The sequence below is a fragment of the Sabethes cyaneus genome, chromosome 2, assembly GCF_943734655.1.
Source record: "Sabethes cyaneus chromosome 2, idSabCyanKW18_F2, whole genome shotgun sequence".
NCBI classification, from domain to species: Eukaryota; Metazoa; Arthropoda; class Insecta; order Diptera; family Culicidae; genus Sabethes; species Sabethes cyaneus.
The window spans coordinates 73,211,110-73,715,692 of NC_071354.1; the positions used below are offsets into that span (position 1 = coordinate 73,211,110).

Genomic DNA, 504,583 nt, shown 5'->3' on the forward strand with positions numbered 1-504,583 from the left:
ATATTGCAACGGAAATGTTTTGAAGAACCATTTGCTTCCCTTCGTGAAAAAACACTTCAAGAGTACACCATACTGCTTCCAACAAGATTCTGCACCGTCTCACCAGGCGAAAGCTATCACAGGCTGATTTCAAGTCAAATTGAACTTCGAATTCAAAATCAAAGTTAAATGCAAATGTTGTGTCCAATTTAGAATCTAATTTCGGTTCCACTAAAGTGCCCATGATTGGGGTACGTGTCCTGTCTTCTCTATAAAATACAATATAAAAAATCTTCATGACGTATCCCGGAAATCGGGAGTTTTTAATCTAGTCGGCCAGTATTTTTGCGATTATTAAATGAATCCTGCTATCCTACGATTAGTTGATTTTTATAGGCCAAACATACTACTGAAAGGTCGATGCCCATCCTTCTGCTTATGGCTAAGTACGCCAGATTCTTATTTCTACTTTTTTTCGTCTTGATATTTTAATTTTTTTTTATTTTTTTTTTCAACCTGTAGCTTTCACAACTAACTTGATTATTTTCATCTGTCATAGGACTACGTCTTATCGCAGGATGTAATTGCATAATTTAGATTAAAGTTACCATCACGAAAATATGAAACATTTTGAATGCTAACAGCCCTGCCAATTTTGAATGAATTTTCATAGTTTAGATACCAATCGTGAGCGTGAGTATGTTTGTACGTTTGCATGTTTGTTTGTTTATTTGTATGTTCCACCATAACTCCAGAACGTCTTGACCGATCTCCACCAAACTTGGCACACATGTTCCTTGACATAAGAGAATCAGCACTGAAGGGGTTGACAACAGGGGGATCGAAATGTTTAGACGTTTCTCCCATAAGGACAGGACGAAAGGAAAAAGGGGGGAGTAACGCCCACATGACTGTAACAATTTATCCGTACAACAGAAAAAATCAAAATACGAAACACTAAACTGCAATGCTCGTAGCTGTAGATTTGTCAAATGTGATTATGCACCGAATCAAAGTGACCTGTATAAAAAGTGTTCGATCATTAGTGCTAATTGTTGCTGGCCGACTCTGTTTGAGTCCCAGGGGCAATCATTCAAACAGCGTGGAGTTCATCTGAGAACACCATGTTTTTCCCTTGGTAAACTTTATGTGGCATGCTGCAGACTGGGCTCAGCCAATAATTTGTGCATACTTGCTCCTGGTGGTGATACTAAAAACATTGTTTATAAACAAGTTTTGTCTTGAAGTGAGATGAAAGGAATGAAAGGTTTGTTGTATCCATGGAAGAAACACTGTTGCATCTTCTACTTTTTTTTATTAGGATAGCATGTAATACTAAACTAATAAATAAATAAAAAAATTCGAAATTTTCCTGAATTTTTGTTTTTGAAAAACGATAAAAACATTAAGAGATTGTTGTGATATTAATAACAAAATGCCAAAAAATCTGTTCTGAACACATTTTTCATATTGACAATTTTGTATGTGGCTCTGAAGCTTCAAAAGCGAGGGCCGTTTACAGACAGTTATTTTGCCTTATTGGATGAGTAAATACATTATGTTTAATTTCATTCTCACAATCAATGTGGCACAATGTAATTGACTCCATGAAAGTCAGTATCAATCCTAACCAACAGCTCAACATGTCTAAATTCGTTAATGCTTTGTTAGAGCTAACAAGGCAAAGCAAATGATGGTTGGAGAAATGAAGCCAGATGATCCTGTGGTGTTCAGATGAGTGCTGAAAATACTTCCAGCCTGCAACTAATCAATTGGAAAGTATCAGTTCAATCAGTTGTCCGCAATAGTTGAAGAATATCCTATCCGTGCTTCGGTCGCTTGCATCAGACTTCATCATATTACAGAATGAAACTGTCTCTGCTGTCCAAACGATTCACTAATTAAAACTAACAAGCTGCAACCAGCGTACTGCTGGCGTGTAATAAATGCTTCCATTTTGACGCAGAAAATATGAAAATATCAAAAATAAATTTGTTGAAATTCACAATTTTTGAAACATTGGTAAATATTGAAAAGACGTTTTCAACTCAAATTTTTAAACTTCAAGCTTGCACAAATTTCACACTCCCTCTATAAATACGTACAGCAATATTACCCCGAGATTATATGGTTGCTTCTCCACTGTTCTACTTATTCTGTGTGCTTCTTATTTACCAGTGTAGACTGAACGATACCGACGCGACGGGAAATAAAATTGATTCCGCCTACGGTCCTTATTCTATTGACCCAGTGACCAATAATTCAACGTCATTGACTTTACTGCTTCTCTACATAACGAGTGCTATAGCCCAACAACTTTTCCATCATATTCAGCATCTCTACCATCGCTACCGATAAAATAAATATTTGAGCACCAGTTTACCTAGCAACATTGTGTAATGTTGAATGGTTCATTAAACGAAAGCATTTTCATACCTTGCATTCATTTTAAACTCACCCTTGATTTTTCAGCCTCTCAATCAACTTCCGATCCGGATTGGCCATGTTTACCAGCCGATAACCGGCCATGTCCGCCAGGTAATGCGTAATGAAAAGTTTCCCCTGTGGATCCACAAACCCGTAGCATCCGTACATGGCACCGTCCAGTGATCGCTGATGGTGAAATTGGGTTTCGCCTTGCTTCACCGCGTATCCATACTTGAATTGTCCTAGAAGAAAAAAAACATCAGCCTTTGATTTCGAACCTAAATTTCACAACACCGCAGAGCGGGCGCTGCTACTAACCTTGCTGATGATGATTTCTCTGATTATAGGCAACATCCGATCTGAGCTGCCGTCGAACATCGGTAAATGACCTGCCGGAGACCGTTGCGAGGTAACAGACCTAAAAATGTTCGAAATACGAACAGTTAACGAGAATAGAAAGAATCATAAATTCAAATTATGCAAATAGGCGCTTCTACTTTATTCCATAATTTATCGATAGACTCGATTTCGACCCAAGCGATTGGGATGCAGAATTTTCGAACTTCACCAATTTGTACCGTTTCTGCCAGAATTCATATGTATCTAACTCTTGGATACACTTCGGAACATCCTAATGAGCAGTATTCCTAGAAGAGTATACGGGAACGGCTATATATCACTATTTAGTTTATTTATTCTCAGCGCAGTTCATTTAAATGTTCATTTAAGATAAATTAGTAATATTTGAAATGATAATAAGTCTATATGTAAATGAATTTCTTTGTGTGTACGGCTGAATAACAACTATTTGGGACAATTATAAACTATTTTCGAGTATCTAAGAGAATTGAAAAATAAACTATTTATAACAAATCGACTCTTTATATATCAACAGACTGAGTTCTTCGAAATGAATTTTTTTGCTTAATAAATGGCAAATGGATTATTGATTTTTATTTTATCCACGTGTTGATTTCTAGAGAGGAAGGATTAATTTTAATACCACAATATCAAAAAATGATAATTGCAAGAGAATAAAAATTGATAAATAGGTATAGGTCAAATTTCTCCGTATATTTTCTCTATAATTACTTCATGCACAGGGACACCAATTACATGTACCAAACGATGGATGGAGTGTTAAGCAAATCTAATATTGCTTTGGACGAAGCGCTTGCTGGTTTTATTTCATATAACAATCAGCACGGCAACTAAAATTAGGAGCCGTAAAACTAATATTCTGCATCCTGCACTGTGCTGTCGTGGTGAGTGATTGATCCTCGCTGTTATCATTGAAATAAACTTCGAAAACCGGCCAACAAAACCGTCATATTACCGATTTTTTAAAACACTTTTTATAAAGCAGCTTTTGAACTAAATTTTTTTTAAATGTGCTACCTGCTGTGTTTTCATTCTCATACGAAATTGGCAAAGTAGTAACTAGTAAGTTGTGCATCCCAAGAACTCACTGTATCCATTTACTTAACATACTGCTACTCCTATGCCCACTTCCTTGTGGTACCAGCCGGGGTAGAAACAAATTTAGTGGAGGTCGAGTATCCAACCGAAGTCGTATGCCAAGAAGAGGGAAAACACTCGTGCGAATGCTGAGTGAGGCATACCCTTTCCGACTCGAACGTGTATTCCCTTGTCACGGTAAGCTACTGACGGTGATTCCACTGCAAAGCGTAACATCGTTTCCTCAACGTAATGAGTATCTGCACTCCATGTTAGAGCGGCTGAATTTGGAAATATGTTATGTCGCACGCTATAACAAAGAATGCAGCCTATCCCTAGACTCAGCAGCGTGGCCCTAGCAAGGTGTGGCCTACCTAATTTCAATGACCACGAAACAATTAAATTAATACGGAGCATTCAACTTGGACCCAGGCAACGAAATAATGGAAATGGAATGGGTGCGTGGAGTTGAAGGTCACTGAGCTACTCGGATGGTGCGTCATAGTGCTGGTCGAGCAATCGCAGAAAGCCAGGCATCATGGCACTGCAGAAGATCAATCGCAAAGGCGAGAAGGTGTCAAAGAACCGTGGAGGTAGAGCCCAAGTTTACCGAGATCAGCGGAACCTCCAAAGCTATGCTTAGAACTGGCTTTGTGGTGGTGTTCAGAGTACAGAATCACGTGATGGACTGGAAGCGATTAACCGTTATGTGTACGAAAAATTTAACACCCATAAGTGTTCGGATGGGTACCCGGGTACCCAGCGAAATGAAATGCCTCTAACTTTTTCATTTATTGACCGATTTTGGATGTTGATCCCTCAAAAGATTGGAAAATTTATCTATTTTTAGCATGTAGGACCGGAACGGTCTTACGTCTTTATATGGTTCCCGTAATTCCGGATCTCCGGGACCATGTTCCAAACCCTAGATAAATTTGTACAATTGTCAATAAAACCACACAATATTGGTATCAAAATTCACTCTAGGATCTGATTTTTATCCATTTTAAGTCCATTTAACGAGTAGTCTTCTGAATGGCCACTCCAGAGCAGGTTCCTGCGGGGTCCTATGAGGCCGTTAACATGTTTGGATAGAAACCCTAGCAATATGTATGTCAAAATTCATGAAATTCCTACAGGAGTTGAGTTTTATCTATTTTAAGTCCAATTTATGACTTGTCCCCGGAATGGCGACTTCAGGGCAGATTCTCGTGGGGCCCTGTATGACCACAAACTTATTTGGGTACAAATCCTAGCAATATGTATATGACACATTCCGGCGTGACGTTACAACGTTTTGACATTTCTTTGCACAGTATTTGTGTTTCAGCTAAGAAAATCGTTGAGAAACCCCCAAATATTATTATATATTTGGAAAGAGCATAAAATTTCCTATTGAAAATGAACAAATTAATAGCATTTGCCTTACTTAGATTGTTTTGGAAAGCAAATATGTAGCGTGACGTTACAACGCGCCAGAAATTCGTCTTTTGGTTCTTCTGTTGAAAAATATGAAAATTCTGCTCTCTTTCAAATTTTATCTAAAGACTTTCTTCTATGATTTGATAAGAGATGAATCCTGAACAACTTGCTATATTCAGAATTCCGATAATTAGTGAAGTTAATTTTTAAACAGATTTTACTTTTCGTGACGTTACAACGCTCTGCTCTACACAGAGAGGGTCGTAGCTCCGTTGTAACGTCACGAAAAATCTGTTCAGTTAATATTCGTTAATTATCGCTGTTGCTGCCTTCTGTACATAAGGGATAATCCAAAACCGTGTTGTTAATTTGTCTTTTCACTATTTTGCCTACGTAATTGTGGGGTTCTTCACAAATTACGTCGCGCAGTGGGAGGGATTCTAAGAAAGACGTAAGTAATAGCATCGAAACCTTAAAACATAGCATAATAGTTGCTTCAGAAAAGTTTCTTCATTTAAAAAGCACTTTCTAGTGGTGAAAAAGACCCTTTTTTGAATGCTAGTGATTTATATTTTTTACATGAAAAAAGTTATAGAGCCAAACTCTTAGGGACACCCTAAAAAATATTTTTTTTCGATCTACCTCTTTAATAACGCTTCGTATGGCTTGCGAATGTTCTAAAAAAATTGGTAATCTAATTAAATTGCACATTTTTGTCGAAAATAGTAGAGCACTATCTTTTTCCCTTTAGACGCTATCACTGGCTTTTTTATTTTTACATGTACTCTTTAAGGGGGTGTATCTCGAGGGAGAGCAGCTATGAGCAGCAATCTCACTTGTTTTTTGTGAGTTAATTTGTGCTGTATCCCACCATGTAGAACTAAGGGTATAATGTGGAAAATCTAAAAAAAGTTATTATGAAGACAACCGTAGGTGAACATGTATAAATTAAAGAAACAAGGGATAGCTCCTAAAGGAAAAAAGATAGATCTCTACTATCTTCGACGAAAATGTGCAGGTTAATTCTATTACCAATTTCTTAGAACATCTAAAAGGCGTACGAAGCGTTATTAAAGAGCTAGATCAAAAAAAACTATTTTTAAGGGTGTCCCTAAGAGTTTGGCTCTATAACTTTTTTCATGTAAGAAATATAAATCTTCAGTATTCAACGAAGTTTCTTGAAATTAGTTTTTCTACAAATTTTCTGTAGACAGCAATCATTTCTGACTTAAAATAGAGAAAATATTTTTTGTATCTGCTTAGGGACACCCTAATGTCCGAATGTTTTTTAATCACTAGAAAATGCTTTTTAAATGAAGAAACTTTTCTGAAGCTACTATTATGCTATGTCTTAAGGTTTCGATGCTATTACTTATGTCTCACATGTTTTGAATCCGTCCGGCTGCCCGCCGTGACGTTACAACGCGAGCGTCGATCAGTTGTAACTTAGGTTCTACTTACCTTATCTTCATTCTTTAGGTACCATTTTAAAGGTATTTTTGAGTACAGAGAGAATACGGATCATTAGATTGTTCGAATTTGTACTTTTCTGCGAAAGCGGAAAACTGCACCTTTTTCGTGACGTTACAACGCAAAAAATGGCCCTACACTTGAAATACAAAATAACTGTAAAATTACATCCAAACTATTTTTGGAATGGATTCAGCATATATTCCTTTGTAAGTTGGTGGAAAACAAATGATATTATAAAATGTTTTAGCGCACTGTAGCAGCATTTGGATCAACTCCTGGAGTGATTTCATGAACTTTGACACATATACTGCTATGGTTTCTATCCAAATATGTTAGCGGCTTCACAGGGCCCTACAGGAACCTGCTCCGGAGTGGCCATTTCGCGGACAACCCATTAAATGTACTCAAAACGGATAAAAATCTATTCCTGGATGGATTTCATGAGTTTTGGCATACATGTTGCTAAGGCTTCTATCCAAAAATGTTAGTGGTTTCATAGGGCCCCACGGGGGTCTGCTCCAGGGTGACCATTCCTGAGACAACTCATCAAATCGACTTAAAGTGGATAAAAATCAACTGCAGGAGTGATTTCATGAATTTTGATATACATATTGCTAGGATTTGTACCCAAATAAGTTTATGGTCATATAGGGCCCCACGGGAATCTGCCCCGAAGTGGCCATTCCGGGGACAAGTCATCAATTGGACTCAAAATGGATAAAACTCAACTCCTGTAGGAATTTCTTGAATTTTGATATACATATTGCTAGGGTTTCTATCCAAACATGTTAACGGCCTCATAGCGCCCCGCAGGAACCTGCTCCGGAGTGGCCATTCCGAAAATTATTTGTTAAATGGACTCAAATAGGATAAACATCAACTCCTGAAGCGATTTCATGAATTTTGATACCAATATTGTGTGGTTTTATTGACAATTGTACAAATTTGTCTAGGGTCTGGAACATGGTCCCGGAAATCCGGATTTACGGCAACTAGACGTATTTTCAGGTCTTGTATGTCTCGTACTCTAAAAATAGACAAATTTTCCAATCTTTTGACGGATCAAGATCCAAAATCGGTCAAGAATTGATAAAGTTAGTAGCATTTCATTTCGGTGGGTACCCGGGTACCCATCCGAACACTTATGGGGCAAAAAAAATCGAAGCCCCCCCATTTGAAACCCCCCCTGTTACAGACAGTCTAATGATGGCAAATGGTTTATTCCCACTAGTTAGGAGCATTCTATGAGTTTTAGCTTGCTAAGTTGAGGTAAAACTTGTTTTTCTAGGCAATAAAGTCCTTTTCACCCGGGTACCCAGCCGAACACATAACGGTTAATCATTTCTTACGAAAGATTTTCACACACGAAAAAATTATGAAAAATTCGCATTTTTAATAGCAACGCATATTACTTGTTACAAAAAAATTTAAATTGATAAGTTGTGAAGTGTCGAAATCCTTCATACTGCAAGGAAAGGCGTAGCAACCTGCTGAGTATTTTAGTCTTGCCCACTCAGGGAAACAACAGTTGGGCTACTTATTCTTGAGCCATCTAATGTCATCGGTTTATGCTATTATGTTGACATTCAATGCAGGAGCGGTTACTGCGGTTACTATGGAAACCACTACGGTTGTTTACTGGTTGAGTGGAAAAATATAAACATTGTTTAGTTTTCGCAGACCAGCCGAAAAGGAATTTAGTTATACGGAAGCACAGTTTTGTAACTATTCTTTGCTGAAATATTGTCACATAGACCCAATGCAAAGATTATTTCACAAAATGATAGCTAAGAAAGCACAAAAATTCGATTCTCTTCAACTAAATTCCTCTTCGGCTGGTCTGCGAAAACTAAGCAATGTTTACCAATCAGCAAACAACCGTATTAGCTTCCATAGTAACCGCAGTAACCGCTCCTGCATTGAATGTCATAACCTAACTGCGCCCTTCAGAAAGTTGTACCCATCAGCCGCCATTATCGCTCGTGGAAAGCTGGATTATTCCAACATATTTCGTTGCAATTGCTTATCCCAATCCCGCAAGGCAGCCGCAAAATCCCTTACGATATCACGAGAAACATTTTTGTTTAAAAGTAGCTTATTCAACTAATGTATGGCTGTAATAATGGAACTAGTGCTAAGTTACTATACAACAAAAATGTTTCTTGGCGTGTATTGTTCTTCTGTTCCTAAAGATCTTGAATGCCGCATGTGACCAGAGTGGGGTCAGTATTTTGCTTCAAAGGAAACCGCGAGTGATCATTACAGATCTATACATTAGACGCAACGGAGTGCCAATTCCAACATAAGACCATGTCGCGTGTCATCTAGAAGAGGCAAAGAAGTTCTTTGTACGCTGCTTGACGAGAACACGTGTTTAAACGATTTAGAGTGGATCAATGCGAATTAAGTGACCGCTAGTGAGTTTCTGAGCATACACCAACATTTATTGACAACCTCAATGTTGAAATACGTTCTGTTCGTGAGTGGGCCATAAAGGGATTTACAACAGATATTGGATATTGTTTTTTTATTGTTTTTTTGGACTTTGGTTTTTATAAACTTGTTTAAACTTTGTTGACTGTTTCAATATTCTTTCAATGTCTAGCTTTTTAAATAAAACTTGAGTTTTGATGTTTTAAAAAAACTCACTAAGATTTTTTTATGGGGGAGGGGGGATTGGCCAAAATCTTACAAAATCTTATATAGGGGGGAGGGGGGGGGGGGTTCAAAAATGAGGAAAAAGCCCTTACGTAATTATTTGAGTTTACTCCTAAAAATGCCATTTTTCATAAAACTCAAATGTGCGACCCCTAAATCGCGTCAACCTGTGTTGACGCCATATAAAAGTTTTGTTGTGACACCCTAAGCTATCATTTGAGCTGTGAGCCCCCGGGTTTTCTAACATTGAGATTGCTGACGTTTGCCGCACGCACACATCGACGCGCGATTTGTGTTGCTGTTGTTAGATTTTACATTGATTTTACACGTTTGTTTTTGTTTTCCCCCAGTTATACCCCGGTAAAAAAACATACGTTTGAGTAAAAAACGATAAGTTTTTGTAGCCTTTTGCACTGGGCTTAGGAAGCTCTATAGTGCTATTTTGGGACACTCTACTTACTGCACAGTATTGCGGAGAGTACAAAAACTGTTCAATAGGGATGGCAACTAACCATAATTAAAAGAAGAATAAAAAGCCAGTTCTAAATTACAATTTTTTCGACCAAGATTGTATAATGCTTTCGCTATAAAACTCTAATTAGGCCCATATTTTGTATGAAGCTACCTCCAGTGCCGCGAGCTGAGTGCGCGATATTTTTGTTAAGCTGAATAAACAATTTTTTTTTTTCGAAGTTTTTATCCAGCATTCCATTTGGGGATCGTCGAAGGTTATTTTCTACAAACGTTACTGCTTTTTTTATAATCTAGAGAAGATTACCCAGTGAGGATTGAAACCGCAAGCACGTCTCTTTCGCTGGAGCAACGGTTTTAAAGATGCGTGGATCTGCTTTGTATCCAAATTCATTCATAATAAATACGAAAGCCGCCTTCTGCGGAATTAAAGACGAGAATGTCAAAATAACTGGAAAGTTGATTTTCCTTATTTTCGTTCCTTTCTCAGCCAAGATGTATCCAATAAAGTTATGATAGTCGTCATCGCCATTGCAATCAAGTTAATATAAAATGTGAGGTGCACAGTGGGTGAAACTGCATATGGCTTTGGTTTGAATTGTCAATATTTTAATCAATATTTTTATCGATTTTCATCTATCTAACCTGTGCCCTGTGTGTTCCATTCTAACCCAAAACTTCGTACATCGACATAGGGTGTGCAGGAGAGTGAGGATCAATTAAATGTCAAATTATCTTACAGGTTGGAACCTAAGGGTTCCAGAGTTTTATGAAATTGTACATACATTTAACCAAGCATGACAGAACAAAAAACTATTCATGAAATTGCAAAAAGTTTCTCACAGAAGTGGTTTCATGATATCATGACATTTTGAAAAACAGAAATATTTTGGCAAAATAAAGTTCCGCACAGTTGAAAAGCAATGACCTTCGATTCTCCTGATAATTTTAAAACGAAAAAGAACGAAAACGGACCATTTCCGCCCACTGAAATGCCGAACAAGAAGACAATAATAGAGGATCGTTGTAAAAATACTCCTTTGTCTAAAATTTTACCAAATCAAGTTTAATTTCAAGTCAGCCTTTTATTTCTACAAATTTGTTACTCATCGTGAACAGAATAACCAACCAACGCTCGAACGTAGGCCCAACCGCTTATGGATTCAGAAATATTTGCAACCATTAACACAAAAACTTACCAACAGGATGCAACGTTTCATCATTCGGTGATGCAATTTCGCCAAACCTGGAACAACCAAATGCACAAAGCTCCGGACAGAACAGAATGCTTTTATAAATTCACCATAAACAAAGTGTTTACCACAACCGCTAACGGAACTGAGCACCACTCGTGCCGGTGCGAGCCGAAAAACTGAAAAGCCATCAAGAAAGTTGCCCCAAACCTGGACCCGACTTACTCATCATCCAACTTGGTCATTATCGTCATCGTCCGAGATGGCAGCGAGAACTCCTCACACACGGTACAACATCACCTGAATACATTTCCGTGCTGCTCCAAAAAAAAAGTTAATGCAAAGCCAGCAGCCGAGCCAACCGATGCAAAGAATCATTAATTCACTGAAAAGCACAACACGAGACTAGCAGCAGTGCGAAGATGCGGAGAAAAACAAAATTCACTTCGCATAGTGGAAAAAACTTTTGACCAAAGAAAGAAGAACGCAACCGACGGATAATATGAAAGTTATCGAAGAATTCAATTTGGCCGAAAGAACCGGAAAGAAAGACATAAGAATCCCAATAAAAAAAAACTACTTTTTATGCAAAAGTTCTTCAAAAGGTCGCTCAACAGAAATAAATTTTAAATAGCCCATATAAACACAAGGCCGGCCGCTGCGGAGCCATGTGAGGACGCCTGGGGAGGGTGTCATTCACCCGAAAATAACCAGTCAAGTTCAGATAAAAGTTAGGAGATAGTTTTCAAAAGCCTCTTAAAGAATTATAATGGTGATTGTTGCACTATTCGTTTTAAGCCAAGAAATGCGAAGTGCAGTTTCAGTAATACAACACCACACACGATGTTAGAAAGAGAGAACCATTGCAATTCCAAAATTTGTGTGTCTACCAGTTATGAAACTTACGAAACTATTGGTAATAAATAACTAAAAACTAATACTAGCTAATTGTTTGAAAAATATTTTCTCAAACAATCAAAAAATCTGCACAAAACTTCCTCAAAATTATTTAATGTTTGCTAACACTATTGCGGACTACCCTACCCCCGAGGAGTTCCGAAGAAATTGCATGAAAATTTTGACCGAACCAACTGAACGACAGAACTGAACAATGAAACCGGTTTCGTTCTCACGCGGTTGCATTTAGTTTGTATTGCAGGCGGTGCACTGTGCAACAGTGCAGGCATAACCTTGACAATAACCTGATTCTTGGTGGAAAATTCGTTCCTTGCCGGGCAGCAGCGGCACGCCTTTGTTGCACACCGAAAGTTGACCATCCTGTACTGAATTCGCATTGCAATTATCTACCTTTTAGTTGTTCAGATTAAATGCCTTTCAAGTAGGTGAGCAGTGGGCAAGATGGTCAGCATCCGAAAAATTTTTAATTTTTATACATTTACAAACAAACTGGGTAATATTTAATCTTGCTGGTGATTTTATTTCTGAGCACAAAGACTAGTCCTTTTTATGAACGCAACTTAAACAAAGAGGCATTCAAGAGGTGGTAAATGACGAAAGTACATGTTTTTATTAATTTATCATTTCTGCTTTAACTGCAACTTTGCATAAATGTTCTCTTTAAAAACGAAGCTGGATCGAAATTATGTCTAGGAGTTTCACGAAAGACATTAAATACGTAGTATTTATGCGTAGACTGTGAAATTCTTCATTATTTTATCTAATTGCATAATTTATCCCTATTTTCAGAACTGGTGTAGAAAAACGCAATGTTCCTTACTTGGCAGCATGCGAAGAGGAACATAGCGCACAGAGAAATTCGTGAAAAAGTTTTCTTTTGTTTCAATCTCTGCTGGTAAACGGCTGAATAATGCATACCGTCGGTGCCTTGCGCACCTGTAGGGATAAAATAGATCCTACAGTGGTTGGCTGTGAGGCTAAGAGGCTGTGCTTATTCAGCAACTCTTATCCCTACCTTCTCGCGGTACCGGCCGGGGTACGAGCAACCTTGGTAGAGATCAAGTATCCAACCCCTGTTGAAGCCAAGGTCAAGGAAGCTGACAGAGAAGGAGTACTCTTTCTCAGGTACTGCTCAGACATTATCGACGTCAGATTCTGTCGAAGTGCTAACGTTAACTCGGACCACTACCTAATGATGGTTAAGGTGCGCCCAAAACTCTCCGTTATGAACAACGTTCAATACCGACGTCAGATTTGGTTAGATCGCGCGCGGCTGAAGCAGCTAAACGTCGCCACAAACTACGCACACTCATTCGAAGCTGCGCTGTTGAAAGAGGACGATCTGGACGAAGTCCCTCTCGAGAACTGCTGGAATACCGTCAAACAGCCAACATCAGTTTAGCGGAGATCTCCATCGGGCACGTAGCACCGAATCAACGGAGCGATTGGTTCGACGATGAATGTAGGAGGGTGATGGAAAAGGAGAACGCTGCGCGGGCAGCCAACATACGCAGTGTCACACGTCAGAACGAGGAAAAATAGAAACAGAAGAAGACGCAGCAAAACCAAATCTTCCAAGAGAAAAACGCTACCTGGAAAGGCAGCAATATGCAGAGTTGCAGCGGTTGCATCGTTCTCAGGAAACGCGAAAGTTCTATTTACCAAAACCGAACGGTTCCGCAAAGACTATGGGCCGCGAGCCGAAATGTGTCGGGTAAGAATGGCAGTATTCTAAAGGACGTTGATGAGGTGACCGATAGGTAGAAAAAGCACTTCGAACAACACATGATAGGCGCCCAGGCGGAGAACCATGGCGGCGAGGAAACTTCGATTGTGCAACAAAGGTGCAGAGATGCCAGCCCCAACGATAGACGAACTGAAAGAGGTCATCCTGCTAAAGAACAGTAAATCAGCTGGGAAAGATGGCATCGGTACTGAGCTAATTAAAATGGGACCAGAAAAGCTGGCCATTTGTATGCACCGGCTGACTGTTATAGTTTGAGATGTGGAACAGCTGCCGCAGGAGTGAGAAAATGGAGTTTCTACCCGATGTATAATAAGGGCGACAAGTTGGACTGTGAGAACTATCGAGCGATCACCGTTCTCAATGCCGCTTATAAAGTATTGTCCCGTGGACTATCACCAATTGCGAACAGATTTGTGGTAACTTATCAAGCCGGCTTCGTGGAAGGTCGGTCTACAACGAATCAAATATTTACAGATACAGTGAATATAGAGTTCCCACGCACTATTTGTTCCTTGACTTCAAAGCCGCATATGATACCATCGACCGGAAAGAGCTATGGAAAATCATGGACGAAAACAGCTTCCCCAGGATTCTCATCAAACTTATTCAATCTACGATAGATCGTACACAATGCTGTGTTCGGATTTCGGGTGGGTTGTCAAGTTCAATCGAATTACACAGAGGGCTTCGTCAAGGTAATGGTTTCATGGACCGAGCGAATATCAACACGCAGGGCATGGTCTTCCAAAAATCCAGTCAGTTTGTTTGTTTTGCCGATGACTTGGATATCTTTGGCGGTGGCTTAACAGTATACCAGACTAAAGCGTGAATCGGGATAGAGGGTTAGAGGAAAATACGTCTAAAACAAAGTACATTCTGGCCAGCGGAACCGAGGCCGACCGACGCCGCTTGGGCAGTTGTATAATGATCGACGGCGATGATTTTAAGGCAGTTTGATGAATTTGGGTAACGGCGGACAGCCGTGAAATTCGGAGGCGTATTATCAGCGGAAGTCGTGCTTACTATGGGCTTCACAAGCAATTGCGGACGAGCAGACTAAGCCCCCGTACAGAGTATTTCCTGTACAAGACGCTTGTTTGCTACGGGCATGAAACATTGACAGTGCTCGAGGAAGACCTACGAGTGCTCGGAGTTTTCGAAAAACGAGTACTAAGAACGATCTTCGGCTACGTACAGAAGAACGGAGTATGGAGGCGGATGATGAACCATGAACTAGCACAGGTCTTTGGCGAACTCAGTATCCAAAACGTGGCTAAAGCTGGACGGATACGATGGGTAGGGCATGTTGCAAGAATGCCGGACAACTACCCTGCAAAATAGTGTTTGCGTCAAATCCGCTAGGAGCAAGACGACCAGGAGCGCAGCGATCAAGATGGTTAGAGCAGGTGGAGCGAGATCTGGCGGAGAGTACTTGGTGTCCGAGGAATTGGAGAGCGGTAATCCGCAACCTAGTTAACTAAAGCAACCTTGTTCAACAGGTTTTGTCTGAGGACAGCAAGCCACTTAATTCAGCAAGTAATTTCAATCTTCGTATTCCATTAAGACGCTCAAAAAAATTTTGTGGTTTAATTCCGGTGTTCAAAGGACCATTGTTAAAAAATAAAATAAGCAATTAAAACGGCAAATGCTAGTTGGTTTGTATTGCCATCCTACACCTCTGAGCCAACTATTAAAAAAATCATTGACGAATTTTTGAGTTATGCCCTTTCGAAGTTTTGAAGGGCAGGTCATGTAAAGTAAATAAAAATCTACAATGACAAATGACAATTTAAATTAAATTAAATTTGAACATCTCAAATACACTAGAATTCAAAAACTAGATTAATGGAAGGCAGATCAACTATCTAGCACCACGTTCGTTATATCTGGACAATTTTTGAGGAATCCCGAGAACACCCAGGCAAGTGACCAGTTTCGTCCATGCACAAACGAACGATAACGACACAAAAATCACATTGAAATTCCCAAACTAGGTCTATGGAAGCCTAATCTGCTATCTAGAGTCACGTTGGACATATCTGAACATGTTTAGTGGACTCCCCATGTGTAGATGACACATCCTTTTACTTGCACTCGAAGTCCAAAGAAGTAATTGCTAGGACTAGCTCTCCCAAAGTCTACGAGATGAAATAAACACAGAATAAGCAGAACGGTACGGTGATGTTTTCTTTTAACGCTGATGGTGGGGCAGTAGTTAACCCCCACCACATGATCCTGCCAGGACTAAATAATTTGAATATACTTTTTAATAATATATTATTAGAGAATTTATTGGCCAGTTAGCTTCGAGGGATGATTGTGGTCTAACAATCCAGTCGTTATATGTTCAAATCTCGGCTAGGCGGTGCTGCTAGATAGAGTAAGTAGGATCGTTGCACTAGCCCCGTAATTGTACTCTAATAACCGCGAAGTTTGTCGATAAAGAATGGTCAAGTCTTAGGAGACGTTTAAGCCCAAGGCTTTGCTTTTTTTAGAAAATTTAATAATTATAAAACAGTTTCTAATGTTTCCTTCTAAAGTTTGGTTCATTGTAAAATCACGAGCACAATTTTAAAGGATCATCCAAACGTAATATCCACTCTTGTGGGTGGCGGGAGCAATATTTGAAAGGATGTCCAAGAATGTCGGTCAACCCAGTTGATTATTTATTCATTTATCTTACTTTCAATATCAAAAATATTAATGAAACCATGAGCGCCAAATCACGAAACCTATCACAACTTAAATAGCGTTAGTTTAGATTGCGGGATTCTAGTTTTATTGAGGTCATTTGGACGTAGTTCAAATTACATGTGTTTCGGGGTGCGTGACCACTTTTCAATGTAAACCAAACCAAAACCGAATGCTTATCTATTTTATTTCCACTTTCAAAATCGCTCGCACATATTCCGCATCAAATGGCAGATTATACCAAAAGAAAGGCTGCGTATTGTTTTATTTTATGGAAAATAAACAAACTTTTTAGAAATTTCTTCTATACCTAATCATAACTGGTACACTTTTATGACGAACAAAAGACCACTACAGCCATAGGGGGAGGCTGTCCAGAACGCACCGATGGGTAGAATGGTCCGTGCTATTAATTCATGGTAAGAAATGGTTTTCTCTTAAACTTTTACCACTAGTCGGTATGCATATTTCATAATAAATACATTCTATCTGATTGATATACTGTCATATTCGATGATTCATCAAAAAACGGCATTAACTAGGCATGTTTTAACCATAAATTGCAAAAAACTTCAAAATACAAAAAAGGGGTAGAATGCACCACAGCGGGATCGAACTGTTATAAAATATTTTTAATTTGCAGTACATCTTTTGTTTCAGATTATTTATTAAAAATATAGCAATATTATGTAGGACTTAGGACTTAGAAGTTGCCTTAAACCTAATTGTACATTACAATATTTCATCCCACATCAGTTAGAGAAAAATAAATGAATAAATTGCCAATTATGTTGAGATATGAACCCATTATATCCCAGCAAACAAACGCTATGTAACAAACATGCTTGTCCATTTTGCCGCTGCCAAACAATTTTCTATTGGCTGCCTCTAGTGGGAGGGGGTGGACTGCCTCCTTCACTTTTTGCACGCTACACCACCATATTTTACGTATTCAATTTGTTAAGGGTCAAAAATAATAATATGCTCTCAGTTCTGGCGATTTACAACACCTGTCCATCTTACCCTCACACATTGTCCGTTTTACCCGCAGCATTAAAAAAGTTCGCTTTTTCGGACCATTTTTAATACTCAAAATACACATTGAAAAACATTTTTTGTTAAATATTTTACTAGCTGCTTTTGAGAACAATATATTGAACTGAAGTAAACTGTATTTAGGTTTTATAAATCATAAGTTCTGTGTATTATATTAGCTGTTCTTCTTAACCTATTCATCTTACCCACAGTTCCCCTACATCATGCTATAGCTTATAACTATAACTTATAGTTATAACTATAGTCATATCTGGTGCAAACATTTTCGATCTTAATTTCTAATTTACTTTCACGTCCAATAACAAATTCAATTTTAGGTCCAATTTTAGGACTAATTTCAAGTTCAATTTTACGAAAAATTCATAGCTCAATTTAAAGTAAGGTACGGGAAGGTATTCCCAGCACGCTACTAATTTCGGCACACATTACCTTTTTTGGCTACACTTTCCCAAATAAAAACTTTGCCGCTATATAACAATACTGAAACGAATGTAGCACTCACAGGCTTTAATGTGTTATAACTATTGTCATAAAAATGTAAGTAATTTGCTAAATTTTATTCAATAAACATCAAAACCACTGTTTTTCCACTGGCACATAATCAGGCTGAAAAAACCAGCAGCAATCGCTAACGCGTATGCGCTCTTGATGATGGTTTGGAAAACACACAATTATGAACACGTTTATTTATTCTAGAAACTAAACAGCTGTGAATATGCTATCACAGAACAATTCTACTTCTTTTTATCGCGGAAGAACACAAAAATTTCCCTCTGGTATGAAAATATAAATCAATTTTCATTCACTAGCAATTAGCAGCATTTTGTTTTTAATTCCAGCACATGGTGCGTTATTTACACTACTACCGATATGTGAGGCCTGAAACGCCTGAAAAGCTTCTATCGTGTTGGCATAACTAGTTAGACATAACAGCAAGCTGTTGTCACTGCAAAACTAATTATCTTCAATGGGCCCGGAATGTAAGTAATACCGAAACGTTATCCATCGGTCTCTTTTGATCTGGTTTTACAAAGCATCTAATTCCTCTGCAGGCTACCTCGGCCTGTCGGATTTAAAAAACACAGACACCACTATAGAAAATGGGCTCAATTTAGCCGCAGCGACTTCATCATTTCTCGCGACTATAACTCAAATTCAGTAGCGTTTCATTAAAACCAAAATACACGCCTGTATTCAGTAAATAACCCAAGGAACAATTTTGTTGCATAGTAGCTTATTAGACGCTTGTTCCATTGAATTTAGCTATACAATGGTTGAATAAACTACTCTTAAACAAAAATGTTTGTTGGGAATATTCTATCAACTGGTATAAAAATCTTGTCTTGAATAAATATAGTTTCAACGTAATTCCTGAATATCGTTCAGGCTACCGCTTAATGGGCTGAAAATACCCACCCGTACCCTATCTAAAGCATTTTCAAATTAGTCGAAATTCAGATCCAATTTCATGTCCAATTTCCAAGTCTAATTTAAGCCCCATATTTAGTCCGATTTCTAGCCTAACTTCAAGCTCAATTTCAAGTGAAATTTCAAGTTTAATTTTAAGTATAATTTAAATGAGAATATTGTTTGGTGTTAGCAAGAAATTTGACAAAGAAGATAGAAATTCTCAATAGAAGAACACATACGATACGGGTTTGGTTTAAAACTGATGAATTAAGTGTCTCTTGTCGCCCCCATGTATGTATGTATTTATATATTCTGCAGGCTTTGTGGTTTGCACTTGCAGTGCTGGTGCAGGCGAAGCTAAAGCGTTATGCACGTTATCCAGATTCCTTTTCGCCTGCAAGATGCCTACGTAAATATTATCTGCTTGCAGGCAATAATTCGCGATCACGAAGCTGTCACGAACAAAATGATACACAATATAACGTCATAGGTACCATGGGAAGTATAGACATAAGGCGACATAAACGACTAAAATTTAAAGAACAACCACAAATTTTTATTTCATATTTTGATTCTGCAGACTTTCCCGCTTATTTTGATGGCAATTTTGTAATGATCCGTACACGGGAAGTGGATGAAAGACGATCATCATAACATAAGTGCTCCAGTGCTGCTCGGAACAAACTCATCGTAGGAATAAAACGCTGCTTCTATAAAGACATGATTCAAATTTGATCTACCTTTTTCACAGTAACTAATCAACATACTGGTATAAACTTTGTTTTAAACCAGAAAAAAATTTGGGGAGATTCTCTTTAATTCTAACTTTTTGCGGTCTTCACAGATACGCGTTCGGCTACGCTACGACGCGTAGCCTTCTTCTGTGATTAGTAGGTCCTGGACCACTTCTTATATTTTGAGTTTTGTAGACGGAACACCATTGTACTCTTTGGGGTCAGTCCCGGCGTAGTAGTTAGCATTCACGCTTCTCACGCCGAGGACCCGGGTTCAAATCCCAACCCCACAGAAGTCACGAATGACATAACCTGTTAAAGTGACTATAATAAAAAAAACTACAAGGTATACAGCCCTAAGGGTTGTATGAAAGGGTGACGTAGGCCTATGTGGGCATTATCGTTGTATTGATAACATGTTTTACTCGATGAAGTGTTCCATTACCATTAGAGCAAGAACTAACGCAGACTGCATTTCTGGTATATGTATGTTTATGAGTATCTATTGCTTTCCGCTTGGCTTACTAAGGCATGCAGGTTATCGGCATCGATTCACTTTATCCTGCACCGAAAAGCTTTTACTGGCAGCTATCACTGCTGTCTGCCCCCGCTTGCCATCCGTGCTGCCCGCTTGCCTTCCGTGTAAACGAAATTTGACCATGAACCTTTACATACATTTTCAGTATTAAGCGCATAAAAGACTATTATAAGTAAGTTACTATAAAATTGCTGGATATTTTATCTATCTAACGAGATATTAATAGTTATGTTTCGTTTAGTAGTGTAGAAGTTATAAGCATTTGAAATCTTTCAATCAAACGTTACACTTCTATTTTCGTTTTCACAACGTGCTACCCAGTATTCAGTATAGTAAACAAAGACGTAGTCCTACGTCAAAAAAAGTACTATTTGATAGAACCAAAGAGAAAGATGAAAAAAAGATTTCCAAAAATAAAATTTTTTCTTCATTTTTCTTTTTTTTCCGGCTATGTTTCGTTTATAAAGTTCAAAAGCTATAAAAGTTTTTTCCAACATCCACCAACAAAACAAAATGTTGATTTTTTCCGAGAAAAAGGTAAATTTGAAAATCTAATTTTTGCAAGAGCGGCGTTTTATTACAACGACTTTGTTCCGCACATAAGTGAAAAAGTTTATAAAATCGGAAACTGGAATTTAAAAGAAGTGATTTTCAAAATTTTTAGCACGCAATTAAGCAAGCTACAGATGAGGCGACAAGCGACACGCCTATAAATAAGCCATTCCTGGCTGTTGTCTGTGTGCATGATTAGTGAAATATGCAATGCAATGGATCATTGGAAAAGCTAAAAAATTTCACAGATGGCTCCAGCATCCAGCAGTTTTGTAAACGAAACACCATTGTACTATTTGGGGTTAGTCCCGGCGTAGTAGTTAGCATTCACACTTCTAGCTGCCAGTGCATGTTCTGTCAAACACACTCGACGAACGTCAAACTGCCTTGCAATCTGATTGGTCCACCTAAAAAGATCGGTTCAGATTAACCGTTATAAACCGTCAACAACAACGGAACGGCAAGAAATTATGACGTGTAATCTGTATCGGCCTTTAAGTTTACTCTAAATATGCCACGTGGGGTTTTAGTGTCCATCTAGCGGTAAGCATGAGCGAAAGTTACCTACAATGATCCATTCAAACTTCAAACACTTAATCTATGCTGAAACTTTCTTCAAAGAAAAATGTTCAAAAACATCTTTATTCTACTCCCATAAATGGTTTAATGGCATGACAATTTAATTATTTTCGTGTTAAAATTTTAAAAATGAGGATAAAATGGTAATTTACATTGAAAAACACTAAAAAACTGCTGTTCGGTTTTCATTCAAACTTCGAACACTTTTTATTTATCTAATATTTTTGAAATAATGCATGAAATATTATATTTAAACTATGCTTTAGTACATATACACCTTGCAACCTAATAATCGCGAAGTGGGAAGGTAAATGTTCTAAAATTGGTAAAATAATGCAAACGAAAAAACAACTACTTTTGCACGAAACGCTAAGAGTATGCAAACTAAGTTAAAATCTGAGTTCTCACCTTTTTCCAGCGCCTGCTGATTTCTTACAAGGAGTCCTACAGTTCAATATCATACCTCACCGGATAGAGGACATTCTAACGAACACGGTGATGTACAATAAGCATAATATTTTATCATATTAGCGATACTAACGAGCATTTTATTCTGAAGTGTTTGAAGTTTGGGACTGTTCTAAGTTGCAATAAGAACGGTACAGCACTGACGAAGGTACAGCATGTCGCCTCGTCTAGGGGAGCGACCGCTTTACGCTGGGGATTCCTGTACCTATTTAAAACGCTACACAGGCAGCGACGAGCGACACGCCTGTATACATGCAATTCTTGTGCGAGTGGTTTGTGTCTTCGTTTCAAACTGTATCATGTAAACACATCTCGCATAGATAGCATGCATAGATTGAATCTCTGTGCTTACCCTTGCTAGGGCTTTTAGTGCTAGCTTGGGGAAATAGTATCGGCCACTTGTTTACGAATATAACTCTAGCGAAGCAAGATCTTGGAAAAATGCGTTAAATTACCATTGTTTAATAAGATTTGGTTTTGTTATGTTCTGCCTTGGAAAAAACAAAAAAAAATATTCACTCTTCCGAGAATATCAATATTACTTTTTCTTAGTCTTAGTCCCATGAAGGGGCGATGGCCGAAAACATGATTCTATTTATGTCACTGTTAAATGGATTCCAAGCACGTCGAAGGTTAGGAATAATAATGATTACCATTTATCTAGTGTTCTTTCTGTTCTGTCTGCTAACAGAGCTTGAAGTCATTCATCCCTGCGAATCGGACCATTTCAATGAGGAAGAGTTCGTGAACTCTCCCACTGACAAACCATTCGTACACAATCACACAATGATTCTAGTCTGGATTCGCTGTGAGAAAATATGATGTAGCTTTTCCGTTGAAAAACATTTAACTAATTTTAAAAGTTGCTAGATTGCCTATAAAAAAAATTTTTTTTTGTGATTGTCATGCAAGTATTGTCTGTATTGGCAACAGTTTTCACCATTCATTCACCGCTACTCTATATTTCGAAATTCGAACAAATTGGTATTTCGAACGAAATTTCCGCCAGCAAAATAAAATAGGCAAAATATCTCGTTCGAAACAAATCGAACGAAATAAAGATTCGTTCGAAATCCAGAATAGGGGTGTTGCCTCCTCTATCAAACCTTATTGATCTGTCACTGTAGGATTCTTTGATTTTCTTTGGTCAAAAATAAGCAAAATTTCAAATTTTACTGAAGCATTTTTATTGACAAAAAAGTAACGTAGAAATAAATAAGTACAACTGAAAGGAACGCATTTTTTTTTGGAGAACATCTTTGACAGTAAGTCTACTTCCCTGACAATGTAATTCTGTCGAAAACGAGATGAAGTTATGAAAATGAATGTGCGATGACGTGTCAGTGTAAGCATGAAAAACAAATGATACATGTGCAATAGATGAGATGAATGGATGATGCTTCGTACCTATTTTCTCACTGCCAGCTATTCATTCTTCACAGATCACGATACTTAAATTCAAATGAGTATTTTAATGTCACGTCCTGCAGATGGACGCCATTCTAACTGCACGTCCATTCCAGTCTTTCCTTGAATAGTTGTAGGTGGTTGAGTGCCACCATTCTAGGCACCTTCGATTTGTGTCTCTTGCTCCGATTGCCGTTTGCTAAACGGTGTACCGCCCAATTTCTGCTGCGCTGGACGTCTATTTCGAAGTCGTCGAGTTCGTATCTGACGTGGCTTGGGAGACGGTTGTGGTTGTTCTTGCTGAACTGTCCAGCTTCCGTCTTCACCTTGAACCAATCGCTGGATGGGTAATTCTTCCAGAGTCCGACCCACACCGTCGGGTGGTCCAGGCGCTGGCCAATTTATATGTGTGGGCAGCCCACCTTTTGCGGCATTACAATTTGGTACGTAAAGTATGGGGATGAAACCGAGATAGCCCGTCGGGCGATTTTGATCTTGGGGACAATTACAAGGAGCTTGGGGAACATTTGGTGGAGGAGGATAAGGGTAAGGTACAAAGAAGTACGGATACTGTGAAACGGCAACTTGGTAATTCGGATTTGGTGGATATTGATTATTGTTTCCGCTGGAAGGGGGAGTACCGGTATCGATTGGTCGGGAAGGCGGCTGAACGCCACTGGCAGTTGGCGGATAACTCGGATAACCAGTTGTATACTGTGATTCAGGGCTCTGAGTTGGTTCAAATGGATATCCAGTGGATGGTTCTAAAATAGAAAAAACAATTAATATCATCGCTCAGATGCTACTACCGCAGTTGTGCTGAACCTTGAGGGGGTCTACCATAATCTACACTACCACCACCGCCGATTGTTACGCTACCTTGCTGGGTCCCTAGATGTGGCGCACTAATACTGGCATTCGTAGCAAGCATCCCACCTAATTCAGCGCCGATGTGCTCAGGGCTAATTTGTCCCCCAAACGATCCGCCAGAAGTGCTACTTACGTTAACCGAACCGATCGCTAGAGTCCCGGTTTGATTGATCATACCTCCAACTGAGAGATGAGCTCCCTCAATCGAACCTTCCAAATTAGTGCCCCCAGATATCGTCATGTGCGTGCTGTTCAAGCTATTCGAACCTGTGTGCACTCCGTGTATCCCCTGGCCATCCAACGATCCACTGTTCGCTGACGAGTGGTTAAAGGTGGCACCAAAAATAGATCCGGACGAGTTGTGGCTCATACTTGCATGCAGTCCAGAGGTTCCAATATTGCCTCCGAGCATCGATGAACCCGAGTGAACGGTACTGTTATGGGAAGACGTTAGGGTGCCGCTAATACCGGCATTAGAAATGCCAGCTCCTACGCTCAAGCCGCCTAGACGCGTTCACAAAAGAAAATAGCAGCACAAAGCGAGAGAAGCGCAAATCGGAAGCAAAAATTAGTATCTAATAAGCTCTCGGTATAATTCCAATATCGGCAGGTAATTACCATTTGGTCCACCAATGCTAATCAATGCGCCAATGCCCCCAATGCCTGCTACGTTCGGTCCAATGCCAATGTGTACTGGTGTGGGTGGAGTGTGTGTGTGTGTTTATGAAGATGTGTAGGTGTACATGGTTGATGTATGTGATTGTGGTGTTGTGCGCAAACATTGTTATAAAGTTATGTTATGAAACGAAAATAGCTTGTTATGTAATAAATGACTAGAAAAATTAGGTTACCATTGGGTTTAAATTTTAAACTTCACATTCCTCAAGGTATTTAAATTAAGTTAGCAACATTTAATAGTTTAAATTCCGATTTTTTTTGCTTTCCAATAAATGGAACACATCAGTGAAAAAGCTTACCTCCAGAGGGACGACCAGTCGTTGGCTGTTGCTGAACCTGACCTTGACTTTGTCCTAATTAAACATCAAAAATAAACTAGAGTCGGTAAATTCACAAACCAGTCACTCACCTTGTCCTGGTTGCTGACCCTGAGTTTGTCCTTGCCATTGACCTTGGGGTTGGCCTTGTCCTTGTCCCTGTCCTTGGCCCTGTCCTTGGCCCTGTCCTTGCCACTGTTGTTGTCCTTGACTCTGCGCTTGCCCTTGGTTTTGACCCTGTCCCTGTCCTTGGCTCTGACCAGGACGATTACCTTGATTTTGACCTGTAAGAGTAATAAAATAAGATTACCTACATACTACACCCATTACTCATTATACCTTGACCCTGTCCTTGTCCTTGCTCCTGCCCTTGTGACGAACCTAAAACTCAATTCCTCGCATTAGCATCTGAACCAAGGTTCTTGCTGCAATCAAACCCACCTGGCTGCTGTCCTTGACCTGGCTTTTGGTGACTCCATGAAACTTGCACATTATGTTGACCGGACCCAAAAGGCCCCTGGTGGGAGCCCTGGTGTTGACCTTGATGTTCGTTGCTGCCTCCTTGTTGACTTCCTTGATAACTTCCTTGATGTTGACCGGAACCAATTGGTCCCTGATGTTGACCCTGATGCTGTCCTTGATGAGAACCCTGCTGTAATCCTTGCTGACTACCCTGGTGTTGGCTTTGATTTTCACCTGAGCCGATTGGTCCTTGATGAGATCCTTGGCTTTGACCCTGGTGTGAACCCTGATTAATTCCCTGATGACTGCCTTGGTGCTGGCCCTGCTGTTGACCGGAACCAATTGGGCCCTGGTGAGATCCTTGGCCTTGTCCGCCATGTTGCCACGAAGAACCCTCATGGCTGCTGCCATGTTGATTCTGCTGCTGGCTTGAACTGGTAGGGCCTTGATGAGACCCTTGATTCTGACTTCCATGAGAACCTTGACTAATGCCTTGATGGCTACCCTGGTGCTGTCCTTGAGATTGTCCCGAACCAATAGGACCCTGATGTGATCCTTGATGTTGTCCACCATGTTGACCAGATGATCCTTGATGACTTCCTTGTTGCTGATTTTGATGTTGACTTGAGCTAACTTGTCCTTGATGAGAACCCTGACTCTGACCACTTTGTTGCCCAGAAGAACCATGATGAGTTCCCTGGTGTTGTCCTTGATGCTGCCCTGAACCGGTGGAACCTTGATGCGATCCCTGATGTTGTCCTTGGTGATGATGTCCGGGTCCGGATGGAGAAGTCTGCCCTTGACTTTGACCTCCCGGACCTTGGGATTGCCAATTTTCACCTTGTGCCTGGCTTTGTCCGGCACCTGGAGGCTGTGCTCCTGGATTCTGAGTTGTGCTTGGCCAGTTACCACCCTGCTGTCCCTGACCTTGCCCTTGACCTTGTTGTTGACCTTGTCCAGGCCCTTGGCCTTGACCTTGACCTTGGCCTTGGCCTTGTCCTTGACCAGAACTAGGCCGATTTCCTTGGCCCTGTCCTTGTCCTTGCCATTGACCTTGCCCTTGATTTTGTCCTTGGCCTTGACCTTGGCCTTGATTTTGCCACTGCCCTTGGCCTTGCTGTTGGCTTTGCCCTTGGCCAGAACTCGGTCGATTTCCTTGATTTTGTCCTTGCCCTTGCCACTGGCCCTGTCCTTGACTAGAGCTGGGACGGTTTCCTTGAGATTGTCCTTGTCCTTGCCATTGGTTTTGGCCTTGATTTTGACCTTGCCCTTGACCCTGTTCTTGCCATTGACCTTGTCCTTGATTTTGAGCTTGACCTTGTCCCTGTCCTTGCGACTGTGTTTGTCCTTGTCCTTGCCATTGGCCTTGGTTTTGTCCTTGTCCTTGTCCCTGCCCCTGCCATTGGCCTTGTCCTTGATTTTGTCCTTGTCCTTGATTCTGTCCTTGCCCTTGCCCTTGGTTCTGGCCCTGCCCTTGTCCTTGGTTTTGTCCCTGCCATTGTCCCTGATTTTGTCCTTGGTTTTGTCCCTGCCCTTGACCTTGCCATTGTCCCTGACTTTGACCTTGTCCTTGTTCTGAACCTGGTCGATTTGCTTGTCCATGTTGACTTTGGCCTTGGTTCTGAGATTGACCTTGACCTTGATTTAGGCCTCCACCAGAACCCTGTCCACCCTGACCGGGTCTGCTAGGCGACGATCCACTAGGAGCTAAAAATAAAAAATCAAAGACACTCTCGAGCAGCAACAGCTGGAAGCGTATCTGAAATAGAAATCGAAAATACCTTGAGGATAACCAGAGCCACTTCCACCAGGTGTACCAGAGCCGCCGGGCGGTCTTGTGGGTGCTGTGAAAAAGCGCGTGAAACGAACATCAACGGAACGGTGCAAGAAAGCCTAGGTGCATCGATAGGTGCAGAACGAAACCTGCCGTTTTGAATGGGACAACACATCATCAATTACTTACTAGGGGCTGGTGTTGTCGTTGTAATTGGAGGACCATCCGGTCGTAAACCTCCTGGATACATGCCACAACCGCGTGGCAGGTAGAGATCTTTCCAGGCGACTACTTGGCCTTGCTGTCCCAATTGAGAGTCATCGTCGTTGATAGAACTTAGTTGATTGTGGAAAACATGTTTTAGAAAATAGGAACATTCTTTAGCCAATGAACAACTCACTTGCTGTACTGCGTGGGAGCATCGGCGAAAATTTTCACGGCATGATTGGGTTCTATAACACGATATCCGTGAGAATCTGCCACATAGTGAGTAACCCTTAGCATTCCATTGGGGTCTATGTAACCGTAGCAGCCGTACGTGACCCCATCCGGACCTCGCGTTTCGTGATGGAACTGCCCATTGGGGCCGACTTCATAGCCGAACTGGTAAGCGCCTGCAATTAAATGAACGAAATATCTCGATGAAACGATTTTATCTCATGTATTCCTATTTAATTGTAATTTCTAAATTAACTGGTTCTATTTAAATGTAATTGAATATTTAGCAAAAAACGACTCAATTGTTATCAATCTCCGATCTAATCAATTATCGAGTAACCTGCGGTTGTTTGCCGCGAAATGAGAATAAACAGCACGAAATTCGATCAAAGTCGGCATTCAATGGAGACCATTGTTCAATGCCCGCCTGCTTCTCGACGTCTATCGACATTCGACATGTAAGAAAATTGGTTCTTACAGCCTTAGTTTGTTGAAATGCAAATTGCTCTTCCCGAGCCTGATTCCTGATTTATTCTCGTCGTTATCGAAGTACAAGAATGAGAACGATTCCCACAGGAAAATAGCAATGTTAGGCGGTAACCGGGAGGATTGTGCGAGCCTAAGTGGTGATGCATGTAGGTACCTACTCGAAAGCCACAATAATTGACTGAATGGTATTTATTTGGAATTTAGCTGCTGCTAAGTTGCTTCTGAATGCAGTGAGTAAATGTTTGTTTTTGCCGTTTCAAATGAATTGCCGGTGTTGTACAATGAAGTATAAAATGAATAGCGATATCTAGATTTTTTTTGCTTGAATCCGACCTCAGTTTAAACAGACGCAGTGTTTTAAATTAAGGGTTGCTTAAAAACGGCTGCTTAAGAATTCACCATTATTTTTATAAAACTATTCTTCAATCTAATTCATTCTACTGTATATGAGAGTAATTCATGAATTCAAAAAATCAGAGGGGTTGTATACAAGACACGACCGCATATATAGGTGACGCAGGACTACGTAAGTCTCTTTGTAGTGATAGTGGCATGTATTCATGCTTGTAATCATTCGATTCTTCATGTATACATGCTATATGCAACATATATACATGCTACGTGCGTTGTATGTAGCATTTATCAAAGTAGTAACATTGCATACGTTCAATTCTCAAAAGATTGTGCATTTGAAAACAATTTAACAAAATCAAGAACACAAACTATTGCTTTCCTGCTACCTTACTGAAATTAAAGATTGTTTTTATTATCCATGGTTTCCCACGTTGAATGGATTTTACCAATTCAATCCTATTTTATCAACAGCACATCTTTCCACTACACTTCTAATAAAACGGCAAGCATGCGTATTCATAGAGTCGTATTATAACCGAACACTACAGTTGTAGCACATTTTTCTAACACAGATGTCAAGTTCGCCGAGGTTTAATCGTCTCGCAGTAAAGAATTTGAGATCTGTTGGGACAACGAGTTTGTGTCATTTTTTCTGGCACACTTCCCTAACACAGACAGCAAATTGGACTAAGTTTAATCGCGTTCGTAAGAAATCTGTTGGCACGATAGGGCTTTGTTACTCTCTTTGGCGTACTTCCCAAGCAAGGACATCAAAATGGTCCAGGTTGAACCGCGTTGTTAAGAAATCTTGTTAAAATCAGGAAACTGTCACTTGTTTTGGCTTACTTCCCAAGCACAGATATCAAATTGGTATAGGTTTAGACAGGCTTGGCATACACTTTTCGCTTTGATTTTGCTCTTTTGATTACTGCTCCTCAGCCAAGCAGAATTTGAAAAAGTGGTGTATGGGGCATTTGTAGAGCTAGTAATTATCTATAATATCGCTGAAGAAAGTGAAGTTTTATCTTTAGTATTTACGGTGCTTTAGCGCAGCAATGCCGTTGGTAGCAAAAAGAGCGCTCTTTTTGCTACCAAAAGGGTAGCAGCCTTATAGCGCCATAAATACAAAATGCACAGTAATGCTTACTTCAGCAATATTGTAGATAATAACAAATTCTACATACGCCCCATGCATTACTTTTTCAAATTTTGCTTGGCTGAGATGCAGTAATCAAAAGAGCAAAATCGAAGCGAAAAGTGTATGCCAAGCCTGGGTTTAGATCATTTTAAAGAATCTTCCAACCAATCACGAAGCGAGAATTCTGGTAAAGCATAGGTTCATTATTTTCAATTTCAATAGTTTCAACCCAAAGAATCCATACTTTTCTTCATTTGGGTCCATTCTTAGAAGATTTTCCGTTCGATTGGTGTAAGGATATTGAAAATCGATCGGAAAACCGCTGAGCTATTAGCTCAAAACCTTTCATTTTTCGTGACGCTCGCATTTTTCGATTTTTTGGAATGACACCCTATCTCAAAACTTGCCGTAAGACGTAGTCCTACGTCAAAAAACTATTCACACATTTATACTCACTTGTATTAAAATTAGCCTGGTGATATTGCGTTTTATCTGAATCTTCGATGTCGACAATGACTTCTTGCTGAGCTAACGTGATGACAATTTGCGTAGCAAAGATCTGAAATAAAAAAATAAGTTTATCAACGTGGTTTAAAACTATAAAGCTATAAAACTGTTGCAGTTTATATGATTTCTCAACAACGTGTCCCTGTCCTTGCCCGTATCCCTGGTTTTGTCCCTGCCATTGTCCCTGATTTTTCCGTGTCCTTGTCCCTGATCTTGACCTTGTCCCTGCCCTAAACCTGGTCGATTAGCTTGTCCATGGCTTTATACGACAGTCTTCGCAGCCAGCTGTTAGAGTATAGGCCAATTGCACGGCCTGTTGCCACGATCCTATTGACTCTGACAGCCTCTAACTCTAACAGAAGTTGTTAACAATATAAAGATATAAAGAAGCACAACAATAATATATATTTTATTTTGATGTAATAACTCAATATCTTCACATTCAACTATAAATCATCTGCAATAATAGTGTTATGCAAAATAAATTCTTTATTTTTCTGATCAAGTGCCGATTCGCGCTTTTACCCCACTAGCGGGGCAAAAGGGCGAATACCGCAGGGCAAAACTTCGACGCTAGAATCCTTGAAATTAGCCCAGCAGTAGCTAATAAAACCATCATATCTTCAATCTGCGATATGTTTCGGAAAGGAATATTCTCCACTTTGCATCTTCCTATTTTGCGCTGGTGTATTGTAGCCTCCGTCAGATAGAAACTTTACCAAAGATTTTTTTTTTTGTTTCATCAGCGGAAAGACACTGTTTTTCTTCGGCCAACATCTGTAAAGCACTCAGTTTTCTGCAGTTCTTCCATTTCTAGTATCTGTAATATAGTGCCTAAAACTGTATATGATTACCTATGCTCTTTTGCCTCGTCCATGAATCGCACTTTTGCCCCGTCCATGTTACTTACGCATCAGAAGGACCGCGACAATCGACCCCAGTCCCGGGTCGAACCACTGGGGAATTACTTACTTTACTTTAGTGGCAACGGTCCGTTCCCGCGCCGAACGAATTTTGGTCCTCCAGTACCGTCGGTCCTGGGCTGCCGTTCTCCAATCCCCCCGAACACCAGCTGAACGTGCATCGTCTTCGACAGCACACACCCACCGGGTGCGGGGTCTGCCTCGGAGTCTACGGTCTCTTCCTGGTTCTCTGCTGAAAATAGTTTTGGCTACTCTTTCATCGGGCATTCTGGCCACGTGTCCAACCCACCGCAGCCTGCCACATTGCACTACCTTCACAATATCAGCATATTTGTATACTTGGTACAGCTCGTGTTTCATGCGTCTGCGCCACACTCCATTTTCCATTTTGCCACCATGTATAGATCGCAGAATTTTACGCTCAAAAACCCCAAGTATCACCGATCAGCTTCCTTTAGCGTCCATGATTCGTGTCCGTAAAGGGCCACCGGGAGGATTAGCGTTCTGTAGAGCGCCAGTTTTATGCGAATTTGCAAACTACGGGACTTCAGCTGGCTACGTAATCCGTAGAAAGTTCGATTCGAGGCTGCAACTCGCCGTTTCACTTCGCGGCTTACATCGTTGTCACATGTCACGAGTGTACCAAGATATATAAATTCCTCCACTACTTCATATCGTTCCCCATCTAACTCCACCTCGGCACCAACACCACTTGGGCTCCCACGTTCCCTACCAGCAGTGTTGGGCACCGCTAATTCGCTAATTCGCTAACTGACCAATCGAGAAACGCTAGTTATACTTCATAATTTATACTCAGACTAACTGAATTGTTGCTGGGCCATGATTCCAAATGAAGTGCCGCTGTTTATTTTAAATTTAATAAACTGTAAAGCATTTTATCCATTATAATAGGTTTTGATCTTAGGTAAATTAAGAAAAGCCATGTAATAAATGTAAATTACAAATAATTTGTACAGCGATAGATTACAATGCAAGTTATTGCGATATGTTCAAAAATAAACAGTAACTGTTAATTTGCAGTTTGCGATTAGTGATTAGCGAAATTTCCACGATTATCGAGCAAATTGTATCGGTTAGCGAATTAGCGAATTAGCGGTGCCCAACACTGCCTACCAGCAACCATGTACTTCGTTTTGGCGGTATTAATGGTAAGTCCCAATCTCGCAGCTTTTGTTTTAAAGGGCCTGAAGGCCTCTTCCACTACTCTACGGTTGATTCCGATGATATCGACGTCCTCCGCAAAACCAAGAAGCATGTGAGATTTCGTGATGATAGTTCCATTCATTTCCACGTTTGCCCTTCGTAAAGCACCTTCCAAGGCAATGTTGCAGGTTAGAGAGTGCATTCCCTTGCTTCTGTCCATCCAACGTCACGAAAGCAGCTGAGGTCTCACCCGCTATTCTAACGCGTGATTTGGATCCGTCCAGCGTCGCACGAATCAACGTAACTAGTTTCGTCGGAAAACCATGTTCTAGCATTATCTACCACAGCTCATTTCGTTTAACTGAATCGTACGCCGCTTTAAAGTCCACAAACAGATGGTGTGTCTGCAAGTTGTACTCCCGGAACTTGTCTAGCAACTGACGCAGGGTAAACATCTGATCCGTCGTGGAGCGACCCTCACGAAAACCAGCTTGGTACTCTTCGACTACCGGTCTCAGTCTGCAGAACAGGATACGGGAAAGCACCTTGTAGGCAGAATTGAGCAATGTAATTCGTCGATAGTTTTTACACTCCATTCGATGTCCCTTTTGAAAATTAGGCAAATGAGGCCATCCAACCACTCCTCCGGCATTTGTTCTTCCTCCCAGATACTGACAATGATCCGATGGACCACTGGGGAATATCCCTTGACGCAATTAGTCAAATAATTTTAAGTCTACATTCATTTTCGACTCGAAAATAGGCGGAAAAATTTCTGGTAACTTAACTTGTTAGAAAGAGATTGTCAACGTAAACAAAATGGCGTTTATTGCATCCGAAGTACAGTTTTATTGTTCTGTAAACATGACTGAGATGGATTTTTAAAACAATTGTAACTTTTGAGGATACAAACAGATACAGTCAATTGACACTTGCTTTTACAGATTTTTGGTGTACTTTTAGGTAGGAGTTGTTTGATCTGCCACCATTGGCTACCTTGGGAAATATTTAAGCTCAAAGAAGTACTTTTTTTCACCAGAAAAGCTCAAAATCTCCGAAACTTTGGAAAATAACATATAATAATGTTGTTCAGAAACGTTGATTTTAGCAAGATAAACAACTTTCTAGAACACTATGAACACGTAAAAATTGACCAGAATAAGTTGGGGATTAAAAACTGTTTTAAAGGGTTTGTCCACGACTAACGCTTAATAGATAGTTTCCATGAAGAGATACAAGTACTAATATTTACTACAACTTTGCCGAAAGTACTACACCTGTATCTCGAATATACGAGAAAATAAATCTCGTACCTCACTTTTAACGGAATTAATCACCCAAAGATTTCTTTCACAATAAGGAGCCTGTTATACCAAGAAATGTTCCTAAAGGCAATACATGCGAAAAACTTCACGTTTCGGCACAGTATCACACGATCACGTATTTCGCTATTTGAACCACTGACTTTGCGGTGGTCCAAAAGGGCGAAAAGCGGAACTTTATTCCTAGTGTCTTTTGCTTTCATTTGATCATTTATGGTCTTCGGCACTTTTGTTCGTATGAATATCCCCATTAATCTAAAACTGTCAAAAGTTCGTCATCGCTTACTATAATGAAAATAAAAAAATAACTTTTTTGTGTTAGGAAATATAGACATAGTTTCTTCAGCAAAGTTGTAAATATTGGAAAAACAAGCAATTTTGCCGAAGAAATAAAATTTCTATCTCTATCGAGTGCTGAACTATAGGCCATATTCTTTGGAACTTCCTTAAAAATTGGTTTTTCATCCTTAGCTTTTGTTAGTTGCATTTTACAAGAATACAATGTTCTAAGCAATTATCGAAACTAGGAAAAAAGTTCCGCTTTTCGCCCTTTTGGACTACTGTGGCAATAATTGTTTGTTGCGTGCTGTATCTATGGGTAAAAAACTTTTAAAACTAAAATTCGACATAAAGCCTTTATTTACAAAAATATATGACTTTGTTTTTGTTCGAATATATGTGTCACACTGTAGTTTTACGATTATAATCTACTATCTAACCATGTAAAGTTGTTTGCAATATGTTTTGTTCATTTTTCTACCTTATACGAAGGAGACGGTCAAAAGAGTATAGGCTAGCTTCGGGTTGTTCTCGTCGTGTTCTTCTTTCTCTAAGGATTTTGATTTAAATTTAAGGCTCAATATCCCAAAATTACTGTTGCAGTGTTTGTTTTCGAACTGATAAAACCTGCAAGTCGTGGGCGAAATACGTTTTTGTGGCGAATAAATATAAATAGTAGAAATTAATTTGGAAAAGTTTTCTTTTTTATTTCATTTCAGATTTCGTATTCTACTAAGATGCTCCAATAAACTTCAGTGGATAGTTATTATATTCGACAAAATTACTTAATTTAGTATGTTCTACGCATTTAAAATTTTGGTATGCATTTAAAACTTGTTTTTGAGTCACCCTAATATATGAAAACATGACCACCCTAATAATTCAAAAGATAGAACATAATTTATTAGTAAACTTGGCATATTCTGAGCAAAAAAAATCCGATTATATCAGTTTTTTAATTCAGTTCAAAAATTACGAAGGGGCTGATATAATCGGAACATTACTGTAGCTGCAAGGCTTATTGACATCAAGCATTCCGGTTCAATTACAAAATGGCGCGGCAAATATTGGTGCTATTGTACCTATGTCAAAGTACGTTTCTAGAAGAGAAAGTGAAGCAAACAACTGAAATTCGGAAATCCATATTATTTGAAACTCCGGTGCCATCCCTAAGCGATTCCACGCCAATCAGTCCTTATCAGGGCAATTAATACTACTAATTGAAGATGAAATAAGCTTTTCTACGCTTACATTTAATGTTTCTCGATACATTTTGTTTACTATCGTCATCGCAGTCATGTAAAGCAAAACTTGTTCGGTCATCGGAAAATCAACTCCGATGCCATTGCTAGTTGTTCAAATTCTTAATTTGAACATTTTTTTAATGTATAACTTTTGAACTATTGAGCTGATTTTCATGATCTTTGTCCCAAATTGAAGGTAATTCGTTATATATGTTATTTGTTAACTATCGTGAGTAGAAGTGATATTAACCAATCAACACAGCGTTAACAAACAATTGAATGATGTACTGAAGCCGGATCAATATCTCATCGATATCGATCAACCTTATATAATAAGTTACATGGTATAACAAAAGCTTCTATCACCACTAGGTAGATAAAATCGGGTTTTATAGTATACCAAAGGTAAAAGAGTAAGATTTTATATTACCAACAGTTCCAGTTTGAAAAACATTAATTTACACAAATAACTCATTCAACAAAGACAGCAATTTTTAAACATATCATTTGGCAAAATACCGTTTGATTCAGTCTACCAAGTAACAATTAGTGTTACGAATAGCACAATTGAAGACCGGCAATTGAAAGGGGACTAAGCAATTATTACACAATATTTTAACAACGAAAGACTGAAACACATCTCTCTCTGCGATTCAATGTATTTTACCATTGAGCTGGTATGAGGTGAATCATTCAAGCAACCAAGCTATGATTATTTACTAGGCCTCATCAGTTTAAAATGCAAATTGCCTGAAAAAAAACCTGAGACAGTTACTAAGTACTAAAGCTACCATAAGCGGTTGCCTTGGTGAATGTGTACGGAAAATCCCCAAAGAGCCTTGTACGCACTCAATTAAGATGTATGTTTATTAAGTAAATAGAATGGTTGATTGCACGCATAAGATCTAGAACGCGTACGTTTTGTAACCGACGAATAAGAACAGTGAAGTCATGAAGCATATGTTCACATTTCACAGTGCATTGTAGCGAACAATTAGATGGTTTGTTTAATAATTAAATCATCATCGATTTTAAGTGGATGTATATACAAAACAGAGAAGCAATAAAACACAGCTTGGGTAAACTTAGGATGTTGTTCGATATATTAATTTCATTAATGTATCAACAGTCCCATTTCCAAGAATCATATCATCTTGGCGCACCTTTTAAAGACCATATCAACATCATAGTCAAAGGGGGTGGATATCGCGATCCAACGCGTTGAAGGCCAACTATACACATTCGGTAAACAGGTCCGTTCTGCTTAACTATACCTGATCTAAATACCAGTAGGTTTCACACAGGGCCAACAACAACCGATCCATTGATGGTGCATGCATTGAGTGAGTGACTTAAGGTGAGTGCCAAGTATTTACATTACGATTTGGTCTACAAATAGAATTGGATTAGTGACACTCGTTACGTTGCTGGTCCAAACTTAATTTAAAAATTAATCACTTCATCGCGTTGTGGTATGAGGCGTATACCGGCCGGCAAAAATAACTCTCCAAGCGGTACCGAAAAGATATCCAAAGTGTCGAATGTACCATAAAACTTTAAACGCATGATCTAATCGCGCGCCTATTAGAGATCCGAAATAGAAAGGGTTTATTCGTTTGCAGTTTTGATTCTTTTGGAGCCATATATCCACCTGGAAGCCGCCATCCTTGAGCTGTTTGATTTAGTCATAATAAGGTTAAGGTCAATCTTGCTGCGACCAGACGTTTTTGAGTGACCCCTCAAAATGGACAATATGGAAAGTACGAATCAAACGGTTTGATGACTAAGCGTTAACACGCACACGAACAATTGTGCTGTAAGCTTTAGCTAGGCAACATTAGTTTCTGACAGTCATCCCATTTCTGGTCAAAATACTTTCAAAAGTAGTTTCCATGCAGAAAACACCATTTTAAGATTAATTGATTATGAGATGATTTAATTGGTCAAAAGCTTCACATTCTGCTAATGTACAAAATATAATCGGAATTGGCTCGATTACCTCATGTCGCCTTTTTTTTACCAAGAAAGTGAAATCTAGATTTCATCCACCTCTATCCGGAGAGTGGTTCTCATCCGGTAACACTAATTACCGCAATTTACATTTCATTAAACGAATCAATCACGCGACTTAGTGGTAGAATGCCACAGCTCACAACAGCTATCGCTGCAGAGTGAGAGGGAGAGTGAAAACTGTAGCTCACACTCATCCATCACTGGGTCGAGAATTCACATTTTTCCCACAATCATCCCCAGCTGGTGCCAATGGAAAGCGGAACTGATTACGCGCGAAATAACGGCAATTCCCGAGAACACAATATATTGTGACGATATTTAGGGCAGAATTTCACACGCTAGCTTGTAATCAGTCATTTGAAGCGGCAAATCCGGTTCAGTTCGGTTGCGTTGTACTTATCGCGGTGTAACATACAGCTACTAATCGCAGGGTAATTTTATTGATTCCAAGCTCGCTATCTGATGCGTGTTATTTCTTTAATGACTTATTTAGACAATCACGAACATCAAAGTAATCAAAAATGATTACTGCTGTTCTTACTCGTAATACAACTGTTATTAGATGAGGTAATAATCGCACAGAAGAGGATCGATTCTGACCGGTTCTGAATTTGGTTTCCCTCTGAGCCTTTTGTGTTTTATTAGTTTTTCGATTTTAAAGGATTGTTTCATGTTATTTTATGCGGTTTGTCTGATTCAACTTAAACTGCAAGATCAACAAAAAACTTGGATTTGATAAAAGCAAATAGAGTCAAGTTGTTTAATATTTTCACTTCCATGCATGTTCAAAACGAAAAGTTTCTTGTAACAATGTGAAAAGTCATGGCAGACAATCCAATCCCATTACAATCATGGAATAGCATCATAGACAGAAAGTTCTACTGGAGTACTCGCTATTTTCTCGATTATACACTACGCAAGCACATACCGTGGGTAGTATGCTAATATCTTGGTATGACATTGTCATCCCTCATCCACATCCAAATCTTCGCAAACTAACACCATTCAATGGAAATTATGGACTGTGACATCGAATTGAAGTTTGAATTGGTTACGGATTCAAGTCATCGAAGAGCTGAACGCCCATCACCGTTCCGTCGCGATTGGCAGAGCATCCCATCATCTATCACAAACTGCTTCCATTCAATTCATCCAATCACTTGACATTGTAACCGCCATCCCTCTCCGAACGGTGCAAGCCGTCGTGCCCGAGACTACTTTAAACGCATTCAATTTTCATCGCGGATCCCTCTACGATATTCGCCGGATTCTACCCACAGCCACAGCCAACGACCGGCACCTGCTTCGACGTGTGTATTTGTAAAACTTTCATTACTTTTATAACTAATCTGTAGCGATAGGGCAACGAATCCTTGAACTATATTCCGTTGATGATAAATTGTACCTAATTCCACTCCCACGCCACGAATGCTGCATCACGAAACAATACCATCCATCCATTCATCCATCTAGAATACATTATGATAGAGTGAGATCCAATCAATTTATTGGAATGGAAGAATAAGCAATATGCGAACCGGAACACTTATTTCATTCGTTTTGTGGATAACGTATATGTCACACCGTTCAAGTATTGTTGAATGCTTCATTCGGTAATCCGCAAAATAAATACAGTCAATGGTTCGTTTTCAACACCATATGGCGAATAAATTGAATGTCCTAATATTTTCGGTACTGATATAACGGGTGGCAACTAACATTTTGGAATATTTTTCTCAAGCTGTTAAAAAAAGACAAAGATACATGAAGAAGATCTGATTTACCGAAATTAAAGATACATTATCCATTGTTGAAAAAAAATTAGTGAACATTTGTAAACGGTCCGTAATCGGCTGTTCGGCGAAGCTTTCGTTTGATGTCCGAACAGGAGCGTTGCACGGCCGTCATGTCAACTTTGTGAATGCATCTCTTGATTCTACCAATCAACTGTCTGCAGTTCGTGGCTCTCCAGTAAATTTTGTACACCAAGGAACTCAATATCCCGAAGAAATCCTCGATTGGACGCACTGAGACAGATTTGTCGGGTCGTGGTTTTTGGGTACAAACGGGATCGAATGGGTATTTCAGGAACGATTGTGTTTTCATGGCGTTATGCGATGATGTCCGGTCCGATGACTATCCGGCCAAAACACGTATTGTCCATCTACATGATGTTTTCGTAGAAACGGGATCAAAATTTCCTTCAAACATTCGTCTGGTGCACATCTATTGATAGCCAAACCAAAGGGCTTGTTGTTAAAGAAACGAGAAAGAGAACGATGTCCTTCTGCGTCCATAATTTTGGCTGGTCTTTCTCTACCTGGCTTGCAAATAGTTGTCGGGGATCTTAGGACATGGTAAACAGTCGAAGCCGCAACATTTTCGCTTTTTAAATGTTGTACCGTATACTTTTTGCCGAGATTTCTGTGACAGTTCGCAGAAGTGTACAACGCGCTCCCGATATGCTTCTTGTTTCGACGCCATTTTAAGCAAAACTGGATAAGCACAAACAAAACAAAAAATATTGACAAAAAGAGAAGAAAGAGAGCTAACACATACATATTCTCATTTCTCTCTGAGCTCGTTTGTTGTTGAGTAAAGAGACCGCGAAAAAATTCCAAAATTTTAGTTGCCACCCGTTAGATTCACTAGCTGAGTGCTCGATCTTGCTCGCTCGTACATCCACTATTGCGACGGAAATGGTCATAATACAAAAATAAAAATCTTTTTCCCCATTTGGACGTAGGTACCTTACCAAATGTCAGCTCCTCCACTTTTTTATTTCCATCTATTTTTTCCATCTATAAAGAAAGATAAACAAAGACTTTTCCTTATTTTAACCTACCCGTTTTTACAATGGTCACCCCACCAAAATAAATTCTTTTTTTAATAATTTTTTAATAATTTTTTAATAATTCTTTTTCTGAGAATGCTATTTTCTAAAGACTACTTTTTATTTATTTTTTGTTATAGTACTCCTTTATATTATCCTAATGAAAAAGTAGAAAATGAAACAGTGATCCTTCTACGGACACAACTCATTTCAAAATGAACTCCAAACAATTCATTACTTTTTCCAACTTAAAAAAAAACTTGTTATTATACAATGTTTTTTGTTTCGTCACCAGGAATAAGAATGTACGAATTATTAGCCGTAATGAAATTAAGAACTGCTTCGTAAATTTCCAGTTCTGGCTACTCACTTAACAGCCTTTCCGCGCGCATCCACTGTACATTCGACCACATTCAACCGACCAGTTACACGCTACCAAGTATCGTGTCAAACATCCCTTTACACTCTTCAGACAAAACCTTTCGACATAGTATAAATAAAAGGATATCACATCCTCCCCTTGCGCAAAGTAAATAGTCATACACAGGGTGTATAAAGCTTTGCAGTACACTTTACATTGATTAAAAAAATAGAAACAGATCATGTTGAAGCAATCAAGTCACACTGCTACTGCATTTTGCTTCACAGCAAATGCTGGTAGTTTTTGTGCATTGATGGCAAATCGTTCGCATTTATTTCCGCGTATCTTTTAGTCTGAGTATTTCTAGGCAAAACCTTACGATATAGTGTAAATAACAGAATACAACACTGCGCGCACTGTAGTTACTGGTTTCATGTTTATTATAAAATGTGGGTTATAAATTCTCTTAAGTTAGGGCTCTAAATTCACAATATTCAATTCAGTAGATTTGGCCAACAAAAGTTATCCGTGTTGATCGAACACTTTTTATGCGGGTAACATTGATTCACTGCATAATTGTAGTGGACGAATCAGTTTTTCGAAAATTGAAAAAAATGGCATCACCCGAAAAGCAACGTCGCGAATTGATTTTGCGCAAGCATGGAAAATCCTCAAGTCTCTCATCGGTACATCGCATAACAAATCGGAATCGGGCAGTCAACGATAAGTCGTGTGATTAAACGTTACTACGAAACTCGTGAGAAATGCGGTCAGAATTCTGTTAGCGATCAGGATCACAAGCGAGTCGTGAATGCGTTCATGCGGAATCCCAATGCTTCGGTCAAGGATGTGACCAAAAAGTTGAATCTGTCCAAGTCTTTCGTTCAGAGAGTCAAAGACCGGGAGGAACTGCATACATACAAAGTGCAGAAGGCTCCAAATCGTGGCGAACGGAAATATACGGTTCCATCATCGTATGCGTTAATGGCATGAAATTCTTCATTTCTCTGCTTTCGCTTTTTGATCCTAGCGATATATACATTTATATTAATGTTGATATTTTCCTGGATAAAGTATAGCAAAATGGCAAAATATTTCATTTCTATTTTTCCCACACTTTGGCAGTTTGTGTGATAGAATATGTAGTGCGATAGAACTTCAAAATCAAGCGAATAAGGTTGTTCTTTATAAGCAAGTAGATGGAATCCTTATTCTATATGCATTAATGTTCAATATGCTCTTTTTACGCGACAAATAAAAACTCTTGGACATTAAATCCATCAGAAAGCGATAAAAAGATTATTAAAATCAATAGAAAAGACAACGAGGAGACGGCGAAAGACAGCGGAATGTTGACGAAACTGTGAATAAACTATCAATGGAACAGTGATAAAAAGATGGCGAAAATACGGTAAACTGCAACAAAAACACGACAAAAAATGGGAAAGAAGCAAACAGGCGATAAAACATGCAATAGAGACTACGAAAAGATGGCGAATATACGTCATCAAAAAGACGCCGAAAGAACAACAAAAAGACAACATTTTGGTTGTCTTGGCAAAAACTGCAAGAAATATGACACAAATATGACAATTGAAACAGAGAAAAGGCGGCAAAATGTCATACAACGAAAATACGGTGGAAAGATGGCAAAAAGACCTTAAAAGACAATAAGAATATAACAGAGAAATGATAATGAGATGGCGAATACGGAGAAAAGAGAGAAAAAGACGACGATAGAATACCAGATGTTAAAAATAACGAAGAACGAGCAACAAAACGTTAAAAGATGCCAAAAAACGGATAACAGGAAAAGGCGACGGAGTACGCTTAGCAAAACAAAATAGTATACTAAGCAAAAAAAATCAAAAAATATTAACATATGCTTGACCGCATTTCAAGGTCAAAATTAAAAACACGAGGTTTAGTCAAAACAAACGAAAAATTACATATCAAAAGCTTACTAATGGGTCTGAAAGTTGGAAAAGGATCGGTCAACTAGGTAATTTTCTACAGTATTTTTTCCGTGATGCAATTTGATGTGGGCCTCCCTTTATAAACTTAACATACGTGTGGTGTAGCAATTAGTGATGTCCGATTTTTCCAGTTAATCGATTAGTTAATAATCGATTACTTTTTGTGCGGCCAAAAATCGACATCGATTAATCGGCGCTACATAATCGATTAATCGAAATAATCGATTGGTTACAACCTTTACGTCTTCGACACCAAAAATAAGGGTACTTGCAATTACACCTTCGGCTCTATCTCTATTGTTGTTCAATCGATTTCTATAAAACAGAGAGTACCATTACAAATCAAGGTAACTCTCCGTTTTGATTCAAAATTTAGTGGATTTTGAGTGCCTCTTCGCCTCTGTAACCTACAGTCCCTGTAATGCAATCACAGCATTTTTAAGACGATGTTGGATGGTTATTTGAACGTATTTTGACCCAATCTGAATACTCCGTTATCGGTCCCATCGGGGTCCAAACTGGTAATTTTCAATTTTTTCTAGGAACGTGTAAATGGTGCATAAAATATGGTAGATACGAGGCGTAGTCGGTTAAGCTGAGTAAGTTAATCCAAAAGTTTCCACAGTAAATTCATTTTTGGACTAGGTTTAAGTTTGCTCTAGTCGTAAATTAACAAGTGTATTAACACCTCTTTGTAAAATGAACGCGTCACTACATATTTCAATAGCGCATGGAGCAAATATCGTATGAATAAATTCAGCACTTTTTTCAGCAGGCGAACATTAAAAGTTCATGAAATTCAACTCTGCGTTTTTTAGTTTTTTGTATAGAAAAAGAGGAAGGGAATTACCCAATTTTCTAAAAATTCCTTACAAAGTTCCGAGTCTGACAGGCTGACAAATTTCAAATTATCTTTTGACGGTGGCACGGTTAGTATCTAGATGAAGTTTAGTTTGGTTTTCAGACTTCAGCGTGGTATTTAAACCGGCCTACTACGGGCAAACTGGCTGATCAAAAGCAAAGCCTTGGGCTTAAACGACTTGACCCCTCTATATCGCCAGACTTCACAGCCGGCTATTAGAGTACAGCACAGTTACGGAGCTAGTGCAACAATCCTACTGACTCTATCTAGCAGCATCGCTTAGTCGAAATTTGCACATAGGGGAACTGTGGGTAAAATGAACAGGGGGGTAAAATGAACAGGTAGCCAAATTCCCAGTAATCCGATTAAAATCTGTTCCAGATCAATAGGTATCTTCTCCTAGAAGTATTTCAAGCTGTTTGAGACAATATGTGGTGATCATAAGCTTTCTAATGTGAAAAAAATTGAAAAAGTAAAAAATAGTTGTTGAAATCTGACGCCGATGGTAATTTCTACTAACGGTATATAAGCTTTTTTGGCAAAACAAATTAAACAATAAATTTCGACTATTGGTATCATTTCGTGTTGTTTGCTTATCACTGTCCTGCGGATCTGTCGAAAATTCCAAATATTTTTATCAAATGTTTGTTTATAATAAACACTAGAAAACAAATGGTGTTTTGGGGGCAAAATGAACACTTCACTATGGGGGCAAAATGAACAATGTGTATAATGATGTTTTAATTTCCATTTATCAACAGCCAGGACCTAATTACAATTCAATCAATAAAAATGATCGAGTCTCTCGAAAAATGACGGAAAATGACCGATGAAGCGAGTTTAAAGTCAAGCATTGTATCAACGGGGCGAAGATACATTATGTTAACTTTGTGGAGTCCTATTTTAATTTCAGCAGCCTTGTTGAATATCTACAGCTTATGTAGATCAATGATAAGGTAAAATAATGTTTAATTTATCCAAACTGCATGTTATCTTTAGTTTTCTATGACATGTTCATTTTGCCCTCACTGCATGTTCATTTTACCCACACGAAAAAAATCAGGCTCGAATATGACGCTTTCGAAAATAAGGAATTTTTCATGACAAATCGTCCTTTTTCAAACATCTTTATATTTTGCTACGTAGAATATGAATCCAGCTTTCAATTAATGTAGTGCGTTCAGCATTTGGTTGGTTCCTGGGGAAGCAAATGGCGAAATTGCTAAGGGTGTTCATTTTCCCCCCAGTTCCCCTATGACGACTGGTTTGTTAGATCAGCATCATACCTCGAAACCAACTTAGCGAAAGCAACTAATTGACTGATCGCGTGTGGTTAATTTAGTAGCTAAACGCCTGCCACTGTTATAAATTAAATTACAAATTGTCAAACAATAAAATTTTAAATAATCCGGCATAATCAATCGGCCAGCTAATCGATTATCTAGTAATCGAAGCATAAAGCAATCGATTAAAAATTAATCGATTATTCTAGCGGATAATCGATTAGTTCGATTAATCGAGAAGTAATCGGACATCACTAGTAGCAATACAATATGGCGCATCAATATTGATCTTATTACGGTTAGTTGTCAAGCCGCAATAAATGTTAGTTTTATAGAGCTGTATTGCTGCTATTATTAAGAATATCAGAGTTCAACATCAAAATCTTTTTTTGTGTGGCCATATTGCTATATTCTAGTATTTTGTTTTAACTCGCAAACAAAAGTTCATCAAAGCAAAGTGTTTTGCAGAAAGGAAGTTTTCGAAAATCGCAACATGGCAAATTTCAATGGCACGACAAAAAATAATGCGCATATGTTGCAAACCAACGGAGATTACTCAAAATTTATTAATTATTCTATGGGATATCTCATTATGGTCACTATAAACCAAATCGATTAGGATGATCTGACCGTAAAACTTTCACTTTTCTGCTCACGGATGTAGTTAGCAAAGCTGGCGAGTTGGTTTAGTTTTTTATCAGGGCGAATAGCGAAAAGCTTTATTAAATTATGGCGGTGACTGTTAAGCAGCGAAAGCTTAATTGGTTTTATTGCTGCTTTCAGCAGAGCGTGATAGGACTACTTGAGCCAATAACCTGATTCTTAAAGAGGTTATGAAAACCTTCTGAAGAGTGTGCCAGTTGGTCAGAAGACAATTTTATAGCCGTCATTAAAAAGTTCTGGTGGAGCTCATAGTTTTATTAGCATGAGATTGGTAATGAAAACCCCTAGAGGAACGTACACTGAGTAAAAATTTCCGAATACTCTTTATGTGTGAAACTACATATTTTTTTGCAATTTGATCTGACAAATAACATATATGTGTAGGGCACATAAATATCATTTGTATCGCCATGAATAACATTTATGGCCCCATTAAAAGTATGTACAAGAGTACATAATTTTTTACTATAGGACATGAAACATAATTTTTATAGCAGTTCACACATGCATATAATTTCTAAGCCATATACATTTTATGGGCTGCCTCATAATAAATAAGAAATTTCTTTTGATAATTATATTTAAGCAAATAAATATAATGTTGTAGGTAACATGAAAAGTTAGTGTGCAAGTCTTTTAGTTGTTAGGTTATGGCTGTTTTCAGGACCAATTTTGATCTTAAATGCCATCGTAAGAGTGTAATAAAACCCAAATTGTTACTTGGGTTGTCAGTATTCACTACCATAAACTTAGTTTTCGCTACATTAGCTGTGAGACCAACTGCCTATGCAGCACTGTCTCACACCAGCAGTAGCCCTTATAGGGTTGGACAAGACGTCGTTATACAACACCTTGCACGAGACTGCCTTGTATCGAGCCTCGATGAGATGAACTAGGTTCCCAGATCGTAATAGAAAGTTCACATTAAATCGTTTCCATGTCAATTTTACATTGGAATTGTATAATGATTAGAGTATGTCAAAACAAAGTGAACAATAAGTTGTTTTGCAGTCGTTTGTGTCCTTATATACAACTTATGACTGTGAATTATAAAGCAGTATAGATGATTGCAATATTTAGTTATATCTCAATCATATATTCAGGAGTATTAAGTTGCGTGTTATAAAAACCGTTGTATAAAATGCAAGATAGAATTAAAAATAATCGTCAAAATTTTCAAACGTATATTGCCTCCACTTTGGTACATATATATGCTCTTATCTGACGTGAAATATAACTTTTTCGTTCAGATATGATGTCGTATTTCTCAGTTGCAATCGAGATATACAAACCAAATGGTTTACTGGGTTATCTGGAACTCCTCTACGCCTAAGTACGCCCCAGATGTTTTGTGGTTGCGTCGGTCGAATGCTTTTTCGAAGTCCACGAACACCAGTCATCCCATCCTACGACTGATTTTGTTCGCCATCATGCTGTCAAATATTTATTGTCATATTTGTAATGTTTCTTGTATTGTTTCTACAATCTAGATATCTCGGAAAGGTCGTAGTTCGAGTCTCAATCAACTGGATTTTGCTTTTCATATACAGCATTTTATTACTTCCAGCAGGCTTACTCCTTCAGTAACCACCAAAAGTAAATTAACTTTCATTTCACTAATCTCCGTTCGGTTTAAAAGTTCCTTGCCCTGCTTGGTTAATAGTGTGTAAATACTGAAATCATTTCACTCAACCTTTCTGCACGATGCCCTGTCCCTGTCCCTATTTCCGGTGACGAGCCGCTATGCATGACCAACTCAGCACATACAGGATTAATTATGTAGAAACTAGGAACCTTTTCGCCTGGCATATGTCGCATGTTGTTAAGTCATCCGATAGTTGCCACTTGTATTTGATTCGGCTGGCACATAAAGCGCTAGTCATGGATATTGAGTTGCTACTTTAGCGTCACACATAATTTACGGCCGGTCAGCTTCGAAGAGGTACCTATCATTGAAGGCGACAGACTTCTTGCCCGAGTCCAGCCACAGCCTTGAAACAAAAGTTCAAATTAGTTCAGACGGAAAATTAGTAAAGAAAGTGAATACCTAATATTCTTTCGTCATTATTTGTGATTGGCAACTAAATATCACCAGAGCGTATTGGTTGAACTTCAACCTACATAAGTTATTTTTATATAACAACAGTAAGGTTCCGCACGGTGTTCTCCGATAGTTTTGACGAAACAGTAAATCAATTATTTCGCAGTTGACGACATCGCGCTCTAAACCCATTGGCCTGTATCGCATCCCTGCCATCAATATCAATCAATAAATCACAAATCTGTTCACGTCTCCTGACCTTTACACCAAGCGTACAGAAACCATTCGGTGAATGGCTTTAAGGTTGGGAGACCGACCCGAATCTTCACTCTCGTTCGTGAAGCTCTCCTCTCCATGACGTGGTGGGTATGGGTAGGATATCGGTCGCTATATGGTTGTTTATAGTACCTACCTACTACCCAGAATTGGATAAAAAAACATCAAGTTCCGTCAGAAATGGCCTAATAGATTGTCGCAAGCACGGCACCATGTCAGGAAGACTAACTTGCTTAAGGCAACAGGCATTTGATTGGATGTTTGATAAACGGGTGTGCCGTGGAGATGTTTGTTATGGCAATTTCAACCGTATATTTTAGGTTTGTTAAAGCATGTTTTAACTGGGACAAACGAGACTCTACTATTAATGTACAGTAAATGCATAAAATCTCTACCACTATTTTATTCCGCTTGATCAATTTAACCATGTCAAATTAAGAAAAAAATTGACGAGGTTTTTCTGCAGAGAAGCAGATTAAACAATAAGACAAATACACAGATTATAGTTCTAATACTTTTCAAACCGTAACGAAACTAACTAAATCGTTATTAGTTTATAGTTTAAACAAACACTGAAAAACAGAGAAAGCTTGTATTTAGAAGGTGGTCTCGATGTTATATATACCTATCGATTGATAACCCTGTTTGTCTTTAGTACTTTTCTTGGATAAAAATAACCATAAGAAACCTTGAAGGCACGTCAGTTACTACTTCGGACAATTGTTATCAGTTCCTGAACATTTTTCTTCGTGCCTTTATATTTAGCATCGCCTCTTAATTGCTCGGATCGTTAATTAGGATGAAGCTGCCGGCAATATGAATGGTCGTTATCTCTTCTCGACAAAATTAATGCTACGGCTCGAAAGAGCTTGGATTTCGGGTGCATAATGAATGGACGTAAAATCAGTCCAAATTAAAAACGGTGGCTCATGCTGAGCGAGCCGGAGCAAAAAGAAGATATAATCCATTTTGTTCTTGTTCATTTTTCCGGAAAACGTTCTCGCTGTGTGAAAAGGGTTTTTAACTGACCATTTGTGTGAATTGCTAGTAAAACGAGCCCCTAAACTTTTTCGTTCAGACTTAGCTTTTATAATTTTATCTGAAAATTTTTCTTCAACAAGCATGATACAAAATATAAAATAGCAGTAGCTGTGTTCCTATCCTGCTCTATTAGGTTGTGCTAGCTATGCTGTGTTATTTAAAAAATATTTATCAAATTGATTTCAAAATGATTTCAGCTCAAAAAATTACCAATTACAATAAACATTTACTATTTACTAATATAAAAAGCGCACATTTTGGCAACCATATTATACTGTTAACGATCAAAAGCAAACAAAATAGAAGCTTACGGACAGTAACCACAATCGTGGATTACAGCGAACTGATTCCGAGAAAAGCGAAAAGCAATTCTACCCAACAAGTCCACAATAACCGCGAGTAAATAATCGTGAACAAAACGAACGGTGGTTGGATGGAAAATCTCGCGCCCAGAACTTTTCGCGAAACAAAACGGAATAGATTTCTGTTGTAATTAAACCATTCAAATGATTGGTTTAACTGCTTTTAATTAATAGTTAATCTCAACACGAACACAGGTTGAGCACTCCGCGAAAAATTTTCCCACATTGACATCGACGGTACTGAGAACTGAGAGCTGTGTTCGCATCGGGTGTCGCACCCAAGAAACCAGTAATCATTACCGTAATTAATTGCCACCCACTAGTCATCGCCCGGTTGGTTGCTACCCGAACAGTAACCACCCAGAATAACCCGGCGTGCTTACCAAGGTTGAATACCCTCTATGGAGTTGTAAATTCAGTTGAAAATACTAGATTCCAGGCAAATGGTTATTATCGTTGAATATTGCGTTTGTTTTCACAAATTTTCGATAAAATCGTACTTGAAAACAAATGTCAAACTTCTTAGTTCAATCTCAGGTCAATTGCGAATTATCGGGTCGTTGATGTTCAGCTGACTGCACGTAATCATTACCAAATCCTGTGCTACTCAATCTTCGTGTTTTTTATGTTCCCAATTAGCGCATTATTCCGCGGTACCCAAGGCGACAACACTAAACTATCTAATTATGTGATGAAGCAGTAAATTCGAATTATTTCCACCTGCCAGACACAATAGAGTTGGGCCAAAAATATCTTTTCTTCCACGAAGAACATAGCATAATGACTGATTAAATCAATGTCAATGGCCAGTTAGTGATTGTAACTTATCGCTCACGTCAACTGTTTTGAAAATTTTTCGGTGTACAAATCGTTGAGACTAATTGTTTATTTGACATTAAATTCAAGATAAACGAAGTAAGATATCGTTGAGTGTTGCAAATGCATTTATTAATTTGGATTTGCTTAATATCCATGATTGAAGATCAAGGTCCCTAAAGTAGATTAAAATTGCCGGTTGCTTCATTTGCAATTACAAATGTGCTAAATTTTCACGAGAAGCGGATAGAGAAGGCTTGTAAACGTTTACTAGAATATGTGTTCAGGTCATACAGAAGAAATATAGTTCTACCGGCAACCAAAGGTTAACGTTGCCGTACGAACGCGTTGGCATGAATAATTATCCGTTGTACTAGCTGGTTGCTTTGAGATACAATTGTTTTTCATTTTTATTTTTAAATAGAATATTGCTAGTTAAAGTTTTTTGGTTTTTATTTCAGTCCAAATGTTTACTTAATTATTGCGTGCGCATATTTTTACAGTAAGTGAGTAGGTAAAGTAATGGGCTTTTCAATTTGTACGTTTGTCCAAACTTTTTCATATAATACGTATTGCACTATTTTTCGAAAAGAAGAGACAATTTTCATCAAAATGAAAAACCGCCTCCATGCAAAAAAAAATGGGAACGCTTGGTTGCTTCCTAACATAAAGCGTACAGAAAACTTGAGAATAATTATAAAAAAAATCAGATTTTTAATAAACGTTAAAATGCTTAACAATCCTTATTATGCATTACCCACACTGAGTCAGTATATCAGTACTTTTAACTAAAATTAGCATTTTTTCACAATAATTAGTAAATAATGTAACTATTTAAAACCTAAATCATACCCAGTAAAAAACAAACACGTCATTCAAAATATTCTTTTCATTACTCTAATGAAGGTAATCTAGGTTGTGCCCCTATTTATTTTGCTTTTAGAACAGGATAGCACCGAATTTTACAGCACCACGTTTATAATAGAAAGTTTATCTTTAACGAAGCTTATTCCTTCGATTTGGCATTCGAGGGTGAAGCCCCCTTTGTTCGCAGCTTTCATAGTCAAACGATAAATTTCGCCAATCAAGCGTGTCGGTAATTGGTTTTCAATGGTGAAATAGAATACTGGAGGTGATAGAAAGGGCATTTTTACCTTGCAACGGGTGACCTATTTAAGGGCTTCTATTTAATTAGAGTTTCCTATTAGCAAAACGCAAATTAGCGAAAAATTTATTTGCGCGATGCTGATGTTTTCATCATTTTATGAAGACTAAGATTTATTTTATCGTTGATGAAAATAGTGCTTTCATCGATTCTAGGAAAGGATGAGGGCCATAACCTCAATGAACAAGGGACCTCAATTAAATTCAAAGGAAAAGAAAACGCACGGTTATTATCCTAAGGTAATTCTTTCCAGACTAGGAAGGTATTAGAATTTTGACTAGAGTAGCATTTTCTTCGCTTTGATTAGTAAGTAATATATCCCTTTAAGTTCAAAGTTTGAATTCAAAGTATTTCAACCCCGCACACGATCTCTTCCAGTCAGCCTTTATTTTCGGTTTTTTGCTCTGTAGATGCTCATTTGAGTACAGCGCCTGAACAGCACAGAATTCGAAAAAGTAGTGTAAAGGGTAATTGTAGAGTTAAAAATTATCTACAATTTTATTGAAGAAAGTAGTGTTTCATCTTTTGTATTTACGACACTATGGGGATGCTACCCCGTTGGTAGCCAAATGAGCGCTCTTTTTGCCTGTTTTGAAAATGAAGCCTGCTTCCAGTGCATAATGGTTATTTCCGATGATATCGACGTCATTCGTAAAACCAAGAAACATGTAAGATTTCGTGATGATAGTCCCGGTCCTTTCCGCGTTTGCTCTTCGTATTGCACCTTAAGAGGCAATGTTGAATAGTAGGTTAGAGAGTGCATCCCCTTGCTTCAATCCATCCAACTGGCCACCACTGCAGTGCACTGTTTGTTGTTTGATGCTTAGTTTGTATTGTCTTCTTGTCTACTTGTCAATAGCAGGAGTGTCAATAGCACTCCCGTAAAAATGGATTTACTGCATAGTTCAGGTTTTTCGACCAAATGTTGGGATCAACTTTATCTTTTTCCGAATGACCTTTAACCGTAGTTGACAGTACCTTTAGAATAATCCAGCCATTTTGCCAGCTCCTGAGTTGACGCATATATCGAACCCAGTTTGTTTTGAACGGCGACAAAAATAGACTGAATTTAGCTGTTCACAAACAACAGAACGCTGTCGAAAGTTTTCTTATCCGACCACTAGGAGCGTCACTATATCTCCCGAGTAACATTTTTGTTGTAAAATAGCTTATTAAACTATTCTTCAGCTAATTCCCGTAGAACGAGCGCTTGATACGCTATTATACAACAAAAATGTTACTTGGGTCTGAGATTCCCCATTTCTAAATGATCTTAACTTTTACCATTATTTAGCATACTTCGAGATTTCACCTTTTAAGTTGCATTTTTACAAATATCCTACGTAAATGTCAGTTAGGCTAAAAGCAACCAATCACATTTCAATCTCCATACGCAACAAAACCTGGTTTCTGCTAGTCAACGGTGATATCATTGTTCATATTTACATGGAAGATTGAGGTTTTGTTGTGTATCACACACATGATTAAATTTTGAGTTCACACGAGCAATCACAAACAGCCTGCCACGGTCGCCATGTAACATACGGATTCAGAACCATCCGTTGAATTCTTTGTGATGCCTTTTTGTCTTATAAACTGCACAATCTTAGTGTTCTTAGAATGACCAATAGACTACACGAGTTCACCGGGTAGGTTAGGTCCTAAGGCGACTATCAGAGCTCAATTGACTATTTTTTTCAAAATTTGGCAGCAGAGATGTAAAATGTACTGGCTGGTGTCACAAGTCTGAAGACATTTGGCGTTGGTTTCTAGTACACACACACCGAGAAGAAATATCAGAATAACAATAGCATCGCTAGCTCGTCGTGTTGTACACACTTCGGTGCGGAAAAGTAACGCTTCAATATTATAACACCAAGCTTGACAAAAGGTGTAGCGATTTTTGATATTCTCGTTTGGTGCTGCATTCGTATGCCTACAGCATTTCCCCAAATAATAAGGTTTCAAATAAGAAAGTTCCCAAAATTAAAACCGAGCTCTACTGCAGCTTTTGTTAGCAGATCCTAAAAGTAGTGCTCTTTTTTATTATTAAAGGTAGAGGAGCGTTTGGTGGGAAGAATGGTAGACTAGATGAAACTGCGGAGCTTCGATATGGGGGCCAAAATATATTGCGTAGTTTAATTGCTGAGTGGGACTCTAACTCATATTTTCTCGGTTTGCGCCCAAGTGTTTTGACAGTTAAACTACCAGTACACAACACTCTATACTAGATAGTCTCACATCTAGTTTCGATCATACCAGTCTAACCATTCGTACGCACATACGCTCCACCCGCCGACGGTAATTATTTCTTGTACGATTGCTCTTTTTGCTTCTACCACCGAGAAGATAGACGATTATCGACTGCATTGTGGTAGGTGCTAGCAGTCTGGTGCCAACCGTCGAGGCACAGTACAACAGCACTTTATTGCACTAATATACCATCAGTGCTGCTTTTCAAGTAAACAAAAAATTGGAAAAGAGCCAGGGCTCCTGAAACGGCTGCAATCGCCAACAAATAATTAAATTTAACGGAAAATTCTCGAAAATCCAATTCAAGTCATTTCGGGTGTCCCTCGTGGCTCTCATTTGAGACCTCTTCTTTTTATTTCTTATGCAATCGGCCATTATAACACAATAATTCACAAGGCAAATAACATGCTATGCTAGGCCTAATCAACCGCTTTAGCTATAACTATTTGGATTATCACAATAGATCTAAATGCTGGTCTGATTAGTCTCGTCTCCTATAAACCAAAAAAAAAATCTTGGATCTATAATGTCGTAATACTGTTTGTTTTATTTTTTAAACGATATCATTTAGCATCGTATTGGCTCAACAACACGGTTATCACCTTTATACAGCTATTCGGTAACTTCGTAAACTTTGCCAGTCTTTGCCAAGCTACTACCAACAAAACAAAAAAAGTTTGTTCCAATACGTTGTGTAGTTTCTGAGAAAAAGGTACAGTTTAAAAATCGTGATTTCTTAGGAGCGGCGTTTTATTCTGCCGAGGTTGTTTTACGCCGCACTGGAATGCTTATTTGTATGATCGTTTTACGGCCACTTCCCGTGGTCGGATCATTATAAATTTAGTATCAAAATAAGTATCAAAATGGCACCCATGTGAGGGATATGCGTCATATCCCATCCTCACATGGGCGCCATCGATCCGGCCATGTTGGGATTCTGTACCGTTTCACCTTAACAACAGTATGTTCTAGCGCTTTTAAATCTTCTGTATATATATATAACAATGAAATGCTGTTCGTGTGTCCGGTATAGACTCGCAAACCGCTCAACAGATTTTGATGAAACTTGACATACACATTGCGTCTGATATGAGGAATGTTGTTAGCATGGTTTGAGACCCCACCCCCCTCTAGAATGGGGGGCTCCCATACAAATGAAACACAAATTTCTACATAACTCGAGAACTAATCAAGCAAATTGAACCAATTTGGCGTGTGGCGGTTTCTAGAGACAGGATTTTTTTCTATGTTGGTTCAAGACCCCTCCCCTTCTGTAGAAGGGGGGGGGGGCTCCCATACAAATGAAGTTCAAATTTCTGCACAACACGGGAACTAATGAAGCAAATAGAAACAAATTTGGCAACCTAAGGTTTTTGGAGGCAATTTTTTCCGTCTCCTTTCTGGAAGGGGTCTCCCATACAAATGAAACTCAAATTTCTGCATAACTCGAGAACTAATCAAGCAAATGGAAACAAATGTGGCCTCCCACTTCTTCTTCAGCCGCATAGAGCCGGGGTGGCTCGTGCTGTTTCAAGCACTCGTCTCCATTCAACTCGGTCTTGGGCCACTCGTCGCCAATTTCCTAGTCGTCTCAGAAGTCGCAAATCGCTTTCGACCTGGTCGAGCCATCGTGCACGTTGGGCCCCCCTGTTCCTGGTGCCGGTGGGGTTGTTGAAGAGGACTATTTCCGTGGCACTGTCGTCCGGCATCCTTACGACGTGTCCGGCCCACCGTAGCCTGCTAACTTTCGCTAGATGTACGATGGGAGTCTCCCCAAGCAGTGCCTGTAGCTCGTGATTCATACGCCTCCGCCACTCTCCGCTTTCAGTTTGTACTCCGCCAAATATCGTCTGCAGCACTTTTCTCTCAAACACGGCAAGGGCGCGTATGTCCTCCGTAAGCAGCGTCACGGCTTCAAGTCCTTAAAGAACTACCGGGCTAATAATGGTTTTGTACATTGTTAGCTTCGTGCGGCGGCGTATGCTTCCTGATCGCAGCGTTTTACGAAGGGCGAAGTAGGCCCGATTTCCCGCTTGGATGCGCCGCTGGATCTCCTTACTAGTGTTGTTGTCCGCGGTCACCACCGATCCCAAATACACGAACTCCTCTAGCACTTCTAATTCGTCGCCATCAACGGTTACCGTCCGTGGGAGGCGCGCGTTCGTTTCCTTTGAGCCTCTGATTGTGAGGAACGTGCTGCTCGAGCCAAAGATGCTGATACCTGATTGAGCCTCTTCCTTTCATGTATTTGGTCTTCAACGCATTTATTTTTAGCCCAATTCTCCTAGACTCCGCTTTCAGTCTGGCGTAGATTGCCTCCGCCGTCGCAAAGTTCCTGGCAATGATATCGAAGTCATCTGCAAAGCCTAGAAGTTGGCTACTCTTGGTAAAAATCGTGCCTCTCGTTTCGATGCCCGCTCGTCGGATCACCCCCTCAAGTGCGATGTTAAACAGTATGCAGGATAGACCGTCACCTTGTCTCAACCCTCGTCGCGTCTCGAAGGGACTCGAGAGTGTCCCAGAGATACGTACGAAACACATCACTCGATCCAATGTAGCTCTGATCAGTCGCGTCAGTTTGTCCGGAAAACCGTATTCGTGCATTATCTGCCATAGCTTGTCTCGATCGACTGTATCGTATGCTGCTTTGAAATCAATAAAGATGTGATGCGTGGGCACGTTCTACTCCCGACATTTCTGGAAGATCTGTCGGATAGTAAAAATTTGGTCCGTAGTTGCGCGAGCCCCCATGAAACCCGCCTGGTAATTCCCTACGAAACCTTGTGCTATCGGTGACAGCCGGCGTAACAGGATCTGGGAGAGTACCTTGTAGGCGGCGTTTACCAGCGTAATACCACGATAGTTGCAGCAGTCTAGCCGATCACCCTCCCACATTGCCCACATTTTTGGAGGTAAGTTTTTTTTTCTATGGTAGCTTGTGATCCCTTCCTCCTTTGGAAGGGGGAGGGCTCTCATACAAATTAAACAGACATTTTTGCATAATTAAAAAGTAATCAAACTGGAGAAATTTTAGATTCTTCCATTCGTCATTAACAATACCACCAAAAACTACTTATAGTAACACTAGATGATTCAGGGCGATTCAGGGACTCGCAGGCCGCGAGGGTTGCCGTCCATACTGAAATATAGAGTAAATTTGGAACGAAATTCATTACTCTAAGTCCATGGTTTTTGACCAGTTTTCAACTGATTTCAAACGAACTGCACTGATATTTTATTGCGATATTGCCAACATTATCATGTTAAGGGTTGGTAAAAAACCCAAATTGTTCCGTGAGATTTGCGGTATGATTTAGGAATATCTTGGCTTGTTAAAAAGAAAGCTCTTGGTTGCAAGATTACAATTAAGCAAATTTTCAGCATTATACATCTACCCCCTTTTTGGGATGACGTAACAACGCGCGCCGAGTCCTCTAGTAAATAAATATATAGGGTAGACGCACCATTAGTGGTGATAGTACCAGTAGTGGTGGAAACTCGAATTATTCCATTATTTTTGCAGATTTTGGTACAAGTTGCATAAGTATCGAGCTACCAGTAACAGTATTATATGATAAGTATCAAACTTGTACCAAAATCTGCAAGAATAATGGAATAATTCGAGTTTCCGCTACTACTGGTACTACCACCACTAATGGTGCGTCTACCCTATAGTAGAGTAAGAAGGGACAAAAGTGCGATGCGGGAAAAGTGCGATTTAATGATTTACCATGGTAGATATCGCATAATTTGACAAGATTGACATGGATGGGTAACTACTTTGACAGCATGAATTCCATCGTAAACATTTGCTGTTTACGAAGCATAATTGCTGAGTTATAAGAAAATGTTTATTTAGTGCGGTTTTGATGTAATTAATAATCCGTTATACGGGAAACACGATAAAAACACGAGAATATTACTTGATTAAAAGATGAAGCAGTGTTTCACATTACTTAAACATCTGTTTTGAAAATGCGGTAAGAAAAATTTACGAAAAATGTTTCTAATTTCCATAGTTTGAACAAACCCCGCCAAGCACCTAGCGGGGCAAAAGTGCGATTCGTAGACGGGGCAAAAATGCAATCCATGGACAAGCCAAAATTGCGTAGGTAATTATATGCAGTAACAGCACTATGGGGGATTTCCATACAAGCAGGCGGACAAAAATATTTTCGAATTTTTTCTAGGATTTTTTATGTTTTTGTAGTTGATATGATTAAAATATGTTGTTGGAATACATTTGTAAACATTTCACGAACATATTTTGAAAAGGGTTTAACTGTTTGCCTTTGAGAAGAACTAATATTGGTCATTCCATCTCAAGCGTACACAAGGTTTGGATTCGACCATCACCGATTTCAACCAAAGTTGGTATAATTGTTTATTCCGACCCCACAACCAATTTCCCTAAGTTTTACACCGATTGATCAATCCCCCTAACAGTAGCGCTGCTTCCTTTTTTACAGATTTTCAAAAAAAGTCATTTTTCAGGTTTAAATATCTATGCAACAGTTTGATGTGAAGATATGCCAATATACTTTTTGGTCGCGCAATCGAATGATGTTATCAGTTTTTATCTAATTTGTTAACTTCATACATATTTTTGCTATTTAAAACCCCATATAAGCTTTGTAAGATTTACCGAAATTGGTCTATAAGTTCAGCAGATCTAGGACATATCTTGAGATAGGCCATAGGTCTAAAAATTCAGCCCACTCAATATGCATCGCAATTTAAAATTTTCGAAGACGTCTCTTCGATGAACTTAGCAGGAAGGGCGCATGTTTTCTTCATAGTTTCAATAACGTCGCAAGGAGGAAATCTCGATGGTGATTCGCTATGAATTACTTCATATTGAAATCTGTTTAACCCAGTTTCTAGATATGATTATACTAAATGCTTCTTCTGTTGACATAAATTCACGTTGATCATTTAGCTGAGCGCGTAGGTTGTATGTGTGTGTGTGTGTTATTCGCTGGTCTTGAATTTAGTCTTGAAATCTCCCATGGTGACTAAAAATTTTCAAAACGCTATATTTCGCAGAGTGGCGCATGGTAGCACGTAATTCTTTCATAAGTTGATAGTATAGACCTGAGATTTAACCCAGAAGGAGGAATTAACCTGGAGATATCTGGAGAAAAAAAGTTCTCGACTAACAAAGCAGAAAATTCTTTTATTTTTTCATATTTCTCTTCTTCTCATGCTTTTTATCACTATTATTTTTACTCTAGTCGTCATACCCATTTATTTTTCGGAAAGCTCATTTCATTACCTTTCTAATGATATATAATACATTAGATTTCATTTTGGAAATAGTGTTCAAAAATGGATTTGAAATTAAACGTGTTTTAATGGCAAAAAGCGTGTATATTATATCGTTTTTCAACTTTGACAGCCTCTATCTCAGAAACAACATCGACTAGAGACTTGCTATTTTGGATTTTTCTTAATTGAAGTGTTTGCTATCAATAAAAAATTTCATTGGGCGGATTAGTGAAAGTCAGTTTTCTGATTTTTGTCCGCCTGATATCTCATAGTGCACTGTATTACAGATAGTAGAAATACAGGAACTGTCTTCTGAAGGTGTTTTACAGATATTGGAAGTATGCATAACAACCGGCTATTGAAAGTTACAGTTTGACTGAGGCTGTAGTAGACCAGCAAAAAATAAAAAAGGCGAAAATTGAGAATATCTCTTTCCGATAATTTTGCTAGCTACTACTGAACTAATTTGCTAAATTCAAACTTCGCAATTTTGCCCCGCGAAAAACGCACTTTTGTCCCGCTAGTGGGGTATGATAAATTTATTTTATATAATACTATTACTCCAGATGATTTATAGCTGAATGTGAAGATATTGAGATGTTGTATCAATATCTTTATTTATATGTATTTTACTGTTGTGCTTCTTTAAATCTCATGCAAATTGAAGAATTGTTCTATTGTTGAATGTGATTTCATAATGCCGATACGAATTGATATTTGGAATACAGTATTATAATTTTAAACGAGTTTTCTATATACAGCTAGACACAGCTACATACTTTCTACAGCATGCGCCATAACGATATATGTTAGCATTCCTCGACTAGCTATAACACGCCATTCATTTGTTTTGTCAAACTTCTGCGCAGCTAATTTGCATAATAAGCAGCAAGAATAGGATCTCAACAAAACCACCTTGAAATAAGCTACCCTAAAATATAACTATTTCCCCTGTACTCAGTTATATCTAAACTTTTTAGTATGCCTGCCCTTCGCCGTCACATCGGTTTCAAATTTCAAACCGCCAGGCGTAGATGTTTTTCATCAAAGGTTGTTCTACTGTAGTGGATATAATTATGACAGCTTTTACCTGTATTGACACGCGGCCCGCCAGCATATCACCAACCCGGAGTTGGCACTGCGCCGTTTGCATATATCATGCCGGCAGCCATTCGCGATGAAACAGTCATGATATAGATAAATGTGAAGGATACCCATAGGGTTGCGAGGCATATCGTTGTTGTACTCTACTAATAGTGCCTTAAACAGCTACGACAGCATCAACATCATTGGAATACTAAACTCCTTCCGATGATTTGAACACACTTCATCGCCTTCACACGTATATTTATGTTAGACATCTGCGAAGGCAAAGTTATTTTTATTATAAGTGAGTAAACTATCTCAGCCGAAATCATGCGAAGGTGAGACCTTAATGCTTTTTGCCAACTTTCAACGGCGGACGTAGGTACTTAGGCCTGCTCTGCCCACTCTATTTTTAATTTGACACTTGAGTTTCGTGGATGCTCCGTTTGAGAACGGAAGGTAGCTGCCAAGCCGGCGAGCTTTTGTTCTGTGCGCGACGATCTCGCAGAATACCGCGCGCTTCTTTGCTTTTTTTCACACAGTTACATTAAGAATGGCGTCAGACCGATGATATAAAAACAGGAAACGTTCATTGAACTGAAGAGGCAGCTCAATTAGGAAACGATACCCGGACCGATTGCATCAGACAGTCGGCGACGGAAGAGTTTTTGACCCCACCAGCCACCACACCGGTCGGTCAGTCAGTGGGCGGAACTGTTGGGCGATTCTGAACTCTGAGAGCACTTTGATTGTGGTAATATAAAACTAATTATCTGAAAACATTTGAGATATTAGAGTACGGGTTTCAGCTCAAGTGGACTGGACTGGACTCAAATTGGAGGCCGTCTTCGAGTAATTCATGCCGAAGGCTTTGCCCGTATTGCTACTAATTCACACCAAATTTAGTGCTCTGATAGATGCGAACGTATCGCAATACATATAATTCGTATACAACATGCATGAAAATTTCAATTCTATAGGTTTTTCCGCTTATTTTGATACGAATTTTATGGCGTTCTCACTAGGGGAACCTTCCACTTACGTACTTTAGACACATTCCAGCGTTATGGGACACAATTAGCACCCATTGTTACCCTGTGAATCGCCTCCCGTTTCACCAATTTTTTGGCAAATACTTTTTAAAATAGTTGTTTAAGGAGTACTACATTTTCCACTAAAATGGCAGGGATTTGATGAAATAGGAACCGATCTGCCTAGTAGGGATAGTGTCCTGTAACGCTGAAATGTGTCTTTAGCTTTGGGGACTACGCAACTTTTCTCGTAGCCGTCAAACTAGTTGCTTATTTAGCAAAACCAATGATCGGTACGAACTCTCCTCAAGTTTTAAACTAAAATAACTTCAAAGTTTCTCATCGCCATCAATCAAATATCAAAACTGTTGCTTAATGTCGTATGTCAAAGGAAAGGAAGACGGTGCTCTTGACGTACTGTGCAATTGAATCTCAATCCTATTGACTTATACACATAAATAATAAAAAATCAAACTTTAACCAAACATAAAACAGTTTATTAATACTGTCTTCTCCTTCTTATTATTACTTTATATTCATCAATACTTTAAAATCATGAACTTTCCATACTACATTCCAGTTAACCTTTGCCACCAGCGAGGTGCAAGTATAATAACGAACGCGTGACAAACATTGCACAAGCAGACTCATCACCAAAAAAATAATGCCAAATCGGCGGCTCCATCAACCTTTCTACGACCCATCATATGAATGTTGTTCCGCAACCCGTTGACCTCCCGAACATCTAAGCCTTCTTCACGCTACGCAACTGCCAACTACGACAATGCTATCGGCCAGTCACCCATTCCAATTTTATATTTACCTATTAGGATTTTCGTTTCAACCCTCCAAATCGAATCACAGCAGCAGTTGAAGAGGCAAACCGCCACACACGCTTGATTTGCATCCATTGACCGACTGATCATCATTTCACGGGCAGCCAAACTCGCATTTTGGCCAGGTATATCCGAGTTTTACTATCGCCACTACTGCTTGCCCACGAACGTCAACAATTGCATAATAAAACCTACCTGTTCGTCAGGTCTGTCGATATGGCAATGCTCGGTGAAGGAAAAATATCTGTGCAAATTTCCTTTGTGTAGTGAATTTTTAATAAACGTTAAAAAATAAGAAATAAAAAATAAACTTTATTAAAACATTCCGCCCAATCTTGCATTCAAAAAACCCATGCACATTAGCATGAAACCTAAAACTCTTTTCCATATGTTAAAAATATCGTATTCATTTCCCGATTCTCAAAGCGATTACAAAATGTTTCTATCGACGAAAACGACATGAAACCGTCGCGACCTTTAGCGGACCTCTTCACGCTAGCATTGATCGCCGCATAGATTGGCAGTCTGCTGTGAACGCAGAATGACTACCGCATCATTCTTCAAGTGTCTAGGGTAGCTCTTATCAGCTGCGCTTGGCAGTCTACAAAACCATAACTCGATGATAATTGGCCGCTTGATGGGGCGCTCGTTTTGACTCACACTCAACTAATGAATAGCCACAACCGGCACAGCATGGGGAAGCTCTTCACAACTTCCAAACAACATAAATACTACTGTACCACAGCACACAGGTGATGAAAAAAAAACGTGAGTATTGCTCGGTGGACCTTCACACGGGTGCTTTATCGTTAGAGAAGAAGAAAGAGACTTCGTGTGCGCACACGCCGCATCAGCCACGAACCCGCTTGCTGTTGGTAGTGATGTCGAACAAATTTGACACTTTTATTCAGACTACACGTGCATAATGGCTGAGAACCTCCGGCGGACAATCGATGTTAGCGCTTCAAATTACTACCGCATTACACTCTACCCTTAGGGCAGCAATAGTTAAGCTCTGAATGAAAATGAATTCTTACGTACCTATTTAATGATGCGACAATCGGCCAGAGGTACACGGAAACAAATTGAATCAGCATAGAGTGAAAAATTACTCATGATTTCCGGACTCTAGGGTTATGAAAATACACCACGAATAATATGCATAATATCACGAATCCTGAGTTATTATACATGATTTTTGTTGCCCTCGAATCAGTCATGATCTTATAAAATTTTAAACTTTGTGATTTCATAGTTTTATTCGTGACACCGGAATCGAATTTCTTTCCGTGTAGAGAATTATCCAATCGCAATCGCAGTGGCAATAATGATCAGCAGTCGTAAAATCGTAAACACTTAGAATTATTACGATTTTGCCACTAACCATATTATGTACCCCTTTACCGTAACAAAATTCGATTGCCGTTTACTAAGAGACTATAAATTGCGGGAAATTACCAGGAATATCAATGGAACATCCGGTACAGCAAGATAAACAATAGTTATTTATACCATTCTTTCCTAGTTCGGCCAATTAACCACCTAGGAATCGAGAGCTTTAACGTCGGGTATCCGGGAAATTGAATGAAAGTAAAATATCATTAGAAGCTTTCACATATATAAACTTTCACTTGTTTTTCAATCCTAAATAGATTGTTCATCAAAGCAGCAAAAACGTCATCGAAATATATTTTCTTAGCCAAATTGCAAAGCTCATGAACAATTTTGTTAAGATCATTCAGACGTAATACTATATTTTTTTCTTTTCTATTTTACAATAAAAAGTAAATCCAAGAGGGAATGGTTCGATCACTTTGACTCAATTTCGATTCATTTGATAGTACCGCCACAGACTAACAGACGTAACACATCGAACAAAATTTCTAACAAAACATCGCTTCCCCTAAAACTTGGAAATAACCACCCCATCGACATCTCTGTAATGAGCTGCAGTGAACGTCAGCGACAGCATGTTCTGGGCTCAAAATTTGACAGCGGGCCCAAATCAGACTGCTGGCAGTTGAATGAAACGCAATGCTGGCATGCTATCTCATTTTCGCACACACGAGATGTTGGCAGCGAAAGCATGGTTGCCTGCCGATGGGGTGGAAATAACACTAGCATCACCTGGTGCAGTCTTCGCGCTACGCAGAGCAGGTCGCTATAAATTTAGCAATGCTATAAATTTACTTGTAAATTATTTGACAGACATACAGACGATTGCCATAATGTATGTTTGCCATAATGGACGGGAGCCATAATGTACGTTTGCCATAATTCATATTTTTTGGTACAGAGGCCCAGAACTACTCTTCGACCAGTTCAAATCTTAAAGGACCAACGCGACCAAGTCGTTAGAGGCCTAATTGATTCAGTTTAAAAAAAGTGGCTTTGCCGCTTTTCATTTTATAAATGGTATCTCGATGCGAGGACTAGGGAAAACTAACTAGAGGACGATAAACCTAGGAAAACGAATAGACCTAGACAGATGTGATTTCTGCGGGGGGTGGCCGTCGCTTCCGACGGCGGGTCACCGGCGAACACTAGCCGTTGCCTGCGGCCGGCTCGCCCTGAATCATCTAGGAAACGTTGAATGTATGGATTATGGCAAACGTATATTATGGCTCCGGTTATTATGGCAAACATACATTATAGCATCCGTCTGTATGGCTCCCGTCCATTATGGCAAACATACATTATGGCATTCGTCTATATGGCATTCGTACGTATGGCAACCGTCCGTATGGCTCTCGTTCGGTCACCTATTTGACAACAGCGCCAGCGCACCCACCCAGTAAGTAAGCTTCGAGGTACGATGCTGGTCTAGCAAGCCAGTCGTCGTATGTTCGAATCTTGGCTAGGCGGTGCTTGCTGGATAGAGTCAGTAGGATCGTTACACTGGCCCCGTAATTTTTCTGTACTCTAACAGCCGGCTGCGAAGTCTGTCGATAAAGAAGGGTATTGTCTAATGACGGTTTAAGCCCACGGCTTTGCTTTTGCCAGCGCAAGCGTGTGGCGTTCTCGCGCAGCGACTATTGTTTGAGTCTTGGCTTAAGTGAAAATTTGAAATAATCGTTTTTATTGGCGATGGAATGAAGCTTCTGTGTTACGTCTGTTAGTCTGTGGTACCGCCTAAGCCGAGCAAAATTTGACAATGTTGTATATGGGACATTTGTTGAACTAGTTATTATCTACAATTTTGCTGTAACATTTGTCTTTACGGTGCTACAATGCTAGTACCTCATTAGTAGCTAAATAAACGTTCTCTTAGTTACTGATAAGCTACTGGCATTGTAGCACCGTAACTAGGGTATTTTGCCTATCATTGAACGATTCCAATGATTGGACAGCGGCCAATAAAATGCTAATTCTAGAATACATATACGCTTAAACCCTATAAAAGTGCACGAATTACTCACTTTGATCAGTTGTGGATCATTTCTTGTAATAATAGCGTTACATAAGGCAAGATTTAATAACAAAAATTCAAGTTAAACATTGTCATATACAATATGGGCTATAACCCTCAATTTTGTTAGCATTTCAGATAAGAAACATGTCTCACTAATTAACGTTTAAAATAATTATATTACCATATCATGCTGTACACAGCTAATGATATTCATCTATGCACTATTTGTCAACGTTTTCAAGCAAACTAAAAAATTACTTATAGTTTTTAAAGTATTAAAATTTGACTGTTTAATCATTGGACAATAAAGCAACGATTGTCCTAAGCTTGTACAAGAACTGAAATAGGGTGGAAATATCGCATTACTTCTCATTATGCATGTGTATTAGACAGTTTTTATGTTTATGGCACTGTTTACAAATGGTTTTCATTTGTACGCAAAAGTTTTCCGATGAAAATTTATGTAATAGTATTAATTTTTTTTATATACATACATGCTTTTAATTTTTTTGTTTTAATACAACAATTTCGAGAAAAATCGTCCTATTGCAAATTAAAGCTACTCCAGATTTGTTTAAACTATTTGTACTTGTACCTTCTCTGAGAAATTTTATTATCATGTATTTGATTTGTTGCTAAAAGTGCCTGCTCCTGAATTAGGGTAATCACAAAAATCATCATTATAAATTTAAATTATATATTATAAATTATAAATTTTATAATTTTATTTCTTTTATAAATAAAGGTTCGATGATTTAACGAAAATGGATAGTGCATTTTTTCAACTGTAAGGAAACGGATTTTCGCAGTTTTTCAGATTATTATCTTGCTAACAAATTTGTTTCGAGTAACCAGGAGAGAAACAAACATAGTTTCCCCGTGTAAAAAACAGTTCTTGCCATTAGGCCACAGGAAATAGAAGAATAGGAAAAAGTATGCTTCGAGGGACCGTAAAGCATCGAAGTTTAGAAGGGGAAAATAATGTCCCTTAAGAAATATATTGATAATTAGTAACATGTTAACTAATTGCTGATTATTTTTAATGAATATATAATAAAATGTATTCATTCTTAATAGTAAGCTATCAAATTAACTTTGAGGTACAATATATTGCATGTCCAACCATTGGACAATAAGTGTCCAACTATAGGACAATACGGTTTCAGAACTGTTCAACGATTGGGCATTCAAGCGTTGTCAAAAAATCGCATATTTTTTCACGAAAAGTTTATTTATTTCGTGTAAATGGCCATGTAATGTGAACCCTTTTTTTGTATCTGATTCAGATTTTTATGTTTCTGTCTATTTCTAATTATTTGTTTAGCAAATATCGTTAAAACTCAAAACGCAGAGGCTTAGCTGTGCGATCATTGGCAAATTACCCTACAAAAGATACAGCAAGTGAGTCAAAGCGATCGAACCATCCCTGAATACAAGTTTGTTTTAACGTTTCATTTCACCTGCTACACCTGCTACATATTTACTGATATACGGAATTTATTTTCACAAACTAGCCGATGAAAATTAAAAACATCACACTTGTACCATGTTTCTAATTCCAATCAATGCATTTAGGCTAAGTGATCGGAACGATGAATGTGAATGACACTGCCATTAACATTTTAGAATTGTTCGCAAAACACTCTCATTGTAGCATATATATTCATGCCTGTTATACGAGGTTTTGGAGTGACTTGTTTTATTGAGAGAAATATTGCTTTAGTATTGTAGTATTGTACGTAACCTATTCATAAAAAAGCTCGTTATAGAAATTTATCTAGAATCTGACGAAAGACAGTTGTGTTTCCAGTATGTGTGGTTCAAGCATCAAAGAATCAAAGAAAAAGAATGCATCAAGAATCTTATTCGTTTGCAGAAGGTCAATTAGTTTTGTTTGGATCGATATCTCCTGCACACACCGTGTCAATAAAATGGTGACAATTCACTGCTGTTATTTCTTAACAAAAAGGAACATGCAAAAAAGAGTTGACGGTAATTGTTTTATTTGTGAGGCATGCATATTATAATACAATACATTCATTTTGCTATCTGGAACATATTTCTACCTTGTTTTTATTAATATAGATACCCATAGTGGAAGGAATCATAATAAATAAAACCAAACCATTAGTAAAAATTCAATGTAGGGTATGTTGCTGCTTCGTCGTAATTGCCTATTCCCGTCCTATCCAACACAAATTATTAAAAATATCAGCATTTTTACAACACACAATGCAAAACTAGTTATTCCCTAATATTTTAGTTTGTTGTCTATCATACACGATTAATCAAAGTGAGCTGAGATCTATTTAAATGCTTTTTAGCATTAAAGAATTCCTACCAGCCTAATTTCCTACGTTTTTTCGGCGACGAAAAAGAAAATGTCGACTGATCGTTTTAATTTCCGTCATTCATAAATGAAAATAACTCACGCAAGGCATTGTCGTTATTCTACAGCCAGGAAAACTTACCTGGCATGCAGAAATTTAAACAGAAAAACATTTGTCATGCCGTCCTACACAAATACATGTGCGTTAGCTTCGTAAATATTGTTGTGGTTTTCAGTTCGAAAGATGAAAAGTTTTGATGGACGGTTGCGTAATTTCAATAATATGCTTTAATAATCGCTTTTCAGTGATTTCAAAGTTCACGGATCGGAAGGTAAGTGTGTTTTAGTCAAATCAGCCCAACACTGATAATTAAACTTTGTTTATAAAACGAAAACGAACGTTTGCTTTACGAATTCTTTCGTTGTTTTCTACCACGAAGTAGATTCGTAAAATCAATCCTAAATGTTTTGTACATATGAACAAAGCTACATTCGTAAGAATTATTCCATTTTACAAAATGATTCGTAGATTTTACAAATGCACGAAAAAGCTCACGTTAAAAATAATACTAGACTTCACTATTTTCCGATAGGTGTCAGTACATTATCGACACCTATCGAAAAATAGCAAAATCTTTTTTATCTCCGAAAATTAAATCGATCTTCTGATTATCTAATCCGACAATCTTCGCATCCCATTTTCGTCGATAATGATGCCAGACAACAACCGTGCATCAAATGGGTCTTGGTGCAAGGCAGCTACGAATGTGCTCTCGTAAAAAATACGAACCATTTGTAATAACAACATTTGCGGTAGACAATAAACCTAATTTCCTACGTTTTTTCGTGCGACGAAGAAGAAAATGTCGACCAATCGTTTTAATTTCCGTCATTCATAAATGAAAATAACTCACGCAAGGCATTGTCGTTATTCTACAGCCTTGCCTTGCAAGAGGAAAACTTGCCTGACATGCAGAAATTTAAACAAAATAACATTTGTCACGCCGTCCTACACAAATTCATGTGCGTTAGCTTCGTAAACCATTGTTGTGGTTTTTAGTTCGGACGATGAAAAATTTTGATGGAGGGATTTTAAAACGGTACGACGAATTTCAGAAATAAAGTCAGTTGCGTAATTTCAGTAATATGCTTTAATAATCGGTTTTCAGTGATTTCAAAGTTCACGGATCGGAAGGTAAGTGTGTTTTAGTCAAATCAGCCCAAGAACTTTTGGAGTATTCATTAAATCCATCCAACAAATGATGAAAATTAGAATGGCTTTACTTGCTACGACGGGAATTAGAAATAAACCCTTCATTTGCATATTGCATGAAAATGATGACCGGAAAGTTTGTCCGAAAATAATTTGATTTTTATTATTATTTATGATGATTGAAACTTTACGGAAACATCGAAGGTGGCCCAATTTTATTATGGTTGTAAAAATAGTTTAAGAAAAGTTTCATAATTCGCTAGTCGACCTCTAGGGTACAGGAATTTGGTTATTATTATTCTAATGATGTTGATAGTTATTGACGCAAGTATAAGAAGAATGGTAGGGGGATTGACGTCAAAGTATATAAACACAAAACATTTCAGATCCATTTGTTACTAGTTGCTAATAGTTTTATGCTTTAATTGCGAACCTAATATCCGAGATACTAATTTTTTAAACATAGTACCCAAGGGGTTTCCAACAGCAATGATTACTACGCACCTTAGAAAAAAGTTACTTTTGATTACGTTACTGATTACCTCTGATTACCAGTAATCAATCTCTTGTGATTACTAAAAATTAATCATGATTACCAATGATTACTTAAGATTATCATTGATTACTATACTGATTACCTTTGATTACCTAATTAATTCGTAAATGATTACAAAAGTAATCACTGGTTACTACGCGCTGATACGCCTTGCTGGAAACCCCTTGATAGTACCTAATAAAATAAATACGCCCTTATTAAAAGTGATTCTTGACCCTAAATGGTGCCAAATTCTGTGGAAGGTGCATATTTTCTCTTATCAAAAACATAGGTGACGTTTAGAATAAATAGTTGTTAAAATAAACATGTTTTGTCATTCCCTCTTTCATATAAAACAGCTAAAATTTGAAAATTACAGAAATGTGTTTGGTTTCGCCTGCATAAAATCGTAAATATCTCAGCAAGATTTGAACATACGTTCATACTTTCTTCGGCAAAGTTGTTCGTCATTAAATTTCCCATCTATACAGTGCATTGCTCTGAGACACTGTTCGATGCCCAGTTTTGTCGTTTATTTACAGGAAATTTTGGAAATTTCAAAAATTTTGCCGTATTCAATAAATTTTTGTAACCAAATATGACTCCAGACATGCCACCATAACTTTTTATGAATGTATCAGATCTCAATGATTGTGAAAAAAATAGTTAGGCACCCTGTTTTACCTACTTTAACATTTCTAAAAATATTTTTTTGAGTTTACTCCTGAAATTTTTTTTCATAAAACAAAAATGTGCGACCCCTAAATCGCGTCAACCAGCGTTGACGCCATATAAAAGTTTTGTTGTGACACCTTAAGTTAACATTTGAGGGGTGAACCTGACTTTCTGACAAAGTGCTATTTTGGGACACTCTAATGTGCATCTAAATTACAGCTGGGGCGAGTCACTTTACGAACACTCTCTTAGCTGGGGCAGAATTTGCTGTGGACCCGAAAAAGAAGTTTGTTTTATAATCATAACAATATTCGTGATAAAACTATGGAAAATTTCCTTGGCCAAGTTAAAACAGCAGCTGGGTTAAGCAAATATTCAAACAAACTGTGATTTGATTGGGATAAAATTTTGCAGATGTGTTGGGTACCACGCAAGAAGTCATTTTCCACTAAACTTGATCTTTTTCGTCAAGAGTAACATTTCAAAAGGGCGCATTTAGAAATGAGATTTTCTTTGAACATCATAACTTGGAAACTACTTATTTGACCAAAATGGCGTCAAAGGGAAAGTTGTAGGAAATATTTCAATAATTTCAGCACCAACAGAAAGCTCTCATTTCCGTCCGTATTTATGCAAAGTTTTATCAGAATGGAACAAGCAGTTCAAAAAGTGTTTCGGTTTCAATCAGTCGAACGCTCAAAGATGGCCAAACTGATTTATGCGTTATTCATCTTGTCTTAAAGGAAATATTGCCTCATAGATCACTATTGAATTGGGTTGATTGGACGTTTAATTTGATAGTTATAAACAATCGTGTACAATACATTAAATTTAAACATTAAACATTTTCTCAAAGGTGGAAAACTCTAAAAGAAAATAAGAAAAAACTGTGTTCGGAAATGCTCAAACATAAAAAAATGGATATTTAAAAATTTTCCAATAGATAGAACATAGCATTCCGACCTGTTATTGAAGTTTTTCACCACCATGGAAAATTTTGTGTATGTTTTTCCAACCGACAATTTTTCTGGACGGCAGAATAAGGAGAAAATGAGAAAACATTTCTTTTACGGCGCTTGATTCGAGAGTCATGAAGTTTTAAAATAGGCGATGTCTAAGAAAATTGAAAAAATTCCCCATAGATTTTTTTGGTAAATAGGCAGACCACGAATTTTTGAAAATATTGTTTTCATTTATGAGTCTATCAACTGTACTTGTTTATAAAATTTCAATAACTAGTGGGACTATTCAGAGCAAACATGTACGATAACTCTGAAAACATCGTATAATTAATCCCATAACATCTTATCAAAATCATTCATGCGCGATAATAAATTTTATTGGTATACTAACAAATTAACTAAGTCTCTCTGAATTCCTCATTCCCTCTTTTTAATATTCCTTACAGTCAATATTTCAACATTAGCTTGATTGGACGGACAGCGGTGAGAAATAACGAAGATTAGTGTTTATTGTGTGTCAAAGATTTTGAAATTTTCTGATGATGACCGAATCAAGTAAGCAGAAACGTAAACTAAAAATAAATGTTTTAACATTGACGGCAAACGATCAATCGAAATAAGATAATAATATACTAGATATACTATATCACCTTTTCCTCTGGAACATTAATAAATAATGAAAAAACCAACAACCAAAATAGAAAGACATTGCCCGGTATTTCATTGTCCACTAATTTCATTTAGATTGATAGAAAGCAAACGGTTGGATCGGTGAGCATCACAAAAATTAGCTGAATCACAGTAAAAATTAATTATTTCATTTTCATGAACTTTGCTTACAAATACCTAAAACAATCCATTTAAATTTGAATTTAAATAAAAAGAAAACTTTTCCAAATTAAATTTTACTATTTATATTTTCGCGACAAATAAGTATTTCGCCTACGACTTGCAGGCTTCATCAGTGTCTATTCATCACTGATGAATCATCAGACACTGATGAATCCTGCAAGTTGTAGGAGAAATACGTATCTGTCGCGAAAATATAAATATAGTAGAATTTAATTTGGAAAAGTTTTGTTTTTATTTAATTTCAGGTTTCGTATTCTACTAAGACGCTCCAAAAACTTCAGTCACATAAATTTTCAAAGCTCCGCTATTAAAACATAATTATTGCGCTTTTATGTTTAAACTGTCTAAAGCGCATTAATTATCATTGTCTTATGTTAAACTGACGTGTTTTAAACACTGTCATATCAGTATTCCGTTTTCATTTTCATGCACTCCAACACTTTTTTGTAATGCCAACGAAAATCTAAATTTTGAATAAATGTCTGCAGTAAAACACACATTAAAAACGAAAGTAATTCAATTATAGCACCAAAGGAAACATAATCAACAAAAGATGGATCTCCTATGCACACAAATCTGCACTTGAGCTCATGCTAATTTATAGAGTCACCTTCTCTATTACATGCATGGAACGTTAATTATTTGTTTGATGTCAACGCCATTTACTTCCTCCGCCGACTTACACTTGCTGTGTAATAAATTCTGCAATTAGCTAAACAATTGCTGCCGCATATTTCAACCCTGTCCAAACAATATGTCATCAAAAAGTATCATATTCCTATGTAAACACATTTACTCACCGCAAACACTATCGGCAAAATTCCCATCGCTGCCAATATGTTAGCTGTAAATACTTGTAGCGTTTTTATTTCTGACAGCAAGTTCGTCGTATTTGTCGATGACTTCTTGTCGTTGATGAGTTTTTCCTCCCAGAATGGAGCCCCAAGAGCACAAAAATGGAGAACCTGCGCTGGGTGGGCACCGGTTGAACCACTGCTGCTTATGTTGATGTGCGAGACACTGCCAGCCACGGATGATTGTAAGTATTGTTTGCTTGTTCATTAACACTATACTTCAAACAAACGTTTGCGGGTTATTCTTCATGCCTTGATATCTCCACACACAACCGCCTTCGCCGGATTAGGATCGCCGAGTGATCTCTCGAAGATTTTACGCGCCTGCACAATTTACTGCACTTGATTGCCTTTTTCCTAACCGCTCCAAAGCTGTCGAATGCCTTGAAAGCCGCGTGTCTTCACCGTCGAACGACTGTGATAGAATGAAGGAAATGCTGCAATCTTCACTAAACTCGAGATCGCACTAGACTACACCGCCAGGGCGCACGTTAGACGAATAAATAAACAATATAAGTATTAAAACGGAATGGGATAGAATTGGCGATGAACTATGATTTGATTCTTCTGTCGGTTTCCTCAGCGAATGGCGACGATCGGCGTCAATTGAAAGGGTAAATGAATAGTGACAGTATAAACAGTTTACGGCGCCCACAGTGCACACCACCAGCCGGATTCGAGAATCGTTATAAAATGTGCGTTGCAGTCCCGCACCTCTTCAATGGCAAGTGCCCATTCAATTGAAGTTCCGGCTTCTGATCAATTCTAATTTATTCACCAAGATCAACCGAAAAATCTTAAAGTTCAAGATCGCCAGCAACAATCACCGTGTTCAGCAGAAAATAGTTCAAACTAAATCGCTACGCTTATATTTAAAATTGACACACACAAAAAACTATTCGTCCCTGCTCCAGGATTCAAATTGCTCCACTGGGAACTTCCTTCCGGACACGCACTGCTTTAGAACGATCCTCACCGAACGAGCGCTTCCAAATAACTGACCGGGGAATTTAGCAAAAACTTCATTTTAAATGTGGGAATTCAATCAATTCACAGCTCACGAAGGTTTCAAAACTCAACGCGACGAGACCACAAGACGGTGCTGCGCGCGGCGCGGTTCGTCGCGATGCTCTCACGCATAATCGCCCGGAGAACTCAGCCGGCCTAGCCGAGAGACGACGGCGGGCGTCGCGGTGCATATGACGCGGCAATGCAAATAAAAACAAAACATAAATATCAGAGCTTTACGGACTGGTTTTGACTGCAGCTGCGGATTTCTCGTGATAAAAACGACTGAAGCACGTGGAGCTGATGTTGTTTACAGAGAGTTTTGCGTTTTGCAGCGCGTCGTGATTATTGTTATGAGAGCGAGACGCCTCTGTCACCGGGTTTGAGGGCGTCGTCGGCCATCTGAGCGGAACGTACGATCGACCGGTGTACCGCGGTGGTTGATACCATTGAACTTTGCTTGGGAAATCCGTATAAAGGGAGGAAACTATAAAAGGGATTCCAATTAGAGATGAGCTGCATAATGCTTTTATCCTGCCATGGCTAAAGCAAGAATCGCGAATACAAATTAGAATGCCGGTGGGTGAAGCATAATCATGTTGCTTGTTATAATCCGCAACAAGGGATGACTTTGATTGGCGGAATGATCAGAAGAAAATATTAAAATATTACGTGGAGAAGGAATGGTCTGTAATTCTCTGAAAATCCATGACATCACACCTAGTGATAAATTGCAAAAATCGTCGATCTAATGGCGAATTGTATCCAATGTCACTACAGTAAAAGCCAGCTGACCAATAACAACAGACCAACAACAGACTCGTCGCACAACATTTACTCCAGAATAGCTCAGCAGCGTCAGTTTATCCTGTAACCCCTCTCTCTTACAAAAGCAAAGCAAAGCCTTGGTGGCTTAGACGTCTTTCTAAGTCTTAACCTTTCTTTATCGACAGACTTCACAGCCGGCTATTACAGTAGAGGACAATTACGGGGCTAGTGCAACAATTCTATTGGCACTATCTGGCAGCACTGCCTAGCCGAGATTCGAATATACGACGACTGGCCTATTAGACCAGCATCGTACCTCGAAACCAACTACGCGGCCCTCTTTCGTGCATTATCTGCCATAGCGCTTCGCGCTCGACTATTTCGTATACTACCCTGAACTCTACGGAGATATGATGCGTGCGCACGTTGTACTCCCAACATTTCTGGAGGATTTGTAGGAGTATCAACATTTGATCCGTAGTACCACGGGCCCCATAATACCCGCCTGGTACTCTCCTAAGAATTTCTTGCTATCCAGGATAGACGACACAACAAGATCTGGAAGAGCACCTTCTAGACGGCGTTGGTCAACGTGATGCCATGGTAGTAACGGAAAATCCAGCCGATCCCATTTTTTGTAGATTGGACAAACCACACTTTCCATCTACTCATTCAGTAGTTTATTTTAACAAAGATGCGAATAATTGGTTTGAGAGAAGAAGCAATCGTGTCTAAACGTAACACCATGGTAAGCAGCGATGCCAGATAGACGGATTTGTCCGTAGTTCTACGGATTCAGGAATTTTCTACGGACCTACGAATCAAGTGCTCGTATCTACGGATCAAGTGCTTGTAGGGTAAAGAACCGGTTTTAAGTAGCCTAAGCGGGTCACTGATTGTTTTACCTTATTACAAGCGATGGGTTGACTAAGTGGGGGATATCAGCATACCAGTCTTCATGCTATCTTTAGTTCTTCAAGCTATTACCATTGGAAAACACTATTGTTGAGCTAAAGTTTTGATTTTTCGCTTTAAAAGTTGGAGCGGTGGAATTAATTTTGATTAGACCGAACATATTTTCACCCTCAAGGTGCTTTTTTAAGCAATCCTGAAATCTGAATTTTTTTACGTCCACATAAAAAATCCCTCAAACTTTTCCCCCTATTCAGTAAGTTTGCATTCCTATCCGTTCCTAATCGGCATCTGATGCGTAATCGGCATAGCGTATCGGCATAGATGCGTAAAATGCCATCTATCTAAATTGTTTATCGGGGCATACACTCACCGCACTGTTCGGCAAATGGTATTCGTCGTCTCTTTTATTCTCTAGTGTTCTTATGGGAAACTGCGAGTCTGACGTCTCACTCGCTGTTCATAAGGACCGTGGGAGAACAAAAGAGGTAAACATAGCAGTACACACGGTCCGACTCAGAACAGTGTTGTCAAAGTAAATAACATTGAAACACATCGTTGCTTCATTAAATCACTGAAAAAATCTTCGAAAATTATTAAAAAAGCTGTCTTTTCTGTTGTTTTTAATAAAGAAAAATTAATTATGAACATACAATTTTCTTGAAAGTATTGAACCATGTTTTCACCATTAGAGGTTTCAGTTAATTTCAAACCTATAATTCTTATTTCCAGAACCGAAACAGTGCCTTGGCAACACGATAGTTCATCAGTTATGCTGCAGCTCCTGCTACTGGTGAACAGGTTCCGTCAATTCAGAATTTGTTTTCAGTTTTGTTATAAAATGATAAAACTTTCGGCTAGTGACAAAGCCTTAGATAATAGAAAAAAAGAGCGTGAATGATATGGTATGTGACAATTGAGTGCTTGACTTTTAGAGTGGTTGTAATCAGTGCTGAAAAATGTGATGAATTCGTTAGTAGCGAGGAGGCGATTGCCTTGAGCAGCTGAAAAATGTACGTTTTTGAACAACAATTTTTAATTCATCATATTTCTTGTCGGAAACCCAGTAAATTGTGTTTGTGTGAATCAAATGTATGGTTAAGTGATTTGTGAAGATGATCCTATCAAAAGATTTTGAAAATATGAATAAAAAAGTGCATTTTCGGCCCATTTATTTTCAACTGATTAAAATAGGTGACACTGCTTAACTCGTTCCTTACCCTATCTACGGATTTTCACAGACTTTAAGGGTAAGGGCTGTAAATTTCTTTGAATTACAAAAACTACGAGTACGGTCATGCAGTGAATTATGAAAATCGTGAAAAGAAAGCCGATGTGAAAGTTTTTTATACAGTTTTCCTGAGAAAAGAAATGATGAAACAACGGCCAAACGAAGGCGTGATAAGGACCTAGATGCATTAAAAAGATGAAAAAGGTAATGAAAATATGGCAAAAATATGATGAAAAATTGACGAAAAGACAACGAAAGACGACAAAAATAATATGAATATACAACTCAAACGACAAAAGCAATAAAAAACGCAGCAAACAAACGTTTAAAAAGCGTAAAGAAGGCGACAAAACGTCGACAAAAGAACAATGAAAGACAGTAAATAGACAACATTTCTGTTGTCTTGACAACAAATAAGCAGACGAAAAAATGGTGAAAAAGTGATGAAAACATAAAAAAGGACGAAATGGCAAAAAAAAGTTTACGTAAAGATGGCAAAAAAAACAAACAAAAGTCAAAAGTGACAATACCGGCAAAAAGATGCCAAAATAACAGCCAAAGACGACAAAAACGCCAAAAATCCGCTGAAAAAGCCGCAAAAATTAACGTTAAAAATGATGTCTAAAATACGATGAAAAGGTGGAAAAATCACTTTCAAAAAATAACAAAAATACAACTAAGAGATAACAAAAAAATTGAGCATGCAAAGACATGACAAAAGACGGCGTAATGGCGTCGAAAAGACATCAATCAATAAGACAACAAAAGGACGATGAAATATCGACGAAAGGACAGTAAATACATGACAAAGGCCAAGATACAGAGAAAAAACAGCGAAAAGATGCCGAAAAAGTAATGACAAATGGGAGAAAGGACGATGAAAAACGAGTAAATGATTAAAGACGACAAAAATACGACGAAACGAGACTGAAAAAACGCCAAGAAGTATGTCGCAATCAAAAACGATGAAAAGACTATCGATATAGGAGGAGAAAAAAACGATGAATAGACGATAAAAAGATGGAGAAAAAGCGACAAAAAATGAGAGAATATAAATGACGACAAAAAGTTGCTGAAAAGAGACAAAAAGACGATCTAAAGATGCCAGATAGCCATATAATAAAAAGAACGAAAAACGACTACAATAAGACGACAGCAAAAGGCGACAGAGTATACAAAACTAATGAAGGTGAAAAATTATCATCAGAAATCTAAAAAGCCTAACAATGCAAAACAATAAATAAAGGAAAAACAAAGACAAAAGTCGAAGGGGAAAGATGAAATATCAAAATCGAAAATCGAGGGCAAGCAACTTTAAATAGTTAGGGGTAAATCTCAAATATATCATGATCTGATTTGATTAAAAAAGTATTAATTTCCTTAAAATACAATCAAGAACAATTTTTCCCGTGTTGGGGACTTACCACCGCGACCATTATTTTGATCTATTGTGGTGTGTCCTCTTTTAATTTACGCCATGTCGTATCGGTGAGCTATCAAAGTTTGATGAGCCACCTCAACTACTGTCGGCATTTATCCCAATCAGGCAGGGCCTTTAATTATCACCGAATTTCAAACAAAACAGAAAATCTTTTTTCTCAGCATACATTGTTTTTTATGCCTCTGAGTTTCGTATGTACAACTCCACAGTGATTTTCATCGTAGTATACAAGTTCAATATATCGTGAAAATAAAACAGGAGAAAGTGATTTTCAAATCCACAAGGTGATATTCACTTCAGGAAAAACAAAATTTTAAATGCGGTAAATGAAAAGAAAAATCTTATGTCCAACAGCTGAACGCAATAGATGCTAAATAACAGCATAAATTTTTTTTATTGATTTTCACTGCTCAAACGTGAATATCAGTTTGTTAGAATATCACAGGGCGCTGATATTATATATTCTCGTGCATGAAGTTCATGCTTGCTGTATATAGTTATTATGTACGTTTGATCAAAGCAAGCAGATTTTCAATGCAAGGTAGACTGATAATCCAGAAGTTTGGACGTTATGCTGATGAATATTAACAGCACTGCAATCAGGTGATGCATTTCGTATGAAATTTATCACCTGATTAGGAGCAGCATTCCAAATATCGCAGGGCTGAGTCAGCCCCTTATCAAGATATCTACGTCGTTTATGATATAGTGATCAAGAACAATATCTACAAACCAAATGCGTTAAACACACATTATAACCCTTTCTTCGGTCATAAAAATGCAAATGATAAAACTACGGGTTTTCTACTGGGAACGCCGATGGTAAGGTATTAAAAAGATGGACTGCCGATGAAAAAAATACGAAATATAATTCAATTTTACAAATTTTCTTTTAACATTTATTAAGCCTTTTACATCTGAAACTGGGTTTCCATTCGACGCTCTCGCCTTTCTCCAGGACGGGGAAGAAGGTATAAACACAAGATTGGCTATATCCAACGAACATAAAATACTTCACGATGTCCAACTTCTTTGCTTCGAGGGTGGAGTTAGCAGTGCGAACAAAACATCGAGCGTAGTTGCTTGATGATTTTCCCAATGGCTGCTGCAAATTAACTAATAACCACAGACAAACAGACGCGACACTCGTGTTAATTCCATCCTCCATTCAAAACCCACTTATTTTTCAAAAAAGCATGTTTTGCAAAATGGCCAAATGATATAAAACCCTGCAAATGTAAAAAACCTACAGTATAAAACCCTGCAAATGCAAGCTACTCCGCAACATGCATAACAGAGGGTGCTAGTGTGCAAGCAAAATATGTAGGACGATGATTTTTGAAGGATTTTCTTCTATGTGTCATGTCAGCTCGTCAGTGTAATAACGCTGTATTTTTTTCAGTGCACAACAAGACTGCTACGATTGGCGATACGATCCCTGCAAGTTTGCAGAGAATCGGATATGATGAATACATTTTACTCGGGTATACGCACCAGTAGTAATGGTAGTACCAGTAGTGGTGGAAACTTGAATTATTCCATTGTTTGGTACAAGTTTGATAAGTATCGAACTACCAGTAACAGTAGCATTTGATAAGTATCAAACATGTACCAAAATCTGCAAACAATCTGGAATAATTCGAGTTTCTACCACTACTGGTACTACCACCACTACTGGTACTACCACCACTAATGGTGCGTTTACCCTACATATTTTGCTAGTACCGTGGACCCCCGTGAGTTCGTTTGACCGTTTTTAATCTGAACACTTTTTAATTTAAACCCCGTTGGTTTGCACGACGTGCAAATTAAAAATGGTTCAAATGCCATTCTCAATATGACATTATTTGCTTATGCAGACAATGCACATAAACACGATTTGTTTGTACTAATCTTGTGTGTTTAATCTGTTTCATATTGCGTTTTCCCAACGATAATGGTAGAAATCCGATCGGAGAATGAAATATTCGCTACTTGCAACTGCTAACTGAATCAAACGACCAAAGCAATAACAAAGAGCAGGGCAGCCAGTTCACACAAGTTCCAGCATATTTAGGGTTACCAATTGTTCAAATTAAAAACTAACCCCGTTAGTTTGCGTGACGAATCGTTCATACGAACGGGGGACAGCTGTATCTACAATTTATAAATAGTAGAATTTAATTGAGAAAAGTTTCTTTTATTTAATTTCAAATTAGGATTGTGTTACTCGACCACAGTGAAGAGCGGTGACTGCCTGAATCATTTTAGATTTAGGCAGCCACAGCGTAGGCAATACAAGAACAGCCAACGCATCCAGAAAATGCAATTGTTTAGGAATTGTTGGTCCATATTGTGTCAAATATAATATCAGTCGCCACGTTACAATCGAGCGATGATTATAGACGTTATTGCCTCAAATATATGCATTGGATCTGTCCGATATGTGATTTCAACAAGACGGCATAACTTGCCACACAGCACGCTAAACAATAGACCATAAACTGAGACGCGATTCTTCGTTTTGGACCTGTAAATTGGCCGCATGGATCTGTATATTACTTTTTGTAGGGTTACTTATCTATCATCAATACGGATAAACCGCTAACGATTGTAAGCTTAAAAGACACACGGCATTGGTTAAATGCCAATATTGAAATGCTCGAAAACGTAGTGCAAAATCGAACATTCCACGTAAACTTCCCCAAGCGTAGTAGCGGCCAGCGCTTTTATGATATTATCGTCTAAAAGTAAATGTTATGTACGAATAACATGGTACGAATGGTATGAATAGCAAATTATATATAGTCATGTGACAATTAAAAGCAAAAGCAAAATATCTTTAGAAACACAATTTGCTGGAAATCACTCAACAATCACGAAAACAAGTATATGAAAAGCTCTCAGTAATGCAGTTGTAATGCCGGATTAAACACCATGAAGAACGGGTAGATTAATTTACCTTGATATTCCAGGCATGCGTATTTTTCTTAACACATTAAGCTGCCTTCGGAATCCACTGAGCCACGAATAAGAACGCCCTTTTCCGTCCCGATAAATTATCCCAAGTGTCTTTTATTTTCCCTTCCGATAAAATTCCTACGCTTCTGCTGTGCTGCTGACAGCGCGTGTTTAAGTTTTAACCAACGCACCGCGTTTCTCAGCGTGATTCCAAATGAGATAATTTGTAGAAAAAATTACCACCATCGCGAAAATTACTGGTTCTGTCCAACGGCGGGTCATCGCTTCTGGTCGTCCTTAATTGAGCTATTATTTGAACTGTTAGTGTTCGCATCCACGTCAACAACATCAACGTCAACCAACGGCAGCCATGCAGTCCTGTCACGCAAGCAACTTCATCAGCCAAGAACATCCTGAATCTGTCACCGGCGGCTCTGTCAGCAGTTTCCGTCGAACTTGCTCAAGTGCCAGTTGCGGTGTACCAAGCTGTCATTAAATGATAATTTGAATTACAAAATAATTAATCTCAACTCGTTAAAGGCCTCCTTGAACGATTATTATGACATTAAAAGCGCACTCGTGTGGGACTTCAATCGCATTCTGCGACAATGTAAATAAATGCTTCGCGAGTTAGCAATGAATTCGTTTTTAAACACGAAGTTTCTCATCTACGCACAACTGTTATTATAATAAAAACAAACCGATAATTGCATAATAGTTATAATTTATTGAAAAAATCTTATCATTTTTTTAAGAACCTAAATGAAATATACGTGTTGCAATCAAACAATAAAAAATAAACAATTTATGTAAAAAATAAAGCTTATTTGTCATACCAATTAAAAAAATATGCAAAATAGTACCTAATAGTAGTCTAGTAAAACAAGTTTCTAGTCCTATACAACTATATATGGCAAAATAGAGTTCAAAGAAAGAGTCCAGAATATTTTCACGGCTATCTGTGCTTTCAGCCAAGGACATTTTCTGTCTTCGGGCTAGTAATTTTTTATCATGATTAACTACCGTTTGTGTTTCATCTGAAGTTCTTATAGCATTGAATAACATGCAAGCCATAGTGCCTTAATACATAACACTCACAACTCCGATTTTACTCATTGAAAACTGGGTCGTGACTTATGTCTTAAATTAAAACTCCTGAGTTTACCAGCCTGTTGCAGTTCTATTGTGCTCCCCCGTAGCATTTAACAGCAAGAGACCTTACGAATTTAGTCTCGGGGTCAGCTTGCTCTGTGTATTAAAAGGCTCCACGAACGACTGTTCAGTATGTGGACTTCATCCGACTATGTGTTAGGTTATGGCCATTTATAAACAAACCGTTGATTTGTTATTTTCATAACTATTGTTTATAATTTTTGACCTGTGTTATGTGTTATGTGATCCTTAAAACAATTTCTGTTAGTTTCCACCAACTTATTCTAAAATAATTTAATTTACGATTACACAGTCAGAGTGGCGCCAAGCAGAATGCTCATCAATTGTCTTTTAGCCACATCTTTTTTTAGAATCATTTTCCACCCCTAATGAACTAATTAATTTTGAACCGAGCAAATTGTTCTATTTGCGGTATAAATTTCCTGCGGATCGCAACCTACATCGGTTTCGGAATCCGCCGATAAACGCTGATGTCATCAATCAATTCGGACAAAGCAACACAACAGACGCATCACGAGCAGCAATTAATTCATGATTCACGCCGCAACCTTCGCATGTGTCACGGTGGACCGACCAAAAGGAGTGCTGTAGTCAATCCCCAAAGGATTGCATCGTCGATGCGAATGGGCAGAACTGAAAAAACCACCGTTTCCATTCGATTGTGCCAGAACAAGATTTTCTCGTGCCTCTGCAAGCTCCTCGTTCTGAGCCAGAAGATAGACCACGCCACCACCACACCTGCACCAAGCAGTTAGATCGACAGCTATCGCCCGGATTATGTCGTACGGAGGTCAATGCTTTATAGCCAACAACCGTGTCTCGTCGTCGGATTTGCTATTATTCTTAGAGTCGAATCCAATTCACTTCAAGACTTGAAGTCACTTACTTAGCGCTGTTAACTATGGGAAGGTAGGCAAAATGAGACTCTTGTTTTATTGCATTTACGCCCAATTTGAAATACGGCGGATTAAGAGCCATTCCTTGAGTAAACTATTTTTGGGCAATTGTATCTAAGCGGAAGTTTATGTTTTGTGCCTCCGAAACTAACCATTAAACCAATCTCTGTGACCCCAACTAGTATATCTTGTAGCTCTAAATGGTATTGCCATTCTGTTTGATCACGATAGAACAAATCTTTACCTTGGCAGCTTAGTATTGTTTTATATTTACTGCTCATAATTATTGCATTGATGATATGTTTATGTGATTCGAATTATACTAACAAAGTTAAATACTATTTTAAAGTAGATTTATCCACTGTTACATAAATGTGTGAATAGTGAAACAAGCACATCAACAACTATAGACTTAAAGTTTACCAACTACACCAACTTTCGGGATAAATCATAGAATAGAGTGAATTATCAACCGGCTTCGTGTATCCGAAGCTCAGATTTATGTATCTCATGTCTCAGGGCACCATAAATCTTTAGTGGCCGATATTGCTTGAAGCAAGCAATTTCCACCCATTTAAATCGCCCAGCTCAAAAGCACAGTGACCTACAACCGCAGTCCATCATTACGAAGTTTTTTTAATAACAGCGGCAACCCCTTTCCTTTCAACCATTCCATCAAACGAGAGATCGATTTCAGCTGCCATGGAAAATCATCATCAGTGAAGCAAAGGATAAAAATGCTTCACGCCAGGAATTGTCCACCGTGACGAAAATTTTATTTCACCGGATGCCAACCTTCGCTCCATACTTTCAATCATTTCACTTGTAGGTACGGCGACTGACAATACGTGATTTTATTCCTGCAATTCAGAATTATTAACGAGATTACTGAGAAAACTTCAACCTGAAACTGTAATTTTGCTTCACGGTGTTCTCTCACGTCTGCGTATTCCCAGTTTCAAACCCGACTCGTGAATCGGAGAAATACAAATTAAAACCATTCTCAGCCATCAACGGGCAAATTGGTCGTTCCTTGTGGCGGCCTTTATTTCCACCGAAAAAAGAGGCCATTCTCTCATAAATAAATCATTTCGCTGACTCCGTATTTACCGGCATAAATTAGTCATAAACTACACCCCGCGATAATAACAACCGGAGGCACACACGCACCGATCATCAAGCATTTCATTACGTTTCTTTCCTTTGGCATTTTTTTTTTGTCAAGAAGTCCTCCCGTTTTGTGCTGTCCTCAAATTGACGAAGTCCCGTAAAGTATTAATGATTGTTTGTATGTACTCTTGGACAGTAACGTAGTAAAGCAGTCTATGGCGAGGCAGTTTCAGGCAACTTTGTTTGCTTGTAACGTTTCGGATTGAAGTTTTTAAGACCACTAATATTTCGGGTAGTACGGTTGGTAAACGGCTGGATAATGCGGAATATAAACCCCATAGTGGTCATTAACCTCTTATCCAGCAACTCCGATCCCGACCTCCTCGTGGTACCAGCCGGAATAAGAGCAACCTTAGCGGAGATCGGGTAACCAACCCCGGTGGAAACTAAGGTCGTATACTAACCGAAAAGGAGGTACAGTGAGTCTCGGCACTATAAGATGGCAGCCCCATCGCGAGACTCGGTAGTGTTGCCCCAGTACGGCTACACACTTAAATTAAAAAAAAAAAAACTTACAAAATTCAAACAAATTCGGAGCGGAATATTCGGCATCGACCTAGGCGACGGAACAAGGACGACGAATAGAGACTCGGTACTTGGAACTGCAGATCGCTAAATTTCGCAGGTTGCGAACGGGTGCTGATTGAACAGTTTGAACCCCGCAAACTCGGCATCGTAGCTCTGCAGGAAATCTATCGCAAAGGAGAGAAGGCATGGAAGATCCGTGGCGGAAAGGCACAGTTTTACCAGAGCGGTGGCGCTACCCACGAACTGGGAACGGGTTTTGTAGTGCTGGGCGGAATGCAGGATCGCGTGATAGATTGGAAGACGATCAACGCGAGAATGTGTGTATTGAGGATAAAGGGCCGTTTCTTCAATTATAGCATCATTAACGTGCACTGCCCGCACGAAGGTAGACCCGACGATGAGAAAGAAGCGTTCTACGCGAGGCTGGAGGCAACGTACGACAGCTGCACGTCACGGGACATCAAAATCGTCATCTGGGATATGAACGCCCAGGTCGGTAGGGAAAAGATGTATAGACCGGTGGTAGGACCCCATAGCCTGCACACCGACAAAAACGATAACGGCCAACGATGTATAAACTTCGCAACTTCCCGAGGCCTGGTGATCCGAAGCACCTTTTTTCCGCGCAAGGATCCACCTGGAGATCACCTGACCAACGTACAATGAACCAAATTGACCACGTTCTCATAGAGGGCCACTCTAACATCACGAACGTTCGCTCCCATCGGGGTGCGGATATTGATTCTGACCATTACCTAGTAGCAGTACATGTGCGCTCAAAGCTGTATACCGGACACGTCAAAGCCGCCCTCCTCGGCTGAACATCAGGCAAATAGATAACCCACAAGCTGCTGAGAACTATGCGCGAGTACTGAATGAGGCACTGCCTTCTTCCGAGGAGTTAGGTGCTTCAAACCTCGAAGACGGTTGGGGCAGAATACGCTCGGCCATCGGAGACACTAGGTATTGAGCCCCGGAGTACACAAAATGATTGGTTTGATGGGGAATGCCAACAAGCGGTGGAGGGGAAAAACTGCTTGGAAAAATTATCTAAGTATTGCCAATAGAGAGAACCTGGCCAAATACCGACGAGCTAGGAACCAACTGACCACGATCCTGAGAAGGAAAAAGCGCCAAAAGAAAGACAGAGATCGTGAAGAATTAGAGCAGCTAAAACTGCCTCGCAAGTTTTATGAGAAGGTGAACCAAACTCGGAAGGGCTACATACCGAAACCAGAAATGTGTAGGGACGAGGGAGGGAATCTAATTACAAACGAGCGCCAGGTGGTCGACAGGTGGAAGCAGTTCTTCGATGAACACCTCAATGGCGAAGACGCAGAAGGAGGCGGAACGGAAATTAACCTAGGAGCGCCCATGGAAGATAGTAATGTCCTAGCGCCTGATCTCCAAGAACTCAAACGAGAAATCGGGCTGCTGAAGACCAATAAAGCCGCTGGGAAGGTCTGCCTACCGGCAGGGCTTTATAACATGGCGCAGAAACGCTAGTAAAGGCTTTACAATGGATTATTTCGATGATTTGGGAGGAGCAAAAGCTACCGGAGGAATGGATGGAAGGAGTGGTTTGTCCCATCTACAAAAAGGGTGATCGGCTAGACTGCTGCAACTACCATGGTATTACGCTGGTAAACGCCGCCTACAAGGTACTCTCCCAGATCCTGTTACGCCGGTTTTCACCGATAGCACAAGGTTTCGTAGGGAATTATCAGGCGAATTTCATGGGGGCTCGCGCAACTACGGACCAAATTTTTACTATCCGACAGATCTTGCAGAAATGTCGGGAGTACAACGTGCCCACGCATCACATCTTTATTGATGTCAAAGCAGCATACGATACAGTCGATCGAGACAAGCTATGGCAGATAATGCACGAACACGCCCAAGCAACAATGTGAGTTTTATTGTACTCTTATTGCGGTTTTCAAGACCAGTTTGGCCTTAAATGTCATCATAAGAATGTGTTCCGGATCGTCGTTAGGGTGGCCGATTGCCAACGGGACTGGATGTCTTCACACTAAAATAAAACGCTAGATTCATCTTACGGCAACCATCCGCCAACAGCGGTGGTTGCTAGTGCACTGTATAATTGCTATTTATTATTCGCCTTTTATACACTTGCGGTAAATAGATTTAATACATGTTCAGAATAATAGCCTTTGTGCATCACGTTCGGTTGAACGGACAATAGCGTTTTGTGACTAGCTTCGGCTGGACAATAGAAGCTAACCGCGATAGATTACAATGCGGCTTTCCGCCGCAACAGAATGTAATCAACCCAAATTGTTACTTGGGCGGTTTTCCGGACAAACAGACGCGACTGATCAGAGCTACATTGGATCGAGTGATGTGTTTCGTACGCATCTCTGGGACACTCTCGAGTCCCTTCGAGACGCGGCGAGGGTTGAGACAAGGTGACGGTTTATCCTGCATGCTGTTCAACATCGCTCTTGAGGGGGTGATCCGACGAGCGGGCGTCGAAACGAGAGGCACGATTTTTACCAAGGGTAGCCAACTTCTAGGCTTTGCAGATGACTTCGATATCATAGCCAGGAACTTTGCGACGGCGGAGGCAATCTACGCCAGACTGAAAGCGGAGTCTAGGAGAATTGGGCTAAAAATAAATGCGTCGAAGACCAAATACATGAAAGGAAGAGGCTCAAAGGAAACAAACGCACACCTCCCACGGACGGTAACCGTTGACGGCGACGAACTAGAAGTGGTAGAGGAGTTCGTGTATTTGAGATCGCTGGTGACCGCGGACAACAACACTAGTAAAGAAATCCAGCGGCACATCTAAGCGGGAAATTGGGCCTACTTTACCCTTCTTAAAACGCTACGATCAGGAAGCGTACGCCGCCGCACGTAGCTAATAATGTACAAAACTCTTATTAGACCGGTAGTTCTTTATGGACTTGAAGTCGTGTCGCTGCTCACGGAGGACATGCGCGCCCTTGCCGTGTTCGAGCAGAAAGTGCTGCGGACGATATTTGGCAGAGTACAAACTGAAAGCGGAGCACACGCCGGCGTACGAAGCTGACAATTCACAAGTTCTTTATGGACTTGAAGCAGTCAACCGGTCTAATAAGCGTCTTGTATAGGGTGCACTTTGTACGGGGACTTAGTCTGCTCGTCCGCAATTGCTTATGAAGCCCATAGTAAGCACGACTTCCGCACGATCTACTACCCAAGCGACGTTGGTCGACCTCGGTTCCGCTGGCCAGCATGTACTTTTTAGACGTATTTACCTTTAACATATTTTTTTCCTGCTTCGCGCTTTAGTCTGGTGTACTGTTCAGCCACCGCCACAGATGTTCTAATATCCATGTCATCGGCAAAACAGATCAATTGTTGAAGATCATGCCCCGTATGCCAGCAGGCATGAGAGACCATCACCTTGGCGAAACCCTCTGCGTGATTCGAATAAGCTTGACAATCCACCCGAAATCCGAACACAGCACTGTGTATTATCCATCGTAGATTGAATCAGTTTGATGAGCTTCCTGGGGAGCTGTTCTCGTCTATGATTTTCGATAGCTCTTTCCAGTCGATAGTATCATATGCGGCTTTGAAGTAAACGAACAAACGGTGCGTGGGAGCTCTGTATTCAAGGCCCTTTTGTAGGATCTGCTGCAATGTAAATATTTGATCCGTTGTAGAGCGACCTTTGACGAAGCCGGCTTGATAAGCCCACAAATCTGTTCGCAATTGGTGATAGTCGGCGGAAAATGATTTCAGACAGCACTTTATAGGCGGCATTGAAAACGGTGATCGCTCGATAGTTCTCACAGTCCAACTTGTCGCCCTTTTCATATATCGGGCAGATAACACCATTTTTCTACTACTCCGGTAACTATTCCGTATCCCAAATTCAGCTGATGCATACAAACGACCAGCTTTTCTGGTCCCATTTTAATAAGCTTCGCTCTGATGCCATCTTTCCCAGCTAATTTGTTGTTCTTTAGCTGCATGAAGGCCTCCTTATCTTCGCGTATCGTTGGGTCCGGCACCTCTTCCCCGTTTGTTGCACCGTCGAAATCGCTCTCTCCGCCGCTATGGTTCTCCACCTAGGCGCCATTCAGGTGTTCGTCGAAGTGCTGCTTCCACCTATCGGTCACCTCACGATCGTCCGTCAGAATACTGCCATTCTTATCCCGGCACATTTCGGCTCGCGGCAGAAAACCTTTGCGGATTCCGTTCAGTTTCTGGTAGAACTTTCGCGTTTCCTGCAACTCTGCATATTCCTGTTGATGGGTTTTGATGGTGTTTCAACAGTGCTCAAGAGGGGTTTCGCCCAGCTCGTCCTTTTCCGGCAGCGTAGCTTCGAGAGAGTGCACGTAGTTGGCGACATCTGACTGCTTCAGCCACGCGATATCTAACCGAGGTTAGCGTCGGTACCAAATGTTGTCCCCTACGGAGAGTTTTGAGCGCATCTTAACCATCACTAGGTAGTGGTCCGAGTCAACATTAGCGCTTCGATAGGATCTGACGTCGATAATGTCTGAGAAGTGCCGAAACCAGAAGTCGTGGTGTATTTGTGTAGGATTCTGTGCTGCAAGAAGATACTATGTATGGCCATGTTCTTGGAGGCGGCAAAGTCGATAAGTCTTAGGCCCATTTCATTGGTCAGCTGGTGTGCGGTGAGCCCTTCAATCACCGGTTTTAATTCCTCCTCCTGGTCGACGTGAGAGACGTTCTATCATGTTCTGGGCAGCGGTCGAATCTACTCTCCAACTGCGCGTAGAATCTCTCCTTGCCATTATCGGTACTTTTGAGGTGAGGGATGTGCACGTTGATGATGCTCATATTGAAGAACCGCCCCTTGAATCTCAACCTGCACATTCGAGAATTGATTGGCCACCACCCAATCACCCGTTTTCGGATCTCGCCCATCACCATGAAAGATATACCGAGCTTGTATGTGTGTGTTGCAGCAACTCTGGTAGATGGAATGTCCATCTCTGAACGTACGTACCATTGAGTTCTTCCAACATACCTCCTGCAGCGCTACGACGTCGAACTTGCGGCTCTTCAATACGTCGGAAAACACTCGAATGCTCCCTTAGAAGTTGAGAGATCGTCAGTTCCACGTCCCGAATTTCCAATCCATAGTCCTTTTCCGTCGTGTGGGTCTATTCCTATTGTTTCAATCTGAATGTCCTAGTTCTTCATTCACTGCTTTAGATTTTTCGTGGTGGCGGCTTGCAAAGCCTGCTACACCAATCCCCTGTTTCGCAGGGCCAACAGAGCTCGAAAGAGCCCTCCTTCCCTGTCGGCATACGACCTTGGCTTCCACCGGGGCTGGTTGGTTACCCGATCTCCATCAAGGTTACTCGTATCCCGGCTGGTACCAAGAGGAGATAGGCATAGGAGTTACAGAATAAGAGGCTGTGAACCGCTGTAGGGTCTTTTTCATGCCAACAGGTGCTCAAGGCACGGTACCACCGGACGGTTTACCACCAGTGCTAACAGATAAATTATTTGTGTGAAAAATTCTCGATCACTAGCGGAGTCTTCTACCAGCATATCTCGTCCTTATTGCATTAAGCATGATACTAATGCAAGAAACTGTTATTTATCGCACAGCTTGTGGAACCTTCATGGGAGCTCAAATAACTTTTCGGGTCTGGCAGCCTGTCAGCCTCGAATATAGGCAGGTCCTGTGTTTTCCTCGACAACACACAACCAACGGGGAGTATGGCGATTCTTCTGTCAGACGCTCTGGCCACGTGTTCAACTATCTGCAGGCCAAACTTAAAAGCACCCCATTAGTGTGACATTCCATGTTTTTGTTATCCTGCGCGATTCTCCACTCCGTTTTCGAGGAGTGAGCTAAACTCGTGTCACTCTCTTTGTTTCAAGTACACGTTACCAGTGACTACCCAAATAATGTGAACGCAACATACATTACACGTTCCAAGAAAATCGTCTAATGTGCTATAAATACTAGGATGCCACACTTCTATCAGCTTCCTCCAGCGTCCATGCTTCAAATCCGTAAAGGCTCATCGAGAAGATCAGTAATATATAACTCAATGCTAGTTCTGTGCGAATTCACTATTTATGGGACTTCAGCTGACTACGAGTTCCGTGAAATTTTATGAAATTGTGGGATTCTCCGCCCCAAATCTGTGTGGTAGAGATAATTTTAAAGTATACCCAGCTGTAGCTAGTCCCTTTACTCGCTGCTCATATCGTTTGTCACACAGATATTAAAGCCGCTCGAATACTCTTGCACAAGCTCTCTAAACTGTGCGTATCTGATAAGCTATTAAGCTGGATTCCACAGTTTCACGTGCATTTGTATTTCACAAGGTAGTAACCTGGGGCCTTTGAAATTCGCCTTGCATTTCAAAGACATTACCATTCTATTTGGTTCCGGATGCGCACTTGTTTATGGCGAAAACCTAAAAACCTATCTCGATGTGAAATCTATCGCTGATTTCTACCGATTGCAAGCGCTGTTGAACACCTATACTGACTGGTGTAACAGAAACAAGCTCACAGTAAGCATTGCCAAATGTGTAGTGTGCCCTCTAACGTCACAAACGAGTCAGATGTCGTCGACCCGACGCTTGATTTTGAACCATCAAGGGTAGCTCGCATCAGCCTAATCAGTTTTGTTGGAAAACCGTGTTCAAGCATAATCTGCCACAGTTCATTTCGTTTAACTGAATCGTACGCTGCCTTGAAGTCTATAAACAACTGGTGAGTCTGCAAGTTGCATTCCCAGAATTTATCGAGGATCTGTTGCGAGGTGAACATTTGGTCAGTCGTGGAGCGTCCCTCTCGAAAACCGCACTGGTATTCGCCAACAAAGGTTTCCTGCAACAGCCTCAGTCTGAGAAACAGGATGCGGGAGAGAATTTTGTATGCAGAATTAAAGAGAGTAATGCCTCGATAATTGCTACATTCGAGTCGTGAATATATTCACATCAAAATACATCGAATTGAACATTTTTTGAGTAACAAAAATCATAAGAGAAAATACCGTGCAATCGCTGAATTAATATACAGCGGGATTTCGAATTTGGCACGGTACCATTTTAGCATGGTTCGATTTTAACATGCCTCGATTTTAGGTTAGCAACAAAAGTATCTATTTTTGGCACCACAAAATATTTCACTTCCAAAACAGTACATAAATATCAGTCAGTTTTCGCATACATGCTTTAAATAACGAAAAAATGGTGCCCTTAGTGTGTTCACGAAAAAAGTGTGCGGTTTTAAAATGCTTCGATCAATAATATTTTTATTGACGTAGCACTACGTCTTACCGCGGGTTACCATAAACTTACTAGCACCGGACGGATAGCTCTTGGCAGACTTTTTAATCATAAAATGATTGCAATCGTTGATTAGTAATATTTAGTCAATTTCTAACACATTTACATTAATTTTTTTATATCAAAAGAGGGTCTCGATTTTGGCACGGTTTCGATTTTGGCAACATAGGCGACACGCGTTTGTTGCCAAATACAAAATCCTACTGTACCTGGAAACGTCTCTGGCTTTTTCCCGAACCCATTCTGCACCGCGTTCGTATTTTGCGTGTAAAGCATTATTTATGGACGTTTTGATGAACCGGGAGCACATAACCTGTAAAGAAACCAAACAAATGAAATCAGCCAAATTTTTCTGTAGGACAAATGAGGTAGATTATAAATTGAACAAAAACGCTACAGCAGATGGTCATCCGGAGATGCTGCATCCCAAATTTATCCATGTGCATGCACTGAAGATGTAAAACAACTCACCGCAGTAATGGTGGGCTTTCTGCAGTTGTTGAAAGCATAAATAATAATACGAGTTTCCTGTATTATTGGTTGACGGTCTTACGGTTTGTTGTGCCGTTCTGGCCAAATACTTACTTAGTACAAATTATCAAAAAAGTTTCAAGCAAGGTACCGAAATGTACCATTAATGGTCATAGCAACTTTCGTACAACGGGATGTTAATGATGACGGTAATAATGAGTAAAAAATGATGATGAGGCAATTTGTTTGCCATTTTTTGGTCATTTGTCAATTATATCTGTTAATCCTTGGCAAACTAAAGGTTCTGCTGCTATTTAAAACAAAATTCACTCTTAAGATATAATAATTTCCAGAATGTGCTTGATTTGAATTCACGGTAAAGACATCTAAGATGTAACTTGTTGAATCCGCTGAGTTTAATGTAAATTACCTCACACAATTCATGACCAACCACAAAACCTACACGACAATGCTTCGCGAGAATCTTTCTTAACAAAAGAAACTTTTACATTTTTTGTTTCCTTACCGGCCTGATGCGAAATGTTCTCGCTTGTCGAAGGCTACATCTGGTGAACAAGAGATGTAAATCAACTGCACCACACGCCATCAACACACAAATCGGCCACGATAAATACTCATTACGGGCGCAATTTCGTTGGCCCGCAAAACCTGTTCCAAACTATTATCGTAACTGTAAAAGTTATTACCCTTCAGGGGTGGGATTCTCCTCCCACTGTGTTTCTTCGAGGAAGCACAAAGTAGCGTAGCGAAAAGCTCATCGTTGCCTATTGTGTTCCCTGACAGTGACACAGCCAGCCGGTCAACATGTCGCACAGCGGGATACGAATGGAAACTATATTTTGAACTATATACTTTTTGTGGCAGAATATTATTCAAGTATTTGTTTGACATACAACATACAAGTATTATAGCACCAACAAGAAACTTGCATGTACAACAGCATACAAAGGTTTTAGATATTCTACCAATTCTATCTTCAACTGATTAGATCCAAAATCGTGTCACTGTGCAAGTGACAGCGTAAACACGCTATTATTGATTTTATGATCAGAAATTTGGCATATTCAGCCGCAGGCTGCATCGCCTGCATGCAAGAAAAAATCGATCTCTTTTGTATAGTATCCCAGATTGTTTCGAACCGCTTCGAGTGCACACGGTAGTGCGAATAATGACCAAGGCAAGGACCGATCGACCGGCTGCTGCTCCGTGCTCTTGGCGTATCTCACATTTCCCATTCGTTACACGCTGCCTTTCAATCAACTCGTCCGAGCTTTGCATCCCCACTGACTGTGGGGAAGGTGTTCGGAGGGCTCGTCCCTTAAATGTGTTGAAGTCTTCTGTCTCAAAACGATTCAGACGTTGATGAGCATCGATTAACGGCTGCGTAAGGAAAACGTGACAACAACTGTCAGTGCTGGACCGCCTGTTTGGTATCGATCGTGACGTAGTGATAAGGAAGTTCAGTAAAATTCAGACCACACTGCATGGAAATGGGAAAAACGGGATCGTTCTGAATGGATATTAAGTTCCTTAAATTGTTCTTAATTTTGAAATAATGTTCGTTTATGATCCAATTAAAAATATTCATCTTTCGTGCTCGTCCACTATTAACTAGCGAACAAAATAGCTCTACATAACCGCCCCGTAGGTTAACATTATACGCAAATTGCAATGGACGTAATAAATCAACATCCCACCATCTGGTCATCTTGCAGAATAAAAAAAACGTTAATGCAAGTAGTCTCGCTATTTCCATCTCTACATAATGAATGCTGAGGATAATCCTTTCAAAGAACAGAGAAGGGATCGAACAAGTTGTCAGATCCGCAATCGCTTCGAAAAAAATATTTGCTTGCTTCAGCGTAAACGTACCATCAACACTAGAGCGATGCCGCACGTTTGACAGCATCGTTCCAGTCATAGTGTTTTATGAACAACTGGTAAAAAATGTTTCAATCCCACTAGCAGAGTGGCCAAAACATTAGTTGCTATGTAATGTGCTGCGTTTATCATTAATCCTAAAAAGAAATCAAAAATTTAAAATAGAGAGGGATGACACTTCCCCGATTTAATTTAATCTATTTTTTAATTGCTCTAAATAAACTGGAGAGGACTGCAAAACGGTTTTATAAACGAAGCTATAAACCCTATAAAAGCGCTCAACATACCTTTAGGCATCCTAGCGCCTCCACGTGGTTATACCTGGAAATACTTCAATCTGTATAATTGAGTAGCCAAGCTAGGAGGTGCGGGGTCGTGTGATTTTCAGTTCCTAACCTTACAACTGTAGTTTTAGGCAACCATTGAACCACACGACTTTATTTTCAAGTGCTAGGGTAGATCAGTGGTGCCCAGGCATAGGCGTGGTGCGGGGCAAATCAGATCGCCTCATAAGTCCGCGGGCCGCAATGACCTCTGGCCATTCTTGCCCATACCAAAATGTAAAATAGACGGCAGCAAAAGCCGATTTTTAGAAATCACCACAAGATTTAAACCGGAAAGCAATCAGATTTACAATATGCACGAGGTACTACGACTGAACTGAGTGACCTGAGAACTGTGTCATCATAAAATTATTCATAAGTCTACCATCCCTGAAATCAGTCCGCGGGCCGCACGAATCATCACGAGGGTCCGCAGTTTGGCCATCACTGGGGTAGATGTATCAATTATTGTGGGTGTACCAGTAATAGTGGAAAATCGAAACATTTCATAATTGGTGGATTTTAGAATAATTTGGATAGAATATCAATTTTCCATTGTTAAATATATATATTTGTTAACAGTTTTATCTAAGGTAGGGTAGATGATCCATTAGTTGCGCCACTAAGCACAATATAACTTCATTTTGCTTGTTTATTGAGGTACCAGCGCCTCTATGGTTCAAATCCCCTACCGTCCCTTCATCAATTGTAGAACCATCGTTTCAAAAAAAAAAAATAATATTAATGTTTTTTTGAAACGATGCTTTTACAATTGATGGAGGGTGGATGGATGGGTATGAAATGGAGAGAGTTACCTGGAAGGAGCGTCAAACATAGCTCTGGCTCTCTCAAGCTCCCACCTGGCGCCTCCACGCAGATCTAAGTCAAATGATGACGGTCGATGGCCTTACCCGGAAATGCTTCATGTACTTACTGAAGCAGCTAAGCTAGGAGGTGCGAACTAGAGCGCCTGTTCTCCAGGTGAGGGGCGGCTCACACAGCGTCTGTCTCGTAACGGGCGGCTGAATATGAAATGCTGTATCCCGCAAGCTATACCTAAGATGGCAGACCCATCAGCGGGATGTAGGTATCGCGACCCCGGTGAGGTAGTATACCGAAAACTCAATTACCACGAACAACGAACAAAGAAATTCAGGACGGAACAATCGGTATAGGACACGGCAAGGGACAAGGAAACGATTAAGGGATAACGATTGGAAACTTGGTACCTGGAATGTCCGAACTCTCCATGAACCGGCACGGGCTGGCTTGCTTGCTCGAGAGCTGCATCAACTCGGAGTGGAGATCGCTGCTATTCAGGAAGTTCGGTGGCCAAATTCCGGAGAAAGGGAGTTCCGTGCAGTAGACCCTATTGCAGGCACTTCTTTTAAGTACCACATCTACTACAGTGGCGGTAAGAAAGCTGAACATGGAGTCGGTTTCGTAGTGTTGGGAAAACAAAAGCAACGAGTTATCCGGTGGAGGCCCGTAGATGACCGTATATGCGTGTTGAGGATTAAGGGCAAATTCTTCAACTATAGCCTAATCAACTTATACGCACCGACAAATGATAAATCCGATGATGCTAAAGACGAGTTTTACGACAAGCTTGAGAGGACGTATGGAGAGTGCCCAAAACACGACGTGAAAATCATCATCGGAGATGCAAACGCGCAGATCGGGAGGGAGGAATTCTTCCGTCCAGTTATTGGAAGACATAGCCTGCATCTGTCGACCAATGATAACGGTCTGAGGCTCATAAATTTTGCCGCGGCCAGAGGGATGGCCATCTGTAGCACCTACTTTCCACGTTTGAATATTCGGAAACAAACCTGGAGGCATCCAAATGGAGACTCTAGCTCTCAGATCGATCATGTCTTGATTGACGGTCGACACTTTTCGGATGTTATCGATGTACGGTCTTTTCGTGGACCAAATATCGACTCTGACCACTATCTCGTAGTGAGTAAGATTCGCGCAAGGCTGTCGAACACGGCGAAAGCTCGCACTGAAAGGACGCTGCGTTTCAACATCCAGCGGTTAACGGCAGACGGCGTTGCAGTGGAGTACGCCAGGAAGCTTGACCAGCGAATCGCAGAACAGCAGGTAGAAGAAGAAGATATAAATGGGCTGTGGAGGAACATCCATGGTGCCATCCAAACAACAGCGAGAGAGGTGGTAGGCACGACGCGTGGAAGACAGCGTAACAGCTGGTTTGATGCCGAATGCCAGAGAGTGACAGACGAAAAGAACCAGGCCAGGAGTCGCATGCTCACTGCGGCAACGCGTCAAAACAGAGAGAGATACAGAGAGACTAGAGCTGCGGAAAAAAGAATCCATCGTCTAAAGAAACGCGAGTACGAGGAGCACGTGCTTGCCGGCGCAGAGGAGCGATACGCCAGCAACGACACACGGAGTTTCTATAAAACGGTGAGAAGCAGGAATTTTGCCATGCCTGTGATGTGCAATGATAGTGCTGGCAACCTGCTTACCGACAAAACGGCGGTAGCAGCCAGGTGGAAGGAGCACTTCCAGACACTATTGAATGGAGAGGTAAATGAGGAGATCAGCAGGGACAGGATAGAAATTGTAAGCGATGGTCAAGCTGTGGAGCCACCAACACAGGAAGAGGTTAAGAAGGCAATCAGTGAGCTGAAAAACGGTAAGGCTGCTGGGAAGGACGGTATCCCGGCTGAACTTCTAAAAGCGGGGAGCGAGCGGCTGTACGAAGCAATCCACCGGATCATTGTCAGGATCTGGGAGGAAGAACAAATGCCGGAGGAGTGGTTGGATGGCCTCATTTGCCCAATTTTCAAAAAGGGACATCGAATGGAGTGTAAAAACTATCGAGGAATTACATTGCTCAATTCTGCCTACAAGGTGCTTTCCCGTATCCTGTTCTGCAGACTGAGACCGTTAGCGGAGTCCTTCGTCGGCGAGTACCAAGCGGGTTTTCGTGAGGGTCGCTCCACGACGGATCAGATGTTTACCCTGCGCCAGTTGCTAGACAAGTTCCGGGAGTACAACTTGCAGACACACCATCTGTTTGTGGATTTTAAAGCGGCGTACGATTCAGTTAAACGAAATGAGCTGTGGCAGATAATGCTAGAACATGGTTTTCCGACGAAACTAGTTACGCTGATTCGTGCGACGCTGGATGGATCCAAATCATGCGTTAGAATAGCGGGTGAGACCTCAGCTGCTTTCGTGACGTTGGATGGACTGAAGCAAGGGGACGCACTCTCTAACCTGCTATTCAACATTGCCTTGGAAGGTGCATTACGAAGAGCAAACGTGGAAAGGAATGGAACTATCATCACGAAATCTCACATGCTTCTTGGTTTTGCGGATGACGTCGATATCATCGGAATCAACCGTAGAGCAGTAGAAGAGGCCTTTAGGCCCTTTAAAAGGGAAGCAGCGAGATTGGGACTTACCATTAATACCGCCAAAACGAAGTACATGGTTGCTGGTAGGGAACGTGGGAGCTCAAGTGGTGTTGGTGCCGAGGTGGAGTTAGATGGGGAACGATATGAAGTAGTGGAGGAATTTATATACCTTGGTACACTCGTGACATGTGACAACGATGTAAGCCGCGAAGTGAAACGACGAGTTGCAGCCGCGAATCGGGCTTTCTACGGATTACGTAGCCAGCTGAAGTCCCGTAGTTTGCAAATTCGCACAAAACTGGCGCTCTACAGAACACTAATCCTCCCGGTGGCCCTTTACGGACACGAATCATGGACGCTAAAGGAAGCTGATCGGCGAGTGCTTGGGGTTTTTGAGCGTAAAATTCTGCGACCTATACTTGGTGGCAAAATGGAAAATGGAGTGTGGCGCAGACGCATGAATCACGAGCTGTACCAAGTATACAAATATGCTGATATAGTGAAGGTAGTGCAATGTGGCAGGCTGCGGTGGGCTGGACACGTGGCCAGAATGCCCGATGAAAGAGTAGCCAAAACTATTTTCAGCAGAGAACCAGGAAGAGGCCGTAGACTCCGAGGCAGACCCCGCACCCGGTGGGTGTGTGCTGTCGAAGACGATGCACGTTCAGCTGGTGTTCGTGGGGATTGGAGAACGGCAGCCCAGGACCGACGGTACTGGAGGACTATAATTCGTTCGGCGCAGGATCGGTAACGGACCGTTGCCACTAAAGTAAAGTAAAGTAAGTAGTAGGGACGGTAGGGGGAAGTAATGAATTTTTTTGGGAAAGGAGGGGAAAGAGCTGAAAGGAAGAGGGGTAATAGGCAGCTACGCTTAACAAGTTGTCGCTGTCGCTTAACAAGCATTGGGCAAAAGATAGGAGTCACAATGACAACTTGTTAAGCGTAGCTACCTACAGGGTGTCGACTCAAATCCAAAAATAAAATTCCCTGACTTTCCCTGATTTTCCCTGATGCTTCAAATATTTTTCCCTGACTCTCAAAACTCGAATATCAAGCTTTTTTGGGCGATTTCTGGCTTAAGTTTTTAAACCTATCACCCCCTCCCCCCCCCCCCCTTCCTTTCAGCTCTTTCCCCTTCTTTCCCAAAAAATTTCAAATTTAGTATTTTTTTTGCCAAAACCTCTCGTTTGGTATTAAAATAATTGGAATTAGGTAAATTATCTTGGTTAAAATCATTATAAATTAAAGTTAATTTTGGCGTGGTGTATACGGTTGCTCATAACTTTCAAATTAAACGTCCAATCAAAAAACAATTCAATAGTGATCTATCCGACTATATTACCTTTTAAATGAAACTAATAGCGCATAAATCGGTTTGGCCATCTCTGAGAAACAGGCGATCATTTGGACCTTGTCAAAACTGGTTTTTTAAGCGTAACTTTTAAACTGCATATTTGTTTTCAATGAAATTTGGTAAAAAGTTTAGCAATAGCAAGAGCTTTCATTTGGTAGTAAGATCATTAAAATTGGTTATGTAGTTTCGGAAAAAACCGTGTCACGTAGTTTTCACATTTTTGCCTATAGCTTTCAAACGAAACGTCATACCACGAAACAACTTTATAGTGATATATACTAGGCATAAATACCTTTCAAACAAAAGTAATAGCGGATGAATCGGTTCAGCCATCTCCGAGAAACATGCGATTGAAAATGAGCTGCACACACATACATACACACACACACATACAGACATTGCTCAATTCGTCGAACATACCTTAGTTAAACAATGATTTGTAACTATATAACAATATGGCATTCAAAAACCTACACATGTTGTACAATATACAACAGCGTGTGAGTAAACGAAGGTTAATAAAATTTGACGAAATTTATTCAAGAAAACTTTATTCATGTGAATCAAATAGAATGGCATTACAGGATATTATGCATGGTTCAAAAATCTATAAACTAGACCTTTATTACGCAATGTATATGTTAAAGAATAATATTTCTTCTTACAACTTTTTTTCCATTTTCTTACAACTTACTTTTACTTGCACTTACCCACATTAGTAACAACTTACTCAGCAATTTCATGGGAAAAGGAACTATCAAAATTTATAAGTGCTTCTATTTTGTTCGAATTTTGTAAACTTATTCAATTTCCAAAAATTTTATTTAAGCCAACCCACAATGCAACGTTAACCAATAGATGAATTATTTTCCGAAGACGTGTCGATTTCTATCTCAAATAGCACATAAGACCGTATAACAAAGGTTCTTTTCACCACTAGGTGGATTAAATCAGGTTTTTCATTTAAATGTTACGTCAAATTTTGATAACTTTGTAACATTACACAAGGAATCTACCCGGTCAACACTGAATGTAACACAATGTTACTACATTTGTTATTCAATACCATAATAATACTAAAATATGTTATTCCAAACTCTGAATACATGTTATTGCTTTGTTATTCAAATAACACAAGTAGTTATTCTTTTGGCATTAAGGAACAAAATTTTGGTATTATTTTTTGTTATTTTACCAACTATGTCAGCCAAGACAAGATCAAATTTTAATATAAATTATTCGATTTCCATAACACATTTTGAAATTAATTTGCTCTTCGCTCCTGCTCGGGTATTACTGATACAGTGATTACTGATAGCAGTGGGTACCACCCACAAATCTTCGCATTAACTATTAAGTCGCATTAAACTCTAAGATGTAATCATAGTCTAGGGCACGGAATTCTCGGCCCATTAAGCGATTGCATCTATTTTTCGGCCTATGGCCTGGTTCTAGTTAAAGAACAGGTGATTTTGACGTTCTTTTAATAACAAATACTAGTTTACTTACAATCGTGAGAAAATAATTATAACATATTAAAGTTGTATGTCGGTCAAGTATTTTTATTAGCGAGAGAAAAGGAAAATAGGCTGAATTTAGAAACAGGCCGAAAATACCTCCCGTGCCCTAGTTACTTGGCACTTATTTAGCAACAATCCGATTAACGCTTCATTGCCGAATTTAGGATGCATTTCCAAATTCCCATTCTACACGACTCACTGTTTCATGAAAAATTAATTTTGCTCTTGGTTTTACATCCGAAATTGGGAGTTGCTTGCTTCAAAACGCTGTATCTCTGGATCGGCAAGGAATACCTCGTGACGATAAGTGATGTGCAAAAAATATGGAGAATACGATAGAGTTGGAATTTTTGAGATCAAATTGTCTTCATTAAGAGTAAAATAGAAATTTAGTTTTCAAATCGAATTAAAAAATATTTAGCAGCACTGGTGCTAAAATTACTATTTTTTCGAATTCCTTGGGCAATTTTCTTTGATAATGTGAAAAGTCTTTCTAGACTGAATATTTCCGGAGATATAAGCAAAAGAAAATAAACGAATTTCGCGAAAACCAAGCTTTAGCTTGTAAAACGGGGCCCCCATAAAAGAAGGGGGAGTCCGATCGGCACCAAGCTTTGGATTTTTACTTTTTGACCCAAAAACTAACAATCTGACCGAATTTGGTTAAAATCCGAGAAAGTCTATAACAAGTTTGTACCTTTTCTTGGTCATTTGTTATGGAATGACCCATAAGTAATTATATACGATAATATCCAATTAAGTACGACCCGCTTCGTACTGCTGTACGATTCTGTGCTAAATATTGTATGTATGTCCGCTATTATCATTATATACGACTGAAAATCAACTTGGGAGCACTTTATTAAGCTTTAGTTACGCTTCCGAATTTGTCAAGAGGTATTTACGATAAATTTCTGTTATTGATGTACGATTTGGTGCTAGCTGGGTGGCTCGATTCTATTCGTTCTACACTATATGAAACCACTCACTGGAAGTGACCGCTGTAGTTGTACCCAGTCCTTCAGTAGTGTACTACAATACGGATCGTACCGTGAATGTGCTTTAACTGCTCGTACATCGATGCGCTCGTTAGATGTTCGTGCAGCAATCTCTTCTGATGGTAAATGTCGTGTGTTCTGCTGTATCTTCCTCGTTGGTTTTTAACTAAATATCATGCATAGCCGGGTGCGAATCTAGCATACTAGTTATTAGACAGTGGTCCGAGTCGACGTTTGGTTACCAAAACGACCGGAATAAAGAGTGTCGGCCATCAATCAGAACGCGATCGAACTAAAAGCAGGCTGCTCTATTATGGTGTTTCCAGATATGCTTCTGACTGTTTTCTCATGCAAAGTAAGGACTACAGACACAACTGTGGCGAGGTTATTTAACCCCAGACTAATGCAATGTGGTCCAAAACTTTGATTTTACTTTAATCGCATCTGGTGGCTCAATGGGTGGATATACACCGGAACTACCTATGTATAATCAAAATAGGATAGGACATACTTTGAGCGGGATGGTGAATAAGATCGGCAGGAAAGCACTCCACTGGAATCCAAAAAGAAAACACAGAAGAAGGCTAAATGTAGACCATAGGCTAAATGCAACACAACTGATCCAATATCAACCAGGCTACGGGATCCTCTCTTGGTGACGATGAAGATGCCTTTCACAGCTGATCTTACTGAAAACTGAAAAGACTGCAACACTGTTAACGAAAACTTCATAATATGCAGTTTATTTACTTCTACAGTAACGGAAAGGGACTTGTCATTGCATCTAGGCTCAGTGCCCAGGCAACCAATAAGCATTAAATCAGCCGCTTATTACCATATCTGGCTTTCTATACTGCACGTTGCTATTTATTAGATTTTTGACTGCCTAAATGTATTAAATTGGCATCCAAAATTCTATTCAAATTCTCCTTGTGAATTGTCAGCACTATAAGAGGATTAGCAGTAAAGTATGTATATTTTGGCAAAGTAGTTTTTAAGTATCATTTGAGCATTTAAGTAGCATTTAATGCTGGTGAGGTGATGCTTATTAGTTACCCGAGTGTTTCACGAAGATGTAATTCTGATCATGGGTTTACAAAATAAATTGGGGTTGCATCTCGGGATCGGTGCCAAATACCTTGTAGTGATAGCAGACTTTTATATTAAAAAGTCTGGAAGATACAATTGCGTTGAAATTCTTAGAATAATATTATATTCATTGTGGTGGTGATCACGTGAGGTGGTCATTTCCAAAGGTCCAATTTTGCACCACATTTTCAAGCATTTCGACTGGTATATACGTATCCAATGACCTGTGTAATATTGTTTTCCAAGGTCTAAAGCGTTGCAGGCTTGCCCATATAAACGAGAGACTTTACGTAAACACACAAAAAGTATGTAACCCAGTGGAGTGAAATCATACGATCTAGGCGGCCAAATTGAAGATCCACAATCGGAGATTAATTGCCCACCAGACTCTCCTTGAAATGGTCTTATGGTATGATTGACTAACGAACGGTTATTACTGAAATAGAAATTCCTGTAAATATTGTCAAAGTTTTCGACAACCCATCGATGGTGATTTTCCTGATCTCGGATTAAATGTGACCATGAAATGTAATTGTTTAGCTTTTATCGGGCGGATAAGAAAGATAAAAACATCCTAAAGAACCATCCTCCATTGAAAAAAAACTGCAGACAGGTAATGTCAATAAATACCGATTAACAACTGAAATTGTTGTGCTGCTACACTGTACGATATGGTGTATTTGCATCGTTGTTAGTCTGGAATATCCCATGTAACGAAACAGCGGGGCAAATGACGCGTCAATCTCCTGTAGGGACATCAGTTATCCTCAAAGATAATCGTATAAGTGAACTTTGTGCTTACACTACCGCTTGTATAAGAAAAATTCTTTGTTCGCTAGGAATTTATTCGAGAAAGTAATTTTTCGCACGGTAAAGCACTGAATAGGGAACTGAACCAATTAGATCGACCACATATTTATCGAGTTCACTGTACTTCCATAATCCTTGAAAAAATAATTCAATGAACTTTGTTTGTTTGCAACGACTTTTCATGACGGACACATGAACATGTAATACAGATTATTTCCACTTATCCATCCTTTTAGTTTCATGCTATGTGGTCACTCAGCAAAGATCGGCTTGCCCAGCTACGATGATGGATCAGTGGTGGAACGATTTAATGCTCACCCGCCTGGCGGATTTAACAAGCGCCAAGTCTCCAATCAGTTTCATACAAAAACGTTTGGACCTCGGAGATAAAGGTGAGGTAAAAACTGACATGAACAATAATAAACCTGCTCCAATTTCCGTAGGATGCGCACTGCCACCACGAGGAGCTGCTAGCTTTGAATCCGCAGATCAGATAACAGTGCCGCGAAATAATTCAAGCGTACGAATCGCAAATGACTTGGTAATTAACGACTACAAAGTGATAGCAAACGCTGCAAGATTTACATAACAATGTTTCCGCCTAGCTATGAGAAAGATAATGGACAAGAATGAAGGATGAAAATCCTATCCATGCTGACCGTGAATAATAGAAGAGGATGTAGGTACATATTCTTTCATTATTTTTTGTTGATTCGCTGTTTAAGAATAATGAACGTATATCAGGATTAACCGAGAGTATTATTATCGTTACTGATGCGCTTCTCTATTTTTCTTTATACCAACAAAATTATTGAATGCTGTGGTTTTTCTGGTTGAATATTGATACAAATCTTTTAGGGGGCATCAAAATCTTACCACACCGCGAAGGCTAAGTTAAATTTCCTTTCCATATTAACAATGGTTCTTTGATTATTACACTTAACTATAATAATCCAGGAAATCATATGAAATAATAATCCAATTTGTTCGCGGTATACAGCGAGAACAGTTCATTAATTTAAATCTAGATGAGCGCACTTGCCATTTAATTTCTTATTCGTAATATACGCAGTGACTACGATATTGAAATATTACTTGCTATACATACGTATCCTTTCATTACTTCAAATCCAATACCGCCCTATTCGTTTGTTGTAATCTTCTGTTCTTCTGAATCGAAAGCGATTGCTATCTGACCAGTAGGTACACTTCTGAGTTCTGACAACTGTACCGGCGGTAAAATCTGTCATTCCCGACATGAACGAATCAAACGCATCGCAAGATGCCGCAGCTTATTAACCCTTTTATGGCCGATTTGGAAATGATAATAAAGTTGAAAATTTAGAAATAGAGAAACAGGCTCTTTAAGACCATCTTTATTTTATGTTTAGGCATTGTTCAAGGAAAATAAATTTTTAACATTGACCTACGAAATTTTGAGAAGAACGGACACACAGAAATTTTTTTTTGTACGAGCACTCCAGGGTCACTTCTGTCTCCATGCAAGGCGGCGTGGCTCAATTTGCTAGTAATGACAGCGTAGAAGCCAATTTAACTTGCAAGTCATAATTTTCATAATTTTTCCAACATAATTTTACTGCTTGATCGTCAAGTTTCAACTCACTGACAGCCATGTGCAACATGCTACACTGGACGACCGGTATAATCCTAGTGAAATTGAAACCAGCTAGAATGATACACTGCAATAAAACTATATTATTATGAAACGAAATGTGAACAGCGAACCTTTGATACAAAATATACCAACCTATGGAAAAATTGTTACATTTCTAGCAGACATTGTCGTCGATAGATAAATTATTTTCTAGATCAAGTAAATGCCTGTTGAAAAATATTAACGACACGTCAAATTCTTCTTTGCAAATTGAAATTATTAAGCCAAATGATATGTTTCATCATCCCAAATTACTAGTGAAACGGCATATTAGTAATAATAAATCAATCAGCATAGTAATTATGACTACTTATCAATTAAACAAATGCATGTCGAGAAATATCGATACTTACTTATTTAGGGTTCTTAGCTTCACCCGTTATTCGAAAACTTTGAGTGCTCGTAAATCCTCTTCGCAAAGTTCACGTCTCATCAAGTATCAGATACCGTGAATTCAGGTGAAATTGGTCACTTTTTCGAGTAGTTTTTAAATTTCTTTGACTAAAAACATATTTAAGAAGATGATTTAATTTTGAAATAAGTACTGTAATGCTGGCTACACGACAGTGTCATGTACATCTTACATAAATAGTTTTATTTTAGATACAACTTAATGTAATCGTAAAAATCTGGAAAATCGTAAAAAATTACGTTGGCGGGTGAAATTGATCACGTTGAAATCAAGACAATAATCCATATGAACCATATGCTCTGATAGCAATATACTAGCGTGCAGTATAAAATCCGGCGTAATCGAGATAGTTAACATAACATCCTGCATGTAGGCAGCAATGTCGCGTATAGCAACTATAGTCAGTACACAATCATGGGTCACACACAACGTGGGTCATTTTATATTTATCTGCCTATTAAATGAGTGAATATTAGGGCATTGTCGTTATCGTCGGGCCACTGTTATGGTCGGGCCATCACGATTTTACAGTTTTAGTGAAACTCCTGATATCTACCCAAGCAACAATGTGAGTTTTATTGTACTCTTATGGTGGTCTTCAAGACCAGTTTTGGTCTTAAATGCCATCATAAGAGTGTAATAAAAACAACATTGTTACTTGGGTATGATACAACCATTGTAAATCTTCTTACTGTGATAGCTAACTTTTCACAATATTGTTAGTTTCAATCGTGTATTCAAATCACCCGTACTAAATTCAGTGACTAAATCTTACAAAAAAAAGTTTTCCAGGCGCAAAGAACTTTTCTCCAAGAAATGATTCATGAAATGCAATTATCGAGATAAATTTTAAAAATATATTAAGTGTGTTGTGCTGCATACGAAAGCTATAGAAAAATTCCCCCAGTAAGGTGTTTGCGAAGGCTAAGGTGGAATACTAGAAAAGTGCTATTTGTAAAGGTCGGACCACTTGAGTAGTCATGGTTGGGCTACCATAATTTTAAGCGCAGAAGCGCAATAATCGCTGGAGAATGTCAGTCACGTAAAAGGTGATGAAATAAAGCCAAATTAATACGATAAAAAACCTAGATTTTTGGTGTTTTTTCATTATAGATGTACACTTCGGAAAAGGCGTAGATGTAGCAATATTAATTTACAAGATCGCCAAAATTTCGCAAAAATGCAATTAAAAATAGGGTATTAGTACCTATATGACCCGTTGTTTACGGAATTCATTCTTCTCATGTCTTTATAAAGAATTTCAATACGTATGTCTTAGATTTCCTGCGGCGGCCCAACCTGTACAACATGGCCCGACTATGACAACATTTTTTGTCTTAACGTAAATGCCTATAACTTTTATTTTTCGAGCAATCAGTTACCTTATTCTTAGACCTATGTAACGATGTATTTAGATTTCCAAAATTCCTTTTGAAACGAAAGTTATGGGCAAACTCCAAAACGTGGCCCAACCACGACGACACTCCCCTAATTGATTGATAAAATTGTTACTCATAAGTAGCACTAGTGATGAATCTAGTGATCAATCATTAGCTGACATTTAAACGGAAATTAACAGCTAAAGCTAAAATTACCCACAATTGTGTGTATGTGACACATGATTGTGAGCTGACTGTAATCGAAAAATGAACCAGTCATCCCTACATTAGCATGGTGTTGATGCGTCTGCTTCGTTTGACGACAAGTTTCAAGATTTTCCCAATAACGTTCATGTTCAGATGAAAACCAATATCGAATCTTTTGTTTTATCCAACATGCCACAATTGGTAAAGCAGGTTCCGGTCCGAAAACCGACTTTTCTGCTCCAGTTCATCAGCCCATTCATTTCCGGTTATATCAGAATGGCCAGGAACAGGGCATGAAAAGGGATCGCAAGTTGAATGTGACTGCCGTGAATGCGAACTTTCCGCATTCAAACTCCGCTTTTTGAACAATCATTTGACCGTTTTTTGAATCCAGTCAATCTTCCGCTTGTGCTGCTGCCATTTTACAATTCATGCGGCATCTCAGCAAAAGTCGATCTCCCGTTTTGCTTTGCCCTTTGAGAATATAAACTGCAAACTGCCTGGAAGCATTCTGTGACGGATTTTTTCGTTTCTCTTTTTGTCTCCAAATCGGCTGCTCACAGTAATAGTTTGTCACCCGGACGTCGGTCCGACGCAAGCAAAATATTCGTTTGTATTGGACGAAGTCCGACCGACTTCTTCCCTGCGCATGAAGTGGTTGTTTTTTGTAGCATTGAATCATACGATTGTGCGGTTGCTTTTCGTTAACGTGATGATTGCCAGTCATTTGACTGTTTTGCAGTCATTCGCTGCTCCAAACGGTAAAGGCAACTTGATCGAAACGAAAATGTTAAAAAGCTTAAGAACGCGTTCGTTCTACTGCGTGCAATCGGCGTTTGACTGAGCAAACTGCCAGTTGTGTTATGCATAGCGTTCGTATTCCACCACTAAACGGACGGTGTGAACATGAATGCGCGTTGGTGTGACTGCGGTAGAAAAAAAGGATCGATCGAAGCCCTGGCCAGGAACCTAAACCAGATGAACGGCATTCAGAATTCTTAGTTCTTCTAATTGAGTGTGGCAGGCGATGACTATTTTAGATTTGGAATTAGCCGCACAAAGGGCTTTGGCTCGCAGTGGTCCAAGGTCCCCAACAAGGAAATAAAAAAGGGCTTTTATAGCGGCTTGACTATCAGAACAGTAGTAGATAATCTTGCCTATCAGTTTTTCTGAAGTGCAAACTGAGCTCCGCATATAATTGCAAAGACTTCAGCTTAAAAAATGGTGCAGTAACTACCCAACGAATAGGATTCCTCCAATTTCAGTGCACGGCAGTAAACACCAGCGTTGCCAACCTTCCAGATTTGTCTGGATTTTCCAGACTTTTTGATGCCTAATCAGACAAAAAAAGACGTTTTCCAAACATTGTCTTCCATTGGAGCAAGCCAGACAGACAGACTTTTCCAGACACTTTTATTCTCGTTTTCCAGATTTTCGTAAAAATCGGTTGGCAACGCTGGTAAACACCAGCACCCGCGCGACCTTCATACAAGGAACCATCGATATAACAGACCACAGTTGGAAATTTTCCGATCCATGTAGCCTGACATCCACTCCTCTCTATAAGGAAAGTCACTTGAGAAAGTCCTATACGGAAAAGTACGCATGAGCGTTATATCGCTACGAGCAAAGGTAGACTTATAGTGGGTTATTTCCAAGATGAGGAAGGAGGAGTAGTTTGTCCCATCTACAAAAAAGGTGATCGACTTAATTGCTGCAACTATCGTGGTATAACGCTGGAAAACGCCACCTGCAAGGTAACTACTTTCCCAGATCTCGTTCCGCCGTTTGTCACAGACAGCACAAGGTTTCGTAGGGAATTATCAGGCGGGTTTCATGCCAGCTCACGCCAGCCACGTAGCCAGAGGGGGTGCCCTGGGGGCCTTGGACCCCCCCCCCCCCCCCCCCCCCCGAAAAATTTTGGATTAAATTTAAAAAAAATTCAATGCAGAACAACAATACACCAAGTTAAAACTGTAGCACAAGCATATTCCGGATGAGTGCGCCTTTGAATAACAAAGTAACTGACGACGTTTTGTATATCTCCTAGTCCTTGAAAATTCTCAACTATGTAGCTCTTCGTTTCATTTGGCATTCGGCATTGACAAAGGCGATGAAATAAGGACATAGAATGGAGACTGACTCTGCAAATCACGTTGGTGGCGATAGGATGCTGCTCGATCAGTTAGAACCCCGAAAGTTTGGCATCGTGGTACTGCAGGAGATCTGTCGCAAAGGTGAGAAGGTGTGGAAGATCCGTGGCGGCAAAGATCAACTTTTCCAGAGCGGTAAAGCGACCAACGAGCTGGGAACGGGCTTCGTATTGTTGGGCAAAATGCAGGATCGCGTAATGCACTGGAAAACGATACACGAGAGGATGCGCGTGTTGGGGATAAAAGGCCGTTTCTTCAACCATGCCATCATAAACGTATATTGTCCACACGAAGGTAGACCCTACGACGAGAAGGAAGCGTTCTATGCGCAGCTGGAGGCAACGTACGACAGCTGCTCACGACAGGACTTCAAGACTGTCATCGGGAATGCAAAGACCGGTGATCAGGCCCCATAGCCTTCACATCGACACGAACGACAACGGCCAGCGATGCAACAACTTTGCAGCTTCCCGAGATTTGGTGATCAGAAACCGTTTCTTTTCCCACAAAGAAACTTCGAACTAAATCGACCATATTCTCATCGGGGGCCAGTTTTTCTCGAACATCAACAACGTACGCTCCCTAAGGGGTGCGGATATCGAATCGGACCATTATCTAGTAGCAGTACACGTGCGCTTAAAACTATCGACGGTTTATTCCTCACGACAAAGTCGCTCTCCTCGGTTAAACATTCGGCAGCTAAACAACCCGCCAGTTGCTGAAAACTACGCGCGCGTGCCGGATGAAGCTCTGCCTTCTTCTGTGGAGCTAGATGCTTCGACCTTCGAAAACAAATGGAGCATGATATGCTCTGCCGTCAACGAGGCCGCAACCGCGGTGCTAGGAGTGGTCACCTTGAGTGCACGAAAAGATTAGTTTGACGGGGAATGCCAACAAGCGATAGAGAGGAAAAAAGAGCTTAGAAAAACTGTCTAAGCATATCTACGAGAGAGAATTTGGCCAAGTATCGACGAGTGCGGAATGAGTTGACCATGATCCTGAGGAAAAAGCGCCAGAAGGAGGACAGAGATCGTGAGGTGCTGGAACAACTATTCCGGGCTAATGACACGTGCAAGATTTACAAAAAGGTGAACCAAACTCATAAGGACTACACACCTAAACCTGACATGTGTAGGGACGAGGAAGGGGATCTAATCACAAACGAGTGCGAGGTGGTCGACAGGTGGAAGTAGTATTTTGATGAGCACCTCAATATATAGTGATATAGCAATAGGAGACGCAACGGGAGTTAACCTCGGAGTGCCTACAAACGACAACTGCGTGCCGGCTCCCGATGTCAAAGAGATTCGACGAGAAATTCGTCAGCTGAAGAATAGGACTACCGACCAAATTAGCTTTGTGCGGCGTATGCTCCTTGATCAAAGCGTCTTGCGGAGGGAAAAGTAGACTCGATGCGAGAGTGCCAGAAACTATGCAGTCTTTAAAAATCCTGCAAAACAATCTTCTCAACAGCAAACTAATTAGTAGAAATCATGTTGTATGCAAACTTTTGAAAACCATTAGAAAGTTACTTGTGTTACATGAATACTTAGTTAAATAAAGCTTAAACAAATGGTTTTCTGCATAATAACTTGGCCTCCCTCCAGAGGCGAGTGAACCTCTTAGCTTTAAAACTTCTCTAATAAAAAAAATGGCTTGCCCCCCCAAACGAAAATCCTGGCTACGTCACTGGCTCACGCCACTACGGACTAAAATGTTACCATCCAATTGATTTTGCAGAAATGACAGGAGTACAACATAAACTTCTAGAACTTGTTTCGTGTGCACCTTGGAGGCACTCTTAAATCCCTTCAAGACGTGGTGAAGTCTGAGACAAGGTGACGGCTTATCCGATAGATGGTTTCGGGTATTTGCAGTGGTTGGAGAATTCGCGAAAAAGTGATCATTTGAATCGATGAACATACCTCATGAACATACACTATTCGCCTGCCTCGCCGATAATGCACGCATCAGCTTTGAATTTTATCACGAACAGAACCTCAATGTGAACATCAGAATTCGTTCAAAAATTGAATATTGAACATTGAGTGTGTTCGATTTTTTGGATATAGAATGCCCGGGGACGTCGGAAATTATTCAAAATAATATTACCACGAAAAGGGAATAGTTTAAAGTAGTGTTAGTGGCTTTACAAGCAGCAGAAAGCGTCAATTCGCACTTTTGCGTTGCTCACGATATTCGTATATTCAGCGATGCTACGAAGCGTGAGTGTATGTTGCTCATTGTTATAGGCGAATTGAACCACTCGCGTAGCTGTTTTATCATGATAAAAACCGTTTGCCGATGCTCGGCGTATCTATTCATTTTGCGAGTTTTCCAACCTCTGGGTATTTGGGATCGCGGACAACAACATTAGTAAGGAGATCCAGCGGTGCATACAAACGGGAAATCGGGAATGCCTTGCCCTTCGTAAAAAGTTACGATCAAGCATAAGCAGCCATACGAAGCTACCAATGTACAAAACTCTTATTAGTTCTTTATGAACTTGAAGCTGACGCTGCTCACGGAGGACATACGGGTTCTGGTTGTGTTGGACCACAAGGTGCTGCGGACGCTATTTGGCGGCGTGCAAACAGAAAGCGGAGAATGACAGAGGCATGTGAATTATGAGCTACAGGCACTGCTTGGAGAAATTCCCATCGTACAACTGGCGAAAGTGGATAGACTGCAATGGACCGGACACGTCGCAGTGTCAGCGACTGAGGGCCTCACAAGCTTCAACGGCTATTGTCGTAGATTGGTTCACATACATATTATACGACAGAGTCTTGCAAGTCAAATTAAAATCTGTCGTTTCATCTGTGTTTAACAATAAATCTGGTATCCCCCAAGGAAACAGCATGGAACCTTGGAACCTATTTTTTCAAGGACGTGACTACACTGCTTGAAGCCGGATGCGCCGGATTATCTACGCTGACGACCTCAAATTGTTTCTTCCCGTGCGGTCCATCGACGATTACCAACGGCTGCAAGGATTACTAGACGTCTACGTAAACTGGTGCAAGTTGAACTGTGTACTTGATTGTGACCACAGCCAAATGTAAGGTAATCACATTTCACCGCATCCAGAGCCCAATTATCTTCGACGACAACATAGATAGGAATACTCTCCGAAGGGTAGATCGAGTTAGCGACCTTGGTGTCGTAATCGACTCTAAATTTACGTTTAACTATTCTGCTATTATTTCGAAAGCATCTCGACAACTTGGGTTTATTGGGAGATATTTCAAGGATCCTCACTGCTTAAAATATACTGTGAGTCAGTCCGTCCTGTACTTGAAAATATAAGTATGAGTTGGCAGCCCTATCAGCTCATCTGGATTTTAAGAATCGAATGCATTCAAAGAAGATTCATCCGTATCGTATCCGTATCTTCCCCCGTATTTAGAACGTTGTCGTCTGCTAGACTTAGACACTTTAGAACGGCGCCACAAAGTTCAACAGGCGACGCTAGTAGCAAAAATACTGAACAATGACATTGATTCACCGACCGTACTGACAAAATTAAACTTTCGTGCACCGCAAAGACATTTACATTACAGAATTACAGCCCCATTTAGAAAACAGAGGTAATTCCGCCAATGAGTTGACTTTCATTTCATTTTTGTTGACAATTGCAGTGTTTGAATACCTTTAGGGATGTAAAAATTGAAATATCTCTACCAGGAACGATCCACTAAGGGCAGAAACGAGCCAAAAAACGGAAGCTATTCAGAAACAACCGGCCGGCTGATAAAGTGATCCTTTGTAAAAAAAAATTTTGTGAATCGCGTGATTCGTTGGTTTCGATTTGAATACGTTGGACAACCGGGCACGGATCGTGCTTACTACGAGATAATGGTCCGAGTCGACGTTTGGTCCCCAAAAGGATCGCACGTCTGCGACATCAGAAAAGTGCCGGCCATCAACCAGAACGTGGTCGATCTGAGAGTAGCCCTCTCCATTAGGGTGTTTCCAGGTGTGCTTCCGAATGTTCCATCGTGCAAAATGGGTACTACAGATAACCATTCCTCTGGCTGCAGCGAAGTTGATTAGCCTCAGGCCGTTGTCGTATGTGGTAGGATGAAGGCTTTCTCTACCAATAACGGGACGAAAGAACTCTTCACGTCCGACTTGCTCATTTGTATCCCCGATGACTATCTTTATAACATGTCTTGGGCCTTCTCCATATGTCATGTCGAGAAGATCATAGAATGCTTCTTTTACGTCATCGAGTTTGTCGTTCGTCGGTGCGTAAACATTTATCAGACTGTAGTTAAAGAATTAGCCCTTAATTCTCACGGTCTCACGATCAAAAACGATCTTTGATGGACCTCCACCTAATGACACGCTTTATTTGTTTTCCATGTAATACGAATCCGGCTCCATGCTCTGATTTATCGCCGCCACTCTAGTAGATGTGATACATACTTGAATGTCGTGGCCGCAATAGAATCTATTGCGCGGAACTCGCGTTCTCCCGTCTTCGGCCAACGCACTTCCTGGCTGCAACCTCGACCTTCATCTTCTGCAGCTCTCTTGCCAGGATTCCCGCGCGTGCCGGTTCAAGTAGAGTCCTGACATTCCAAGTACCAAGTTTCCAATAATTGTAGTCCTTTTTCTTTTGCTTGGGTCCACACCGATTATCCGGCTGTAGTTCCTTCCTAAATTTCTCCTAGCGAAAGTTTTTTAAGCATACCGCCTTACTGGGGCTGCGATGCCTAGTCTCGCGGACAGGGCTGCTGTCTTGCGTATAGCTAGAGTGGCACAGCGTTTCATAAGTCAGTCGCCCGCTCCGGATCAGTCGCTGTTGTATGCCGCCCCTAATGTGGGATACAGCCGCATACAGTACGGAAACGGCGATTCACCGTGCAGTGGGATCACCACCGCGAGCCGCCCATATCCTGGAGTCTGACGCTCACGGCTGGCAAGGATGTACCTTTTGCCAACACTCAGCAGATGCATGAGTGCCTCCTTCCCTGCCGGTATACGACCTTAGCCTCCACCGGTGTTGGTTACCCGATCTCCACCAAGGTTGCCCGTATTCCGGCTGGTACCACGAGGAGGCAGCAAGAGGAGTTGCTGTATAAGAGGCTAATGACCGCTGTGGGGTCTATTTTATAACTGCAGGTACGCGAGGTACCGATGTTACGCTTTACCCAGTCATTTACCAGCCACCAAACCATTTTACCAAACCAGCCCTATAACCAAACCAGCCATACCAAACCAGCCATACCAAACCGAAATATAATGATAATAATAGGTAGTTGAACAGTAGTTTTCCCAAAAGCCTGAGTTATCTTTTGTTTTACTAAAATACAATTCATGATAATATAATGGAGAGTTAGGAAGTCTCATTTGTATCATCCACCTCAACTTCCACAGCATATCAGCATTTCAAATATCGTCTGCTCCTAATGGGTATTGCTGTTTTCATGACAGCTGCACTTCATTGAAGAGTAAGACAACTTTTTAACGTCGATTGCAAATGCCCTCTCGCCCCTTCCTTCCTTAACTACATTATCATAGCCGTATGCTAGGGGGTCTCTTCTTTTCATTCAACTCATCTCTGCCGATCCTCTTACAGAAGCTTAAACGGTACGGAAAAGACAACTCATTCCCACGATTTAACTTGTCAAACCCTATCAAACCGCTGAGCTTGCGCGTTTGTTTTTTGTGTGACGGTAAATCAATTGTTGTTCGAAATAGGTCTAACAATTTTACGTGCTTTTCTCGAAGGAATTTATGCACTGCATGCTTCTAATATGATGATTTATGACGAGCTGATACTTGTTAACCCACCCCCCAAAGTCAAAGCTACACGTACGTACGACAGCCTCTGCAACATAATGGTCAAGTTAAATTACGATAATTCTACATAGGGCATCAACGTCGCAATTGCCTTTGCCACATCAAAGGATGGTTTGAAATACCATACAGCATGCCGTACACTCTCGGTAGCTTTATTTCGCCCGTTGGTTGGCATGAGTTGGATCTAGTCTGCACTCGAAAGAATTTCATTGAAATAGTTCGTAGTAGATTGTATAACGACCACAAGTTGGATAATGGGGATTGGCAGACGAATGGACGATATAATCCAAAGCCAGGCAATTGATACAATTTGTGGAGTGATATTCAGCACCAGTGAAGGACATTCGGCCATTATCTTGCAGCTGTAGAAGACAGTGGACAGGATTGGATTGTCAGATAAAGGTAATTTAACCTTCGAGACTGTTTTACTATATCTGGAGGGAGTATGAAAGAATAAAACATAATTTACATGGTCCCACTGACCGCAAAAAAACTTACTCAATGCATCTCACACACTTGAATGATGTTTTTCATTCAATGTAAGTAGGTAAATAAAACAAAATTCCATTTGAAAAATTACGACCGTTTTTCAATAGGTTCAGAGGGTTGAGTAGCATAATCAAGAATTAACTTTTATTTCGCGTCAATTTGTGCAAAGTTCTAACTTTTTATTCTTGAGAAAACATACCCCATACTGCTCATTCCTGAAACTCGAAATACCGCATCGGTGGTAGCAAACTTAGCAAAAGACTCTTAATGTACTTATTGGCCATATCTGAAGCTTTCGAGACACGCATGGTTTACACATCTTTTTTCTTCTTTCATTTGCATAACGGCACGGATTAGTGAGGCCAAGCAGCCTTTTCACTCTATCCATACTGTCTTGCCATGGAATGGAACGTTTAGTTCGGAATTTTTTTGCGTATGTACATTCTTCGTCCTGCCATCACTATCATTCTTGTGGAGCGATTTCGATAGATGCTAACCGTGGAAATATAAAATTGCAATCTACCTCGTATGAAGAATAGGTAAACAAAAGCTTCATTCGACAAGTAGTTGGCGCCGCGGTAAAAATGATGATATTTTTATTTCAAGCTGTCAAAACACATAGAAAACTAAAATCTTCAGAAGCGAATTTGATTTTTTTTTTAAATACGCCCTTTGGAATCAATCAAATGTTATGGTTGGGTTAGAAAATAACATATATACTTACTATAATTTTTATTTGCCCGCATTTTATTTAAAACTATTAAAATTTTATTACACAATAAATACTAAACAATAAGGACATTGATTCAGCAAGCCTTGGATGAAATATTGTTATAATTTTCCTGAAAACCATTAAAATTACCTTAAACAATTAAATAGAACACTTTCATGAATTTATCTGGATCTAAATTTTTCGGTCCCGTATCTATAAACATAACCATACACACCTAAACTAAATCCGGATCTCAATTTACTTGTCCTAAGTACACATTTCATTTGCAACCACCAGTGCGCTAGCTAGTAAATAAGATTTCTAACCCGCTGCAGAAAATTTAATGTTCGCAATATTCATTTTACTGAGATTTAAATAAAAAATGTTTTGATTTGTATATCCATCCAGCGAAAAATTGTAACTGATCATCATTTTCCTAGTTCGTGTCGTGTCCGTCGGTTAATTCCAACCGAGCCCTCCGGAATACGGAACAACGTCCGTCAAAGTCTACGTTCGTCCAAAAACTCACTCTTGTTTAGAGTATGCTATATCTTGCCACAGTATGCGTAACACAGTATGCGTAACGATATATTTCTCTCCTTGTCTCTTACCGTTCGTATGACGGTATTCTTCCTATGCAAGGGATTTCAGTTACACTCAAGTAAATAATTCAGTTTCATTAGATTTGCTTTACGCTGATTCATCTAACTCGGCTCGTTCCCTACAGTTCGGACAGCTAAATGTAGGAGTCGCATGGGCTTCATTAGTTTTGCGTTTATTCGCCTATTGGTGTTGGTTCGCCAATCGCCACAATGCTACTAGGCTAAAAACGAATGAAAGAGATTCTCTTCGCGTCTCCTCTCTTCCGCTTTTTACGGCGATCCTAATGCATTTTAACACATCAGCTTTACCACGTGGACAGAAAAATACCAATTTTCAACCCCCCGCCCCCCTCCGTGGACAAGCGTGGACATTGGCTCAACCCCTCTCCATTGTTTGTCCACGTGGACATTTTTTTTCTTATGTGAAATTTAACAAAACAGAAATGCATTGTGCTAAATTTTGTTTTCAACTTGATTTATGCAGTATTTATTGAAAAAGCTTACGTGAAAGGAAGCTCCAGTCTAAAAACCCCGACACAATGCTTACGGTTTTTCAGTCGTTGCGGAAATTTGAATTTTTCCATGGATTTTCCGTCAATTTTCCGCAGCGTATTAAAATCCGTATGCAAGGTGTTAGAACCTTAATTCTTGTGATCTTGTCTACTGCAAATTATTATCGACTGCAAAAAAGTCCGTTTCAGCTTGACTTTCGCTTGCCGATTCATCTCTGTCCAGAATATCTTTGTCTAACCAAAGCACCTCAGCTTGGCCGTCTACTTCAACACAACACAAGACCTTTCCGATGCGATGTGATTCATAAAATTTTCTGATGGCGAATCCTTTCGGAAATATGTTGCCCATGGATGCCCTTGCATTTGATTTTGAGCAAAATACAATCCACATTTGGTGCAACCGCGACCTGAATGATAAATAAGTCACGTGACTGCTGAATATTCGTGAATTCTTCCGTTATCAACAATTATAAACAATTAAACAATTATAATATCTTTATTAATACTGCATTACATCAAATGTCAGGCTCGGCAATCAACAGCTATGTGTACTAACGCAGGTTTAATCTTTTCGATAAGATTTATGCCAGATATGTGTCCTCGTAATGCTCGGTTCATGTGTTTAGGTCAACATATGCCTCAGAAGATAAAACTTTATTCGATCTCAAAATTTGATTCTCAAAAACAATCACTGATCAATGGTTAATGCTAATACATATGTAGAATCAAACATTGCTGTTTCTAATTTCTATTTTTTACAGGAAAAAAAACTTATCCACGTGGACATTTTCCATACCCCCTCCCCCCCCCCCCCTTCCGTGGACAAGCGTGGACATTTTCATACCCCCCACCCCCCTCTAAGCTGTCCACGTGGTATATGGATGGCCCCTTAAATGTTTTGAAAATTTCCTTTTCTATGCATTTATGTAGCCGTGAAAGACGGAAGAGAGGAGACGCGAAGACAATCTCTCATTGTCACTTAGGTCTATTTGAAAATTTACCCGAGAAATGAACATAGAACCAACAAAAGGACGAATGTCGCAAGCGTAAACAAACCGAGTGAGGGTTGATTTTCCTATGCTGGTCCAGCAAAAAATAACTCTCACTTGTTTTGTTTACATCTGCGACATATGCCCTTTTGTTAATTCTGTCTGTGCTAGAAATATCGTCACAGAGAACAGACATCCATTCAGGAACAAATTTTTTGGGAATTCTTGGATAAAATTACAAATTAAAATCACCTAATATGCTAGCGACACCATCACTATAGTTTCCCAACTAAATGATTCTTTTGATTTGCACACTGACAACCTTTGGCTCCTCTGGCGCTAGTATATATGGACTGTAACCGTTATGCTAGCGCCAGAAGCTAGCTGTTGTGAGTTTAGTGTAGAATTTTATGCGCCTTTAGCGACATCATCACTATAGTTTCCCAACTAATTTGACATAAGTTTTATCCAAGTGGGGACCTTTTGCTTGGATGTCTGTTCTCTGTGATATCGTTTTCGTTTTTGCCTAGATCTTAGAGGTTCGCTCTAATTCCAATCGAATGGCTGTCAAAATGTTGGTTTTTTCACTCAGGTTGAACTTAGTTTCGCCCTAGGATGCCCTTTTTAGACGAAGGGTTCGCTCTGGGGGTTTTCACAGTTTCAACCCCACCGTTAGCAATACACTGACAAGATTAGCGAAGATGTTTACTCTACTGTCTATACTGCTGATGTTGTCCAAAATAGGTTGGTTACCCTATATTTCAGAATATTGCTGATCACAAGGAAGATTGTTTAATCAATAAGTGCGCAATCGCTCATACAAGTGCTATTTTGGCTTAAATCGTTTCGGTTTCTTCGGCCAACTTATTGCTTGGAATGTAACGAAAAAGTGTGCAGAAGATACCGAAACGATTTAATGCAGGATCGTGCTTTTATGAGCGATTTCGCACTTTGGATTGTACAATTTTCCTTGCAATCAGCAATAAATTAGACTGAAAAATAAATATTGCTGATTGCATGAAAAATTTTGAATTTTAAATCGCTTATAAAAGTGCTACTTTAGGTTAAATCGCTTCGATATTTTTGGCGCACTTTTTCCTCATATTTCAAAAGCAATAAGTCTGCCGAAGACACAGAAGCGATTCAACTTAAAATAGCACTTTTTTGAGCGATTGCGCACTTTTAAATGTAAATTTTTTCTTGCAATCAGCAATAAATATTGCATCAGAGAAAATCATAATGCGTTGACAAAATTTTTGCATGCACACATGCCTGGATATGATGCATCTATGAGCGGGATACATGAAAATTTGGCCGATGCGGCCAAATCCGCGGTGTTTTTTCTGCCAAAGTTGCCAGTCAAATTATTCGAACGTGAACTAAAAGCACAGAGAACCACCCCGCTGTCACAAATGTCATTCCCATACATTTTTCGTGTAGCCAACATCTCATCTAGCCCACAACAAACTTTGTCTCGGACAAAATGTATTTGTGAGTAGCCCGCTCTAACTTCAGCCTCGGATGAATCTGTATTGGTAAGCTCCCGAACAAAGTTACTTTTTTGCTTTTTTCTTTTTGTGTCGGACGTGTAGGAAGCGTAAAAAGATGTTAGCCGCATCTTTACCCTTCAGTTTCATACGGCTGCAGAGAACAGACTCAGGTAATTGACAAAAAGTGTGTAAAAGGTTTTTATCGACCCCCCGGCACGCCGCCATTTTTCTATGACCGCAATCTAAAACGTCAAAACACTGGGCGGGAAATCATTTCATAGAAAATAGATCATTACACGGGAGCTCCTAACCACACTTTTTTGACAGCACTTGGTGGTTTGTTTACATGGTGTTAAAGTTTGAATTGAGTTTTCTATCTTTGTCCGGCAGATAATGATCAAAAATTATAGTTTTTATTTAAGAGAAAGCGCCTTACATGCATTTTAAAGCAACTGATGCAGTAATCCTTCACGAAATTTAAAATCGAAACTGCTGGACGTGACAAAAAACATGTAAACAAACCACCAAGTGGTGTCATTTGACGGCAAAATGACGTCATCACAAAATGATCTATATATGGAGCGGCCATTGTTGTTTGGGGCCCAGCAACGAGGGGCCCATCAGTATGGGGGTACTGTCAAATCATATGTGAGAGTGTATTGGCGACACCGGGCTGGTTTTTATGTAATCTACGAGTAATCCTTCAATAGAGCACCCCTCGAGCAGTAAGTGGCAAACTAAATCTTGATGTCGCTGCCATCGCTGCTATGTAACTCCAGCACAAAGAAATATTGATAAAGGTATTGTCAATTGCAAGGAAAATTGTACCATCCAAAGTGCGATATCGTTCATAAAAGCACAGAGAACAGACAATTATGTTCATATAAAATATCACGCAAATGATGTGTAAGCTTTTAAACAAGACGCTAGCGACATCTCTCTTAGGGTGCACCAGTTACCCGATATTCATGTTGCCAAATTTATTATATATTCTCGTCATAGTCTACATATTCGGAATACTGGCAACTCTTATGTTAGTTACTGTAGCAACCCAGCAACGGTTGTAGCAACGAATCGATTTTGTTTATGTTATTTGTTGAACACGGCTAAACATTGAAAACAGAAACGAAATCGTATTTCAATTTGCTGTTATTTTAATAAGTAAGACAAATATGCATCGTATTTAGTGTTTTTCCGTATTGTATTGTACCATTTCATCATTACATGCAGCAAAACCCCACCGCGGTGGTATAAGCAGTGGACTTTTCTTCTTTGAACCAGAAGTGGACTTTTGAATCTTTGAACACCGAAAAACCTCTACCACTTCATAGAAAGAAATTCGCCGGTGGTGGCGCGTTTGCCTTTGATTCATTGATCACGGAGATGGGCGGCCGCTGAAATCGTGGCCTGTATGCCAATGGTTCCATCACTTTTCAAATTCGTAATCGAAATCAAGGATTTAAAAGGAAGTAGTCAAATATTGCTATTTTTGATTAATGTTTATTATTATTATTATTATTATTATATTATTATTATTATTATTATCTGTAGCAACTATTAAATGCTTTGGTGAAAATACGACGTAAGCTTTGATATGCGTTGACAGACATTAACAAGAAAAGCCCATTCTGTTAGTGATGTGAGCGCCACGTAACGGGAGCATTACCACTTATTTTCAAAATGGCTGCTGAGCTTTTACACACGTGGCGAGTTTAAGATGAATGTCTGTTCTCTGTGATAAAAGTGCTATTTCGCATTAAATCGTTTCGGTATCTTCGGCGCACTTATTGCTTGGAAGATAACGAAAAAGTGCACCGAAAATACCGAAACGATTTAATGCAAAATAGCACTTTTATGAGCGATATCGCACTTTGGATGGTACAATTTTCCTTGCAATTGACAATACATGGATATTTTTTGATGCGTTTGGCAAACTATTTCTGGAGGGCTCTACCGACAGATTTTACACACAAAAAATCGATTACTTCCTTCGAGCTTGTTAATCTGCTCTCTGTGCTAAAAGCATCAGGGTCAAGAAATATTTATACACAGGTACCATATTTAAACAGCCATATTGAATTTTGTGCGTGACGTATGAAAGTTCAAAAAGCCATACGATTGCGCTGTGAATTTGTTATTTTTGCAATTTTTTTATTGTTTACGGATGTGTTTCCGATATATTTTTACGTGAATCTCTGTTCAATTTTTGACAACATCTCACCGGCGTACAGCTTAATAAGGGTAACTATTGTATATTTTATAACGATTTTGATCTTCGGTTTCATGTCTTATCTCCCGCATAATCGAAAACTATTGATGAAACGTTGGGTATTATAAATGTATTGTATGAGCAATAGTTACTGTTCATGATAAAGTTGCATATTATTTGCTACCATTGAAGTTCATATAGGTTTAACCATTGGGGTACGATATTGTATACAGTTAGTACTAAACAAATAGTAAGAACGAAATTCTGACCATATTTTCAACGGTTGCTATTCGTGGTATGCTATTTGGCAGCAACGCAAGTAACAGCCATTTTGTTATACACTCTTGGTGTGGGAAGTTGTGCATCCATAACTTTTAATTGTAGATGGCGAAAACACTATTAATATTGCAGGTAAAGCATTATGAATTGTTTTTATTAATAATTCACATTAGTATTCTAACCAACAGTTGTCAAATCTAGCGGCTAGTGCGAAAATGGTTAAACGCTTTAAACTTCATCGAAACACGACCAGGCAGTCGCCACTCCGACGCACAAGATTTTTCAGATATGATATTGGCCGTGAAACGTTCATTATAAAATAGGCTGTTATAAAAGAAAATAAATAGTATTTATGTGATGCTTACTAATTTCTTACTATATTTCTTACTATTGAAACAATATTTTTAACATAAAACAGTGTAAGCAAACGATTCACTGTATAATCGCTTAACCATATCAAAACCATTACACTAATGTTACTTGCACCATTGACGACAATATGTGTATCATTGTCTCTATCATTCAATGTAAATCGTTTGTTTTCGAAATAACATATCAATACCATATATGTAACAGTTTTAGTACAATTTCATTAACTATATGTCCTATTGTCCAAGTATGGTATGGCAAAAAAATTGTTCGCGAAAATCAGCATTTTTGTATGGTAACCAAACCTAACGACTAGTTCATACAATGGTTATTTCTCAGTTTACCATTTACCACATAGTCCAAACCATTGCTGGGTATAATCCGCATATGGTTATCTGATTATACAGCAAATGGTTAGAAAATTATAGGGAAAATCGTTGGCGTATGGTATTTGACTATGCGGGCTGCGGAATGGTAGGTTGCGCGATTGAATATTGTACAAATTTTTGATAAGGAAAGGCAGAAATTACAAAACTAATATCACAGAGAACAGATTAACAGGCTCGAAGGAAGTAATCGATTTTTTGTGTGTAAAATCTGTCGGTAGCGCCCTCCAGAAATAGTTTGCCAAACGCATCAAAAAATATGCACGTACCTTTATCAATATTTCTTTGTGCTGGAGTTACATAGCAGCGACGACAGCGACATCAAGATTTAGTTTGCCACTTACCGCTCGAGGGGTGCTCTATTGAAGGATTACTCGTAGATTACATAAAAATCTTTTACACACTTTTTGTCAATTACCTGGTAGTCTGTTCTCTGTGCTAATATTACATCATTCCACATCTTCACACGAAATGCTTTCGCCCGACAATTTATCTGGAAAGGTTTATGAATAGAGCGTCAAATACGGACATGAAAAATATGTTCATTTGTTTCAGACATGTTGCTCCGTCAAGTTTAACACATATTCAGAAGGTATTTCTGCGACGTAAATTAGCTTACAACGGTAAATAATAATTCTTGCTATTCGTTCTAAGAACACTACAATTTGTTTTCTTTTAGCTATACCTGCCATCAAAACTACAAACCCGTGATACGCGGTTCAAGCGATATTAACTGAAAAAACTATCGCAAACGTTCGTGAAATCTAAAGTTTTAATGCAGAATCTTCGAATATTGTGAAATAGATCGTCAGAATTGTTGCTACCGCCCTACCAACAACCGTCCTTGCCAAGTTGATAAGCGTACAACCAATTTAAGCAATCTAGCTTTCCACGAGCGATAATGGCGGATATTGAGCACAAGTGGGCACAATCTTTTCACATTCATTGGAGGAGTGTCGAGTTCGCCCTAACGGAGTTACTATGGATACATTCATGATTGTTTGTTGTTCGAATGTAAAAATGTAAACATTGTTCAATTTTGCAGATCAGCTAAAGAGGAACATAATTGAACGAACAAGAAGTTTTATGGATTGTGGCTTTACAGTTTTCGCAAATTTTAGGGAGAATGTCCAAATACGCAACGGGAAGATTCTTATCAAGTCGAGACGCTGTTCGAGAACAAATTTGACAACGGCTCGACCAACATGAAGTTAATGTTTGCGTTAATGTGTAATGTTTCGAATGTTTAATTCGCTCGTTTGTGAAAAAAAAATCTGAGCCAGTGCCTTCAGCAAATTATGGCCGCAAACCACTATAAAAGTTTGAATACGTTTAGTTATGTTCCACTTCAGCTGACCTGCAAAATTAAACAATGTTTACATTTTTACACTCTAACAACAAACAATCATGAATGTATCCATAGTAACTCCGTCAGGGCGAACTCGACGCTCCTCCAATGAATGTCAAAAGATTGTGCCCACTTGTGCTCAATATCCGCCATTATCCGCTCATGGAAAGCTGGATAGGGATATGTTATCTTTTGTATAAAAACCACTGGTTTTTCATGTCGATAACTATTCGCTATAACATAAAGATTCAAAATATAGTAAATCGAAAAAAAAAAATTCTTAATTTTAGGCAAAATTTGAAAAAATGTGCAAATTTCCATATAAGTATCAGGAAACTTATACTTTCATACGTCACAATGGACACCAATACTAATGCAACCCAACATTAGGTACTATGTTCAGAATTACCAGGTTCGGCAGATGTAATTCGTCATCTCTTTTATTCTCTAGCGTTCTCATGGGTATGCGAGTTTGACGTCACACCAAGGGGAAACTCGCTGAGAACATTAGGCACCATCTAGGGAAGGAGTCTTACACAGTTCAGCTTGTTGATCACAATTTCGGTACATTCATTGCACACTTTGTTGCACACTGTTGCACGCAAGTGACACATCCAAACTCCAAAATTTTCCGGCAGCTCTGCCAATTTTTGACATTGTCAAATTGCACAAATGAGCATTAAGTTTGACGTGATCGACAAAGGGCCACGCAGTGATCAAAATTGGCACGACTAAAGTGCATAGAATGTTCCTAGCGACTTACCGTTGGGCTGTAGGCACCACTTGCCGAGCTGCTCCACAAATTAGCGATGACCACTCTAGTAGGACCAAGTATCAGTGGACACAACCTCGTTATACATCACAAGCCACACCGGCTGCGGCTATATCTTGCTAAAGGAGGCAGAGGAGGACGTTAAGAAATTATTAAAGACTCTGGCAACTCTGGCATGTCAAGCCCGCCTCGTTTGTCTTCTTGTCTTCCTTCAATGTTTGCGCCATCGGGCAACACCAATTCGAATTCTTCAAGTTTGATATTTTGCTAACATGTCGGCAAACGCCGATAAAGAGAAAAAATCTTCAAAAATGGTACGATTTTGCAATATTTTCCTACTGAAAAATGGCACTGGTAGTTAGTGTTGTGAATGGTGAACTTTTGGCCATAGTTTTGTAAAGTGAAATAATTGTTTTACACCACTGAGATCGGTTTGAAAAAGTTGACTTCGCTCTCTACGCATCTTTTTTCGATGGCGTTGTGTTTGTTTTTTAGTGCTCGCTTTTCTTTCGCCCTCCCGCGTGTGAATGTGTTCAAGTTTTATGTCTTTTGGACATACATTCTACCAAGTTTACAGTGATTAAAAGTTGTAAACCATAGATGGTTTACGAGTTTTTAGTAAACTCGAAAATTAGTTGAGCAAGTAACACCACATTTTGTCATCTGGAAAAATTTTAGCTGCTCGGTAACAGGAAAACGCGATTACATTTTCGCTTTTCGACATATAGATGTGTGAGAGATTGTGTCGTGGATATTTGTTTCGCGTTCCACTGTGTTCATTAGGGGGACGGTTGCTTCGCACACCGATGCAGCGCGCATCGACCGCGCCGTGGTTCGCGATACGCACATTACCGAACCTGTTTTCGCAAATATACCCACTGCGAACGTGAAAGCCTAAAAACCTGATACTGCACACTTGCTCAACTGACTGTTACGGAGATCGCTCTCCTATACTCATACCACGTTTGTTTATATTTGTTGATAGGCCGAAGATCGTGAAGAAAAGAAAGCAGCCAGCCCCACTGACAAGGAGGATTCCAAGGTAGAGGCCACTGCCGCTGATAACAAGAAGAAGGCCGATGCAGCGGAAGAGGACAACGGTGAAGTAAGCGGCAAGGAGACCGCATCTGCTGACGATGAAAAAGGTGAGTCGTGAGGAAGAGTCGGCGGTGGGTTTATTTCAAACTCACTAGGGCCCGGTGTACTAGTTTGAAGGCAGTGCAATGATCGGTTCAAGATCTCGGTTACGCATTTAATGTTTAAAAAGTTTAACCTACTATCGCTACCTTTCTATTCAGTCAAATATACCTATTGGCAGCAAAGACTTTCGAAATGCTTCAGCGACTCAGCGTGATTACAAAGTTTTGCTTTAAACATTTCAGATGTGAATTTAAAAAAAAAAGCTTTACAACAAATTTAATTATTCACCCGATTCTAGGGAAACGTGTTTCATTTTCATATAGTTTGGGTTTAGGGTTTCAAAACATATCATCAAACACCACGGAAAAAATTAAACGAGTAGTTAAAATATTACGTCATCAAGATAAAATTTGAATCTTTAACATCGATAAACAAAATGATATTAAACAGATTGACTGAATCGGAATAAGTTTTCTTTAATTTCAGATTAAAACGGATATCTAGATCGGTTATAAATTCTAATCAACACACGCGCTTAAGCTTAACACGCTAGAAAAAAAAAGAACTGTCATATTTTTAATTTTTCACATGTATAACTAATGTGGAAGATACAGCAAATCTTAATATGTTTAGTAAATTTTAAAATTCTAACACTCACTCAGCTAAAACGCATGCTAAGGATACTGCATCTTTTTGTGATGAACTACAAAATATTTCGCCTAAAACTATAGTAATCACTGAGTCGCTAAGCCCTAAAATAATGCATTATCGATAAATCTACTTTAGGTAATACTCTCAGGATAACACCAATGAGAAAATGCACCGACAGATAATGTTGTTGGAATGTTTCTGCGTGGTATAAACATAAGTACAAGTATTTTCATCTCTTCAGATAAATTGCTTCATTTACCCAAAATTATTCCTGTTGAAGATGTATAAAAGATATTCAAATAAGAACATAACATATTATTTTTAACTTCCAGAAGCAAACGATAAGCCAAAGGCCAAGAAAACGGCTGAGGCTAAGAAAGCCGTCACCGATGAAGACGGCGAGGGAGAAGATGATCCCGAAGAAGAAGAAGAAGACGAGGATGAAGAGGAAGACGGTGAAGATGATAACGTTGACGAAGCGGATGAGGATGCCGGCAAGTCCAAGGCAGCGAAACCAAGCAAGGAGGCAGCAAAAAAGCCTACAAAGCCGGAATCGAAAGCAACTGCGGTTGCCACCGCTAAGAATGGCGAGAAGAAACCTTCCGCCAGCGGCAAACCATTGGGTGCCATCGCTTTGATTGATGCCAACATCGCGAAAACCAAAATGGATGCACTGCAAACGTTGCATGTCATAATCTACGACAAGGAGGGCAAAGCTCCATTTATGAAGAAAAACCTGAAGAAATTCGATGGGTTCAGTTTCGACTCGGACTCGGATGAGTACAAGAAACGTCGACAGGCCGTCGAAAAGATGGACCCCAAGAAGCTTGCTCAAACTGCCGAAATTTTAAATTTGGACAGTAAGGGATCGAAGGAAGAGCTGGTCGAAAGAATTTTTAAGTTTCTAGAGAAGCCTGATGGTGATGATCATCTACCAGAGGAGGAAGCTGAAGACGAAGAAGCCGCAGAGGAGGAAGAGGAACAAAGCGAAGAGGAAACTAAAAAACCAGCGAAACGCCCCGCTCCTCCTGCTAGAGGCGGTCGTGAAACATCCAAAGGCTCTGGTGGTAGACCACAACGAGCTACTGCAGGGCGTGGTTATCAAGGTATGGTTCTCGGTACTTTGGGGCTCTAACAACCATTCATTATACCATTTCACCTCCATCTAACATTGAATCCAGTACTTTACTCTAAATCTTTATCAGAATTCCTAAATGTCCTTCTATCCGATAATTGTAGATAATTCCTTATATGTAGATTACACCAGCTCTGAAGAGGAAGAAAAGGTAGTCAAACAACGGGGACGTCGTCGCAACGATTCTGATAGTGGATCTGACGTGAGTTGTATTTAGCTTAAATCAAACAGTACTCTCTTCAATTGAATAAACATTTTAACATTTGTTACAGTATAATCCATCCGCTGGCTCCGACTCGGATGCTGGTAAACGACGATCTGCACGAGCTCCTGCGCGTGGCAGTCGGGTTTCTGCACGTAACCGACGCCGACAGTCCAGTGATGATGAAGAATCCGAATTAAGCCCAAGTGATGACGACTTCAGCGATGTAAGCCCCCCTATTGAGGTTGTCCGAGTAGTTTGTATTTAGAGTCTTCTTTTCGGTATAATAGGACGAACCCAAGAAGAAGAAGGCAAAACCCACACCCACACGGGGCCGAGGACGTCCGGCTGGTCGTCCATCGGCAGCGGCAGCTAAGGGTCGAGGTCGAAAGCGGAAGGCTGACACTGAAAGCGAAGACGAAGAAGAGGAGGACGAAGAATCCGTGGCAGAGAGCGAAGACAGTGAGAAACCGCAAAAGAAAACTTCGGCCAAGGTCAAAGCAACGGACAATAGCAAAGCGAAAAATGCTACTCCCGCAAAGGGTGAGGGTTCAAAATATCACCCTTTATTTTTCAATAGACATATCTTTTAACACTTCTGCAACAGGAAGGGGTAGACCGAAGCGGGCGGCACCAACCAAGAAATCGAAACGCGATGAAAGCTCCGAAGAGGACGACGGAGAGGAGGAACCTGAGCTTGACGAAAATGAATCAGAGGAAGATGAAAAACCTTTGAAGAAAACCAACAAGGAAGAAAAGTCGAGCAAGGAACCCAAGGAAAAAGATTCGGCGGCACCACCTAGCGTAAACTTTTTCGAGTCTTTTGCAATATTCACAAGCAAAATATTAATCTTCTAAATATTTCAGGAGGACGACATCAAAGAATTCCTCAAGGAAATCCTCGAAGAAGCGAACCTGGAGGAAATCACCATGAAAACGGTGTGTAAAAAGGTGTACGCCAAGTATCCGGACCACGATCTGTCGCATAAAAAGGATTTCATTAAAGCAACAGTCAAATCTGTAAGTTACCCCTGAAATGCAGCCTCTTTAATAACATACGCAAATAATAATTAATCTTTTATGTTACAGCTGATATCGACGTAAGAAATTCGATGTGTGAGAATTTATGTTTCTACAAGTTTCTGCACGTTTTATTAACTACAAACATCAACTAACATTTTACAGTGGATATGATTAATGAATCATATGGTTAAGTGGTTCTAGCGCGTTCGCGAAACATAGACGACATCCGGTAAAACGGATGCATTGATAACATATACAAGCAAAAAATCGAAAATAAATCTGCGAGGGATTGTAGTAGTCAAATCAAAACACAATTTGAGCAGAATGAAAAATATCAGTACTCCTTTAACGTTTAAAAACAAACATTTTTCTTTCGAAGAGGTGTAGTTGAAATCAGTTGTCACCCGTTCTTCAGGAAGACTTGAAAATGCATCAATACATGCATCTCGCGCAGTTGATTTCTATTTTTTTACATATTTTTTTTAAATGGATTTACATCTAAACTTACAATATTTTCGAATCAAACTAAAAAGAAGTGTTGACACCATCAGCCTTTTTGTGTTTAAATTGTTTTGTTTTTTATAAATTGCTAATGGCACAATGAAAATTATTTCCTTCCTCGCTACTGAAAGAATGCATCATCTTCTTGGAAAGCTCTTTGATATTTTAGTTTTTTAGGCTTTAAAACTCTCACAAATATGTTTACTTTACAATTCGTGTTGCGAAGACGACAAACAAAAACAAAGTATTGATTCGAAACATTGTAAATGCAAGGAACAGAAAATATGGTGTATGTAAAATTTCGGACTCAAAATTAAACCCACGTTTGGCCTCGAACCAGAATTGCATTAGAAAGCCGATTAGGCAGGTAGAATTTCGAATTATCAAGTGATGAACATAGCAAAGCAGAAGCACACAAAATTTATTTTGGAAAACAAAAGAAAATTTAACAATGCAACAAGCATACTAAGTCGTGTTGATATGACAGAGAATAGTTCTTTTTTATATCGAGAGTAACGTAATGAAAGCAAGCGCTATAAACCGCGGTGTTTAAAATAATTATAAATACAAACACGAAAATAAGAAAACAAACAAAATACAGAATTATTCTTCAGATACAAATAAACTATAATAACTAGGTGGAATTTTGCTGCACGCCCTTGTCCGTAGTCCGAACCTCCTTCAATGAACAGGGGATTCTATTTTTTTCGATGTGTCCAGAAAACTCCGATTGAAATTTTCCAATTTCGGCCAGCTCTATTTAATAAACTCATAATCATAATTCTTACACCAAATGACTAGCTGATTGCCCGATCTCACTCGGGGCCCCTTTGCCACTTGTATATTTGTTTTTGTAACGAAAACTCATAATGCAAGAAACAAAACCTTTTTTTTCGTTTGAATCTGTCTACGCCCTTTGTCAGTTACTCTCACCTCCTTTGAAGTTCCGGAGCTATGGCAGAACATACATTCATACCCACGTGCCACATGTCGGTTCCGTCCCAATCAGCTCCCCCTTCTCTCACGTTGCTAATTATGCATCGGTTTGCTCAACGAAGCAAAGGTTTATTTACCATATATTCCTCCTCGGTGGAACCCCCCTCTTTTCTCACAATGCAAAAGAAACGTAACTCCTTTTACTTATTTAGATCTCTCCTCCCCTTGTTAGGGATTCCTCCTTTTCGTTAACTTCCCAGTACTGATTCGCTACTGTGTTACCTGACTCACTGCGCATAGCGTTGTATTCGCGGTATCGTGTTGGTTCGAAAGGTTTCGAAAAATATCGCCCTTGTATCGAAAATATCGTTGATTTTGATCACTAAAAATAACGTACTTAAACGTTATATTGCAAGTGCTAGTAGTACGCAATAATTGTATTGTGAAACTGAATTGTTATTTATGCAACTTTTTACAAGTTAGATGCAATAACAAAAGCACAACTTATAAAAAATCGGTTGTTATCGATATTAGCTGCATATGCGTTATAAACGAATAAAACGCATGGTGACGTTTTATTTCAATAACACGCATATTCGCAGTGAGTCAGGTAAAACAGTAATGCCAAGGAACATGTGCGCCAAGTTTGATAAAGAATTGTCCAGACATTTCGGAGTTATGGCCTCTCCCCCTGTTATGAACCCCCCTGTTATGACCCCCCCTCTGTTATCAACCCACTGAGTTCTGATTCCCTTATGCCAAAGAACATATGTGCCAAGTTTGATGAAGAACCGTCCAGGTGTTTCGGAGTTATGGCCTTCCCCTGTTCCGAAACCCCTACCCCGCCCTCCCTCCTCTTCTTGTCTATCCTTCAGTACTGATTCCCTTATGTCAAGGAACATGTATGCCAAGTTTGGTGAAGAACCGTATTTCGGAGTTTGCTCCCCCCCCCCTGTTACGAACACCATCTCCTCTTACCAACCCTCAGTGCTGATTCCCTTATATCAAGGAATATGTGTGCCAAGTTTGGTTGAGATCGATAAAGGCGTTCTGGAGTTATGGTGGAACATACATACAAACATACTCATACTCACTTATATCACTTAGGTCCCGTACAGAGTAAACGCGACAGCGACGCGACACGACTTCGCTCTCATGTTGCTAAATGCACAGTCATGCTTCGGGCGAAAAAGGGCTGCGCGTATAACTACAGCAAGAAATGTCGCGTCGCGTCCACATCCCTGGCACGAACGTCATTCTCATATATTTTCCTTGAAGCCGTTTGAGCCAGGCTTGCTGGCTCGATTTTACGTCAAATTTGACAGCAGCTCTAAGAATTACGCAATCATACGTTTTTATGCTTCAGGAAATTTGTTGCATGTGGGATGTAGATAATGAAACATGTTCGTTTTTTCTGTTATTGGCAACATAAGAGAGGAAAAATTCTGACTTGATAGTCTTAATTTTCAAGATAAACGAAAGAGGGGAAACAACATGCTGCATTCGTCATACTGCGCAGCATTAAATACATGCGTTGTCTCGTATAAATTTTGTCTCAAAAGTTTTTTTTTTTTTTTTTTTTTTTCCTTTCTCCTTTATGGCACAGACCTTTTGATCCATAAATGCCAGAGCTGTCAAGTGATATTTTGTATAGCTTAAAAAGACGGTTGGTGTTCGATTAGCAAAAAGTAGTCTTTGGACGAGTAGTGTCCGTATAGCTTCAAGCAAGATATTTAAATATAAATGTAGCGGTGTACTTTTAAGTGGAAAGCAGCATTGATAGTTTAGCAGTTGATTCAAACATTGACTCCCGTTTCTACGAGAAAGTCGGCAATCTGAGCATATTGATCTTCTCTTTTGTTTTTTAGGATGTTTAGGAACTCTGATTCATCTGTGAGCACGGGGAACTTTGATCGGATTCTCGAGTGTTTTTTGCATTTATATAGTACGTGATTTAAATTTTCCTGTTCGTTACAAAATTCACATTTATCGGTGGTTATGAGATTCCATCTATGTAGTCTATCTTTCGTAGCGGTGTGAAACGTACGAATTCTAGACATTATTAGCGTTTGTCTGGTATTTAAATTCATTTTTCCATACCATGGTTGGTCATTAATTTCTTTCATGATTTGGAAGTGATATTTACCTTTACTTTCAGATGCTGCAATATATTCACTGATCCATGTCTGCAGTAATTCCTTTTTTAGACTGACTAGACAGTCTCCTACTGTTAGTTGGTAGTTTTCATTTTTTACTCTGGTTATTCCTAGTTTGGCTGCGGTGTCAGCACGTTCGTTGCCAATAATATTGCTGTGTCCTGGGATCCACTGGATTATGATTTCTTCAAATTTGTTAAATTTCAATATTGTGAAGAATAGTTGTAGTAGGTAGTTGTTTTGATTATTGTTACTAAGCAAAGTCATACAGGAACTTTGTGAATCTGTAAAAATGACTACTTTAAATTTGTTCAGTCTAATTACATATTCGATAGCTTCTATGATGGCGACTAGTTCTGCGTTAGATATTGTGAAATTGCTATTTAGTTTGTGGCTGAATGATGAACGAGTTTGAGGATCATAAAACCCGAAACCGACGCCGTCTCTGGTTTTTGATCCATCTGTATAGATTTTATAATAGTTGTAATATTTTATTCTAATCATTTCTTTTACTATTTCAGTTTGTATACTTTGCGGGGTTTTATCTTTTTTAATGTTTTGAATTGACGGAATTATTTGTAACGAATCTTCCTCTAAAATTATGGGTAAGCAATTAGTCTTGCACTGTAAAATAAGATAATTGTTCATACTTGCTGTTTTTTCGAGAAATGTAGTGTATTTCGGGAGATCATCTGAGATGATTAGCTCATGTAAGCGGTTTTCTATTGGGCTATTTTTAAAAAAGAGATTTTTTAGTATTTCTTTAAATGTTAAATATTGGGCTCTAAATTTTATTGGCCATTCACCTGATTCAGCGTATAGCACTTGTATTGGCGTTGATTGGAGTAATCGAAAAGCCGTTCTGATGGTTAGGTTTTGGATTTTTTCTATCCTTTGTAAATCGAATTTTGATGCTGCTGAGTAAATTGAAATTCCGTAATCCAATTGAGATTGTACAATTGATTTGCAAATTTGTAGCAGTGTCTTAGGGTGAGTACCTCCTTTTTTTCTACTTAACATTTTGATGATGTTTATTTTTTTCTTCGCTTTTATTATTGTGTTAGTAATATGGGTCTTATAGTTTAACTTATGATCTAACCAAATGCCCAGGTAGTTATGATATGGTACTATGTTTATTTGGGTATTATTTATATTGATGTTGAGAGTATCCGGGAGATTTGTAGTGAAAAGTATTGCTGCTGATTTTGTTGGGTTAATTTGTAAATCTAGTTCACTGATGGCGGCGTTTATTTTCCTTAGAGTGTTGTTCATTTTGTTTTGAATTTCAGGTAGTTTATTGCTTTCGACGTATATCACAAAGTCATCTGCGAATTGTATCAAAGTACCCTCATCGATTTTGTCGTGTAGATTGGCTGTATAAATGTTAAAAAGTATTGGTGAAATAGGACAACCTTGTGGCAATCCTTTATGTGTTATTCGTCTAGTTACCTTACCATTATTCATCGTAAGTTCTACCGTTCTTAATTTTAGATAGCTGTACAACCATTCTATGATTTCTGTTGGGAAGTGTTTATCTTGTAAGATTGTGAGTAGTTTCTCTACGTTTACGTTGTCGAATGCTTTGGTCAAATCTAAAAATGTGCAGAGGGTAAATTGTTTTTTATTTTTAGCTGTGTTAATTTTGGAAATTAGCGTATTTACACAATTAATTGATGAGGTATTTTTCCTAAACCCAAATGAGTATTTTGGAAGTATGTTTTTATTCTCCATAAAGTTTACAATTATTTTTTTGATTTTAATGTTAATGATTTTAAGAAATACCGGAATTAGGCAAATTGGACGATACGATTCTGGTAGTTTTTCGTCTTTTCCTGGTTTGAGTATGGCTGTTATTTTGATATTTTTCCAGCTATCGGGAATTATTTTTGTTGTTAAAACTTGGTTGCACATATCGGTTATTTTTAGTTGTAGGTCGATATTCAGGTGTTTCAGAAAGTAAAAAGAAATGTTGTCCGGACCCGGGGCTGATCTGTCTTTTTTTGTTTTTAGAATTTCGTTGATTTCTTCATAAGAAATTTTTATTGCTCCAGGTTCTGCTGATGTTGCGTATTTAATATTGTTAACAATAGGTGGAAAATTTAGATCCATGAATTTATCAGTCATGAGTTTATCGTTTAGAACTATTAAATTATTTCTTTTTGGAAAACCTCCACTAATCATTTTTACTGTAGTCCATAACTGTTTTATATTCAAGTCTGGTGTTAATAGGTCAGTTAGAGCATTGTAGCTATTTCTTTTTTCTCTGCGTATTTCTGTTTTTAGTACGGTCCTTGACTTTTTAAATTTTAAGAAGTTTTCCATTGTTAGGTTAGATAGATAGTTTTTGAGGTGATTATTTTTTTCCTTTAGTAGTGAGTCTATTTTCTGAGTCCACCATTTCTTTGGGCGGTGTTTAGGGTTAATCTTATACTTTGCTTTGTTAATTTCCCTTGTAAATGTTTCTGTTAAAATTTCAGGCGTAGTTATAGTTGTTGATTCTATTTGGTTGAGATTTTCAATTGCTTTTTTCTTATTTATTGCGTAGGCGCTGTAGGTATATTTAGTGACTTCATTCTGTATACTAAATATTATGATTTTGTGATCTCCGCAAATTTCGTTGTTAAGAACTGACCATTCTATTTTGTGTGCTAAGGAAGTTGATACTATTGTGAGGTCGATTGCAGATGGTGTTTTGTTCGGTGGTCTAATCATAGTGGGATTTCCATCGTTCATGATTATCAAGTCCGTGTCTTCTAACAGTTCCGTAACTAAATCACCACGAGGGCAATTTTTATTTGCGTTGTTCCACACTGGATGGTGAGCATTAAAGTCACCCGCCAAGATGGTTCTGGTTCCTGAGTTTTCTATGTATTCGAGAAGTTTGGTTAAGGGTTTTTTTATTTGGTTGTTGTTGATTGGAGATGGTGGGATATAAATTGAGATGATATTTAAAGGATAAATTGTGTTGTCTATTTTTACTGCAATAGCTTCTATCGGCTTTACATCTGGAAGTTTAATTTCTGTACAGACTAATTCTTCCTTGCTTAGAATTGCTACACCACCGTATCCTTGTACTCTGCATTTTTTGAAGAATTTGTACCCAGGAAATTTAAATTCCTCCCCAGGTTTTGTCCAAATTTCTGACAGGATAGCTATGTCAATTTTATGTTGTTGTAGTAAATTTATTAAAAGTGAACGGTTAGCTGGGGGTCTTATGCTATTGATGTTATTTTGTAAAATGTTTAAATTACGTGTATTCTCCATTGTTATTAGTTGGTTTATTGATTTGTATATCTTCTGTGTCTGTACTAATTATTTCTGACAGTTCTTCCCCTATGTTTATCAGTAGCAAATCATTGTCTATTGCTCTGTTCGGGTTATTTTTATCTGTTACATGTTCCGTAATTTTATTGCGTATTTTTTCAATTTTATTTCTTACCTTATCTATGTTTAGTTGTTTAGTTATTTCTGTTTTAAATTGATTTATTGTTTGTATCAGTTCTTCTTTAGTTATGTAGTTCATTGTGCTTACGGATGTTACTTTGTTCTGTTCTTGCGAAGTGTAATTAGGGGTGTCAGATGATTCTACTTGTTGGTTTTCATTTTGAGTTTGATTCGGAAGTGATGGGAAATCCGTGTTGGATCTTAGTCTTATTTGAATTTGAGATGGTTTTCTGTATAGTTTTTCTGCTTCTTGGAAGGTTAGTTTATCATACGCCATCGTCTTGTTTATATCATTTTGTCTGATTCTTTCAGCGCAGTCCCTGTCAAATGTTCTATGTGGTCCCTTACAATGGAAACAAATGAGATTTAGTGATGTACATTTCTTGGCTACATGATCTTCAAGTGTGCAATTTTCGCATCTCGTATTCGTCGATTTACAAGCTTTACTTTTATGGCCGTAGCGCAGACATTTTGTGCAGCATCTGAGAGGAAAAACGTATACATCAACTTTGGTCGGAATACCGTAGATTTTGACTTGGGGAGGGAGTTTTTCCCCCTCAACGTAGATTTTCACTGAGTATGTTGGTTGCAAATCAATTTCGTTAGATTGTTTTGTAGTCCTGTTTAGTTTTTTGATTCGTTCGATTTTGTTAATTTTAATGTGGCTTTCCAGATTGTCTAGTATTTCTGATTCAGATATGGTTGGAGGGACGTTTCTGATGACACCAATAGTTTCTTTGTACATGTTTGGAACAAATACTTTGTATTTGAATGTTTCCTTCAGTATGCTTGAATTGATTAATGGTTCCGCGTGTCTTGGGTTAGAGAAGGTGATTTTATAGCGATCTCTTCCTGCTGGTTTCAATTCCGAGTACTGGTTTATTTTCAGGTTATGCAAAATTCTGGCTATTTCCATTATGTGGATTCGTTTATTGTTCTCGTTTTGAGGGTCAATAGGTTCTATTAAAAAGGTTTTGTATGTTTTGTTTAGTGTCCAATTGTCTTCGAGTTTTTTGTTCGTTTCCTTTTTATTTTTCTTTTCTTTTGTTCTGGTTTTCAAGTCCCCGTGGGTCTTCATTTTTTTGTTTTTTACTCTTTCTTCCTCCATAATAATTTTTTCGCTATTTGGAGTTAATTCTTCATATGATGATTCGTAGCCGGTTACTGATTCGCATTCTTGTTCTATTTGAAGATCCATAATCTTGTCCTCCGAGCTTTCATCGTCTTTTTTCCTCTTCATCCAACGAGGTTTCTTGGAAACCTCGCGGAGAAAATCTTATCTCAGACCACCGAATCCCCGGAGGCCGGGAAGTTCGAATGGAATCCGATATTTTTGTAACACTGCTTTTCACTTTTAATTACAAGATGCTTTTGTAAAATCTACTTGAAACCACACTTCGTTCTCGCTCAAAAACAAAATGGTGGAAAAAGGAATTTATTTAACACGCGTCGCGCACTTGACTTCGCTCTGTATTTACTTCACAACCTTATCGTCCAATGGTTCGTAGGAGAATGGTCTCAAAAGTTGTTGTCTACCTCTATTACCACCACTATCGGAGGCGGCTTCAGCTGACAGCTGTCGTGACAGAGATCTGGTCGCGTCGCATGTCGCTTGCACTCTGGCGGTACCCTTAGGCCCCGTACAGAGTGCACGCGACGCGACTTCGCTCGCATTGTTTTAAATTTTTAAATGCATAGCCCTGCTTACGGCGAAAAAGAGTTACGTATTTAAATCAATGTGAGCGAAGTCGCGTCGCGTCGCTGTCGCGTTTACTCTGTACGGGGCCTTATCTTTCCAATTTTGACAATGTCGCCACTCTATATTTAGTGACTCTATTTCGCCCCTTTCGCCAGAAAAGAAAAAATCGAAGAAAATCGCTCTTTTGCCTTTTTTTGACAGCATCACAAATGCCAGTTACGCCAGATTGCCAGATCTTTGCCAATCAAAATTTTTTAGAGTTGATTACTCGACACATAGATCTAAAAATATTCAAAATATCTTGCAGTTGTAATATATTATACACGGATTTAAAATAAGTGCTCGTGTGATTCTTTTAAAATGTATTCTGAGCCTGAGCAGTAGAAAAGGCTTTTCCAGTCTTTGAACAAGTCATATAATTTACACCAAAAGAATCTGGCATCCTTGGAGCTTGGACAGTACAGCCAGGGATACCAGATTTGCAGATTTGTCTGCAAATTGCAGATTTTTGGAACGGTCTTGCAGATCATTATAAATTTGCAGATATTTGCAGTTTTTATGACTTTTATTGTTTTGTTGCAGATTTTTGTTCGAAGCTCTTTAAACTTTCACAGACTTCCTAAAAAAGTGTGCAGATTTTCGCAGATTATTTTCAAACCAGAAAATTCGAGTAGCCGGAAAACTGCTCGATTTTTCCGGTTTTCGAGCAGTTGCAGACATTTTTTTAGAAAATATGGCATCTCTGAGTACAGCTCAAAATTGTAAACTCATTGCTTGTGCTGGTAGCATTTCAGTTGTGTATAAAATTGTTAAAAATACGTGAAATTGAACTTTATAACCAGCACGCAAAATGTATCCTGCATCATCGCTGAACGTTGCTCCATTTTGGAGTAATGGACCAAGTCCCGGTGCTTTCTATAACTTTCCAGGAATCAGTTCCGGTGGCAGCGCTGTTTCGACGGTTCCGGAAACTCCCGGTGTATTTGGAACTCAACGTTCCTAGTAAGTATACCTTTCGAAGAAAACAGACACCAACAAGCTAGCAATCGTCCGGCAAATCGGTTTTTGCTTATATTTCCGGTGATCCTAGCGATTCAGTGTTACGAGATCGAGGGGTGTTAATAATAATCTTAACCTTTCAAAGATGTTGAGAATTAAGAACGCAAGTCATTTTGTTTTTTTCTTTTTTCAGTACACCTATCAACACGGGATCATCGGTTGTTGGACTAAAATTTGCCAACGGAGTAGTTATTGCTGCCGATAAGCTGATTTCTTACGGTTCCATGGCTCGCTTCCATGATGTGGATCGAGTTTATAAAATCAACGATAAGACAATTCTAGGAATCGGTGGCGATTTCGCAGATTTCCAATTTATCAAACGTTACATTGATCAAAAAGTGTAAGCTTTATTCGGCTGCTATCTAAGTTTTCGGACTAATTATTCTCTTTATAATAGTGTGGACGATATGTGCTTGGCCGATAAAAATGAGCTGAAGCCCAAATCTCTGTACAACTGGCTTACGAGAGTGATGTACAATCGTCGATGCGATTTTAAACCACTTTATTTGGACATGGTTGTTGGAGGTATACAGGATGGAGAACCTTTCCTTGGACATGTTAATCTTCGTGGCCGTGCATATACAAGCAACGTTATTGCGACAGGCTTCGGTACGCACCTGGCCTTACCATTATTGCGTGAATATTCGGAAAATCCAACAGCCTATGCTGGTCTAGATAAGCAAAAAGCTACAGATCTTACTAAGAGTGTAATGGAAGTACTGTGGTATCGCGACTGCCGTAGTGACCCGAAGTATTCGCAAGTATTCTGCACTGCCGAAGGAGTTCAGGAGGAGCCTAACTGCTTTGTCAAGCAGAACTGGGATTTGGCGACACTCATTAAAGGCTACTAATAGGTTTGGCTACGTTTTATTATATTTTTAGAAATACAATAAAATCATCTACATACCATATAAACAACTATTATTTAATCCTGGACAAAAGCGTATAAATATTGAAATTTATGCTCTTCACTTTTCCCTGCACTAAGGGTGGGTATTCCCACCTCCCTGGGGTCTATTTTGTGTGGCGACTAACCGAAGTTCATTGTGCTGCTATTCACATTTACTTCGGTGTCATATGATTGAATTGAATTGAATCGCTAAAGGTTCATTTTGAAACTCTCACATCACTCGACTCCAAACGAAATGCGAATGGCACAGGAGAGTAGAATGGAAGTTTACGTCACTAGCCTCCCACAATAAGCTAGACGTTTAATACATAATATTTAAGCCTTACTCGGTTAAGTGAGCTGTGGATGAATACCAGGAGAACGACGTTTTTTTAATATAATAGGCATTCGGAATAATATTCAGGCATGTTAATCGATTTAGCTTTTTTAGAATATATTATCCACAAAAATGTAAAGACTTATAAACGCTTCCATTTATATATCAGCTTTTATGAACCAATTTTCCGACAGTAGAACTGGTAGATTGAAATTGATCCTGACAATCTTTGATTGAAATTATCGCGTGGAATGAGTGGTCTGACGATTAGGATGGATACAAAATTAAAGCTTAAGGTTGTCGTGTTCACTTCTCAGTTTGTTACAAGTGCAATTTTCAGACGTCCTATAAATTACTACTCCAAGTTATAGGTATAGCCTTAGACAACACTACAATTAACGTTATTAATCATATTGATACATCTATATGAATCTGGGCTTTTTAAAAACAATTCATGAAGCAAATAATATCATCATATTATAATCGTGCCCATGACTCAATCAAAAACAATAAGTTTAGACAAGAGGACATTACTACATCATAGTAACACTCTCCGCTTTATTTTTCGCATCTGACGCTGCTTGTTTCGAGCCAAATGGTAGATAGTTTCGATACATAACACAGGTCCACACAAGTACAGCTACGCTCAATACAGCGATTAATCCTGCAGGCATGAATTTACCTCCGCGAATCCATCGGAAGCCCATCAGAGCAGCCAAAAGAACCAAAACGACGATTTGAATTAATGGAATAGGATTATCAGTCGAGTTGAAATACGCCCCTACTCCAATTAAAACTCCGAAAGTAACTCCAGCAATTAGCGACGGAACGGAGCCTAACATAAACGGAATGGTCACGATTTAAAATATCAACGAAAAAGTAGATGACAATTGCAGCAAATGATGTATTTCCGATAATTCTGAGAAATGCACAAGTTCTAAGACAGAATATGAGTCCCTTAAAATTCTACTAAATTTCCCTCAAAAAACTTTAGACTACGTATAATTATATAAATTGTCAAATTATCGAAAATACATGCCGAAACTGTCTTCTGCCGTGTATTTACAGTTTACCTGCTTTTATGTATCCGAAAATTCCTCCGCCAGCAACCAAAATAGCAAAAACTATCCCAACGTAATCGATCATTTTACCCGTGTTTAAAACCTATAATAGACAATCTAATCCTCTACAAAATACGCAGAATGTAGCTTAACTTAACAGCTTAATCTACTCAAAAATTGCAGCAACAATTTGAGGTAGCAACTAATCGAAAAGGAGATAAAAGATAAATAAATAAAACAAGATTCACGCACAAAGATGTCATTTTACCTTGAACGCACAAATGACTCAAACAACAGCCTGTGCACGAAGAAACACCGACGTTGATATAAAATTGATTTAATTTCTGATTGGCTGAAACTGATAGCGGCTTTGTTTTTCAACCAATATTAGTTCCTAAATTATAGCGTTCGTGTGAGTTGGTTCCGGATATTTTTACAGTTTTACACTTTCAATTTAAAATCGTTTTGCGAAGATGAGATAATGAAGCTCTGACTTCAACTAGGAGACTTTAATTTACTTTAAAACTGGATTCCATCAACATATGTATTTATCATGAAAATAGTTTCTATACTTTTACGTTTATTTTTCTGTTGAATATTTATTAAGTTACAGGCTAGCAACCTACCAGTCAACTAAAATTGAATAAATCTTATAATACTGCCGGTGGAAGCATAACTGTCCCATGTTACATTTCATCCTTTTCGATATTGTGGTTGTTGTATCTAACGTTATAATTCAAAATATTTTTAAAATGTAAAATGAAAACATGGTGTTTTTATCAGGAAAACATGAAAAAATTTGATACCAAATTGTCCCACAGGAAAATAGATGCATATTTGCAAGAAAATCCTCACATCCTTGCGGTTATTGTTGAACCATACCGCCAAAAGATCACCGCAGAACTGATTTCAGTAATTAACCTTCCGTTACTCGCGCCAACTTTTGTAACACGGATACTCGCGCGTTGTATTTTGTACAACACTCTTTATCTCGGAATATCTCGGAATCCTGGCTATATAGCCGCGGGATACTTAAAAAACTCGATTCCTGGCACTAGCACGTACATTCTAGGTTAATTGTATCAGTAGAGTCATAAGGCGTGTTTATTTCATACAAATAAACAATAAACTAGTGCCGTACCCTAATTCAGATGATTTCCTGGTACTGCAGTATTGACCTTCAGACAACACGATTGAACACGTTGTCATTAACGCGGTGCACATCAGGAGTGAGAGATGAACGTCAAATCCTATAAGTCTGCTATGTAACTGGTCCGCCTAACATCATGGTCCCACAGAGTATCGTTCGCTAGGCTACGCTACCATGAAACACTCCACTGTCTGCCTCTTCTGCGCTAGGTATATCTGCGGTTTCCAGTCAAGTGCCTCCCTCACAAATTTCGTTCGTTTGTCTCCTTAAGGTATGTTCGATTAACTTCCACCTTCGCTGCAGAATTCCAAATTTATTCAAGCTCTGTTGTGACATCGACGATGGGATTCCGAATTGAAGATCTCAAGTGTGATACTAAGACCAAATAATGTTAAAAAACTTGTAGCTGTTTCTACCGATATAAACCGTGCCTCACAGGCGTACCTTCTCTTCTCCTATACTTCAGCAATTAAGTTCCGTACGTAGTAGTTCATGCGGTATCAAGAACTCCTGCACGGTCCTGAGCTACTCTTCACCAATTCGTTGACCGTTTCGGCACTCGCAAATCAGATTCAACCTGATCGAATCATTTAGCACATTGAACTCCTCTATTCCTGGTGCCGGTGGTGTTCGTGAAGAGAACAAATTTCACTGCATAGTCTTCCGGTATGTTTGCGATGTGGATGGCCTAAAACAACGTCAAGACTTTCGCCAGATATACGATAGGAATCTCTCCAATCAGTTCCTACAACTCCGGAGTGGCATGCGCCACTCTCCGACTTTCGTTTGTACTACTAAAAATATTCCACAACATCTTTTGTTCAAATACAGCAAGTGTGCATATCTCTTTCATGAACGTGACAGACGCAAGTTCGTGGAGAACTACCGGTCTGGTGAGTATACACTCTTTGAACGAAACGTCTTGCAGAGAGAAAAGCAGGCTCAACTTCAAGCTTGAATGCGTCGTTGAATCTCCTTACTGCTGTTACTATCGGCGGTGGTCAGAGATCCCAAATATATTGATTCATCAACCACTTCAAGTTCAACGCCGTCAATATTCATTATCCGTGGAAGGCAACAGACTGATTTGACGGATGATGGAGGAGTAATGTAGATAAAATTTTTTAAATGACCGAGGAGCAGCCTATTTAGTCATGATACCTCGTGCATGGGGTGGAGCTGAATGCTTTCCAGTAAAATTGCTACGGTGGCAGTGAGTCTTACATATTGTTATGAGCAGTAATCATCTACTGTCTCAAAGCTCTCTGACCCCTTTCAGTATTTCCCTGAGGAAATGACCCCTTTCAGCTACGCTGCTATGAACAACGCTGCAGACTCATCGATCTTGACCTGTTGAACACTCGTCGCGACGTGATCAGAGTAATGGCTGTCGCCGACATGCTGACCTCGAGAGTGGATTGTCCATGTCTACTCGTGAATCTCAGCATATACGCCCAAAGTCGTGTTCTACGTAACGGTCCATTTCTGCATGTACCGCATCGGCGAATCAACTACAGCACCTATAGCATAATCACCGGTCTGCAACGCCGGTTTTATACATAGCTTCGACTCAAACGTCAGCCGCGAAATACTGAAAACTCGTTTCCTGGCACTAGCACGTAGATTCTAGGCTAGCCTTAAGTATATCAGTAGGGCCTCATACGCGATCAATTAAAGTGAGCTAAGATCTATTTAAATGCTTTTTTTATTAAAAAAATTCTACCGGCCAAATTTCCTACGTTTTTTGTGCGACGAAGAAAAAGTCTACTAATCATTTCAATTTCCGTCATTCATAAAATGAAAATGGCTCACGCAACGCATTGTCGTTATTCTGCAGTAAGGAAAACTTGCACGACCAGCATAAATTTTTGCAGAATATTTGTCATGCCCTCCTACACAAATACATGCGCGCTAATTTCACAAACATTGTTGTGATCTTTAGTTCGGACGATGAAAAATTTTGATAGACGGATTTTAAAACGGTTCGACGAATTTTAGAAATAAAGTCAGTTGGCGTAATTTCAATAAAATGCCTTGATAATCGCTTTTTAGTGAATTCAAAGTGCACAGATCGGAAAGTAACCGTGTTTGAGTCAAATCAGCACAAGAACTTTTGGCGAATTCATTAAATCCCAACGGGGTAACAAACTGAGAGCTCCCATATATAAAAAACGTACCTCGAAATGCTGGTTCCTGGTTCCGCTACTAACCTTTGAGTGTGGTGAATAACTCGAAATGATAACATTGCATGAATTTACATGCACTACGCGTGCAAATTTCGTCTCTCAGTATACTATTTAGAAACTATTGTTTCACTCACGACTGTGAAAAAATGTCGGCATGGACCGACAATACCAAAATTATCGTCGTAAATGCTTATTGCAACAAAGTTGATCTACCTTTTCATTGTACTTTTTTCGTTGAAATCTGCGTAAACAGATACAGAACGTTTGAAGCACGAACCTACAAAAAGGCATTTGTGCAAACGAAAATCAAAACAAGTAAAAGATTGTTTTTCTACATATGCTGTTAAAAAATTTCCACTCGGTTTGTTTACGTTTGTATATTTGCCGAGTCACGGATTAAGTAAATCTTATTTGCTTACAACTTTCATCTTAATTACATAATTATAAACAAATACAACACAGAATAAAAGCTATCGATTTACAATCAGCAAGATAAATGTGGAATTTTGTAATACGCGCATTTCAAATGTAACGCAAGATGAGCTTTTGCTTCCATAATTGATGCTACAAAAGTGAACGTTTTCCTATAGAAATATTGCATCACTTATTATGGACGGCCCGAAAATGCGATTGCAGCGCCGCTCACAACACTGATAGCAGTTACGGGAAACATGCTCTGAACTGTCATTATAATAGGGGGTAGTTAAATCCATCCAAGAAATGATGAAAATTAGAGTGACTTTACTTGCTACGACGGGAATTAGAATCAAACCCTATATTCCTGTTTTCTTCAAATTCTATCCTTAAAATAATAAGTGTGGCATAGGAGATTCCCGACTTTAAAAAATCGACATTTTATTGGGTATGAAATAGGGAAGGCAAATGAGGAAGCCATCCCAAGCCCCTACCTAGCGCCTCCACGTGGTCTTACCCAGTAATGCTCTATTGAGCAGCCAAGCTAGAAGGTGCGATGCTGGGTAGATCCCGGCTACCTGATCTCAAAACTGCGGGTTTGGGTGACAGCTGAGCCACACGGCCTTGCTAGTTGGTAAGCTTAATAAGCTTAATATTAATACATACACTAGCAAGTCCTTGAAGTGATGGTGGCTTCCCCCTACTATACTATGTACTACTTTAAAAAATCGATATTTTATCGATTTTTTCAAAGAATAAACGTTTTGATGGTCATTTGCGCGAATTGACAAACATTCAGATATTTGAAACCGCGCGAATGACGAGAGTTATTACCCAACGCATAAAAACTCCGCCGTTAGGTTTTGAAACGTTTGAAAGTCGGTACATACCCTAATCAAGAACGACTCAAGCAACTTACTACTTTTTTTGTTTTAAAGCTTATAAAATCTAGTGTTAGACCCACCTTTGTTTCATGTTAAAGCTCCTATGCCCCCCCCCTTAAACATGACGTGATATCTTCGGAAATGAAAGCCCCAACCTGTTCACACGTGTTTCGAGTTGTTAGATGTAATGAACAACTTTATTGTTGATTTGCAACTTGATTTATCGTCGGGTGGAAGAATGGGTTCAAATAGGACAAACGATTACACTTATTCGTTGCGCTGACAGCAGTGCCGTTGCTGGTGGAGTCCTGTCATTGGATTTTTTTCTCCAAGTGGATCGGTAAGCCACTTTCGCCAACAGAAAAACCTTAACGCACTGCGCTCTTTCACACACAGTTTTTTATGCCTAGCTAGAATAAGTGAATCTCATCAGTGATCGAAATTTATTCAGATGATCGTATGGAATCGACTGCAGTGACACAAAAGAGAATGTACATTCATTTATATATAAGAGCGTTGGTGAGAACCATTCAGATAGTTGTTGTTTGCTTCATATAATGTGCATTTTCGGTCATTAAAATAGTTTTCTTACACTTCTAAAATATGTTATAAGATAAGCTAATTTGAGAAAGGGGGATTAAACGCTCTCATGTTTTCTAGATATACGGAATTGATGTACCTTATCTACCACATATTTTATTTCATTTGGGTATATAATATATGATTGCATATACAACTATGTGACAATCAGAAAACATCAGAAAAGCCGAAATAATTCACATTTAATGCATTTTCGACACAATCTCACCTTGTGGTTACACTCCGTCAGTGTTCTTTTCCTGTTTCTCAATGGAGTATCTCTTCTCCCGGAGAAGAAAACTGCATCGCTCCTAGAGCTTCTTTGAATCACTTTGTCTATCCTTTTCAATCTTCACTGTACTATTGGGTACTGTCTTCTGTTCACATTGTTGTTGCTTTATTTGGCTTCTCTGTTCTTGTTTAGGTCACCGTAAAAAAGTGTTCATATCTGTCTATTGTTTGTAATGCTTTCCGGACTCTTTATTCAGTGTTCTGATTCACACAACTACAATTACAATCTTAGAACGCAGCAGTATGTGTTTGATTCTTCTTGCACTGTTCCACATGTCCTTTTGCCTACTCGGAAGCGTTGTATTTGGCAGGCTCACCTAGTCCGCCGGAAGGTAGTCAAATTACACACTTCAGCAGTTGCAAAGTTTTAATAATTCCGTCGAAGATACCAATATTCTGTACCGATGCATGTTAATAACTGTCACAATTTATATATTTTTATACATGAAAATGTGGATCACTTGAATAAGGATAATCGCAACGCCGCCAGAGCAACACTCAGTATCATAAAATCGATGTAAATAATGCAGCAATTTTTATCATTCAGGTGGAAATAGTATCGAGCTTTATGAATGTGCATCAGTACGGACTATATATTATAATGTGATAAAAATAAAATAATAGTGGCAAAAACATTTACTGCAGATGAGTGAAATTTTACCACAAATGTTTCATCTAGTGTTTTCAGAAAATTACCTTCCCGGGTCAAAAAAGTCTGCACAGTAGGTTGGCTGAACCATTTTTGTACGTTCCCACGCCAATATCCTTCGGCATCACACTTGCTCTTGCTGAATAGTATCACTGTCAGCGTGCGTTACAGTTCTGAGTAAATCTCTTTCGAAAAATAGAAAAAGCATATGAAAAAGTAATAACCGAACTAAACATTTGATGTGGATAATAGCGTATATCTCTAAAAAGGGGGAAAAGAAAAATGGCCATTTTTCTTATACAACTATTAGATAAACATGGAAAACAGAATTAAATGATAGATACACATCGGTAACGACTGGTATTATAGGTTATGCAATAAATTTATAAGTAATCCGGCAGTATAGTGTTCGAAAGTATTTCCGTTATTTTGTTGAGAACGAGTTAAATTTCAACAAATTGCAAAGCATGTAAGTCAAGAAACATATATAAGTATCAATATATAAAATGACAACAAGTGTATGCAAATTTGTCTTCGCGAATAAAAGCGAATATTGGATATAATGAGGAAACGTTATTGCATGTATCGAATTATATAACTTTGGGAAACAGCTGTTATATATGCAGAAAATCCTTTGCGTGTATCACTAAACAAACACTTCCTTTGGATGCACGCGGTACAGCAGAACAGTGTACAGCCTTCGACAGTTGTAGCATTCGGAATCAATAACCATTCAAAGTTCAGAAAATTCGAACGGACACACACATACGCACTGCCACATTGGATGCAATTGGCAAATGTTCATTCTTGTTTTAGTATGACTCATCTTCACTGCTGGTTGTAATGTTCTTATTGGTTGAATTACTTAGTTATGGTTATATTAGGTTCATTTTTTTCTCTCTGTTGCTAACAAGCCGTGTTCGATCCTAGTTTTTATTTGTCCTACATAGCTTGAACGCTAATGTTGTTAAATGTGCTCAATAGTTGAGATGATACATATTGTTATATATAGCAAACATTATCTGTAAAAAACATCATTGAAGAAAGAAAAAGAAATTGTGTTTTCATATGTAATTATATAGTAAAGAAAAAAAAACAACAGAAAAAGAAAAGACACTTATAAACTAGAGTGAACAAAAAATATATAGCAAATATGGATTTCAAACAGCAGACTCTAAAAATATTAGATGAATAGCACCGCATTTGCAAATGTAATGAAATATAGACCTACAAAAAGGGAATATAATTCCAACCACCTAAATAAACATTTTGTAGTGATTATTTATGACATGTTTTTAAATACTATGGTTTACACAGGCTGTTGAAAAACTCCAGGAAAAGAAAATTAGGTAAAAAATATTGTATGAAAATCTACACTCAATTCATATGTTTGATATTTTGTAGAATGCTGTTTGTCTTACATGGTTATTAAGCAGATTCTTACCTAAATCAGCTTTAAAAATATCGATTTGTAAACAATTTATAAAACATATACGATATGGATTTAATTTTAGTACTCGGTATAGGTAAGTAATGTGTTAATTTCAAAAAGAAATCTTTTTTAATAAATTATACTAAGACGCTTATAATAATCGTCCTTCTAGCGATAAAAAAACGATGGGAGATTTTTTAGCAAACATTTTTTCGCGACTACGATGCTAAAAGCTTGTTTATTCGAAAGCCCGTAAAGAATTGTCTATGTGCGGAAAGGAAAATAAATCTACAGCAAAATAAAAACTGAAATACGATCGACTGAGCAAAACTTTTGTTTATTTTTAACGGAAAACCAAAAAACCAACGGAAGCTTAGTTTCGTAGTCGCAAGTTTCAAGGCTTAGAAATCTCTTTTATGATAGTCGAGCAGCCATTTAATTAATTTTATTCGGTTATGCGTATAACGCATCTTAACGTATATGTATTCCTTTTGAAGCACAAAATAGAAAAAAATTAATTACGCGTTACTGCTTTTCGCCCTTCTGGTTGATGATTTTTACTGCTCGTGAATAGTTTTTTTTTTTTTCAAACGACGCATCTAAAATACAATCGAAGCGAATAAGAATTGTCGTTTTCGGGAAATCTAGCCCACATTTCATTGTTGTTGCTTTGTAAATTTGCCCATTTCGCTTAGGGATCCGAACTGTTCAGCTAGCGTAGTTGCATTAGTCTCTAATATTCACTCACACCATTACACTGCACAATTGTTTTTATCATATTATGCAGAAAAATGGTTTGGCTTAAGAAAAACTTTAGGTAATGCTATTAAAACAACAGATTATATTAAAAATCAACTTCAAAGCACTTTAAACTAGTCGATGGTAATCCTCGCGCAAAAAAAAACATTAGTGTATAGTGTGTTTATTGGAAAAGATTTTCTTGAAATTGGCTACCGTAAAAACTAGTTTTCAATTTTGAACAGCACTTGTGTGGAACAAAAATAACTATCAAAACACATTAGCTCACAAGTAGCCAAAAGAGATTTTGGTTTACTTGTGTATATTTTTTTTAATCAGAATTTTTAATTTAAATTATTGTACCAAGTTTGATCAAATCTACAAATAATAATTTGATGATTTTTTAAGTAATTTGGTCATGAGCAGTTAGTATTGTTTATTTTTCAAATAAAAACAATCAATTAGGCATATCATGTACAACAATAACATGTGATTAAATTAGAACATTCGACCGAGCAAAGTAAATATTTTGAATACTATTTCCGTTAAGGAGCATGTATATTTTTTGTCCAAACTAACGCTGACACAGTATATTTTATTTTTATTTCTTATTTATTAATTTCTAATAACAAAAAAGTAAAATTTTGCTCCAGACTAGTGTAGAGACTACCAAACTTTGCCAGTAGTTTGCTGCTCCTACATACTCCTATATTCTAGAACAGTGATGGCCAAACTGCGAAATGCGAAATATACTTGAATGTGACCCACGCGGCTCTCGGACTGATTGGACGGATGATGGAGGCTATGATGAAGCTGAATGCTTTCCGGTATGAATGCTCTAATGACGATGAGTCGTAACATTTAGTTAAAAGTAGTAAATAGCGCTCGGAAACCATTGCGGCCCGCAGCTTTGAGGTGATCTGATTTGACCGCACCATGCCTATACCTGGACACCACTGTTCTAGCACAGAAAACTTTGTCAATATTGCGTATTTACTATTAACCAATATTTGTATACTCCTAGAAATTGCCAGTAAAATAGCGATCTTTTGCATATTTTATTCATAGTAATGTTGTGAAACGAATTTTTTATATTTATGTGTAATATGATGCTATTAACAAACGTTAGAAACATCTAATAAAAATAACCAGCTTATCTACGACAGTAAACGAAGCATTTTCATGTGTTTCATTTACACTTTTCCTGGAGTTTTGTAATAACAACAATGCAAATCAGTCATTTTATTATCAATATTTTGCGAATAACACTTTGTTGTAAGATAAACAATGTATAAAGCTGTGTATGTACATCTCAATTGTTTTTGAAAAAAATATTATAGCAGGTAAATTTATTAGGCATTTAGTATAATGATCTTCAAAATAAATATACCGTTTATCACAGAACATGTTAATACAAATTTGTATTAAAAAATCATTATCAAGGTGGTAAAAATTTAATGCTAAATACTTGTCAATAGACAAAATTATCCGAAAAAAATCGAATAACTACAAAACAAAAACATAAAACAGAAGATATTTAGGAAAACACAAAAATAGACGAAAAAACTAAGCATCGCTATCGAGTCACTTACCTCTATAAGCTTACGGGAAGGTGGAAGGGATCTGTCAGGTGGACTTAGCGTTCAATGGAGACGACTTTAGTTAGTTTTTATCCTGTCCCTGGCCGGCCTGAGGCTGACCTGGCTGTCCGCCCTGTTGTCCCGGATATCCGCCGCCGTAAGGGTAACCTTGGTACCCGCCCGGTTGCCCACCGGCAGCCGCTGCTCCGGCGTAGTATTGCTGGTACTGCTGGGCACCATAGCCGCCAGCTGCAGCTTGTTGTGCCGCGATTTGCTGTGGATTAGCTCCGGCACCACCAGGTGCACCTCCAGCTCCTCCAAACTGTGGCACAGCAGTGCTTCCAGGTTGTCCTCCAGGTTGTGGTTGTAGAGCCTGCTATTGTTCAACACAAAAATTGAGAAAAAGAAGAAAAAAAACAAGTTCCTCCATCGTATCTCCTTCAGGGCAAAAGATTTATGTATGTTTAGTCGACGTTTCGGAATAAAAATCCGTCGCCAACATTATGTTTATACCTTATTACTAGCGATTTGTTTCTCGATCGCTTCAGCTTCTTCGATTCTACCGAGCCTTCGGTAATATTCGGCCCATTCCGCGCTGTAATCCGCTTGGCCTCCGCCTCCGCCCGTTTGTTGCGCTCCAGCGTTGCTCGTTGTCACAGCTGATTGACCTTGTACAGTTTGATTAGCTATTTGGGTTCGAAATTATAAAGGAGCAAATAACGGAAAATCGCCCGCGAATCGTTCGCATACAACCAGTAACAAAGTTTTAAATTGAACAAAAGGCAAGAAACAAATTGTGATGCAACCGAAATCGAAACATAAAAACGTATCAACGGTAAGAAAGCGGATATGGAGAAGAAGTTACATCGTGAGATATTTGCTAATAGTCCGCGCAGATATGAAAACGCGCAGCGACGAGATTCTGCGATTCCGGATTGATTTACCTTGTGTCGTCTGGACTGCCGGGGATGGTGCTGCACCCTGCTGGGCAGCAGCTTGCCGTGCCTTCACTTGCTGCTCGATCATCTCTGCCTCGCGATGCATTCCCATTTGTCTGGAAGAGATTTAACAAAATCGATTAGTAAACTTTTCTCTAGTATAAGCTGGTAAAACGGTCTCGAGAAGACATCCCAATAGCTTCAATTTGAAAAGCTTTTAAGGCATGTTTTCAGTACATATTTATATGCATTTCCGTTCTCTGTGAGAAAACCATTTAAACAAAATCGCAAACTAAATTGCTGTTCAAAATAAAATAAAATTGATTGAAATAAAGCATACTTCAACCTACCTGTAATACTCGATCCATTGCTGTGAGTAATCAGCTTGTCCCCCAGCTTGTTGCTGTTGCTGCTGCTGCTGAGCGACTGCAGCCGAAGCTGCGTTTGGTTGCACCTGCTGTTGCTGATCCCACGAGGGCTGCTGATAGCCACCCCAGCTCTGACCACCATAGGCATTTTGACCATTATTCTGGTATTGCTGTGCAGGGGCCGTGGATGATCCGACGTACACCAGGTTAATTTCCATGTTTATTTTGTCTTGAATTAACCGTTTGGCTTCCTCAATCTGGTGAGGTTCGCCTTTAACGGTGAATGTCTTTTCGGTTGTTTGATTTGCGGAAGCCTTACGGTCCATTTCGGTGTGAGCCCCTGATTGCTGGTTAATTTGCTTTATAGTGTCTCCACCGCGGCCAATTATGATCTGCAAGAAATAAGTAACGCCTTATAGTTTCAAACAAGTTTCATAATATTAAATTTTAAACATACACCGCACTTATTGACGGGAACGGTAAAAGTGTATTCTTCACGGGTCACCTGTGGCCCGCTATAATCACCCCCACCGCCGTACTGTCCGCCGTTTCCATTGTCGTGTCCTTCGCGACCACGATGCGGTCGGTCTCCTCGATCGCCACGCTCATCTCGTTCGCCGCCGCGGCCTGGACCTCGACCACCACCACCAAGCTCTCTTCGCTGAACACTTTCGATCAGCTCTTCAATCATCCGTTTTCCCTCCTCAACCTGTGCTCTTGCGCCTTGTACAATACAACGACGATCTCCGGGTCCATCTCCGCGGCCCTGAATGAACTGCAGTTTACAACCGGATTCACCCTGAATCTTTTTAATCATGTCGCCTCCTTTACCAATCACTACCCCAACAGCAGACTTGGGAACGAATACTTCTGCTTGTTCCGTTCCGTTCATACTTTGGTTTCTCTGATTGTTGTAATTATCTTTTTCTTGGATCAAGTCATACACCAACTGCTTAGCATGCTCCACCTTCTGGGCATCGCCAGAGATTCGCAGTGGCTTTTCCATTTCCTGCCCTGGACCATCCTGAATGATGACCATTTTGGCACCAGACTTTTCCTGCAGTTGCTTAATAGTTTCACCTCCCTTGCCAATGATTAGCCCTACTTTTGAGCCTGGAATCATGATTTCCTGGTATGGCTGGTTGCCAAAATTGGACGAGCCGAAGCCTCCGCGGCCTCCACCGCCGCCTCCTCCACCACCACCACCTCCGTGATTTCCATTGTCCATTGGATTATTAGGGCCTCCCTGTTGGTTTACCATCTTGTTGATAAGTTCACGTGCTCTCTGGACCGGATCCTGTGCTCCCGCGGCTGAGTTTGAGTTCGAGTTGTTATTAATTTGCGATAAACGTGCGGCTACGGCTGCAGCTTGAGCAGCGGCTTGCATAGCAGCTGGGCTCATGCCAGTCGGCGAGTTTGCATTGTTAAAGTCAGACTGTGCTCCAAACTTTTTTGATTCTGGTCCCGAGTCGTCCTCTAGCGATCTCTTCACCGGTTGGCCACCACCCGGGTGTATTTTAGCGGCAATCTAGAGATTGCAAGAGAAAATAAAACAAATGAGTAAAAATTGTTGACGAAATTGTTCGTGATTTCGTATTTTTGTAACCAGTCGAACATTAGATTTTTTTTAACATTGCAGATGTGTCTCTAAAATGTTTATTTATATTTTAATAAACCTTTTTTTATGTCGGAAGGTTTGACCACTGCGACCATTATTTTGATCTATTGTGGTAAATGTGGTTGTGGTTAATAAACCTTAAACGGGATGTTTACTGTTGAAAAAATTATACAAAATCGCGAATTTCGGAGCCATTCCGATATCGCATTCGCGTTTGTGATACTTGACAAATTTTATCTTGAAACGAAACAAACATAATCATACTATTTAGACCACGTATAGAACATAATTTTATTAAACCAGTTGAAGAAAAATATATTCTGAAAGTATTTGCATATTGTAATATGCTACAGCGCCGTACCGTTCTCCAATGCTAATCAAAAATATTTCCACCACAAGAGATTCACAATGATCGAGAAACGAGCTCGATGTGGCTGCCGTGGCAACTCATTAACTAAATTCGCTAATCACAGATTAATGGGTACCACAAAACTTAGCAAGTGTTAGGGTTTGAATTTTTTCCTTTGTACTTTATAGTATACTAGACACTTCGATTCTTACTATTTATGCCTAAAACTTATACTTTGAATAATTTTACACCATGTTATACGTGGTGGCTTTCATTACCTACTTCAATAAATTTTAAAATAGGTAGAATACTGTCTACTGTGAAACTCTTCCGCATTACGAATAAAACACAGGTAAAAAGCAAAGTAAGCATTTATTGCTGATTTTAGTAAAAATTTAACTTTCTGCAATGTAAACCAAATTGTCGATTTAAATAAAAAAAAAAATATAGTAAAAAAACATTATTTCGCTGGGCTCCATGTTGGAAACTAGCAGTATCGATTTTTCGCCTGTGCTCGCCATACAATGGCGGCCATTTTCCGGTTGCGATCAAGACGCCTCCCGACTATCATGGCAGAAGCGAACAAAAATGGCTATTTTGCTTAACTTCATACTACTTACTTGTTTTGCTCTCTGTAAAGCGGCTGCAAATGCTGACGATTGACTAAAATTTTGCGAGTTCTGGTTTGAATAATCACTCATTATTAAAATAAATAAACCAATAAAGTAAAAATTTTCCTTGCACGGAAATTCCACACCCAGAATAAATTTTCAGCCCTCACACACACGCGCTCGTCACTCGCTCAACTGCAGCAAGAAATTGTCCGCTATTTCGGCAGCTGCCTTATTCTTTTGTGGCCTGTATACTCAATTCTACTTTGGGAAAGGGTTTTTGTAATATTCTGCACTGGGTTTTCATCGGAACAGTTCGTTCGCAAGTCCGAAAAACGAAAAATTATTGAAACACTCGGCCGAAACTCAACAAAAAACTAAAGAAAAAAGGTAGCGCTGCTGGATGGATAATCTGCTGCTACTGCTGCTGGGCACGGATATGAACACAATTTTTCCGCACATCACACAAGAAGCACGATCCATTCAAAGCAAGAGAAAACTGATGAATGACGGCGAACAGCCCGTCGCCTACTAGCGAGCGCGTTGGTGCGCTGGCTACCGAGCAGGCGAAATGACTTTTCGCCGATCATCGTGTCTCTCAAAAGCCGATCATTTGACAGTTTGACGTGCGCTGTCGTCCGTCGGCAGTAGTTGTCATTTTTTAGTACAAAACACTCGATCATTAACGATGAGAAATCGATATGAACGATATGAACACAAAGATATCGCTTTTGTTTTTTAAACTCGGTTAGTTGAAGATAGAATTAACAAAAGAGGGAATGTCGCAAGCGTAAACAAACCGAGTGAGGGTTGATTTTCCTATGCTGGTCCAGCAAAAAATAACTCTCACCCGATTTTTTAACATTTGCGACATTCGCCCTTTTGTTAATTCTATCTAGAGTTACAAGTTCCAACCCAACCACTGAAATAAAAAAACATTTTCGGCGGGAGAATACACAAGCTTTTTCGAGTCATTGTCAGTATTGTTTATTGAGCTTGCTGACGTTTATCGTACGCACACATCGACGCGCGATTTGTTGTTGCTGTTGTTAGATTTTACATTGATTTTATACACGTTTGTTTTTGTTTTCCCCCAGTTATACCCCGGTAAAAAAAACATACGTTTGAGTGATAAACGATAAGTTTTGGTAGCCTTTTGCACTGGGCTTAGCAAGCTCTATAGCGGGGTTGAAACTGTGAAAAACCCCAGAGCGAACCCATCGTCTAAAAAGTGCATTCCAGACTAGATTCCAGACCGAAACTGTAAGCTCAACCTGAGTGAAAAAACAAACATTTTGACAGCCGTTCGATTAGAACTAGAGCGAATCTAGGTTGGACCTAAGCAACCACCTGTCATTTTTTCTTGTGGTAATAATTGCGCCGTATATTATTCCGTACGGAAAAGTGACGTTTTAATTCACTTGCATGTAAAACTGCGCCATCTACACTCAACCCCCGCGTTCAGATCAGGCGAATTCATTTTTAATCTGAATATTTGGTAAAGGTCCAGACACAATGCATACGGATTTTATTACGTTACGGCAATTTGACAGTTTTTCCATGGGTTTTCTGTCAAATTTCCACAACGTATCCCGCATTTTGCACCTTACTGGACACCGCAGTCTAAAAGTGCGACTGGCACAAAAAGTGCGACAATGCGAATGCTGTGAGTGAGAAAGAGAAAGAGTAACAACTGCAATGTTGCTGTTTTGTTTTGCCATATACATTGGCATTAGAGAAAATAATCTGGATTAATCCAGGTACAGCTGCAAAGCACAATATTAAAATCCGTATGCATTGTGTCTGGGCCTTAACTCTATTCACATTTACATACGCGCAAGGCGCGCACCCTATGACCACAGACAAACAGACATAACACTCGTTTTCCATTCTTCGTACCGATTAAACCGTCATTTCAAATTTGGGCTTTTTTTTGTATCCAGCTTTCCACGAGCGATAATGGCGGTTATTGAGCACAAGTGGGCACAATCTTTTGACATTCATTGGAGGAGCGTCGAGTTCGCCCTGACGGAGTTACTATGGAAGCATCCATGATTGTTTATTGTTCGAGTGTAAAAATATAAACATTGTTTCATTTTGCAGATCACCTGAAGTGGAACATAATTGAACGGATTCAAACTTTTGTAGTGGTTTGTGGCCATAATTTCCTGAAAGCATCGGCTCAAGATACTTTCTACAATCGTGCGAATTAAACATTCGAATGCACTCAGAGGCAAACGTGAACATTGAACTTCATATTAGTCGAACCGTTGCCAAGTTTGCTCTCGAACAGCGTCTCGTTTTGATAAGAAACTTTCCGCTGCGTATTTGGCCATTCTCCCTGAAATATCCGAAAACTGCGAAGCCACAATTCATAAAACTTGTTGTCCGTTCAATTATGTTCCTCTTTAGCTGATCTGCAAAATTGAACAATGTTTACATTTTTACATTCGAACCTTGAACAACAAACAATCATGGATGTTTCCATAGTAACTCCGTCAGGGCGAACTCGACGCTCCTCCAATGGATGTCAAAAGATTGTGCCCACTTGTGCTCAATAACCGCCATTATCGCTCGTGGAAAGCTGGATAGGCTTATCACTTTGACCACAACATTATTGATCTATTGTAATGTTGTCCGGGTGTATGCTGTATTCTGCACTGCATTTCTGTGCTTTATCGTTATTGAGAAAACGATAAGCACAGACAAACAGACATAACACTCGTTTTCCATTCATCGTACCGATTAAACCGTCATTTCAAATTTGGGCTTAGTTGGGAATGTCTCCGTTTTGGTCAAAGTGGCGCTTTTTGACGAAAGTGTGTAGTTCGATCACATGTTGCAGATGAAGGAACACAAATTTACGGACTGATTTTGTCTTTGAGAGATAGTCGCTGTCGAAAATCGGAGGCATTGCGGTTTCAGCAAATCTCGCATGATGTTAATCAGTCGCATGCAAAATTCTGCAGGAAGTACACTATTAGAACAACTGTTAATTTACAAATATTACATTTTATATCAAGTTTAAAGCAAAATATACAGCACAAAAGAATGCTGACAGTGTTTTTCCAAATTAGGCTTACTATAGTTACTGTAGCAACACGGTTGCTTGCAATGTTTTGTAAGCAATCAAAGACGATCATAGCAATCGCTGCTCTCCTCTTTCATTCAAGTGATACGAGCGCCACATAACAGCAGCATTACCACTTTACCACATATTTTCAATATGGCGGTTTAGATTTTTACACATCCCACAAGATTAAGATGAATGTCTATTCTCTGTGATTGAACGGATAGTTGAACGGAAGTTTTAAGGATTGTAGCTTCGCAGTTTTCAGACATTTCATGGAGAATGGCCAAATACGCAACGGAAATTTTCTTATCAAGCCGAGACGCTGTTCGAGAGCAAAGTTGGCAACGCCTCGACCAATATGAAGTTAATGTTTGCCTCTGAGTGCATTCGAATGTTTAATTCGCACGATTGTAAAAAGTATCCGCAGCCGGTGCTTTCAGGAAATTATGGCCGCAAACCACTACAAAAATTTGAATCCGTTCAGTTCTGTTCCACTTCAGCTGATCTGCAAAATGAAACAATGTTTACATTTTTACACTCGAACAACAAACAATCATGGATGATTTCATAGTAACTCCGTCAGGGCAAAATCGACGCTCCTGAAATGAATGTCAAAAGATTGTGCCCACTTGTGCTCAATAGCCACCATTATCGCTCGTGGAAACCTGGATACATATTGCCAAAGCTGCTGAGCAAGAGGAAACGTATGATGTTTTTTTGTATTTTTTCAATTTGCCCGGTCAACTTTACCGTCAACTGAGTATATGACGCTTGATCAGTTTTTAATGTGAACGCATTCATACCAACGAGGTTCAGACACAGAGAACAGATTAACAGGCTCGAAGGAAGTAATCGATTTTTTGTGTGTAAAATCTGTCGGTGGCGCCCTCCAGAAATAGTTTGCCAAACGCATCAAAAAATATCCACGTACCTTTATCAAAATTTCTTTGTGCTGGAGTTACATAGCAGCGATGGCAGCGCCATCAAGATTTAGTTTACCACTTACTGCTCGAGGGGTACTCTATTGAAGGATTACTCGTAGATTACATAAAAACCTTTTACACACTTTTTGTCGATTACCTGGTAGTCTGTTCTCTGTGGTTCAGATTGAAAATGTTCAGAAGGAAGGTCATTCCAACGGGGGTGCACGGTATATACTGTACTAAAAAGGGTTCTCTTTTTCACACCTCTGTTAATATCTCATTGTAATTAAACGCCGGTACGTAAACATCTGAATCTGACGCCTGATGAGCCTGACTGACGTCGACCTCAACAAATTTATTCTGCGGCTACGCGGTTTATTTACGTTAAATGTATCACAAAACAAAATTTCAATTACAATAATTAAAAAGTCTCAAAAGGTGTGCAACCATCATTTCCACCCTAATTCTAACCGAAGCCCTCATCATTGTTACAGAAGTCTACGTTTTAACGGTTTTAACCCTACATAGTGATAAATCAACACTGGAATGACAAACGAAAAAGCGTTTGATCATGTTGAAACATTCCAAGTCGGCAATCATGCAACTGATATAGTATATCACCGGTTCGCAAACAAATCATTTTTGCTAATCACTCAACGGCAAAAGGTGACTAACGTTTACACAGTTCGTAATCATGCTGCTGCCGGAGAACTTAATGGAGGATCAGCATCTATGCCAACATGTGGAAACCAGAGAGACAGGATATATTCAATAAAGCACACATTCGGGGCACCTTCAGATGAGGAGGAGGCTGCCATCAGGTATTTAATGAATTTTATTAACAAAAACGATGAATTTGTTGTTACATTGGGATTGATAGATATTAATAAAAGTTCACTAGATCAAATAGGAGCGCATCTAAAAAGGATTGTTCAGTAATAGGTGTTTAGTTCTTCAATAAAGCTTTACAATAAAGTCAACCAATCTTTACTGAAAAGAAAGTTCTAACGTTTTTCAAACGTCAAACGTATCAAACGTTTTTCTAAATGTTTCTGCTAAATGTATAGCACGCACTTTATCAATGCATGTGGATTGTCGATAGAGGGCATACGACCTGTGCTATTAACTCTATACATTGATAATGGCATTGTCCAATATTCTGCTAAGACCGATTTCTAACTTACATGAATGAAAACAATCGTCGAAGTTCATTGCTTTTTATTGTTATGAGCTCGTTTCTGGGTAAAACTTATTCCATTAAAAGAAACGCGTGAGATTGTAGGTAGTATCCAGAGGAAAACTTTAATGCACCATATTAAATCGCCTGAATTGAAATGCAAGTACCAACGGAACGAAGCCAGTCAAAATCATATTCGCATGGATTAGGAATAAAACTTCAACCAAAGGAATTATTATTCCTAAAACAAAGTATTTCAAATCAGAGTTGTTTTATGCAAGTAAGTAGAGATGTAAGTAAGAAACAACTGTTACCAAAGGCTAAGTGCTCATATTGCACCGGGTCCGTCCAATCCTTTACTAACCCCATTCATCCCCTTCCTAATAATTTGCCGGGTAATGGAATAATATCAGGTAGGTAAATCGTAAATGTCATCTGTTGAATGATACTTATTAAACTAACGGCCAAACAGCAAGTGTTATTATGATTAATGCTAACGGCTCGTCCAGTTTGCAAAACGTAACTTTTATTGTTGTTCCCATAGCTTCTCAACAACACTAGGGAAACCCAGCATGTTTCTGTAGAATGTAATCCATTATCACTGGATTATCGGCGGGCACCATGTGACCAGCGCGTAACGCCCAGTACATGTACAGCTTCCCAAAGCTCTTCTGATAACCTTCTAACATACCAAGCGGACCAATTCCGTCCCTTGGAGCTTGCAAATACTGATTACGACCATCCCATTGAACTTTTTCCAGCCAAGCCACATTTCCTGGAGTTGCAACTATCAAATCCAATTGACCAGTAATTACAACAACGTCCAAGTTGGTGTTATTGAGTAAAAGCTCAATGATGTGAATTGCCGGTTTCATGAAATCGCCACTCATGCTTTGGAAAACACGTCCACCCTGTGAATTATACACAGATTCTGCCGGAAGCTGCAACGTTGTGGCTACCACTCCTCTCATTAAATCTTCCAGCATTTGATCACGATCTTCGGATGCAAGCCGGATGGCACTGTCCAAAGTTGCCTCTGAAATATAATTTTATTAGTTAGGCAACAAACTCGTACGTTACAATCGATTGAAGACTTACGCTTCATGTCCTTTGCAAACATTGCCAATCGGGATTTGGTCGACTGAAAGTCTTGTGTAAACAGCACGTTATAAAAATCAATCCCCAGAGTCTCCCGCACGATAACTTCTTCAGTCCGTCCCCATTGCCAGGTGGCATCTTCATAGCGTCCCTCGTTCAGAATATGCTCAGTCTCAATGGCGGCCGCTTGAATCTGTCGGTATCCTTTGGTGTCAACAAAGCCCATGTTGAGCAAAAAGTCACCCCACGAAAGCACGGAATCGATCGGTGATACCCAGGGTGCAACTATTCCGACAGACTCTAGCTTAATGTCAATTTCTCCATTTTTGATAGCCTTATCTAGAACATACGCAAATTCGGGAGCCATCTTCCCGCCATAGCTTTCGGCGTAGATGTGCAACGGAGTTTCCTTGAATTCCGGATTTAATCTGTAGAATTCTTTAATGAAGGTAAGCAAATCATCGGCAATTTCAGCATTGTTTTTGGTATAAAGTGACGAATCCTCCACATAGCTGAAGCCGGTTCCAACGGGGTTGTCAATGAACAGAACGTTGTAGTTTTTTACCTGCAATGTTTCGAATGAAGAATTCATCAAATATCGGTTTGAGTGAATTGCAAAACCATACCTACCCACGTATGATTTCTCTCCTCTCCTTCTAAAGTCAATGGGCCTAGTTCTTCAAAATTTCCATACATTGAAGACGCTCCTGGGCCTCCTTGCAGCCAAATCAGCAGCGGTCTGTCCGTGAACTGTTCAACTTCAGCCGTTGTGTAGTACAACCACCAGAACATGTGGGCTCCATTTCGAACCTCCACGAATCCCCAATCTTGCATCCCGGGACCATATCCTTCACGAGGAGCTGTGAAACAATATTTAAAAGAGCATGAATTGGTCAGTTCGAGAAAAAAGAGGAGTTAGTTTAGTAAGATTTTTTTTCAAACTTAGTCAAACTGAGAGCCTCTTATAAGCTAACGTCCTTCCTGGTTTCACTCTATTGTTAAAAAAAAGGACGAGCGTGAAGTTTTTCGTAGTTATCGAATGGGGGAGTAAATGCAAAGATCAACAGGAACAGATGACGTTGAGTGGACTGAAGCAATGTGATGCATCGTACCATAAAGCCAAACAATGAGTTGTACCTGCGAATGGGGCTACAACGCCGAAATGATATGCAGAGCAAGATAGATGACTTCCCAGGCAGTAGGTCTCACAGTCAGTGTAGCAAAACCAAATCTATGGTAGTGAACACTGACAATCCCGGAAATTTCACAAGAGCGGGACAACAAGTTGAGCAAGTGAACGCCTTTCAGTATCTTGGTAGCCAGACAACGTCCGATGGTGGTACCAAGACTGATATAGCTGCACGGATCAGAAAGGCCAGGGGTGCCTTTGCAGGTCTGTGAAGCACTTGGCGCTTAAGCTAGGTCACTTCACATACGAAAACCCGACTTTTCAATTCAAACGTTAACTCCGTACTGCTGTATGCCTGCGAAACGTGATGCGTCTCAGCGGAAACAACGCAAAAACTGCAGGTATTTATCAACCGGTGCCTGCGATATATCATTCGTGCCTGGTAGCCTGACAACTGGATACCTAATGACAGACTCCATTGTCGATGTGATTAACAACCGATAGCAACAGAAATTCGTAAGCGTAGGTGGAAGTGGATCGGACACACCTTGAGAAAAGGAGCGAGCGAGATCTGCAGAGAAGCACTAGATTGGAATCCGCACGGACAGCGTAGAAGAGGCAGACCCAGAGGCCCATGGCGGCGCTGCTTAGCCGACGACATCCGGGCTGTGGACGAGAACCTCGTAATTAGAGTAATAGTTTTAGTTTAAATAATTGTGAAGAAATGTAAGACTATACTAAACTTATCGACAAATCAGAAGTAGCATTTTTAAAAGGGTAAACCTTACGCTACTAGACAATAAAAGACAAACAAACCTGTTCCGGCGACAGCTAAAAACCATGGCAGGTAATCGTCAGCAGTGGAGATCTCTGATTTCATCCCGTTGTTCTGTCGGACCGTAAAGTCATGTAGTTGCAGCAGGACCAATCAGAGAACAAGTCGATCAGTGATTGAAGTCTGAAGTTTGAAGTGTTTGAAGACTGCAGTCATCGTACGAAGTAATAAACTGATATATCTATGTGTGAATTACTACGTCACCCACAGAGCAATCCTTGAGATTAAGCCACATCTGGGAAATCAAAACTGTTAATTCGAATCCCGTTGGAATATGAATTTGAGTAGATTTTTTCATGCGCTAATTTTTTTTTAATTCAAATAAAAACTATTACAAAACCAGATATCATAACATTTGGATTATGATTTTACCTAAATAACATGTCCCTAAAACTTGTTAAACTTTCAAATGAAGAAAGACGAAATCTGCATGTTGACATACGAATACGAGTTTGTATCGCTGTATTTGCGAACATAGCGCTGCTTTCTGATACAATAGGTCAAAATTAATGTGCAACACCGGACTCAAATCACACTTAGCGATGGTAATGAGTGCATTGAAGTAGAGCATACGTCACAAGGAACAACACGATGCCAAGAAACGACCAACCAGCAGATTTTTGTTACCATATTCAGGATCAACCAGAAGATCTCTCAACTTGCCATCGTGCTGAGGATCAACTAAATCTATCGAATGATTTCACTGAGGACGCTAGAAATGATCATCGAGAAAACCCTCCCTGCCGAAGCGCGAACAATTCAGAAAACGTCTCCGCAAGATGTAATTGAAAATGAAGACTCAGATGTTGGTCAAGATTCATCAGACAGTTGGAATGAATTTTTCAAGGTATTAACCCTATCATTAATTTTCAACGAATGTGTTTTATAATATTCTGATTTCCAGATATTCTCCGTAAATCATACTAAGCATTTCCGGGCTCAATCTGATTTACTAACTGTGGAGATTCTGTACATGATCTTAAACTATTATATTCGACATCATCTTACACAGGAAGCTTTGGACGATTTGCTTCGTATGATGAACGTAATATCCGGATCTAAGGCTTTTCCTGAATCTTTTAAAACATTTTCTAGTTTTTTCGATGCTTACTCATGCCCACCAACTAGAATTTACTTTTGCTCAACCTGTCAGTACGACTTTGGCGTTGCCACATGACTCACGCGCCACGTGATTCTAAAATTTTCTCTTGGGTGCAATCACTTTGGATCAAAAAACTTTCGCCGGTGAAATTTGAAAAACCTTTTTCACTTTCATCACATTCTGATGTTATGCTCGAAGATGGAATTTCAGAATTAAATTTTCAAACCCATAACAAATTGTTCTACAATGGATTGAATTTCTGTACATCATCATCATGCCAAAATTATCGCTGACGATTCCTGGATGTGGAAAAACGGCTCTTTTTATAACATACAAAATATTCTAAGTGATCATAATCATAATTTTTATTTTGTTGGGAAAGAACTAGAAGTTGAAACCGTCTCTGATAACTTGTACGCGTATAATGAAACTGATAGATTGAAGATTATTAAGTTTGATAACTCTATTCGTCAATGCTTAAATATGGTGATTAATCATAACAGTGAAGATATTAACTTTATTTCAAAGTGCAAGGTTGTAAATCAAATTGATTAAATAAATTGTATAAGTTTAAAGTCAATAAATAATATTCTGCTTATTAATTCTTTAGTAAAAAGGGCGAAATTGCAATTGTAAATAATAACTTAATAAATTAGGCTTTAGATCAAAATGAACAGCAAATAATTATAGTATTTTTCAAAAGAAAGATTACACTTCATCCGAATAGAAATGAATATAAATAATTCCTAATTAAGAATCTTCCCATGCTCTGGATGGTTGCCATTGGATGGAGGTCGAAGATTCTTTTACGACGTTAAGACTTATACTAATTTGATATCTGTGCTTGGGAAGTATGCCAGAAAAAGTGATTAAGCCCTCTCGTTCTAACAAGATTTCTTAGGAATGCGACAAACCTAGTCCAGTTTGATGTCCTGGAAGTAAACAGTTTTGTTAAAGCATAAAACCACCCCTTCCTTTCAACCTAGTTTATTTTTAAACATCGAAACTTGTCCAAATTGATGTCCTGAAGGTGAAACGTCACAGAAAAGTGAAAACAATCCTTTCCTTCTGCCAGATTGTATCCACATTCGCGACTACGAAGTTGCTAATATTTGTTTGGTTTTTGCGTGAGAAAAAAGTGAAGGAAGTATTTTTGCTTTTGTTTTCACGCAAGTTTTGACAATGGGTATTCGTGTAAGTGCGAACAGGATTAAATATCTCTTTAGCTTTTGCAGTCGCGAATAGGTACTGGAAGATTTTTTTCGGAACTGTTGTCTTACAAGGAAACATAACTGAAAGGATATTTGTGCCGCAACACAAATATGTGATATTTGTAATGCAGCAATTCTCAAAGTGACGAAAATCAGCGACTCTTTTATCCGAGAATAGTTTTGAATGTTTCAATTGCTGCTTTGCGTCAGTTAGTTCAAGCATCAATTGCTTTCGAAAATGATGAAGAAGACAAGGCAGAAGGTATCCGTAATGGTGCTAATGTTTATTTGACCGTCAACTCAGTATAAGGCAGTAAGGTACAACACATTTTGCAAACAACTTTAACTTACTTAGTAGCCTTGAATCAATAAAATGAATAAAACGATCTGAAAAATTATCGATGTGCAAAAATTTGGATTTCTCAACCTGTAGCACAATCAAGCCATTTTGACATAACAATTTTTTGATATCATCAAAATACAAATATATGTGAATAGTATTTGATATTAACGATTCAGGCTGTACTCCGATTCTGGCATTGGTAAAAATATTTGTTTTTGGCATCACAAAATACATACCAAAAATACGATACAATTATTTAGCACTATTATTTACTTAACGCTATATTACGCCGCACATATATTAATATGGTGTGAAAGACAAGTCAAGGTTTCCTCGCAAAAACCCGCCTAACGTAGTTCTACGCCAGCTACGCGGTCGTGTCTGGAATACAACCATTCTGATTTTTTTTAAACCAATGATTTTGCCCTTTGTGAAGCTTGGAATGAAACAAATAAAGTGTTGTTGGAAAATGTACGTACTATCGAGGCTAAATGTACGTTTTATGGAGGGTACGTACTATAGAGGGTACGTACTAACGAGGGTATGTACTGTCGAGGTATACCGGTATTCGTGACGGATTTTTAGACCCTCGTCACCCTCTCCATGAGCAATCGTCCACACAAATTCTGAAAATTATGTATGGATCGCGGCCAACCCACTTCCTCCTCGTCATAACCACATGGTTTTTGAATGGCCCATAACCACATGGTTTTTATGTTATGTTATGTTCATGAAAAAATAATCGGAAATCGAATAGCTGATTCAGTAATTCATTTGGTATAGTACAAAAACGTAAAATAACTTAAATAGCGATAGCTAACGAATATCAAATTTAGATATAATAGCTGAATTTGATATTCATTAGGTGTGGATGAGGCATTGGCTCCTGCTCGGGCTGGGTGGGTAAAAGCCATGCTGTGCAGCAGAGATGTAATTTTTATGCTGAACATTAGATGATTGTAGATAATACTGATACACGATAGTGCTCTACATTACGTTTCTTGAACACTGGAAACATCGCAAAGAAAGATTAAAAACCGTGACTAATGGCAATTTTAAACCATTGTTACATTTTTTGAGAAAAATAGCTTGATGGAATGCCATCTAGTACGGGGCGGTAAAACTTCTTCCAGTTACCAACAGCTGTAGCAACTTCCTCGATAGATCACTTAATTGGCCTAACGTCTTATGACAAAGCCTGCGTCGCATAATTTCTCCATCTATTTCGGTCCATGGCAGCTGCTCTCCAGTTCCGCGGGCACCCAGTGCTCGCCAGATCTCGATCCACCTGGTCTTGCTACCTCGCTCGCTGTGCCCCTCTTCGTCTTGTTCCTACCGGATTCGATGCGAAAACCACCGGCATTCTAGCAACATATCCTGCCCAACGTATCCGTCCAGCTTTAACCACTTTCTGAATACAGGATTCGCCGTAGAGAGGCGCGAGCTCGTCCATTCTTCGCCTCCATACACCGTTCTCTTGCAGGCCGCCAAAGATGGTTCGTAGCACCTGCCGTTCGAAAACTCCGAGTGCTCGTAGGTCCTCTTCTAGCAATGTCCACGTTTTGTTCTTATAAAAGACAACCGATCTAATTAGCGATTTGTACAATGTGCACTTCGTATGGGGGCTCAAATTGTTCGATCGTAAGTTTTTGTTGAGTCCGTAGTAGGTCCGACTTCCGCTGGTATACCTTTTAATCTCACGGCTGGTATTATTGTTCTCTGTTGCCAGTGAGCCAAGATATACGAATTCGTCGACTACCTCAAACTCACCCTCGTCGATTAACACCGTACTGCCCAAGCGGACCCTGACGTGCTGGGTCCCGCTCGCCAACATATACTTCGTTTTAGACATAATTTATCTTCTACCAAATCTCTGTTTCGCGTTTTAGTCTGGTATACCGATTTTCCACCGCCTCAAATGTACTGCCGACAGCATACACGTCGTCAGCAAAGCAGATAAATTGACTGGATTTATTGAAAATTATTTTGAATCGTGCCACTCGCATTTCGATCGCCACTCATCTTATAACACCTTCAAGCGCAATGTTGAATAGCAGGCAGGAAAGACCATCTCCTTGTCGAAGTCCCCTGCGAGATTCGAATGGGTCCGACAATCCACCTGTTCGGTTATTCCGGGAAAGAACACCCCTTTGGATCAGCTAGGTAGCAGATCAAAGCTAGAAAAATATTTATTTTAATTTTGTATGTTACAAATTTCACTGTTACCTTACATATTTAGTGTTCTTGTAAATTTTCACGTTTATTTATCCTCCACGTGTCCTTACGAATCTATTTCGATACCTGTGATAATTGTTTTGTGTTTTATTAGATATTGTTGCGTTATTTACTATTTTTACCACTTACACTTTCCGTACTTCCGTACTTAAATTTCCTTTCTAATCTTCCACCTTTATTTTAATCTACCCTTTATAATTTCTAAGAACCATGTATCGAAATCGACCTGTGATAAATTCTGTGATATTAGATTTTAAGCTTTATTAATTTAAGTTTAGCTTCAATCATCAATTTTAGCATTTTATTACCTTACGCTTTTCGCGTTCTATCAGTCTCCCACTTCCTATATAACTCCAATTACACTATCTATCTATCCAAATATTTTTCACCTTCTACACTTCTAAATTCCAATCTTTCGCTTTAACTTTCCACTATGGCACTTTCCGTCTTTAACGTTCATCTTCATCTATCTTTTTCGTGATGACATTTTCGACTCTGATGACATTTCCGATCGCTGTCAACTTCCGCGGCAGTGTTGCTAACACTTGGTGTCTGCTGCGGTAGGGGCTGTTCGCAACACTTCCCCGGCCCGTAACTCTGGATCTGAACTTGGATTCAAGACAGTATTACCGTCATCTATTTCTAGAACAGCCAACACCGCCGTTGCTCTCTTAAAAACTCCACTGCTTGTACGGATCCAAGCCTGACGAACCCGTCCGTCGCTGGCCACAATAGGTTCTTGGACTATTCCGCGCACCCAAAGTTTTCGTTTAGTCCCCTCCACTATATAAACTAAGTCTCCTGCTTGTAGCGGTTTTGCTTCTCCATACCATTTGGTTCGCCGGTTGACTGATGGAACGTATTCTTTGATCCATCTATTCCACATCTCTGTCGCAAGTTGCTGGGATCGGTGATAATTGTCACGAAGAGCTTCGCCAGATGTAGGTGGCGAAGGTGTTAACAAAGGTTCGTTGGGCGCTACTCCCCTAAGGAAGTGGTTAGGGGTTAGCGTATCCACTTCGTCGGCCTCCTGGGATACATATGTTAAAGGCCGCGCATTAATCATGTCTTCTGCCTCGCAAGTAGAAGTCAACAGAATTTCATCTGTCAATTTCCGCCCGTCGTCGATTACAGCTAAAACCTCCTTCGTAGATCTCACCAAGCGCTCCCATACGCCCCCCATATGAGGAGCGGCGGGGGGATTAAAGTTCCATTTTGTTCGAGCAGTTGTTAACTCGCTACCACAATCTTCATTTATTTCGCATATTAATTTTTCTAATTCTTTACTCGCCCCTTTCAGATTCGTTCCGTTATCTGAGAAGAATTCTAACGGAGGTCCACGGCGACAAATGAATCTTCTCAAAGCCATAAGGCATGCTTGGGTTGTTAAACTGTGGGCCACCTCGAGATGAATAGCTCTCACTACCATGCAGGTAAACAACACGATCCAGCGTTTTTCCTTCCGTCTACCAATGGATACCTCAAAGGGCCCCAAATAGTCGATTCCGACAAAGGTAAATGGGCGTTGGTATGGAATCAATCTTTGGATGGGTAAAGGTGCCATACGCGGGGTGCGTGGACGGTTACGTTTGACCTTACACCACATGCACTCTTTCGCTACCCTCTGGACCATTCTGCTTAACGCTGAAATATAAAAGCGTTGTCTGAGTTCGTTTTTTACAGTTTCCCTATAACCATGACCGAATTTTTCGTGATAGTGCTGAATTAATTTTACTGTCAGAGGGTGCTCCTTTGGTAATATTATCGGGAAACGTAGATCAAATGGTAGAAACTGAGCATTATTCGTCCTTCCCTCCATACGCACTAATCCGTATTCGTCGATCAACGGTGCTAGTTTGTACAAAGGACTTGTGACATCTACTGTTAGCCACTGAGAGGCTGGGTTATCCTTGTTATGCAATAATACTTTTAGATCTCCACCGTATGTCTCTGCTTGAACCATTTTGAAAAGACAAGTTTCTGCTTTTAACAATTCATCTTGTGTCAAAGGTAAACGTATTTTGGGTTTATTTTGTTGTACGAGCATTTTCTGCTGGCCTACTGTTGCTTTCAGCACCTCAATGGGGTCACCTTTGTGCGACCTTTTACAGTTACTTATAAATCTCAATACGCAAGCCATAGTCCGAACAACAACAGTATATTTCGAAATTTTATTTACGTCGAGTACAGATTCTGGCAATGCTATGTCGTGAATCAATAGATAAGATCGCAACTCTTCACTAACGTTTGCTTTTACCTCTGGCTGTGCTGGCCAATCCTCTTCTTTGCGCCACAAGAAATCTGCACCTGTGAACCACGAACTTTCCGAATGTAACTTCCACCCTTGCTTCCACTTTGTCACGCAATCCGCCTCATTAAATCTCGAAGGAACCCAGCGCCACTCTGAAGCATTAGTTAGACTAATAATCTCTCCGATACGAAATCCCACGAATGGCCGGTAGCGTCGTTGGTCTGATTTTATCCAAGATAATACGTTGCGCGAGTCGGACCAAAAATACTGCTGCTTCACATCGAGACTATGATTGCGCCTAATCGATTGGGCCATTCTAGCTCCGAGTACCGCCGCTTGTAGCTCTAATCTTGGGATGGTCAGCTGTTTAAGTGGGGCCACTTTGCTCTTGCTCATTACCAGCGCGCACCGTGCTTCACCGTTAATTTCGACACGGAAGTAGGCGACACACCCGTACGCCTTTTCACTGGCATCCGTGAACACGTGTAGTTGAAGGTTTCCGAACTGGTCCGAGGTAGCCATTCCGAAGTAGCTCCTTGGCACCCTAATTGCACTAACTTCTGGTAGTAGCTCGACCCACTGTTTCCATTTCTCGTACGACTCATCATTAAGAGATTCATCCCACTCTAAGCCTGTCCTCCACAGATCTTGTACCAGTATTCTTCCAACAATCGTGAATGGACAAAGAAGACCTAGGGGGTCAAACATTGACATTACGCTACTGAGGACCAATCGCTTGGTAGGCCGTTCTCGACTCGAGAATATTAACCCAATATCTGCTCTCGGAGTCGTAGAAAAAGAAAAAACATCTCCCTTACTGTCCCAAATTATTCCTAATACTCGCTCTTTATCGGTCGTTTTATCTTTATGCAGATGAACTGACTGATCTCCATTTCGTTCTCCCAGCGCCCGCAGAAATTCTTCGGAATTTGATACCCATTTCCCAATCTCGAATCCGCCGTTGGCATGAATCAACTTCACCTGTTCTGCGCGCTCTATTGCTTCCCCTACTGTGTCGGCACTGTCGAGATAATCATCGACGTAGTGCTTGGAGATGATTGCGGCTGCTGCCTCCGGGTATTGATTTGAATGTTCCTCGGCATTCAAGTTCTTTATGAACTGTGCCGAACAGGGGGAACAGGTCGCCCCAAACGTAGCAACGTCCATAACAAAGATTTGTGGCGGCTCGTCTTTAAAGCGGTACAGAAAGCGTTGCGCCTGCTTGTCTAGAGATCTGATACGGAGTTGGTGGTACATCTCCTTTATATCGCCTCCATAGGCGAAACGTTTTTCTCTGAAGCGTTGAATAACTGCTGGGAGACTCGTTAGCATGTCGGGGCCTGTCAGGAGCTCGGAATTTAGTGACACACCGTTGACCGATGCTGCCGCGTCCCATACCAAACGTATTTTGTTTGGTTTACGTGGATTTAATACCACATTTAACGGAAGATACCAAATGGCAGCGGAACTCGATTTCGTCTGCTCTTCGTTCGTTATCCTGTGGGCATAACCCTTTTCAACGTATTCCTCGATTTGGCGATCTACGCTCTGCTTCAGATTCGGATTTTTGTACAATTTCCTTTCCAGTGCCTTCAACCGCTTAACTGCCATCGGGTAACTGTCAGGGAAATTACGCACGTCGTACCGCCAAAGGAGTCCTGTTTCGAATCGATTTCCGATTCTAACCGTTGTCGTCCGCAAAATCTCTCGGGCCCGCGCATCTTCAGCAGATTCAGGTACGTCGTAAGCGATGCCTGATTCTTCTAAAGTATACTGGCCCTTAATCAAATCAAAAATATCCTGATTACTGACCACAATGTCGTCGTGCACGTTCACATAAGCATGTTCCATCCGCCTTTTTGATTGTGGACCATAAATTGCCCACCCCAGCGCACACCGAACGCCAATCGGTTCACCAGGCTGACCGATTCTAGATTCTACAGGAGCAAACACGTGTAAGTTATCCAGGCCTAACATTATCTTAGGCTCTTCTAGTTCTTGCTCCGTTACAGGTAAATCCCTCAAGTGCGGATACTGCCGAATTATATCCTGAAATTTCGCACCTTGCTTCGGCAACACGAGCTGTTCCACTGTGCGAGCGTTGTGTACTGACAATCTTCTGCTGGATCCTCTTGCTGAGATCGTTAAGTTAACCTTTCTTGACTGGTCTTCATACCGCTTCACGTTTCCTGTCCAAGTTACCACTAAAGGTTCTCTCTCGCCTAGCAACTCAAGTCTGTTTACTATTTCATTCTGAATCAGCGTAACGGACGAGCCTTCGTCTAGAAACGCTAGGACGTTCAAACTAACATCGCTAGCATGTATAGTCACTGGCAGCATTCGGAATAGAACAGAACGATGGCCATGGTGAAGCACATTCTCTGCTTTCATTACCTGAACTGTTTCTACCGCGCGGTGCAATAGCGGATGATGATTCTGCTGGCAGTTGCCCACTGTGCATCTGAACTTCGAATTACAACGGCTTTTTCCATGGTTGTTTAAACATTGATGGCACAATTTATATTTGTTTACAACTTTAAAGCGATCCGACACGTTGAGTCGTTTGAATTCTTCGCAAAATTTTATTTTGTGGTCTGCTCTCTTGCACAGCCAACATGCCGTCGAGGATGAATCATTTTTGCTAGACGACGCGTGCACATGGACGTACTCCTTTTTCTTCTGATTCCCTTGACTGGCTCGATCAGTCATATCAAGCGAGGTAAGCTCGCTAACTTCGGAGACATCTGACACTATACTATTCATGAAATTGGTAAAGGTGCGCAAAGGTGTACCTTCTGTAGTTCGTTTAAAACGTACCCAATCTAGTTTATAACTGGGTGGCAGTTTGTCCACCAACTCTTGAACTAACATGGGGTTGTTCAGGTGCTCTTCTAATCTAGCTGCCTCCAAATGGTCACACAATTGTTTGACCGTTATTCCAAAGTGAATGAACGTGTTTAGTCGGTCAGCCCTCGGCGATTGGGCGCTACGGACCTTTTGAAGCAAACTTTTAAGAAGTTTCTCTGGTTTGCCAAACAAATCTTTCAAATCCTTCATCACGTCCGGTACTGATTCCGGCAATATCAATCTACTTCGCACGGCCTCCAAGGCTCCACCTTGCAAACTATCTTGCAAGCGTTTCAAATTATCCAAATTTGAGAATCCGCAGGCCTTTGTGGTATATTCGAAGCTACTGTAAAATAGTGGCCAAATTTCCGGCTCTCCCTTGAATATCGGTAAGTGTTTGCATACCGCCTGCCTGGCAGCCAGTTGTTCCTTAGTAGGTCCATCGCGACCGGTCCCCGGCCCGTGACCTTTCGCTGGCCCTTGCTCTCCTCCTTTTCTGTTCCTTTGAAGTAGCTTCGTAATAATCTTCAACTGTTCCTGGTTCAGGTCGCCTGTTTGGCTTTCATTTTCGCTTCCAGCGTCACTCATGTCCGAAACTGGCACATCTCGCAATTTTTCTAATACCGTTTCCAACGTTGACATTTTCTCCTTTTTCGATTTTTTTTCGTTTATACCGCTATGTTCACCTGCCGATGACCGTAGGCCTGCTTCCTCGCCTCCGTTCGCATTCAACCAATTTTGGACCTTCTTTTTCGATAAATCTGTCGTCTGATTCTTTTCTTCCTCGTAGCCTTTACCATCTACATGCGGTTCGTTCCTAAGCAAATCCATTTTCCTTTCAAACATCTCTCGTAAAGCTTGATGCTTTTGCAAAAATAAAGATTCCTCTTCTAATCGTTTTTCCAAAATCTCCTGCTCTTGCGCTAGTTTCTGTGCCCTTAGTTCGCGTTCCTGCCTAAGCTCCAACTCGCGAAATTCCCTTTCTTGTCGCAACCGTTTTTCCTGAAGGGTTCGATTCATTTCCAAACGCTTTTGCCGGACCAGTCGATCAGCCTCTAAATCTCTCTCCAACGCATCTTGTTCTTCCTCTAATTGCTGAATGGACAGCTCTAACACCGATGCAGAACTACGATTTGATCCTCCCTCACTCTTTGAACCTGTCCTCTTGGGGCCAACGGATTTCTTCGCGGACTTCCCCGTGCCTTTCGGTACGCGCAACTGGTTGGAACACTTTACGCAGTTCCAGTCGTGATTTTCAATTTCAGCTGTCACTCCTGCACAACAATAATGAGCCCATAGCTGACAGGTATCACATTGTACCATGTCATCACGATGATCCGGTTCTTGACACAGCATACAATTTTTATCAGACGAGTCTCCCTCCATCCTTTGAGGTTATGTCTTCCGTAAATATCTTTGATTTTGTTCGGTTATTCCGGGAAAGAACACCCCTTTGGATCAGCTAGGTAGCAGATCAAAGCTAGAAAAATATTTATTTTAATTTTGTATGTTACAAATTTCACTGTTACCTTACATATTTAGTGTTCTTGTAAATTTTCACGTTTATTTATCCTCCACGTGTCCTTACGAATCTATTTCGATACCTGTGATAATTGTTTTGTGTTTTATTAGATATTGTTGCGTTATTTACTATTTTTACCACTTACACTTTCCGTACTTCCGTACTTAAATTTCCTTTCTAAGCTTCCACCTTTATTTTAATCTACCCTTTATAATTTCTAAGAACCATGTATCGAAATCGACCTGTGATAAATTCTGTGATATTAGATTTTAAGCTTTATTAATTTAAGTTTAGCTTCAATCATCAATTTTAGCATTTTATTACCTTACGCTTTTCGCGTTCTATCAGTCTCCCACTTCCTATATAACTCCAATTACACTATCTATCTATCCAAATATTTTTCACCTTCTACACTTCTAAATTCCAATCTTTCGCTTTAACTTTCCACTATGGCACTTTCCGTCTTTAACGTTCATCTTCATCTATCTTTTTCGTGATGACATTTTCGACTCTGATGACATTTCCGATCGCTGTCAACTTCCGCGGCAGTGTTGCTAACACTTGGTGTCTGCTGCGGTAGGGGCTGTTCGCAACACCACCCGAGGTTCTCACACAGCACTGGATCCCATCCATCGTAGCCATGATAAGTCTAGTAAGCTTACCCGGAAAGCCATATTCGTCAAAATTTTCCATAGGTCTTGCGGCTTTGAAATGGATGAATCGATGATCAGGCGATACGTGGCGACCTGGAATTCACGGCACTTCTGAAGGATCTGCCGCAAGGTGAAGATTTGGTCCGTTGTAGACCGACCCTTCATGAAGCCGGCTTGGTAACTTTCTGTTACCCCAAATGGGCCTAGGACGCGGGCGAGCTTTGAAATTATATTGAAGGCTATAAGCTCATGTATTTTAGTAGTAAATTTCGATACAGCTTTGATCAGACTATTGCAGTCAATAAGTGAGATCCAATCAACTCCGCTTAATGTTATGTTGATTGCATCGTAGTTTATCCGATGAAAATCAAAGCAGTTGGAATCAAAATCGACAGTGATTTGAGCTTTGATCGGCCTGAAATGCCACTCTTCCAGTTGTTAAGAGGTGTGAAAATGCGCATGACAACCAAAGACAACCAAAATTCTGTACAACATTTTAAGAAAGGAATTCCAAGACAGCTTCGGGGAGGAGAGAAATGACCCGAGGCAAGCGGTACAGAAGAGTATTCAGAAAATTGAAGGCAGTACAATCTACCTTCGTGGGAAGCCAGCCAAACAGTATCAAGTCGGAGATGGTGACAATAGCGAAAACCCCGTTTGGTATTAGTTAGAAAGTTCCCAACGATCGCTACAAGGTGCGGAGATTCGACAACGAAATCAGGAGATCTAAAAAGACATCCGAGGTGTATTCTGCGAGGCAAATGACGTGACAAACCCAATTTCATTACGTTGCCATTTGTATTTACTTCGGTATTATGGAAATCGAGACATGTGCCAAGAAAGAACCATCTTGAAAGTCTCACGTGATACAATTTGACTTGACTAATGCCGACCGACACGTAAATACCAGCAAATTAAAATTTGGTATATCATGTCACTTCCGTTAATAGGATCGTAGCACTGGTCCCGCAATAGTTCTGTACTCTAACAGCTGGCGGTGTAGTATGTTGTATAAAAGTTCAAGTTTCGATAACGGAATGTAGCACCTAGGCTTTGCTATGTCACTCGCCTCGCAGAATAAGCTTTATCACATAACGATTGTATGGCTTCCGAGTTGGTCGTGCCCACTCTCACTTCCAAGTCGGAAGAAAACACCGCGAGGGATAATTGCATATTGCCCTAGAGTAACCTACGGAAAAATTCAGTTCGATTCAAGCTGTTATGCAAAGTACCTTTCACGAGTATCTTAAATGTTGTCAGATAAAGTTTCCATTTTCAGTATTCTCAAAACTCTAAACTTTTCCTTCTTATATACATTTAGCATTTTTAAAGAAAAACTAATCAATCTTCTAATTCAAAGTTTTATACATAACATTAACCTTAACCTCAATCGGACTAATATTTTCAGATTAATCATACACATATTCTGATTTCTGGTCAGCATGTGTTGAAGCTTGAAGCATACAGTTTGATTAGTATTCAACTTTAGAATATATTCTGATCGAAATACCTTGGATCAGAATGAGGAATCGAGGCGAGTATCTGCAGATCTACCGTAGACACCAACGAATTGCAATCCATGAAACTACACGAGATATGTATTGTCTCACTTATCTACAAATTTGTAGATTATTATTGAACAGTATTGTTCACAATCATTTATCAGTAGTCTGAGTTAATAAGATAAACATACTGACAACGTCTGGTGCACGCCTATCTGGCACCATTGCAGTGCACTCCTTCGAGCAATCCCGGTAATGTCAGACTGTTAAAATTGATGTTTCTCTGATTTTTTATTTTTCTATTGGACAATAGTTTAAGTTTAAAATAGTTTCCATTACCACTTATAAAATTATAGCTTGTAAATGTGTAAGGTTACGAATAAGAATGCAAAAGTGTATATTATGTGGTGCTCGAGAAAATGAACACTTCCTGTGGGAATATTTTTTGAATCTTTAAATACAAATATTTAATACACAAAAATTTTCACTACTAAACTTCTCAATTACCCTGATGATTATTATTCCACTATGGCTTTGTTTACCAGGAAAAAGTTACCACTACTGTGTGCACAGAAAACTAATATGTAAACCTCATTAAAACAATCAAATTTAACTTATATTTTCCAAGTACTTTACCAAAATCTTAACAAGAATTATCATGTCTGCTCAACGTTTGTCGCTAGCACAACTTTCACCACCGAGTAAAATTTACATAATTGGAATCCATTCCACAATTAGCATTTCAATGATAATTGAAGATCGTTCCGAAATACACCACAACCACCACTACTATAGCATATCGAACACCGGACATTCCGTAAATTGTTCCAACTGAGAAAGCTTAGTCACCTGCTTCGATGCTTCCGAGCATAACGACGGCAAGAATGCCTGCCGCGAACTTGATCGCCCACATTGTCACTGAACGCCGTAACCGTAAACGCTTGAGAACACTCCGGGGAAAATCCTTTACTTTCCAAGTGCGAACGACGGTTGTTTGACGATTACCAGCGGTTGACTACATTGAACGGGAACCGTGATAATTCTTTTTATAGCTCGTACTTAACTGTTGAACGATACAGGCTTTCGGCTAGATTATTCAAATTGTCAGGTGGTACTTATCTTTGGCTACCAATAATGGTGACAACGGCGCTGGCTGACATTAGATAGATGAGCACCTCAATTGGCTTTTCACAAACCACTCAGTGGTCTACAACACTATAAACGGGTGCTTGATGAATTAATGTCGGTCGCTTATCAGTTCGACTCCTACAACCTGCAGGCACTAAAACATCTCTAGGTTTTGTATTTATTATTGCTCATCTGTTCTCGGGGTATCGATAGTAAATTGATGTTTTATGTATGAGTAAAACTTTCTTAATTATATGGTATCACGACTCACAAGTAAAATGTATAATTCAAAAACGTGGTGAAATATTAAAAGGGTTATAAAAATTCACTCAGAAGTCTGACACAGTAAGGCAACGCTTCTTTTAACCCAATGAGCGCTGTTCAGTCTAGTTCCAAGTAACACAGGAATGACGTAGTTTGTTGAATGGCCAGTCGTCGAAAGGGTGCCTTTTCGTTCTGCTGTCTTGTAAACTGGGCATTTGTATCTGGTACCTTCCTCAAGCTCAGCCACTTTAATTGGCTACGGATATTACTTGGACTTACAATACGGATGTTAATATAAACATTAGACTATACTTACTATGAGATGAATGATCGGCATAACATCTATTAGCATTTTAGGAAGCTGTTCCTCGAGATAGGCCCCGCGTAAATTCCATTTCGCCCCTTCCAAAAATAGGCCATGGATGTATACTCCGTTTTCTGGCGGAGAATTGGCACTAGATAAAATACAAAGTTTAGCAGTTTAATCTAATGACATTTACATCAAATACTTACGATGAAACTCGCAGAATTCCGTAATCAAAGGTCAAAATATCAATTGGAATGCGATACCTGCGAGCATAGTTTTGCATTGCTGCCGTTAGAAATGCCTGCGTAAAGTAAAAGCCAGAAATCCAAAAAACGTTTGGTTTCCCAAGTCTATACCAGGACTCCAGAAAAGCTAGCCGCTCCAGGAAATCACCGATGTACGCTCCGATCGGTTTCAAACTTGGATAGGACTTTCTCATCCAACTATCCGGAATCTTTTTGAAACTCAGTGCCGAAAAAACGGCCTCCAGCTCCGGAGTCAGTACGATCAATCCAGCGATACCCTTTTTAAGGTTGACACAGCTGGACCTTATCTCCTGGAGTAGGTTATTAAAGCGCTCCATTTCTTGCACCAGTACAGTGTTCATTGATTCGTTATAATCGACTGGATAATTTATTTTGGCTGTTTCAACGTCAAAATCAGGTGGTAGCCGACTGTGAATGTTCTCAATCATTTCCAATATATTTTTTTCCTTCTCGACATCACTAGTCTCTGACAGTCCTCCTTGAGTCATCAACATCGATTCAAGCAATACCTTGGACGCATTTAAATCCCGTGTGATACCAGCGTTTGGATGAAGTCCGTACACTGCTGGACTAGGATAGTTGGGTACATTATTTCCGATATGTGCCACGTACTCTCGGTGTTCATTCCGTAAAGGTATGCCATAGCAATCGCCTTGGTTCGAAAAGCGATAATTTGGATCATTTACAACTCTATCGTTAACGTAATCCGCCAGTATAGTAACGATCGCTCGTCGATCCCAAGCATCAGTTACGCGACCGCCGTAGTTACACTCACCAGTCAAATACGATATTGCGTTGTACGGAATGTGCTCGTATTGGTTGAGAAAGAGTTGTAGCTGTAGAACGGAGATCTGGAAATCCGATTCGTTAAATCCATACGAGATATTCCATCCCAGAGGTCCAAATTTGCGTCGTTCCTGCACGACCGCATGGAAGAAACAGATTCCGTAGAGTAACTTGGAAAAAGCACGATCTTTTCCCGCACAACCAGTGTAAAAGTTTTCGTCATTCATTGGTTCTGACTTATAGGAACGAAGAAGGTTCTGTTGCAGCCCCGTTGGAGGTTCGTTGGTCATCTTGATTCCATTCTGCAGGATGCTGCTGGGAAACTGTTCCGAAGGGTAGCTCGTTAGCCACAAACGGAAAGAAGAAACCGTATTATAAAGATCCATATTTTCCCAAAGATACTCCAGGGTAGGCATCCAAGAGGCAGCTAGATGACAGTTCTGTAAACACACCCAAGTACCTTCCTCTTGAGCTCGTTCGATAATTTTCTGCGCAATTGGTCCTTGCCCTTGGCCCAGCGAAATGGACTGAAACGTTTCATCAAAACCCATTTTCTCAGAAAATAAAAGCAAAGCATTCATGGGATCAGCTCCGGGAGAAAGAATGAATATCAAAGGTGTTAGACAGTTGGAGTCCTCGTAGGATCGGGCGATATCGAATGGTGGTGGTAGGATGTACGCTGGACCCATTTCCGAAGCAACAAATTCTCCAATCGCTAAGACAACTTTGTCGGGTCTGAAAGTCCGTAAAATTATCAACTTTTCAAAGCGGTTTGTCTTCTCCTGCCAGGGACTGGGAAGTTTCTCGATGTGGGTGTCTTCCGTATCGTAGTACCGTTTCCAGTCTGTCATGTTTTCAATAAAACTGGCAACAAATCCGGCAAATTCTGGCAGTTGCTCTAGACGAGCAATGTCCTGCCAAAGCTTATCCGTTATCCAGCTAGGATTGGGGTTTGGTTGATCTGTTGTGCTTTTCTCTCCTCCAACTAGAAGATACTGAAATTCATGCTGATCGATCTGGTTGCAAGAGATCATTATTTTAGTTGTCAATACGAATGAGAAAAGCAACTTATCTCGTTCAAATAGTGATCGACACACATTGTTGTATAGATTCAGCGTGACAGCATCCATTAAAAATTTCAACCTGCGCTGCAGATCCTTTGTTCTGTTGGCGTTTTCAATCGAAAAAATATATAAATTGACAAACCATGCCAACGAGAACTGATACATTGGATCGATGTTCGGCAGTTCCGTAATGCAATAGTACAGTGTCGATGAGTGCGTAGCAACTGGTCGGTAATTCTGTCTGAAGGCGTCTATTTTAGCTTCGATTTCCTTAGAATCCTCCTGCTTTCTCTCGATATCGGTGGAGATTCGTTTAGAATCATCAAGAATTTTTATCGCACTTTCGTCCTCCAGAATATCACCTTTACTCTCCGAAAGTGTTTTCAAAATCTTATCCTCAACTTCTTTCAGCATTGCAACGTTCTTCGCCCCTTGCAGTATCAAATTTTGCCGCAGCTCTTGAAGATCCGGACGTTCTTTGGCAACTACTATTCCAAGCAGCTGGTCTTCCAGACCTTTGACGGTGAGAGCAAAGTTGACGACAGTAACTTTGTTGAACACTTCCGGCAAGTAATGTGGGTTTCGAAGGCCCGAAGTTAAATATAGTCGAAATTTCGGTGACATGGCAATCACATTATCACCCAAACTTAGATATTCAACTCCGCCCTGAATGAAGGTATTTCGATTTAGCAGTGGATCCAACGGAGCTTCTAGATCTTCGAAAATATTTTCTATCAACGCTGGCCAACCGTGCTCTATACATACTTCTAGGCGTTTCATATAATCTGGTTGGGAAAATTTCATGATCTGCAAATGATTACTTCTTTCCATATTCCTGATCCACTTGTTAGCCTGAAACTGAGGATCAATGAACAGGCTGTACCGGTTCGAGCTGTCCATGATGATTCCATTTTCCACCGAAAATGCATCCGTTGGCAAGCCGGCAATGTTCCAGTTCTGAATTTTGATTTTTGATCCCAATATGTCCACCAAACTATACGCAGCCGAGCAGGGAATTTTCATTTCACCCACAAAGGCGTGCCAATCACGGATACACTGATTCCGGAAACTTGCGTTTAACGGTGCAAGATAGGCAATCACTCCACTAGAAACAAGAATATCACCAGCCAAACTATCGTACAGATTCTGAAGTCTTTCCGCTGCAAGCGTCCAGCGGCTCTTCTCCCCACCGAGCCCTCCAATCAAAGTTTCCGCCCGCTGCAGTTTATCCTTGCACAGCTGAACCTCATCTTCTACTTCCTGTTTCCTCTGGTTTGCCTCATCTAGGTTGTCATTGAGTTCGGCAACTCTCCGCTCCAGGTTGGCCGCCAGTTGTCGTTTTTCCGTCAACAGCGCCATGGTTTCTGCGTACTCCTTCTCAGCCTGACGTAGTTTTTCCTTTTTCGGAGCAACAATTTTCGCGACGGCATCATACAAATCCATTGCTATAATCCATTTGCATAGACCTTCGGCGGCGCTGGACGCTTTCGCCACAATATGCGGTTGAAAGTCTTTATGGGGAATGTACTCTTTACGAATTTTCTTCATAAGGTCTGGGTTTATGTTGTCTTTGTCGAAGTCTTTTAGTGTTTGCAGGAACGCCATGTCTCCCAACAGGCGTTTACTCGGCCCCCAATAGTCAAGCATTTTCTTTCCCGTTGCTTGATCGGTCACCTTATCCGGAGTAATCCCTTTCATCACACATACCGCAGCCATGACAAGTTTAACTACCTCGGGTGGATTCTTCATCGATTTCACCAGAGTGATATCGTTAGGTTTTAGTGTGTTTAATGCTTGGATGGCTTCTTCCAAAATCGGAATCGCACCGGCTAGGTCTTTCTCGCAATCGGCTTTCAATACTTGCGCTTCGGCGGCCTGAACGTTGGCAATAACTTCATCTTTCTTGACCTGTTCAGTAGCGGCTGCTGCCTCGATGGATTCTTTCTCAATCTCCTCCGTCATTTTTCGAGACTGTTCTGCCATTACCAGTAGAGTAGGTTGCAATGCATTTAATTCTTTTTGCATGACTGACACGGCAGCTGCTGCAGCATCCAGTTTATCCAAACCGGCCAGATAGCGCATTTTATTTTGCATAATTTCCGTTTGATGTTTCTTAGTTAGGTTACGGAAGCACTTTATTAGCTCTAGATAAGAAGCGGATGTAACGTACGTGACACGGCCTGTTGATGCCGTGAACTCTGCTGAAGCATTTCTGGCGACCACATGGAAATGCTTGCAGGTTACGACTATGGCCTGCTTTATCGAAGCCGGAACGTTGAGTTCCTTCATATACATTTCAGCAACTTTTTCCAGTGCATCTTCCGGCCACGCATCAAACCAGTTGATTGTACAACAGTTTACCAACGATGGGTACAAACGTATTCTGTTTCGCAAAGCAGACCCAATTGGACTGAAGCAAATTACGATGTGAAGCTTTTGCTTACAACGGTTGACAAAAAATTGAAACACTTCCAAAGGACTGATGTCCAGATTTCGATTCCCACCTTGAGCAGCCAAGCGAACCATTTCCAGAATCTCTTGCTTTTCGTCTATCGGGAAAATATTCGGAACTTCACCGAGATTCAACAAACAATCAATGTCCTGAAGAAAAGCTTCCTCCTTCAGTTGCGCCTCAGTGAGAAGGAAAACAGTATCACGACCCATTCCGCCTGCTTCTTTGAGAACCTTCTTCAAATCCTCACGCCACTCATTGATTCCGTAGTATTTGGTTATTTCCGGTTGAAATAGTGACTGTCCGCAGATTTGCGCTGCCAATTTGGTCAAAGATTGGCGACCGGATCCACCCATCCCGACTAGCATGCAACTTCCGCAAGACATGGACATAATACGGCAAATCTTGTTTAAATGTTGCAGTGCGTACTGGAATAGGACAATATCCATTTTTGCCTTGTGTGTGCTGTTGTATTCCGCCAGATCTCGATTAGCCAAATCTCTAAACTGTTCGATCTGCGGTACTTCTTCATATTTTCGATCTTCCATTTCAGCGTCCACATCAAAATAACTACCGAACAGCAGGTTGTTTAGGTTTCCTAAATTCACAGTATTCGTCTCTGGATGAAAGAAATCCGGCAATAGTTGTTCCGTTTTCTCTTTGAAATACGATTTGAGATTCTGACTCAGTTTGTCGAACACGAACCGCCTATCAGTTTCGTCCACTAAGCGGTCATAGAATACACGCATCGACTCATGCATCCAAAGTCTTGGGAATATCTTTTTACTTTCTACCGATTCACGCTTCAGCATCGAGCAGCCACTGATTACCCGCGATACATCCCTCAAGTTGAATATGTAATGCGACTTAGCAGGAGTTGGCAACAAGTTATCGCACGCAAACTGATACGTATTTAAGGTAGCATTTACGATCATGTTAACCATTGTGGTAACATCCGTTGCATGGCCTCCCTTCCGATAGCCATCTAGCAACACGTTTGTAAAGATTTTAAACATAGTTTCGTCGTTAAAGTTACTGATAGCAAAGATATCGAAGTGACACAAAAATCGTTCGTATACATTCTGTCTGCTGCCGCCGGGCAGACCGCAAGCTGCCATCACAAGAATCTTCTGCAGAAAGAGCTTCGATGCGTCCTTCAGATCGTACCAGTGACCATAGTCGAAATACTGCCGAATCAACTCGATCGGAGGTTGCGCTCCGTAGATTTCCTTCGCCGGCATGTTCATATCGTCGATGAAGAGAACACACGTTTTGTCCTCCGCCGGTCCGTACAATCCGCGTTTCTTTTTCATCAACTTTGAGATGATCAACTCCTGCGTTTGATTGGCTGTGATCTGTGACGTAAAGGTAATCAAGGTAGGAAGATGCGTAACTTGATCCATTTTGCTCATCAGATAATTCTGGAAATAGTAAGTTTTTCCTGTTCCAGTTGGCCCCACCATTAATAAGGGTTTTTTGTTCTGAAATTAAAAAAAATCCTTGAGGTTGAAAATAAATGAAATTAGTTTCTAAACTACAAAAGATAATACCTTTACATGGATATCGATTATGTGCATGTATCGAACTGAATCCAATGTGGGCACCAGAAGCGTAATTCCAACTTCATTCTTCATCTGTCTTACCATATCTGGATAGTATCGCCAGTTGCCTTTTTGTTTGAAGCAGTACACATAATCCATTATCATTCCCTCACCAGGTATTGACACGTCTATCTTTCCCAAAGCATCCGGAACGGGGTGACTTTCTTCAGTTCCCTTCCATATCTATGGAGAAGATCCTATTATGTTGTGACGTTGTCAAAAGATAAACAACAAATTTTACCTCACGATAAAACTCATCAAATTTCACTTTCGAATCCATGTCCAAGATTCCTGCCAAACCCCATACGACTGAGTACATCAAAGCAGCCTGAAACCAGGTAAACAAATACTTCCCGTACTCATCGGGACTCTCGTAAACCGCCTCATCAATGACCATTTGAAAAATATTCATTGTACACATGAGTAGATTCATATCACCTGGATAGAGGTACTGTTTGCACTGGCGTCTTATGAACTTCAAGCAATCCGGAATAACCCACCGATAAATTTCCAGCAAAAAGTGCTCCCAGTCCGTTGTCCACTGCTTGTTGCACCGCTGAATCCACGACATGACCAAAGCCTCCCAACCAATGACGGACGGTTCCATAAAAATCATTCCGCACCTCGAAACCGTTGCCGGTGATGCCTGTTCCAGGTCCATAACCTCAAATATCATCGACATTTCCCCCGTCATAGTAATGACCTCTCCAGATGTCAAACAAAGCTTCTTGTTATCATCCAGCACGGTGTTCATATTCTCGATCCACACGGCATCCACCGGTCCATCGAAAATCAACCACTTTCGATCCGGTTTCGTATCGATGGCAAAACTTCGAAATATCGTAGAAGCAATACCGTCCGTCCATTCGTACGATATCGGATCGAATGCACCGTAAAGCTGTCCCATGGTAATGGCTTTTGGATTCACTACATCATACTGGACTCTTTGAAAATACGGATTATCGCCTTGACCTTTCAATTTAGTAAGACATTCTGCAAGCACTTTCAGGGTCATGGATTTTGCAGAGAATGGTTGCCCTACCATCATGAACCCGTGACGAACAATAATCATCTCATATGTCTGTATGACCTTCGTTAGGAAGGTGTCCTTGGGTTGTAATTTCATGTCCCGACAGACCTCATGGAAAGCATTGGTAAGCAACATATAATCTGCTTGGGGAAGTTCAACACCCGGAAAAAGATCAGAGATAATACCCTCAAACAGAGGAACATCTTTCCGTAGAAACTTTGGCAGATTGACGTCCAAAAGTGATCTCAACAGTAATATTTCTTCATCTTCATCTGGGAAAGATTTCTTCAAATTACCACAAGCTTGCAAAACGGTCTTAACAGCTCGCATGCCATAGTCGTAATGATTTTGCGACGAAAGTTGTTCCGAACAAAGTCGATATGTGGTGACAATTTTAACCGCTAAAGTTCTTGCATTGGTAAATCCGAAAGAATATAGGGAAATTTCTCCAATCATCGCATAGTCCGGTACCATCATTGCAACGGTTCTAAACAACACTTTCAAATTATCCGGCAACTCCGACCGCCCTGCATATCCTGGATTCATCGTAATACATACGTAGCAAGCAGGATTTAAATTCAATTCGGTCCCTTCAAAGATAAACTTCTGCACACCGGCTCGGACTGCCACTATAATGCACAATATTTGCTGAGCTACGACCGATAATACCTCCAGCTCGATTCGATTGAATTCGTCAAAACAGGCCCATGCTCCAGACGAAGCTAATCCTTTGAAAAACTTTCCCATTGCTTTGTAATCCAATCCATCGGAGCAGTTAAATACTTTACACTGAACTGCCAAAGCCTTGGCCAAATCTTTAGTGGTTTCCGTTTTTCCCGTTCCGGCCGGACCTTCCGGGGCACCATTCAAATGTAGCTGATAGGCTCCCATCAAGGTTCGATAGCAACGATCAGTCAACGGAGTTATGACCAACCGATCTGAATTCCCCAAATACTCACAAGCAAACCTGACCGAAGCATTAATAATCTTCACCAACACTTCTCCTTCATTCCAATAGTAACGCAACTGTGCCAGCCATTGGAAGTCATTCTCCGACTGAACCTTCTGCTTTATTAGCTCATCTACCACATCTTTTGCATGGACGTCGATAACGATCAATGCTTTAATTGTAATTCGATCCAAATTGGTGATCTCCTTTGATCGAATCAATTTGACAACATCCATCAACTCGACTTGAAGCTGTTCGAAAAATTCTACAATCGCACTCGGTTTTCCACCTAGACAGACATGTATATTGGCTGCCCAAAAAATTTGCGAAACACAGAGCACAACCATTCCGGGCCAATCCAACACCCAGGTGTCACGCGCTTTCTCTTTGTAGGCCTCATAGCTTCCCTTTATTTCGTTCAGTACGGCTTTCAACATTTCGTCCTCTACCCGAACCAACCATTTCTCAACACTACCGCGTGCTTCGGATGTTGACACTTTCTCTACAAACTGGACCTGTTCTTTCTCGATACTAAACATCGACCGAATATCCAATGCTTGATCGAACTCCAACCTATTAATTCCCTCAAAACACTTGCTCAAATGTGGTTGAACCCTCAGTGGATCCTTCGTCTCAGAAAGTATTTCCAACATTTCGTCGTTCGACAAAAAGAAAAATCTCGGAAAATACAAACGCTTCTTTTCCAGATACTCATTGACTCCATTCGTAATTTCCTCCATCAGTTCGTTTGACTGTTCCAGTGCTTCCAAAACTCCCTTGGCAGCAGCTATGTTCATCACTGACCGGTTTCCTTCAACTGCCTTCATGTACATTCGGTAAGTTTTGTCCACCTGCTGAAACATTCTTCCTTCATTGGGCATCTGCGCCACGATGTCAGCGGAAGAGAATATCGGCAGCAAGTACAACCACGTACTCTGCACCTTTCCCCATTGTTCCAGTGTCTTATTGACACGTGTCAGTGTTTTGTACCATTCCTTGACTTCCTTCTCACATGGTTTAACAAAAGCAGAACCGCGCATTGCTAAGGTTTTGATTATGTGATCATCCAGAATCGCTTGAATTTCATCCAATCCGGACAAAATATTGATATTGGTATCCTTGAAAGCATTTAGCTTAAATTCGATAGATTCCCACTCCTTAATCATGGCGGTCAGACTTTTCTGCAACTGCAGCTCCTTATTTGCCCCAATGCTAACAATTTCAAACTTGTCCAGATCGTGTTCCAAGTTGTACTTGATTATTTTCCTAAGTGTCGTACCCGCATCCGGAGTAAGATCAAAGCCTGCGATCTCCGACATTTCATCCCAATGGCGGTCTTTCAACGCTGGATTGCACATGATGTTAACGATGTATACTCCCAGATGGAAGTCCTTGATCGATTGCGTCATTCGGGCACACAATTTCAACGGGCAGGGATGTTTCTCCGGATCTGGATCCTCGGTTTGACCCTAAAAAATTAATGTACATTGTAGCCCAATACCAGTAATCAAAAGATGAAAGGTTTCGGTGGAATTGAAGGGTACCTTAAACTTGCAGAGCGTGTTCTCCAACATGTCCGCTTTGATACGATTTCGGTAGTATTTTTGGGTTTTCTGGAACTCTTTTAAAAATTCGTCCGTTTTAGACTCGACGAAATGCGGTTCCAGGTATTCGAATGGACCATCCATCCAAACGTTATAGTAGCGTAGCCAACGCATACACAATCTGTACAAAGATTATAGAACATAATTGAAAAGTTAACTAAATTATTTTAAAAGTGATGATAAGTGGCCAGATGTTCGGATTTCAATAGAATCCAGCCATTCTATGTCAAGTGACACAGGCTTGGGTTTACTAGCAGAAATCAATGATACGTGGAATAGGGAGAACCTAAATAAAGTTTCTAGCTGAGGTGAAAGAAAACACTGCCAGAATTAGTAGAATAAAACGGAAAACCTTCCTAACTTGACTCGTACTGCTAGAATGATATCAGCATCAGCATCAGCAAATTTATCGCATCCAAGGACGGACGCTGGCAACCACATTTCGCCGCATTTGTCGCGTAAGCTCTGAGGCATCATCCTGAAAAGCAATTGAAGTGCCAGGAATAAACTATATGCCAGAAATATGTAGAGAACCCTAACTGCTCCCATCGACAAGAAGGGTTATATTGGTCGAAATGCTCAAGAAAGTATGCCAAACTGACTACGGGGCCTGGTGCAGCATCATCTACATGCTTAATAGGCTTTCCTTCCAAGACAATTCTAAGGCAAAACCTGCTGAGGACCGTGTACCCACCACCAGATCTCGCTCCAACTGATGTAATAATCTTGCTTGCTGTGTTCTTACTATAGGCGTTTTTCCCAAATTTGAAACAAACATAATCTTCGTAGGGTAATCACTCGGCATTCTCGCAACATACCCTGTCCATCGTACTCATCCAACTTTAGTCACTTTTTGAATACTAGACTCGCCATAGAGCTGCGCGAGTACTCGGCGCTTGAAAACTCCGAGAACTTGCTGGTCGTCCTCAAGCATTCTCAACGTTTCATTCCCGTAAAAACAACCGGTCTAATAAGCATCTTCCGGGTACATTGGGTTTTTTGAAAATAATAAAACCACGCGGTATTTCGATAGATAACCTCCTCAAATCTTCGGTGTTTTGAAGAATACTTCAAAGTCATTTGTATCACGAATAGTGCAGTTATTTAAAATAGCGAACAAATGTAGAATTTGAACAGTAGCTGTGCGCTACCTGAAAGATGTTCCCAGAACAGCTCATGAGTCTCAGAATAAATAATAATTAATTATTATATCTTCATACATTCCTGATTGCTCAAGTTAAGCGTAGACTTGCTTTTCAGATCGGACACATAGCTTGAACCACAGCTTGAAGCTCGTAGAATTGGTCCAGCATTGACAAAAGGCTATTCCAATTTGTTCTGCAATCAGTTACCAAACGAATTTTTCTCCCGTGGTGCACTCCACCATTTCTTACTGCAGATTTTCTGAAGAATTTCACTGGCACTTTTTACTGTTGTGCAAGATTTTTAATTGTATTCTTATAGTTTAAGAGAATTATACAATTAAGTGGTTGTTTCGAGTATCTTCAATCATGAAATTTAATTCGCCGTATACGATAAAAATTTGAACAGCAATAAAGCTTTCTTGAGTTGTTATTTCCCTCACCCTCTTATCCAGTAACTCTTATCTCTACCTCCTCCTGGTACGAATCGGAGTATCAGCAACCTTAGCGGAGATTGGGGAACCAACCCCAGTAGTATACCAACAGGAAAGAAGGTGGTCTCGGTACTACGTCCAAGTGAGGACAGCCTCATCGCGAGACTCGATAGCGTGGCCTTCGGCGATAGCAATATTCGGCATCGACACAGGCGACGAAACAAGGACGACGAATGGAAACTCGGTACTTGGAACTACATATCGCTAAATTTCGCAGGTGGCGATCGGTTCCTGTTCGAACAGTTTGAATCCAGTAAACTCGGCATCGTAGCTCTACAGGAAATCTGTCGCAAAGGAGAGAAGATTTGGAAGAACCATGGCGCCTAGTTCTACCAGAGCGGTGGCATAATCAACGAACTGGGAACGGGATTTGGAAACAGATTGCGTGATAGATTGGAAAGCAAGAAGGAAGCGTACTACGCGTGACTGGAAGCAACGTACGACAGCTGTTCGCCACAGGACGTCAAATTCGTCATTGGGGTATGAACGCCCCGGTCGGTAAGGAAAAAATATGTGGACCTGTGATAGCAGTCCGTAGAAGCTGTAAGCGACAAATAACCAAACGCATTGTGTGTGTACACGCAGTTTAACGAGCAAACACTGACGAACTGACATGACACATAGAAGAAAATCCTTTAAAAACCATCGTCCAACACATTTTGCTTGCACACTAGCACCCTCTGTTATGCATGTCGCGGAGTAGCTTGAATTTGCAGGGTTTTATGCTGTAGGGTTTTTACATTTGAATGGTTTTATACTGAAAACTCGAAGCAACACTCACGCGCCGCGGTGTAGCCTTGTTGCGAAACATGTTTTTTTTTTAAATGAGTGGTTTTGTATTCGACGATGGAATTAACGCGAGTGTCTCGTCTGTTTGTCTGTGGAGCAAAGTTATTTAAAAACGGGAGTATTGTATAACATATGATAAACATTTTAGCTAGTAACGCGAGAGCTTAACACAAAATTCGCTGGTAATCTTTACCCGATGTATTGTTGCCATATCTTTTTAGATTTCTTTATTACATGACGAAAAAGCAGCAATCTTAGTATTTTGTATGGCACCACTGGCTTACTACAAGCAAGAGGTAAAAGAAAGAATACGAAAATCCCCCTGCCGCATGAAATAGATGCACTCTAAAAAATCGATTCGTTCAATTATCGGAATAATGTTGGAAACATCTGGTTTGCAGTCGGCATGCATTTCGTTTTATGCTTAAGAATAAAGTAAATAAAACTTGCAAGATTGGTAGATGAAATGACTTATGAGTAAAAGCCGCCGATTAAATGCAAATATTAAGTGAATTAAGTGAAAGTTCGGTGAATGAAAACTGCGCATGTTGTCACGCCAGTTGTACATACAGATTTTTCCATAGTGCATGCAGAGTGTCTTTTGTATGCCCAAATGTAGATTAGGTGCTCGTGTGCTTTCATATTTTGTGAATTTCTGCCAATTGCGGAGATATATATTGACGGAAAGTGAGCCAGATTCTATAATTAAATGTTTCTAACTACTGCATTTTAAGTGATGTGAAGGGCCGGTTTTGTTTAAAATATTCAAGTAAAATACGATACGCGATGAAGTTAGTGTTGTGTGTGTGTGTGCTTTATGTTTTATGCTGCGATGATTTTGAAGTGCATGTGCTCATAAGCAGTTTTCTTGTCAGAAAAACATTTTTGTCGATGGAACTGAGTTGCATATTGAAGATTATCGATTGTAAGACAAACAATCATTTATCCTAGCGAATCTACAGTACTACATTTAAAAAATTGCAACTAAAGAGCCATTAAGACCTAGTTACTAACACGCTCAAAGCAATCATGGTAGTCATGAATACATGATGAGGGCTAATTTCTCGTTAATGGGGATTACCAACAAGCGATGAAGAGAAGAAAATATTTTTGGAAAAATTATCTAAGCATTGCCACTAGGGAGAACATTTCCAAATACCGACGGGCAAGAAACCAGTTGACCACATAGGAAATGGTGGGCTTCATGGGGGCAGAAATGTCAGGAGTACAACGTACCCACGCATTACATCTTTATTGATTACAAATCAGCATACGATACAATCGATCGAGACCAGCTATGGCAGATAAGGCACGAACACGGTTTACCGGATAAACTGACGCAAGTGATTAGAGCTACATTGGATCGAGTGATGTGTTTCGTGCTGATTTCTTGGACATTCTCGAGTCACTTCGAGACGCGGTGAGGGTTGAGACAACGTGACGGCTTATCTTGAATGCTGTTCAACATCGCTCTTGAGTGGGTGATCCGACGAGCGGACATCGAAATGAGAGGCACGATTTTCACCAAAGACCCACTGATGTAATAATCTTCTTAGACTTTGCAGACGTTGACTATGCGGGGCAATCTATGTCAAACTGAAAGCGAAGCCTAGGGGCTAAACTAAATGCGTCGAAAACCAATTATATGAAAGAAAGCACGGCGATGAATTAGAAGTGGTAGAGTGGTGAGATCGCTGGTGACCGCGGATAACTTCTTAGTAGGAAGATCCAGCGGGAAATCAGACTTACTTAGTTCTTCGTAAACGAGCTACAGGCCCTGCTTGGAGTGATCCCCATTGTACATCTGGTGAAAGTCAACAGGTTATTGTGGACCGGACACGTCATAAGGATGCCGGACGAAAACCGTTCTCTTCAACAACCACACCGGAACCGGGTACACGGGAGCTTAACGCGCAACGTGCCCGGCTAACTCGAAAGTGATTTGCAACTTTTGAGACGACTGCTTGAAACAGGACGAGCCTGGTCTAATCTCAAGCGTTATAGAGTTATTGAATATTTTTAGTTCTCGGTTCTATTTGTCTTAAATTAGCTCTAGTACAAAAACTATGTTAGCTAGCTCGATTCTTGGGTGACATTGGGATTCTCGTTTCGAGTGATTTTGGTTCGTTTCGATCACGTTACCACCGAAATCACTCGAAACGAGAATCGCAATGTCACCCCTGTTTCTTTCATTCGAGAGCTGAGAAAATTTTGTATTGCAAATTGCTCTTAAACCTCCTACGTCATATAATTTAGTAACTTTTTAGAAGCAAAAAGCTTTGAAACAAGTGTTTCTTAAGACATTTTTATCAAATTTCTCCTTAAAAGTGTGTTAAAACTGATTGCTTTTATTTACCAATTTAAAGTTCCAGCGTTCTACAATTCGTTCTTTGACGTGAAATGCCTTTTAGTTTTCATTTTAAACATATGGTTTTGGATGTTGAATTAGTATCTGAAAGCTGCACGAACTCATACATCACGCATAACACACTAGATCACCGCGTGCGACGAAGATGGTTAGGCGCATATGGAAAACATTACCGAAACTGACTTCCCGGGTCTTGGGCCCGGGGACCAATTTTGATTTTAACTGTTTTATATGCATATTTTTGCGTTTAGAATTACAATACATTAAATGTGTTGTGATTTATTATATTTATATGCAGTAAGATATGCATATAATGTATTACGAGCCAAGATAGGGCTCCTGGCCCCCACCTCTGGTTATGTGGCTGTCTGTGGGTTGTTCTGAAAACTCCGAAGTTCGGTTCTGAAGTTCTAAATTGCAATATTAAAATGTATTCTCCGGAAGGACTCGCGGAAACTCACCTTTATTATGCCTCCGCTAATTGTGTATCAACTACAGCCCAGCAGGATTATGTTTGTAGAATTTCTGAACACCGGCTACTTAATGCAAGTAAGTGAACACCCAGAGTGTTCGTTTTGTTACACTATGATTTTAATTCGGGGACGTCTACGACAACGCACCGTCACTTCCGAAAAGGAACGTTATTTTCAACGAGGCCTCGAGGGGAGCAGCATCAGCAAGTGGCATCAGCGATTGACCAATGACCATTGAAATTTTGCGGATCGTGGAAAATGATCTCAAGACAAGCACAAGGCAAATTGCAGCACAGGACCATGTCACCCTGGATGTGTGGAGCGTACTGAACATGTATCCATTCCACAGGTTATAGGTTCAAGAGCTGCTACCTGGGAATAAATCTAAGCGGCTCGAGCTTCACAAGATTATGTAAGCAAAAGTGGGGCGAACCCTCAATTTATGAAAAACATTGTTGTTGCTGTTGTTGTTTTTCATACGTGTTAGATTGTGTTCATCGCACGCGATAATCTAGTGTGCTATGCGTGATTTATGAATGCTTACAGATTTCAGACACTATTTCAACACCAACACCAACACGATACGTTTAAAATTAAATTGCAACGAAATAAAGAGATAGGGTAAATGCACCAGTCATGGCTATAGTTAGCACGAAATGTCACTATTTAGGATATTTCCACGTGATGTAATACTGAAATTTGAGTCTCTACATTTCCGTAACGAAATTTGAACGGTTTTCAGTCGATATATATTGAAAAACTCTTAATTTAGACATAATTTATTGTTTTAACGCGGTTTGAAAACTTCATTCTAACGTACCAGTTTTGGGTATAGTGTTCTTTTATTCGCGATAAAAGTGTACCAGTTATGGCTATACCGGAAATTTCTGAAAAAAATCCACTTTTTCCTCCGAAAGCAGAAGATTATTTTATAGAGATGTGTATTGAGTTTATTGAACTTGATTACATCTACTTAAAGATGTAAACTTACCTTTCTTTTAGTTTAATCTAGCACTTGATGCGGAATATGTTCGACCGATCGAAAGTGGAATTAAATTTACCGTCAAAGAGTAAACATACAAAACCATAAAATTGGACGTGTTGCACGATTTGGTTTGATTTACATTGAAACGTTGTCTCTTACTCCGGGCCACATATGTAATTTGAAATATGTTCATCGAACGCGACAACGCGTATGTAGTTTTGTGCTTTTGTGATCAAGGTTTTAAGACTCCGAAACTTTTTCCGATTAAATCTGTTTACCACTATCGACAAATTCAAATTGGTTCTAAGTGATAATAAGAACTAAAAATATGGGTTAAAGATTAATTCCATTTAAATGAAACTTGTTACAAGTTAATCAATTTAGACTTCCCCAAGCTAGCGTGACCTTAGAAATAGCGTTTGTGATTTCTCAATGATCTAGTTATATTTAGAATTTCATTTTTTCAAGAAATTATCTCTTATTATATAATTAGTCAGATATTAGGATATTATAAGGATTGGGATTTAATTAAAATTACTTAGTGGTAAACTAAGAACGAGTCCTGCGAATTACTTTTAGCTTTGATCGTTCTTTTTTCTCTTTCTTTTCAATCATCTTACGTTGCTGTTCTTCAGCTTTCAACAGCTTGCTTTCTTCGCGCTTTAATTTTATAGCCTCGCGTTCTAGTGCTCTCTGTCTCTTTCTTTCCTCCATTTCCTTTTTCTCGTTCTCCTTTATCCGTCTTTCTTCTAGTCTTTCCTTAGCAGTTAGCTCAGGATGGTACCGTTTCGAATAATTACGGTGCTTTTCAACACGGCGCGGGGTAGATGGAAGTTCTAAAACCTGTGGCAAACGCCGAGTACCGAACACGTACACCTCCGGATTGTTGTCTATGTCGCCAGCAACATTATCTGAATTGTTGGCAACTTCGGACGAGGTTGGCTGGCGTTGAACGAAAAAATCACCGTAACGTTCTGCTTTCCCGGTGCTTGCAGTACTTCGTACACGTTGCGTGAACCAGTCCTAGCAATGACTTCTTTGGACTTGGGGTGTAAGTAAAACGATGTCTCATCGCCATTATAAATTCTCTCAGGGTGATCCAGGATATCGAGCAAGTCGTTTTTCGCAAGCCAATCGTGAATAGTACGAAACCATCCGCGAATGCCATTCTCACTAACTCGTTCACTGGCTGAGGAGATAGCCTCCGGTGTACGGAGGGAAAAACACGGATTCCGACGCATGGACGACGCGAACCATTTTCGTCCCACAAGCGTCATTATTTTGCATTATTTTTGTAGTTGAAGAATAATTTTCACTTACCAGGGCGATTATTTTTAAATGGGGTGTCTCGCGGGTTTGATCTTAGAAAATCAACCACTTTAAAAATCAATGTCTCACGTGGGACCGGAAATCCGCGCTCTTGCATCCCAGTCAACCAGTCGGCTATTTTTACTTCTTCTTCTCTGGTCAGTACCGATCGTGGTCCCGGGACACTCTTATTCTTCCACTGATCGCTCAAGCGATACCGCGCCGTGGACATCGGAACGTTGTACAGCTTGCAAGCTGCGTACACTGATAATTTGGTTTTCCCATTTTGTCCTCTAATCCGTGCGATGCATTTTGTAATCGCTTCTTCTGAATAGTGTTCTGCCTTACCTTCGTTGCACTGTTAAGATACTTTTCCCATACTAAAAATTAAATTTATTATTGCTGTTTAAGAGTGATAATAGATTCTACGAACCCGAAGTGAGAATGCAATTTCAGCCAGCACAAACTAGAAAAATTAGCTGGAAGCACTACAAATGGCGACTGCCGACCACGATTGAAAAGACGAAAATTGGCCGGAAACACTATACACAAGAACGACGTCCGATCACGTTATTGCTTTGGATTTAAATTATCGGATTAAAACCACGAAAATTAGCCGGAAACACAAAACACAATGATAACTGTCGACCACGTTATTTGTTTATGTTCACTATGACGACGACTGGTGCTCCAACATGTCTTTGCGCGCTATATTCCATTTCGCATGATGCCAAGTAGGGAACATTGCGTTTTTTTTTCACCAGTTATAGTGATAGCGATAAATTCGACAATGAGATAAAATAAAAAAGAATTTCACTGTTCATGCAAAAATACAACTCTTTGTAATGCCTTACGTGAAATTCATTGATAGATATTCCGAACATTCTGTTGTGAGAGACTATTTTTAAAAGATACGTACGTTAGCAAAACGATAAAAATATGAACAACATGATACACGAGTACAGAAAAACAATAACTATTTATTAAATCTCTCATAACAATTAATTACTATTATTTTGAGTAATGAATGTACTATTACTTTTCATATCTTATTACGTTTAACCACCCGAAAATGTTTCATTTCCTTATATTTTCACTTTTTGTTACATTATAGCAATAACTGGTGCTATCGCCATAACTGGTACACTTTCCCTAAGCGTTTTACGTCAAGAAACGAAATGGAGAACGATGCCAAAACTTTAAATTAGTGAATAAAAACAAACAGTTTTATCTCACCTTTTCAGGAGAAATTTGATAAAAACACCTTGAGAAACACTTATTTTAAAGCTTTTTGCTTCTAAAAAGTTGCTAAATTTGTTGAAGTATAAGGTTTAAGATCAATTCTTGGTACAAAATTTTCTCAACTTTCGAATGAAATTAACAGAATTGAACTAGCAGGCATAGTTTTTGTACTAGAGCTAATTTAATGCAAACAGAACCACAATCTAAAAATGTTTAATAACTCGGTAACGATTGAGATTTAACCATATGCGTAGAAGGATTTTTTTGTCAAATGTGTTCCTCTATCACCCTCTGAAATATCTGCACAAGGTAACTTTGTGGACCCTGTATATACCCTACCCTGTATATAACGCCTTTAGCTGCTCATTTGAACTTTCTCTTTTTATCAAAATTGACCAATAACTGATATTTGGTTATATAGCAGAGGTCTTAAACTATTTTTCTCACCTGATCAGCTTATAGAAAGGTACAACAAATGTCTTGATCGCTTCCAGCACTGCATACTGCGACTTAGGGAACTTAAATAACACCTCCTCCTTGTTGATCCACTTAACGTAATCTTCGAAGATAAATATTTGGTCAATGTAACCCTGGAGCAGCATAATGTAGTCGCGAAACTTTTCCGTTTCCGTCATGTCGTTAATAATTGCGATATCCGGTATCATTTCCTCCATTTTTTCATTCAGCTGCTTAGTAACCTCTTGCAGCTTTTCCTCGAACTGAAACTTGTACGCTTCAAAATTGGTGGAATTTACATCAAATACGGCTTGAATACGGAAGTACCAATTGATACTTTCCACCTGAACATCCATGTGGTCAGGCGGCAATTCGATCAATTCCACCAAGTAAGCTCCAATCTAAAAAGAACATTCAATAAGACCCCGCCAACAAAAACTAAAGGAAAGCATACTCTCATAGAAGCCTGTATTTTCTCTCGAAGTTCCTCAATAGTCACCGTCTTAGCCCATGTCATGTACTCCCCGTTTGCCATCAGTTGCTCCGTCGACGTCGGTATTTCCAGCGCGCGATCTTTAATCTCTTCAAAAGCCCGGCAAATCCGTTGGCTTTCCTTCCTATGTTCCACCGCAATGCTTTCCGCAATTCGCTCGATGTACTCCCGAACCAGTTTCCGCAGACTGCCGATCGCATCCGATTGATTCACGATGGCCACGTAGAAGTACTCCTTCATTACCATATTCTTAATCTTCTCGTTGTACGCTTGAAAATCATCAATCTTCTGCAGGTATTCGTCAAATGAACGAGACTCACTAAGAAAGTCATTTAGCTCGTCGCGAGTCTCTTTACTGATCAGTCCTGCAAATTGCTCCTGGAAGTCCTTCAGATAGCTGGCCAACGGTTCAAACGCCTTTTCCAGAGCAATCTGCAGCTCGTCGTGCATCTCCTGCAGTGATATATCACCGATTCCAATCTTCATAAAATTCGCCTTCGTCACAAATGCCTGAGCGTCGATCATAGTCTCGAGCGGCGGTAGACGGGATCCCATGGCGGCAATGTCGTCGATTGCATTCTTGTACACACTGTAGATATCGTTTAGGCTCGGAAACAGATCGATTCCGTCGTCGCATATTGCGAGAATTTTCATTTGTGGAATTTTGTGAACATTGAGAACGGTCCGTTCGAGATGTTCGATGGTGCGCAATTTCAACTCAGTTAGCTGTCGGTTGATCAGACTGGATGCACAACTGATCACCTTCGGCCACATGGATTTCGGCAGCGTACGACGATCATAGTGCTTCTTGAGTACCCTCGTGATCTTTGGATACCACTCGTCGGCAATGAAGGTGTTGCTGGACTGCAACTCCTTCTTGGCCATATCGCGAAGCTCATTCAAGGTGATCTCCGACTTCAACCTATACTTGGTAAAATCGTTCAACACGGGCGGAAAATCTGTATAGGAGTAGTGAATGATGCACCGAATGAAAGGATACGGAATCAGCAGATTTCTCTGAATGGTGGCTTTGTGCTTGAGAAAGTTTTTGTAGTTTGCGGTTCGGCCGAGACGCTTGAATTCGAACTTTTCTCTCGGTGGAACATAGTCATCGGGACCGGGTTTGAAGATTTTTTGGCAACTGAACGCTTTCATCACCTTGTCGAAGTCTTCGTGGACGTCGGTCATGTACGACGCTAGCAGCGCCGGGTACTGCTGACGCAGCCGTTTCGGTACAAAGGACAGTATCTTGTCTTCCGTTTTGGACAGCATTTTTGGCACCGGGGCACGTTTTGCATGCTGACGCAGTTGTTCGACGTAGTAGGATTCCGGCTTTGGAACGACATCGTCCAGGTCTTCGGTCTTTCGACGGCAGAGTTTTACTTTTTCCTGAAATTAGGACGCTGATTAAAAATGTGAAAAGGCAAATATTTGTACCTGTATCTTATAGTGGTAAAACTGTTTTCAATATTAGCTTTCTTCCCCTTGTAGGTAGTGGGTTTTATCCACATTACTCTATATTTTATCCAGTACCTATGGTTCTAAATTCTAAAATGACTGTAACCTCATTCATCTAGTTGGTCGATGACCTTTACGTAATCCGTATATGCCAATCAAAGCATTGAACTCACTCAAGTACCAACCTATTGTAACAGTGCTACTGTAAATTTAGTTAACTCTAGATTTATTAAATAGTCAACAGTTTGTTCAGGTTTTCAATCGCAAATCTATATTTTGTATTCGAAACACTTACAGCGGCGGCTTTTCGTTGGATGAAACTGTAATGGCGTCGCTCCTTAATCTCCGAGAGGAACAAGTTCAGTAGCGGATTCTGCATGTACGGCTCATTGTCGTACTTATCCAGCTTGTCGCACGGTTTGTGCAGCTTGGCCAACCTCCGGCTCATCGCGATGCGGTCGATTTTACCTTATTTTCCAGAAAAAGTGTACAAAAAAATTCCACCAGATAAAGTTACACGTCTTTCAGTCTAGTGAAAGAAAATTTTCACTTTATTTACCAACGGCAAACAAACCGGGCGACGCTACCTGGTCAATGGTTGCTCATGGTGACCTCGCCTCCGACCTCAAATTGCATGTTGCCAACCGGTGTCCTACGTCTAGACTGAGCTAGTTTTGTCTAGTGTGACCTTGACCGTCTAACCGGCGATGCACACCTGTTGCTTACCACTGCAATTCAGTGCAACAACCTGTTGGCTATTTGGAAAAGGAAACAAACAACCTGAGGATATTTGGGCAAAATATACGGAACGCTTCCGTGCAGGAATTTAGGCCAAACTAACAATCAATGAAAAACAGTGCTGGAGCTTCATTTATTCAAGTGAGGCGGATAAGGTATCTCTTTATTCTTTTGTAATCAAATATTAAACACTATTCACAAATTTCTTTAGATCTCTATAATGTCATAAATCTGATCTGCTGTGTCCTGTTTTAATCGTGAATTGATTATAGATAGAAATAAAATCTATTAGAGTAATATTTTTTCTTCAATTACTGCACGAAAAGTGTTGTAATCAGTTGCTTCTAGTCTTGTATACACAAAGTTAGAGTAAATAAATTAACGCGTTTACTTCTTTCCGTATTGCCTCGTGGGCGGGCACTACGACGGGAAATTCCGAGGTCTGCGTCTACTGAATAGCGTTCTACAACGATAACCATTAGTATTTGCTTTAGGTAATTCCAAAACATATTCATAAGTTGTTTGTTTTTCATCCGTATTTTTACCCACCCAAAGCGCTAGTTTCGTTCACTAGCATTAGGTCGCTTGGTTGGTTGCTGCTAAAAACTTTAAAGAATATTCGTAACCCTACGGAGTCAACATGTCTGGCAATAGGTAATATCTCTAAATCTCTGCTTTCGGTCCTGTTATCTCTAAATATGGTACAAGTGTATTTACATGGCGCATGCAAGGACATGCCTCCCTATAATTATAAATCGGATTTATGGGTTCGCTGTTAGTAATAGTTAGATTTACTGAGGAGAGTTCGCTTCTAGTTACGATCATGTTTCGTGTAACGTGTAGAGTACCACCATATTTTATGTATGTACACTATAGCGTAGAAAGGTGTCGATGGACAGAACGTTCTTGGCCGTTGCTGTCGATATGCCACTACAGGTTGTTTAACGCGGAACGGTCGGGGAAAATAATCTGCTCAAAGTTGCCGATGTGTGTGTGTGTGATTCCTATATGTATGAATTACGGTTTATATTTTTGTAAAGCTTCCTGCTCATTGTTACTATGAAATTGTAACTGTACTTTTTGCTGTAAAAACTCAAAAAATGGATGCGCACATATAAATTTGTATTTTCTCGTAAACGCTAACTTCATTAGCAACTCTTTAGAATAATCAAAAGCCGCCTTGTGATTGAGTTTCCAAGTGTAAGCGCGTTTCATGTTTGGAATTTTTGGCAATTGGGTTCACGTAAAATTGTCCATTTTTCAGAGCAATGTGATTAAACTTTCCATAAGAGCAAATCTAACAACTAAAAGACTTTACAATGACAGGTAAGAAACTGACCCAAAACTTAATTTGAAAATAAAAACTTTTTCAGAATATTTGAATCGTTTGTTTGAGAAACGTCACATGTGCTTTAGACACAATTTTAGGCAATTTCAAAAAACTGATTTTCACGAAATATTGTCAACTCCAACTAAAAGGAGTTTATGGAACCAACCTTTTTCCAGAATTTGAGAAAAGATGTAGGAATCCCCGAGGATTTAAAACTATATATAATAATCAATAACAAACGATTCATTTAGATTTTTTAATCTATTGCTTTTATCACCGAGACTATCCTGCAAAAATGGTTTCCGCATCAAATCCGGTAGGAACAAGACGAAGAGGGGCACAGCGAGCGAGGTGGGTAGACCAGGTGGAGCGAGATCTGGCGAGCACTGGGTGCCCGCGGAACTGGAGATCAGTTGTCATGGACCGAAACAGATGAAGAAATTATTCTGCGCAGGCCTTGTCGTAAGACGTTAGGCCAATTAATACAATAATACAAATGATGGCTCTTATGACCAAAACTGGTCATGAAAACCACTATAGGAGTGCAACAAAACTTACATTGTTCTTGAATTGCCTAGTGAAGGCTAAAACACGCCAAAAAGTATATGTTATAAACGACACGCGTTACCAGTCGCGTTACGCGTGCCAGCCCCGGCATTATCTTATGCGATTGAAGTAACCCGATGCCGTCGTAAGCTACGCGTTATGCCTCAAAACCGCGCTACCGGACGAAAACGAGTTGGATGCAGTACCTCTTGAGGTCCGTTGGACCTACTATTAAAACAGTCATTCTCATTAACAGCGTAGCGCAGTCCTAAGTCTGCTGGCAAATGGCTGCATGAAATGTACCGTTGTATACATTGTACACCTGTTAGCATAAAAAATACCCAACAGCGGTTCACAGGCTCTCAATAAGCAACTCCTATCTCTACCTCCTCGTGGGACTAGCCGAGATTCGAGCGATTCTGGTGGAGATCGGGTAACCAAACTCCGGTGGAAGCCAAGGTCGTATGCTGACAAAGAAGGAGGGCTCGTTGGACCTCCGGCGAAACAGAGGGTTGGTGCCGCAGGTCTTGCAAGCCCGCACCATGAAAACCTAATGTGCAATGCATAATGAACAAAGAAATTCGGTCTGGAACAAAAAAGGACTGTGGATTGAAAATTCGGGACGTAGAACTGCCGATATCTCAAATTTCAAGGAAGCACTCGAGTGCTCTTCGACGTACGTATTGAAGTGTCGCAAGTTCGACGTCGTAACGCTGCAGGAAGTGTGCTCAACGGTTCGTATGTTCAGAGATGGCCGTTGGAACACACACGAGCTAGGAACAGCTTTCATAGTGACGGGCGAGATGTAGGAACGGGTCATTGGATAGCGACCAATCAATCCTCGAATGTGTAGGTTGAGAATCATGGGCCGGTTCTTCAACATAAGCATCATCAGCGTGCAGAGCCCTCGCCACTGAAGTACCGACGACAACAAGGAGGAATTCTACGCGAAGTTCGAGCGTGAACAAGACCGCTGCGCTGCTCAAAATATTAAATCAAGATCATCGTCATCGGGGATTGCAATGCAACGAAATGGGCTTATCGGCTTTGGCACTTTCAAGGACATGGTTGTACGTAGTACCTTCTTTCAGCATAGACTCTTACATAAGTACACTGAATCACAGATCGACCACGCTTTGATCGACGGCCGGCACTTTTCAGACATCATTGACATCAGATCCTATCGAAACGCTAACGTTGACTCTGGCTCTGGCCGCAACCTAGTGATGGTTAAGCTACGTCCAAAACTTTCCGTTCTGATCAATATTCGGTATCCAACACCAGGTTCGGTTAAATCTCTCGCGGCTGTTTGCGCTGCTGTAAGAGACAGGAGAAAAGGCGCTGCCTGGAAGAGCAGAAGTATGCGAAGTTAGAGCGGCTGCATCGTTCTCAGGAAACGCGAAAATTCTACCAGAAACTTAGAAATTTTACTCCCGCAAAGGCTTCGTGGCGCGAGCCGAAATGTGTCGGGATAAGAGTGGCAGTATTTTGACGGACGATCTTGACCGAAAGCAGTAAGGTGGAAGCAGCACTTCGATGAACACCCATGATAGGCGAAGTTAAGGATCGGCTGGGAAAGATGGCATCGAAGCGGAGTTTATTACAATGGGACCAGAAAAGCTGGTCAGTTGTTTGCATCGGCTAATTTTTATGTTAGAATTTGGGATACAGAACAGCTACCGGATAAATAAAAATGGGGTTATCGACTCGATCTATAAAAAGGGTGACAGTTGGACAGCGAGAACTATTCACAATGTCGCCTACAACTTATCAAGCCGGTCTCGTTGAAGGACGGCCAGCAACAGATCAAATATTTACACTGCGTCAGATCCTTAAAAAGGACCGTGAAAACAGGATTCCCACGCACCATTTGTTTGTTGATTTCAAAGCTGCATTTGATACCATCGACCGAAAGAAAGCTATGAAAAAACATGGACGAGAACAGCTCTCCCAGGAAGCTCCTCAAATTGATTCAATCTACAATGGATGGTCACAGTGCTGTATTCGGATTTCATGTGGTTTGTCGAGTTCATTTGAACTACACAGAGGGCTTTGTTAAGTTGATTGCCGATGACACGGATATTATCGGCAGAACATCTGTAGCAGTGGCTTCACAAGCAACTGCGATCGAGCAGACCAAGCCCCCGTGCAAACTGTACCCTGTACAAGACGCTCATTAGACCGGTTATTCTCTGCGGGCATGAAATGTAGTCAATGCTCTAAGAGGACCTGCTAGTGCTCGGAGTTTTCGAAAGATGAATGCTAAGAACGATCTTCGCGGCGTACAAAGTATGGAGGCGGAGGATGAACCATGAACTCGCACAGCTCAATGGCGATCCCAGTATCCAAAAGGTGGCTAAAACTGGACGAATACGATGGGCAGAGTATGTTGCACGAATGGCGGACAACTACCCTGCAAAGATGGTGTTTGCAGTTTTCTTGAAATTCGGTAGAAACAAGACGACCAGCGGCGCAGCGAGCAAGATGGTTAGGTTTTCAATTATTTAATGAAACGTAAAATAATATCAAGAGGAGAATAGGCCGTATGAACAAAAGAATTTGCTTTGCTTCTCCCATAGTTTACACGAAAAAAACCAAGCAAAATGAAGGTATAGCGGATAGCAAGCTCAAATTCATACGGCATACTGAAAAGGTTGTCGTAAAAGCAAATCCCTTATTTGACTTGATCCCTGTGAAATTTGCCGGATGGTCCGGAGAGGTCCTGACTATAAATCATTTGTTCTTGGTTTTGTTTACTTTTTTCGGTGAAATCATAACCAGTTATACTTTTTGGGCGTAACTTGATCACATTGTACACATAAATCTTCGGTGTCGATAATTATTAGCTCCGATTATGGCTTGGTTGGATCCGCGGATCCCCCAGCTTGGATGAAAAGGAGCGGTATGCGTTCTATTTCATTCCCGAGTTAGGACGCAACATCTAGCGACCGGTCTTGTGTTTTCAATCGTTAGTTTTCCGGTCACAGTTCAGAAATATTAGTGTTAAATTACAATATATAATGTCATAATGGTTCTTGTTACTTCTAACGGACAGTGTTACGAACCAGTATAGTTGATAGATAAGACAACTAGTCAATTTGTTTGTAAGTATTGGAAAGACGATTTAAATTTGCATAAACGAACGTGAACGGAGGAATTATAGGTAGGAAATAGTAGCAGAGTTGGTGATCATCAACAATATCGTTGAACTGAGTTCTGCTCCAACTTTTGTATTTACGCTGCTACGAAAACGTTTTTTCGTGATAAAAATGAAAGAGCGAACATGTTTCCGATTGTTCCTTCAGATGAAACCATAATGTGTTTTACACCAACCTTACATAAATGCCTACATCCCAATTACATCCCACATCCCAATTGCCATTTTTCCATCACACTGCCAATCTAATAGTTGTTTGATTGACCGAAACTCAAATGTTTTGCTTGACCTACACACTTGGAATTTCTCGTTTGCTAAACAGTATCCGAACATGAACATCTATTGGTATGCTTATGTATGTATGTATGTGTGTATGTATGCATGCATATATGTATGTGTGTGCAACAAAACGGAAGTAACAGGACGCAATAGACAAATATTTCTTCTAAAGGCCACTTTTTGTCAATCAGCGTAATACCGCGCTCTAGTTTTTTTCCTCTGTACATTTAGTTTGCTCGGGACTTGCAACAGTCCCTTCTCAGTTCAGATTTATTCTTTATTTCTTTCCCGATTTGCTTTATTTGCTAGCTTTGGGCTTCTCCTTTCTAGTTGAATTGTCTTTTTTTCTTCGTGTTTTGTTGAATCAATAAAAATGCCAATAATTAACTTCTTTTCCTTTTCAGTTGTCCTACTTGGTTTTGTACAGAAATCAAAACAATTATCGTTACGCCAATTCATTTTTTCTTGCTATCACATTTGTTTAATTTTAGTTCTACCTGTTTTAGCTGGTCACCGGGGCTGGTCACCAGACACTAAGCAATAAATCAATCGGACAAGTTAAACTTGAGAATAAAACCATGCAGTTTCCTGTTTTGCTAGTAACTTTCCTTTTTCACAATACTTATCTTTCTCTTAATTATGCGCCAGGCGCAACGTGAACTGCTCAGTTTTTGTTGAACTTTTTTTATGTCTTTGTTGCTATTGTTTTCACATTCTAACACTTGTAATTGATTATCGATATTGTCTCGTATGTGCACTTTTAAAACTGGTTTGCTAGCTGCATCGGAACATTTCCTTCCGAAAAGACGATAGACCGATCCAACCGAAACGTCGATGATGCTAAACGATGTTGATGATAACGATGATGATGGCAATGACGATGATGATGGTGATGATGCAGTGAAAAGCTACTGAAAAAAAACTGTTAAACAATATATCAATATATGTTTGCCTGGAAACGGTAACTAAGCGTAACGCAAAACGAGAAAAAATCAAAAGGTACCAATAGGCTGAAGTAAACAGAAAACATTCGGATGTGGGATATCTCTTGCTCGGTGCGCGTTTTAACTAGCAAGCAACCGTTTTCTTCCTGCCGGTTTTGTTCTTGTAACCCTATTTAGCATAGGTTTAGTTTATCAAGCTAAGTACGCTCATTAGAGGTTAAGTTTTTTTTACTTCTTCTGCCTCTCTCTCGATTTACTTACTGCTCCTTACTGCTCGAAATTCTAGTTTCTTTCAATTTAATGGCATAGCCAACAACAACAATATATGTTAATATATTTTTTCCTTTATTTTTATTTTCGTTTTTGTATTAAATATATAGACCTCATGTTTTCTCTCTCTTTTTCTCTTGTCTATCTTTTGTTTAATTGCAGCAACAATTTTCATTTTTTATTTCTTCATTTTCTCTTTTATATTAGGATTTAATTCATTAAGTTTTCTAATCTTCATCAACATTTCTAAAGGTTTGTTCTGGTTCAGCAAACAGTGGATTCTCCTAAGTGTGTGTGTATATGTGTGTGAGTGATTTTGTGTACTTTGCTTCCTTTTTTTTAGTTATACTGCTTCAATCCGTATGTGTTTTTTAACACGATTGACTCGTTTGCTGGACCTGGCGATGATTCTGCTCAGTGTTTAAAAGCTTGAAAACAAATTGTCAACGTTTTAATTACTACTACTGCAACTTAGTCAGTTCGATAGGCAAAGCTACATTTGGAATGAAACAAATTAAAAGTGGCTTTTATTTCGATGTGTGATTATTTAGATTGATAAAAATAAACACAGTATGCAGGAGAAGTAAAGCGTACGTGAAACAGTAAAATTTGATCAACAACTAAGCGAAGAACGAAATAAGTTAGGAAACAATCATCTAGGAAAACAGCTCATGATAGGTACATGTGCAAAACAAAGGATGGGTTTTCGGTAAAGTACACCACTGTACACAGGCTTATAAATGAGAGTATCACTTTCTAGGCGCAGTAATTTGTTCTTTCTCGTTCATCTTAAGCATTCGTTGAATCCTTCTTGAGACTGCGTGTTTTCTCTTTTTGTTTGGGTGTTTTTTAAAAACTAATCAAGGGAAACAATTTTGCTTTAGGCAGTTCCCTGGCATTTTATTTTCGGGGCTGAAATGGTTTTCTGTGGCAAATTAATGCTAGTAGCAATAATAGACCTGTATTGTAATTGAATATTTGAGTGTTCAATAAAACATGCATTTTTGCGGAATCGAAAATCGAAAGATTGGGCAAATTGAAAATTGAAAGATTGGGTTTATTATGGAAGTTCAACTCGTTTTCGCTATTGAATTGATTTATCACCGAAAACATTTATCAACCCCAATAAGCCAAAGGCAAACCCTCGACTAAAAACGAAGAAGAAACAATGCTCTTTTCTTGTTTTTATAAAAAAATAATAATTTTAATAATAATAATAATGATAATAGCAGTAATGGTAATTAGTAAAACATATCTACTGAATCACAATCATAATCCTATCAAAAAATCAAAAAAAAACACATCTATTGCGTATCTTTGTTGCGAGAGCGAAGCTGTTCCCGGCACAAGCGGCTCTACGTACTGCTGCTCTATTATGCACTTACGTATCGCAGTGTTTGTCGGTGTGAGTAGGACCCACTAAGATTTTTTTTGTTTTGCATCAGTTGCTATCCACTATGATGAACTCGATTTTGAATTGCATTCTAAATTGGTACACGTATAAGTATATTAAGAGCAACCAGCTGCGCGTTACTCACCGTAGGAAGGTAAGGTGTTCTGTGGGTATAGCAACGTCGTTGTGTGACGGTTGATTTCAACTTATCTAAATACACAACATAAATTATATCCACTTATAGCCAAATAAATCAAGGAGTTTATGCTTCCCAGTTTGTCTGTCTCTGTTGCTGTTCTATCGCGAGTTACTTGCTTGTTTTGGGTAGTGCTTTCTTTTGTTAGTTTGCTGTGTTCTAATCTATTGGTTGTTTTGCTTTTGTTTTCCAGTCAGTTGGAAGTAAGTGTACTTTGTGTTACGTGTTGGTTTTGTAGTTCTTTATTTAAGAAACTTTCTTAACTTTTTGGATAGTGGGATTTTCTGTTTGCTTTGTATCTAGGTTGCCTTCTCTCGCATCCACTAGTGGTTACTTTAAGAACTAAGCATTTTTTTCTTGGTAGCTGTTTGCATTAAATTTTTGTTTTGTTTTTGTTTTTATTTCTTTTTCTCCTTTTGTATTGTTAGAGGATAAATCACATTTTGGTCAGAGATTGGTTTGAAGCTGCAAGGCTCCACAACACACAGCCCCGCCCAGCAGGAAAATGGAACCGGCCCCGGCACCCACACTAGCCGTCCAACGTATCCACTATGCCGTTGTCTGTGGATTGGAGGTCTGCTGTGTGCTGTGTGCGCTGGTGCCACTGCTGGTGATACCGGTGCTGTAGCCCACGCCACAACCGATTACACCGACACTTCCGGTGCTGCTTCCACTGCCGCCACCACCACCTCCCCCTGGACCGCACGTCTGCATCATTTGTTCTCTACTACTAGTAGCATTATGACTATTATTTACACTGCATGATTCTAAAGGTTGTTTACAGATTGGCTGCGCCGTCGCATCGCCATCTATCAGCGAGTGCATCATTGCAACACCACTATCACTACTGCTGCTATTATTGTTCTCCACACAGGACCCTGACGCCGCTGCCGCCGCCATCAACCCACCACCCGTTACGTTCCCCGCCGTACTGCCGCCGGTTCCGGTTGAGGACGTCGAATTCGAAGCAGCTGAGACCGACGCACTGTCCGATCCTGCACTGGGATGCTGCTGCTGGCTGGCGCTGCTGTTACTGCCCGTAGACGAAGGGGCTGGGTCATCGGTTAAGCGTAAAGCGATTTCTAGATCACGTAAAACTTCAGTTTCTTTGGGTTCTATTAAATTGAAACGCCTAAAAACAAAAAAAGAAACATTTCATTTAGAGTAGGTACTTTTTAAGGTTCAAAACTCTAACTTACCTATGCAACGCAGTCAGATGGGCAAAGGTAAGGTTTAAATGCGCGTGCAGCCCGAGTAGTGCCACCTCGCGGAAGTGCGCAGCGTACAGGTGCGCAATCACATGGAACAGTAAACGTAAAATTTTTCTAGCAATACTCTCGAACGAACTAGGAAACTCATTGGCATATTTGGTGGGAAATATCGACTCGTCGCTGACCGTCTTCTGCGTGAACGTCATCACGTAATCGATGTACTGAGGCGCCGCAACGCGTGTCTTTTTGCCCTTTTCGTCGAACCACAGATACATTCTGGAATTGAAATACAAATCAGTAAATCAGTGAGAATCTTGCGAAAGATATTGGGTATGGATAGGGTTAAAATTTAATGCGCTATAACAACGATTCCATTATCGTTCATTATTGCTGGATTATGCTCCCGTTATTGCTATACACACGGGCTGCCGGGCACATCACGTACGAGTTGAAAAGATATTAAAACAAAGCACAGAATAAGATTACGATATCAAGTTTTTCCTGATGGAGTCAAGCTTGAGCTGCCCGGGGGTATTAGCAATTTTACGATAACGAGATGAAAATTTCTTTGTTTGCAGCATTTTGGATGCTATCTAGATGAAGCTAGAATATCTGAGCACGCGTTAATGTCCGGCGAGTAGAAGAAATCCGAGCTGGCACTTGAGCAGCAAGAATTAGATCAACAATGACCATTCGGACTCACAGCACAGATTGACTCCTGATTGAAGCACACTATAAGCATTTCAATCAACAACCAAATGACTTCGTTAGAATACAGTACTTTCAAGAAAACATTTGGAAATAAGGAATTTTTATTGGGATGTTTGTAGGTATTTATTTGTTTGTTTATTCAACAATTCCATAAAAAAGTACTACCGTAATTTAAAACAGTCTCAAACTTCGAACACTCAAAAAAAAAATGTTCGTTAGTATCGCTAATATGATAAAATGTTATGCTTATTAGATACCACCGTGTTCGTTAGAATGTCCTCTATCCGTTGGTATATAATAAGCATAATATTTTATCATATTAGCGATACTAACGAGCATTTAATCTGAAGTGTTCGAAGTTTGAGACTGTTCTAAATTTGAATCAGAACGGTATTAAAAATCTAAATTTAAAAGTACATGGATTTTAATCAAAGCTTGTCTGCCGTAATCCGAAGACAAATTGATCGCGTTTCCCGAGCAAGGATTGACAATAAAAGTATATCAAAATTGTTACATATTCTGCTGTTGATATCAACTAGAAAACATGTTTTGTTACCAACCCAAAATGGCACTTATGATGTATCAGACTTTGCTATCATTTTTATTGAAAGAAAAGGTGTTAGCAGATTCTATATATGATGTAAAAAAACCTTCAATATTTAAATTAATCTATTTTCACTTAAATTTTTTTCTAGTAAAATGGTCGGTTCAAATTATATGATGATAGCACAATGATGATGATATGATAGTAAAATGATAACTAATTTTGCTTTCCTATTAATATTGTGTGACAGCAAGATTAGTATTCCGTTTGATATTTTTGATAGCAAAAGTAGTATTCAATTTAATTTCACGGCGTGGAATTTTTGCAATTAATTTTGATATTTTAACCGCTAAGTCGACCAAAATGAAATCACACCGAGTATTCAAAATCCGTTACATCAAGATATCAAATTTTGTTTTCAATTTGCTCTAAAACCCTGCTCGGGTTATCAGAATGTTTCCGTCATTTTATAGTGCAATATGCACGAAAATTAATAGAAATTTGACTAATTTGTGAAGTTACAGCCATTCAAATAAAAATGAAAAGGTTATATTCTTACATTAACCATATTTTTACGTTGCTCGAGCAAGGTGATGAAATGTTTTATTTCAGTAATCCGTTGATGTGTGCAATCACATTTTTAAAAGGTGTCCCACATCAAATTGCATCTCGGAAAAACACTGCAGAAAATTAGCCATTGGATATTTTCTCTTGAAAATTTGGGTAGAAGGAGAGAGTATTTATAGTAGAGAGTTTAGAGTGTATTGTTTGCACTGCATTTTTATCGTTGTCAGGTTTTCGAAAATTGGTAAATATGGCGAAAACAGAAAAGTAACGTCGCGAATTGATTTCGCGGAAGCACCTGTAAAATGCTCAACTCTCTCATCGGGACATCGGAAAACAACTCGGATTCGGACAGTCAACGGTGAGTCGTGTGATTAAACGTTACTACGAAATTCCGAGCATCAAACGGACGGACAAATGCGGTCAGAATGAATGTTCTATTAGTGATCAGGATCACAAGGGCGTCGTGAAAGCGTTTAAGTGGAATCCCAATGCTTCTGTTAGGGATGTGGCCAAAAAGTTGAATCTGTCCAAGTCTTTTGGTTTAAAGAGCCAAGGACCGGGAGGGACTGCATACGTATAAAGCGCCGAATGCTCCAAATCGTGACGAACGGCAAAATACAGTGGGAAAGTCACGGTCCCGGAAACTGTACACCCCGATGCTGACGAAGCCTCAGCCCACGTGGCTTCAGCTTTCGGCAGCCCACGTGGCTACTGTTTGTCATCGCCCAGCACAAGTTTGATGTTCCACAGAAAGTAAGCAAGTTTGCCAAGAAATACATGATTAGGTAAACGATCTGCTCATGTGGCAAACGGAGTACGCCGTTCGTGACTAGCGGGACACAGAAGCGTCTGCTTCCTCTGTTAAAGCAACCCGAGGCCCTACGGACCTCTGACCGGATCTAGCTTCGTGCCACTATTCAAAGGATGTCCTGGAGTGATATGAAGCCAACTGGGTTCCTGTTGTACCCAAGGACAATAAAGCTGCTGGGAAGGACCGGCTTCCGGCAGAGCCTTATAAACATGGCGAAGAAACGCTAGCAAAGGCTCTACACTGGGTAATTTCGAGGATTTGGGAGGAGGAAAAGCTACCGGAGGAATGAATGGAAGGAGTGGTTTGTCCCATCTACAAAAAGGGTGATCGGCTAGAGTGCTGCAACTATCACGGTATTACGCTGGTAAACGCCGCCTATAAGGTACTCTTTCAGATCCTGTTACGCCGGTTGTCACCGATAGCACAAGGCACGTAGGGAATTATCAGGCGGGTTTCATGGGGGCTCGCGCAGCTACGGACCAAATTTTTACTATCCGACAGATCTTGCAGAAATGTCGGGAGTACAACGTGCCTACGCATCCCATTTTGATTAATTTCAAAGCAGCATACGATACAGTCGATCGAGACAAGCTATGACAGATAATGCACTAACACGGTTTTCCGGACAAACTAATCGAAACGAGAGGCACGATTTTTTTTATTTTAGCGGAGTCTAGGAGAATTGGGCTAAAAATAAATACGTCGAAGACCAAATACATGAAAGGAAGAGACTCAAAGGAAACAAACGCGCGTCTCCCACGGACGGTAACCGTTGACGGCGACGAACTAGAAGTGCTAGAGGAATTTGGGTATTTGGGATCGCTTGTGACCGCGGACAACAACACTAGTAAGGAGATCCAGCGGCGCATCCAAGCGGGAAATCGAACCTACTTTGCCCTTCGTAAAACCCTACGATCAGGAAGCATACGCCGCCGCACGAAGCTAACGGTGTAAAGAACCCTTATTAGACCGGTAGTTCTTTATGGACTTGAAACCGTGACGCTTCTCACGGAGGACATACGCGCCCTTGCCGTGTTCGAGCGGAAAGTGCTACGGACAATATTTGGCGGAGTACAAACTGAAAGCGGAGAGTGGCGGAGGCGTATGAATCACGAGCTACAGACACTGCTTGGGGAGACTCCCATCGTGCCTCTAGCGAAAGTTAGCAGGCTACGGTGCGCCTGACACGTCGTATGCCAGACGACAGTGCGACGAAAATAGTCCTCTTCAACAAACCCACCGACACCAGGAACAGGGGGACCCAACGTGCACGATGGCCCGACCAGGTTGAAAGCGATTTGCGATTTCTAAGGCGACTAGGAAATAGGAAACGAGTGCTTGAAACAGCACCCGACTCTGTGCTGAACAAGAAGAAGAAGAAGAAGCTGCGCGAGCCCCCATGAAGCCCGTTTGATAATTCCCTACGAAACCTTATGCTATAGGTGATAGCCGGCGAAAAAAGATCTGGGAGAGTACTTTGTAGACGGCGGTCACCAGCGTTACGTCAAGATAGTTGCAGCAGTCGAGCCGAACGCCCTTTTAGTAGATAGGGAAAACCACTCCTTCCATCCTATCCTATCCTCCAGAACTAGCTTGTCCTCCTCCAAAATCTTAGAAATAACCCAGTGTAGAGGCGTTGCCAGCGTTTCTCAGCTCTGTTTATAAAGCTCTGCGGTCCTTACCAACAGCTTTGTTGATCTTGGGTGTAGCAATATTACTATCATCCACGGACGCTCCTAGATCAACTTCCGTTGCGCGTTCAGCTGAACTTCACCCTCGAGATGTTCATCAAAGCACAGCTGTAATCCTCATCATAATGCGCTATTGGCAACAGTGCCTTGTCTTGACATCTGGTGAAGAATGGTGATAAGGACTTTTGTGACTGGTGGTCAGTATTCGACCTCCCAGTTGGCTTCGAGGTATGACGCTGGCCTAATAAGCCAGTCGTCGTATGTTCGAATCTCGACTGGGAGAAGCTGTTAGAGTCAATAGGATCGTTGCAACTGGCTATGCAATTGTGCTGCACTCTAACAGCTGGCTACGAAGTCTGTCGTATAAAATAGCAGAAGGTCAAGTTTCGATAACGGAATGTAGCATCTATGCTTTGCTTTGCTTTGCTTTGGTCAGTATTGATTTTCTGTCAACTTATAAATTGACTTATTTGCTTAACGAAAGAACAACTTGATTTTCTGCTACCAGTTAAAGAAAACTGCCGCAGAATCGCACCGAGTGCTTGTCGAAGCTTACGATGAACATACTTTTGGGAAATCACAGTGTTTTGATGTCAGAGGCGAAAAATGTGGAAAACTTTCACGAAAGTTGGCAGATAATGCACGAGTACGGTTTTCCGGACAAACTGACGCGGTTGATCAAAGCTACTCTGGAACGAGTGATGTGCTACGTGCGCGTTTCGGAGACACTCTCAAGTCCTTTTGAATCGCGCAGAGGGTTACGGCAAGGGGATGGACTGTCTTGTATGTTATTCCATATCGCTATTGAAGGTGCGATCCGGCGAGCAGGCATCGAAACGAGAGGAACGATCTTCAGCCTTTGCAGATGACCTCGACATCATTACTAGAAACCGTGGGACGGCGGTAGCAATCTACGCGGACTAAAAACGGAGGCTAGGAGGATAGGGTTACAAACTGATGCGTCGAAAACCAAATATATGGTAGGAAGAGGTTCCAGAGAAAGTAACGTTTACCTCCCACGGACAGTGACTATTGACGGCGATGAACTGGAAGTGGTTGATGAGTTGGTATATTCTCTGGTCACCGCCAACAATAATACGAGTAAGGAGATCCAACGACGCATTCAAATTGGTAATCGAGCCTACTTTTCCCTCCGCAAGACGTTTCGATCTAGGAGCATACGCTGCCGCAAAAAGCTGACGATGTACGAAGCGCTAATAAGACCGGTAGTCCTCTACGGACTTGAGACAGTAACTTTGCTACGGAAGACAAACGTGCACTTGCCGTTTTTGAACGAAAGGTGTTGCGGACTATTTTTGGCGGAGTACAAACGGAAAGCGAAGATTGGCGGAGACGTAGGAATCACGAGCTACAGGCACTGTTTGGAGAGATCCCCATCGTACATCTGGCGAAAGTTGGGAGACTACGGTGGGCCGACCACGCGACAAGGATGCTGGACGACTGTGTAGTGAAATCCGTTCTCTTCAAGAACCCCACCGGCACCAGGAATAGAGGGGCTCAACGTGCACGATGGCTCGACCAGGTTGAAGCCGACTTGCGTGTGTCGAGACGCGCAACGAATTGGCGACGAGTAGCCCAGGACCGAGTACAATGGAGAGGTATTCTTGATACGGCAAGAGCCACCCCGGCTCTCGGCTAAATAAGTAAGTAAGTTGCAGGACAGTGAACTCCAAGCACTGTTGGACAAAGATGACTCAACAGCAAATAACTCGCGGATCAATTGAATGTGACTCAAGAAACAATCTCTATACGTTTGAAGGCTATGGGAAGGGAAAGATCCAAAAAATCGGAAAATGAGTTCCACATGAGCTGAACAAAAAATTACATGTAAAATGCTGTTCGTCAGGTATAAAGGGAAGTGATTTCTCCACCGGCTGTTGAGACCAGAAAAGAAAAGTGGATTTATTTCGAAAATCATAACAGTTAAAAATCTAGGGTAAGTCCAGGGGGACCATCAACATCAGTTGCACGATCAAATCGCGCGCTGTGCGCAAAAAACTGTGACTCAAATCTGGCGAAACCGGTAACACTGAATGCCACCGACAACAAATGATCATTTTGAACTGAGCTTTGGATGAAAAACGAACAAAAAACTCAACACAACGTGATTTTATTATATGACAACGCTCCATCACACCCTGGAAAACCGTTTTTATATCATTTTATTGCAATAAACGAGTGTTTTCTTTCAAAAAAATCCTGTTTTACCTGTAAAGCAACGTAAAATCTAACGCAGGCGTACAGTTTTCTACTAAATTTTCATAATTTAATATCTAAAAAAATTACCTAGCATACTACAAACATATAGTTACTAGAGCATCGAGCTAACTCGAGTGCTTCTATCGTACCTACATTTTGAACTGTACTTCACCCAACCAACTTTCAACCGTTCAGCAGCAAACAATAAAATAAATTAAAATTCACAAATCAAAAAAGCAATTGCCGAATCAGAAGGCTCGCTTGACTGCTGCTGGCGTGATGAGAATCTATAATAAACGAGGAAGACCGACCGGTGGGACATTAACCCTCGGCAAGCAAACGCAACGGGGCTTTTTGCTCGTGTCATATTTATAGTGCAAAACTCATCGCTATGCCACCCGTGCATGTGTGCGCCACCCACCGCCACCGACCACCGACCACCAACCGGTCGCGTTGTTGGTACGCACGGGGTGGTTCGAGTGGAAACTGTTGTTGTTCAGTTATTGATATCAATTATTATCGTTCCAAACCGTAGCACCATAGCCAACTTGGGCCACTACCGGCTGTACCGTACAGTAACAGTACGGTTTCAAGCTTTTTAGTAACTTTTACTTGAACTGGTAAGATATGAAAAAATCCTAATCAAGCAATCAAGACATATTTTATCTAACAAATCTAACTATTTCAAGTAAACGAAACTGCATTTGAGAATTAATAATAATAATTTAAATTAAACAAGTACGATATCACAAAGCAATGGTCGCAACCTTAAGCCAACACGACTGTTCTACATTTGTATCTGATGTCGTTGATAGAGGCACGCACACGTGCAGGAGAAACCTGCCAAATCGAAGCATAATTGATGCGTCGTTCGCATGTCTCCCGAGACTGATGTGACATAAAATGGATCGTATTCTCCATTTAGCAGAGGCAACATTAACTGAAGACATATAGACGTTTACATCAGCTTGCCAAGGATGAAAAAAGCGACAGGTACAGCAATCATGACTCATAAATAATTCAGCGAGATTTCTAGAGTAATCACGAGAATCGAGATTATTTTTACGTGCTTTTATTTTGTTCGATTTAGTTAGCAATGTTTGGCACTGGTATCCGGTATCCAGCCAACAGAGAAGTAGGACTAAAATGTAGTATCATTTTTTCTCTAGTTGAAACAACATTACATGTTTCATTTATAACGCTGGTTTTATTGTAAATAAATGTAAATAAAAGCCTGCTATCTCGTATGATTGATATTCACGAGAGCGATTTGCATTATCAGCGCAACAAGCCTATAATTAATCCTGTACGATGGTGAAATGTAAATGGCTTACCTAGTTCCTGGACCGGTCATATCTGGACAGCCGGATGTGGTGCAGAATTCACTAATTGTTCCGTACACTAAGTTCACGTGCTCGAAAAGCGCCAGAGCTGTATGGAAGAAAAATAAGATCGTTGGTTAGATAATTTTCTACAGACGAAAAGAAATGTAGTTCGAAAGTAACTGATTGTAAAGTCCGTCGTTAATTTTTTTTCTAATAAAGATACAAATAAAGAAAAGTAAAGAAATCACTATAACAGAATGTTGCAATAGCAAGGCAGGAAACATTCGACACCAAAAAATGATGAGATTTTTTCTTGCGTATTTGTTGCAAACAACCGCAAGGGTATGCCCTTGTAAAATTTACATAACAACAATCCGAAAAACAACTTAAATAAATAATTCAAAATGCAGCACCAGTCGTATACAATTATGCTGCGATTTTTATGCCATTTGAGCAATACAGCTGAGAATATTGGCTTAAAGTGTATGAAATTCACAGCACCTATACCAAGCGTCAAGGGTAATTAAAAGCGATGTAGAAGGTGAACTTCTGCTTAATAGGCTGAAAACTCAATTGGTGAAGAAAAAATTGGAATTGTTCCAATTCCATTTAATTACCTCCAACGCTGTTGGCAAACTAATCCGCACACACGATCAACGGTCTCACTCAATTGGGAATGAAAAACGTGTCCGAGAACAACAGACTTTCAAACATATTAAACAGTAATCAACAGCAGTATCATGCGCCTCCATTACAGATCGTTTGATACCGGTTAGATAAATTCTCTGAGAACATTAGAATTAAACGCAATTATTTTTACTCGATAATCTCACCTGAGCCACCCTCCGACTTCATTCATATTAATCACACTAGTGATCAATTAATAAATCACTGGCCATACACGGTGCATTATTTAACTGTGAAACAATCAACTACGTCTCAATTATCATAGTAGAACCACCTAGTTCCCTTCGCACGTCAACCGTGTAGCCGGCAACAGCGCCAGCAACTGTCAGTGATACGACAGAAACCGACTCTGGACTGGAAGCGCACCTGAAGCACAATTTGTCCGCAGTGAAAGTAACAGGTTTCAAAATTTGCAATTCAATCAGAACCAGACCAAGAAACGGTGTTGTGCCTTCTATGTAACCCACCCAGCCCATGCCATGGTACGATAACCACCGAAGTGTTTTCTTTGCACACTCTACAGGACTATAAATACCTACACGCTTTTTTACGACTGAAACGTCACACTTATAAGCGGTACCTTTCGATGGTCTAGTCCAGCAAGCGCTGGGCTGGAGATGGTACGCAGCGTTAGGTTTTTCGACCAGGCGAGAAAGGACAACCTGATCTGAAATAGATTTTTGTTACACCTGTCCGAAATTTACCGCCACCACTAACTAAGCACCGTAGAGTGTGCTGTTGTGATGAATGTAAAAATACCGTTTTCGTTCAGTCGACGAGTGTTTTCGGTGCATAATTTGGCAGTAACTGGGTTATGCTTACCGGAGTGAAGCTCGTGTACAGTTTTTACGGAGGAACTTAAAAGGTAGATTATTCGGTTGTTTTATTTTATGTGCCGAATGCCGAGTTAGTAAGCAAATCTAGGTTACAGTTACTATATGCCATCGGTATATTTAATAATAACATTTGAGAATGGTTATGAACCAAAATCGTAAATTTACAGCTTACAATTACCTATTATCCTGCCACTATTTTCTTTTTGACAGCCTGCCTACCGACTGGTGCGAAATCTCAAGAATTATAATTGATCACATATGGCGCGAATCATTCCGTGTGACACATCTTTACTTATGTGCTTTGCAGTCAACGTACCTACTGTGCGTTGGAACGTTGCTTAAATTCATTGCTTTTGTATCTTTGCATTTTGTAACTGCCAATGATTGACACAAGCGTGTCAAATATTTTTAGCCGATGACAAGAAATACTCACTTAAGCCACCATTTGCCACCTTGGGAAATATTTAAGCTCAAAGAAATACTATTTTTTATCAAAAAAGCTCAAAATCTCCGAAACTTCAGAAAACAACGTATAAAAATGTTCTACGAAAACGTTGTTTTTACCAATATAAACAACTTCCTAGAACACTATGAACACGTAAAAGTTGACCAGAATAAGTCAGGGTTTAAAAACTGTTTTAAAGGGCTTGTCCACGAATAACGCTTCGTAAATGATTTCCATGAAGAGATACAAGTATGGTGTCTTTGACAAAATTGTTTGTACTGATATTTACTACAACTACATACGAGAAAATAAATTTTGTATCTCACTTTTAGAGGAGTTAGTTAGCCAATTTGGAGGAATTTGTTATACCAAGAAATGTTCTTAAAGACACAGCATGCGAAAAACTTCACGCTTCGGCGCAATATCACTCGATCACGTATTACGCTGTTTGGACCACTGTGGATTGTGAGGAACGTGCTACTCGAGCCATAGATGCTGATACCTGAAAAATATATCGGTGCAATGGCAGGTGAGGTTCGCACCCACGCTCTCTCGGTTGGTACTCGAATGTTTTACTAACTAAACTACCGCCACCCGCTATATTAAGTTGTCCAATACCTAATTTTGTTTTATTCTCTCAATTCTATCACTCCTGTATACGCATCACGCAGTTCCCCATGCAACCATATTGGTTGTATGATTGCTCATCGTTTCTACCGCAGAGAAGATGAACTGTTATCTACCCGGTCAATGCAATGTGATAGAAGCAAAGCAGTGCGTTGCCGACGTTCACCACGGCAAGTCCAAAATAATTTACGTCATGATCGCGTCATATAGTCATATACAAGTAAATAAAAAACAAAAAACACACTCGGTGGTAGAAGCTGGTAAAGGTGGATCGGACACACCTTGAGGAAAGGAGCGACCGAGGTCTGCAGAGAAGCACTCGACTGGAATCTACAAGGACAGCGTAGAAGAGGCAGACCCAGATGCTCATACCGACGCAGCTTAGCCAACGTTATTCGGGCTGTAGACGAGAACCTGTCCTGGCCATTGGTAAAAGCCATCGCGGGTAACCGTCAGCAGTGGAGATCTCCGCTTTTATCCCTTTGTTGTACCGGAACGGCGGACATAGACACATAAGTGGTAGAGGCTTGCCGTGGCGAACGTAGGCAACGCACTGCTTTGCTTCTATCACATTGACCGAGTAGATAACAGTTTATCTTGTCGGAGGTAAAAATAATGAGCACTCATACAAATAATATCGTCACATGGGGCAGTGTGTGATGCGTATGCGTAGAATTTGGAGAGTAAAACAAAATTAGGTATCAGACTACCTCATATAGCAGGTGACGGTAGTTTAGTTAGTACAACACGCGTGTACCAACCAAGAGAGCGTGGGTGCAAATCCCACCTGCCATTGCACCGATGTGTTTTTTGTCTATATCGAAATTTTCCAGTTCATCCAATCAATAATTCTTCGCATCGGACACTTCCTTCCTTTCCTTTCATTAGCTTTCCATTTTTATCATTAGTTTTTCCTTTTCTTACTTCCCATTCTTGTTACAAATTTCCATAAAACTATATCAATGTTATCTTACGTTCGCGTTACCCTTTCTAGTTTCATTCAGTCGTTACTATTTTCTTTTATTCTTGCTTATTTTATTTTCTGCTATTCTTCCTTATTTCCTTTCCCATTCTTCATCTTTTTCGATTATAATTTTCATTCTCTTTCCCATTCCCCTTTCACATCGCAATCACTCGCCTCGATGCTACATTCCGATAGGGCCCGTTCCGATCAGAAATCATATTCTGAATCTCGATCGACGTGTGTTATAGCATATGTTGTAACTTGCTGATCGGGTCAGGGTCCGATCGGTATGTAAAATAAAAGCGAAAATTTTATTTACCGTTCCAAATTTTCATTTCCCGTTTCCATATTGAGTTTTCAAAATAATTGTACCGATTCGGCTGACAGCCGTTAGCACTTTATAAAATATATATGCACGAACACTATGTTATCAAGGACTTATGAACGAAAACCCTAAAATCACTTCAAAAGTCGCTTCAAAAGTCTCAGACTAAACATCGTAAAACAAACATTTTTTCACGAAAATTAAAAAAAACAGCCATCCAGGAAAAAAATACTCGCCCCGATTTTGCATTCCGACCGGGATCGTTCCGATCAGCATACGATGTATTCCGATCGAAGCGCGATTTCTGATCGGATCCGCCTCCGATCGGTATGTCAAATAGAGGCGACTATTTTGAAAAAGTTTTCTACAACATTTTCCACGGAGATGGAAAACTGCGAGAGCAATCGAAAAAATTTGTGGAAAATTTTATCAACATTATATTTTTTCTCAATTACTGAGGAAATCTGCTTGTTTTTACGATGCTTGGTTCTTGAGTTATCGCTTATAAACGACACATTGCCTATGAAGAACGGAAAAGTTTCATTTAAATTTCTGGGAAAATAGGAAAATTCGATTTTGTTTAAATATTTTTTGCGTTCATAACTCCATATGACCGTGAACGAAATTTTGTAAAATCCTGAAACCCTTCAGCTCAGAACTCTACATTTTTGTAAAATACTTCATTCTATTTCCCTCCCTATTTCTCTTATCCATATTAGTTCATTTTTATATAGCTCTATTCACTTGTCCTACTTACACATGTTACCATAACAGCCTTTTATATTTTTTCTTCCTCTTCTTCTATCAAGAATTTCGACAAAATAAATCATCAAATCGCTATCTCGAAACTTCAGAGGCTTGGATTATGCGGCAATATACTGAAATGGTTTGAATCATACCTTACTGGTCGAACTATGTCAGCCAAAATTGGAAATACTATCTCTTTGCCCTTTTCGGTCACATCTGGCGTACCTCAAGGCAGCCATCTAGGCCCATATATTTTTCTGCTGTACCTCAATGATATCCATCCTACTCTTAAATGCATGAAATTATCGTATGCCGACGATTTCAAACTTTTTTTCGTAATTAAGAATATGTCTGACTGCCAATTTTTGCAATCGCAGCTAAGTAGTTTTGCTGACTGTAAAAGACTTAGGAGTTTTGCTGGACTCCAAACTGACATTCAAGGATCACATAGCCTTCATCTGCTCTAAAGCCTCGAGAAATCTTGGCTTCTTATTCAGGGCCACAAAGCAGTTTACTAGCATTCCATGTTTGAAAACTCTGTACTGTTCCTTAGTGCGCTCTGTATTGGAATTTGCCTCGAATGTGTGGGCACCGTACTATCAGAACAGTATTCAACGGATTGAGGCAATCCAACGGAAATTTGTGCGTTTCTCTTTACGGCTCCTACCTTGGAATGATCCATTAAACCTCCCAAGTTACCAAAATCGATGTAATCTGATCGGGCTTGATACGTTGGCACTTCGGCGCGATGTTACCAAAGCTACCTTTATCTCCGACATCTTAACGTCGTTTGTTGATTGTTCCGATATTCTGCAACTCCTAAACATAAACATTCGCCGTAGAAATCTTCGATCCCATGCCTTTTTTTACATTCCCGTCTCACGTACTAATTATGGTAGTAATGAGCCTCTCAGTAGCATATGTCGCGTTTTTAATAAATGTTATAATGTTTTTGATTTTAACGTATCTCGAACCGTTCTAAAAACTCGTTTTCGTAGGGCTCTGAAACAAATGTAGTTTGTCCTTTATAATATCAATAGTATCGTGTTAGTCCTAAGCTACTATTTTTTGTATACATCTAGTTCTTGTAAGTTATTTGTTAAGGAAACTATGTGCTCTTTGTTTTAAGTTTAAAAAATGTATCATTTGGTGTAAATCTGTTGGTACTAAAAGATAGGAGGTTTTGTGCCTACTGGAGAAGGAACGTTATAACTGTTCCACTCCAGCGGGCTTTTCCCTTCTCAAATAAACAAATAAACAAATTCTTCTCCACTGGTCCTGCGCTACTCGTCACCAATTCGTTGAGCCGAAACACGAGTCGAGACACACGCAAATCGGTTTCAACCTGATCGAGCCATCTAGCATGTTGGGCCCCTCTATTCCTGGTGCCAGTTCTTGAAAAAAAAACCAATTTCACTGCACAGTCGTTCGGCATCCTTGCCATGTGATCGGCCTACCGTACCCAGCTAGCACCAAATCGTGAATCAATAACCGAAAATTATCGTTAATAACTCTTAACAAATTCGGAATCGTAACTAAAGATGAATAAAGTCCGCCCAAGTTGATTTTCAGTCGTATATAATGATAACAGCTGACATTCATACGATATTCAGCACAGAATCGTATAGCAAAACGGAGCGGGTCGGGCTTAATCGGATATTGTCGTATATAATTACTTATATCGATGAAATGTGTATGTTTATTCCTCATCACGCATATCGCCTCCAAAATACCACGGATATGCCAATTTAGCGCATCAAATACGATTTATTAGCATGTATATATGTAAGTAATGCTGATTTTTAACTTTTATATACATATAAAAATGTTAGCTGGGTAGTCTCCCAACTTTCACCAGGTGTACGAACGAAATTTCTCCAACAGGTGCCTGTAACTCGTGCCTCGTGGTTCACACGCCTACGCCACTCTCCGCTATCCGTTTGTACTCCACCAAAAATAGTCCGCAATCACGCTTTTAATAAAGATGTTGAATAACATACAGGACAGTTCGCTTGCCGCACCCCTTTGCGCGAAAGGACTTGAGAGTGCTTCCGAAACGCGCACGTAACACATCCGGAAAATCGTACTCGTGCATTATCTGTCATAGTTGTTCGCACTCGACTGTATCGTATGCTGCCCTGAAATCCTCGAAAATATGATGCGTGGGCACGTTGAACTCCCGACATTTTTGGAGGATTTGTCGTAGAGTAAAAATTTGCAGTAGTTGCATGGGTACTGCCCTACGAATTCTCTGGCTATTGAGGATAGATAGGGATAGATATTTTTCTTACCATTCTCTTTTTTTTATTTTTCCTTTTATTTGGATCTGTCATTTCCCTATTCTATTTTTATTCTTTTCTCACTTTTCATTTCTGTTCCTCATTTTCTTTTACGATTTACATTTTTAAAGCTTCTCGTTGGCTTTGAGTTTCTAACAAACTTAAACTCAACTGCGATTGAGATTGATTTACTGCTATTATACAGAAATTTACGCCAGTCAACCATTACTCCTCCTGTCTTTCCCATTTCTGTTTCACGTTTCAATTTACTTTTTTTTACTGAATTTTCTTTTTTTATTCCCAATCACCGTTTGCTATTACCAATTGCTATTTAATACTTTCAATCCCACTTCTGGAAAGTGTTTTTACAAAATATTTCGCGGCGGTAAAAAAATTTAAAGAATAGCCGGAAAAACTACTTCTTAAAAACTTATGAAAATGTAATATAAAAAAAAAACGTTTTTTGTTGTTTCTGTATATCACATATTACAAATTAAAATAACATCTTTTTCATTTCGTTCTTTGAATTCTCAAACCGTGTTTTCCCAACCCCCATCCTAACAGCATCGAAAAAAATTGTATTCCCGTGTTTCGCTTCCTGAAAATTAAACACTTTCATACTCCTCCCACAGCCACCCCCAACCCCATCTGTTGGAAGGTCACATTACACTACAGCGGCAGAAGAAGCATCGCCAAAACGCGACACGCGTACTAATAAATTTGTTTGTGCAACAACAAAAAAACCGTTGTCTGGCGACACCGTGTCTGCTACATGATATTTGTAATTTGTTATTTGCCTTTGGGTATGTGTTCGGTTTTTTTTTTGTTTCTACTGCTTCGAGTGTCTGTATTTGGACTTAATTAAAGCAGATGTTCGTTAACAGCTCGGTGTATAAATATGAAAGCACCAAAAAAACACGTCTTTGGGTAGGTAATTTTCGACAATGCGCCCATTTTTTCTGCGCTTTCAATTGAGTGAAAGTGTTTGACATTTTGAGGTTAACAATATGTCACCTGTTTTGTATTTTTAACTAAAGAAAGTGCGAAACACACGTGTTTAGGTCAAGATATAGTTTTTTCCGCACTGCTCAAACAGTGACAGATATTGAGTGACACACAAAAAAAAAACTGACCGTCACCCAGATTTTCAGGAACATACATTGTATGACCACATAACATTGCATTGCACGACTATTTGCTCTGAAAAGTCACTCTCAGCTTATGAATACTCAAATGCTATGGAATAAGAATCGGAAGGGGAAAATAACTTGTCATTGTGCGTGCGTTTCGTGACCCCACGTCCATGAGCATGCGAATAATACCATACAATCAGTTTCTTGGAAGCGGAAATTCGTCTACTTACTATGCGAGGCAAGCCATTCATTATAGTCTAAACCAGCTGGCAGGTCCACCAGTAACCTCAGATCGGCGTCTGGTAGTTTGCGTTCCAGTACTCCTTCCTCCAGATATAGTTTTGTGTCACTCTGACTCGAGTCGCCGTCTCGTTCCTTGCGTCGGGCTTTTCTGTAAGTAGAGAAACAAATGGAATGCTATTAATAACGAAACGCGGAAATCAGTGATTTTAACAAATTAGGGAATACGAATCGCTATCGCTAATCGTGACGCATAAATCAGAGCACGTCAGAGTTTTTCCAGCAATGCGTCGACTGACCTATATACTTAATTGGAGCAAATGGATGCGGCTGCAGAGGCCCAGCGAAATGCACACCACAAACGCAGCTGCAAGCTATTACCAAACTTAATTAAAAATAAAAACACCATCGACTGTGAGGAAATAACCAAAACAACGTTCGTCTAGGCAGCACCCAGAGCCTCTGCCGGACCGTACTCACGCGTGGAAGCTCGTAATCTACGGTTTGTGCAACGCCAGAACGTAAAACGTGAATTGGCCAACATGACGTTAATCTAGGTTTACCGCACGAACCAAGCAAACGCGTTTTTCCGCAGGGCCCTCTCAGCAGCGGAACATAAATCTTCTTGAATGCATCAACTCGTGCCGGGGTTACTGTTTAGAAGAACGACGTTTCGCAGCAATAATCACGATGTTCTGGTTCATTCGGTGATGATTATTAGAAGAAGAAAAAATATAGGTCAGGTAGGGAATTTCAAACATTGTTCAACTGCCACCAAGTGAATTGAATTTAAAAATCGATAATTCCGCTTAATTATCTACGCTCTTGAATATTAGCAAACCTGTAAATTTCAATTTCAGTAGTAAATTTATTATCCATTTAACAGCGGACTTGGAGAGCATAAGGTCGTATTTCAAAAGCTATTAAGAGATGATGCCTGGTTTAGCATTTGATTTATGGTTTCAGAGAAGAAATGTTACGAGGTAACAGGCAATTAACGCAGCTGATAGCAAGCTAAAACAAACATATGTTCAGTTTTGTGGCTCTGTAAACGCTAAAAATAGAAAACACTTAGCCCCTTGCCGACTCTGTACTCATATCGTGTGAAAGTCAAGAGGCAAAATCAATCAAGTTTCCGTTTATTGCTGCTGCTCAATTTTATGATCCTGACGGTAGTAATTATCCAAACGAATCGAGCATAATGTCAGCACGGGTTTATCCGATATTGAATTAACATCAGAGCATTAACATTTTTTCAAATACCATGGGTGATGGCAAATCGACGACGGATTTTTATGGCGAATTCATTCGTAAGCAAGAAAAATCGTATTGCAATATGCAATTTATGATAAAAAATAAGGTGTAAATTTACCAGATATTTCCACAACGTTTACTCAACTTCCCCAACACAGACGACAGATGCATATACGAACTAGATACTGTGGAACAACTTAGGTTGAATGAAATACAAGAAGGCAAACATATATAACACGTCATTTTCATTCTTCTTCGGATAATGTGCTTTTGGCGTTTACAACCGAAGTTGCCAAGTTTTATTTCCAACAGTTGTGGAAATGAAGTCCAGTTTTGGGATAAAATATGGATAGGGTAGTTGATCCAATAGTTGTGGTAGTACCAATAGTTGCGCTACTATTCATTATTAATGCATATTTTCGTCACTGCAGCATTTTAGATAAAACAATTACGTTCATTATATAAAACAGGTTTTTAGAAGTATTGGTAGTTAGACTACACCATTTAAAATTAAAGCATTATTTGCTAAAATGCCAATTTTCCAAAATCAAACGCGCAATTGGAGCGCACAACTATAGGCGCTCATCTATAGTTTTGCTACGATGTTTTTTCACTTAGCAACCTAGCAATGTATATGGAATAACACAATTAAAGGAACATTAAACTTAATTAAGGAAACATTAGCGCAACTGTTGGTACAATATAATTGAATCGGAAAATTCATTTTTCCTTTATAAAGCTTCTCGTACAACGAAAGCAATTGTCTTGCCTTGTGACAAATACCTTGTATTTGATAAATTTATATCCCACAAGCATTAATTGAAGCATATACCTCAATAAACAAGCAAAATGAAGTTAATTGTGCTTAGTGGCGCAACTAATGGATCATCTACCCTATTATTAAATTTCTATGACAGAAAAAGATACAAGAGATGAAAAAAGTCAGTTTTTGTCATACCCCGGACAACCCAGAATATCCTCGGTATCCACTTGTTACTACGAATTTTGAAATATATTAGAACATCTTGGAAAAATTTCCCCGTGGAATGCAGTTCGTTTCATCTAAAAATGTCTTATTTTGTAGCAATTATGGTCGTTTAAACTTCGTCAAACCTTTACCTGTCCCGATGTATTCCACGTTAAAAAACGAAACTTTCAAGTGCGCCTAATTGAAATGCAGTACGCTTCTATTCTAGGCATCCTGTTTTTCAAGTTTTCCTTGTGTATTTTAACAACATTTCCTGTTTATGTTTGTCACCGTGAAGCAAAATTATTTTATCTTAAACCTTCAATTGGCACCTCAACAGAAAATTGAAAAATTTATGTTTTCTAGATAACTTTCCTTATCAGTTCAACGCCACCCAAAACAGCGAAACACAACCTCAACAACACAACAGTTGGCACCTTCTCGGTTCGGAGGTTTCCTTGATCGATAACTTATACAGGCAAAACTGTTGTAACGCTTGTTGTTGGGACTGTTGTTGTACTGAATGTCGTGAGACTGACTGATAAAGCGCGTATCAGTTACCGAAAAATATTTATCAGCTACCTAAACACACCTGCGTGCAAGTAGTGGTTATCGGAGTTTGAGTTGAGCTTCGAGATTACTGAATGAAAACCTCACAGCGCGGCTAGAATCCCGTAAGGTTTGCCAATCTAAAAATCTTATAATACGTGCAAACACGATACGACATGAGTGCGACTGGAAACACGGAAATGAAACTGCGCAAAACAGTCGATAACTTGCTTTTAGCACTGTTGCCCTACTACAAAGATCGTCATCGATGCTTACAAGTACCTGTAGCTACTAGCTAGTGGGTGGAGTGCCTTAATGTGCGGTGATCAGCGCTACCTATTAGGCAAATAACAACAATTTATACAACCCGGAACGTTAATTATTCAATCAAGTCACATTTGCAATCGTTAGTAAATAGAATAAATAAATTGATTTTCCTATTGATTTGCATTTCTTATCACCTTTTGTAAACTGTTAATTCATTCTGTTGTTTACGATTTTCTCTTTTAACATGCAACTTTCTATATTTGTTTACGGCAAAACTAAGCGCACCCAATCATACCAAAGCCGCGAACTGTCAAGTGAGACGTTTCTCCATCTAATGTGAAACGTAGAATACGTTGCTGTCATCTAGAGATAACCAGCCGTACACTACTCAGCTGCTGGTTCTGAAACGTGACTGCATCCGTGACTGGAAGCTCACCGTGCATAGCTAGCTTCTACAGCTGTACTTCAACGAATAACAACATTCGAACCTGTTCGTTGATTAAGTATCCATATGGGTACCATATACCGCATTCGATTCCGAGAACGATTATTGGCTAATGAATATTGCTACCCCATGCACCGGATAAGTGGATGTTTCGATCAAACTGTCCGGACTAAGCTGGAATACGATAAGTAGCTTTCTGGCAAGTATATATGTACGGACAGATCAGAGTGATGACAATGATGGCGATATTCGAACGAGTACCGGTTTACTTTCGTTGCATCAGAATTGTAAGTATTGCGATAATTAGCCCAGGTGTTAACGACTTAAAGCGGGATATTTTAAGTGCGAACTCACGAACGTCTGATTGAATTCTAAAGTGAGATCTTAAGTAAAGGTCATCGCAAACAATTTACTCAACTTAACTTTTGCGCGAGCGTAATGTTTATGCTACTGCAGATATGACTATTTACTATCAGTTCATTAATGGGTCGTAAAATAATTTATAATCACTTGAACTCGTCAAACTTCTGTACAAATCATTTCATGAACTACATTATTTATGACACCTTACTATGTGCCTAATTTACTGATTAAAATTAGAAGAATGATTTTTATGTCGAGATTATAATTTTAAACGAGTAAAAATAATAAACAAATAAAAAGCAGAATTGAAACATCTTTCTCGTGTTAACAGACGCTCAATAAAGGGACATTGATCATGTTAATAACCGACAATTATAAAGAAGATCCAAGAAACTTGAAACACACGTGGCCCTTTCGAGTAAACTTTCAAGAATACGGGTGATAATTCCAGATGACGACATTATTTGAATCAATCCTGATTTACGATATTGACTCGATTAATCAGTACCTTTGTATTATTAGTAGTTTTCGTTAACGCCCACTCAATGACGCTACTCAGGTAACCAATATTTGACGACGAAAAACAACGTTGTAGTGATAACGTACTACATGATTTTACGATGACATTGAAACGAAACGATTCATTGATGTTATTGAAAATGAAACGAAGGTTTATTGTTTGATTGTCACGTGATTTTATCGTGCTACTTCGACTCATGAGATTCGGACGTCACAAGCGATTACAGTTGAACAGTTTGAATATACGTACAAAATGTTCTTCTGCAAAAGTTATAAACTTATAGTTTTAAAAAAGAATTAAATAAATAGTTTATATAGTAGAAAAATTCGAAAAATGAATAGATCAACCTCGTGTTTTTGTCTTGACCTTGAAATGAGGTCAGGCTTCAGGCATATATAATGAATATTTTTTAGAAACGGTAGTTCTTTTACAATTGATGAAGGGACGGTAGAAAAAAGTAATGAAATTTTTTAGAGTGAAGGACAAAGAGCGAAAAGGTGAGAGGAGGGGGGGTTATTAGTAGCTACGCTAACAAGCAGTCGTTGTGACTCCTACCTTTTGGAAGGTGCATGGGTCGAACCAAGCTATAATCTGAGATTACAACCGAATTCGAATCCACAATACCCGCCAGGGCATGTGGCTCGCTAGTAGTAATGTACCTTCGAACCATAGAGGCATTGGACAAAAGGACCCCCCCCCCTTATTACAAAAGCACAACCCCCTTATTAAGCAAGTGACGTATCTTCAAACTCCACCATCTGGTGGGTTGAGTTATTTATAGACACAAGCTGTGCCTCTTCCTCGATCTATTGTAATCCAACCACCGAATTGAGAAGTTTAATCTAACTCGTTTTTACTAACTGGACGACGAAACCGTACAGACACTTGTGACTTACAAGGCACTGCATGTGATGTTGTTCGTCGTTAGCGTGTTAGCCGCGATTCTCAACGCGGATCTTCGGGTTGGAGATTCCGGTCCTGTGTGATAGACCAATCTCGAAAACTGAAGACAGTATGTCCCAATGGAAAAATAGACGCATATTTGCACTATTGCCTATAACAGTTCTTGTAAAAATTTACCAAATTGTATAAAGAGGGGATATATCTTTATTATATCAGTCATTATATCGGTTAAAGTAAGCTAGCGAAATTATAATAATTTTTTTCAGGATATTCTTAAACCATGCCCATGAGTAAACTGGTGTGTTTCTTTGAATTTGACTGGATAACAAAAGGATGGGTCGAATGGGAGGGGTGGGGCGTTACCACCCAGGGAGGAATAAAAAAGAAGAAGGCTTTGTTACTTTTTTCCATAATAGGGATTTTCGGAAAGCAGACTGATGCATACGTGAGTGCGAATAAGAGTGGTGCCTTGACCACAGGGGGTTGACAACAGGAATGGCGATCTTTAACAAGGAGGGGCTTAAATAAGTAAATGGGATGGACTTCTCTTGTATTTGGATCGATAGCAGTTGTACAAGTGGTTGGATGACAAGATGAAATGCCTGTAAGGGAGAGGAGCATGGAGTGGGGTGGCTGTAGCCGCAAGGTTACCGAGTCTGTCTTGACAAGCGAGTGGTCGTGGGTTCGAATCTTAGTAGAATCAGGCCATTCGATGTTAAGTGACTTTAGCATGGGTTTATTCTCAGGCCCCTCCACATCCTTCCTATTAAGTTCTGATTTACTAACAAGGAAGCCTCTTGCCAGGGCAAGTTATAAGAGTGGTACTTGCTTGAGGTGCGAATGAAGCCTCTTGTTCAAGGGCAAATTATAACTTGTTCTGGTTCTAGGAACGAGATTGGTAATGCAAAAAGTAGTAAGGAACACATACCTACACACATACACACTCTGACTCTGTGCTGAACTTTGCTTTACCGACCATGAAGCCTTTAGCCGGGGCTGGTTATAAGAATGTTACTTGCTCGAGGTGCGAACAAAGTCTCTTGCTCAAGGACAAATTATAGCTAGTCTCCGCACTTCCTGGCTCTAGAGCTAGATTGGTTGAAAAGTGGTAAGAAGCGTAAAAGGGAAAAAGGGGTGAAAACACACCGGCACTTTAAGGTGAAATTAGCAGTCATCGACTCTACCAATTTGAAAAGCAGTTTTTTTGTTTGAAACAAAAATTCTGTTTATAAAAATATATTCGCTGTGTTCAGATTGGCAAGAAGAATGCAGTTTTTTACATTTTTACAAACGGAACCCCGCTTTTGGGCCCAAAAACTGCTTCCGAAATTGGGCTCTCCGACGAAAAGTCAACGATTGCTAATTTCCCGTTAAGCACGGATAATAAGCAGTTCACTCACTCTATAGCGATACTGCAATAACAACACAGTGCGGAACAACACCTGGATAAGATCACAATAGATCAAAATGCTGGTCATAGTGATAATATCCAAAAAGGGAGAGTAGGAGGCATCAGATAGAGAAGAGGCCAAAATAAGGAAAAAAGGCTTTGTTTCTCTTTCATTACAAAGATTTTCAGAGAGAAAACAAACGTATAAGTGGCTGTAGGACAAAATGTGGTAGCTGACAAGGGGATGCAAAAAAGGTTTCGTTTCGCTTTATATAGATTTCCGAAAAGAAAACCGATTTACAAGTAGCTGGAGGACAACAAGTAGAGGGAACTGCCAAAAGGTGTAAAGACGTTCAAATGAAGAAAAAGGGGTTTGTTGCTTGAATTATGAGAATTTACAATAACAGATATACATATAACTGAGAGACAGAGGGGCCCGAGTAAGATTGGGCACTCAGCTAGTCTATACCTATAAAAATGAATTTCAGTCTGTTTGTATGAACCTTATAGACTCGGAAACTACTGAACCGATTGGTGTGAGAATTTATATGCAGGAATCTTTGGGACCGGGAAAGGTTCTTATGATGGTTCGAGACCTCTCGCGCCTCTGGAAGAGGGGGGGGGGACTCCCATACAAATGAAACACAAATTTCGACGTAACTCGAGAACTAATCAAGCAAGTATGGAGCTAAATTTGGCTTGTGAGGATTTCTGGAGGCAGGATTTTTTTTCTATTGTGGTTCGAGACCCTTCCCCCTCTGAAAGGGTGGGCTCTCATGCAGATGAAACAAAAATTTCTGCATTCGAGAACTAATCAAGCAAATGGAACCAAATTGGGCATGTGTATGGAGGTTTTTGAAGGCAAGAAATGTTTCTATGGTGGTTCAAGACTCCTCCCTCCGGAAGGGGGACCTGCGTACAAAAGAAACACAAATTTCAACCAAACCTGAGAATTATCCAGGCAAATAAAACACAGAATGTGTATTTCTCGGGTAAGAAGCATATTCCGATAGAAATTTGAAGCTTTCCTTAGTCAATACAGGGGGATGCTTGAGCTACTTTCCGTACAACATTTTGCACAAGAAGTTAATCTAAGATTATGCAAAAGAAAATTACGTTTTCGCCTAACTTGACATACACACATTTCTTTACATAATAGAATCAGCATAGTGTGGTTGACAAAAGGGAGGTTTGTTCCAAATAAGGAGTAAGACCGTTATTTATCTTTCGTTTTTCAAATTTCCGTTACGATAACAGATGTACAAGTGCCTAGAGAACAACTTAAGGTCGGAAACTCATTGTGCCTTAAATTTAAAAATCTTTGACTGAAGTTTGTGGAGCACCTTTGTAGAATACGAAACCTGAAATTAAATAAAAAAGAAAACTTTTCCAATTTAAACTCTGCTATATATATTCTCCTTTTATTAATTCTTTTTTATATGAATTCAGGTAAAAATCAAATCAATGTTATTAAATGAAAAAATTTTTGAGTGATATTTAAATTTTTTTGAATCCCATAAAGAATACCTTCTCAGAAAAAATTATTTAATCTTCGTCGGACGAAGGTTTTCAAGAATGTAGGTATTTTCAACTCTACGACACCGTTTCCGGAAAGTAATTGATTTAAAAAATATAAAAGCAACATAATGTCATTCGCCTTTTTCTTCGGCCCCTGCGATTTCGCGCTATCAGGTACAATTTCAGCAATTTTCACTTAAACTAGAAAAACAAAATTAGGATTTTTGAAGAAATGGTTCCTTGCAATATTGCCGATATGGCCGGAAAACAAGCGACAAAGGAAGACGCAGGACAGGTTACCAATTGGATATAAAAGGCTACAGAAACATTTTATACCATATTCTTGAAAATAGAATTGTCTACCTCCTCGAACACGAAACATGCAACGTCGCAATAGATCCGATTCGCTACCATTCACTCGTACCAGTTGATTTCTACAGAATCCGTTTACGAACAAAGGCGTAAAGTTTCCTAATTTAAGCAATTAGCATACGACGACGTTCAATTAGATCCATTAGACCCCCACTGCAGTTCGACCTTGATGTAGATCGCGAACGACCATCATGGGGGTACGCAAGAGAAGAGACTTGTTCCGGATAAAACGGTCCAACGTTGTTGTATCGCTTGTTCACAGGCTACCACGCTAAATAGTTTTATATTTTGGATCCAGTTGGTCAGGTGTGTCTACGACAACGCTCTGCTGTGAGCCAATCCTGGTGTGGCGAGATGCCAGCTGCGTCACTGCAGCTGTTTACCCTGGTTTTGCAGAGTAGTTTTGTTACCAATAGATGTATGAATGCATAGCTATCCTTTTAAACGCCGGCATTTGATCTACATCGCATACAAAAATTATAACCAAATCAATTATTTTAGAAAAATCAAACTAAAATAATAAAACATTTTTAACTCTGTTTGTCCAGACAGCAAGATTTCTTACTAATTAAACGTATAAATAAAACAAGTCCAACAATATTCTCACGCAATAGGTCAGGCGAAGCCGGAGAGTTCTGTGACGAAAAGAAGACACTAGTTTGCAAATTGCCGTATTGTTTGAGAAAAAAAACTTTTCTACGTTAATTAAAAGTAGCGATATCAAAACCATTTCTTTATTTTTATGGTGCGTTTGTTGAAACTACAATTTAATTTAAAAATTTAAAGCTCATCAATATCATGTGATGTAAGTGCTTTTTTCGAACTTTGTCCGACATATTTTTCGTTCATTTTCCTTGTAAACAAGTGTAATCAACAAACAGCTTCTACAGCTGCACGTAGGCAGGTGACCAAATTAAAGGTTATCATCGCGAAGGCCTGAAAACAGTGACCTGTTTGTTTCGTTATACTGGAACATGGGAAAAATATGATTAGACAATTATACTATTACGGGCCAATCCCAGTCAAAGACTAGAGACGCTCACGCGAGCGCAATTCGCATTATCATCGCGACCAACAGGCAGCCATCGTGAAGTGAGGTGGTGCGATGTTGTTCGTCATCACAAGTGACTTTTGCTGTGCTGACGCAGGAGTTTCATTGTAAATAATACTTGTGCAAGCATGAAGCTCGATCGAGTGAGTAGTGCAAATTAAGCATAACAAGAGCTGGATCGTAAACAGTATGCTGGATGCGACGCGCAGTAATGAACTTCGATCTTTGGAGGCACGATTTTATATTTAGAAAAAGGTTATTTATCGATCGATTGCATCAACTTACGTGGGACAGAAGAATACATTAAGCGATTCCTGTGCATAGCGGACCAGTGAACTGATGGCGTCACTCAGTTTGCTCGGTACAATGCCAACCTGCCACATGGGCTTCCTCAGGATCAATATGCACTCGATGAAACCCAGCTTGCCAGAATTTCCGGTCACTCCTTTCATATATGGATCGCCAACCTGTCACTTGTACACTACTACTGTTGCTGTTCCTACGGGAACACCTGACTAGCACCTAGCACTGTGTTATCAATATGATAACTTGGATTTGCGCTTTGACTTGCAATTCTTTGGCAGGGATGAAACAACAAAGCACTTCTTGTTCGTATTTGAACACGATTAAGAGTACTTAATGCTGGTTCGATCCAGGGATTAATAGAACACTTAGCTAACACTTTGTCACTTTACAATTATCACAGACAGTTCTGCAAGCGTTTGAACACAATTGCAAACTTTTCTACTTCTTAAATATTCCGTTGAAGCAAAATTCCTTATCCACACTTTCTCTTCTTGGGTTTAAACGTCGAATGTAAAAACATTGAACAAGGCACAGAACACTGGTGATGCTTGTTCCGGAAGGACATACTTGGAGAAGCACACACTTGCTCTTTCCACCGAGCGGCCCTCAAATTCTATCCTGAAGAACCGCGACGATTTTTCCTGAAAAGAACACCGTCGCTGCCACGTTGATAGCTATTAGCATGATCCACCACTAAAACTATGCGGTATATTTACAACCCCATCATCCGATTTCCGCGGTTTGTTACGTACGGGAATAAAAGGAAGCTGATTGGCGAAACCCCTCGAGTCCGCTGCGGCAACAGTACTGAATCATACCGATGAATGGTCTGATTATGAACGACTTGGAGAGGATAATAGACCGATACCCATACCAGTGCAGGTGTGGAGTGTACACACGACTGATAAGGCTGGTCTCGTAGTCCGGTTCGTAAGCAAAATTTTTGATTAATACATTGCTAATTTATGAGGTTGCCATAAAGCACACTGACTGTTCTGTGGTGTTAAATTGCTATAAAATTTTGCGCTAGTGTGTCATACGGTTGGTGCGGTACGGTCTGGAATTGGTTTCATGTTGCATGGGGTAAAGTCGATTTATCGGTACTTTTCCCAAGTAAGCATTAAACAGTAACAGGATTAGATTGTGTATATTTTATTTATACTATCATCGATTCCGGGCAGATTAACCTACATTTGCTGGGTATTGCGTACGCTAAATATGTTAGCAAAAGTGATTATTTCGAACACTTGGAGATATAATGTCTTCCCTTTCAAATACTTGTAATGTAAAACTACGGGAAAGGAGGAAGTAATTCCAAAAAATTTAAAAATGCGAGTGTCACAAGAAGTAAGTTAGTAAGTTTGAAGCATTAATAAGTTACGAATCTATTATAAAATTTCCTATGCATCGACTCCAAACAAAACTTTTAATTTTTAAGTGCGCGGTAAATTGTTGTTAAATGTGTGGTTTGTCGAAAATTTTTCCAATGCCATGCCATGTGTTATTTTTGCCATTGATTTTCAGTAAATTTGCCAAGATAACAAGGTGTTTTACTCGCACAGACATCAATATGATCATTGTCAGTGCAGTTACAAACAAACGCACGCTTGAAGAATAGTAAATTACTGTTTCTTGCTTTTGAGATTTTTGTAGAAACCTTCTTTGGAGTCATTTTCTTCACGATTTCTCAACTTCTTAAACACGGACGTCAAAACTGTATACGGTTTGATTCAATTTTTGGTGCCGTGAAGGCAGCTCAGAAAACAAAAACTGACAAAACATGTTTGGATGAAATGTCGACCAACATTTGAAAAGGGCGGATAAGCCAACTGTCAAACAGACCGAGCGAGAGTTATTTTTTGCTGGAGCAGCATAGGAAAATGAACTCTCACTCGTTCTGTTTGACAGTTGGCTTATCCGCCCTTTTCGAATGTTGGTCGACAAATGGAAAAATATTGGATAGTTATGAAGCAGTTTACTTTCGATCATCGACCGTACGCTTCAGACGAAAGTGCACGTGCTTGACTATTGTTTTTCAATTTTCATGCCTCCTAGCCCCGAGACTCACAAAACATAACAAACATGTTCTGGGAATGGAACAATATTCGATTTTATCTCCTTTGTTAGGTACATTCTTCACTGCGACTTGTGCGGCTTGATAGACCAGCATCGTACTTCGAAACCAACTAAGTGGTCACTTTTTCCATGATCACTCAATTTCTTACTGCCACTAACCACTAGATATTTGTTAATAACATTTTATGTTCAAGACTTGAATCTTTTAGATTTAGATTTTAGAATAGATTTTCCAGATTAGCACAAGCACAAACTGGGGGGAACTAATAAAAAGTTTTTAGTCAAAGATCTGCGCCTCTCGATAAATGTTAAGCTTCGTCCGGTAATGTTATTTTCCATTGTTTATAAGAGGTAGCTCATACCAGGAGAAGTTTCAGTATCTGATCTAAGTAAAGTATTAACACTGACGAACTGACATCACACATAGAAGTAAATCTTTTAAAAACCATCGTCCTACACATTTTGCTTGCACACTAGCACCCTCTGTTATGTATGTTGCGAAGTAGCTTGCATTTGCAGGGTTTTATACTGTAGGTTTTTTTTGACATTTGTATGGTTTTATTCTGAAAACTCGAAGCAACATCTGCGCGTCGCCGTGTGGCCATGTTGCGAAACATGCTTTTTGAAAAATGAGTGGTTTTTGATTGGACGATGGAATTAACGCGAGTGTCTCGTCTGTTTGTCTGTGGTATTAAATACTGTGCCTTTGCTTTGTTACTGTTATCCTGTGCTTTGTGATACTATGAGTGCGAATCTGCTGTAGCTTGATCGAGCGATTTGGCGTTGCTCATATAAGGGAGATAATAAAGCACATCCCAGCGAGTACTTCAGCTGAGTATTTTTTTTTTGCTTTTGTATTTTTGTTATTTATTCCGGTGGGTATATTTAAAACTTTTACGGCTTTTACGTGTTGCATTTTCAATATTGATCAAATTAACCTTTCTGATTTGCTATATGATTCTTAGCTAACTTTTTCGCTATATAGTCTTCGACTATCGTAACAGCGAGGCAAAATAAACTCACGTCACAAGAGACAGACCCTTGAGTCAAACTGTCCTCAAAGGGATCAGTTGACCCATGGGTTATACTTTTCCGATTCAAAATGAAAACGTTGAATTGTTTTACAAGTTTCTCGGGTTTTGTTCCTGACCGAGATTTTGAGTCTGTCCAAACAAACCGCGTACTTCAGTCTCGACCTCAAGCAGGAAAATGCAAATAAGCTTGCTGCTTGTGATCCGCTCAGTAGAGATTAACGGTAAAATCTGCGAGCCTAGTCTGACTGGCAAGGACCTTTTAGAGTTTGGAGTTCACCGTTTCAAGGATTCCAATGTCAAATCTATAAAGATACTAGACTGCAAGTAATTGCATAATGACTTTTTGCCATTGCTGAAGATTCTAAGAAGCGGTAATTTTTCTTTTCCTAGACTAGAAAGAATATTCCCGAGTGGAATGGCAAATACCAACCAATCAAGAAATGTTGTAAAACATCCGGGGCATAGAAAACTTTCTAAATTAAAGTTTTTATAGCGAAACCATGCGAAATTTTCTGTTCAGAATTTGATTTAAAAAAAATTTCAATGAACATTTGTGAACATTCGAAAAAAACCTGATGATATGAATAGAACAATTCTAACCATTATTATTGGACCCAGAGACTGAACGATTGCACGTGGCACTATTTGTAGGTCAAATTCGCGTTGTCAAACAGTGAAATATTATATTATAGAAACTGCTTCTATCTGCTTGATAGGTCATGGTAATATTTGTTTTGTAGTCCACCGTCCAAAACGAACAAAACAAACGTAAACGAGAACTATGCTCTAAAAATCCAGTAAAATTTTATGTGTAATCATTAAATACTTGTTTTTTTATTTGCTGTTTTGATTGCTTTGAAATAGCTCTCCTACGAAGGAAAGAGAACTTAATTATCGAATCACTCGTAAAATCAAAAATGCAAAATCTGCATTAGGTAAGGATAAGCCTTGCTTAAGGTACCGACTAGCGTGTACGACGTCGATTGGCACCATATGGCAGCAGGCCACCCACGCGGCACCGGCTCCTCACGGATTGATAACGTACGTGTGCGATATTGGATTGGATGTTTGCAACTCATCGCGGACGCAATGACACGCCAGTCAGTGGCAGCCAACGTCTGTATGTTACACGTACGGGTTGGTTGGTCCTCGCTCATCAGGCACCGTACCACAGGGGTACGAACACGCTCAGCTTGTCAGCCCACAGCAGCAGGCGGAGGAGGAGGACCAGCTGTGGTGGTTGGCTAATTTTTGCTCAAAACCAATAATTTCACAACGCTCTTCGATAGCGGGTAAGCCACGTTATGCTATGCTTTGCGCGCGATGGATGAATCACGAACTGTTTCTTTGCTGATAGTGTTTGCATATTTGATAAAATGTAATCCAGCAAAAAGCAGAAGAGGGTAGAGGCCAGGCCAATGAAGACCGGAGCACGAAAGTGTGAAGTGATATAGTATTATGGCTCTATATTGCTGTCATAGTGATAGCTACTCGTGGCGAAGCCACGGTAAACAGCAGGAAAAGTACGTCCAACATAACGTGAATCACATGTACACGTGTTGTACTCAGGCCAGGCATGGAGTGATACATATAGGTATAATATGATTTTGCGAGTATAACCTTTCTAATCGGAAAAGTTCCGATAATTGGGGAATGATCCGTTTTATACGACATTAATCACAGAATACAGATTTTGTGAGACACACTATCTGACGTATAGAGAAAAGTTTAATTTTTTTAGTCCTCCTACTGGATCAATTCCACAGTATGAAACACTGGGATAGTCAAGGAATAAGCTGGATAATGATTCATCCGGATTCTAGGCACAATCCCTCTCATCGATAAATTTTGATTAGACCAACTCGCTCGTACACATACTTGACACAAGAACGGAATGGAAAAATACTGTAACGCAGAGGAGATAATAATTGCAATCTATTTTCTATTCCAGCTGATTTCAGCCTGAAGGTGACGCTGTTCGGCAAAGAATGTACGGCGCTTCTTGAATACGGATTGAATGTTCCGTTTTGATGAAAACGAACGGTTTCAAACAAAACATGAAAGAAACAACGTTAATAACACTACTGCAGCAAGCTACTGCACGGGAATTCCAATACATTTTTTGCACTGTTGCCTCGACGAGAAGTGTAAACATTTTTTTTGTGTCCATATCATGGGCAGCCAAAAAGTGTATTAACATTTTGTTGCACAGTTTGCTCCTCAATGAGTAGAACAATGCGTAGGTTGCTGAGCAATCGCGATCAGTAAAAAAAAAAGTTAAAACAAAACGGAGCAGAATAAATTGCGACTGCGTAAAGTGTGAATTTTTCTCTTCTCTTTTTTCATTCTGAGGAGGAATCGTCACTGCTTGGGAGTAGAACTTTGTGTCACTAAGTCTTCGAATGTGGCAATACATGAATTTGTACTCATATATACATATGGAAGCTTAATTTGGACTGCCCGTGTCAGACACAAGCTTTTATCTTTTTTCGGTTCTCATTTCAACAACGATCTCCAACGGCCTATCTTGTCCATTGGTGTGTTTTGGCCATCGATCTGTTTTGTTTGTTAGTCTGTTTTGCACACTGGACAAGACAGGCAGGTGAACAACAAGACAAACGTACAATACATACTAATGGATAAGATATGCCAACGGACAAAACAGACCGATTGACAAGACTGAATGGATGGACAAGACACATCGATAGACGAAACCGACCGACGGACAAGACAGGCCAATGGACAATACAAACCGATAATAGGTTTCGGAGTAAACTGTGAAAATGTAATTCGCTCTGTCCGCCATTACTCATTTAAGATAGCGCGTTATGATCTGAAAACTTGCCAAAATGCTCCACAGACCAAGAACTTTATTTGAATCATTCCCTATCATTGTAGGTTCAGGGTCAGCTTTTGCATGGAACCCTGGCTCCCTTTTGAGGTGGGGTTGACCCAAAAAGCACGAAATTTAAATTAAAATCCGGTTATAAACGGTTCCCATTATAGTTTGGTTCAACCCTCCAGCTAGGGTAAAGAGGAACGGACTAGGAACCTAGTAAGCGTTGCTTCAATGACCCTCCCTTATCTACACTCAAAAAAAAAATCGGCGCATCAAATTTCGGTGAAAACATAGGTAATTCTCATCCATCACACTTTTCATGTAACATTCACGTGAACTATTGGTAACTCGCACTCACACTAACCAGTTTACGTGCGATCCCGGTAAATTTTATCAATCCCTCGTTAAATTGAAATTTTTACTCGTAATAGTTGAATTTTACACGTAAAAATAGAGGACGTTAATTCAAAGTTTGTATGTGGAAAAAGACGACGTAATTCAAATTTTAAACGTAAAAAAGAAAAGTCGTTGGTTCAAATCTTAGATGTAAAAAAGTGAACGTAAAAAGAATCACGTAAAATGAATGAACTTTGTAAAAGAAGTGCCTAGTGTGTAGTGTTGAATAAGAAGTCAAAAATTCAGAGATGTATAATTTCTTGTTTTTGAAATTTTGAAATACAATTTCTCAAGGAAATAATGTTCCTCTAATACAATAGGGACGCATAGTACTTTGTTTTACAAAAGACCATCTTAGTGAATGTAGGATCAGTAAAGTAAAATATACCCCTAATGAATAAAAGCGCATACGCCTTTTATCAACAGAATTGTCAACTTCAATTTTGTCGGTTTTGTTGAGATTCGCAGATTATAACAGGTCCATGAGGTTTTTTTAATTATCGCGTGTGTAACTTTATAAATCAAGCTCCTTTCTTCACTCGTCCTAACTGAATTCTCTGTTTCGCGCTACATTGGTTTTGTCTTACGGCGGCCGGGCACCTGGGGATTACGGGTCGCACCAGTATTCTTTCTGCTTCGCGATCAGACAGTATTTGAACGTTTTCTTCAAGGTTATGGGCCCAATCAATTCGCACTAAAATAAAGGTCCGAACGTTTGTTTAGTTCATCGCGCATTTCCCTCATCTCTGGGTTCTCTAATGACAATATCACACGTTTAAGCAATCCATTGAAATGTAAAAGACGAACATAAACATATTATAACATATCTCAACGACTTCCCACTTTCAATCTTTTTATCTGAAAAGTGCTTTCCAGTTCAAGTTTAAAACATTCAAGCTTACACAAAACAAAGAAAATTTCAATAACTTTTTCTGCTACTTGTTATTATTCCTAGAGGCCTAAATGCAGAGAATGTAAAATATATGGATTATCCCACGCGAAATGTGTACTTTTTTATATAAACTTTTTTATTTAAAAGTCACCCATAGCCACAAGGTATTCTATCCCGAGATACGACTACAACTACAACTTGCAACTGCAGGAAAGGTACATGGCAATGGTGACCTTGCTTTGAGCATCTTTGCACCTTTAACATTTGCCAATGAATGCCTCGCTATCTTTCCCAGTTATACAGTTATTTAATTGGGCCATTATTAAAATGGAAGACCAACCGAAACCGGTGAATGTCTTATTAAAGTTGTACTTTCAATTCCAGTAGCAGTGATACGCTTTTAATTCTTCATTTCATGCCGTTTCAAATATGGAGGATAAGAAGAAGCAACTATAAATTAATACAGTAAATCTACCGTACCAAGCGTAGAAATCTGCTTTAAAAGGGTAGCAATTAAACAAATTAGAATGTGAATGATTTTTCTATAAAACATTTTGTGTGAACGTACGATAAATTTTACGATAATTTAAGTAATACTATAAGATTTCAGGCAGAAATTCAAAAACAAAATACCTTCGGTACTGGAAAAAATGTAAATAAATTCACAAGAAGCAATGTACCTTCATCGTCATCTGACTGGTACATATACTGTTCTTCACGTCGAGACTTGTTCCTGCCTCCTCTGGCACCGTGCCGATATCCAACATCGCATTATTCCAGTTTGAATAATAATGCGGCAATAAAATGGTTATCAAAAATTCATGCTCGATGCCGAGAACTGGGAGTTCGTTCGACAGAGTACATTGAAATCGAGCGAGACGTGTTGACCGTTTTGCACTGTTCTTTCCATCGACAAGTGTGTATAACCTTGTATTACCTTGAGAAGCATGCAAAAAATGTATTCGAGCTCGAAATCGTTTTTAGATTAACACGAATTATCCTCAACCATTAGCCGCAATTCCAAATGGATTGTCTACAATCTGTTTATTTTTGGAAAATGGATTTTAATAGAAAAAAGAAATACTCGGAACATTGACTGGATTTTATAATGTCGCTTAAACACATTAACAATCGACCCAAATCAGGTAACTGCTCACTGAAGCAAATACACTGGTCGGTCATCATCACCTGCAATCGTTACATATTGTTGAACTTCCGTAATCTTTCGGCTAGATTTATGATCAAACCCGGACATTTCTTACAGCATTCTGGCCCAAAAAGGTTTATCCTCTTCGCAGAGCAACATAATTCGAGCGTTTCGCAATTTTGCCAGTTCAGTGAATGCCGTGGATGACTCAACCCTTACGGCATCGTTGACAATAGCACCAATCAACCAGCCAGCCAACCAACCAACCAACCAACAGGACATTCCAAATTGGGCAAGCACTTCATTTCTTACTACCACTGACTGACGTCGGTTTCCATCGTAGCAATGCAGACGAACCGGATACCCTTCCGTGACTAGTATCCAAGTAAAGGGGAAAGGGTGCAGTAGGGGGATTCAGAGTGGATTATCGCGATTGCTGAGTACTTTTTTTTTATTTTTCTTGGACTATTACTTCTGAGCATGTCACACGATGCGAGGTAAGTTGTGGTTTATCACGATTGTGGCTTGTGTAATGAAACATAAATGTTGGTTTACTATTTCTCACAAAGCCTGTTTCAAGTGAAGAATAATTGAGAATTATGATCATTTGAACAATATTACTAGCAATGAAACAGCTTTCCAGCCCGAAAGAAATACACCTTTTAACTATTTTTCACCATTGGATAATTCACCACCAACCGACCCGCGCGTTGGTGCGATTGGTTGGACAAATTCGCTTTCACGCGTCGGTTCACTTTCACGCATGATTTGCTTTCGCCCATTTTTGTGAATGCGAATGCGATGAGCTGTATGCGCTGGCAGCAATTGCTGTGGCGTTCATATCCGGGTTCGAACAACGTCAGAACGTCCACCTTCTTAGTAGGTATAAGAATCCTGTGTTGACCTCCGAAATCCGCATGAATCACGAGGGGTTTCACCAATCAGCGTTACGATTTAACAAAGTTAGAAAAAAAAACCCGCAATAACAAGTAATACCTTCTGGTTTATGGAATATTAATTTAGCACTTGCATGTAATTGTCATACACATTCGTTTTTTAGCGAAATTAATTCTTGTATTCACCGCGACATAACGTGACATTCGGCAACAAACTAGCAAAAAAAAGGTATCCGAACGCGTTCGACCCGGCGAAGTGTTAATACGGCACTGTTCGCGTTAGCTCAATTACCGTTAATACAAAGGGTACAGCAGCGGTCCTATTGGCGCAATTCTCTCGCCACCGCGGCAGTACCCAACAACGATATGGCAGAAACACGGTGACGGTCGATTTGTCTCTCTCACGCGGAGTGGACAAGCCTCGCAAAACGGATTTAGTCGCTCTCGTGTTGCGCCATTAAAACGATGAAGGAACCAGTCAGCGGCGGAAACTTCCTTGAGTATATAGGCAAGGCAGGTTTACTGCAGTACAACAGCTCGGTTACGGATGTGTGAACTTTGTAGTGCATAGGGGAAAGTTGCTTTGCAACGACAAGCAGTGCAATTCAATATTTTGACTGCACCAAAAGTTGCAGTTTAGCACACTTGTGAAATCCCTCTAACATTTGACAGTACATTTTACAATATTTATATTCATTATTAAAAACGATTTCCTTAAAGTACAACAATATCCCCTATCAATGAATGCTCGAAACCGACTTTACAGCTGTTAATGTCGACCGTAGCGTGCCTCATTAGAGAAACCTGAACACGTTCTCGCGAGATCTCCTTTTGTCGCCGGGCCTAGTAGTTGAATTGCACGTGGCATTCGTGAACAACAGGGTGTCGCCTATCGCCGTCAACAATCGAAACGCGCGTCGATTAATTTCGCTGACCGAGTACTTTGTTGTTGTTGCTGCTGCTACTGCTGCCCCGCTCGCTCAGGCTCGGTCCGGCAATAGTAATTTGCGTGGAGGCCATTCGGTGCGGGACAAAGTGCGGGATCGACCAAACGAGCGACGCTATTGTTGTTATTGTTGTCGAGTGGTGAGATTTAAATTGCAAAAACTGCGTTTTGTTTATGCCCTGCAACTTTTAGCTCGCTGCAGTCACACCCGCTTTCTCTCATTCTAATAAGGAAGTCAGTCGGTCGGTCTCAAGCTCGATGTAAACAACAACAGCCCGGCACAATCAAGTTTCCCAATTGTCATACGAGTCGATTAAAGTTGGCATACCTACTGGCGCGCTAATTTAAGCTGATTACGCGAACAAACTGTGTGCGCACTGGGCAGCGGGAAACTATTACACTGGTCAACACGATTTTTAGTATCGATAATAAATGCAATGTTTGACAGTCGTTTTTCCAGAAGAGGAATCGAGAGTTAGGTCGGTACGTGTTGTTTAGGCTAGCTTGATGCGTTTAATACGTGATGAAAACGAAAATTTATGAAAATATTCATTACAAAATTTAAATTATTTCAACTGAAGAAATGAAATACTGCCCCGAAATCGTCCCTCTCAGTCCTTGTAGTCTGTAACACAAGAGTTGCTCTGTCATGGTATAAACCATTTGTCGTTCCTCAAGGATTAAAAAAGGCTTAGAAAATTCGATTTTTCTAGAATTTTTATAGAGAAAACTTTTTAACTAGGGTATGTTGCTGCTTCGTCATAATTGCCTATTCCCTTCCTATTCAACACAAATTATTAAAAATATCAGCGTTTTTATGACACACAACGCGATGAATCAAAGTGAGCTGAGATGTATTTAAATGCCTTTTTTCATTAAAGAAATCCTAGCAGTCAAATTTCCTACGTTTTTTCGTGCGACGAAAAAGAAAATAACGACTAATTGTTTTAATTTCCGTCATTCATAAATGAAAATAACTCACGCAAGGCATTGTCGTTATTCTTCAGCCAAGAAAACTTGCCTGACCTTCAGAAATTTTGCAGAATAACATTTGTCTTGCCGTCCTACACAAATACATGCGCGTTAGCTTCGTAAACATTGTTGTGATTTTTAGTTCGGACGATGAAAAATTTTGATGGACGGATTTTAAAACGGTACGACGAATTTAAGAAATAAAGTCAGTTGCGTAATTTCAATAATAAGCTTAATTAATCGCTTTTCAGTGATTTCAAAGTTCACGGATTGGACGATAAGTGTGTTTTAGTCAAATCAGCACAAGAACTTTTGGAGTATTCATTAAATCCATCCAACAAATGATGAAAATTAGAATGGCTTTACTTACTACGACGGGAATTAGAATCAGACCCTAATTAAAGTAAAAATTTGCATACATCTTACGGTAGCTTTTGTTGTATTGTGACATATTTTGTTTTTGAAAACAGTTATTGAAAAAGCTAGTATAGTTAATCTCCTGGAACTCTTCTAAAATAAGTCGTCTAGCGGTGAGTACGGAAACGGTGATAAAAAATTATTATTTAAAGTTTGATCGCAGGAATTAGAAAAATAATCATTTTTGACGAAATAACGGCTTCTTAAACATAAAAAATTGATTTTAGGGATAAATTTTGCTCTTAAATTGTCCATAAAATGAGGAATAATAATCGGTGAGGAAAAACCTTCGATTAATCTCTAGAATATGTATATCCTGAGAACACTTGCATCAAAATTTGAAGTTATTCGGTTCAGTCGTTTTCGAGAAATCTTGCTCACCGACTTTGAAAACACAATTCTTAGAAACACGTGTTCAAAGTTTCGCGTTCCTTCTCCAATCGCTGTGACACGTCGTTACAAATATGCGTATAACTTCATTAATATTTGACGGATTGGCATAAAATTTTGTGTGTGCATACTTAAATATATGTACACTATGATCATGAATTAAATAGAAAATCGATTTTTGGGAAATTCTAACTATATATAAAATAAAAATAAATTTCGCAGGAAAGTTTTTATATACTCCACTGCTCAACTACTACTTGTACTTACAGTACTGGGAAAAACCGTATGACATCAAATGATACTTAGTAATGAATTTGCGTCTTCACTTACCTAAAAAGATAGGAAAATATTTACATTAGTGGTCATTATAGTTCAGCTAGAAAGTTTCGCTAGAAAGAAACATATCGTTAAAAAGGAGGGTGACAAAGAGTAAATTTGAAATGTAACAAACAAAACTTCCGCAAAAGATGTTTTATTTTCACTTTTCACAGTACCACGTATCCCCTGAGCCCTGAGTTAAAAAGGCTTAAGTGTACTCCAGCCGTTTGAAAAATTATGTTTTTGCATAATTTTTGCTCTAGCCAACACTGGAACATTGGATCAGTCCCACTATTGCTAGCCATGCCCATGCAAAGGATGATGCATTATTTACTTCATAGGAGGCCCTCGACTCAATGAATCTCCAATAAATGCCACGAAATGGGAATAGGGATTGTATGGCCTCCTAATTTACCTCGTGGTCGATGTTACGAAGGCCAGACTCGTGTGGTGCAATTTTCTGACACACGAGTACTTATTCTAACGAACACGCCGGCATAAGCATCCCTTTAAAACACGCGCTTTTATTTCTTTATGCACTGCACCGAGTTTTTGCGAGTGTGTGTTTAGCTAGCAGCTGATACTGATTACTCGCGTCGGCTCGTACTCCCGTCCGTGAGTAAAATTCGCGTTGACGGAGTTACGGTGTTGCCATCTATAAACGTTTACGATATCATATGAGTGAAGTAAGGATAGGAGTTAAAGAGCGCAAGAGGCAGAAATAAAAATGCACATTTTTGCACTCATACATCATACGAGAAATTCCAGAGAGTAAAAGGGATCGTGGAACTCCGTCATCGCGAATCGAGGGCGAAGATGAAGAAGAAAAGAAAAAAGTAACGAAAAATTTGTATCCCAGTGCACCACCAGCCTCAGGGGCAGCTGATTCCCCACAAGTTTTTTGACTCGGCAATAAGCTATGCAGGAAGACGATGTGAGGATATGCGTGTGCGAATTTGTGGGTAGCAGAATGTCTGCACACAACACCAGTGGCTGTTTCTTTTACGCCTGCGTGTGCGGCGTAAACGTTGAATGCTATGTTTCTCATACTGTTTCGCGTGTGAGTAGGCATGGTTCGCAGTATTGCTCGTGGTGCGACACTAACGGAAGTCAGTGTAAGAAGCACAACATGCAACGCTTACTCCGCAAGCGTACGACAAACAACCACTAGTGCAGTGTGCATACATTTTCCTAACTACACACTCGCGATCGCTCAGCCTCGCAGCGTCTTTCTGCACAGCCCGCTCATGAGCCCAACAGCCCGCGAGCGAGTGGGCAACACTCGGATGTATTGCTACAGAGTATGCTTTACTTCTTCTTTTATTCTTTATCTTACGACCACGCTTGCATCCGCGGGGTCGGTATCAACTGCTCGGGTTGCAATGAGGAGAGAGAACGACGACTCTAGCGACGACGATAATAGCTAAATACATACTCGCAATGCTCATGCCAGTCTGTTTGTTAGAAGGAGTACGCGCGTGTGAGAAAATTGGACAACACGAAGCGCGGACTTCGCAACACTGCACTCGTCTAACAAGCCTAAGCGAACCTAATTCTTCCGGTAGTATGCGGAGTTGGAGCGACTGTATCGTTTTCAGGAACCGCGAAAGTACTGTCAGAAACTGAACGTCTCCCGCAAAAGGCTTTTGGTTACGAGTCGAAATATGTCAGGATAAAAATGGCAGTATTTTGACGGACGATCGTGAAGTAGCCGAAAGGAGTAAGCAGCAGTTCGATAAACACCTGGATAGCGCGCACGTGGGGAGCCATGGCAGCGGGGAAAACAATTTCGACGGTGCGACAAACGGAGAAGCGGTGCCAGCCCCAACAATATGCGAGGTTAGGGAGGTCATCATGCAGCTAAAGAACAATAAATCGGCTGGGAAAGATGGCATCGGAACGAAGTTTATTCATACGGGACCAGAAAAGCTCGCTAGTTGTCTGCACCGGCTAGTTGTTAGAATTTGGGATACAGAACAGCTACTGGAGGAGCGGAAAGAGGGGGTATCTACTCGATCTACCGTAAACGTACCATATTCTACGCAGTTAAGACATTTCTATGATTCTTCCGCTATTATAAGTATTCTAGATTTGTATTAACAACGTTGATAGTAGTAACTTGTTGTGCTACGGTTCGTTTTGTAAACTTATTCACGGTGCCTAATTCTGCCCACTTTCTTGCCCATGTTCCCAATTCTGCATACTTAAAATGTATCAATAAATACTTAAGTCATGTTTTTTATGTCTTTATATGCTGAATGTTTTCTGCATACTGAACATCACCTTTTAGACTAATATTAAAAATAGTGTTTTCATATAGAAACCACTTCCTCACTTCCTGACAGCGCCATGAGGTTGTACATAAAAAAAATATTTTTGTTTATGAATCAATTCCTATGCTCATGTACAAGATTTTATCAAATTTTGTGACCCTTCGGCCCATTTTTGCAATCTATACCTATAAAAATGGATTTCTGTCTGTCTGCCCGTATGTTCCTTATAGAATCGAAAACTACTGAACCGATCGACGTGAACATTTGCATATAGGGGTTGTTGGGGTCAGGGAAGATTCTTATGATGGTAAGAGACCCCTCCCCCCGCTAAGAGGGGGGCTCCCATACAAATGAAACACAAATTTCTGCATAACTCGAGAAGTAATTAAGCAAATATAACAAAATTGTACATGTGGGTGTTTTTGGAGACAAGAATTTTTTCTATGGTGAATTAGGACCCCTCCCCACTTAGGAGCTTAGCTTTTTAGGAGGGGGGGCTCCCATACAAATGAAATACAAATTTCCTCATAACTCGAGAACTAATCAAGCAAATGCAACCAAATTTGGCATGTGGGGGGTTTTGGAAGCAGGAATTTTTTAATGATGGTTTGAGACCCCTCACCTCTGTGGTAGGGGGATAAGGACTCTCATACAAATAAAACAGATTTTTTTGCGTAACTCAAAAACTAATCGGACTCGAGAAATTTTAGACTCTCATAAAACATTATTCAATAACAAGACCACCAAAAATTATCAATAGTAACATTAGATAATTCAGCGCGAGACGGCCACAGACCGCGAGTGTTGCCGGCGACCTGCCGTCGGAATCGCCGGCCAATGCGGAGGGCAGCCCCCCGTAGAGATCACATCTATCTAGGTTTATTTATTTTCCTAGATCTACTGACCTCTATTACTTTCCTTCAGTTGGGTCACACCTGCGAAATGGTACTTTCTACGAGAAGATTTTCCGTGAAATGGTACATCCCGCGTAAGGTTTTTCGCGTATGGTAATGGTATTCTGCAAAACTCTATATTCCGCGTTATGGTCAACCAAGAATTGGTGTTCCGCAAATGGTTTTCGGCGAAATGGTTTGTAATGATGGCGAATATTTAAATGCTATCCGCTTTATTTTATCAGGCTAAGCAATGGGGGGAGTTGTTTTCTACTTTACTGTGAGGAAAATTTGTATATTAGAACACCCATGAACTCCCCAGAAACTTGCAAAACTCAAGATTGTGACAAAGGTCATCCGAGATTCACGATTTATGTACAACACAGTTTAATTTGTGGCAATACGAAGTTTGTCGGGTCAGCTAGTAATTTATAAAAATACCCCAATTCATATTCTGATTAATTATGTATTATGATTAATTGTATATTTGCATAATATAGGCACAAAATCGAACACCATGCGGCGCAATTCCGTACTATAAATTTCAAACACATTTCTGTTTGTACTTTTCAAATCTGTGTTTTCATAACGCCGCCGCAGCGATGGATGGCAAAGTGACATCAGTTCCATATCTGTTTTATATCGATGAATACGTGCGTCAAGCCGAAGTCCCAGTCGTGCAAATTAAGTCATGCTTCTATCAATACTCCATCGATATTAAAAAAAAGCAATCATCAAGCAAAACACGCTGAATGTGTGCATGGCGATGATCTGTTCGACGGTGGAAAAGGTCTTTCTGCTGTCAATCATATGACTACATTGAACCAGCTCCTCTGTTCCCGATACAGATGGAGGAAATCGACCGAGGAGAGGATGATTGACGTTTCAAATTTGACTTATTCGTGGCAGAGAAGATAAACTATTGTGTGCCCCTCAGGTCGATTGGCCTGAACGACACATCTGAGTCATCCGAGGTTTCTTCAGGTCCTTCCCGCCAAATATGGACCGTCTCCAAACTCTCGCGCAAGTAGGTGTCTCGCTTTAAAAACGTGCCAACGACACGGTAAGTGTTTGGCATATTTAAACAAGTGAAAATTAACTTTTGACGGTCGGTGGTCACTCGGTAGCTGGCTTGGCTGCCACTACGCCGTTATTGACTCATCGCTCGCTGACAATCCCCTGTAGCAGAAGAAGTTTTGTATTCGCGTCACACCTTTCACTATCAAGTTTGACCTGACAAAGTGAAGTTTTAGTTCACGCGGAAACTTGATCTTCGGTTGCAATAAATTCTGCCGATTTTTCATGTTTTTTTTTGTATCTTCATGGCGATATTCTAAACAATTCATCTAAAACGTTATTGCATGTAGTTTATCTAACCTAAAATCCGTGAACGTATTGCATCATATAACCGTGAATGTCGAACACACATTGGAAATAAACATGACGGCCAACCAATTTATTCTACATCGCGTCTTTTGCCATTCCGATTGGCAGCTACCATTTGTTTATCGATTGTTGTTTGTCTTTGTGTGATCGATAGGTGATTTTTTTTCAATCTGAAATTGCCAATTTCGGCAGTGATCGAAACGCAACCCATGTTTATCAACATTGCCAAAGTGTTTACATTGAGAATGATGCGAAATTCGAATTAAACATTGAGCAGATGTTTTGAAAAAAAATAGCGTGTGACCTTTCGTTCACACCACTTTCAATTTTTTTTTAGAATTACGGCCTATTGCTCAACTAATGTGGCACAGAAACTATTGAATGTCGGATTGCTGGATAGCTGGTCGCCCAGCCGCACGACGTAGACACCCATTTGAAATCGCTATTAAAACCGGTGCGGTGGTAGTGGTGGTGGTGATGCCGACAATGCCAACAACCAACAATGCAAATCACCCTTAATGGGTTGCAGTATTCAAGCGCACGTTAATTTGATGGTTTGATTTACATTTCTAATTTATCACGGCCATTCCAGCTGCACCGGTGTGTACTATCTAGAGTAATGGGCGGTATTGGAAACCTCGATGGAGGTCAGACAGCTTTTGCTACTCGGTAGTCAAAGTGTGTTTAAAATCTCGAAGGTAATATTTTGATAATAGTTGGTTTAATAATACGAACGAATTTTTTTTACTCATTATGGCAAAAACACGATATCATACGTTGGAAAAGTACTCGTGCATATGCAAAAAAACCTTTCTCTATTCGTCGTACGTGCTCAAGTGGCCGCGAAGTGCAATGATTGCGCACCATTTGTTGTTCTGTGTATGCAAATAATGGGTTCGAAATAAAAGTGCATTTGTTTTCCGCACGTGGTTGGAACGTTTTAGATTTTTGGCTTATTGTATTAGTCAACTATACTTGAATTAATATTCCAATGGGAGGATATTTTCTTAGGAAACAGTTGATTTCGAAATTCCCACACTTTGCATTTTTTCCGACCTTTGACTGCACACGAAACAATGTTTATGACACATGCAACGGAAAACGCTTCTAAATTAATATGCAACACGCATCGTTTGATTCCGCATCCATAGTTAGCTGGTGAAGCGAAGTACAAAGGGGCATCCGCCCGAATAAAAACCGACTGAATAGTTTCTCTTTTGTTTGTTCTTTTAATTATCACAACATTTAAATGGCAAGACCTATTATGCATTACTAATTTTCTTACTTCACTTTGTGATAAACTGGGCAATGCAGAACGCATGGATAAAGCTTACGTTTCCTAGGTTTTAATGTGAGCTGCATTGTTTTGGGTTTTGGCTTTCGTTTATTTAGAGTAAGTTACAAAATACTCTGCGACTCCATCATTTTGACACAATCGCTTTTTACTGGAAACTAAAAACCGTATCTAATCATAATCGTGGGTTCACGATGTCAATCGATTGGGGAACACAAGTCAAGCTTCCATAGGCTGTGAGGCATGTAGTGCCGTCTTGCAGGAACCAGTGGTCATCAAATTATTGTAATTCAATTCATTTGCCAAATGCCTACTGTGCAAATCGACGATTTGATCTAATTGTCCACTGAAACCTCCAAGCCGGCCTCGAGATCGGCACTGGTCTAACAAGCCAGTCGTGGCATGTTCGCATCGACTGTCGGGAGAGGCTGCTAGAGTCAACAGAATCGTAGCACTAGCCCCGGAATCGTCTGATACTTTTAACAGCTGGCCGCGAAGTTTGTCAAATAAAAACAGGTCAAATTTTGAAAACGGAATGTAGCACTGTGGATCGGCATGATCTTTCCAGTGTTGTCAAATTATCTAGACAAATCCGGTCCTGATAAGTAGTAATAAAACTAATAATTGCGCAAAAAATGTACATTTTATTTACCTTAAGATTGCCGATAGATAACTGAAAGAGTCAACAGTATCCCAGTAGATTGAAAGTAAAGCGGAAAAAATTCTAAATCGACAAAAATATATTCTATGCCGAACTTGTTTTAATCTAGTAAAGAAGTCTTCAATCACATCTCGTAAGTTACATCACAGCAAATATTTCCTGTCCCACAACCAGTGTTGCACATTAATTAAAAAAAATCCTAAGCGAATCAAATTTCAAAACACATTTCAAAGCAAGTTACTTCATTCTCATATTTTATGCGCTTTAATTCAACCACCCCACAACCACACAGACACATTGCATTGGCCTGCTCAGCTGGATATGAACGTCTGGACTCTTTGATCTACATTCACTCTAGCAGCAGTGGTTTGGCCAAATCGTACCGGAAAATTAGGTCACATATGTTCACAGGTTGCACCTACGTTTCCTGTGTTGGCTTTCCGTAATGTTTAGAAATAACATATAGTGGCGTAATTTAAGAAACAGTTAGCAATAAAAGATAGACGTTACACGATTACTAAAACCGCGTCTATCCTCGGGATACAGTCAAACAGTTCCAATCGGTGACATCAGCGTTTCCCCTTCGAAAGTGCTTAGTGGTAGTTGGAGAGAATTGCAAAAGAGGCCACCGTCATCGACTGGCTGCTAGCCGTGGCGTGATATTGCACAACGTGATTCGTCTGACCCAGTGTACGAAGTTATAAATCATAGAAATCAAAGCAAATATTTATGGAATAGAAACTTCGAGCTTAGTTCTGGTCTTCAGAGAAAATCGTATAAACTTAAAGGCAAACCATCAAAGAAACGGATCAATAGCTTTTCAGTTATAAAATTATAAATTAAAAAGCTGGCCACCCTACGAAGATTATTGGCTGCCACGGAGGAACGGGATCTAGCTTCCACTGTGATGTATCGAGGTTTATTGCCAATATCACAATCCAGTTGTCCACGGCGAAGAGGAAAAGGGGCAAACAAGCGGGCAAGCCTTATGTCGAAAGGAACTCTAGGGAGGGTCACATGTGTTTGGTTTCACACAAGCGAAAACCATCACATAAATATAGTGCCACACACCGCACGTGCCACACCAAGCAGCACGAATGATCAAAAGTTCAAACTAAGGGAATCTCTATACACACACAGATACATATAGAGACCATTTTTTGGCGCTCGTGCCACCGTTGTTGTTTATTCATCCAGACGGAAGAGAACGATAAAAAATTTACGAGCCTTTTGACCGCAGGCGGGCGTGCAATGGAGCAGTGCAGTGTTTTTTTTGTTTTTGTGAGGTTGCCTGAGAGCAAAAAGTGAGGATGGTGAGCATTATAAGCAGCCGGTTAATTGATTTTTAAGCTTCGAGCGCCAATTGGAGAGCACTATGAGTAATTTTGTGGGGAATCGGCCAACCGTTACCTCATTCCTCACCGAATGAACTGTATATATTATATATAAACTATTAGTACCAAAACTTCCATTCCATTTCATTGTTTCATATGAATATATTTTTAACTTGATATTTTTCTATCTCGAATAAAATTATTAACGAGAAAAAGGAAAGTTCAAAACCTTTTCTGTTCAAATTTGCCAAATTCTTGAAAGCTCATTACTCTTTACGTCTCCGGCATTAAAAATTAGGGTATCTTCAGTTACACTCATGGCTCTATCTCCACTGATTTCTGATCGTTTTTATGCAACTAGTCGTAAAAGAACCTTGGACTTTAATGAAAAAAAATTCCCGGAGATATTACAGATCGCATTGCGATTTTTTTGACGTGATTGGTAACAGCTAAAATAAAATTAGAAATCTACTTAACGGACTGCGCAATAGTTTCCCTTTCATTTGAGGTCAATAAAAATGAATCTTACACAATCCTGTAAAACGCTGGCTCATGCTGCACATGCCGGAACATTCGTTGAGAGTACTACTGGCAGTGCTTAGAAATTTCATATTCAATTTATGCAATACGACTGAATTGATGCAATATACCGCTCATTCTTTATTGTTTCTAGTACAGATAAAATAAACTCGGCATTACCTGAAACCAACGATTCGAGCGAATCACTTGCGTTCATGTTCGTGTTGTTCTCTACATTCATTCATTCTCGACAATAGTGGACGAAATCAAGCCTGAATCATTCATTCATTTGAACTGCCAACAACGGTAAACAAAATTACAACAAACGTAAACGTTGCCCCGAAGTTGTAATTAATTTCGTTCAACCAGGCTTGGTTGATTTTAAAAAGCAGGCAGTTTAAAAAACTTAACTTTGAGATCTAAAATATCAGTCAAGAGCTAGGAAATTGACTGACAGGTTTGTCGAGCAATCATTCAGTGCTGCAATTCATGAATGAATTGTTTTGAAGGGTAGAAAACTGAGAAAGACAAACACTGCCAGCAGTTCAGTAGTCATATGCATGGGCTGACAGATGAAAGAATGCTACCAGGGGTAAAACTGTATGCGCTGTATGTACTTATTGTCAATTGTTTCGAGCACTATCGATTACCGGAACTCAAAACTAGCCATTTTAAATTTTGTAGAAAAATATGGCAAATAAACTATCAAATGACAGGATTTTTCAATACGAGTTCTTGGGTGATCATTTGAATGTATTTTGAGCTCATCTGGATACTCAGGAAAAATTGTGATCGGTTCTACCGGAGCTCAAAATTAGTCGTTTCCAGGTAGAATCAATAGGGGATATTTCAAAATGTCCAGATTGGCTCCCAAAGTCTACCTGGTAAATTGATCCCTGCTTGTTATAATTTCGAAAAAAAATTTAAATGGCCAAAATTTGAGTTCCGGTAGTACTCTGATTTTCTGTTATCATTTAAAGAAAACTGCTGCAGAAACTAATTAAATGTTTGTAGAAGCTTTGGCAAATCAAACATTTTCAACAAGCTTTTGAAAAATCGCACTACTTTACATTGTTTTGAATAGTTCAAAAGATTTAAAAATTCTGAATTTGACGTGAAAAATCAAGAGTGTTGAAAACCAAAAAATCATATGTGACTTGCTGCTCGCCAAGTACAAATAAAAATCATTTCTCAATCAGATTTTGACTGGCGAGAAAAAGTAGATATATTTCGAAAATCCTAAGCGTCAAAGATCTTGGTTAAGTCCCGGGCAATCATCTACATCGGTTGCACGGCCAAATGGCTAAAGGCGAAAGACAATGCCCGGTGGGGATTTTTTAGAAAAAAAAGTACTTTATCTCGATTTCTCAGAACGCCGCTGAGCTAGGATTAATCTTTTGAGATCAAAAAAAAAAAACAAGATATTTTATAAGGATTCCAATGGTGTAATGCTTGCTTGCGATACGCATCTGTGTCTAGCAGTTTTTGCCAAAAGAAGGGCATTTTACCTTACTTTTTTCAACATGAAGAGATTTCAAGGTCCATATCTCAGGATCCTGCTGTGATAAAATTGATCTTTTTTCGCCATAAATGAGCTATCTTCAAGAGGAATCCGATGACATGATATTTGTTGATGACACATGGTTGTTTCTTGATATTGTGGTCAAATAAATGGCATGTTACCCTAGTTTTATCAATGATTATCAATAAAAGTGAATATCTCTGGATTCCGCTGGGAAAATTTGAATCTTTTTTCAGCAAAAGAAAGTTATTTTTATATGCTTCCAGTTTGTTGTTTGTCTACAGCACCTGTTTATTTCTTGTAGGTTTGGTTAGATAAAGATAATGCCGCCTTAAATAGGCGACGGTAACTGAGAAAACTAGGGTAAAATTACTAACTTTGGCGCAATCGAATGCCCTGTCATCGGAGTCTACATAAAGTTAGCTTTCTTGTGGCGATAAAAAACGGTTTTAACCCAGCGGGTTCCAGAGTTATTGACCAATACATCTCTGTACTCCTGAAAAAGCAGGATCAAATTCCCTTCATTTGGCCAAAACTGCTAAGAACCGACGCGTGTCGAAAACAAGGATTGAAATCCTCATAAAAATATCTTTCTTATGATATCAAAATACTGAATGTAGCCCAGCGGCATTTGAGATATTGAGATAAAGGACTTTTTTGCAAAAAAAAATCCCTACTGTACAATGCTTTGGTGTGTTTGGTGAAATCAAAACCGTTCGATTTACTTCGGAAACCTGGTGAAACCGCCAATACTGCACGTCGGCGACAAAAAATAATCAATTTGAATCGAGCTGTAATTGAAAAACTACCAGAATACAAAAAATGGCAACAAAGTGATTTTGTTACATAACAGTGCTCCATCACACACTGTAAAACTGGTCAAGAAACGTCAAACGAATAATTCAATTGTGTTGGAAGTTCTTTCACATGCGCTTTGCTGACCAGGATTGACTTCTTCCGACTACCATCTATTTGTATCTATAGGACACGCACTTGCTGAGCAGTGCTACAATCTTTTACGAAAATGTTGGAAAAGGGTTTGCTTCTAAAGAGGAACGGTTCTTTTAGCACAGCATCCACAAAATGCAAAAGACATGAGAAAAATCCACGGTTTTGTCGGTTTTGGTTTCTGTACATTGCACTTTAGCCTAATATTAAATTATAATTGTGTTTTTATACGGGAGCATCGTCCCCGTACGTTTCCTTGAAATAAAAGGTAATAACACACAGTACCATGGATTGGCGGTCAGGAATTTACCCAAAACGAAATATTCCAAAATGACACGTAAGTATGGTAATTTACCTCGTGTTTGATCCATCATTTTGTTCGAACTCAAGCGCACAACAAATTGGAGAAACAAAACTCAGTTTTAGAGTTAAAAAAATTGACTGCACAAAACTTACAATACCAAAAGAAGGTTAGGGCAAAGACTAGATAATTTCTTAAGCTTTTAAACAAATGAAATAAGTGAATTGCTTGAGATTCCTGAGACATTTATGGTACAGACCTTGAAAATCTGGTTTCGAAAAATATTAGTCTGTCTGTCTGTCTGTATGTCGGGATGTTCCTTATAGAATCAAAAACTACTGAACCAATCGGCGTGAAAATTTGCATGTATAGTTTTTTGGGGCCAAGAATGGTTTTAGTGATGGTTAGAGCACCCTCCCTCCACTAAGAGGGGGGCTTCCATACAAATGAAATACAAATTTCCTCATAACTCGAGAACTAATCAAGCAAATAGAACCAAGTTTGGCATGTGAAGGTTTTCGAGGGTAAGAATATTTTCTATGGTGAATTAGGACCCCTCCCTACTTTAAGAGGGGGGGGGGGCTCCTATACAAACGAAATACAAATTTCCTCATAACTCGAGAACTAATCAAGCAAATGGAACCAAATTTGGTATGTAGGTGTTTTTGGAGACAAAATTTTTTTCTATGATGAATTGGGACCCTCTCCGCTTTAAGAGGGGGGGATCCTATATAAATGAAATACAAATTTCCTCATAACTCGAGAACTAATCAAGCAAATAGAACCAAATTTGGCATGTGGAGGTTTTCGGAGGCAAAAATATGTTCTATGGTGAATTAGGACCCCTCACCAATTTAAGAGGGGGGGCTTCTACACAAATGAAATACAAATTACTTATAATTCGAGAACTAATCAAGCAAATAGAACCATATTTGGCATGTGGGTGTTTTTGGAGGCAACCATTTTTTCTATGATGAATTAGGACCCCTTACCTTATTAGGAATGGGGGCTCCCATACAAACGAAATACAAATTTCCTAATAACTCTAGAACTAATCAAGCAAATGGAACCAAATTTAGCATGTGGGGCTTTTAGGGGGCAGAAATTTTTTCTATGATGAATTAAGACCCCTCCCCTGTTTAGGAGGGGGGCTCCCATGCAAATGAAATTCAAATTTCCTTATAACTTGAGAACTAATCAAGCAAATGGAACCAAATTTGGCATGTGGGAGATTTTGGAGTCTTGAATTTATTTTATGATAGTTAGAGACCTCTCACCCCTGTGGTAGGGGGATATGGACTCTCATACAAATAAAACAGAATTTTTTGCGAAACTCAAAAACTAATTGAACTCGAGAAATTCGAGACTCTTCCATAAAACATTAGTGAATAACAAGACCACAAAAATTATTTATAGTAACACTAGATCATTCAGAACGAGACGACCGCGAGTGTTGCCGGTGACTCGCCGTCGGAAGCGCCGCCCACTGAGGGGAGGCAACTCCCCGCAGAAACCACTACTGTCTAGGTTTATTTGTTTTCCTAGGTCTACCTGGGTTTCCTGGAACGAGCGACAGCGAGTAAGGAGAGGATCGCGAAATGGTACTTTCCACAAAAAAGTTTTCCGTGAAATGGTACATTCCGCTTAAGGTTTTTCGCAAAATGATATTCGGCGAAATGTTGTACAATCATGGCGAATATTACTATACGCTTTCTGGCTATGCAATGAGAGGACAGGGGAGTTGTTTTCTACTTTATTTTGAGAAAAAATTGCAAATTTGTATATTAAACTACCCATTCCTGGTAACTAATAAGCATTAACATAAGCAGCAAATCAGCGTATCTGGCATTTTATACTACACGTCGTTGTATATTAGCTTTTTGACTGCATAGGTGTTGTAAATTGGCATTCAAAATTGTATTCAAATTCTTCGTGTCGGTAATTAGCTGTAAATTAGGATTGTCAGCACTATAAGAAGGTTATCAGTAAAGTTGCAGTATATTTTGCCAAAATAGCATTTAAGTAGCATTTAAGGCGACTTAAATGCTTATTGGCCTACATTTGAATAGCATTGGTGATGCTTATTGGTTACCTGAGATGCTTTCATGGTTACGTAACTGCTAAAATGAATCATCTAAGGTTGAACTCCTCAGAAACTTACGAAACTCGAGATTGTGACAAAGTCATCCGAGATTCATGATTTATGTACAACACAGGTTAATTTGTGGCAACACGAAGTTTGTCGGGTCAGCTAGTGATCAATAAAAAATGTTTTTAATATCGAAAAACTCCTATACCCACATGAATTAACATATAATTTTGGAACGGGGATGACGAGTGGAGGTCAGATTTGTTAATTATAAGATACAATACCTGTCTTAAGAATTTTGCGATATAAATTGGAATTACCAAAAATGTTCAAAGGAATAGCTGTATGTTACATGATTACGAATAAATAAACCTTTAGCGTTAAGTTCTTGTGATTTTTCAAACGGAAAAAATAGGTAAGCCTCGAAAAAACAAAAACTAATCCTTTTTCGAATGGAAGTAAAAAGTTTTTTAAAAAGAAAAATTTGTAGAAATTTTACACTGTCAAGACTATGAAGAGTTCTAAAAGGCTACTGATCGAAATGGTGCAAAATTCGTCCACTAACAACGAATTGACGTTTAACCTAACAACGAAACAATTGACCTAACAAAATACCGAGTATCAACATTATTGCAAGGCCTTGAATTTTTTGCAGCAAACCTCTAGGTATATTACAAACAAAGCTGCAAAATTTAACGTACAAATTTACCGTGCTAATACATTGCTACATACACAGCACGGAAAATGAGACACCACCGTGGACACGACTCTTTGCCACCATCATGTTCAAATTGGTTTGACCTACTAACACCCGTTTTGTGACCAGCTGCTGCAAGCAAAGACAACTGCGTACACAATCGGGAAACCATCCGTGTCGTATTTGCAAACATTTCAATTTATAGTTTGCGCCACTACTATCGGTTCCTTTCGGCCAGAGATGCGAACGCTACACAACGGCGCTCTGGCCACCATCACTACTGGCAGCTGCCCAAACTACAATAAAACTCATCGATAAATTAGCATAATTAAAACGAAGCATCGCTTCTTGGACCGTACTGTACAGTTATCCACGCTAGTATAACTACATGACAAAATTGCAGCAGCCCGGGCACGTGGGTTGGGGTTGCGGACATGCACGGTTAATTAAACTTGCAATAACGGTAGCACCAGCCAGCGGTCAGCAACGGAACACTAGTGCAAGTTTTTATTTGGACGACCAATTGTGTGCAACCGATGTCGGTATTGCTCGCCCGGTATAGCTAACCCATGCATCATTTTATTATGTTTCAATAATTGAACAAGAAAACGGCTACGTCGTGAACATACTGAACGTGTGAGAGTGCAAATTAGCAACGGCATCGAAATTAGATATTATAATCAATAACATGTGTACATACATTTGTACTATGCCAACAGTTGTCATTCGGTGATCAAATGATTCCACCGTATTTGACTTACGTAAGTTTCTAAAACGTTACGAGCGCCAAAATAAACACAGAGAAGAAATCATGGTTGACGCTGTTCAATCTGTTGATTAGAATCCACCCACATGGCAACAGAGACCTTGATATCAATATATGGTAGCTGGTTTATCCTTGACCATTCGACTGCATTAACATGTTAATCAGTTTTCACACCTAACACACCTTCTATCACTATTCGATTTTGTAGTTTGGCTACTACGTAAAACCAAACCAAAAGTTGAAAAAAATATTATTCAAAGTGTTAATCTGCTCTGCAAAGAAAAAACATAATGTTCACATTCTAAGAAATGACAATTCATCCCGACCGATCCCAGCATTCAGATAAATCGATGCCGTTGGCGATACTGTTGGAGGCATGATTAATTCCTCCTCAATCAAACCGGCAAGCGCCACACGGACTAGCGAGCGGCACGGCACGGCGGCGGCGTGTTAATCACATCTGTATTCATTGCTTGCACTGACTCTTCATGGCATCCATCATCATGGCACACAGCAAAATCATGTTTCCGCACGCTCGATCTCTCCGTCCGAAACGCTCCATTTATGCATTGGAGTAGGCAAGAAAGCAAACAGGCGTCAGTCGGCCACACTTCAACGAATCGGTTAGATTATTATCAACTACCGTTCATCACAAACGACATCCGCAGAGTAAGAAAATAAGGAAACTGTTTTGTGATGATTAACAATACGTACGGTTAAAAAACTAGCTATCTGTATTTATCTAGGATAGGACATTGTTTACCAGTCTTTTGGCATTCTTTTGGCGCAGGTATCAGCAATTAATAAAACTAACATACACGATACAGCAAGCGTCTGATTCATACAAACAGTTAAGTAAAGTTCGTGATGAATAGATTTATTTGTTTTGGCTTGCAATTATATAACATAGAAATAGAAACGCACTCGATAAGTCCATGACAGCGTCGCTTCAGTGCAATGAAAAAAAACAAGAAAATCCTGATAATTGCAGTTGCAACCGTTTTACCAGTAGCTCATCTAATCATTGTTGACAGCTGCCTGTCTATTGACCATGATGCACCAGTATACAATAAGGTTGTCTGTTGTGGGACTGTAAATGCAGTATCCACCTTTAAACTCGCATCGTTAGACATGGCGGATGGCGGATGTCGAGATTAGGCATTAGCAACGAGCCGGTGGTAATCATTGCAGATTGTGATCGACGATGGCGCCGATTTCTTCAGAGAATTTCATAGTGACAGAAAGAAAAGTGAGATTCCGTTACTGAGAGATCTGCTAAATTACTTTCGAGCAGTTAAACGATTTTTGCTTGAAGCAAATCTGAATGCGATAAAGATTACACTATACAGATTGCTTTTTACTAAAATTCTCCTTACTTTGGATTACAGAACTCAAACCTTTGTTCTACCTTCATAAGCCCTTTTTAAGCGTTCTATAAATAAATAAGCACAGATAACGTTCGACAGGCATTTATGAAAATATACCCTCATTAACCCTCAATTGATCAATAGAATACTAAACGCATTTTGATAAACTGCGTACAAATGTCCCTACTTAATACTTCCATAGTAAAAGTCTTTGACTTTTACTCGCAAAGCTGTCGCATATTCAAGCTTTAATTTTCCTTTAACCGTTATGTGTGCAACAGGGTACCCGGGTACCTTTTCAGTTTTAAAATAGTTATAACTCATTCAGTTTAAAACATAGGTCATTGAAATTTTGCGACATCGTAAAACTCGTTGATCTTAAGTAATTGAGGTTTTTTTTGGTGCATATCCATAATGGGGATTAGCAATGAGAGGTACTTGAATTTTTTTATTACGTAGGAGGGCGACAAAGGTACCCGGGTACCCATGATTTGCTATGTTCATAACTTTGGCTATCTTGAACCGATTTGGATGAAACCAGTGGCATTTGATTCGTACATTTATCTAGTTTTGATTAGATAAAGCATTTTTCCATTAAATGACATGTAGTTCCCGGGAATCGGTAATTCTGGAGCAACGTCCGGTAAAACGTGGGAAGCCGCTTGTTTTGAAAGAATATCAGCTTTCAGCGAAGCTATTAGCTTTGAACTTGACATTGTGGACCCTTTTTTCATCTTATTATATAAATTGGTGACTTTAGATCGCATTGGTCATTCCAGAATTAGGTTCTTGTAGGGTTATAGATGGCCAGTTGGGTACCTAATCCAATATTAGAATTGGTTTAGCGGATCTTTTAGATGTTTTGAACTGATATGGCCAGTTTAGTACTGATTAATAATTTTGGAATTGGTTCCAAATGAATAACCGATGGTTCTACGTTATGAATTGTTCTGATAATGCTAAGCATTATCTTGAACCCTGCGGTTTCAGCTGTAACCCCGTAGAAACCATTTTCGAAATAACCAATCAAAATACAGCGAAATGTAAAAAAATATCACCTACCGAACTAATTCCAAGAACTTTGATACCCACATTGCTAGGTTTTACGTCCCATCCTAGACTGGCCACCCATGACCCCACAGGAACCTAGTCCGGAATGGCCAATCTGATTCATCTCATTATATGAAATAGTTCATTGTATGAATTTTTAGAGTTTTTATATCCGCATGACTGATTTTCCTGCAATACAATCAGTTCTCTACCTCACAGCGGACACTCTGTCAGAATTCCGGATTTTCGGGCCCCGTATGTCTTTTAATGGCCAAACGGCCAAATAATTCAAAACTAGATAAATTAACGAATCAAATGACACCTATTTCATCAAAATCGGTTTAAAATTGTTAATGTTATAACAATATCAATTTTGGGTACCCGGGTACCCTTGTCGCCCTGCTAAAGGTGTTTTTTTTTGTCGCACACATAACGGTTAAATTCAATTTTAAAATCACGTGTAAATTAACACTAATCTACCTACAATCTTACTGAACACATTTTTCTTTCTTACCCAAACACCCGGCAGGACTAGTCAAATCCGACTCATTTATTCATAGTCATATGCCTAACGCCTGACATTCTGTATAGCATCTAGGAAGCGCGTAGTGGCTCGCTGTTGTAAACAAAAACATTTAACTGCCGCGCTGCAGTTGTAAAAAATGAAAAAACCGCGGCGATCCTGAACGTTCTGCCGTACTGATTAAAATTCGGTTCAGATCATGTTAAAGCAGGGCGCGCGGAGTAGGGGCGCTACATCTCCCCCCCCTTACAGGACTGCAAAGCAGATAGGGAGTAGCCGCTAGCTATTGTGGGTGCTTTTTGCACGGCTTGAGATTTTCATAGTTTACATTGCTTAGATATTTTTCATTTCTGTCTTTTTATACATATACAATCGGTTTTATTGCTATTAAGTATAGTGCTGACATCGTATCGGCTTCAAACTTCATTGTGCACCCCTTGGTCTATCGCACACCACACCGAATGGTTGAGTGGACAATTTGCAAGTTACATGATTTCAGCTGGTCTGATAGAGCGTTACCAATAGAATCAGAAGAAGCAATCCATCATTGCTTTGGCTTGGAATAATTTGCGAACATGGTGCAGTCGTTCATATTAACTCTGACGACGGTGGGCCCTTGTTCTTTCTTGATTATTTAATTAACTGATTTGTGGCACTGTCATTCACTGTTGCACGGCGCCTTTGTTGATTACTAAGCTGTTCATAGTGAATATTTCGCTTTGCTTTTTCGGGTAAATACATTTTTCGCGTCGTTCGTACTTTGACTCGATTTCTAACCGGTAATCACTCATCAAAATAAATATTTTATTCCTAGAAGGTGCGTCGACTGCGCTCATCATCCTACCGCTGTCACCACAGTGTGGATGTGGTAATGTGGTAGCTCCGAGCTACCTACTATCTTACATCAATATATCTTATATTCAATAGAACTCACGGAAGAACTAAAATTCCGGTTCAGATTATGTTAAAGTACTACGCGCGTGGTGGGAACGCTACACACGAACCTATAGGGTAGTATAATGTGGCAAGGGGAGACGTGAAATTAATGTTTCACCTTGGAGGTTAGGTCAAGTGTTACAAACTTGTGTAGATGCCGCTTGCCAACACCCACCCATACCAGAGTACAACAAGCAAATGTTGTACGTATTTTGCGTGCGCCAAAATGCCAATGCACTCACACTATTAAACTACTTTATAGAACATTAAAAACTTGTCATTTTATACCTTTCGTAAATCTTTACAACATTTTAAGCTTCGCGCAAGCTTCGAAATTCGCGTAAAAAGCGCCTTAATTCCAAAAACCGAGTGGAAAAGTTGCGTGCAAAACAAACCGCGTGAAAAGCAACTTTAGTGTTCAAGGACATATGAAAAATGTGTGAGAAAAAAGCTTTGTCAATAGGAACATATAGCATACACTTTTTTTAGATAGTCACTTTAACACTTTTAGGTCATTCTGCTGCGTTGGGATTTGGCGTAAGAGACGTGAATGCTAACCAATACGCCAGGACTGACCCACATAGCATACGCTGCACAGTGGGCAGAATCAACCGAAAAAAACGGAACTTTTTGTTGCAGCTGTTTTTAAGGGGTAAAATGTGACTTTTCTTATGAAAAAATCACGAGAATTCGATTGGCGATTGGTCTCAACGCGCGGAAATGCCGGGAAGAAGCCTATTTTGCCCCATTCACCCCTATTTTATAATAGTTTTGAAAGAATCACGTACAAACTCTCCCTAATTTGAGATTCTAGAGTAAGGAAAGAAGAAGAATGTGAGGAAAAAGGTATATGGACAATTTTATTTCAATAAAACATAATCTAGAAGTCTGTTTTGCCCCATTTTACTCAAGGTTTTTGTACTACAGGTAAAATGTGAATTCGATACTTTTACCAGCAATTTTCAAGGAGGCATGTCTGTTGGGCAGGTTGAAAAAGTCAGAAGATCGAACGACGAACAACTTTTTCACTAAAATGTCGTATAAGGGAATGTTTTGCCTTGTTTTACCGTACAACTTGTGACCACCCTAACTCAGAAAAGGGAACCCCAAGCATCCAATAAAAAATATGGATCTTAAAATTTTCTACTAGGAATCAACACACCAAATGGGAATGAAATCAGAGCACTTTTACAGTTGCTCGTTTTCCTATTAATACTTTCTCAGATTTCAGTACAAGTCGTAGGGTAAAACCATAATCACCGCGCATCTCAGTTAAAATACTGTCAAAATTACATCATACATCACAGAGAACAATTTAGAATTTTAGATCATAGTTGAGTGACAGTCATTTAGTCCCATAATCTGTGATCGTATGACTGGTGATTGATTTTTTGATCAAGAAGATGCCAAAAACTTCTAATTATAAATTCCGTTAGTTGATGATTTTCGCATATTTCTTTGCGGGCAAAAGCAACACGTTATGCAACTTGACAACTTTTAATTTCTTCTACTGTCGGTATACTGCAATTAAATAAAAATCATTCAGTAGACCTGCTAACAAGGTCACAATCATTGATGATTCTACTCAAGTTTCATGATTTATTAGCTTTAAATCCGGTAATATTTCACCGGTGCCCTTAAGTCAAACAAAATAAAACGCGTTTAACTACCACTAGTTAGAGATTTGCTCAGCAGTGATTCATTTGACGTGTAGGAATAAGCTTGCCAATTCAAACTACCTACTAAATTAAATATCAGTATTTAGTAAACAACAGCTGATGATCAGCCGTTCAGTTATAAACCAGCTGTTTGCTGTCAATCCATCACTAACTTTCAGACGGTACTAAATTGAATTGACATTTGAAAACTATCGGTTGCCAATAGTGTCTGTTTTATGCCAACGAAACCAGAGATTTTTTTCCTGTTTTTAGAAATTATGCAAAAGGTAAGTTCCGTTTTTCAACACGTATCATACTGCAGCAAAATATCCATTAAGATCACTCCGTACTTAGATTCGGAAGGGCAATCGTATCCATCATCACGGGAATACACGCTTAACTATATGTAGTTACAGCCATGCCAGTGTTTCCATCCAAATAAGATCCATCCATCAACGAAATGCCGTTGGGCAACCGAGCAGTCGACTGAACTTGGCCTTTGCTGTTGCTTTCGAAATAACACTTAACGAATTTCGGCGGGTAATTGGTATGGGAGCTCTAATTTTAGCTGACTTTTCGAGATGAATTCGGCGGTACACCATCATACGTACATACATACATACATACATAGGTACATCACTAGTGCTCGGATGCCGAAATGCCAGAAGCTACAGCAGCAACTGGTGTGTCGTTAGGGCGGAAGCCTTCGAGAAAGTCAAGTTCAGCAGAGGTAAATGCACTTTCTTTTAGCTGAGTCAGCGTGGTAAACAAGCCGTTTTCCGCTGGTTTTGCTTATTATTTCAAATAGCGTAAACATTTCACGAATGAATGTTACGAAAATGATTTTTCTGACGTTGTTGGCTCAATGATGAAACCAACGGAAATGCTCAGTATGGAAAGGTTGAATTATAATTGGTTGCTCTAAAGCAGGGTGATATACCTTTGTGAAACACCTTGATGTTGAATGACGATACCTGCAGACGAGCAATGATAGATTTGATTAAATGATCACTACGAGCATCAAATGCTGTTTCCTACTGGATGTTTCTACTTATTGAATTAGCAGGTTCGTGATTTCAATGTCAGTCAAACTGCCAACAAGATGCAATCGTAGTTTTGTGCCCATTACCTCTACCTTGTGGCTGTCATATTACATGAGCATGTGCGCTTAATTAGTTTCACACTTGTGTGTGCAACAATAATAATAATAATTATAATTAAAATAACATTTAACGTAAGCACGTTGTCAGCTGAACGATCAGGTTTACAGAGGAAAGCGAGTCGTTTGGCTGCTAATCAGCCTAATTGAGATAAATTCCTCCCGATTCGTTAGTTGGTGATTAAAAGGGTTGACATTACTGATGTAACTAGCTGCTGCTAATGACATGGCATCGGTCCATCGTATTAGTTATCATCCTGCAAGTCTATCATTACTGCAAGTCTAACGGAACCTCCTCCATGTCAAGTTAAAAATTTTACAGTTGGCCTATGTTGGATTAATAATAATAATCATTTTATGATTTTCAAACAGTAACCTGCTCTGGCGTTCGTTTGCTTCAAAATACACTCCCGTCTGGACTTACCTGAAAGAAAAATAGAAAAACGAAAAAGATTATTAGTTTAAATAGCAAAATAAATTTTACCTAAAGGATGAATTCAACTTCTGGAGCTAACCATCGGCCGGCCGTTTGCAAATTTAACAATCATTGCAACAAAGGTTTATGCAGCACTGAAAATTTGTGTCGCTTTTAAAATCTTCCAAATTGCCTTCAATCAACTCGTTAATAGCCATTTAATGTCACTATCGGCAGAGGGCGATAAAATAAATATAATAAATCAATTGATCGGCGATTGAAAGGCGTTTCAGTACCACAAGCAGAAGAATGAATAAAAAGGCGATATTTTCGTTATGATTTTATTGTAATCCTGCAGGATTACGTACTGCTTAAGGATTCGTTGCACAGAAATGAAAATGAAACGCTTAAATTCATGATTTAAAATACGTACTTTCAATTACCGTGCTTCCGAAAGGATAAACGTTAAAATTAAAAATATCAGTCAAGAACAAGAGAAAGACTGACAGGTTAGTCGAGCAATTATTTAGCACTGCAATTCATGAATGAACTAAGAAAGACTAAGAAAACTAAAAAAGACAAACACTGTCAGCAGTTCAGTAGTCATATCTATTGGCTGACAGATAAAAGAATACTACCAGGGGTAAAACTGTATGAGCTGAATGCGTTTTATATTTGCCTGCGAGAATAGTGTCAATTTTTTCGAGCACTGATTTATATTAATGGTTTTGGTCTGAAATTATAGATATTTTAATGAAATCGTTTCGAAGTTCCCCCAATTTTAAATCAAAATCGAAGTTTTGATCGAAGTTGTCTGTCTGATTTCTGAGAAAAGACACTGACACAGAATAGGAACATTTTTACTATCCGGACGATGTTGATTTTATGATCTCACCTGTTGTGAGCTTGAAGGTCCATAGCACCATTCGCGATGAACGATGAAAAGAAAACAAATATTAGTTTAAATGGAGGATAAAATGTAAATCTTTGCGAATGTTCATCCGCCCATAGTGCAGAACTACATCGAAGGGGCAGTATAGCAAACAAACGATTAAACCAAACTGTGCATTGCAACAGGAAGCGCAACAGTTTCTGTGTCCTTTATACAGTACGGTCGTATTAGATCGGAAATTCAGTTTCCAATGAACATTTACATGAAAGTGGAAATGGAGAATAATTTCTGTATAATTACTGGTGCTGGGAAAAAGCTAATGTAAATGGTTGTCACATCATAATAAACAAACTGTAAAAAGTAAACCATTCTGTATAAAACACGTACTGAATGCATGCCAATCCGTTTTTTATTCGTTTCCTGGTATCTTCAACGGAGATGATCAATGTTTCCCTATTCGAAAAAGGAAGTGCTGGTAATCGATAGGTGTGCTTCTGGGTGGCACACTTTTTATGCAAAGTTAACCCCCATACAATCCATGCCATGCATGTACCCCATGTCGACAGGGTTTTTATGCTAGGAACAAAAAAGAGGAAATGCATACGTTCATGTTGAGTACCATCAACCCTCTTACAACGCTCGTTCAGTGCGAATAAACATTGCATATCGATATTAAATTTAAAACTATTGATAGCATGCTAACAATAAACAAATGAAAAGTGAAATGAATAAAAAAAATAATTGAATTTCTTTGTAAAAATTCATATTTATTGTTTTCTTGTCACGAGATATAAAATATTTTCTGCTTAACTTACTGCCCATACAGTGTAAACATCAAATTGTCACGAAAAAAATCACTCTTATAAAAATGCAGCACAAAAGATAATCTAAAAAAGTTTAACCACAATCAATACAAAAACGGTAGTTTAAAACAAATGCAATAATGCATTTTGCACTGGTAAAGAGATACACCAAAATACACCAAGCTGAATTGTAAATTATCGCATCCATCAGAAAAAAAAAAATAAATTTCGAAACGAACAATATGAAAGTGGACCACTTTACAAAAACAACGTTCAAATACTACACTACGTGCACACGGGTGAACCTTATCGAAAGAAATAAAAATGAAAAAAAAACCGAACCAGACAGAGAAAAAGTCGCGAGGTCATAAGATAATTGTGCATTGTTTCACAATGGAACAAACTTTCCCCTCACACGGTGGGTTCGCAGCAACGCGTTGTTTTGTACGACCCCCGCCACCTTGTCTGCAGACAATATGGAGTAGCACCAGCTTTCGGCCTACTGGAATTCAATTTCGAGCACGATCCACAGAAGAATGGATAAAAGAGGTAAATCATGGGTGTGGAATAATATTTATTTCCTATTGTTTTCGCAAAGTCACCGTGTGCTGACCATGAGGAGCAGCAGCAGCAGCAGCATAGTCGAGACCGTTTCGCTTCCATTCACTTTAAGTGCAATATTTTCTCACTCTTTACGAAGTTTACATTGCGTCTTCCTCCACTTTCCGAACAGTAAAACGTTACACTTAAACTTTGTTTGGATTCCATTCTTAACAAGTCCACTTCGGATGTGACCTTCAGCGTGCATAAATGCTTAGTTTCTTTCATATTTAAGGGCGGAACCGGCAACTGCTGCAGGTTGAGCTCAAGAAGCATGGTACGTAGCAGCGACGGACTGAAGGTAACGGAATTGTGTGAAAATTACGACTGACCTTGTTTTGTACGTTCACCTTAAAGGTGCTCAACAGGCTTATACATTTTACCGTTTACGATGCCAGGGGAATTAATTAGGTACTTTATAAACAGTGCCAGTTGTGTGTCAGTTGCCCAGAAGCGTAGATATAATAAGAGTTTAATGTTTCAAGAAACGTGTGCCGTTTCATTCAAGAATCATCGGAAGTAAACGAAAATGATCAATGTAACAAACGACATAGTAGTAATGGAAGTAAAACGAACAATACATTCGTTCAACGAGCGAGCGTCATAAGGCTTTCCTGACAATAAAACCATCTAACTATTATTGGCCTCGCAATGAAAAGGGAATGACCGCTTCTTGAAAGTTCGTCAATTAATTATCAGACCCTGACCCCAAGCACCAAGGCGTATTTGATGATGATGGGTAGAATAAGTCGCAAAGTGATACAGTAGCGAGTAGCGATATGGCGCCGATACGATGGCGTCGCCGGTAATGGACCATAAATTTATTAACTCTGATTTGGGTTCAATTAAACTTTCGGCGGGCGACGTTGTGACGTTTGGCAATCGAGAAGACATTTATTGCAGTTGTTATTTTTGTCTCATAGGAAGAAAATACATGAATCGTTCGATCTTTAACAAGAGGGTCGGTACTAATGTAAATGATATCCAGGTTAGTTATTCGTCTTATTTGATTTGTAACAGGCTTTGTCCGTAATCGAAGCAAAATATACATTTTTACTTATTCAAAAATATTTACTTTCATAAGTTCACCAAAAAGGCAAACCTTGGGCTTAAACGTCCTTCTAAGACTTGACCCTTCTTTATCGACAGACTATGCAGCCGGCTATTAGAGTACAGGAAAAATACGGGGCTAGTGAAACGATCCTACTTGCCTTTATCTAAAAGCACCGCATTGCCATGATTCGAACAGACGCTTGTTACACATACGGCTTGTTAGACCAGCATCATACCTCGAAACTAACTAGGCGGTACAAACCAATTCATTACAAATTGCTATACCCTTTCATCTAATCCTGTACCTAGACTGTGATTGTGTTCTATACTAAAGGACATTTTCGCTACTGGTTGCAACTTTCGTTAAAATTGCAACATCTATGATGTGGAAGACTTATGTAATCCTTTAGATCACATGCAGCGGTATGTTTTTCGTCGTTTCCATAAATTAACCCGAATCAACCAAGAACCCCGTAAAATCTGTCTGTTAATCTTTTGGCCTTCGAAAAAGTTTTTATTTTACGACGAGAAGTATAAAACGAGTTAAATGCGGTCGTAGCATTATTGGGCCGATTTGGATTAATACAAATGTAACAGTTAGTAGGAAACTGAATCAAAACGAAAATTAAAAGCAGAGTACACAAATGGCTTCCTTGGGGTGCGCCCTAGATCGGTGCCAAAAATCTATTTTTTTAACTTGATGAAGACGGGTTATGAGCCTTATATATGCTATGACAATAAAATCTTTTAACAAAATTTAATGATATTAAATATTAATATTTTAACTGTTCATTGTATTTTTTTTTTTGTATGGACTCATTACTGCGACCAATCTGCAGAACTATTGTAATACTGCCCGGGTGTTTGCTATAACCTGCACCGCATATATTTTTTTGCTACTAACGCTACGATAACCTTATAATTTTTTATGCAAGCCTACGTGTATTGGGATTTACCCTTCCCTCAATGCTTACTCTACTTTATCCACCTCGTTCCACATGACAGTGCTGTCCCCCAATTATAGCCATCCCTGGCGCTATATGGTAAGCTACCAGGGTATTTATCTATAAGAGAGAGACATTTTTGCACTATCAGCAGGCTTCATAGAATAGCATGAGGGAAGGGTGATGAGGGGCCTGAGAATAAACCCATGCTAAAGTCACTATGACATCGAATGGTCTGATTCTACTAAGATTCGAACCCACGACCATTCACTTGTCAAAGCAGTCTTGGTAACCTTGCGGCTACAGAGCCCCCCTCATTATAATTTTAGTAACACAATTGTAAAGATTTATGTTACTATATTTTTTTCAGAGTCAATAGAATGACTTTTTCACTTAATTTGATATTAACGTTGTAATGATTCAAATACGAGAAACAGATGAAAAACAATCATACACATAAATAAACCAGTGCTATGCGGAACATACTTGACGCAATAAAACGCCGCTCCTACAATTTTCAAATTTTGTGTACCTTTTACTCGAAACAATTTTTTTTTTGTTTTGTTGGTAGAAGTTTGGAAAAGACTTATAGAATTCTATATTATATAAATAATTAAAGTAAACGTGAATTTGTATGTCTGTATGTATGTATGTTCTGCTATAACTCTAGAACACCTTGACCGTTCTCCACCAAACTAGTACTTGTACCTTTGAACGCCTCTATGGTTCAAAGGTACAAGTACTAGCGCGAGCTATATGCCCTTGCGGGTGTTGTGGGTTCGAATCCGGTTATAATCTCAGGTTATAGCTTGGTTCGACCCATGCACCTTCCAGCATTGTACAAAAGGTAGGAGTCACAACGACAACTTGTTAAGCATAGCTACCAATAAACCTCCCCGCCCCCCCTCACCTTTCCACTCTTCCCCATCCATTCAAAAATTCAAAAATTACTTTCCCCTACCGTCCCTTCTTCACTTGTAGAACCGCCGTTCAAAAAAAAAATATTGGCGCACATGTTCTTTGACATAACGGAATCAGCATTAGAAGGTTAACAAAAGAAAGGGGTCCCTAACAAGCGGGGAGGTTCAAATAAGTAAAAGGGATTGCGTTTCTCTTCCATTTGGACCAATTGCAGTTACGCTAATGGCGGGAAGGAAGTTATAGAGGGGGCGTTTATGACGTGGGGGTCACTGACGAGGGATATAGGTGGAAGTTCTCTATGGCCGGACAACCGGACACTAAATTTTCTCAAAAACAAAGCCTGATAACAATATTCGAGAGGACTGAACAATAATAAATTGCAAGATTTCATAGCGTCCCAATTATGACATCTCTGTTTCAGAAGGTAAATAAATGAGAACTGACAGAAGCTCAACCATTTAAAAGATAATTTAAGAGATAATCGAGCAAGTTTTATGAAAGTGTAGTTGCAACTGTTTTTAATAAATAAAGGAGCAATATTTCTAAACGTTGACTTGAAATAGTTATTTTTTCAAAACAGTTTAAATGTGACATGAAAATATAAGATTTTGAAGAAAAACTTATGGGTCATTCCACGTCAGGTGACCGAGAAAAAGTATAAAATTATAATCGACCTCCTCGGATTTTTACCAAATTCGGCCAGATTGTTCATTTTGGGCCAAAAAACAAAAATTCCAAGTTTGGTGCCTATTGGACATCCCCTCGATTTATGGGAGCCTTCTCTTTAGTAATAAAAAGCCTCATTTTCGTCAAACCCGCTTATTTCCTTTGGCTTACATCTCCGAAAGTAATCATAATCAGTTTAGAAAGAAACTCTTTTCTACATTTTCAAGGGAAATTATCTGAGGAACCCGAAAAAGATATTAGTTTTTACCGGCAGTGTTGCCAAGTATTTTTATTTTCGGTTTTAAAACTAAATTTGTATTTTTTTCTCAATGAGTACAATTTGATCTCAAAATTTTTAACACCATCGTATTCCTCAGAATTTTTTGCATAAGAATCACTCATAACCACGAGGTGTTCTTTGCCGATCTCGAGATATAGCGTTTTGAAATAAACAATTCCCATTTTCTCATATAAAATCATAAACAAAATAAAATTTCCTGCCAATAAGCAAATAACAAAAAAAAGCAAAATTAATCTGGTTTAATCTAAAGGCACATTGCGCTGTTTATTTATTTACTATTTGATGGGGCTTTCAACCGTTGGTTGGTTCGCCCCAAACATTGCGCTGTTGTGGAAGCACATAAACAGTATATAATACAACTAAAGTTTGTTTTTGAGCGTTTTAGCAGAATACGAAATTTGACTGAACGAAAAGTCAAACCTATTTTGACAATAAAATTCCACTATTAGATTTAATTCAACAGATACGCTTTTCACCTTCTAGTTGAAAGCTTTATAAATGTCTGTTTTCGAACTGTTTCGAACTTTTCAGTTTTCACTAGTATTGGAACACTGTCACCCATATCAATAAAATATTGATATCAGATATAACTATCTGTATTAACAGTATTATAGGCGAAAAAATAAGCGGCGTTCTAAGAGTAACAATCTCTGGGTGAGATATTAGTTGTTGCCGATTTCTCTAAAAATTTTGTATTCATGTTTCAAGACAGCGTCCAATCAGCTCACCAGTTCACTATACCAACAGTCAGACCACGATTCATCCGTTTGCGGCATATGTAGAAAGGATATAGCAAGGAGTTGTCATGAAAAAGAACCGAGCGACGAAATAGGGGGAACTATAAAAAGATTGGCCACATGGGCACGTCTGCAAGGTGTATCCTTACAGATACCCAAACAACTTCAGGACTGGGCGCTAAATAATTTTAACTTAAAGGAAAAATTCGTCTCGGCCGCAGAATGTTGCGAAGAAAAGGACCGTTTCAAGTCAGCAGCATAGATTTTTGGTATCGGATCTATGATGCTGCAATTCCTTCTAGTAGCAAGTCTGTTATAATGAAAACGGTTTTCGAATCAAAATAAGGGACTACTATTTTCATAAAAATGTAAGTAATTTGCTAATTTTGATTCAATAAACATAAAAACCACTGTTTCTCTACTAGCACCTAATAAGGCTGAAAAAATAGAAGCAATCGCTTATGTGTATCCGCTCTCGATGATGGTTTGGAAAACACATAATTTTGTTCACGTTTACTTATTCTAGAAATCAAACAGCCGTTAATACAGTATGTATCACAGAACAATTATCAAGAAGGAATACAAAAATTCCCCTCTGTTATAAAAATATGAATCAGTTTTCATTAACCAGCAATTTGCAGCCTCTTGTTGTTAATTTCAGCTAAAGCGAACGGAGGTCCGTCATTTACACTACTACAAATGTGCGAGGCAAATGCGCCTGGAACGCTTCTAGCCTGTTGAAATAGCTAGTTTTTGAGTGACAACCACTTGCTTGTGGCGCTAGTGTATATGGACGATTTAATGTACACTAACACCAGAAGCAAGCTGTTGTCACTGCAAAACAATTTATCTTCAATGAGCTGGTATGTAGGCAACGCTTGAAAAACGCCGATACATAAACCAGCTAACTCGCTGTTCGTCTGCTGTTGAAGTACAGTAAACCACCGAATAGGGTGGTGCTGATTGCTCATCACAGTTTCTCAGGCTTCTTCAAATAGATATTGCTGGGGATTGGTAGGCAATAAGCCTTTGATAGCCCCAACAATATGCCAAAAATCATATATTGTCAAAATATTATAAGATGCGCAACTAGGAAATTACGGCGGTACCACGCATTGAGCTATTGGGGGAATTGCTTTATAGCTGTTGTAATTTGCTGGAAAATCAAACCACACAAACACCAGAATAAAAAATGGGCCTAGAATAGTCGCAGCAACCTCATCATTTCTCAAATTTAACAGCGTTTTATAGGGACCAAAGTGCACTCAGAGATTCAGTAAATGTTATCCAACCAATTCGTATGAAAATCTTGTCACGAATAAATATAGTTTTAACATTTCATCTAGTTTCATGAATACATGAACCCTACTTTGTAAAACAAAAAGATTAAAAGAAGGTTGACATAATTCAAAGATCAAAAGATTGTAACATGATTATGATAACTAGCAACTAGTAAGCCGGAGATGTCGTTTAATTTTACGATTTCAATAGATGTGCGAATGAATAATCCATGTCCAACTTTTTAGTTTCATTTGTATGTTTTCACAACAGCGCAAAATACCTTCGCACTTCATGGAGATTCACTGTTTCAAGAGGTTGTAATTTTGCTTGGATTGTATATGAGAAATTGGGAGATGTTTGTTTACAGTTTTACTGATGAAACCTGCAAATCGTAATAAATTGCAGTACACTCAAGTACTTTTTACACGGTTTGTTTTTTGGATTATTAAGAACGGAGCAACTTAGTTAGGGACCATTCATTTATTTCTCAATACATTTGGGAGAGGCCCGACATTCGTCACGTAGTCTGTAAATGGTCCCTCAGTTGCACCGTTCTTAAGTAATCGAAAAAAACAAAGCGTGTAATAAAAGACTTGAGTGTAGTATGAACTCAAGAAAGGAACATTGGTCGATTAAAAATAAAACTTACGATGACTGGAAAGGATAACGTGTTCGTGGACCATATTGCTAGAACACCAATCTGCAGTGAACGCCATCAACCGGCCAATAATGAAACTCTCTGAAAACAAATCTAATATAACCCATCAAAAACTAGGTCACTAGGTGCCATTCAATAGGAAGTGAAACATCAGGCGAGTACCGTTTTCCCCCTTGGATAGCACAATCCACACTGGCCGCTATACCGTTAAAAGTGCACATATTGACATCTTCTTGCGTGTATTATGTATTAGGTACCGTGACAGCTTAGAACCACAGAGATGCTGCTGACAGTTGGCCGCAAAAGTGGTCCTAACATGGAGAGAACTACAGACAGGAAAATAAATAGGTGCTAAGCGTAGCAACAGCAACAAAAAAAGCACTCACAAGTTCATCGCCATCGTTAAACCTCAACGGTGCGAATGCAATGTGCAACTAGTGGGAAAACCAGTTCGAAAACTAACTGCCTCATATATAACGATGCTGCACTTGCCAACTAGCACAGCTCGTACGCTAAACGTAAAACTACTTGGTATGCTACGTTTACGTTTTCCCCTAACTTATGCTTTTGTTATTAATGTTGAATGAGCAAAAAAACATTACTCAAATTGCAGGTACCACCAAGTCGACCAGAGATTAATTGTTCAGAACAATCAAAGTATCATCAGTTCTTTTTACGACATTCGATGTCACAAGCAGTAATATTGTGGTAGATTACAATATAATTTCTTGCGACATCGAATGTCATAAGAACAAAAATTAAAATCAAGTGTTTGCGGAATTCCTTAGAATGCTTGCTCATGCGAAGCTGTGGCATACTTTCCGTAGGTACATTAAACATATGAGTAAACCGTACTTACGAATCAAAATACGAAAACCACGAACAATGGCGAAGCTAACATGCGCGCATCACCTAGCAAGCTAACTGCATGGGAAGCATAGATTAACTCAGTCAAAACAAATTGGTTTGTTTGGCTGAGATGTCTTTTCAATTGCGGTCTTGATAACATTTACACATCAGCACGCACTCCGAGAAACCGGCTCATTCACGACAACTTCCTGGCGTCTATCCACCACCTACCGAACATTGCTCGCGCGCCAGGCGACAAAAGCCTGGGGATTCTTTTGAGCTTATCGTTTGCCAACTACATGTCGGCCAAGAACCAACAGCCGCGCGCCGTCGCCCCGATACCGGAGGTAGTGCTGCTGCGATGCGGTTCTTGCTCCTTGATTCAATTACTAACGGACAAAAGCATGCTCTGTTTGATATGCGCGGCACTGTAGTATAGCATTTTCAACCGCTCGCTACAATCTGTTTCCGTTTTGGAGGCACCTTGCCCCAATCTGTACTAACTTGTCGGTAGGTTACAGATAGAGGGAACACAAAATAAGTGGCCTTTTGTGTAGGTACGAGGAGCTTCGGGGAAGCCGAAGAGCATCAGGGTTCTTCAGTTCAAGAGCGTTATGCGGCGCGTTATGTAAACAATCGGATCACCATCGACGGTGGTCTGGCCGCGGTGCGCTGCGCTGCGGCGCGATGGATCGGTTGTAATTTGATGTTAAATTTTTACATATATTGCGTCTATTTATATCACAATGGCTTCCGCTGTCTACAGGTTAGGAATCAATGGAGTAATTCTAATCGCTCCTACCCCAACGCTTTCTGAGTTTGAAACAACAAAGATCAAGTTCAGATTTCGTGATGAATCGTGAAGAAAATGTCTAGTAGATTACAAATGAACATTTAGATAGAATACAGAATATTCTTATACTTAAAATAATACCGCTGCTGACGGATGTCACGCCAATTTGATCACAGGTTGGCATGATCCTCTCAGAATTCAATGACACTTGGTGTGTAAAGAGTTCATGTAAATAAGCAACTCCAACTTTTTGGTTTTCAAGAATTGGTTTAGACCTAGGACAGAACGTAACACGTTGTATCGCGAAGGAGCCAATTTTCTGTCAAAAAAGAGCCAGCTTCCTGATTGATTTCATGCGTGGTCATTTCAGCCTGGTTGATTTCATGCGTGCAACCAAAGTAACAAAAATTCATCAGGGAAGCGCAAAAGTGCTGCTGAAAACCCCAGCAAACACCGAAACCATAAAGTTTTTCCCGTTACCAGGTTTTTTAGAATTTGTTTATCGTGGCGTGTTGACATAAAACAAACTAATTCGGCCAGAGTAGATCGATTTTTGTGTAATTAGTGATCAATTTGGACAAGTGGTTTGTTATCATAAACTGCTGTTGAAATTTAAACGTTTTCGGAAACACTTTTCGTTGCCGTAGTAAATTTTGAAAGGGAATCGCCAAAACAAAGTTAGGCAGAATAAGAAGTCACGTGTCACGTCCTGTCTTAGGTCTAGACCAGTGATGGCCAAACTGCGGCCCGCGGGCCGCATGTGGCCCTTCGTGATGATTCGTGCGGCCCGCGGACTGATTTTTTTTCTTATGAATATTTTTCTTATGATTTTAAAAATCACCTTTTGTTACCGCCTATTTTGCATATTGATATGTGCAAAAATGGCCAGAGGTAATTGCGGCCCGCGGACTCATGGGACGATCTGATTTGGCCCGCACCACGTTTATGCCTGGGCACCACTGGTCTAGACCAAGGTTAATAATTTTAACTCACCTTGGTCTAGACTAATTTCTAGGGAAATCGAAGTAAACCGCGAGCGCGGACGGACATAAAAAAGTTTGACATCGCAAATTTTTCGTTTTAATTTATGCAAAGTTTTCATGAAAAAATCAGGGTGTTTGGTAGCTTAGTGCAAATATTTCAGGGAGTTTAACGCAATCCGTAAAAAAAAGTTGATAACTGTATAAACTATCACAACAACTTGTTTTCATTTATTCCACCGAAAATACGCGCCGTTGCGGATGATGACGATGACCTTCGCGCTGACGATCATATGACAACAGCTTGTGGAACCAATCAATATGGCAGCCGATTATCACCGTTGCGATGCGATTTCATGCCTATGACAATCACTACTGGATTGGGGTTAGAAGTGCTAATGAAGCGATTCTAAATCAGTTGGTCACGACAGCAGGCGCGTCGCAGCACGACACAGACGATTCCCGCGGGCAGCCAGCCGAATGGTTGGTCGGTCGGTCGGTCGGTTTTGGAAGGAATACGATATATTCGTCGAATAAGCATGTAACCCTTTCCTGTCGCAATCATAATCAGTAATCACATCGCCATTGGAATTCATTCAACCGTGCATATGACCGACCTCCGACGGAGTTGTCCGTGATATTAGTGACTGGTGTAGAGTGGATCGTGAACAAGACTAGACGGGGTGTGGACAACACGCGTGTTCGTTGTGAACTAGGGAATAACATGCTAGATACGTTGAAGACAGCCACAACATATAGGACACTAAAGTGAATTCTCGCGGCAGATTCTAATTAGAACAAATCAGTTTTAACAACTTAAGCTTCCGTTTGAAAAGAAAATTATAGACTTATTTCTTCTACGGTTGAATGTCTTTAAAAATTTTAAGTTCTGAAAAGAATTCGAACGACTAAATATTGTAGGGCAGCATACGAGAAAAATTAAACGTTTTAATTACAGTCATCCCGTAATGTTTATCTCCGCTTTCTGTTTTAATGACATAAATAGTTGTCACATTAAACTTACGGTTAAGGGGTAATTACATCAATTATACTCTTGTTATTTGCTTAGTGTTTTTACTTTTAATAGACATGTTGATACGGTGTCTATATTTTGCTCTGCTTAATGAGGTTTGAAATAAACTGAAAAGCGTAGGCATGCTTGTGTGAAGAGTAGCAAAACCGTGAAATGAATGTACGTGATATGGCCGCCATAAGCTTTGAGTAGCTAGAACGTGATTGAAATTTAATCTATTGACAGAAATAGTAGGGAAAAAACGCCGCCCAGGACTGACATACATTCTGTGTTACAGTTCCATCATGTGGCAAAATTTAGACTTCATTAGCTTTTCCAATTACTGGAGCAACCCATAAACAACTCAGAACACCGTTGCAAAGCGATTACAATCTGGATTACAGCTCTGGCGGTGCCCTAGAGTTTAACGGTTGCCATCATCAATTTTATGCTAAGCACTGGTAAAAACCACAGCACGATACTTATACGATCTTTATGGGATATGATTTATCGCTTTCGGTGCCCGTGCGCGCTATTCGCCCATCTTGTCATCCGACGGATCATTGCGCGCTATTCGGACTCAAACCCCAAATAGCCCTCGCACGTCGCGATGGTCACCGTTGTTAAAGGCCATGAAATTCATCATTCCTAATGACCTCCCTGAGTGAGCGTTCGGAGAGGTTGAATGAAAGACTTGCGGAAGGTCATCAAATTGGCAGCAGCACGCGGCTCCGCCGAAACGATCCATTCTATGGTGGAATGTCGAAGACATCCCGCGGGGATATTCCTGCGGAGAAATTACCGGAAGTGAACCGAAAAAGCAAACAATTTGTTGGTGGGCACGGCGCGCACCCGGAAGCCGTCGGGTGAAGGACGGTGAAGGAATGAAAAATTGTCGGATCATATTTCATGTCGTCGCGCTGACTGGTGGGCTCATCACTGCTGAAGCGAACCGCTACGAAGCAAGCCGGGCCGACCTGTCGGCACTGCTTTGTTTTCCTCAAAAAGCGGTGGGATGAGCGGGTTCGGAATGCACCAGTTAAAAAGCGAGTAATAACATATGACGTGTAATGAGAGGTTAATTACTGCAGTGAGGTAAAATTTTCGGTTTGAACCCGTTGCTGTAACTGGAGACAGGTTGCGCTAAATAATCGAAACGCTTAAGGCGGTCGGACAGTTATCGCTGTATCTGAACCTTTTGAGGATAAACCTTTTTTGACATTTGTTTGTGAATTTGAAAGCTACGTATGAGTCAATAGAACGAATTTATTAACTTATGAATGCAAACAACATTTCAATATTTGATAAAATTGATGTCTCTTAGAAAACTCGAAAAGAAATTCTCCCATTTTGTCGGGCATCGCTTATTTAAAAATTTTATAACTCTTGAACCAAGCAACGGAGAATAAAAATTGTTTTATGAAAATTGGAGTAAATAAATTTTCCTAAAATTATCTATGACAGTGGAGCTAAAAGGTCAGAAAAACTATGTTTAAACACACGTAAAACATTCAAAACATTCTTTTATTGTCAATTCATAGTTTTTTAATGATAAAAATTAGAGTTTTAGAAATAAAAGAGATAGCGTTTTTTACTGTTCCTGAAAACTGGATAAAAAATACTCGATATTCTTGATCATTGACCGGCCTCAAAAATTTATATCTCAGGAAGCAAGCATGGCCGAGCTAATTGGCTCAATACTCCAAAAAAATTATTATTTGGAAAATGTTTTTATAAAATGTTCCACAATGGTGGGAAACTCCAAAGAAAAATCAATAACTATGTTCTATTTCATGGTTCAAAATAATTTTTTCTCTATTCACCAATTTTTTATCTTTACGTACTAAATAATGTAAAAAAAGAATTAACTGAAAAGGTATGATAAAAATAATTGCTTTTGTTTGCTTTGGTACCGTCCTAGAATTCATTCTCTGACGTGAAACGCCTATCTCATTTAAATAGTTTCGTTGCAATTTCATTTCAAACGTATCGTGTTGGGTGTTGAATTAGCATCTGAAAACTGCACGAATCAATACATCACGCATAGCACACTAGATTACCGCATGCAACGAGCACAGTCTGACACGTATGAAAAACAATAACGAAACAGATCAAGCAGTGACGTAGCCAGGATTTTCGTTCGGGGGGGGCTGTGTGGTATCAGACAGATAAACCAATAACACTGCCGTAGCTGTGTGACAATATATGCACCAACAAAGGGGTGCATACTGTATGCGCGCAGTTACTGCATTAAAGTAACTCCGACACGAAAATCCGCGGATCACAGCATGCGCTGCAAAGCATGCTGGGAAGTACACCCGTTCAATCGGCCTCTTTTCCCAACGGACAGTCAGCGAGGTAAGACCTAATCCTATATAGCTCTACGCGTTGGGTGATTCCTCAGTTCCGGAACACTCACATTGGCGACCGTGACAGGACGCTGGTTTTTTTTTTACCAGCAGAAAATCTAATTTTATTACGAAGTTTTGAACACTGCTGCGGAATCACCCAATGCGCAGAAGTTTTTTTTACACAGAAAACCGTTAGTGCAAAAAAAAATGATGGCCGACGAGCCTCGTTTCAATTTGGAACTGGAATGCCGGTTGAACTCGGGTAAAGTGGGTTTGAACAGTTGCGGTTCATATTGTAAAATTTCATTGAATATGTACCAGGTCGACCACTTTGGACGAACGTCTGTTTGATGTGATAGTGAACAAAAAAAAAAGTTGACAGTCATGAGCGGCTCAAATGACCGCGTGCTTTGTTAAGCATTGGAAGCGGTTCGGGATGACTGCAACTTGATATCGGGAGCGGCTCGGGATGACCGCAGTTCGTATTTGTTGGTATTTTGGTCTTAGAACGGTTCGGGATGACCGCATACTTATCTAGTAATCGGAAGCGGTTCGGGATGACCGCCTGCTGGGATTGAAATCAGTAGCGGATCGGGATGACCGCATGCTTATTTGACAATTGGAAACAAAGCGGGTGCGCTTTGTTTGGTATTTGAAGTGATTCGGGATGGCCGCAATTCGATATCGGGAGCGGCTCGGGATGACCGCAGTTCGTATTTGTTGGTATTTTGGTCTTAGAGCGGTTCGGGATGACCGCATACTTATTTAGTAATCGGAAGCGGTTCGGGATGACCGCCTGCTGGGATTGAAATCAGTAGCGGCTCGGGATGACCGCATGCTTATTTGACAATTGGAAACAAAGCGGGTGCGCTTTTTTTGGTATTTGAAGTGGTTCGGGGTGGCCGCAATTCGATATCGGGAGCGGCTCGGGATGACCGCAGTTCGTATTTGTTGGTATTTTGGTCTTAGAGCGGTTCGGGATGACCGCATACTTATTTAGTAATCGGAAGCGGTTCGGGATGACCGCCTGCTGGGATTGAAGTCAATAGATGCTCTTGAATCTAGAGTTTGGCCAACACACCTGAAGAAATTTAAAGCTCTAAGCAACGAGTTGAGCTCACGTAACGGACTACTGGTAAAATCAGGATGTGCTGTTATCCCAGAGAACTTACAACGGAAAACACTGTCTATTGCACACAAGGGCCATCCCTCAATAGCTAAATTTAAAAGTATTTTGAGACGGCGAGTATGGTGACCTGGTATGGCAAAAGACGCGGAAGCATGGGTAAACTCGTGTGCGCTATGTGCGACAACCGGTAAACCAGAAAAACCCACCCATGCAACGCTTGTTCGCCCCAAGTTCAGTATGGGAGACGATTGCCGTAGACTTTAATGAACCATATATGCGGTTTGGGGGAATCTCCATTCTGGTTCTTGTAGACTATCGGTCCAGGTACATTGTTGCAAAACCAGTAAAATCGACAAGCTTCGAGAACACGAGAAAGATTTTAGATGCTGTATTTGATAAAGAGGGTTTTCCAGAATGCATTAAATCAGATAATGGTCCTCCATTTAACGGCGAGGAGTACAAAAGATACTGCCTTGAACGTGGAATCAATTTAGTCTTTTCTACTCCCCTACATCCCCAGCAAAATGAACTAGCTGAAAGCTGTATGAAGCTGGTTAACAAAGCAATGACAGCCGCAGCATCCAGTGGAACAAACTACAGGGACGAATTGAACGCGGCAATTCACGCGCATGACGCAGCCGCCCACTCTATTACAAGAATACCACCCGAGGAAGTGATGATGGGACGAAAAATAAAGCGGGGTCTCCCTCTGCTATGCCCCGGCAAAGCTACTTTTGAAAACGATCAGTTGAGTGCTAGAGATCGCGATGCAAAGATTCTAGGTAAGAGACGAGAAGACACTAGACGCAGCTCTCGCGTATGCAGAATTAAACCTGGAGACCAAGTTGTGATAGAGCGACAAACCCGAGGCAAAGCGGAGTCCCGATTTGATCCTCATAAATATACCGTTATAGAAGAAAACAGCGGAATGCTTGTCTTGAGTGATGAATCTGGTCAAATAGTTAAAAGGCATGTCTCACAGACCAAGAGGGTTTACGACTGGAGACAACCCAACCCACAGAGTGTTGACATCAACAACGACAATAGAGATCCTGTTCAAACTTCAGCACCTGAAGCCGACAAACAAACAGATAATCAACCGACTCGACGATCCACGAGAAGTAAGCGATCGCCAACAAACTTGAAGAATTTTGTTCGTCTCACGGAACAGTAAAAAAAAAAAATCGAAAAGAAATCGAACTTTTATGCGTTGCTTGACCGTGGAAGCTAAAATCAATGAAATAACACTGTAAAATTTTACGGAATTGGTCAAGTTGTTTTTTTTACCTCAATTTTTTGTTATAATTCACTGAAAACATCACCGCTATGGGTACGGACACATTCCAAATTTAGAAATAGTTTTTGTGCAATATCTTTCAATGTTATCTCATAACCAAAATCGAATTAAAGCCCACAAAAGACAAACTGTTAAACATAAACATCTATTCCATCGTCTAACTTCAATGAGTTTTCTTTGATACACGTACACGCCGGATGAAAAGAAGGGTTTCATTAAGCTCGACTTGTATGGCGGTCATCCTCTCACTAATACATGAAGCCATCCAACGGCTTACTGGGCTTAGTCGGCGAAGTAGTTGAAAAAACCATCGCACAAAACGCCTTGACCTCATTTCTGACAGTCATGAGTGCTCGTTTACATGGAGTTAGAGTTCAAGAAAATAATAATCAAATTGTTTGGTGTTTTTAAAAGAAATTGCCTTACATGCATTTTAAAGTAATCGACACAATCTCTCACGAAAACACTTATCGAAGGCGCTAGATGTGACAAAATTTGAGTATACAAACCACCCAGCATTGTCATTTGACGTCAAGATAACATCATCATGCTATGATCTGTAGCAGCTGCCTTGGTGTTGGTCGGTACATCAAACGACCCAACCGACAAGTGATTAGACATATGCAGAATCCATCTATGTCAAAGGGGTTTCCAGTAAGGTATATAATTGCGTAGTAATCAGAAATTACTTATGTAATTATTTGCGAATTAATAAGGTAAGCAATGGTAATAATCAACGTAGTAATCATTGCTGTTGGAAACCTCTTGTCTATGTCTCAAAATATTACTATGAAGTAATTTGCGGTTTCGTCACTAACGAAAATGACATTAGCTGCGGATCGTTTATGTAGAAGTGAGGGGTGAGCGAAGAGTGGAGGAGAGGATCCGGGAGTTTGATATTTGATGTTTTTTGATATTATTCCTACTGCAAACAGCCTCAGCGAGGGCCCCAGCTAATGTGAAAAAAAAAAATCTTTTTATGTGTGCGTGGTGGAATACTTGGAATACTAAATAGCTGCGTAGTACTTTTCGACTATGTTAGTGAATAAATCGTATAAATAGAAACTGATTATGATTGGTTAAGTTTATCATAAATAAAACACAACAGAATAAAAAGCATACAGAACAGATTAACAGGCTCGAAGGAAGTAATCGATTTTTTGTGTGTAAAATCTGTCGGTAGCGCCCTCCAGAAATGGTTTGCCAAACGCACCAAAAAAAAAATATCCATGTACCTTTATCAATATTTCTTTGTGCTGGAGTTGCATAGTAGCGATGGCAGCGACATCAAGATTTAGTTTGCCACTTACTGCTCGAGGGGTGCTCTATTTACACACTTTTTGTCAATTACCTGGTAGTCTGTTCTCTGTGTAAAAAAGGCTTGTTTGGAAGATTGAAAACGTAAACGAGATATTCAAATAAGTCGTGTTCAAGAAGCTTCAGTAAAGTTGTTATAAGTTTCAGATGCCATTGCCGATTTTATTGGAGTTGCACAATATTTTTTTTCAAGTGGAAGGGGGATGTGTGGTATCAGACAGATAAACCAATAACACTGCCGTAGCTGTGTGACAATATATGCACCAACAAAGGGGTGCATACTGTATGCGCGCAGTTACTGCATTAAAGTAACTCCGACACGAAAATCCGCGGATCACAGCATGCGCTGCAAAGCATGCTGGGAAGTACACCCGTTCAATCGGCCTCTTTTCCCAACGGACAGTCAGCGAGGTAAGACCTAATCCTATATAGCTCTACGCGTTGGGTGATTCCTCAGTTCCGGAACACTCACAGGGGCCAAGTCATTTTTTTATTAGAGAAGTTTTAAACTTAAGAGGTTCACTCACCTCTGGAGGGAGGCCAAGTTAGTATGCAGAAAACCTTTTGTTTAAGAAATATATTTAATGCTTATGTTACAGAATGTTCTTTCGAATTAATTAATTAATTTGTTTAACTAAGTATTCATGTAACACAAGTAACTTTCTAATGGTTTTCATAAGTTTGCGTACAATATGATTTATGCTAATTAGTTTGCTGGTGAGAAAAATGTTTTACAGGATTTTTAAAAACTTCATAGCTTCTGGCACTCTCGCATCGAACCTACTTTTCCCTCCGCAAGACGCTTCGATCAAGGAGCATACACCGCACAAAGCAGACGATGTACAAAGCGCTAATCAGACCGATAATCCTATTCTTCAGCACACGGATTTCTCGCCGGATCTCTTCGAGATCGGGAGCCGGCACGCTGTTGTCGTTTGTAGGCACTCCGAGGTTAACTTCCGCTGCGTCTCCTATTGCTATATCGCCGTTGAGATGCTCATCGAAATACTGCTCCACCTATCGAACACCTCGCGCTCGTTTGTGATTAGATCCCCTCCCTCGTCCCTACACATGTCAGGTTTAGGTGTGTAGCCCTTACGAGTTTGGTTTATCTCTTCGTAAAACGTGCGCGCGTCATTAACCCAGAATAGTTGTTCCAGCTCTGTCCTCCTTCTGGCGCTTTTTCCTCAGGATCATGGTCAACTCATTCCGCGCTTGTCGATTCTTGGCCAAATTCTCTCTCGTGGATATGATTGGATAGTATTCCCAAGCTCTTTTTTCCTTCAATTCTATCGCTTGTTGGCATTCCACGTCAAACCAATCATTTCGTGCACTCGATGTATGCACGAGCGTATCATACTCCATCCGTTTTCGAGGGTTGAAGCATCTAGCTCCACAGAAGAAGGCAGAGCTTCATCCAGTACGCGCGCGTAGTTTTCGGCAACTGGCGGGTTGTTTAACTGCCGAATGTTTAACCGAGAAGAGCGGTTTTGTCGCGAGATATAAACCGAATTTTAAACGCACATGTACTGCTACTAGGTAATGGTCCGAGACGATAGGGAGCATACGTTGGTGATGTTCGAGAAAAACCGGCCCTCGATGAGAATATGGTCGATTTGGTTAGAAGTTCGTTGGTCAGGTGATCTCCAGGTGGCTTTGTGGATATCTTTGTGGGAAACGAAAATGCTCGGGAACTGCAAAGTTGATGCATCGCTGGCTGTTGTCGTTTGCGTCGGTGTGCAGGCTATGGGGCCCGATCACAGGTCTATACATTGCTTCCCTGCCGACCTGGGTGTTCATAACCCCGATGATGATCTTGATGTCCTATCATGAGCAGCTGTCGTACGTTGCCTTCAGCTGCGCATAGAACGCTTCCTTCTCGTCGTCGAGTATACCTTCGTGTACGTTAATGATAGTTTAATTAAAGAAACGGCGTTTTATCCTCAACACGCACATTCTCTCGTTGATCGTTTTCCAGTCCTTTATGCGATTCTGCATTTTGCCCAACACTACGAAGCCCGTTCCCAGCTCGTTGGTCGCTCCACCGCTCTGAAAAATTTGGGCTTTACTGCCACGGATCCTCCACACCTTCTCGCCTTTGCGACATATCTCCGCTGCAGTTCCAGATGCCAAACTTTCGGAGTCCTAACTAATCGAGCAGCACTCTATCGCCACCAACGAAATTTAACGATCTGCAGTTCCAGGTACCAAGTCTCCATTCCATGTTCATATTTCGTCGCCTTTGTCCATGCCGAATGTTCCAAGTAACGGAGAGCTACATAGTTGAGAATTTTCACAGACTATGAGAGATACAAAACGATGTCGGTTATATTGTTATTCAAAGGCGCACTCATAAAAAATATACTTGTGCTACAGTTTTAGCTTGGTGTATTGTTATTCTGCATTGAAATTTTTTTGAAAAATGTAAGTCAAAACATTTCGGGGGGGGCCAAGGCCCCCAGGGCACCCCCCCTGGCTACGTGGCTGAGATCAAGTGTGGTGCTCTATCACCCCTTGAAATATCTGCACTAAATTGTCTAGCACCCTGTATAAAAATTAACTTGAGTATGTATGTGTGCTCCGCCATAACTCCAGAACGCATCAACCGTTCTAAACCAAACTTGGCATACATGTTTCTGGATCTAATAGAATAAATAATGAGTGGTTGGCATAAAAAGGAATGCTCCCCACCAAGATGGAGTGGGAGGGGGGTTTCTCCAACAAGGGGGAAGGTCCTAATAAACTGGGGGCTGTGTTTCACATACACGTGGACGGAGAGCAGTTGTACGAGTGACGGGGAGACAAAGAAGGGGGGTGGGGTCTGAGAAGAAAGAAGAAGGAATCACAATGTGGGGGATTAACCCATTATGACCCAGCGTATGATATATCATACCTCGTCTTCAAAACCTGTTTACTGCTGAATTTCAATAGTTAGCATTGTTAATATATCACTACAAGAGAGATAAGACATCAATCTGATGTGTGTGTGATATAATTTGTCAGTTTTTGTCATTTCATCTGTATTTTTACCAGTGCAAAGTTGTGACAAATGGCGGAAAAAAAGTTGAAAAAATGGCGAAAAAATGTTTGTCTCCAAAACGCATGAAAAAATCTACATTTAGTGACAAAACATTACCTGACATGTAAATTAGTATTTATATGTAAAGTCTATCACAAAATTCGATAAGAAATCTGTAAAAAACTTTGTGATTTGTTTGTTTGAAACTGAGCCTATAAAATATTTAACCTGCGATATTTTGGCCTTGAAAGCATTCCAAATGACGATTTTGCGTTTCCCGACACATTCGAGCCATAATATAATAGATTACAGAGTTTCACTTCATTTGGTCCAAATTTAGGTATACCCGGGTCATAATGGGTTAAATGGATTTTCGGAGAAAACAGGTTACAAAAGGGTGGAGCTTACTGGGTGAGCTAACAAGGGAAGAGTTGAGGGAGGGGGAGAACGTCTTAACGCGTTTCCGATGTGCAGCAAAATGGATTACTGTCTGTCTGTCGGTATGTTCCTTACAGAATCGAAAACTACTGAACCGTTTGGCGTGAAAATTTGCATGTAGGGGTTTTTGGGGCCGAGGAAAGTTCTTATGCTTAACTCGAGAACTAATCAGGCAAATGGAACCAAATTTGGCATGAGGGTATTTTTGGAGATAAGATTTTTTTCATGGTGCATTGAGACCCCTCCTCTCTTTAGGAGGGGAATTATGACCCCTCCCCCATTTAGGAGGAGGGACTCTCATACAAATGAAATACAAATTTCTTCATAACTCGCGAACTAATCAAGCAAATGAAACCAAATTCGGCACGTGAAGATTTTTGGAGGCAAATTTTTTTTCTATGGTGAATTGAGACCCCTCCCCTTTTTAGCAGGGGGATTATGACCCCTCCCCACTTCAAGGGGGGGGTCTTCTGTACAAATGATATACAAATTTTCTCTTAACTCGAGAACTAATCCAGCAAATATAACCAAATTTGGCAGGTGAAGGTTTTTTGAGGTAAGAATTTTTTTCTATGGTGAATTAGGACCCCTTCTCACTTTAGGAAGGGGCTAGAATTAGGCAATTTGATGGCAAAGTGACTTTAGCATGGATTTATTCTCAGGCCCTTCACCACCCTTACTTCGTGCTGAATTCTATGTTATCCCGATATGGCCTAGTGACAGTGCAAAAAATGAGACCCTTACAGTTAAATAAATGCACTGGTTATCTGCGCCAGGGATGGCTATAATTGGGGACAGCGCTGTCATGTGGAACGAGGTGGGTAAAATAGAGAAAAGCATTGAAGGAAGGATTACACACAACCACGCATAAAATTCAATAAGCATATCGCTCACTCAATGGCACAGATGTTCTTTGACATAAGGGAATCAGCACTGGGATTGGGAGGGGCACGGGTAGTCAAAACAAGTAAAAGACGCTGTGTTTCTCTCTCATTTGAGCCAAGCGCAGTTATACGCGTGGCTAAGAGACAAAGGTAGGGTCCGAAAAGAGTACTACTAAGAGCTAAGATCAAAATAAGTAAAAAAAAAGGCTTTGTTCTCTTCCATTATAGTGACTTTCGGAAAGAAAACAAGTGTATAGGTGGCTGTGTGACAAAAGGGACAAGCGGAAGAGGGATGTCCAAACCAGGAAAATGCTTTTTATTTCTCGCCTAATGTGAATTTCTAAATCGAATCTTCCAGATATATTAGGATGAACTTAATTTTTGTCCAGAAAAGTTATAGCCAGTTGAAAGTGTTGCAATAATTTTGTGTTTGTTCGCCCTTGATTTGTATGCATCGCCATAACTCCGGAACGCCGGAATAATTCTTCATCAAATTTGGCATAAATATTCCTCGGCATAACAGATTAACAAAAGGGGCTGTCCCCTATCAAGGAGGAGGAGAAACAGGGCGTTGTTTGAATTGTATTATGCATATTTCTGGATCGATAGCAGATGCATAAGTGGATAGGAGACAAGAGAGGGGAGTGAAAGCAAGGGTTCGTTTCTCTTTCTTTATAGGAGGACAAAAGGGAAGAAGCGTTCAAATGAGGTAAAAGGCTTTAATTTCTTGCATGGACATCAAATGTATAAGCGACTGGGAGAGTAAGATCTGGCACTCAAGTAGTAAACAAATAAGCATAGCAAAGCCTAGGTGCTACATTCCGTTATCGAAACTTGACCTTCTGTTTTTATAGGAGAAATCCCCTATGGCCAGACAGCCTCTATGGCCGGACACTAGGAATTCTCAAAAACAAAGATTAATAAAAATATTTGGAAAGCATGGAACAATAGTAAATTGCAACATTTCATAGTATCCCCATTATGACGTCTTTGCTTCAAAGGTAAACGAATGAGAACTGTCGAACGGTTCAACCATCAAAACAAAGAGAATCGAGTAAATTTCATAAAAATGCAGTTGCAAAAGTTTTTGATAAATAAAAGATGCAATATTCCAAGCCATTTAGCAGTACCTATCTTGACGTTTTCCTAATTTAGAATGTCAGTATCTGCTACTCGAGCAGCACAGTTTACAATTCACTGTTCTTTGTTTATATTTGACATGTTATTTTAACGTTAATATTAGCAGCACATCAACACTACCGCCAATAGTAAAAACTGGTATGAATATCATTTAATATTTTTCTATATTATACTTATATATTTACCAATATGATTATTCATTCAACAATTCCAACAATAATTTTCCAGGTAAAAATAAACAAACAACGACATTTTTAAAGTGTGATATTTTTCAAACATCGTTATTAGTTCATTTGGACTGCTGCTACATTGATGGATCAATGTCGGATTGTAAACAACCGTTAAACAACTTTTTGTCGCTTCCACAACATGCAACGGTCTTCCGATTGCATTCCCAACCTCCTTCAACGACGACAATCGCTTCCACTATGCACTTTCTGTACGCTACTTGATATTTACCGTCCCAATCAAATATTTGCAGACTGGTGCCTTCTTTTCGTGGATGCAGCTCGGTATGTACGAAGTTCTATGTAGTACCATTAGAAGCACACTATTTACGTACATTTTTCACTTTGCTCTGGAGAAATTCCTTTCACTCGCACCACTAGAAAGTACACTTCAATGGTATGCAGTGTTTACAGTGGTGTGCTTCTTTCGAATGGTACCAGATTTCTGAAGTAATCCTAGTTCTCATGTTGGAATCTGACTCTGTTGTGGTTTCGTAATCAGAGGCTTTCTTCTTGGCCAAAGAAGATTTCCGACTATTTAGACAAAGAAGATTTCCGACTATTTGTTTATTACACAACGTAAATGGGGGGCAAGAAGGAATAGTTTTAGAATGTATCCTAAAAGAAATAAAATCCAAAGTGGACGACCATTGATTAAGTAAAATCAATCACGTAGAATTAGGGTTCTAAATTGAGAGCTAAGAAATTAACGATCTAAAATAACGAATAATAAAAAAAAGTTTTTGGGGAATCTGTTCTTTGCTGTCTTTTTTGTTTGGTTGATAATATCATTAATAACTATATTCATGTCATGGGTAATAATAACGGATCTTACGATTTAAATTTCAATCCATCCGATCCATCACTCCGTCCACGAAAAGTAGAGAACCAAGTTACGTCCGTCCTGGTGAATATCACCCCATTATTAATTGATAGACTACTGAACTCCCGAGTGTGTTGATAAACGACGTTCGTATTTCCCATCTATGGAACTGTAAAAATACTGTACTATCTATTCGATTATTGTCACTAGTTCGAAAACAGACACAGATGAACTTGAAATTATAGAAAAGAAGAAAACTTTTTCCAAATTAAATACTATTATTAATATTTATTCACGACAGATACGTATTTCGCCTACGACTTGCAGGCTTCATCAGTGTCTATTTTCGAATTAGTCACAATAATAAAGTAGATTTTACAGTATTTTTACAGATACACAGATGGAAAATACGAACGTCGTTTATCAACACAATCGTGAATTTAGTAGTTGATCAATTAATAATGGGGTGATACTCACTAGGACGAACGGAAACACTGATGAAACCTGCAAGTCGTAGGTGAAATACGTATCTGTCGCGAATACATATTAATAGTAGGATTTAATTTGGAAAACTTTTCTTCTTTTCTTTGATTTCAGGTCACTAAATGCTTCTATTACCAACTGATGCCAAAGACGGCCACTCTAATACTGGTTGTCACATCACAATAAGTGAACGAGAACTAGATTCGGTAGAAAAAAAATAAAAGTAGAAAGCCAAAATGCCGACTCTTGGGGACAATGCACATCTCCCCATAATCAATTCGGGGCAACTGTCAATTGTCGCGAAGACAATACAAAACACCTTGCTCTATTTTGAGAGCAAAAAAAATCTTTTTCCGTCCGATAATCGACACAATTCAAAAGTTCACTTTTTCTCGATAATTAACATTTCATGGAAATTTAAAACATAGGCTATTATTATTTCGAAATGCAATAAAATATTGTACACCCCATTATACGGTAATTATCACAGCGATGAGTGAGCACATTGAAATCCAAATATTGATCCTGAGATTCAGTAATGGTAGATTTACATGTTGTTGGATGGATGAAATCATTGAATATTTGTTGTGTTGTTCGGAAAATATTGATTAGAGTGTAGACATGATAAGCAACGGTGAAACGAATAAGCGCAGTTCGATTTAACAACCAGACGTCAGCAGTTCAGTGGCTTCAATTTTCAGTGGCATTTTCAATTTTGGGCACAAGACACAGGTGTTTATTTCGTTTGTTCAAGTTAGAGAACGATTCACGGCAGTAAACATAGGTAAATAAAAATGTGCGCCATAATTAGTGAATGAAAAAATATTAATATTTTTTGAAACGATGGTTCTACAATTGATGAAGGGACGGTAGCGGAAAGAAATAAAAATTTTTTTTTGTGAAGGAGGGAAAGAGCGGAAAGGAAGGGGGGGGGGTTATTGGTAGCTATGCTTGACAAGTAGTCATTTTGACTCCTACCTTTTGTCCAATGCTGGAAGGTGCATGAGTCGAACCAAGCTTTAATCTAAAAAATATTGCCAAAACGTAGAGAAACATTCGTTAACTTTTCGTGAATACGTCTCGCAAAAATACACTGTGCAAAGTTTCAGCCAAAATTATCATTGTGTTGTTCAGGATGCCGATTCTTGAAGTACTTCTTGGCTTGCGTGTTTTTCTTTACTACGAAAAGACAAATTACAAATTACACATTTAAAACTCAGTAACTATTAAGGTCCCCATAAAATACCACGTGATGAGATATACTAAAGATATTCTAAATCACTGAACAAGTAACATTCTAAACACATGTTTCACGGTGATTTTTTTAAACTAGCTGAGTGCCCGATCTTGTTCGGTGCTCAAAATTGATATGAGCTCATGTTAAACTCTTCTTATTTGAACCTTGGACTTTAAAATGTCAAATATTGGCCTTCAATTTCTTATAATTACTCCGTTTTGAAAAAATGTAAAATGCAAATGTAAATGTTAAAATTGTAGGGTTTATACAAAAACCGTCGCTACATTGAGTTTCAAAATGATGTCAAATCTTTATTTTCATTTATTAACAGTAGAATACACTGAAGTACTTTTTTTACACGGTTTGTTTTTTCGATTGTTTAGAACGGGAAAACCTAGATACCCTTCGTTTATTTCTCAATACATTTCGGAGGGGCCTGACATTCGTCACGTAGTTTGTAAATGCTCCCTAAGTTGCACCGTCCTTGAGTAATCGAAAAAACAAACCGTGTAAAAAAAGACTTGAGTGTAGTCAACTGTCGAATATCAAAAAATCATCACCCGTTTCAAAACATTTCCCGTTTGTCACATTTTTTCTAGTAGAATTTCATGCCGAAATATCTGATCTTGTCACTAACGAAAATACCTGGGAATGACAATATTTGGTTATCGTCCAGTGTCCAGGTTGGTGAACGGCTTTACCAAGTAAGCGCGGCTTACTACCTACAGGTACCAAGTTAGGGGTGGCCTACAGCAGCGACTGACCCGGAGCGGGTGGCTGGCTTATGAAACGCTGTGTGTCGCCAGCAGATCTGTCGAAGAGACTAGGCGTCGCAGTCCTAGTGAGGCGACATGCTTAAAAAACTTATACTACGAACAATTCAGAAAATGAACCATAAGGGAATAATCGGTTCGGACTTAGGTGAACCAAAATGTACGATTATTGGAAACTCGGTACTTGGAATGTTAAGGCTAAAGCAAAAAAGCAGAGTATGGAATGGGATGCGTATTACATAGACAACAAATAAAGCGTGTTGTTAGCTGGAGGCTCATTAATGACCATCGTGTCAAAAATTCAGGGCAAATACTTTAACTACAGGTTCATAAATGTATATGCGTCGTCAAATGACAAACCCAATGACGTAAAAGAGGAGGTGTATGATCTTCTCGAAAGGACACAATATGGAAAATGTCCAAGACACGACGTGAAGTAAGTTGTTGGGGATACAAATGTACAGGTCGAAAGAGATAAACGAGCAGTGGAAGCACATCCACGATGCGATCAGTACTATAGCGCGAGAAGTGTTGGGTACTACTGTCGCAGCCACTTCCAGTGAGTGATTCAACGTGTCAACGAGTGACTGACGAGAAGAATCGAGCCACATATTGGCTGCAGCTATGACGCCAGAACAGAGAGAGATACCGAGATGTTAGAGCTGCCAAAAAGAGACTTCACAGACTTCACCGTCGTCGTAAGAAACGTTAGCAGTGGGATCGCGTTCTTGCGAAGGCGGAGAATTCCTTCGAGAGGTACAATACGAGAAGCTTCATTAAAACGATCAGAAACGGAATCAGAAACCGGACCGTGCCAACGCCTGGTATGTGCAACAACCAGGAGGGCAACCTGATTATCGAAAGAAGTTCGAAACAATATTTCTATGTATGTACTGTTGAATAGTGAACAAGATGGAGCTGTCAACAGAATCATAACGATAACGATTGAAGATTATGGACAACCTGTGGATGCTGAGAGCTGAAAAACTACTACACAGCTAGAAAGGACGGCATCCTCGCCGAACTTTTGAAACTTGGGAGTGAACGGCTCCATTGTAGGATCCATCAGGTTATAGATTGAAAAGAAACTAGCTACGGATTGGTTTGAAAGTCTCATATGCCCTATTTGCAAAAAAGGCCATTGACTCGAATTCAGCGAATATTCAAGCACTACTCTCCGCAAATATACAAAATAATTCTCTCCCGCATCCTGTTTCTCAGACTGAGGCCGTTTCAGGCAAACTTTGTTGGCGAATGCCAGTGCGGTATTCACTTAGGTAAGTCATCGATAAATTCCGGGAATTCAACTTGCAGACTAACCATTTGTTTATAGACTTCAAGGCGGCGTACGATTCAGTTAAACGAAATGAGCAGTAGCGGATTATGCAAGAACATGATTTTGCAACAAAACTGATTAGATTGCTACCTTTGATGGTTCAAAATCAAGCGTCGTGATAGCGGGTGAGACGTCGAAGTCGGTTATGATGTTACATGGTTTGAAGCAAAATGACGGGCTACCGGCCCTACTAGCACAGTTGTTACAAACCAGTTATGACAACCGATTAACCGATAAGTTTCAGCAACTATAAGCGCGAAAAGTGGGCTGCTTGGGGGATTTGCTGTTCAATATTGCATTGGAAGGTGCTATTCGAAGGGCAGGCGTGCAGAGAAGCGGTACCATGGAATCTTACATGCTCTTAGGGTTTGCCGACGATACTGATACATCGATCTTAACCGTAGAGGTTCTTAAGGAAAAGCTACAAGGATAGGGTTTATCATAAATTCTACCAAAACAAAGTATATGGTGGCTGGCAGAGGGCGTGGTAGCCCTTCGTATGTTGGAACTGCTGTGGTGATAGATGGAGATACTTTTGAAGTGGTCGATGAATTTGTTCACCTTGGTACGTTAGTGACATATAAAAACGATGTGAGCCGAGAAGTAAAAAGGCGTATAACGGCTGGCAATAGGGCCTTCTACGGATAACGTGAGGTCCCGTAGCCTGCAAGTCCGTACGAAACTATAAGTATCAGTTTGTATAAGTGATACAAACTATAAGACTATAAGACGCTATTTCTCCAGGTGGTGCTCTACGATCTCAAAGCGTTGACGTTGAAAGCGAGCGACCAACGTGCTCTTGGTGTTTTGATCATAAGATCCTGCGACCAATTCTTGGCGGCATATCAGAAGAAGGAGTGAAGCTGAAACATAAATATACTAAGTTATAAGGCGACTAAAACACGGCAGGCTACAGTGGTATCAGGTATCAGCATCTTTGGCTCGAGCAGCACGTTCCTCACAATCATGTGGAAGATTTGTGCCTTGCCCATCTTGCCCGTGTCATCATTTACCTGATGAGGACGGGAAGGAAAACAGGAGGAATAGGAAGGGGTGGATGTGGAATTTGGACAAACACAAACATATATATACCGAGAGATTTTTGTACCCCCGAAGGGATACTGCAATCCTTGGTAGTTAACTTATCAAAAGTACACCCCCTGGGGGGTATACTCATGATAAATAAGAGCTTATAGCTCAATACCGCTTTCGGTAAGGAACATCAAAATGTCTCGCAATTTTAGTTTCCTAAAATCCGATTCATTTAAGACGTAGGATCCAAAGATCCTATGACGCAATTGTGCTACTGCAGGACAGTTGCAAATTACGTGATATGGTGTACCGTAGTCGGATTCACATAAATTACAATGAAACGATTCAGCTCGCTGAATCGTAGCCATATGATAATTTAGCCTGCAGTGACCAGTCAGTGATCTGACAAGAATACTGCAATTTACCTTTGAGTGTTGCAAAAGAAATTTCGCAACCTTGTCACAAGGCTTAACAATGAAACTTTTCGTTTGACGACAAGTTTCAAGATTTTCCCAATAACGTACATGTTCAGATGAAAACCAAGATCGAATCTTTTGTTTTATCCAACATGCCGCAATTGGTAAAGCAGGTTCCGGTCCGAAAACCGACTTTTCTGCTCCAGATCTTGCTAGTTCATCAGCCCATTCATTTCCGGTTATACCAGAATGGCCAGGAACCCAAACCAGATGAACGGCATTTAGAATGCTTAGTTCTTCTAATTGGGTGTGGCAGGCGATGACTGTTTTAGATTTAGAATTAGCCGCACAAAGGGCTTTTATAGCGGCTTGACTGTCAGAACAGAAGTAGATAATCTTGCCTATCAGTTCTTTCTGAAGTGCAAACTGAGCTCCGCACATAATTGCAAAGATTTCAGCTTGAAAAACGGTGCAGTAACTACCCAACGAATAGGATTCCTCCAATTCCAGCTCACGGCAGTAAACACCAGCACCCGCGCGACCTTCGTACAAGGAACCATCGGTATAACAGACCACATAGTCGGAAATGTTCCTTTCCATGTAGCCTGACATCCAATCCTCTCTAGGAGGAAAGTCACTTGAGAAAGTCCTATACGGGAAAGTACGCATGAGCGTTACATCGCTAGGAGCAAGGGCAAACTTGTCCTCAGCAACAATTTGCGACCACAGTCGAGTATGACCAGTGGAACCGTCCACAGACTGCCAAAGGCCAATCGCGTGTAGTCGATAAGCACATATTAGTGCCTCTTGCTTCAGGTGGAAGTGTAGAGGTTTAATATTGAAAATAGCTTCTAGTGCGGCAGTAGGAGTTGTAGTAAATGCACCAGACATTGCCATTAAACACATCCTTTGAAGATGGTTTAGCTTTGTCTGGACAGTCACAACTTCCCCTCTCTGCCACCATACAAGACAACCATACGCCAGTATTGGTCTGACAACGACCGTGTATAACCAGTGTATGTATTTGGGTTTAAGCCCCCAAGAGTTGCCAATTGCTCGTCTACATTGCCCAAAGGCCATGCACGCTTTTTTAATTCGGAAATCAATATTTGTGGACCAGTCAAGCTTGGAGTTGAGAATCAACCCCACGTACTTCACTTCGTTCACAACATCAACATCCGAATCGTAAAAGCGCAGAGCGCGAGCTCCATTGGTATTTCTACGTCTTGAAAATAAGACGATAGATGTTTTGCTCGGATTTACCGAAAGTGCAATTTCTCGGCACCACGTTTCTACGACACGTAGTGCCTGCTGCATTAAGTCAAATAATGTGCTTATGCACTTTCCAACTACTAGGATGAGATAGTCATCCGCAAAACCATATGACGGATAGCCTAGACCATTGAGTTTCCTCAATAGGCCGTCCGCCACAAGGTTCCATAAAAGAGGCGAGAGAACGCCACCTTGTGGACATCCACAAACACTTTGCTTCCAAATGCTTGCTTGCCGTAAGGACGAAAAAAGCAATCGGTTACTAAGCATTTGTTCTATCCACTTTATGATTATTGAAGGCACATTATGATAACGAGCAGCCTCCAAAATGGAAGCGAAAGATACGTTATCAAACGCGCCTTCAATATCCAAAAAAGTTCCTAAGCAAGATTCCTTTTGTGAAAAAGCAACCTCAATTTTATCCACCACATCATGTAATAAACTGGTTGTAGATTTGCCACTTTGATAAGCATGTTGTGCTGAATGAAGAGGAACTTCTACTAAGCTTGTTTCGCGGATGTGGTGATCAACAATCCGCTCAAGTGATTTAAGCAAGAATGACGTTAGACTGATTGGTCTAAAACTTTTTGCTTGCTCGTATGTCGCGCGTCCACCTTTAGGAATGAACTTAATGGTTATTTCACGCCATTGAGTTGGGATGTACCCAATAGCAATACTACACACAAACATCCTTCTCAGAATGTGTTTGAAGTACTTGAATCCTTTCTGCAGTAGAATAGGGTATATTCCATCTGTTCCAGGAGATTTGTATGGAGAGAAGCTGTTCACGGCCCACTCAATCGCTTCAGTTGTGACAAGTCTCCGAGCAAAAGCCCATGAGTCTAAGCCACCTAAAACGATTTCTGGATCGTTTCGAACTTCAGGTTCCACACAGCCCGGAAAGTGACTATAAAAGAGACATTCCAGGATTTCATTGTCATTCGAACAGTATTCACCGTTCGAACTTCGAATGTTATTAACCTGATAATCTTTCGATTTTGACAGTATTTTATTAAGTCAACTTGCCTCGCCGAAACTGGAAACGTTGCTACAGAACCTGTGCCAGCTCGTGCGTGCTGAAGACCGTAGAGCCTTTGCATAGGCTTTCCGGGCCTGCTTGAAAGGCTCCACGCCATCCCTCCGACGTCTATTCCAGGCTCTCCTGCATCGTTTCTTTAGTTCCGCGAGATGAGAGTTCCACCACGGTGTTCCTCTAGTCGTTTTAATAGTTTTTAGCGGGCAAGCTACTTCAAAAGATTCCGCAATAAAAGATGTTGTGACATCTACAGCCACATCCAAGTCGATCGATGACTCAATCGTCGGTTCGAATCCTTGAAATTTCGTCGCCAATTCCTCCTCAAAGAGTTCCCAGTCAGAAAATCTCGGATTGCGAAAGGTTGCAGCGTTCAAGGAGACACCCAAATGATCAAAATATATAAAGCAATGATCAGATATTGGTGTCTCATTTGAAACATGCCATTGTGCCAACTCATGACTGATCCTGTTAGAGCAGAGTGTTATATCTAACACTTCCTCTCTACCAGCTCGTATGAAAGTTGGACAATTGCCAATGTTGAGTATTCCAAGGTTGGTACTACTCAAATATTCCATCAAATCAGAACCTCTCGGATTGATATCCGAGCTGCCCCAAATGATGTGATGGGCTACAATGAGCGGAAGCCCATTAGATTGGCAGTATCTCACCACATTTCTGAAATCGTCGCTGGGAGACGGTTCATCGTGTGGTAAGTATGCAGAACAGTAGACATAGCGCCTATGGACATCATCCACGACGAGTTCTACTGTGACTGCACAAATATCTCGAGTAGTCAACTCAGAGATAAGGCATGCACTTATTGACCTATGCAACAATATGCATGCCCTGGGCATCAAACGAGGATTTGTCATACCAGTTTTGCTGAAAGCAGCAAAGTTCTGGTTTCCAATATCCGTCGAATGAAAGTACCCCTTGCGAAAATATGGCTCCTGAACCAATGCGATGGTGACAGAGCCATTAAAAAGTTTTTCGCATAAATACAAATTTGCTGCCCGTTTGTGTTGAAGATTTATTTGTGCGACCCTAACTATTTGACTAGCGGAGTATATGCACAAACAATCTCCAACACAGATCAGACAGCAAATTGTAAGCGAAGCCAATTATATTGGCCAGAACGCACTTGGCGTAAAACCCATAAGGGAAATTGGGCAGGACTACTATGCTGTTCCCACGAAACGCAAGGGACAACAAAGATCGACCGTACCAGAGCCCCGCATGGCACAGTAGGGGCAAGATGCCCAAAGCACTCCGTTCGCGACTGGCATGTTTTCACCCCTCCAGCCATTCAGTCATCGGCACGGAGGTAGACCTTGACTTAGGGGCTCCTGATTTGCCGACTCCCGGCAGGATCAGGTCCCGTGGCTCAATTTTTGCCCAAACGTACAATTCGGCACCAACCGCCAAAGGGCCTAACTGCAGATTGTGTAAAACAGACCGATTTAGAGTCTCTCTCTCTCTGTGCTCTCCCGGTGTGCCCACACCCCGCAGCCGTGCCCTCCGAAAAACCTGCGCCGAACTGCATGATTAGGTAGCCGGAAACCACACGGCGAGTGTTCCACCTTCTCTGTCTGCATACGACAACCAAGGTTGCGTACCACCAGGTGCGCAACTTTGGCTACCGTACCCCAGGCGGCACCTCGTGGAGGTAGAGATAGGAGTTAGAAAACAGAGGTGATATATTTGCACATGTTCACTCATTTGCCAGCCTAGTCCCGTAGCCTGCAAGTCCGTACGAAACTATAAGTATCAGTTTGTATAAGTGATACAAACTATAAGACTATAAGACGCTATTTCTCCAGGTGGTGCTCTACGATCTCAAAGCGTTGACGTTGAAAGCGAGCGACCAACGTGCTCTTGGTGTTTTGATCATAAGATCCTGCGACCAATTCTTGGCGGCATATCAGAAGAAGGAGTGAAGCTGAAACATAAATATACTAAGTTATAAGGCGACTAAAACACGGCAGGCTACAGTGGACTGTCCACGTAGCAAGAATGCCGGATGAGAAACCAGCGGAAACAATATTCAGCAGAGAACAAGATAGGGGCCGACGGCAGATCCCGTACCCGTTGGATGAGCGCTGTTAATGAGGATGCTACAGCAGCGGGTGTTACAGACCATTGGAGTGCGGGAGCCCAAGACCGAAAAAGGTGGAGACAACTCCTAAATTCGGCACAAATTCGATAAGCAGATTGTCGCCAAAAAAGTAAAAAGTAAAATAAAACATCGTCTAACGTCAGTGACGAAACTGACCGTTACGCTTACGAGCCCTAACAATGATTGATAATATTGAACTTTTCCATTCCTGATAGCCAATAATTTGACAGATCCAATATTTTTCATAGAGATTCATAAAACACCCATTTTATTTTAATAGTGGAAGAAAATTTTAAAAAGGCAATAAAATGTGTACTTTAAAATCATCGAATTACTGCAGAAATTATAACCAGAAATGAGTGTTCCAAAGAGGATGAAATTATAGAGACGGAACGGACCAAACCCAATGTCAGCAGTTTTCCAAAAGCATGCCTATATTAACCATATATGGGCCCCATGTGATTTATTTCCCATTATCCATATCATGACAATTGAAGTCGTAAAAAAATTCGCAGAAGAAATTGAAGTCCAATTCGAAAACACTGCTAAAAATATTTTTAAAATGGAAAAAAGGTAATTACTTTCAGTAGGACAAAATAAACATTAAAAAAACAATCAATCGTTGCTGTTCTGTTTGCTCAATCCGGTACAAGTTTGAACGGAAAGTATGTTTCAAGGTTTACAAACAACATCGCGCTGTCTATCTGCTTTATTTTATGCAAAATAAATCGATTTCTCTCGGCAATAAACGAGTAGTTATTTATTGCCCGATAAACATACTCTCACAATAAACTGGATAGGTTATAGTAGAAGCGAACGAGTCTTCTAGCAAGCATTTTTACTAATGCTATCGATATTAAATAAAGCCATTTCAAACTACTACCAACCCTTTCGCTAAACAGGCAAATAGGTAAATGGCGCTTAACCTTTCCCATTCGACTTGCAAGTTGTTTTGCTTATTATATTACCGATCCACAAGATTAATTGCCGTTAGAACCTTGGCAATTAGATGTATCCGAGCCGGACAGCAAAGGATTCTCACTTACAGCGCCGCCAATAGCCTTAGCACAAGAGTTTCTTTTATGGCTGCGGTTGAGTAGTTTTTTCGCTGCTGCGCGCCTTCGCCCTCGAGGCTCCTTCTTTCCGTCATGATTGGATCTGCTTGCACACCTCGCCGACGCATCGCGCCGGCGGCGGGCGATGGGTAAGAAAGCTAGAGGAAAACCGGTCACACAATCAGCTGTTGTGTGTCAACGAATCTGTCAGTCGAGTTTTGCATTAGAGGACAGCCGGTTTTTGGGTGGTGTTATTGTTGTTGTTGTTGTTGTTGTTGTTCTGCTGCTACTGCTGTTTTGTATATGTCAGCATATGCTCTAACGTGTTTACGGCGATGATCTTTCCGCTCTGATCGGTCGGTATTGGCGTGGCGGAGACCTCGCGCATGATTAAGTCCCATTGAAGTAGAACGCCGATAGTACTGATTGTCAGCAGTGTTTGACGTTTGTCAAAGCTAACCGTCTGGCGTGGTTTCATCACTCGTCTCATCCGCCGGTTGCATACGAGACTATGCTAAATGTGTTCGAACTGAATTATGATGATCTCTCTATTTCGATTATTGGTATGATTTGCAAATTATATTATTGTACATTAGTTTGGCATAATGTATTTACTGATCGTTGTTTGATGCTGGCAATTGAGAAAGCGGTATAATTCACAAAACTCAGAAACGAAATGCTTTCCCGAAAAAGAATTCATCATACCAACGTTGTTGTTTGGTGTAACAACACTGATTATTGTCTAAAAATAAAAAATAAGAAAACTTATCTAACTAATACTAACTAACTATTCTATAACTAACTTTTATTTTTTTTTTAATTTTTAGGTTTCGTATTCTACTAAGACGCTCCAAAAACTTCAGTCACTGATTATTGAGCATTCAATTACTTACGAAAAATCAATAAAGCTTCGAATCGCTCAGTCATGGTCAATATCAAAATGCGGACTATTTTTTTAAACAATATAATATCGTAAAAATGTTGTCGTTGATTGCACTGTCCTGTTAACAACAATATCACCGGCACTGGGGCGTACGATGTGGTGTGATGTTTATGATACAGACTGGCAATGACTAGACTAGCGTGTGGTTGACACCACAAATTTATGTTGTAACGCACCCAAAATGAGTGACGAGAGGCAGTAGATTGGACAAAGCTCATGTTATAGTAGATTGTATTGTAAGGCGCTTGGTGACATGGTCAAAAAAATGTGTCAGCTGAAATGTGTTGAACGTTTCGAAGGTCGCCTTCTTCTAGACGGCCTAACATTTTACTATTAATATTGATAGAATTCTCGTGTGAAATATGTGGGATTACGGCATATCTGAGTGGGGTTGTTTACATCATCATGCATTTTTTTCATGATGGAAAAAGTTCAACTCGTCACCAAGAGTGTAAAACTATTACGTACATAAAATTGGTTGGTTTGTATAAGAAATACATATTTTGTTAGTGTGCATTTGAAATGTAAAATTGGTTCGTATTTCCGCAGTATAATTGGTTACCTGGGTTGATAGTATCTCCAGGGCGAAACAAAGCGTGGAAGGAAAGGAGCGAAGTAACGCTTATTTAAGTTTGTATAACGTTTCTCTTTACCCAAGCTGAGGGATCCACAAAGCTGAGGGACTTCACAAAGTGCTTCCCTGCCCAGCTAGCACCAACTCGTATATCAATGTATGAAAATTATCGTAAATATCTCCTAACAAATTCGAAATCGTAACTAAAGCTGGATAAAGTAGGATCAAGTTGATTTCCTATCGTATATAATGATAATAACTGACATACATCCGATTTACAGCACAAAATCGTATAGTAGTACGGAGCGACTCGCGTTTAATCGAATATTATCGTATATAAATACTTATATAGTCGTAACGCCCAAAATTATTCGTAATCACGTACATCGCCTCGAAAATAGTACGGATTTGCCAATTTTGCACATCAAATACGATTTATTAGCATGTATATCTGTACGTAATGCTGATTTTTATCTTTTTAATACATATGAAAATGCTAGTTGGGTACATTTTACATTTTTAAATTTTTCTTCAAATTGTGAACCAAACAGCTTCTGTTTATGAGACACTCAAAAGTGTGATGAAGCCAAGCGTGTAAAATGATTAGCCTAACAGGAAAAATAATTTAATAACTTGCATCAAAATCATCGCATTCGTGATGCTCACTGTCATCTGCGACTTAATGGTTTCGTGGGCATACAAGAGTAGTAAAATAAGGATAACAGCATCGAAAAAACAACTCCAAAATTGGAAAAAGTACTAACAGAAAGATGTCTTTTATATCTGAAGGGACTAACAGTGAACCGGAAAAAATAATATAGATAAATAATCCCAGATTTGAGCATTCCCACCATTTACGAGATGAATAAATATTTGTGCTGTTTAATCAAAACATATCTAACCACGAAAAAAGTGCTACCGCAGCAAACCGCACCTTCTGAGAACTCGGTTCGCTCATCCATCGAATCGAATGGGGCTTCCGGTATGACGGGCAGCAGTCAGTAATCCACGAGAATGAGGAAAAGCAAATGAAAAGAAGAAATTTGATATAATTTGCAGTGCTTGTAACCAGAGAGACAGAGAGCGAGAGAGGGTGTAACAAAGGTAAGACAGTTGACAGCTCCGGAAAATGGTCCTTCCCGGCTTCCGGTGCACTCATTATGAAACCTATTCGTTGCGGATCTGCTTCCCAACAGCACCGATACGATGCGTTGTAAGGCACACAAATAAAAACCTTCCATAATAGCTAGCTAATGTTTGGAGACCCCACAAGCACCAGTTGTTTGCAACTTATACCTACAGCGTGTGACCGAATCTGAGCTCTAGATGCCACGTACCTACCAACTTTGAATACTTCATTGTCATACGACCTTTGATACTGCCATTGTGACGACAAACTATTTAAGTCGGCACTTAACAGAGTATGATTTTCTTCACATCAGCGCGTGCTATAACAGCTCCTAAGTTTAAGCCAAGGGTTAGCTGAAATTAAACCCCCAAAGGGCATTTGTTTGCCTGTTTTCAACGCCATGCCCCGACCGGTACCCCTCGGCTCTTGTCACCGCTGCAGTTTATGGGATTATTTAGCTGTCACCTCGACCGGAACGGCCACCCGGCTTGCTCCACGTTCGGAATGACACAAAGAGCTTGTTGTCGTATTGTTTCGTGTCGATGTGGCGACGGTGGTTTCGGATTTCAAGAAGCATTCTACCGAACAACGGTCGGAATGAGCCGACCGACCCGCTGCTAGCTGGTTGCGGTTTTACGGTTGCCTTGTCTTGTTCTTGAGCCACCCGGTAATTCTTGTGGCGTTCCACGTGACAGTTCGAAACCCCCAAGATTATGTCGTTCCGGTACGACCGGACAGCTTGTAATCGGGCGGCGGGCAGAATGTTAATACCCCTCCTGGCCGGGCCGTAGTTGAGTGCTTAAATTGTCGATAGAACAGATTAGAATAGATCTAAAGTTTTGGCTCTCGAATGTTTTAGCTTTGGTGATGGAATAACAAATTTTGCGGTTAAAATTAATCCTTTCAACGATGAGCGAATTCGTTAAGGCATTATGCGATTATATTTTTAGATTTCCGTTACATTCTAACATGGCGTACAAAATTTTCTAAGCAAAACTGTTTAAAACTAAACATCGCAATCAGATTGTAAACTTTAATACAGCATTAGCAAGGAGACGAAGCATGTGTGTCTAATGGTATGTATGTATAATAAGCAATTTATTGCGTGAACATTAACAAAGGAACAAAGGAACTACACGTTTTAGTCTAGATGGCCAGCATAGTAAAAAAATGCGTCACCACTAGTAAGACAAAGAACCCAATTATGTCTAACGACGCAAATAGTCACAACAAATTAATCTTTTGCAAAATTGCAAAACAAATTAGGTTCTCGGCCCACCAAAAGCATTTGCCATTGGATCGCCAAAACTGATCCAATCCCTACCAAGGAATATAAAAAAAATCATCTATTCAACGCTATTCATATATCAATAGGCGAGCATAAAAGCTACGACTAATTTTGCTGGCCCAAACTCGCAGCTGAAGAAAATCTATTCGAACAGTTCGTTTCGGCTTAAACTGTCGCCAAGAAATATACAAACTCGCAACAAGCGTAAACAAAACAATTAACCCTTGATTTGCGCGCCGTGCAAATGTCGCGAGCTCGCTTGAGTGCCGTGACGACGTACCCCGGTAACAACAGGAGGTAGGTAGGTACGTATGCATGACCTGCCCTGCACTGTGTGTATTACCATTTCGGTTTGTTTCGATTTTTTATGACTGCCTTGATGGATACAATAAGTCAAATCCCATCACCTCACTACGCAACTTGCAAACAATAGTGTCATAATTTTGTGCGAGCAGTAGAAGAATAATGTCGTCAGTTCTGACTCCACAGCCAACGATATTAAACCTGGTCACCAGAATCAGACAATAAAACCCACATTTAGTTACCTAGTAGATACTTGCGCCGAAGTAACTTGACAGAGAAATGTGGGCGTAACCCACTGTTTTACAACTGGCTTTGTTCGTAGAACTTGTACTTGTATTATACCAGGATGTAACCTGCAATTAAACGCTTCTTGCAATGCACACATGCGTGACGACGGAATTATTTTTATTATTATTGTCTCATTCATTTGACATAAATTGTGTTGTTTACGTGAAATAACCACACAGTAATAATTTAAATATTAAAGTCTCTCTCAAACCAAATTAAGGACTTCTAAGAGTTACATCATTTGGCTAAATTCGTCGTCGTAACGATGCATGTTTGAAATAAATACAAAAACTTGATATTCTTCAAAATAATTGTAACATAGTGTTGCTTCGTATATAAACTGTTTTACGTTGAAGATCAATAAATAAGAAATGATTAACAACTTACGATGGTCAATGGATATGCAATTGTTGAACACGGTATTGATTTTTCCCATGAGTGACACTTACCTGTAAATAGAAAAATAAAATAAAACTGCTTAGTAAATGTAAAAGTTGCACAGACAAATAATGTGGTAAGAAATAGATAAATGTGATGATGAAAGAGCCATCAAACAATATACTTATGCAACGTTTATGTGAATCTTTATTTAGAACAACAGCTCTTAATGATGGAAAGTACTGAGCATATAGTGACAATCTCTGGCACTTTTACAACAGACTTTGCTTATGCAATGTCGATGAAAGTGACATTTTAAGCATGTTCTGATTTCTCGTCATTTTAAGCATGTTCTGAGCAGTCGACATTATCATGATTGCTCTGTAACTATGTGGGAATAAACCCAGTCAATTCACCAATGGAAATGGTTTTAACCTTTAACCGAAAGAAAAGCTGTCTGATGAGAAAACTGCTTACAAAAATGGACACTTCAAAGTCATTGCAGCATAAAACATACAGTACCTAACTTACTGACTATACGCCACGATTATTTTTCGTTAACAGATATAAAATGCCATCCAAATTGTCGATGATTGTCGATGATTGTCGATAGATAGTGTTAATATTTATCTTGATGAAAATATAAATAGAGCAGCAAGTTTTACATTATGTTTTCAATGTATTTTCTAATAAAAATAGACAAGCGGACTATATTGTTATAAACACTGTGGAAATGAGCCAAAAAGCAAGAGATCAAATGACCCCTTCATGGTGTCCTTAGTGCTAATATATATGTACATTCGCCTAAACAAATGTGCACTCAAAAAATTCTTCCCAGCCAACGTGCGTAAAAACATAAGTAGTTTTTTTCATCGAGTTTTTCACTTCACATTTACGTTTAAGTAACTTTTACGCAGGTAGACCAGTTTTTACGTAAAGCTCAAATTAGAAAATTTTATTGAACTTTTAACAAGGATAAACACATTTTGATTATATCTTCAATTTTTCACAACTTTTTGACAATTACGCTGGACAACGCTCGCTACCACGGATCAAATTTTCACTCTCCAACGAATCTACCGGAAATGTCGGGAGTACAAAGTGCCCACGCATCATATATTCGTGGATTTCAGGACAGCATACGATACAGTCGAGCGCGAACAACTTTGGCAGATAAACGTTCTCGTAGGTTTCCGGACAAACTAGCGGTGACGCAGCTGATCAAAGCTATCCTGGAGCGTGTGATGTGCTACGTGCGTGTTTCGAGGGCACTCTCAAGTCCCTTCGAATCGCGCAGAGGGGAAGGGGAAGGACTGCCCTGTATGTTATTCAATATCACTTTTGAAGGTGTGTTGATGTGTGAGAGGAACGATCTTCAGCGAATATACTAGAAACCTTGGATGGCGAAGGCAATCTACGCCAGACTAAAAACGGGGTATAGGAGGATTGGGTTACAAATAAATGTGTCGAAAACCAAATATATGGTAAGAAGTGGCTCCAGAGAAGTGGTTGATGAGCTCGTATATTTGGGATTTCTGCTCACCGCCAACAATATGAATAAGGAGATTCAACAATGCATTCAAGCTCTAAAACGATCCTACTTTTCCCTCTTCAAAACACTTCGATCAAAGAGCATACGCTGCCGCACAAAGCAGATGATGTACAAAACGCTAATCAGACCGATAGTCCTATAGGGACTCGAGACAGTAATTTTGCTTATGGAAGACATACGGGCTACTTGTCCTATTTGAGTGAAAGGTGTTGCTGACTAATTTTGGCGGAGTACAAACAGATAGCGGAAAATAGCGTAGGCGTATGAGCCACGGACCGAAACGGTTACATTTTTTCTGTACATTTACCAGTATGCAGTGTCATGTCATAATCTCAGCCAATACCGTCGCGTCGTATTGTTTCTGTATCGAGAGAGCCTATCTCTTGATGTGTTGAAACTAGCTGGAATACGTACATGATAATAAGCATCTTATTTCACTGTGACCAGTCGAAAAAATGTCACAATGTAGAAGTGACAGGCATTCACCGCTTTTTGCTTACAGTTCTAGCTGGAATAGTATGGACAAGTGATAGAGAATAAGGTGTAATTATTAAAGCGTTTTTCACTGAAATTTATGTAATGAAAATTGTTGAATTTTTGCACGGTTTTGTGGTTGATCACTACTTTAAAGATCTTGTAACAATAGATGCAGTAGAGTTCGTTTTCAATTTTGGGAACGTTCTTCTTTGAATCCGCATTATTTGGGGAAAAGTTATAGGCATACGAATGAAGCAGCAAACGAGAATACCAAAAACCACTACACCTTCTGTCATGCATGGTGCTAGAATGTTGAAGCGTGTCTCTGCCGCTCCGAAGTGTGTGCGACACGACGAGCAAGCGGTGTTATCGTTATTCTGGCATTTCTTCTCGGTGCGTGTGTACTAGAAATCTGCCGCATGACTGGTTGCAAGAAATAATGTCAAATGTCAGATTTTGGTCACCAACCAGTACTGTTGCAATTGGCAACACGGACGGGGGATTTCTTCCGTAAATGTAATATCAGAATCCAAGTTGAGATTCGTAGAGATATTATTATTTTCCTATTGGACACGTATAAAATAATTTGATTTCATATTAGTTGTAGGATTACTTAGTTTTAACATGTTTTATCGATTACTATAGCTATAAGTGTAGATAATTTCTAATGTTGTAATGTATTTTATGCGTGTGATTGTCAATTGTAACGTGGATTCTCTGTATAACTTGTTGGTGTAGCATTATAAATTTTGTGTCTGGTTACTCACGTTTAGTCCCCTTTTTGTAAGTTTAGTATTATCTCCTGTGATCTAGCTGGAATCAAACCTACATAATGTGTAGCATAGGGTGCGCATTTGGCTATCTCGGCAGTAGCACTCTATAATAATCTTTAGATTTAGTATATTGGCGAGTTTATCTCATAATAAGTACTTACTTCGTAGGATAATGAATTAGTATTAAGTGTTTTGATTATGACTTTAGATTTAGCAGCTTAATTTAAGTATTTTAAGTAGAAAATATTAATATTATTCGTAGCGTAATGTGCTCTATACACTGAGACTTTTGTTTACATTCTGACTCACCAGATCGATGACATGTCTACGATGCTGTGTTGTGCCATTCGTTATCAACGTACATTGCAGGGTTGATATCACTCGAATAGCTAGAGAGCCTACTGGTCAGTGGAGATGCGCTGCCAACTAGGGTTGGCTAACACTCCCCCCGGGTAAGCCGAACGTCTGTTAGTCTTGCTCTGTTCCGCATCGAACGTCCAGGACCGCCAGTTTTGTTGCAAGCAGTCATAAACGCCGCCTGCCATTCTCCTTGGAATGTCGCCGTAGCTGATCGGATGTGGTCGTCTTCGATGAAACGGGTTTGTGACTTTATCTTTGGGCCATAACTGGATGCTTTGGGGCCATAGACGACGTTTTCTGACGGTTGCGTACTGAACGTGAGCACGAGGAATGACGAATCTTTGCCGTAGTCCATTCACAGTAGCGACATGGTTTGGATGACGGAATTTTTCGTGGTAGCGGGTGGTCACAGGATGTACGGAAAGAATAACTGAGCTTTTTGCTTCTTCTGTCGTAGTGTCGCAGACAGATGTTCTGCTGCGTAGCCAGGTTGACTGCTTATGAGGTTGGCTCGCTTTTGGATGATTTTTCTTTAGCTCTTTCTCGGACGGTCTGCTAACATATTCTTTTGCTTTGTTATCTAGCATTTTCTGCTGCACAGCTTGGGCTAGTTTCGGGTCTTTCTGCAATCTTGTGGATCTTTGATGCACATCCTCGTTCACATATTGATCGGTGTGCTCACTGACGTGAAATGTATAGTGTACAAAGTTCGAGGCATTGCTGGCACCGTATCCACCGCAAATCGTCCACCCAAGTCGAGTTTTGACGGCAAGAGGTTGATTTAAGCTTCCTTCCCTGCTTTCATGTACCAGGCTTATTGAAGCGTGCTTTAGGCCGATTAGTATTTTCGGGCGGATGTTTGAGTACGACTCGATCGGCAAGTTTCGACAGTGCGGATATTGTTGAGCGATCTCGTTCACATCGAGAGACTGGAATGGCAGCATAAGCCCTTTTACGGTACGAACTCCCTTCAGTTCGTACTTCTTGGCGTGATTCAGCGTTCCGGCTATCTTTAAGTCCACCACAGATGAACTATCTTCGATACGCTCTGTGCCTGCTGTCCATCGAAGGCAAAGCGGACTGACGGGACCCTTTAGCTTCAGCTGGTCTGCCAAATCTTGGTCTATCAGTGTTACAGCGGAGCCCTCATCGAGGAAGGCATACGTTCGAACAGGTGCGCTGTTCCCGTGGAGAATAACGGGGAGGTAACGAAATAAAACGGCATTCGCTGCAGATTGGTGTGTGTTGCATCCATGTGCTGTGCTAGGTCCTGCTTGTGGGTCAGCAGGCGAAGTTATAGTTGACGGGTTGCTCGGTGTGAAATGTAGCGATCTATTGTCATTGTGAAGCAGCTCGTGGTGGTACAAAGTACAACCATTTTTTCCACACGGCCTTGCGTTGCATTTTCCTTCATGGCGGCAGAGACACTGGCGACACAATCCAAATTCTCTCACGGCTGCCCACTTGGAATCTCGAGAGAATTGAAGAAAGCGTAGGCAGTTTGACGCCGACCTGCACCCTTCGCTGCACACTGGACAACTGTGGGTAGCAGGCTCATTCGCTGAATTTTCGCTAACACTTGACTCGGAATGCGTATACAGGAAAGTGCTGGTCTTCTTCGAAGGGTTGGATACGGCTTTTGGTAGGTCGTTTTGCTGTGGTATGGACGGTATCGTTAAAATGCTGGCCGCTTCGGCAAGCGGGAACAGCCATTCACCAAAGGTTGCTAGGTTCACCCTTGGAAGGGTTAAGCGGTATCGAGCCCATTCTAGCTTCAGATTTGGCGGTAGCTTGTTGACCAACTGGTGGAGAAAAGAGACGTTGTACTAGAGATGGTCGGGTAGCGGAAAATTTACCCGAAACCCGCACCCGTACCCGTACCCGCCGGGTACGGGTCGGGTTCGGGTATTGAAAAAAAATAATTTGCGGGTTCGGGTCGGGTACGGGTTTGGTTTTGAAACCGGGTACGGGTCGGGTCGGGTCTATTGACCTCGTTTAACACTAAAGATTGTCGGGTATCCGGACCCGTACCCGTGCCCGACGGGTTGCGGTCGGGTTCGGGTATCAAAAAAAATAAACTTGCGGGTTCGGGTCGGGCACGGGTTTTTATTTTTTTTCCTAATCGGGTACGGGTCGGGTTCGGGTATTCAAATTTTCATACCCGACCATCTCTACGTTGTACATATAGTCTTCCAAGCCACACGCATCGACCGTTGCGCAGAAGTTCTGTACTTTAACAGCGAGATCAACTAGCATTTCCAGCTTATCTTCTTTAACCACCGGAATGGCGTTCATTTTCACGATTAGCGAGTTAATTATCGCTTCAGGCTGACCATATAGCACCCTTAATGTGTTCATTACGTTGGCCACATTCGTCGGATGCATCAAGCAGCTTTTAACGGCCTCGTATGCCTTTCCCCTGAGACACTTTTGCAGGCGAATTATATTTTCTTCATTGGAATAACCACACATTGCAGTGGTACTTTCGAACGTGGAAACGAAGATCGGCCAATCTTCAGGGTTTCCAGAGAACGGCGGGAGATCCTTAGAGACAGCCTGTCTAGAGGCAAGCTGGATTTGAGAGGGAGGAGTACTGTTGTGCCAGCTATGTTGTTGATAACACGATGGGTGATTGCCGATACCACGCAGACACGGAGCGTTGCTTTGACGAGCGATGGATACTCCCAGCGGGGGATGTTGATTGCGAGTTGCTGGTTCCGGCGTAGACGCGAAACCCTTTCCAGCAGAGTTGGATGCTACATCATATACGCTTCTAGCCCCATACAATGGGGTACTGTTTGGGTTTCCAGGGTGTTGACCGATAGATGACGGTCGTACTGCAGCGTTTGCCACGCGATATTTTGCACTGGAGTAGCAAGCCACCTGATTGTTACGAACACTACGCATATTCTGATTACCACCAACAGGATTAGGCGGTTTAGCGGAAGACGGTAGATTGACGGTAGAATGTCCTTTAGGATTAAAAGGTTCGGTCGCACCTTCAGGCACTTTCCCGTCGGTCACGGCATAATTGACCTCTTCAACCCATTTCTGAATTCGACTGCTAGCTTCGCTTTTGCTCGAACTTGAGCAATTAGACATTTGTTCTAATAGCTCGTATTTTTCCTTCAGATAATCGCGGTGCTTCTTGGCTTGCGCTTCTTCGAATACCCGTTCCTCCTCTAGCTTCATCAACTGTAGCTTCAGTCGTGTCTGAGATAATGCTCTGGATGACTCTGGCTTCTGGCGTACTTGCTGCAACTGCACAGAGTGTACCTCCTCATTGGCGGAAACCACTATCACCTTCGGTATACTGGTACGCTGCTGCTGGTTAGAGTGTTGGTCCACCAATGGCGACTTACGGCTTTGCATCCGTTCTTCAATGGCACTAACTTCTAGGCTGACCACTCCTTTGCGATGACTCGATGTCGAATTTTGCTGCTGAGTTGCCTTGGCAGATTGGCATTTATGGCAAACCCAGCTCTGGTTTTCGACTTCCTCAGTGACACCCACACATACAAAGTGGCTCCACTTATCGCACTCGTCGCATTGAACCATCTCCATGGTATCGGGATTATCGCAAACCTGACACGAACAGCCTCGATTACTTCCACTGACGGACGATTCCATCATATCATTCACTGTGACCACCTCAACTACTTGATTCCGATCAATATTTGACAGTTTGTCGTTCGCGGACGATTTACTACGTGTTCCGGACATGATTCGATTCACTCGCGTAAACGAAAATAATAACTTGTTGCAATTGGCAACACGGACGGGGGATTTCTTCCGTAAATGTAATATCAGAATCCAAGTTGAGATTCGTAGAGATATTATTATTTTCCTATTGGACACGTATAAAATAATTTGATTTCATATTAGTTGTAGGATTACTTAGTTTTAACATGTTTTATCGATTACTATAGCTATAAGTGTAGATAATTTCTAATGTTGTAATGTATTTTATGCGTGTGATTGTCAATTGTAACGTGGATTCTCTGTATAACTTGTTGGTGTAGCATTATAAATTTTGTGTCTGGTTACTCACGTTTAGTCCCCTTTTTGTAAGTTTAGTATTATCTCCTGTGATCTAGCTGGAATCAAACCTACATAATGTGTAGCATAGGGTGCGCATTTGGCTATCTCGGCAGTAGCACTCTATAATAATCTTTAGATTTAGTATATTGGCGAGTTTATCTCATAATAAGTACTTACTTCGTAGGATAATGAATTAGTATTAAGTGTTTTGATTATGACTTTAGATTTAGCAGCTTAATTTAAGTATTTTAAGTAGAAAATATTAATATTATTCGTAGCGTAATGTGCTCTATACACTGAGACTTTTGTTTACATTCTGACTCACCAGATCGATGACATGTCTACGATGCTGTGTTGTGCCATTCGTTATCAACGTACATTGCAGGGTTGATATCACTCGAATAGCTAGAGAGCCTACTGGTCAGTGGAGATGCGCTGCCAACTAGGGTTGGCTAACAAGTACATTTTACGTCCCTGGCTTGGACGTAACTTGGACATATTCCCATCGTACACCTGGCAAAGTTGGGAGAGTACGGTGGGCCGGCTACTTCACACGGATGCCGGACGACTGTGCAGTGAAATTCGTTCTCTTCAAGACCTCCACCGGCACCATGTATAGGGTAGCCCAACGTACTAGATAGCTAAACCAGATTGAGCCGTCTTGCGTGTGTCGAGACGCTCAACGAATTAGCGACGAGCAGCCCAGGACCGAGTAGAGTGGAGAGGAATTCTTGATACAGCAAGAGTTACCCCGGCTCTATGCTGGTAGAAGAAGTAAGTTAGTCTTTTCAATTGATCGAGGGAACACTACAAGAAAGAAATGAAATGAAGATGTTTTATAGCGTCCAAACAGAGTGGAACAAGACGTGAAGGGGAAAGAGCAGAAAATTATATAAGGGATAGTTGAAGCAGCGTTTACCAGATTCGTGATCATTCGTTACCATTCACTTTACCCAGGCTGGGGGATCCGCGAATTGAACCAAGCTATTACTTACTTATTGTTCCATGTCCGGCAGATAAAAGGGATGAAATCTGAGATCCCCACTGTCGACGGTTATCCGCCATGACTTCCACCTGTCGCCAGGATAGGTTCTCTGGGTAAACTGCGTTGCCATGAGCCTTGCGGATACCAGTCGAGTAGTTCTCTGCAGGTCTCGTTCGCTCCTTTCTTCCGCTACTCAAGATATGTCCGTTGAACATCCACCTACGTTCTTGAATTTCTATTGCTGTCGGCCGTTGATGACATCGACGATGGAGTTTCTCGTTGAATTAGGTCCAGTTTTTAGGTCATCAGACACGAATCACAGGTACCTCCGGTTGATACATACTTGCAGTTTTTGCGTTGTTTCCACTGAGACGCAACAGGCGCAGAGCAATACAAATTTAACGTTTAAGTTGAAAATTCGGGTTTACGTACGAATTGCCACTGTTCACTACCATAGACGTAGTTTTTACTACACTTACTGTGAGAGCTGCTGCCTGGAAGCTCTCGGAGAGGTTATCTAGCTTGCTCTGTATTATATCGATACAGCGTTGTGGTAAGAAAGACAATTTCGTCGGCTAGGTTAAGGTATAATGGAAGCCAATTATAACCGGACTCCAGGCTCTGTGATTCCTAGATATTGTATTACCTTTGAACCACAGAGGACTGCGTAAAAAGGAAACTCTACAATCCCCTTAGAAGCGCGAAACGTATTTCAAACTTCACCGATACTGGCGGATTGAATTATTTTTAGATATAAACTGTGCATCTTTCCCCGTCCATTGTAGTCAAACAACGAACGAGAAGTTTTAAACTAACTGTTTTTCGAGCGGGACGACGAAATTGTACAGGCATTTGCTATTTATGAAGCATTGCCTGGACGTGACGTTGTTAGCTGTGAGCTGTGAGGGTGTTAGCCCCAATGCATAACGTGTTCGAGAAAGTCTTCGTTCTTATGGAACAGACCAACTGCATGTTTTGGGGTCTCGATCTTTGTAATGAGGCTAAGCATTCATTATTTTTATAACGGCAGTCTTTCCAATAGAAGGACGGTGCGGTAGCAGAAAGTAATGTTTCCACTTCACGTTTTATCCCACTCTGTTTGGATACTATGGCAACTTTGATTTCATTACTACTCTTGTTTATTTGTTTATATATTTGACAATTTATGTTACCAACAGGCCTTGTGACGCAAATGATAGACTTAACCCAAAAATTACATGCCAGTGTTAAAAAGCGAATTTTTAGCACGTTTCGGCTGACGTTAAAGTCTAAGCTGGAACGAAAACGGTTAAAATGGCGTTTTAGACCGGTAGTCGTTCTAAAGCTGCTGTAATTAGTCCGTCGATACGGTATGTCTAGAAAGGGGCTATTGTGCAAGGTACGACTTCGGACGTGTATGTCAAGCCTTTCCAGTATTGACGGGCAATCTGCTCGCCAGGTCAAAAATCGCAGACAATTTTCACTTTATTCACATCACGACGACTATGCAGAGGGTCTAGGTAAATGAATCTAAAGCGTTGTTCGTAGCTTGGCAGTTGGAAGGGGCTATTCCACGAAAATCTCCAAAGAGCAAAACGGATGAATCTCCACTACACTGACTCGATTCGGCCAACTCCATTTTTATAGTAGGGACTCTAAACTGGAGCGCAATATTTTAGACTGGAGCGGACTAATGCAAAATAAAGAGCTTTCAAGCAGTCACGCATAACGAACCCAAGCTTTCTACTAGCCTTGTCCACGATGAACGCGATCTGCTGTTTGAAAGTAAGCTTAGAGTTGAGCAGAATACCCACATCCTTGATGTAGTTTTCGCGACGTAATGGCATATTTGACAGTCTAGTCGTAAGCGAATGGGCTCAACTGTCTGGAAAATGTGATGACTCACGCTTGTTGGGGTTTAGCAGCATGCCGACACACCATTTCGCAAAAGTCGATAATTCCTCCTAAAGCACAGCGGCGTCGGATAATTTTCAACTTTTGAGTACTACTTGTGGTCGTCTGCAGACAAGAGTCGCGGACCTTTAATCAGGTAGTTGACGTCATTAAAGTAGATAAAGAATATCAAAAAACCGAGATGACTGCCTTGTGGGTTTCCAGAATGAGCAGTGAACGATCCTGAGAGAGTGCCCTTAATATTCACGTTTAGGTGGCGATCGGATAGGTACGAATGCACCCGATGTAGTAACGGACCACCTATACCAAACCTTCCAGTTTGGCAATGGCAATTTGATGGTTTAATTTGTCGAACGCTGCCGTAAGTGTAAACAACATCTGTTAGCGACCGGTCATCGATGCTATTTATCACGGAGGATATAAGAGTCAAAAGAATAGTAATCGTGGAGCGCTTGGGCATAAACACGACAAGCTCAAACAGTTTTGAAATCGAGTATAGAGCAGAGATTCCTTGATGATTCGTCGTTTTTTTCTGTTTCCCTTACTCTGATGAATATGGCGGATTGAGAAAAATTTTCCATTCCAACTGACTGTTAGAATACAGGTACAATGTACAATGTCACGGATATCCGGATAAACTAACGCGATTGGTCAAGGCAACGATGGATCGAGTAATGTGTGTTGTTCGAGTATCAGGGGCAGTCTCGAGTATCGAAAACAAAATACATGAAAGGAAAAAGGTTCTAGAGAAGTGAATGCTGACCTCCCCGGATTCATGAGACATGACTATGCTCGTGGAGGACCAACGCGCCCTTAGTGTTTTCAAACGGAAGGTGTTGCGCACCATCTACGGCGGAGTGCTGATGGAAGACGGAACGTGGAGGAGGCGAACGAACCATGAATTGCATCAGCTGCTTATGGAACCACCCATTGCTTAAACCACAAAAATCGGTCGCCTGCGATGCGCTGAATACATCGTGAGGATGTCGGACGACAGCCCGGTTAAAAAAGTTCTCAATAACGATCCGACTGGAACGTGACGGCGGGGCGCGCAGCGAGTAAGGTGGATCGATCAAGTGAAAGACGACTTGCGGACCCTACGCAGACTACGTGGCTGGCGAATTGCGGCCATGGACCAAGTGGAATGGAGACGACTTCTTCGTACACCAGAGGAAACCACGGCCTGGAGCAGATTAAGTAAGGAAGTTAGAATACAGGACAATCACGGGGCTAGTGCAACGATTCTACTGATCCTATCTAGCATGCACCGTCTAGCCGAGATTCGAACGTATGACGACTGGCTTATTAGACCAGCATCGTAACTCGAAGCTAGCTGAGCGGTTATCTCAAAATCGGAGTAATTCCTTTTAAATCTTCTGTTATTTTATGCGACCCTCACAAATACGCCTATTTTGGTTATGACTTATAACATTCGTCAGTGTAACAAATTAAGAACTGCCATAAACTGCTTTTATACCTCATTTAGGTAGGAGACTTTTCGTAACATCTACGAATATTCTGTATTCTATCTCAAGCAACAATATAAGTTTTATTACGATCTTCTAGTCCTAGTGGTTTTCGTAATAAATTTTATAAAACTGCGAAGCCAACTATGAGCTCCACTAGAATCTTCTGATGCCCGCTATTAACTACATTCCGACAAGGTGACCCACCCTATAATGTTCCTTTCTATAACTATAAGGATCAGGTTATAAGCTCAAGTAGTCTTATGTCTTATCGCCCTCAATAAAAACGATAATAAAAAAACATAGGTAACTAATAATACCGTCTTAAAACCTTACGAAATTCATCGAAATCACGAAAATCAAGTGGCTTTAAAAGTAAACGGCTGATAGTTGGAATGTATATTGATGTGTTGTAGATTCAAATAAAAAGAAAAGTATACTATTTCAGCAATTCCATGAAAAATAATGCTATCGAAATTTGAAAGTGCCTTGAATTGGTTCAAATCTTGTGCTTTTGTTCTTTACTTTTTTAATATTTTTTGACCCGCATTTTTTTTAGGGATTTAGGGTGATCTCAAAAATTTCCATTTTTGCTTATTTTTGGCTCTAGATTTTTTTTTAAATTTTAATTTAGAGTTAAATGAAATAAAAAGTATTATAATGAGCTCTTCAATAAAAATATTGGCTCCAATTTTAATTTTTTTTTAATGCATTCGAACGTTCCAGAAATCGTAATAATAGAAATTCGTCGACCAATACGCTAAAATGCATGACGAAATAATACGTAAATGATGAATGGAGTTTTAAACTGCAATTATGCAATAGGAATCAGCCCTAAAGTATAGACAAAATATTTTCACCAGATCATGTTGTTCGTATAGAGCAAGTGTAGAACACTGGCTAACCTCACTTTCTTCCAATGTGCCAGATCTTCATGAATGATGATCGTGCATAGCAAGATAGGACGATGTTGCTATAATTATTGAGTAATTTACCGAGAATATATCTACACATGATGACCGGTTGTGTATATCCGCTGCTGTTATTCGCTGGCCTCTCTCTCTCTTTCTTACTCATTATTATCGACTACTGTTACTGCCGTGCCGTGGCAGTAATCCGGCAGATTCTGACTGACTGACTGACTGAACCGATGATGCTGACTCGGCAAAATGGACGCGATTCCGATGGGAAAGTACGTTCGTACGGATAAACCGTTTTGGAAAAGATTGCCCAGTGCAACATGTGGATGTGTTTGATGAGACGTCCCGTGGAAAAAAACGGAATACAGCGCATCGTTGATTACGAAGTCGGTAGAATAATTAAAAGTGAATTTGAAAACATAGTAATTCGGGATGATTGAAATAACTATGAACCTCTTATATGTATTTTGGTACAATGACGTTAAAAAGGCTGTTTTAACTTTAATGATATCACCCCAAATATACTCACGCTACTAATCCTCCAAGAAACGCCACAGGTCCACCGCCGATTAGCCGAATTTTACGGTGACAGGAATCGAACAGTGACGTTCGGGCATGTGGCGGCGACGCATGACTGTGAAGGCTCATAACACCACCACCGGCTGGGGACGGTCCATGGCCGATCAGGTGGGCTGGTGAGCGCAGCATCGCCTTCAACTTTTCCGCCACCAAGCTTCCGCAGCGAAGGTCCAAAACAAATCGTACCGCAAGCAGGCAAAATCGTTTCTTCTCGCACTAATTTACAGTTGAACGGTTGCAATTTTCCCCCCTCATGGAACGGAACACTCCACATCAACCGACAAGTTGCACACAATCAATTTGCAACACTTCACTTTCTTCTTCTCGTGCTTCTCATTAGCTAATAAAATCTTAATTTTGAACCATTTAATTAGGGAAACAAAACCTAAAAGTGTACAGCGTGCCACAGCAAATCAAAAAGAGAAACAAAAAATCATTTAGCATTAAATTGCACACACTTTTCCTTTATTTTTCCAACCTTTCTGCGTTTGCTTTTTACACTCTTTGCACACAATGCAACTTCCACAAGCTCTTTTTTACGAAATGCGCTTCGTTTCAGCTCACTTAAGCAAATTGAACTACTTTTCGCTGCCGCGTGAGATCCTTTCTCTGTTTCACTTCAGCAGCAGCGGAAGCTTCGCAAAAAACAACAAACGACCGAGATGATAAAAAAGGAGAATGCGTTTCGCACCGTCCTTCGGCCAAATTATCGCTGCATTATTAATTTTCACAGAGGCTCATCGACATCATTGCTTCATGGTCGATTTTAAATTTTCGAACTTTGGTTGACAACTGCGGTGACGATAATCGTTGTCGCGCGATGATGGTCTGACTTCCTTCTGCCGTCCGAAGCCGACGTCTGTTGTTATGAAACGATCGAAACGATCGCACGTTTGTATAGGATTTATTTTTTTCTTACACGGACACGGCTTCAGCTACCAACAACGGTATTCAGCTCGAGTCGAACTGACGAAGCAAAATTGAACTCAGCGTCTCCTTCTGGTGAGCTTGCTCTGCGCTGCCAAGCGGTTCGCGTCTGGTCTTAGCTGGCGTAAAAGCAACATAAACAGGCCGGAGAATCCCACGGACGGATGTGGAAATGACGGTCGATCTAAAAAATATAAATACGAACCCAACAGCGGGGGACGCGGTGGGTCCCCCGCTCCCGATCGGTTAGTTATTTTTACCAACTCACTACCACGTTGTCGACCACCGCGCGCAATCGGAGCGACGAGAGGAGAGAACGTTCAATAAACGATCTGCCGTTACGATCGATTTGTTTGCTAAACAGTTGCTCCGGTTTGTCATACGCTGGTTCTACTTAGAACAGTAATTAAACACAGTAATTAAACTTAAAACTGATTTCTTTGGGTTGACCGCCCCAGTTTAGATTTTTTCACGCATCAAAAATTTAGATATGTACAATTTTTGTTTGATTTTGGGATACAATTTTTTAATAACGAAAGTTGCGATAATGCAATGGAGACTCATCTCATGGTATCTTGTGCTTTGTTATGTTTCCGTATATTTCTAGTTCCTTTTCTTAGAAAATCTAACTAAAAACAACGGTATAAGGCCAATCGCCAGGTTTTCAGCCGAAACTATCATTAAATTTTTACTGTTAAAAGATTGGAATAAATGAACATTGACCAAAAATGCTTTTTTCTCAGTGTAGAAATTGATTTTTATTTTTTTCAGTAGTTTTGTAAAAAAAATCAGGAAATTTTCTAAAAGTCACCCATAGATTATTTTTGTGTAGGTCTTATAGTTTTAGAGTCATATTTTTTATTTAAAAAAAGAGAAAAAATTAGGCCCTTTCCAAAAGTTAGTCTAGATCAATTTTGGAAAAACTAATTGCATAGTTGTTTATTTACATGAACTCTTTACTCACACAAAGTTTCATTGAATTCTGAGAGGGTCATGCCAACCTCTGGTCGAGTTGGCGTGAAATCCGTCAATTATGCCTTCATAAAATAATTCTTGAAATTCTAAGAACCTTTGACCCATATTGAACGATAATTCAGAAGAATGTTCCGAACAAATAGCTAGATAATGATCCTCCAGATATGTCGGCAGTACAACGTGCCCACACGTCATATTTTCGTGGATTTCAGGGCAGCATATGATACAGTCGAGCATGAACAGCTATGGCAGAGGCAGATAATACACAAGAAGATCAAAGCTACCCTGGAGCGAATGATGTGCTACGTGCGTGTTTGGGGGCGCTCTCGTCTTCCTCCGAATCGCGCAGAGGGTTGCGGCAAGGGGAGGGACTATTCTGTGTGTTATTCAACATTGATATTGAAGGTGTAAACCGGCGACCGAGCATCGAAACAAGATATGCGATCTTCAGCAAGAGTAACCAACTCCTAGCCATCGCAGACAACCTCGACGTCATTATTAGAAACTTTGGGATGGCGGTGGCAATCTTCGCCAGACTAAAAGCGGAGGCCAGGTGAATTGGGTTACAAATCAATGCGTCGAAAACCAAATATATGGTAGAAAGAGGCTCCAGAGAAAATAACGTGTACCTCCCACGGAGAGTGACTATTAACGGCAATGGACCAACTGGAGGTGGTTGATGAGTTCATATATTTAGGATCCCTGGTCATCGCCTACAATAATACGAGTAAGGAGATTCAACGATGCATTCAAACTGGAACCTATTTTTCCCTCTGCAAGGCACTTTGCTCAAGAAGCATACGCCATACCAAACGCTTTCAGAACGGTAGGCATCCACGAACTGGAAACAGTAACTTTACTTACGTGCATTTGCCGTATTTGAAAGAAAGGTGATGCGGACTCCTTTTGGCGGAGTGCAAACGAAAAGCGAAGAGTGGCGCAGGCGTATGAAGCACGAGCTGCAGGTTTAACTTGGAAAAATTCCCATCGTACACCTGGCGAAAGTTGAGAGACTACGGTGGGCCAGCCACTTGACAAGGATGCTGGACGACTGTGCAGTGAAATCCGTTCTCTTCAAAACCCCGTTGGCATCAACAGTAGAGGGGCTCAACGCACTTGATGGCTCGACCAGGTTGAAGCCGACTTGCATGTGTCAAGACGTTCAACGAATTGACGACGAGTAGCCCAGGATCAAGTGCACTAGAGAGGAGTTCTTGATACGGCAAGAGCCATGCTATGCTGCTAGAAGAAGAAGAAGCTAGATGATTCACATATGACCCTAAAGTCAGGCCGTTAAAAACCCCATGCAAAGAAAGGTCCAAATCATTTCGAATTAGACCAAGTTTCCTTTTTAATCAATTTTCACATTAATTTACTCATAATCTGACGACGATAGTCTTTTAAGAAAACACTAAACAAACTGACGACGGCAGACAGCATTGAATCCATTCTTGTACTGTACAGCACCATTTTTGCCGTCCACAAAACGAACGTTTTCAAAGAAGAGTAAACGTTCTGCTGAGCTGATACACCAGTACGGCTTCGCTGACGATATACACTTTTTCACAACAATACATTGCAAATGCCGACAAAATGTGGGGGGGGGGGGGGTAGCTAGCTATTTTGTTGAAAGAAAGCGCCAACCTTCTTCCCGGAGGCTGCCTGTTTGCCGCCGACGATGAAGCAAAAGCGCCGCTTCGACGCGGAGCACAAAACATAGAACGTCAACAACACGTCAATCGTGCCACGGTTCCGTTCGTTTACACAAAAGTTTTCCACTTCCATTCGACCGGGCTAAATCCATGGAAAGGAAATGTTGATTCCGCGGATATTTTTCATACGGGCAGCCAGGCCTCGTTCGCGGTTGCCGTTACTTTAAACGTTGTATCGAGCTAGTTACCCTACTAAGCAAAGCTATTCTCCCAAAGCTATTCGGTACGGAATTCTCCGAACGCTGACCTCGTAAATATTACGTAATCAATGGAACCATTCCAGTATTGACAGTTTTTGCTAACTAAAGACAAATCAAGCTCTGCAGATGACAGTGTGCAGTAATTGTTGAATTTGAACGTGCACAGGCCGATCAATCATCGCAAGGTGAACGGTAATGTTTTGGTTTGAAAGTTTCTCGCATGGAAGCCATATGATAGAAAAATACAAAGAAACTTTCTGATTGAAAATACTTTAGAAATATTTGCCTCGTGTTGATCTTAAAAAAACTTCATAAATTTTACATTACACAATTGAACGATAAAAGCTATGTTTCATTTTAATAGTTTTTCACCAAAACCCTTAAGTCATACATTCGAAACGATATGTAATAAACTAGATAGAAAAATTACGTAACTTACATAATCTGCGCCACCAAAAACTAAACTAAACCTGGTGCTTCAAGTGTACGGTAGCGCACTCATTGTTTTCAGCTGGCGGCAAAGCATTACACCGGTACTGTTATACGTACGTCTGCGCTGTTTCCTGGCCATCATCGGATGAGGACGACACAGCGAAACAAAACCTTACACAAGTGCATTCAAGTGCAATATGTGTTCCACCTGACACTGTGCTGTGTGTTGGCTGGCTGGCTGGCTGGCTGACTACAATGGCAAGCCTGAACGAATGCCGAGCACGGTTTAAACTGTAGCATAAGCATGTCTTGGCCATTTTCGGAAGCGAAATTATGTCAAGGATACACGAGGAAAAAAGCTGCCAAGCTGGGCTGTGCAGCATCATCTTTCCGGCTAGTCGTCCGAACTGATGGCTACGGCTATTGTGTAGCAAGTTGGGAAAATGTGTAAAACTAATTTATACCACATCTGCAGCAGTATTGATTGAAATGCTAGCAAAATTTCTAAAGCTCTTTTTTTCCTGGTTGTTTGCCATCGGCATGGGTCGGCCAATGCAGTGCGCCAATCACCGCCGGCACCCAGAGAGATAAACTCTGCCATTGATTGATGCTAGCCAAGACTGGTAGCTGAGATTTGTACCATAAAAATTTTTAAAGCAATTTGGTTCAAGGGCACTGGTAGCGTGGTAGAGCTCGATTTTTGCCGGTGAAAATATACGGAAAAATCAATACAATCTTCATATCTTAGAAGGAGATGTGTAGTCTTAAATGCGAGGCACATTTACACTAAAGAAACAATGAATTAGTGATGAAAGAACAAATGCCATCGTACGTACGTACAATTTAAAAGAAAACAGTAAACAAGCAAAATTTCGAAATCAAACTAAATTTTCAAGCCTAAGCAAACCTTTCATATAAATACCTTTGACTTTTATTTTTATTTTATTTTTTATTTATACCCTTTTATTTTTTTATCGACAGACTTCACAAGTGTAGGACAATTACGCGGCTAGTGCAATGATCCTTTTCGTTTCTTCAATTCTGTTCGTTCTTCGATCTGGTTGTAAACTTACACGTTAATTCTCTAAGACCAAATCTCTAAGACCAGGATCTCTAAGTTCAAATTATCAAGTGCTCCATTTTAAATAACGCCTTGTTTTTAAAACGAATGTATGCATTTTTTCGCCTTTGAGTTGCGACTGAAAAACTAACGGCAACATGATATGTCGTTAAGTGCAGTGCTCGAAAAATTGTAGTATTCTTTTATTTGTCACCCCATGGACATGACTACTAAACTGCTGACAGTGTGAGTCTCTTTCAGTTTTCTACCCTTCAAAACAATTCATTCGTGAATTGCAGTGCTAAATAATTGCTCGACTAACCTGTCAGTCAATTTTCTTGCTCGTGAATGATAGTTAAGATCTCAAAGTTTAGTCAAACTGCCCGCTTTTTAAAATCAACCAAAACCTAGCTGAAGGAAACTAATTAAAACTTCGGAGCAATGTTTACGTTTATTGCAATTTCGTTTGCCACTATCGGCAGTTCTTCACAATGAATGAACGACTCGCATATGATTTCATGCACTCTTGTCGAGAATGAATAAATATAGAGAATAACACGAACATGAACGCAAGTGATTTGCTCGAACGGTTGGTTTCAGGTTTGCAATGCTGAGTTCATTGCATCTGTACTAGAAATAGCAGAGATTGAGCAGTATATTGCATGAATTCAGGCGTATTCATATATTGAATATAAGATTTCTAAGCACTATTAAGTGCATTCGTTAAATGTAAAATAATCACCCATAATTCGAGAACAAAAAAAACGCTGTCATGAAATTTTTATCATTAAACGATTATGAATGAATTTTTATGATGGTATTTTTTATAATCGAAGGCAGAAGAAAGTAACGAAACAAAGGTGTTGATAGTATCTCAGGTGAGAGGGGGCGATCTCAAGGCGAGAAGGGCAAAGAGCGCAAAATTAGGTAAGAGAGGGTCATTGAAGCAACGATTACGATCCTCATTACCCAAGCTGGGGGATTTGCGGATCGAACCAAGCTATATATTAGGAGTTAATTATAACCGGACGCGGACCCAACTTTTCCCCCAGGTCCTGAGGATCGCATATATTGGTAAGCTTTAGAACTACAGTAGAGCTTATAAACATGGCCGAGAAACTCTGTTAGTGCCTCTACACTGGATTATTTCCAAGATTTGGGAGGAGGAGCAGCTACCGGAGGAATGGATGGAAGCAGTGGTTTGTCTCATCTACAAGAAGGGTCATCGACTCGACTGCTGTAACTATCAAATCAAGGTGCTCTCCCAGATACTGTTACTCCGGCTGTCACCGATAGCACAAGGTTTCGTAGGGAATTATCAGGGGGGCCTCATGGGGACTCGCACAACTACGGAATAAAATTTTTATTATCCGACACCATATCTTGCAGAAATGTCGGAAGTACAACGTGCCCACGCATCACATCTTTATTGACTTCAAAACAGCATATGATACTGTCGATCGAGACCAGCTATGGTAGATAATACACGAACACAGTTTTTCGGACAAACTGATGCGACTGATCAGAGCTACATTGGATCAAATGATGTGTTACGTACGCATCTCGTGGGCACTCTCGAGTCCCGGCGACGCGGTGCTGCGTGGGTTGAGACAAGGTGAAGGCTTATCCTGCATGATATTCAACATCGCTCTTGACGGGGTGATCCGACAAGCGGGTATCGAAACGAGGGGCTGGTACCGAATGGCCGAAACACAAATGGCCGAATCACGAATGGCCGAAATCCAAATGGCCGAATTTCAATAACAGTCACAGAAGGCCGAATCACGAAAAGCCGAATCACAAATGGCCGAATCACGAATGGCCGAATCACGAATGGCCGAATCACGAAAGGCCGAAATTTTTCGGAGTGCCTAAATAACTACTCAATAAAAAACCATAAATTGGCAAGTAGTTAATAAATAACTTTAATCAAACAAAAAACAAACTACTACTATTAAACAAACAAAACATGCTTTACGAACGCCTTTGTTTAGCGCTTAATAAAAGTGCAACTGCGTCAACAAAATTTTTGCTGCTCATTTTGTGAGCATTAACACATTTCGACTAGATTTTTTCGTCTATTTCTCGGCGCGAATTCGGAACATCCCCCTGAAAAATTCTAAGGATGTTCCCCTCTATCGCCTTTTGCTCCACCCGCAGCTTTGTGATGATCCTGGTCATTGACAGATGATGGGAACCAACAATTGTTGTCCATCGTTGGTGCTATGCTTCCAAGCTGTTTGTGGTCCGCGATAGCTTGTCAATGACAGGCTTAAAATTTGACCACAGAGTGGGGTGAAACATTGGTCTATTGTTCCGGTTCCTCCCACTTATGTAAGTATTTCGAAAATATGTAAGGAAATTATTCAATTCTTCAGGCATCGTTCCTTCCATCGCGTCGTACGCCTCCTGTATCAGATTTTGCGGCACAAAAGACAAAGCCTAGAATTTTTATTACATTATAAAAACATCAAATAAAAGTACTTTATCAACAAACCTGCAGCCGTTTTACCACCATGAATATGTCTGTGTTGGTCGAGTAATGTTGTTTTAGTCCGCGTATATTTAATTGTTTTATCATATTTTGTGTGAAATGAAAAAAGCATAAGAAGCATTCCGTTTCTGCTTGTTTTTATTGAATAGTATCCCATCAATGGAAAGCATTTCGGTTTTACTCTCTGCGACAACACAATTTTAACGACAGGTGCACTTTCTTCGTTGCTGAAACCAGCAACATCGCTGAAACCAGCAATCGCCGGATGCACTCATTTTTCACAGGACAACTACCAACCACCGTGCGGAAAGCAAACCGTGTTCAACAACAATGGACACAACTGTTGGCTTTGCTATGTGCGGTCAACAAAGATGGACACGGCGGGATATTGAATGAAATATTTCGGCCGATTTAGTAATAGGGTAATAAACTTGTAGTTTACTGCATTTACTTCTTTATGAAAATCCATGACAGTAAGAATAAGATAACAATTATAAGCATAATATAATATAATATAAGCATATTATAATATAAGCATACATCTACGAAAGATAATTTTTATACTGGTTTTTACCTCATATTTCTTGATTATAAATACATCTTCATTATAAGGTGCGAGACGTATTTACCGTGTTAGTAGCAAATGTTTTCTAGATGATTCAGGGCGAGACGGCCGTAGGCCGCGAGTGTGCGCCGGTGACCCGCCGTCGGAAGCGCCGGCCACTGCGGGGGGGGCAGCCCCCCCGCAGAAACCACTACTATTTAGGTGCATGCATTTTCCTAGGTTTACTGTCTATTAGGGATTATCCCTTAGTTAAGTCCAAACGAGCGGCAGCGAGTAAGGACAGCATGTACCCAATGTTTGCGCAGGTTGAAGGCTATGAATATTTTCGGTCGAATATGACATTCGTGTTTCGGCCATTTATGATTCGGCCATTCGTGATTCGGCCTTTTGTGATTCGGCCATTCGTGATTCGGCCATTTGGTATATTATGCCATTCATTATTTCGGCCATTTGTGTTTCGGCCATTCGTGATTCGGCCATTTGTGTTTCGGCCATTCGTAGGTAATCCGAAACGAGAGGCACGATTTTCACCAAAAGTAGCTAACTCCTACACCTAGACTTTGCAGATGACTTTGATATAATAGGCAGAAGCTTTGCGACGGCGGGGGCAATCTCCGCGAAACTGAAAGCGGAGTCTAGGAGGATTGAGATAAAAACAAGTGCGAGGTAAATCCTTATTAATTCGGTAGTTCTTTATGGACTTGAAGTTGTGACGCTGCTCACGGAGGACATATGCGCCCTTGCCTTGTTCGAGCGGAAGGTGCTGCGGACGGTATTTGGCGGAATATAAACTGAAAGTGGAGAGCAGCAGAGGTGAATGAATCACGAGCTACAGGCACTGCTTGGAAAAATTCCCATCGTGCATCAGGTGAAAGTCGGTAGGCTACGGCCCGCCCAGATAGCTCGAAGGTACGATGCTGATCTAACAAGCCAGTCGTCGTATGCCGAATCTCGGTTGTGCGGTGCTACTAGAGACTCAGTAAGATCGTTGCACTAGCGTAATTGTACTGTACTTTGATAACCGACTACAAAGTCTGTCGATAAAGAAGGTTATCAACAGTCTCAAAGAAGGTTATACCTAAGGCTTAGCTTTGCGGTAGGCTACGGTGGGCCAGATACGCCGTAAGGATGCCGGATGGCAATGCAACGAAAATCGTTCTTTTCAACAACCCCTCCTGCATCAGGAACAGAGGGAAAAGACGTGCAGAATATGAAAATGTAAACTCCAAAATATTTTATTTATCTGAGCAGGTAATATACAGGCAAGAAATGTCGGATTCATCTCGTGCGAAAAACTGGAGTACTTTCGAATATAATTCTTTTGAAAACTTGAAATGAAGTTTGGATCGTGTTTACTTATGACGAGTTGGGTCCGCCACCCTACTACTGTGACCAATATTTTAATCTATTTTGATACCGTCCAAGTGTTTTTCTGTATTCCACACTTCATTCTTTTTGCGGTATCGGTATAGAGCGAGCGAAAGGTTTATTATCCATGCTTGAATTTATGTTTTTACTGCTTTTCAAATAAATTAGCTCTCTAGACGCAGGAAGTGCGGAGACTAGTTATAATTCAACCTTGGACAAGAGGCTTCATTACGCATCTTGGGTCAGCACCATTTTTATAACTAACCCCGAATGGGGCGTTCATCGGACGTAAAGTAGAGTTGAACAGTAAGGGAGGGTGTGTAGTTCCCCTAACCCCACTTTGCATCGCCAATCTCGTTCCTGGAGTAAGAAGTGGAAAAAGTTATAATTTGCCCACGGGCGAGAGGCTTCATTACGTACTTCGACCCAGTACCAATTTTATAACTTGGCAAGAGGCTTCGTTGTTGGTAAATGCGAAATTCAGTACACTCAAATTGCTTTTTACGCGACGGATACGTTCCGTGTAAATCAAAATCGCGTAAAAAACCGCGTAAGCTCCAAAATTCGCTTAAAACCCCGCATAATTTCCTAAACCGGCATAAAAAAAACTTTGTGACTTTCAACACTACGCGATAAAATAGACTTAATGAGCACATTCGCGTAAATTGCGAAAATTGCGTAAAAAAACCACGTAATTTCCAAAATTCGCGTAAAAAAACTGTAGATTCCAAAATTTTTGTAACGAAAACCGCGTAAATTCCGAAGTTCGCGTAAAAATAGTCGTGTAACAAGCGACTTCAGTGTATAAGCAAAAAACGTAGATATTGTTAAGGTAATTTTAATTCAAATCTGTCTCTCAATTATGTGTGGCTCAGTGCCCTGTCACGCCAGTGTTTACAGGAACTGACACCCCGACTTAAACTAAATTGAGAAAGAATGAGACAAATTGAAATTCATTTTTTTCCTGACCTTAATGTTCTTTGCTGGACCCAACTGCATGTTTTTGCAGCCCTACCCCTCATCCTTTAAAATCTGAGCACGTCACTGCTCGTATTTTGATGCAACTTTCCGACACACAACTTTGCTGAGCGTATCCAGCTTCGTGTGTTGCTTTTTCGTTGTTTTTGTTTTTAGATGCCCACGTTTGTATGTGAATTAGAAATTGTGGTTCACCGAATAAAGGTTATGAGTGTTAGGTTCAAATCTCCTTAAATAATGCACTCTTCGATTATGTCTGTTTCTGTTTCGAGCTGCCAGTTTTTACCATATTTCATGCGCGGCATCGCCTAGATAGGTTAATTTCTTTTGTGATTGAAAAGATGAATCTACGATGAGGGTCTCAATTGTCTATAGTGGAGCCAGGAAAGGAAAATTAATCCAGCGGATCTATGTATTATTGAGTGAATTACGGCGGATTTTCACCGGTGTACCGTTCGTAATTATGGGAAGCCGTGTCGAAAGGTCGTCTTTGTGAGAGTTTGTTTTTCTTTGTTCGATCCTTATGGTTGTGCACGACTATGACAGCCGGGACGGGAAGTTTCACGGGGGGCAAGGTGGTTTGGCACACAGTGTACTGCCGTCTTAATCATTAGGGAATTTATGCTCAGCACCGCCGTTGGCGATGGCCGTTTTTTTTGTCAGGCCGACTGGGCTGCAACTTACGAGCCGCATTTGGAGCGTGATCGATTAGAATCTGTTCCGGCAGACCGGTGTTTGCTGGGAATGGGAATAATTGGGTTGAGTTGTGTTTACTCGATTTGTAAACTTTACTGTGGACAACTATTCCGGCTGAGTGAATTCTCGAACAAAACATATTGCTTATATTCGAAAACTAGAAAATGTTGTTGGTTTTATACAGTTTAAAAATGTTTCGGGGATGATTTCAGCACGGAATAAACCAAAATCAATTCATTCATATTATTTTAAGTACCATAGAAGGTTCTGTTCATGTAATTTTTTTCGTTTCATTCAACTATAGGAAATACGAATAAAAATCCTATGTACAATGGTTGGAAGTAGTTACGCACCACATCCGGCGTAGGCATAAATGTCGAATTAGTCGGCACTCAAGATTCGATCGCACCGCTCTGCACTGCTGTCTGCCGCCAAGACAGTCTGCACAGTCGTCTGTCAGGAAATCATTAAAGACCATTAATGTCGGCTTCCACAATTCGATCGGTTTTCGCCATCGAGCAGCAATGACGTTGCGGAGTTTCGTTGACGTCGGTTGATCCACCCAGCCTTTACGTCGAAATCGAAGCTCTAAATGTGAACCCAAACCGGTTCTCTCTTTCCCCCCGGAGCATTGCTTGCTTTCTGCTGGTGCTGCGTTTGGGCTTTGCGATAGATTGGAGATTTTGTTCTGTTTCATTGGCTGCGGGGTTGTAGTTTTGCTCACTCATCGCCGTGATTTATACCTTTGTGTACCTGTTACCGGTTTCTTTTTTACTTAACCACCAAATGAAATACAATGATTTTAGTAAAAATAAATAGCTTGAAAAAAGGAGTGTTATCTTTTCAAACTTTAAGACCTTGATATAAATAGAATATAAGAATATTTTGATCATGTTCAAAACAAATTGGCTCTAACTTTCTACCGAGTTGATTCATTTGAAAATTAAATAACTTTTCGTCGATTTGTTTCATGTTAACTTTTGTCTTTGTGTTTGGGCCAATCTAATCTTTGCCCCTTGTTTCAACACAGATAGTCTCATGAATTTCTTTTTTTTGTGGCAATTTTGACTAGAATTCATTAAACAATAAAAAGATTCAATTTCATTTGATTTTTTGCCAAAAGTTTCTGTGGTGCGTGTTACCTACTGGTAGTTGGATTTGAAACTTGAACTTTAAAGAAAAACATTTAATTTGTGCTGTGTGTTAGCTTTGCTCGCGCCAAGCCCAACGGCCAACTCACTAGAAGACCGTGCGAAATTGTCGTAACCGAACGAAAAGGAGGCTGAACTGTATGCGCCAACCGAGTGTGTCTGTGTGAGCGGCGCCATCTGAAAGGAGTCGTGGTCCGTGATGGATGCTTTATTTTGACGTTAAGAAAGATATAACAACTTAACCTTGAGAGCTGCAGCAGCTCTCTCACGAAATGAAGCACATATGTAGATGGAGGGTTAGCCTCAACAACAACGGTGGGGTTTGTTAGGAAAAAAATAATTGAAGTAATTTTGAAGTGATCCTTTTTCCTTCGGTCGCTGGTGAAGTAAACGATGGGAAGGGCAATCCAAACATCAAGTGAAAATATGAAAAAGCTTTATAAATGCGATTAAGTTGATTTTTGTGTTAAAAATAACTCTGCCAGCAGGTGAATAAAGGTAGCGTGGATTTAGGGCAGTCCGTTCATTATCTTTCCCATATTGGTCGGTCACGTTTCGTTTCTCAGAATCCAGATTTCTGCCCCAAAACTATTATGCTGTGTTGGGTTGGGCTATGATGCTGTTTTAGTCACGCAGTCCGGTACTCTGAGTTAGTTACTCTGGCAGTCACGTATTTTGGGCGGAATCAGTTTATCGTCGAAACTGGACTAGCACTTTACACAGCTGATAGCTAACAACTTACATATTAGAAAATACGTGAAAAATATAATTATATCATCGAAAGCTTTTTTCGTGAATAAAGCACGATGCAAATTAAAAAGTTTTCCGATTTTGTTCAAAATTTCATAACTTATTTTTTTCTTTGGCGTTTAGGATGCTCGCTTCTAAGCTGAGGGTTTGCCAAAAATCGTCATTTTGCACATTTTTGTTGTTAGATCGTTTATAAAAATTTATAACTTTTGAATCATTAAACCGAATTTGAAGTTTTTGGTATCAAAAAATTTTTCAATAAGCTTTTCAAGAAAAAACATCAAAAATATTCGTTTTTCAGTGTTTTTCTTTTTGAGTACAAAAAGGACCCCTGTTTTTTAACTCTTTTCTAGAAAGCCGAGATGTATTACATAGGATTCTATTGTGTAAATCGTGTCGAGGAACTCGACTCGACTCAGTCAGTGTCAAGTGTCGGATGCGAGAAGAACGGACAGCATGGTGACTCAATACACGGCCAAAACAAAGCACACTCGGGCGTCATTTGCTGATAGTTGATTCACTAGGTTTTTAGCGTCGGCTCATTCGAGTTACTCGACAAAACTGTTTCGCAAACCAGCAATCCAGAACAACGGTGACAAACACCAGAGAAAAATAAAATAAATACATTCTGCCTCCCGGAAACTTTTTGAAATATTATTTTCTTGTTTATCAACTCATACCCAGTAAACCACAAATCGTATATCAGTATATGAAAATAATCTTAAATGTCTCTAAACAAAATCGAAATCGTACACAAAGCTTATTAAATTACACCCTAGTTTATATTCAATCGTACAAAATGATGACGACTGATTTACATACGATTTTCATCACAGAATTGTATAGCATTATGGAACTAATCATGATGAGTCGGATCTCATCGTATACAAATACTTATGAATGTGAATTGTTTACGAATAATCTGCAGTGCGTATATCGCCTCCAAAATAGTACGCATATGCTGGTTTCGTGCATCTAGTGCGATTTTTCAAGATATATATGGGTACTTTTATCTCATTTTCCACTCCGATATACGTACGAAAATGTTTACTGGGTAATGTGTTTGTTAAAAACAAATCACGGTAGCGTTTTTAGTTGCTCTTGAGTTATGACCAAAAAATTCACCTTTCCTCTTAGCTTAGCATTTTTCTGCTTTCCCCCCTTTAGGAGGAGGGGACTCCTAAACAAATGAAATACAAATTTCCTCATAACATGAGAATTAACCAAGCAAATGGAATCAAATTTGGCATGTGGGGGTTATTGGAGGTAGGAATTTTTTCTATTGCGAATTATGACCCCGCTTCCTCTAAGAGGGGGGGGGGGGGGCTCCCTTATAAAGAAATACAAAGTTCATCATATCTCAAGAACTAATCTAGCAAATTGAGCCAAATTTGGCATGTGGGGGGTTTTTGGAACCAAGAATTTTTTCTATGATGAATAAAGACTCCTCTCCTATGTAGGAGGGGGGCTCCTGTACAAATGAAATATACATTTTTCATTACTCGAGGCACTAATCAAGCAAATGGAACCAAATTTGGCATGTGGCATTTGGAGGCATGAATTTATTTTATGGTGGTGTGAGACCCCTCACCCCTGTGGTAGGGGGATAGACTCTCATACAAATAAAACAGAAATTTTTGCGTAATTCAAAAACTAATCGAGAACGAGAAATTTTGGACTCTTCCGTAAAACATAACAGTCAATAACAAGAACCACCAAAAACTATCTGCAGACCCTCCGCCCCGTGCAGAAATCACCTCTGTCTAGGTTTATTTGTTTTCCTAGGTCTACTGATCTCTAGTTTCCTTCAGTTGGGTCTGAACGAGCAACAGCGAGTAAGATGAGGATGACCCCGAGGATCGAAATGGTACTTTCCACGAAAAGGTTTTCCGTGAAATGGTTCATTCCGCGTAAGCTTTTTCGCCAAATCGTATTCGGCGAAACGTTATACTATCACAGCGAATATTTAAGTGCTATCCGCTTTATTTCATCTGGGTAAGCACAGAGGGGGGGGGGGGGGGGTTTCTACTTTACTGTGAGGAAAAATTCCAAATTTGTATATTAAACTACCAACGCGAATCATCTAAGGTTAAGCTCCTCAGAAACTTGCAATACTCGAGATTGTGACAAAGGTCATCCAAGATTCACGATTAATGTACAACACAGTTAAATTTGTGGCGAGGTGGGAGAGGTGAAACAGTGAAAACCGAAGTATTCAGCAAGAGATGAAGTTCTCAGGAACCTCATGACCGAGATCGAAAACGTAATGAACAGCAAACCGTTAACTCATATTCCCGGAATCGTCTCCCGCTTTGACTCCGAACCTTTTTTAGTTGGACCTTCGGAGGGCTTTAAACCCCTAGTTGGAAGTGCTGAATTCTCTAATACACCCCTATCATCACATACCGTGATTTAGTCCTGTAAAGCCGAAAGGCAAAATAATCGCGGTGAAGACTTCGAAGTCCAGATAGAATCCGTAATCTACGAAAGATTAGCGGTCAAGCAATTGGCAGTACTAGACATTGGACTAAATGAGAGTAGGATGAACGTTCAACCATTGGGGGGCACCAATGCGAACGCCCCTCGTCAGTGATCGCACCTTTGAAAAGGTGCTTTCTTCTATTTGTAAATTGACAAATGGCCTGCGATTGACAAAGGACAGTTAAGGAGACTGCGAGAAAGATAGGGCAGATGTTGGAAAGCTTTCAATTGGATAAATTGGATGAAATATGTTCGGAGCAGCAATAATTGTGAAGCAATTACAAGTCTTAATATACTCGATTATAAATTAGATAATAGATTTGCATTGAAACGCAACGCTATCAATTTAATTTTCAAATATAATTAATAGTAAGCTAGAAGAAAATTAGTATACATGTAATGTAAGCACTTTTGTTGCGGTATGGAGACCAACAGATGAAAGCGCTCTTTCGGAGCAATTACTAAGCACAATTAATATGATCTGTAATTTAGAAACAGCGAAGTAATAACGCTATAAAAATAGGGTATTAAATTACTAAAAACCCATAAACGACGTCCAAATGAGGAAAAAAACTTTTGTTGCGGCAGAAAACCGCATTGTAATATTTCCACGCAATTAGCTTCTATTATCCAGCCGAATCTAGTCACAAAAGACTATTGTCCGTTCGACCGAACATGATACCCAGGAGCTATTGTTCTGAACGGGGAAGAAAACTGTTATACTACAAACTACAAGTGTATAAAAGGCGATCAATGAATAGCAATCAGTATCAGTGCACTAGCAGCCATCGCGACCGCCGCTGGCGGATGGTTGTTTCCAGACAGCGTGTGTCTTATCTTGTGGCTTATGTGTTATTTTACTGTGTAAAGAAACCAGTCCCGTTAGTATCCGGACTCCTCTAACGACGATCACGAACAACTTAGTTTCTTGCGTCATTGGAATTACCGACATGAAAACAGATGGGTAAGTGACAGGAAGACAATACAGTGGTCTTTGACAAGAAGGAAGGTTCAAATTTAAAAAAATATATAAAAGTGAATGTATCTTTGCATGTTTGTATGTATGTTTTGACCGTCACATCTTCGGAACGCAAGCAAAGCCTTGGGCTTAAACGTCCTTTCTAAGATCTGACCCTTCTTTATCGACAGACTTCACAACCGGCTATTACAGTAGAGGACAGTTACGCGGCTAGTGCAACAATCCCATTGACTATCCAGCAGCACCGTCTAGCCGAGATTCGAACATAAGACTAGTGGCTTGTTAGACCAGCATCTTCGGAACGCCTGAAAGGTTTCTCACCACGGTTCTTCAGTTCTTCTGCATTTGGCATACATGTTCCTTAACATAAGGGAATCGGAACAGAGTAGTTGATAAAAGTGGGGGTCCCTGACAAGAAGAAAGGCTAAAAGATGGCCCAACCAGAATCAGAAATGGGTTTAGTAAAATCGAAAAGAAGTAAAGATGTAGTTTTTATTGTGGGAAGCCACCGATTCAGTGTAGTAAATAAATATATAGATAAATAAATAAAGAAGGAATCAATCAAAGAAAGGGCTAAACAGAGGTCTGGAACTGAAAAAGTGCGGACATCAGCAATTGGGTCTTCAGAGAAGTTTATTAATAAAATATAGTGCATCTTCCTGCACCAGGGTGATCGAGAATTCACCTATTAGGGTGGTATAAACTCTTGTTTTTTAAAATAATTTAAAAAAAATTCCTCCAAAATGTGGCGGAATATACTAAAATAAGTAACTTTACAGAATATAATAACTATCTATCTCTTACTGGTTGCGAAATATAATGATAGGTTAATAACGAGCACTTAAAAATCAATTATGCTTAATAACTATGCACACGATATTTTCATTGCTTCCAAATGTTCTACAAAGTTATTCAGTATGCTAAAATACACATTTTCTGTGAAGACTGTTTTTCACTAAGATGCATATTTAATGAGTTATAACGGTAGTTTTTACAATCGACGGACGGATGGTAGAAGAAAGTAATGAAACAAAGGTATTTATAGCATCCAAACAGAGTGGAACAAGACGTAAAAGGGAAAGAGAGGAAAAATAGGTAAAGAAGGGTCATTGAAGCAACGCTTATTAAGAAGTGTATCGTTCCTCTTTACCCAAGCTGGGATTCACAGGGTTTGGGGGAGAAATCGAGTTCGAATCCGGAATTAATTGGCTTCCATTACAGCTTGGTTCGATCAGTGGATGGAAGTCTAAAACCTCTGTAAAACACCGACAAAATGAAAAAAAAAAACAATTAAAACATACTCCATCTGGTTTTCACAATATATGACGTCAAATTTCAAATAGAAAATAGCACACGTGCCCCAGTATGTCCTATTCAGGGCACGTCAGTAAATGTGAAAAGCCAAGAATGGTCAAAATGCCTTGCTACTTCACTATGTAAACACCAATGAAAGTACATTCTCTGAAAGCCTTCGTAATCCTTAAACCAACATGCATTCAGCCGTTCATAGTCGAACGTAATTTGGAATTTGTTGTAAGTAACTGCAGTAACTGAATGACAATGTAATGTATAAAAATATGTTATTGTAAAACTGCCGAAATCTAGGGTGACCCTGAGTTTTTCTATATTTTATAAATGGATTGGATGCCAGTGTAAAAAGTTTTATTAAATTTATTTTAATGAATTGTTCAGCTTCAGTTAAGCGCCTTCGACGTTCGAAATTATAGCAAAGTATCTGAATTTAAATTGTAGTAATCCCCTAAAGACAACCCATAGGGATGATGTAAAAAACGGCTAAACAAGCTTTTAATGAGATCATAGTGTTGGTGTTTAGCTGAGAGGTACAAATGTTAACATCGGCGGGCACGTTGGCACAGTGTGGTAAAGAAACTGTTTTAAAGCGTAATGTTGAAACCAGGTTAAAGCTGTCATTGTGCAATTCTAGTCCGGCAACGGGAAATTTCACGACAATGAAAGAAATCGAAAAAGTGCTACAACGTACCTTTCCTCTGGGAATTGCACAAGACTGCAGGTAGGTAGTTGATTTCCAGGTTACCTCCTCGCATCGGGCATTGATGGAGCGGGCAGCAAATGGCCAAACACAAAGGAAGCCGCTGCTGGCGGAACAGAAATGTGTGTCAATTTTAAGACCAATCATCATTTGTTTTATAGTTAGGTGCCGCACTGACGGCTGTAACGCCTCCATCGGTAAAGCGGAGATATTTGAAATAATTACTATATAATTAGGTCCAATAATTTATGAACAAAAATGATAGAATAGCAAATTTACATGTCCCAAAAACGATGTCCCGTTTCCAGTTCCCAATCCTGCGGATAGTGAATTAAAAAATCCATGTAATAAAAGCCATACACCATTACGAGCAGCACATAAAATCTCAATTTCTCTACATCAGAGTGCGACCAATTTCTAGGCCAAGTTCACATTTGCATGCCAATGTTTTGCTCCCCGTCCCCGTCCCCGTCTCGGCACTCAGCTTTGGTAAACCAACAAACCAAAGCGAATTAAACAAGAGCCCATACCGTCGCCCAACCTGTCGACCGTGCCGTGCATATCGTTTTCGCCTTTTCCAAAATTTCGAAAACACAATCGACTGGCTGCTCTATAGACAATTTACCCGATCGACCTCGTTTCCTCAATTCAAGTTTATGGCAGCCAGTTCGATTTTTTTTCGTTTACCTTCACTTCGTGTCGGATTATTTTCGAATTAAAAGCCTTAAACCGAACGGAGTGAACCTTAGGTTGGTCTTGTTACCATGCTAAAGACCCTTCAATGCTAAAACAAAGCAAACGAATCTTTGGCAGCTGCTGTCCATAGGAACTAACCCGCCTGAATAAGCCCTTAATTAAAGCTCAATGTTGTATTCGGTTCGAAAGCGCAAAATGAACTCAATCAATCGCGAAATTACAGTTTCCCTCAAAATGAGCATTAAGTCACGATCTGTAAAAGCCGCACCTAGCCATAGGCGACAACGAAATCGATTCCAATATAGTCATTCATACAATGCATCCCGCTAACTGGTACGGTATTTATGGTAGCACACAGTCACTGGTTGTTACGTGATTTGATTCAAACGGTTTTTTCAGTTTAGACCAACCGGTCGCTAACTCGTAGGTACTTAAGTATGATTAGATTTTATGGGGGACAATGGAGCAACTCTTTCTTTTAGTTGATTAGAAGTTTTAAATTTAATCCATATGAAATTGGAACGGATGTCATCAAGAAATCGAACGGTAATTTGGATCATTTACGCCCTAAACGTGAAAAGGACCATTGATACAAAAAGATTCGCTGATTGAATTATAATGAACAGATCTAAGCAGCATATAGACATATAGGACATATAGAAGTAAAACTGAACAGCATTAAAACCACAACAAACAGTTATGGAGACTATTCAAGTAATTATTGAAATCTGTCGATTGGAATCACTGGCCATAACTTTTAATGGAACTGAGAAGCAATCTCAGAAAACAATCACATCTTAGTTCGTTGATTATTTTGTCGATTTGATGTGTCATCAATCGCTAATGGATAAACGTGATGAAATAATGAAGCCTATTAGTAATTAACTGTAGTTTTAGCTTTCACCCAATTACTCAGGGGCGGGGTATTTAATATTTGTTTCATATTTGTTGCAAAAAGCTTGAAGATGTACATCGTTATGGGTTGAACGACATAGTGACAAAAGAGTTAATTACGTCTGTCGACAGTCTAAAGTAAAATCAGACGTGCAATCATTAGCGATGACATTGCATTTTGAAAAAATGCTAATAAAAATCTACAATCGATTTTACTTATGTGTTCTACGACGACGGCATGTCGTTAATTCGGCCGTAACTCAAAAATGAAAAATAATGAATAGGGTTTATTTCTAATTCCCGTCGTAGTAAGTAAAGCCATTCTAATTTTCATCATTTGTTGGATGGCTTAATGAATACTCCAAAAGTTCTAGTGCTGATTTAACTAAAATACACTTACCTTTCGATCCGTGAACTTTGAAATCACTGAGAAGCGATTATTAAAGCATATTATTGAAATTACGCAACTGACTTTATTTCTTAAATTCGTCGTACCGTTTTAAAATCCGCCCATCAAAATTTTTCATCGTCCGAACTAAAAATCACAACAATGTCTACGAAGCTAACGCGCATGTATTTGTGTAGGACGGCATGACAAATGTTATTCTGCAAAATTTCTGCAGGTCAGGTAAGTTTTCCTGGCTGTAGAATAACGACAATGCCTTGCGTGAGTTATTTTCATTTATGAATGACGAAAATTAAAACGATTAGTCGAAATTTTCTTCTTCGTCGCACGCAAAAACGTAGGAAATCTGGCTGGTAAGACTTCTTTAATGATAAAAAGCATTTAAATAGATCTCAGCGCACTTTGATTGATCGCATATGATAGACAACAAACTAAAATATTAGGGAATAACTAGTTTTGCACTGTGTGTCACAAAAATGCTGATATTTTTAATAATTTGTGTTGGATAGGATGGGAATAGGCAATTACGACGAAGCAGCAACTTACCCTACTTTGCATTCCAGCTGCCCACAAAACGGTTTGTTCTTTGTTAGAAATGGCAATTAAAAATAAAAAGACTTTTGTTTTGAATAAATTCTAATTAACCGAAAAGGAAACCAGCGCGAAACAAAAAAGAAGTTGAATAGTATGCTATTATATGGCGCATTATCGAACGATTGATGCTTACAAATAATCCTATAAATTGCTATCACGATAATAAGTATATGACTACTTTTTCTTATACCAGTCAAAAATTCTTGGATATTAGTAGTAGCAGAAGCCATCGACTCGAATACAGCAATTATCGAGGCATTACTCTCCTCAATTCTGCATACAAAATTCTCTCTCGCATTCTGTTTCATAGACTATCCAACTAGCATTTTTTATGCACATAAAAGTAAAAAATCAGCATTATGTACAAATATGCATGCTAGTAAGTCGTATGTGATGCGCAAATTTGGCATATCCGTACTGTTTTGGAGACGATATACGTTATGAGGATTTATTATACGCATTTCATCTATATGAGTATGTATATACGAAAAAATTCGATTAAGCGCGACTCACTCAATACTGCTATACAGTTCTGTGCTGAAAATCGTAAGTGTGTCAGTGATTATCGTTCTATACGATTGAACATCAACTTAGGCACACTTTATCAAGCATTAGTTACGATTCCGAATTTGTTAAGAGATATTTAAGATAATTTTCATACATTGATGCACGATTTGGTGCTAGCTGGGTAAGGCCGTTGCCAGGAAAACTTTGTTGGCGAATACCAGTGCGGAGCAAATGTTCACTTTGCTTCGAATCCTCGACGATTTCCGGGAGTACACTCAAGTCGCTTTTTACGCGAAGGATACGTCCCGCGTAAATCAAAATCGCGTAAATTCCAAAAACCGCGTAAATTCCGAAATTCATGTAAAAAACCGCGTAAATTCCGAAAATCGCGTAAAAAAACCGCGTAAATTCCGAAATTCGCGTAAAAAAAACCGCGTAGATTCCGAAATTCGCGTGAAAACAACCGCGGAAATTCCAAAATTCGCGTAAAAAAAAACAAAATTTCGCGTAAAAAAAACTTTGAATTTCAACACTACGCGAAAAAATAGACGTTTTGAGCATAACCGCGTAAATTTCGAAAATCGCGTAAAAAACCGCGTAAATTCCGAAAATCGCGTAAATTCCGAAATTCGCGTAAAAAACCGCGTAAATTCCGAAAATCGCGTAAAAAACCGCGTAAATTCCGAAATTCGTGTAAAAAAACCGCGTAAATTCCAACATTCGTGTAAAAAAAATTGCGTAAATTCCGAAATTCGCGTAAAATTGTCGCGTAAAAAGCGACTTCAGTGTACAACTTACAGACTTACTATTTGCTTCCAGACGTCAAAGCGACGTACGATTCAATTAAAGGAAATGAGCTGTGATGGATTATGCTTGAATATGGTTTTCCAACAAAACTGATTAAGCTGATACGGGCTTGTCTTGATGGTTCAAAATCAAACGTTAGGCTAGCGGGTGAGACATCGGACTCACTTGTGACGTTAGATGATTTGAAGTAGGGAGATGGGGTATCGAATTTATTGTTCAACATTGCATGGGAAGGTGCTGTTAGATGAACAACAAACGTGCAGAGAAGCACTACCATCACCACGAAATCTCACATGTTCCTAGGGTCTGTGGACGATATCGACATCATCGGTGCTAACCGTGGAGCTGTGGAAGAGGCGTACAAGTATCTTAATCTGCGAGGAGAAATTGAAACTGCAGTGGTTTAAAAGATGGAGATGATTTGAAGTAGTCAACGATCAAACGTCTCCTAAGTTCGGCCCTGATCGCCAAAAAAGTAAAGTAAATAAGACCTATTATCCTACCCGCCGTATTCACCAAACATGGCGATGTTCATCTTCCTTTTATTTCAAATGATGAAAAACGAGGTAGCAGCGACTAGAATAACGAAGCATACAAAATAGAACACGTTCGGACGGAACAGAACAGGATTGGCCAGCATCAAAACGTCAAGCTTAGTTTTTAAGCTGTCAGTGCGGACAAATGTACGCTCCATGAAGAATTATTTGAATTTAATTGAAATGCTCTGAATGTTTACTTGAAATTATTTTTGAAGACTTATTTGGAGTTTTCTTTGCAATTTTTCTCTCTACGATTTCCCAACTTCCTAAATACAGACGTCACATGTATGGTCAGTCTATGAAACAATTTTCGTACCTTAACGGTTGCAAGTCAAGGAAAATAAAGCAGACAAGACAGAATACGTTCTAATGAGACGGTACAGGATTGGATAGCATCAAAACGGTGAGCATGCCCTTTGCTTGTTTCCTTTTGTCTTTTTCTGACAAACGTATGCTAATCGTAAAGTTGTTTGAATTTTGGTAAAGCCAAATCAAGTGACTGCTTTAATTATTGTCACAAATGTGTTATTTTAATGATTTGAATTTCTTCCAAAAATTGATTTGGGAAAGAACAATTATTCGATAGACCAGAACAAATACAGTAGGAGTGTGATTTCGATTTTGGCAAAGGACAACAGTCCCCAGTCGAGATTCGAACATGCGGCTATTGGTTGGTTAGAGCAGTGGAAATGGAGTGCCATGTAATTATTTAAAAACTCAACCACCATCCTTGTGTAAACTTAAGTTTTTATCGCGCTGGGAGGTCAGTTAATTTACAGTTGATATTTTTAGCGGTGCACATATTTTGGATATATTTGGATATGGATATATTTTGGACGATTCGCCCAGTTAGCTAGCTTCGAGTTACGATGCTGGTCTAACAAGCCTGTCGTCGTATGTTCGAATCTTGGCTAGGCGATGCTTGCTAGATAGACCCAGTAGGATCGTTACACTGGCCCTGTAATTTTCCTGTACTCTAACAGCCGGCTGCGAAGTCTGTCGATAAAGAAGGGTAATGTCCAATGACGGTTTAAGCCCACGGCTCTGCTTTGCTTTTAAATTTAGGATATTCTACTATTCTAACGTTATACTTTACGCTGAATTAGCCGCCATTCAATCTCAACCAATCTCACCAGTACCATTGGAGGCTACACGCTAATTGCTGCGCTATTCATAACCTGCTCGAAACAGTTATCAACGACGCTGGGCACCAATTTTGTGTGGCCTCTGTCCGTGCACCCCTTAGCAGTGGTAACCCACGGAACCTTCAAGATATGTATGTATGTATGTATGTATGTAATTTGAAATCGGAACAATAGACACCCGGTAATAATTCTCATGTTCTACTTCCCATCACCATCGCCATCGCCATCACCATCGGTGCGCTGCAGGAGTAAGCCACCGCAAAGTGGAACACTTCTCCCCGTGGAAACCGCAAACGAGCCTTCCATCCAATACCTGTCTGGCTAATACTTGTCGGTTAGACGGAGGTGTCGAAACCATGATTGGTGCGATAGCTCTGCAGAGCGTCAACTCCGTGTTCCGTATCGCGAAACACGGGAAACGGATCGTTACCGTTTTACAGCGATGCGCAGGCCCTACGGCGCCGTGCCACATTGAAGTAGCCGCCGCCGTTGCCGCTTGATCACATCGAAAGCAGTTGAATATCGAAACTCACGTTTTTCTCTGATGGGGATCTAGCAATAGGCCGGTTGGCTATAGTTCCCATGGCTGTCAACGTCTTACACTACGTGATCGTCGTGATTGCTTCCTTCGGATTGACATTGTTTTTTACAGCTGATTTGGTTTTGTCTGGTTGATGCTGCCAAATCAAAATAGCTCGTGACTTCGGCAGTTCAAACAAATCATATCAAATCATTCATTCATTCGCTAGTACGACTGATGTAATCAAACTGGCAGGAAAAGAATTACAAGAAAACGAAATTGGCTCTATGCAGCTCCATTCATCATAAGTGGATTGGTAATGGTACTAGCCGATTTCCGAAGAGTTTATGGTTTGTAGCGGGCCATTGTTTCCAACCAACATTGCATCCACCGCCAAGCACTAGGATTGTAACGGCAAAGTAGGTACAACGTTCCACGATTGGAAAAGTGAAAGTCATCGTGCAACCAAGATTTAGTAGTTTCGGAATCGCAATAACTTCTAGATTTTGCTGCTTGCGAATGACAGACCCCGAATAGGGCCCCCTCAATCGGAAATTTCATCATAAGCCGCGATTGATTGACAGGACCGACGACTCCCACCTACTACTACAGCATCGGTTGGCATTTACAGCTGACTGGAGCGAAAACTTATAATGTAAGTAATCTAATATGAATGCCAACGTAACTAATGAGAACGAATTCAACGCATTCGTTTGGTTTTCCCGCTCAATTTTGTCGTTCAAAAGTCTTATGAAAGATTTGAATTTAGACAACGTACCACGCCTCTTTTATTTTATGCAAACATTGTTGCTGATTCTGACATTTTGTCACGGTACGCACCACAGAATCACAGGAGTTGTAATAATATTGTTCAATATTTCAACTAGCCATAACTCTCAGGGTTAAATCACATAAGTCTTAATTTTATTAATGTTGAAGTTACTCATAAAACAAAAAATTACCCGTCAGCCAGTTAGTCTAACGAGCGACAATCTATTGTATCGTACAGAAGTGCGATAAGGAACCCAATATCAATAAACCAGCAAGAAAAAAGTGGTCGCCCCTGTTCACTTTACCACAACATAAAAAATAATACGGTCAAGTTGTGGCGAAAGCAGACTTTTGTGCTAATAAATGACAACCAACCAAACGTGTGTCACAAGTAGATACGGCCAATTGACAATGTTTGCATTATTATCGCTCGCTTGGCGTGCTATCATTTAATTGATGAATTATAATTGCTTGAAAATTGATGATGAAGTTGAAGAATGGTAATAAAAACCCTCGGAATGTCAAAGATTTTCATTATAAGATACTATGGAAATTTTATCTATGGAAATCGTAATAAAAATAAATTTGTCTTTTAAAATTGCACGATGACGTTATGTCTAACCACATTAAACATACCTAATATCGAGTAGCATGTAATGTTAATCCATAACCTTCGTTTTATTCACGAACGAAACCGATATTAATCCAATTGAGTTTATAATAATTATTTATGACCATTTTTTAATAATGAAAGTTTCAGAAATTCTAACTTACTTGGAGAATAGTGACTAGGAAGCAATGTTGCTAATTTTCATGGCGATGATCGCTCATCAGCTCATTAGCGATTTAAATTTTGATAATTGTTAACTCTGTCTTACCCTATTCCCTCACGAAGAATCGCCGACGCCGAAGCTGGTGAGACAAATATGAATGGATTACGCTAGCAAATACTCACTCACTCACTACCTCTGTCTCACGTTCACTGGTCATCACTTTCCCATCATTTTCAAATCACTTTCAAAATCATTGCTCGATCAAAAAATATAGCGTTATTTGAGTCACCTATGATAATTACACTTGCGACGTCAGATAAAACCAGTAACTTCGAGCGGCCAATGGACAAACAAAATGATTTCAATATCTAGTTTTTCAATGAAATTTTAATTATAAGTCTTCTGGGTATAAAAGAATTTAGATGTTGTGAAGTGATTTATATGTTTTTCCCTAAGAATGTATAATTCAAGTATTTCAGATGCTAAGAGTCGAACTGAAAAAGTAGCATTACAAGTTTTTGGATGATTCTACGATAACAAACTTGAAATGCGATGTTTTTTCCTTGAAATACTGCGGTATTGTTCATAATAGCAGCAAAAAAACTGTTTGGTCAGGGTGCTACCGATTTAATAGCTCTATAAAACTAACAGATTTATTGCGGATTGACAAGCAACCGCGATAAGATCAATTTTGATTGGTGCGCCATTTTGTATTGCTACGCCACACTTATGGTAAGTTTATAAGAGACGTAGTACAGCCAACAAGTTTTAACGTGGTAATATAAGCAACCACAATAAATTTGCTTTATTAACAGTTTTATTATGGTTTTCTAGCTTGCTATAAGTGTGTTTGGACTCGAATCCTTTGCGCAATACCACAATAAAACCAGAGGTAATGATTAATACCGCAATAAAACCTTTATAAAATTCAAGTAAAACCAAGTGGCTTTAGAATTGTTACTTTGGTGGAGGCACACAGGTGAATACATTGAAAATACACCATTTACTAGATTGCTAGATTGCAGAAAATTCTCGCTAAAGATCATTCTAATGGGTTAGGTACTTTGAAAAAAGAGGATGGCTCTTTTACTAGCTCAACAAAGGAAACATTAGAGTTAATGATGAGAACACATTTTCCCTGTTCAATCAATAATACATACGGAGACCAAAGTGCACCGCCATTGAGAACTGTAAATCTTGAAGCCAGGATAGACGTTCACGAAATAATGAATGAAATAACTGGGTTAGATAGAAACAGGAATGATGCTTGTACTATGGCCAAAAAAAATTTTACGAGAAGCAAGGTTGAGTTGGCGATTAACACATTTGAACACTTAAAATCACCGGGTAGGGATGGAGTTTTTCCTGTACTACTACAGAAGGGCAAGTAGTTAACTCCTATTCTAACAAACCTTTTTCAATCAAGCCTGACACTAGGTCATATACCAGCAGTATGGCGACAAGTACGGGTTATGTTCTTTCCGAAGGCTAATAAGAATTGGATGCTTTACTCTATATACATTCATTGCATCAGTTTATACAATTAGAAGCAGAAAAGAGTGCTCTGAGGATCAAAAGATCAATGAAACTCTTTGAAGGTGATTTAACAGGTCATCTCAGTATTCTAAAAACCATTAGTATTAATCCTCTTGGAACCAATAATGAACGTTGGATGGAGAAAAAATACAACTTTAATCGAATATTTCGTGTATTTGAGCCTAGGCGTGATTCTTGGGAAGATGGTGGTCCCGATCTTCGTCCAGGCTCGACCGTTTTCTATACAGACGGTTCAAAAATGGACAATCAAGTGGGAGCAGGAGTAACTGGGCCCAAGAATATACAGATCAATTTCTATGGGCAGATGGCCAACTGTATTCCAAGCTGAAATACAAGCAATTTTAGAATGTACAACTGTGTGCTTACGCAGGAACTATAGACCTTCAAATATTGTCATGTCCGACGGCCAAGCAGCTCTGAACGCTCTAAACTCGGCGACATGCACATCAAAACTTGTCTGGGAATATATTCAATACTCCAAAAATTGTTTTGTCGTACCAAGTCAACTTGTACTGGGTCGCAGGTCACTGTGGAATCGATGGAAATGAAAGAGCTGATGCACTAGCAAGACTCGGATCATCTCATCAATTTGTAGGACCTGAGTCCTTCTGTGGCTTATCTGCTTCTGCTTTAAAAATGGAGCTAAAAGCATGGCAATGTACGAAAGTGGAATCAAATTGGAATAAAACTTGCAATGCAAGGCAGTCGAAACGGTTTATCTCTCCAAACGTTTCAATGACTCGCAAAATCCTGAAGCTTTCGAAGAAAGATCTAAGCATTTATACTGGTCTTATAACTGGACATTGTCCGAGCCGCTATCATCTGAAGCTAATGGGAAAACTTCAAGACTCGGAACACCTGTTATGCCGACAATTCTCAATGAAAGATTAAGGTCCTTCGAAAAAGGGCTGTTAGAGCCCTCTGATATTTGGAGAACAACTCCCAGCACAGTAGTGCACTTCATCCGAAGTGCATCACCGGGTTGGGCAAATGCTATTAGTCAAACAACAACGATCACTTCTGATAGTGGTGCGTCATCTTGACAACATAGCTATAATAAAACGGGTATATAACACAATAGATCAAACAAATGGTCGCAGTGATAAAAATACCCAGCATAAGTACTGAAAGAAGTAAATTCAAGTCTCCAAAAATCGAAGGCTAGAGAATGAGTATAAAATATACCACAATAGTTCAAAATAATGGACGCAGTGGTAAGAGTACCCAACAGAAAAGGACGAGTACGAAATGGGGAAGGCAACTAGGAAGAAACGGCTCAACATAGCTCTGACCATCTCAAGCTCCTACCTAGCGCTTTCACGTAACCATACTCGGAAATACTGCAATTTTAATTTCAGAAGTCGAACTGGGAGGTGCGGGATAGTGCGGTTTTCGATGTGTAATCTTATGACTGTAGTTTTAGGCAAACCATTGAATCAACTATTATCCGCGTATTAACTAATGTTTTTGGTACTTGTTATCAATCTATTCTCTGAAAGCGAAATAAAACGGTATATCCTTGCCCTATTACAGCTTGGCTGCCGGTCTAAATACTATTAGTTCATCCCTGAGGGTCAGAAGTATTACTTCATCTTTATTAGCAAAGATACTCCTAACGACAGTAAATAAATCATTTTCTATATGGTAAGCGTCTGGTACGGGAGGTCCACGCTTTCTTGTTTCCTGTTAACTTCAAGGCGTTAAATGGAATTACGCATCATTTATGGTTCCACTTCACTTCTTGAAATGTTTTAGGCAATATTTAACATAATAAAAACAATACTTGACATTAAAAATTGTGATTTGATATAACGTACGTTTCGATAGTACGTACGCTAAACGATACGCGGGTGTACGTACTATCGAGGTATACCTGTACTGCGCAGCTGGCCTGGCCATTGACAAGAAAAAATATAGATTCATGTAATCGTCATTTCCAGGATGCTTTCAAGAATTGGCTGCATTAGAATGAGATTAGTTTAGATTAAATTAGACTAAAAATCGAAGATTACAGAATATTTTTCTTTCGAAAGGCGAAAGGGTCAATAGCTACGGAACCCGCAAACGTGAAGCAATAAATAGCTGGATTTAAATCTGTATCCTGGTGTCTCTGACAGTTTGTACTGACCAATTACACCAGCGAACCATGCTGATCATGTATCAAAAATACGAGGCAGATTATTTTCTCCTTTCTAACCCAACAATAACCAAAATAGACCCGATGTAAAAGGTTTAAAACAGATATCAAAAAAGGTTTTCTTTGTAAAATACTATACTTGCTGTACTTAAACAACTGTACTAACTCGGAACTGAAGTTGAATCGGAAGCCGACATCCAAAGACGTCATAGGAAGTAACAACGCCTATAGACAGGAACACAAAACAGTCATTAAGCCAACAAAAAGCCACTGTACAAAAGCGTGAACCACAATTCAAGCCAAGCTTTCAAACCGAAGCGAAAAACATAGTCCACGTTCCACAAGCATTGCGATTAGCACAAATTGCTGCTGGAAGCATTACAATACGATAGCTCAATTTCGCGCTAGTAACCACCGCTGCGGCCACAGCAGCTAGCATTAATTTAGTATTAATACCTTCCTGTATATGCGACATCAAACTTTCCTGTATTTGGTGCTTTCCACCGCACGACTTTGGTTAGCCCATCGCCGACAACCACGAAATGGAAAATTGGTCTTCCACTTAAACAACACTATTCTCGTATGGTTCACTCTAATGAATGGTACCCGGAGGTCGGAAGAAAATCGGAAAAATTTTCAAATCAGCCAACAAACAAGAGCAGCACAACGCGCATGCTGGCGGATATAATTTTTGCCGTAAAAGATCGCCATAGCTCGCAATAATCATTGTCTAATGGAATGGCAGTCTATTGACTGCCCAAAACCACAGCCACATTGTTAACGGTGTGGCCGCGTGTGTGTTAGTGAGATATGATAATAAACTTCTTCTCATGAAAAACAACAACCAGACTGAGTTGTTTCGGACACAAACGACGGAATGATCGGAACGGAACGAAAGCGAAATTTTACAGTTAACTGTAATAGCGACGAAAATTGCCAACTTGAGAGCTCCCGCAATCACTGGATCAAAAACAAAATGGGATTTGTTTGGAAGTTCAACGCACCTTTCGAGTACCAATTTTTTACTGGTTGTATTTACTGCCAGTACTGATGTTAATTAAACACTAAACTTTGCTTGATTGTAACTTTACAATTTAATCAATGTGGATAAAATATTCCGAAATCAAGATTTTCGTAAACGAAAACATCGCTCTATAGCTTTACTCGCATTTTTGCGTGTCCAGTTCTGAAGTACTTGATTGCTTTTTTATCGTCCGAAGAATAATAGAACTAATGCTCAAAGTTCAACACACTTCATAACGCTTCCCCAAAACTAGTACGTAAAACTTGTTTTTAAACATTGCGAACGTTCAACCTTCTCGGGCAACATCTGTTTACGTAATTTGCCGAAACAACACTTTACCGAAAGATAAAAAACAACAGTAGCCCCACTATGGAAACCCCCGCTGGAGCAGTCCGTTATGCATCGCAATTAGAACAGTTTTCCAACGAACTGGCGTTCCAGGCTGTTGTTATCAATCTGCCAAAATTGCATAATAAGCCATTTATCTGCAGTTGAAAAGTTCGCAGCACAAAACGTAATAAAATTTAGTGCAAAACTTGGGGCTAAGTTGTTGATGGCAAATGTATGCCAACTTGAGGCACAAGTTGACAAAATAGTTCGCAACCGGTGGCACGACATTTTGGCTCGTCCGCTGTGATAGTGACCCACAAGCTATTGCGCAAGGTTGCGCTCTTTTGCAGAGTTAGGTAACCATACACCACACACTGCACTGCCTGCCTATGCCTCCTCCTGACCGACTGGAGCTGGAATGCATCGACAGCTGATTGTTGCAGTGACATTTAAAATTTGCATGGCATTATTTGCAGTATACTGTATCGAGTTTCACTCGATCGTTCACTAGATGAAACATCAACTAAGAACTAGAGCAGTACAAACAGGAAGAAGATCCAGTTTAAAATAAAGCGGAAACAAGTTTCCTATTTTGGTCTTTGGTTTTTGTTAGATGGCAGAGTACAGTGGAAACTGAATCATCATCCCGGATTGCCACACGTTTCATATGACGAAGAGGATGTCGATTCGATCTGCACTGCACAGGTAGTTGTGTTTGAGGATTGTTGATTTTCTTGTCTCTTTTCAGGGATCATGGTTTCGACGCGATCGCGCTCGTTCTTCCCATCCCAAATAAAGCATACGAGCAACATGAAAACATCCGGAGCAAGAGCAAACAGGAGATATCGCGTAACGGCAGATCGTAAAATAAAATATATTGGCGATGGTAGCAACAACAGCGACGGTAATAACTCTTGTAGCAACTAAACGATTCATCCGAAGGAACATGAGAACATGCTTGTCGGTACAGAATTATGGGGTGAAACTAACACTAATTACTCATTGCTAAATAAGACAAATGCAATTCATTTTATGGATTCTTTAGAATGCTCCTTTTTAAGTTTTGCTTTGGTAAGTTATGGACATTTGACGTATTGCTGGAGTCACAAGCTGGAATTCTTTGTTTCAGGATAAACTTTACCTATCCTTTCGATAGGTAACGTGTTATCCAAAACAGAAAGAATATTTGGGGATGTGCATGTTTCCCCATATCAAAAACATCGGTAAAGTTCAATCGTAGGTAAATTAGAGAACGTTAAGTCGGGAAGGCTTCTGAAGTAAAGCTTAAGAAGATTTCGCATGGAATTGCTCTTAAGTAGAACAGCTTATACTTAATCACTCTTGCATATTGGAAATTTCTATGCTGGTGATGCCGAAATTGCATTGAAATATTTAGAATATTGTTTCTACTTTGTAAACAAATACACAAACAATATTTCAGAAATTTGTTTGAATAATCAAGTAATCAAAATTATTATTACAGAAAGGAATAAAAAATTTGAATTGATGTTAAATTCGCATTAAAACTCAAATTACTTCCCAAAATGCACATAAATATGTTTCGTCCTACGTAAAGAAACAAAAACAATAAAACAAATACCCTGCTTACAATGATTAGGGCGCACAGCTAATTAACTCTGATTTCAAATCAACTCACAAAAGCAATAGAGAAGCAAAACACATCTTCAGGATCTTATTTTGTCCTCCTTTGGAGCACACCGAGCACTCGCCAAGGAGTGTGTGTGCTCATTAATGCGTGAGGAGTCTATAGAAGAACCGGTATGATCCACCCGGGACCGCCACCGCTTAGACCCCATATATGTATGTATACATACGGGTCTGCCCTCGCGGCCTCTTCACGGCGGCGGCGGCGTCGGCACAAGTACCATAAAAAGGCACAGTCTTGCCGTTTTCGGAATTTAAGACGCAACGAATCTGGCCCGTAACCAACCAACCAGTGAATGAGTACTGTTAAGTGTAACTGTTGTTGGTGCCATGCCACTTGCCAAGCGCGCTTGAACAACATCGGATTCCGCATACATGTGTAGGTGTTTGTGCAGGAATGGTAGCTGCACTGTTGACCGAATTTTCTCCACTCAACGATAAAAAAAAGTTACCCAAGGTGGAACGTTTATCAAGTTTATTTTTTGTCAAATGTCACGCGAGTTTATACGGCATCAAACTGATTAATTTTAGACAAGCAGACCTCACCAACTATAGAGAACTTATTACTGTCGCTGTTGTTGCTACCATCGACAAATCTTCCATTCACCAGTTTATATAGACGTACCGGTTTGTTCAGTTTCCCAGAGACTCGGCCACAGTGCAGAGATAGGTACAGCGTTGTTCCAACTCAGGTAATGTAGTACCACATCTCCGATGCCGGTTGTCGACTACCCGCGGTTTCACTCCGATGAACCCGGGCGCAATGGTTTCAGCTGATCTCTCCTCAATTGTTACAATCAATTGCACAAGGTACTGGTATATTCCACTTATCTTTCCCACTCGTTACACTTGTCTATCTCTTTCACACCCGCAAACTGATGTATTTCCAATGCAGTAATGGTTCGTCTATTTCATTTCACGTCCACAACAATCAACTGCATCTATAGTCGATGAAAACCAAACTTTAGCAGACACACAAACTATTGTTACCGTTGTAGATTCTACTATTTTCACAGTCAGCCGGACTATGGTATCAACCAGGCCAGCAATACTATAGGTGCGCTATTGTTCACCAATCCCCGCACATACATGTATCACGGTGAACGGCTAATTTGCATAACGTTTCTTTCTTCACATCTCTCATCAAAACAATAGGCAATTTATGATTATCTCTCACTTCTTCTCCCCAAGCTGGCTGCATAAGGTTTGACTCATTTCTTCATCTCCTTGCTTGAGTTAACGAAATCAAATGCTCGGTATGTTTGAGGTAAAAGTAAAAAATACCATATTCGTCAGTTGTTAATTCGAATCGCACTGTACGAGCTAAGCAAATGCAGTTAAAACACAATGGTTAAAATGTGACAGTTGATTCAGTTTCCTTGCAGCATTTAATCCGTGGTCACAAGTTGAAACAGTAAATCCATTGTTTGCAAACCCCGGTATGGATCCAAACTTAGTACAAACCAAAAAAAATCAACCTTTTAACGTATACGATAATTCACCCCAAAACACGGTCATAAGTGTTACACCGCCTGAACCCGACAGTGGTTGACCACAAACTGAAGTTGCTTGGTCGTTCCCCACACTCCCACTCTCACTCTCTTTCTCTTGCGGGTGTGCTCATTCTCTCCAATCCTGCCCGCGTTCTCTTTAGTGCAAGAGGAAAAGTATAGTGTTGAACTATACTGAACTGACTCTGACTGTTCAGTATGCAGCCATATCCAAACACCGCAACCGCACTGGCACTATGAAAATGAGAACTCTAGCTGGTGTTACGGTACGGTATGCCAGTTGGAACCAGTGCCAACCACTGTAGTATCTACCTATAGATAATACAATACAACACACGGTTTTAGTTTCGAGAGAGTTTTACGACTCAGCTTCTGGCGAACAATTATATTTTCTCTTCGCAACTGAAGCAGCTGTTTTGCAACCATGAAACATGAAGAAGAGAAAAATTCAATCAATGGACAAAATCGAATAACACCGGTCGTACATGTGATTCTGTTCGGAAAAGTATTGTAACTGTAGTCAAATGGCATGAATTTGACTGTGAAATACCTGTAAGCGTCAAGTGGTTTAGAATTTGGTGTATTTTAAATCATGGGCGCCATCCACCCAGACGCAAACAAACAAACACATCATAATGTAGAATTTTTGTTATGTTTCCAAAGAACAGTAAGTCTAAATAACAAAAGAAGTTTAGGGGGTACCCTACTCTGGAAAATCGGAAAATTGAATTATCTTTTTTTTACATTTTCGAGCGGCTTATACCTTCAAAAACGTCCTCCCCAAAGGATTTTTTGATAACTGATCTCCTTGAAAAGACTGCAAAAACTGTAAGCCTACCTCAAGGGAAGTGCATCGCTGCACGAAATTCTTCAACGCGTTTTTCTTCAAACCACGTTTTTTCAGCTGACGGTACGTATAAGTATCTCAGAATCTAGTATTGGGCATCGAAACCAACATAATCGATGTTTTCGAATCGATGTCAATAGTCTCAAAAACATCGGCTCATCGATTAAATCGAGTGTGAGACATCGATGTTAATTGAATCGATGTTCGATGTTGGCAAATGAAGAAAACCGAACAGCAGAAGCTCTTAATCATTCAGGATTATTCCGACTTTTTTGCGCGTCTGTTGATATGCTGACAAACCTTTGTTTTTCGCTGATATTGAGAAAAATCCTGATTTTTCTGACTTTAAAGAAATTAAACTGCCTTTTTAAAATTAACTGTAAAAAAGAGACACATTTCTCTCCAGCACTTAACTCTAGACTATTTGTAATCAAGAACGGCAAGTCCTATGAAACTCTAGCTGCTTTGAGAAGTTTGAGAAGAAGGAAATACTACTTGCATAAACATTTGGTTTTTATGAATTATCCTTACTAGTCCTAAATTTTCATTCTTTTGGATCCAATCTGAAATTTCAGCGGATTAATCTTATCGGGACATCGATTCGAATTGAAAAAATAACATCGATGTGACCGATTTTTCAGTAAGCTCACGTCGAATCGAAACATCGGAAAATCGATGCTGTAACATCGATATTTCGATTTATCGATGTGACATCGTCCATTACTAAATTCTAGTAGTCCGATTTGGCTTAAATGATTTTTCAGCATGTAAAAAAGAATTATTTAAATTGTTATGTAGTCGTTTTTTCTCAATTTTTCATTTTTGATGAAAAAACACCTTTTTTTAGAAAATCTGCCGCTATTTTGCTAATTTTTCGAATTTTCAAAACCGCTATGTAACAATTTAGATATTGGCCTAAAGCTTCAAAATCATCCTTGAAATCCGTTCTCCGATACTACTTTGCTTCTCGGTATATGCCGCCAGCAAGGAACTGTTTTCTAGAGATCATCCACGCGCCGAGCTGCCACCACCATTAATCACTATTTTGGCATCCAAAAAATACAAAATACATCTTCAAATAGACCTTAACCTAATACCAGAATACCCCAACACTTAACCGTGGGACGGCGGAGGCAATCTACGCCAGACTTAAAACGGAGGCTAGGAGGATAGGGTTACCAATTAATGCGTCGAAAACCAAATATATGGTAGAAAGAGGCTCCCGAGAAAGTAACGTTAGTCTCCCACGGACAGTGACTTTTGACGGCGATGAACTGGAAGCGGCTGATGAGTTCGTAAATTTGGGATCTCTAGTCACCGCTGACAATAATACGAGTAAGGAGATCCAACGACGCATTCAAGCTGGAAATCGAGCCTACTTTTCCCTCCGCAAGACGCTTCGATCCAGGAGCATACGCCGCCGCACAAATCTGACGATGTACAAAACGCTAATAAGACCGGAAGTCCTCTACGGACTTGAGAGAGCAACTTTGCTTAAGGAAGACATACGTGCACTTGCCGTCTTTGAACGAAAGGTGTTGCGGACTATTTTTTGCGGAGTACAAACAGAAAGCGGAGAGTGGCAGCTACAGGCGCTGCTTGGAGAGTTTCCCTTCATACACCTGGCGAAAGTTGGGAGACTACGGTGGGCCGGAACGTCGCAAGGATGCCGCACGACTGTGTAGTGAAATCCGTTCTCTTCAAGAACCCCACCGGCACCAGGAATAGAGGGGCTCAACGTGCTAGATGGCTCGACCAGGTTGAAGCTGACTTGCGTGTGTCGAGACGCGCAACGAATTGGCGACGAGTAGCCCAGGACCGAGTACAATGGAGAGGAGTTCTTGATACGGCAAGAGCCACCCCGGCTCTCGACTGAATAAGTAAGTACATTATTTTTCGACCTTCCAGAGTAGGGTCCCCCTTAAGGTACTATCTAAGCACACTAAAACAATATCTAGAACACAGAAGTTCCATTCTTTTGTGCCTATTAATGATAATCCAAATTGCAGCCAGAAGGTATTCTAAATCATATTACCCAAAAATATTTACCTTGTTCGATAGAAATAAGAAAAAAATATGTACGTGGTTATGATTGAAAATAAAAAGCAACAGATCTACAAACTTTTGATTTCGCGTTATTGAATTATATGTATACATCTCTTAACATGGCAAACAATAAACATAATCATAGAAATTAAGCCCTGTGTTACGAAATTTTATTGGTTAATCAAGGAAATTACTTCAAAGCAACAAACTTTTGATTTCGCGCTCATATTATACAGTGAAAAGAAAATTGCCCTTTTTTCAGTTTAGACATGGAAAAATGCAAATTTTGCGATTTATTGAAGACTTGCAGATCAATAGCATACTAGCAACTAGCTGTTTTCAAAAAAAAATTCATGAATTTCTGAGATGACCTATTTCGGAAAATTGATTTATAGTTTTAACAATTTTTTTAGTGTAGAATTTTTTTCAGTATTTTTTATGCAATTTTGATAAATTTTGTATGAAATTATGAAACTTTTATGTAATTAGGTAGTTTTTTGTGGTCCGACAATTTTCCAGTTTCCAGAGAAAAACATAGAGCCCTTTCCACAAGTTTATCTGGAGCAATTTAAAAAAAAAACGAAGTATGCGATATTGCTTATTTACATGAATTTGGTACACACACAAAGGTTCATTTAATTCTGAGAAGGTACTACCAGCCTGATAGACGGGCCGGAGGGAAAGCTGCCCGAGATATAAGGAAAAACCCGATTTATGCCACCTGGTGGTGAAAGGAACCTATGTTATACAATCTTACTTGTTAGTTGAGATATAAATTGACACGTCTTCGGAACATAATTCAACTGTTGGTTAACGATAAACTAGCTGCTTTATATCACTTGCACTGGTAGATACCTAACGATTAATAAATAAGCAAATATTAAGAATTATAATACCTTTGATTCGGTATTCAAATCATGAAAATCGGTTTAGTCGTGCAAAATTTGATTTGGTAAGGTTGACAAATCGAAGATTTTTGGAGCCACCCTAACACAGAAATCGGCATCCCAAACGCCAAATAAAAATACAGGTCTAAAATTTTCTGAAAACAATAAGTTCACAAAATTTGAACAAAATCTCAGCACTTTTGTTGTTTGTTTGCTTTTTGGTAATTGCATTGTTTGAACTTTCACTTTTGTTTCATGCTGGAAGCACAGACTAACAGACGTACCACTTCGAACAAATTTCCTAACAAAACATCGTTTCAATGACACCCCTAAAAACACTAGCATCACTTGGTGCGGTCTTCGCACTATACAGAGTAAGTTGCTATAAATTTAGCAATGCTATAAATTTACTGATATATTACCTGACAACAGCACGAGGCGTTCTCGCGCAGCGACTGTTGTTTGAGTCTTGGCTTTAGCGAAAATGATCGAAAAAAAATGAAATGATCGTTTTTATTGACGATAGAATGAGGCTTCAGTGTTACGCCTGTTAGTCTGTGATGGAAGCGTTAAGGGGGACCCTACTCAAGGTGCTTCCAAGGCGCTGCAGTCTTGAATTTTACTGATATATTGCAAACTTGTCCCAAAATATCAATGTTATAAGCTTGTGACCATGACGTCAAACGATGCGAGCACTCACAGGTATACTCAATATGTGTAGATGAAAATGTAGTGCTTAACTATTAACTATTTAAACTATTTAAACTATTTAAAAATCAAAGGGGCTGTGTACAAGACACAACTGCATATGTAGGTGACGCAGGACTAAGTAAGCCTCTTTGTAGTCACGTAGTCATTCGATTCTTCATGTATACATGCTATATGCAGTATATATACATGCTACATGCGTTGTATGTAACATTTATCAAAGTAGTAACATTGTATACGTGCAATCCTCAATAGATTTTAGAGTTATTTTTATGTGCATTTGGAAACAATTTAACAAAAGTAATACAAAATACAAACTATTGCTTTCCTGCTACTTTACAGAAATTAAAGATTGTTTGTATTACCAATGGTTCCCCACGTTGAAGGGATTTTACCATTACGATCCCATTTTATCAACAGCACATCTTATCACTACACTTCCAATGAATCGGCAAACATGCGTATCCATACAGAATCATATTATAACCGAACACTCAGCTGTAGCACACTTTTCCAACACAGATATCAAATTCGCCTAGGTTTTATCGTCTCGCCGTAAAGAATTTGCGATTTGTTGGGACAATGGACTCCAGTCATTTTTTCTGACACACTTCCCTAACGCAGACATCAAATTGGACTAGGTTTAATCGCGTTCGTAAGAAATTTGTAGGCACGATGGGGCTTTGTTACTCTTTCTGGTGTACTTTCCAAGCAAGGACATCAAAATGGTCTATGTTTAACCGCAGTGTTGAGAAATCTTGGTCAGACGTGGAAATTTTGTCACTTGTTTTGGCTTACTTCCCAAGCACAGATATCAAATTGGTTTAGCCTTAGATCATCATAAAGAATCTTCCAACCAATCACGTTCAATCAGTTAGACAATGTTTCATTATTTTCAATTTCTCAATAGTACGTATTTTGAAATCATTAGGTTTCATAATTGGTGTGGATCCGTAGAAGATTTTCCGAACGATTGGCATAAAAATGTTTAAATTCCGTCTGGAAACCGCTAAGCTATTAGCGCTCAAAATCTTTTATTTTTTCGTGACGCTCGCATTTTTCGGTTGTTTTGAAATGACACTCTATCCCAAACCTACTTCGAACATGACTGTGAGGAACGGGCTGCTCGAGCCAAAGATGCTGATACCTGATCCCAAATCTTGCCGTAAGACGTAGTCGACGCCAAAAAAAGTCATGACCACTGATCACCACTGATAAGTGAATTAATCTTCAGCTCAAATAAACATCACGTCACTATACAAGTTCAAAAGAAACAGCAAAGCTCCGCTTACAGACAAGATACTCTATAAACGTGCAGCAATTTACTCAATTCTCTCTCTTGAATGTCTCAGTCTTCATTTCATCTTGGCACACAGAAAAAAATCTGTGCCAATACCGACGAATTAGCTTCTGCTCGCTCTCTGACTGAAGGTCGGATGCGATGATGATGCTGCGGAGAAGAATATCCACCATACAGCATTGCCAAACGTACATACTTATACATCTGTTGGTCGAAAAATAAAAAGACAACAGACATCCATCGTGCAAAATGCACCCCGACAGGTTGCTAGCGAAGAAGGCATAAAGTCGCAATGTATCTTGAAAAACTACAAATGCATAACCCACTCTACTAGATAGGTCTATATACATACTCAGACGTACAGTAAACAAGAAGAGAAGTTTTATATGAAGAACGCCATGTGATGTGTGTAGAGCATGCTTGAGAAGGCAGAGAAGAGGTGCTTATTGCAGAATCAATACTTGCTAGGCTCGTTCAGCGCACCGCGCGGCGCGGTGCCAACGCAGCGAAGGAGGATACGGTATTGCCACTGCTACTGCTGCTGCTAAAAGGTGTTTCTTTATTCTTTTCATTTGGTTATTACTGCTGCTGAACCTCGGCTCGTGATGATGTTTTCGTTGTGTGTGGGCTGTTTTGTTTAGCACGTCATCACCCGGTGACGGTGAGGATGTCGTAAAAGGTGTGAATGAAAGAAAATTGGGAAATCAATGAAATGAAACTAGGTATACTTACTTACACACGTAGAGTAGGTATAGCGAAACAAAAATGCAGGAAATGAAGAAGTGCTGCTAGCCCACATTCGCACCCTGTAGATGAATCTACACGAATAAAACAGAAACTAAAGATAAGAGACAAAAGAAAGATAATATTTTAAGGCTGAATAGTTGCAAAAAAGCACGAATCGCGAGCCAGACTTAATTATAAAAGAATTCAACAGCGTTTGCTAGCAACTATTGCCAGCTGATACCCACAAAATGCTTTCGAGAAAACTAAAACCACGAAGTTTAAACGATGATGGATTGCAGTCACTGCCCAATCAAGAGTAGATTGATGCCCGTGGTTGAAGATGAATTTCTTATTTCGGAATCCAAAAAGGAGAATGAACTTCAAATTCTCTAGAAAATCAAACTAAAAATAAAAACGGAATGTGTTTAGTCACGGTTAACTCGGCCCTTGAAGCGGAATGATTTCTTAAAGGGGAGAGGTAACACACAGAAGAAATCAATATCCGAAGATCCCAACTTTAAGTGCCCGTTGCCACAGTCTTCGTAGCCATCGGAGAAAAGAAGCCCGCGCGGTGCGGAATTCTGGAAAAGTAAAAAGAAATCGTCCGAGACTACCTACAGCGATGGACATTTGATTGCCTTATACCTACTCTTATCGTCCCTGAGGACCGCTGAATCCACACAAAAGGAGTATGCGACGGTCATGGAAAGAAGATGCAATATGAGACCGGAGAGATGCAAAAGGTTTCATTCTTAAAATATGTGAGTTCCGCCCAGACCAGGCGTCACATTGGTTTTGTCCCCGAGCGATGCACGAGAGTAGTCCCTTTCGAAAAGGTAAACGAACGCTATCTTCTGGATTGGACACACTTTTTTGGCTAATTGACTGCGTTGCAACAAATCTTTGATTTCTTCTTTGCAGGCTTAAAATTATAAGAGTAAGGGAAAGGTTTGCGCATAAAATTTGTACCTGACATTTCCAAATTAAATTCCAATCTTTGAAGTGAATTTACTTCAACGTATTGCCCCGTTTTTGAAGGTCTTCGTACTGTCTTCGTTTTGTCTATTACAAACTAACCGTAGATTACTCAGCATTTATTCGTGTGTCAAATAACTATTGGAAGTTCATTGCCACCAGCGTCCGTACTAGTCCTGTTAGTTTTTTGTCACCTGACACGTGTTAGGCACTAAATGCATAAGACACTTTGAAGGAGGACTACCTGATGATCCAACCGCTCCAGGGTGCTCGGGCGGTTATAGTAAAGATAACGGAAAACTAAAAGCTCGTTTTCTGTCCCGAGGGTATCCGCACCGAGCTCATACATTGGGCTGGTGATGTATTGATTGGGCACTGAGTAGGGTGTCCAAACAGGTACAACTTTGAAAATGTTATGTAAAATATGTTTAGAAACCTAATAATGTTTACAATTTCTAATGGACTATCATCATAAAAATCGATCTTGTGATCAAATACATATTTCAAGGAAAACAAAAACTTTCCCTTGAGAAGTTTCCAGAATTGGACTGCCACATGTTCGAGCACGCTACTGCAGTGTAAGCAAACAGTCAATCACCTTTCGCCATTAAATTTGTTGCTTCCTTCTTGTTCGGTGAATCTCGCTATTCCTACATAAACAACAATACAGCTATGAAAAAACACTGAATTCTCATTAAACCAGTGCGAGGCCAATATCATACAGCTGTAAAGCGCTTCCTGTCCGGTCCTGTTCGGTGAGCTTTGTCGGCGACACGAGACACGATGTTGATAACAACGATTTCACCAACTACTGCAGAGCAGCCCGTACTAACCGGGTGCAGGCAAACCACACCGTGCGCAGTTCAATGTCTTTTCTCCCGCTGATATGGAAATGCTAAACATTCCTAGAAGTTGGCACCGCCCTCGAGGCCAACTTGCACCAGTTAATGATGCTTCGCGTTTGCACAGTCTATTAAGCAACGGCGAGTTATGCAGATACTGGGAACCGTGTGCAGAGTCGGGTTCCAACTTGAATTTCAAATTACCCGTAACTCACCGCCGTCCATGGCCAGGCCAGATTGCAGCACACTACCAGCAACATACCACTGCAGCAGCCAGCCCGGTCGAGTTGAATTAGAGCACATCCGATGCTAAAATGTGCTTCACACCAGACTGTCACTTTTCGCGAATTTTGTTTGTTTTTTCCCAACAAGGTACATACGTAAACGTGTCTGAACAGTTCCACTGTTCGATGACAAAAATGTAAAGTGACTGGTGACGATGATCGCAGGCTTACAATTTTTTTTGGAAGATGTAACTTACCTGAAAAGAAAGAAAAAAAATATTAGTATGTGAAAATTTAAGTATCAATCTACTGTATTGACTGGAGTGTATTTCTTAATGGACTTTTATATCTTCAAACCCATATGCTAACTTATTGCATATACTAGAAAAAGAAGAAGGTCGAATAACAGAACTTTTAGGGCCTATCTTTAAATCAATCGGCCCGGAAATCTGTTGTACGTAATTTGCATTTCAAAATTTTGCGAAGCAATTTTCAACAAAAAATTATTCCTTCAAATTAAAAATAGAATTACAGAAATGCAACACGGCTTCTTTAAAGGACATTAAACTACGACAAATTTACTGGAATTCATAGTCCACTCATTGAATGCAATGGATAAAGGGAACCATCAGAAGCACTTTATACGGACTATACCAGTGATATACTAATGCTGCTTTTTAAATTAAAAAAAAATGGCATTGAATCAGGGCTCCTAAAATGGCTTGAATCGTATTTAACCAATTCCACAAATAATTAAATTTAACGGAAAGAACTTGAGTCTAATTCAAGTCACTGCTGGTGTCCTTCAAGGCTCTCATTTGGGACCTTTTCTGTTTATTCTTCTTTACTTTTAGCAGGCTAGACGTGAATCGATATAAAACTTTATAAATCTTAGATACTTCCATTTTTTATGTTAACATACATCCACACCTGATCATTATGAAAAAAAAAACAAGAACACTTTTTAATCGTGATTTATACTAGCCTACATCGGTAACCAACATATATAAATAAATTTCCTTAAAAATTTGATTTGATGCTTTGCCATTATAAATCTATTTGTTTCAGTAAATGGGACGAATGGGACTTGTGGACTAAATCGAGCCATACAGTAATTCCGCCAAGTGCTGGCAGCGCTTGATAAGATCTCGTGGGATTTCCCAGTCTTATCCAATTTGTGATGCCCAGGCTCATGGATAACAATTGTACTGTGAATCAGAGACAAATCGATAAGGCGTAGTGGGTTAAAAAACTTACTACCACTCTAGCTACTTCGCATTTGATAGCAACATGGTCACTGTGCATAATATATTAAATACAAATTGCGCCAATGCCGGAGACAAAACAGATCGAAGCAAGATGAAACGTTGGATCCACCTATCGCACGGTTAAAGGATTCGATATGGAAGTAGTACATTCATTAAGCACTAAATCCTGTATTATGGCTGCGTAACACCCAAAGGACTACCTATTTCTGAGACACTAATGACGTACCAAAGGCAAAACAAGAAGCAGAAAATAATTTTTTTCCCCAAAAGTTCCCGACTTTCCAAAGGGTAGCGGCAACCTCGTATGGGAGGTGCATGGGAGAGACTCGTTCGCTCGGTGAAGGTAGCGTTCGGAACAGTGCTGAGCAACCCGCGTAATTCTGACTACGAAACTGGAAGCCGAGGTAAAGATCAAATCCAGACCAATTACGTTCGTCCCGTTGGAGTCTGTGGAGTGCGTTAACACCAAACCATTTTTGGCTAGAAAAGCATTCTAGAGAAAAATTCATATCCACTGAACAGATAGACATTCGCTCATCACTTCAAAATACTTAGTAAGTTGCATCGCCGCCAATGACTTCTGACGAAGGTAGCTCAAGAGACCTGTCTACATACAGGAATACAAACCTTTTCAGGATGTGAAGAATCTAACGTTGGCGGCTTGGTGAGAGTGGTTTATGGAAAGGTGAAGAAACGGTGGTTTCGGGGAAGGATCGCGCATGTAATACCAAGACGAGAATCAAGCGTTGGTTTGGCCATCGTCGGCGATCTGCGTAGTCCTGCCGCGGAATCGGTTATACTGAACATCGGGATGGACGTTCGACGAAAGTGGCATTTGAAACAATCATAAGTAGCCCGCATAAACCAGACAACGAAATACTGGAGTCAAACGACATGGAAATTTATACAAGTGGCTCCTTGTATGGAAGAGACTCGTTCGGTTGGTAAAAATGGCGTTTAGAACCAAATAACCCGCGTGATTCCGACTACGAAACTGTAAGCCGAAATAAAGATCAATTCTAGGCCAATTATGTTTATCCCGCTAGAAGCTGTGGATCAAACGCCCAACCACTAATCTGTGGAATGAACGCCCAACCACTTTTTACTGGGAAAGTGTTCTGCAGATAAAGTCATACAAACTAAACAGATGGACATTCGGTCATCACTTCAAAATGGAGTTGGTTAACGGCAAGACGAGTAATCAGTGGCATCGGGAAAGGATCAACCATGTAACATTAAGATAAAAAGCAGACTATGACAGGTGTTTGATTGGTCATCGTCAAGGATACTGCATAGTCCAATGTGGAATTGGCTATACTGGACGTCTGAAAGGATAAAAAACAAAGTAAAGCAAAGCCTAGATGCTACATTCCGTTATCGAAACTTGACCTTCCGTTTTTTATACGGCAGACTTTGCAGCCAGTTGTTGGACAATTGGGGGGCTAGTGCAATGAGCCTTTCCCAGCCGGGGTTCGAACATACGACGAATGGTTCGTTAACGAATATTAAGCCTCAATTATATATCGGATATCGGATATCGGTTTACTGGAGGCGTGTAATTATTTTTTTTTTTATTGTTTCAGGTATTCTACTAAGACGCTCAAATAAACATTAGTTAATTTGATAGAGATTTGGTTTTATTATAAAGATTAAAGTTTATTCATCTCTTGGAGGCGTATAATGACGGGATTTCTCCTTGCAGTAACGCTTTAATCTGTAAGGTAGCTGTCAACAAGGGAATACAGGACATATTGTTTCACTCAATAATGTGTCCTGGATTCGGAGAATACTCTCCTGTATCCTATTCATAATCTTTTGAATCTTTTTTTTTTTCGGCGAACGTCTACGTACGGAAGTATTGACTATGCGATAGTTTCCTGAATTTCAGTATGTAGACTCATCCGTTTGTAGATTTCAAAGCTACGCACGTTTTAGTTCAACGAGTTGAGTTGTGACAGATTCAAATGTGACACTGGAGAGATTAAAAGAGATCATGAACTCCCACACGCTTCGTGATCGGCCGCAGGAAAGTTTTTTAATGCGTTGGTAACCAATCCAAATCGGATAATACTGTAGCAAATGAATATTTCTTATTTTAATTTGATCCAGAAGCAATTCCTATCTAACAAACGCAATCAGTGTTTGTCTAGGCACTGTTGTGTTTTCATGTCAAACTGTTAGCAAGTCCGCCCAGTAAGCTTCGCGGTACAATGCTAGTTTAACAAGCCAATCGTCGTATGTTCGAATCTCATTTGGGAGGTGCTGCATATGAATAAAACAGTTTTCTTTGCTTTTCCCGTTTAAAGCGTATGGGAGCATTTGCAACTTTTGAGGAGCAACTTTTTTATTCATACGGCCCATAGAGTCAGTAGGATCGTTGTACTAGCCCCGTAATTGTCCTGTACTCTAATAACCGACTGCGAAGTCTGTCGATAAAGAAGGGTCAAGTTCTTAACAGGACGTTTATACCCACGGCTTAGCTGTTAGCAAGAGCAATACATTTTAAAGCAAACTAATTTATGAAAACAAGACAAGGAACTACAATCACCATTGTGAACTAGATGGTAAATTATTAGCGTCGCTTTTTATAGGTTTTTACGCAGTTTTCAGAATTTACGCGGAACGTTGCTTCCGCATAAAAAGCGCCCGTAAAAAATATCACTTGAACAATTTCCGAGTAGTATCGTTGTCATTTTGCAGGAAATTGTTGCGCAATGCATGTTTTGTTTTGTAATCCTATACTGTACATTACTATCTATTCTACGACAACTTTTCATTGGCAAATGACACTTTCTCTGAGACACACGCGTTATCAATCCAATTCAGCCTTTCTTCCCAAAGATTTTCGCTCCCCACGTGAGATACTGTTTGCGCATGCGTTGAAAATTTCAAAACATCGTGTGATCCTGTGCTCTCATTCTCCTACGACGGAGTGACAGCCAGCAAACAGTGCTAGAGTTCTAGAGAATGTATCCGCGATGTTGATTTTGCAAACACAATCTCTGTCCTGCCTCTGCCTGCGACCAAGCTTGGGGAGAAAATCAGCTGTTATTTATTTTTACCGCTCAGATACAGCACACCCAGCCCAACGTTGGTTGGTCTGTTCCACCGTTTCGTAACAGTGGACCAACGCGAATCCCATCGCATATCAGCGCAAGCGAGAAAGGCAAAATATTGATGACGTCGTGCGATTTTCCCATTGTTCAAAATAGTACTGTACTGCGCTATGGTACTGAAGGAAAAAACGACAAAGACAAATGGATCGTAAAAGCCAGACAAAGATAAACTCATTAGGATTACGTGTTTGCAAACCGAAACCAGCATCGTTATGACGTGACACGAATTGAGTACATATTTTTATTTCGAAGTTGTATTGCGCAATGAGATCCGAATTTGGAGTAATTATATCAAGTGATCACAACTAACACGTGAAGCACGCTAATAAATTCACGACTAATCACTCGTTAGATTCTTTCAACAACAATCTCAAAATGTGTGCACGTTTCTACGATGTGATTTTGCAGAACAGAAAACCTTGTGCTTAAAAATGTCTAAGTTTCTAACGATTTATGACGCATCAGTATTGAATTTGTGTGTAAGAGAAATGATGACAATTGGTGCTAATGAAATAAAATAACCTAAACTATACGCGATACGCAGCGTGAACAAATTCCTCAAAGATCTTCACTCATGTTTAAATAGATATTCAAAATAATAAAAGAATATAGCTTTCAAATAAATTTAGCACCTCCTGGAAATGTTTTTTTACTGCGAATTAACAAAACCATGCGCCTCCTTTGGTTTAATTATCGGCAAAGGAGCCTTGTTCAGTACAATTTCTACCGCGTCTACTGGCGTTTGGGATCAGCCCACACTTTGTTAACCACGGATTTGATGTTGAATTCAGTGATGCTGCTACAGAGATGTGATAAAGAAAGAACTTCGTTAATTCCTAAGAAAAAAGGACACAGGATGTTTTATATCTACACTAGCAGACCTGCAAGGAGACCTCTTTGTCTCCTTACATAGTCGTCATCGTCAGCAGCATATAGTGTTGAAAAAGGTATGGTGTCTTCAGCAAAGTTGTAGAAAACATTAAAATAAGCAACTTTGTTAAATACAGTAACTCTCTATCTCTTTTCCTTAACGAGCTATAATAAATTTTATCAAAAAATACCACATTTTTCAATTGACTTTTCTGAGATTCCTTTGGAGTGCTCCTGATGGAATTTTTTTATAGATAAAATATAGTACTTTCACCTAATGGTTGTCTGGTTTGTGCGAAGCTGCCCGAAATTAAAAAAAATTGAATATGGGTCATTCCATCTCAAACGTACACAAGGTTTGGATTCGACCATCAGCGATTTCAACCAAAGTCGGCATAATTGTTCATTCCGACCCCACAACCAATTTCCCAAAGTATTATGCCGATTGATCAACCCCTCTAGCAGTGGCGCTACTTCCTTTTTTACAGATTTTCAAAAAAAGTCATTTTTCTGATTTAAATATCTCTGAAACAGTTTGATGTGAGGACATGCCAATATACTTTTTCTATGAGTTTTAAGCCGCGCAATCGAATGATGTTATCAGTTTTTATTTAATTGTTAACATCATACTTTTTTTTGCAATTGAAAATGAAAAATGCGAATATCTCCAAACACCTCCAATTTTATTTTCAAATACATATGCTCAAAATGTTCGTCAGAAAATTTTACATAAGAATCACTCAACTAGAAAAAACAATATTGGTAGTTTGGGAGATATGGCGTTTTGAATATCTGGGGCATGCGTAATTCTATCTGAATTGTTAGTGAAAGAACGTTTAAACACGTCTACCTGAAGCTTCCACACATTTTCATGACTAAATAATGTATTTCACTCCCATGATTATTCGAAACTTGAAAATGGCTTTATTAACACTTTATTGCACTACGGGATAAAATATAAGCGATCTTATGTAAATTTTCCGGCGAATCGCGTGGTGCCCAAACGTTCCCTAATTGTCATCGGAAAGTACCCAGATAACACAACATCGTAATAGAAAGTTCACATTAATACGTTTTCATGTCAATTTTATATTGGAATTGTATAATGATCAGAATATGTCAAAACAAACTAAACAATACATTGCTTTGCAGTCGTGCCTGTCCTCATATACAACTCATGACTGTGAATTATAAAGCAGTATAGATGATTGCAATATTGAGTTATATCTTAATCATATATCCAGGAGTATTAATAAGTTGCGTGTTATAAAAACCGCTGTATAAAATGCAAGATAGAATTATAAATAATTGTCAAAATTTTCGCACGTATATAGTCTCCACTTTGGCACTTATATGATCTTATCTGGCATGAAATATAATTTTTTCGTTCAGATATGATGTCGTATTTCTCAGTTGCAATCGATATATACAAACCAGATGGTTTATTGGGTACTAAGTTTTCCTGATTTCCCCCTATTTCTAACAATATTAGCAAAACCTAATACTTTCCGATGACAATTAGGGAAGGGGCGGGTACCATGAGATTTGCCGAAAAAATTTACATAAGATCACTTATATGTTGTCAGTTGGCAGGCCGTTTCTGAATTTAATTCGTTTTTAGGCTAGTTTTTCCCGTAGTACACTAAAGTGTTAATAAAGCCATTTTCAAGTTTCGAAATCACTTCGAAGTTTCGAATAATCACGGGAGTGAAATACTACATTAGTCGACATAACAATGCATTATATTGCTCAAATAACTAGCACTCTTAAATAATAAAACTTTAAAAATTTGTTCGAAATTGTTGCTTTTATTTAAATATATACAAAAGTATCCAGAACATCGAAATTTATTATGCCGATTCTATGTTGAAAATGCGCCTTTTTCATTAAAATACATTATTTAGTCATGAAAATGTCCGGAAGCTTCAGGTAGACGTGTTCAAATGTTCTTTCACTAACAATTCAGATAGAATTACGCATGCCCCAGACACAGACAAACAGACATAACACTCGTTTTCCATTCATCGTACCGATTAAACCGTCATTTCAAATTTAGGCTTAGTTGGGAATGTCTCCGTTTTGGTCAGAGTGGCGCTTTTTGACGAAAAAAGGGGAATTCCCCATAAAAAATACTTACTACTTCGCGGGACTCCTATTGCTATTTGATATTTGGGAATATCGATCATAGATGGTGTTACTGTTCAGGCTAAATGCGAGGTACGATAATTTTTATTGATTTTTCTTCCAAGAGTTATGTCTGTTTGTCTGTGCCCCAGATATTCAAAACGCCATATCTCCTAAACTACCAATATTGTTTTTTCTGGTTAAGTGATTCTTATGTAGAATTTTCGGACGAACATTTTGAGCATATTTATTTGAAAATAAAATTGGGGGTGTTTTGAGATATTCGCATTTTCCATTTTAAATTGCAAAACAAATGTATGATGTTAACAAATTAAATAAAAACTGATAACATCATTCGATTGCGCGGCTAAAAACCCTTTTTTCCTTTTTTTTCCTTTTTTTCGGATTATCCAACTGGTCACTTAATAGCGTATAAAACTCTGCGCTGGGCCCTTTTGTGATGTCAACAAAGTGTCAGGTAGACCTCAAACACCAGTTCTACCTGACGAGACAGGCAATGTCGCCCACTAAAACACAGGTAGAGCCCCAAGCATAGCCGTCACGCCTATACCCGCAGACGGAGGCGTTCCGACCCTGCGCGGACTCCACGAACTGACTCTAAGATCTCTCTGCCAAAGGCCGGAATGCCATATTTTAAATATAATGATGATGATGATGATAATGATGATGATGATGACGATGATGATGATAAAGATGATGATGAGAAGAAAAATGATAGATCGAATTTGTAAATGTGCTTTGGACTTTTTGTACCACTCGAGTTGCAATATGTGGTACAGTGAAGAAGTGGAGGATTCGTCAGCCCCGCCTGACACCGGTCTTCAACCGCGCACTCGCTTTCAATTTTCCAACACAAACAACCACAAATGAACCAATAGGCAAGACAAATTTCGGAGCATTAGTGGTTATCAACTTATCAGGGCAAATTTATTCTTTCATCCCCTTAGCATTCATGCACTGTCCCACGATACAAAGTAAATTGAGCGCAGCACAAGCTGGACGGTCGCGGTAGTCGACAGAAGCTTCAAAATATAGAGACTCACCCGCCTTCCAACCCTCGAGACCAAAGAGCTAGTGCAGTAAAGCTCTGGGCTTAAACGTCTCCCTAAGACTCGACCCCTTCTCATCGACACGCAAGGTCTGTCGGCCATCAGAGCACAGGACAGCCACGAGGCCATGCAAAAATCCTATTCTATCTAGCAGCACCGCCTAGCCGAGACTCGAACACAAGACACGAATTGACCTAATTTTTCCATCTGCTACCTAAGAAGTGCTATTACCCGTAATCATTACAGAGTGGTCCTTCGGCATCCAAGCGGATGGTATGCCGCTTACATCCCCTTACTAACCCTAAGCCCCCGACCAACTCAATCAATCCGACATTTTTCGGAGATATTTGTGACAGTTGTGATAAATAGGGATGAGTCCCAGAAAATTTCATTTATTAATTATCAGAGATCCCCATACTGGCCTTATTCTTAAACGGAATAAAAGCACTTTCTGAACAACGCAACCATCACATTTGGTAAATTTTTACCCCGAGTCCCACTTGAAATCACAAAAGTATTTTGATATATTCCCACATTCAGAAGTAAACGAGCGGTCACGTTCATTTACTGATTAGTTAAAAAGCCCTACACCACGACAAGGTTCAGTTTTATCGTAGGGGATAACATCATTCGATTGCGCGGCTAAAAACCCATATTTAAATCAGAAAAATGACTTTTTTTTGAAAATCTGTAAAAAAGGAAGTAGCGCCACTGCTAGAGGGATTGATCAATCGGCATAATACTTTGGGAAATTGGTTGTGGGGTCGGAATGAACAATTATGCCGATTTTGGTTAAAATCGCCGATGGTCGGATCCAATTTTTCCGATTTTTGTGTACGTTTGAGATGGAATGACCCATATTGCAAATCTGTTTTTTTTTCATTTATTTTATAACTTATTAAATATGCGTCCTAGCGACAAACAGTCTTAAGTGAAAATGTGTATTTTAACATACTGAATAACTTTGTAGGACACTCGAAAGCAGTAAAAAAAATCGTGTGTAAATTTATTGAGCATAATTGATTTTTAAGCGCTCCTTTTTAACACTAATAGCTAATGTATTCAGCAAAGTTGCTTATTTTAGTATGTTCTGCAACTTTTTGAAGAAAAATATTTTTTTTTTAAATAAATCAAAAACAAAAGTTCGTATCACCCTAATAGGTGAATTCACGGTCACCCTAATAGTGCAGAAAAATGCGCTATATTTTATTATTAAACTTCTCTGAAGACATCACCCTTGAAAAATTACGCATTTTTTACCCAATTGCTAATGTCCGCGTTTACTCAAAATTTGACCACTGTGCATTAGGATGATTCCACATTCTTTTCAAATGCATCAAAAAACGTACTGTCTAAAAAAGTCGTAAAAAAGTTATAGAATATGCTACAATAAGAATTTTTTTTTAATACAGTAACTCTCTGTGGCCTATCCATGGCCTTATGGTTTATCAATTATAATTATTGAAAAATCACTCAGAAATCAATTTTCTTTTTTTTTGTTTAATTATAGTCACTTTAACACTGCTTAGGTCATTCGTACCTTCCGCGGGGTTGGGATTTGAACCCGGGTCCTTGGCGTGAGAGGCGTGAATGCTAACCACTACGCCGGGATTGACCACCAAATCAATTTTTGGTCAATAAACGACCCAGTATGTTAAAATACACATTTTCTCTGAAGACTTTAATAAAATATTTTAATAAAAACTCATACACTTTTTGATTGATATTTTATGAAAGTTGTTTGGTTTTCAACCGTTTACCACATATCCAAATTAAAAAAAAATAGGAAGTGTGTAAGTTTGACGTAGGAGCAGGGATGTCGCACCGTAGGGTTTCATTTCATGATTAAGATGCTAGTTCTACCGTCACGGAAATATGAAACATTTTGAACGCTAATAGCTCTGAAAATTATTACAGTAGGATTTCGAATTTGGCACCAAATGCGTGTCGCCTATGACATTTGAGCTTTTTGCAACTCAGAAACCGTAGTTGCACTTCATAAACTTGGTATGTCAAACAATACGTAGAAACGTAAAAAACAAAATAAATTATCAATCTCACTTCATTACAATCAGAAAAACATTGCTTTGTGATTTCGATAACCAAATAAGTTATATTCTGTCTACTTTCACCCTTAACTAATCATAAATCACAGTTATAGAACCCTTAAAGTGTGAAAAATACATCCTAGTGTAAGCTACCCACGTGTCTTGGCACGAATCAGTTGGCGGCTTGGGGTACTGCCGGCAGCCTTGAAATTGAAATGTCAACTTGGCAAGGACATTTTATTTATTGTTCCCACGCGAGCAAAACTGACAACTGGCTGCCTGCCTCTCTCTCTTTCTCTAGTCGGCGACACTCGTTGCGATTGCATTAATCCCAGCAAAGAACAAAGTCGTGATAAAAACAACAGCCGTTTCCATTGTATGTAACTACTGTTTTCCACACATGGGTAGCGGCATCGAGCCTAGCGAAACGGGGTGGCGTGGATACGCTATTCAATACCAGGCACAATTGTATCTCACCTTCCAACACGTCATTTATTGGCACACTCTTCTAGAGACGGGAAAGTGACACCGAGAAAAGTTTAAATGGAAACGTGCTGTCCAACTGCATGAGAAGTAAAAGATGTAGTAGCAGCGCCAACAGTGGTTCATGTTCGTGATTGTTTGGTTCGCATACGCCACTTTTGCGCCCCCGTCAGTCGAAATTGAAGGCTTTTAGCAAATGACATGGAGATTAAATTTCAAATGCAAATTGAAACGGACTGCTGCTCCTAAAATGGCAAACACTGACATGTACCAGAACGTATTGCATTCAAACATTTGCGCATTTCATTCTAGGTTGATGCGATTGCAAAACGTTAAAGGATTATAATTAAGCTAGCGAGGAATACTAACTGTTAACAGTATATTAACATAATCCTTGCGTGAAACCACTGACATGGTTATTTGAAAATTATTATAACTATGACTCATGGAAGAGTGTATCCGTACAATTTCATATTGTTGTTGTATTTTACTAAAGTACGTAAACCTTTTGAGAGCAAATTACAATCACGATGCTGAATTATTTAACAAACGAAATGGATTTCCCATAGTGCTTGGCTATAGAAACTTTTACCATAATAATCTACCAAAGACTGAAACTTAGTGACTGAGCCTGAAGAGACAATTTTGCACATCCATTAACTTAACTAATTCTATCTTGTTTATTACTTTGTAACAATAGTAGCAAAGTCAACGAACATTTCCCCCATCCCCAACACTCAGGACTCTAGCCAAACGAATCGCTATTCAATTCAAACGGCAAAAGTTTCCCGGCTACTCGACGACCTTAATTCGCTAGATTTTGCTGTTTTTGTTTCGGCCTCAAACCACCCGCGGCGCATATTTACTTTACTGCCAGTATGCGAATTCACCCGCCGCACGCGAAACAAGGCGAAGTGATTTGATTATTATTGTTCGGAATCAGTCTGCAAACGAAAAACAACATGGCGCAGCCAGTAATGGAAAGGAAGACAGCCGGTGCAGAAGCAGAAATGAGATCACAGCAGAAATAAATTAAAGCTAAGCTCTTCCACAGTACCAGTCAGTCAGTCTGGCAACCAAAGAGAGGAAAAACTCGTATCATACTTAGACAAAATTAACAACCCGAGGGGCAGCACCACGACAATTGCAAATCATAATGGCGTGTGAAGAGAAGAGGGGTTTTAGCGTAAACATGCAAGCAGTCCATCTTATCGTCTGACCAGTTGTGGTGCTGCCAAGCCAAGCAGACAGTCGAAACGAGAAGGCCCGATTCGTAGTGAAACTATACCATCAAAGACAATGGCCATAGATCACAGCGCGCAAGCAAGCAGCGTTTTTACTGCCTGAAAGAGACAACAAATATAGTGAGACTGAACGAACGGTGAAAATCGGTACGATTTCCTCATTCACTTTTCGTGTGTAATTGAGATAAAAATTAATTAAAGCCAAGCTGGCTGCCCGTGCCCAGTGCACCTTGATTCGTTGGTGAGTGCACAGCACATGGTGGGAGATGTGATGCTGTAGGAATGTTTATTCAAATATTTCGTATGACTAATTACCGTAGCATTAGGAAAAAAGAAAATGTGCAATGGTTGCTAACAGCAGAAATATTTCGTTCTAATAAAGTATTGAAAAATAAATTTTTACCGAGAGCATCATGCAGCAAAACGTCCAGCTTTCTCCATTTATTTGTGTAGAAAAAAAATTGCACTTTTTTCCAAATGTTGTTAGACGATAAAATCGGACTTTTCTCTTCCAGTAAGACTATGAAAAAATTTGAATTCCGAATTTCATAACAGTTTGGAGTTTTCAGGCACTTAGATATTTTTCGAACACTCAACACCGCACGGTTAATAACAACCATGTGTTTCCTTCTCCTTACGAATCAATGGAAACGCCTTGTTTTTTTTGCATTTTTTTTTTGGTTTCAAAAATACTGCGTAAAATACCAGGCGTTTCCAGCGATTAGCAAGGAGAAGGAAACACATGATTGTTAATAACCGTGTGGCAATGCGTGTAAGCTTATTAATTTGTTTACTTCTTAAATTTAAGAACTATTTGCTTACAGACTCGCATTATCGCAGCAAGTTAGATTAATTACCAATCAACGGATTGATTCTTGCTTTTTTCCTAGAAGTGTAAAGAAATTTCCTAAACTACAAGATTAACGTTAATCAATCTTTGACGATAAATTAAAAATACGTTAAGAACGAGCCACCAAAGTGAATTAAAATGCGTGATTGTAGGTTACGAGTTTCAGAAAAATTTTGCTTGTTCTTAAAAAAACATTCTAAGAATATATACGATACGAAAGCGATGAATAATTGAGTTCGTCCATGGCTAACATTAGATTTCGTGAATTTCTTTAGACAGCTATTTGAGATATGTAATTTCATGAGGTCGGATTAACAAATATATCGTGTATATGCGCAAAACATACAAATATTCGAATATTCGTACGAATTTGGCTCACGGCGACCGGGCACGCAGAGAACTCACATGAGTAATTTTTATGTTTGTTATAAAATGACCAGATTTTTGGTTGGTGAACGGCTGGATAATGCATATCATCACTACCCCGCGTACCACCAGGTATAAAATAGGCCCCATAGAGGTCCTAAACAACTTCTAGCAACTCCTATCCCTACCTCCTTATGGTACGGTACCAGCTGGAATATGAGTAACCTTAGCTGGAATATGAGATCGCTAGTGTAAATTAAGATCGTAACGGGTGACAACTAAAATTTTGAAATTTTTTGAGGCCCCTTTACTCCACAACAAACGAGCTCAGAGAGAAATGAGAGTATGTTTGTGTTAGCTCTCTCTCCTCTATTCAATATTTTTAGACAGGGAACAAGGCACTCGAGCGCATGCTGAACGAGGAATAGCCTTGTCCACCTATAACGTCTGTTCGCATGTCAGGAGCGGCTCTTGATGATTTAACGACTCCTCAACCAAGTGCGCGGTTGCACTCCAGGTTAGGAGCGGCTCACGACAGCGTTTGATCCAGCAGAATTAAGAAATGTGTGTGCCGCACTACAACTAAGATGGCAATCCCGTCATGAGCAACCTACCTAAACCCATTTTTACTACGAATTATCAAGAAAATTCAACTCGGAACATTTGGCATGGACAAAGATGAGGAAATAAGGACATGGAATGGACGCATGGTACCTGGAACTGCAGATTGCTCAATTTCGTGGGTGGCAACAGAGTGATGCATGAACAGCTAGAACCCCGAAAGTTCGGCATCGTAGTACTGCAGGTGATCTGTCGCAAAAGCGAGAAGGGGCATACGAGGAAATTGGGCAAGGCAGAATCTTACCAACGAGAGGATATTGTGAGTTTCATTGAAAAATATCCAATGTGCAACTCAAAAATGAAATGCTCTTCCATAGTTGCCGGGACGATTTTGATATTGTTGGAAGAAATTATCAGAAATCATAAAGTTTTAGTTACATTTGACGACCCAGTTGAACATGCCTGTTTACAGCATTCTGGCAATAGTTCTAGCGCGGTGTTTACTTCAAGCGCGGTGTTTCCTTTAGACCGCGTTTAACTTTGGGCAAAGCACCCAATACGTATGTTGAGAATAAAAGGCCGTTTCTTCAACTACACCATCATAAACGGGCACTGTCCATACGAAGGTGGACCCGACGACGAGAAGAAAGTGTTCTATGCACAGCTGGAGGCAACGTACGATAACTGTTCACCGCTGGACATCAAAATCGCCATCGGAGATATGAACGCCAAGATATATAGACCGGTATTCGGGCCCTATAGCTTTGCATTGGCGATTCAAATATCCCGCGGGTCGCTGAAAACTACGCGCGTCTACTGAATGAAACTCTACCATTTTCAGTGGAGCTAGATGTTTCAACCCCCGAAGACGGATGGAACATGATTCGCTCGGTCGTCAATAAGGCCGCACCCATGGTACTAGGTGTAAAAACCTCGAGAGCACAAAAAGATTGGTTTGACGGAGAATGCCAAAAAGCGATGGGGAGGAAAAAAGGATATACATCAAAGCCTGATATGTGTAGAGACTAGGATGAAAACCTGGTCACAAACAAGCGCCATGTGCTCAATGGTAATATAACATAAGAAGACGGAGCGGAAACAGCCCCAGCGTGCCGGCTCCCGATCTCGAAGAAGTTCGGCGCGAAATCGATCTGCTGAAGAATAAAAGAGCCACCTGGTGGACCGACTCTCGGCAGAACTCTACAAAACTGGCAAAAAAACATTATCAAAGACACCTCACTGGATAAATTCAAGGATTTGGATGGAACGAGTGGTCTGTCCCATGTATAAAAAGGTCACTTCGATTGCTGTAATTATCGCGGCATTACGCTGATCAACGCCGTCTACAAGGTACTCTCCCAGATTTTGTTGCGTCGTCTATCCCCAATAGCAGGAGAATTTGTAGAGCAATAACAGCCCGTGCGGGTACGTACTACTATGGCTCAAATTTTAACTCTCCGACCATTACTCCAGAAATATCGAGAGCACAACGTGACCACGCATCATAGTTTCAGGGATTTCAGGGCAGTATACGATACAGTCGAGTGCGGAGAGCTTCAGTAGGTAATGCACGAGAACGGTTTTCCGGACAAATTGGAAGCTACCCAGGAGCGAGTGATGGCTCTGAGGTGTTTCGGGGGCACTCTCGAGTCCTTTCCAATCGTGCAGGGGGTTGTAACAAGGGGATGGACTGTCCTATATGTTATTCAACATCGCTATTGAAAGTGTGATCCGGCGAGAGGGCGTCGATACCAGAGGAACGATCTTCGGTAAAAGAAACCTACTTCTAGCCTTCGCAGACATCTTCGACATCATTACTTCGACATCATCAGAAACTTTGGGATGGCGGACGCAACCTACGTCAAACTAAAAACGGAGGCTAGGAGGATTGGGTTACAAATCAATGCGTCGAAAACCAAATATATAGACAGCGTTGAACTAGTAGTAGTTGATGAGTACATATATTTGGGATCGCTGTTCGCCGATAATAAACGAGTAAGGAAATTCAGGAGATACGCATTCAAGCTGGAAATCAAGCCAACTTTTTCCTTCGCAAGATGCTTCGATCAACAAGCATACGCCGCCGCACAAAATGTACAAGGCGCTAATCAGACCGGTTGTTTTCTATGGACTTGAGACTGTAATTTTGCTTACAGAAGACATATGTGCACGTGTCGTATTTGAACGAAAGATTTTACGGATTATTTTTGGAAACGGAAAGCGTGTGACGCAGGCGCTTGAACCACGAACTGCAGGCGCTACTTGGAGAGATTCCCATCATACACGTGGCGTAAGTTGGGAGACTACGGTGGGCCGGCTATGTCGCAAGCATTCCGGACGACTGTGCAGTGAAATCTGTTCCCTCCAAGAACTTCCCCGGAACCAAGAATAGAGGGGTGTCAACTAGAGATGGTCGGGTAGCGGAAAATTTGCCCGAAACCCGCACCCGACCCGTACCCGCCGGGTTCGGGTATTGGAAAAAAATAATTTGCGGGTTCGGGTCGGGTACGGGTTCTTAATTTTTGTTTTTGAAACCGGGTACGGGTCGGGTCGGGTATCTCTATTGACCACATTTAACACTAAAGATGGTCGGGTACCCGTACCCGACGGGTTGCGGTCGGGTTCGGGTATCAAAAATAATAAACTTGCGGGTTCGGGTCGGGTACGGGTTTTCAATTTTTTTCTTAATCGGGTACGGGTCGGGTTCGGGTATTCAAATTTTCATACCCGACCATCTCTAGTGTCAACCAGGTTGAAGCCGACTGACTTTTGTCAGACGCTCAACGAATTGATCATTTTGGGTAGCTTTTGCTCATGCTTACCGCTAGATGGACACTAAAGCGCCACGTGCCATATTTAGAGTAAAGTTTAAGGCTGATACAGTTTACACGTCATAATTTCTTACCGTTCCGTTGCTATTGACGGTTGCTGACGGTTAATCTGAATCGGCCGTTTTGGGTGGACCCATCAGGTTGAAATGCAGTTTGACAGTCGTTCGTCGAGTATGTTTAACAGAACATGTCTATGCTGGAGCCATCTGTGAGATTTTTCAGCTTTTTCAATGATTCATTGGCGACGCAGGACCGAGTACATGGAAGAAAAGCCACAGCGACTCTATTAATTACTATTAACTTTAGGAACTTTTGCAAATTTTAAATTTTCACCAAGAGAAGCTATTTTTTTCCTTTTGCCAATGGCAATTTCTGCCATTGCCAGCAGCATCGTCAGCAATAAATGAAATATACAAAAAAAATCTCTGACAAGACGTTACTACAATTAATTAGGCGAAACATTATCTCATTTACAGTTGGCTAAAATATCATTGCAAGCCATAAAAAGCATCGTTACCCGATTGACGTTACGGTAAAACTAAGAATATATACATCAAGATTTAGTGCCGCTTGTTTATTTTTCTTGAATCCACACCTCCCAATCCTTCAACTCGGGAGAGGATCTTACCTACTATATCATCTAGTCCTGTTTAAATGCTTTACATTTCCAAAACTTAACCGAAAAAGGCCACATGCCGAACCTCCTATAGATCGCTCGCTCATCGGTCGGGGAAAAACTGTATAAAACCAGCTCCCTTCTGGTTGAAAAACAGTAATTTTCGTTTGAAGCGCTGGTTTCCGCTGTGAACCGGAATGACACGTACATGAAGAAACACGGTCCAAAAATAACTGACTCTATTAGTCTTTAAACGTACCGAACAGCGAAGCCGTGATTTCTCGCCAGGTTTAAGGTCAATAATACTGTCTTGTTTTGGGAACGGCCATAAAATAAATGTAGCAGTAGTTGTTGTCATCAGTTTGGACAGGCGTAACCAAGTTAAATAACATCTAAGCGGCACTCGCTAATTTAAAAAATACCAACAGTTCATCAATCTTCTCTGAATTAAAAAAAAACCAATTGCTCCAACTGCTTTGAGAATGTAAAATTTAACTTTTCACCAACGTTGCAAGGAGAAAAATCAATATGTAGGTACTGACGTGTGCTTCAATATTGGCTTACAACCTAGAGACGTCATTTCTAGTACGAATAGATACCAATAGCACAAGATAAATCACATTTTAAGGTCAACCTTGCGGTAGTCACGGTTTAGTAAACACTGCAGTACATATTCAATTGTAAATTGATGTATGAAGAGCATTGCAACCTGTTGACTAACAGTCGACTGCAAAGTCAAAGTTCAACTTTTTACCAAAGGCTATATATAGTTATATTTGGGCTTTTGCTTTATTTTAGAAATGGTACTCATATTGCAAAATTTACCATAACTTATTGCCACATCTAGAAAGAACCACTAAACATGCAAGAAAATATGTCATCGAAATGCATCATCACACTGACTGTAGCTCGGCACTAGATATTTTTAGCAATTGCTCCGAAACAGCTTGGCGGAACTGTCAATCGTTGGAGATATGAAGTCACAGCTCCACGAAATGGGAACACGATCGACGGCGGGCGTTGCAGCGAGAAAATGCTCTGACAGCAGCGGTCGAAGAATGTTTGCGCGAAAGTTTTCCGATCGTAAAAATAGACTTCATCCGATTCGACCATTCGTAACAAGTGTACCTACCTACGTAGCATCCCAATGGATATTTAGTCCGAGGCAGGTAGCATTTCCTTTAGGAGTTAGTAACAGAAGGGACTGAAAATAGTACCACACTCATAGAGGAAGTTATTGGTGTGAAAATTCATTAGACGATTAGTAGGTAACGTAATAATTGTGCGCCTTAGTTAAGTAGAATGATGTCATATAAAATTTTGATTATCCGTAGCGTGGCTACGGCAAGATAGATAAATGTGATGCTGCAATCATAAGATGCCTTAAATAGATATGTAAAATGGGATTGTTATAAGCAGTGTTGCCACATATAGAGATTTATCTGGAAAGAAATACTGCAGTAACCATGACACTGGTTGGAAAATTTATTTGATGTTAATTAGTACGCGTAACGTCTGTCCAAAATACATAGATCACCCTATAACGTTTATTGAAAAATAATTCAATAATATTATATGATTGCATGACTTGTGAAATACGCAACCGGAGAAGCATTCATCGATATAAATTTGTTCTCCCATCCTATATTCTCAAGTAACTCCTTTCAATTAGATTAGCTATGCATAAATTTCTGTGCAGAGATTACCACGAACACGTATTTTCATCAGGCAATCATCACCCGCACTGAATAATTTAAAATTCAAACAAAATATGACCTGTTACATTAATTATGCAATGATCAATCTTGCAAGCTTGGCTCTTTACTATAAGTTCTATTATAACCCTCAACGGACTAGTCTAAGTATAGAAAGGCAACATACTAAAAACTCATATATAGTGATAGAGTCTATCACTTTACCAGAAGACCAACAACGTCAACTTTAGAAAGCGGTGTAGACAGCTATTTAAAAACCACTGCTGGAACGTTGATTCTGTTTGGCAAAGAGAAATCCCCTTCTCGACAAGACATCCTCATAAAACTTTATCTTACTAGGTAAATAATTGAGATGGAAACTGCTCCTGCCAGAACCGAAGTGGTGCAGAGCAGTGTCACCATAAGTGCCCCAAGAAATGCACTTCCTGGTTTGCTTCTTTGCATAGAAAGCACAATTTCTAAGCATTGCAATTTATTTATATGCTATCCTGGGAAGAAAAAAAAAACAATCCATCCACCGGGTAGAACGTCGACACGTAGGGTACCGGTGGGTATTTCCAGCCCATTAAGCGATAGCCTAAACAATATTCAGGAATTACGTTGCGACTATATTTATTCTAGACAAGATTTTTGTACCAGTTGATAGAATAATATTTACTGAATATCGGAGTGTATTTTGCTCTTAATAAAACGCTACTGAATTTGAGTTATAGTCGCGAGAAACGATGAAGTCGCAGCGACTAAATTGAGCCCATTTTCTATAGTGGTGTCTGTGTTTTTTTTAAATCCGACCGGCCTAAATAGCCAGCACAGGGATTGAATGCTTTTCAAAAACAGATCAAAAGAGAGACCGATGGATAATGTGTCGCTATTGCCTACATTCCGGGCTCATTGAAGATAATTAGTTTTGCAGTGACAACAGCTTGCTGCTGGCGCTAGTGTAACATTGAATCGTTCATATACATTAGCACCAGAAGCAAGTGGTTGTCACTCAAGTACCAGCTATGTCAACACGATAGAAGCGTTTTAGGTGTTTCAGGCCTCACGTATTGGTAGTAGTGTAAATAACGCACCATATGCTGGAATTAAAAACAAAATGCTGCTAATGGCTAATGAATGAAAATTGATTTATATCTTCATATCAGTGGGGAATTGTTGTGTTCTTCCGTGTTAAAAAGAAGTAGAATTGTTCAGTGATAGCATAATCACAGCTGTTTAGTTTCTAGTATAAGTAAACGTGATCATAATTGTGTTTTCCAAATCATCATCAAGAGCGGATACGCGTAAGCGATTGCTGCTGGTTTTTTTCAGCCTGATTACGTGCCAGTGGAAAAACAGTGGCTTTGATGTTTATTGAATAAAACTTAGCAAATTACTTAAATTTTTATGAAAATAGTTATAACACATTAAAGCTTATGAGAGCTACATTCGTTTCAGTATTGATATATAGCGGCAAAGTTTTTATTTGGGAAAGCGCAGCAAAAAAAGGTAATGTATGCCGAATTTAGTAGCGTGCTGGGAATACCCTCCCGTACCCTATATTTGCCTAGCACCTTGCACCACTGTTTGAGACACCTCCGCAAAACAAAAATATGAACTCGCACGTGACCAAATTTCAATCACCTCACGGGTTGGAACAATGGAAAAGATCTGGATGCCAGTAGTGGAACGGTGTCACACTTAAAGCTTGTAATGAGGATACGTGAGTTGATTTCGAAAAGGATTCTCACCGATTAGATGAAACCGGCAGAAATCTTAAGTATCTTATTCTGCTAATGGATATCATTGTCTCATTGCGATAATCGTGTTCAAATTAGTAAGTACAGATAAATTGAGAAACTTTTCTGGTTGTACTCTTGGTCTCGAACAGCGCTGCGTTGATTGCAAACTTGCTCAGAACAGCCAACTCTCGTTATTTTAAGCAAACCACCAAAGCATGGTCTCGTAAGCATGGTTTTGAACTTATGAGAGTGTCTTTTCATGTCATTAAATGCTTCTTTGCAAGTCGTCCACATTTCGAATCGTTGTTTTCATCAATAGTAAATTCTATACTACTGTACTATTACTTATTAAATAGTAAGCCGCATCTTGTTACTCGTACTTTTACCGTGCATGAGAATTCCAGTGTACAGCCGATTCTATACAGTGCTTACCTGCAAAAGGAAAAGTAAAGAAACCAGTTAATTATAATTGATTACGGCTAAAAACGGTGAGAAAGTAAACAAACATTCATAGAATGGTAGGCTAAAAGCATCGGCAACCTAACTTTCCTCCACGCTAGTCTACATTTTTCAAGTGTACCAAACTCTGCTTTTGGTTTGCAAGAACTTCAAGCGGTCACGGTATTGCGTCTGCGATTACTACCAACATAATTTGCTCTGACTTGTTATTAACTTGTTCCTTTCTATGCATTTTTTCGAATCAACGCACCGTGTGAACGCAACAGTAGTGTTATATCGGATAGCTCGGAAACGTGGAAACGCCAATTGCCGTATCGAGCAGATGAAGCGTTAACGCATAAAGAGCAAAGGAATCTATGCTTAAGAAAATGACTGCGTCCGGTAATTAGAAATCATACGGTTTCAAAGCCGTTTATAACTGTATGGTGGTTAATCGGAATAACGTACAAAATTGTTAGCTTGAGCAGAAAATTCAAACAGGCATTGGGAGGCCTCAACTAAAATGTGCATGAAAATTTGAGCATAAAACATACTTCGATGTAAACGATGAGGATCCCTGATAAAATATTTCTCGAGCCAACCCTGCTGAATTATTCGTAGGGAAAATTGACAATCTGTCAATAGCAATATAAATTAAGTAAGTAAGATAAATTACGTAAGATTGTTGCAGAAGACATCATTCAACATCTATTTATACAAATACTATTGCGATTATTGCACAGAATTGTCTTATATAAATAATGTTATTTTCTGGTAGTGATGGTTAAACCTATGAAAAATGCGATCAAATGTGAAACCGTCAAATAGTTACAATAAAACGATGCTACTTTCGTTTAATATCCAAATACTCGTAACAACTCGATTCATTCAAAAAAATGTCCGAATAAAATACATTTCTGTCACAATCGTTCGTATAGCGAAACCGCACAGCAGAACGAAGGCTACCGTTTCCCAACTTCCGAGCCAATTTCTGTTACAAATTTCCACATCCATTCTATCGGCGCTGTGAGCCACCGCTTCTGCCAAACGTTGTCACAAACAGGGATAGGATTATAACCAAATTCGTTCGATGGATTTCCAGCCGCACTGCTGTCGATGGATTCCACTGGAAATAAATTCTGTATTCAGCATGTCAATTTGCACAGCAGTAATCGTGCTTGCAACAGAAACGCCCGAATACATTGAACGCATATCCTGGCTGCTACTTTTACCGGTGCTCCAGTAAAAAATCGCTCGAATACATGCAGTTTGTCCAACACTATTCCATATCTATATAGGTATTCGACTCTGGCCTGGCAAACTGTGAATAAAATACAGCAGAGCTGAAAGCAAAGTGCAGCATTCACAAACCAAAAAAAAAATTTCGCATTGAACCTGTTTCCAACCAGCTTGGTTTTCCAGTAGTCTGTTTAGCCTTATGGTTTCGACTGCAAAACGGTTCTTATGCAGTGAAGTTGCGCTTTTCACCCTCCGGAAACTATTTTACGTACATGACAAAAAAAAGGTTTGATGAGCTGAAAATTCACTAACTGATGTAAGTAGCTATGCACGTGAAATTTTCAAATCATACAACCATCATTCTGGTGTACCAGTTCAAGGATTAAACAATTCATGGCAAGTCATGTGCAGGGCCACTCACCAATGCTGTACCAGTAAAGGTAATTACGTAGAATCTATTTATAAGCCATATTGTGATAATGATAACAGAATGTCATTCGAAATCATTCGATTTTAAAAATTAATAGCAGGATATCGTTAAAAAAGTGACAAGGAAGCACATTTTTAATATTCTACAATGTAAATTATGTCGGTTCGGCAAACAGTTACGTTACGGTTGTTGATTAAATACACATATATCCTCCTCTGACATAATTTTTATACACTAAAAGGCGGAAATGGCCTCAATTACGATCTATCTGCAGCGATGCTGCTAGTCGAGTGAGCGTTATTGCCCCCGCAGCGTGTCCGCCCATAAATTGAATCCTTCCACTGTCATAGTTCGCCTGCGAATTTTGGTTCACTACCGTGTTTATGCCTGCTCAGTGCCGCCCACCTGCCATGACGGCTCACTGCCGGTCCCATTCTCGTGAGCTACCAAATAATTGTCTCTTATCACAAACAAAGCGCGTCCGTTAACATGAAAATTTCGCATGAAATAAAAAAATGTTAGCGGGCCATCAGAGAATACAAGCTTAATTTTCATGACAATGAAAAGTGAGCAGAATAAAAGAGCTCTTCTTTTGTTGAAATTTACGGTCAGATAAAACTATCTAGAAAGCCACAGAAATTATTGCATTCCTATATTAAATCAGGTGCGATTCCACCTTTGTGTGTTTACACACATAATCGCATAATAATGAAAAAAATCATGAAAAGCTCAGTAAAAGCTACTATCACAATTTAAAGCTCGAGTCATCTGGACGCACTGTTTATTTCACTGCAGCGCTTCTACTGGTCGGATCAGGAATGTATTGACATCGATTTGTTTTGAAATCCAGACAAATATTTTTGTTGAATAGTAGCTTATTCAACCGTTGTATAGCTAATCATCGGATAACAGGCGCTTAATAAGCTGTTATACAACAAAAATGTTTCTTGATATGTTTTCTTTTTCAGAGCTAAAAAGTTCGTCACGATTAATTTTGGTTCAAAGAAGTTATACTTGATGGATTACCTACGAATGGCCGTAAAAACAAATGGCATAAAATATCTAATGGCCAAATCACGAATGGACGATTCAGAATAGGCCGAAACACGAATGGCCGAACGTCATATTCGCCCAGAAATGTTCACGGCCTTCAATTTGTCAAACGTTGCGTACATGCTGTCCTTTCTCGCTACTGCTCGTTCGGATTTAACTAAGGGATAATCCCTACTAGTCAGTAAACCTAGGAAACTGCATGCACCTAAATAAAAGTAGTTTTTACCGGGTGAAGAACCTATAAATGATTTCGAGATAATGAGATGGATTTCTTCAACAAGGACATCAATCCATCCAACTGTCTTCAATTCTCTCAAATAAAAAAATATTGAAACAAAATGGTCGCTCAGGTTAACCAACACAGTATCCAAAATATGATGATAAGTGGTATTCGAAGAAAAGTTCGAGATTATTGTGGTGCAAATTCCAATTGCATAGTAACGAAGCAATGAACAACCAAATCGAATCCAGTCATAGCAACGTACTCTGTACGTAGGAGACAATAAATATTCATTCGCTAGCCAGCTCAAACCGTTCAAACCACTTGAGTTTTATGTTTGTCCAACCGCTGCTATCACAATAGCACGCTTCTACTGCGAGACTGAAGACTTTCTTAAGATTTTTCTGGAAGACGTCATGGGTCTCATTGTTAAAGCAGATTTGCGCCCAACGATATTCCGAAGAAGAGGACATGGCGGAGTACGATTTCGCCATAGAGGAACTGTTCAGCAGCCTTGCGAATGCCGAACAAAAGCTGGAAAATCTCATGGTCGCGATGATTTTGAGGAGTCTTCCAAGCTCGTTCGACGCGCTCACCACCACTCTGGAAACCCGGTCGGATGAATGATGTCAAGCAAAAACTCCTGGACGATTGTGCGAAACGGCTGGGCTCCAGCACGAATAGGGAAAGTGCGCCAAGTGCAGAGGGATTGCCGACAATATGCTCGAGAAAACGAGAAGGAACTGAAGTCCGACAAATCGGGAAAGCCATTGTCATCCAAGAAACAGGTAAATTACGGTCGTAAATGACTACCGAGAGTATAAATGTTCTATGGAACAGCAGCTTTACGCGAATTTGCAAACTACAAAACATCAGCTGGTAACGAAATCTGTAGAAAGCCAGATCCGCGGCTGCAATTCGTCGTTTTACTTCGCAGTTTACATCGTTGCAACCTGTTACGAACGCACCAAGATACAGGAATTCCGCCACTAATTCATATTGCGTAAGGCCTTCTCCACTGCTCTACAGTTGATTCCGATGATATCGACGATATTCGCAAAACCAAGAAGCATGTGAGATTTCGTGTTGATAGTCCCATTCATTTCCACGTTTGCTCTTCGTATTGCACCTTCCAGGGCAATGTTGCTTCTGTTCATCCAACGTCACAAAAGGGGCTGAGGTCTCACCCGCCATTCTGACGCGTAATTATGAGCTATCTAGATCTAGCTAGAATCAGCTTAAGTGATTTCGTCAGAAAACTACGGTTTAGCATCATTTGCTATTGCTAAGTTCGTTTGACTGAATCGTACGTCGCATTCAAGTCCACAAACAGAGGCTGTGGGATGAAACGGGAAGAGTTAGCTAGAGGGAGAGCCAAATATAGCACTGCTTCTCTAGCGCCTCCGCGAAGATCTAAACCAAACGATGACGATCGATATAGCCATAACTGGAAATGCTTCATGTACATATTATAACAGCTACGTAAGCTATGAGGTGCGAACTTCAGCTCCTATTCCCCAGGTGAGGACTCAAAGGTAACGGACACGGCAAAGAACAAGGGAACGATTTATGGATAACGATTGTAGACGATAACGTTATGAAATGGAATATCCGAACTCTCTATGAATCAGTAGTGCAGGCTCGTATTAGACTGTATATGTGTGTTGAGAATTAAAGACAAATTCATCAACTACAGAGTAACCTATGTTTACGCAAAGATAAATGATAAATACGATGATGTTGAGGCTCGAGCAAAACTTTCGATAGTACTCAAAATACGACGTAAAAATCATCATCGGAGATGCAAATGCGCAAATCGGGAGAGAGGAATTCTTTCGTCTTGCCATTGGAAAACACAGCCTTGATCTGTCGACAACGGTCTGTGAACTTTGCCGCGGCCAGAGATATCGTCATTTGTAGCACCTACTTTCTACGTCTAACACATTCTTAAACACACCTTTAGGCATCCAAATAGAGACCCAAGCTCTCAGATCGATCATGCCCTGATTGACGGTCGACACTTTTCGGATTGGTCATCGATGTACGGTCTTGTCGGAGACCAAATGTCGACTCTGACCACTATCTCGTCGTGGGTAAGATTCGTGCAAGGTTATCAAGCGCGGCGAAGACTCGCACTGAGAAGACGCTACGTTTCAACATCTAGCGGTTGACGGCAGATGTTGTGGCAGCGGATTACGCCAGAAAGCTTGATCAACAAATCGCAGAACAGCAGGAAAAAAAAGGAAGAAGATATAAGTGGGCTGTGAAGAAACCTCCATGTTGCCATTGAAATAACTGCGAGAGAGGTGGTAGGCACGACGCGTGGAGGATAGAACAACTGGTTTGACGCCGAATGTCAGAGAGTGATACTCTCAACCAGGTCAGGAGTCATTCTCACTGCGGCTACACGAACAGAGAAAGGTATAGAGAGACTAGAGCTACGGAAAAAGAACTCATTGTCTAAAAAGCGCGAATACGAAGAACACGTACTCTTCGACACAGAGGAGCATCGACATGCGGAGTTCTGTTGTGTGCAATGATAGCGTTAGCTACCTATTTAAGGCTTGTTCGCGACAAAATCTGGACACCTCAATTTTGCAATAAAACAAATTTGCTAGAAGTTAAATCCATGAAACAATTTTATAGCATTTCTGTGTGTATAGTTAATAATTATCAAACAAATTAACATTACTTATTTGGTCTGCATGATAAATTGGCGAACTTTGGAGTTTACCCTTGCCATGAGGGTCAATACAGACTTGTTGGCAATCAATTTAGCTGCGTTTGTCCAAGATTTTCGAAATTTATCTATAGTTGTTGCTTGTTGTTTGTGCTGGGACAGCTTTCTCTTCGCCAAAGCCCTTATACCGCTCGATGGGGCGTAACTCTGGACAGTTAGGTGGATTCCCCTCCTTCGGTACAATATGAACTCCATTAGCATCATACCATTCCAAAACATCTTAGACGTAGTGACAGGATGCCAAATCAGGCCAAAACAGCGCGGGTATATCATGGCTGTGTATGAACGGTAACAATCGTTTCTGCAGGCATTCTTCACGGTATATTTCCTTGTGAACCATTCCCGTAGGGATGTAACTTTTGCTTGCTAGACCACAGCTGCATATGGCCTGCCATACTAAATATTTTTTGGGGAACTTGGCTTTCTTCTTTGTCCTAACATGCTCTGCAACGCCATTCAAGACATACCAGGAAGCTGTTTAAAGTCTTCTAGGACATACGTTTCATCGTCCATTATAATGCATGGAAACTTCGTTGAATATTCGCGATAAAGCTTACGAGCGCGTGTTTTGGCCGTCGTATTTTGCTCATCATTGCGGTTTGGCACAGTCCTCACCTTGAAAGACTTTATGCCTTGTCGCTGCTTAGAAATGTGCACGAATGTTGGCGACATTTTTATTTTACGAGCAAGATCTGGTCTCCTCCGTAATATTTGTTTTACCTTCGCATCCTTGTGGTGGTTCCTCAGATCCGTTTTTGTTCCACTTCCCTTCTTCCTAGCTGTTGTCAAGCGAGTATCGAACGATTTTAAAACACTGTGAACAGTGCTTGGAGGAAATCCAAGCTTTTTGGCAAGTTTTCTTAACGAGAGATCCGGATTTTCATTGCGACCGCACACAATTGCTTTTCGCACCTGCTCTTCTTTCGACGCCATTTTACGCTGAACGCTTGTAACAAACAAGTGTTATATTTTCAGAAAGAACAGACATACGTCTTCTACTTGCAAAATATTTCACTCATTGTTAATGTATTTCCGAAGCTGTGTGTGTTTAGGGGTGTCCAAATTTTGTCGCGAACAAGCCTTACTAACATAACGGCGGTAGCAGCCAAGCGGAAGAAGCACTTTCTGACGCTCTGGAATGGAAAAGTAAACACGGAGATTACCATCCAAGCGGAGATGGCCGTGCTGTAGAGTCACCAGCATAGGAGGAGGCTAATAAGGTAATTAGTGAGCTGAAAAACGGTAAAGCTACTGGGAAGCATGGTATCCCGGCTGAATTTCTAAAAGCAGAGACGAAGCAATCTAGTGGCTGATTGTCAGGATCTGGGCGGAAGAATGATTGCCGGAGGAGTGGTTGAATGTCCTCATTTGAGCTTTTTTCTAAAGTAAAGCTTGCATCAGACAGTATTGGAACAAAAACAATTGCGTGTATTTCAGTTATTTATTATAACTTTATAACCGTGATAAAATTATTCATCACGGTTTCGAAAAAATTTTCGAACTTTTCCTGTAATATGGCTCATTAAGCGGTGCACACTTTCTTCGTCCACCAGGTCTCCATCTGATTGATGTCTTTGACAACTTTTCCCTTTGCTTTGAGTCTCCTCTTCATGATTGCCCAGTATTTATCAATAGGGCGAAACTGGGGGCAATTGGGTGGGTTAAGGTCTTTCGGAATAAACTGGACCCCTTTCTCTGCATACCATTTTTGAACGACTTTGCTGTAATGACAGCTTGCCAAATCTGGCCATGGTTGGATGGTGGTGGGATACAATGAACGGCAAAATTCGTTTTTGGAGACATTCCTTTTGGTACAGTTCCGACGTCATTGTCTTATTTGTAACGAAAACTTTTGTTTTTCTGCCACAGCTGCAAATGCCCTGCCAAATCATAAATTTTCATGCAAATTTGTCGCCAAAAACAAATTTAAATTTGCTTGGAACATCCCCCCAAGCCGTTGCCATGTAAAATGACCTGGTATTTGTCCGAATTCAGCCTTGACATAGGTTTCATCGTCCATCAGAAGACACCCGTTGAACTTGGTTAGTACTCGGTCGTATAGCTTTCGAGCACGGATTTTGGCCACACTATTCTGTTTTATGGTTCGGATTGGCTGTTTGCTAGCTCGATACAACTTGATTCCTTCCCGGAGTCGAATTCTCCTCATGGTACTATGGGCAGCACCGAATTGTTTGGCCAAATCACGGTCCGACAGATTGGGATTCCTCTTGATAGTCTTCAAAATCTTACCACGCAGCTTCCGGTCGACATTTCATGTTGTTTGTTTACAAAATACAGTCATTTTGCGGAATGTCAAAAATACATATGTGAAGCTAACAATTACCGACACGTGGACGCCAAGAACTTCCAAATCCGTCCATTAAGAGCGCTACAATATGAGCAAAAGTTTGTTCCAATTCTAAATGAAGCCAGCTTACACCGACTCGTGTGTTAAAACTATCAAGGCATTGATAGTTTTAACACACATGTTCAATTCTGCCTGTAAAAGGCTTTCCCAATTCCTGTTCTGTATACTAAGCCCGTTAGAGGAGTCCTTCGTTGGCAAGTACCCAGCTGTATTTCGTCGCTCCACGTTGGATCAGATGTTTACTCTGCGTCAGTTACTAGCCAAGTTCCGAGAATACAAATCGCAGACTTATCAGCTGTTTGTGGACTGTAAGACGGCGTACGATTTCAGGTCATTTAAGGTGACGAAAAAAGTTGAACTTGGATGGTCGTGATGGATACTGACGTGATTCAGGGAAGGAAGAACAATACACCCAACAAAATTTCAGTGGAGACACTTGCATAGTTTGATTGGGATTTTGTACAACCAGAAAGCTCAAGATAGCATTCACATCATTCAAACTGAATAGCAAGGACTACATACAGGTTTTGGAAAGCTATTTAGATCACAAAGGATACCAAACAGCGTAGTGTATCAACGACCAGAAACTTGATTTGCTCGTCTACTTTAAATCCTGTCGAAAACATCTGGGAAATCCTAGTTCGTAGAATATATACCAAGGGCAAGCAGCATTTTTCTCAACCAGTTGTGAATGGCATTACAACCTGCTTTGGCCCATGGATCTCCTAGATTGGTAAAAGGTAACGAACTACGAACCAGGTAATTATAGCTTTAATGCTCCGCCTTTACCTAATTTTCCTTTCTTTCCCCATCAAGTCTTGTCCCACTTTAGGGATACTATGAAGCACCGTCCGTCTTTTGGATAGACTACTGTTATATATATTTTAAAAATAGTATTTTTTTGTCGATGAGCTCAAGGTAGCGATTCTGAAGGATTGAGAAAATATTATGAAATCTGTGCTTCATAATTTGGTGCCAAATTAAACTTTTCAGGTTATTATCCGCGATGGTAATTTAATTAATGTTTATGATATTGCTATAACAGGTTCGCAAAAAAAGGTAATCCATTTGTCGAAAAAAAAATTTTTTTTTTGATAGATGAGCTCATCATTGTGACATAAACAAATTAGCTGCCAGCCCAATCAAAGTCTAGCTTGACGCAACTATCATCACCTTTGATTGTACCCTACTGCTACTGCCCCCAAACCCACACCACACCCAAGCGAGAGCCTTGCCACGCAAAACGCAATAACGTGTGCCATTATTAACTTTCCCATTGCGGAAAACTCTGTCATCGTTATCAGCCGAAACAACATAATGCACAACATTACCACCGGTATCCACCCGAATACTACCAGTAACAACAGCCCAGGCAGCAGCAGCAGCAGCAGCAGCAGCAGTAGGAAAAACATTCATATATACGGTAACATATATAACCATAGCCATAGACTCTCGAAAAACCGCCATCAACCGTTCGAAACTAGTTCATACGGTCCAACGGGTTTCGCCTTGCATTTTCTGCTGGCTGAGCACCACCACCCGATTTCTCCCGGTGAATGGGTGGATGGCGCGAGATGTATCACTGAAAGGATTTGACTGATTCAAACCATATATTTATAGTATACCTATATTTTTAAATTAATGTCGGAATATTCAAAAAAAAAAATATTTTTGTAATTTATTTTACTTTGTGTAAATTTTACTTTCAGATATCAGGTGCCAGGCACTTGCGGCATGAACGGAACGTTCTTAATAAAAATTAAAATTTTAAAATTTATACAATATACATTTGCATTTTTTAAATATGCATTAAATTACATTTTACTCCACCGTACCCAACCAGCAAGTCCTGCCTTACCTTTACCAACCACGTTGCTACACTGAGTGTGGCAACTAACACTCCTGTTCGCTGCTAGCGAGAACGTGGCGACCACGAAGGTTGGCTCTGAGGAGTTTTCATCCAAAATGTTGTAGTGTTGAGTGCAGTGCCAGTTTGTACCATGGAGATACCTACACGAAATTTAGGACTTTTTACCGCACAAAAGCGTCAACTACTGATAAGTAGTGTTACGCTACGCTTGTTAGCAACTAACCATCCGCAAACAATTTACTTTGTACTGCAAAGTGACCGCATCCATGCAAGCGCAACAGAGCATATTCACCAAAAAAACAGCGTTAACGAGCAAGGACTGACCTTTTTATGGCAACAATGGTTTGACACATATTCCGTCTGTAGTGACTAATGTGAAGGAAAGAAAGATCTAGATTTTTAGAAAGCTCTTAAAAAGCTTAGACCAAATTGGATCAACGACAGGTGAAATTCTCATTACTTTTGAAGTTGTAGAATAAATATCAATTTAGTCTCCAATATTGTGAACGTCAACTACATAAACATTTCGCTAATATTTAGCGAATAATGTAAAACAAAGTTTACACTTCGAATTATCGAATACACGATGTATCTGTACAAAATAACACTTAACGAATACAAACTGACTGTAGTGCAAATATATTTAATGCTTACGATCGAATCGGTTTTTTTTTTGTAGCGGTACCTTCATGTTAATTTGATTATAGTCTGTTAGTCATTTTCTGTATGTCGCAAAGGTACAAATAGATAATTTCAAAGACCAAACCAAGGTTTGCGAAAAAATTGAATTTAAAAACTTACTAGCTGTTTCCTGTTTTTTAGGAAACTCTTTCGAACAAATGTAGCAACTGGACGGATATTGAAAACTAACCTGCAGAAGCACGTAACGGTTTCCTCGACGTCCAGCGGAAGAATGATTCCGGAGCCCCCGATAATCTTGCTGAGATTGCTGCTCGACGCAGACGACGGGCCACCGTCATTATTCGGAATCGAGGAGTAGCGAACGGAAAGGTTCTTGGAAGCCGAGTTGGTGCGGTTCGTTATGGCATTCAGCACTGCCGTGGTCCACATTCTGGTAAATCGATTGCCGAAAAAACTGTTCATAATCCACCCGCGGCAGCGGAGAAAAAGCAACCGTTTGGAGAGCTGTACGCTTCACCACTGCACTTCACGTAAACACCTGTTTCAATATCAGTTTAGCTCTGTTGAAGAAACGAGGAGTGAATCACAGAGTGCTCTGGTAGCGAGGCTTTATCATTTAAATATACACAGATATGCCCAAGGACAATAAGCACAACAATTTCAACACGCGGAAACACATCACTTGAAAAAACTTTATTCATTCCACCACCCTTACACATTAGACTTCAGATTGGACACAGTAGGTACCAGCAACCGCACAGTTCCGCGAGCAATTGTCCTGTGACATGGAAACAACTAATGTTCAAGCGCACCGAAATTCCAATCCGCTAAATTGAATTTTGAGCGGCCACGACACAGGACAGGACAGGACAGTGCCCATACACGGGTACACAGGCACAAAGGATCGCAGAAAACACGTGAGCCAGAGCTGACACATAAAACAAAAAACAAATCCACGCAACCCAACCACAACCGGGAACAGCGAGTGAAGAAACCGTATGGTGGGAACCCGTACCGCCAAAAGCACGCAAAAACCGACGCCTCCAGCCGTAGACTCGCGTCCAGACACACTACCAACTCCGTCGAAGCACTATGCACGCGCCGTTCAATGATAACCGAGGCTACCGCCGCCACTGCCCGCTATTCATTCACACTCCGGCCACCAAAAGCAAACGGATCCAGCCGTGAATTGCTTCCAAACGACGCCGCTCTCTCTTTGCTATTATTTCTTCTTGCGATATACGGTTGTTGATATTATTGTTGCAATCATTGTTGGTTATGTTGAAAAAAAAAAATAAATCGACTTAGGTACTGGCAGGTTTTCCTCGCGCAATCAGTTCGGCGCGCCGCACGAGGAACAGCTTTTTTCCAAAGCCGAAGCAACCGAAGCCACACACCGCGTCCGCGACCGTGAGCAAACTTTTCCAGCATGTACACCTTCACTTGCCGACTAACTACTGTCTAGGTGCTTTATTATTGCGTTGTTCCAATGGCCACAAATGGTGACTACGACAACGACGCAAACTTCCTCTTTGCGTCAGGCCATAGAAGCACATTTTTATCGTGGTTGCGCTAATTAGCCTGTACCTACCAACCAACGACCGAATCATTCGAGATAGGCGAGGGAAATGCGCTTGAATTAATAATAACTAAATTACTTTTGGACAATTTAAATTCCTCTCGATGCCTTTGATTCGTTTTCTTATGCTATACATATACAGTTTTTCGACTATAAACATCAACTGATTTAGCTATGGTACTGCAGAAGATGAATCTTATGTATAGTAAATGGTAAATAGTAGTTGTCAAAATTTTCTTAATTTAACGGAGTAATCAGTTTTTTAGCTGATACAAATCATATTAGGGTAATCGACAACAATAATGAAATTCTACGGACATGAGTTAAATTCCATTCAATTCACTTCTAATGTTCCTCAAGGCTCTCATTTAAGATCGGTTCGTTTTCATTTTATATATATAAACGATATTGTCTCATTCTCAAGAAACACACTTTCTAAGTTTGGATTCGAGTTGTATTTGCCATAAACTATAATCACACTATTATTCAGCCTCCTTAAATAGCATATCTTAAGGTGGCTTGACAAAAAAAATTTTTGAATATTTTTTCACCAATATTAGCATATTATTAGGCCATTGCAAATCATTTTCAAAGTTTTTGTCACCCCCCGCCCCGTGGAAATTGGCTTGAAAAATCAGGGGGCAAAAAAATAATTTGTAGGATATGAGTTTAATTTTTTTATAAAATCAATTGTCTTTGGGCTCTACAGCCTGAAAAAGTCGAAAAATGAGTGTACGAGTTGAGTTAAGGGGGAACCCTACTTTGGAAGACGAAAAATAATATATTTTCGTAAATTTTTTTCAGATGCTAGAATTATAGAATAAAAAGTGTTGGGGGTTATTGGTTACGGTATATTTGAAGATATATTTTGTTTTTTTTTTTTTTGGATACCAGAATAGTGATTATTACGCTGGTGGCAGGTGGGTGCGTGAATGCCCTCTAAAAAATAGTTCCATGCTGGCGGTACGAACCAATGGAGTATCGTAGAACGGATTTCAAGGATGATTTTGAAGCTTTAGGTTTTTTTTCCGTGTTGGGGACTTACCACGGCGACCATTATTTTGATCTATTGTGGTGTGTCCTCTTTTAATTTATGCCATGAAGTATCAGTGAGCTATCAAAGTTTGATGAGCCACCTCAACTACTGTCGGCATTTATCCCAATCAGGTGATGCATTTCGTATGAAATTTATCACCTGATTAGGAGCAGCAAGCTTTAGGATAATACCTAAATTGTTACGTATCAGTTTTTGAAAATTCGAAAAATTACCAAAATGGCGGCAACTTTTCCAAAAAAAAGGAGTTTTTTCATCAAAAATCGCCAATTTTTAAATTGGCTTTTGCTCATAAAAATTGAAAAATTGAGATATCAAAAAACGGCTACGTAACAAATTAAATAATTAATTTTTACATACTGAAAAAAAAACTCAGCCAAATCGGTTCACTAGATTCTGAGATTCACGAGCCGCCAGCTAAAGAAACATGGTTTTGGAGAAAACGCGTTCAAAGTTTCGTACAGCAATGGACTTCCCTTGAGGTGACTCCGCAATATTTGCCGTAAGTTTTCAACGAGTTGAGATATTAAAAAATCCTGTCAAGCAAAATTTCATTTGTATTGGAGCCCCCCCCCCTCTTAGTGGGGGGAGGGGTTTCTAACCATCATAAGAACCTTGCCTGGCCCCAAAAACCCGTACATGCAAATTTTCACGCCGATCGATTCAGTAGTTTTCGATTCTACACTCAAGTACTTTTTTTACACGGTTTGTTTTTACGAATATTGAGAACGGGGCTATTTAGGGACCATTCATTTATTTCTCAATACGTTTGGGAGAGGCCCGACATTCGTCACGTATTTTGTAAATGGGCCCTAAATTGCACCGTTCTTGAGTAATCGAAAAAAACAAACCGTGTAAAAAAGACTCGAGTGTATAAGGAACATACATACAGACATACAGAAATCCATTTTTATAGGTATAGATAAAAGATAGAAATCAGCATTACGTACAGATATACATACTAATAAATCGTATTTGATACGCAAAATTGGCATATCCGCACTATTTGAGAGGCGATTAGGAATAATTATAAGCGTTACGACTCGACTAAATACGTATTTATATACAACTAGCTGACCCGACAAACTTCGTATTGCCACAAATTAACCTGTGTTGTACATAAATCATGAATCTCGGATGATTTTTGTCACAATCTCGAGTTTTGCAAGTTTCTGAGGAGTTCAACCTTAGATGATTCATTTTGGCAGTTACGTAACTATGAAAGCATCCCAGGCAACCAATAAGCATCACCAATGCTATTCAAATGTAGGCCAATAAGCATTTAAGTCGCCTTAAATGCTATTTTGGCAAAATATACAGCTACTTTACTGATAACCTTCTTATAGTGCTAACAATGCTAATTTACAGCTAATTACCGACACGAAGAATTTGAATACAATTTTGGATGCCAATTTACAACACCAATGCAGTCTAAAAGCTAATATACAACAATGTGCAGTATAGAATGCCAGATACGCTGATTTGCTGCTTATGTACCATTTCACTGAAAACTTTTTTGTGGAAAGTAACATTTCGCGTTCCTCTCCTTACTCGCTGTCGCAATAGTGATTTCTGCGAGAAGTTGCCTCCCCCCAGTGGGCGGCGCTTCCGACGGCGGGTCGCCGGCAACACTCGCGACCGTCTCGTCCTGAATGATCTAGTGTTACTATAGATAGTTTTTGTGGTCTTTTTATTGACTAATGTTTTAATGAAGAGTCTCGAATTTCTCGAGTTCGATTAGTTTTTGAGTTTCGCAAAAATTTCTGTTTTATTTGTATGAGAGTCCATATCCCCCTGCCACAGGGGTTATAAAATAAATTCAGGACTCCAAAATTTGGTTCCATTTGCTTGATTAGTTCTCGAGATAAGAGGAAATTTGCATTTCATTTGTATGGAAGCCCACCCTCTTAAAAGGGAGATGAGTCATAACTCGCTTTCTAAAGAGGAGAGGGGTCTCAATTTACCATAGAAAAAAAAATAATTCTCGATTTATGAGGAAATTGGTTTTTCAATTGTATAGGAGCCCCCCCTCCTAAAGCGGGAAGGGGTCCTAATTCACCATAGAAAATATTCTTACCTACAAAAACACCCACATGCTTAATTTGGTTCCATTTGCTTGATTAGTTCTAGAGTTATGAGGAAATTTGTATTTCATTGGTACTGGAGCCCCCCTCTTAAAGTGGGGAGGGATCCTAATTCATCATAGAAAATATTCTTGCCCTCAAAAACCTTCACATGTCAAATTTGGTTCCATTTGCTTGATTAGTTCTCGAGTTATGAGGAAATTTGTATGTCATTTGTATGATGGAAGCCCCCCTCTTAAAGGGGAGAGGAATCATAATTCCCCTTTTAAAGAGGGGAGGGGTCCCAATTTACCATAGAATAAATTCTTGTCACCAAAAACTCCCACATGCCAAATTTTGTTCTATTTGCTTGATTAGTTCTCGAGTTATGCAGAAATTTGTGTCTCATTTGTATGGGAGCCCCCCCCCCCCTCTTAGTGCGGGAGGGGTCTCTAACCATCACTAAAACCTTTCCTGGCCCCAAAAACCTTTACATGCAACTTTTCACGCCGATTGGTTCAGTAGTTTTAGATTCTATAAGGAACATCCCGACAAACAGACAGAAATCCATTTTTTTTTATATTGTACTAGCTGACCCGACAAACTTCGTATTGCCACAAATTAACCTGTGTTGTACATAAATCATGAATCTCGGATGATCTTTGTCACAATCTCTAGTTTTGCAAGCCCCCCAGTGGGCGGCGCTTCCGACGGCGGGTCACCGGCAACACTCGCGACCGTCTCGTCCTGAATGATCTAGTGTTACTATAGATAGTTTTTGTGGTCTTGTATTGACTAATGTTTTATGGAAGAGTCTCGAATTTCTCGAGTTCGATTAGTTTTTGAGTTTCGCAAAAATTTCTGTTTTATTTGTATGAGAGTCCTTATCCCCCTACCACAGGGGTGAGAGGTCTCTAACTATCGTAAAATAAATTCAAGACTCCAAAATCTCCCACATGCCAAATTTGGTTCCATTTGCTTGATTAGTTCTCAAGTTATAAGGAAATTTGCATTTCATTTGTATGGAAGTCCACCCTCTTAAAGGGGAGATGGGCCATAACTCGCTTTCTAAAGAAGAGAGGGGTCTCAATTCACCATAGAAAAAAATCTTGCGTCCAAAACCACTTACATGTCAAATTTGGTTCCATTTGCTTGATTAGTTCTCGAGTTATGAAGAAATTTGTTTTTCATTTGTATAGGAGCCCCCCCCTCTTAAAGTGGGGAAAATATACCATAGAAAATATTCTTGCCTACAAAAACACCCACATGATAAATTTGGTTCCATTTGCTTGATTAGTTCTAGAGTTATGAGGAAATTTGTATTTCGTTTGTATGAGAGCCCCCCCCCCCTCTTAAAAAGGTAAGGGGTCCTAATTCATCATAGAAAAAATGGTTGCCTCCAAAAACACCCACATGCCAAACATGGTTCCATTTGCTTGATTAGTTCTCGAATTCTGAGGAAATTTGTATTTCATTTGTGTAGAAGCACCCCCTCTTAAAGTTGGGAGGGGTCCTAATTCATCATAGAAAATATTTTTGCCTCCAGAAACCTCCACATGCCAAATTTGGTTCTATTTGCTTGATTAGTTCTCGAGTTATGAGGAAATTTGTATTTCATTTGTATGATGGAAGCCCCCCTCTTAAAGGGGAGAGGAATCATAATTCCCCTTTTAAAGAGGGGAGGGGTCCCAATTTACCATTGAATAAATTCTTGTCACCTAAAACTCCCACATGCCAAATTTTGTTCTATTTGCTTGATTAGTTCTCGAGTTATGCAGAAATTTGTGTCTCATTTGTATGGGAGCCCCCCCCCCCTCTTAGTGCGGGAGGGGTCTCTAACCATCACTAAAACCTTTCCTGGCCCCAAAAACCTTTACATGCAACTTTTCACGCCGATTGGTTCAGTAGTTTTAGATTCTATAAGGAACATCCCGACAAACAGACAGAAATCCATTTTTTTTATATTGTACTAGCTGACCCGACAAACTTCGTATTGCCACAAATTAACCTGTGTTGTACATAAATCATGAATCTCGGATGATCTTTGTCACAATCTCTAGTTTTGCAAGCCCCCCAGTGGGCGGCGCTTCCGACGGCGGGTCACCGGCAACACTCGCGACCGTCTCGTCCTGAATGATCTAGTGTTACTATAGATAGTTTTTGTGGTCTTGTATTGACTAATGTTTTATGGAAGAGTCTCGAATTTCTCGAGTTCGATTAGTTTTTGAGTTTCGCAAAAATTTCTGTTTTATTTGTATGAGAGTCCTTATCCCCCTACCACAGGGGTGAGAGGTCTCTAACTATCGTAAAATAAATTCAAGACTCCAAAATCTCCCACATGCCAAATTTGGTTCCATTTGCTTGATTAGTTCTCAAGTTATAAGGAAATTTGCATTTCATTTGTATGGAAGCCCACCCTCTTAAAGGGGAGATTTGCCATAACTCGCTTTCTAAAGAAGAGAGGGGTCTCAATTCACCATAGAAAAAAATCTTGCGCCCAAAACCACTTACATGTCAAATTTGGTTCCATTTGCTTGATTAGTTCTCGAGTTATGAAGAAATTTGTTTTTCATTTGTATAGGAGCCCCCCCCCCCCTCTTAAAGTGGGGAAAATATACCATAGAAAATATTCTTGCCTACAAAAACACCGACATGATAAATTTGGTTCCATTTGCTTGATTGGTTCTAGAGTTATGAGGAAATTTGTATTTCGTTTGTATGAGAGCCCCCCCCCCTCTTAAAAAGGTAAGGGGTCCTAATTCATCATAGAAAAAATGGTTGCCTCCAAAAACACCCACATGCCAAACATGGTTCCATTTGCTTGATTAGTTCTCGAATTCTGAGGAAATTTGTATTTCATTTGTGTAGAAGCACCCCCTCTTAAAGTTGGGAGGGGTCCTAATTCATCATAGAAAATATTTTTGCCTCCAGAAACCTCCACATGCTAAATTTGGTTCCATTTGCTTGATTAATTCTCGAGTTATGAGGAAATTTGCATTTCATTTGTATAGGAGCCCCCCTTCCTAAAGTGGGGAGGGGTCCCAATTCATCATAGAAAAAATTTTTGTCTCCAAAAACACCCACATGCCAAATTTGGTTCCATTTGCTTAATTACTTCTCGAGTTATGAGGAAAATTGTGTTTCTTTGGTACGGGAGCCCCCCTTTTAAAGTGGGGAGGGGTCCTAATTTACTATAGAAAATATTCTTGCCCTCGAAAACCTTCGCATGCCAAATTTGGTTCCATTTGCTTGATTAGTTCTCGAGTTATGAGGAAATTTGTATGGAAGCCCCCCTTTTAAAGAGGAGAGGAGTTATAATTCCCCTTATAAAGAGGGGAGGGGTCTCAATTTACCATAGAATAAATTTTTGTCACCGAAAACACTCACATGCCAAATTTTGTTCTATTTGCTTGATTAGTTATCGAGTTATGCAGAAATTTGTGTTTCATTTGTATGGGAGCCCCCCCTCTTAGTGGGGGGAGGGGTTTCTAACCATCACTAAAACCTTTCCTGGCCCCAAAAAACCTCTACATGCATATTTTCTTGCCGATTGGTTCAGTAGTTTTCGATTCTATAAGGAACATACGGACAGACAGACAGACAGACAGACAGAAATCCTTCTTTATAGGTATAGATAAGATAATAGCCGATTAAGCGCGATTCGCTTCGTAATGCTATCCCGTAAAAAATATTACACTAAGTTTTGTAGTACAATGCATCTACAAACTACAACAATTTTTATTGTGAACATTGAAACTTATGGTAAATTTATTGTAAAATATTATGAAGATCCGCAAGGTATCCGTTTGGGCCCGCTACTATTTTTGTATCACATTATCAACAAGATATAGCATTTGGCTGTGCATTGTTAGACGACAATAAATATGCATTTGCATAAGATTCCCGAGTGCTGTGGTTAGGTTTTCCAAGGCAAAACTGTCTAAAAACTAAACAACAAACACGTTTCATATAAGCAAATTCTTTTTTTTTTTTTGTTAGATTATAGTCACTTTAACCAGCTTGGGTCATTCGTGACTCCTGCGGGGTTGGGATTTGAACCCAGGTCCCGGCGTGAGATAAGCAAATTCTGTATAGTGTTTAGCGAAAGCATCAACTATACTGTTTCAACCAACCTAAACTTGCAGCAAAAGTGATTTTAGAATCGAAATAGGATTATGCCAAGACGGCGTTGTTACCATTGTGCTTGAAAGGAGGAGAATCTACTAATTTGCAGCATTGTGAAAATAATGCAACGGGAATGAAAACTACGATAAATACGACATTTGCGCAGATTCACATAAACAAATTGATTTGCGTATTTACATCAATAGCAGTAATCAATTAGTATATAAGCGTAGAATTCTTCACTCTAGTTGTAATTGAGTTGTACGACAAGAAAATCTATTCAAACAGAGTTACAGGTACTGTACAGAGTATAGATTTAATCGTAAGTTTAATTAACGCGAGAAGCTACATAAAAGGTAACACAATTTTTCCTTAGTTTCCGATGCCTTTTGATCTTAGTTTTGATATTCGTATTACGAATTTACGACACGATTACAGAATTAGATTGACGTTGCTGTTCCACATAAAGAGCACAAACTGAAGCATACCTGAACTGACCTGCTCGTAGTATTCAAGCTCAGGTTCACGTGATGTATCGTTCAGTAAAACAGACTAGAACAGTGCCATGCTAACATGTAACGAAAATATCAATTTCTTGATAGCAAACCATAGTATATACAGTAATTTTCAAGTTCTCTACATAATCGATCACGACGAGTATTATTTCATACACAAAAATAGACAAATCCCCGCAGAAACGCTGCTACTCGTGGGGAAAAACCATAACACGAAAAACCACACGATTGCAGGTTATATACCTATCGGACCATATCCAGCAAAAATCTAAGCGCAGTTTCTCCGGTAGCAGGCAGCCCATGGGCTGTTTCGTTCGAGGTTGCCTGCGACCGACCGGTCTCTCTCGCTCGTTGCAGCGAATTCAGGGAAAATGAAAAATACGATAAATGGAAAAATTGGATTTGCAATCTGCTGCCGATGGCTTCCCGCTTCTACCATCATCACCACCATCACCACTTTTGTGACACCCTGCCCATACTCTGCAGCAAATGGAAATGCTTTCCCATTAGCCACTTTCAGGCAGCGCACAGCAGCAAAAATTTATTCCATGAAAGTACGAATATTGTCGGTTAGTTGTCAAAGTTTGCCCAAACTGCATACATAATTTCGCTCCGTTTGGAAACGTTGGTACGGACAGAGAGATTCATCGCAAATGTTGTAGTGTGATTTACGATTTCAACGGAACATGGAGAAAAGTCGTAAAAGCTAACGTATACTGATTTTATGGCATAAAGTTTTAATATAATTTTTCTTGCCACAATCGTCTGTTTATTAACCAATTATTGTTATCCTAAGATAAGTTACTTGTACCATTTTACCCCAACAGTGGCAACCCCTCTCTGACATTCAGTTTTCTTTATTCGCATTTCACGATAGTAATACGTCAGTCGATGCAACTGTTTTTACTCTGGCGGATGCTGATTTCGTTTAAGGTTTTAGCGTGCTATCAAATTTATAATTATGACATAAAAGTTTGTTTATAATATGCATACATGGTTAAAACTTTTTAATCGCGAAAATTTTTGAAGATTGTCGTTAAAAAAGCATTAGTGAGAAGTACTTTTAGGATTTATCTACTGTTTCTATTTAAAATACAATGTTTTGAGTAGTTTCAATACCTCAAAAAGTGACGATTTCGAAATTCCAAAAATGGTTATTGAAGAATGGAAGACCCGTATCAGTGAAAAGAAGTGCTACAGCCAACTGTTTTCATGCATTTAAAAGTTTTAGTGTTTATCGAAAAAGCAGGAAATTTGAAGTTTACGAGGATACCAAGAGAAGCTGACAGGCGACTATTTCGTGGCTCAAGCTCAAATTGAAATATAGTTTTAGAGCTAATTAGAACTCCCAATTTTTTAGATTACGGGTTCTTAATCTGACGTTAACCGAAGCCTGTTATTATGAGTTAAATTTGGCTGGAAACCCCTATATAGACAATTCTGCTCCATAATTCATCATTCGAGTTATGTATATTGATAAATGAATGAAAGTATAGCGCCTTCGTGCTTACTTGAAAAATTTACACTTTTTTACGATAAATATTAGGGCAATGCTTGACTGGTACCTGAGCAAGCAGCTTCGAGGTCGTAGGTATGAATACAAACAGTATCATTAAAGGAATCTTTGCATCCGAATAACGAAGCCCATAGTAACTCATCCAAAAGTGGACAATTTATTATTTTATTATCATCGTTTATTGATTCTCCTAAACGTCACTAGAGATCTGTACCTAAAACTACTACATACCATTGCATCTATGCAGAAATGTATTGTATGACGCTGACGCACTTTTCTTTTGCGAGAAAAGTCGCTTTTCACCAGCACTGCCATGCCAAAAAAGCGAACACACTTGTAACGCTGGCCGACTTTGCCATAGGACACGGATAATAAATTTTGATGCAAGATTGATATTAACACGTATCCATCAGCAACAATCACCTTTCCCTTCGCCAGCCAACGCAACGGTTAGGGATGTCGTGATTTCATACATTTCCGCACATTTCACTTAGCGGCGATGGGTTGACGTTGATACGGTGCGATGTGGTATGGGCGGATCCGGGTATGGGTTGATTTGTGGCATGTATTAAAACTTTTTACGATGCTTACTTGACGAGATGAGTCACCATGTCATACCAGCGCCACCAGCGTGTGCCACCGTCGGTCAAGGTCCTTTCGCTACGGCAGTTTCCGACATTGCGGCAAGCTTATGAAACGACGAAAGCTACATATGTATAGACACGAGCAATCCGTTCCTGGCGTCAACTGGCAATACACACATTGACGTCATCGGCGGCACGCCTGACCAGGTTCGGTTCAACTTTGATACGCATGTGATACAGTTGCAAAAGTGATTGGCCAAAGGCCATTAGCTATGGCGGTTTGTTTACCGATGGATATTACGGCAATCTTAAAAATTTACTATAAGGCTTCAACGTTTTCATTCTATTCTGGTTCAACCCTTAGCGGCCAGCTGCAAAACAAGGAATGATTAAACGAAACCCAGCTTTGACCTATTTAATTTTCGTTCAGCCTGAATTATAGGTGCCTGCTATGCATATTTACAGCACTAAAGCATGATTGCAATGTTTACATTGTCCTAAAGCAGTTCACTGATATCGTGGCAGCTACTTTTCATCGATTTTTTTTTTCTGGCTCTCCTTGCCATCACGTTATCACAGAGCAGTAAACACTGCCATCAGTATTTTTCCAATATTGAACGCTAAATGAGTTTCAATATAGACTCAGATTGAGAAGAGAATCAAACTGGTGGATACACGTAAAATTAAATTTTATACATTTCGTTAGGCTAATCGTAGCAAAATAATGGGCGCTGGTGGAAGATTTGTGCTAATGAAAAATCAACATTTATTGCTGATCAGGTAATACAGTTATACACTTTGCTCCACTTCACAGAAACATACAAAGTAAATGTTTAACTGTCACCCAAAAATGAGAATAAATCATAAACAGTGCTCACGATAAATCATTACTTGATGAGGCTCGAGATCAGCAACACCATTAATCAAGGCAAGATTCTCTAACACATGCCAAGATTTACTCTCCTGTCGAGCATATTTATCGCATACAAAACCTTGGCATTCTCGCCAACCAAAATGTAACTTCGGCAAAGCACATCAGGTGGTAACCATGCCAGCGATTTCAAGATTATAGGAGAAATATAAACTAAGTCATTAAATTTATACACTGTCGCATAAATATATTAACACGCATTAGCACTGCTAGTTATGCGCCACCGAGTCAACAGTTGCACTCCACGCGAACGGAACTATGATACCCTATTTCGCTTTAATTGTTCAAATATGTATGAGCAAAATGCAACCTAATCAATTAGTTTCAAAATAATGAATATTTGATTTATTGATTATTACGCTAAATGAAACTACACATTTTTTGATCGGTTAAGAATTTTCAAACTTTCAATCGATAGGTTTTAACCAAATCGAAAGTGGAAAGTCGACTTGTTTCAGAGTTGAAAGAATGTGTTTTTTTATGTTTTAACTTTTAACTAATTTACTATAAACTAGCTGTACGCTACGTTCATTGCTTCGCGTCCAACCGGTTGCGAATTGGAAGATATCTAACCTAAAAAGGGAGATTCTCCAAAAAGACCGTGAATACGTAGTCCCCACGTACCATTTGTGCGTTGATTTCAAAGCTGCGTGTGATACCGTCGACCAATAAGGGTTATGAAAAATCATGAACAAGGACGGCATCCCCAGGAAATTGATGACATTGATTAAATCTATGACGCATGGTGCACAGTGCTGTGTGCGGATTTCGGGTGATCCTTCGAATTCGTTCGAATCTCACATCTGTCAATAAATCCAGTCAATTCGTCTGCTGTTTCGACATTATAAGATGGCAGCTCCATCACGAGACTCGGTAGCGTGGGCCCTAGTACGGCTACCTATATAAAAACAAAACACTAAAGAGAATCAAGAAAATTCTACTCGGAACATTCGGCTTGGAACTAGGCGACGAAATAAGGACATGGAATGAAAACTTGGTATCTATTACCTGGGTCAGTTGAAACCCCGAAAGTTTGGCATCGTGGCACTGCAGGAGATTTGTCACAAAAGCGAGGTGTGGAGGATCCGTAGCAGCAAAGCTTAATTTTACCAGAACGGTGGAGCGACCAGCTGGGAACGGGCTTCATAGTGATGGGCAAAATCCAGCGATCAACGAGAGGATGCGAATGCTGAGGATAAAAGGCCGTTTCTTCAACTACACCATCATAAATGCGCATTGTTCACACGGAGGTAAACCCAACGACAAGAAGGAAGCGTTCAAAACTACGTACGATAGCTGCTCGCCACGGGACATCAAGATTGTCATCGGGGATACGCCCAGGTCGGCAGTTAAGCAATGAATATACCGGTGATCGGGCCCCATAGCCTGCACACCGACACGAACGATAACGATCAACTTTTCCGCTTCCCGAGGCTTGGTGATCAAAAGCATATTCTTTCCCCACAAAAATATACACAAAGCCATCTGACCAACAAACTTCGAACCAAATCGACCATATTCTCATGAAGGGCAGGTTTTTCTTGAACATCACCAACGTACGCTCCCTACGAGGTGTGGATATCGACTAGGACCATTACCTAGTAGCAATACATGTGCGCTCAAAACTAACGACGGTTTCTACCTCGCGATAAAGCCGGCCTCCTCGGTTAAACTTTGGGCAATTAAACAACCCGCAAATTGTCGAAAACTACGCACGCGTACTGGATGCAGCTCTGCCTTCTCTGTGGGGCTAGATGCTTCGACCCTCGAAAACGGATGGAGTATGATACGCTCGACCGTCAACGGAGTCGCAACCGCAGTGCTGGTGAGGAAACCTTGAGCGCAAGAAATCATTGGCCTGACGGGAAATGCCAACAAGCAATAGAGAAAAAATGATCATATCCACAAGAAAGAATTTGGCCAAGTATCGACGAGAGCAGAATGAGTTGACCTCGGTCCTGAGAAGGAAAAACCGCCAGAAAGAGGAAAGAGATCGTGAGGAGCTGGAACAACTATTCTGGGCTAAAGACATGCGCAAGTTTAACGAAAAGCTGAACCAAACTCGTAAGAGCTACACACCTAGAGCTGACATGTTTAGCGACGAGAGAGGGGATCTAATCACAAACGAGCGCGAGGTGGTCGACAGGTGGAAGCAGTTCTTCGATGAGCATCTCAAAGGCGATATAGCACAAGGAGACGCAACGGAAGTTAACCTAGGAGTGCCTCATAAGAAAACAGCGTATCGGTTTCCGATCTCGAAGAGACCACGCGAGAAATCGTTCAGCTGAAGAACAATAAAGCCGCCGGAAAGGACCGACTCCCGGAAGAACTCTACAAAAATGGCTCTACAAAAGGCAGATACTGCACGAGTACGATTTTACGAACAAACTGACACGGCACGCAAAGCTAACCTGGAGCGAGTGATGTGCTACGTACAAGTCTCGAAGACACTCTCGAGTCCTTCGAATCGCGCAAAGGGTTGCGACAAGGGCATAGAGTATCCTGTATGTTATCAATATCAATTGAAGATGTGATCCGGCGAGCGAGCATCGAAACGAGAGAAACGATCTTCAGCAAGAGTAGCCAACTCCTAGCCTTCGCAGACGACCTCGACATCATTACAAGAAATCTTGGAACGGCAGATGCAATCTACGCCAGACTAAAAACGAAGGCTAGGAGGATAGGGTTACAAATCAATGCGTCAAAAACCAAATTTATGGTAGAAAGAGGCTCCAGAGAAAGCAACGTTGCGTCCCACCAAAAGTGACGGCGACGAACTGAAAGTGGTTGATGAATTTGTATATTTGGGATCTCTGGTCATCGCCGACAATAATACGAGTAAGGAGATTCATCGACGCATTCATGCTGGAAATCGAGCCTACTTTTCCCTCCGTAAGACGCTTTGATCAAGGAGCATACGCCGCAGCACAAAGCTGACGATGTACAAAACGCTAATTAGATCGGTAGTCCTCTACGGCTTGGGACTGTACCTTTGCTTACAGACATTTACGTACATTTGCCGTATTTGAACTAAAGGTGTTGCGGACTATTTTTGGTGCAGTACAGATAGCACGAAGAGTACGGATAGCGGAGAGTGGCGTAAGCGTATGAACCACGAGTGGCAGACACTACTTGGAGATTTCCATCGTACACCTGACGAAAGCTGGGAGACTATTGTGGGCCGGCCACGTCGCCAGGATGCCGAACGACTGTGCAGTGAAATCCGTTCCCTTCGAGAATCCCACCGGCACCAGGAATAAAGGGGCCCAATGTGCTAGATGTCTCGGCCCGGTTAGAGCCGACTTGCGTGTGTCAAAACGCGTAACGAATTGGCGATGAGCAGCCCAGGACCGAGTACAACGGAAAGGAATTCTTGATACACAAAATCTACCCGGCTCTCGGCTGCTATGAAAGAAAGTCAATTCGTCTGCTTTACCGGTTGCATGAACAATGTTGGTAAACATCTATGGCGGTATCTGAACAGTACACCAGACTGAAGTGCGAAACAGACAAGTCTTGACCGAGTTAAAGGTAACGTCCAAAACACAGTACATACAGACCAGCAGTACCGAGACCGACTGACGCCGCTAGGCCAGTAGTGAAACGATGAAGGCAAGGAATTCGTGGTGGTTGACGAATTTGTCTACCTAAGCTCACCGGTGCCGGCGGACAGCCGTGAGATTTGGCGGCGTATTATCAGCGGAAGTCGCGCTTGCTGTGGGCTTCACTGTGGACTAGGCAGCTGAGAGGGGTCGTTCCAAAACAATCTCCGTAGAGCGAAACGGATGATTCTGCGCTGCACTGGCTCGATTCGATCACCTCAATTTTGGTAGTAGGGACTTCACACTGGAGCGCGGAACTCAAGTTTGAAGCGGATTAGTGCACAGTAGAGAGCTTTCAGACAATAGATGTCGTGGATGTTCTTGGTGATGCGCATAATAAATTTAAGGGTCCTGCAGGCCGTGTCGACAATAAATGCGATGTGTTGTTTATCATCGAGCAGTATCCTGAAGCCCTTGATACAGTTTTCGCGGCGTAAAGGCACGTCTGATGGCGTGTAGTCAAAGACGAGAGGTTTGATTTCCTGGAGAATGTATGCACCGTTTCGTGGAACTCGATAACTGCTCTTACAGAACCGCGGCATCAGACGAATTCTCTACTTTTGCATACAGATTAAAATTGTCAGCAAATGAGAGTCATAGACATTTAATCACGAAATGGACATCGTTGAAGGAAGATCAAAGATCCAAGATGACTCTCTTGCGGGATTCTAGAGCAAAGCAGCGAGAGATCTTAAACTAAAACTCTCGACATTAACTTCTGGATGGCGATCGAAGAGATGAATTGAGATGAATGAATTGAATATGAATTGAACCATCGTAGCAACAGGCCTCCGATTCCGAGTTTACCCAATTTTGGTGATTACGATTTGATGATTCAGTTTATCGTAGACAGCGGATAGGTCCGTGTAAACGTTATCCGTCTGCGGCCGGTCGCCGAAGCTTTTTATCACGTAGGCTGTGAGAGTCAGAAGATTGATTGTCGTGGACCGCTAAGACATAAAACTGTGTTGATCCGATCGTCCACGATGTACTGCCTTTGAAGAATGGCAATACAGGTGTATACAGAAAGAGCTCAAACAGAATTAAAATTGAGCTTAGTGCGAAGATACCCCGATAGTTAGATATTCACATTTCTCCTGTAGACGATAGTTCTGGAAATTCTTATTAACATGTTTATTCGTACGCTACTCGAAGGCTACTGACTAACTTTATAATTAACGCCATTCTTTTTATAAACCTCTGCCCTACGCTATGCCCACTATTTCTCCAACATTCCAATTCTCCTTTTCATGAACAGGAACCATGTATGCCGTTTTCCATACTGTTGAGTAGAAAATTAGGTGCATTTTCAGAAAAAAAAGTTACGCAGAAAGAAGAAGCCTTGCTTAGCCTTAATTGTATGTCCAAAAATCTTCTAAAGAATTTATAGACACTTTTTCTGATTTTTTTGAAAAATCTTTGAAATTCGACAATTTTTTCGAAAACATCCATATTTTGCAATTTTTGTAAAACTGAAGCAAAATCAATTTCTACGCAAATTTAACAAATTTTTGAAATATGAAAATTATGCTTTGTTATAGTCGAAGGGAACAGTAGAAGAAAGTAATTGATAGTATCTCAGGAGAGGCAAGATGTGGAATGGAAAGAGTACAAAATTAGGCAACCAATTGAAGCAACACTTATTAGGTTTGTATAACGTTGTTCTTTACCCAGGCTAGAGGATCCGCGAATCAAACCAAGCTATAATGGGAGCCAACTATAACCGGATTTGAATCCATCTTGTCCCCATAGGAAAAATCCAACCCAACCTGAAGAAAAGTTGGATTCAAATCCGTTATTTGATCATTGAATGACTTGAATATGGTTTCGACATTTATCTATAGTTAGATCCATCCTCATTTCATTTTAGATTCAATGTAAATCGTAAGGATAATTTTTTTTCTCTCTGACATCACTACAATCCCTCGGTTGAGAAATTGAATAATGAAAAGCGTCTAATATAATTTCAGTGGCAGAATTTTCAATTTCCCCCCAGCGACACAATTTCTGCAAAGATTGTTTCAAAAGTAATACGCAAAGCTTGCTGCAGTCTGAAATATTTATCACTTTGCGCGAGAATGTGACTGGCAGGCAGACGAGTTCGACAGCCGGTGCGACACGTGAAAAGAGAGAGAGAAGAAAAGGCTTCGGTCACGACGAGGCACGTACTTCCAATACTGCGGCCGTCCAAGCACTATTGCCACCATTCGATGGTTCAAGTAACTAACCTAGATATTGCACAGGAATTCCATTACATATCCTGATGCATACCGATGATGCGATACCGAGAGGCGATGCTTTTGCACGGGACATTCCGATGGAATGCAATCTCGTGCCGTTCGTGCTGATCGACAAATGTTCGATGTTGGTTGGTATGGATTAAAGTGGGATTGTGATAAAAGAAAACCAGCGATACGCTGTCAGCTGTAACCAACTTCAATTCCTGAACTTTGTGAAATTAAAAGCTTAATCAACAATTTCTAGCCAACAAAAACTTGCAAACAAATCAAGCACCAAATAATAAATAAAACTTTTTATCTGCCTTTTTTCATGTTACCGTTGTTAATGTTACCGAGTCCAAATGACCTTTATGATATACCAGAATTTGCTTTCATTTGTGTTAAAAGAGAAACTATTTCAACTTTTCCATTAATATTGGATAACAGCAAGATTAGTATTCCTTTCGATATTTTTAATAGAAAAAAGTAGAAAATAGAATTCAACTTTATTCACGGCGTGGAATTTTGGCAATCAATTTCAATGTTTCCACCACTATATCAACCAAAATTATATCACTCCGAGTAATCAAAATCCGTGACATCAAGATATCAAATTTTGTTTTCAACTTTGCTCGGTAATTGTTGAACAAATGTTGACAAATTTTTCCAATCAACAGCATTGTAAACAAATTTGAGTCATGGCAAAATGCTAAACAAATAGCCTGTTATTTTGCCCTTTCCAAATCAAAAAGCACCAAAGCACCAAGCACCAAAAAGCATATTATGTGCACACCAATTTTTAATGTCACGTTTACACTTTCCTAATTTGTAGTATTGGGCTTCATAGTGTTACAATTGTTATGTTTTCAGCAATTACGAAAATCTAATTTCAAAAAAGAAAAATCGCACAGTAGGTAGTGTTTCTTACAAAACCAACAAATGCTTAAGTTTTGGGGAACAAAAAGGCGCACACGAAAAGGACACAGCTACGCCCACCAAAAAGTATAGAATGTGTATGATATGAGGAACACTGCATGAAATAGCATATTCTGCTTAACGCCACCATTTATTGCTGTTCTCAACTCCAAACGAAAGATTTTGCTGTGATGGTTTACTCAGGTTGGTTACTTGTGAAAAACTTTTGTATACATAATTCTTTGCAGCACACATTTGCAACATCAAAAATAACATCGCGTGATATTTAAAAGGCCAATCATATAAATAGCACAGCAGGACGAAGCAAGTATTCTCATTCTCGTTATCTTTCTAGCTCTCTCGACTACAAGAGAATTCACACAATGAAAAAAAAACAAGAGCAAACCTCATCGGAGAGAGCATTTGTTAAAAGGACTAATTCGTCGGTCCTTGGTGCTGAGCATAGGATATTTAACTATCTATAAACATCATAAACATCCTACGTTGGAATGTGTTAGTGAAAACGACATGAATCGACAAAACACTGGCTTGATCATATGATTACTTATATGTATAATATACGGTAGATACTATGTAACCATCCGAAATATCGGAACATCGGGTGCGTGGACGGCAGCCATTCTAACAGTTTTGGAAGAAACAAAAGGCAATGTTAATTCAAACAACTTGTTATTATACTTGAACCTTCCGTATATATTATGCCAATACAAAGCACAATTTAGAAACCAATCTGGCAGCTCGGCCAGCCAACACCAAACAAACATAAGTGAGCAACACAAAAAAAACACCCATTATTACTCTGATGAAAGCTTCCAATTCTCCCAGCCCAATGACATTTAAAAACAACCACTGTATTGCACGAGACGTCCTCACAAGACGCATTGAAGCATTTTCTTACTACCTAAATTGAACAATCAATTTTACTTACCCCATAAACCAGTCCACGGTGTCGCGCAGGTATTCTGGCAGTCGCTCCAGCTTGGCGGCTTTTTCTAGTTCCCTGGGTCGTTCAGCAAAATACACAGCAATCACGGCCTTTCAACCGACTTCCACACACGAAAAAACACCTCCCCCTGGTAGGTTCTTATTTCGCTTCGTTGTTATCGCTAACACCGCCTGCGGTTTGGTTGGTTATAGTAGTAGCTTTCCGCTCTGCAACAATCCGCAAAAAGCTTTCGGGGAACGCTCTTATATAACAACACACTTTTATTTGGATAGAACGACGGATTTTTTTAACTACAGCACTTTAATTTTTGCATTAAACTATGTTTCAACAAAGCTTTTCAGAGATGATACAGATTGGAGGCCAGCACTTGTATCACACTTCTACAGTACTAACAATAGCAACGCCGTAAATGTTTTTCGAGAGATTCTCCAACGTAATCCAGCACCGGGCACTTCTAAAACGATTCTAAATCATTGATTTTTCCTTTGACGTTTACGTATTTTCTTCTGTCGCAGCAAAAACTGTCTGTCACAGAATTGATGACACGCGACTTTGGCTAGAGGAATTGAGGCGGGGTACTTTTCCTTTCTTGACCCTTTAGCCCAGTTTCAATCCCAAATCCAGCCATAGCCCTGTGTATTATCAAAGGGAAACGTTGAAAAAACTCTCTCGTGCTCAAACTTTCCTTCTTTACGTTTTTCTGTAAGAAAACCAGGACACAACACACACCAATTGCCGTTTTGGATTCGGTCAGCTTTTCTTTCAGAGTGCGGTACAATGCGTTTAAACGAACTTGTTAAAAATAGCTGCTATTTTTCTTCCCGTCACCGATTGACCTCTATCCTTTCCGTGGGTTAAGAGGTTTCCCCTTCGAATTCGGCCAGAAAACACTGCATCAGTTAATGCTACCGCCTCTGCACCCTTGGGCTGATGACTCGGAATGCTATCACTGTAGTTTTTCGATGTACGACACGTACAATGCACAGTTTGGCTCTGGTTAACGAATGCCTGCCAGATTTTCCTTCCGCTTTTCACGTTCGAACTTACACAACAATTTTTCACACTACTCACGCTGACGACGGTGCTGCTGTGCTGTGTCACGATTGTTTCTCGCGCTCTTGCAGGCTGCTCTCCGCAACAGAATTATTCTACTCTGCTCAGCACAGTACGCGTAGTGCGGAGAGATTGCTCTAGGACATCGGGAAATTTCCCAACCTGCACCGGAATACAACCGTGAGTCGGTGCTGTAAGAAAGCAAAAAGAAGTATGTGTTACCGAAATCTGGTGAACTGGACATTTGATAGCAAAGCGAATAAATGACAAAAATATAGCGTTTAATCTTGTAGGTTTGCCCCAGAAGGTGAGGGAAATGTCCTATCAAGTATTATTCAGTAATGCAGTGCCTTTCGATAGCTACTATAATCGTTTTTACAATGAATAAAATATCCACTTTAAGAAATAAAAAGATAAATACTGATTGAAAGATGTATATTAGTAAAAAGATTGTAATATTTGTTATAGTGGAATTAATTATAGGTAATATATGTTACAATTCTTCATGAATTCAAGAATCACTAACAGCCAGTGCTGGTTAGATAGCACAACAAGCATTGCGTAAGTAATACTTTGTAATTACCCTTGTGTGTTTTTAAAATTTTTCCCATGGTTTCCCCAAATTTTTCATATGGCTTTCGAGCCACCGTTAAACTTGCATGCGATTAGCAGCATAGTATTTTCCGATATAAATTGACAAATCATGACTGTTCATGTGGACCATTACCATAATATTAAATTTATAGAAAATGGTAAATTGTTTACATTAGTTTCGAATTTTCGAATATTCAGATTGGTCTTATATAACCGGTACTGAGTGTCGTTTCGTATGGCGATTTAGCATCGTTTGTTTTTCGCAATTTTTCGACATCGGTTGTTTTTAAGGATTATTGCGAATTATCTTGGGCACACTTGGCATTGATGCGTTTACAAACCGGGACTTGAATTGAGTCCTTGTAGGCGAGGTCTATCGTGCATCCTAGGTGCGTTTACCTTCACATGTTGACAAATTTTTGGAATTTTATTTGCAATATTTTAATTAGCCTAGGAAAAGACATGTTTCATACAAATAAGTAATGATCAAAATATGAATATGAAAATAGCATGGCATTAGTATTTATACTTTTTTAGCACACGGTTACTTGTGCTGTTGTATTTCGTACAACGCCTGTGGAACGTTAACTTTATCCCGAAATATCTCGATTTCGGCAATAAAGAAAGTTACTGACCGAGATTTTTCAATCGATTGAAAAATGTTCATAAGTTTTCCCCAAAGTAGCGCTAGTATTCGAGTGAATTCTATTCTGTTTTAGTATGCCTATGAATCTAAGTTAGCGCGAGTAACGAAAGGTTAATATTGTAGGCTTTGCATGCATGAATTTGGAATTAAATCCACAGGTATATCAAAACGTTGACCAATATAAAATAGTCGTGCGGCTGCGAATACGAATTTGTGTCAGCGTAGCGGCTTCGTATCGTAGTCTTTTTGCTGGTTTTGAATTGTAAAATGTGCGAAGCAACGGAATGTTTGTTTGCGTTGGTCAAACCAACGAGTGTGTTTCATGGAATTCAACTAGCTACAAACTTCGGTCGTTAAATTTCCATTATCGAATAGGATGAATCATATATTTTTGACAGGCATATATTTTGGACAGGTTACGTGTATTACCAATTATTACACGGTATTTAACATATGAAATCCTGATCTAATTATCCAAAACGACAGCTATAAGTCTCAAGTTTAAATAACTTTTCAAGGCGAATTACTTTGCAATTGTGGAGTAAACCGACTCCACTTAAATTTATTCTAAATTTTGATAGTAGGTACATTTCACGAAAGTTATTATCTTATTCTATCCATATTAGTTAACTTCACGCTTGTGTTCGTTACTAATCCTTAAAAATAATGATCCTTAAAATCCATGATCGAAGAATGCCAAAGGTAACTCGCGCAGTCAGTCACCAGGGACCAGGGGTGACATTGCGATTCTCGTTTCGAGTGATTTTGGTTCGTTTCGCCCATTCGTTTAACGTGGTCGAAACGAACCAAAATCACTCGAAACGAGAATCACAATGTCACCCCAGGTTTCCGAAATAATAATTGTCAAATATGTAGTCATGTTTGTTTCATGACGGCTTTCGCGCTTTGCAGCAAATGTCCATCGGTATCTAATGACTGGGCACGCGTAATTTGAACACATTGATTATGTTGATACATAATTGATATACAATATACTTTGAATTACTACTCCCTATTTCGCAATGGAAACATACCAAACCATCGTCCTCAAACCGTCGTAACCAAGCACGTTCTCAAATCATACGCGAGCTCAAATAACAGTGATCGCACCACCTACCTCGGTAATATCAGATGAATTCTTTTCAACTAACAACAACTTCCTTCCGGTGGCGTGTCGATCTGTAGTAGCAGCAAGTGCCCGACTAACATTCCTTCCCTTCCTTAATTGATCTGCATGGACGTGGCCAGCTTTGCTACTGACTACTATAAAGACTTGGTCACCAGAAGTTGCACACTGAGAATGATGAATGATATTCCCAAGCATCATTCTGCTGGTTCTTTGTGCAATTTCAGCTGTTCCAAATCAATCACGGGCAACTCAAGGGGCGGTCAAACTAAGCTGTGCTATGCTATTCTTACAGTAGAAATTTTGCATTAACGTCAATTCTTGCTATTATTAGTACGTACACCTCTTTTGCAGAATGTCAACTAAACTTTAAATTACTCAATTCTTCCTAAAGCTGCATCTAAATAAATCATTCAAATATTTCGTTGGTGCAAAATCTCAAATGGTATTATTTTTTTCCAGTTTAAATGAATTATTCGTTGTAATTTCTGAACTATCGTCATGTGAGTATTTTCAATATTTTAGACATGGGAGATTTGAATGTTAATTTATTAAAACCTAACGATCCATCCACGACAAACCTGATGAACCTTCGAGTTACGGTCGTTGATAATAAATAACTCCCGAAACGGTGCTACATGCAGCACGATTTTTCGTGACCTCAAACATCTTGGCATAATAAGAGCATTTGCATACAGTAAAAAGATTTGTCGAGACAGGATCTTGACCAAACTCGTGTTTTAGTCTTTGACATTGAATTACGGTCAGGCATTAATATTAATATTTTTTTTTTGAAACGATGGTTTTTTTACAATTGATGGAGGGACGGTAGGGGAAAGTAATGAAATTTTTTTGGGAAAGGAGCGGAAAGAGTGGAAAGGAAGGGGAATATAGCTTGGTTCGGCCCATGCACCTTCTAGCATTGGACAAAAGATAGGAGTCACGACAACTTGTTAAGCGTAGCTACCTATTACCCCCCTCCCCCCCTTCCTTTCCACTCTTTCCCCTCCTTTCCCAAAAAATTTTCTTTACTTTCCCCTACCGTTCCTCCATCAATTGTAAAAAAACCCATCGGTTCAAAAAAAAAATATTGAGACAGGATCTGTTGAAAACCGTAAAAAACTGGAAGAAAACGAAGCGTTCGCACTGCAGAGGTCAAAAACGTTGTTCGAGAGCGGTTGCGGTCGAATTTTGAAAATGGATCTGGATGTGAAAGCATTCAAAAAACATAAAATTCATGAATTAACGGAAGTAACAAAACAAAAACGGCAGGAAAGATGCAAACTGCTGCTTCGTCGGCACGGTGATTCCGAAGTGATCTTTTCTGATGAGAAGTTGTTTGTTCTTTAAACCCCGTATCATGTTCAAAATGATCGGTTGTGGTCGGTTTCGATCATCGACGTTACAAAGCACAAACGGAATGTACTACGATACCAAACTACATCTGCGGTCATGGTATGGGGAGGCATTTCAAAGAAAGGGAAACTTTCTCTTGTATTTATTGAAAAGGGTGTAAAAGTTAATGTAAAATGCTATCTAGAAATGGTCTTAGCACAAAAATTTATGTCTGACGTTTAGGAAATGTATGTTGAAGAATATTACTGCTTTCAACAGGATAGCGCTGCTGCCCGCACTTCCAAATCTTGTGCAGACGTGGTGTAAGGCCAGTCTGGTGGATTTCATATTGAAAAAAGAATGGCCTCAGGGTTCTCCTGATTTGAACCTCTGGATTTTTGTATATGGGGATACATGTAGCAGAAGCTCAAAGGTTATAAATATCGTAATTTGGATGAATTTAAGTTAGTTATCAACAATATATGCGATGACATTGCATGCGTACCGCAATAGATTCAATAGAGCAACGATTGTTTTTTGCGTTCTGTATCTATGGGTAAACAACTTCTAAAACTAAAATTCGTAATAAAGGCTTTATTTACAAAGAATATATGACTTTGTTTTTGTTCGAATATATATGTGCCACACTGTATATAAAAGTGAGCATGAGTATGTTTGTATGTATGTTCCACCATAACTCCGAAACGCCTTGACCGTTCTTTACCAAACTTGGCACACCTGTTCTTTGACATCAAGCAATCTTCACCAGGGGTTGACAAAGAGATGGGGCTAATAAGGGGGGAGACCATAACTCCGAAACGCCTTGACCGTTCTTTATCAAATTTGAGGTACATGTTCCTTGACATAAGGGAATCAGTACTGAGATGGTTGAAGTGGGGGGGGGGTTCATAACAGGGTGAGGTCCGAAACGTTTGCACGGTTCTCCCATAAGTGACGTTGAGACAAAAGGGGGACCTGATGACCGGAGGTTGCTGACAGGAAGGGCGGAGTGCGCCCACATGAATGTAACAATTTTGCCGTACAACAGGAAAAATCAGAATACGAAACACTAAACTGTAATGCTCGCAGCTGTAGATTTGTCAATTATGCACCGAATCAAAGTGATCCATATAAAAAGTGTACGATCATTAGTGCAAAGTGTTGTTGGCCAACTCTATTTGAGTTACAAGGGCAATCATTTAAAGTGTGGAGTTGATCTGAGAACACCATGTTTTTCTCATGATCAGCTTTCTATGGCGTATTTCAGATTTTAGGATAGGATGCAATACTAAACTAAAAGCTTTGTTCAGAAAAGTACAATAACAATACTATTCATTTCCTATGAGTCTGCAGGCCATTGTTAAAAGCGGAAGGTGCAAATAGGAAAAATGTCTTTGTTTCTCCTTTATACGGCTTTATAGAGATTTCCGTAAAAAAACACAGACGTGCAAGTGGCCGGGTAGACAAAAGAGGGGAAGCTGACAAATGGGGAGGAACGTCCAAAAGAGAGACAAGCGTTATATTTTTTGCATTATAAGCATTTCGGTTACAATAATTGATGTACAAGTGACTGTGAGACAAACGCGCCCCGAGTAAGATCGGGCACTCAGCTAGTTGTAAATAAATGTATTCGCCTGCGGGCATAGGCGTTCCGGCTTTGCTCGAGGCTCTACCTGTGTTTTATTGGGCGACATTGCCTGTCTCGTCAGGTAGAACTGGCGTTTGAGCTCTCACTGATACTCTGATGATAACAGCACAAAAGGGTCCAGCATAGAGTTTTACACGCTATGCAACTAACTGGATAACCTAAACAAAAAAGAAATTTTTTTTTACAGAAACGGCGTTTTATTCTATTACAGTTGTTCCACGCCGCAATAGAAGGCTTACGTGTATGATCGTTTTTCGTCCACTTTCCGTGATCGGATCATTACAAAACAAAATTAGCATTAACATAAGCGGAAAATTTTGTAGAATCAAATCTGAAATAAAAATGTGGCATTTCTCGAAGATTTTACTAGTTTTTGTTTCCTTAAAGTTTCGTACAACGGTGCACTTTTTTTGAAGTAATCCCATAATTTTTGCTGTAACTTTTCAAAGAGATCAGGTATCGAAAAATCCTTTTGGCATGACATTTCTTAAGGTGTAAACCTAATCAAAATTGAATAAAAGAAAAATAAAGTTCGATTTTTTCGACTTTCCAGCGTAGGGTCCCCTTAATCCCTCCAAGGTTTACATCATTTTAAGCCACGCAAAATTCACTAAAATGGCTGTAACTTTCTTATTTTTCAATATTGTTTTTTATCAAATTTGGGAATTTCCCCCAAAAACCTATTCTATTTTCAATATTCCTACAGATCGTGGCTATAAATCTCATTTGTTAAGCTTTTTTAATTTGTATGAAACATGTTAATTTTTGTAAACAACTAACTGACGTAGATAGTTTGCTGCAGTTACGATTACAAGCCATGGCATACACTGTCCGAATCTGGGAGGATACCATGAATCCAGAACCGGTTCCCATAAAGGGACATTTCAAACACATCAGCACTATTGAAAATAGCGATTGGCGTCTATTTCATGTCTCTCAGAGGCCATATGGCGTCTTCAGATCGTGGACAGGTTTCCTTGAATTCCGTTCCGGGCCTGGATCCGAAAAGAACATTGTACGGGTCCTAGAACCGGCTATATGGCCTATGAGAGACATAGGCATGCTAGGTTACTGAAAGCTCAATTGGACAGAAGTATATCTAAGAAGTATTTTAAATGCATGAAAAACTTTTCAAGTACATGATAGTTATTCTATTAGCAAAACCTTAATGCTTAAATTATTAATCTTTCCATACATTGTACGTTATGCTGTTCTAAATTGGAAATATTGTTAGCCAAACCTAATTATAAAAACTTTTTTATTTTATACACATTTTCGTTGTTTTTTTATAATTCAGTAACATAAATAGGTCACTTTTTTATTGCAACATTTCATCGCCTAAGATGTAAATCAAATACTTACATTGCCAATGTCGATTTTCCTCTTAGGTTTCAACTCTATTTCACGATTTAGGTAGCACGAGAAAGACCAGTTTTGAAATCACGAAATTTTGGATTGCCGATATCCCAACAGAGATAATTTTTTTCACGAATCAAAAGTCATAACATAGATCACTACTTTCACTCATACACACCGACACCGTCACATAAAATCAGGACTCTTCCAAGTTTGCAAACCTGATGGATGAAACGAGAAAAACTGGATATCTCAACCTGAATTACCTAGCTTTTTTCCGCTTGTTGTTCTAGACTTTTGTCTTTTTTCACACGAATGGCGGTTACCAGACAAAAAGTACTGGGATTTCGCAAGGTTGGTGCCTTTTTCACTATTGATTTAAACTTCACAGACAATTTGCAATCTGCAAGAAACAAGATTTCGCTCAACGCACTTTGCAGCCATTGTTGATATAAGGTCTCCTCTTGACTTTCGATGGCACTTGCTTAAATGTGTGCCTAGAAATTGGTATTGGTGAGCGAAGATGACAGATGAACAAACGATACCTTTTGGCACAAGAAACGATCAGTTTCAATTCGACAACAAAGAAACCCTGGTGGTCAATCGTGAATAATGGATTAACATTTGAAGTGGTGATGATGCATTAGATAATAGCAAATTAACTTTGCTATTAAAATAAAATTTATAAATTAACCTGAGCTCAGGTCGATTAGCACTCAATTTTATCCGAGCTGCTGTCAAAGCGTTCATAAATTAACGGAGAATTCATCTCGGTTAAACCGAAAATGTTCATTTTGAACGAGTGGTAGTCCGCTGGACACCCAAACTTAACTCAAAAACTCTTATTATTAAATTATCTATATCCAGGGTTTAATTATTTTATAATTGAGAACTTATATTTAGCAAACTATTAGATGTAATAAAACCTCCGATATGAGTCGAGAAGACAATGGAAACTTCAGAGTCAAAATACAATACATAACGTATCTCTTGCATTTATCAGATATTCGGTGTTTGGCAGACTACCACCTCAGCCGCAGAACCGGCAGAAGGTTAACCCCAGTTTTTTTAATGCACTCAAAATAATTTTCGCATCGAAATTGTGGAAAAATTTTTGTGCATATTTTCCATTCAAATTTTCCCTTACTATTTACAAATTATTTACTATAATCTGCACGCATACTAATGCATTTTCGTGAAAATCAGATAGATGTTATTGTTTTTTCCAATGATGTTCAACTGTACATCACGTAACTCGCTGTAGAGAAATATCTTGAGTCTTGATTGAGTACCATGGTTTAAGCCGCTCTCAAAATCAACATAAAAAGAAAAGGTATGAGTGCTTGAAATTTCGTTTGTGCACAACACATACTAGTAGATTTGAGATAATCCTGATTTTTTAAGTTAAAATTCTAGATTTAGTTTTAAACGGAAACGATCAAATATATGGAATATACATCCTGATTTCGTTAATTGGGTCACGACTGCACTCCAACTAGCGAATCGTGATTCGCTAACTAAGCCGATAATTTAGCTGACCGAGTTGTTAAAAATTTCTGTGCTTTTAGTTGGCTTTTGGCGACCATCCAACTAATGAACGCTCAATTAGCGAATCATTGCTGTATAAGATTCACGATTGACGAAACCGTATTATACGAGTCACCACTGTAATTCTTTCGTCAAATATTTAAAATCTCAATACATATTCAAATACATTAGATTTTATTCAATATGGCTTTATTACAACGTTAGTGACGTTAAACGTTAATTGGACGATTAAATAGTAGAGGCGCTGAAACGAAACAAATCCTTATTTTATATCAAATGATATTGTACATTTTTTGGTACATACCTATTCGAATAGCTACGCATAGTGCGACGAAGGCAAACATATTCTGTTGCACCGCTTTTCGTACCTTGCGCTTTTCTTCTGCAGCGTCAGTTGGAGGCAGTTGCATGCGGAACATATTCGACTAAAGTTTCTATTATATATAATATATAAATGAAAATTCACAGTCTATTAAATTTTATTTTGTAAATGATGTAAATCCTATAGCGTAATTCACTGCAATCAAGAAAGCACACTTTTTTATGAAATGTCACTTAAGCGAGACCCTTGTGGCTAAATCGTAGTAAATTTACTTCTATACATTCTAAATTATTTAAAATCTAAACTACGTAACATTTACTCAGCGAGATGAAAAATGTCAACCAACATTTGAAAAGGGCGAATAAGCCAACTGTCAAACAGAACAGAGTTCTCGCGTAACTTTTCAAAAGGACCTAAGTAGCATTGAGAGACTCTCTTTGGCTCCCTCTCTTCTGATTATTATGGTGACATAAATGCATTTCAACAAAAATTTTCCTCACGTTTAGCTAGCTAGTGACGCTAGCAACCGATTCATTCAAAGCTGGTGTTTTAAAGTGCATTTGCACTGCCGTGAGAGGTGAAAGAGAAGGAGCACAAAGAGAATCTCTCATTGTTACTTAGGTCACAGACAAACAGACGAGACACTCGCGTTAATCCCATCGTCCATTCAAAAACAACTTATTTTTCAAAAAAGCATATTTCGCAACATGTCCACACCGCGGCGCTCGAGTGTTGCTTTGAGTTTCCAGTATAAAACCATACAAATGCAAAAAACCTACAGTATAAAACCCTGCAAATGTAAAAAACCTACAGTATAAAACCCTGCAAATGCAAGCTACTCCGCAACATGCATAATAGAGGGCGCTAGTGCAAGCAAAATGTGTAGGACGATGGTTTTTGAAGAATTTTCTCCTATGTGTCATGTCAGTTCGTCAGTGCTTAGGTCCTTTTGAAAAGTTACGCGAGAGTTGTTCCTTTTCCTATGCTGCTCCAACCAAATATAATCCTCGCTCGGTCTGTTTGACGTTTGGCTTATTCGCCCTTTTCTAATGTTGGTCGACAAATAAAGATTCAGTATTTATATTTACCGGAAGTGCCCAATTCTGCGCACTGTATTTTTTAAAATAAAATTGAAACATTTTCAAAATCATAACTTTACACCATGGTTATCCACAACATACATCTTTATTTCCTCTTATCTTATTCAGCTCGCTAAGGGTACCGCCAGAGTGCAAGCAACATTTCTTGCTGTATAGTTATACGCGCAGCCCTTTTTCGCCCGAAGTAGGACTGTGCATGTAGCAACATGAGAGCGGAGTCGTGACGCGTTTACTCTGTACGGGGCCTAACTATCGTTTTGTGACCTTCCCGTTCCTAACTACTAACCTCTATTCTACATACCGATGGGAGCAGGATCCGATCAGAAATTGTGCTTCGATCAGAATGCAACGTATGCTATAACCGCTATAACACACGTCGATCGGGACGTTTTTGATTGTAACGCGCCCGATTGAAATGTAGAATCGAGGCGACTATTACCGTGGACCCCCGTTCGTTTGACCGTTTTTAATCTGAACACTTTTTAATTTGAACCCCGTTGGTTTGCACGACGTGCAAATTAAAAATGGTTCAAATGTCATTCTCAATATGATATCATTTGCTTATGCAGACAATGCACATAAACACGATTTCTTTGTACTGATCTAACGTGTTTAATCTGTTTCACATTGCGTTTTCCCAACGATGATGGTAGTATCCGATCGGAGAATAAAATACTCGCTGCTTGCAACTGCCAACTGAATCAAAACAGTAACAAAGAGCAGGGCAGCCAGTTCACACAAGCTCCAGCATATTGAGGGTTACCAGATGTTCAAATGAAAAACTAACCCCGTTAGTTTGCATGAGGAATCGTTCAAACGAACGGGGGTCCACTGTATTAGGTGATGTACAAGACGTTTGATATTGCTGTTGCAGTTGAAAACCAACGTGCGACATTCGATTTTACTCTTGTTCTGCGTTTCGCAGATACGTCATTGTAGGCATTAAGGGCCAAACAGAATGCTGCGTCAACGCGTCCGTCAGCGTTATTCTGAGTTTTCCCATGGGTTTACTGCCAAATTGACGCTGACGGATGCATTGATGCAGCATTCTGTTTGGCCCTTTTTTTCCATGTTGGGTATTTTTATCACTGCGACCATTTGTTTGATCTATTGTGATATATTCCCCGTTTTATTATAGCTATGTTGTCAAGATGACGCACCACTAGCAGAAGTGATTGTCATTGTTTGACTAATAGCATTTGTCCAGCCCGGTGATGCACTTCGGATGAAGTGCACTACTGCGCTGGGAGTTGTTCTCCAAATATCAGAGGGTTCCAACAGCCCTCTTTCGAAGAACCTTAATCTTTTATTGAGAATTGCCGGACATCGGCATAACAGGTGTTCCGAGTCTTCTTTTTCTATGCCGCAGAAGCGACATATATCATCATGAAGTTTTCCCATTAGCTTCAGATGATAGCGGCTCGGACAATGTCCTGTTATAAGACCAGTAAATGCTTAGATCTTTCTTCGAAAGCTCCAGTATTTTGCGAGTAATTGAAACGTTTGGCCCTTTATTCACACCAAGGTTCCTGGAGGCTGTGTGAGTGAATAGTATCTATCAGGAAGTGCTCGTTTCGCTTTCTGAATTTTTACCTTTCCGTACAGGATCCTTTTTGTCATCAGTCAACGTCAGAAGATTGGCCGCTAAACTTCCATGATCAACCAATCCGGCGCTTCTAGGCTTATTTACAAAAAAAAGTGTGGCCCAACGTTGGTTCCCTGCGGCTCTGATGTTCCAAAACGAGTCGAAATACTTATACCCTATCTTCAAACTCTTGCTACGAGTTGTTAGATTTGATAGCCACTGCAAAAACAGTGAGAAATCCGCATTCGTCTGGTCTTATTTTCTTACACAAGCCTTCTCGTTCTAACGAACATACTCGCATGTGTATCTCTCTCTTTCTCTGACTCCCTGTTTTCTCACATTCGCTCGAAGACGGTTCGATATCGTTTGGTACTCGCACTATGTGCAGATTGAAGAAAACTGCCAGTTTTTCAAACTTTGCAAGGATACCGGGACCAACCTGATCAAACGCGGCTTTCAAGTTCGTGTATACTGCACCAATTCTCACTCCTTTGTTCACGTTATGCAGATGGAATGAAATGAAATCAATCAGATTTGTAGACTGAACGTTTCGGAAAAAATCGAGAAAAACGTAGTCGCGTTGGTTCGTTGTTCGTGGGTCAGGTAATCTCCTGGTCAGGGTTGTTGCGCTCAGTTACGCTTATGGGACTGCACTGCCCAATAGAAGCAGCATCTGAAAAAGTCATGTATGCAGCATTTGAAGAGCTGAGTGCAATCTATTATCTTTTTAAATGGAGTACTTCATTCTTTATTAAATTTCTGCTGAAGGTCTGCAAACTTTATGATTGGTGAATAAAGGTTCGTTTGCCAATGAAAAGGTTACAGCCGCACTACAGCTTACAGTACTCTCAGAAGTACACTTTAAGATCATCTGTATACGAGAATCGTGGGCCCTTAATGACTAAATTAACGTCAATGAATTAAAGCAGAAAAATCAGAGGGCCTAGGTGGCTTCCGTGAGGTATTATACCTGACCAATGTGAACAGCTATCGGACCGGATAATCTCCAGCAATCGGATCGGATAATCTCCAACGGCCACCAGCAACTGTCGATCGGTGAAATATGAGCGAAACCATTGTAATAGATCCATGTAATTTTGCAATTGTAATGGCGTGGTCTATCTTGTCAAACGCTGCCTTCAGATCGATGTATAACAATCTGAGCTCGTTGGGCCATACCTTTCGTTATGTATGATGTAAGACACAGCAGATTAGTAGTGATAGTGGGAAGTGAAGCCATGTTGCTTACAGTGAGAAAGCAGCGGTTCCATGACCACCAGCTAAATAGTTTCGAGACTGCACTCAGCGATGTGATGCCTCGATAGTTCTCTCATCTTTACCACATTTTTTGTGTACAGGGAACATATGTGCAAATTCCGGGTTAGCAACATAAGGCTGAAAATCATAAGGCTGAAACACGAAAGGCTGAAAACTAAGTAACGCCTACATAAGGCTGAATGGACAAAAGGCTGAAATCTCATAAGGCTGAATGTTCGAAAGGCTGAATAACGAATGGCTGAAACTTTGAATAAACAATGTGTATGTAAATGCTAAAGGCAGAAATTTCAGAATTTTTCACAATTTTAACTTAAATCGAAGAAAACTTAATTAATTTTTGATATTTTTTTATAAATTATGAAAAATAATTACACTACATTTTATAGTGTCCAACGGGGAAAGCGTATCATTTAAGCTTAACCTGTGCACTGAGAAGGCATTGCATGCTTTTCATCTCGTTTCAATGTGTTCCAGTAAATTTTTACAATGATCCCATGTTTATGTGCCAAACACATTCCTAGATGATTCAGGACGAGACGGCCGCAGGCCGCGAGTGTTCGCCGGCGACCCGCCGTCGGAAGCGCCGGCCACTGCGGAGGGGCAGCCCCCCTGCAGAAACCACCTCTATTTAGGTGCAAGCATTTTCCTAGGTTTACTGACTAGTAGGGGTTATCCCTTAGTTGAGTCCGAACGAGCGGCAGCGAGTAAGGACAGCATATAACGAACACTTGAGCAGGCAGAAAGTCTGGGGCTAATTCTTTTCTATGAATGGCAAGAAATTTTTCAACTGTTTCAAAAACTTAACGTTCAATTTTTTGGATATTTGTGTGCAAATAATAACTGTAGCAGAAGAATTTGACTCAGAAGTAATCTTTATGTTAATAAAACTGTAATATTTGGCAAAAGTCTGTGAAACAATGCGCTTCTTTTCAGCCTTATGATGTTTCAGCCTTACGTGATATTCAGCCTTTCATAGCTTTCAGCCTTTCGGTTTTCAGTCTTTCGAGATTTCAGCCTTTCGATTTTCAGCCTTTCGCAGGAGACCCCAAATTCCCAATACGACGGGAAAATCCCACTAGAGAAGGACATAAACGGCGTCAGCAAGCAGTCTATGTATCTCTTCAGGAATACGGAAGGTACTCCATCGGGTCCAGGATTGAAGGACTCAAGCATGGCCACGGCCTTCGAAATCAGCTCGACATTGATGTCAATGGCACCCAGCGTTTGACCATATATAGGGACATTGTTGGCTAGGGCAAAACATTCCGCGCTCAATACCTCATTGATGAAAACACTTGCAAAGTTACATGAAAAACGTTGATGTTAATTACTTCGCTATGAGAGCTTCTCGCTTGCGGATGCAGAAAAGCGATTAAAATCCGGCTTGAGGTAAGCTGCAAAGAGGTTGCAATTATAAATTTTATTCTACAGAAGTTGCTCCATTTTAAACTTGCAAGGCATGGCATTACATATGTACATGTGATTTCTTTCTTCTATTAAATTGTAAAATACATCAGCATTTTTATGGTTTGGAGGTTTGTCGAATTCGTGATATTATTTTTATTTGTTTTTATATTTTTCTACTTTTTTTGTTTTTTTCTTTTTTTTTTCTCATTTACTTTGAAACACGTTTATGTTGTTACAGTTCGACGTGTTCAGTATTCTACTATCGATTGCTGATGCAGATTTCACAGATTACTCTTCTTTCCGCTAATCTTTTCTCCGATGTAGGTTTTCGTTTCATGAACGTGAACATAGACAATATTGTTTAGCATTACTGTTGCCGGCTACCGGACAATACAATTCACACTGCTCGGCTGTGTGGAGCCGGAGAAGAGCAGATTGCAGGAAGAGCCTTTTCTGGCGGCAATGTATCAGAACTATGTTATTCGCTTTTTACGAAAAGTTTCGCTAACTATTGATTCACGGCTCAGATTGATCAACCTGGTATTGTTTGCTATGTTGTGACAACATTAGATTGGATTCGTGCTTTAGTTTGTTCTGTTGTATATATTTTTTTATATCTTGTTAGAAAATCGAATCAAATGTGAAAGTTAGATTTTTTGTAGCGTGGATTTAAATCATTAGGTACCAGAGGCCATTGTTGGCCTATTTCAGTTAACATTTTTGGTAAACTGTTGATGCTAAATTAATCTCCACCTCTGTTGTGCGACTGGGTGCGCCAAAACTGTTTTTTTATAGTAAACATGGTTTGAATTGCATGAAATCACATTAGTTTGTAACTCTTTCTTTCTTTCCACTGTGAAACTTTGAAATCTTTTCAGCAACGGGTTAAAGTGTTATTCGATCGATTTGGAGTAAACTAGTACCTATACGCAAGGGAGTGATTTTGGTTCAAATACATTTTAGAATTAAACATAATGTTTGCCGTAAACGTAAGCATTCGTAATGACATGACAATCTGCCACATTAACACGAGCACTCACGTTTGTGTGCTAAATTTGTTTGAACCTTCATGATGAAAGCTTGCTCGAGTTCGATAGCTGCTTTGAAAATGCCGCTTTAGACTGGAAAGTTGTTTAAATTCATTCCATTTAGTAAATTTGCTAAATACATAATCATATTTTAATCTATCTACGAGCTACAGTGTTCTGGCTCATTTTTATCGTTTTCTCCATTTGAACGTAATTTCATCTTTTTCCTCTTCAGTCTTCTTTTGGCAATCAACTCTCATACAACCGAGCTTAAATTCGGTCAGTATATGAGAACCGCACCATTCATTTACAAAGAAGACTTTTATAATTGCATATAGGACGCATGGCTTGCGATTGTTTTTACTGTGTCTTGCTGATGGTGTTTCTCCAAAGTTTTTGAGGAATTTCAGAGTAAAGACACTGTGTCGCCAGTTACAATTAGATTGGCGATGATACATTAGCTGCTTTTCAAGTTGTTATATCATTTCGTATTCCTCTGAGCGTTAATATACGCATATTTTCTGTGTGTGTGTCATTGTGGGTACTAGTGTGAACGAGTAATATTCAACGGTGCAGACAAATAATCAAATTCTAACTTGATACTGTTTTACTACCACATTAGTTGTAATGTATTTTTGTGTATATTTGCAGCATGTACAAGAAATTAAACGATAATGGCTTACTACTGCTACATACACGAACACTCGAAATATAGTTACCAGTTCTATTTATCGAAACAAGCACATTTTAATCGCATCCAAACACTCTTTCTCTTTCAAATTCCTGGTTTGAAGAGCTTCAATTGCACTGTCATTCAGTTACTGTTAAAGTTCAATTTTTACACATTGATCTCAATCACAGCAATAAAAAACTAAATTGATTCACTACTTAATGTTTGCGCTGTTTGCAAATACAAATTGTTCTATTTAATTATTTATTCTTTTTATAAGTCACATTTCTAGTGACTATGTGATAACACTATCATGTTTGCGACTATAGCTCTATTGTATTATGGATTGAGTTCGATTTCTATTTATATTGTTCTATTATTATTAGACTGCTATCGTTCATTGTGTTGCATCCCATATTTCTGATTCAGTAGTGTGTAGGTATAGTGGATTACCAATCTTCCGTTCCCAAACCGATATTGATTTACGATATAGTAAAAATAAATGTTTCATCACTCAAAAGAGCACCGGATCAATGAACAAACAACGGCTGCAATTTGTATACAAGACATTTTTTTTTGAATCTTTGTCGATGGCAAAAACGTATCCAAAAAGTAAATAAAACAAAACTACCGCACAATTTCAGTTCACAACAAAAATAAAAAATAAGCCACTTGTTACTAAATTTTTAAAATGATCATTACCACTAATTCTACCAGAACATCGGATATCGCTCGCTTACTCATCATCCTCTTCGTCTTCGTCCTCAGCCTCCGCCAGCCAGGTGAGCCATTGGTTCACCTGGAACAAGGCCTTACCCTTTCCTGGGTACATATCGGTGACATCTTCCTTATATCGCAGAAATGCGTCCTCTTCGATAACGCTCAGCTCGTAGAACTCGCGGAACCAGCGCAAAAGTATTCCTGATAAAAATAATGATAATTAATTTTAACTCGATAAGTTCCTTAATAGATGAGTTGCCTGCTAATGTTTAATTTTTCAAAACTAAACTCACCTTTCGGGAAATCGATGCTGTACCAATACACCTGCATGGCATAAATCGCTATCAACTGCAGATCGTTGTTTCCGTGTAGGAATGCATTCAGCACAGGGCAGTACTTTTTCAGGATTTCTTTTTCTTTCTCGACCGGTTGTTTGTCGTCCGTACACTTTGACGATTCCTGTTAAATGTAATAAAAAATGATAAATTCTCGTCCGTAAAGCCGTGAACCACTTGAAACAATACCTGTGTAATGTACTTCAGGAGAACCGTCATAACCGCAGTGATAAATCCCGGATCCGTGTAGCAGCTGGTTTCCACATTTTCCTTTATCCATTTGTAGAACTGCTGTGGATTGGCATCGGCTTGAATTTGCTTCCATAGTTCGGCCTGTACTCGCAGCAGTGGATACAGGAAACTCAAATTGCGATCCTCTAGGATTTCAGCCATGCGATCTTTGGTGCGGTCACTTTCCGGAAGACTGCTCATTAAATTAACCTTGCTTTGGGTAAACATCTCATGCAATTTTTGCTTGCCTAGCTGCTTGTGTAGTTGTTGCAGCACTAGGAGGAACAACGGATAGTGCTGACCGTTATCGGTATAGTTCGAAATGTCGGACAATTTGCATAGTTTTGCGGTAACTGCTCGCGACAGCAGCGATGCCACTATTGTGGTAATTTTTGGGATGGTTTTCTCTTTTTCGTTCATCGAGTTGATTAGCGATTTAAACGACTCTAGCATGGCTCCGTTAGAAAGCTTGTTCTGTTTACGCAATCGTTGCAAAAATTCAATGATCTTTTCGTGGAATGGATCCGATTTGTCAAGCACTTCGTTTACAATCTTGCTTACTGAGTCACGCATGAACTTTTCCGGCACTTTTAGTTCACTGAACTCTCGTACCAACGCATCCATCAGAGACTCAGTTGGAATTGTCGTCGTCTGTTTTTCTTCATCTTCGGATTTCATCGTCTCCGAACCGATGTCGACTTTTTCGGAAGATTTGTCGTCATACTTCTCTTTGAGATCAGCTTCGTTTACGGTATCCGGGTTTGGAGTTTTATCTACCACTTCAACGACCACTGCTTGCACGGCCCCGCCATTTTCTATTGGCTTGCTATCTTGGCTTTGTTGATGCCGATCCTCATCGATCTGTCGCTTCAGGTTGTCCAGCAACACTTCAGCAGCGAACATAGAAACCTTCTTCATGAATTCCTCTTTATTGGGGCCCTTATCTTTTTTGCTCTTTTTCTCAGCTTTTTCAGCTGAAGCCTGTTTGATAATGACCTGATCCTTCTGAAGGATATTGTTGATAGGTGTATTGACAGAGGCGGCAATGCTGCCAGATGCCAGTTGACTACCAGATTGAGATTGATGATTGTTTGCATTTCCTCGACCTAGCGTACTTTGCTGATTAGACATTCCAGGGCTTAGATTTCTGGGAGCATTTTGCTGACTTGTAGAGTTTGAATTACCTAGACCTCCAGCAGCGCTATTGGCCCCCAGGTTTGAAACTCCCAGAGTGTTTGTTCCATAGCTATTGCCCAACGGCAAAGATGACTGATTGTACGAGATACCATTGTTGCTGCTGGCGTTTGCCCCAAAGGCACTATTGCCAGTAGCTGCAGCTCGTTGTTCGCTCAAAAGTGTACGAGTGGTCAATGGCGACGGGAAGTCACCTAGCTGCGACGAACTATACGCGGACTTGCTGGATTGCATTGACGGCGTTTGCGAAATCGGCAACTGCGTCTTCAGGTTCATGTTTTGCGTCTTGAACAGCAAGCTGTTTGGCGTGGGACGCATCTGCAAATCTTCAACCGTATTCTGAGGGGTCATCAGATTGCGCTTGAACCGAGGCGCTAGGTCCTTGTTGCTGTTCATTATGCCATCCCGGTTGTTCTGGTAGGACGAATTGTGCGAGTTCGGTCCACCACTGTTCTGGTGGTGGTGGTTCTGTCCACCGCCATCCCTGCCATCCCGGTTGCCGTGGTGATTATTGTGCTTATTGTAACGCATGTTGTTGTTTCCAGCGTTGCCATGATAGTTGCTGTGCTGATTTTGACCTCCGCCGCCGCGATTGTTGTGCATGCGATAATTACCACCGCCGCCACCACCACCGTTACCGTTGTCGCGGTGATCACGGTTGCTGTAACCGTTCTGTGAAGATGAATACCTACGCGACACACACAAAGAATTGCATTTGAGTCGAATACAATTTAAAATTTTGTCTTAATTGCTAGCAGAATGTAAGTTCTCAACAGGGTTCAATGTTTCTCAATTTTCGCAAATTCTAGAAGTTTTTTTGAAATTATTTTTTACAGAAAACCTTTTCCAAAAACCGAACTTTCCTAAAGGAAAGGTTGTAACGGCTTTTCCTAACACGGTTTACTTTCAGGACATCAGATTGGGTTGGACTTAAATGAAGTATATTATCACCGACCTCAAGGTTTTGATATAATTAAAATCACACTAATCAAGTTACAAGTAAAGCCCAACATCTGATTAACTTTAAATATAAGAATACAAGAATCCCAAAATCCTAGGCATCCAAGAACTCAAAGATCTAGGAATTCAAAAATCCATTAATTCCACAATCCACAAACCGAAAATCCCAACAATTATAGAACCCAAGTGTCCAAAGATTCAAGATATCAAAAATCCAGGAATCCAAGAGTTCAAAAATCCAGCAATTTGAAAAACCAGAAAACCAAAAATTTAAAAAAAAATGTGCGAATCCAAGAAACCAAAAATCCTAGAATTTGTAAATTCAAGAATCCATTGTTCCAAGAAACCAAGTATTCAAACATCGTGAAATCCAAGTATCTCAAAATACATGAATTCATACAGGAACATAAGATTCCAATGACCATAGAATCCACACAAATTCAAGCACTTTAAAATCTAAAAAACAAAGAATTCTAGAATTGAAAGTAATTTAGGAATCCAATAATTCAAGAATCCAATAACACCAACATACGGGAATTGAAAAAATCCAGATATTCAAGTCAAAAAATCCAGGCATCAAATATTAAAATTGAAAAAACTTCATCGTCGACGGTTCGATTGAAAGAGAATGGCATTCTTCAACTAGCCAAAAAATAAGATTCTTCGGAATACAGAATGAGGGTGCAAGATTTGCTGGTAAAAATATCCCAATTATTACCATTTTACCACTATTGCTAACAGTCAATACTCACGTTGGTGGTATCAATGATGACGGGCTGGAGGCGCTCAGCAGGTTGAAGCTGTCGTTGAAGTTGAGTGGATTCAACGAGAACTTACTAATCCAGTCCCGCTGATCACCGCGCTCCTGGTTGCGATAGTCGCGACCGCGCATGCCGAACGGCGGTCGCAACACCAGGTCGTCCTCGTTAGTGAGCTCCTGAATCGGAGCCGGTCCTTCCACGCGTGCCACCTTTCTCGGTGTCCAGTTGTTCTTGCGCAGCTCAATCAGATCGCGCAACAGAAACCGGATACGCGGCGGAAATTTGCTCGACAGGGAATACTGTTCCATCCGGTCGAAGTACTGATCCATCAGCTGTTTTCCCAGCTCTGTATCCAGATTCTTTCCGCACGTCTTGATGAGCTGTGCCAGGCATTCCATGTCTTCGCAGTTTTTCTCCGTCGTCGCGCCCGACTTATTGGTAAAGAGCGAGCGCAACATCTTGTGCAGATGTGGCTCGCCGAGCATGTCGAGCTTATACAATTCACCGATGAACTTAACGTTACCCAGTATCTTCTGTTTGGCCACATTTTTCTTTTCCTCCAAATCATCGGTTAGTGCAAGTTCTGAGTTGATGATCTTCTCACTATACTGGACACGGTTTTCGAACTTATCGCGACAAACGTTTAATAAAATCTGAAGAAAGGTATTGGACTTGGTTTTGTCGATATCAATTTCTAGTTCTTTTTCGATTCTTTTGCACAGCTGTGCATACATAGACGAGTACTTGGGTTCATCTAAAGCTTTATCGAATATTAACAGAATAACACCGTTCAGAATCTTAGACGAGTTCAGGTCAAGCTTCAACAAGTCATCACTGAGCTTTTGGAATTTCTCTGGAGTTAATTTATTCAGAATACCGCGTACCTAAACAGGAGCAAACAGAAGCACATTTGAATAACAATAGTAACGGAAAAGTTCAGTTCACAAAAACCTACTTTTCGAAAAATCGAATCAATTCTGGCCTCTTCGGTGAGTCCATGGTGCGGCCTCAGTGATGGAGGGACCCAGCGTCGGCTAGCGGGGGGGATTTGATTTTCCCTCCCCGTGGCACGAGACTCTGTCCCCGTTTGCCTGGGGTCTTCCGTCTTGGAGGTTAGCAACGGACCACTAGTAGGATACGCACTCCGCAACCCAACTGACGACGGAACCGCTATCTTTTCTATTTTTCCGGGAATGGTGAAAGAAGAAACGGTTACCAGTGGTTGTGGAGGGTAGTATTGCTGCTGCTGGGCTGCCTTCAGGGGCTGCTTCCGAGCCGGTTCGAACGAGTGATACGTTGAACGATGAATCCTAGCGGCTTTGCTGGGGGACTGTGCCCGCCTGTCAAGTGGGATGTCCTGTACCAACACTAGACGGTCGCTTACGCTGGAAGAGAGTGGCGCTTGGTGCACGTACGGTTCTGGTGAAGCCACGTGCACTGATCTACTGTCCGTTAAATTGGAATGAATTTACTGCTCAACGGCGATTCTGATCACTGCTGATGTGAAGTCTGTGGAAAAAATGCAAGAAAAATTCAATTTATTAGTATTTGCCTAGAGTTAGCCGCATCTTTGTGTTCAAATTTTTTTGAATAAGAACAATCTAAAGGTGATTAATACCGATAGAATTATATTCAATTGTAAAAAATAAAACAGCTATTATTCCAATTTTATTTGGATTAGACACTGTAAACAAAATGATTGTTTAAATCTTTTCCATTTCATCCCATTCTTGCATCTACAATCATCTCAACAATTATCATGTAAAATTAACAATTTAAAAATAAGAACACCAACCAGGAAAATTGTGCATAAAGATAAAGAATCTCGGCGAACAATTTTTTCTTTGAAGAAATGGTTTCCAACGCTTTTTGATAATGTTATGTGTACTGCTTGAGTCACAGAACTTCTGAGAATACCTTATTGCGATGTGTATATTCATTTCACTTTAAAATATCTTGTTTTTGTTGTTTTCAATATTGTATACTGGTAAAAACAACACCTAAACCCAATGAAAATGTATGAATCACGTTCAATGACCATACCATCGTAATTATTGTTGAAACGTTTCTGTTTCCAAAGTGTTCTTCACACATACTCGGAAACACTTAATCATGTATGCACTACTGTAAATAAAATTCACAAAGTAGATATAAACAGCTGACAATTTTCGTTGTTGGATTGAATCCTGACGCTATCAAATTATATGTAAGTAGTCAAGACAAGTATAGAAGAGAACGTGAAACGGAATAATGTTTGCATAAGCTTTGATAATTCAGAGCAGACATTTTCTGATATCTACCAACAGCAGAATTTAGCCTTATCGAGGAACTGCGTCACATTATACAAATAGCACGTCATTGGCATTGTTTTCTGGAACATCCGCCTCAGTTGTCTCGATAGAATACTGATGATGGTGCATTCGTTTATTAATTCTAAAACGATCGCAACCAACGCTTATTCTCCCACAGTAACAAATAACACCAGCAAACACAAATATATTTATCCGATTCATTCTTCAAGCCATGGACCAATCATCCTTCAGCATAACCTTGTGCCAGACGGATCGACCAGATGAGTAAAGGGGGGCTAAATCGTTTCTTCAAGAGTACCTATATACCGAAGCGAAGAAGAGACTTTACGACGGAATAATGCCGAGCCAGCGTAGACACACAAAGAGCCATCTGCTACACATAACTGCACTTTCGAGCAAGGCTACGCTGAAAGCACGAGCCGGCCACAGCAGATGCAATATAACCACGTACGCAATCCATCGCAACGCAACCAGCCAGCACTCCGAGGTTTGTGATTTTTTGTGAAAAATATGTAAAATGCGCGATGCACACAAACCAACCTTGAACGTTCGTCGCTCACTGTAAGACTACTTCTCGTCCACTAGTTGTCGATACGTCAAGATTCAAAAAGATCCAACTGTACAGGCGCAATAGATCGACCGTGTTAAGTCGCAATGGTTATATCACTTCACTTCCTAGTTCCAATATGTACTTCAGTCTTTTGTGAGTGTATCAATTGATACACAGGGTTTCTTCTTATTAAGCTTTTTTCTCCTTTCGAATAGTCACACGCGACCTCGAACGGAAACAAAAACCGCTCTAATCGTTCGCGACTGGTTTGGACGAATACTGTTCAGCTACTGAACGACTCTTGGCTGGCTCGCGTTGGCTGGCCCGAACTGAGAATGCGGGACGTCGCGATTCACTGTGCACGGCACGGGTTGTACGTACAAGCAGCAGACGACGACATCAGACAAGGTTTGTGCGCACCAACACCTACATTGGAAAAGCAAAAAAAGAACATACCTATAAGTATTTCAAAGAGAATTGGCGACCAGACAACAAGGGATTGAATGTGTGCGGTATCACAAAATACTTGTGCATGGCAGGCGGATTCCATTCGAGCATCAAAACCTCCTATAAACATTCTGGTCTGCTTTGGGGATGTCCACAAAAGATGAGTCAATGTGCTGCTGCGGTATACTGCGAAATTGTGACTCATTCACTGCAGTTGGGAGAAAAAACAGGAAACTGCTTTTTTCGTTTTCGAAGAACAGTTAAGTGGCTGCTATCTTTCAGACCTGCCTGGGACGGATTAGAGGAATTTTTTATCAAAATATTTAATAGATAGGGACACATTAAAACACACTTCCAGTAATTGGGGGTTAGATCATAAGCAAGTGAATGCTCCACTTACCAGAAATTTGTTCGAAGCCAACCTACCCCATGAGGTGCCCTAATTCCGTGCACCTAGCATTAAATCAACAATCTTTCAACAAAACATACACATATCCATCAACAATGTTTGATAGCTTGAAAGAGTACCTTCAAACAGTTTTTTCGAACTTATTATACATGTTTTTTTAGGAAACCGCCAATTTTAGACCAAGTGCAAGGAATTAGGTGCCGCACGGCACTAGGGCTCCTCATATCTAGAAATTTTTTAAAATTATCGTACAGTTTGGGTCGAATGATCCCAGAGATTTACAAAATTCGAAAACGGACATGAATGAACTTTACTTATGAGTGAGTAGATATTCTAAAAATCTCAGGTCGCCGTATTTTCCCAGAAACATCCCTCCTAACCTCCTAACATCGTGAGGAGCGTAGCGAAAACTCCCACCAGATGACTTAGAAACTATTTTTAAAATGCTCCGTCGTTAGTAGTTTGTTCTACAGTCATAACTCAGAAACGAAAAATTACCCTATCCTAAAAAATTTAACAATTAGCAATTTACGGATTTTTTTAGATTTTCCATCAATTGGAGCATGGTTAATGAAACTGTTCTTTAGAGTTTTCCACAACCGTCTATCTTACACTCTTTCGAACCTTATTCGAGCCGCTGTGCTGCATGTTGGGAACACGGTTCAAAAAGTTGCGGTAGTTAGAAGCATGTTGTGGTCAAAGACAATGCCTTGGATATAAACGTCCTTAAGAACTTAACCCTTCTTTATTGACAGACTTCGCAGCCGGTTAATACCAGGACAATTACAGGGCTAGTCTAGATCCTACTGGCTCTGTAGCAGCCCCGCTCAGTCAAGATTCGAACATGCGTTGACTGAATTGTCAGACCAGCAACGTACCCCGAAATTAATCTGGCGGGCACATATTGTGGTCAAGAACTTGCAAATAACACAGAAGAAATAAAGGATCGGAACAATTTGCAAAACCTATGCTGGCAAAATAATGGCTTCGATTGAAAGCTCAGAACAAAAAACTGAAGATCGCAGATTTCAATAGCAAAAATTGTGGTAAACTTCAACCTGGAGCACTGCAACAACTTGGAGCCTTGTAAAAATCTATGTCTGCTGCACTCCAGTATAAAAGGGTGCACCACACCCTCCCTTCAAAGGGAAGTGAGATGGACTGAACACGTCGTAAAGATGTCGGACTACAGACCAGATCACGAATATTTTTAATGTTTTTGCTATCATAAAAATTTTTGAGCCTCAGTACAATATTTTCCCGGAAAAACTAAATGAAAATTTTCGAAGAAAACTCTTCTTAAATGATATTATGGACCCTATTCTGTAAGTCACTTCGAGCAAATTGACCTTACTCAGTCACTGTCGAGTACGGGGAAAACGGGCATCATAGCGGCTCAAGACACGACCAAAATACAGGCTTCCTTTTGGGATTTTTGCTCAGTAGATGCTCATTTGATTACAGCGCCTCAACGAAACAGAATTCGAACAAAGTGTGTAAAAGGCAATTGCAGAGTTAATTATTATCTACAATATTGTTGAAGAAATCGTAAGAAAAGAAGAAATTGTAATACTATCTTTCGTATTTACGGCGCTATATGGGCCTGCCACCACATTGGTAGCCAAATGAGTGTCATTTTTGTTTTCAACGAGGTAGCAGCCCCACAGCGCCAAATACAAAAGATAAAACTACACTTTCTTCAGCAATATTGCAGATAATAATTAACTCTACAATTGCCCTTTACTTTACTTTACCGAATTCTGTTTCGTTGAGGCGCTGTAATCAAATGAGCATCTACTGAGCAAAAAACCGAATATGAAGTCTGCCAAAACAAAGTAAGTTCAGGCCGCAGGCGTCACTTGCTAACCGTTAAATCACCAGCTTTTTAGCGGTGGACTCAGTCGAATTACTCAACAAAACATTTCGACTTTCATTGATTCATTACCTCTATTATATCTTTCGAAAAAAACATAGTCTTCCGACAAAAAAAAAGTACTTTAAGCACAGCTTAAACTGTCACTTGCATTTGCATGCATTGTTTTGTCTATGTTTGTTTTTCCGTATTAAATATACGCCAGAGCAATCAGAAATCTATACGGTTTGTGGTAATGACTCAAAGTTTCTTTAATACCAACCAAAAAAGAAATGTTAGATAAACTTTCTTGTTTTTAATCTTTTCGTGAAATTGCTTTTCCACTGGACCGAGCGTCAAATATAAAACATTTCTGCTACACGTACGGGAAAGTATATCTCGTCAAGTGCATATGCAAACTGCAAAACACACTTTTGAATACTCATCAAGGTTCGACGCACTTGAACACTGTGCCAAGCTATTCTGTAAAAAACTGTAACTCCAACCAAACCATTGAGCAGCATATGGGCCTTTCTTGTGCAGATGTCCAAACCGGCCCTTGAGCATCCCAAATCAGGTTTCCCTTCGCCAAGATCATCAACCTTTTTCCTGCCAGACAGATGTTCCATTTTAATTGTATACAACGCGCAAACTCCTAAAGCGACGAATGGCCTGCCTCAACCTGTCAATTTTTAAAGTTCATAATATCTACTTTTAAGCGTTCATACATGGCAATCGTTCATTTTTGCAACAATCCCATGGTAAAAGTGCCAACGCACTGCCTATATCTTACCATCATCCTGCCTGAAGCGTATTGAGTAAAGTTTACTGACACGGAATGACTGAAAAAAACCGTCGTTCCTTTGTCTCGGTGGTCCGGTCTGGACAATGTTGGTGGGATTTTACCCCATATGTTCACGGTTTGTCTATCTGTGTTCAGCGCGTGACACCAACAACGTCCAAAAACCAAAATGTGTGAGTAAGAAGAGCACAGGAAGAACCGCCTGGGCGAAATGCTAAGACAGTGAAACATGTGTTGCGCGCGCTGCTGCTGCTGGTGCTGCTCGGTATGTGAATCGACATCGACAATACGCGCACTGCGAATGAGAGATGTTGGTTTTGATGATGTCCTTGAACTCGAACGTTTTTGAACGAGGCAATAGAATACGAAAAAAACGCTTCCCGCACACAGGGATGGTAACGCGAAGTTCAATGACGTGAACGTGGGTATCAGCACAGTTCAGGTGATCGTGGAACGCCTATTATGGCACACACAAGCACACGATCATAGGAAGGACTTCTAGGTACAATGACTTCTCGAGTGAATACTGAATACCATGCTCCAACTAGTAATATGAAATCGACCTACAGCGAGTTCAATCACATTGCATAGTCAACTGAGGTAGTACCCTAGTAGTAGCCTGATTGTATTGAAGTGACATAAATACGAGGAAAATTGTTTATATAGGACATTACTGCCAGCTGCAGACAGTTTGCATGTGCGAGAAGATGGAAAGTATTCAAATCACGTGTCTTTGCTTACTGCCCATGACACGTGAGAGATGGTTGACAATTTTATTGGCACAACGTGACGAGAAATGGAGTAGCCTAATATTATAAAGTAACCACAGCCAGGGTGGTTTCGCATTCCGACTCAGCGGAAATGGTATTTCTGTTCAATCGATTCCACTCGTTCATGGTTAAGCGTATAAACAATGGAGATGCAATTTTTTGCCTAATTTGGTATTGTAAGCATTCTGTGTAATTGGCATTAATAATGTGACCTTCACTGCTGCCACGGAAAAGTAGGTTAACTTAAGCAGTTGGTGGTAGGGGTTATTTCGTTACGACCATTTGGTAGACAACAAACAGATGTTGCTTGACTCTGAAGGTGCTAAAACATAGCAAATTCGACATCGCAGCTTGCCGTCTTCGTATTTCGTGCACGTGAGATCAAACAGCAGGTGGAGTTTTGTGAGTGCTAGTGAACGGCGGCTATTGCAGACATTATAATAAAGAAACCGTTTAATTGCGGGCGGCACGGTGACCTTTACGCTCACGTTCAATCGCCGCATAAAAATTGCTTTATTTCCTTTAAATTACACGTCGTCAGCGTTCATTCGTTCGTTCGAAGTCACACACGTTTTATCGAATGTAAGACAATAAACGGAATGCATTTCTGTGTGCATACACGTGCAAAGCTGCTTTGTTCGTTTTTACAAGATAAAATTCGTTCAACTGCTTTCGCTGACATGGCGGACGTGTTCATTCTCAGATTACTTATATAGGTTTAAGTTCAAAATTATAAAAAAAACACTACAGCTTTGCTTGAAAGAAACAGGCCTTATGTCAACGGCACAATAAAATCTAAAATTTTACCCGAAACCGCATAATACATATATTATAATATACTAGGTTAGTAACAAAACGGCGCACCTTTTCGACTCTAGACTGGTGTTTTTTATGCAGCAGCGCTAGATCTGATGGAAACCACAAAAAAAAACGAAACCAGGGCATGTCACACATACACCAGTTTTTTGTGTGCTACTTGTCTTGCTCTCTAGAAGCTATTGGTAACATTTTTCGTTCGTCTTAAACTGGCTCAGTGGAAGACGAGAAGTTCTTGTAAAAGAATAACCTCGAATCTGGCGAAAACAGAGATGAACGTGTAGATAAAAATCGATATTCTCTAGAGTAACACACTTAACAAATGATGTCATTTGCTCTCCCCGTGCACAGAAGGATGATCACAGGCAAGTAATACATACTGACAGGTATATAACTGTTTTCTTGAGACTGAAAATTATACACAAATTTCGATAATATAGTTGCAAATCATAAACTCATTTTTACACCGATTTGCATATCATAGAATTTATTCAATTTACTGTACAGGGATACCTCGATATAAGACAACCTCGTTATAAAACCTCGATATTAGACCAGCGGTTCCCAAATGGGGGTTCGCGAACCCCCAGGGGTACGCCAAAACTTTAGTTCGCTTCAGAATAGTATAGGGAAATCCGTCAGGGGGTACGCGAACCGAAAAAAGGTTGGGAGCCGCTGTATTAGACAATTCGATATAAGATAATTTTTACCTCGATATAAGACAAATTCCTTTGATATAGTAGGTAACGACACCTGAGCCAATTTTCCAATCCAAAAGCGGCGCCATAGAGATGTTCATTATTTCTAAATAATGCTAAAAATTGTAAAAAACTAATAGCTCAAACAATAATAAATAGTTTAAAAAACGTAAACACAGAACACAGAGCAAAATTGGCGAGTGCTAATGCAAAAATGCTAGAAAAAATTATGTTTCGATATAAAACAATTTCGATATAAGACAACTTTTTTAAAATATAAAATGTCTTATATCGAGGTATCCCTGTATATCTCTTTAGCACTTTATTAAGTTATATTGAACACTCGATTATACAATCAGGTAATCAAAATTATCAGCTTTTTCAATGCATGCAATGCTGCACAGAGTCGCATGTAATTGGATGGTTTGTGTCCAGGCGAATAGAACGCTGTATGATTTTGTTTTTTCTACGAAATTGTGTGAATATTCGAAACATGTAACATGGACGACATGACACCGTCAATATCAACGCAAGCGTAAAATAATGCCGGATCGTCCCGTAAATTACTTCGATTTAACTGAAATATGTAAAAACAACAACGAACTAACGTTGATGCCTTAAATTTTTGGAGTAAGGCCATTGCAAATCATCAAAGTTTTTGTCACCCCCCACACCCCCCCACCCCCCTTGGAAATTGGCTTGAAAAATCAAACTGCAAAAAAAAAAATTTGTAGGACATGAGTTAAAATCAATTGTCTGTGGGCTCTACAGCCTTGAAACTTGAAAAATGAGTACGAGTTGAGTTAACGCTTCTAGCACGAAATAGAAATGGAAGTTCAAAAAGTGGAATTTCCGAAACTCGGCCAAAAAAATTTTCTTTCGTTTTTCTCTTTTTGTTCGTAGATTTTTGCATGAAACATAACAACGTATTTATTAAAAGCAAGAATAGATTTGGTTTTCACGTTTAAACTTTAAGTAAAAATGCCTAAAATCCATTTTTTTTGCTCGATAAAAAAATTCTCTTTGTTTTTTTGACCACCCCCCCCCCCCCCCCCTTTAATGGCCCAACACCGGAGGGACAAAAACTTTTTTAAATATTTGTAATGGGCTAACCTATATGTTCGCTAGGAATTAGAGAACAAGGGAGAGAGGTCCCGACGGGGTAGGATGGACCACATCGATTTAGATAGGAAATGCTAAAAAATTTACAAGATGCTTTGTTTATTATCCCATCTAGACACATTCGGGACCAGCTTAAAACAAATTTTTCGTTTGTTGTACCTTCGTGCGATCTAAGTTCAGCAGGGAGGTTGAAAAATGCCGAAATTTAAGGACGTCATACTTGACTCGTCCCTGTGAAACATTTCCTGATTCTGTTTAAAATTTCCTATAATAATCCCAGGTTTTAGGTCCTTCCAGGTTTTCAAGGAAAATGAAATTTTTATCACTAAAAAAAGGCTATTATTTGACAAATAAAACAAAAATTTTATAAGGTGAAACGCAGGTTTTCTGACATTTCTTTTGATTTTCGCACCGCCATGGAAAATTTTGTAAAAACTTATTACAACTAATATTTTTTCTGGCTGCCTGAGAAATGTTCCACAATGCTCCATTCAAAGGTTATAAATTTTTGAAATAGGCGATATCCAAGAAAATCGAAATATTTCGTTTGGAGTTTTGTGGAAAAGTCTACTAGGTACTTGGACTTTCATCCAAAAATCCACTAACTATGCCCACGTATATTTTATGAGAAATTTCATACGGCCAAACTGGGACCTTTCATAATGATCCGTACGGCCTGCGAACTAGTTTGAGGAATTATGGAGGAGTTATAGGTTAAGTTTCTCAACGACAGAGTATCATGTAATACCTCGAGTATCATGTACTTTTTCGGCGAATGATAAATGGTGGTTATGCATGTATTTCGGTATAAAAGCTGTAGTGAGTTCATAGTGAGATCTGATTTGGCCCACACCATGCCTGGGGCAAGGCCACCTATAACGTTAGCTAGAATGTCTTACATTTTTGGAAATAGGTTGCTAAAACGATCGCACACTATTTTAAAGAAACAATTTCCTTTCAGAACATCAAATTAGTTGAGGTTGAAAAAAGAGACATTGCATGTGTTTATAATTGTTATCACTAAGTTGGAAAGCATATAGTTATCGTAAACATAACTAATGTTTCTCTGTATCATGAGTGCATGTAACCAAAAAATTAGGACACTCGATGTTGACAAATTGGACCAAATTCTAACTGTTTCATATTAAGAACTTTTAGTGCCAGAAACTGCCTTAAAAAAACTTTCAACTGTTCGTATCTTTTCGAGTTGCATGATCAAATTAGGCAGCAAACTGCTAATTAAGTCAAATACTAGCATATGTTTCAGATTTTATTTGTGCTGTAAACATTTTGGTCCATCAGATACTATGGAATAAACAGAATTTCTGTTTACTCGCAATAAACGAGGAAATACTTGAACTGCCTAGCAGTCGAAAGTATATTAGTATCTATCGTGCGCTGCTAGTTTACCATTTCCTGGTACACATACCTAAACGGAATGGTACTTACTAAGCTTGGTGGCAGGCCGTGTTCGTCGGAATCAAAACGGCAGGGTTCGGTGCGGAAAACGTGTTTCTGTAAGTAATGCTTTAATGAACAGCAAAAACGCTGACGTTCTTCTGCGGTGGCCTGGTGGCAGTATATCATTTCCATTGGTGTGGAACAAGCGCCGCCGCATCGCTTAACGACAGTATACTACTACCAGCGCGCACACCTAGAGCACCCACCCAGCACAGCTAGTTTTATACGATAATCAGCTGGCACAACTCCGTCCGACGTCAATCGCAGTTATAGCGGAAAGCTTTACGTACAAGTTTCGATATATAGCGGTATTGGTGAAAGAAGTGGTGGATTACTTGATTGGTTGGGTTGTTGAGTACCTATTGTAAAAATCTACGTGTTTCCAGCCATTCGACGAGACTCAGCTTTTCCGATAAATTGGTAGGGATAACGAAGAGGACACTCTCTTAAGGTGAAGGACGCCAATGACATTATGACACACGATTAATGTATTTGTATTTCATATTATCTGTCAAAGAATGAATATACACTACAAAATCACGCTTCCAATCTTTTTATATATTTATATATTTATATATTTATATATTTTATATATTTATATGAATTTATTCCGTTTTTTTATCTGTAAATAGGACACATTTCCGGCAATATATTATTCATTTTTGTACACGATTTTTGAACCTATTTTTTCCAGGCAAATATAGTGCATATCATACTACTAAGTCCGTATAAGTTACCGAATATTACCAACACTATACGACACCCAAGAAAACAGCCTAAGAGAAAGCGAAACTGGTTGAGAAAGCCTTAACCTGTAAGCAACCAAACCCGGCAACAAGTTCTAGGTCGTCTAGCGACCGTAACTTGGTGGTGTGGAAGGCTTTCAGCGAAAACTGGCACAGAAATGTGCAGAAGGCAAACACAAATGAGATTGCAACGTAACTTGTGTGTGTATGTTTGTGTAAACGAAAGAAAAAAAAACTGTTAGCTAATCAGTGCCAGCGTTGGCACTGGCAAGTGAATCTATAGGCGCACACGTTCACAATCTCGCACGCACATTCAGCTAACAGATTAAATAGAAACTGAACAGAAACCTATTAACCTGTATAGGCTCGACTATAAAAAAAATTAAGCCGTTGCCATTTGGTTTTGGGTATCATCTGGTGACTTAGAACACAGTGCCATGTTTGACAGGATTTAGTTCAGCATTTTGGTCGACCAGAAGACACCCGAAACATCTTCGAAAATGATCAGTACTATAAAAAAACTTATATCGACCTCGGATGCATTCCATTCGTGATTTTCGGAAAAATATCACTGAATCAATATTTGTAGTTTTACAAACATTAAAATATCTTATTTTTACGTGTCACATTTTGTAGTCTGTATTTCAAAAACTCAAAAACTGGACGAATCGAAATTACGTTAGTTTTATAGTTTCTATTATCAGAAAATCAAAATTAACCATTTGTGTGAATTGTGTCCAAATAGAGTTGAGACGCAATAAGTAATTTTGATTTCAAATAAGTAATTTTCTTCTCTTTCAAAAACATATTATCGGAACGCCCTTCTAGGCATGGTACGTCGTTTCGTAACATGATTGGATCAATCCGTTTTTTAAATCTCATATTGCCCCTTTTATGACTATTTAGACTACTGTGATAATCATTTAATGCAACATACCGCCTTTTGCACTATTAATCTGGCACTAGAGGGGCTTTTAGTTTAATCAACTTATGAGTTTGACTTCTTTTTCACTTCATTTCCCTTGAGCGAAATCGTGTGCGAGATTCGACTGTGATAATCATGTAAATCGGTGTAGTCTAAATAGGGGCAAATGTCGCAATATATTGCAATTGTAATAATAATAGTTAAAGAAAAAGAATGTCCTTTAGATGAATGAAATTTATAATCCGCATAGTAATAAGCTTCCGTTTGTGTTTACTAGCTTCATAATGCGATAGTCAAAAATATCTTTCCTCTTTGCAAGTCTATCCAGATCGGGTGCTCGATTTGCGCATCAGCAGATGTAACACGTCAAAAGTAGGTCGCGCTGGGTAAACAAAAACAACGACACTGGTAAACAGAGCTTCCATTTGCCAATACCAACGCGAATGGAACGCAGGATGGAAGAAATTGAAAAATAACTTACGATTTATTGTCGGATCGCTTGCGTGCTTCGCTACTGGCACGAAACGAAACTTACGGAAATCAGCGTGAATGTTTCACGGACTTAGAGCATGAAATTTGAATCTTCGTGAGAGAAATTGTCCACTAATACAACTGAATAAAAAATATTACACTGTGAAATAATAAGTAGTCTGTCAGAAGAAAATCCAACTTTAGAAACAATGTCGTCATTCAAACTAGACTAGCAACAAACTAAGAGTACATAGACAAACTGTAAACTATCAGCATCCAACATTACATGCGAGCAGAGCTGATCAACGGCGCAGCCGACGCAATGATGAAAGAAATTAAGTAATCGCTCTCCCACCTCACTCAAATCATCTGCGAACAGCTATGTATATGATCGTATCATTAAACAAGTGAAAGCTGCGAAGCCTCACTCGATGACGGTGATCATAAGAAGTGCTTGTGGAACAACAGCAATGAAGCCGTTGGTCGAAACGTTCGAAAAGCGAAACTTCGTAGCCGTATCGGAAACATTTATAACCGTTTGGTATTCTCGTGAGTTACCAATCGTTTTATTCGAACTATTTCATTTCTCGACTAAGTTTAAAATGCACACTGACTTTCTAGTAAACGAAAGGTTGGCGATTGGTGACCGTTTGAAAAATGAACTTGACCAAAGAGATTTGCGAGTTCTTCGAAAATGTAAAAAAAATATTACTGTTTATGACGCAAGGTTTTATAAAACCTATTTTCCATATGAATCTTGAATATGAATCCGACCTACAAATGCTAATAACTTCTACACTACTTAACGAAACAACTGTAAATATGTCATTGGAAAGATAAAACGTCCAGCAATTTTATAGTAATATACTTATAATAATCATACGCTTAATAGTAAAAATGTATGTAAAAACAAGGTCAAATTTCGTTAACGAGAAACTAGCAGTCATTCACTTTTCGTTGGAGAGCCCAATTTCAGAAGCAGTTTTTTGGTCCAAAAGCGGAATTCTGTTTATAGGAATGTATTCACTGCATTCTTCTTGCCAATCTGAACACAGCGAATATATTTTCATGAACAGAATTTTTGTTTCAAATAAAAAAACTGATTTTGAAATTTACAGAATTGATGACGACTAATTTCACCTTAACATAGACTGCTAGCGGTAAGTACGAATGACAAGCGGGAGCAGACTGCAATGATGGCTGCTAGTAAAAGCTTTTCGGTGCAGGATACAATGAATCGATGCCGATAACCTACGTGCCCTATTGCCATCAGGGGTGTGAAATTGTCCAAATTTGGCGGACAAAACATCCATGGATGGCGGCAACTCTGAAGTAGCCTTCATATCGAAAATAACAGCTAGTAATAGTTAAATTATAGCTAATAGGCTGTGTTTAAATGATTTCTGATTAGCTTCAGTTGTTTTAAGATGAATCAATCAGTAAGTAGGTACCAGAACCAAAAGTACCAAAACCAATGGGTGGGACATGGACAATGTATGCAGTTTGATACCCACACCACCCCTCTGGTTGCCATTCATGCCAAAAGGGAAGACATCCGGTACTTGCGCTGAACTTGCTTTGGCTTTGATGTTATTTGCAACCAATGGCCCTACTAGGAGCCCGAATGCCATGATAATTATGCGCCTTCCGGGACGGAATTTTGGCAAATTCCATCACCAAAAAAAAAACGAACGAAGATCTGAACCTCACGAGTGGTTTCCGTAGCGCATCTGCTCACTGTTTTAATGAGCCAAGCTGGAGGCGATATATCACCGGGGTGCTATCCCTATCTTAACGAACGGTGTTTGACAGTCGACTTAACGAAGGGCGCTATTGTAGGAAAAGCGCCCGTCTGACAGGTAAATTTGCTGCCAACCTTGTCGAGATGTGCTGAGATGTTGGCAACAAAAACATGGCACCCATCGCAAGCCCCTGCGATATATACTTTTGAACATACATATGCCAGAAATTCAGTCTGTATTAGTCCTTGCTCTAATAATATGACATAAAGGAATACTTCATCGAGTAAAACATGTTATCAAAATATAACATATATAATATTCACATAGGCCTACGTCACCCTTTCGTACAACCCTTAGGGCTGTATACCTTGTACTTTTTAAAATTCTTACATAAGCTAGAATATAGGACTATAGAATATAGTGTTTGAAGTTTTTTGCCATCGAGAAAAGTTCTACGGAAAATCTTCTTCAGATAGGGTCAGGTGGGGCAAGACGGGTCACCTAAGGAAAGTACCCGATGCGCTTTTCTACGAATTCAATTTTAACTCGCTTATCTGTTATTTAAATCGAGTCACTAATAATCTCTTCCGAAAAAATCAACAAGTCCGATTTTTCGATTATATATTTTTTGTGAATATGTACATTTAAGACATGTTATTTTAAGCTCTCAAAAAGTACAGGGCAAGATGGGTGAAAATGCGGGACAAAATAGGTCACATAACAAAAAGCGAATTTTATGAACTCTTCACAGAAACAAAAATTAATTATTCATTGTTACTGCAAAAAACGGCTTAAATATTTCAAAATTGGCGCCAAAAATAAATAAAACGAAACCAAATAAAATTTATATCATACAAAAAGTGTAAAGTGAAAATACAAAAGTCGGAAAACTATGTTTTTGCCGCATTAACAGTTTTGTGGATAAAATATAAGCCATATATTTAGGCCAAATATAAGCCAACTAAAAACTAGTCACTTATTTATTAACAACAATAAAGAAACTCAAAAATATAGATATATGGGCAAACATAGGGTGCCACACAAGTCTTTTTCAATGTGACCCATCTTGCCCCTATTGAGCTGGTAGAAAAAAATATGTACATGTTTATTTAAAACTTTTGTAGTTTACAGTGGGATTTCGATTTTGGCATACCTCGATTTTGGCAACAAAAATAGATATCCGTTTTTGGCAACACAAAATATTTTGCTTCCAAAAATACACTTAAATATCAGTCAGTTTTCCGCATGCATACTTTAAATGACGAAAAAATATTGCCCTAAGTGTGTTCATGAAAAAAAGTTGGCGGTTATAGAATGTTTCGAACAATATTTTTATTGCCGTAGGACTACGTCTTACCGCAGGTCGCCAAAAACTTACTTGCACCGCACGGATAGCTCTTGGCGGATTTTGTGAACATAAAATGGTTGCAATCGTTGATTAATATTTAATCATTTTCTAACCCTAATGTGTAGAAACATGGCTACCCTAATAATGCAATAATTTATTAGTAAACTTGACATACTATGAGCAAAAAAAAGTCCGATTATACCAGTTTTCCAATTATATCAGCCTTAAATTCATGGAGGGGCTGATATAATCGAAACTATACTGTATCAAATGCTTATTTAAAAATGAACTTGCTATCACTATATCGTTCAATTCGTAGACTTTTGACCGACTAATATAAATATCTTTTGAATTGGTGCAGAAATGACCCGAGTTATTAGCGCAGGCTTCATTCTCGGTTTTTTGCTCAGTAGATGCTCAATTGACTACAGCGCCTAAACAGAATTAGAAAAAGTAGTGAAAATTGTCCAATATTTGACAGAAACATAGAATATTTTTTAAAAAATCTGTTGGTAAATCCTGTGATTATAGATTTGTCAATAACGCAAACTGATAGTAAACGCTTCAAATGGTACAAGGTTATTATGTAAAATCTCTTAAACTTAAGTTATGTTGCACACGAAAACATGGCTGCCCAACAAACCCCTGGTGGGTATCCTCCCCGAACGACTTGTTCTGCTTATTAAAGTCATCGCGACGTAACAACTAATCAATGATTGCCAGAGAAACAATATTCGCGTTTCATTCAAGATTTTTTCTAAATCTGCCAAAAAAACATTAAAATTGGCTTAGTCGGACTAGCTTGATTCCATAGTGCTACGTATTACTCATCACGCAACATAATTTATTGTTCAAAAATAAATTTTTAGATCAAAATCTTGGAGCATCGTTTCAGTCGTTTCAGTTCATTGTAGCAAGCATATTAGATGTACGTCATTTTCTACCTGTTTTCACGCACACCAACTGAATGAAATACCGAAATTTGACATCTCCACTCAAAAGAATACACACAATACCGACACGGCAACAGCAGACTTACCCAAAGAAGACTTGGAAATCAGAGGGAAAACGAATGAGACCTCGCACTGCGAGAGCAAGCAAAGAGAAGACAAATGCGGGAGGTGAAATGGCCTGAAAAGTACTGTACACCATTTTATCGATCGATATCCAAAATTCCTGTCCTAATTGTATCTCAGAAAAACTTGGCTGTTGCGACTTCCAGGTAATTTTTTTTAAATATTACCGTACTTGACTCTTGCTCGCGTACGCAAAATGAATTGTTATATACTTGATCTTTTTCCCAAAATGCTTTTTCATAAATACCATGCAATCAACTACGCTACCACGGCAGTCGCCATCATTTTTATTTTCACCTCACCTTGCACTGTTTCTGTTTGGAAAGTTTTCAGCCTGCACCTGAACGTTCCCGAAACTTTGGACTGTTTCGAAAAATAGTTGATTGAAAAAAGCACTTTTTTCTAAATCGAAAACTCAAAAAACTAGTTTTGAAGGTAAAATATTCCTTGTGAATTTCTCGAGCTTTCTCACTCACGGTTTAACTGCACAGTATAGTATGGAACTTCTTGCCTGTCTGACAGTCACTCTCTGACTCACACAAAATCTCGACTTCTTTGCTCCTGTGCTTCGCAGTTCCGTTTGCTTTCAGATTAGTTTAACCGCACTCATACGTTTACGTGTGCTTAAAGAACCGTTGTTTGTGTGGCCACTGGCCGTCGTTAAGAGTCGGTGATGCCAAATCAACCAGTACCAGACTGATTCACAAGTAAACGTTTCAACCCAAATTATTGGATTGTTTTAAAAAGTTGGAGTTAACTTCACATGTTGATTAATTGTTGTTACATTAAATATCAAAGGATATAGCAGCTTTCGATTCATTGAATTTTTGGTTTAGTTCAAAAACGCTGTGTATAGTCGTAAGTATGCAACCAGAGGTGTCTAGACATTTTTTTGCGCAATCTTTAAATTGGAATTACTACTCACTTTTCTACTCTGTAACTTAAAACTAGAAGGGTTTATACGACAGCATCAACTAATCTCTGTATCGCCCATTTTTTGAATAATATGAAGACAATCCCGAAAAACAAGCGGGCCATCGATTTATGCGATCCGAAACATGCGTTCATGGTATTCATGGGTCATGGCAGCTCTGCTCGTAGCTGTAAACAAGATATTCGCACACTTTAAAGAATACGTTAACGTAACACACACGCTCAGTTTATCTGATGTTCCGTTCCCTGGTATCTTGCTTTCGACATTTAGCTTTCTCTATTGGAATGAACAGTGAATTCAAAATCCGACCAACGCTAGAAATATTAATTCCATTTTTGTTGCATCAACGGATGCGCGATACTCACCTTTTTATATAACAGCTGCAACAGAACTTTAAATTAAACTAAACTGGCACGTGCTTTTCAGTAAAGTACTGTGAAAACCCTTTTCCTACGCACGAGCACGATCCACGATGAATGAGACTATGAGACAGAGACTTGAAATCGGGTCTTGGATGATGGAATATATTTACTTAGAAGCAGACACACGAGACACGACCACACGACTATGCGAAATGCGAATGAGTGTGGGAAACCTATTCGTGAAGCACTAAAGAAAGCCAGAGCTGCCAGATAATTTTTTGAACCAATGTGCTCAATAGACCAAATTGAAGATAGAATTAACAAAAGGGCGAATGTCGCAAGCGTAAACAAACCGAGTGAGGGTTGATTTTCCTATACTGGTCCAGCAAAAAATAACTCTCACTCGTTTTGTTTACATTTGCGACATTCGCCCTTTTGTTAATTTTATCTAGAAATGTCGACCAACATTTGAAAGGGGCGGATAAGCCAACTGTCAAACAGAACGAGTGAGAGTTATTTTTTGCTGGAGCAGCATAGGAAAATGAACTCTCACTCGTTCTGTTTGACAGTTGGCTTATCCGCCCTTTTCTATTATTAGTCAACAAATCATCATACCGTCAATTGACAGATACTGGCGCCCTTGTTTACATTTTGAAAAACTTTCCTTTCCGTTCATAGCGAATGTAGCGTGTTTTTTAACGTTTTACAGGCATAATGACTTTTAGTCCTTTAGAATTTAGTCCTAATGCTGTTTAAACTCGGTTTAAACAACAAACTTGCCGTTTAAACAGCTGGAACTTTTTTGGACTCTGCGATCTGTTTGTAAACTAGGGCGCCAGTATCTGCCAGATGACGTCACCTTGATTTGGCCTATGGAGGGAAAATATCTGTTTCATTTTGAAACGGTTTTTATAAATTCTACTGTGTTACCTTATACAGCACTCGTTCGCTAATTGCACGAATGTGGCGATGCGATTAGCGAATTTCGTTTTTTAATTGCACGATGGTTGCCAATATTTATTCATTTTACAATATACGTGATGCGTTATCACTGTAAAGAACTCTTCACATGCATTCACACGTACGCTAAATTTTGGGAAAAACATTTAAATTTTGAGTTGTCAAAAAGTTTGTTCGCATATTACGAACCACCCCATCGGCAGACAACCATGTTTTCGCCGCCAACATCTCGTGTGTGCGAAAATGAGATAGCATGTCAGCACTGCGTTTCACTCAACTGCCAGCAGTCTGATTTGGGCCCGCTGTCAAATTTTGAGCCCCGGACATGCTGTCGCTGACGTTTACTGCAGTTCGATATAGAGATGTCGATGGGTTGTTACGAACACAAGTTATAGCGTCCGCCATTATAGCGCGTAAAAAGCTGGATATGTGGAAAAGGTGGAAAAGTTTTACAAGATATAGATATTACGTAAATTTAGATTTTGTACTTTTATGTGTATTATGTTATGGCAAAATAAAGTGTCAAATCTTGCATCCTCGATTGTTTTTATTCCGCTGTTATTTTCTGCTTTCTCAGCTGATTTCAGTTTTCCAATTTAAAGTATGTCCTGTTGTGTACCATACTGTGATCCGGAGGGTCAAAGTTTCACCCTACAATTTCCTCGCAGTCATTATCTTTTTGAACGCTGGCGAAAAGCAATTGAACTGGGATCAGGTTTCCCACTACCGGCTGATGGCGACCCGCTGCAGATGGAAATTTGTCAACAGCACTTCGAAGCGATAGATCAGTATAGTGAACCTGTTATCTTCAGAAATCAAAAGTATATTCAAACCTATCCTCAAATAAAATTATTAGTAAAATTTTCTTTTTAGGATGGGTCGAAAAATTTATCTTTCTAGCTGTAGACTATGCTTGGAGTTCAACTATTCCGAGCGTGTTACATTAATGTGTGGCGAACACATTATGGGGGGTGCTTCCATAGAGGATTTACTGAAAACGTTGTTCAGTATCCAGCTTGATAGCTCTACGTTTCTGTATGCCATTTGCAACTGTTGTCTCGTTCGGTTGGATCTAGTTGCAAACACACGGAAACAATTTAAAGCGAATGCTAAGCTTTGGCATAAAATGAACATTTTTATCAAGGAGGAAAACCGATTGAGATACAACAAAAATGAACAAGTATTCTCCAAAAAGGTTCAAACAATAAACGAAAAACCCAGCATCGTGAAACATGTTAACATAGATGAAGCCCCAATAGCAGAAAACGTATTTCTAGAGGTAAAAATGAAGCTGGAATCAGACCTAGTTGCGATATCATCTATTGAAGATGACCCGACAGATAATTCTGTTTCACAGAATGAACAGGAAATTATTGATCTTGAAAATAACGATGGCCAAATTCTCGATTCAGAAGTACAGCAAACAGAAGAGAAAATAAACCCCAGTTCGATAACAAAATGTGAATCTCAAAAAGCACGCGTTGGAAGACCGCGTAGTAAAAACGTTATAAGTTCTAAAACAAAAATATCACTTAAAGGTATAACGGAACGTAAGTGTTATATGTGCGTACGATTGTTTGAAACAGCCGAAGAACTGTTTTCCCACATGATCGCTCATGTTGATCAGAGTTTAACTTGCGAAGTTTGCAAAGAATCATTTACAAACCTAACGAAATATAACCGCCATCTAGGAAAACATGATCCAGTGGAGCGACCCAACAAATGTGACCATTGTGAGTTACGATTTACCGATAATTTAGGAAAACGTCGCCACGAAAAACAGCGGCACCAGGTAGATCATTCGGTTACTGTATTCACTGGACCTAAAAGACGAAGGGTAAAATTCACCTGTCAACATTGCGGCAAACAGTGCCAATCTTTGGCGTTCTTAAAGGAACATGAAGATGGACATGCAGGTATCAAGCGGCACGAATGCAGATCATGTGGGCGTCTGTTTGCAAATAAAAATAACCTGGAACGCCATCATCTGATTCACACTTCAGAGAAACCTTATAAATGCGACACTTGCGGAAAAGCTTTTCGACAATCTCCAATGTATAAGGACCATTTACGATTGCACTCAGGAGAAACTCCTTATGATTGCTCAGGATGTGATATGCAATTCTCGTCTACGACATTACTCCGAAAACATAAAATACGCTATCATGGAACTGTTGGGATCTCATCAAGTGGTGGCTTGTACAGCGTACGACCCCATAACTCGTGTCGTTTTTGTTTGAAATCATTCAAAAGACACGCTTTACTCATTGAGCACATACAGCAGATCCACGCACAGGAAGAAATAGAATATTTCACGTGTCCCACCTGCGAACAGCGATTTGTTGTGAAGCAAGCGTTCGAAACGCATCTTCGTAATCACGAGAAAAACTTCCAGTGTGAATTCTGCGACAAATCGTTTAGCACACTACAAGCTCTTAAATTCCATCAACCGGTTCACGATGGAATTCGTGGTTACCCCTGCAAGACTTGTTCGAAATCGTTCACCCATGTTGCTAATCTTAAACGGCACGAGCTGCTTCATTTAGGAATTAAACGGTATGAGTGCGATTTTTGCGGAAAACGATTCGCACAATCCAACCAGTTGCACACTCATCGACGGACGCATACCGGCGAAAAACCGTACCAGTGTCAAAAGTGTGGGAAACGGTTTGCAGATAATAGTACACTGTGTAAACATCGGAAAAGCGTCTGCAAGTCCGACTAAATTAGTTAACTCATAAATTATTTCGTAGAAAAAAGCTAAATACTTTTTTTACTAAAATATTGGAGAAGTTGTAGTTGGACCAGATCATTGTCTTTTTTAGTTTTGTATGCACCAACTGAATGTTCTGCTATAGTAGTAGTGCCAGTACTACTGTTTTAAATAACACTTTTAGTTTTCCTTGAAAATTCAGGATTTTCCTAAATTTTGATGATTGTTTTTATTATTTATATATATATGCAAAGTAAATTTCATGGTGTACGCTAAAACGTTGATTTCTTTTCAATTACATTTAAAAAACATGCATAGGTACTCATTTTTGTTTTAAACTAATACTCTAGAGTGGTTGAAAAAATCCAGTCCATCTCAGAAATTTTCACCTTTGACGAAATTCAGCTTGGTAAAATACCATTCCACCGTGAGCGCCGGCTTCTTTATGTAATTTTGTTCGCCGTTCTAACAGGATCTCGCATCAAAAATTTCATTGTATCATCTGCTATTTGCATGACGAGTTGAATCGCTTCTTTTAAAGCTTGAATCTCGTCCAAATGTTCATCTTTTTTTTCTTGCAGCTCATCAAGATGCTGTTGCTTCTCACTTAAATCGCTATCAAAAAATAAAAAGAAACAATGGCTAGACGTACTTTTGTTTGCAAATATGTGACTCGATACTAACGCTACAGTTTTACGCTCTGTCTTCCGTTTCACTTTCCGCTCAGCTTCCAGTTCTCTTTGTTTGGCTTCAATGTAAGCCCGAACCGATTCGGCATTTTTCATAGCCGCCTCAAGGATGGTCTTTTTATTGGCGCAATCTTTTTCTAATCTATTGCAGTTTAGTTGCAGTGTGTTGACCTCGGTTTTGAGAGCCCTATAAATATTGAACAGTGAGTGAAATGAGTAAACCCTTAATGGCAACGTTCTAACTTCAAAGAATCGTCTAGCGGATTTTGAAGTATATCTTCTAAGGTCAATATGCACGGTTGAATTTGTCCCATAAGAGTAGTATACTCGGAATTAGCCAACTGGTAAGATTTTTCTTGATTGCCGTATTCCTCTATCTCTACTTCAAGCTCTTCGTTTTTTCTATAAAAAAATAATATTTATTTTGTAATCAGTTGAATTCTCAGTTAACGTTCTATACTGTATAAGAATTGCCGCATCTTCATCTACCACACGCCGTTGTTTGAGAGAAGCTACATCAGTCTTCAATTTTATAATCTTCTCCTCAATGTCACTTTCAGCCGATTTCAGGCTGCCGATTTTATCCTTCACTTCTTTCTGCTTTTCCCGTAGTTTTTCATTTTCTTGTTCCAACTGTGGTAGTTGATCTTTCATTCGGCAGATATTTTGCTCAATCTGTATAAAAGTAAACATTTTTAGGGGAAAAATACAACGCACAACATATCTTCAAAACTTTGCTTACATTACTTATCTTGATTTTGTGATTTTCCATTTCACATCGCTGTAAATTCATCTTATCCATTAGTTCATGATACTTCGCGACGCAGTTATTCGCCCTCTGAACCGTATCATCTTTTACCATATTCACGTAAAACAGGTAGTTTAACAGTATATTCAAAACATGGACAGTTTTCTTTGGAGCTTTAAAAACAATTCAACGTAATTAACATATTTGCGTAAGGCGACCCGATAGTAGAACTCACAAGGTTTAATTAGATCCACATAAAAGAACTGACTTTGCTTCGAAACAAGACAGAGTTGATAGAAGTAATTTATATGAGCCACTAGATTTGTTCTTTTTGATAGCAATACTTCTTTAGGCTCGGTATACATCTGGAATTATTATCTTTAAATAATACAAAGTTTGATAGAAAAAGAAAAACAGAACTTACATTTTCAAATTCCGTCACATCATATTTCAGCATTTTTAAAAAACTAACAATACTTCGAAAAACAAATGCTTCCGTTGGATGTTCCAGCTCGGATGCCTTTATCTTATAAGGCATTATATCGTTCCAGCTTTCAATAAACGTCGTGTTAGCCATTTTCTAAATTTTGATAAAACCCTCAGTAGAATTTTTAGGAAAAACACATCCAATCCATTAACGAGCAAACCGCCAAACGCTGAAAAACTGTGTTTCTGTTTATTTTTGAAACATGCAGAGATGCCATATTTTTTAGAGATTTTAGAAAATTATCTGCTGATTTGCAGGGGGCTGATATGACGTCACATTTTCGTTGCTCACATGAAAAAGGCGGCAAACGCAAAGCGATCTCACAAAACGAATTTAACTAACCATTTTCACAGTTACATGTATTTCGCATCAATTGCCTGCCTAACATTAGCTATGTGATGCTAAAACCTTGGCTAAAATCAAACTAAAACTAAGAAAATTTAACAATTTACACATCCGACTCGGTTGTCAGCTTGAGCCCATCTATGAAGCTGTCAGCTTGGGCCCGCTCTATGTTGGCTACGTTTTTTTGTACAGGTTGGTATTGGAAGTGTCATTCCCGTGCTGATTTGTTACTGCTTGAAAACCAGCGGGGTGCTATCCCCAAGGGAATGCGCCATTAACGAGAGCAGCGAGTACAACATCGAACAATGAAAATCGATGTTTTGCTTTTTTCTTTTTTTTTCTCGCTATGTTACTGCCATTGAAATTTGACACTTTTGGAAGCGTTGACAGTTTTGGAAGCGCGATGTTATCCTCTGTCAAATACATAGCGAGAGATAGCACAGCGCATCCCCTCGGCTATCCCTATCTTAACGAACGGTGTTTGACAGTCGACTTAACGAAGGGCGCTATTGCAAGAAAAGCGCCCGTCTGACAGGTAAATTTGCTGCTAACCTTGTCGAGATGTGCTGAGATGTTGGCAACAAAAACATAGAGCTTGCTAATTTGCGGTTGTGTTGGTGGTTTGTTTTCCCCCAGTTTGTAAAATGTCATGGAAAAACCAACAGCAACAGCAACAAATCGCGTGTACGTATACGCGGCATATAGTGTGCGTACGAAAGCTGTCAGCAATCCCAATGGTACCCATCGCATGCATCGCAAGCCCCTGTTGAAAACAGAAAAAATGATAAATCTGCTCGATATAATCGAGCTCCGGCTCCAACCGCTCCAACCCAGCATGACAGTGACAGCTTTTAATTCGTACACGCTTAAAAAAAGTAACACACGAATGAATAAGGTTATCGCAGAAATGAATGAGATTTGATCTTGTTTGCAGTTCTTTATAAATACAAAAATAAAGCTTTTTGGCGATAAATGTTTGCGTTTACTTTTCAACATTTTCAATAATTTTCAACAATCGGTGCATATTCGAACGTCGTCCGTCATAAGTATCATAAGCGATGCTTTTGCTTGCGTCTGTGCGGCATCGTGCGACAATACTGGGAATACTGTTCCGGTTTTCGAGTAGTTGCCGCTGACATCTCTGTATGTTTGTACCGTTTTAGTTTTACTGTTCAAGTGTTCAATGTTTTGTAAACATAAATTCAAATTGTGCTTCGTTTTTATGGTTTCTATTTTTTCTTCTGCTAAAGTTTGTTATGGTTAGTGCATTGCGTGTTTATAGGTGAAAGTGCCCGCTCGATCAAAATATGCAAACCTAATGCTGGACATGGCCCCGCCACATATCCATATGCTGCTAAACCAGCTGCCCCAGTACTTTGATCCAAGTTTAACAATAAACCGTATTGATTCAATATGTGCTGGTGAAGAGCAAGCTGAGTTTCAAAATCAGGAGAATGAACCCGATTCAAACAGTGATTCCGAGCAAGAAGCTACGACAAATCAGCTGTCAGCTACAGCTGTTTTGGATCTCCGCGATTGCCCTGCCATACAAAAGGCCACCAAGGATTCAAATGTATTTGAATTACTCAACGATATTTGCATGGAAGCAAGGAAAATGCGTCAAAGAGCCGGAGTTTTCGATCAGTATGATAATTGGCAATATCTATCGAAAAAGATTAATGTTGAACAACTATTGGCGTTCCTTTATGGTTTGGTGTGTTTGGCAGAATATGACCCAACAGACGCAAGTAGTAGACGGTTGGCCTGTGCTTCAGTAAAAACCTACCTTCTGCTATTAGATACCCCTGGACAAAAGCAGACAGTTGCTTTTAACGAACAGGTCTTGCTGAAAAGCTTAGATATATTCAAGCTACCAGAGCTGTTGTTAGATCCCATATTTGAGGAATATCTAAGAAACGAATCAACTGATTTCGTTACACGCTTACTCTTGGATTTAGTGCAAATAATGAATGATATTCAACTGTTGCTGAAATGTATGACCCTCAAAAGTTGTGCAAACATTAAGCTGCATTTGATCAACTGTTTGAAATCAGCTTTAGATTATGCAATTAAACACACAAAGAATCGACACGTTGCAGAAAACGTTGCTGAGAAAGTGTTTGAAACATTTGAATCAATTTGTTTGCCAGAGCATGATGATCATAACGAATCTGCACGAACCATACAGCTCCTCTTAAACCGATCAGCCGTTTTTTATCAATTAGAATACAAAAACTATCCAGCATGTTTCCAGATTTATAATTTTTTTCTGAAAATGTTACACCAGTATCCGAAAGATACACCTACTGTGCTCACAGTTTTTATTAAATCGGTTCTTACTAACCCACCGAAAGTGTTTTGTAGACCGGACGACTACGCTTATCTTAGTGACATTGCCATTAAATACGAAGCGGCTATGTACAGCAGATGCAATGTATCAATTATTGATTATCTGATCAAAATTGAAGGGCATGCTGAAACCTCTACAAGAATTAATATAGTAGAATTTCTTGGCAAGCTTGCCACAATCGATTGTACGGTTGATTGGGAACTTTTCAAAGCCGACATCTCCGAGGTACCGCGGGAAATACAGATGTTTCAACTATTATATAATAAATTGATCGAAAAAAATGCTACCGTCAAAGTGAAAGCCTTTCAATGTTTGCTGAAAATTTTCAAAAATGGAAATAAGATAATGAAAAAAATTCTGCATGACTCTTTCTTTTGTGCCGCCGCCGAAGAAGATGAGAAAAGCTATCTTCAAATGAACGATATGGAAGAGCTTTACGCAACCGCTGAATTAGAGCTGGGAATATCACGAAATGCTCTGAATTTTAATTTGAGTGCTGTCAATTCTGGAAAACAAGCTGAGGAATCGAGGGTAGGTGGTTCTGTACCCACTGCGAAGATAGTGTCCGAAATTAAAGGAATCGAAACAATTGAAGATAAACTTGCCTCATTGATCGATGTAGTCTACGAAGCAACCGCTTCACATACATCGTCCATCCGGCGAGTAGCCTTTTCCTGTTTGGAGTGTATTCTGGAACTTAATCGAAATCGAATTGATGACCCGGTGTTTGAATACATCGTGTTGAAGCTCGCAAAAGATCCTGTTATGTTGATGCGTCGAACCACACTGAATGTGCTAAATCAACTACTCGGTCGTTACCCGAGCTATCTTCCATTGATTCGCATTTGGTCCAAATGTTTGCTGCTGTTTCTGGATGACAGTGATCAGAAGCTAAAAGAATCGGCACTGGAGAGTCTCAAATGCAACGTCTTCGACAATATCTGTCGCTTCGAGGATTCATCTTCGAGCAAGATTTTCACACCGTGGATGATTGTGCGCTCGATACTGGTGCTGGGTAAGATTAACGTTCTCAAAACGGCCGTCGATTCGTGGATTCAAAAATCCATCCTAACGTGAGTAATATATAGAAATTTTGTATAACTAGGATGCTATTTCATTGGCATCTTTGGATGTATTTTTCATTTTTAGACAAAAGAATCTTATGCTGATAGAGTCACATATTTTCACTGTCAACTGCAGTGAGGCTTGGATCATTCTATCTATAATTGCGAACAAGATGAAATCCAGGAATCCGGATGTCGTCATCAAAACTATGAATGAGATTTTGCAGGTTGATATGGTAAGATTGCCGATTGCCAAGATTTTTTCAATTTTACTGTTAATCGCCTCTATTCTACATACCGATCGGAGCCTGATCCGATCAGAAATTGCACTTCGATCGGAATACAACGTATGCTATAACATACGTCGATCGGGACGTTTATGATCGGAACGGCCCCGATCGAATTGTAGAATCGAGGCGAATATTACTCAGACTAATTTTTGGACCCCAATGCATATGTATAATGTACTTTTTGAAACATTGACTTTAACCTATTTTTACAGTACAACTCTCCCGTATGCCTTCAGTATATCCTGTGTGTTATCAAGGCTTGGTTAGACGACTTTACTCACGCTGGATTGAATCATCTGTTCAGAATACTGAGCGATCTTCTGCGAACCGGAAGTACCACAATTTCGCTGGTCAGCGATGTATACAGTCTTTGTTGTGCCATTAAGGAAAAATCTGACGGTTCTGTAGACGAAAATTGGATTCGGGGTATCCGTGACAACACCACTGAGTATCTGCTGCACTACCATTCGCACTACACCAGTTTTCACATGTCAAACGAACGTTATTTGATCAGTTTGTTGGTTTACGCCGAAACCAGCACAGATCTGAACGACAGACCGAACCAGAAGATCGTATCAATTCTCCTTCAATATTTAGCTAGGGTAGCATTGGATGAGAAACTATGTAAGTTTTTGTTTTCAATGCTCGAATTCAAATAACGACTGTTTAATTTTTAGTTACTCAACAAACCGATCAAAATCGTAAAATTTGTGTCACAATAGTGGTTTTGTCTCGGTTCGGTCTTCGCGATGGATCCTTGGCTTCGACTGTAATTGCTGATTTTAATAAGATTTTAAAATTTAAAAATATACATGAGAGTATAATATGTACATTGATAACGGCATTCTCGGATTTATGTAAAAGGTACATCTTATTGCTAAAGTTTGTATGTTTGCCTCTATCATTCTATTTTTTATTAGGCACACTTCCTTGGTGGATTCATCCATAAAAACCGTAATTCTACAGCTTAGTTCAAATTATATTACGGTCCGAAGCGTAGCTCTAAACAATCTGAATGAACTTATTCTCCAGGACTATGTTAAAATGCGTGGTCGAGTGTTACTGAACATTCTCAAGTTGATTATAGATGAGAACAGCCAAATAGCTGCTCAGGCACTCTACGTAATCCAACTCTATGTTCATTCGAAAAACGAGAAACTGCTGAAAGTATCGTTTCTAGAGTGTGTCTATGTGTTCAACAACTACCTGCAGCATGCCGTTAGTGATATGTTTCCCGCGTCAGAGATCGATAATGAACCATGCGATCTAGCCGGAAATGATCCGGAAAAAGTTGCAAAGCGTAATTTAATATATGATTTCTTTGTTGATAACGTTGATGACATGAGTTTGCTAAAGTTATTAAGAAATGTCAACAAGATTAACACACAACTATCTCAGCGAAAGTACAAAGAGTGCCCGGCCGGAGCAGATACGCTGGTAGATTTGCTGTACATTTTCACCAAAATGGTACAAGTGAAAGATCGTGATAAAACAAGTCTAGCAAAAACGGCGGCAATCAATGCAAGTGAAGAAGAAATTGCTGGCCCCTCTGACCCCGTTGAAAACGGACCTTCGCCAGCCAAAAAATCTCGTGTAAAAATGGCATTGCAGCAAAATGAACAGGAGACGGTTGGTATCTTTTGACTTTGGCAATCGAATTTCAATATTCAATCAAGTTTGCATATTTTAGATAACCGTAGTCGAGAAGATGATAGCTATATATTGCAATTTTGAGGACCTAGTTCGAAAGTACGTCGCCAAAGTTGACGCTTCCATGTCACAGCTAGCCAATCAACGGCTACAGGATTTTAGAATGGCTATCGCAAAGCAATTCCGTAGTTTAGTAGAATTTGCCAAACCAATAGAGTACTGGCGGAGACTGTTGAAAGATTTGGATGCTGACAAGGAAAAGCATGCTCTGCGGAAACGCAAACATAGAAGTAGAGGAAAATCCATTAGTAGCAGTAGTGTGTTCAGTAATGACGACGATGACCGTGCCGAAGAGAGTGATTTTGATGAAATGAATGTATCATAGGTTAAAATTTGATAATAGATTTTCTTTTGCTTTGAGAATTTCCACAAGAATAGCATGCTAGTTTGAAATAAGGAAACTAAGTGGTAAGTAGCGCATACGCTAAGTTTTATTTCATTCAGTATAAATTTGCTACAGATATTATTTACCACATATCTCTGTGGATGGAAATGTCAATTTGTTTCAGTGGTTAGTCCGTAATTTGATTAAAAAATCTTATTTTTAATAGATAGTATGCCGGCAAAAATAAACTTGTACGAAGTTCATGGCATTTATCTTAACTTATCGTTTAATAGCGTAGAGCAATGTGAACGATCTCATTCCTCAATATATCCTGGATTCAAATAGAGCAGTTCAAAAAATCCCCGTTGCTCGCTGGCCAGCGTCTGCAGAGCATTGTTTTTTTCGGTCCTATACATACTGACATCCTTACCGACTAGTTTCGTCAACTGCTCTACGTCGGTATCGTGAGCATGTTTTCCCCAAACTTCGCACATGCTCTCAACGAACCACGAGCCGTTGAGCTGATCTCTATGCGCTGCGAATCCCCGAACGGTCGAAAAGCAAATAAACATGTCGGCAAACGTTGGCATGTTTACTGGCGGGTCAATCTTCGGATTAATCATTCCATCTCGCTCAGTATGCTCTGCTGACCGTAGAGTTCCATAATCCGCTTCATCTCCTCTGGAATTAGTTTACAAACAATATATGAATTCTCCCGTAACTTTTCAAAAGGACCTAAGTAACAATCGTTAGTAAATTTGCTATCAAAAACAAACCTGCATATGGAAAAGAAAAACAGTTTAGGCTTCCCAATCAATTTTCGGCAGTTAACATTATTGAACTGTTCCAAAATTTGCTCCACGAAAAGAACAGAATTGTCATGCAGGTAAATTTTATCGCTTCCCTTGGTGTGATTTCCGTGAGCCAATACGTAAAAAGCGAAACATTCGGCAGAAAGAAATTCTGACCTTTTCAGCTGGGCGATTAAATCGTCATAGTCCTGTAAATAAAACGCAATCAATTTATTTGGTTTTTGAAATCTTCTTGATCTATAATACCGCTCTGGTAAGGTCTTCGTAATAGAATACTTTAAAACCAAGCTGCCTAAATAGTGAAACTAAATTGTCCTTATCGGTTTTGGCCCCATTTCGCACCGGATGAGTATTGTTGATGTATGTAATAATGTTCAATATAAACACTGTTCCTCTATTTCTGCTCTTCATAGGATAGGCATGCAACAATTTTGGTTGTTGAGGACTCTTAGTAAGTTTAACTTCATACTTGTCCAGAACATTTTCTTCGAAAATTTCCAACTTACATTTCCTATTCCTATCTGCGGAATTAAATAAGCGACTCTTACTGTCTTCCTCTTCGGACACAGATCGTGACCCTACTGAAAGATTCCGAAATTTTCGATGCAATTCGGTAGATCGATTTGGATCAATCAGATTGGCGTCACTGCTTGAACGATGACGTTTAGCGTTAGATATAGAATGAAAGTTTTCGTGGTCGTTATTAATGGTTAAAACATTTCCGGACTTCAGAAGATTATAAGCTGCTGGGAAATTAAGTTGACAAATGTCTAATAATTTTTGGAACGCTGTTGGCCCTCGCTTAGTAATTTTTTCAAAGAGCATTTTATGTTTTGTAGCTTCATCTGGAAAGCGATCCTGAAATCAATTATCAGATTTGTAAGTAAACGGAATTAAATGACGTAGTATTATAAGGGAAGGAAAATGTCCTTTGTTTTCATAGGTCGGCAAACAATGTTGAGAACTCACCTCAATTATGAAAATCATCACCTCCGACAGAATTCGTTCGTCAAGGCATGAATTAAGCAGGGTTCCGTAGTTGGTGTTTTGGATCAACTGATCCAGTTGATTCATTATTTTTTGTCGGTCGTTTTGATTCATTTTAGAATTTTCTCACAAAAAATTTTGCACTGCGAAATCGGTTTTATATAAACGGATATACCAAATCTATCAACTTTCACAAAAAAATACGATTACACAACTATATGAAAGCTTTACTTCACTAAAAACCAGCGAAAATATTGGATATTCTGTTTTTGTGGCTTTTTGTTGTAAATTTTAAAGTGAATCATCAATCATCATTGTTATGAAAAGACTTCAGTGGTGCTAGAGATTTTTTTTTATTCAATTTTTATTAACAATTCTCGGGAAATTTTTCAAAGGGACTTAAGTCGCAAAATGTCAACAAACGGTTTTTTTTCTGCTATGTTACTATATAACATGTTATGAAGGCACTTGTTAGATTAGATTAACGAAAATCGACTCTTCAATAAGTTTAAACAATTTTGAACGTCCCTACAGTTATATTTTTTACTTGCACCGCTTCGGGACGAATGTATAAAACGAATTGTCTTTTGACATACGCTCTTACAAAACCAGGGGAAGTAACCAAAGAAAAAAGAAATGCACCACAGTCATTTTCGTCATTTTGTGTGAACTTGTGGTTTTTATTCGGATAGCTTTAATATTGCAAATTGCATCAAAAACGCGAAATGCAAGAAACTTGCAGACATTTTGCAAGCAAAATCCCAGCAGCGAGCCGTCAATTATTCATGTCAATTTATTCGGATTGACACTCGCAATAAGTTAACATAAATATTTGACAGGTAGCTGCTGGCATTTTATTTGTAAACTGTTCACAAGATTTTTGCATTTCGCGTTTTCAATGCAATTTGCAATATTATAGTTTTTCCTCGAATTTTTCTAACTCACAATCAGGGATGCCACATATAATTCTGTATTTTTTGTTGAAAAAATCTGACAATCTGTAGTGCGAGAAAAAATATCTGTGCAAAAATCTGTCCAATGCAAAACAATGTGAGTGAAAGATATAGTCATTTTGCTGACTATTTCCGTCTATTTCACTCTCATGTAAAAGCTCAAAAATCTGTTTAATCTGTGTAATTTGGCGAAAATCTGTATTCTATGCATGGGGTAACCAACATATTTTGGACCCCCTCAGCAGCTGTACATAATTTGGACACTTACAGCAAAATCAAATGCAAGTGTCCAAATTATGTACAGCTGCTGATGGGGTTCAATTGATGGGTTGGTTACCCTACACTCAAAATATTCTGCACATAACTAATGGTAAATTTCCATATGAAATTCTAGATGATTATCATGTGCCGCATATAAACACAATCCGCCTAGAAATACACATAGAAATTATACGGATATGAATAGTATGTGCAATTATACACATAAAAAATATGCGCATATGAATAGTATGTGCAAAAGTTTCGCGTACCCATAAATTATAACTGTGCGGCATATAAAGTTCATTGACTTGGCACATTGCAAAAATCTATGTGTGGGACACATAGAAACTATACGAAAAGTTTTCTCAGTGTACAGATTCTGTACAGGTAATTTCTTTCAAATATCTGTTAAACACAAAATAATCTGTGCATGTGGCAACCCTGCTCACAATGATATCTCGCGTCACTTTTGATTTCGTCCAATGTAACAATTCCACCATATTGAGAAAAACGAGATCGAAGTTCTTCGAATTGAACTTTAAATTGTTTCAAAATGAAATAATTTTCAGTCATTCACTCAACGTGGTTGATGAATAATAACATTCAATATTTAACGGAGATGTTAAAAATCTAATTAAAACTAACCATTTTTGGTTTATTATGGAAAAAGTTACATTGGACTGTTTACCATCTCATGCTGTACTTTGGACGGTTTTATTTTTCCAGGCTATTGCACATAAATTAAGCGAAATTACCGTAAAATACGTGCGTTGCCGTGCTATGCTATTTTCGAGGTTATTTTTCAATATTAGACCGCTTGTTTCACTTAAAATGCATAAATAATGCGAAAAAAAACTTTCACTTGCTAAACGTCCAATGTACAGATTGGGTTTGTTTTGATTTTTTTTGCACTTTGGACATCAGATGAGAACGACCGAAGTAACAGTCAGTCATTCGTAATTCGAATGTGCACATTGGACATTTTGATAATGCTAATTTTTTCACCTCAAAATAATTCTATTTGGGCAGGTGTTTTTGTATAACATAGAGTTTAAAAAGAGCAATAATTTGTTGTGATAAACCGGATTTGTTTACAATTGTTACATTGGACGAAATGAAAAGTGACGCGAGATATGCTAATTTGTCGCTTGCACATACATAAATGATAACTGTTTGGCACATAAAGGTCATTTACTGGGCACATTGCTAAAATCTATATGTGGGACACATAGAAACTATACGAAAAGTTTTCTCAGTGTAGTTGTGTTTCTCCGTTTGCCACACTGCAGAGCACATATTTCAGTCACATTTTTCATCCTGTTCCAAATCCAAGCATATATTTTGAAAATTTGCTGGTATATAAGCCTGCGGAAGACGAAATTTATTCTGTACCTTGGTGACAAAGGAATGCATGAAGTAATTTGCGGTTTCATCACTAACCAGAATGACATTAGCTGAGGATCGGTTATGTAGGAGTGAGAGGGGAGCGAAGAGTGGAGGAGAGGATCCGGGAGTTTGATATTTGATGTTTTTGATATTATTCCTACTGCAAACAGCCTCAGCGAGGGCCTCAGCTAATGTCAAAAAATCCTTATATGTGTGCGTGGTGGAATACTTCATCTCTTTTGTTTACTGTAGAGCTTTCCAGTTATGTGTGTATTGGTGCTTGAAAATGTGGCAAACTAGAGAGCCTTAGAGAGTCGCCATCTTAAACCGAAAATTCCAATCGAACAGAATCAGTTGTCAAAAGTAAGTCCAATCGAACAGGAGACTTGTCAAAACACCGATTAGAGAGCCCTAAAAAGAGTAACGACTAGAGAGCCTGTTAAAGATAGAGAGACGCCATCTCAAATCAAGAACATTTTTTGAGCAGGTTTTTTTGAATTTTTAGCAGCTTTTTATGTATTATTCCAAATAAAAGCTTCAGAGAAAGATTCCTCTAGTATGTTGTTATTATATATAGCATCGAGAAACTCGAAATCTTTAATTTAAATCGCTGGTTCTCAAAAGAATTAGCAATAACAGACAACAGCAGCATAACTATTTACGGTACGACCAATAACTGTGGTAAAATTATCATGAAAAGGAATTATATATCCAGATTTTATTAAAGTAATTTATTTCAAATGTCTGTTGATCACAGAATAATCTGTGCGTGCGGCAACACTAACAGATGCAGCTGCATTGTTGCTATATAGATAATTTGTTTCAGATGGCGACTCTCGAAGGCCCCGTACAGAGTAAGCGCGACAGCGACGCGACACGACTTCGCTCACATTCGTTTAAATACGCAGCCCTGCTTCCGGCGAAAAAGTGTTGCGTATTTAAACGAATGTGAGCGAAGTCGCGTCGCGTCGCTGTCGCGTTTACTCTGGCGGTACCCTAAGGCAAACAACAACAGTAAACAAAAGAGATGCATTCCTTTGTCACCAAGGTACAGAATGAATTTCGTCTTCCGCTGGCTTAAATACCAGCAAATTTTCACAATATGTGCTTGAGTTTGGAAAAGGATGGAAAATTTGACTGAAATATGTGCAGAAAGCTCTGTTGTTGTTTGCCTCATTTTCAAGCACCAATACACACATAACTAGAAAGCTCTGTGAGGCAGTGTTGCCACATGTACAGATTTATCTGGAAAAGTACAGATTTTTTCGAATTTTTTGGTGCAGATTCTGTACGGTACAGATTACAGATTTTTTGTCATAAAGTAGGTACAGATAGGTACAGATTTTTCTGAGTGTCAAAAACTCATACTTTTTTCTCAATGCTGTTTCTTGAAATCAATAGAGAAACAATTCTTAGTATGAATGAAATTAATACAAAACGTATTTACACAGAGAACAGACAATTATGTTCATATAAAATATCACGCAAATGGTGTGTAAGCTTTTAAACAAGACACTAGCGACATCTCTCTTAGGGTGCACCAGTTGTCCGACATCCACGTTGCCAAAGTTATTATACATTCTTATCATATTTTACATATTCGAAATACTGGCAACTCTAATGCTAGTTACTGTAGCAATCTAGCAACGGTTGTAGCAACGGATTGATTTTGTTTATGTTATTTATTGAACACGGTACACATTGAAAACAGAAACCAAATCGCAATTCAATTTTTTCAAAGTATGGCAAATAGGCATCGTATTTAGTGTTTTCCGGTTTTCCGCATTGGATTATACCATTTCATCGTCACACGCAGCATGACCCCACCGCGGTTGTACTAGCAGTGGACTTTTCATCTTTGAGAACCAGAAAACCTTTGCCACTTCATCGAGGGCCGCCGGTGTTGGAGCGTTTGGCTTTGATTCATTGGCGGTCGCTAAAATCGCGGCCTGTATGCTAATAGCTTATTCATTTTTAAAATTCGTAATCAAAATCAAGGATTTAAATTAAATTAGTCTAATATTGCTATTTTTTGATAAATGTTTACCTTTATTTTAGTGCAATGGATTGGGTAAACAATACGTCAGTTGCTGTAGCAACTCTGCTTTGGTGAAAATACGACGAAAGCTTTGATATGCTGACAGACATTTACAAGCAAAGCCCATTCTGTTAGTGATGTGAGCGCCACGTAGCGGGAGCATTACCACATACTTTCAAAATGGCCGCTGAGCTTTTACACACGTTGCGAGTTCAAGATGAATGTCTGTTCTCTGTGGTATTTATATCCAAGTTTAGCAGAGATGTGTGCTACAGACGGTAGATAATCTACAGACGCGCAAAGAGCGTGGCATAAAACACCAATCGAACCGTCAAATCGAGGCTCCAAATGAGCAAAGTAAACACACTTGTGTTTCGTATAGGTAGGGAAGAATAAGTTTTGTAATATACCTGAAATGTTTAAACTTAAACTATTGATTTACTAACAACATATGGATTAGTTGCCTTATATATATCAAAAAAAAGTGTTGCCGACTAGGTAATTTTTCTCTTTGCGCGTCTGTAGATTATCTACCGTCTGTAGTTTTAACCTGCGCTTCAAACTGAATGCTGTCAGTTTGACTGAAATGCAATCTCGGTTAATTTATGAACGCTTTGATTCGATTAAAACTGGGTGCTAATCGACATGAGCCAGGTTAATTTATGGATTCGCTAAAAGGCTCTGTAGCGTGTATATTGGTGTATATATCTACTCCGTAACAAAGTGACTGTTATTAACAGTTTCCCATAACACCCGCCAGTGTCAAAAATGTCGCGACGATCGTTTTTACGTACCAGTCAAAATTGACGTTACGTTAAATGTGAACGCAAAAAGTTGTCTGGACAACGATTTGAAAAGTGCGTATTGATTATTTCAGCATTATTTCATGTTTTCGGTAAAACCACCCCATCGGCAGACAACCATTTTTTCGCCGCCAACATCTCGTGTGTGCGAAAATGAGATAGCATGTCAGCACTGCGTTTCACTTAACTGCCAGCAGTCTGATTTGGGCCCGCTGTCAAATTTTGAGCCCCGGACATGCTGTCGCTGATATTTACTGTATTTTACTGTTTACTGCAGCTAGATATAGAGATGTCGATGGGGTGGGTAAAACTGTTTGAATTCTTGGTGGGTTGTTTGATTGATTTGTTTACAAGATAAAAAGCGGTATTTATTACAAAATTGTCACTCTTGTGTACGAGTTGTCTGCTCTAAAGTATTTAAATATTGCGCGTTTCATTAAAAGTTATCCGCTGCGCAATTCAAAATGAAATGCTCTTTCATGATTGCTGGATCGATTTTGTCGTTAACAGAACAAGTTAATAACAACAACAAGCAAACAACAAGCAAAATTCAAGAGTAAATCCAAGCAATAGAGATCGTTGCAGTTGTACAAAAAAAAACTCTGTTACATGACAGAACCAAATAGAGCATGTTATTATGACAGAAGAACCAGTTATACTGCTATTGTCATTACCACGGAAATGTTTTGGTACTTGACATAATATTGTCAGTTCGTAAAATACTCTATTGAAATAATAAACCAATTCAGATAATGTATGCACAAGGGATTTTTTGCAAAAACAAATGATAATAAACTCTTTCTTCGATATTTACGCCGCTTTCAAACATCTGTCGTGAACCATGAACCAGCAGTTTTAGGTACGTTTAAGCTGTCAGCTGTCACATTGTTACCGGGTTGGTATATATTGTGCGCGCATTCCCTTACTGGACACGACGGTTGAAACAGTCGTGTTTCTGAACGGTCGTAAAAAGGGTCGTTTTTAGCTTTTGACAGATAAAATGTCAAATTGTGTCATCATCGCTGTTTCATTATTGGAACCAATCGAGCAAAGTAAATAAACCTAGGAATTACCGTTCTATCAGAAGAAACGGAATGAAATTCAGCATGAAATGAATCTGTATTTTCAACGCCGGTTTGCCGAAATTTCATAGTGAATAAAGCGTAGTTTACACACTTAAAAATTTTTACCGAACACCGTAATTTTTTGACGAAATTAGAACTGCTGAACGTTCGGTGGTCAGTTCGGTAATTAATTTGCTTGACGAACACTCGGCAATGAAAATATTTTTATGAAATGTCAAAAATTGCGGACTGTTCAGTATAAATTAACAAATCTCTCAGCAAAAATCATTGCTGAAAGCCGTAATTATAGTGCTGATACTTCGGTAATGTGTACTGAATTGTCGTCATAAATTAAAAAAATATTTTTATTGAAATCATGTCTTAAAAATAAATACAATTAATTATATAGGATCTATGATGCACAGATATGGTTCTAACTTGGTCTCGAGGTATGGCTCTGCCAGCCGCCGCATGTTCGAATCTGGACTAAAAGAGGTTGTTCCGAGTTAACCTATCTGTAGCACCAGCCCCGCAATCGTCATCTAGTTCTGCAGCTATTTGCGAAGTCTGCACCGAAGCACTAAGTAGCATTTGCTGCTTTGTTTTATGATGACAAAATTTTGAATGAGAAGGAAAATGAAGATTTACAATTTAAATCAATATTAACTGAATGAGAGGCTGGTAAATGGCTTGGTAATGCGTACCATCGGTGCCTTGTGCACTGGGCATAAAATAGACCCCACAGTGGTTCACAGCCTCTTACCTAGCAACTCCTACCCCAACCTCCTCGTGGTACCAGCCGGGATACGAGCAACCTCGGGTAGAGATCGGGTAACCAACCCCGGTGGAAACCAAGGTCGTATGCTGACAGGGGGGAGGGCTCCTTCGAGCTACGTTGGCCCTCCGGCGATACTGTGGGGTTGGTTGCGGGCTTTGCATGCCTGAACCACTAAAAAAACCAAAGCAATGGACTCCGTAAGTAATAATAATAACTCTAATCGGAACAATCGGCAAAGACCCAGGCGACGAAAACGGACTAACGATTGGAAATTAGGAACATGGAACTGTCGGTCTCTAAATTTCCTCGGAAGTACCCACGTGCTTTCTAAAGAAGTGAAGAGCCGCAAGTTCGACATCGTAGCGCTGCAGGAGGTATGCTGGAAAGGAACGATGGTACGTACGTATAGAGATGGTCATACCATCTACCAGAGCTGCGGCAATACACACGAGCTGGGCACAGCTTTTATAGTGATGGGCGAGATGCAGAAGCGGCTGATCGGGTGGTGGCCGATCGACCCCCGAATTTGCAGATTAAGAATCAAGGGCCGATTCTTCAATATAAGCATAATTAACGTGCACAGCCCTCACCTCGGAAGTACCGATGATGACAAAGACGAATTCTACGCGCAGTTGGAGCGTGAATACGACCGCTGCCCAAGACATGGTGTCAAAATTATCATCGGGGACTGTAATGCTCAGGTTGGTCAGGAGGAGGAATTCAAACCGGTGATTGGACGGTTCAGCGCTCACCCGCAAACGAACGAAAACGGCCTAAGACTTGTCGACTTCGCCGCCTCCAAGAACATGGCCATACGTAGTACCTTCTTCCAGCATAACCTCTACCATCGGTACACCTGGAGATCACCCAACCAGACAGAATCACAAATCGACCACGTTCTGATAGATGGTCGGCACTTTTCAGACATTATCGACGTCAGAACCTATCCGGGCGCTAACATTGATTCGGATCACTACCTAGTGATGGTAAGGATACGTCAAAAACTATCTGTTGTGAACAACATACGATACCGCCGCCCACCACGGTATAATCTAGCGCGACTGAAGCAACCAGAGGTCGCCGAAAACTACGCGTTATCTCTCGAAACCGCGCTGCCGGAAGAGGGAGAGCTGGATGAAGCCCCTCTTGAAGACTGTTGGAATGCCGTGAAAACAGCCATTAACAGCGTGGCGGAGAACGTCCTAGGCAGTGTGGCACCGAATCGACGTAACGAATGGTTTGACGAGGAATGCCAGCAGATATTGGATGAGAAGAACGCAGCGCGGGTACAAATGCTGCGTAGAGCCACCCGTCAGAATGTGGAGCGATACAAACAGAAGCGGAGGCAGCAAACCCGACTCTTCAAGGAAAAGAAGCGCCACCAAGAGGAGAAGGAGTGCGAAGAACTCGAACAGCTGTACCGCTTTCACGACACACGGAAGTTCTATCAGAAGCTCAACGGATCTCGCAAAGGCTTCGTGCCGCGGGCCGAAATGTGCAGAGATAAAGATGGAGGTATCTTGACTGATGACCGTGCGGTGATCGAAAGGTGGAAGCAGCACTACGATGAACACCTGAATGGCGTGCAGGCGGAAGACCATGATAGCGGAGGAAGTGACCACATTGGTGCAGCAAGCGACGAAGATGTGCCACCCCCATCGATAAGGGACGTTAAAGAAGCCATCCAGCGGCTGAAGAACAATAAAGCAGCGGGAAAGGATGGCATTGGAGCGGAACTTATTAAAATGGGCCCGGACAAGTTGGCCGGCTGTCTGCATCAATTGATTGTCAAGATTTGGGATACGGAACGACTACCGGAGGAGTGGAAAGACGGGGTTATCTGCCCTATCTACAAGAAAGGTGATAAGCTGGATTGTGAGAACTACCGAGCCATCACTATCCTGAATGCCGCCTACAAAGTGCTGTCCCAAGTCCTCTTTCATCGACTATCGCCAATAGCCAATAGATTTGTGGGAAGTTACCAGGCTGGCTTCATGGAGGGTCGGTCTACAACAGACCAAATCTTCACCCTGCGGCAGATCCTCCAGAAGTGCCGCGAATTCCGAGTCCCCACGCACCACCTGTTCATCGATTTCAAAGCCGCATATGATAGCGTAAACCGACAAGAGCTATGGAAAATTTTGGACGAAAACGGCTTTCCGGGTAAGCTTACTAGACTTATCATGGCTACGATGGATGGGATCCAGTGCTGTGTGAGAATCTCGGGTGGACTGTCGGACCCATTCGAATCTCGCAGGGGACTTCGACAAGGAGATGGTCTTTCCTGCCTGCTATTCAACATTGCGCTTGAAGGTGTTATAAGGCGAGCGGCGATCGAAATGCGGGGCACGATTTTCAATAAATCCAGTCAATTTATCTGCTTTGCTGACGACGTGGATGCTGTCGGCAGAACATTTGAGGCGGTGGAAGATCAGTACACCAGACTGAAACGCGAAGCAGAGAAGATTGGATTGCAGATAAATACGTCTAAAACGAAGTATATGCCGGCGGGCGGGAACGAGCGCGACAGGGCTCGCTTGGGCAGCACCGTGGTAATCGACGGGGATGAGTTCGAGGTAGTCGACGAGTTCGTATACCTTGGCTCGCTGGCAACAGAGGACAACAATACCAGCCGTGAGATTAAAAGACGTATTATCAGCGGAAGTCGGGCCTACTACGGACTCCACAAACACTTGCGGTCAAACAATCTGAGCCCCCGTACAAAGTGCACACTGTACAAAACGCTAATTAGACCGGTTGTCCTCTACGGGCACGAAACGTGGACATTGCTATAGAAGAGGACCTACGAGCACTCGGAGTTTTCGAACGGCGGGTGCTAAGAACCATCTTTGGCGGAGTGCAAGAGAACGGTGTATGGAGGCGAAGAATGAACCACGAGCTCGCGCGTCTCTACGGCGAACCAAGTATTCAGAAAGTGGTTAAAGCTGGACGGATACGTTGGCAGGACATGTTGCTAGAATGCCGGACAACTATCCTGCAAAAATGGTTTTCGCATCAAATCCGGTAGGAACAAGACGAAGAGGGGCACAGCGAGCGAGGTGGCAAGACCAGGTGGAGCGAGATCTGGCGAGCACTGGGTGCCCGCGGAACTGGAGATCAGTTGCCATGGACCGAAACAGATGGAGAAATTATACTGCGCAGGCCTTGTCATAAGACGTTAGGCCAATTAAGTAAGTAAGTAAGTGAATGAGAGATGGAGGGATATATATTTAAAACACAAATTACATAATAAATTGGCATACCTTATATAAAGAAGGTTAAATAACGTAGCGAAGCTCTGCTATGCGCCACTCATATCTTAAGAAGAACTATAATTGTTCATATTTTGAACAATTTCCACACACTTTAAACACGCAATAAAGTATTTTCTTGATTGCGCTTCATTTTGACAGCTAATAAATGCTTGATGACAACTTCCGCAATTTTTGCTGATCTCAGATGCTGTAATAAATACTGATAGTTCGTTAAACAATTGCTGAATTATTGACAGTTACGAAATGGAATCGCTTTGCGAAAAAATACAGCTAAAAATATTAACGAACTCGCCACCGGTTAATGAAGATCTGTATTAAGAAATGTCAAGTAGTGGCGATACTCAGCATTCCTTGAAAAATTACCGAATTGCTCAGCATTTTTCCAAATGTGCTGATTTAATCCGCAAAATAAATTACCGAAGATCTGAATAAAAACTAAGTGTGTTATCCTTCATTATCCAAACAAGCAATAACAAAGCAATAACGTTCGTATTCGAAAACAATTTGTTTAATGCTTTTGTATGATTAACACGAAGTCACGATTAATGTTGCGACAGAAACGCAATGAGCCTGTATTGCCAGTTATGGCGATAAAACATTACGAACTGTGTTGCCAATTTAGTCATTTTTTTACCTTTGGAACGTTTGAAACAGTACCTGAACTCCCCTAGGAATCCATTGATCAAGTAAATGCACAATATAGACTTTTAACGGAACTATACTCTGAAACAAAAACCATGGTATCTCGCACAATTTTGCAGAAAACGCCTGCTTTTTTGTAAGTACCACGAAAAAGCTATTCAAATTTACCATGATTCTAGTACAACCCAGGTGACCAATAAGCACTTAAGGCAATTTAAATGCAAGCCAAAAAGCATTTAAGTCTCTTATAGTGCTGACAATGCTTATTTGCAGCTAGTTACCAACAAGAAGAATTTAAATAGAATTGTGGATGCAAATTTACAACAGTTATGCAGTCAAAAGGCTGATAAACATCAACCTGCAGTATAAAACGCCAGGGATGCTAATAAACGATTGATTTACTGCTTATACTAATGCTTATTAGTTACCTGGGAAGTAATATGTTCTCAGATAATTTTACCAACTTTCATGGTCATGTCTAGTAATTTTGACTACGATTCTGTTATGTCGAATTTGTTTATTCAATCCGGATTGGAACTGGATGAACTTTTTGTGTTCATTTGCTCCTATCTGACAGATAAAATTCATCTAGTTTCAACCCGGATTGAAAAAACAAATTCGACATTATTTTTGTTATGTATCGGAGTAAAGGCCCAGACACAATGCATGCGGATTTTACTACGTTGCGGAAATTTGACAGAAAACCCATGGAAAAACTGTCAAATTGCCGCAACGTAGTAAAATCCGTATGCATTGTGTTTGGGGCTTAACGCCTAAAGTAACGCATAGTAATTTTGACCAGAAACACTGCTTAAGCTAAACAGAAGTCTGCTGCAAAAATTTACTGGTGTGTCTCTTAATTTTACCCTCTAATATGGTAACAATTACCATGATTCTTGTTTCAGTGTAGATAAATTTTACTCTTTTTAAAGTAACAATAACCGAGCGTGTTCTGTCCTACAAGAAAATATAAACCATATAAACACAAGATTGTAAATAAGAACAGCAGTAAAATACTAAAATGACCAGTAAATTTAACAGACGCGTGAATATCTGTGATTTAGATAATGATGCATTGGCATACGTTTTTCAGTATCTTCCCTTGGATGATCTAGACTGTCTCGTTAAAGTTTGCAAACGATTCTATCAAATAATTAATACTTATATTTACGCTAGACTAAGTGCTCATCTCCTACGTACGGGACATCGACGATTGCAACATTCGTCCAACTGGCCATGTAAGGATCTTCATGATTTTGGATACAGAAAGCGAATACGCTTACACGAAAACTGGCGTTATGGAAGATATCTAGAAATGCAGATGTTTTACCATCGAACGATATACTTTTCACAGATAATTCTTGAAAATCAATGGTTGTTCATGACACATCGGGGCCAGCTAAGGGCACATAAGCGAATAGCTAACGCAAGTGACAAAGTTATAATCGCAAAACCCAGCTGGACATATGGCCACTTCACCTGTTCGGATATTAGTTGGATAGTCAAAAAGGAAGATGTACTGTTTGCTGGGCGCATGGATGGATGTTGTTTTATCTATGATCGTGGAAATCGTGCTTCTAGAATACATCATCTTTCAAATAGTGCTGTTACTTCGGTTGATTTTAATTGTGATCTGTTCGTTTGCACCAGTAGATCTGAATCAACAACTTTTTGGACTGCTAACAGAGAACTTGCTCTCGAGAAGAAGCTAGAGTTGGGCGACGGTTATCAGACAATACAACTATGTCCTGATGGAAAAAGTCAGTTGGCCGCTGGAAGGTACAATGATCGAGAGAAGAAAGCATTAAAGTTAATAGATGTAGAGAAGTAAGGGTCCAAGTGATTTAGCCAATTTTAATATATATATATTGCATAACTAATCTTTATCAATATTTCAGGGGTCTGACTACAACGCTAAATTCACCAACTCGGGCCGTTTATCATGTGTTATGGAAAGATCCGACTACGGTGTTAACGGGAAACTTTGACACTACATTCCGCGTTGTGGACATTCGAACCAGTCGGGATGAGGCCGTATGGACTGATCCATACGATGCTTCTGTTTACTGTCTGGATTATGATGGAGCCTATGCAGTGCTGTGTGGCATGAAGTACAACTTCAGAGTCAATTTGCTTGATCTACGCATGCCAAAACGCTGTATTCAGATGTATTTCTCGTCTAAAATGCTGTCACACTACTCACCCGTGTACAGTTTAGCTGCAGACACTAGTCAACTGTTTCTGGTAACAGATCATGATCTGCGGATTTTGAATTTCGATGCTGATTATGCCGACAAGAAAGACTACACATACGATTTAGTCAAATGGTATTATTGAAGGAATAAATTAGGATAAAACCGAAGACCCTCTATGGATTCGTCCCGGCAAATATTGCCCAACCCCTCAGCGACTAGTAGCCGCTCGTTAGCCAGCAAAAGAGAAATCCCTACAACCCGAGCCAACTCGTCTGCACTTATCGAGTTGTATTTTTTTACAATCTCAGACGTTTCTCGGGACACTAGCTCATCATCATGATTTTCCAATTGAAGAACCATTGCACCACTCGGAAATTGTCTTAGCTTGATAGGTCCTACAAGTAATTTGCACGCTTCCAGCAAATCTTCGGGTGATAACAGTTCCAACCCACGAGCGCGATTCACTCTGCAATAAACATCTGCTAGAGACATCATGCCACCTGCTTCCTAAAAAGAAATACACGTAAGTTATTATCATTCAAAGGCAATGTAAAGCATTATACCGTAATCGGATCAAGTAACATTTCGCACAATTGCTGAGATAATTTCATAAAATATTCTGTATTGCTGCGCGTCCCATCTCTCGTCACTGGATCATCTATACCAAGGCTCATTAGGTAAGACTTGAATCGAACAGTTTCATCCTCGGATATGTCACCTTGCCGCTCTCTGATTTTGGTACTTACTATTTTAGAAATAGTCACCATATCCTTAGCCATTTCCATCAGCTTTCCTAGGTCCTTAAATGCCATGGTAATATTTTCGTCGGTCTGCTTTTGTTTTTCTATCAACTTTCTTTCAATGCCCACTATTCCCGTCCGCAATGTACGTTGTGACGGTTGCTGGACAGAAGTACTTCCAGCGTTTTCCCTTTCTTCTATTAGCCAGATTTTGGCGGCAACAGTCTCTTGAAGTGCTTGCACGAAGCCAGATTCCACGCCATTTTTACCAGATATTTTGATAAAAGAGGCTACACTATTGTCCATTGGTCCCGGGGTCTTGTCCGGCAAAACCGCCGCCAAACGAAGAATAATCCGTTTCTTACGACTGAACAGCATCGAACTAGCTTCTTCCTCGTCCAGTGATTGTACATATTTCAAACGCAGTGACAGTGCGCTACCCCCACGAGCAATTTCGCCGTTGCGACCCCACAGCAATCGGTGGCTAGTGAGCACTATTTCACCATCTTCGAAATTTGTCTGCAATTGATTTAAATAATGTGTTTGGTAATAACGTTTATATATGAACAATTTGAACCTACCTTTGCATCGCCGTCGTATAGCTTTATATTGCGATCTTTGGCAACAAATGACTCATTTTCGGCGAGGCGTGCTTGGCAATGCTCGAAGCGGTTCATTTTGGACTTTATTTATTGATAAGTATCATAGGATTGATTACCTAAAAACTGCAATGAAAATTTTGTTATTAACTTTTAATTATCACATCGCAAACCTGAAGGAAGGCTGAACTTATAAACATGCAATATGCAAAATACAAGCAGTAGCAGAGTGCTGAATCCACTGCTTAGTGAACAGAGATGCCAGATTTTTATTAAAAAGTTTCGGTAACTAACTAGTAACTATCCAGCTTTTTACGAGCCATAATGGCAGACGGCGTTCGTCATATTTGAGCAGCATTTTTGACATTTCCCTAGTACATCGCACGTTTTCTTTCCGTACATTCCTTTAGTTTTACCGTGAACGCGCGGAAAGCAAACGTGCGATGTATTAGGGAAATGTCAAAAATGCTGTTCAAATATTACGAACACGTCCGCCATTATGGCTCGTAAAAAGCTGGATACTCGAATGCCGCAGAAAACGCAAAAAACTGCTCAAAATCCAGCTGCTCGGATTTGCTTGGTGAAAAATGTGAAAAATACAATATATTTTTATTTGTAATTTTATTATGATTTGCAAGGTGACTCAAAAATCTGTATTTTATAGACAAATCTGCAAATCTGTTGGACAAAAAGTGATTTAAATCATTTATCATTGATATAAATTTATTCCACCAACGATTCCCAACCGTGTTGTGTTTCGTTTACTTTTCCTGCGCTTTACAAAAATTTGAGTAGTTTAAATCAATTTTAAGGTGAGAGTACTTAAGAGTGCGTTGACAGTTTTTTTTCGATTCGAGCAATTTATAGTATTTGCCGCATTTGCGTATAATTTGGTGATTGGTGTTTCTTTCTGTTGGTGACGTGGTGGTGGTGGTGTTTTTCAGCGGTTGTGTTAGTTCCGAAATGACGGATTCACGTTTAGCAAAGTTTTATGTATAATTTTTAAATGTTTGGACTTACCGAAAGGCATTAAAAATCGCCAAGAATTGCTTGATTTAGACAAAAATTTCCGTGCTCATTAAAATGTCTAAAACTAAGTCAAAACAGCAGCAAGTGAGCAAGAATGTAAGTTTGGTTATAATCATATTTTAAAGCGTAAACCATGCATCACATGACGTTTCGATTTTTTATATTTAGGAACAACACATTGAATATCGCAACTTTCGAGTAGTTTTCTTCTATTGTATACTGATCATTGTTTTGCCCGTGACAACCTTTTTCGGCTGCAAGTACTTTTTGTTCGACGGATTCCTACAGTTAACACCGGTCAGTAGTAATATCTATTCAGCAGTAGCCGCCGTTATTGCCCTTCACATTGCGCTGGGTCTGTACATTTACCGGGCTTACTTTGATAGCAGTTCATCATCAACCGTTTCCGGAGGCTATCAACGGCTTTCGTCCCAAAAACAAGATTAGAATTACTATTTACCTATTGTAGTACACCGGCATTCCATAAAAGTTAAATTTTTCAAAGCATGGACAAACTGAACATCTGTAAGGGGCAAATTGTGCTGCTGGATTTAGAGGACGAATGCGTGATAGGCGAGGTACAACACATCGGTGCCAAAAGATCATTTATACGGTTGCAAAATGTCCGCGATTTTCAAAGCAACTTACCTATCGCTGGCAAACAGGACTATTACAGCGCCGAGATCCGCAACATAAAAATCATCGAGAAAAGTCAACCAGTCGATACGAATGATGAATCAAATGTATCCGCTTCATCGTCCATGGTAGCCGAATCAGTTACTCGTATCGATCTGGAAGATGTCCAGCAAGTTTTCGCCCGGATTGAAGGGCATGTTTTCATACATCAGACCGACATGAAGTATCACGATGCAATAAAGCACCTCAAAACGCAAAAGCTGATTGGTCTAGCCATGGAAGATATTGTCGGTGGACGGCATGCGAGAACTCCTTCGCTGCTGTCCATCGCAACGTTGGACCGAATCTACGTGTTTGATGTAATGTGGATGAATGTTACTAGTGACATCAAAACACTGTTGATTAGTCCGAAGGTGCGACGGGTTGTTCACAACGGCCGACTGCTGGAGGACGTACTGAAACACCGCTTCGATGCTCCATTGGGAAAATACTTCGATACATTGGTGAGTATGTTTGGATGTTGATGAACTATTAGCGGTGTTATTCGACTACTAAATTAATTCCTTCGATTCTAGGTTGCACATATTTCTACCAATGAAAACTACGACGATCAACACGAGCTGACAATCCAGGAGTGTCTTTCGAAGTACCTAAATCTCCCAAGCAATTTTTTCGATAGCACGGTTAGTAATTAAAGCTCCGGATCTAGATATCTTAATTAATAACTTTTCTTTTCAACAGATTACTTATGCCAGTCGCCCGCTGACCGAAACTCAACGCAGGGCTGCGGCCAAAAACGTAGCCTTTCTGCTGATCTTACAGGACTATTTGATACATGAGGTGATGTTGAAACAGTTTTATCAAAGCTGTAATCACTATGGCTCTAGTTTGGCTGGGAGTGCCGAACATTTTGAAAGCATTATAAAACTGTCCAAAGGGCGCAATGATGATTTGAACGATATTGATCGGTTTAAGCTTAACATTCGCACCGATCAAACCGATCCCGAAAATGAAAACTCTTGACCGCTACAGGATATAGCTGAGTGAAATGTAGAAATGGATATTTTGAAAAACAAAAAAAAAATGGAAAGGATGACGTTAACAACACAGTAAGTGATAATAAAGTCCATCAACTTTGATTGAAAATAAATTGTGGAAAAGGTTTTGATTGCTGAAACATTTATTTTTCGTATTTTTCATAATCCCTAAGATTTCTCTACATCATAATTGGTTTATGCAGCAAAGTTTGCCGATTATACAAGAAGCGTTTATTTTTATGTGCAGTTTGTGTGATAGGTGTGTGTCAGATGAAACAATATTCTTCTGTTCGCTTCTCGTTAGGATTGTTTGAAAATATAATGCAATAGTTTTAAAATATCTGCGAACCATTAGCAGTAAGTATTTAGGTAGGTAATTGAAGACAGAAACATTCCTTGCATTCGCGTTGTAGGTTAGTTAGTATTGGCACTGCCTTGATTATTCCATTCGTTCTGCCATCTAGAGTTTTAACCTTCCTAACGTTTTTTAACCCAGTTTTTTTAATTTTCAAAGCAACGGTAAATCAATAAACATTTGATTTAAAGTTTATAAACATGAAAAAACAAACTAATCCAGCTCGTCATCATCCTTTTTATCTGTTTTGGCCGCCGATGTACCGTTTTCTTCCTTGGTTTCGGTTTTTTCTGGGCTGGTTGTAGATGGTTTTGTCTTGTCTGCTTCGCCTTGGTTGTGGGCGGCTTCCAGTGCTTTGACAAATTGTTCTAGATCGCCACTATTTGCAGCAGCTACTGCTTCTGCATTCAATTGAAAATGGGAAACTACCGGACCTAGCTGGCCAGATTGCAGGGCATTGGAAAACATTGATAGAGCTTGTTGAAACTGGGGTGATGATAAGGTTTCCTTAAGCTGTTGCTTTTTGTTTTCATCTCCTTCGATCTGTGGCAAATGCTCCACCAGTGCTTCAACCTGCTCTGGGACTGCGATGACGGATGAGAGCGATTCTGAATTTACTGCTGAAGCAAGATCTACGTTGCGTCGTTGTCCACCGTTTGCTCCAGCTGGGCTCATCCCGGCCAAATAATTTTGGAGATCAGCCAGACGGACACGGTTTCCACCAGAGGTTGCATTATTAACTTCACCGGATCCGTTGCCGGTATTGCTTCCCGTTAAAGGCGTCGCCGCAGCTGTGCCACCAGTAGTTTTATTTGCATCGGAAGCATTCTTTCGAGGTGCACGTGGAGTAGAAGGGGAGTTTGATGCCGCTGTCGGCGTTGTGACTGTACCGCTGCCGGTGTTGCTGGACGTAAGAGCACTACGACTAGAAGGTGTGGCGCTAGTGCGGCTACTCGAATTTCCCGAGGATGAACGACTGTTAAAACAATAAAATTGAATGGACATTTTTCTCGAAACCTCGCCAACTTACCTCATGGAGCCCAAAAGACTACTTAGCCCTCCCATTTGACCGACTCCTCCAAATAGTTGCATCAACTGCTGCTGAGACATGTTTTGCATTATGTACTGCAAATCTCCATTATCACTTCCACTGCCACCTCGTCCGGAACCACCGCTCAAGCTATTCGACGATGGAGGGTTATTGATAACCTCGTTGATTCTGCGGCACCATTCTTCATCCTTGTCTGTTTTCGGTTCCTGCATCCAAAAGAACAATCGACGACTAGAACTTTTGAATTTAAGCAAGAATACCCGACCGTTTTTAACATTTTCAATTTTCTTAAATTCGCAATCGTCGGGAAAAACAATCAAATCATCCTCGACGTTTCCTGTGGTGCGATCTTTCCAGCAAAAATGAATGAGCCCATCATCAGCCTGATATACATAAACCAACCCTTTTCGATTATCCGGGTGAACCATCTTGTTGACAAGATTCATCCGCCCAGCGCGAAATTCCACAAGGTGACGATTCCCACCGGAACTGCCTCCAAGAGCATTGCTGCTTCCAAAAATCGGTCCACTCATTATTGACTCACTGTAAACGTAAATAATTTGGCATTACAAATTTGTGCAACACTACTCAACGTCACCAATAATCAAATGCAGTCGTCATTCATAAAGAAAAATATCATGTTCTAAATTTCGCTGCTTTTATCGAAAGATTGCTGTTAATACATACCTTTTAATGTAACAAATTTCCGTTCAAACACTGTATTCTCCAACGGACCCAAGGGTTTTTTTGCAGATAGAATAATAATCCAAACAGTTTAGTATATATAAAATTTTACATAAAATGCTATGCGCTTTTAGCTAATTTCGATGGCTGGCTTTACTCAAGTTCTATCCGTCCGTGTCGACAGCGAGCGAGAATGACAATCCAAAATTTGAATGTTTTATTTTTTGCTGAATTGACGGTTGGCAGCACACAACAAGGCACACAGGAACAGCGCTATACTAGGGATCGTTATTATTAGAGTGATGACTATATGGTGAATAACACAATAAGAAAAAGTATACAGAGTTCGCTAAATTTTACGTTAATTAAACGACTGGAAAAGCATTGCAAGGCATTGCAAAAACTATTTCTCGCTCTAAAAATACAATTGACAGCACTACGGAAATTAGCTATCTAAAAGCGCGCAAAACCCTTTATTGAGCTTCATTGCAGCTTCGAAAGCAGTTAAGCTTGATAAAATCACCAGATTTAGATGTCTAAGGCCCCGTGAGTAAAAGCGACTGCGACGCGACGCCACTTCGCTCTCATGTTGCTAAATGCACAGTTCTGCTTCAGACGAAAAAGGGCTGGGCGTTTAACTGCAGCAGGAAGAGTAGCGTCGCGTCGCATGTCGCTTGCACTCTGGCGGTACCCTAAGGCCCCGTACAGAGTAAACGCGACAGCGACGCGACACGACTTCGCTCACATTCGTTTGAATATGCAGCCTTGCTTCGGGCGAAAAAGGGCTGCGCGTATAACTACAGCAAGAAATGTCCCGTCGCGTTGCATGTCGCTTGGAATCTGGCGGTACCCTAAGGCCCCGTACAGAGTAAACGCGACAGCGACGCGACACGATTTCGCTCACTTTCGTTTGAATACGCAGCCCTGCTTCCAGCGAAAAAGTGCTGCGTATTTAAATTAATGTGAGCGAAGTCGCGTCGCGTCGCTGTCGCATTTACTCTGACGGTACCCTAAGAGATGAAAAAAGGATTTTATTTTTAAAACAAAAGCATTGTTCAGCCCTAGGTTCAGCCACAGGCTGAATAAAATCAACTATAAAAGCGTTTGATTAGCCTGAAATTGTTACTTGAGCAGTTATACACGCAGCCCATTTTCACCCGAAGCAGAACTGTGCATTTAGCGACATGTGGGCGAAGTCGCGTCGCGTCGTAGCCGCTTTTACTCTGTACGGGGTCTTAGCAACGCGATGCGACTTCGCTCGCATTCATTTAAATACGCAGCACTTTTTCGCCGGAAGCATGGCGGCGTATTTAAACGCTGTCGTGTTTACTCTGACGGTGCCCTTAGAGCACAGACAAACAGACATAACTCTTGGAAGAAAAATCAATAAAAATTATTGTACCTGAACCTGAACACTAGCACCATCTATGATCGACATTCCCAAATATCAAATAGCAACATGGGTGTCCCTCGAAGTAGCAAGTATTTTTTATGGGGAATTCCCCTTCTTTCGTCAAGAAGCGCCACTTTGACCAAAACGGAGACATTCCCAACTAAGCCCAAATTTGAAATGACGGTTTAATCGGTACGAAGAATGGAAACGAGTGTTATATCTGTTTGTCTGTGCTTAGAGTACCGCCAGAGTGCAAGCGACGCGACGCTACTTTTTTGCAGTAATTAAACGCGCAGCCCTTTTTCGCCCGTATATTTTGTACATGGGCGAATTCTGAACGTCCGTATTGTAGAAGAGTTGATTGGCTCGACAGTTTTAATTAAAATGGTCCATTTTGGGTGCTGAAGAGAGATAAGTTGCATATCAGCAATATTGCAAAGATACTGAGCAAGAGGAACCGAACTCAGTTTTTTGCTTTTTTTTCAATAACTTATTTTTTAAATTTTTATACATAATAAACAATAAACTTAACAGTCAACTGTGTATGACCCTTAATCAGTTTTTAATGTGAAAGCATGTCATAATATTCAGATTAAAAATGTTCAAATTAAAGAAGGTAATTGGAGCGGGGGTATACTTGCCCAGCTAACCAATAAGCATTACCATTGGTTAGCAGTAAAGTATCCGTATATTTTACCAAAGTAGCATTTAAGTAGCAATTAAGGTGACTTAAATGCTTATATTGACTTGCATGTAAATAGCACAGAGTCGAAAAAAGCTAGGACAGGACATCTGGCTTCTTACTCTTCTTTTTATTATGACCGCCATCCCGATTGAATATTTCTTGTTACACTCTGCACCACTGTTGCCCGCACATATTATTTTAAGAATAACTTCGTTTGCCAAACAACAGCTCCCGAATACGCCACAGTTTATGCGACCAAAATCATGTTTTGCATTTCATTTTGAATATTAAAATTAGTGTACAAACAAAATTAATGAACCAAGCATACAACTACAGAATACAAAAGAAATCAAAATTCGGAAATAATAACTTATTGTCGTATTCCCACTAATGAGTTTCATCAACACTGAAAGCGTTACCGCGTTATATTTTCCAGTCAACGGTTGCTCGTCCCTTTCAGCCAATCAGAAATTGGGTCAATTTTGGGTCAACGCCGCGGTTGACACTTGGCACGTCCTGTCCTAGGAAAAAAGGCAGAATGAATGTGCCATCTTTCGCATTCAAACGCCTACTGCTGCAGGGTAAGTTGAACGTAGAAAATGTACGCATTCACGCATTTACATTCGATTTGCGATCCCTCTTCAAGCCCCTGGAGGGCGCTACCGACAGATTTTACACACAAAAATCGATTACTTCCTTCGAGCCTGTTAATCTGTTCTCTGTGTAAATAGCATTGGTAATGCTTATTGGTTACCTGGGCGGTAGTGTAGGTAACAGAAGACTACTTATAGGTAAACAGAACATTTTGTATAAAAATCTTAAAGAATGTTAATATAAATCAGTAGTCTTCAAAACTGTGAGACGATCAGGATCACTGATTCGAAAAGCTTCTGTTGCTCGAATATCCATCTTCTGCTTGTATACGTTCACGGCCAATTCGACCAATTTGTTTATGAATATATTTAGAAGTGTACTTTACGGCACCTTTTTCATAGGACCGAAATCTAGAATAAAATCTGGCAACTCTGAACTTCAGAATCTGGAAGACTGAACTTCAGCAGTCAGCACTTCAGCATCAGTCAGCAGTTAGAGGAGCACCAAAACAAAAGCCGGGGAAAGCTGAAATTCGCGTGTTTGTTTTTCGATTTTATCATAATCTCTAAGTAATTTAATTTTGCAATAACGATGTCTGATCCCAGTTCTAAGGATACCGTTTTAAAAACAGCTATGATTTATGTTTGTGGAGGTATGTATTTGGCGAATAATCTACCCTAACCACTGCACCCGAACTGCGTGGTTAACGTGTGTCGAATAAATAATGTCATTATTTCAAAATCCTTTCGCATAGAGTGTCACCACGAAAACGAAATGCGCCCAAGGGATCCGATTCGTTGTCGCGAATGTGGTTATCGTATTATGTACAAAAAACGAACAAAGCGATGTAAGTATAACTGTACAAATTAGATCTTTTGCATCTGCAATATCTTGTGCCTTAACTTGAAAACATCCTCGTATTGGAAGATTTCACTACGTGATAGTTCTAGACAACATAAAACACTCTGCCTCTTTAAGACTATTCAGTATTTCTCCCATAAGATTTACACCGGAAAAGGAAAGTAAACTGTTTTATTCATTTGTACGGCCCAATGTAAATAGGTGGTAATCCCTATAGTTACTATATATAGTACTATATATATATATAGTAACTATAGAAATACCCTTCGGTGTAGTAAAAGATATGTGATTAGTCTCGCTTCGCTGGATTTTTCTGGAAAAAGTGTTTAAATATGTCAGCAAAATGAAGTCTACCAAAAGAAGGCTAGAAAAGCCAACTTGTGGTTGGACCTTGGACTTATCCTATCTTCTTGAAATCTACCTACCTGCGTGTACATACCTAAGTGGAAGTGCATGAGAACATTTTGCAATTCTAGAACTACTAAAAATGTAAATTCAGAAGAACTTCATTAATTAGTTTTTTTTTTCGTTTCAGTGGTTGTTTTCGATGCTCGTTAGAGCGGCGCATAAAAATAAGATTTTTTTCTAGCTATAAGCTTCATTTTAAATAAAGTTGAAAGATTGAAAATAATTATCAGTACCTAAAATATTGATTATAGATTTGTAATTTATATCACATTTTCTGTGACATCGTAGCACTTGTATACCATGTTTCTACGAGTTGCCGCTGATATTTCCCGTGTCCTGGAAAGCAGCAGCTTTCAACAGCATGTAACCGAAGACCCCATTACTAACTTGTTACTTGTTACAGGGGTCTTAGATGTAAGCCTTGTAAATAAATTCTGTGTTCATGTGTCCTAAAACAAGCTCCAATTTAGACCAACCTCTTGATTTTTGTCTTGACCTTGAATGTCAGGCATTCAATTAAGCTTTTATAACGGTAGATTTTACGATTGACGGAGGAAACGGTAGAAGAAAGTAATGAAACAAAGAGTTGATAGGATCTAACAGATTGAGACTAGGCGTGAAGGGGAAAGAGTGGTAGATGAGGGGGTAAGGGAAGGTCGTATGAAGCAACGCTTGCCTTCGTCAATTTTAAAATCGTAGCAACTGGCCCTGCAATTGTCCTGCACTCTAACAGTTGGCTGCGAAGTCTGTCGTATAAAAACAGAAGGTCAAGTTTCGATAACGGAATGTAGCACTTAGGCTTTGCTTTTTACCGTTATAAATACTTAAAGCTCCAGTTTCCTATTCAATCTTTTCTTTTACCTACAAAAATGATTCCAAGTCATTTTTCATTTTTGAAAAACAAAGAATGACAGATCGTGTGCTCTCCATAACATTGCAGCCCAATGTCGGTAGTTAGCTTTCATTGATAGCGACATCGTCTTTTGATTCCCGGTCAAATCAGTTCGATAATTTTTGCCTTGCTACTATATGAAAATAAATTGCCTTTGTGTGTGTGTGTGTGTGTGTGTGTGTGTGTGTGTGTGTGTGTGTGTGTGTGTGTGTGTGTGTGTGTGTGTGTGTCTGTGTGAGTGTGAGTGTGTCTGTGTGAGTGTGTCTGTGTGAGTGTGTGAGTGTGTGTGTGTGTGTGTGTGTGTGTGTGTGTGTGTGTGTGTGTGTGTGTGTGTGTGTGTGTGTGTGTGTGTGTGTGTGTGTGTGTGTATGTGTGTGTGTGTGTGTGTCGTGGACCCCCGTTCGTTTGACCATTTTTAATCTGAACACTTTAATTTGAGCCCCGCTGGTTTGCACGATGTGCAAATTAAAAATGGTTCAAATGTCATTCTCAGCATGACATCATTTGTTTATGTAGACAATGCACATAAACACGATTTGTTTGTACTGACCTAGCGTGTTTAATCGGTTTCACATTTCGTTTTCCTAATTATCGTTATAACGATTAAGATAGAAATTCGATCGGAAAATACAATATTCGCACTTGCAACTGCCAACTAAAACAAACCACCAAAACAATAACAAAAAGCAGGGCGACCAGTTCACACAGGTTTCAGCATATTTCGGGTTACCAGTTGTTCAAATTAAAAAGTACCCCGGTAGTTTGCATGAGGAATCAATCGTTCAAACGAACGAGGGTCCACTGTATTGTGTGCGTGTGTATGTAACGCTTTCAATCTCACTCACTTTTCTCGGAGATGGGTGGACCGATTTTAATGTTCTTAGTGTCAAATGAAAGGTCTAGGTGTCCCATAGGTCGCTATTGAAATTCATACTGATCGGACTTTTAGTTCAAAAGTTATGTATAAAAATACGAAAAATATGGGACTTCATTATCTCATATAGGTCTCTTAACCGATTTCAACAAAATTAATTGCATATGAAAGAGGAGCCTTGCAAACCCTTAATTTCCAAATTGCATGACGATTGGGCTTGTAGTTTGAAAGTTACATAAAGAAGTGTGAAAAAATAGTATTTAAGACATATTTTAGTAACATATAAGCATTAATTCAATGAAAAACATCACACAACTTTTTATTATTTGAAAATTACTGTTGAGATCTATCAAATGAAACCGAGTTATTTAAAATCGGACGGTTCATTCAAAAGTTATTCAAACTTTAACACTTAAGTACCGTATATTAAACCGTTAAAACGTAAGAAATCAAAACATATCAATCAAATGTTGATTGTATTCAAGGTGTGTGATGTATGTGAGTATGTATGTATGTATTTATGTATGTATGTATTTATGTATGTATGTATGTGTGTATGTGATGAAAATGTGCAATTTTGAAATTTGCATTGAAATTCGAGAAAAGTGAGAAACATTGACAAAATGAAGTTTTTGAAGCCTCTTAGTGGAATACGAACTCTGAACTGAAAGCAAAGAAAACACTTTTACCGACTAAATTCCACTATTTAATATTTATTCGCGACAGATACGTATACACGAAGTCTGCACGTCGTAGGCGAACTACGTATCTGTCGCAAATAAATATTAAATAGTAGGATTCAATCGGAAAGTTTTTTCTTTTCTTTGATTTCAGATTTCAATTGTCATTTTTGCCTTTCTACTATATAAATATATAGTATAAAGGTATAGAAATCACTTGGAAAACCGGAAATGGAAAGAAGGTCCTGCGGGCCGAATGTCCTATACCATTCGACTCAGTTTCGAAAACTGAGCATTTTCTGTGTGTGTGTGTATGTATGTGTGTGTGTGTGTGTGTGTGTGTGTGTGTGTGTGTGTGTGTGTGTGTGTGTGTGCGTATGTGTGTGTGTGTGTGTGTGTGTGTGTATGTGACGCTTTTAATCTCACTCACTTTTCTCGGAGATGGCTGGACCGATTTTAATGTTCTTAGTGTCAAATGAAAGGTCTAGGTGTCCCATTGGTCGCTATTGAATTTCATACTGATCGGACTTTTAGTTCAAAAGTTATGTATAAAAATATGAAAAATATGGGACTTCATTATCTCATAGGTCCCTTAACCGATTTGAACAAAATTGATTGCATATGAAAGAGGAGCCTTGCAAACCCTTAACTTCCAAATTTCATGACGATTGGGCTTGTAGTTTGAAAGTTACATAAAGAAATGTGAAAAAATAGTATTTAAAACATATTTTTGTAACATATAAGCATTAATTCAATGAAAAACATCACATTTTATTATTATTTGAAAATAACTGCTGAGATCTATCAAACGAAACCGAGTTATTTAAAATCGGACGGTTCATTCAAAAGTTATTTAAACTTTAACACTTAAGCACCGTATATTAAACCGTTAAAACGTGTGAAATCAAAGCATATCAATCAAATGTTGATTGTATTCAATATGTGTGATGTATGTGTGTATGTATGTATGTATGTATGTATGTATGTATGTATATATGCATGTATGTATGTATGTATGCATGTATGTATGTATGTATGTATGTATGTATGTATGTATATATGTATGTATATATGTATGTATGTATGTATGTATGTATGTATGTATGTGTGTGTATGTGATCCCAAGCGACAATGTGAGTTTGATTGTACTCTTCTGGTGGTTTTCATGACCAATTTTGGTCTTGAATGTCATCATAAGAGTGTAATAAAACTCAAATTGTTACTTGGGATGACAATTTGCAATTTTTAAATTTGCATTGAAATTCAAGAAAAGATGTTTCTCACTTTTCTGAATCAATTGTCTGAAATTTTTGAAGCCTCTTAGTGGAATACGAAATTTGAAATTAAAGAAAAGAAAAAACTTTTACCGACTAAATCCCACTATTTAATATTTATTCGCAACAGATACGTATACGCTTTGAAATAAGACGCTGTTGAAGCCAGCACGTCGTAGGCGAACTACGTATCTGTTGCAAATAAATATTAAATAATGGGATTCTATCGAAAAGCTTTTTCTTTTCTTTGATTTCAGATTTCAATTGTCATTTTGTTCACTTGCTGTTACTCACAATTGTACACGAAAAGCAAACAGCGAAGAAAAGCAGTTAATTTAAGCATGAAGGTATAGTGGTGTATAGGATTAAAAATGAGTTGATTTTTCCAAATAAATTTATACAAATTTCAAACAAATTTTGCGCATCAATAGATGCTCTTTTCAATCAATAGATACTAGAGCTTAGAAATGTTATATGAAAAATAGGAAGTAAACGTTGCACGGTAGTAATTTTGTAAGATTTGTTTTCGTTAATGACATTTTAAAGGACAGATGTCTTATGTCATGTATCATGTTTCAACAAATAAATCAAAAATGACAAGCACTGAAAATCATATCGATCATATTTCCCATTCTCAAGCATGTTTAAGGCGCAGCTTTTGCAACCCTCTTGTTTTCCTAACCCTCCAACATTGTAAAAACGATGCGATCAAGCTAATGACTATCTTTTCATGAAAGTACATTAAAAAAAAGCATAAGTTTTGATTTTCATGCAAAAATAATTATCTGAAGGAGCGCCAGCTAAGAAAAAGTTCAATTTGTCTTTTTCATATCTAATGCTCTATTCAGTTATTTTTTCTAATTCAGATATACTGCAAAATTGAAGCCAAGCAAACTAATAGTAAAATTTTGAGATTAATCATTTTGTTGTTGATATTCTTTGTCTTCAAAGGCGAAGTATAATAATAATTTTTCTGAACTCTTGTTTTTCAAAGATGCTAACTTTTGAACACATGGTATTAATTAATTATCAAAAAATCTGTTCTGAACACATATTTCATATTGTCAATTCAAAACAAGTTTCCTATGTGGCTCTGAAGCCCGAAAGTTTAGGCCGGCCGATTATAAAACTAAATAAGGTGTTACAAGTATTTACGCACACAAGGAAAGAAAATTTAATTATTCTACGCAATACGTTGTGAATTTTACTGGCAAATAAGGATTTTGAGGAATACGGAACGGATATTTAAAAATATAGTCAAGTTAATTATACATAGATGTTCCTGAGAAATTAAATGATGATTATTGTGACAGTAGAAAGGCTAGGTCACGCCGCTAGGTGGATTAATTCGGGTTTTTTTACTTGCTGTTACTCACAATTGTAGAAGAAAAGCAGTTAATTTAAGCATGTAGGTATAGTGGTGTATACGATTAAAAATACTAGTGAGTTGATTTTTCCAAATAAATTTATATAAATTTCAACCAATTTTTGCGCATAAATAGATGCTCTTTCCAATCAATAGATACTAGAGCTTAGAAATTTTATATGAAAAATAGGAGGAAAACATTGTACGGTAGTAATTTTGTACGATTTGTTTTCGTTAGTGACACTCATGTCATGTATCATATTTTAATAAATAAATCGAATCGAAGAAGAATGCAAAATTTGGAAATGGAAAAATGAAAACTCTAGAAGTTATGAATTTTTATGTCTCAGCGCGTGTGTTAATGTGAAGCGAGCGGTAATGCTCAATCGATGTTCTAACCCACAGGCAGCTTCAGAACGAGGCCGCCTTTGATGCTATTAAGTGTAACGTGTCGTTGAAGCACGCGTGTTCGTCCGCTCGTTTGCATTAACGTGCGCGCTTCGATATAAAAATTCATTACTTCTAGAGTTTTCATTTCTCCATTTCCAAATTTTGCATGCTTCTTCGAGAAAGATGAACAAATATTTTAAAGTAAAAAAAATCGAGAAAAAAAGTTCCAACTTTGAAAAAATTGCAATTGTTTATAAAAATGTACAATTTAACTATTGAAAAACAATCGAGAGGAGGTATGGTATACCAATTTTGAAAGCTTGTGGAATAGTGAACACATCTGGTAGAAAGTCATTTTTTGATATTACAAACGACGTTTACAATCAGTATTTAAAAAATAGTGATTTTTTCGGATTACAATACTTTAAAAAATCATATCTTGCGAATTCCAACAGTAACATCGAAATACAAAAATACATGTCGATTTTTTTTGAACAAAGAACGTAAAAAAAATATTCCGAAGAGAAAAAAAATTTTGACTGTAAATTTCCCGTGGAATAACGCATATATATTCATACAAGTCTGCAAAAATTATCTTTTGTGATTGCATTATGTTTCTATAAATCACGTAAATATTATAAAACTAAATAAGGTGTTCATCAAGTAACATACATGACGCGTAAAGTATTTACGCATCCAAGGAAAGAAAATATAATTATTGTACGCAATACGTTGTGAATTTTACTGGCAAATAAGGATTTTGAGGAATGCGGAACGAATATTTAAAAATATAGTCAAGTTAATTATAGATATTCCTGAGAATTAAATAATGATTATTGTGGCAGAAGAAAGGCTAGGTCACTCCGCTAGGTGGATTAATTCGTATTTTTTTTGAAACGATGATTCTACAATTGATGAACGGATGGTAAGGGAAAGTAATGAAGAAGGATTTTTTTTTCGGGAATGAAGGGGAAGGGTGGAAAGGAAGGGGGGGGGGGTAATAGGTAGCTATGTTTAACAAGTTGTCGTTGTGACTCCTATCTTTTGTCCAATGCTGGAAGGTGCATGGGTCGAACCAAGCTGTAATCAGAGATTATAACCGGATTTGAACCCACAACACCTGCCAGGGCGTGTCGCTCACTGGTACCCGTGTATCTTTGAACCACAGAGGCGCTGGACAAAAGAAGTCTGCAGAACCCCCCTTATTAACCATTAGCGACATGGGTTGGTCTATTTTTAGACACAAATTGTGCCTCTTACTCCACCTACTGTAGAAACCACCGACCGAGAAGTTTTAATCTAACGTATTTTTACTTTCAGGACGACGACACTATGCAGGCCCTTACGACTTGCAAGGTACTGCGTGTGACGCTGTTCGTCCGAAAGCGTGTTAGTCCGCGTTTCTCAGCGCGGTTCTTCGGAAAAAGGCTCCGATTAATTCGGTTTTTTTTAGCTATACCGTGGACCCCCGTTCGTTTGACCGTTTTTAATCTGAACACTTTTTAATTTGAACCCCGTTGGTTTGCACGACGTGCAAATTAAAAATGGTTCAAATGTCATTCTCAACATCGCATCATTTGCTTATGCAGACAATGCACATAAACACGATTTGTTTGTACTGATCTAGCATGTTTAATCAGTTTCACAATCTGTTTCCCAACGATTACGATAGAAATTCGATCAGAGAATGAAATATTCGCTGTTTGCAACTGCTAACTAAATCAAACCATCAAAACAATAACAAAGAGCAGGGCGGCCAGTTTATACGAGTTTCAGCATATTTAGGGTGGCCAGTTGTTCAAATTAAAAAGTAACCCCGCTAGTTTGCATGAGGAATCGTTCAAACGAACGGGGGTCCACAGTAATGACCAGTAGAAGCAATTGCCTCCCCGTAAAGATAGATATCCACAAGGTCATCTGGAGATCACTTGAACAACGAACCAAGGCATTCTGGATTCTGGTGGGGCATATAGCAGGGCAGTTTTTCATGAACATCACCAACAACACGCTTCTTACGCGAACATCGGACGCGCTCGGATCATTACCTTTAGATTACAATTGGATATTAACTCGCCAGCAATCGGCAGTTGCGCGCATCGATGAGTGAAATAACTGAATTGACAGGGCATGCCAGCAAGCACCGCCCAATTATAACTATAGTTATAGCTATAGCACTGACGAACTGACACGACACATAGAAGAAAATCCTTTAAAAACCATCGTCCTACACATTTTGCTTGCACACTAGCACCACAGAGAACAGATTACCAGGTAATTGACAAAAAGTGTGTAAAAGGTTTTCATGTAATCTACGAGTAATCCTCCAATAGAGCACCCCTCGAGCAGTAAGTGACAAACTAAATCTTTTGATGTCGCCGCCGTCGCTGCTATGTAACTCCAGCACAAAGAAATATTGATAAAGGTACATGAATATTTTTTGATGCGTTTGGCAAACTATTTCTGGAGGGCGTTACCGACAGATTTTACACACAAAAAATCGATTACTTCCTTCGAGCCTGTTAATCTGTTCTCTGTGCTAGCACCACAGACAAACAGACGAGACACTCGCGTTAATTCCATCGTCCATTCAAAAACTACTTATTTTTCAAAAAAGCATGCTTCGCAACATCGCCACACCGCGGCGCTCGAGTGTTGTTTCGAGTTTTCGGTATAAAACCGTTTAAATGGGAAAAACCTACAGTATAAAACCCTGCAAATGTAAAACCCCTGCAGTATAAAACCCTGCAAATGCAAGCTACTCCGCAACATGCATAACAGAGGGTGCTAGTGTGCAAGCAAAATGTGTAGGACGATGGTTTTTAAAGGATTTTCTTCTATGTGTCATGTCAGTTCGTCAGTGCTAGCACCCTCTATTATATGCATGTTGCGAAGTAGCTTGCATTTGCAGGGTTTTATGCTGTAGGATTTTTACATTTGTATGGTTTTATACTGAAAACTCGAAGCAACACTCGCGCGCCGCGGTGTGTCCATGTTGCGAAACATGCTTTTTTGAAAAATGAGTGGTTTTTATTGGACGATGGAATTAACGCGAGTGTCTCGTCTATTTATCTGTGGCCATAGCTTCGAGGCTCGATGGTGGTTTAACAAGCCAGTCGTCGTGTGTTCTAATCTCAGCTGTAGGCTGTGCTTGCTGGATAGTCAGTAGAGCTTTTGCAGTAGCCCTGTGATTGCCCTGTACTCTAACAGTCGGTTGCGAAGTCTGTCGATAAAGAAGGATCAAGCCTTAGAAAGACGTTTAAGCCCAAGGTTTTGCTTTGCCGGCAAGCAGTGGAAAGACGGTTTAACGATTTGCTGCGTGCTGTGTCATGGGTGGCAAAGGCACCGTGCAAAGGTTTATTGTCGAAGAAAGCGTGCGATGTATTATGGAAATTTAAAAAATGCTGTTCAAATATTACGAACACGTCTGCCATTATGGCTCGTAAAAAGCTGTATTAAAGTTTGTAGA

General features: G+C 39.7%; 16 protein-coding genes across 30 annotated transcripts; 6 read left to right on the forward strand and 10 right to left on the reverse strand.

Annotated features, from left to right (window-relative positions):
* Positions 1 to 23,337: 23,337 nt before the first annotated feature.
* Positions 23,338 to 30,465, reverse strand: LOC128735568 (uncharacterized). Its single transcript, XM_053830050.1, has 10 exons — positions 30,445 to 30,465; positions 30,158 to 30,260; positions 27,683 to 27,896; positions 27,468 to 27,617; positions 27,117 to 27,190; positions 26,436 to 27,083; positions 25,488 to 26,318; positions 25,139 to 25,318; positions 25,029 to 25,082; positions 23,338 to 23,945 (listed from the first exon to the last, which is right to left on the reverse strand). Exons 1-10 carry the CDS (start codon positions 30,463 to 30,465, stop codon positions 23,338 to 23,340), a joined length of 2,883 nt encoding a protein of 960 aa, XP_053686025.1.
* Positions 30,466 to 125,391: 94,926 nt separating this feature from the next.
* Positions 125,392 to 130,446, forward strand: LOC128733955 (protein DEK). 2 transcript variants are annotated; one of them, XM_053827866.1, is made up of 9 exons: positions 125,392 to 125,470; positions 126,142 to 126,301; positions 127,280 to 128,053; positions 128,187 to 128,284; positions 128,355 to 128,510; positions 128,575 to 128,827; positions 128,892 to 129,088; positions 129,152 to 129,304; positions 129,374 to 130,446. In XM_053827866.1, exons 1-9 carry the CDS (start codon positions 125,429 to 125,431, stop codon positions 129,386 to 129,388), a joined length of 1,848 nt encoding a protein of 615 aa, XP_053683841.1. In that variant the 5' UTR covers positions 125,392 to 125,428; the 3' UTR covers positions 129,389 to 130,446. The 2 variants fall into 2 exon arrangements, with proteins under 2 accessions (XP_053683841.1, XP_053683842.1); XM_053827867.1 differs by having other exon boundaries at positions 128,205 to 128,284.
* An 8,348-nt stretch (positions 130,447 to 138,794) lies between these two features.
* On the forward strand, positions 138,795 to 140,004 carry LOC128737210 (proteasome subunit beta type-4). The gene is made up of 3 exons (XM_053831800.1): positions 138,795 to 139,045; positions 139,236 to 139,442; positions 139,500 to 140,004. The coding sequence occupies exons 1-3, from the start codon at positions 138,894 to 138,896 to the stop codon at positions 139,951 to 139,953; spliced, it is 813 nt and encodes a 270-aa protein (XP_053687775.1). The 5' UTR covers positions 138,795 to 138,893; the 3' UTR covers positions 139,954 to 140,004.
* A 6,186-nt stretch (positions 140,005 to 146,190) lies between these two features.
* LOC128733867 (far upstream element-binding protein 3) lies at positions 146,191 to 155,697 on the reverse strand. 4 transcript variants are annotated; one of them, XM_053827707.1, is made up of 8 exons: positions 155,186 to 155,697; positions 153,056 to 154,126; positions 152,581 to 152,990; positions 152,237 to 152,346; positions 151,806 to 151,960; positions 151,305 to 151,668; positions 146,832 to 148,564; positions 146,191 to 146,433 (listed from the first exon to the last, which is right to left on the reverse strand). In XM_053827707.1, the coding sequence occupies exons 1-6, from the start codon at positions 155,264 to 155,266 to the stop codon at positions 151,375 to 151,377; spliced, it is 2,121 nt and encodes a 706-aa protein (XP_053683682.1). In that variant the 5' UTR covers positions 155,267 to 155,697; the 3' UTR covers positions 146,191 to 146,433; positions 146,832 to 148,564; positions 151,305 to 151,374. The 4 variants fall into 4 exon arrangements, with proteins under 4 accessions (XP_053683682.1, XP_053683684.1, XP_053683681.1 ...); XM_053827709.1 differs by having other exon boundaries at positions 146,191 to 148,564; positions 151,305 to 151,665; XM_053827706.1 differs by having other exon boundaries at positions 146,191 to 148,564.
* A 5,063-nt stretch (positions 155,698 to 160,760) lies between these two features.
* On the reverse strand, positions 160,761 to 178,253 carry LOC128734766 (retinoid-inducible serine carboxypeptidase-like). Of its 2 annotated transcripts, XM_053829108.1 has the most exons (5): positions 178,207 to 178,253; positions 177,927 to 178,140; positions 162,078 to 162,307; positions 161,448 to 162,012; positions 160,761 to 161,385 (listed from the first exon to the last, which is right to left on the reverse strand). In XM_053829108.1, exons 2-5 carry the CDS (start codon positions 177,988 to 177,990, stop codon positions 160,907 to 160,909), a joined length of 1,338 nt encoding a protein of 445 aa, XP_053685083.1. In that variant the 5' UTR covers positions 177,991 to 178,140; positions 178,207 to 178,253; the 3' UTR covers positions 160,761 to 160,906. The 2 variants fall into 2 exon arrangements, with proteins under 2 accessions (XP_053685083.1, XP_053685081.1); XM_053829106.1 differs by having other exon boundaries at positions 177,927 to 178,248.
* A 277-nt stretch (positions 178,254 to 178,530) lies between these two features.
* LOC128737795 (dynein axonemal heavy chain 12) lies at positions 178,531 to 200,184 on the reverse strand. The gene is made up of 9 exons (XM_053832500.1): positions 200,032 to 200,184; positions 198,240 to 199,667; positions 197,777 to 198,186; positions 188,469 to 188,649; positions 185,187 to 188,393; positions 184,895 to 185,128; positions 178,983 to 184,825; positions 178,786 to 178,924; positions 178,531 to 178,725 (listed from the first exon to the last, which is right to left on the reverse strand). Exons 1-9 carry the CDS (start codon positions 200,182 to 200,184, stop codon positions 178,531 to 178,533), a joined length of 11,790 nt encoding a protein of 3,929 aa, XP_053688475.1.
* Positions 200,185 to 207,117: 6,933 nt separating this feature from the next.
* LOC128738844 (MOB kinase activator-like 2) lies at positions 207,118 to 427,156 on the reverse strand. 9 transcript variants are annotated; one of them, XM_053834271.1, is made up of 7 exons: positions 426,979 to 427,156; positions 418,937 to 420,198; positions 399,114 to 399,444; positions 225,943 to 226,103; positions 217,679 to 217,775; positions 209,789 to 210,076; positions 207,118 to 209,721 (listed from the first exon to the last, which is right to left on the reverse strand). In XM_053834271.1, the coding sequence occupies exons 3-7, from the start codon at positions 399,344 to 399,346 to the stop codon at positions 209,139 to 209,141; spliced, it is 1,362 nt and encodes a 453-aa protein (XP_053690246.1). In that variant the 5' UTR covers positions 399,347 to 399,444; positions 418,937 to 420,198; positions 426,979 to 427,156; the 3' UTR covers positions 207,118 to 209,138. The 9 variants fall into 9 exon arrangements, with proteins under 9 accessions (XP_053690246.1, XP_053690245.1, XP_053690253.1 ...); XM_053834270.1 differs by having other exon boundaries at positions 426,719 to 427,156; XM_053834278.1 differs by lacking the exon at positions 399,114 to 399,444 and having other exon boundaries at positions 426,719 to 427,155.
* A 6,891-nt stretch (positions 427,157 to 434,047) lies between these two features.
* On the reverse strand, positions 434,048 to 441,312 carry LOC128734247 (eukaryotic translation initiation factor 4 gamma 2). Its single transcript, XM_053828323.1, has 5 exons — positions 440,807 to 441,312; positions 439,843 to 440,735; positions 436,895 to 438,818; positions 436,664 to 436,829; positions 434,048 to 436,571 (listed from the first exon to the last, which is right to left on the reverse strand). The coding sequence occupies exons 2-5, from the start codon at positions 440,583 to 440,585 to the stop codon at positions 436,387 to 436,389; spliced, it is 3,018 nt and encodes a 1,005-aa protein (XP_053684298.1). The 5' UTR covers positions 440,586 to 440,735; positions 440,807 to 441,312; the 3' UTR covers positions 434,048 to 436,386.
* An 18,912-nt stretch (positions 441,313 to 460,224) lies between these two features.
* LOC128735101 (zinc finger protein 345-like) lies at positions 460,225 to 462,629 on the forward strand. The gene is made up of 2 exons (XM_053829591.1): positions 460,225 to 460,475; positions 460,528 to 462,629. Exons 1-2 carry the CDS (start codon positions 460,258 to 460,260, stop codon positions 462,377 to 462,379), a joined length of 2,070 nt encoding a protein of 689 aa, XP_053685566.1. The 5' UTR covers positions 460,225 to 460,257; the 3' UTR covers positions 462,380 to 462,629.
* LOC128735103 (uncharacterized) lies at positions 462,599 to 464,423 on the reverse strand. Its single transcript, XM_053829592.1, has 7 exons — positions 464,229 to 464,423; positions 464,040 to 464,169; positions 463,799 to 463,977; positions 463,517 to 463,731; positions 463,300 to 463,458; positions 463,052 to 463,243; positions 462,599 to 462,982 (listed from the first exon to the last, which is right to left on the reverse strand). The coding sequence occupies exons 1-7, from the start codon at positions 464,379 to 464,381 to the stop codon at positions 462,811 to 462,813; spliced, it is 1,200 nt and encodes a 399-aa protein (XP_053685567.1). The 5' UTR covers positions 464,382 to 464,423; the 3' UTR covers positions 462,599 to 462,810.
* Positions 464,424 to 465,898: 1,475 nt separating this feature from the next.
* On the forward strand, positions 465,899 to 470,716 carry LOC128738837 (uncharacterized). The gene is made up of 6 exons (XM_053834254.1): positions 465,899 to 468,059; positions 468,136 to 468,286; positions 468,553 to 468,964; positions 469,018 to 469,204; positions 469,261 to 469,969; positions 470,031 to 470,716. Exons 1-6 carry the CDS (start codon positions 465,955 to 465,957, stop codon positions 470,373 to 470,375), a joined length of 3,909 nt encoding a protein of 1,302 aa, XP_053690229.1. The 5' UTR covers positions 465,899 to 465,954; the 3' UTR covers positions 470,376 to 470,716.
* On the reverse strand, positions 470,464 to 472,392 carry LOC128738838 (caspase Dronc). The gene is made up of 4 exons (XM_053834255.1): positions 472,157 to 472,392; positions 471,434 to 472,045; positions 471,152 to 471,375; positions 470,464 to 471,056 (listed from the first exon to the last, which is right to left on the reverse strand). The coding sequence occupies exons 1-4, from the start codon at positions 472,286 to 472,288 to the stop codon at positions 470,690 to 470,692; spliced, it is 1,335 nt and encodes a 444-aa protein (XP_053690230.1). The 5' UTR covers positions 472,289 to 472,392; the 3' UTR covers positions 470,464 to 470,689.
* Positions 472,393 to 485,282: 12,890 nt separating this feature from the next.
* Positions 485,283 to 487,060, reverse strand: LOC128734594 (vacuolar protein-sorting-associated protein 36). Of its 2 annotated transcripts, XR_008411983.1 has the most exons (4): positions 486,891 to 487,060; positions 486,133 to 486,828; positions 485,578 to 486,076; positions 485,283 to 485,513 (listed from the first exon to the last, which is right to left on the reverse strand). XR_008411983.1 is itself a non-coding variant. In XM_053828868.1 (3 exons), the coding sequence occupies exons 1-3, from the start codon at positions 486,984 to 486,986 to the stop codon at positions 485,705 to 485,707; spliced, it is 1,164 nt and encodes a 387-aa protein (XP_053684843.1). In that variant the 5' UTR covers positions 486,987 to 487,060; the 3' UTR covers positions 485,283 to 485,704. The 2 variants fall into 2 exon arrangements, 1 of the variants encoding a protein (XP_053684843.1); XM_053828868.1 differs by having other exon boundaries at positions 485,283 to 486,076.
* A 774-nt stretch (positions 487,061 to 487,834) lies between these two features.
* Positions 487,835 to 488,384, forward strand: LOC128738680 (vacuolar ATPase assembly integral membrane protein VMA21 homolog). The gene is made up of 2 exons (XM_053833997.1): positions 487,835 to 488,033; positions 488,106 to 488,384. The coding sequence occupies exons 1-2, from the start codon at positions 487,992 to 487,994 to the stop codon at positions 488,382 to 488,384; spliced, it is 321 nt and encodes a 106-aa protein (XP_053689972.1). The 5' UTR covers positions 487,835 to 487,991.
* Positions 488,385 to 488,443: 59 nt separating this feature from the next.
* Positions 488,444 to 489,762, forward strand: LOC128738679 (protein Exd1 homolog). Its single transcript, XM_053833996.1, has 3 exons — positions 488,444 to 489,076; positions 489,149 to 489,256; positions 489,315 to 489,762. The coding sequence occupies exons 1-3, from the start codon at positions 488,444 to 488,446 to the stop codon at positions 489,594 to 489,596; spliced, it is 1,023 nt and encodes a 340-aa protein (XP_053689971.1). The 3' UTR covers positions 489,597 to 489,762.
* On the reverse strand, positions 489,746 to 491,869 carry LOC128738677 (proteasomal ubiquitin receptor ADRM1 homolog). Its single transcript, XM_053833995.1, has 3 exons — positions 491,704 to 491,869; positions 490,996 to 491,559; positions 489,746 to 490,941 (listed from the first exon to the last, which is right to left on the reverse strand). The coding sequence occupies exons 2-3, from the start codon at positions 491,547 to 491,549 to the stop codon at positions 490,179 to 490,181; spliced, it is 1,317 nt and encodes a 438-aa protein (XP_053689970.1). The 5' UTR covers positions 491,550 to 491,559; positions 491,704 to 491,869; the 3' UTR covers positions 489,746 to 490,178.
* Between the last annotated feature and the right edge of the window lie 12,714 nt (positions 491,870 to 504,583).

What these genes read in the sequence shown, in the direction of transcription:
- LOC128735103 (XM_053829592.1), bottom strand. Translation starts at nt 464,381, where the DNA reads ATGGCTAACACGACGTTTATTGAAAGCTGGAACGATATAATGCCTTAT. An exon ending in ATGTGACGGAATTTGAAAAT is followed by an intron (nt 464,170 to 464,228) that starts GTAAGTTCTGTT and finishes TAATAATTCCAG; the next exon opens with ATGTATACCGAGCCTAAAGA. An exon ending in GATGCGGCAATTCTTATACA is followed by an intron (nt 463,459 to 463,516) that starts GTATAGAACGTT and finishes ATTTTTTTATAG; the next exon opens with AAAAAACGAAGAGCTTGAAG.
- LOC128735101 (XM_053829591.1), top strand. Translation starts at nt 460,258, where the DNA reads ATGTCCTGTTGTGTACCATACTGTGATCCGGAGGGTCAAAGTTTCACC. An exon ending in GTTATCTTCAGAAATCAAAA is followed by an intron (nt 460,476 to 460,527) that starts GTATATTCAAAC and finishes TTTTCTTTTTAG; the next exon opens with GATGGGTCGAAAAATTTATC.
- LOC128733867 (XM_053827707.1), bottom strand. Translation starts at nt 155,266, where the DNA reads ATGAGTGATTATTCAAACCAGAACTCGCAAAATTTTAGTCAATCGTCA. An exon ending in CTTTACAGAGAGCAAAACAA is followed by an intron (nt 154,127 to 155,185) that starts GTAAGTAGTATG and finishes TGCAATCTCTAG; the next exon opens with ATTGCCGCTAAAATACACCC. An exon ending in GGCAGTCCAGACGACACAAG is followed by an intron (nt 151,961 to 152,236) that starts GTAAATCAATCC and finishes AAACTGTACAAG; the next exon opens with GTCAATCAGCTGTGACAACG.
- LOC128738837 (XM_053834254.1), top strand. Translation starts at nt 465,955, where the DNA reads ATGCTGGACATGGCCCCGCCACATATCCATATGCTGCTAAACCAGCTG. An exon ending in AGATTTTGCAGGTTGATATG is followed by an intron (nt 468,287 to 468,552) that starts GTAAGATTGCCG and finishes CTATTTTTACAG; the next exon opens with TACAACTCTCCCGTATGCCT. An exon ending in AGCAAAATGAACAGGAGACG is followed by an intron (nt 469,970 to 470,030) that starts GTTGGTATCTTT and finishes TGCATATTTTAG; the next exon opens with ATAACCGTAGTCGAGAAGAT.
- LOC128738838 (XM_053834255.1), bottom strand. Translation starts at nt 472,288, where the DNA reads ATGAATCAAAACGACCGACAAAAAATAATGAATCAACTGGATCAGTTG. An exon ending in TGATGATTTTCATAATTGAG is followed by an intron (nt 472,046 to 472,156) that starts GTGAGTTCTCAA and finishes AATTGATTTCAG; the next exon opens with GATCGCTTTCCAGATGAAGC. An exon ending in ACGAAGACCTTACCAGAGCG is followed by an intron (nt 471,376 to 471,433) that starts GTATTATAGATC and finishes TTTTATTTACAG; the next exon opens with GACTATGACGATTTAATCGC.
- LOC128738844 (XM_053834271.1), bottom strand. Translation starts at nt 399,346, where the DNA reads ATGAACAGTTTTTTCGGCAATCGATTTACCAGAATGTGGACCACGGCA. An exon ending in TGAATGGCTTGCCTCGCATA is followed by an intron (nt 217,776 to 225,942) that starts GTAAGTAGACGA and finishes TCTTCCATACAG; the next exon opens with CTCTGGCGCTTTTCGAGCAC. An exon ending in CATCTGACTGCGTTGCATAG is followed by an intron (nt 209,722 to 209,788) that starts GTAAGTTAGAGT and finishes TTTTGTTTTTAG; the next exon opens with GCGTTTCAATTTAATAGAAC.
- LOC128738680 (XM_053833997.1), top strand. Translation starts at nt 487,992, where the DNA reads ATGTCTAAAACTAAGTCAAAACAGCAGCAAGTGAGCAAGAAT. An exon ending in AGCAGCAAGTGAGCAAGAAT is followed by an intron (nt 488,034 to 488,105) that starts GTAAGTTTGGTT and finishes TTTTATATTTAG; the next exon opens with GAACAACACATTGAATATCG.
- LOC128738677 (XM_053833995.1), bottom strand. Translation starts at nt 491,549, where the DNA reads ATGAGTGGACCGATTTTTGGAAGCAGCAATGCTCTTGGAGGCAGTTCC. An exon ending in AGTCTTTTGGGCTCCATGAG is followed by an intron (nt 490,942 to 490,995) that starts GTAAGTTGGCGA and finishes TTGTTTTAACAG; the next exon opens with TCGTTCATCCTCGGGAAATT.
- LOC128733955 (XM_053827866.1), top strand. Translation starts at nt 125,429, where the DNA reads ATGTCGGCAAACGCCGATAAAGAGAAAAAATCTTCAAAAATG. An exon ending in TGCAGGGCGTGGTTATCAAG is followed by an intron (nt 128,054 to 128,186) that starts GTATGGTTCTCG and finishes CGATAATTGTAG; the next exon opens with ATAATTCCTTATATGTAGAT. An exon ending in GTGATGACGACTTCAGCGAT is followed by an intron (nt 128,511 to 128,574) that starts GTAAGCCCCCCT and finishes TCGGTATAATAG; the next exon opens with GACGAACCCAAGAAGAAGAA.
- LOC128738679 (XM_053833996.1), top strand. Translation starts at nt 488,444, where the DNA reads ATGGACAAACTGAACATCTGTAAGGGGCAAATTGTGCTGCTGGATTTA. An exon ending in GAAAATACTTCGATACATTG is followed by an intron (nt 489,077 to 489,148) that starts GTGAGTATGTTT and finishes CTTCGATTCTAG; the next exon opens with GTTGCACATATTTCTACCAA. An exon ending in GCAATTTTTTCGATAGCACG is followed by an intron (nt 489,257 to 489,314) that starts GTTAGTAATTAA and finishes TCTTTTCAACAG; the next exon opens with ATTACTTATGCCAGTCGCCC.
- LOC128737210 (XM_053831800.1), top strand. Translation starts at nt 138,894, where the DNA reads ATGTATCCTGCATCATCGCTGAACGTTGCTCCATTTTGGAGTAATGGA. An exon ending in TTTGGAACTCAACGTTCCTA is followed by an intron (nt 139,046 to 139,235) that starts GTAAGTATACCT and finishes TTCTTTTTTCAG; the next exon opens with TACACCTATCAACACGGGAT. An exon ending in CGTTACATTGATCAAAAAGT is followed by an intron (nt 139,443 to 139,499) that starts GTAAGCTTTATT and finishes TCTTTATAATAG; the next exon opens with TGTGGACGATATGTGCTTGG.
- LOC128735568 (XM_053830050.1), bottom strand. Translation starts at nt 30,465, where the DNA reads ATGGACAAGCTAATCGACCAG. An exon ending in ATCTCAGAACCAAGGCCAAA is followed by an intron (nt 27,084 to 27,116) that starts GTCAACATGGAC and finishes GACCAGGTTCAG; the next exon opens with AACAAGGACAAGGTCAAAGT. An exon ending in GGGTCAGCAACCAGGACAAG is followed by an intron (nt 25,083 to 25,138) that starts GTGAGTGACTGG and finishes ATGTTTAATTAG; the next exon opens with GACAAAGTCAAGGTCAGGTT.
- LOC128734247 (XM_053828323.1), bottom strand. Translation starts at nt 440,585, where the DNA reads ATGTATGCACAGCTGTGCAAAAGAATCGAAAAAGAACTAGAAATTGAT. An exon ending in TCATCATTGATACCACCAAC is followed by an intron (nt 438,819 to 439,842) that starts GTGAGTATTGAC and finishes TGTGTCGCGTAG; the next exon opens with GTATTCATCTTCACAGAACG. An exon ending in TCCTGAAGTACATTACACAG is followed by an intron (nt 436,830 to 436,894) that starts GTATTGTTTCAA and finishes TACATTTAACAG; the next exon opens with GAATCGTCAAAGTGTACGGA.
- LOC128737795 (XM_053832500.1), bottom strand. Translation starts at nt 200,184, where the DNA reads ATGAGCCGGAGGTTGGCCAAGCTGCACAAACCGTGCGACAAGCTGGAT. An exon ending in AAATACAGGCTTCTATGAGA is followed by an intron (nt 198,187 to 198,239) that starts GTATGCTTTCCT and finishes TGTTCTTTTTAG; the next exon opens with ATTGGAGCTTACTTGGTGGA. An exon ending in TGCCGATCATTCATCTCATA is followed by an intron (nt 178,726 to 178,785) that starts GTAAGTATAGTC and finishes TAATATCCGTAG; the next exon opens with CCAATTAAAGTGGCTGAGCT.
- LOC128734766 (XM_053829108.1), bottom strand. Translation starts at nt 177,990, where the DNA reads ATGTGGGCGATCAAGTTCGCGGCAGGCATTCTTGCCGTCGTTATGCTC. An exon ending in GCTCGGAAGCATCGAAGCAG is followed by an intron (nt 162,308 to 177,926) that starts GTGACTAAGCTT and finishes ATTGTTTCACAG; the next exon opens with CTCCTCGTGAAGGATATGGT. An exon ending in GTTTGCAAAGGACATGAAGC is followed by an intron (nt 161,386 to 161,447) that starts GTAAGTCTTCAA and finishes ATTATATTTCAG; the next exon opens with AGGCAACTTTGGACAGTGCC.
- LOC128734594 (XM_053828868.1), bottom strand. Translation starts at nt 486,986, where the DNA reads ATGAACCGCTTCGAGCATTGCCAAGCACGCCTCGCCGAAAATGAGTCA. An exon ending in TATACGACGGCGATGCAAAG is followed by an intron (nt 486,829 to 486,890) that starts GTAGGTTCAAAT and finishes AATCAATTGCAG; the next exon opens with ACAAATTTCGAAGATGGTGA. An exon ending in TGTTACTTGATCCGATTACG is followed by an intron (nt 486,077 to 486,132) that starts GTATAATGCTTT and finishes ATTTCTTTTTAG; the next exon opens with GAAGCAGGTGGCATGATGTC.